Genomic DNA, 576,716 nt, shown 5'->3' on the forward strand with positions numbered 1-576,716 from the left:
TGCGGCGGAGAGCTGGACCGGGCGTGAACCACAACTAAAGTCGCTGGTAGCGGTGGGATCTTTCACCGGGAGGGTGGTGGGGATACCCAGCCTGTGAGGCCAGGGCTCACGATGGCTCCCATCCTCCAGCCGCCCACGCAGAGTGCTCCCCCGGCGAAGCCCCTGCTATGACCCGGCGGCAGCTCAGGCTCCGGAGTCAGTGCATTTGGCTGGCGGCGAGCGGATGTGGTGCCGCAACTCCAGTAAAGCAGCGGAAACAGCAGCTTGAAGGGTTTTCATTTCCCCTGCCTCCCTGTTCAGTCTCTGCTCTTCCCTCGAGCTCGGGAGTAGGATGAACGGGCGCCGAGAGACCCCCTGAGGCCACAGGTAAGGGTTTCCCCGGGAGCAGCAGGTGTCGACCCGCCGGCCGGTCGAGCAGCGTCTGTGGTGGGTGGACAGGTGTGGTCGACGTTTCCAGTCGAGATACCTATCAGGGTTGGGATGGGTCAGTAACACCACGCGATATCCAGAGTGGATTTGGTCAAGAGTCGGATTAGTGGACGGGTTGTGAGAGAGTTGGGGAATCTGATTTAGAAAAAGGTTAAAGAGAAGACTAGGAGGACAATCAAACTGAACATGTCTAACGGCAGTTGTAGAGGAGGAAGAGAATTGTCGACGTTGCGTCCTTCCCCTGGACCCTAGAGAGTTGAGTTTGTCTACCTGGTGTTCTTTAAAATCCTTTTGTAAACCAGGTTCCCCAAGTTTTCCGTTTCACTAAAATCTACACTAGGTGGTTGGTGATGTTACAGGTTCATGCTGACTCTGAACCTGAACTCTCAGCCATTCCCTCCACCCACCAGATGCTGCTCCAGGTTCCAGCATGTTCGGTCTTTCATGGTTTCTGTTTAAACTTCAGTCAGGAGAGGACCACCTCAGTGAATGGGACGGGGTTGTTGCCACACAATCAATTAGACTCCTGCTCCCCGGGGAGGGGGATCTTAATCCCTGTACCCTGGAGAACTGGACAGATGCAATTCCCTGGAGTGGGGACACGGGAGACTGCTGATGTTATATTAGAGAGCTTTAAGTGATCAGCTGGAGCAACTCAGGTGGGTGGAGGAGTGAGGGCAAAGGAATTGACAATTTAGGTTAAGACCTTACATCAGGACTGGAAGGGGATATTACTTTCACTGGATACTCAGTGTAGATATATTCAAGAGTTGGATTAATGGACAGGTTTCGAGAAAGTAGGGGATTCTCTCTTAGAAAAAAGGTTTTAAAAACACTAAGGAGACTAGCAAATTCAGTGGGTTGAGCAGTGTCTGTGGAGGTAGAGTGATGGTGGAGTTTCAGGGCAAGACCGTGCTTTGGATTGTGGTTGCTTCTGACTATGATGGAGCAGGTGTACTAGGGCTGATCGGGGACTGCAGTGCAGAGCTGGGGGAGGCTGAGGGTGAACCTCTTGCCCCGGCCCCTGCTCCACCAGGGAGGTAACTTGTCCTACTGGATCCCAGCAGCCCTTCACTCAGCAGAGCCTTTGATTGAAACAACAAAGCTTCAGCAGTTGAGGACACCAGTGCCATTTATTTCAATAATAGATTTTATTCACGTTTAAAAATATACAATGAAACAATGCTAAAAAAACCTTGCATTCATGGTCAGAATATAAGACAGTAGAGCACAGTCCAGGCCCTTCAGCCTGCAATGCAGAGCGGACTTTTAACCTACTCCAAGATCAAGCTAACATTTCCCTTCAACATAACTGTCCATTTTTTCTTTGATCCATGTCACTTAAATATCCCTGATGATTCTGTTTCTACCACCAATTCTGGCAGCTCATTCCACGCATTAACAACTGTGTAAAAAAAAAACTACCGCTAACGACCCCCTATACTTCCCTTCAGTCATCTTCAAATTATGCTTTCCTGTATTAGCCATTTCTGCCCTGGGAAAAAGGTGCTGGCTGTCCTCTCTATTTGTGCCTCTTATCACTTTATATTCCTCTATCAAGTCACCTTTCATCTTCCTTTGTTCCAAAGAGAAAAGTCCTAGATCACGCAACATTTCCTCATGAGACATGATTCTCTAATCCAGGCAGTGTCCTGGTAAATCGTCTCTGCACGGTCTCTGAAGTTTCCATATTCTTCCTAAAATGAAGCGACCAGAACTGATCACTTTATACTAAGTATGCAAGCTGTAAAGGGAAAAAATACAAATGTAGCATCTTTGCCCCTCAGATGGCCCCCTGGGCTTTCATTATTCGGAGGGCTTCCTCATTCAGCTCAGCCTCTCAAAGTGTTGTTGTGGAAGGAGACTAGACTGTGGTCCTTCCTCACAGAACCTTGATATTGGCTGCACCAAGCTTCAGTGTGTCCCTCCAGCAGTTTGGGCAGTACTCCCTTGAGGAGGCCAGTGAATCAGATGCAGGGTAGTGGTGGGGAACTCTCAGTGTCAAAACTTCTGTTCATGTCACCTCCTCTTTACAATCTCTGCTTGATTTAAAGAATTAGGCTTAAGAAGGAAATTAGGAGAGCCAGAAGGGGCCGTGAGAAGGCCTTGGCGAGCAGGATTCAGGAAAACCCCAAGGCATTCTACAAGTATGTGAAGAACAAGAGGATAAGACATGAAAGAATAGGACCAATCAAGTGTGACAGTGGGAAAGTGTGTATGGAACCAGAACAAACAGCGGAGGTACTTAATGAATACTTTAATTCAGTATTCACTACGGAAAAGGATCAGTGATTATAGGGATGACTTGCAGCGGACTGAAAAGCTTGAGCATGTAGATATTAAGAAAGAGGATGTGCTGGAGCTTTTGGAAAGCATCAAGTTGGATAAGTCGCAGGGACTGGATGAGATGTACCCCAGGCTACTGTGGGAGGTGAGGGAGGAGATTGCTGGGCCTCTGGCGATGATCTTTGCATCATCAATGAGGATGGGAGAGGTTCTGACGGACAGACAGACATACTTTATTGATCTCAAGGGAAATTGGGTTTCGTTACAGTCGCACCAACCAAGAATAGTGTAGAAATATAGCAATATAAAACCAGAAATAATTAAATAATAATAAGTAAATTATGCCAAGTGGAAATAAGTCCAGGACCAGCCTATTGGCACAGGGTGTCTGACACTCCGAGGGAGGAGTTGTGAAGTTTGATGGCCACAGGCAGGAATGACTTCCTGTGACGTTCAGTGTTACATCTCGGTGGAATGAGTTTCTGGCTGAATGTACTCCCGTGCCTAACCAGTACATTATGGAGTGGATGGGAGTCATTGTCCAAGATGGTAGCAACCTGGACAGCATCCTCTTTTCAGACACCACCGTAAGAGGGTTGGAGGGTTGCGAGTGTTGTTCCTTTATTCAAGAAAGGGAGTAGATATTGCCCAGGAAATTATAAACCAGTGAGTCTTACTTCAGTGGTTGGTAAGCTGATGGAGAAGATCCTGAGAGGCAGGATTTATGAACATTTGGAGAGGAATATTATGATTAGGAATAGTCAGCATGGCTTTGTCAACGGCAGGTCGTGTCTTATGAGATTGATTGAATTTTTTGAGGATGTGACTAAACACATTGATGAAGGAAGAGCAGTAGATGTAGTGTATATGGATTTCAGCAAGACATTTGATAAGGTACCCCATAGAAGGCTTATTGAGAAAGTAAGGAGGCATGAGATCCAAGGGGACATTGCTTTGTGGATCCAGACAGACTTGCCCACGGAAGGCAAAGAGTGCTTGTGGATGAGTCATATTCTGCATGAAGGTCAGGGACCAGTGGTGTGCCTCAGGGATCTGTTCTGGAACCACTACTCTTTGTGATTTTTCTAAATGAACTGGATGAGGAAGTGGAGGGATGGGTTAGTAAGTTTGCTGATGACACAAAGGTTGGGTGTGTTGTGGATAGTGTGGAGGGCTGTCAGAGGTTACAGCAGGACATTGATAGGATGCAAAACTAGGCTGAGAAGTGGCAGATGGAGTTCAACTCAGATAAGTGTGAAGTAGTTCATTTTGGTAGGTCAAATATGATGACAGAATATAGTATTAATGGTAAGAATCATGGCAGTGTGGAGGATCAGGGGGATCTTGGGGTCCGAGTTCATAGGACACTCAAAGCAGCTGCGCAGGTTGACTCTGTGGTTAAGAAGACATACGGTGCATTGCCCTTCATCAACTGTGGGATTTGAGTTTAAGAGCTGAGAGGTAATGTTGCAGCTATATAGGACCCTAGTCAGACCCCACTTGGAGTACTGTGCTCAGTTCTGGTCGCCTCACTACAGGAAGGATGTGGAAACCATAGAAAGGGTGCAGAGGAGATTTACAAGGATGTTGGCTGGATTGGGGAGCATGTCTTATGAGAACAGGTTGAGTGAACTTGGCCTTTTCTCCTTGGAGTGACGGAGGATGAGAGGTGACCTGATAGAGGTGTATAAGATGATGAGAGGCATTGATCGTGTGGATAGTCAGAGGCTTTTTCCCAGAGCTGAAACGGTTGCCACAAGAGAACACGGGTTTAAGGTGCTGGGAAGTAATTACAGAGGTGATGTCAGGGGTAAGTTTTTTTACTCGGAGAGTGGTGAATGCGTGGAATGGGCTGCCAGCAACAGTTGTGGAGGTGGATACGATAGGGTCTTTTAAGAGACTTTTGGATAAGTACATGGAGCTTAGTAAAATAGACAGCTATGGGTAAGCTTAGTAATTTCTAAGGTATGGAGATGTTCTGCACAGCTTTGTGGGCCGAAGGGCCTGTATTGTGTTGTAGGTTTTCTATGTTTCTAATTCTCTCTTTTCACTTTTATCCACCGTGTTATTGTAATGAGAGTTAAATTGTCTAATACTGGAGCATGTGTATTTCAGGTGAAAGGGGTAAAGTTCAAAGGAAACTTTTTTCTTGTTTATGAACTGTTTTTGTACCTGGAAGATAGACTAGAGGCATTAAAAAGTCCTTAGATGGGCCCACAAATATGCAGAGAGTGGTATTATGTAGGCAAAATCATTTTGGCGTCTTGAGCTTAAATAGTTTGTCACAACATGGTGGGTGAAGGATTGTTCCCATGCTGTACCGTTCGATGTTCTATTTCTAAACAATAAGACAGCGCAGCAGGAGATGGCCCTCGTGTCTGCTTCACCGCTTAGTGAGATCAGGTTTGATCTTTTATTTCAGCAGCACTATCTTGCTCTCATCCCATGATTCACTTGAGATTTGAAAAGTCATTAATCGTTTTTGCTGAGATAAACAGTAAGGTTTCAACATAGCAGCACGGTTTCTCGACAGGCCTGCTGGAACATTGGCAAGGTTCCATACCTTCTGAATGAAGAAATCTCATCTCATGCCTGTCATGAATGACTGACCTCTTCATTTGAAATGTTAATTCTCCATCCACCCTGTCGGGCCTTACAAGAATTTATAACATTGCATTCACTATAAACTGATGGCCCAGGCCCCAGTCACTTTAATTTCTCCATGTATGGTGCATCACTGAACCTATGAGTCATCGGGTGGACCTTCACCAGACTCACTTCGATGCAAGTATGTATATACTTGAGTCAGGAGAACAGACCAGTGCATGATATTCCAGGTGCAGACCCTTTGTAGTTGAGCGAGGCATCTGTACACAAACCCTGGATCGATTACCTTCTTGATTGTTTCCTTTAGCTGCATGTCTTCCACCAGAAATCTCAGGATACGCACAGTCTCTTACCATTTATAAAATGATATTTCTTGTTTATGAAGTTGATAGTATTTAAAACTGAAAATGTTAATGAAGTGACTGCTGCTAAGGTATTAAAATAGTAACACAGTTTTTTGTGTTTAACGGTTATCTGGCCAATGACTTCACTCCAGATGCTTCCCTTGTCTCTACATCTCCACTAATCAAAATCGAGCAACCCACACTGCCATTCACCAGACCATATGAGATCTATAAACTGATACTTTGTGGCACCACCGCCACCCCCTCACAAAATATTCTTTACAAACAACAAGTTAAAAGTGGAAATTTTGTACAAATTTTAAATCTTTTAACAAGTCCCTTAGAGCATTTTGAAGTTCTCTGTTTCTTTCTGCCATTTAATATTAATATCAAATACATAGAATGTTGTCCGTGTGTCAGGACACTCTGTCCCAAAATAATTCCCATGACTTAGCAACCCTCCATTCCATAACATTATCCATGTCTCAGAGACACTGTGTCCCAGAACATTGTCCATGTCCCAGAGGCAATCTGTCCCAGAACATTGTCCCTGTCTCAGAGACACTGTGTCCCAGAACATTGTCCCTGTCTCAGAGACACTCTGTCCCAGAACATTGTCCCTGTCTCAGAGACACTGTGTCCCAGAACATTGTCCATGTCCCAGAGGCAATCTGTCCCAGAACATTGTCCCTGTCTCAGAGACACTCTGTCCCAGAACATTGTCCATGACTTAGAGACACTGTGTCCCAGAACATTGTCCATATATCCGAGACACTCTGCCCCAGAACTTCGTTTATGTCCCAAAGACAATGTCTCCCAGAACATTGTCTATGTAACCGAGACAATCTGTCCCAGAACATTGTCCATGTATCAGAGACACTCTGTCCCAGAACATTGTCCATGTCTCAGAGACACTCTGTCCCAGAACATTGTCCATGTCTCAGAGACACTCAGTCCCAGAACATTGTCCATGTCTCAGAGACTCTCTGTTCCAGAACATTGTCCACATCTCAGGGACACTCTGTCAGAGAACATTGCACACGTCTCAGAGACACTCTGTCAACGAACATTGTCCATGTCTCAGAGACACTCTGTCAACGAACATTGTCCATGTCTCAGAGACACTGTGTCCCAGAACATTGTCCGTGTCTCAGAGACAATCTGTCCCAGAACATCGTCTGTGTCTCAGAGACACTCTGTTCCAGAACATCGTCCATGACTCAGAGACACTGTGTCCCAGAACAAGGTCCAGGTATCCGAGACACTCTGTCCCAGAACATTGTCCATGTATCAGAGACACTGTGTCCCAGAACATTGTACACATTTCAGAGACACTCTGTTCCAGAACATTGTCCACGTCTCAGAGACACTCTGTCCCAGAACATTGTCCATGTCTCAGAGACACTCTGTTCCAGAACATTGTCCACATCTCAGGGACACTCTGTCAGAGAACATTGTACATGTCTCAGAGACACTCTGTTCCAGAACATTGTCCACGTCTCAGAGACACTCTGTCACCGAACATTGTCCATGTCTCAGAGACACTGTGTCCCAGAACATTGTCCGTGTCTCAGAGACAATCTGTCCCAGAACATCGTCTGTGTCTCAGAGACACTCTGTTCCAGAACATCGTCCATGACTCAGAGACACTGTGTCCCAGAACAAGGTCCAGGTATCCGAGACACTCTGTCCCAGAACATTGTCCATGTATCAGAGACACTGTGTCCCAGAACATTGTACACATTTCAGAGACACTCTGTTCCAGAACATTGTCCACGTCTCAGAGACACTCTGTCCCAGAACATTGTCCATGTCTCAGAGACACTCTGTTCCAGAACATTGTCCGCATCTCAGGGACACTCTGTCAGAGAACATTGTACATGTCTCAGAGACACTCTGTTCCAGAACATTGTCCACGTCTCAGAGACACTCTGTCACCGAACATTGTCCATGTCTCAGAGACACTCTGTCCCAGAACATTGTCCATGTCTCAGAGACACTCAGTCCCAGAACATTGTCCATGTCTCAGAGACACTGTGTCCCAGAACATTGTCCATGTATCAGAGACACTGTGTCCCAGAACATTGTCCATGTCTCAGAGACACTGTGTCCCAGAACATTGTCCATGTCTCAGAGACACTGTGTCCCAGAACATTGTCCATGTATCAGAGACACTGTGTCCCAGAACATTGTCCATGTCTCAGAGACTCTGTGTCCCAGAACATTGTACACGTCTCAGAGACACTCTGTTCCAGAACATTGTCCACATCTCAGAGACACTCTGTCACCGAACATTGTCCATGTCTCAGAGACACTCTGTCCCAGACTTTGTCCATGTATCAGAGACACTGTGTCCCAGAGCATTGTCCATGTCTCAGAGACACTGTGTCCCAGAGCATTGTCCATGTCTCAGAGATACTCTGTCCAAGTACATTGTACACGTCTCAGAGACACTCTGTTCCAGAACATTGTCCACATCTCAGAGACACTCTGTCACCGAACATTGTCCATGTCTCAGAGACACTCTGTCCCAGACTTTGTCCATGTATCAGAGACACTGTGTCCCAGAGCATTGTCCATGTCTCAGAGACACTGTGTCCCAGAGCATTGTCCATGTCTCAGAGACTCTGTGTCCCAGAACATTGTACACGTCTCAGAGACACTCTGTTCCAGAACATTGTCCACATCTCAGAGACACTCTGTCACCGAACATTGTCCATGTATCAGAGACACTCTGTCCCAGACTTTGTCCATGTATCAGAGACACTGTGTCCCAGAGCATTGTCCATGTCTCAGAGACACTGTGTCCCAGAGCATTGTCCATGTCTCAGAGATACTCTGTCCAAGTACATTGTCCATGTCCCAGGGACACTCTATCCCAGAACATTGTCCATGTCCCAGGGACTCTCTGTCCCAGAACATTTTCCATCTATCAGAAACACTGTCCCAGAACATTGTCTATGACTCAGAGACACTCTGTTCCAGAAGATTGTCCATGTCCCAGAGATACTCTGTCCCAGAACATCGTCCATGTCCCAGAGACACTCTGTCCCAGGACATTTTCCATGACTCAGAGACACTCTGTTCCAGAACATTGTCCATGTATCAGAAACAATCTGCCCCAGAACATTGTCCATGTTTCAGAGATGATCCACCCCAGAACACTTTCCCTGTCCTAGGAACTCTTTGTCTCAGAAAATTGTCCATGACCCAGGGACACTCAGTTCCTGAATATTGTCTGTGTCTCAGAAACACACTGTCCCAGAACATTGTCTGGATCCCAGAAACACTTGTCTCTGAACATTGTCCTTGTTTTAGTGACAGTCCGTCTCCGAATGTTCCTCACGCCTCAGTGACATTCCGTCTCTGAACATTGTTGATATTTCAGAGATACTCTGTTCCAGAACATTGTGTCTCTGGGACATCGTGTTCAGGAATATTATCTGTGTCTTAGGACGTTCTGACCCAGAACATTCTCTTACTTTCCAGAGACTCTCTGACCTGGAATATTAAGCATATTTAATGATAATGGGAAATTTTTCCCTTCCGCCATTACTGCCTTACTTGGTCGCTACTTCCAGCATTTTTTTTGTCTTTTCACATTATTAGTGAATGTTGATACAGTTTTGATAGCAATGTCTCTGGTTTACATTTATCAAATTCAAAGTACATTTATTATCAAGATATGTATACTATATACAACCTTGAGATGCATCTCCTTACAGGCAGTCACTAAACAGCGAAACCGAATAGAACCCAATAATAAAAAGACCATCATCAGCCAACGTGCAAAGAGATAAAATCAAATCACACAAACAAAAAATGCAAGCAATTAGCATCTATATGCTAGTTTTCACTGAATTACTTTGAAATAGAGAAGAATTGTGCTGCCCAAGATGTAAAAATTCTCCATGCAATAGGTAGAGTGGAGTGTATTGTCCTGTGTAGTGTGGAAATATTAGATAACAAATTGAACTCGGATGTAGATCACACCAAGGGTGGCCAATAGAACAGATTTATTAGCCTTTTTTAACAGCCATTTTCTGGTATGGCGCAAGTTTATTGTGGAATTTCTGAAATTACGTCTACCACTGGATTTTTGAACTATAATTGCTTCAGAATTCCCAAAAGAAAGGGAATGCATTATATGCCATATAGTTTATTAGCTCAATTGCGGATATCAGCAGGAGTGGATAAACACCATTATAAAACCATAAGAAACATCTGTATGGTCGCTCCCCACAAGCCCCGGGGACTAGCAGAACAATTAATCACCCAGTATCTGCTGCTGCTAAACCCTTCCCATCCAGACACATGGAAGTTTCCACAGTGCAATCTGACATGACCTGGATTTATTCTTTTCTTCCATGTGAAGCAAATGAAACTTTTCATTTAGCAAGATGACACTTTTTGTTCCATCCCATTGTCGTAAGTGTGCATACTGGTAAATGCTTACACTGCGAACATAGACTGTGTTTGCCTAGACACTATGGCTGCAAGCTGTGGATTCTCAGAAGATGCTGGTGTTTCTGAGTCTCCCATCTTTAATGGTTGCTCCCTTAAAAGTCTGGGAGGAAGGTGCTGGAGACAGCTGGGAGCGGGGTGGTGGGGCAGAGGTTTGGGGAGAGGAAGTAATGGAGCCCAAAGTTATTTTGGTGCAAAGGGCTCTGAGATTTCTTATTCCTGTCCTGTCTTCCTCACTGCACATTTCTCCCAATTACTCGGACTCTTTCCCCTTCCAACTATGGTCTTGTTAACCTCCATTCCATCTCTACCTCCCCCTCCCAAAGGTATACTTTCCTTCCCTCTCACTCAATTTCCCTCTTCTCTGCAGTTTCTGTCCTTCTCTCCACTCCCTTCACAGTATTTCCCTCTCCTTCACCAACATCCTCCCTTCACTTGACCCCTTTGCCTCCCTCTGCTTGCCCCACTCCCTCTCCTCTTTGCTTTCCTAATGCCTCTTCCTCCTCAGCTACTGAAGTCCCTCACCATGAGGTTCAGGCACAGCTACTTCCCTTTAACTATTCGGTTCTTGAACCAACAGGCAAAATTCTAAATGTCTACAGTTTAGGAATATATTATGCCCGCTATGACTTCCGTCGCTTTTCATTAAAATAGACTTGTTCTAATTGTGTTCTTTCCTGTACAAACTGTGTTCAATTTATATCTAATGTATATTTTTCTTGTCAGCGCAGCTTATATGATACGATACTCAGTGGTCACTTTATTCGGTACAAGGTTGGAACCCAGGGTGATCTGCTGCTGCAGCCCATCCACTTCAAGGCTCAATGTCAGAGATGCTCTTCTGTGCACCACCATTGTAACTCGTGGTTATCTGACTTACTGTCAGCTTGAACCAGTCTGGCTGGTCTTCACTGACCTCTCCCATTAATGAGGCGTTTTCACCCACAGAGCTGCCACTCACTGGATGTTTTTTACCCCTCTTTTTCACACCATTCTCTGTAATTTCTGGAGAGAGCTGTGCGTGAAAATCCCAGGAGATCAGTAGTTTCTAAAAAATACTCAAACCATTCATTCCGTCTCACACCAACAGCCAAAGTCACTCAGATCACATTTCTTCTCCACTCTGATCTCTGGTTTGAAGAGCATGACCATGTCTGCATGCTTTTATGCATTGAGTTGCTGCCACATGATTGGCTGATTAGATATTCACATTAACGGGCAGGGGTACCTAACAAAGTGGCCACTGAATGGATGTGTCTGTGATGGTGATGCAAGTAAATTTTTCATTACAACTGTACACACACGTGCATATGTCCATAAACCTGACTTTGCCGTTATTAACCCCATCTCCCAAGCTAAAATGGTGCAAGTAAAAAGTTAAAGGTTTCAGGGTTACCCTCCTCTCTGTATTTTTACATGATTTACCGCACTGCTTTGCCATTGTTGTTCCCCCAGAGTAATTACCTCTCTGTTTCCACTGAGAGCAAGTGCAGAATGATAAAGCAGTTACAGCAAACATTGAGGCCATTATGCCTGTCGTCTTTACTGGCCTCGGCATATGAGCAGTCTCTCTAGTTCCACTCTCACGACCTCTCCCCATAGCCCTGCAAGTTCTTTCTTTTCAGATATTTATCCAGTTCTCTTCTGAATATTATTAGTCAACCTGTGGCAGTGGATTCCAGAGCAAAATAAAAGCTTGTCATGTCACTTTTCCCTATCATATTCATTCTATGTCTTCTAGCTCTCAAATCCTCCACAGTGAGAAATAGTTCCTTTTGGTCTACTCTGCCTGAACCGTTTAAGAATTTAGTCACCTTTTTTGGATGTTCTCTCAATCTATTTTGAGCCGGGGAGCAATTTCAGCTTCTCCAATCTCCCCACATAACTTGTACAAAGTTGCAGTATTTTGATATTAGTTGAGGTGGTTCAGGAAATGTATTTGTTTTATCATTATGTTAAGAGTGTACCAGGGAAGAATTTTCTGACTTCTTAGTGGATTTCACAAGGTTACCTTATTTCCTGTGGTAAGTTGCTGATAGATAACGATTGACTTTACTGTGCTGGGTTTGCTACTTCACTGTTGTAGGTTTGCAGAAATATTATTGGATTGACTGTGCTGGATTTATTGATATAGTCAGAGACTTAGAGAACAAATGGAGGCTCCTGAGTCTTGAGTCCTGACAAAGGGTCTCGACCCAAAACGTTGACTGCTTCTTTCAAAGCCTGACCTGTTGAGTTCATCCAGCTTTTTTGTGTGTCTTGATTTGACCACAGCATCTGCGGTGCACTTTGTGTTTAAATGGAGACACTTGTCATTTTCCCCAACTCAATGATAGAACAGTGAGGCTTGGATCCACATTATTGTTTTTCCTTATACTACCTCAAATAATGACCTAATTCTTTTATTTAAGACCTTCCAACATGTTTTCAGATTAGTTTCAGAATGTCAAAGCTCTCTTGAAAGGAGAGATTGTGAAAGCAGTCAGGGCTATCACTCCCAATCCAGTCGTTCTGTCTTCTCCCACTTCTCTTAGACAGAAGATAGAAAAGCTTACTGTTATGGATGGAACTGAATAATAAGAAAGGTATAACTATGTTAATGGGACTATATTACAGACCATGCAACAGTCTGAGGGATTGAGAGGAACAAATTTGTAGAGATCGCAGACTGTTGCAAGAAACATGAGGTTGTTATGGTAGGTGGTTTTAACTTTCCACATATTTACTGTAAAAGGACTAGATGGGACAGACTTTCTCAAAAGTTTTCATGGAAGTTTTCTTAATCAATAGATAGAAGTCCCAGTGAGAGACTGTGCACTGCTGTTAGGGAATGAGACAGGGCAGGCGACAGAAATTTGTGTAGATGAACATTTTGCATCTAGTGATCACAATGACATTAGTTTCAAAGGAAATTAGTTGCAATAAGATAGGTCTGGTCTGTGGGTTCAGATTCTAAATTGGATAAAGACCAATTTTGATGTTATCAGAAAGGATCTGCTAAGTGTGAATTGGGACAGGCTGTTTTCTGGCGAAAGTGGCCTTCAAAAGTGAAATTTTGAGAGCACAAAGCTTGTATGTGCCTGTCAGAATAAAAAGTAAAGGAGCCTTGGTTTTCAATTGATATTGAGTCCCTGGTTAAGAAAAAATGGAGCTGTATTGTATAGGCAGGTAGGAACAAATGAGGTGCTTATGGAGTATGAGGAATGCCGGAAAATACTTAAGAAAGAACTCAGAAGATTTAAAAGAAGGCATGAGGTTCCTCCAGAAGTCTAGGTGAAGGAGAGTCCTAAGGGATTCTACAGATATGTTAAGAGCAAAAAGATTACAAGGTTCAAAATTGGTCCTCTGAAATATCAACATGGTAATCCAAGCATGGAGCAAAAGGGATGGGGGATCTTAAAAGCCCTTTCTGCATTTATATTTACTCACGAGACAGACACAGACTCTGTAGAAGCAAGGCAAAATGGTATCAACTTTGTGGACGCTGTACAGATTACAGAAGAGCTGGTGTTTGCTGCTTTGATAAATCCCCAGGGCCTGACAGGGTGTTCCCTGGTACCCTGCACAATGTAAGTGCAGCAATTGCTGGGACCCTTGCAGGGAGGTATCAGAGGATTGGAGGGTAGCCAATGTTGTTCCGCTGTTTAAGAAAGGCTCTAATGCAGATGGAATTAAATGCAGACAAGTTTGAAGTTTTGCACTTTGGGAGGACCAACGATGATAGGTCTGGAACAAAGAGATCTAGGAAAATAGGTCCATAATTCATTGAAAGTAGTATCACAGGTAGACAGGGTTGTAAAAAAATTCACCTTTATTAATCAATGTGTTGAGATGTTATGTTGAAGTTGTATAAGATATTGGCGAGGCCTAATTTGAAGTATTGTCTGCAGTTTTGGTCACCTGCCTACAGGAAATCTGAAAATAAGGTTGAAAGAGTACAGAGAAAATTTACAAAGATGTTGCTGAGTCTAGAGGACCTAAGTTATAAGGAAAGATTGAACAGGTTTGGACTTTATTCCATGGAACATAGAAGATTAAGAGGAGATTTGGTGGAGGTAAGCAAAATTATGATGGGTATAGATAGGATGAATGCAAGCAGGCTTTTTCCACTGAGGTTGGTTGGGACTACCGTGAGAGGGTGAAAAGTGAAAAGTTTAAGGGAAGCATGTGGGGAACCTTCTTCACGCAGAGCATTGTGAAACTGTGGAACGAGCTGCCAGTGAAAGTGGTGCATGCAATTTCAATTTCAATTTTTAAGAGAAGTTTGGATCGGTACATGGATGGTAGGGGTATGGAGGGCTATGGTCCAGGTGCAGGAGTAGGCAGTTCAAATCGTTTGGCATGGATAAGATGGGCTGAAGGGCCTGCTTCTGTGCTGTACTTTTCTATGACTTGACAGTATGCACCACCAGGCTCTTTCAGACTACTTTAAGGCTCCCGAACGGATCTCTCGCATGCTAAATGATTAACTCTTGATCTGCCATTCTATCTCATCATGGCCCTTGCATTTTGTTGGCCTACCTGCCCTGCAGTTTCTCTATAACTCAGCGTTATATTCTGCTTTATGTTTTTGTTGTAATTATATGCAAACAAAAGCTTTTTATTGTATCTTGATGCATGTGACAATAATAAACCAATACCAATAAATTTCCTAACTGGAAGCTAGTTTTTCCACAACTATTTCAGCTGATTATTAATCCACTTGACAAAGTTTATAATTCACTCTTTCTGTCTTCTTCAAAATGTTTCATCTTCATCTTGAAAACATAAGGGGTATGGAGGAAAGGCAGATAAATGGAAATGAGGTAATAGATCACTAATCTTATTACCGGTGGGCAGAATGAGGTTTAGGTCACTAATCATTTTACCGAAGGGTAGAATGAGTTGAAGGTACTGAATGGTCACTGCTGTTTCTTTGCAAGGCTAAAAACTCACCAGAAACACAGAGTCTGTCGGGGTGTCGACTGAATGGAAAAGAAAGCAGCCAGGTAGAACATTTAAAGCTCATGCGATCATTCTATTTGGAATGGGTTTGCGTGGGGCAGAATGCGAGAAGTGAACCATAGAACATTACAACACAGAAACAGGCCTTTTGGCCCTTCTTGTCTGTGCTGAACCATTTCTCTGCCTAGTCCCACTGACCAGCACCTGGCCCATATCCCTCCATACACCTTTCATCCATGTACCTGTCCAAGTTTTTCTTAAATGTTAAAAGTGAGCCCACATTTACCACTTCATCTGGCAGCTCATTCCATGCTCCCACTACTCTCTGTGTGAAGAAGCCCCTACCCCCCCCCCCCAATTTTCCCTTTAAACTTTTCCCCCTTAACCCATGTCCTCGGGTTTTTTTTTCTCCCCCAGCCTCAGTGGAAAGAACCTGGTTGCATTCACTCTATCTATACCCATCATAATTTTATATACCTCTATCAAGTCTTCCCTCATGCTCCTATGCTCCAGGGAATAAAGTCCTAACCTATACAATCTTTCTCTGTAACTCAGTTTCTCAAGTCCCGGCAACATCCTTGTAACCTTCTCTGCACTCTTTCAACTTTGTTAATATCCTTCTTGTAATTTGGTGACCAAATTTGGTGAATATTCTTAAAAAACAGAACCAACGGTTTAAAAAAATGAACAAAAAGACTTTTGCATTTTTGGAGTTGGGCCAAATAGCAGGTGATCCTCTCCTCTCCCGGAACTGGAATGATTATTATGGAGCTCTACTATCTTAGGTTAAGCATAAAACTAGAGAAACTGAGAATGTTCTCCGTACTCTACGCTAGGTTAACTAACAATATAACAGAGGAGGACTAAGATTGAAGGATATTGATAGAACAGACAAAGAGAAACTGGGAACTTCAGTAACCAAAAGCCACAAAGATTGGAGATGAAGAGAATTAGTTTACTCAACAAATTGCTGTGATCTGGGTAGTACTGTTGGGAAGGGAATAGATGTAGTGAGAAAGTTCCAAAGAGCCTTGGGCAGCTGGTTGAAGTGTACACATTTGCAGGAACTAATCATCTTCAAATATGTATTGGACCACAAGGTGAGCTGTATAATTCTTCAATGCCTTTTGGTATTTATTGAATTTTCTTTGTCCTTAAGTGAGTGGGTTAGGGCAGACTGACCCACCATTTACAGTTTGTTGTTCACCGCTGTGCAAATGCATCATGACTTCACTTGTAAATGGTGGCGCTACTGTTTCATTCTGCCTGAACTCAGTGATCCTAAATGTTGTGGTTAGAGTCTGAGCAAAATTAGGATTGTGCAATCTGAAATATTATTTTTGAATTTACCATAAACCCCACTAAAGGATAAATTATTCTGGGACACTCTTGGAGTATATGACTCTGTCTTGACCTATAAATAATTTTGGTAATAATGCTGAGAATGAGCTCTTTCAGTTCTATAATTTGCATTCTACAATTAATGCAAACCCTAATGTTTAATGCACATAGCAATGCTCAGAATTATTATGCAGTGAAAACTTCCACTTGACTGAAATAGATAGCAAGTTATTGCAGCTCATCTGAAAAAGTAGTTTCTGAAACAAAACAGACAGTGCAGGAAGAGCACAGTTGGTTAAACTTGAATGCATTCTCTGTGTTTGCTACAGATTCTTGCATCTGCAGTTTTATTTGCTTTCAGTAATTGGTTCTGAAGTGTGTATTTAGTCCAGTTACTTATTGAAATCATTCCAAGTTTGTTACATTTCAACATACTGTATTTGTGGCTTCTAGTTCCTTTTTTGCTGAAAGGCAGGCAAAGCAAGCCAAGGAGCTACAGTAGTGGGTGAGTTACTGGGTGGGATTCTGAGGGGTAGGATAAACAAAGACTGATTAGGAATGGTTTTGCACAGTACATGGGAAATATTGTCTCAATTATCTTTGTTTTAAGTAGTATTGCAGAAGATTGATGGATATTGTGGATATTGTCTTTATGGACTTTTGCAAGTACTTCGATGAGGACCTGCATGGAAGACTAGTCTAGAGATCCAGGGAGAGCTAACTAATTGGATACAGAATTGTGTTGGTGGTAGGAAGCAGCGTGTGATGGTGGTGTTTTTCAGACCAGTAGTATGCCAGGCACTGGTGCAGGGCCCATTGTTATACATCAGGTTTTGGATGCTTTGGATGAGACGTACAAGGTATCTTTGCAGATGACACTCAAACATAGATAGTTACCAAAAATTACAGAGAGATCTTGATCAGCTAGGTAAGGCAGCCGAAGAGAGATAAATGGTGTCCAGCCCTGATAAATGTGAAGTGCTACATTTTGAGAATCAAACCAGAGTAGAACTTTCAAAGTGAACGCCAAGCCCTGGGGAGTGTTGTCACAGAGGGAGCGGGGGCTAGTACTACAAGTACTTAGTTTCTTCTGAAAATAACATTACTGGTAACAGAGGCAGTGACGAAGGCATTTGGCACACCGGCCTTCATCAGACAGGGCACTGAGTATAGGAGTGTGAACGTTATGTTGCGAAGTGCATATGGTGTGAGGTGGAGCCTGGAATATTGAGGACAGTTTTGGTCACCCTGTTACAGGAAAGACATTGTCAAGCTGGAAAGAACACAAAAAGGCTTAGGAGAATGTTGCCACAACTTGAGGGAGTATAAGGAGAGGTTGGGCAGGTTTAGGAATTTATTCCTTGGAACAGAGGGTTGACTTTCTACAGGTGTGTAAAACCATAAGGGGCATACACAGGGTAAACGCAACTAATCTGTTTCCTAGGGGAAGGGAATTAACAATTAGAGGGCATAGGTTTTGTGGTGAACTATGTGCCTGTCTGGACACGCCCCCTGCTGACTGCTCCTGTGGCTCCTCCCACAGGCCCCTGTATAAAGGCGATCTGAGGCCTGACGCTCGGCCTCAGTCTCCAGGACATAGTATGATGGACACTCACTCCTGGTTCCTTCTTCCAGTCAATAAAAGCCGATATCTCGCCTTACGTCTCAGTGTGAGTTATTGATGGTGCATCAGGTTTAAAGTCCTAGGGGAAAGATTTAAAATGGATCTGAGTGGCAACTTCTTCATGCAGAGAGCAATGAGTCTGTTGAACAAGCTTTCAGAGGAAGTGGTTGAGGCAGATGCAATAAAAAGACATTATTATTATTATTATTATTATTATGTATTTGTTATTGTTGGATAGGAAAGGTTTGGAGGGATATGGACCAAGTGGGACTAGTTTAGTTAGTTGCCATGGATCAGTTGGGCCGAAGGACCTGTTTTCTTGCTCTATGACTACGACTCAAAAGAAAGTCACGTTTGTTTTTGACTGAACTCTTCCACTGCTATGGATTCTTTAGCACAGGGCCTCAAAAATGTCTGTGAATTCCTTACTTTTGTGGAAAACAGGTTTTTCATGCAAGCCTTTCAGAAGGTGAGGCTTCCCTCTCAGATGTACTTTTCCTGTGACCTGAGTTTAATCTGACCACAGGTATTGTCTGTATGGGGTCTGCGCATTGTGTGATCACCCTGTGCTCTCGTTCCCTCCATGTCCCAAAAACATGGGTTAGAATTTCAAAGGCCACTGTACGTTACCCCTAGTGATTATGCGAGTGATAAAAAGAATCAAAGGTGGGAGGGTTGATAGGCATAGGTGAGAGAGAATGTCAAACAGGTGACAGGAGGACCTGGACTGATAATTTTTGACAGGTGAATGCATGGCTGAAGAATTGGGCAGGCGGCAGGGTTACAGACTTCTGGATCATTGGAATCTCTTCTGCAGCATTTATGACCTGTGGGGCTGAAGGTGATATATTTGAATACACGCAGCATAAGGAGTCAGGTGGATGATCTTGTAGCACAGTTAGAGATTGGTAAGTATGAAGTTTTGGGCTTTGCTAAGTCTTGGCTGAAAGAAGATCACAGTTGGGATCTTAACATCCAAGGAAACACATTGTATTGAAAGGAGAGGCAGGGAGGCAGAGGGGGTGGGATGGCTTTGTTGGTAAAAAAGAACTCAATTTCTTTGAAGGGGGTGACATAGAGGTAGAATCATTGTGGGTAGAGTTAAGAAATTGAAAGGGTATATAACTCCTCATGGGAATTATATACCCTTTCAGTTTCTTAACTCTACCCACAACTCTTCATGGGAGTTATATAGAGGGCTCTGAACAGCAGCTAGGATGAGGGCTACAAATTGCAATGGGAGGTAAAAGGGCAATGTTGCAATAGTCATGGGGAATTTCAATATACAGGTAGATTGGGAAAAGTCAGGTTGGTGTTGGATCCCAAGAGAGGGAATTTACAAATTTGTAAATTTGTAAAAACCAACAAAAGGCAACTTAAAAAGCCACAAAGAGAGAAAAGATGAAATATGAAGGTAAGCCAACCAAAAATATAAAAGAGGATACAAAATGTTTTCTCAGATATACTGCATAAAGAGTAAAAGGGAGATGAGAGTAGACATCAGACTGCTGAAAAGTGATGCTGGAGAGGTAGTAATTGGGACAAAGAAATGGCGACTGAACTTAATAAGTATTTTGCATCTGTCTTCACTGTGGAAGACACTAGAAGTATTCCAGGAATGCAAGAGTGTCAGGGGCAGAAGTGAATGCCATTGCTGTTATTAAGAAAGTACTTGGGAAGTTAATAAGTCTTAAGTCACTTGAAGCAGATCAACTGCACTCCTGAACAAGGTAGCTGAAGAGATTATGAAGCATTTGTAACGACCTTTCAAGAATCATTAGATTCTGGAATGGTTCCAGAGGACCGGAAAATTGTGAATGTCACTCCACTCCACTTTTTAAGAAGGGAGGGAAGCAGAAGAAACAAAATTATAGGCCAGTTAGCCTGACTTCAATGGTTGGGAAGATATTGGAATCTATTTGGTTTTGTGGTGTTTAGAGACAAAATAGACTAAAGTCAGGATGGTTTCCTTATGGGGAAAAACTTGTCTGACAAATCTGTTGAAATTCCTGGAGGAAATAACTATTTGGATTTTCAGACGGCTTTTGACAAGATGCTGCACATGAGATTGCTGAACAAGAGCCTGTGGTACTAGAGGAGAGATACAGCATGAATAGAATCAACATACACACAATGCTGAAGGAACTCAACAGGCCAGGCAGCGTCTATGGACAAGAGTACAGATGATGTTTCAGGCTGAGACCTTTCAGCAGGACTGGAGAAAAAAAAGTGAGGAGTAGATTTAAAAGTTGGGGACGAGGGGAGAGAGAAACACAAGGTGATAGGCGAAACCAGGAGGGGGAGGGATGAAGTAAGGAGCTGGGAAATTGATTGGTGAAAGAGGTACAGGGCTGGAGAAGGGAAAATCTAATAATCTAAAAAGAACAGAAGGCCATGGAAGAAAGAAAATGGGGGAGGAGCACTGGAGGGAGGTGATGGGCAGGCAAGGAGATGAGGTGAGAGAGGGAAAAGGGGATGGGGAATAGTGAAGGAGAGGGAGAGCATTCATTAGATTTCCAGCATCTGCAGATTTTCTTTTGTTTGAGCATGGATAGAAGATCGGCTGACTGACAGGATGCAAAGAGTGGAAATGAAGACGGTCTTCTGGCTGGCTATCTGTGATCAGTGGTGTTCCACAGGGATGTGGGACCATTTCTTTTGATGTTAATGTCAATGATTTTGATGAAGGGTTTAATGGCTTTGCAGCCAAGTTTATAGAGTTCAATGGAGGATCAGTTAGTGTTGTGGAGGCAGGAAATCTGCAAAAAGACTTAGACAGATTGAGAGAATGGCAAAGAAGTGGCAGATGGAATATAGTGTAAGAAAACGCATGGTCATACACTTTAGTAGAAGGAATAAAGGTGTGAACTATTTTCTAACTGGAGAGAAAATTCAAAAATAAGAGTTTCAAATGGGACACTGTGCAGGATTCCCTAAAGGTTAACTTGCAGCTTGAGTTGATGGAAAGGAAGGCAAATGTAACGTTAGCACTTATTTCGAGAGGGCTAGAATATAAAATCAAGGATGGAATGCTGAGGCTTGATACAGCATTGGCAAGACCATACTTGGAATATTGAGTGCAGTTTTGGGCCCCTTCTCTATGGAAAGCTGGGCTGGCATTGGAGAGGGTCCAGAGGAGGTTCACAAGAATGATTCCAGGAATGAAAGAGTTAACATCTGAAAAGCATTTGATGGCTAGAGATTACTCACTAGAGATTAGAAGAATGAGGGGGATTTCATTGAAATCTATCAACTATTGAAAGGGCTACATAGAGCTTATGTGGAGAGGATGTTTCCTATGGTGGGGAGGGGTCTAGGACCGGAGAGCACAGCCTCAGAATAGAGGGACGTCTATTTAGAACAGAGATGAAGAGGCATTTCTTTAGCCAGAGAGGAATGAATCTGTGGAATTCATTGTCACAGATGGCTGTGCAGGAGAAGTTATTGGGTATATTTAAGGTGGAGTTTGATAGGTTCTTGATTAATCTGGGCGTCAAAGGTTACAGGGAGAAGCAGGAAAATAGGGTTGAAAGGAATAATAAATTAGCCATGATGGAATGGAGCAAACTCAATGGGCTGAATGGCCTAATACTGCTGGATGTCTAATGATCTTATGATGGGTTTGCTGTCTTGGCAGCTAGCATGTTCCCAATAGCCCAGTGGCCTTCTCTGTGTTGGTTTAACACTGGATCTACCAAATATGGCTGATGTATGAGTAGATCTCAGAACCAAATTAACACATGGACCTCCATCATTGATCAACATGTGCCTTGCAGTTGGGGTCAACAAATCTGATAGATATGTTCCAGGAGGTTCCTGCCACCTCCAGGAACATATCTATCAGGAAAGCGTGACCTTCCACCTCCGACTGTCCCGCCCCAACTGATCTGCCGCTGGGTTACCTAGCACATTTATCCCCATGGTTACAGAAGGGAGGGCAGGAGAGAGGAGGAGAGGTGGGACATGATATGTGGTGCAGATGACTTCCCTTACTTTGTGTTTGTTTGCCCCTTGCTCTCTCATGCAAAGCACAATGTGAAGAGGATGTGAGCAGATTAACCTGATAATCAAATGGGTAATGAATTCATTCACTATCTCCCCTTCTCAAGAAATAATTTATAAATTCTGCAAACAGGGTGGGAGTCTGATACTTGGTTACTCACCTCTGACTACTTCAGGGTGGACTTTCTGCTGAAGGGTCTGGGTCTGAAATATTGAAATGTTGCCTGGCCTGCTGAGTTCCTCCAGCATTTTGTGTGTTTTTCTTTGATATCATCACTATTCATGTGAAATCAAACATGACTGATTAATGTGTTGCCTTGCTGGTGACTGTAGGGAGATGAGAGAAATTTCACCTCATGATGGACTAAAGGAATTCGAAGATCCCGCTAGCCATTAGTGAGTTTTGTTTTATAGATAGTGGTGGGAAGGTATGATTTGTAACTGACTAGGAAAAGAGTGGCCTATCAAATCTGTCTTCTACTCATACCATGAAAGAAGTATTTCTACGGGACAGATAATGTTGCTGTCATGGCCCAGTGGTCTCTTAGGAGAGATGAACAAAAACGGACTCTTGATCTTCCTCAATGTCTGGAGCAGATGCCATGGGACAAGACTCACATTCTGGAAGGGTACATGCCTCTCCAAAGATTCAAAGCTATTTTAGAATGTGTACACCAGCAGACTAAACTGGAAGTAATATTTTCCATAACATTATGAATATTTCTTGTGTAAAAGTGAAAATACAGTTTATTGACAAGTCAAGTTATTGTCATCTGCAGAAGTATCTGCAGGCACAGAGCATCAGATAAGCAACGTGCACAAGAAAGACATACATTTCTTGTGAGTTAAGTTCGACCAAAAGAACAGGTATTTGAATTGCAGTGCAAAGTAGTCATTGTGTTGCTGAATTGTCGTGATGAAGCTTGTGTGGTCGGGCTATGAACTGAGTGGTTGAAGGGAAGTTGCAGTTCTTGATCCTGGTGCTGTGGGACCTCAGGATTACTTTCCTCCTGCTTGAAGGTGCCTGTGAGAAGATCGGATGGTCCGGATGGTGGTGATCAATGTTGCCTTCTTGAGGCAGTGTCTCTTGCAGATACCACTGAGGGTGGGGAGGGATATGTCCATGATGTGTTGGGGTGAGTCCACTACTCTCTGCAGTCCCTGTGCATTCAGATTGCTGTACCAGATCATCATGCAACTAACCACAAAACCTGCAGATGCTGGAAATCCAAGCAACACACACAAAATGCAGGAGGGAGTCAGCAGGTCAGGCAGTATCAACGTTTTGGGCCGAGACAGCGACTGCACTCTTTTCCACAGATGCTGCCTGGCATGCAACTAATCAGGGTATTTTCAATAGTACAACTGCAGAGGTTTGTTACAGTGTTCAGTATCCAAACCTCCTTAAACTTCTAACATTGGATTCTGACATGAAAATAGCATAAAATATATTGCCAGTGCTTGGGTTGAGGAGAGAGACTATTGATTCATATTATAAGAGGAAGATGTTGTTCCTGAATCATTGACTGTGTGACTTCTGGCTTCTGTACCTCCTTCCCGATGAGTACAAGGCATGACTTGGGTGATGGGGGCCAGTAATGATGGATACTGCCTTTTTGAAGCATCACTCCATGAAGGTGTCCTGGATATTACGGAGGCTAGTGCCCCTGATGGAGCTGACTGGGTTTACAACTCTCTGCAGCTTATTTCAACCCTCACCCCCCAGCCCCCATGCCAGACGGTGATGCAGACAGTTGTGTGATACAGATGCACATGTTAATTTCCTTTGCAGATGCTGCCTGACCTGCTGAGTTGTTCCGGCAGTTCATTTTATGGTCCAGGTCCCAGTACCTACAACCTCTTGTGTCTCTACATTTCACAGAACATAGATTAGTGATTATATATCCTTAGTCCATGTACGTGTTTTTTCCAAGAGAACTCTAACTTAACATTTTCTTTTACTACTATTTTATCACTTATCATTCAATTGCCACCACATTTTGTCTACCACAGTTTATGGTGAGGCACCCTGTGGTGTGACATCTCTCCTGGTGAAAAGAAAGTTCTCCTGTTAACTCTGATCAGGGGGAAAAGCACCAGTTCCCATTGTGCCTCTCGTAATGAAAGCCTCTTCTTACTGCTGTCACCTCAGTGAATAACTTCTGCCCGAATGGTTTTTTAGTTGTAGTCTCACCTGTCCCCTCTAAGCATTAAGAGTAGTGGTTAACATAACACTTTACTGTGCAGGTAACCCAAGTTCAGTTGCTGCCGCTATATGCAAGGAGTTTGTACGTTCTCCCTGTGACCAAATGGGTTTTCTCCGGTGCTCTGGTTTCTTCCCACAGTCCAAAGAGGAACTGGTTGGTAGGTTAACTGGGAGCTGTAAATTGTCCCAATATTAGGCTAGAGTTAAGTCGGGGGGTAGTGGGCATGGCTCGAAGGGCCGGAGGGGCTGTATCTCAATAAATAAATAAGTGTAAGCTCATTTTTGCTGTAGTTTTGATGCTTTTATTAAAGTAATAATTTTACAGTTACCTGTGTACCATCTGTGCTCGATTTCTTTCCAGAGAATCAGTCCCTTCCTGTCCTTGATGACATGTTGGGTTAAAACCATATTTAGACTCAATTGGGCTCCATCAACTTGCTCTCTTGTAGTAACTTGTGCCTCTAACTACCTAAGTTTCTTTACCCCCTTTAAAGCTTTTCTTTGCAGGGAATATTTTTTATGCTTCTCTCTTCTTCCAAAGTGTTAATTTTCATTGCACGTTTATCTTTAAAACACATCGATTGACATTGGCAAGCAGATACATACATACTGTAACATCCTGTGTGTGAAAATTACTTTAAACTGTGGAAATTTTGTAATCTTGAAGTAAAATTAAACCTGAAATGCACACTTGGCAGTCTGTAGGAAGGGAGAAGTAGTTACAGACTCAGGTCGAAGACCACGCTTTCAATCTTTCCTCTGAGCCTCAGTGTTATAGCATTTCTGCGTCTACTTGAGAAGATGTTTAGTTCTTTTTTTTTCTGGTCAGAATATAACTATAACCAACAGAAGCATTCTAGAATATGGGTCTGCATTTTATTTAAAGAAGCAAGACCGTCAGCCCACAGTTCTCAGAATTTCTCACTGTATTTGCCTCTACTGTCTCTCAAAGGACAACTTCCCATCACTTAAGGCAACAGTAATGAGACCCAAAAGACTTTAAGTCATTTAGATTCAGGCAAGTTACTGGCCAATTATTTTAGGTTGAGGGTCATATGTTACAACCCACTGGGTCAGTATGATTAAGTTTTCCAGTTGCCAGTGCCCTTCCTCGCGTGCGTGAGAGTTTGTAGCAAGTTTTCCTTTTGAAAACTATCAGACCTGTCACCTGTTGAGTCACAGGTTTGGGGGTTTGAGACTTCGGCAGAAAAAATGTAGGTCAGCGCTGCAGAGCGTGCCGGGGGAATGGAAATTGATGTCAAATTGAGGTCAGACCTGTTTTCTTGGGTGGCCGTAATGGACCCCACGGCATAAGTTTGACAATCCCTGATCCTTAGCTGAGAATGATTTCTGATCACCACAGCAAACTTGTTCTTGTCACAATCATTCTAGGATCTTGCTGTGCACAGTCAGCTTACCGACAGCGACACAAAAAGATGTATTTCATTGGCCATGTATACCAACTGTACCCACTAATACTGCAACTCTTTTTAATATTAAGACAGAGCCTTTAATCCTATCTGTCATTAATGGGTTTTAGATTATTGAATCGAGTGATGGGGTAGGCCGCAGAGAACAATATGATGGAGTCCGTGCAGTTTCCATTTATGGCACATCTCTGGTTCCTGGAGGAAGAAGAGATGATCTTCCTGCTTGCAGTGCGGAAGCCCATGTGATGAGTAATCTCAATCCTATTGGATTAGAAGTTCGAAGATTCTGACTGGATAACCATGAAGGAATTGTGACAACACCAAATCAATATGGTGTGTTGCTAGGGGATTTCTGAAATGATGCCATTTCTGTGCAAGTTGTTGTTTTAGGCAGTCGATATTCTGTGTCTGAAAAGTTTTGTCAAAGGAGCCTTGATAAATTTCACTTCTTTCTCCAGAGCCTTTCGCTGTTCTGTTGTTGGGTCAATTGAAATTCTGGCCCAGGTAGACTGAAAAGACAGGGTGTTGACTGGGAGGAGAGCTGATTTCGTTTGTTCTCCGTGATGGTCATCTCCATGGTGCTGAGGCTATGAAGATTGCCCAGGCTGATGAGCTCTGTGCCCACTAATGTGATGAACTAATAATCAAGGATTTGGGCCTACTCCAGGCTGCTTTGGGGTTCAGAGTTGAGGACTCAATTTGATTTGAAATGTTGTTGTTTGCACGATTTGTATTTTTTGTCTCTTTCTTTTGCACATTGAGTGTTGATCTTTTATTTTTATTTTTATTCTTTAATTGGGTTCTTTCTGGCTTCTCGCTCTGTGGCTACCTGTGAACAAGCAAATCTCTAGGTTGCATAGTTTATACATTCTTTGATAATAAATATACTTGACGACTTTTCTCTCTGGGTCTACTTTGATCCCTTTGTTTTTCTTTCTAATGTTCCTTCTCTCTTTCACACCTTTCTCTTTCTCGTTCACACTCTCTCTCCATCACTTCCCTTCTTTTTCTTTTTCTAGTTTATGAGTCTTGATATTGAGAAGGTGAATTTAGTCCACTGGAATATTCACTTATTAATCTTTCTATTGCTCTTTTTATGATCTGATCTTCCCTTTTGGTTTCCTCACGCACAATATCATCTGACGAATCCTCTGATTTCATATTTCTATTGACTCCTTTCTTTTCGGCCTTCCATTCATCCAGCTGGGTTTTGGTCTTTGCATCTACTTTGCAAGCAGCTTTTTGTCTCCCACTTGAAGTTCACTCAATAACCTTAATGCACACAAAGTAAATTGTAGTTCTTTATTCTCACAAAAGCCAAATTAATTCCCTCCCCCTCCCCTTCCCCTGTCCCAGGTCCCTCTCTGCCTGTCTCCTTTCAACTTTCTGCTTCTTTATCTCTACAGTTCTTTCATGCTTATCCCCTCCCCCTCCCTCTTTATCTTTCTTCTGATTGGTTTTCCACCTGGTGCCTCTAGGCCCTACCCCCTCCCCTATCTCTATTACTGGGCTTCGGCCCTCTCTTCCCTCCCATTCCTGATGAAGGGTCTCTGCCTGAAACATTGGCTACTCTTTTCTCACGGATGCTGCCTGACCTGCTGAGTTCTTCCAGCGTTGTGTACGTATTCTTTGATCCACAGCATCTGCAGTTGTATTTTTGTGTATCTACTACATTTCTTCATTTACTTTCAACTGGCTTTGTTGCAGGGGATGTAGCATGAAAATGGCGGATGGATCTCCAATCAATTTGTAGTTATCTCAACAAATCACACGCCTACAATGCTGGCCCTTCTGTTTTTACCACAAACAAGCACAGTGTGGCTTGTTGGTTGTTGTATTTCACAGTTACAAATGTCATTCCCACCAAAGTTATCTTCCCTCCAGTATAAGTTCTTAGTTGAAAATCAGCAAGTGTCACTTTGCTGTCTTTGAAATGCCATTCAATCTCATTTTGTGGAATAACTGAGACAGCTGAACCAGTGTTGAATTCAATTTTAATTACTTTGCCACTCTCTTCTGGTGTAAGCCATACTGCTTGTCAATTTCTAATTTTCTCACTTCAAATTTCAAGGCCACACAGTTCTGTGTCACTCTCCTCATTATCAGAATTCTCATTGACAGCATGCAGATTAGTGCTCTTTTTGAAACTGCAACCTGACATTTCAGCTTTTTTCTCTTAAAATATACTCAATCATGTCTTCTCTTCGAAGAACGTGTGCTGTACTGCTTTTTTAAAAAACTCAACCCGTCTCTGCGTGTGCTGGGCTGCGTTTTTTAACCTGCTATGTTTTTTTTAGTTTGAACATCTCGCTGCATTTCAGCAGGTAGGAAGGCAGTTCAGGTTTGTATTTAAAATATCTCAGCACCAATGTTATATTTTGTACCTTCAAAACATTAAACTAGTTCAAAGGAAGTCATATCTAACTTCAGGTCTGCTTTAAGCGAGGTGTGCGTGTATCATGTGGTGGCATGATGATGTTATGCAATTCATGTACTTATACATATAACCCGTAATGAATAACTTAAACAGCAAATATATGACTCAAATATTATTGAAATATTAAATACACAACTGTACCTACATGGGTACATTAGTTGGGCTTCACAAAACCTCACCAGCTACATCACTTAGAACAGGCCTACAGTTTGTTGTTAAGTGGCAATGCTGGTGATGAGATTGGATGTCAATTCTCCATTGTGGACCTTGGGATGACAGATTTGGATGACCAAGGTGAAAGTTGAGAACAGGGCCTCGGAGACTGGTGGTGGGGTGGGGTGGGGTGGGGTTCGGACAGTGGGCATCATTGGGCTTAGGTGTAGAGTGCTGTGGAGGGGTGAGGGAGGGGGAGAAGACACTGCTTGGGAATGAGGATCAGAAAATGAAAGAAGATGGCTGTGTAACAGCTAATGTCATGAGAGTGGACAATGATACTTGCTGCTGACACACCTTAATCTGACTTTCCCTCCAAAAGCCCAATGCATTGTCACTAATGCTATAGAGGAAACATCATGAGATGAACCTCCAGAGGCATGAGAGGCTGAAGGTTCTGGAATCTGGAGAATCACAGCAGGTCAAGGAGCGTCTGTGGAAGGAAAAGGGAAGTTTTGGGTCAGGACTGCTCATCGAGCTGAAAGGTCTCAACCTGAAACATCACTTGTCTTTGCTCCACAGATGCTGCTTGGCCTGATGAGCTCCTCACTTTATTCTTTTGACTGAGTTTCTAGGCTGATATGGGTTGCAATTCTTCCCCAGATTACCGACTGTACTTTAAAAGACAATTATTTTTGGACTGAACTTTGGCCAAGTGACTTTTATCATATTGCAAAATACACTGCGTTTGATGTTTTTGTTTTCATAACAAATTATGTTTGATTCAAAAATTATGCCGATGTTGAATGTCATTACTGAAACAGTGTGAAAAGGCAGAGAGTCTAAATGCAATGATTAAAGTCAAAGGCAACAAGCCAGGGGTAAGGTGACTTGGGTTTAGTCACTATTGGACTTGCTTGTCTATAACTGTGATGTGGGCAAATCTGGCTTCTTAGCATTCTTTATGCTCTTACCGGGAGTCCGGTCAGGGTAGGTATAGACTGAATGACAATGAATCTTCACAGCCTGTTGTGCTCCATTAATGTGCCTCTGTCTTTTGAACTCCAGGTAGAGGGATGAACCAAGCAGAACTATGGTGGGCTGTTGTCTCTGTCCTCTTCATTTTTCCATCTGGGATCCTTGTCATGCTCTGTATGAGATGTAGAAAATCTAGGAGTCGCAGTAAGTTGAATTTTATCTTCATTTGAAGGTGTTTGATGCGTTTTGCTTTCATGAGGGATTTTCCATAGACCAGACGGAGTTTCATCTTTTGGAAGGTAGTTCTTCTCATAATCACTGAGACAGAGGAACAGTCCCTTCATCCAGCAAATCCTCACAGAACATCAACCATCCAATTATACAAATCCTCACAGAACATCAACCATCCAATTATACAAATCCTCACATTCCCATTAACTGCCCCTAGACTATCACCCACCCTAACATGAAGAGCAATTTACAGTGGCCAATTAAACTACCACCCTGAGAACGTAGACAATGCCCAAGGCCGGGATTGAACCCAAATCTCAGGCATTGTGGAGCAGTGGCTCTATCAGCTGAGCCACTGCGCTGCCCCCTATTTCTCTTTACTCCATTCAGTTGCGTTCTGCTAGCTGCCAGATACAATGCAACCAACAACATCCTGTTTTTATTTGCAGCAGGCATGCAGATGAGAGGCTAGGCCATCTGACGTGCCTGGCCAACCGGTATCCTGCCAATCTCACTCTGGCATTGCTTTCCCTCCATAGATATGTTTCTAGAATGTTACATGCATAAATAAAACAATGCAGCGTTTGGTTCAGCTTCATATGTTGTTGCATCAGAACACTTCCGGTCAGCTGCAACAGTCAAAATAGCAAACATCTTTGACAATTAAGGTACAAACTAGAATAGTCACCGGGGTTCATTTTTAATACAGGAAGCACAGTTCAATATGAGTTGTGTAACAACTAACTACTCATAGTTCTGAGTAGTTCCAGAATGTACCTTAAGAGTTTTGTCTGCAAGTATTTAGAGCTCTCATACGTTAAAAATGTGATTAATTTTAGTAGCGTATCTGGTGACTGAGATATATCTGCACTGAAATCCTGCCATGATTTTCAAATCTAACCTTTGTAGGTCAAGATTGTAAATGTCATCGAAATTGAGAGGCAGGAGGTCTAAAAATAATGCAAGATGCACAGTGAAATAAACTAGACAGACTATTTGTAGGAGTTTAATAGTTTCTGAAACCTCATGGTGTTCAGTTGATAAAATGCAAGCAGTATAACAAGTACTTTGAAAAAGATCAGCAAACTTGGCTTTATTCAAGAGTTGGGTATTGTTTGAAGTATTTCAGATGTTCCTGGATATTGCACACACCTCTGCAGTGTTAATGCTGGTGGGGAAGGCAGGGATGCTGGAAAACTGCAGTGCATTCCAAAATTTTGCAACAGATTGAGTGTCATTTTTTTCTCTTGAACTCATGCTGCAGGTGGAAGGACTGTATCTCCCTCATGTTCTGTCCAACATTACTCCATGTGCTAAACACCAGATGTAAACTTTTTGTACCAAACATCATACCTAGAAAAGTATTTTATACCCAAGGGAGACCTTAAGTGGTTTACTGCCACTGTGATGGCTTTCTTTTAAAGTATGGTTATTGTGGCTTTGCAGGAACTACAAGAAGTTCCTGCAGCATCTAACTCCTGTTAATCTTTTAATTGATTAATTGTCCCAGATGCTTTGCAGGTCAGGCAATGTGATTATAACACAGATAATAGATTAATACTGTACAAAAACAGGCTGATTCTATTCCAACCATTAAACATCCATTTACACAAAGCACAGACTAATTCCAGTTTATTTCAACAATAGCCTTGTCAGCAGATTCTACCACTCACCTATGTGCTAGGGGGCAATCTACAGTGACTAATTAACTGAGCAACCCACATGTCTTTGGGATGACAGAGGAGATTGAGACAACCAGAGGAAATCCAAGTGGTCACAGGGAGAATGTACAAACTCTACAGAGAGGGGTCAGATTTGAATTCCAATTTGCTGGAGCAGTGACGTAGATCTTCCAGCTGCACTCGATCTTCAATATAACGCTACTGGATTGTTGAAGAATTCTTGACAGGAAATTCTAACCCTGGCAGATGCTGCTTGAATTTCTGAGTGCTTTCAGAATTCTCTGTTTTATTTTAGAACTCCAGTGTCTGAGATTTTAACGTGATATTAAAGGTGGCACTTCCCACAGGAGCAGCTTGTCCCAGCACCAGTGGCCAACTGCTGCAAGGCTGCTCCTCTTTGCAGGAGTGTAGCAGGACCCAAGGGTCAGCCTCGAGCAGCCGTGGGTTGCTTCCTGGCTGTATCTTTGTGCCCTGAATGGTGGTGCTCTGCTGCAAAGGAACAAGAAAGGCACTGGCAAATTATTGGCAATAGAACTGTGAATAAAAATCGGGAGATACCCACAGACGCCCCTGATGACCCTCTGATGTCAGTCTCTGAGGCCGATTTGAGAGCATTGACGCAAGGAAAGCAACTGATCTGATAGGGTACTTGGCCGACTGGTCAACATGCCATTTCATTGGCTCTTCAGTCAATGCTGGAACATGCGGATGGTGAAGATGCAGACATCAGAATGCTGTTCATCTCTTTATTGACTACAGCACTGCATTCAACACTATCATCCCATCAAACCAATTAGCTCCAAGACCTAGGCCTCAATACCTCCTTGTGCAACTAGATCCATGACTTCCTACTTACAGACCACAGTCAATTTTACATCTCCTCCACAGTTGCCATCAGCACAGGGGCACCACAAGGCTGTGTGCTTAACTTCTGCTCTATTTAAGTTTGCTGATGACACTCTGTTGCTGGCTGACTCAAAGGAGGTGACAAATCAGCACGTAGGAGGGAGATTGAAAATCTGGCTGAATGGTGCCACAACAACCACCTCTCACTGAATGTCAACAAAATCAAAGAGCTGATTATTGCCTACAGGAGGATGAAACTGTGAGTCTCTGAGCCAGTCTGCATCGGGGGATCAGGGATGGAGAGGGTCAGCAGCATCAGAGCCTTTGGTGTTATCACTTCATCTCTTCTGGGCCCAGTATCTAAGTGACGTTACAAAGGAGGCTCTGCAGCAGCTCTACTTCCTTAGAATCTTGCAAAGTTTCGGATGTCATTTGAAGCTTTGACAATAGATGCACCGTGGCGAGTATGCTGGCTTGTTGCATCACAGCCTGGTACGGAAACATGAATGCCCTTGAATGGAAAATCCTACATAAAGTAGTGGATATGGTCCAGTCCATCAAGGGTAAAGCCCGCCCCACCATTGAGCACATCTACATGGAGCGCTGTCACAAGAAAGCAGCATCCGTCATCAAGAATCACCACTATCCAGGCCATGTTCTCTTCTTGCTGCTGCCATCAGGAAGTAGATACAGGAGCCCCAGGACTCACACCAGCAGGTTCAGGAACAGTTATTAACCATTAGCCATCAAGCTCTTGGACCAGAGGGGATAACTTCACTCACCCCAACACAGAATTGGATTCACTGTTAAGGACTCCACAACTCATGTTCCCAATATTTATTGCTTATTTATTTCTTCTTATTACTTTTTTTCCTTTTGTATGTGCAGTTTGTCACCTTTTGTAAATTGGTTGTTTGTCCATCTTTGTTGTGCAGAACTTTTCATTGATTCTATTGCATTTCTTTGCATTTACTGTGAATACCCAGAAGGAAAGGAATCTCAGGGTAGTATATAATGACATATACATACTTTGATCATAAATTTACTTTGTACTTTGAGCCTTCTACTGCACCAAGTCTGCTGACACCCACTGCATGACACATGCCCACTGCGAATGCAAAAGCATGTGAATATGCTGCTATTGATGGCATTGGAGATGTGTGTCATTGGTTATGACATTTGATTATCAATGGTTGCTGTCAGTAGCTGGAAAGGATTGTACGGTATGGATAAGTGCAGTGGGAATGTGAGGGTGGAGCTGAGTTTTGATGAAGCACAGTGGGGTGATGGTATTTGATGATGCACAGTGGGGTGATGGTATTTGATGAAGCACAGTGGGGTGATGGTATTTGATGATGCACAGTGGGGTGATGGTATTTGATGATGCACAGTAAGGCAGTTATTGGACTTGATGGATCAGAATCGGATTTAATAATCCTGACATAATAATCCTGAAATTAATTAACTTTATGGCAGCCTTACAATAAAATACGTGATAAATAAATATAAAGGAACAAAAATTGAGTTACACCAAGTCTTTTAAATAGTTAAGTTAATATAAGTAGTGAAAGATAACAGAAATAAAACGTAGTGTGGTGGTGTTCATGCATTCAGTGTCTATTTAGAGGGGAAGAAGCTATTCCTCAATCGCTGAATGCGTGCCTTCAGGCTTCTGTACCTCCTTCTTGACAGTAACAATGAGAAGAGACTGTGTCCTGGGTGGTGGGTATCCTTAGTGATGGACAACATCTTCCTTGAATAGACAACATCAATAGACAACATCACTCTTTGAAGATGTCTTGGCTACTACGGAGGTGGTACCCAAGGTAGGGCTGACTAGTTTTACACGTTTCTGCAACTTATTGCAGAACCTCACTGCGGCTCTCAGTGAGACGGTTGTTGGGTTGTGGTATTTGATGTGCTCAGTGAGGCAATAGTTAGGGTGACATTTGATGGTGCATTCAGTCAGACAGTTGCTGGCTTCGATATTGAGATGCAATTTTTGGGGGTAGGATCTGATGATGCATTTGGTTGGAGGTGACATTTGATGCATTCAGTGAGGCATTCGTTGAAGATGTTATTTGATGCACAGTTGGGGCGTGATATCTGATGGTGCACAGTGGTTGGGTTCGGATTGAGAATGCATTCCATGGCATAGTTTCTGGGGGAGGGAGTTAATCATGCTGTCAGTGGGACCCTTGTGTGTGATGTTTGATACTGCAGTCAGTGGGACATTAGTTTGCAGTGAGTTATACAAAAAGTCTGCATACTTTGGCAGGATTTGCAGACCATTACTTCCTACAAGGTGAAACCTAACATCAATGGCACTCCCAGATGAGCTCAATGCCTCTTCTGCACAATTTGAAAGGCAGAATGCAGCTACACCTGTGCAAATCCCTGAAGCCTCTGGTGATCCTATGATCTGTCTCGGAGGCCGACATCAGAACACCTTTCAAGACGGTGACCCTCGCAGGACATCTGGCCCTGTTGGTGTATCTAGTAGGGTTCTGAAAACCTGTGCCCATCAACAGGCGGGAGTGTTCAAGGACATTTCCAATCTCTCACCGCTGAAGTCACCTGCTTCAAAAGGGCGTCAATAACCTGGACAACAGCAATACCTATGTCAGCCTGCTGTTTATTAATTACAGCTCAGTGTTGAACACAATCATGCCCTCAATTGTATTCAGCAAGCTCCAAAACCTGGGCCTCTGTACCTCCCTCTGCAACTGGATCCTTAACTTTCTCATTGGGAGACCACAGTTAGTGTGGATCAGAAATAATCTCCCCCTCACTGACAATCAACAATGGCACTCTCAAGGATTTGTGCCTCGTCCACTTCTCCACTCTCTCTACATTCACAGTTGTGTGGTTAGGTACAGCTCAAACAGTATCTGTAAATTTGCTCACAACACAGTTATTGTTGGCAGAATTTCAGATGGTGACAAGGAGGCATACAGGAGGAAGAAAGGTCAACTGGTTGAGTGGTGTTGCAATTACAACCTTGCACTCACGTCATTAGGATCAAGGAATGCAGCCTGCAATCTGTCTAAATCCTGCAGGAGGACTTCGCCAGATGGGGAGAATGGGCAAACAAATGGCAAATGGAATATAGTGTAGGGAAATGTATGGCCATGCACTTTGGTAGAAGGAATAAAGGCATAGACAATTTTCTAAATGAGAAAATTCAAAATCAGAGGTGCAAAGTGACTTGGGAGCTCTTTCATTAAAGTTGATTTGCAGGTTGAATCGGTGGTAAGAACGGCATATACAGTGTTAGCAATCATTTCGAGAGGACTAGGATACAAAAGCAAGGATGTAATCCTGAGGCCTTACAAGGATTGGTCAGACCACACTTGGAGTATTGGGAGCAGTTTTGACTTCCTTATCTGAGAAAAAATGTGCTGGGATTGAAGAGAAAGTTCAGAAGAATAATGCCTGGAATGAAAGGATTAAGATATGAGGAACATTTAATGGCTCTGGGCCTGTACTCGCTGGAGTTTAGAAGAATGAGTGGGGATCTCATTGAAATCTATTGCATATTGAAAGGGCTAGAGAGAATGGATGTGGAGAGGATTTTTCCTGTAGAGGGGAGTCTAGGACCAGAGGGCTCAACCTCAGGATAGAGAGACATCCACTTAGAACCGAGATAAGGAAAATTTTCTGTGGTATTCATTGCTGTATATTGCTGTGGAGGCCAAGTCGTTGGGTATATTGAAGGTGGAGGTTGATAGGTTCTTGATTAATCAGGGCATCAAAGGCTATGGGGAGAAGGCATGTCAAGTGGGTTGAGAGGGGTAATAAATCAACCATGATGGAATGGCGGATCAGACTCAATGGGTCAAGTGGCCTAATTCTGCTCCTAGTGTCTTATGGTCCAAAAGAATTGATTGTGAACTTCGGGAAGAGGAAGCTAAGGGAACACACACCAGTAAGCAGCTTCAAATTCATGGGTGTCAACACCTCTGAAGATCTAGCCTGGACCCAACATAATGATGCAATTACAAAGAAGGCATGACAGTGGTCATATTTCATTAGGAGTTGGAGGAGACTTGACATGTCACCAAATATTCTGGCAAATTTCAACAGATGTAATGTTGAAATGTTAAATGTAATGTTCTATGTACTGTGGTGAGAGTTCTAACTGGTTGCATCACTATCTAGTCTCGAGGGGCTACTGCACAGAATCAGGGAAAACTTCAGAAAGTTGTAAACCCAGCTAGCTCCATCGTGTTAGCCTCCCAGCATTGGGGACTCCTTCAAAAGGCCATGCCTCAAAAAGATGGCATCCATTGTTAAGGTCCCCATCATCCAAGGCATGCCCCCTTCTCATTGCTACCATCAAGGAACAGGGACAAGAGTCTGAATGTACCTACTCAACGTTTCAGGGACAACTTCTTCCCCTCCGCTACATCTCCTCTCTATTGTTTTTCTTTTGCTCTCTTTTTGCATTGCTTATTTAATTTAATTTTATAGATACTTCTTATTGTAATTTATAGTTATTTTTATATATTGTGATGTATTGCAATGTACTGCTGCCATAAAACAACAAATTTCACAACATATGCCGGTGATATTAAACCTGATTCTTATTCTGGGTTTTGATGAAGCATTAGATTAATTGTGGTGGATGATAGTTGATAGACTCAGGGAGGCATTTGTTAGGAGTGTTATTTAATGTACTCTGGGAGGCAGTTGCTGGGGGAAGGATTTGATGATGCAGACAGCCAGTTGTTGAGGGGTGATATTTGATGATGCACTCAGTGAGGCAATTGTTGGGGGAGGTATTTGATGATGCAGTCAGTGAGGCAATTGTTGGGGGAGGTATTTGATGATGCAGTCAGTGAGGCAATTGTTGGGGGAGGTATTTGATGATGCAGTCAGTGAGGCAATTGTTGGGGGAGGTATTTGATGATGCACTCGGTGAGGCAATTGTTGGGGGAGGTTTTTGATGATGCACTCAGTGAGGCAATTGTTGGGGGAGGTATTTGATGATGCAGTCAGTGAGGCAATTGTTGGGGGAGGTATTTGATGCAGTCAGTGAGGCAATTGTTGGGGGAGGTATTTGATGCAGTCAGTGAGGCAATTGTTGGGGGAGGTATTTGATGATGCAGTCAGTGAGGCAATTGTTGGGGGAGGTATTTGATGATGCACTCAGTGAGACAATTGTTGGGGGAGGTTTTTGATGATGCACTCAGTGAGGCAATTGTTGGGGGAGGTATTTGATGATGCACTTGGTGAGGCAATTGTTGGGGGAGGTTTTTGATGATGCACTTGGTGAGGCAATTGTTGGGGGAGGTATTTGATGATGCACTCGGTGAGGCAATTGTTGGGGGAGGTTTTTGATGATGCACTTGGTGAGGCAATTGTTGGGGGAGGTATTTGATGATGCAGACAGGCAGTTGTTGAGAGGTGATATTTGATTATGCACTCGGTGAGGCCACTGACAGCAGTTTGCCAGTGTCCTCTGTCTTGTGTCAGCTTCTCCAGGGTTGCCCATTTCTGTGTCTTTCCTTCCTCTCTCAGGGACGAGCTTCTGTTGGCACTTCTGAATTTTTAATGGGATAGGGTTGCTAGCTCCATGCTCAAGCTTCCTCCCTATGCAGCTGGGCTTGGGACTGTTTATTGTGGAGTTGCTGAGGCACTGGTTAGGGTAACACTCGGTGCACTCAGGGGGCAGTCTGCTGACATGCTCAATGGGACTGTTGTTGGCAGTGAGAATTGATGATACGTGGCGTGGAACAAGTTTGGGGGGGGAGGGTGACATTTGATAATGCCCTCAGTGAGCTCTTTGTTGGGTGGTGGTGCTTGATGGACTGAGGCGGTTTGGGGAGGGGGGGTTGATATTTGATGATACATTCTGTGAGGCAGTTGTTTGGGGGTTAACATTTGAGGATGCATACAGAGAGGCTCTCGTACAACCATAAGAGAGAATTAGGCTATTCGGCCCATTCATTGGCCCCATTCTCCTGCCTTCGCCCCTATCGAAAACCTTTCAACCTCTGTTTAAAACATACCAATGACTTGGCCTCCATAACCATCTGTGGCAATGAATTCCACAGATTTTCCAACCTGTGGCTAAAGAAAGTCCTCCTCACCTCTGTTCTAAAGGGATATCTTTCTCTTCTAAGGCTGTGCCTTCTGGTCCTAGACTCCATCAACTTCAGCAAACTCATCTTCTTTCATGCCTCTGTAGTTCCCTTTACTCCACTGTAAAACAGACACATCTGACTTTATGTGGCAGCAAACAGGAGGAAATCTGCAGATGCTGGAAATTCAAACAACACACACAAAATGCTGGTGGAACACAGCAGGCCAGGCAGCATCTATAGGAAGAAGCGCTGTCGATGTCTTGGCCCGAAACATCGACAGTGCTTCTCCTTATAGATGCTGCCTGGCCTGCTGTGTTCCATCAGCATTTTGTGTGACTTTATGTGGGATTTGATGATGCACAGACTGGGGGCAGTGTTGTGATTGGGGTTTACTCATTTAAACAGTGAGGCAGTTGCTGTGGGGTGATATTTGATGATGAACTGAAAATGAAGCAGTTGTTGGGGGTGTATTATTACAAAGGAGGCACAGTGGCAGCTCTAATTTCTTGGAAGTTTTCAGAGATTCACCAAACTTAGGCAAACTTCTGTAGAAGCACAGTGGAGAGTATATTGACTGCATCATGGCCTGGTCTGGTAAAGTCAGTTCTCGTCTGTGAAAAAGCCAGCAAAAAGTAGTGGATACAGCCCAGTCCATCACAAGTAAAGGCCTCTCCACCATTGAGCACATCTGTAAGGAGTGCAGCGGCAGGAAATCAGTGTTCACCATTGAGAATCCACCATCCAAGACATGCCGTCCTTTTCACTGCTGCCATCAAGAAGGAGGTACAGGAATCTTTGGTTCCTGTGACACCTGCTCTGTTTAGAAAATAGTTTGCACATTTATTTTTACTACTGAAGTGCATGGCCTTGCATTTTGCAACATTGAATTTCATTTGCCACTCTCTTGCCCACTCTCCTAATCTGTCTCAATCCTTCTGCAGCCTGCCTGTTCCCTCGACACTATATGCACTTCCACCAATCTTCTGTAAACTGGGCACTAAAGCATCTGTGTCTAAGTTTTTGGTGACATATCGTATCTATGCAAACTTCTAAGGAAGTAGAGGCGCTGTCAACCGTTCTTCATTCTGGGATGTGTAGATGCCAGGGATTTTAAAGCTACCTGCCTTCTCCACTTCCATTTCCCTACTGAGGACTGCTCATGGACCATCAATTTCTTTCTCCTGTGATAGGTGATCCTCTCTTTGGCTTTGCTGATATTGTTGTCGTGACACCAGCCAACCAGATTTTCAATCTCCCTCATATATGCTGATTTGAACAACAGTGGTGTTGTCAGCAAACTTAAATATGGCACTGGCGCTGTGCTTAGCCTCACAATCGTAAGAATAAAGTGAATAGAGCAGGGGGCTGAGCACAAAGCCTTGTGTAAAGCTCTGCTGATGGTGAATGTGCAGGAGATGTTGTTTCCAATCCATGCTAATTGGGATCTGCAGTTAAGAAAATGGAGGAACTAGTTGCACAGGGAGGTACTGAGATCAAAGTCTTGGTGCTTAATGATGAGTTTTGAAGGGATGATAATGTTGAATGCTGAGCCGTAGTCAATGAAGAGCATCCTGTCATGTGCACCTTCATTGTCCTGGTGTTCAGCATAGATATATAGATAAATAGGTATTTGCATGGCATTCTGCATAGGTACGTTCCAATGAGACAGGGAAAGGATGGTAGGGTACAGGAACCACGGTGAACAAAAGCTGTTGAACACCTAGTCAAGAAGAAAAGAAAAGCTTACGAAAGGTTCAAAACAACTAGGTAATGATAGAGGTCTAGAAGATTATAAGACTAGCAGGAAGGAGCTTAAGAATGAAATTAGGAGAGCCGGAAGGGGCCATAAGAAGGCCTTGGCGGACAGGATTAAGGAAAACCTCAAGGCATTCTACAAGTATGTGAAGAGCAAGAGGATAAGATTTGAGAGAATAGGACCAATCAAGTGTGACAGTGGAAAAGTGTGTATGGAACTGGAGGAGATAGCTGAGGTACTTTGCTTCAGTATTCACTACAGAAAAAGATCTTTGCAATTGTAGGGATGACTTACAGTGGACTGAAAAGTTTGAGCACATAAACATTAAGAAAGAGGATGTGTTGGAGTTTTTGGAAAGCATCAAGTTGGATATGTCTCCGGGACCAGATGAGATGTACCCCAGGCTACTGTGGGAGGTGAGGGAGGAGATTGCTGAGCCTCTGGCGATGATCTTTGCATCACTGAGGACAGAAGAGGTTCCAGAGGATTGGAGGGTTGCGGATGTTGTTCCCTTATTCAAGAAAGGGAGTAGAGATAGCCCAAGAAATTATAGACCCGTGAGTCTTATGTTAGTCGTTGGTAAGTTGATGGAAAAGATTCTGAGAGGCTGGATTTATGAACATTTGGAGAGACATAATATGATTAGGAATAATCAGCATAGCTTTGTGAAAGGCAGGTCATGCCTTATGAGCCTGATTGAATTTTTTGTGGACGTGACTAAACACGTTAATGAAGGTAGAGCAGTAGATATAGTGTATATGGATTTCAGCAAGGCATTTGATACGGTACCCCATACAAGGCTTATTGAGAAAGTAGATCCATGAGAAAGGGATCCATGAGGACCTTGCTTTGTGGATCCAAAATTGGCTTGCCCACAGAAAGCAAAGAGTGGTTGTAGAAAGGTCATAGCCTGCATGGAGTTTGGTGATCAGTGGTGTGCCTCAGGAATCTGTCTGCGACCCCTACTCTTTGTGATTTTTATAAATGACCTGGATGAGGAAGTGGAGGGATGGGTTAGTAAGTTTGCTGCTGACACCAAGGTTGGAGGTGTTGTGGATAGTGTGGAGGGCTGTCAGAGGTTACAACGGGACATTGATCAGATGCAAAACTGGGCTGTGAGGTGGCAGATGGAGTTCAACCCAGATAACTGTGAGGCGGTTCATTTTGGTAGGTCAAATATGATGGCAGAATATACTATTAATGGTAAGACTCTTAAGGTGCTTTTGGAAGTAGGTACAGAGGAGATGGTGGGGGTAAGTTTTTTATGCAGAGAGTGGTGAGTATGTGGCTGACAACTGGTTGCTGGCATTGAATCTGTGTTTGTGTTAGTGAGTTGATCTTTCACGTGGACTGCCAGAACAAACTTGACATGGCTTAAGTTTGTAGTAAGTTCATAGATCTTGCACCAGTGTTTTTGTTCATGAGGAGTAAAATGCTCCCTGTAATGTTAGGCCATTGGTTCTTAGTAGGGTTTCCAGGAAGTTACATTTGGCACTTGAGAAACTTCAACATGAAGTTTCCTCATATCTTTTCTCATGGCCTGGTTTTCAATACAGCTGCTGTGATAACTTTGATTTCATATTTCACTCCTTTGGCTGGGAGGACATTGTATGTGAATGGCTTTCCATTGCTGATATTATTTACAACTTTAGGGATTCTTTGAACACAAGAACGTTGTCCTCAGCCACCCCTGGATAATGGCTAAATTACTGGACTAGCATTCAGAGAGACATTGAGTCTTGGTGAAATTACAGTACAGAAAGAAGACATTCTGGCCATCGTCTCTCTGCTGGCTCTCAGAATAAATGCAATCTTCCTTAAGTTGCTTCAGAGACAGACCTGAACCGAAGACGACGTAACTAAACTGTATACCTTTTAAAGATTGTGATCAACAGGGTGAATGCTTCAGGTGAAGTTGAGCACAAGCACACTGAAGTACAGGTACAATGAAAAATTTGCTGGCAGCAGTTTCACGGGCATATAGGTTCAGGCAACATATGGAACTTAAATTATACATAAAGAGAGGGGAGAAAAGGCTAAATCTCGGTGGTGTAAGCGGTGGTTCGCAGTGTTCCGTTGCTGAGGTAAGGATGGGGTTGTGCAGGTTCGTTCAAGAACCTGATTATTATAGGAAAGTAGCTGTTCCTGAGCCTAGTGGTGTGAGACTTAAGGCTTCCATACCTCCTGCCTGAAGGTAGCAATGACAAGAGGACATTATCCTGAATGTGGGATGCAGCCTTCCTGAGGCAACTTCTTAAGCCAAGAACCCTTTATCAGATTTTCATTTGAGTGATATATGGGAGAGGCTTTGATATGACAGAAATTGTGCCTGGTCTGCAGATTGTTCTCAGCACTTTCTGCTCTAATCTGATATTTAGTTGTAGGGTGTAGGTGTCACTTGCAATGCCCAGCGCCAATTGCCCTTTAATTTGTCTGTGTAGATTGTAGGGTGGTTATGAGATGACCACAGTCCTGGGGAGGGCCTGGTGACAAGTGTGGGCTTGAGTGGGGAAAGGACAGAGGTTTCCTTTCCTGAGGGAGTGAAGCACCTGCAACGTGAGACTAATGTGGTGAGGCTTGTTCATGATTCTGAGGTTGCACAGCCCAGCTAGGCTCTGTGGAGCCATTTCCATAGCTCAGCTTGGTGACCAACACCTGTCAGATGAGCAAAGCAGCTGTAAGACATGGTTTAAAATCGTGCAGATCAAAGACTGAGATGCCGCAAGATGTTGAACTGGAAGCAGGACTGTATAAAGTTAGAAGGCATTTCCAGGCAGGCTGCTGAATGAAGACACGCAGAGATTTTATCTCCAGGGGGAGATGAAATGAAGTGGTAGAGGACTCACCCGAGAGAGGGCCTGGAACTAGAGGAGAGATTGTAAGACAAGATAGCCTGTGCTTTCTTGTAACACTTTCAAATCCTTCAGCGTATCTGGGGATTCCTCATTTGAGCTGCTGTATTCAGATCACAAAGGTTAACAGTCAGATCTGACCACCAAAGAGCATTAACCACTGCAGCTGGAGCAAACCTATCTTCACATCCTGTGCAACTAAAAACTATTGCAGAGTTTCACCATCATTATTTTTTATACTTCTGCCTTTCCCCACACCCCTCACCGAAAGATGCAAGCAGATATATCTCTCAGTTTTGAACTGTCCCCCGTCATTTCTGCCGCTGCTCTTCCTGGGCAATCCCTTGGCATCAAGTTGTGTTGTGGTTTCTGAGGAGGCCTGTGTAGAAACACAGTCTCTTCCCCAACTGGAGCAAGGAGCCCCCTGATGGGCAGGTGAGTGGGTGGTTAGATGGCGAGGCAAACACCTCTTCTATTTACACTGGGGTACTTCTGTGATCCTGATGAATAGTGTTGAGGTTCCCAGTACTATCCTTCCCCACTTTGAGTAGTCGTGGGCCAGAGATTCCCAAGAGTAAATGGGGATGTTGCATTCTTTTACAGAAACTTTAAGCACACCCTTGAATTGGTTCCTCAATCGGAGCTTGGGATGGAATGTCTAACTAAGGCATGCTCATGATGTACCCAGACCAGCACTGAACAAGGGCATAATGCCCTGGGAGAGAATGCCGATGTTGTTTGGCTTAGCTGGCCAGTGAAGTTGCTGCTACGGATGTACTTGTGACTGTCCACGTTTTTAACTATTACAGTTCAATCACTTCCTTTAATTTCTCCCCACACTGCCTTCCCTCTTTATCGAATCCCCATTCTGGCTCCCATCTCTCCCCTTTCCTTCTGCTCACCAAACCATCATTTCCCTCTGGCGTCCCTCCTTCTCCCCTTTCTTCCATGGTCCACTGCTCTCTCCTGTCAGATTCTTTCTTCTTCAGCCTCTACCATCTACCAGCTCCCAGCTTCTTACTTCACACCCCTCCCTGCCCACCCCCAACTGGTTTCATCTACCACCCGCTAGCTGGTACTCTTCCTTCTCCCCCACCACCTGATTCTGGCTTCAGCCCCCTTCCTTTCCAGTCGTGATGCGGTGTCTCAGTCTGAATTGTTGACCGTTTATTCTCCTCCCTAGATGCTGCCTGATTTGCTGAGTTCCTCCCGCATTTTGTGTGTGTTGGTCCAGATTACAGACATGGACAATGCTGCTGAAAGTGGCTGTGCTCGACAGCTCTTGGAGAGAACTGGCCCACAGTGAGGCCTAGTAGTTCTGGAATAGGCTGAGTGACAGACTGCCATCCGTTTTTTGTGAGTGGAGTGTGCACTCTGGTGCCTTACAGTTTCAATTTGAGTCCATTGCTCATCAATGAGCTCTCTCAGACCCATCCCAATCGTACTGGGCCGTCGAGTGCCGGCCTTAAGAGGGGAGGTCCTGTTAGGCCTGCACAGGTAGGCACCTCCCCATCTCCTAGTTACTCCCAGCTTTCAGTTACCATGTTGCCTGTTCTTTCTCATTTTGTGGCCCCTCATGACTTGTTATTTTTGAAGTCATTAGTGAAGTCCTGATTACTTATTCCTGGCCAGAGCGTCAATATGCCTCATCATCCAGGGTTCCCTTTTCCTGGCAGCCTTGCCACTCACTCTACCAGGAATGTGCAGATCTGAACTCTTGTCTCATTTTTAAAAGTCTCCCACTTGCCAAACGTCTTTTTGCCCACGAACAACCAACTTAATCAACTTTTTCAAGTTCCTGTCTCATACTGTCAACATTTGAAGTATGTTTACTGAATTTTCTTTTGCTTTTACATTTCTCATTATTTATTAGTATTTGAGTGCATTTTAATATTTTTAAAGTTAAGTTTTTGAGGGATCGTTGAATTTCTAGGTGCCAGTGGATTACTTCTTGAAATACAGTTGTTGCTGTGTTGGCAAACATGGCAGAGCATATGTACACAGCAAGATACTGTGCTGGGAAATCATTTAATCAGCTTGTGTGCTGTTGTGGAGTGTGCATGTTGTTGGAGGGCTTCTCTGCCAGTGCTTCCACCTCAGCCTTATCATCTTACAATTCTGCTTTTTTTTTCATTTCTTTGGTCAATATCCTTTCCTCTCTGTGAAGATCTTGTCACCTTGGGCTGCAACTCCATGTCTCTGGTCTCATGTTCAAACCTTGTTTGTGACTGACTTGGGACAATAAAGTCTGTCACATCTGAGCCTCATCCTGCCTTCCACACGGGAGAAGTGATGGGACTGCCGGCCCCTTTTTAAACTGGTCATTCCACTCAGTTAGATTTTCACTGAGGAGATCACAAAGGCAAATCAAACAATTAAGATGGGCTATTCCTTTCTTCAGGATTAGAACACAGAAGTGAAAAACAAATGTGATCTGAACCTTGGCTGCTAACACATTTGTGGCACCGTATCTGCCCCCCAAGTTACAACCATGAACTAGGAACATCAGAGTTCAAAAAGGACTTGTAGTGCTAGCTCTGGAATGAAATAGGCTCTCGGAGCATTGAGCTCACACACAGAGGCCCTTTAAATAGGGGAAGACTTCGAAATGATGATAAAAGTTTTGTAAACTGTTTCTGTGGGATTGCCATAGAGAAGGTATTTCCACAGCTGGGGCTTAGAAATACAAAATAATAATTAATATACAATAAACAAGTTGGAGGCAACCCTGAAATCTCTAAAAATGCTGTATTTTTCCTGCATTATGACAGACACACACAGTATTTTCTAATGTACTTCACTGGCTAGAAGACATTTTGAAGCATCTCATTGAAGGTGCATTTTGATTCACCATAAGACATAGGAGCAAAATCAGGCCATTCAGCCCATCAAATCTGCTCCGCCATTCCATCATGGCTGATCCTGGATCCCACATCCCACTCAACCCCATTACACCTGCCTTCTCGCTACATTCTTTGATGCCCTGGCCGATCAGGAAATGATCAACTTCCACCTTAAATATACACAAGGACTTGGCCTTCACTGCAATCTGTGGCAGAGCATTCCACAGATTTACTACTCTCTGGCTAAAAAAAAAAATTGCTCCTTGCCTCAGTTCTAAAGGGTCACCCCTCAATTTTGATACTGTGCAGTCTAGTTCTGGATACCCCCCACCATAGAAAGCATCTAATCCTTTCAACAGTCGGTAAGTTTCAATAAAAACCACCCCCCCCCGCATTCTTCTAAATTCCAGTTAGTACAGGCCCAAAGTTGTCAAATGCTTCTCACGTGTTAACCCCTTCATTCCCAGAAGCAACTCATAAACCTCCTCTGGACTCTCTCCAATGACAACACATCTTTTCTGAGATACAAAACTGTTCACAATACTCCAAGTGCAGCCTGATTAGTGTCTTATAAAGACTCAGCATTATCTTCTTGCCTTTGTATTCTATTCTACGTCCCTCTACGCGCACACACGTTTTTCAACCAGAGCACAAAGGATATTAATATGCGCACAAAAGGTTCGTTACCTAAAATAATATAGTAATTAATAATTATACTAATTGAAAATAATCTTTCAGCAAAATGTTTCTGTTAACTAGTTAGTCGGTTTTTCAAATACCATAATGCACGTCACTAATTTACGCCACCGCACCTTTTCTGTTCCGGTTTGTACAGCTACATCACGGCTGCAGCCATCTTCGGCGGACAGTGTTCATATCAAAAAGTTTACGAAGCTCTGTTTCAAATCCTGTAGATAGCTTACTAAGTTTTTATTGAAAAAAATATTGATTCACTATGTTGAATTCGAAAGAAGCGAAGGCGTGAAGCGCAAAAGAGCTGCAAATTCAATTAAAGTTTTGCTACGCCAACCATGTGAAGAAAACATCACAGATACAAGTTCGCTGTTGACTTCAATAAATAGTTTTTGTGTTCATTTAGAAGAAAGGTTTCCTGAAGATGAGGTACAAGAATGGTCAGCTTTTGATTTCTCCGCAATTGCAGATTGTGACTTCACATTTGGCAATGATCAAGTTAATGCCTTATATCTAAAATATCATGATTTTCTAGCTGAAAATACCGTAATAGATAGGTAAATAATTTCAAATTTTCCGTGCAAGAAAAAAGTAAATCCAAACTGATTTCAAACTTTGCTCAAATGATGGCATTTGTACTTCAAAATAAACAGTTTTGCGACCTTGGACAGTTGATGGACATTGAGGGAACCTTTCTTGCATCTAGTGTGGACTGTGAGCGAGGTTTTAGCCTAATGAATCAACTCAAAAACAAGCTGAGAAACCGTTTAGGTGAATGTCATTTGGATATGTTAATGAGAATCAAAAGCTATCAATTGGATGGAAGTTCTGTTAGTCTAGATAGAGTTTACAAAGAATGGGTAAATGCCAAAGACAGGAGAGAGAAAAAATAACTGAGTGACTTAAATATGTATGTTATTTTGTATTTATTCTGTGCAGTTTTATGTCAAATATTTTGTAAACTTACATAAACCTACATGTGTGCATTCAGTGCGCACATACTTCTGTCACAGGAAAAAAATTTGCTTAACATAAGATTTTTGCACACACTGACTACTAAAAATTAGACGGAACATTGATTCTATTCCCCTCGAAATAAATGCCAACAGTATCTATTTGTGTTGCGCAGTATAATTGTTTTTAGCTAACATTTGGTGGGTCACTGTGGTGCATTTGATGTTTGCGCGTGCGCCTATGGGATGGTTACTATGGAGCTGGTGAGTGAGCACAGTGCTTGATCAGTTCACACTCTGCAGAGGCAGTCTTTACATCACGTACAGTAGATCAGTTCTGTTTTGTATGAAGTTAGCCAAGTTATATTGGGTAAGTTCAATTAGTCAATCCTTGTCTTCTTGTTTTCTGTAACATCTGTTTCTGAGATAAATCTATGCTGTATCACCATTCAGTGTTGCAGTGATAAGTGCTTGCTTCTCTAAATGAGGCCTCAATCTATATATCTACAAATACTTCCCCCTACCGGGCAGGTGATCTCAACATCTGAAAAACACCTCTTGCTGCTTTAGCTTATAGACATTGTGTAAATCTGAAACGGGCCTCCCTGCCTGAGTAAATCTTCTTAGACTGTGCCTTGCATTGGAGGCTGACTTGCTACCACTCCAGTTTGTGCGTCCTGAGACCACAGTGGATATCGCCAGGTGGCTCAGGGGGCATTTAACAAGGCAGGGTAGTGAGCGGCTAATTTTTGAGGTGGTGCGCTCCTGCCACAGCTTCCTCAGACTAACTCCAGAACTGGGAGCGAGAGGAGGCTGTCTGGACTGTTGACCCGGTTCTGCTGTTCCCCTATGCTGCTGGTACACGGCCACTGGGTTTCCAGTCCCACCTCGACTGCTGCTACTTCATGGTGAGCAGTCATGAGCTAGCTGGCACTCAGTGGGAACGCTGCCCTTTCTCAAGGAAGTTCTGAGTGTGGTCTTCAGTCTGCCCAGTAGTCTATTTCTGTGGTTGGGATAATGGAATAAGGCCACGTTAGACCGTGACTGAAGCCAATGTCTTTAATCATTTCATTCACTTATTCATTGGTGGTCACAATAACATCAGAACTGGGAGCAAGAGTAGGCTGTCTAGACTGTCAGTCCTGTTCTGCTATTCAATGGCTGATCTGAGCGTGGACTTGCCTCCAATTAGCTGCCTTTTCTCCTTCATCCTTAATTCCCTGACTAGGAAAAAAATCTATCAATCTTAAATATATTTAATGACTTAGCCTCTACTGCTTCCTTGGGCAGAGAATTCCATAAATTCACAACGCTGTAAGAAAATCAATTTCTCTTCACCTTTGTCTTGTCTATTCCCCAGAACCTTGAGGTTATGTCCACTAGTTCTAGTCTCACTTTCCAGAAGAAACAACTTTTCTGGATCTATCTTAGATAACCCCTTAATAATTTTATGCATTTCTATAAAACCCTCCTTTGTACTTGAAGCTGTTGTGTACCAGGACATATTTCACCTGTGAATCATCGGTAGGCTGAGGCCCAGACATGATCTGTACTCTCCGCTGTAACCTGCAGGCACTCTTTCAGCTGTGCCTGGCTTGCTGGTCAGCCTCACAATGAGTTATTTTAGCATTCGTGCTTTCTCTTATTGTGATATTATTTAGCCGTCCTGAGGTCCTCGCAAAAGCACTGTCCATCTCATGTGGTCCTGGGCAATAGTTCTCCAGGAGGCATTGTCAGTGTTGCATTTTCTTATGTGTACCTGGGGGATGTCTTTGAAATGTTTCTCTTCAGCTTCTTGGGTGTTGCCCATGTTGAAAGTTAATGAATCAGGAACTTGGCATCCATGTGACTTGGTTGGCCTAGAAAAGTTGAAGTCATATTGCTTCTATGCTTGTGGTATTTGCTTGGAAGAAAACACCAGTGTTAGATTGTCTTTTAATTGTTTCCGTAAGATTTTTCTTGTGTAGCTCCTGGCCCACAAGGTTGGCACTAACCATCAATCATCTTTTTACACTAATCCTACATGAAACCCATTTTATTTTTCCCACATTCCCATCAATTCCCCCATGGTTCTTCTGCTCACCTACACATTAGGGGTAATTTGAAATGGTTAATTAACCTACCAATCTGTGCATCTTTGGAATGAAGGAGGAAATCTGAGCACCCAGAAGAAGCCCATGCAGTCACAGGGAGAGCATGAAAACTCCACACAGACAGCATGAGAGGTCAGAATTGGATGTGGGTCACTGGAACTGGGAGGCAGCAGCTCTACCTGCTGTGCACTGATTTGTCCCAACTTCTCCAGAACCTGAGTTATCTCTTGTGCTTTGACTGCATTACACCTGGATAGAGGATCGTGTGTGCCCAATAAACACATGATTGATTCTGTATCTAATTTAACTCTTGTCATTGATAAAAGACTGAGCATCAAGAATAGCTGTTCCATCAAATATAGAGTTTAAATAAACTATTACAATTAATCATCTGGCTTGCCCACAGAAGGCAAAGAGTGGTTGTAGACGGGTCATATTCTGCATGGAGGTTGGTGACCAGTGGTGTGCCTCAGGGATCTGTTCTGGGACCCTTACTCTTCGTGATTTTTATAAATGACCTGGATGAGGAGTTGGAGGGATGGGTTAGTAAGTTTGCTGATGACACAAAGGTTGGAGGTGTTGTGAATAGTGTGGAGGGCTGTCAGAGGTTACAGCGGGACATTGATAAGATGCAAAACTAGGCTGAGAAGTGGCAGATGGAGTTCAACCCAGATCAGTGTGAGGTGATAAATAAAAACACAAAATGCTGGCAGAACTCAGCAGGCCAGACAGCATCTATGGGAGGAGGTAGTGACGACGATTCGGGCCGAAACCCTGAGGTGGTTCATTTTGGTAGGTCAAATATGATGGCAGAATATAGTATTAATGGTAAGACTCTTGGCAGTGTGGAGGATCAGAGGATCTTGGGGTCCGAGTCCATAGGATGTTCAAAGCAGCTGCGGAGGTTGACTCTGTGGTTAAGAAGGCATACGGTGAATTGGCCTTCATCAACTGTGCGATTGAGTTTAGGAGCCGAGAGGTAATGTTGCAGCTATATAGGACCCTGGTCAGACCCCACTTAGAGTACTGTGCTCAGTTCTGGTCGCCTCACTACAGGAAGGATGTGGAAACTATAGAAAGGGTGCAGAGGAGATTTATAAGGATGTTGCCTGGATTAGGGAGCATGCCTTATGAGAATAGGTTGAGTGAATTCGGCCTCTTTTCCTTGGAGCGACGGAGGATGAGAGGTGACCTGATAGAGGTATACAAGATGATGAGAGGCATTGATCATGTGGATAGTCAGAGGCTTTTTCCCAGGGCTGAAATGGCTATCACGTGAGGGCACAGTTTTAAGGTGCTTTTGGAAGTAGATACAGAGGAGATGTTGGGGGTAGGTTTATTATGCAGTGCTGGTCGCCTCACTACAGGAAGGATGTGGAAACCATAGAAAGAGTGCAGAGGAGATTTACAAGGATGTTGCCTGGATTGGGGAGCATGCCTTATGAAAATAGGTTGAGTGAACTCGACCTTTTCTCCTTGGAGCGACGGAGGATGAGAGGTGACCTGATAGAGCTGTATAAGATGATGAGAGGCACTGATCATGTGGATAGCCGGAGGCTTTTACCCGGTCTGAAATGGCTATCACAGCTAGGAGCTATCACAATCATAGCTTGTGAAATGGCTATCACGAGCGGGCACAGTTTTAAGGTGCTGGGGAGTAGATACATAGGAAATGTCAGGGGTAAGTTGTTTTACGCAGAGAGTGGTGAGTGCGTAGAATGGGCTGCTGGCGATGGTGGTGGAGGCGGAAATGATCTGCTCTTTTAAGAGACTCCTGGACAGGTACTAGAGGGCTATGGGTGACCCTCGGTAATTTCTAAGGTAAGGACATAAGCGGCACAGCTTTGTGGGCCAATGGACCTGTATTATGCTGTAGGTTTTCTACGTTTCTATCATCTGAGTAACAAATAAATCAATAGCCATAAATATTGTTGTGTTGAGTTATAGTAATATTTAATAGCCTGAGTGCTGCCAGGACTTCCGAGTGAGAATTACCTGCTTCCTTCTTTTAGGCTGGCATCCAGGGCAGCAATGACGGTCCACCCTTCATCGTGTCACTAGCTTCCGCTCAGTTTTCACTACTGTCAGTCATGCAGTTCCCAGGTGGAAACTCAGAAATACCATTAGACTCAGATGGAGAAGGATTCTTCATTGCTGTTTCCATAACAATTCTGTTTTACCAGTCAGGGTTACTGGTGGACCACTTTTAGTCTGGCCTCTACCCGTTGTACCAGTTTGGCATGGGTGACCCTAACAAGAGCCAAATCATAAAGCCCTGACTCCGGCCAACACAGCTCTCTGGGTCATTGAGGCACGCAAGCCTCCAAACCACGACAAGGTTGTGGTCCTCTTGGAGGAATTACCTATTTAAAATCCAGCTGTTCTGTAACCTCTGCCCACGTGAAATCAGGCTGGAGCGGAAACAAACATTGCTCGGCCAAAGCTTTCCACCAACGGTAGCAACCCTCCCCCTAGAGATAATTTCGCAGCCCCACCCCAGCTATCAAAAGCGCTTTGAGTCTTTAAATGTCTCTTGAACATTCAAGCATGAAACAGAATTAATTCATATAAAAATATTAAAGCTTAAAATGTTTCTAAAATATTCAAAAAGAATTGAGCTGAATATAATGTAATTAAGCTGAATATAATAAAATTAATATAAATATAATTAAGCTGAAACTTACCTTTTCCCTTACTTTGAAATAAATACTGAACCTCCACCATGTCTGACTTTGTGCAGCTCAGCCATTTTATATAATAGCTCGCAGAAAATAGCAAAAAGCCAGGGAGTTCAATGCTAGCATATATTGCGAATGATAGTAGAATAATGTCAAGAAGGGATTGGCAGGAATAGCAGAACAGTTAAATTACCAAGCAAGTAATCCAGAAACCCGGGATCAAATCTGATCAGCTAAATTCTGAACTTGGAAAGACCAATTTAGTTTGGTGAAGAAGAGTGCTAAAATTATGAAGTGTGATAAAAATCCGTCCTGTTCACTAATGTCCTTCATTGGGGGAAATCTCTCACCCTTACCTGGTCTAGTCTCTGTGTGACTCAAGACCCACCCCCTGTGAGTGACTCTTCACTGTTCTCTGCAATGGGCTGGTAAAACAACTGGCGATAAAAGCTGGTCTTTTTGCCAGCAGTAGTCACTTCCAAAAAATCAAGAAAACAATTCTTGAATTGTCAGTCTGGCATTTCCCAGATAATAGCTGCACATTTGCCAGCAATGAACTTCACAACTAACGTCAGGAGAAAAGCTTGTAAACATGTGCTGTGCAGATAATGCTGTGTTTTAACCACGGTGGAAAGTCTGGTATCATATTATGTTTTGTACAAAGTGCTTCAGCTTGTTTTAGTTTCCTTCTGTGCTCATAACATGCTGGTTTCTGTGTTCCGTTTTTTTCATTTCCAGCACGAGGTAGACTCACTTGACTAGGCACTGAGTTGAGTGGAAGACTGGACGTGTTAATCTTGTGGGCGTCTTCCCCACAAAACCACAAATGTCACATTCTGGACTCGAAAATGAGCTCAGAGATGTTGCTTGTTTCTTTGAATTATGTTCAGTGACTGTCGATGAATGGTCACTGAGCCTGCTTCAGCAACAAGCAGATCGTGTAAAAGGTGCAGGAGGTGCATATTGATGTCAGAGAGGGGGAAAGTTTTAAAGTTCAGGAAGCTACAGTTTGTCTGGGGAGGGGGTTAGCGAAGTGGCAAATGGAGTTAATCCGGAGAGGTATGACAAACCTAGGGAGGAGTAATAAGGTCAGGTAATCTCAAAAAGATGCGGTGATATTGAGTAAAATGGAGGAACAGATTAACCTTAATGTCCGCCGATCCGGAAGTGGAAAAGAACAGATTAATAAAATAAATTAAAAAGCTTGAGGGGTGCTTATTTGCTTCAAGGCGTAGATTACAAGAGCTGAATGCAGTGCAGGATCTCCATGCAAAGTTTGGCCACAGCTTCGTACTGCGTGCAGTTGTGGTCACTGCATTGCAGGAGGGATGACCTACGCATGGGGGGCGGTTTGCGGGGCTGATGGAAAGAGGTGCTTGCAGGAAAGGAAAGCTGTAGCTTTGAAGAAGGGTGGAATAGGGTGAAGTCTTTGGAACAGAGGAGGCTGATGAGACAACTGAAATGTAGAAAGCTGTGAGAAGCCAGTATGTTGTTTGTCCTTCAGAGTTGGAAACGACCACGAGTTCTGTCAGATGGAGGGTTTGTGACTGAGGGTCCGGAGGTAACTGGTGAGGCCAATCCGGGCCCTGAAAGCTCGTCCACATGTGGGACACATGAGGTTAGGTGCTGCAGTGGAAGTGGAGGAGCTGCTGAGAGACAACGGAAATGTAGAAAGCTGTGAAAAGCGAGAATAGAGAGAACTATTCATCTTAACAGAGGGATCACAAAACGGTTGGTAAAAGGCAGGATGAAAAATGAAAATAATTCCTATCTTCCAGGAAGTGATGGCCTGAAACTCACTGCCCAAAGACCCTCCTTATATTTAAACAGTATCTGCATATATCCTTGAAGAGCCACGACATGCAAGGTGACCGACCCAGATCGGGAAAGTGGGATTAGAGCCACGACTGGCAGGGTGACCGACCCAGATCGGGAATGTGGGAATAGAGCCACGACATGCAGGGCGACAGACCCAGTTCGGGAAGGTGGAATTAGAGCCACGACTGGCAGGGTGACCGACCCAGATCGGGAAAGTGGGATTAGAACCACGACTGGCAGGGTGCCCGACCCAGATCGGGAAGGTGGAATTAGAGCCACGACTGGCAGGGTGACAGACTCAGATCGGGAAAGTGGGATTAAAGCCACGACTGGCAGGGTGACAGACCCAGATCGGGATGGTGGGATTAGAGCCACGACATGCAGGGTGACAGACCCAGATCGGGAAGGTGGGATTAGAGCCACGACTGGCAGGGTGACAGACCCAGATCGGGAAATTGGAAATAGAGCCACGACTGGCAGGGTGACCGACCCAGATCGGGAATGTGGGAATAGAGCCACGTTAGGCAGGGTGACCGACCCAGATAGGGAAAGTGGAATCATAACCACGACTGGCAGGGTGACAGACCCAGATCGGGAAGGTGGGATTAGATCCACCACTGGCGGGTGACCAACCCAGATCGGGAAGGTGGGATTAGAGCCACGACTGGCAGGGTGACAGACCCAGATCGGGAAAGTGGGATTAGAACCACGACTGGCAGGGTGACAGACCCAGATCGGGAAAGTGGGATTAGAACCACGACATGCAGGGTGACGGACCCAGATCGGGAAAGTGGGATTAGAACCACGACTGGCAGGGTGACAGACCCAGATCAGGAAAGTGGGATTAGAGCCACGACTGGCAGGGTGACCGACCCAGATCGGGAAATTGGGATTAGCGCCACGACTGGCAGGGTGACAGACCCAGATCAGGAAAGTGGGATTAGAGCCACGACATGCAGGGTGACCGACCCAGATCGGGAAGGTGGGATTAGAGTCACCACTGGCAGGGTGACAGACCCAGATCGGGAAAGTGGGATGAGAGCCACGACATGCAGGGTGACAGACCCAGATCGGGAAAGTGGGATTAGAGCCAGGACTGGCAGAGTGACAGACCCAGATCGGGAAAGTGGGATTAGAGCCAGGACTGGCAGGGTGACAGTCCCAGATCGGGAAAGTGGGATTAGAGCCACGACTGGCAGGGTGACAGACCCAGATCGGGAAAGAGGGATTAGAGCCACGACTGGCAGGGTGACAGACCCAGATCGGGAAAGTGGGATTAGAGCCATGACTGGCAGGGTGACCGACCCAGATCAGGAAATTGGGATTAGAGCCACGACATGCAGGGTGACAGACCCAGATCGGGAAATTGGGATTAGAGCCACGATTAGCAGGGTGACAGACCCAGGTCGGGAAGGTGGGATTAGAGCCACGACTGGCAGGGTGACAGACCCAGATCGGGAAAGAGGGATTAGAGACACGACTGGCAGGGCGACAGACCCAGATCGGGAAAGTGGGATTAGAACCACAACTGGCAGGGTGACAGACCCAGATCGGGAAAGTGGGATCAGAACCTCGACTGGCAGGGTGACAGACCCAGATCGGGAAAGTGGGATTAGAGTCACGACATGCAGGGTGACAGACCCATATCCGGAAAGTGGGATTAGACCTACCACTGGCAGGGTGACCGACAGAGATCGGGAAAGTGGGATTAGAGCCACGATTGGCAGGGTGACAGACCCAGATCGGGAAAGTGGGATCAGAACCTCGACTGGCAGGGTGACAGACCCATATCCGGAAAGTGGGATTAGACCTACCACTGGCAGGGTGACCGACAGAGATCGGGAAAGTGGGATTAGAGCCACGACTGGCAGGGTGACAGACCCAGATCGGGAAAGTGGGATTAGAGTCACGACATGCAGGGTGACCGACCCGGATCGGGAAGATGGGATTAGAATCACCACTGGCAGGGTGACAGACCCAGATCAGGAAAGTGGGATTAGAGTCACGACATGCAGGGTGACAGACCCATATCCGGAAAGTGGGATTAGACCTACCACTGGCAGGGTGACCGACAGAGATCGGGAAAGTGGGATTAGAGCCACGACTGGCAGGGTGACAGACCCAGATCGGGAAATTGGGATTAGAACCACGACATGCAGGGCGACAGACCCAGATCGGGAAAGTGGGATTAGAGCCACGAGTGGCAGGGTGACAGACCCAGATCAGGAAAGTGGGATTAGAACCACAACCGGCAGGGCGAGAGACCCAGATCGGGAAAGTGGGATTAGAACCACAACTGGCAGGGTGACAGGCCCAGATCGGGAAAGTGGGATTAGAGCCACAACATGCAGGGTGACCGACCCAGATCGGGAAAGTGGGATTAGAGCCACAACATGCAGGGTGACCGACCCAGATCGGGAAGGTGGGATTAGAATCACCACTGGCAGGGTGACCGGCCCAGATCTGGAAAGTGGGATTAGAGCCACGATTGGCAGGGTGACAGACCCAGATCGGGAAGGTGGGATTAGACCTATCACTGGCAGGGTGACCGACACAGATTGGGAAAGTGGGATTAGAACCACGACATGCAGGGCGACAGACGCAGATCGGGAAAGTGGGATTAGAGCCACGACATGCAGGGTGACAGACGCAGATCAGGAAAGTGGGATTAGACCCACGAGTGGCAGGGTGACCGACCCAGATCGGGAAGGTGGGATTAGAATCACCACTGGCAGGGTGACCGGCCCAGATCTGGAAAGTGGGATTAGAGCCACGATTGGCAGGGTGACAGACCCAGATCGGGAAGGTGGGATTAGACCTATCACTGGCAGGGTGACCGACACAGATTGGGAAAGTGGGATCAGAACCTCGACTGGCAGGGTGACAGACCCAGATCGGGAAAGTGGGATTAGAGCCACGACTGGCAGGGTGACAGACCCAGATCTGGAAAGAGGGAATAGAGCCATGACTGGCAGGGTGACAGACCCAGACCGGGAAAATGGGATTAGAGCCACGACTGGCAGGGTGACCGACCCAGATCAGGAAATTGGGATTAGAGCCACGATTAGCAGGGTGACAGACCCAGGTCGGGAAGGTGGGATTAGAGCCACGACTGGCAGGGCGACAGACGCAGATCGGGAAAGAGGGATTAGAGCCACGACTGGCAGGGCGACAGACCCAGATCGGGAAAGAGGGATTAGAGCCACGACTGGCAGGGTGACAGACCCAGATCGGGAAAGTGGGATTAGAGCCATGACTGGCAGGGTGACCGACCCAGATCAGGAAATTGGGATTAGAGCCACGACATGCAGGGTGACAGACCCAGATCGAGAAATTGGGATTAGAGCCACGATTAGCAGGGTGACAGACCCAGGTCGGGAAGGTGGGATTAGAGCCACGACTGTCAGGGTGACAGACCCAGATCGGGAAACTGGGATTAGAGCCACGACTGGCAGGGTGACCGACAGAGATCGGGAAAGTGGGATCAGAACCTCGACTGGCAGGATGACAGACCCAGATCGGGAAAGAGGGATTAGAGCCACGACATGCAGGGTGACCGACCCAGATCGGGAAGGTGGGATTAGACCTTCCACTGGCAGGGTGACCGACAGAGATCGGGAAAGTGGGATCAGAACCTCGACTGGCAGGGTGACAGACCCATATCCGGAAAGTGGGATTAGACCTACCACTGGCAGGGTGACCGACAGAGATCGGGAAAGTGGGATTAGAGCCACGATTGGCAGGGTGACAGACCCAGATCGGGAAAGTGGGATCAGAACCTCGACTGGCAGGGTGACAGACCCAGATCGGGAAAGTGGGATTAGAGCCACAACTGGCAGGGTGACCGACCCGGATCGGGAAGATGGGATTAGAATCACCACTGGCAGGGTGACAGACCCAGATCAGGAAAGTGGGATTAGAGTCACGACATGCAGGGTGACCGACCCGGATCGGGAAAGTGGGATTAGAGTCACGACATGCAGGGTGACAGACCCAGATCGGGAAAGTGGGATTAGAGTCACGACATGCAGGGTGACAGACCCAGATCGGGAAAGTGGGATTAGAGTCACGACATGCAGGGTGACCGACCCGGATCGGGAAGATGGGATTAGAATCACCACTGGCAGGGTGACAGACCCAGATCGGAAAAGTGGGATTCGAGCCACGACATGCAGGGTGACCGAACCAGATTGGGAAAGTGGGATTAGAGCCACGACTGGCAGGGTGACAGACCCAGATAGGGAAGGTTGGATTAGATCCACCACTGGCAGGGTGACCGACCCAGATCGGGAAGGTGGGATTAGAGTCACGATTGGCAGGGTGACCGACACAGATTGGGAAAGTGGGATCAGAACGTCGACTGGCAGGGTGACAGACCCAGATTGGGAAAGTGGGATTAGAACCATGACATGCAGGGCGACAGACCCAGATCGGGAAAGTGGGATTAGAGCCACGACATGCAGGGTGACAGACCCAGATCGGGAAAGTGGGAATAGAGCCAGGACTGGCAGGGTGACAGACCCAGATCGGGAAAGTGGGATCAGAACCTCGACTGGCAGGGTGACAGACCCAGATCGGGAAAGTGGGATTAGAGCCACGAGTGGCAGGGTGACAGACCCAGATCGGGAAAGTGGGATTGGAACCACAACTGGCAGGGCGAGAGACCCAGATCGGGAAAGTGGGATTAGAACCACAACTGGCAGGGTGACCGACCCAGATCAGGAAATTGGGATTAGAGCCACGACATGCAGGGTGACAGACCCAGATCGGGAAATTGGGATTAGAGCCACGATTAGCAGGGTGACAGACCCAGGTCGGGAAGGTGGGATTAGAGCCACGACTGGCAGGGTGACAGACCCAGATCGGGAAAGAGGGATTAGAGACACGACTGGCAGGGCGACAGACCCAGATCGGGAAAGTGGGATTAGAACCACAACTGGCAGGGTGACAGACCCAGATCGGGAAAGTGGGATTAGATCTTCCACTGGCAGGGTGACCGACAGAGATCGGGAAAGTGGGATCAGAACCTCGACTGGCAGGGTGACAGACCCAGATCGGGAAAGTGGGATTAGACCTACCACTGGCAGGGTGACCGACAGAGATCGGGAAAGTGGGATTAGAGCCACGATTGGCAGGGTGACAGACCCAGATCGGGAAAGTGGGATCAGAACCTCGACTGGCAGGGTGACAGACCCATATCCGGAAAGTGGGATTAGACCTACCACTGGCAGGGTGACCGACAGAGATCGGGAAAGTGGGATTAGAGCCACGACTGGCAGGGTGACAGACCCAGATCGGGAAAGTGGGATTAGAGTCACGACATGCAGGGTGACCGACCCGGATCGGGAAAGTGGGATTAGAGTCACGACTTGCAGGGTGACAGACCCATATCCGGAAAGTGGGATTAGACCTACCACTGGCAGGGTGACCGACAGAGATCGGGAAAGTGGGATTAGAGCCACGACTGGCAGGGTGACAGACCCAGATCGGGAAAGTGGGATTAGAGTCACGACATGCAGGGTGACCGACCCGGATCGGGAAATTGGGATTAGAACCACGACATGCAGGGCGACAGACCCAGATCGGGAAAGTGGGATTAGAGCCACGAGTGGCAGGGTGACAGACCCAGATCAGGAAAGTGGGATTAGAACCACAACCGGCAGGGCGAGAGACCCAGATCGGGAAAGTGGGATTAGAACCACAACTGGCAGGGTGACAGGCCCAGATCGGGAAAGTGGGATTAGAGGCACGACATGCAGGGTGACCGACCCAGATCGGGAAGGTGGGATTAGAGCCACAACATGCAGGGTGACCGACCCAGATCGGGAAAGTGGGATTAGAGCCACAACATGCAGGGTGACCGACCCAGATCGGGAAGGTGGGATTAGAATCACCACTGGCAGGGTGACCGGCCCAGATCTGGAAAGTGGGATTAGAGCCACGATTGGCAGGGTGACAGACCCAGATCGGGAAGGTGGGATTAGACCTATCACTGGCAGGGTGACCGACACAGATTGGGAAAGTGGGATCAGAACCTCGACTGGCAGGGTGACAGACCCAGATCGGGAAAGTGGGATTAGAGCCACGACTGGCAGGGTGACAGACCCAGATCTGGAAAGAGGGAATAGAGCCATGACTGGCAGGGTGACAGACCCAGACCGGGAAAATGGGATTAGAGCCACGACTGGCAGGGTGACCGACCCAGATCAGGAAATTGGGATTAGAGCCACGATTAGCAGGGTGACAGACCCAGGTCGGGAAGGTGGGATTAGAGCCACGACTGGCAGGGCGACAGACGCAGATCGGGAAAGAGGGATTAGAGCCACGACTGGCAGGGCGACAGACCCAGATCGGGAAAGAGGGATTAGAGCCACGACTGGCAGGGTGACAGACCCAGATCGGGAAAGTGGGATTAGAGCCATGACTGGCAGGGTGACCGACCCAGATCAGGAAATTGGGATTAGAGCCACGACTGGCAGGGTGACAGACCCAGATCGAGAAATTGGGATTAGAGCCACGATTAGCAGGGTGACAGACCCAGATTGGGAAAGTGGGATTAGAACCATGACATGCAGGGCGACAGACCCAGATCGGGAAAGTGGGATTAGAGCCACGACATGCAGGGTGACAGACCCAGATCGGGAAAGTGGGAATAGAGCCAGGACTGGCAGGGTGACAGACCCAGATCGGGAAAGTGGGATCAGAACCTCGACTGGCAGGGTGACAGACCCAGATCGGGAAAGTGGGATTAGAGCCACGAGTGGCAGGGTGACAGACCCAGATTGGGAAAGTGGGATTAGAACCATGACATGCAGGGCGACAGACCCAGATCGGGAAAGTGGGATTAGAGCCACGACATGCAGGGTGACAGACCCAGATCGGGAAAGTGGGAATAGAGCCAGGACTGGCAGGGTGACAGACCCAGATCGGGAAAGTGGGATCAGAACCTCGACTGGCAGGGTGACAGACCCAGATCGGGAAAGTGGGATTAGAGCCACGAGTGGCAGGGTGACAGACCCAGATCGGGAAAGTGGGATTCGAGCCACGACATGCAGGGTGACCGAACCAGATTGGGAAAGTGGGATCAGAACCTCGACTGGCAGGGTGACAGACCCAGATCGGGAAGGTGGGATTAGAGCCACGACATGCAGGGTGACAGACCCAGATCGGGAAATTGGGATTAGAGCCACGATTAGCAGGGTGACAGACCCAGGTCGGGAAGGTGGGATTAGAGCCACGACTGGCAGGGTGACAGACCCAGATCGGGAAAGAGGGATTAGAGACACGACTGGCAGGGCGACAGACCCAGATCGGGAAAGTGGGATTAGAACCACAACTGGCAGGGTGACAGACCCAGATCGGGAAAGTGGGATTAGACCTTCCACTGGCAGGGTGACCGACAGAGATCGGGAAAGTGGGATCAGAACCTCGACTGGCAGGGTGACAGACCCTGATCGGGAAAGTGGGATTAGAGTCACGACATGCAGGGTGACAGACCCATATCCGGAAAGTGGGATTAGACCTACCACTGGCAGGGTGACAGACCCAGATCGGGAAAGTGGGATTAGAGCCACGATTGGCAGGGTGACAGACCCAGATCGGGAAAGTGGGATCAGAACCTCGACTGGCAGGGTGACAGACCCAGATCGGGAAAGTGGGATTAGAGTCACGACATGCAGGGTGACCGACCCGGATCGGGAAGATGGGATTAGAGTCACGACATGCAGGGTGACCGACCCGGATCGGGAAAGTGGGATTAGAGTCACGACATGCAGGGTGACCGACCCGGATCGGGAAGATGGGATTAGAATCACCACTGGCAGGGTGACAGACCCAGATCAGGAAAGTGGGATTAGAGTCACGACATGCAGGGTGACAGACCCATATCCGGAAAGTGGGATTAGACCTACCACTGGCAGGGTGACCGACAGAGATCGGGAAAGTGGGATTAGTGCCACGACTGGCAGGGTGACAGACCCAGATCGGGAAATTGGGATTAGAACCACGACATGCAGGGCGACAGACCCAGATCGGGAAAGTGGGATTAGAGCCACGAGTGGCAGGGTGACAGACCCAGATCAGGAAAGTGGGATTAGAACCACAACCGGCAGGGCGAGAGACCCAGATCGGGAAAGTGGGATTAGAACCACAACTGGCAGGGTGACAGGCCCAGATCGGGAAAGTGGGATTAGAGGCACGACATGCAGGGTGACCGACCCAGATCGGGAAGGTGGGATTAGAGCCACAACATGCAGGGTGACCGACCCAGATCGGGAAAGTGGGATTAGAGCCACAACATGCAGGGTGACCGACCCAGATCGGGAAGGTGGGATTAGAATCACCACTGGCAGGGTGACCGGCCCAGATCTGGAAAGTGGGATTAGAGCCACGATTGGCAGGGTGACAGACCCAGATCGGGAAGGTGGGATTAGACCTATCACTGGCAGGGTGACCGACACAGATTGGGAAAGTGGGATTAGAACCACGACATGCAGGGCGACAGACGCAGATCGGGAAAGTGGGATTAGAGCCACGACATGCAGGGTGACAGACGCAGATCGGGAAAGTGGGATTAGACCCACGAGTGGCAGGGTGACCGACCCAGATCGGGAAGGTGGGATTAGAATCACCACTGGCAGGGTGACCGGCCCAGATCTGGAAAGTGGGATTAGAGCCACGATTGGCAGGGTGACAGACCCAGATCGGGAAGGTGGGATTAGACCTATCACTGGCAGGGTGACCGACACAGATTGGGAAAGTGGGATCAGAACCTCGACTGGCAGGGTGACAGAGCTAGATCGGGAAGGTGGGATTAGAGCCACGACTGGCAGGGCGACAGACCCAGATCGGGAAAGTGGGATTAGAGCTACGACTGGCAGGGTGACAGACCCAGATCGGGAAAGTGGGATTAGAGCCACGACTGGCAGGGTGACAGACCCAGATCTGGAAAGAGGGAATAGAGCCATGACTGGCAGGGTGACAGACCCAGACCGGGAAAATGGGATTAGAGCCACGACTGGCAGGGTGACCGACCCAGATCAGGAAATTGGGATTAGAGCCACGATTAGCAGGGTGACAGACCCAGGTCGGGAAGGTGGGATTAGAGCCACGACTGGCAGGGCGACAGACGCAGATCGGGAAAGAGGGATTAGAGCCACGACTGGCAGGGCGACAGACCCAGATCGGGAAAGAGGGATTAGAGCCACGACTGGCAGGGTGACAGACCCAGATCGGGAAAGTGGGATTAGAGCCATGACTGGCAGGGTGACCGACCCAGATCAGGAAATTGGGATTAGAGCCACGACATGCAGGGTGACAGACCCAGATCGAGAAATTGGGATTAGAGCCACGATTAGCAGGGTGACAGACCCAGGTCGGGAAGGTGGGATTAGAGCCACGACTGTCAGGGTGACAGACCCAGATCGGGAAACTGGGATTAGAGCCACGACTGGCAGGGTGACCGACAGAGATCGGGAAAGTGGGATCAGAACCTCGACTGGCAGGATGACAGACCCAGATCGGGAAAGAGGGATTAGAGCCATGACATGCAGGGTGACCGACCCAGATCGGGAAGGTGGGATTAGACCTTCCACTGGCAGGGTGACCGACAGAGATCGGGAAAGTGGGATCAGAACCTCGACTGGCAGGGTGACAGACCCATATCCGGAAAGTGGGATTAGACCTACCACTGGCAGGGTGACCGACAGAGATCGGGAAAGTGGGATTAGAGCCACGATTGGCAGGGTGACAGACCCAGATCGGGAAAGTGGGATCAGAACCACGACTGGCAGGGTGACAGACCCAGATCGGGAAAGTGGGATTAGAGCCACAACTGGCAGGGTGACCGACCCGGATCGGGAAGATGGGATTAGAATCACCACTGGCAGGGTGACAGACCCAGATCAGGAAAGTGGGATTAGAGTCACGACATGCAGGGTGACCGACCCGGATCGGGAAAGTGGGATTAGAGTCACGACATGCAGGGTGACAGACCCAGATCGGGAAAGTGGGATTAGAGTCACGACATGCAGGGTGACCGACCCGGATCGGGAAGATGGGATTAGAATCACCACTGGCAGGGTGACAGACCCAGATCGGAAAAGTGGGATTCGAGCCACGACATGCAGGGTGACCGAACCAGATTGGGAAAGTGGGATTAGAGCCACGACTGGCAGGGTGACAGACCCAGATAGGGAAGGTTGGATTAGATCCACCACTGGCAGGGTGACCGACCCAGATCGGGAAGGTGGGATTAGAGTCACGATTGGCAGGGTGACCGACACAGATTGGGAAAGTGGGATCAGAACGTCGACTGGCAGGGTGACAGACCCAGATCGGGAAAGTGGGATTAGAACCATGACATGCAGGGCGACAGACCCAGATCGGGAAAGTGGGATTAGAGCCACGACATGCAGGGTGACAGACCCAGATCGGGAAAGTGGGAATAGAGCCAGGACTGGCAGGGTGACAGACCCAGATCGGGAAAGTGGGATCAGAACCTCGACTGGCAGGGTGACAGACCCAGATCGGGAAAGTGGGATTAGAGCCACGAGTGGCAGGGTGACAGACCCAGATCGGGAAAGTGGGATTGGAACCACAACTGGCAGGGCGAGAGACCCAGATCGGGAAAGTGGGATTAGAACCACAACTGGCAGGGTGACAGGCCCAGATCGGGAAAGTGGGATTAGAGGCACGACATGCAGGGTGACAGACCCAGATCAGGAAAGTGGGATTAGAGCCACAACATGCAGGGTGACCGACCCAGATCGGGAAGGTGGGATTAGAATCACCACTGGCAGGGTGACCGGAGCAGATCTGGAAAGTGAGATTAGAGCCACGATTGGCAGGGTGACAGACCCAGATCGGGAAGGTGGGATTAGACCTATCACTGGCAGGGTGACCGACACAGATTGGGAAAGTGGGATTAGAACCACGACATGCAGGGTGACAGACGCAGATCGGGAAAGTGGGATTAGAGCCACGAGTGGCAGGGTGACAGACGCAGATCGGGAAGGTGGGATTAGACCTATCACTGGCAGGGTGACCGACACAGATTGGGAAAGTGGGATCAGAACCTCGACTGGCAGGGTGACAGAGCCAGATCGGGAAAGTGGGATTAGAACCACAACATGCAGGGCGACAGACCCAGATCGGGAAAGTGGGATTAGAGCCACGACATGCAGGGTGACAGACGCAGATCGGGAAAGTGGGATTAGAGCCACGACTGGCAGGGTGACAGACCCAGATCGGGAAGGTGGGATTAGACCTATCACTGGCAGGGTGACCGACACAGACTGGGAAAGTGGGATCAGAACCTCGACTGGCAGGGTGACAGACCCAGATCGGGAAAGTGGGAATAGAGCCACGACTGGCAGGGTGACAGACCCAGATCGGGAATGTGGGATTAGAACCACGACATGCAGGGCGACAGACACAGATTGGGAAAGTGGGATTAGAGCCACGACTGGCAGGGTGACTGACCCAGGTCGGGAAAGTGGGATTAGAGCCACGACTGGCAGGGTGACTGACCCAGGTCGGGAAAGTGGGATTAGAGCCACGATTGGCAGTGTGACAGACGCAGATTGGGAAAGTGGGATTAGAGGCACGACATGCAGGGTGACCGACCCAGATCGGGAAATTGGGATTAGAGTCACCACTGGCAGGGTGACCGACCCAGATCAGGAAATTGGGATTAGAGCCACGATTAGCAGGGTGACAGACCCAGATCGGGAAAGTGGGATTAGTACCACGACATGCAGGGCGACAGACACAGATTGGGAAAGTGGGATTAGAGCCACGATTGGCAGTGTGACAGACGCAGATTGGGAAAGTGGGATTAGAGGCACGACATGCAGGGTGACCGACCCAGATCGGGAAATTGGGATTAGAGTCACCACTGGCAGGGTGACCGACCCAGATCAGGAAATTGGGATTAGAGCCACGATTAGCAGGGTGACAGACCCAGGTCGGGAAGGTGGGATTAGACCCACGACTGGCAGGGCGACAGACCCAGATCGGGAAGGTGGGATTAGAGCCACGACTGGCAGGGCGACAGACCCAGATCGGGAAAGTGGGATTAGAACCACAACTGGCAGGGTGACAGACCCAGATCAGGAAAGTGGGATCAGAACCTCGACTGGCAGGGCGACCGACCCAGATCAGGAAATTGGGATTAGAGCCACGATTAGCAGGGTGACAGACCCAGGTCGGGAAGGTGGGATTAGAGCCACGACTGGCAGGGCGACAGACCCAGATCGGGAAACTGGGATTAGAGCCACGACTGGCAGGGCGACAGTCCCAGATTGGGAAAGTGGGATTAGAGCCACGACTGGCAGGGTGACGGACCCAGGTCGGGAAGGTGGGATTAGAGCCACGACTGGCAGGGTGACCGACCCAGATCGGGAAAGAGGGATTAGAGCCACGACTGGCAGGGCGACAGACCCAGATCGGGAAACTGGGATTAGAACCACAACTGGCAGGGTGACAGACCCAGATCAGGAAAGTGGGATTAGAGCCACGACTGGCAGGGTGACCGACAGAGATCGGGAAAGTGGGATCAGAACCTCGACTGGCAGGGTGACAGACCCAGATCGGGAAAGAGGGATTAGAGCCACGACATGCAGGGTGACCGACCCAGATCGGGAAGGTGGGATTAGAGCCACGATTGGCAGGGTGACAGACCCAGATCGGGAAAGTGGGATTAGACCTACCACTGGCAGGGTGACCGACAGAGATCGGGAAAGTGGGATCAGAACCTCGACTGGCAGGGTGACAGACCCATATCCGGAAAGTGGGATTAGACCTACCACTGGCAGGGTGACCGACAGAGATCGGGAAAGTGGGATTAGAGCCACGATTGGCAGGGTGACAGACCCAGATTGGGAAAGTGGGATCAGAACCTCGACTGGCAGGGTGACAGACCCAGATCGGGAAAGTGGGATTAGAGCCACGACATGCAGGGAACTGTAACCCCCTGGGTCTCCTCAGGCTCGCTCAGCTCGTTCTCGTCTAGGGGGAGCAGCCTTCAGCCCCGCCAAACTGGGTAATCAGCTGGTGTGGATGCTGTGTGATGTCCCCGCCTCACCCAAAAACAGACAGTACACCATATGCGATTAAATGAGTACAATTTATAAAGTTTACTATAACTAAGTGATTAATAACGATACAGTATATATGAAGAGAAAATTAAAGAAAAGGCACCAAACTTATCAAAGTCCAAACCACTTCGTGCACAGCCGTTGGAGCTCAATTTCTGAAGTCTTCTGGCCACCATTCGATCCCCTCCGAACTCCTCGACTCGCAGCTCAGGACCCTCCGAACTCCTCGGACTCTCCAAACAGCTCAGGACCCTCCGAGTGGTCAACCAAGCACATCTAGCTTCATCCCCCCCCCCCCTCGGAGAATCTCCGGGCCTCGGACCCCCCTTTGGGGTCCGATCCTCGCCCAGCTTAGAGCATTGCGTCCTCTCCCTCGACCCCCTCGCGCCGATCTGCCCAAAAGCCCGTCAACAAAAGCTTACAGACTCAGAAGAAAGAACATTAATCCCCATTTGGTTTACAAAGGAATACCATTCTCGTTATCAGTAAATTAGCATTCCTGCTAGTTAACAAAAAAGAAGAAACCCTCTTTACATGGGATTAGAGCCACGACATGCAGGGGGACCGACCCAGATCGGGAAAGTGGGATTAGAGCCAGGACTGGCAGGGTGACTGACCCAGATCGGGAAGGTGGGATTAGAGCCACGACTGGCAGGGTGACAGACCCAGATCGAGAAAGTGGGATTAGAGCCACGACTGGCAGGGTGATCGACCCAGATCGGGAAGGTGGGATTAGAGCCACGACTGGCAGGGTGACTGACCCAGATCGGGAAAGTGGGATTAGAGCCACGACATGCAGGGTGACTGACCCAGATCGGGAAAGTGGGATTAGAACCACGACTGGCAGGGTGACTGACCCAGATCGGGAAGGTGGCATTAGAGCTCTGACTGGCAGGGTGACAGACCCAGATCGGGAAAGTGGGAATAGAGCCTGGACTGGCAGGGTGACAGACCCAGATCAGGAAAGTGGGATTAGAGCCACGACTGGCAGGGTGACATACCCAGTTTGGGAAAGTGGGATTAGAGCCATGACTGGCAGGGTGACTGAGTAGTTTATTTTCCCCGCCTGACTTTTTACCTCCTTCCGTTCCCACCTTCCACAGACACGCATTCCCTCCAAGCAAGGCGTCTGTTCACCTGTACTTACAACCTAGTATGCTGTATTTGGTTCTCAGACTGGAGAATGCGAATGCTGATTGAGAAAGACCCCTGCTCATTCTGCAAGGGTGATCTGGAATTTCCAATTGGCTATTGGTATGGTTTGTAGCTCCAAAAACTAAAAGAAAAGAAAATGACAGGGAGCCAGGGATATACGTGTCTACTTAGGTTTTTAACTTTAGTGAGATGTACACTAATGAGGTGATGGTGTAATGATGTAAGCCAGTAACATACTTCTACAATACCTGTAAGGAAATTATGTAAATAACAAAGCATGCTTAATCAGGCAATCTATTTACAATGTTCTTCAAATATTACTGAAACATTAAATATACAACACTCCTTCCTGCTTAGCTATCAACTCCAATTCAATAAACAATGTATCTCATCATATACATGCATGTACATACATATACATACATATATAGTTCTAAGCAAAAGTCTTGGGCATATGTAAGTAAGTTCTATAAAGTCCACCATGGATCCTGCCCTCACCTGCATCTCGTATCTCCTTTATTTCCCAGATATGATGCTCACCCCGTTTTCCCACCACTTTAACAGTGATAAAGCACCTCTTCTTACCCACAAACCCATGAGCCTCCGCAACCAACACATCTTCTTCTGCAATGTCCACCATCTCCAAAGGGATCCTACCAGCAAACACATCATTATCTCTCTCTCTTCCACCCCCCCCCCACCCGCTCTCCGCAGGGATCTTTCCTTCTGTTATTCCTTTCTCCATTCATCCCTCCCCACTAATCTCCCTTCTGGCACTTATCCCTGGAAGCATTCCATATACTACCCCTGCTCAGTCAACTCCTTCCATTCAGGGCCCCAAACAGTGCTTCCAGGTGAGGCAACACTTCACTTGTGAATCTGCTGGGGTCGTCTATTGGGTCCAGTGCTTCCAATGTGGCCTCTTCTACACTGGTGAGACCTGTTGTAAATTGGTGGAGTTCTTCGTTAATCACCTCTGCTCCAATCACAAAAGCGGCAAGAGGCAAAGTTGATGAAATTGAAGAGCCCAGCATGTGTGCAGGAAGCAGCACCAAAGCAGTTGGCAATCTAGCAGAGGAAGACCTGGAGGGGCGTCACTGGGCAGGCTTGGAATGTGGACTGTTCTACTTAGCCAATGAAGAGACAGGCGTATCTGGGACCCATATGCATGCCATTGGCTAATTCTTGAGTCTGGAGAAGTGGGAGGAGCTGAAGGAAAAATTATTGAGGGGTAGGACCAGTTCTGCCTGACAGAGGAGGGTGATGGTGGAGGAGGGGAACTGGTTGATTCTTTTATTGAGGAAAAAGCAGAGAGCTTTAAGACGTTCTTGATGGGTGATAGAAGTGTATTGGCATTGGGTATCCATGGTGAAATTGAGGTGCTCAGGGGCAGGGAATTGAAAATCACTGAGGAGATCAAGAGCATGAGAAGTGTAGATGGGAAGGGACTGAACCGGGGGGGGGGGGAGGGGGGGGGGTGAAGAGAATGGAGTTGAGGTGTGAGAAGATACAAAAGCCTGAAAGCATCTACCACCAGGTGCAAGGACAGCGTCTATCCTGCCATTACAAGACTATTAAATGATCCCTTAGAATGATATGTTGGGCTCTCGGCCTCACAATACATCTTGTTATAATCTTGCACCTTATTGTTTACCTGCACTTTCTCTGTAGCCTTTACACTATTATTGTTTTATCTTGTTCTACCTCAATGCACAGTGTAATGCTCTGTTTTCCTGGGAATTACCTGGCGTGAGCGGGTGCCTCATACTGAAATACTCATAAAGACCAACTGCAGAAGTATTGAGGCCATGATCACCCAGCATCAGCTGCAGTGGCTGGGGCAAGTGATAAGGATGCCCCCATGTCGGCCCCACAGAGTGTTATATGGCCAGCTACATCATGGTCGACGCTCAGCTGGAGAGCCGGAGAAGTGCTATAAGGATCAGATGAAGAATGCTTTAAGGAAGTGCAAGATCAGACCCGAGGACCTGGAGGATGTTGCTGCTGACCGTAACACTTGGCGACAGCTGTGTAGGGATGGGGTTCGTATTCTGGAGATGGATAGAACAACCAGAAGACAGCAGAAGAGAGCCAGGAGAAATGCAGTCATGGTTGCCATCGCTACCACCACCACTCCCACATATACATGTCTCACCTGCGATGGAGCTTGTGGGTCCAGGATAAGACTATATAGTCATCAAAGATCTCACCGTTAAAGGAGTGGACGTCGTCGTCAGATTTTGATGGACAGCCGAAGAAGAAGATGTGAGACAAGCTTTTCACTATGTCTCAGTACACGTGACATGTGACAATTCAATTCCAATTGAAATTGTTGGCAGCGGATATTATGGGATCCAACCCCATGAAGATTATCTAGAGTCTGCACTGACAGTGGATGTCCAACCCAGCACAGCACTCACCTGGATCTTCCCCATAACTGTTCCTGGTCATTGCGGACCACTGACTCTACCACTAGCAAGTTATAGAAAGAGCTTGAAGGGGCTCACCAGCCAAATAGAGTTGTCTTGATGCCTTTCAGAGAGAGAAAGGCAGGCAGCAGAAGGAAGAAAGGTCTCTCGGAATTTTATTATGGATCTGATCACCATACTGATGTGGCCCCCGGTAGGACACAATGGGATATCAGCTGAGTTAGTGGAGCATCTTGAAACACCACAGGTATTGCTGAGACTAGTCTTCACTCTGATGGTCCTGATCACCAGCTGAACTCACTCCAAGGTGAAATATCCATTGATGAGGTCCTGGGAGGCCCTGCAAACCTTGTTCCTGTTACTTGAGGAATAAGGGGAAAGAAATCCAGTGGAAAAAGAAGAAATAGCAGATAAAGGCGGTAAAGAGCAGCTGGCTGAAACTCAAAGGCAGACAGGGCAGCAAGTAAGACCTGACATGGATGAGGCTGCTCAGCCTGGACACACTTCTGTAAATCCTCACTGGCATGGACGTACACAATGTGGTCACATGCAGCTGAAATTGCTGACCATGAGTATTCAGGACCTAACCAACAATGAGAATCAGCATTTTCTGCAGGAGTCTGTGACTCATATGAAAAGCAGAACAAGTATTGCCCCTATCACTGCAGAGAAACCCTTTCCCTCTTGGCAACCATAACCCATAATATATCAACTGTAAAAACTAATAATCCTTCGAAACATCCTGGACATTCAAAGCCGATGATACTAAGGTAGGAGGTGTTGTGAATAATGAGGTGCGTTTTCAAAGCTTGCAGGGAGATTTATGCCGGTTAGAAAAACGGGCTGAACATTGGCAGATAGAGTTTAATGCTGAGAAGTGTGAGGTTCTACATTTTGGCAGGAATAATCCAAATAGAACATACAGGGTAAATGCTAGGGCATTGAGGAATGCAGAGGAACAAAGAGATCTAGGAATAGCAGTACCTGAAGGTGGAGTCTCATGTAGATAGGGTGGTGAAGAAGGCTTTTGGAACGCTGGCATTGAGTACAGAAGTTGGGATGTAATGTTAAAATTGTACAAGTCATTGGTAAGGCCAAATTTGGAATATTGTGTACAGTTCTGGTCACCGAATTATAGGAGAGATATCAATAAATTAGAGAGAGTGCAGAGACGATTTACTAGGATGTTGCCTGGGTTTCAGCACTTAAGTTACAGAGAAAGGTTGAACAAGTTAGGTCTCTATTCATTGGAGCGTAGAAGGTTGAGGGGGGATTTGATCGAGGTATTTAAAATTTTGAGAGGGATAGATAGAGTTGACGTGAATAGGCTGTTTCCATTGAGAGTAGGGGAGATTCAAACGAGAGGACATGATTTGAGAGTTAGGGGGCAGAGGTTTAAGGGAAACACAAGGGGGTATTTCTTTACTCAGAGAGTGATAGCTGTGTGGAATGAGCTTCCTGTAGAAGTAGTAGAGGCAAGTTCAGTTGTGTCATTTAAGGTAAAATTGGATAGGTATATGGACAGGAAAGGAGTGGAGGGTTATGGGCTGAGTGCGGGTAGGTGGGACTAGGTGAGATTAAGAGTTCGGCATGGATTAGGAGGGCTGAGATGGCCTGTTTCCGTGCTGTGATTGTTATATGGTTATTTAAAATGCACTAATGGTTTAGAAATAAAGCAAAAAAAAAATTAAAGTAATCAGTAGTCTCAGCAAACAGAAGTAATTAAACTGTAACCTGCCTCCATTGTCCTTTCCTCCAGATATCCCCATGTGGGTGAGCACAGGGGTACACTGGTCGACAGTAATGACTGGACTCGTAATGCAGAGGGTCGAGTTCAAATTGGACTGTGCATATTAACTTGACAGAACTGCTGACTAGTTGTGAGAGATGAAGGGGAAAGGAAGTCTGCTGTGCTTGCCTGTGCTGGTCTCCTTACCACTGCAAACCCTCCGCAAATGGACAATTAGGAAGAAGCAGTAAATGCTGACCTTGCAAACAGTGTGCAGGTCCTGAAACACAATGCATTTAAAGCAGGTGTTTACTGTGGAACTGCAGACACTTCCCAGTTGGATTCAGCCGCTGTTTCTCATCTCAGAGATGCTACAGTTGAGTCTCTTGTTCACTGCAGAAATATTGCAAATTCTGCCTTCTCTGTGACTAGTTCAACTTGCATCTAGCCTTTCACAAACCTGTCTTGGCCCAGCCATTGTTATCATGTAGGAGCCAAATTGCACACAACCATCTCTCTGTATTTAGTAATGTGATAATGATGTGATCTCTTTTAATGGTTAAAATCTCCAGTTCCTTATGTAGTCTCCAGCTAACTCCACCTTAAATGTAATCTAATAATTTGGCCTGTATCATGACCATAAGACCATAAAATATAGGAGCTGAATTAGGCCATTTGGCCCATTGAGTCTGCTCTGCTCTTTCATCATGGCTGATCCACTTTCCTCTCAGCCCCAGTCTCCTGCCTTCCCCCGTTAGCTTTCATACCCTGACTAGTCAAGAACCTGTCAACCTCTGTCTTAAATATACCCAGTGACTCGGCCTCCTCAGCCACCTGTGGCAACAAATTCCACAGATTCACCACTCTGAATAAAGAAATTCCTCCTCATCTCCATTCTAAATGGACATCCCTCTATCTGTGGCTGTGTCCTCTGGTCTTTGACTCTCCGACCAAAGGAAACATCCTCTCCACATTCACTCTATCAAGGCCTTTCAACTCCCAATGGGTTTATATAAGATCCACCCTCATTCTTCTTAATTCAAGTGAATACAGGCCCAGAGCCTGTATTCAAACACTTCTCAAACTTATCGTTTTAACCCCAGAATCATTTTCTTGAACCTCTTTTGGACCCTCTCCAACGTCAGCACATCCTTTCTTAGATAAGGGGCCCAAACTGTCCACAGTATTCGACGTGAGGCTTCACCAGTGCTTTATAAAGCCTCGACATTTCATCCTTGCTTTTATATTCCATTCCCCTCAAAGTGAATGCTGAGATTACATTTGCCTTCCTCACCAATTCAACCTGCAAGTTAACCTTTAGGGAATCCTGCAAGAGGACTCCCAAGTCCCTTGACGCCTCAGATTGTTGAATTTTCTCTCCATTTAGAAAACAGTCTACACTTTGATTTCTTCTACCAAAGTGCACGACCATACACTTCCCAACACTGTATTCCATCCACCACTTCTTCGCCCATTCTCCTAATCTTCTGTAGCCTCTCTGCTTCCTCAACATTACCTGCTCCTCCACTTATCTTCATATCATTCTGCAAACTTGGCCTCAAAGCCATTAATTCCGTCATCTAAATCATTGATATATAATGTGTGGGGGTAGAGATTTCCAGAAGCTCACTACTGTCTGAGAGAAAACATTCTATGTACCCCAGTTTTAAATGACAGCCTCCTTATTTTAGCAGTGCTCTGGTTATCTCGTAAGACACCTTTATTTGCAAATCTTCCAGATATTGCTTCGTTGTTTATACCCACATATATGGCAGTAAATCCAGTCCTTATCCATACACATACATGCTTCTTGAACTCCTTCGAATCCCCTGCTGACGATACCCTACAATTTCCTCACTATTCTTTCTTAAATGAAAAGAAATGCAAGTTTGTGCTTTTGATTATTTGGATTGTTTCTTTCACAGGATGTGAGTTCCTAGAACTTGCTTGTTTTGTGCTCAGGGTCAACACAGTTAGAAGTGTGTCAGGACAACTCTACTGTCTGTCACTGATACTGATCAGGTGTCAATCGCAATACAGTCGGCAGTTCCCAGCACTTCTCCAGTGATAGTGAATGAAGTACAACAGCAATAACAATAGCAATATGTGGAATAAGATTTATTTGAAAAGCAAAGTTAGAAAAGAAAGGAATAGGACAAAGTAGAACAAGGCATATGTCACTTCTGAAAGTGAACAAACACAGATAGTTGCCTGGCCTGACACCCACAGTCATACTGCAGATGCCAACAATCACTCGTCGACTTTGTCTCTGAATAAAGCACAGGTTTGTCAGGGCATTAAGGAGAACATTCCTGAAGGTAAATGTGCTGAGAGATGAAAACTTTTTGACTGTTTACATATTCCCAGTCTTTCCTGCGTCTATTGTAAGTTTGTATATGGAAAGACTAACTTTATCATGACTTCTTGTCCAATGTCATACCCACTGGTGTAACCTTTTCATGATTTTGAAGCTCACCAGTCTGCTTTTATGGACCCACTTGAATATGAGCCAAGTTGTGTACTACTGAGATATTCCCCAATAAGACGTGAACTGCTGTTCCATGAGTGGCTGCATCCTTTGCTGGCTGGGAGAGGTCACAACCTTGAAGAATCTCAAGGCCTATCGAGTTCTGATTAATACCAAACAAAGCCAAGGTGCCTGTAAATTTGGTATCGAGGTCATAATCAATAACATGTGGTAAACCTCCATGATCACAATTTAAGGTATCCAAAATTGGTGTTGAATCCTGTGTTAAGTCCTGTGAGAATGGCCTCAACCATTTAGTGAATACACAACAACTTATAACCATATAACAATTTCAGACAGACAGACCGACAGACATACTTTATTGATCCCGAGGGAAATTGGGTTTCGTTACTGCCGCACCAACCAAGAATAGTGTAGGAATATAGCAATACAAAACCATAAATAATTAAATAATACTAAGTTAATCATGCCAAGTGGAAATAAGTCCAGGACCAGCCTATTGGCTCAGGGTATCTGACACTCTGAGGGAGGAGTTGTAAAGTTTGATGGCCACAGGCAGGAATGACTTCCTATGACGCTCAGTGTTGCATCTCGGTGGAATGAGTCTCTGGCTGAATGTACTCCTGTGCCTAACCAGTACATTATGGAGTGGATGGGAGTCATTGTCCAAGATGGCATGCAACTTGGACAGCATCCTTTTTTCAGACACTGCCATCACAGAGTCCAGTTCCACCCTCACAACATCACTGGCCTTACGAATAAGTTTGTTGATTCTGTTGGTGTCTGCTACCTTCAGCCTGCTGCCCCAGCACACAACAGCAAACGTGATAGCACTGGCCACCACAGACTCGTAGAACATCCTCAGCATCGTCTGGCAGATGTTAAAGGACCTCAGTCTCCTCAGGAAATAGAGACAGAATTACAGCACGGAAACAGGCCATCTCGGCCCTTTCTTTTTGCACTATTGAGTTATTTTGTAATTTTCGGTAAGTCTATTTCTTTGTACTGTATCGCTGCTGCAAAGCAACAAATTTCACATCTTATAAATCAGTGAAAGTAAAGCTGTTACTCATTCCTTCTCTCTCTCCCTCCCTCTGTCTCTTCTTTCTCTCTCTTCCCCCTCCGTCCCTCCCTCTCCTAACAAGTTGGCATACTTCATGCATAAATATAAAATCACAGATCACTCACAAGAGTTCAAGAGATGACTTACTCTTCAGTTCACAAGGCATCTTAGAATAGTCGTGTAAAATTTACATAAATGCCTAATTTAATCCTTTAGACGAATGAACACAGAACCGTACAGCACAGGAACAGGCCATTCAGCCCACAGTGTTGTGCTGAACCAGCTAGAAAGCAAATCAAAAACTCAACACCCAAACACTAATCCCTCCTATATGCATCATGTCCATATTCCTCCATCTTCCTCACATCCACCTGCCTGTCCAAACTTCTGTAATGTATTTTCCTCTGTCACCGTACCAGGCAGCACATTCTGGGCAACCACCACTCTCTGGGTAAAAAACTTGCTACTCATATCCCCCTTGAACCTTCATTGCATGCTCCTTGATATTAGAGATTTCAACACTGAAACAGATACTCTGTCCACTCTATCTGTGCCTCTCATAATTTCATAAACCTCTATCAGATCTCCGCTCAGCTTCTGCCGCTCCAGAGAAAACAACCCAAGTTTATCCAGCCTCTTGTGAAAGCACCTGCTCTCTAAGCCAGGCAGCATCCTGGTAAACCTCTTCTGCACCCTCTCCAAAGCCCCAACACCCTTCCTATAGTGGGGTATCCAGTACTGTATGCAGATGTGGCCTAACCAGAGTTTTATAAAGTTGTAACACAACCTCCTGACTTTTGAACTCAATGCCTCGACTAGTAAAAGCAAGCATTCCATAAGCCTTCTTCGCCACGGGAAGCTTTTGATCATGCATAAATATACAGGGCTAGAGAAAGGGGAATCTGATAGGTGGGAACAGAAGGCCATGGAAGAAAGAAAAGAGGGAGGAGCACCAGAGGGAGGTGGTGGCCAGCCCTGTATCTCTTTCACCAATCAACCTCCCAGCTCTTTTCTTCACCTCTCCACCCACATTTCACCTATCACCTTGTGTTTCTTCCTCCCCTCCTCCCACCTTCTAACTCTGACCCCTCAGCTTTTTTTCTCCAGTCCTGCTGAAGGGTCTTGGCCGGAAACGTCGACTGTACTTTTTTCCATCGATGCTGCCTGGCCTGCTGAGTTCCTCAAGCATTTTGTGTGTGTTACTCGGATTTCCAGCATCTGCAGATATTCTCTTGTTTGTAATGTGAAAGCAACCAGTCTGCAAACGGAGACAAATGACAAATGGTGTAAATACAATCAATCAATCAATCAATAAATAAATGTCATTGAAAGTGAGTCTGTAGGTTGTTTTCAGAGGTCAGTTCAGTGTTGTGATAAGAGAGGTTGTCCAAGCTGGTTCAGGAGCCTGATGGTGGAAGGGTATTATTTGTTCCTGAACCTGGTGGTTTGGGACCTCCTTCCTGATGGTAGCTGTGAGAAGAGCAGAGAGCATGGCCTATCAGTGGGGGTAATTGATGTGCTTTCTTTTTGCATTGCTCTTGTGGTGGGGAGGGCTTTTTCTCTGATAAACTGGGCTATATCCACTTCTTTTTATAGGCTTTTCCATTCTTGGGTCCTTGCAGGTCGTGCTGCAACCAGTCAGGATACTCTCCACTGTGAATCTATAGAAGTTTGTCAGAGTTTTAGACCATATCCCAAATTGATGTAAACTTCTAAGAGAGAAGGTGTGCCATACCTCCTTTGAAATGGCCGGTCCGAGGACAAATCCTTTGATATGATAACGCCCAGGAATTTACTGACCCTCTTCGTCTCTGATCCCCTTATGAGCACTGGCTCGTTGTTCCCCGATTTCTTCCTTCTCTAGTCAATAATCAGGTATTCAATTTGGCCGACTTTAGGTGAGAAGTTGTTATTGTGGCACCACTCAACTAGATTTTTCAATCTCTCTCCTATATCCCGATTGCTCACCACTTTTGATTCAGCCAACAGTGGTGTCATCAGAAAACTTCAATATGGCATTGGAGCTGTACCTAACCTCTGAATGAAGTGAACAGAGCAGGGGCTGTATGCCATATATGAACCAAAAATTTCCTCAAATTGAAGCCACGAATGGTTTGCGAGTACTGTGGTGTGCTCCCCCTTTTGTACTTTTACTCCTATTTAACATTGTTACTGGCTTTTCACAAATATATCTCAGAGCTGTTAAGATTAAATTTTCATCTCATCCAAAGAGCCTGCCTTGTACTGGGGATGTGGTAAGGCAGAGACAAGCCATTATTAGTTTTAATCCTTGCACTTAACTTGTGCAGCACCTGTTATTTGTGGAGATATTAAATAATACTTGTAGATTCTGATGAAGCTTGAAGACTGAGTTTTCCTTGTTACCTCTACTAGTTGTATGACTGAAAATGGGGTCTCATAATGCATTGCACATTCTTGATTGTAGTGATACATCAGTACAGCAGTAAAGCAAGCCCCTTGGGCCAACTGTTCCATGCTGGCCAGGGTACTTGTCCAAGCTAGTCCCATTTGACTGCATTAAGCCTATATCCTTTTAAACCTTGTGGCTATCCATTTAGTAAGGTGCAGAATCAGAGTCAAGTTTATTATCACTGACATATGTCATTAAATTTGTTGTTTTACAACCACAGGGCAATGCAATACATATTAAATACTATAAATTACTACATATATTTTGTCATGCAGTGTGTGTGTGTGGAAATAGAAACAAAACTAGGCTCTTTCAACTAGGGTAAAATGGGTACAGTCTTACAATGTGAGAGTACAATTTAGTTTGTGGTAGTTAGTTGAGTAACGTTCCAGAGAGAGAGAGGTGAGAGGTGATGCCGTTGATCTTCCCGTTGTCTTCCGAAGTCCTGTTGTGGTCACCGACTATGACCATGATACGTATGTCCGTTCTTCAGTGGTGGAATTATCACCCAGGCGAGGGTGGACACACAAATAATTCCCCACCAGTCGCACCTTTTCACGCTGTGAGCCTCTGATCACCAAATCTTCCAAAACCCCCACCTTCCTGTGGGTGCAACAAGCTCGTTCAGTGTCTGAAATGTGTGTCTCGTGGTCAGTCTGTGTAACAGTGGACCAGGCTTTTGTCTCTCCATGTTGGACACCAGCTGTCCATCAACCTGCTCCGCCCTGCTCTCTCTGCAGGAACTTCAACAAGCAGGCAAGTGACCTCGGGGAAAGGTAAACACGCTGGTAGAGAAACCATAACATCAATCTTCTGATCAGTTTCTGTCTGTCTGTCTCTCTCTCTCTCTCTCTCTCTCTCTCTCTCGCTTAATAGCAGCACAGTCCATAGCATCTATTCTGGACCCTGTTTCAAACTAGGTTTTCCCCTGACAATATCTATTAACTAAGTAGTGCAAAAGTAGACAAAAGTTCATGGGTTCATTGTCTGTTAAGGAATCTGATGTCAGAGGGGAAGCAACTGTTCCTAAAATGTTGAGTGCATGTCTTTAAGCTCCTGTACCTCCTCTCTGATGGTAGTTAAAAGGGGAGAGCATATCCTGGAAGATATGGGTCCTTAATGATGATGCTGCCTTTTTGAGGCATTGCCCTTTTGAAGATCTCCCCGATATTGGGGTGGCTGGTGCCCATGATGGGGCTGGCTGAAACTGCAACCCTCTGTGCTTTTTTCCCATCCTGTGTAGTACCCTGTCCATGTGTGCACAGAGACGCAACCAGTCACAATGATCTCCGGGGAACGTATGTATTTGCTGGAGTCTTCGGCTTCTTCAAGTCCCCAAATGAAGCATAGCCGCTAGTGTGCCTTCCCCATAATTGCATTGATATGTTGGGTCAGTGAGGCTAACACCCAAAAACTTGAAATTGCTCACCATTTCCACTTCTGACCCCTCAGTGAGAACTGGTAACCTCGACTTCCCCTTCCTGATGCCCACAGTCCACTCCTTGGTCTTACTGACATTGAGTGCAATGTTATTGTTGTGACACCACTCCAACATCTGATCTACCTCACTCCTGGACATCTTCCCATCGCCATCTGGGAACCATGTGTCAATGGCAAATTTAAAGATGATGTTTGAGCTGTGTCTAGCCACGCTGTCGTGGGTGTGTTGAAAGTAGAGCAGCAGGCATTCACCAGGTGGGCCTGTGATGATTGTCAGTGAGGAGGAGATGTTATTTCTGATCTGCATCGATTGTGGTTTCCCAATGAGGAAGTCAGAGGAAAGTACAGAGGCCCAGGGTTTGGAGCTTATTGATTAGTACTGAGGGATGATGGCATTGATCGCTGAGCTGTAATCAATAAAGCACAGCCTGACTTAGGTACCGCTCGTCCAGATGGCCCACGGCCGAGTGAAGAGCCAGTAAGGTTGCATCTGCTGTAGTTCTATTGTGGCGGTAGGCAAAAATCAGCAGGTCCAGGTCCTGCTAGGCACACGTGACACCCCTCATTGTTAACTGTGAGTTCAGCATTTCAGTTTCCTCGTGGCACTGCGACCAGTAGGCCCCTTCTGTCTTTAGGCCTGATCATTCCCACAGAGGACTTGCACTACTTTTCACAAATCAATTCATTTTTTGTTATTCTCCACAATTCCCTTTGTTTTGATACTGACGACGGTTGGTTTTCTCGAAACACTCTCTCAGCTTGTGTCTGAAACTGACTCATGCAAAACATTCATCTCTCCTTAACTTTTCTTCTGTTCCCACCAAGACTTCTGACTTAAATTCTCATTCATACGTTCTTCCACTTATCATGCCAGTTCTCTGATCTTCCTTTGTAGAGTAAATGATTTACCTAATTCTTTGGCTCCGATCAGCTTGGAACTGCTCTTGCATCATAACCCCCAAGAAGGCTTCATAAATAGAGGTTTTTTACCTATATTTTAGTTGAGGTCTCAGAAGAGTGACTGTGGCCGTAACTTGATCAGCCAATTCAGTGCTTGTGGCCTAAACCACTGGGGTAGGTAGCTGTATATGATGAGTGGTTTAGCTTGGGTGATTTAGAATGACCTCTTATAGAGCACACCCAGGATGCCAAATGTGTCTTTGTCCCTCCCTCTACCTCTCTCTCTCTCCCTCCCTCTCTGCCTCTCTCCCTCCTTCCTCCTCCTGCTTCTCCCCTTCATACTCTCTCTCTCTCCCACTCTCTTTCTCTCTCTCTCTCCCCCTCCCTTTTTAGAGCCTGCTGGGATTACTGATTATTGTCCCTGTCTTATATAATGTGGAATGTGTTCTCTCGCTGCAGCGCTATAGTGCAGACATGAATTTACTATAAATATATAGAGCAAAAAAGAGGAATAATGAGGTAATATTCATGGTTTCATGGATCATTTAAAGCCTTAAGGCTCCTGAACCTCCTCCCCAATGATAGTAATGAGAACAGGGCATGTCCTAGATCGTGAAGGTCCCTAATGATGGATGATGTCTTCTTGAGACAGAGCCATTTAATGGTCCTTAGAGTTGGGGAGGGTTGTGCACACAATGGAGCTACAATCCTTCGCAGCCTCTTCGGATCTAGGAGGAGCCCATACCAGCCAGTGATGTAACCAATCAGAATGCTCTCCACTGAGTCTTTGGTGACTGACCAGATCTCCTCAAATTCCTAATGTAGAGCTGCTGCTGTCCTTCTGTGGTTGCATCGGTGTATTGGACTCAAGATGGATCCTCTGAGATGGGAACGCCCAGGAGCTTGAAGCTGTTCTCTCTTTCGATCACTGACCTGTCATTAAGGATTGGTGTGTGTTCTCCCAACTTCCCTTACCTGAAGTCCACAATAACTCTTTGGTCTTTTTTCATTGAGTGTCAGGTTGTTATTATGATGCCACTCAACCAGACAATCAATCTCACTCCTGTATGTCTCCTGGCCATGCTTGCTATCTTCAAATCCTATGGTATCCTCTCGAATTTAGCAAGTTCTGAAATATTACAGCCAATGTGTCCACTATCTCCTCTGCAGCCATTTCCTTTAGAACCTTAGGTGCAGGCCACCCAGTCCTGGTGATTTGTCAACCTTTAGCCCTATGAGTTTCACTGATACTTCATCCATTGTCATTGTGATTTTTACATTTCTCCATTACGAAATTTGCCCCGTGTTATCTTAGGGATATTTGCTGTGACGTCCATGGTGAAAACTGATTTAATGCTATCTGTCATTTCTTTGTTTCCTGTTACAATTTATCAGCCATGTTCTCTAGTTTCATTCCTACAGTACCTTAGCTGTCTTCTTCCAATTTATTCATCCATATAAACTTATTATTTGTTTTGATATTGCATGAAGATTTTCTCTCAAAACTAATTTTCTATCTTCTTATGAGCTGTTTAGAATTTTTTTTGCTGGATTTTAAAACCTTCCTAGTCCTCTGGCCTACCACCAGCACTGCCACTTTGTATGCCCTTGGTTAATATTATGAGTCCTGCTGAAGGGTCTTGGCCCAAAATGTTATAAGACATAACCAAGACATAAACCATACAATATATGTATGAACATGGTAAGTCTAAATATTTCATAATATATGATATAAAAAAAAACAGAAAAAAGAAAGAAAAAAAAATATAATGCAAAATTAGCTAATCTACTGATCTAATAACTAATAACTAATAAAGAAGAAAAAAGAAGCAAAAAAAAGAGAAAAAAAAGGGGGCTGTTTATAATATCTCACAAGAATAAATATTCATCAATGCCGTCACTTCCGGTCCTCTCAACATACATAAGCTAAAAGCTGGGAAATCAACTGAACTTGGAACAGGGTCATATTACATCATATGAAAATGTTGAATAAATGGTCTCCATAACTTTTCAAATTTAATAGAAGTCTCAAAAACACCACTTCTAATTTTTTCTAAATTTAAACATAACATAGTTTGAGAGAACCAATTAAATACAGTGGGAGGATTAATTTCCTTCCAATTCAACAACATAGATCTTCTAGCCATCAGAGTTAGAAATGCAATCATTCGACGGGCAGAAGAAGATAAATGCAGTGAGTCTGACATTGGTAAACCAAAAATTGTGGTAATAGGATGAGGTTGTAAATCAATATTCAAGACTGCAGAAATAATATCAAAAATATCTTTCCAATATTTTTCCAAAAATGAACAAGACCAAAACATATGAGTTAAAGACGCAATTTCAGATTGACATCTATCACAGATAGGATTAATATAAGAGTAAAAATGAGCTAATTTATCCTTGGACATATGGGCCCTATGTACAACCTTAAATTGTATTAATGAATGTTTGGCACATATCGATGATGTATTAACTAATTGAAGAATTCTATCCCAATTCTCACTAGAAATAATAAGGTTAAGCTCTCTTTCCCAATCCTTTTTGGTCTTATAAAGGGGCTCTGAATGTATCTTCATAATTATATTATAAAGTTTTGAAATAAGCCCTTTTTGAAAAGGGTCTAATTCAAATAAATTCTCCAAAATATCTGAAGGCACAAAATTTGGAAACGTAGGGAGTACAGAACTTAAAAAATGTCTAATCTGTAAATATCTAAAAAAATGAAATCTAGGCAAGTTCTATTTGTTGGATAATTACTCAAAAGACATAAAACAATTGTCCAAAAATAAATCAGAAAATCTTAGTAATCCCTTAGTTTTCCAAGCCGAATAAGCTTGATCTATAATGGAAGGGTGGAAAAAACAATTAGATACAATAGGACTATTTAAAACGAATTGAGTCAACCCAAAAAATCTCCGAAATTGAAACCATATACGTAAAGTATGTTTAACTATCGGGTTGTCAATTCGTTTCAGCAATTTAGAAAGAGCAAACGGGAGAGAAGTCCCTAAAATAGAACCTAGAGCATAAGCTGATACAGATTTAATTTCTAAACTCACCAAACGAGGGCCAAAAAATCCACCCCAATCTTTCAACCAGCATAACAAGTATCTAATATTAACTGCCCAATAATAAAATCTGAAATTAGGTAATGCTAACCCGCCTTCCTTCTTTGTCTTCTGTAAATATATTTTACCTAACCTGTGATTTTTATTCTGCCATATATATGAGGAAATTTTTGAATCAACATTAGTAAAAAAAGATTTTGGAATAAAAATTGGTATCGCTTGAAAAATATATAAAAATTTAGGTAAAATAACCATCTTAATAGCATTAATCCTACCTATTAGAGATAAAGATAATGGTGACCACTTAGTAAACAAACCTTTAATCTGATCAATTAAGGGTAAAAAATTAAATCTAAATAAATCTTTATGGTTTTTTGTGATTTTGATCCCTAAATAAACAAAAGAATCATTATTTCCTATTTTTAATTGGTAAATTAGCCTTGTTTAAGTTGAAGACAGTAGTTTCAGTTCTGTGGTGTTCATCCTCAAAATGCATCTGGAATCCAGGGGATCTTTATCAGCAAGCTCTCTTTTTAATGTTGCCTCATTACTCTTGATCAGTACCTGTTTCCCAACATGTTTTGTATTAAACTCCTCTGAGAAGCAATCCCTGATACATTTCACAAATTCCACATCTGCGATACCTTTGGCAGATAACATAAGGCAATGAAAAGCAAGCTGTTGCTGGGTTTACTTTAGCACTGTGATGCAGCTAGCAGAGCTGCTGCTTCATAGCATCGGAAACCCGGGCTCATCTCTGACCTCAGAAGCGCTCTTTGTGAAGTCTGCACGCTCTCCGCGATCATGTAGTTTTTCCCTATGTGCTGTGGTTTCTTCCCACATCTCAAAGTAATGTGCATTGCAAGGTTAATTACCCACTAAGTGCCTCTTGTGCAGGGCTGAGTGGTAGAACCTGGAAGGCAGGAGAGGGTTGATGGAAATGAGGGGTGAATAAAAGGGAACTACTAATGAGTGGTTGATGGTCAGCACAAACACAGTGGGCCGAAGGGCCTGATCCTTTCCTGTGTGATTCTATGACTAAAAAATCTCATGACAAGGAACTTACAAGGGTTACTTTAGGTTCCATTGTATATCCAATCAGCGCTGTCTCTGTAGTTAATAGACAGAGGACCAGTCAGGTGTCAGAGAAGCTGGTACAGATCTAAGCTCCAGCAACTGAATGGAGTGATCTAGAGAAGTGAGTGGAGAAAAGAAAATCGTATTAGTGTAAATGGATATTTGAAGGCCAGCATGGATTCAATGGGCTGAAGAGCCTGTTTCTGTGTATTTCTCCAGGACTCTGAGAAATTATTTGCCATTTCTTCAAACATTGATCACACCAACAGAGGCTGTCTGTTTCCTCATAAGTGCAAAGTTCTTGAGGAAATAATCTCTGTGATGCAAGTTTGAGAGGTGTGAGATATCAGTATGTAGTTTTATTACTCACCACCAACAGCCAGGTATTGACTTAACCGTTGTGAACCACAGAATCCAGCCTTCAGCAAGCTCCCTGATAAAGTGGACGCTGAGTGTATTTCTGTGCGTTCGTGGTCTCCTGCTGCTGTAGCCCATCCACTGCAAGATTCGACGTACAAGTTCAGAGATGCTCTCCTCTACACCACTGCTGTAACACGTAGTTATTTGAGTGTCTTCCTGTCAGCTTGAATTAGTTTGGCCATTCTCCTCTGACTGATTTCATTAACAAGGCATTTTTGTTCACAGATCTGCCACTCACTGGATGCTTTATATTGTGTTTTACATCATTCTCTGTAAACTCTAGAGACAGTTGTGTGTGACAATCCCAGGAGATCAGCAGTTTCTGAGATACTCAAACCACCCCATCTGGCACCAATGGTCAAAGTCACTTAGATCACATTTCTTCCCCATTCTGATGTTTGTTCTGAACAACAGCTGAACCTCGTGACTATTTATTTATTCATTTAGTAATTCATCACGGAGTCAGCCTTCCGGCCCTTTGAAACAGGCTGCCCAGCGACCCCCGGTAAACCCAATTAATCCTAACCTGACCACGGGATGACCAATTAACTTACCCAGTATGTCTTTGAAGCAGGGGAGGAAACTGGAAGACTCAGAGAAAACCCTGGCATTCCACAGGGAGGATGTACAGAACAGCGCTGGAATTGAACTTCCAAACTCCGGAATGTCCCGAGCTGTAATTGCGATGCACTAACCGCTATGCTGCCATGGCGCCCACTACGTCCACATGCATGGAGTTGTTGCCACAAGATTGGCTGATTAGAGATTGGCATTAACAAGCAGGGATACAAATGTACTTAATAAAGTGTCCATTGAGTGTAGATATCAATGATTATGTGCAGTAGTTAATCAGTCATGTAATCTTTGACTTTATAGCATTATTTAGTTCCTGGAATATCATTCTTCAGGATTTGCTTATTCTTTTAGCCCGCATCACACTGACTATTGGTCTAAGATTTTAGACTTGAATTTGCCTTGTGGGTCCATTTCAATTTGTATATGTCACTTTGGTAATTAGCAAGTATGCATTGTGTTCTGCTCCCACTACCTGGCTTCATTGAATTTCATCTGTTTTAATACCTTCTTGTAACTCTATCAAATTCTGTTACAAGTGGGATGATTCTTGGGTCTTCTCACTGTATTAAATACGAAATGAAAATACAGTATATTCTGGTTTATCGGTACCAGTAATTTTTGGCTCAATTAAGTGGCTGCCCCAATTAGCCAAGGTTTCGTGGAAATAGTTAAAAAGTATAAAAAAGACAAACTACCGTTTAACTGAGTAACAATTTATGCATTTAAATGAAATACAGAACACTACCAATACCTCTGCAGTACAATAAAGCTGTATATTAGTTCCTAATCATTATCAAAGGAGGAATTCATCTGCCATGTTCTTTTGATTGACTGTAAATGAACACAACCAGTACAGACAACCAATGCAGGTACTGGACTGCCTTCATACAATGCTTTTTGACCAGGGCTTCTCCTTGGAGTCCGTGGACCTCTTGTTTACTGGTCCATGGCATTAAAAAAAGTTGGGAATCATTGCTTTAGACAACTGCATCCTCCTGATCTTTATTTTCATTGTAACATCATCAATACCTTAAAATTCTTTGTAATTTCTGAGTTGTTGAAGTAGTGAAATCATTTAATTTTTACTCCCAGCCGTTTCTGGCATCTCCAAGCCTGAACTGCTGTGAGAAAAACCCTTTCAAGTTGTCTTGCTGCTTCTTTCTTGGCAACTATCAGTGACAAAAATCACCTCTTTTTGAATAGAAGCACACACAACTAATACCGTTTAAAAACTGATCACTGTACACAATGTGTAGTGTCTAACAGAAACAGTGTCCTACCCCAATTCAGTGACATGGTGTCTCAGATAGACAAAGGGGATCCTGCCTATTTTCTCATTTTAGATTTTGTTCTTTAAGAGCTGTCATAAATAAACAGCTGCCCCGATTAACTGAGGGCCCGTTTAACCAGAATCCACTGTATAAAGAGCTGTTGAAATTCCACATTGTGAACTATCCAAGCCATAGCCTCATCTAACACCTATTGTTTTTCGTCCACAGCTGTAATCAGAGAAGAGACTAGAAGAAAAACCCAAAGTGTTCAGCTGTAAGTCGGGGTTTTGGTGGCATTTAATACTTCAATGTGTCAGACATCAGTGAAAACCAAGGTTGTTATGGCCAACATGGACATACTGAGAGAAACTGCATCACAACTGATCACTGACTCTGGATCATTAAGTTACTGACATATGGCACTCCATTAAAATTCACTCGTTTGATCAGTGATGTGTTCCATCTAAACTGATAAGTTGACCATAGGTGATTGATAGGATACACTCAATTAATTACTCCATAAGACCATAAAACATAGGAACAGAGAAACAGTAGGCCATTTACCCCATCTAGTCTGCTCCGCCATTCAATCATGGTAGATACTTCTGTTCCCCTCCCCAGCCCCACTCCCTGGCCTTCTCCCCGTAACCTTTGATGCCGTGTCCAATGGGGAGCCTATCAAGCTCTGCCTTAAATACACCCAGTGACTCGCCCCCCACAGCTGCCTGTGGTAACAAATTCCACAAATTCACCACCCTTAGGCTAATGAAATTTCTCTGCATCTCTCTTTTAAATGGATGCTGCTTTATCCTGAGGCTGTCCGGAAGGGGCCTGGTCGAGGGAAGTGCCTGGTGTGAAAAGTGCCAGTCTTTGGCTCGAGAGTCTTCAGCGAGGAGGCTGAGGGAAGAGACTATGCCAGGCACAATTGGAGAGGGTGACCGCTAAGCTGATTCAGTGTGCTACGTGCATGATGTGGGAGGTCAGGGACACTGATGGTGCCCCCAGCTGCTACAGCTGTGGAAAGTGTGTCCAGATTCAGCTTCTGAAGGAGCACGTTGCAGCACTGAAGAAAGAACTGGATGACATCAGGTTTATCCGCAAAAACGAGAGTTTTCTGGACAGGACCTACAGTGAAGTCATTACACCGAGGATACCAGAAGAGAGAAAGGGGGCGATGATGAGGAAGGAAAGGATGCTTGAAGTACAGGAGACCCCAGGGGATGTACCTCTTGTAAACAGGTTCACCCTCTTGGAAGCTGTCAGGACAGAAGACACTGCCAGTCTGAGAGGTGGACAGGTCTGCGAGCCGAAAATTGGTGCAGAAGCAGAGCCGAGGAGTCAGACATCAGGAAGAGCTGTGGTAGTAGGGACTCCATAGTAAGAGGTACAGAAAGGGGTTTCTGCGGCAACAGGTGAGATTTAAGGATGGTGTGTTGCCTCCCTGGTGCTAGGATCCAGGACATCATGGACCGATTGCAGGGAATCCTCAAGGGTGAAGGTGAACAGCCGGAAGTGGTAGTGCATGTCGGCACAAATGACAAAGGGAATAAAGGGAACTATGGAGCTATGAGGGAGGAGCTGGCCAAAGTTCAATGGAATTAATACCCTAGCAGGGAAGACAGTGGAACAAAAATGGCAGGTATTTCTGGGAATAATGCAGAAGGTGCAGGATCGGTTCATTCCAAAGAGGAAGAAAGATCCTAAGGGGAGTAAGGGGCGGCTGTGGCTGACAAGGGCAGTATAAAAATAAAAAAGAAGTATAACATAGCAAAGATGAGTGGGAAACCGGAGGACTGAGAAGCTTTTAAAGAGCAACAGAAGATATCAAAAAAGGCAATACGCCAAGAAAAAATGAGGTACGAATGCAAACTAGCCAAGAATATAAAGGAGGATAGTAAAAGCTTCTTTAGGTATGTGAATAGCAAAAAAATAGTTAAGACCAAAATTGGGCCATTGAAGACAGAAACGGGTGAATTTATTATGGGGAACAAGGAAATGGCAGATAAGTTGAACAGGTACTTTGGATCTGTCTTCACTAGGGAAGACACAAACAATCTCCCAGATGTAATAGTGGCCAAAGGAACTAGGGTAATGGATGAACTGAAGGAAATTCATATTAGGCAAGAAACGGTGTTGGATGGACTGTTGAGTCTGAAGACTGATAAGTCCCTGGGACCTGATGGTCTGCATCCCAGGGTACTTAAAGAGGTGGCTCTAGAAATCGTGGGCACATTGGTAATCATTTTCCAATGTTCTATAGATTCAGGAACAGTTCCTGCTGATTGGAAGGTGGCTAATGTTGTCCCACTTTTCAAGAAAGGAGGGAGAGAGAAAACGGGGAATTATAGACCGGTTAGCCTGACGTCAGTGGTGGGAAAGATGCTGGAGTCAATTATAAAAGAGGAAATTACGACACATTTGAATAGCAGTAGAAGGATCAGTCCGAGTCAGCATGGATTTATGAAGGGAAAATCATGCTTGACTAATCTTCTGGAGTTTTTTGAGGATGTAACTATGAAAATGGACAAGGGAGAACCAGTGGATGTAGTGTACCTGGACTTCCAGAAAGCTTTTGATAACGTCCCACATAGGAGATTAGTGGGCAAAATTAGGGCACATGGTATTGGGTGCAGAGTACTGACATGGATTGAAAATTGGCTGGCTGACAGGAAACAAAGAGTAGTGATTAACGGGTCCCTTTCGGAATGGCAGGCTGTGACCAATGGGGTACCGCAAGGTTTGGTGCTGGGACCGCAGCTGTGTACAATATACATTAATGATTTAGATGAAGGGATTAAAAGTAACATTAGCAAATTTGCTGATGACACAAAGCTGGGTGGCAGTGTGAAGTGTCAGGAGGATGTTATGAGAATGCAGGGTGACTTGGACAGGTTGGGTGAGTGGGCAAATGTATGTCAGATGCAGTTTAATGTGGATAAATGTGAGGTTATCCACTTTGGTGGCAAGAACAGGAAGGCAGATTACTACCTAGATGGAGTCAAGTTAGGAAAAGGGGAAGTACAACGAGATCTAGGTGTTCTTGTACATCAGTCAATGAAAGCAAGCATGCAGGTACAGCAAGCAGTAAAGAAAGCTAATGGCATGCTGGCTTTTATAACAAGAGGAATTGAGTATAGGAGTAAAGAGGTCCTTCTGCAGCTGTACAGGGCCCTGGTGAGACCCCACCTGGAGTATTGTGTGCAGTTTTGGTCTCCAAATTTGAGGAAGAACGTTCTTGCTATTGAGGGAGTGCAGCGTAGGTTCACAAGGTTAATTCCCGGAATGGCGGGACTGTTGTATGTTGAAAGATTGGAGCGACTGGGCTTGTATACACTGGAATTTAGAAGGATGAGAAGTGATCTGATTGAAACATATAAGATTATTAAGGGATTGGACACACTGGAGGCAGGAAGCATGTTCCCGCTGATGGGTGAGTCCAGAACTAGAGGCCACAGTTTAAGAATAAGAGGTAGGCCATTTAGAACAGAGATGTGGAAAAACTTTTTCACCCAGAGAGTGGTGGATATGTGGAATGCTCTTCCCCAGAAGGCAGTGGAAGCCAAGTCTCTGGATGCATTCAAAAGAGTGTTAGATAGAGCTCTTATAGATAGTGGGGTCAAGGGATATGGGGAGAGGGCAGAAACGGGGTACTGATTGTGTATCATCAGCCATGATCACAGTGAATGGCGGTGCTGGCTAGAAGGGCCGAATGGCCTACTCCTGCACCTATTGTCTAATGTCTATTGGCTGTGGCCTCTTGTCCTAGACTCCCCCACCATGGCAAACATCCTTTCCATATCCAATCTGTCTAGGTCTTTCAACGTTAAAATGGTTTCAATGAAACCCCCCCCCCCAATCCTAAATTCCAGCGAGTACAGACCCAGAGCCATCAACGTTACTCATTTGATAACCCTTTCATTTCCAGAATCATCCTTGTGAACCTTTGATGAGCCATCTTTTCTTAGATGAAGAGCCCAAAACTGTTCACAGTGCTCAAGGTGAGGACTTGAGTGCCTTATAAAGTGCCTTATAAAGCCTCAGCCTCATATCCCTGCTCTGGTATTCAAGACTTCTTGAAATGAACAATCACATTGCATTTGTCTTCCTCACCACTGACTCTACCTGCAAGTTAACCTTAAGTATGTTCTGCAAAAGGACTCCCAAGTCCCTTTGCATCTCAGATTTTTAGATTCTCTGCCCTTTTAGAAAACAGTCCGCACATTTATTTCTATTAGTGCATGACCTTGTATTTTCCAACATTGTATTTCATTTGCCACTTTCTTGCCCATTCTCCTAATCTGTCCAGTCCTTCTGCAGCCTACCTGCTTCCTCAACACTACCTGCCCCTCCACCAATCTTCGTATTATCTGCAAACTTGGCAACAAAGCCATCCATTCTATCATCTAAATCAGTGATTTACAGCATAAAATGAAGTGGTTCCGACACCGAACTCTGCGGAACACCACTAGTCACTGGCAGCCAACCAGAAAAGGATCCTTTTATTCCCACTCACTGCCTCCTACCAATCAGCCAATGCTCTAACCATGTTAGCAACTTTCCTATAATACCATGGGCTCTTAACTTCGTAAGCAGCCTCGTGTGGCACCTTGTCAAAGGCCTTCTGAAAGTCCAAATATACAACATCTACTGCATCCCCTTTATCCCTCCTGCTTGTAATCCCTCAAAGAATTCCAACAGGTTCGCCAAGCAGGATTTTCCCTGAAGGAAACCATGCTGCCTTTGTCCTATCTTGTCCTGTGTCACAAAGTACTCCATAACCATGTGCTTAACAATTGACTCCGACATCTTCCCAGCCCCCGAGGTCAGGCTAACTGGTCTATAATTTCTTTACTGCTGCCTTCCTCCTTTCTTAAAGAGTGGAGTGACATTTGCAATTTTCCAATCATCTGGCACTAAGCAGAAGTACAATGGTTTTAGTAAGGTCCATGGTCTCTACCACTACCTCTTTCAGAAACCTAGGATGCAGTTCATCTGGTCCAGGTGACTTAAGTACCCTTAGCTCTTTCAGCTTTTTGAGCGCCTTCTCCCTTGTAATAGTAACTGCACTCATTTCTCTTCAATTATTTTAGTTGCTCTCTGTAGGTTTTTCAAAGCTTCGCAGTCCTATTACCTTCCCACTAATTTTTGCTTTGCTGTATGCTCTCACTTTTGCTTTTACATTAGCTTTGACTTCCCTTGTCAGCCATGGTTGTACTATTTTGCCATTTGATTATTTGTTTTTACAATACATCTATCCCCATTTTTCCCAGAAACTCACACCATTGCTGCTCTGCTGTTATCCCTGCCAGCATCTCCTTCCAATTTACTGTGGCCACTCCTCTCCCATATCACTATAATTTCCTTTACTCCACTGAAGTACTGCTACATCAGTCTTTACTTCCTCCCTATCAAATTTCACGCTCAACTCAATGTATTGTGATCACTGTCTCCTAAGCAATCTTTTGTCTTAAACTCCCTTTTTGCCTCCGGTTCATTACATAACACCCAATCCAGTGTAGCTGATCCCCAAGTAGGCTCAACAACAAACTGCTCCAAAAAACCATCTCTTGGACATTCAACAAATTCACGCTCTTGAGATCCATTACCAACCTGATATTCCCAATCAACCTGCATGTTGAAGTTTCCCATGACTATCATAACATTGCCCTTTCAACACACCTTTTCTATTTCCCATTGTAATCTGTGTTCCACATTCCAGTTGCTTTTGGGAGCTGGCATCATGCCATCATGGTCCTTTTACCCTTGCTGTTTCTTAACCTAACCCGCAAGGATTCAACATTTTCTGAACCTATGTCACATCTTTCTACTGATTCAATGCCATTCTTTACCAGCAGAGGCACACCACCCCCTCTGTCTACCTTCCTATCCGTCTGATACAAAGTGTAACCTTGGACATTCAGCTCCCAGCTACACCATCCTTCAGCCACAATTCAGTGATGGCCACAACATTATACCTGACCATCTGTAAAAGTGCAACAAGATCATCCACCTTATTTCTTATACTCTGTGCATTGAGATATAACACTTTGAGTACTGTATTTGCTACCCTTTTTGATTCTGTATCCCCAATGCACTGATACTCATCCTGCCGGCTACAATTATGTTCTATCATCTTCCTGCCCTTCCTGACAATCTGACTGCACACTATCTTTGTTTTTATGTCATCCATCTTATCCTGACTCCATTCACTCCACTTCCCACCCCGCCCCTGCCAAATTAGTTATTGACCCTCCCCCACAGCACTACCAAACCTGCCCGTGAGAATATTGGTTCCTCTCAGGTTCAGGTGCTATCTGCCCCTTTTGTACAGGTCACACCACCCCCAGAACGCATCCCAGTGATCCAAGAACTTGAAGCCCTGTCACCTGCACCAGCTTCTCAGTCATGCATTTATCTACCAAATCAACCTGTTTCTACAGGATGGGACAGGCAGCAATCCAGAAAATACTACCCTGGAGGCCCTGCGTCTCAGCTTTCTACCTAGCTCTCTAAATCCTCTCTTCATGACCTCATTGCTTTTCCCTCCTATGTCATTGGTACCAATATATACCAAGACATCTGGCTTCTCTCCCCCAACCCCTCCAAAATGCTGTGGACGCAATCTGAGATGCCCCTGACCCTGGCACCTGGGAGGCAATATACCATAGAATGTCCACAGAATCTCCTGTCTGTTCCCCTATCACTACCACTCCCTCTTCTCCCCCTTTCCCTTCTGCACCACAAGATCCATGCTCTGTACCAGTAACCTGGTCTCCATGGCATTCCTTTGGGAGGTCATCCCCCACAACAGCATCCAAAATGGTGTACTTATTATTGCGTGGAATGGCCACAGGGGTGCTCTGCGCTAAGTGCCTATCCACATTTCCATTTCTCCTGACAGTCACCCAGCTACTCGCCTCCTGCAACTTTAGGGTGACTACTTCCCTGTATTTCCGATCTATGATCTCCTCACTCTCCCGTACAAGCCAAAGGTCATCCAGCTGCTGCTCCACATCCCCAACACGGTCTCCAAGGAGCTGCAGCCGGATGCACTTCACGCAGATGTATTTCCCGGGAGACTCTGGGTCTCCCAGGACTGCAACATCCAGCATGAAGAACACACAACGGCCATTTGCTACACTAGATACAGTAAGAGGAGGGGAAAAAAAGGGGACCTTATCAGAAGCTTAGCCAGAGCCAATGCCTCTTCCAAGTGGAAGGCTCCTTTGAGCCAAAGCCTGACACTCCTACTTTCACCACAGGCCTACTCCCAACAATGGCCGCCCTGCTTGCCCCTTCTGTACTTTTATTTAATTTGCTGTGCTCTGCTCCTGCCGCTGATGGGGCTGCCGGAATGAGCTCAAGCACTTGTAAAGCTCTCCTTTTAACCAAGCATCGCTGACCTATGAGAAACCTCCTCGCTGTGTGTGCTCTGTTCCCATTGCTGATTGGGCTATCGGGATTAGTGATCAATTGGTATGGAAGACTTTGAAGTTGATCAGTAATTAAGTTGTACAATATGTTTTGTCTGAGATTGATACATTTCTGATTAAAAACAAAATGCAGGATGTTCTTAGCAAATCAGTCAGCAGCTGTGGAGAGGGAGCAGAGTCAATGTTGATCATCTCATCGGAACTGGGGAAGGCGAATGGTATGAAAGATTAACTCTGGTTTTCTCCGTCCAGTGGTTGCAGTGGATGCTTGAACTGATGGAAATGTGTTGCCAGAGTGGCCTGCAGACATCTAGGAGAGTGTCAAATGTCTTCTGATTATTGCTGGAGCTGCAAAATGCAAAATGCCTGCAATGTCACCTGGATTATGTGGCTGGTTTACCAACACCCAACAGATGTTGATGAGGAGGAATTGATGCCTCCGTGCCGTTTGAATTTTTGTTTCTATTAATCAGTGCAAACTCGGTCTTGTTGCAGGTACAAGCTTCCTCAGTTCTGACTGTGACATGACAATGTTTACTGTCTTCTCTAGTTCATCATAATGTCGTACAAAGTTTGGATTCATGGGTACCAAAAGTCAAGATTTGGCCCAAGACTGTTTTCAAACAATTAAATAAATGTCCACTTTCTTTCAGGAATGAAGACAAGAAAGTCTTTGAAGTAGTGAGATCATTTACAGGTAAATTACATATAGAGGCTAAAGCACAAAAAGATCATAAGATCATAATATTTGTCATTTAGAAAATAGTCAACCCTTTCATTTCTTCTACCAAAGTGCACGACCATACACTTCCCAACACTGTATTCCATCTGCCATTTATCTGTCTATTCACCTAATCAGTCTAAGTCCGTCTGTAGCCTCTCTACTTCCTCAAAACTACCTGGCCCTCCACCCATCTTTATATTGTCTGCAAACTTTGCAACAAAGCCATCAATTCCATCATCCAAATCACTGACATGTAAAACGTATCAGTTCCAACACAGACCCCTGTGGAATACCACTAGTCACTGGCAGCGAACCAGAAAAGGCTCCCTTCATTCCCACTCTTTACCTCCTGCCAATCAGCTACTACTTTATCCATACTAATATATTTCCTGTAATACCATGGGCTCATGGCTTGTTAAGCAGCCTCATGTGTGGCACCTTGTCAAAGGCCTTCTGAAAGTCCAAATATAGAACATCAACTAATTCTCTTTCATCTATCCTGCTTGTACTTCTTCAATTCTGGTTTATTGCACAATACCCAATCCAGAATAGCTGATCCCCTAGCTAGCTCAACCATGAGCTGATCTAAAAAGCCATCTCAAAGGCACTCTAGAAAATTCCCCTCCTGGAATCCAACACCAACCCAATTTTCCCAAGTTACCTGCATATTGAAATCCTCCATGACTATGTAGCCCATATTACCAGTACTAGCTTTTTCATGGAGCAACAGAATTGTATGACCCCTGCTCTTTTCCCAATATCTGCCTAATTTGCCTGATTAAATATGCATTTAACTTCATTCTGAGAATTAAATATTGAACCTGGTTACCCACACTCTTAGAGGTAGTGCAGCCCAGATCACGTGAGTTCTGGATTCCATGGGTTCCTATGTTCTTCTACTCATCAGACTAATCTTTCTGCTCATTACCTGCTCTACCACAGGAAATGCATCCTCTTTATTTGCCTTATTTAAAATATTCATGGTTCAAAATACATACATAGAATCTCCCCTTAGGTTTCTTCAGCCTAAGTAGATCAGACCTATCTTCACTAGTTTCTCCATGTAACCAAGGTCCCTCTACATGATCACCATTCCAATAAGTCATCTGAAGCCTCTCCAAGACTCTACAAACCTTTATACAGAGCAATGCCTAGAAATGAGTCATACTTTAGACAAGGCCCAACCAGTATTACAAAATACTTCAGCTTTATTTCCTGCTCTCTGAGCCTGTAATCCTGATGCTCTCTTTATCTTGTCATTAACAAACATTTTTACTTGTATCTCTACTGCCTATCCTTTACAATTCTATAATTTACTTCACATCTCCATCCTTCTTTAACTATGCATCACTCATCTCATTTTCCCATAAATTTCCATCTGCCACATATCAACCCATTTAACAGTGTTTTCATTGTTCATCTTGTTCCTTATGGACGGACCTATTGTAAATTGTGAGAGAGCAGAGCAGAACCTGACAGAGTGGAATAGGCCTGTAGGAGCCATGTATCTATTTTCTTTCTGTGTTGTATTTTGTAGTGCATTTATTATGGTGATCTGTCACATGGGTTGGGACATGGTAGAAGGAAATGAGTAGCTACGTATTCACGCTTTGTCTTAGTGTAGTTTAGTCTAGTGGAGAGGGGTGAGCCGCGGGGAATTATATTTTTTGTTGACCACTAATTGGAAGTAAAAATGAAGTAAATTTGTGTCTTTTTTTTCCAGTGTCACGAACACAACAAAAACCACCAAGTCTGGAACCAGAGACTGAGTAAGAAATGTGACATAATATTTGATCATGTAAAAAAAAACACACCCCAAGTATATCCACATCCCCCTCTCTGATCGATCCCATTGAACAGTAGCGAAATGTTAAATTTGTGTGGACTTATGATTAAGTGCAGAAAGAAAGTCTAGTAGTCCTAAATAAAATGTTTTCATCTTTTTCAGGAAAGTGCATGCCTCAAATGTTCGATCTGATTGTCAGGGTTTGTATTGAAACAGTTGCTGAACCTTTTTAACAAGCAATCTAATATGCTCAATTCTGTCTCACTGGCCCTGTTTGTCTTTTGGCACGGACCAACTCCAAATCCACTGGTCTCCTCTCTCAAGTTGTTTTTATTATATAACCTATCAGTGGTTTCCTTCAGCTCATTATTATATAACCATGTTTGTATATCTTCCTTGCTCCCAATTTCTTCTTGTAAATATATTCTTTGCCATGTTATCCTTTTGAAGATCAAGTAAGTCAAAAACTGTACTAGAGTGCATCAGGGTAGACTATTGCTCCTTTTAAACAAGTTCTTTCCAGTCTGATCCTACTTCTTTTGATTACAAAATTGCACATCCTTGTTCTATTAACAAAAGGTGAGAATTAATTCATTGACAAGTTGGCCTATTCCCTGTTGCCAAAACACACACTTAAATCTATAATTAAGGACAGAATTATGATTGGAGAGAGCTAGCATGGACTTGTAAAGATTATGTTGTATAATTAAATATATCTTTCTTTCTAAATCTTTTTATTAATATTAGTAATATGGACAGAATACAAATGATATATTGATAAAGAAATTACCAACATACAAATTCCATTACAGATGAATAAAAACATACATAATAGTTACAATATAAATGAGTTTACCAAGACATAAGCCATACAATATATGTATGAACATGGTAAGTCTAAATATTTCATAATATATGATATAAAGAAAACAGAAAAAAGAAAGAAAAAAATATATATATAATGCAAAACTAGCTAATCTAATCTAATAACTAATATAGAAGAAAAAAGAAGCAAAAAAAGAAAAAGAGAAAAAAAAGGGGGCTGTTTATAATATCTCACAAAAATAAACATTCATCAATGCCGTCACTTCCGGTCCTCTCAATATACATAAGCTAAAAGCTGGGAAATCAACTGAACTTGGCACAGGGTCATATTACATCATATGAAATTGTTGAATAAATGGTCTCCATAACTTTTCAAATTTAATAGAAGTCTCAAAAGTACCACTTCTAATTTTTTCTAAATTTAAACATAATATAGTTTGAGAGAACCAATTAAATACAGTGGGAGAATTAATTTCCTTCCAATTCAACAATATAGATCTTCTAGCCATCAGAGTTAGAAATGCAATCATTCGACGGGCGGAAGAAGATAAATGCAGCGAGTCTAACATTGGTAAACCAAAAATTGTGGTAATAGGATGAGGTTGTAAATCAATATTCAAAACTGCAGAAATAATATCAAAAATATCTTTCCAATATTTCTCCAAAAATGAACAAGACCAAAACAAAATATATCAGTAATATTGTAAAATATTGTTTGATTAAGCATTCTTTGTTGTTCAAATAATTCATTATTGTTATAGGTATGAAGTTTATGAATGGCATATGTCATCACACATGTGTCGGTCAGGCACGCATGTCTCGCTTAAAAAAAACAAGAGTACACATGTTATTACTGCTTCGTGTTTTCTTTAAATTAGTTTTGTGTTTTGGAGCACCAAGATGTAACAGTGTTAACAAGCAAGTTTTTTATGAACCCAAGATGACTACCTATCTTTTAAAGTGCAACGAAACGTTTGAGTTGAAAAAAGCTCAGCAAGATCTTCGAGTTAAAAATAAGTAGTGCAGTATGTGTCTCTTCAGAACAGGAGATAGAGACAATTGAGTTTAAAAAAGAGCAGGAAATGGACACAATTCATAGATTCATAAACAGTGTTTACTGGGTGATAATTATCATAAATAAAAAAAGTAGAAATGGCTGGCTACATTGGAAAGATTGTCAAATTTAATTGCACAAGAGATAACTGGATTATATATACTGAATGATATAAGCAGTATTTTGAAGCAAATGAAATAGCCAATGAGAAGCAAGTACCTGGTTTAGGTTTAAACGTACAGTTTGCTCAGAAGCTTAACTGCTCCAACCAAACCAGCTGAAACGAGCTTTGCTCATATTGTTGACCTTTCATATTGTGAAAGTAATGAAGGAAGATAGAAAATCAAAATGATTGTTGATAGCAGAACACGTTTCATCTGTGGAATCAGAGGAAGGGGAGTCGATTTCAGCGTATGTGGCTGGATGGAAGAGATTGAGCATTGTGAGTTCGGTAATGGTCAACATATCAATGCAGCTATAAAGAAGGCAAGACAACAGCTGTATTTTATTAGGAGTTTGAGGGGATTTTATTTGTCACCTAAAGCATTCAAAAACTTTTACAGCTGTACCATGGAGAGCATTCTAACTGGCAGCATCACTGTCAGGTATGGGGGAGGGGGGAGGTACTGCAGAGGACCGAAAGAAGCTAAGAAAGTTGTAAAATTAGTCATTTCCATCATGGGTACCAGCCTCTGGCGTATCCAAGACATCTTCAGGGAGCGGTGCCTCAGGAAAGCAGTGTCCATTTTTTAAGGATCCCATCACCCAATACCTGCTCACTTCTCATTGTTGCCATCAGCAAGGAGGTACAGAAGCCTGAAGGCACACACTCAGCGATTCAGGAGCAGCTTCTTCCCCTCTGCCATCCAATTCCTAAATAGACATTGAACCCACGAACACCACTTATTTATTATTTCTGTTTTTGCACTACTATTTTTAACTTGACTATTTAATATAGATATATGCTTACTGTAATGTTTTTCTGTACTTATCATGTATTGCATCATACTGCTGCTGCTAAGTGATCAGATTTGACAACATATGCCAGTGATATGCCTGATTCAAATTCTGACATTACCATATACAAGTCTGAGATTAATTTTCTAGCAGGCATACTCAATAAATTCATAATAGAGTAAGTGGGAGACCATAGCCACTTGGGTGTTTAATGTGTGCAAAAGACAACAAGATACAAACACAAAAAGAAATAAATAATAATAATAAATAAATAAGCATTAAACATCGAGAACATGAGATGAAGAGCCCTTGAAGATGCGACTATGGGTTGTGGAACATTTCAATGATGGGGCAAGTGAAGTTGAGTGACTTTATCCCCTTTGGTTCAAGAGCCTGATGGTTGAGGGGTAATAACTATTCCTGAACTGGTGGTGTTGGTCCTGAGGCTCCTATACCTTCTTCGTGGCAGCAGCAGCAAGAAGAGACCATGTCCTGGCTGGTGGCAGTCCCAATAGACAATAGGTGCAGGAGTAGGCCATTTGGCCCTTCGAGCCAGCACCGCCATTCAATGTGATCATGGCTGATCAACCACAATCAGTAACCCATTCCTGCCTTCTCCCCATATCCCTTGACTCTGCTATCTTTAAGAGCTCTATCTAACTCTTTCTTGAAAGCATCCAGAGAATTGGCTTCTACTGCATTCTGAGGCAGAGCATTCCATAGATCCACAACTCTCTGGGTGAAAAAGTTTATCCTGAACTCTGTACTAAATGGCCTACCCCTTATTCTTAAACTGTGGCCTCTGGTTCTGGACTTCCCCAACATCGAGAACATGTTTCCTGCCTCTAGCGTGTCCAATCCCTTAATAATCTTATATGTTTCAATCAGATCACCTCTCATCCTTCTAAATTCCAGTGTATACAAGCCCAATCGCTCCAATCTTTCAACATATGACAGCCCCGCCATCCCGGGAATCAACCTCATGAACCTAGGCTGCACTCCCTCAATAGCAAGAATGTCCTTCCTCGAATTTGGAGACCAAAACTGAACACAGTACTCCAAGTGTGGTCTCACCAGGGCCCTGTACAACTGCAGAAGGACCTCTTTGCTCCTATACTCAACTCCCCCGTTATGAAGGCCAACACGCCATTAGCTTTCTTCACTGCCTGCTGTACCTGCATACTTATTTTCAGTGACTGATGTACAAGGACACCTAAATCTCATTGTTCTTCCCCTTTTCCTAACTTGACACCATTCAGATAGTAATCTGCCTTCCTGTTCTTGCCACTGAAGTGGATAACCTCACATTTATCCACATTAAACTGCATCTGCCCACTCACCCAACCTGTCCAAGTCACCTTGCATTCTCCAATCATCCTCATATTTCACACTGCCATCCAGCTTTGTGTCATCTGCAAATTTGCTAATGTTACTTTTAATCCCTTCATCTAAATCATTAACGTATATTGTAAATAGCTGCGGTCCCAGCACCGAGCCTTGCGATACCCCACTAGTCACTGACTGCCATTCTGAAAAGGACCCATTAATCCCTACTCTTTGTTTCCTGTCTGCCAACCAATTTTCTATCGATGTTAGTACCCTACCCCAAATACCATGTGCTCTAATTTTGCCCACTACTCTCCTATGTAGGACCTTATCAAAGGCTTTCTGAAAGTCCAGGTACACTACATCCTCTGGCTCTCCCTTGTCCATTTTCATAGTTACATCCTCAAAAAATTCCAGAAGATTAGTCATGCATGATTTCCCCTTTGTAAATCCATGCTGACTTGGACCAATCCTGTTACTGCTATCCAAATGTGCCGTTATTTCATCTTTTATAATTGACTCCAGCATCTTCCCCACCACTGATGTCAGGCTAACTGGTCTATAATTCCCTGTTTTCTCTCTCCCTCCTTTCTTAAAAAGTGGGATAACATTAGCTATCCTCCAATCCTCAGGAACCTGAATCTATAGAACATTGGAAAATGATTACCAATGCATAATCATCATTCCCTGATGATGGTTGCTACTTTTCTGCGACAGCGTTTCATGTAGATGTGCTCAATGGTGGGGAGGGCTTAACCCTTGATGGACTGAGCCATATCCACTACTTTTTGTAGGATTTTACATCCAAGGGCATTGGTGTTGCTATCCAGGCTATGAATCAGTCAGTCAATCTAGTAATAGTGTTAAATGAAAATGCCACACCCAAGTTTTACAAAGTCCATCTGGTTCCTTCTACCATCTGTGATAAAACAGCCCTTAGGCTACTGTAGTTCATATGGAGGCAGAAGGTATTCTTTCCAAGGTAGAAGAGAGCCTATGGGCAACGCTAATCGTCCCAGTAGCCAAGAAGGATGTGTCTGTCAGGATCTGTTGTGATTTTAAGGTCACCATCAACCCAGACCTAGAGTAGACCAGTTCCTGCTGCCCAGGATAGAGGATATTTTTGCAAAGTTTTCTGGAGTAAAACACTTCATCAAAGTGGACTTAGCTGAGGCCCACCTACAGATGGAGACGAAAGAAGAGGCTAAAATGTTTCTCACCATTGTTGCACTATGATAGGCTTATTTTTGGAGTATCATCTCCACCTGGGCTCTGGCAGAAAGCTATGGACCAGGTGCTGCAAGGCTGCCCGGGCACTCAGTGTTACCCGGATGACATCATTGTTACCAGTGAGGATGACAAGGAACATCTCAAAAATCTCAATACAGTGTTAAAAGGATCATGTGGAAATGTTGAGGCCCTTGGACAAAAATCACTAAAATGTTACGTGCAGGCACACATAATGATCATTTTGAGGCAATTATAGACATTTAAACCTCGAGATCTGAAAAACAAGTGGATGGAATTCCAGAGCAGTTGTGCAAGGCTGTGGTTGGACCCTGTCTGTTTTCTGGACACCACACATTTTGAAGGATGTAGTAGGTCCAAAGATATGAAGAATTCATGAAAATGATATTTCACCTCCAAGGATGAAATTGTGGTGAAGGCTGAGATGAGCAAAGGCTGCATTTCCTAGTGGGTGAAGAGATGATTTGATAAAACTGAGAAAGTTAGTGCAGTGTTGTATGTCACAGAAACAGACCTTCGCACTACCAAGTCTGTGCCTACCTCATCCTACACTAACAAACTGATTCCACCTGGGGCAAATGCTCAGACCCCCAGTCGACGAATGGAGGGAAAATTTGTGAGGAGTTGCCACAGCTCAGCCCAAGGGAATGAGTCTAAGTGGAATTCTCCTGATCCTATAAATAATTTTATAAACAGTTATTTCTTTGAGATGCATTGAGAATTGTTGCTTTGTCTGGTTGTGACCTGCTGGAGATAGGACCTACACTTGGTATGGCTGTGATGCCTCACATGGCCAAATTGCCCACCATGTTGGCTCACCAAGTTCAGTAAGGAATTAGCAGTCGGAAAATAACTGTCAGTCACAGGACTATGTAGCAGCAAGGACGGCTCCCTCAGTGGGAATTAGCAATGCTGAGGAGGGAATATTGTATTATCACCTAAACTCTTCTCTTTTTACCAACAGATGATTCAGCAAACTATGAGAACTTAAAGATTGGTAAGTACAAAATAATCGGCAGTAAATGAAAAACAAGCTTTCCTGTGATTAAGAAAACATACGGTGCATCAATCGTGGGATTGAGTTCAGTAGCTGAGGGGTAATGTTGCAGCTCTATAGGACCCTGGTCAGACCCGACTTAGAGTACTGTGCTCAGTTCTGGTCACCTCACTACAGGAAGGATGTGGAAACCATAGAAAGGGTGCAGAGGAGATTTACAAGGATGTTGCCTGGATTAGAGAGCATGCCTTATGAGAATAGGTTGAGTGAATTCGGCCTCTTTTCCTTGGAGCGACGGAGGATGAGAGGTGACCTGATAGATGTGCATAAGATGATGAAAGGCATTGATCGTGTGGATAGCCAGAGGCTCTTTCCCAGAGCTGAACTGGCTAACATGAGAGGGCATAGTTTTAAGGCACTTGGAAATAGGCGCTGAGGGGATGTCAGGGGTAAGTTTTTCACACAGCGTGGAAAGAGCCTCCGGCTTTCCACATGATCAATGCCTCTCATCATCTTATACACCTCTATCAGGTCACCTCTCATCTACCGTCACTCCAAGGAGAAAAGGCCAAGTTCACTCAACCTGTTCTCATAAGGTACACCCTCCAATCCAGACAACATCCTTGTAAATCTCCTCTGCACTCTTTCAATAGTATTCACATCCTTCCTGTAATGAGGTGACCAGAACTGAACACAGTACTCCAAGTGGGGTCTGACCTAGATCTTACATAGCTGTAACATTACCTCAAGGCCCTTGAACTGAATCCCACGGTTGATGAAAGCCAACACACCATACGCTTTTTTAACAACACTGTCAACCTGCACAGCTGCTTTGATATCTGCAGTTTGGTTATAAGAGATTGCTGCATTTGTGGAAAGGCTGTGGGATTGTGGGGAAGTACATGTCACAACCATACAGGTTATTGAAAATTCACTCTTACAGAATTGATAAATCATTCCCCACAAAATTGAGATACAGGATCATCTTCACTATCACGGAATTTATGTGCAAATTAAGCGGCTCCATGTCTTCATGTTATATAAAATCAAGAAACAGCCTGTTTCTGGAAAAGCAACCCACAGTCTTTCTTACCGTGGGTTAGCCTCTATTTGAACTACCAGTAATTACACCATCCATGGCACTTCAGTCTGCGCTCAGACAGGTGATCAGCATGCTGGAGATGACGCTGTGATGACTGATTAGAGGCTGAATCTGTCAGGTTACAGCATTGCTCCAGTTCACAGGGAGCCTGGGGTCAGGACAAAGCACTGCTTGCTGTGTCAGCACTGGAATCTGGTGCTGAGTGCAGCTCGTGACAACATCATCCATGGGGAAAAGCAAACTATTCTTTGCAATTTATTTTACTTTAGCATAATGCTTTTATTTGGAAATGTTTCTGTTTTTAATTAATAATTCTAAGTATGCCTGTTATTTTAATTACTCATTTCATATACAGTAAGGTTTCAGAATATCAGATTCATTATTCCAATGACAAATCTTAGGCAAGACTGTGGCCAAAGCATATATTAGTTGTCACAGTGTTATGAAGGCTGCTCTCCAATATATTCCTCCACAACCCACATCCGGATTCTAAGTCCGAGAATTGCAGAGGAGAAGATGCTTACACAATAAAAGGAAGTGGGTCTGTGTCTCTCTTTGGTCAGACAACTGCTGTGTAACTCTGGGTTCATCTGTAGTGCTGGTCATAACATCTGCAGCACTGTGTGTAACTCTGGTCACGTTGAGGTGACCACTGCTGTGCTGCACTCTTCCACGTGACCTTTCCCTCTTGCTGTAATTAGGAGTGGTTGTCCACCTCATGCTAACTTGGCCTCTGTTGCCTGCTGATAGTGTGTAGTTCCACAGAAATTACTGAAAGAGTGTAACAAAGTTTGTCCTTTGCAGAAAACCACCATCAACTGGACCAGGACTACATGTAAGTCATTGGTGCTTTTTCTTCATTGACTGCAGTGAGAACTCTCTCAGCTGAATCAAAGGAGGCTGAAGACAGGGACAGAACCATGGGCGAATGTGGCATTTACCCCAGCACACTGGGCTCTTTGCTGCCAGACAAGGAGTTGCCAACCTGTTTATATTTTGTGGACCAATACCATTAAACAAGGGATTTGTGGACCCCAGATTGGGAACCCCTGTTCTAGACTGCTGGGTGTTTCCACTCTAGTAATGCTACAACTTTTAATGATTATTTTTTAGTTTTATATCATAATTTACCAGTGAACCCGTTGAGCTTAAAGGAAGCCAGGAAGAAGAGCCACACAGTCAGAAGGATGGGGTCAGAGCTAGTGAGCCAGATGCAGAGCCTTGGCGATTTCAAAACATCTGGACGGTGAATTATTGGTGCTTTTCTGTTTAGTGGAGGCAGAAACCCAGAGAAAGGTTTTAATGATGAGATACCTCCTTTTACAAATTTTATTTCAGGAATTCTACTGTCAGGGCTGGTCTTGTGCTGGAGCCAGGATGTCATATTTAGGATTGGAGATAACAAGAGGGTGATTCCTCCCAGTTCCCATTTCTGGTGTCCTAACTGGAGGACAGATCCTCAACAACTGAGTTGGGCCAGATCCAGAGCAAGGTCCTCCCTGCATCATCCTGCCAGTGACATCTTTAACTCTGGAGAATGCAGCCTCACTTGTTGCAGGTAGACGGGCAAAGCTGACGTCCCTGGACCAGTCTCATAAACCTTTGCAGAATTCTCCCTGCTGCACTGCATCCTTTCTGAAGTAAGGAGAGTGAAATTGTATCCAGTCCCTGAAGTGTGGCCTCAGCAAGCTGCCACACATTTGAAGTGAGTAACACATTCAAAATGTTGGAGGAACTCAGCAGGTCAGGGAGCATCTATGAGGTCAGAGGATCTCGGCCCGAGACATCAACTATTTAGTCCTTTCCATAGATGCTGCCTGACCCGCTGAGTTCCTCCAGCATTTTGTGTGTGTTACTCTGGATTTCCAGCATCTGCAGAATCTCTTGTGTTTGCACAGTTGAGGTTAGACCACCCAGCTCCTGTTTTCATGCGCTTCTGTAACAGACGCGAACCATTTGCCTTAATTGCCAAACTTGCCCTTGACGTCTGCACCATCTGTACATTTGGGCCTGCCTCACAGAGCAACAGATCATCTAAGTTAGCACAATCCTTGTCACCAAAGCCCTCGATAGCGGGCAGTGAGTGAGTGGGGAATCCACAGATTTTCACCAACACATCTATTGGGAGACAGAAGCTGGCCTTTGGCTAACACAGAGATCACAGTTATGGAGGTAGCATCTGCAAAGGGGCCTAAGTCAACACTGCCTTGGTAATTGCCATATGCATTTTTTAAAATAATTTGAATCATAAAGTCATACTAGGAACAATCTACCAAAACTAATTAACCCACAGACCCCCATACTTAACAGGATTTTGGGAGAAAACTGGGGACCCAAAGAAAACTCACACAGGGAGCACCAGAGGCTGGGATTGCTGGAGTTGGAAGCCAGCAGCAGCATCAGCTGTATCATTGTGCTGCCCTTCTACTGCCCAGTGACAAACTGATCTGGGACGGTTTATGTTTCATTTCCAACTTGCATTGTTTCTGACAGAAACCCTTTGGCTGAAGATCATTATTGCATTCCTCGGGAACATCCCACATCCACAGATGGTAAGTTGTCCAGTGGCACTGCCAGCTGCCATGCATTGTATTAACGAGGCTGTGAAGCTCTGAGGGACAAGTTCGAGGTTTGGTCTGACGCTTGGGAGTTGCATCTCTGTAAAACCCTGCAAACCTGTGAGAAGTTGAGTTACAGGGCATTCTCTGCCCTTGGGGTTTCTCAAGGTGTAGAGAAACGCAACTAGTTTGCATAATAAGATAGAAAAGATGAGTAATTTAGTCAACCTGAAAAACATGTCCTGGATCACGGTCTGTAACTTACTGCAGTCATTGGACTCACGTCAGTTAGACTCTAGTCCAGTGGTTTCGCAACTTTTTGGGTTACTACCCTCCTTAGTTCCCAGACAGTATCCCCAGCATCCCCTCTCCCTTTCCAGCCATTACATAAAACCTATAAAGAATTCTGATTTATGATGCACAGTAAAAGAAATTAGAAATTCCAAGTTCAAAGCAGTTACAAAGAATTACAAAAATTATTCAAATATATTTAAAGCTACAAATTATTTATTTAATTACAATTTTAGATCATTAATTAGAGTCCAACTATTCACTACTTCATGGCTTTTTCACCTTTCAGTGAGATGGACGGGCTTGGTGCAGCTTCTCAACATCAGGCCGAATGTCACTCAGGAGTCTCAGAACTCCAAATTCAGTCATTTGCAGTCAGTTTCATTGCTCTAAGTGAAGTTGGGCAACTGAACTGAAACCATGCTCCACTAAATAAAATGTTGGAAAGGCAATATAAACGTCTTGAGCTTTTACTGTCATGCAGGATAGTGTTCAGAGATTCTATTCTGCAACCAAAAGGTGATATGAGTTTTAGAACTTTGGCTTCAGTTCAAAGTCATTTTGTAGCAAGATCAATTATTCCTGTTAATTCGTCATTACAAGCATTCAGGAATGGATTTATTACCCAATTTGGAATATGGATTGAGAAAAGATCCTGAAATCTCTCTGACATGTCCTTATACAGCTCACCCCGCCGTGTGAAGACATCTGGTATTCTTTCTATCCCTTCCAACTCAGTGAGGCTCAGAAATTGGAAATGGATGTGACAATCAATGGGGTCAACCCGGGCAGAAACGTGGAGATGGCCGATTTGTCTTTGATAAAATTCATATCATTTCCTTGAAGATTAATTCCATTAAACTTTGCAAATAATTCTGACAAATAAGTAACGTCATATGTAATATTCTTGAGTTGATTACTGAATGAAGCATTTGAGTCTTTAAAGAATTTTATCACTGTTTCAAAAAGCACATACGTGTCTCAGGCAGTTTCCTATTGAGAGCCATCTGACTTCAATGTGCACCAGCAAGTATCACTGTTCTCAATACAAAGCTCTCAAAATAGTTGAGAATTGAGAGCACGGGGCTTGATTTTTTTTTTTTGAGGCTCTCCATTGGTCGGGATTGACCTTGGACATTGCATCCCTGCTGTGTACATAAAATGCAAACCAGGGCAGTACGATATGGAGAGCAAGCGGTTACCATGTAGCAGGTACCTTCCACACAGCTGATGAATCGAAAGGAACAGCAGAGACTCCAGCGGTGTTGCAGGAGTTGCCTGTCAGAATTGAACTCAACATAGGACTGCTTTAGGAACTCCAGCTCCAGATTTTTCCTCAGGTTTACTCCTGAAGCCTTCTCCATGAGTGGGTAGATGGATACTTTATTGATCCCAAAGGAAATTACAGTGTCAAAGTATGATTACAAGTTTCAAATATTAGAAGAGAAGTAAGAGAATAAAAAATAAGTTACCTCAAACAGTCTAACAGGAGGGGGTCATCACTTCCCTGGCTATAGGTTGACTGTGGTGAATCTGTGGAATTCTCTGCCACAGGAAACAGTTAAGGCCGGTTCATTGGCTATATTTAAGAGGGAGTTAGATATGGCCCTTGTGGCTAAAGGGATCAGGGGTATGGAGAGAAAGCAGGTACAGGGTTCTGAGTTGGATGATCAGTCATGATCATACTGAATGGCAGTGCAGGCTCGAAGGGCCGAATAGCCTAATCCTGCACCTATTTTCTATGTTTCCATGACTCATTATAGAGCCTAATGGCTGAGGGTAAGAATGACCTCATATAGTGCTCTTTGGAGCAGCGTAGTTGTCTTAGTCTGTTACTGAAAGTGCTCCTCTGTTCAGCCAAGGTGGCTTGCAGAGGGAGTGAAACATTGACCAGAATTGCCAGGATTTTTTGTAGGGTCCTTTGTTATACCACAGTCTCCAGTTTGACTCCAATTACAGAGCCAGCCTTTTTCAATCAGTTTATTGAGCCTGTTGGCATCACCTGTGTTGATGCCATTGCCCCAGCACACCACTGCATAGAAAACTGTACTGCAGACAACAAACTGGTAGAACATGTGAAGGAGAGGCCTGCATACTCTATAGGACCTCAGTCTCCTCAGGAAGTAGAGGTGGCTCTGGCCCTTCTTGTACACAGCCTCTGTGTGGGTGCTCCACTCAAGTCTGTCATCCAGGTGCACCCTCAGGAAATTGTTCTTACTGTCAATATAAAAGGGAGAAATTCAGGTTTCATCTTCCTAAAGTCAGTCACCTTCTCCTTTGCCGCAAGGTAGTGGAGGGTTGAGATTAGAGTGTTCCTTCTCCTTGAAGAGCTGCCAACTACAGCTGATGAGCCCCATCTGCCCAAAGCAACTGGTTTTTAAGGCCTCAGTAACCTGCCTTTTCCCCTTCTCCTGGCAGCCGAAACTATTCTGCCAGGCTTAGTAGCTAAGCTATGCCTGAAGGCCAGGAGCTGGACTCAAATAGTCAGAGGCTACTTGAGATGTATGCCATTGGGAGCATTTAATAAGCAGTGGGAGCTTATCCCAACTAACACCCCCAGGTATGACAACAATAAGGAGCCTGATGTTATTTACCACTGTGATAACAGTATTTAATGATTTATGCAGCCAATCGTTTAGCTTTTTTTGTGACAATATGTTTGTGAATTACATAGTAAATACTAAATATATTAGGTACACCTTCTCTGGCGAAAGTAATAACCCAACAGTGGCACCCTGCCATTGACGGTGCCCGTCAGTTGTACAAGCAAAAATGTTGGTGAGTGCAATGTCCTTCTCTTTGAAAAATTCACTCATCCAACTGCAGAGCAAATTGGCCTGAGTGTGCTACACAATGTGTCTTCTACATTCTCAGACATTTCATCCATTCATCTTTGAACGGCGTTGTCGCTCGGTGGAATCTCTTTACTTATTTGCTCTGGTGACTTGTGTGAAACCGTACTCATAACTATCCTTATTGCTGGCAGAATCAGTTCTTCTCCAATTCTTTGGGGCTTTCCGAATTTAGTGATGAGCAATGAAATGTTGTATGAAGCATGCAAGCCATCACTGTTCTGTTGTGAAGTGCTGGAAAACATGTTTTAAGTGTTTTACTGTACTTTGCCAAAAGTTTTCACAAAGTGTCTGAGAATAAGCTGAGTTCTTGTTTGATTTATCAGAGTGTATTCTCTTCAAATGTACAAGGAGCCCAGATGGTTTCATTGCCTCATTTGAAAAAACTTCTTCACACAACAGACATATTGGCTGCTGTTGGTTGCTTGGTATAAATCCATATTTCAGATACTCCACTTGTTTGGTCTCCTTCTGCCATTTTCATTATTGCCTAACCATTATGGTCAATCACCTACTGTTTAAGTACTGCAATTAAAAGGGGAAAATTACGACATCACCGTTGCTCAGGCAAAACCTGACTCCGTGCCTGAAGGTACATAAAGTGGGGCAGCGATACTTTGGTTGGGCCATGGGCTAGAGAAATGTGGCCAAGACCATTCGAAAGGACAGATTCTGAACTTTACCCCGTTGAACGAGATACCCTAATTCACAGGGATTGCGGCACTGCGTGATTAGACTATGGGAATCGTACTAACACTGTACCACTGTGGTGAACAGCAATAACGTGTGGGCTGGGCCCGACAGTAACATGTTTTTGTCAGTCCAGATTTCTCACAATATGCCGAATACAGAAGTGATACATTGCTTTTCAACAACTATAGTGAGTTTTGAGCAAAATCTAAGAGAACAGTGGGTTAGCAAGAGTTCAGGTAATTATGTGATTATTGTAATCAATTATAAGGTACTGAGAATAAAGTGCTTATGATAAGTAATTAATTTCTTAAATTAAGCCCATATTTCCTCAGCTGCCCCCCTTGGTACCAAGCACTGCCCTCCCCCGCCCCCTTAGAAGCTCCCACTGTTCCCAGGGAGGTAATATGTGGGAACCACTGCTCCCGCCAGTTTGACCAGTGCCACTACCTTTATTCTTAGTGCTTCATGTCGACATTGATCAAGTTTTATTTCAATTGGAAGTTGGATGTTTTGAAGTTGCATTGTAGGCTCAATTCTTCTTCTGAGTCTGGGGCTCTCCAAATGGTTGGGTAAAGGCAATGATCGATAGCTCCAAATCTGATTCCAGTTAGGTGCTGTTTTATAACCACAGCAACAGCTGAAGCTGCCTAAGTTGCCCTCAGTGCTTCTGGGCTACAGGTAATGACCAGAGGCCTGATCAGCCCTAATTGTTGTGAATAGCAGGGCAAATCTGAGGGGCTGAATGGCTCATTCACACATCTATCTCTTGTGACCAATCAGGTCCAGACTGATTATGAAGGCATCTCTATCATCTTCTTAGGCACATCCTCAAGGCAGAGTGAATAGCCTTCACTCTCGGCCTGAAACGTCGACAGTGCTTCTCCCTGTAGATGCTGTCTGGCCTGCTTTGTTCCAGCAGCATTTTGTGTGTGTTGTATGAATATCCTTCACTCTGGTTTTGGCAGTTCAGAGTTAGCCATTGGAGCCACATGCTGATGCAAATCCTCCCTCAGATGGGGCAGGTGGTGTTGGTCAAGCCCTTTAGCCCACGGTTAATGCTCGTGCTATCCTGCCCTGTGAAGTGGTGTGCTCTCCCTCTTTGAGCTCCCAATACATGGCTGTTAGCTTCTCAATATCATCGTGAGTCCTTGCTTTGAGCAGCCATGCGTTGAACGTTCCTGACTCACTGAGAATGTATGAAAAAGCAAATCTTTAGCCAGCAGTAGCTAGCAACATCTGTTGTCTCTTGTGTCTCCATAGGTAGAATTTCATCAAAGTTTGGGAGTGGCTGTTGCAATTTAAGCTGAGAAAGTAGTGTTATAAATTATTCTGTGGACACTTCTGGAAATTATCACTTTTCAGCATAGTCTTGATGTTTCCTAATTGAAAAGTAACACCAAAATGCCCCTTCAACCGATTGGTTTTCTGCTCGAAACAGGAATAGGCCATTCAGCCCCTCTGTATGCTGTACTGCTAAGGTCAATTTCTGAACTAATCCCTAAATTCCCTTAATATCAATAAGTTTATTGATCCTTTATTTTTTATTTACCACGCCCTGCCATTAGATGGCGAACTGATCTCACCGAGGCAGCTCATTAGCAACAGAGGCAGCCAGACTCTGCCAGCAGAGTCTCGAAAATCTGTACCACTTGTCAGTCCTTAATACAAGGGTCCTTGATTCCATTCTGCTGCTAGCACTCCACTGCAGTTCTCTGCACTTCTCCAGCCAGGCAAGGGAGGGAAGAGACAATTTAAGGTAAAAATGAAGACCTCTGGAGACAAAATCCTATTGAAGTAGTAAAATTAGGCAGAATATCTCTGATGTAAATCAGCGACTGTGTCTCTCTCATCTGGGAAGGGATGAGTATCAGAGAAGCTGTAATCCTGACACTTCTCAAGGGAGAAGTCGTCTGATTGTGTTATCTCCGTGTGCTCTGCCTCAGGGATCTTCCTCAAGCAATGGTTAATGAGCTACCCCCTCCCCAAGCTGCAGTGTAGACTCTGTGCACATACAGCCACAATGGACACCACCTCCATCACGTGACAAACCCAACAGGGATGTTGGAACAGCATCACCCACTGCACATGGCCTTGACTGATTCTTCAAATCGATTCTTATCAATTTGGCTGCTGTAGGAAAATTACTCCACTTCTGTGTCTGCTACATAGTGACATAGAAAGCTGTGGTCCTAACCCGAGGTCAACAGCAAACCCAATCCAATGGAAAATGGGGTCAAGCAGAGCTCTGTCATTTTTCTGACCCCCTTCTTCCTGGTTAAACCTTACCACCTCAATTTCCATCAGATTCTGCTTGACAGAGAGCAGTGTACCTTACCTTGTCAGTGTGGACTTTACAAGCTTGGTGCCGCTGCTCGAGGCAATAAATGCTCCAACCTTGGAGTTAGAAAACATCTACAGTCTATGGATAGATGAATCTAAGAACATAAGAAATATAAACAGGAATAGGCCATTCAGCCCCTCTGTTTGCCTTACTGTTAAGGTCAATTTCTGAACAAATCCCTAAATTCCCTTAATATCAATAAGTTTATTGATCCTTTTTTTTGAATATGGTTCTTGCTTAGAGATTTCTAAAGATTATCCCTCTGAGAGGAGAAATTTCTTCAGCCAACACTGAGATGTATCTCACATCAGCCATTAATCTGTCTGGTTTGGTGCAACATCCTCTCACGATATACGAAACTGCAGCAGAAAATGTCATTGGCTTTAGTCTACCATCACCATGGGACTTGGATGTGTCCAGGATAAAGTAGAAGGCAGGGAAAAAAATCAATGCAGATATTACCCACCCTGCAACTGCCTTTTCCGATAGCTTTATGGAAAACATTATAGGGCTATTAAAATGAAAACTGCACATCAGCTTAAAAGTTTTTTTCCCTGTAGGCGGTTAATCTGATCAACCATTCTAGTTAGTTCTCCTCCCCAGCCCACTATTACTTTAGTCACTGCACTGTAAACACTTTAAAACACTTTTTCTAAAGCTGTTTACATTGTAAATACATGCTGATATTTATGTATTTATACATATTTTATTACTTATCAATACTTGAACCTCTAACTTATAGTGGCATGCAAAAGTCTGGGCACCCCTGGTCAAAATTTCTGTTATTGTGAATAGCTAAGCAAGTAAAAGATGACTTGATTTCTAAAAGGCATAAAGTTAAAGATGATATATTTCTTTAATATTTTAAGCAAGACTACTTTTTAATTCCATCTTTTACAGTTTCAAAATAACTAAAAAGGAAAAGGGCCTGAAGCAAAAGTTTGGGCACCCTGCATGGTCAATACTTAGTAACACCCCCTTTGGCAAGTATCACAGCTTGTAAATTCTTTCTGTAGCCAGCTAAGAGTCTTTCAGTTCTTGTTTGGGGGATTTTCACCCATTCTTCCTTGCAAAAGGCTTCTAGTTCTGTAAGATTCTTGAGCCGTCTTACATGCACTGCTCTTTTGAAGTCTATCCACAGATTTTCGATGATGTTTAGGTTGGGGGACTGTGAGGGCCGTGGCAAAACCTTCAGCTTGCGCCTCGAGGTAGTCCATTGTGGATTTTGAGGTGTGTTTAGGATCATTATCCTGTTGTAGAAGCCATCCTCTTTTCATCTTCAGCTTTTTTATAGACGGTGTGATGTTTGCTTCCAGACTTTGCTGGTATTTAACTGAATTCATTCTTCCCTCTACCAGTGACATGTTCCCTATGCCACTGGCTACAACACAAGCCCAAAGCATGATCGATCCACCCCCATGCTTAACAGTTAGAGAGGAGTTCTTTTCATGAAATTCTGCACCCACTTTTCTCCAAATATACCTTTGCTCATTGTGGCCAAGAAGTTCTATTTTAACTTCATCAGTCCACATGACTTGTTTCCAAAATGCATCAGGCTTATTTAGATGTTCCTTTGCAAACTTCTGATGCTGAATTTTGTGGTGAGGACGCAGGAAAGATTTTCTTCTGATGACTTTTCCATGAAAGTCATATTTGTGCAGGTGTCGCTGCACAGTAGAACAGTGCACCATCACTCCAGAGTCTGCTAAATCTTCCTGAAGGTCTTTTGCAGTTACATGGGGGTTTTGATTTGCCTTTCTAGCAATCCTACAAGTAGTTCTCTTGGAAAGTTTTCTTGGTCTTCCAGACCTCAACTTGACCTCCACTTTTATGTTAACTGCCATTTCTTAATTATATTATGAAGTGAGAAAACAGCTACCTGAAAACGCTTTGCTATCTTCTTATAGCCTTCTCCTGCTTTGTGGGCATCATTTATTTTAATTTTCAGAGTGCTAGGAAGCTGCTTAGAGGAGCCCATGGCTGCTGATTGTTGGGACAATGTTTGAGGAGTCAGGGTATTTATAAAGCCTTGAAATTTGCATCGCCTGGCCTTTCCTAACGATGACAGTAAACAAGCCATAGCCCTAACAAGCTAATTAAGGTCTGAGACCTTGGTAAAAGTTATCTGAGAGCTCAAATCTCTTGGGGTGCCCAAACTTTTGCATGGTGCTCCTTTCCCTTTCCTCACTCTAAAATTGTACAAAACAAAAATAATACACTAATCTTGCTTAAAATGTTGAAAAGAATGATTCATCTTTAACTTTATGACTTTTGGAGATCAGTTCATCTTCTACTCACTTTAACTATTCACAGTAACAGAAATTTTGACCAGGGGTGCCCAAACTTTTGCATGCCACTGTATATATTCTTTAGAATTGTTGAATGGTATTGTTTTTGTTGCATGTTGTGCCTATACACACAGCAAATTCCTAATACATGTAAATGTACTGTATATGACAAATAAAGCTGCACCTTGATTTCTTTTTCCAAAGAGGATACTATCATGTTTTTTAACATTCATCTACCCCTTCACTTAGCCTGCCTCTATCCTCTCACAACCTAGTTTTGTATCATTAACAAGCTTGGATAGATTAGACTTGTTCCCTTCATGCAACTTGTGGATAGTTTGTTGGGGCTGGAGCAGGATGAAACAAAGTCAAGTTTATTGTCATATGCACAAGCGCAATGAAAGCTTACTTGCAGCCTTACCACAGCCACATCACAACAGATAAGCTGCATTCACAAGAAACACAGATTATACACAATTTTAATAAGAAATAATTCAAAGTGGTCACGGTATTGCTATGCTGAGGTGGTGATTTAGAGTAGTGCAGGTTAGTTCAAGAACCAAATGGTTGAAGAAGTAGCTGCTCTTGAATCTAGTGGTGTGGGACTTAAGGCTTCTGTACCTCCTGCCTAATGGTAGCTGCAAGGTGGCATGACCTAGAGTTCTGGGATCTTTAATGGATGTTGACTTTTTGAAGCATTGTGCTGTACATTGTTCAGGTAGAACAATGGTCTGCCCAGATTGTCCTGTTTTGGACCTTGTGCAAGAGGCAGTAAAGGCCGTGTGAGATAGCGACACTCATATTTTTGGAAACTGTGGAGGGACAATCTTTCCAGGAAATGAGCTTTGTGGCTGTGTAAGACACATAACCATGTAACAATTACAGCACGGAAACAGGCCATCTCGGCCCTTCTAGTCTGTGCCGAACGCTTATTCTCACATGGTCTTATGTTCATCAATGGGTTAAGAGAGAGGTGTGAGCGGCTGTCTGAGAGCTGATTCTCAGCCCCTACCACGTAGAGGCTGTTCATTAGACAACCTCAGCACCATCTTTGACTGCAGGTTTGAGTGGAACACTGCAAGTTCTGAAGGTGGCTAGGTTAGATCGAGTCAGAAGAGTTCAAGGTGGTCACTGTTGCACAATCAGGCAGGCCCAGAGAGTTTACAGTGAGTGAATACCTTAAGTACAGTTATACACATCTGCAGTTGGTCTACAATGTTCCCAATTAAACAAGACATATATTTTTAAAATGACCCAAGATTCTACCTCCAATATCCTAAGGTTTGAGTAAATTTCAGAAAGGGAAGTCAATAGCTGATTGCTGTGCTGGTTTGCAGGCAGGGCTGCACACTCTGCCACTCTTTCTCCATGTATGTACTGGCCTTGTGGGTCATTTTCCCCTTTCCTCATTCTGGAACCACCTGAGCCTGGCTCCTTTATGGAAATGACAAATGTAGAAGTAAAAATAAGATGATTATTTGATCTAATTTACTTGATTTAAATTTATTTAATGTTCCATGATGTTTAATCCTATAGTTCATTTACATCTCAACAAACATTGAATCTCTTGTCCAATTTCAATAATTGATAAGGAGGCACACAAGCCTGCAAAAGCTGGAAAGTGGAGAACCAATCTGCTGAAGGAACTCAGCACCTATTGGAGGGGAATGGAAGGCAGTTCAGGGTTCTACTGTGGTTCAAGTGCCCCAAACCCCTGATGCACCATCAATAACTCACACTGAGACGTAAGGCGAGATATCGGCTTTTATTGACTGGAAGAAGGAACCAGGAGTGAGTGTCCATCATACTATGTCCTGGAGACTGAGGCCGAGCGTCAGGCCTCAGATCTCCTTTATACAGGGGCCTGTGGGAGGAGCCACAGGAGCAGTCAGCAGGGGGCGTGTCCAGACAGGCACATAGTTCACCACAACCCCCTCCAGTAGTAGATTCAAAACAGTAGTTCAGGGCACAGCTACTGTGAGGCCTATGCCAATAACCCATATCTCACTGCAAAGTCGAGGAAGGTTGAGATTCAAGATTCTTATCAATCTGAAAAGGCATTTCACTCATTATTGCAAGCAACCTTGCACATGCCTAACATTGGCACTGATATGATTTTATTTCATTTATTTTTCTCCACAATCTGGGCATCATTGTCTAGATTTATTAGCTCTCCTCACTGACCTTGAACTCTTGCTTTGTCATGAAGAGCCAATTACATTATTAGGTTTTGACCCACCTTTAAGGAAAGAATTGCAGATTATTGAACCAAATCTCTTTATTTTACAACAGTCTGGTAGTTTTACTTCAAGTCATCACTACCAAGTGACACACTATAAAGTGAAAATAAATCTGGTTCCAAAAAGTCTATCTGAACCTTAAAAGTTAATTAAATTTAAATGCCACTGTTGTCATAGTTGGAATTGAATTTGAATTCCCTGCATTATTAGTCCAGATGCTAAGTTTGAAGGATTGTGGTGTGACCACTACACAATGCGTCTTTCAAAGATCAGTGTATTTTTTAGTATTACTGTGCATCTTTAATAGTGTACACTTTTCTTTGTTTGAAGATGATGATACAAATTCGTATGAAAATGTGCAGATAAATAACGGAGAGAGCCAGACTTCTGGTAGGTGTAACGTGTGGTTCCTGTGAACTTTCAGCATCTGAAATATTCAAGAAGTGTCTGCTTACAACTGTACTATTTGTAATTGCAGTTGACTCTACAGGGAGCTACGAGAACTGCGAATATGCGGTGAAGTGGAGGGCTCAGGAGGAAGCAAATGGTAAGTACTGTGGTCGTGGTGAAAAATCCAGAGTGGCGCAGCAGTTAACACCCTCATTACAGCGGGAGGCATCGGAGTTCAATCCTGCGTCCTCTGTAAGGAGTCTCTGTATATCCTCCCCTTGGAATGTGCCCTCCAATTTCCTCCCACAGTCCAAAGATGTACTGGGTAGGTTAATTTGTCATTGTAAATTTTTCAGTGACTACATCAGGGTTAAATTGGGGGTTGCTGGGACGTGCAGCTCAAAGGGTCTATTCTGCTGTTGTGAGACTGGGAGCAGGAGTTAGAGCCAGAGCATCATCTCATGGCAAGTTCATTGATAACATAGACTTTAAACAAAGTGACTCATTAACTGCAGACAGATCAGGAAATAATAGAAAGAAACATTGCTCAGTTAAGAAAAGGATCTCTGAGAGCTGCTCATTGGAAAGTTTCTAAAGGGAGGCAGATCATCTGCACTTCCTCTAACACCCTGAGAAAGGAGATTAACAGAGACCGAGCCCTGCAGAGAGCTCCACAAGCACACTGATGGGCATTAAGGCTCAGTTCAGAGAGATAAGAGTACTTTTGAAATTTGTCAAGTCACTTTACGGGTATCGCTGTCTTAAAGGATCTTGAGAAAAGATACAAGAGTACAACAAAACCATTAATTCCAAGACAGGATATTCCAGGATTTAACAGCAAAGTATTTGCTATGCAGGGGAATTTAGTGGATGGGGTTCCCTTATTTACACAATTTTTTTGCTGATTGATGTTACACATTTGGAAGATGGTGTTGGAATGTCCTGAGTGAGCAGGTACATCAAACGTACTGGTTGCTATAGAAATTTAGAGCCAAGTCCTCAAGTCTAAAGGTACAATTGACCTAATCCAGATGTTAAAAGTGTAGCGATTGCTAAGGATGGGCAACAGACCCAATAGGCCGAAGAACCTGTTTCTTCAAATAGCAAGGAAGCAGCTTCTTCGGCCTACTGAGTCGGTCGCTTGTCCTCAATGATCACTACACTTTTAACATCTGGATTAGATCAGTTGAACCTCTATTATCATCTTTTCACTAATAATCTGTGTCCATTTACCTTCTAATGATACAGTTTGACAGGGACTTCAATCTGCCCCCAATCCCTTCCCCACTTCTGTCATCATCTCATCTATTCCTTTATAAGAGAGTATACTCTTAAAATTAAAGCAAGGTAATTTGGTTTATTATCATCACCAATAGTGAAAATCTAGTCTTGCATACAATCATACAGATCAATTCATTACAACAATGCAGACCATCTCGAACAAACTGGCTGACATAGGAGTCCTACGTGCTATCGTAGGGACAGAAATGTGGGCAGAGGGGGTGGGGTGGCCCTGTTGGTGAGGAATGAGATTCAGTCCTTTGCAAGGGGGGACATAGGGTCAGGAGAAGTAGAGTCTGTGTGGATAGAACTGAGGAACAGTAGGGGCAAAAAGACCCTAATGGGTGTTGTCTACAGGCCACCAAACAGTAGCATGAATATTGGGTGCAAGTTGAATAGGGAGTTAACATTGGCATGTGGCAAAGGTAATGTCGCAGTAGTTATGGGGGATTTCAACATGCAGGTGAACTGGGAGAATCAGGTTGGTGCTGGACACCAGGATAGGGAGTTTGTAGAGTGCCTACGGGATGCATTCTTGGAACAGCTTGTACGAGAGCCAACCAGGGACAAGACTATTCTGAATTTATTGTTATGTAATGAACAGGATTTGATAAGCCATCTTGAAGTAAAGGAGCCATTAGGAGGTAGTGATCATAATATGATAAGTTTTTATCTGCAATTTGAGAAGGATAAGGGCAGCTCGGAGGTGTCAGTGTTGCAGTTGAACAGGGGAAACTATGGAGCCATGAGGGAGGAACTGGCCAAAGTTGACTGGACGGATATCCTAGCAGAAAAGACAGTGAAACAGCAATGGCAGGTATTCTTGGGAATAATGCACAAGGTGCAAAATCAGTTCATCCCCCAGAGAAGGAAGGATTCAAAGGGGGGAAAGGGGCCACAGTGGTTGACAAAGGAAGTCAGAGATTGCCTAGCATTAAAAAAAAGGAAGTATGACAGAGCTAAGGTGAGTGGGAGGACAGATGATTGGGAAGTTTTTAAGGAACAACAGAACTTAACTAAAAAGACAATATGGGGAGAAAAAATGAGGTATGAACACAAGCTAGCCAGGAATATAAAGAAAGATAGCAAAAGCTTTTTTAGGTATGTGAAGAGAAAGAAGATAGTTAAGAATAATGTTGGGCCCTTGAAGAATGAATTGGGTGAAATTGTTATGGGAAACAGAGAAATGGCAGAAGAATTTAATGAGTACTTTAGATCTGTTTTCACTAAGGAAGACACAAGCAATCTCCCAGATGTATGGATGGGCCAAGGACATAGGGTAACAGAGGAAATGAAACAGATTGACATTAGGAAGGATGAGAAGACTGATGGGACTGAAGGCTGACAAATCCCCAGGTCCAGATGGTCTGCATCCTAGGGTACTAAAGGAGTTGGCCCTGGAAATTGCGGATGCATTGGTAATCATTTTCCAATGTTCCTTATATTCAGGATCAGTTCCTGAGGATTGGAGAATGGCTAATGTTATCCCACTTTTTAAGAAAGGAGGGAGGGAGAAAACAGAGAACTATCGACCTGTCCACCTGACATTGGTGGTGGGGAAGATGCTAGAGTCCATTAGTAAGGTTGAAATAGTGGCATATGTAGATAGCAGTGATAGGATTGGGCCGAGCCAGCATGGATTTACCAAAGGTAAATCATGCTTGACTAATCTGTTGGAGTTTTTTGAGGATGTAACCAGGAAGTTAGATGGGGGAGATCCAGTGGATGTAGTGTACCTCGATTTTCAGAAGGCATTTGATAAGGTCCCACATAGGAGATTGGTGGGTAAAATCAAAGCTCAGGGCATCGGGGGGAAGACATTGACATGGATAGAAAACTGGTTGGCAGATAGAAAGCAAAGGGTAGCGGTGAATGGGGGTGTTTCTCGGAATGGCAGGTGGTGACTAGTGGGGTGCCACAGGGCTCAGTATTGGGACCACAGCCGTTTATGATTTATGTCAACGATTTAGATGAAGGCATTGAGAATAACATCAGCAAATTTGCTGATGATACTAAGCTGGGTGGCAGTGTGACGTGATGAGGATGTTAGGAGAATTCAGGGTGACTTGGATAGGCTGGGTGAGTGGGCAGATACTTGGCAGATGACATTTAATGTGAATAAGTGTGAGGTTATCCACTTTGGGACTAAGAACAGGAAGGCAGATTATTATCTGAATGGTGTAGAGTTAGGTAAGGGAGAAATACAAAGAGATCTAGGAGTCCTTGTTCATCAGTCACTGAAGGTGAATGAGCAAGTGCAGCAGGCAGTGAAGAAGGCTAATGGAATGTTGGCCTTTATTACAAAGGGAATTGAGTACAAAAGCAAGGAAATCCTCTTGCATTTGTACAGAGCCCTGGTGAGACCACACCTGGAGTACTGTGTACAGTTCTGGTCTCCAGGGTTAAGGAAGGACATCCTGACTGTAGAGGAAGTGCAGCGTAGATTCACGAGGTTAATTCCTGGGATGTCTGGACTGTCTTACGCAGAGTGGTTAGAGAGACTGGGCTTGTACATGCTGGAATTAAGGAGATTGAGAGGGGATCTGATTGAAACATATAAGATTATTAAGGGATTGGACAAGATAGAGGCAGAAAATATGTTCCAGATGCTGGGAGAGACCAGTACCAGAGGGCATGGTTTGAGAAAAAGGGGTAGGTAATTTAGGACAGAGTTAAGGAAAAACTTCTTCTCCTGGAGAGTTGTGGAGGTCTGGAATGCACTGCCTCGGAAGGTAGTGGAGGCCAATTCTCTGGATGCTTTCAAGAAGGAGCTAGATAGGTATCTTATGGATAGGGGAATCAAGGGATATGGGGACAAGGCAGGAACCGGGTATTGATAGCAGTTGATCAGCCATGATCTCAAAATGGTGGTGCAGGCTCGAAGGGCCGAATGGTCTACTTCTGCACCTATTGTCTATTGTCTATTGGCCCTTGCTCCTTGGATCCACTCGTCTGCACAAAGCACTTCTTACAACGGGGTCTCTCCTTCGATTGGCATTCCTCAGCATCTTCCCTTGTGCTCCGCTCCACAGTCCCCGCCAAAAAGACCCCAAACCAGACTACTGTCCTTCAGAAATCTCATCCCGCCCAGCCCTCTGGAATGTTCTATGCCATCCCACTGGGCAGAAAGTTACAACCCTGAGTGGCTGACACAACATTCCTAAATTGGACAACAAGGTTCCTTATCTTAAGCCAAAGCCAAACACTTACTAGCTGGACACACTGTTTTTTCAGAAAACCACTAACAGCATAGCAGTAGAAATGTCACCCAGGGCATTACATAGGAAACCACTTCATAGTCTCATAACAGTGAGATAGAAACTGCCCTTGAGCATGGTGGTTCATGGTGTCTCCACATTTGCATCGCTATTTGCATCTGTCACCTGGCAATATATGTATTTTTGGAAGGTATATTGAAGGAGTGTTGGCTCGTGGCCTAGTGGGCAAAACATCAGATTAGTAACCTGAAGGTCACTGGTTCAAGCCTCAGCTGAGGCAGTGTGTTTGTGTCCTTGAGCAAGGCACTTAACAACACTTTGCTCTGCGACGTCACCGGTGCCAAGCTGCATGGGTCCTAGTGCCCTTCCCTTGGACAACATCGGTGGTGTGGAGAGGGGAAGGCCTGCAGCTTGGGCAACTGCCTGTCTCCCATATAACCCTGCCCAGGCCTGCACCCTGGAAACTCCAGGCGCAGATCCATGGTCTCTCAAGACCGACGGATACCACCATATTGAAGGAAAGGGCATTGAGTCAGGTAAAATGGGATAGATTAACCATTCTAAAATGGGATAGATTAACCATTCTCCAATTGATAGTGAAACTGGTTCATGGGGGTGAATGGCCAGTATTATACCTACAATTGTTCCCTAACCCAGACAAGATCCAAGAGTTTATCATTTCAGGAACTATACTAAAATAAGGAATTGCACAAAGCATCAACAAGCCTCACTAACATATGATTTACTTCCAACTAAGGCAAGTTAGATGAAAATGATGATGATGACGATGATGATGAACCCGATTATGTCAACACTGTTCCCTGCCCTTCGCTGTAAAGGTAAGAAAGTTACTCAGAATTTGACTGATTGTAGTGAAACTCAAATCCCTACCCGAATGCAAATAGATAAGATTCAGCATCTGGCTAACCAATTTGCCACGCTCCCTATAAACTTACCGAATCACTGAAAAAAAAATTATAATACCATGTAATGCCTCCAAAAACCTGTAATGCTCAAAAAGCCTTTTTTAGAGATGCCTTAGGAAAGCAGCATCCATCATTAAAGACCCCCATCACCCAGGACATGTCCTCTTCTCATTGCTACAGTCAGGGAACAGGTACAGGAGCCTGAAGGCACACTCTCAAATAATTCAGGAACAGCTTCTTCCCCTCTGCCATCTGATTTCTGAATGGACAATGAACTCAGGAACACTACCTCACTACTTTATATTCCTCTTTTTGCTATTATATATAAGAAATGCACACATACAGATATACACACACATATACACACTTCTTACTGTAATTTACCATTTTTATTAAGTATTGCAATGTACAGCTGCTGCATTAACAACAAATTTCACAACATATGCCAGTGGTTTTAAACCTGATATGAACCTGTAAAAAATGAAATAAAAGTGGATTGTTATAAGAGAAATAACATTCAATATAGAGGAGAATGTATTAGTCTGGTACAACTGAGGTCCCGGGTATACCAGACTGTTAATGTACTATGTGCTGCTTCATTCTGTTCCAATTAACACAACAGTAAACCTAGATAGAGTGGGTAGGCCAAGACTGAGTGGACGTGTTAACTATTAGTGGGGGAGTCTAGGACCAGAGGGCACAGCCTCAGAATGGAGAAAGAATACTAAATTATACAAGTCCCACAGTTAGAGTGGACATGTCAAAGTCCTTGGTGAAGGAGACAATGCAGAGCCATTGGGTTATTGAGTCATGAGGACAGCCATAATTGTTAAGGGAAGTATTAAATCAAAAGCAGCAACGTAAAATGTTGCCAGGAGTAGCAAGCCTGAGTATTGAGACATTTATTTTTACTACACACACAAAATGCTGGAAAAACTCAACAGGTCAGGCAACATTTATGGAAAAGAATAAACGGTCAATATTTTGGGCCAAGACCCTTCTTCAGGACTGAGAGGAAGGGGGAAGATGCCAGAATACGAGGACTGGAAGGCAGATAGCTAGAAGGTGATAAGTGAAGCCAGGTGTGTTTGAAAGATGAAGGGCTGGAGAAGGAGGAATTCTTCAGGAGAGGAGAGTGGACCATGGGAGAAAGTGAAGGAGTGGGGAGGGACACAGGGGGAGGTGATAGGCCAGAGTGGAGAATGGAAGAGGGGAGGGATTTTTTTTTATATAAACAGAAGGGGAGATCAATATTCAAGCCATCAGGTTAGAGGCTACCCAGATGGAATACAAGGTATTGCTCCTCCACCAAGGGTGGCCTCATCTTGGTACAACATGTTAGTTTATTTTTGCTGTTCTTACAATTGGGAAAGTGGATTTAAATGCAAGCTAAACAGATAAGAGCTTCTAAAAATGAAAATCATGAAGGTAACCCAAAATTAAAACAGAAAAAGCTGGTCAGGCAGCATCTGCAGAAACAGAAACAGTGAATGTTTCAGGATGAAGACTCTTCATCAAAACTGATGAAATGAGAGAACGTGTTACTTTAAACTGTGGGTGAGGGGAATGCATAGGACAAAGGGATCTCTGCATTCAGGTGAGGCCAGGGTTGCACAGATAATCCCAGTACTCAGAGAAGTCTGATTACTAGGTTCATGAGTGAAGTTAGAGAGATAACATGAAGTGTATGTGTTAAAGTCCAGATCTGTCCATGGGGACAAAAAAGCCGAGTTAAGTTTATAGCTGGATAACAGAACTGGCTGGCCTGCTCTTGTCCAAATTTATTTCTGCATCCCTCCTTTCCCATTACATGCATGTAATCTCTGATGCCTTCTTCCTCTTTCACATTTTCCTGGTTCTAACAGCTTCACCTTCACCATGTTCGTGCAATCTCTCTGCGTTTCCATCTCACTCAGAGTGTCTGAAAGGTTTCTGCTTCTGGTTCCCTTCCACCAATAGACTCATTTGCCTGGATGAACTAATCTTACATAGAATAACTTCTACAATTTAACTCACTTCCTCTAGGTTAATATTCCAGTTATGGGCACTCAAGCCATATGTATACCTGGGAAATATAGACTAGCTAGATATAGATAAATAGATAAATATAGATAGTTTCAGTCTCAATCAGCTTTTATTTCCCCAGTACATTCACCTATCAGTGCTGCTTCCTACACTCATACTGAAATTGAAGGGTTCATAACTTCAGCTATCATTTCCACACTGCTCTCTTCCTTGTCTCTTCCATTCTTTTTTTTTAAGATTTGTCAGTCTCACTCTCTGGAGACACGCATGCTTACAGATTGGCACAGCTATCTTGACTACATAGACTCAGCTCTGCCTACTGCAAGGACTATTAGACTTCAGCACATTCATACTAAGGACAGGACTTTCTGCAAAACTGTCTCTCAGCTGCCTTCCTTTATTTTGAAATGTGGCTTCATCAACATCGACAAAGCATTCAACAACATCGCGTCTATATTCTGCACCTCTGCTTTCATCCCCTCTTCCAGCTTCTCCTGGCCCTCACTTTTCACCTGACCAGCCACCACTTTGTGCCAGTTTCCAGTACTTTGAGATAGTTTCCATGAATAGATACACCATCCATCTCCAATATGCAGCACTTTCCCATTATGTGGAAAGAGATGCAACACATTTTACCTGATTGTTTTACACCCTTCAGGGACCAAAAATGACCTCCCAAGTGAAGCAGTGATTCACTGGTACTTAGTCTATTGTGTCTGTTCTATACTGAAGAACTCACTTAGTGGTCTGCTCTACACTGGAGAAATCAAAGACAGACTAGGTGACTGATTTGATGCACACCTCCATTCATTTAACAAGGGCAACCCTGATTTCTCTTGCCTGGCACCTTAATTCTTACCTCAAGCAGTGGTAAATCAAGGCAACTGGACTTACTATGTTGTCTAGAAGACACTTCAACACTTATTCGAGAGGATTCTTCAGTTCTGATCCTTGATGGGTAGTTTTCCACCTTATAAACTCCAAGTGTTTTAAAGGTATAGCAATCACATGTGGGTCATTAAGAGTCATAGAGATAATGAGGGGGTCATTAATCTCATCTTTGCATGAATGGAGGTGTAAACTGTTGTGGAGATGTCGGGGTGGAGATGTTAGGACTGCATTGTAAGTGGCTGACAGGTGGTGTCATACCCCACCCCCTCTGTTCAGGGATGGGTTTTCCAGTTTGACAAAGATGGCTTCTTTAACCCCTCTTTCAAACACCTGTCCTCCCTGTTCAAAATATGCACATTGTTAACGTCAAAGGAGCATCCCTTGTCGTTTAGGTGTCGATATACAGCTGAGTCTTGACCTGAGGTGTTAGCCCTCCGTTTGTGAAGTGGTTTTGTCTTATTGATATACAGATCTGTGCAGTTCTCATTGCATTGGACAGCATATACGATATTGCTCTGTTTATGTCTGGGTGTAGGATCCTTTGGGGTGGACGAGCTTCTGTCTGAGTGTGTTTATAGGTTTGAAAAACTCAGGGGTTTGGTGTCTGTTGAAAATCCTTCTGGATTCCTTTGAAACTCCAGCTACATATAGAGGACAGCTGGCTTGAAAGAGTGCTTAAAGAAGCCACCTTTGCCAAACTGGAAAACTGATCCCTGAACAGATACGACAGTACCTATCAGCTACTTAAAATGCAGTCCTAACATCTCTACCCCAATGTCTCTGCAACAGTTCACACCTCCATTCATGAAAAGAGTAGACTACTGACCTTCTCAGTGCCTCTATGACTTGTAACAACCCTCATGTGATTGCTAGAACCATAAACAACTCAGAGTTTATAAGCCGGAAAACTACCCACCATGGATCAGAACAGAAGAAGCCTCTCAGATGAGTGGCAAAACATCTTCCAGACAACACAGCAAGTTCATTTGCCTTGATGCTTGATATACAATTACCTGGATGACTGAAAACCTTCATAGACTTAATCCTTTTTCCCACTTGGACCTGCCTGTGGTCTTCCACAGTGTTCCAGCAAGGACCAGCATTCAGCTTCCATCTAGGCGTGCTATAGACAATGGGACTTACTATTGAATTCAATAATTTCCTGTTGATATCATAACTGGCCAGTTCTGCTGCAACATTAATTCTATTTTCTCTCCAGAGTGGCAAATCTCCTAATGTCTCTTGTTCTCTCTAACTTTCCTCATTGACGTCTCTATAACCACCGGGATGTCCAGTAAGAATTGGACTAGGGATGAGTGTTACTGAGGTCAGGATGGTTTGGGATCATATCGAATAGGAGTGCACTGGAGAAGTCCAGTTAACTGTTTGTACAAATAGTTAATTTTATAATGGATGAAATGAAATTCTTGGTACTAATGCTTTACTAGGAAATTAAAGATGTTTTTGAATTAGTTTAAGAGGGATGGGATGAGCCTTATTGAATGGCATAGTAGCGCTGATTCCTAGCGCTATTTGTGTGGAGTTTGCATGTTCTCCCTGTGACCATGTGGATTTGCTCAAAATGCTCTGCTTTCCTCTCACAATCCAAAGACACGCTGGTTGGTAGATTAATTGACCACTGTATGTATGTAAGTGGTAGGAAACTGTGGTAGTTAACAGAGAAAGGGGAAGAAATCGTAGGAAAATAGGTGGGAGAAGAGGAGTGATGGGATTTCTCTGAGGGTAGACATAGACTTGACGGTCAAAGAGCTTCCTATGTCGTAAGGAAATACAAAGTATGGTAAAGTTCACTTGTGTGTTTAGTACAAAAGAGCTGCAGAATTTTGGAGCCTGCCTTTAAGAGATTGACTAGAATAATGTCATTGTGAGGAAATTAAAACAAAAGCTGAATGAATTGGAAATTAAAAACAATACAACACTAGAAAGGTTTACTCAATGTCAAGAGTCTGTAAGAACCAATAATCTGATATTTAATATAATCTGTAGTTGAACTTTTAAAACTGCTCAGATTTCAAAAATGACTTCTTGATTCAGTACAGTGAAAGGCTACCTAGATTGTTATTTACATAGCATTGTTTTCTAAGATAGTACTTATAAACAGAAATTCTGCAAGAACAAGGAAAAGAAACATCCAGCTATAGAAGGAGATTCTGGCTAACTCTGTAACTCTCTCTACAGATGCCACATAAATTGCTGTGTATTACCTGGCAATTTTTATATTTCTGAATTTTGGTATTTAAGGCTAGAGTCAGGATTAGGAATAATTGTGAATTTCAGCCCACTTTAACAAGTTGAAGTACACAAGCTGAAACTCACTGTTTCACATTCCCTTAAAGTTCACTGGGTTCACTGGAAAATTGATAGCAAAATTAAGTGCTTGCATATTAAGAGTCTGTCAGAAGTCCTGAAAATCTAGCACCACTGATGGTGGAAGATTATTTAAGTTTTATTTATATATTTAGTTTAACATAATTAACCATACTATTTTCTTTAGCAGACATAGAAAAACAGTATTCCAGACAACGCCAGCTATTGTCCTATGAATTCAGATGGACTATTTGAGGAGAGAATTATTCTGCAAACCTCTGGAGAATTCCTTACAGCTACTCAGTACACAAAGCTGGTTTGTGTGTTTCAGTTCTGCTAAGAACACTTTCAAGTCTCAAATGTCATGGACATTTAGCTACCAGGAATCCATTAATTTATTGCTGTAGGAGAATCCTATTCAGACGGTTCCCCAGACAAACCTGTTAATTCCACTCCATGTAAAATCGTTTCCTCTGAATTATAAGATCTCAATACTGATTCTTTGTACCTGCTCTGCTGTGTATCATTCAGTTGTCACCGGCAAACATTTAGGGCTGACTTCAGTTCCCATCGTGATTGCTGCAAAAGACTTACCATCATTTCTCTTCGTCAGTTAGCTATTATAGGATTTTAAATTATTGTATCTATTTTCAAATTTAACATTCATGTAAATTCTAAGCCAGTCTCAAACTTTCCTTAGACTTAAGTTTCTGAACTGTATCAAGACACTGCTGATGAAAATTATTTTGATGTTGCATTGTATTAAACTGTGCTTTGTAGTAGGTCTTTCTGTACACCAGCCAAATCTTGTGCACAGTTCCCTAGAATTCATGACATAATTCTAATATTTTAAGCTATTATGGATCATGTAGAAAATGTTATACTTCATCAAGTGATTGCCATGTTAACTTTTGTTTATACCTTCAAACTACATATTAAATAACTAAGAGCTTTTGATTGGATGACTTGGTGGTCTATTAGTGGGGTGATTTAAACTTAAGATGTTGCAGACACTCAGGCAATCAACTTTGGGTCATTTGTTCTTTCTAGCTGCATCAGAACTGGCCATTTGGATAAGTCAACTGTCGGTGATCTTGGCTTAGCTTTTCTCCCTTCATTGTTATCACCTGACCTGTTGGTCACATCCAACAGGCCCAATATTAGCAACAAATAAAAAATAAAGCAACATCATATACATTGATTGCCACATTAACTCATTTCTTTCCACCCTATAACCTTTGTTCTACCCTTCCCTTCTACTAGAAACTAACCTGCTTTCTCTCTTTCACAGGTCTCACTCCTGAAATCTTAATATTGTTCCTCTTTCCACAGATGCTATCTGTCCTGCTGAACATTTCCAGCATTTTCTGTCTTTATTTCCTATTTCCAGTAATGCCAGTTTTTTGCTTCATTTTTACTTAAGTAGCCAGCTTGGGTAAAGTGCTGTGACCTCAAAACAGATCTTTTATGTGTAATGTATGGCACACAAAAACAGGAGGTTGGATTCAACAAAATAAAGTAAACAGAGCTTTTACTTTGTGAAAGTTATTTTGATCAAACCGTTGTAGTAAATGTAGCATTCAAATAATGCACACATACCATCAGACACTGAAGAAAGATTATGTGAATTGGCAGCAGGAGTAGGTCACTTGCCCTTGACATTCTCCACTATTCCGTAAGATGAAGATCGTTCTGATTGGACCCTCAATCCCACATTCCTACCTATCCTTGGTAAACATCCACAGATTCAGCCCCAAAATTCTTGGTGTAGCTGCAAAAGATGCACCTGTGTGCTGTATCAGAGCGAAGCACGTTGCTGAGTCTTTACAAGTGTAGGGCTGGAGCAGGGGTCGGCAACCCGCGGCTCCAGAGCCGCATGCGACTCTTTCATCTCTGTGCTGCGGCTCCCTGTGGTTTGTTAGTTTTTGAAATGTAATTCGAAATTTGAAGATTATGGTGATCTTGTACAATCTAAATAAAACGTTGTGGAGACCCCATTTCCTGGCACATCTGAACCGGCTCACAATTAGCCACCGTTCCGGCTAAGGGAGACAGCCTACGGGGGTTTGTGAGTACGTGTCTTTTGGAGCATCCGCACCCACGGGAACGGGTTGAGGGAGGCTTTAAAGCAAGGCTGTTTAGTTCTAATAAAGTTACCTTTGACTGCAGTGTCTTTATTTTAGCGCTGCGTGTAGCACACCGCTACAACGTGTTTTTTTATCGCTATTAATATACATCACCACTGCCAATGCCTGACACCCGCCAGTGCGCGCTTTCTTTTAATTCTTCGATCCAAGGTAGGCTAACTATGGAGTAACCTTCAACCCAACGTCTTTTTTTCGGAGTTCAAAATGTTTTTGTTGCATGCAGAAATGTAATTTCGTTTTCTCTGCAGGAGTTCATCAATTTCATAAATGCAACACATTATAGTTTGTTTATACATAGCATAAAGGCAAAAAAGAAATGTTGTGCATTGTTATTTCATTTTAAATGTCAAACGGGTTTTGTGGCTCCCAGTGTTTTCTGTGGGAAATGGGTCCATATTGGCTCTTTCAGTGGTAAACGTTGCCGACCCCTGGGCTGGAGAATAGTAAAGGGGCACCAAATCCTCAACTCATAATGCACCAAAGTGACTGAATATGGAATCAATCTAACTTAGCCAAATCCAGTGACACTCCTAACACACACACAAAGAAATTACATCTACACCAGTTTATTTCTAGTAACTGATTAACAAAACTCACTTTTTTAAGCTTAAAAGGAAAGATTTCATACAAGAAACCAAGTTACTATCTTTTCTAAGCAGTAATGCTCTACAATAGAGCAAACTAGATCATCTTGAAATATATTGCAAAGAGGAAACAATATTATTTTAGAGATACATTACCTGGGTTATGTATTAAAAAAATTTATATTTTGTTGCTGTAGTCATTTTACATTTTGCTTAAACTAATACATTACTCAGCCAGACAAAATCCCTTCACACAATGGTTATACACTTCCACAATACAGAACCACCTAAGCAAAACATCAGATAAATGGCTCGGCTTTGTATATTGAATCTCAACTCTGTCAGATTCTCTTCTGACTGCTGATCCTGCTATTTGTTTTAATGAATAAAATAACTTTGGTGGGTACATACAAAACCATCTAGAACTAATTTTGAATGAGGTTAAATTGAAATTAAATAAAGATAAATAGAAAAAAAATACCTGGCTTGCATTCCGTCCAGTTTCCTAAAATGGAAGTACTTGACCATTGCTCTAGCTGTCATATTATGAATTCAGTTATGCTGACAGTTACTAAATATTTTAATTGCCTGAAGCTGAACCACGTCACTCCAAAAACATAGAAGTGGAATTGTTAAATATAAATCTATTCCCATAAAATTGCCAAATAACTAAAGTAATAAATTAAAATGTATCCTACTAACTTAGGCCTTATTCAAGCAAATTTTCATTACTTTGGTCCATTGCAGAATGCATTTTTCACACAAGTAATTCTAAGTACCAAGCCTTCACTATCATGCGATGATACAGGCTACAGTTGGGTTTAAGAGAGCAACCAAACAAAGATTTAAACGATGGGAAACATATTTCAGTGGCTGAAAAGTACAATGGCACGGTTGCAGTTAAATCCCCAAATGAGTCTTACAGGTTTTCCATGTAATCGGCAATCCAAAGAAAGAATATGCCATCTGCAAGAATCTGTATATCCAAAAACGTTCAGTTCTTATCCTGGAAAACAAATATGTTTATATTTCCAACATCAACTTTCTTCACAATTGTCATTGTGAGCATGTGTCTGTACTCAGTTATGACCAAGTTTTTCCACTATCATCCCAGATCATTTTTCTTCAGAATCGTGTAAATCCTCTGAGCATGTGAATTATTAATATTACGGCAGTAACAAAAAATGTCAACATCTTTAACATATTTACTGGTTAAAAAAATATCAGCACATTTGTTTCCACAGAGAACGGTCATGACTGTAATGAAATGCAGTCTAGCATGCATATTTGTCAAGAATCTCCTGGGGCATTGAATTACACACGGGCATTGAATTACACACGGGCATTTTACAAGCTGTGATTGAAATCAGGACTTTGGAAGAAAACAAAAGCATGTATGTGAGAATCTCCCAAGTGACTTATTTACTAGTTCATTGCCAATTCCCCTAAATTGGCATGAATTTATTTTGTGAATAGTTAGATGGGGAAAGAAATAATCACAGGCAAATTATCTGCAATGAATCTCATTAGCCAAGGAATCAGTATATTATGACTATGCTAAGAAGCAGATGTGAGCCAAGAGAAAGAATGAATTCTGCTCTAACAGATTAGAAACTCATTCATGAAGTAAGCCAGGATGCCCTACTAAAAGTAGCAGTACATAACCTGGAAAATTTAAGAACAATTCTACTCTTTCAAATCTACACATTGTGGTCTTCTCTATTTCATCAATGAGAAATAATTACATGCAAATTTAGAGCTCCTCCTTCTGGGCAGTCCTTCAAAATGTTTTTTAAAATTTGCTTCATTGAAACATACATTGAAATACATTTTTTGCATCACAATCAACACAGTCGGAATACGTGGTGGGTACAGCCCAAAAATACCGTCATGCTTCTAATGGCAACATAGCATGCCCACAACTTACTAACCCAACCCTAACCTGCATATCTTCGGAATGTGGGAGGGAACTGGAACATCCAGAAGAAAACACAGAGTCACAGGGAGAACATACAAACTCTTTGCAGACAATGGTCAGAATCCAATCCTGATTGGAGATCACAGGTGCTCTACGGTATTGTGCTAATGCTACTCCACCAAGTTGATGGAGGATGATTGGCTTTCATTCCATGTTCTAAGGATGCCATTTGAGAACTGCAGCTACTTTCACGGATGGTGCAAGAGGTGCCTGATGACGCAAGTGGGGTTTACATACACCTTCCACCATTTATAATGTATGGGCTCTTAATGAGCTCTACATCCTGAATGCTTCTTCATTTTGAGAAGTCATAGACCAAAAACTGCCAGCTGTCAGTAGAGATACTTAATTCACACTTTGAGCCTTGATTCTTTTTTTCTGACCAAATGATAACCCCTTCTCATGATGGAGTTCAGAGTAGAATGTCTATTAAGGAGTCTTGGGTTTGGCAGAAACCAACAGTGTTCATATGACATAGCCACCAAATATATGGAGATCCTCAATGCTAGGGATATTGGCCTGGGAAAACACACTCACATTAAGTTCACTTATTTTTAAAGTGAACTTGGTACACCCCTCCAGTGATGTGACTACTGTACATAATTGAAATGTCAGCTCCAATGCCATTATTCCTTTAGTACTATTAACTAAGTTTCACAACTTGGGCCTCTGATACTAACCACCCCACCCCCGGCAACCGGATCCTCAGTTTCTTCATTAGGAGACCACATTCAGGGCAGATTGGTTATATCATCTCCTCCTTATTGACAATCAACACAGGCACACCTCACTGCTCTATTTTCTCTACACTCATGACTATAGCTCAGCTAAAAAACATCATTTATAAATTTACTTATGACTCCACTATTACTGGTAGAATCTCAGATGAGGAGGCTAACGGGTGTGAGATAGATCAGCTGGTTGAGTGATATCGTAGCAACAACCTCTCACTCAACATCAGCAAGACTGAAGAACTGACTGTGGACTTCAGGAAGGGGGAGGTGGAAGAAGACACACCAGTCCTCAAAGGGGGATCAACAGTGGAAAGGTAGAGCAGCTTCAAGTTCCTGAGCATCAGTATCTCAGAGAATCTATTCCTGGACACAATGTATTCATACAATCATGACAAAGGTGTGCCAGTGCATTAGGAGTTTGAGGGTTGCAGTGTCCCAAAGACTAGTAAATTTCTATAAATGTATGGAGGAGGCTATTCTGACCAGATGCATCACTGCCTGATAGGGAGGTTCTAATGCATAGGATCACAAGAAGCTGCAGAGGATTATAGACTCAGCCAACCTGGAACTGTCCATGAACACTACATTATTATTCCTTTTTGCAATATTTTTTTTGTAAATTATGGATTTTTATGTCTCTGCTGTACTTCTGCGACAAACAACTTTCATGTACGGTTGCAAGAAAAAGTTTGTGAATCATTTGCAATTGCTTTGTTTTCTACATTACTCACTCATAATATGTGGTCTGATCTTTATCTAAATCACGATAACAGACAATCTAACATAATCTGCCTAAACTACGAACACACAAACAATTTTACTTCTCACAGTCAATACTGAGTATACCATTTAAAAAACTACAGCCTCGTTCAAAAAAGTATTTGAGCCTCCAGGATAATATCTTCTACAAAAGCTATTTGGAGTCATTTGTTCCAATCCATGAGATGAGTTTTGAGATCAGAGCCTGCTCTTCTCAAGAAACGCAAACACAAAGAAATCTGCAGATGCTGGAAATTCAAGCAACACACACAAAATGCTGGTGGAACACAGCAGGCCAGGCAGCAGCTATAGGCAGAAGTACAGTCGACGTTTCGGGCTGAGACCCTTCGTCAGGACTAACCGAAAAGGATAATAAAAGATTTGAAAGTGGGAGGGGGAGGGCATTTTGTGTGTTTTCTCAAAAGGGATCTGTTTAAGTGCACCATGCCTCAATTAAAACAACTTTCAGAGCACCTTAGGCTACATCCACACTACGCCAGATAAATCCATAACCAAAGCTTTTTCTCTTCATTTTTACCCTCTGTCCACACTAAAACGGCGTTTTTATCCCCCGAAACCGGAGCTTTTCAGAAACGTTGTCCAAGGTGTGTATTTTTGAAAATGCCGCTTGGGCAGATCAGTGTGGACGTGGTAACTGGAGAAATCTGAAAGCGCTGTCAGACAGCAGCGCGCTATTTCATTGTTTTCCTGAACGCAACCTAACAATTTCAAAACAGACAGCAACGAGACTGAAGCCAGAAGAGTTAGAAATGTACTCAACAAATACTTTGACCCATAACTTACAGAATAAATAAGTATAATCACTTGGCCCTGTTTTCCATCCTTGCTCGTATGAAGGTGGTTTACCTATTTATGCAAGTACTTCTCTGATAATAGATGTGTAACAGCCTAATGTAACATTGTATGGAAATACAAGATAACACTGATGCAGACATGTTTTACACATTTAACAAGGGGCTTTATTAATGCAACAGAGTTAGTCAGATTTTCAATGTTTGTCGTCAGCCAGTTTATACTGCCCGTGAACTCCCAGTCGGTTGCCTCCATACGCTCCAGTATTTGTTTTCTTTTTATTCCTAAGTCCTCCTGTGTGAGAGCCAACAGCTGTCCGTCGTTTTAAGTTTTTCTAGTCTGTAACTATACAAACGCGCACTTTCACAGCAAGATTCGACACCAAACATGTTGCTTGTTTTCAGTAGATGTGTTCTGCGCATGTGCAGTAGATTTGCTGAAATCTCCGTTTCAATGTGGACGGAGATATTTTTAAAAGCACATAGTGTGGACGCCTATCGTTTTTACGCGAAACCGCGTTTTCAAAGTTATCCAGTCTAGTGTGGATGTAGCCTTAAGATGCATAAAGCTGAAAGAGACTACAAAAACATTTCTACAAAAAAGACCCGAGTGATCATCAGTCCTCAGTAAGAGACATTGTTTACAAATGGAGGAAATTCAATGCTGTTGCTACTGTCCCTATTGTCCTGCAAAGACCACACCAAGAGCACAATGTGCAAAGTTGAAAGAGGTACAAAAGACCTTCAGAAATCTCTAGAACTTGCTAAAGTCTCTGTTCAAGAGTCCACTACATGAAAAACATTAAACAAGAATTCCAGAATGGTATTCATAGGGCACTACGAAGGAAACCACTGCTCTCTAAAACACATTGTTGTAAATCTCAAGTTTCCAAAAGACCACCTGGATGTTCCACAATGTTTCTGGGACAATGTTCTGTGGACAGATGAGACAAAAGTTGAACTTTCTAGCAGAAATGCACACTGCTATGTTTGGAGATAAAAGGGCATTGCACACCAGTACTAAAATGTCATCCCAACTGTGAGGAATGGTGGAATGAGCATCATGGTTTGAGGCTGCTTTGCTGCCTCAGGGCCTGGACAGCTTGCAACCATTGAGGGGGACACTGAATTCAAAATTGTATCAAGACATCTTACAGGAGAATGCCAGGGTAGTGGTCCATTACCTGAAGCTTAATAGAAGTTGGATGATGCAACAAGACAATGATATGAAACACAGGAGTAAATCTATATGGTTTAAAAAGATTAAACACGTGGAAATCTGCAGATGCTGGAGATTCAAACAATACACACAAAATGCTGGTGGAACACAGCCGGCCAGGCAGCATCTATAAGGAGAAACACTGTCAACGTTTCAGGCCGAGACCCTTCGTCAGGACCAACTGAAAGAAAAGATAGTAAGAGATTTGAAAGTAGTTGGGGGAGGGGGAAATGCAAAATGATAGAAGACCGGAGGGGATGGGAGCTAAGAGTTAAGAGCTGGAAATTGGCGAATGTGATACAGAGCTGGAGAAGGGAAGGGATCATGGGACGGGAGGCCTCGGAAGAAAGAAAGGGGAAGGGGGAAGCACCAGAGGAAGATGGAGAACAGGCAACAACTAAATATGTCAGGGATGGCATAAGAAGGGGAGGAGGAGCATGTTCATGCCATCAGGTTGGAGGCTACCCAGCCGGTATATAAGGTGTTGTTCCTCCAACCCGAGTTTGGATTCATTTTGACAGTAGAGGAGGCCATGGATAGACATATCAGAATGGGAATGGGACATGGAATTAAAATGTGTGGCCACTGGGAGATCCTGCTTTGTCTGGCAGACCGAGCGTAGGTGTTCAGCGAAATGGTCTCCCAGTCTGCATCGGGTCTCACCAATATATAAAAGGCCACACGGAGAGCACCGGACGCAGTATACCACACCAGCCGACTCACAGGTGAAGTGTCGCCTCACCTGGAAGGGCTGTCTGGGGCCCTGAATAGTGGTGAGGAAGGAAGTGTAAGGCCAGGTGTAGCACTTCTTCTGCTTACAAGGATAAGTGCCAGGAGGGAGATCAGTGGGAAGGGATGAGGGGGATGAGTGGACAAGGGAGCCGCGTAGGGAGCGATCCCTGTGGAAAGCAGAAAGTGGGGGGGAGGGAAAGATGTGCTTGGTAGTGGGATCTCGTTGGAGATGGCGAAAGTTACGGAGAATTATACTTTGGACCTGGAGGCTGGTGGGGTGGTAGGTGAGGACAAGGGGAACCCTATCCCGAGTTGGGTGGCGGGTGGATGGGGTGAGGACAGATGTGCGGGAAATGGGAGAGATGTGTTTGAGTGCAGAGTTGATGGTGGAAGAAGGGAAGCCCCTTTGTTTTAATTCCATGTCCCATTCCCATTCTGATATGTCTATGCATGGCCTCCTCTACTGTCAAGATGAAGCCACACTCAGGTTGGAGGAACAACACCTTATATACTGGCTGGGTAGCCTCCAACCTGATGGCATGAACACTGACTTCTCTAACTTCCGTTAATGCCCCTCCTCCCCTTCTTACCCCATCCCTGACATATTTAGTTGTTTTTCTCTCTCTCTCTGTCCATCACTCTGCCTGTTCTCCATCTCCCTCTGCTGCTCCCCCACTTCTTTCTCCAGAGGCCTCCCATCCCATGATCCTTTCCCTTCTCCAGCTCTGTATCACTTTCGCCATTCACCTTTCCAGCTCTTAGCTTCATCCCACCCCCTCCGGTCTTCTCCTATCATTTCACATTTCCTCCTCCCCCACTACTTTCAAATCTCTTACTATCTTTCCTTTCAGTTAGTCCTGACCAAGGGTCTCGGCCCGAAATGTCAACAGTGCTTCTCCTTGTAGATGCTGCCTGGCCTGCTGAGTTCCACCAGCATTTTGTGTGTGTTGTTTGGTTTAAAAAGATATCTGATTTGGAATGGCCTAGTCAGAGTCCAGACCTTAACCCAATTGAAATGCTGTGTCATGACCTGAACAGGGCTGTTCATGCAAGGTCTCCTAGAAATATTGATGAACTGGAACAGTTTTGGATAGAAGGTTAATCTAAAATTCCTCCTCGCCATTATGCAAGTATGATCAGTCACTGCAGGAAACGTTTGGTGGAGGTTATTGCCGCTAAAAAGGTTCCACTAGTTATTAAATACAAGGGTTCATATACTTTTTCCAGCCTGGATTGAAAATGATTAAACAATGTGTTCAATAAAGACATGAAAAGTACAATTGTTTGTATGTTATTAGTTTAGGCAGATTGCGTTTGTCTATTTGTGTGACTTAGACGAAGATCAGACTACATTTTATGAGTAATTAATGCAGAAAACCAGGTAAATACAAAGTGTCCACAAACTTTTTCTTGCAACTGTGTATGTCTCTGATTATAAACTTGATACTGATTCTGAAAAGCATTTAGAGGAGGGCAAGGATCATTGTTGTTTGGTCATCCTTGGGTTTCTTGCCAGCTTTGAGATTTGACTTTAAGATGTTCTTTCTCTCATTAATCCACTCCTGTGCAGGCACGTTGAAGGCAGTGGGGAATCTCATCATCAATAGCTGCTTTTACTGGGAAGTGTCCCTTGGGATATGGGGTGGTGATTGCTTTCTATGATCTTATCATGAACCTTTGGCATCAGAGGGCAGTTTGGCACAGCAGGGGCAGATTGATATTGCTCAATTGTCTTACAGATTGACCACCAAGCCCATCCTATTGTATGCTTTGGTGAACGAGCTGATGTTGACTTGGAAGTCGTGCTAACCTGAGCACATCTACAAACTGCAGCATGACTACTAAGGTTCACATGATCTTTAAAACTAACACACTGCCTTAACCCACAAATGTAGGTCCTATCAAATGCAAGACTGCAGTTAAAATGTTCTATATTGCAAACTACAGCTAAAGGAGAAGATCAAGGTGGCTAAAGAGGAATACAGGAGAGAACTGGGGAACAAGCTTGGGCAGAGTAGCACACAGGAGGTGTGGAGAGACATGAAGAGGATCACTGGCTTCAATCAGTCTATCTGTAGAGGCTTGGGATACAGCCGTGAATGGGCTGATGAGTTAAACCAATACTTCAGTAGGTTTGACAAATGCCCTCCTGTTCACATCCCCGACCCCCAGCACCAATGCTTCCCCTTCCACCAGTTCAACATGTAGATGAACAACATAGGCTACCACGGTCTACATCCCTTCCTTACCCTGCATCTATCATCTACACCTCCATATACCAACTAATGTCCTGATCTTCACCTCCCCAGGCCCCATTTTCAACCAAGTCATCATGGACTCACCTTCACCACTGAGCAGGTGGAAAGGGCTCTGAGGAAACTTAGATACAACAAAGCATTGGGACTGGATGGGGTGAACCCCAAGGTCCTGAAGGAGCGTGCTGAGCAGCTGTGTGAAGTTCTCCAGCCCATTTTCAATCTGAGTCTCACCCTGGAAAGGGTCTCGACTGTGTGGAAAACATCACATGTGGTCCCAGTACCCAAGATGGGCCAACCTAGAGAATTGAATGACTACCGTCCAGTGAGCCTGACCTCACACATCATGAAGACCTAGAGAGGCTGGTCCTGGTGCATCTGACTCCTGGCAGTTTGCTTAGCAGGAGCACATTGGAATCGATGATGCTGTCATCTACCTGCTGAACAAAGCTACTCCCATTTAGATAAGGAGGACAGCACTGTGAGGATCACGTTTATTGATTTCTCAAATGCCTTCAATACCATACAGCCCTCATTACTGGGGGAACATTCAATGCAGGTTGGCACTTCCATTGTATCCTGGATAACAGACTACCTGACTGGCAGACCACAGTTTGTTCGTGTGGCTTCACAGCTGTGTGTCAGACATGGGGCTGAGTGTATTGGCTTCCTTCTTATTTACCCTGTATCTCAGACTTGAGATATTACACTGAGTCATGCCATCTGCAGAAATTCTTTGATAACTCAGCAATAGTTATGTGTATAAAGGGAGGACGGGAGGAGGAAGACAAGGCCCTGGTGAAGGACTGTGTCAAATGCTGTAAGCTGAATCATTTGCAGTTCAACACCAGTAAGACAAGGAGATGGTGGACCTTAGGAAGATTAAGTCTGCACTACTCCCTGTTACTACTGATGGCCAGGTGGTGGATGCGGAGAGGACCTACAAGTACCTTGAGGTGCACCTGGATGACAGACTTAAGTGGAGCACCAACACAGAGGCTGCGTACAAGGAGGGCCCGAGTCGACTATACAGGCCTCACCTTCACCAGTACGTTGTTGCCAGTACAATCTTCTATGTGGTGGTGTGCTGGGGCAATGGATCAACACAGGTGATGCCAACAGGCTCAATAAACTGATTAGAAAGGCTGGCTCTGTTACAGGAGTCAAACTGGACACACCGGAGACCACTGCAGAACAAAGGACCCCAAGGAAAATCCTGGCAATTCTTGACAATGTTGCTCACCTCCTGCAAGCTGCCTTGGCTGAACAGAGCAGCACTTTTAGTAAATGGACAAAGACAACTGTGCTGCTCCAAAGAGCACTATGAGGTTATTCTTATCCTCAGTCATTATACTTTCTAATGAGTCAACCTATAGCCGGGGAAGTGATGACTCCCTGCTGTTAGACTATTTGAGGTAAATTATATTTTATTCTTTCTTACTTCTCTTCTAATATTTGTATGTCTGTGCACTTGTAATTCTACTGTAACACTGTAACTTCTTTTGGGATCAATAAAGTATCTATCTAGCAATGCCTCAAGTACAGATCTTCAAAAATGTTGCTAAAATGATCACTAGGCAATACTGTGGTATGAAATTGTAAAACAAAAATATTTGTCCATCATCAACTCAACTATACTGATTTGGTAAATATCAAGATTGTTACATTTATTACATGAATTTTTTTTAAAGTTCCAAATAAAGCTGCACACATAGAATCCAAGAATACAGGAAGAGTGCTCGTACGTATCTAATGCCACTCAATTAATTTACAAGCTTCTATAAACATCACAGCCTGAAGTTTATTACTCATGGATCAGCTTGCAGGTGGAGCTGCAGTCTTCTGACAAAGTCGAGCAAGTAATCCAGCCATTTGCAACAAGGAATTCACTCCTTCTGCAATCCTCATGTGGGTATACCCAATCTCCTGCAGGAAGAAGAAAATTAGTTTTTTTTTAAAATAAATGCTGGTTAGTTGAATTTTAGTCATAAAGGGCAACCTCTTGTCATTTTGATTCCAAATTTTTCCTTAATTAGGCTTTTATAGTTTATTGTAGCAAACCTCAACAGCATTTTTCTACTATGCACTATTATCTACTAAGGAAATGAAAGGGTTTGTCATTAAAAGATGAAAGATATGCCAAAGAATTCTTAGGTCAGTCATAATATGAGCTATAAAGAAAAGACAGTTCAACCCACGTGGAACTGGTCAACTATATCAAATTTGCTACCATCTTCCCACCTCCCACCATCCACACCCTCAAGTTCACTTAGTATTTCTGACACCTCCCTCCACTCTCTAGATTTTCTTGTCTCCATCTCAGGAGGTGGACTCTCCAAGGATATTTACTATAAATCCACTAACTCCCACTGCCACTTAGACCATGCTTTCTCCCACCCTATCTTGCGTAATGTCACCTTTGCCACATCTGCTCTCAAGTTCAGGCTCTCCATTCCAGAATATCTAAAATGCCTTCCTTTTATCTGCATTTGCTCCTATTCCAACTCTCCCAAACAGAACAGAGATAAAAATCCCTTGTTCCTCATCTTCCACCCCACCAGCTTCTGTATGTTACTCATTATTCTTTGCCATTTCTACCAGATGCAATATGACCCACTACTGCTTTTCATTCAAACCAAGCTGGTTCATTTGTCTCTCCCCACCATCCCTCTGTCCTCACGACTTTTCCTGCAATTGTAGGAGATGCAACACATGCCCCTACACCTCCTTCCTCACCACCATCCATACAGCCCTTCCAAGGTAGGCAGAGATTCACATTCATTTTCTCCAACCTCATCCACTGCATACGGTGCTCTTGAAGTGGCATCCGTTACATCAGTGAGACCAAGCTTTGCAAAATATCTACACTCTGTCCACAATGGACATCTGGAGCTCCAGGTTGCTAGCCATGTCAATTTGCCTCCTCATTAACATCATTGGTCTTCAGCCTCTTTCACTGCCCGGGTGAGGCCAAATGCAAATAAGGGGAACAGCATCTCACATTCCACTTGGGTGGGTGGTCTGCAAACTGACGGCGTGAACACAGAGAACATCAGTTTCAGGTAATTGCTCTCTCTCTGTCCCTATCTCTCTCTCACTGATCAACTCAGATCCTTGCACACCACCCACCTTCTCAAAACTACTCCCCCCACCCCAGTCCACTGTTACCCAGTTTCTTTCCCCTCTACTTGCCTATTATACTACATATTCTATTTGGTGTTTTAAATCCACCCCGCACTGTTCCCAGCTGCCCACCTTCCCTCCCTTATCTGGTCCCACTCTTCATCTTCCATCTGCAGCCCTTTGTTGCCTGCACCCATCAACTCTGTCACGATCTCCTCCCCTCCCTCCCCACTCAGCTCCATCTGCCCTTCCACCCCTGCCCACCTTCCTCTACCTATCATTTAACCAGGTCCAGCCTCACTTCTTTAAACTGGCTTCGACATTCTCAGAACTGATACAGGGTTGTGACTCAAAATGTCAACTGTCCATCTCCCACCACATCTGCTGCCTGACCTGCCAAACTCCCCAACAGTTAGTTTTAACTCCAAATCCCAGCAACTGCAGTCTCGAGTCTTCAAATTACACAATATTTTAAAATCTCAGACCATCTTAAAGCACTTGCAACACCTGAAAATACTACAAGTGCTTTTGAAGAAATGGCAAGATGCAAAAAATACAAATCTGACTACAAAATTAAGCCCAATAATAAAAGGACCACACTTCTCTTACATTTCCACTTGAGTTGCCTTTTCTGTAAATCTGTACTAAATACTGACTAGCTTATATTCGATTCAAACCAGATGTAGCCCTGAGCAATCGTGTCTCATCTCATTAGGGAGAAAACATTCAACTTGTTTTTCCAGAAGAGTCTAAACATAGGTCTCTTTGAGCAAAGATCATGTTATAATAGCATCATTGCTCAATCTTCTCCCCTGATTTCTACTTGCTTCTCACAGGACCAAACATGTGGTACAGCACTGAGTTTGAGGGTTTGCTTCATGATCTGCTCAATGTCACTTCCAAACAAGTAAACTCTAGCCTCAACTTGCCTTATTGTTCCTTATGGTTCTAATAAGATTGGCTCTCAGATGAAAGAACCATCTTCCTACAACTACAACAGCCTAAATTTCCAATGATTTAACCAGGAACTGTTGTCTTAGATCAGAAAGCATGCTAGAATTTCAATCTTATTATAATCACACACAACTAAGGAATCATAATGTGCTTTTTGTTTTGCTGGTGGGGGCTGCGGGGGGAGAGGGGGGATTGTTGCTCACCGCCGCTTATGTGCAGGGGGGGAGCTTTGGGGTTCTCATGTTTAGCTGTCGTTCATTCTTTGGGGCACCTCTGTTTTTGTGGATGTTTCGCGAAGAAAAAGCATTTCAGGATGTATATTGTATACATTTCTCCGACATTAAATTGAACCTTTGATAATCTATAAAACAATTACAAAAATGCTAAAAAAAAATCAGGCCTACCACAAAACTAGACCCATCTCACTCAGAAAGCTCGTTAAATTAGCGTAGTTTATTTCAGTATACAAATTTACTTCTTGATATTCAATTTATTAACAAGTTGACCTACATACAAACAAGCATCCCAAAAAGTTTAGATGAAAGCTGCTACACAGGTTGACTCTGTGGTTAGGAAGGCATACAGTGCATTGGCCTTCATCAATCGTGGGACTGAGTTTAAGAGCCAAGAGGTAATGTTGCAGCTATATAAGACCCTGGTCAGACCCCACTTGGAGTACTGTGCTCAGTTCTGGTTGCCTCACTATAGGAAGGTTGTGGAAACCATGAAAAGGGTGCAGAGGAGGTTTACAAGGATGTTGCCTGGATAGGGGAGCACACCTTATGAGAATAGTTTGAGTGAACTCAGCCTTTTCTCCTTGGAGCGATGGAGGATGAAAGGTGACCTGATAGAGATGTACAAGATAATGAGAGGCATTGATTATGTGGATAGTCAGAGGCTTTTACCAAAGGCTGAAATGCCGAGCACGAGATGCCTAACTTTAAGGTGCTTGGAAGTAGGTACAGAGGAGATGTCGGGTAAGTTATTTTCTCCCCCTCGCAGAGAGTGGTGAGTGCATGCAATAGGCTTTTGGCGGTGGAGGCGGAAACAATAGGGTCTTTTAAGAGACTCCTGGATAGGTGCATTGAACTTAGATAAACAGAGGGCTATGGGTAAAGCCTAGGTAGTTTTAAGGTAAGGACATGTTCGGGACAGCTTTGTGGGCTGAAGGGTCTGTATTGTACTGTAGTTTTACTATGTTTCTAAAAGTTTTTGATTCCACCAATTGAATGTGGATACACTAGCTGTTACATAAAATGGCTTTATTTAGCAAAAAAAACGATCACTTTTAATGATCTTAAAAGGTCAACACCATTCCTCAGCAAATTTTTTTTTAAATGGAAAACCCCGAAGTTTCATTGTGGTAATCAGTTGTGCTAGCACGTGGAAGGCTGTTGATCAAATCTCGAAAGAAAACTGACCATTACTTCATCAAGAGAACAACTCAGTTTAATGCAGCTGATGCTCAGACTACAAGCAGAAACATACTGTCAGCAGAAGGTTGCAGCACAGGTTACTGAACAAAAAAACTGGGAGTAATTCTGGGCACAAAGGCAAAATATGCAAGCAAGCAAAATTCACAGGGTAAAAGTGATTTTAATCAAACTAAGTGCATGCTAAAATCAGATTAATTTTATGGATATGAGAAGAATGATTGTTCAGGATATTGTGATAAAGATATTGGCAATTAATCAGAAAATGTTGAAGTCAGGAAAGATTCAATCATGGTTTAGATATATTATGCTAAATACTGAGAATTCATAGATAAAATTAAGTGGTTTAAAAATAAAATTTAAAGGAGAATCAATGCAAATTGGGCAGAAGGAAAAAAGAATACACGTTAGTAAAACAAATAGTATAAAAAAGTCAAGGCCAAGAACAAGTATACAGAATGACTGCGTCAATTAAAAGGGAACTAGCAAAGGTTTTTATGAATATTGCTGGGTGAAATAACTTCTAACATTTTTGCTGAACCTTGAGTTCACTCAGACATGTGAAGGATCACAGCTGATACAAATATCTAATATTAAAAGTGTGGCAAATCGGCACAGTTAGTACAGTGCCAGAGAACTGAGTTCAATCCGGACTAGGGATGGCGTCTGTGTGGAGATTTCTCGTTCTTCCTGAACCATTCCCAACCTTAAACTGAGCAGATTTCTGTCACAAACAAGAGAAAATTTGCAGATGCTGGAAATCCAAGCAAAACACACAAAATGCTGGAGGAACTTAGCAGGCCAGGCAGCATCTATGGAAAAGAGTACAGTTGATGTTTCGGGCCGAGACCCCTTGGCAGGTCTGGAGGGAGCAAACTGAGGAGTAGATTTAAAAGGTGGGAGGAGGGAAGAGAGAATCACAAGATGACAGGTGAAACCGGGAGGGGGAGGGATAAAGTAAAGAGCTGGGAAGTTGATTGGTGAAAGAGATACAGGGCTGGAGAATGGAAGAATCTGATAGAGCAGAACAAAAGGCCAAGGAAGAAGAGGGGAGGAGCTCCAGAGGAAGGCGATAGGCAGGCAAGGAGGTAAGCTGAGAGAGGGATGAGGACACTTAGGTTGGAAGAACACCACCTTATATTCCATCTGGGTAGCCTCCAACCTGACTGCTTCCAGTAATGCCAGCCCTATATCCCCCACCATTTCTCATCCCCTTTTCCCTTTCTCAGCTCATCTCTTTGCCTGTCCATCGCCTCCCTCTGGTGCTCCCTCCCCCTCTTTTTCTTCTTCCATAGCTTTCCGTCCACCTCCTTCTCCAGCCCCGTATCTCCTTCCAGCTCTATCAACTTCCCAGCTCTTTACTTCACCTCTCCCCCTTCAGTTTTCACCTATAACCTTGTGGTTCTCTCTCTTTCCCCTCCCTCCACCTTTTAAGTCTACTCCTCAGTTTGCCTTTCCTCCAGTCCTGCCAGAGTCTCAGCCCAAAACGTCAGCTGTACTCTTTTCCATAGATGCTGCCTGGCTCGCTGAGTTCCTCCAGCATTTTCTGTGTTGCTGAGCAGATTACTGGCCATTTTGGAGGGTACATGAAGAACAGACTGGGTAAAGGTGGTAAATCAACTTTCCTGAAGCAAACTGGTGAATTCAGGAGTTTGGCATATTAATTCCACAACTACCATGATGGGATTTGAACTGAGAACCTTGGATTCCTAATCTAGACCTCTGGATAAATAGTCTGGCAATATCACTGCCACTAATCCAACACAGTGCCCAACACATTCGACAACATACTGCTGTGTGTTCAAGTTTTGGTGTGCAGTCAAATCCCGAACCCAGGGGAAAACTACACTTGAGTAATTAAAGATCACCGTTAGAGAGATTTGCTCAAGTTTGTACTTAAAGAAACTTCAATTGCATATACTTCAACACTTCTTACCTTTATAAATTCCAGTTTCAGGTACTCCTGCATTTGGAAAGTCTTACAGACTCTGAAGATGTTACCAATGATGTCCTCAGGTGAATAACCCAATTTCCAGAGATGAGCCACAACCTATAATAAACAATGTAGAAAGGGATTATGAGGAAAGGCTGATGGCACACTCCATTGTTGTTTTATTATTGATATTTTTATTATTATTTATTCTTATTTTACAAAGCAGCACAGCATATCACAGAGCAGATACAGTATAGCATATGTACACAGCCATCCCACGACAGGAAAACAAATAAGACTTAGAAGCAGAAATAAGTTCTAATTTAAGTTTAAATTAACATACAACCAAAATTGATCCCACGCATCTTACACTCCATTGTTAAATGCCAAGAATCACAGGGGATAAAACTTCAATTTCATGGGCAGCTAACTAAGAAACAAAATAAAATGCTAGCTAGCTAATGTGCAAATGAGGGAATAATATAGAAGAGGTGAAGTGACAGTATTGTGGAAACTTTTAAACAAGTAACAGATTAGAGAGGGTAGTACACAGAAAACAGTGATTTGAAAAGGAAAGAAACGAGTCTCATATGGATTAAACAATGGCAGTAAATGGCAGAGAAATTGAGGGTGAGTTAATTATCACAATGCTTCAGAGGAAATTCTCTAAGGTCGCCATGATATTTTATGCATGTAAGGAAGGGCGTAAGAGATGGCTGTTCCTTGTGAAGATTTTTTTGTTCAGTCTATTAGAAATACATTAGATTCTAGTTAATTAGACCATTGGTTAATTGGGGCAGCCGCTTATTTGGGACAATTCTTAAATAACAAAAACTAATTGAGAAAATAGGCAGAATTCCTTTTGTTCATTTTAGACACTAACCCACTTAATTGGGACTGGAATAGTTTTTAACAAACGTCAGCCGCATGCACTTTCGTGGCCATTAAACACTACACCATACTTCAAGCGGACAGTTTTTAAATATCACCAGATGGATATATTTGTCTCCAAAAAGCAGTGATTTTTGTCAGATTGTCGGCGAGAATAAGCAGCAAAACAATTCAGAACTGTTTTGCTCTGTAGTTTCAGGCATTCAGGCTTGGAGATGCCAGAAATAGCCAGGAGTGAAAATGACACAATGAAATGAATGAAAATGTAAATGTAACAAAAGAGAGCAATGTCGATGAATTCCTCCATCAATAGTATCAAGAACTAGTATAGCTTTATAGTAGTATTGATTGTGTTCCACTTTGTTCTGTATTTAATCTAAATACACAATTTGTTATTCAGTTTGTCTTTTTTTTAAAATACGTTTTTAACTATTTCCATGAAACAGTGTAATTTGGACAGCCTCTTAATTGGACCAAAATATACAGGTCCTGATGTGTCCCAATTAACCAGAATCCACTGTAACTTGAATAAGCAGAATAACATGAGACTAGGAGGGAATTTGGCAATGATACAAATAAATGTAGAAATGAAACACTTACACATGACACATTAATTCCTTATATATCTTTACACTTCTTCATGATGTAGTGTCCTATAAATGCTTAGGGAAAACAGAAAAGCTTATATTGAGACAGACCGAAAGATGATTAAATTTGGCAAATGACCCTCTGAACAACCAACCTTGTATGCCTCATCAATATTTGCATTAACACAGTGCTGAATCATCTCTTTCACCAGGAGAGGATGAGGTTCATCACACACCTATTAAAAAAGCAGCGTAGTTGAAGAGAGAACAAAAAAAGTATAACATCTTGTTTTTGTAAAATAGCTATTAACTCTTCAACCTAGGGATTTACCAAGGTCATTGTTTGAATTTTACTTGATTTCAATAATAAGTAAAACCAAAAACTCAATCAATAGCTTTGCAAATCATGCAAGTCAATTGGTCTGCATATGGCTGACAATTGTGTGTAAACATTGTAGTGGTTTTCAACATTCCCTGATAGCACTAGATACAACATAATAAATCTATTTTTTTTTAAGTGTTACTTAAAATAAAGGTGAAAATATATTTATATTGCAACCTAGCTTTATGTCAAGTTATTAAACAGCCCTTGAGAGCCAATTATTTCTAGAAAGAGTATTACCTTGGCTCTACATTGTACAATACTAATGGATGAAAATCTAGCCCTTTTGGATTAATATAGAATAGTACAGCACAATATAGGCCCTTTGGCCCTAAATGTTGTGCCAACCTTTTAACCTACTCCAAGATCAATCTAACTCCATCAAGATAGCACTTTACTGGACCCCTGAAGGGTGGAGGAAATGCAGGAGACTAAGGTGGCCAAGGACCAACAGAGATGGAAGACTTTCATTGCTGCCCTAAACACCAGTGAGGTATTGAGAATGTAAAATCAACCTAAAGCTTCCCTCTCACATAGACCTCCATTTCTCTTTCACATTCATGTGCTTATTAAAGAGTCTCTTAATATCTCCCTAATGTATTTGCCTTTACCATCACCCCTGGCACTCACTACTGTGTGAACAATCCTACCTCTGACATCCCCAATACTTTCCTCCCATCACCTTAAAACTATGCTCTCTCATATTATATATTTCCACCCCAGGAAAAAAGGTGTTCGGTGTCTACTCTATGCCTCTTATCATCTATCAAGTCACATTTCTATCAAGGCACTTCAAATCCTCTTCATTCAAAATAGAAAATCCCCAGCTCGCTCAACCTCTCATATTACATGTTCCTTAATCCAGCAGTATCCTGGTAAATCTTCTTTGCACTCTCTAAAGCTTCCTCAACCTTCCGATCATGAAGTGACCAGAACTGAACACAGTACAGGTTTCCCCCACTATCCGAAGGTAGAGTGTTCCTATGAAACCGTTTGTAAACAGAAATGTCGTAAAGCGAGGAAGCAATTACCAGTAATTTATATGGGAAAAATTTTTGAGCGTTCTCAGACCCAAAAAAAACCTACCAACTCATACCAAATAACACATAAAACCTAAAATAACACTAACATATAGTAAAAGCAGGAATGATATAATAAGTATACACTCTATATAAAGTAGAAATATTGTATGTACGGTGTAGTTTTACTTATCAAAGTCGGGAAGACAGCAAGCCAAAATCGATTTGGAGAAAATAAAAAAATCGGCACGTACTTGCATGCACGAACAACTGCCCACACAAGGCTTCATGGTCATGGTAGTCTTTCTCGGAGTTAACACAGGTATAAAGCGGGTGCCTTTTTCTCGTAAAAGCGAAAATCCTCTTTGGTTAGCGAAAACAGGTACTAACGTAGGTCTTTTATAACAGCGAGCTGTCATAAAGCGAACGTTCAAAAAACGGGGAACACCTGTACCGCAAGTGTAGTCTAACCAGAGTTTTATAGACCTGCAAAGTTATCTTGTGGCTCTTGAACGCAATCCCCCCAACACACCATAATAAAAAGCAAGCTTTGTTGGGCTGAATGGCCTGTTCTTGTCAAAAACATTCTAATGTTCTAATATCTTATGTGGTAAGATTGGGCAGGCTAGGCTTGCATCCTGTTAATGTTTAGTATTCAGAGGTTAGCGAGAAAACAATCAAAATATGTAAGCTCCTTAAGAGTTTTAAATATTGAGTGTGGAAAAGATTTCATCTCTGGATGTGATATGTCTGATATTCAGGAGGTTTTTGATGAGGTCCCAGATTACAGGTTGGTAGGTATTATTAAAGCATGTAGAATTATGTGTAATACATTGGCATGGACTGAAAATTATTTGACAAATTAGAAATAATATGGTAATAATGGGTCACTGTGGGGAGAGACAAATATGCCACAATTTTATGAAATGGCAGAGGAGACACCTAATTTATTCATATGCATACATTCAAATGCAAGTTCAGAGAATGTGAAAAATGCTCCACAAATTCAATGTTTTCCTTCCACAACAATGCACTTACCTTGAAAACATTGTCACTGTTCACAAAATCAAATCCTGAATGTGTTGATTGCAAGTTGTTCAGAGCCTGGTAAGATTTGAAAATAAGTTAATCTACATGCCAAAAGTTGAAAAACAATAACTAAAATATGCATAATTCAGAATATATACATCAGAATTTGTGTTCAAAAAGAGCTTGGAAACATTCAAATCTTACTCTACTTTTAATGCGAAGGAAATCTAGACAGACAAAATTCTAGAATATTGGTTCAAATCCGTTTATTATTAACCATTTCAAGTTGCAAATATGAACATTACATGGTTAAACAGCAGCATCCCATCACAAAAGTTGAAAGCACAGAACTGCAATGCAATAAAAGGCTAATCACATTGCATCAGAATCTGAGAATGAATCTCTTCATTCCTTAATAAAACCAATAGAACATAGTGCCTGAAACTCCCAGTCTGATGAGGTGTCACCAGCTATAAGCAGAGACTAATTCTAAGCAGAGAGCTACAGAGTGCTTACACCATACTTGTCAAAAAGAACCTTCTTTGATGTACAGTTCCTATAAAAAGTACTCACCCCCTTTGGAAGCTTTCATGTTATATTGTAACACAGTGGATTAATTTGGGTTTTTTTGACAAGGATCAACAGAAAAAGATTTTCATGTCAAAGTGAAAACAGATGTCTACAAAGTGATTTAAATTAATTACAGATATAAAATAATTGTTTGCACAAGGATTCACCCCCTTTAATATAACACACCAAATTATCACTGGTGCAGCCAATGGTTTTATAAGTCACATAATTAGTTAAATAGAGATCACATATGCAGTCAAGATGTTTCAATTGGTTGTAGTAAAAAATGTAGTAAAAATAGTAAAAAAATAAAGTAAGTAAAAAATAAATAAAAATCACTTGGAGTACAGTTAAGTCAATCATTAAGAAATGGAAAGAATACAGCACAATGTAAATCTGCCTAAAGCAGGTTGTCCTCAAAAAACTGAGCGACCATACAAGAGGGGGAGTGAGAAGGTCACCAAGAGACCTATGACAACTTTGGCGGAGTTACAAGCTTCAGTGGCTGAGATGGGAGAGACTGCGCATACAACTGTTGCCCTGGTGCTACACCAGCTGCAGCTTCATGGGAGAGTGGCAAAGAGAACGCCACTGTTGAAAAAAACTCACATGAAATGTCTGCTTGAATTTGCCAGAAGATATGTGGGAGACTGAAGTCAGCCGGAAGAAGGTTCTATAGTCTGATGAAACCAAAATTAAGCTTTTTGGGCATCAGACTAAATGCTATGTAATCAAAAACACACCACCCCTACCGTGAAGCATGGTGTTGGCTGCATCGTGCTGTGGGGATGCTTCACTGCAGCAGGCTCTGGAAGGCTTGTGAAGGTAGAGGGTAAAACGAATGCAACAAAATACAGGGAGGAAAACCTGACGCAATCTGCAAGAGAACTGTGACTTGGGAGAAGATCTGTTTCCCAGCAAGACAGTGGCCTTAAGCATTAAGCCATTCTTTCGTAGCTTTGGCTTTAAAACAAAATTAATGTCCTGTAGTGGCCAAGTCAGAGTCCAGACCCCAATCCAATTGAGAATGTGAAGCTGGACTTGGAAAGGGCTGGTCACTCACAATCCCCACGCAATCTGACAGAGCTCGAGCAGTTTTGTAAAGAAGAATGGGGAAAAATTGCAGTGTTCAGATGTCCAAAGCTGGCAACCTATCCACATAGACTCAAGATTGTAATTACTGCCAAAGGTGCAACTACTAAATACTGACTTGAACGCGGTGAAAACTTATGCAATCAATGATTTTGTTTTTTATATTTGTAATTTAGATCACTTTGTAGAGATCTGATTTCAGTTTGACACAACAGAATCTTTTTCCACTAATCAGTATAAAAAAAGCCAAATTAAATCCACCATGATTCATTGTTGGAAACTTCTTGGGGGGGGGGGGGGGAGGTTAATGCATTTCATAGGTACTGTACAATTTGAATTAAATTCTGCCCCAACTTATGTCCTTGTCAAATACTTCAAAAATACACCGCCCAAATCAAAATTTGTCAACCATCCTAATCTCTTCAGTGGCTTCATATCAAATTCTGTTTGTTAATGCTCCTATGAAGCAAATTGGGGTATTTTACTACATTGAAAGGTACAGTTGCAAGAAAAAGTTTGTGAACCCTTTGCAATTATCTGCTTTTCTGCACTAACCACTCATAAAATGTGGTCCGATCTTCATCTAAATCAAATGTTCAAAGGTTCATTTATTATCAAAGCATGTATCCATTTACAACTCTGAAACTTGTCTTCTTCAGATAGCCATGAAACAAAGAAAGAGCATGAAAGGTCGTTCAGAGAGAAAAAACCCAGCCTTTCCGCACAAAAAAGTATGGCATCCTGATCATCAACCTAACCCAACACAAAATGGAACAGGAAAATCGACCCCCAAAAAAAACCCTCTCCCACACAAAAAACTAAGAACATCAACCTGCAAACACCCTCCCTTCACACAATAAAACGGAAAAGGAACAGGCGATAAAAAGAAAACATAATATAACACAGGAAGCAGAGCTTAGGAGGGTTAATGGCCCCTAACGGCTTGCATCTTCGGAAAGAGCTCTACTTCCATCTTTAATATCTTTATTTCTCTCTTCCAGGGTTCTTTTGAAGACCCTGACTTGGAGTTACACGCTGACTATAGATCTTTGCGGGAATGGGACCTGTTCTTGGGGTTTCATAGCTGGCTGTTGTTCAGCACACCAAGGGCTCGGCCTAAGAGTTCCGCCCGCCTTTGGAGGACCAAGTTTTCATGGCTCTGGAGACGAGGTGGGGGGGGGGGGGGGGGAAGAAATCGGAGGTCAGTGACCAAGCAGATCCGTGTGTGGTGGGAGATGGGAGATCTAAGACTACATACCCAGAGACCCGAGCTCTTTGGCCACAGAGCTCCGAAAAAGCAACAACACAGACTTTTAACATCGTAAACCAGCAAGTTGTTTGTTATGTCGCTCCTCTCGCTGTGAAATGAAGACACCTCTTTTTCCCTTCCTAGGGAGAGAGAGAGTCTGTGGTATGTTGAATGCTAGGTGAACAATGTAGTCTTTGGAGTATTGCCAGTTTGTCTTTGCTCACTTTGCTGTTGCCTTGCTCACACTTGAGTGCTCGGTGGTGGGTGCCAATGCTTTTTTTTGCCAGTGGGGGAGGGGGGGAGAGATTGTTGCTTGCTACCACTTACGCGCAGGAGGGAGGGGAGCTGGGGGGGCACTTTGGGGTTCTAACATTTAACTGTCGTTCATTCTTTGGGTGCACTCCTCTGTTTTCATGGATGATTGCAAAGGAAAAGCATTTCAGGATGTATATTATATACATTTCTCTGACATCAAATGTACCTTTGAAAAACCATGTCTGAAAGAGTCCACAGTACATCAACCAACAAGTGCAGAACCATGATACCATCCTAAGATATCACTAATGTTTATCAAAGAGAGGGACACCACACAAGGCAGAGAAGCCTATCCTCTTGCCACAGCAAGCTACACAGTGATAGACTGCTCACCCTGGCAATGATCAAAAAAGGCAGACAGTCGGTACTGAAATTTCTGCTTGCTTTCCGTATTTGCATTGATGTCTTAATCTTCTTCGATGCTTTAATCGGTAAAATGGAATCAAACATCACTTGTCCCGTCTCAAAGTTTCTTCACATCGAGGCAGTTCGAGTATGCGTATACTTCTTGGAGCCTTCTTGGACACAACAAAGCGCTGGATCACTCAAATGATCTTTAAACTGTAAATCGCAGGTTCTAACAGTCCCAGAATCAGGTTCAAGATGAAAAACAGACATAGAAGTAAAAGATATTTTTGTAAGCTATATGGAAGATGACGATCAAGGCAGTGTTGCACACTGGCACCATCTTAACCATGATAATAGTCACAGTAACAGATAAACACAATCTGCCTAAGCTAATAACTCACAAACTATTGTACTTCTCATGTCTTTTTTGAACATTATTTAATTATTCATGGTCCACGCTGGAAAAACATATGTGAACCCTTGAACTTAACTGGTAGAACCTCCTTTAGCAGCAATTACCTCCACCAAATGATTCCTGTAACTGGTTATCAGACTTGCACATCAGTGAGGAGGAATTTTAGATCATTCCTCCATATAAAACTGTTTCAGTTCATCAATATTTCTGGGATACCTTGCATCTTCAAGTTAGGCCACAGCATCTCAATTGGGTTAAAGTCTGGATTCTGACTTGGCCATTCCAAAACAGGAATTTTCTTTTTAAACCATTCTGTTGTTGTTTTACGCTTGTGTTTCAGATCATTGTCTTGAGAATCCAAGTCAAGAAATGATGAGGACTAAAAATAAGCCAAGCATAAATAAATTATACTATCAGTTCTAGAAGTGGTTACACTTGCATAATTTACCACCCTATCAACACCTGCTTATATCTAAAGCAATTACTTCAAGCAACGGAATACTACCCTGACATTCTCCTGTAAAATAGCTTGATTCAGTTTTGATTTATTGATCTCTCAACAATTGCAAGCTGTCCAACTGCTCCTTCCACCATGCTTCACCGTTGCGATGAGGTTTTGGCATTGATGTGCAGTGCCCTTTTTCCACCAAACATAATGGTGTGCATTTCTGCCAAAAGTTCAACTTTTGTCTCATCTGTCTACAGAACATTGTCCCAGAAGCATTGTGCAACATCCAGGTGGTCTTTTGGAAACTTGACACATGCAGCAACGTGTTTTTTTTTGGGGAGCAGTGGTTTCCACCATGGTGTCCTTCCACGAACACCATTCTTGTTCAGTGTTTTTCTTATACTGGACGCATAAGCAGAGATTTCAGCAAGTTCTACAGATTTCTGCAGATCTTTTGCTTTTACCCTTGGGTTCTTTTTCACCTCCTTCAGCATTGTAGAAGACGTTACCCCAGAACTTGACATACTTTTGAATCTAGGCTGGGATTGTTTTAATGCTGTACTCATTGTTGACAAGAAATACAATTTTTGTGTTGTTAGTTGAGGCAGATTGTGCTTGTCTATTATTGTGACTTAGATGAAGATCAGATCACATTTTATGAATATTTAATGCATAAAACTAGGTATTTGCAAAGGGTTCACCAATATTTTCTTGCAACTGTAAATGTACAATGACAGTTATTACTTTTTAACTTTAGTAAAGCACCACACCTACTATACTAGTTGATATCACTATACAACATTTAACAAACTACCCTCATTCTAGTGTCAGGCCCAACAACAATTTTACCTGTCTCATGTCTCCTTGTGCTGTGAAAATGATGGCTTCTAATCCATCGTCAGTATATTGGACATTCTCCTTCTCAACCACCTGCATCAGTCTTGCAAGGACCTGAGCATCAGTAAGCTTTGTATAACGTAGGACAGCACAACGAGACTGGATAGGCTCTGTTAAATACATCAAAAGAAAAAGATCAAGGGTGCACAATTCATCAATTACAACAGACAGAATTATAATCTGCTGCAGTAAACTCACTCCGAATAAGGGCATATCTTCCTAACATACTAGTCTTGAATTTATTCTAGTATTTGCTGCATTGGGCAGGGACATTATATAAATGGTTATAACTATGAATCTTTTGCACTGTAACAATGAACATACTGTATGGTGAGTAAACCTTTATGTGGCTCATCTCCTCAATCAGTACTGTTAGCAATGACACCGGTATTCTTAGTTTAATAATAGTATTTCACAAGTTGGCAATCACAATGAACCAGAATTCAGAGCAAGAAGCCTGTGGGTAAATGGCTAAGGATTTCTGGAGTGCAGTTTTACTACATGGGGTAAAAGAAGAGGCAAAACTGCGCAGGTGCATAACGTCAGCCAGTAGAGTGGGAAAAGTTTAAAAAGAAGACTGCCATATCCAGCGGGCCAGTGGAGTGTGAGGTAGCAGAATGATAAGGCGTTGGCTCAAGGGGCTTAGGCAGTAATGGGACAAGGCGAGGTGGGTTTAAATGTGTAAATTGCGGAAAGGAAGTACTATGCGTGTGAGACCAGTTTTCTGTGCTCGGTGTCAGATGTGGGAGGTCCTTAAGTCTCCCAGCCTCCCAGATGGCCATATCTGCACCCGTGCACCCGGTCTGTCGAGCTGCAACTCCTAAGGGACTGAGTTAAGGAACTGGAGATGTAGCTCGATGACCTTCACCTGGTCAGGGAGAGCGAGGAGGTGATAGAAAGGAGTTATAAGCAGGTGGTCACACTGGGGCCATGGAAGACAGACAAGTGGGTTACAGTCAAGGAGGGGGAAGGGGAAGAGTCAGGTACTAGAGAGTACTCCCGGGGCTGTACCCCTTGACAATAAGTACTCCTAGAGCCTACCTGGGAAAGTTACAATGGCCGTGCCTCTGAGGCTGAGAAGGGTAGGGAAAAGAAGAGGAAGGCGGTAGTGATTGGGGACTTTATAGTTAGGGGGTCAGACAGGCGATTCTGTGGATGCAGGAAATAAACTCGGATGGTAGTTTGTCTCCCAGGTGCTGGAGTCCAGGATGTTTCAGATCGCGTCCAAGATATCCTGCGGTGGGACGAAGAACAACCAGAGGTCATGGCACATATAGGTACCAATGACATAGGTAGGAAAAGGGAAAAGGTCCTGAAAAAAGACTTCGGGGAGTTAGGAAGGAAGTTGAGAAGCAGGACCACAAAGGTAGCAAAAGTGAGTACAGGAATAGAATGAGGTGAAGGTTAAATGTGTGGCTGAGGGATTAGAGCAGGGGGCAGGGGGTTCAGATTTCTGGATCATTGGAACCTTTTCTGGGGCAGGTGTGACCTGTACAAGAAGGATGGGTTGCACTTGAATCCCAGGGGGACCAATTTCCTGGTGGGGAGGTTTGCTAAGGCTAGTGGGGAGAGTTGAACAAGTATTGATGGGGTGTGGGAACCAAACTGAAGAGACTGGGGACGAGGAGGCTGGCTCACGAATAGAGAAGGCTTGCAGACAGTGCGAGAGGGAGGATAGGCAGGTGATAGAGAAGGGATGCACTCAGACCGAAGGCTTGAGCTGTGTCTATTTTAACTCAAGGATTATTGTGAACAAAGAAGATGAGCTTGGAGTGTGGATCAGTAGTTAGAGCATGGAGTTATGATGTGGTGGCCATTACTGAGACTTGGATGGCTTAGGGGTAGGAATGGTAATTTCAAGTGCCAGGTTCTAGATGTTTGAGAAAGGATAGGGAGGGAGGCAAAAGAGGTGGAGGCGTGGCATTGTTGATCAGAGATAGTGTCATGGCTGCAGAAAAGGTGGACGCCATGGAGAAATCGTCTATGGAGTCTCTATGGGTAGAGGTTAGAAATAGGAAGGGGTCAATAACTTTACTGGATGTTTTTTTTTATATAGGCCGCCCAATAGTAACAGGGATATTGAGGAGCAGATAGGGAAACAGAATCCTGGAAAGGTGTAATAATAACAGTTGCCGGGATGGGAGATTTTAATTTCCTAAATATTGATTGGCATCTCCCAAGAGCAATGGGTTTAGATGGGGTTTGTTCAGGAAGGTTTCTTGACACAAACATGTAGATAAGCCTACAAGAGGAGAGGCTCTACTTGATCTGGTATTGGGAAATGAACCTTTTCAGGTGTCAGATCTCTCAGTAGGAGAGGATTTTGGAGATAGCTATCATAATTCTATCTCCTTTACAATAGCATTGGAGAGAGATAGGAACAGACAAGTTAGAAAAGCGTTTAACTGGATTAAAGGGAATTAAGAGGCTATCAGGCAGGAGATTGAAAGCTTAAATTGGAAACAAATGTTCTTAGGGAAAAATACAGAAGAAATGTGGCAAATGTTCAGGGGATATTTGTGTGGAGTTCTGCACAGGTACATTTCAATGAGACAGGGAAGTTATGGTAGGGTACAGGAACTGTGGTGTACAAAGGCTGTAATAAATCTAGTCAAGAAAAGCTTACAAAAGGTTCAGAGAGCTAGATAATGTTAGAGATCTGAAAGATTATAAGGCTACTAGGAAGGAGCTTAAGCTTCTTAGGAAATTAGGAGAGCCAGAAGGGGTCATGAGAAGGCCTTGGCAGGCAGAATTAAGGAAAACCCCAAGGCATTCTACAAGTATGTGAAGAACAAGAGGATAGGATATGAAAGTATAGGACCTATCCAGTGCAACAGTGGGAAAGAGTGTATGGAACTGAAGGAAATAGCAGGGTACTTAATGAATATTTTACTTCAGTATTCACAATGGAAAAGGATCTTCGTGATTGTAGTGATGACTTGCAGCAGATTGAAAAGCTTGAGCATATAGATATTAAGAAAGAGGATGTGCTGGAGCTTTTGAAAAGCATTGAGTTGGATAAGTCACTGGGACTGGATGAGATGTACCCCAGGCTACTGTGGGAGGCAAGGGAGGAGATTGCTGAGCCTCTGGCAATGATCTTTGCATCTCCAATGGGGACGGGAGAGGTTCCAGAGGATTGGAGGGTTGCGGATGTTGTTCCTTTATTCAAGAAAGGGAATAGAGATAGCCCAGGAAACTACAGACCAATGAGTCTTACCTCGGTGATTGTTAAGTTGATGGAGAAGATCCTGAGAGGCAAGATTTATGAACATTTGGAGAGGCATAATATGATTAGGAATATTCAGCATGGCTTTGTCAAGGGCAGTTCCTGTCTTATGAGCCTGATTTGAGTTTTTTGAGGATGCAACTAAACACATTGATGAAGGAAAATAGTAGATGTAGTGTATATGGATTTCAGCAAGGCACTTGACAAGGTATCCCATTCAAGGCTTATTGAGAAGGTAAGGAGGCATGGGATCCAAGGGGACAATGCTTTGTGGATCCAGAACTGGCTTGTCCACAGAAGGCAAAGAGTGGTTGTAGACGGGTCATATTCTGCATGGAGATCAGTGACCAGTGGTGTGCCTCAGGGATCTGTTCTGGGACCCTAACTCTTCGTGATTTTTATAAATGACCTGGATGAGGAAGTGGAGGGATGGGTTAGTAAGTTTGCTGATGACACATAGGTTGGGGGTGTTGTGTATAGTGTGGAGGGCTGTCAGAGGTTACAGCGGGACAGTAATAGAATGCAAAACTGGACTGAGAAGTGACAGATGGAGTTCAACCCAGATAAGTGTGAACTGGTTCATTTTGGTAGGTCAAATATGATGGCAGAACCTAGTATTAATGGTAAGACTCTTGGCAGTGTGGAGGATCAGAGGGATCTTGGGGTCCGAGTCCACAGGACGCTCAAAGCTGCTGTGCAGATTGACGCTGTGGTTAAGGCGGCATATTGGCCTTCATCAATCATGGAATTGAAATTAGGAGCCAAGAGGTAACATTACAGCTATATAGGACCCTGGTCAAACCCCACTTGGGAGTACTGTGCTCAGTTCTGGTCACCTCACTACAGAAAGGATGTGGAAGCCATAGAAAGAGTGCAGAGGAGATTTACAAGGATGTTGTCTGGACTGGGGAGCAAGCCTTATGAGAATAGGTTGAGTGAACTCGGCCTTTTCTCTTTGGAGCGATGGAGGATGAGAGGTGACCTGACAGAGGTGTATAAGATGATGAGAGGCACTGATCGTGTAGATAGTCAGAGGCTTTTTCCCCAAGGTGAAATGGTTGTCACAAGAGGACACAGGTTTAAGGTGCTGGGGAGTAGGTACAGAGTAGTTGTCAGGGGTAAGTTTATCCACTCAGAGAGTGGTGAGTGCATGGAAAGGGCTGCTGGCAACGGTGGTGGAGGCGGATACGGTAGTGTCTTTTAGGAGTGTTTTGGATAGGTACATGGAGCTTAGAAAAATAGAGAGCTATGGGTAAGCCTAGTAATTTTTAAGGTAGGGACATGTTTTGCACAACTTTGTGGGCCGAAGGGCCTGTATTGTGCTGTAGGTTTTCTATGTTTCTAGAATACAATGCAAGCAATACAAGTGGAAATCTGAAGAAACCTAAAGCACATCTGTTATTGCATGTAGAGTCATAGAACAATACAGCATGGATAATGGTCTTCTGGCTCAACCAGTCCATGCTGACACTGACAACAACTAGTCACAGTTTCCTCTGTTCAGCCTGTATTCCTGTAAGCTCCACCCCTTCATCTACCTATCCAAGTGCTGCCTAAATGATACTATTGTACCTGCCTCACCTACTTCCTGTGGTAGCTCAATCCATATGCTCACCACCATGGAAAACATTACACCACAGCTTTCAGATTCTCTAGTCCTTGCAACATCCTTGTAATTTTTTCTGCACTCATCCCAGTTCAAGCAGGATGACCAAAAGTGTACACACCAACTCCAAGTGCAGCCCACTAACAATTTGTACAACTGCAACATACTGTCCCATCTCCTATACTCAATGCTTTGTCTGATGAAGGCCAGAGTGATAAACACCTTTTTTATTACCCTGTGATATCTGTGATATCTGCCTGTGATATCACTTTAATGAACCTACATACTTGTACTCCTAAGGCTCTCTGTTCTGTTACACTCCATAGTGACCTATCATTTATAGTATAACTCAAACATTGGTTTCACTTTCCAAAATGCATCACCTTATGTTTTATCTTTATTGAAATCCATTTTCCACTCCTTTCCTAACTGATCAAGATAGCAACAGGGAAGCAGTCACACTTAGGCTACAGGATGCAAATACTGGGTGGTTGTCAGGAGAGAGAAGTGGAATAAGCACACACAGTGCAGTGTACCCTTGTGACTGTTACCCTCATGAACAAGTATACTGCTTTGGACTCTGTTGATGGGGGACAACATACGGGGAAAGTCACAGCTGCCAGGTCTCCAGCACTGAGTTTGGCTCTCTGGCTCAGAAGGGAATGGATGGAGAAGACACGTGTGATAGTGATAGGGATTCGTGGATTAAGGGAATTGACATGAGTTTCAGTGGACAAGAACAAGACTTCCAGATATTATGTTGCCTCCCAAGTGTCAGGGTCAAGGGTGTCTTGGATAACATCCACAGCATTCTTCAGGTGGAGGGTAAGCAGCTAGTATTGTGGGACAAATTCCTACCAATGACATCTAGGAAAAGGAATGAGGTCCCAAAGAGTGAATACAGGGAGTTAAGAAAGAAGCTACAAACAGGACCTCAAGGGTAGTTATCTCTAGACGATGCCTGTGCCACACATCACTGAGGGTAAGAATAGGATGATACTGCAGACAAATTTATGGCTAAAGAGTTGGTGCAGGATTTCAGATTTGTGGATCTTTGGAATCTCTTCTGGAGAAAGTATGATCTGTAGAAAAAGGGACAGGTTACACCTGAACTCAAGAGGGACCAACGTCCTTTTAGACAGATTTGCTAGAGCTGTTGGGGTTGGTTTAAACTAGGTTGATACGAATGGGAGTGTTAGGTTAGATGATGGAGAAATTATTGTAAAGGTATAGATGCAATGTGCAGTAGACTGATGAAGGATAGGGAGTGAAAAGATCATAAATACTGTCACTTGGATGGGTTAAAATTGCAAAAAAGAGAACAAGGGTGATGAACTTAGAGCACAAATTATGATGTTGTAACCGTCACAGAGATTTGGCTGTCACGAGGGCAGGAATGGCTGCTGGATTTTCCAGGATTGAAATATTTCAGAAGTGATAAGGAGGGAGATTTTAAGAAAGGCACTGTTAATCAGAAAGGAAGGACATCATGGAGGGGTTGTCTATTGAGTCAGTGCAAGTGGAAGTCAAAACAGGAAGGGAGCAATCACTCTATTGGGAGTATTCACTGCAGGGACACTGAGGAGCAGACAAGTAAGCAGAGTTTGGAAACGTGCAAAAATAGTAGAGCTGTTGTCATGGGAGACTCCAAATACCCTAATATCATTTGTTGCCTTAGAGCATAATTCATTGGGTGTGTCTAGTAAGGACTCCTAACAAAATATGTGAACAGGCTAACTTAAGAGGCCATACTGAATGTGAGGTCAGCATAGAAATGCTATGCTCTGAAGCATGTTGAGATTAAGAAAGAGGTAGTTTTCAAGCTTTTGTAAAACATTAGTACGTCCCAAAGGCAGAGGAGATATACACTAGATTACTCTGGAAGGGAAGTAATTGCTGGGGTGCTGATGATGACCTTTGCATTTTCACTGGCCATAAGAATGGCACCAAGGATAGGAGGATGGCAAATGTTCCACTGATCAGGAAAGGCAAAATGAACAATACGGTTGGCCCTCCTTATCCGCGGGTTCTGCATGCACGGATTTAACCAACTGCGGACTGGGAAAACCCGGAAGTGCTCTTCCAGCACTTGTTGTTTAAGCATGTACAGACTATTTTTTCTTGTCATTATTCCCTAAACAATACAGTATAACAACTATTTACAAAGCATTTACATTAATTAGGTATTATAAGCAATCTAGAGATAACTTAAAAGTACAAACAGTCCCCGGGTTATGAACGAGTTCCATTCCTGAGTCCACCTTTAGGTCGGATTTGAAGTCGGAACAGGTACATCCGATACTATTTAGGATCAGTTAGTCAAACGTTTGTCTTATTATATAATATATATTATACCTTTCTATGCATATAATACACTTAAGAAACGTATGTACTTCAATAATTAAACCACTGCATTGCTTAGAAATAATTGTAGCATGCATCAGGGCAGGGCCTTTCACACGCTCTATTAAAATTGTTCCGATCATTGACCGACTGTAGCCGACTGCTTTTCCAATGGCCGATGGCATTTCACCTCTTTCTGATTGCTTTATTACTTCCACTTTATTTTCAATCGTGATTGTGATTATTTTCATGAACAGAAACACTGCGGATTCAGAGCTGCGCAGGGTCCACCGCACTGACACAGGTTAAATAAGGTCCGGGGTTCCACTGGGTCCTAAAGACCATCACACTGAGACAGGTTAAATAAGGGACTTGAGCATCCACGTTTTTTGGTATCCACGGGAGATCCCGGAACCAATCCCCCGCGGATAAGGAGGGCCGACTGTATTGATAATTAAAGACCAGCAAGTCTTACTTCAGTGGTAGGCAAACTATTGGAAAGGATTCTTAAGGACAGGATTTATGAGCATTTGGAGCACTATCATATTATGGATAGTCAACCTGGTTTTATGAGGGGCAGCTCATGCCTCATAAGCCCATACCTCGCAAAAACAAAGGAACTGGTTGTAGATTACAGGAGGAATGGAGACAGGCTTACCCCTATTGACATCAATGAATCTGGAGTTGAGAGGGTGAACAGCTTTAAGATCCTCAGCACACACTGAGGATCTCACGTGGTCTGTACATACCAGCTGTGCGTGAAAAAGGCACAACAGCCTTTCACCTCAGATGGTTGAGGAAGACTGGTATGGACCCCCAAATCCAAAGAACTTTCTACAGAGGCACAATTGAGAGCATCCAGACTGGCTGCATCACTGCCTAGTATGGGAACTGTACTTCCCTCAATCATAGGATTCTGCAGAGAGTGGTGCGGACAGCCCAGCACATCTGTAGATGTGAACTTCCCACTATACAGGATACTTACAAAGACAGGTGTGTAAAAAGGGCCCCAAAAGATCATTGGGGACCCGAGTTAGCCCAACCACAAACTGTTACAGCTGCTACCATTGTGGAAACAGTATAGCAGTATAAAGCCAACAGGCTTCAGGACAGTTTCTTCTACCAGGCTGATTAATTCATGCTGATACAATGTATTTCTATGTTATATTGACTGCTCTGTTGTACATATTATTTATTACAAGTTATTACAAATTGCACATTTAGAAGGAGACAGAATGTAGAGTTTTACTCCTTATATATACGAAGGATGCAAGTAATAAAGTCAACTCAATTCAAGCCTTACTGAAATTGATGACGTGTATATGGTGTATTGGGATTTTAGTAATGCATTTAACAAGGGTCCCATGGTAGGCTCATCCAGAGGCATGAGATCCATAGAAACCTGGCTGGGATGATTTTGAACTGGCTTCCCTACCTGGATTCTGCCTGGAGGTTTGCAGGGATCTGTTCTGGACTCATGCTCTTTGTGATTTTTATAAATAGCTTGGATGGGGTTAGTAAGTTTACTGATGACAAGTAGCTTCATGGTGTTGTGGATGGCTAGGAAGTTCTTGTACTGTAGGTTACAACGGGATAGAGAAAGGATGCAAAATTGGTGCAGCAGAAGCAGATGGAAGACCAGGAAAGTGGGGGGAGATCAAATTTGAAAGCTAAGTACAAGGTTAATAATAGGATTCTTAGAACAGGGATCATGGGGTCAAATCACAGATCCCTCAGTCACGGTACAAGTTGATAGGGTAGTTAAGAAAACATATGGTGTGCTGGTCTTTATTAATCAGGGGACCTAGTTCAAGAGCTACAAGGTGATATTGCACCTCTATAAAACTCTGGTTACACCAAACAAGAGTATTGCGAGCGGGCACAGCAAATCTGTGAAATTTATTTCCTCAGACAGCTGTAGAAGCTAAGCCATTGGGTGTAGTTAAAGTAGAGGTTCATTAGTAAGGGTGTCAAAAGTTATGAGAAGGCAACAGAATGGGGTTGGGAGGGAAAATAAATCAGCCGTAATTGAATGATGGAGCAGGCTCAATGGGCTGAATGCTCCAATTCTGTTCATATGTCTTATGATCTTTCCTCTTTTGAACATGGGGGATGAGAGGCAACCTGACAGATGTGTGTAAGATTATGAAAGGCATAAATAGAGTGGGCAATCAATACCTTTCTTCCCCCAGGGAAGCAATACCGGAGGAGATTGGTTTAGGTGAATGGAGGAAAGTTGGGGGGGGGGGGGGAAGAGAGGGGGTGTCAAAGGTAGTTTCCCATCTCCCATTTCCAATACAGAGAGTGATAGGTACCAGGAATGCGCTGCCAGGTTTGTTGGTACACTCTGATACAATAGGGATATTTAAAAGACTTGATAGTTAAATAATAAATTAAAAATGGAGATTTACGGGCTGTGTAGAAAGGAAGGATTAAATTGAACATGGAATAGGTTTATGTTGGTTAGCACAACATCATGGGCCGAAGGTCCATACAGTGCTGTACCTCTCAATGTTCCATGGTAAAGGCTCCATCTTTCAATTTTCACAATGATAAAAAATAATTCTTCAAGCTCTGGCCAGTCTGCCAAACCCACATGATCCAAAATAGGATCCAATTTAGGTGATGAACTGCAAAATTGATTCACCTTGTTGTGGTGAGTATTCAAGTCAAGAAATGGTGGATGACTAATAATAAGCCAAGCATAAGTATACGATCAGTTGTAGAAATGGTTACAGTTATATAATTTACCACCAACACCTGCTCGTATCTAAAGCAATTACTTAAAACTACCAACTCCTTGTTAAAATCACTCAGACCCCGCACGACACTACCCCACATAGCACTGATTCATTACAGAAGTTATTCAATTCTTGATTGAAATATAAAAACAAACAAAAATTTATTCTAAACAACACTTAAAACTTCTCAAAAGGGGCACCATTACAACCAGCCAATGAGCACTTTACATATGCTCTGAGCCATTCGTAGTCAATCACCTATTAGTTCACACCCTGCTCCTCCACATGTGAACATTCTTGCTCCCTCGTCAATTTATTCCATTTTTTCACCCATAAAGTCTGGAAAACGGCCTGCAACTTCCAGTGAGGGTGGTACATCTAAGATGTCTAGGAAAAGCATTAGCACAGATGTGAAATTGCATTCTCATGGTGAGAGCCTCAATAATGAAGACAATTTGATAATTGTTAGAGCAATGCATCCTGGGAGAATCTGAGGACATGGATAGAGATGAGGAAACACTAGCATGAAACCTCACCACACAATTCCTCAGCACTAGCATCACCACAATCTCACAAATCATGGACCAGTTCATCGATAATGACCCTGACCGGGAGCAAAGCAGTAAGGCAAAGAGAGGTGCTCTGGACATGATTTCCTGCTACTGAGAACTGCTTCATAAGAGGAAACTTGAGAAAAGGCAGTCAAATCTTGATGTTATTTGACAAAGTCAAAGTTAGAGGTCCCACAGCCTAGTCCCTCCTCCAAGATGTAACTAGTGCCCACTTCCCTCTGCTGCTGCTGCTCCACTGATGTACAGGTTAGGCCTATTTGCTTGTTTGTTACTCCACAAATTATTGTGTATACATAAAATAATATATCTCAGGTTTGATTTTCTTTTAAATCAAGCACACTTGCCCATTAACATTGCATTCCACCTCCAAGGAACACATCCTCAGCATCAAGCGGGATCTGAGTGTACAGAATAATTGAAAAGAACATTCATAGATGGGCAACTGATTCCAGAAGTTCCTCAATCTTCCAGAAGACATTCCAAAGGCAGGTGTGGGTGACATTTTTCTCTGTCCATCAGTGGATAGTTTTACTTAACCAAGTCTGATTTCTGTCCCACAGCCCAGAATAATACTTGCTCTTCATCCCCTACCTTCTAAACCACTTCACAGCACTGTTCTGCATAAACATCTTTTTGGACAGTTTTTAATATATAAATATTGGGTTCCAGTTAATTGGGATACATTGTGACCAGTGTATTTGGGTCCAATTAGTCGGTTTCATAAAAATAGTTAAAAGGGTAAAAAAAGACAAACTACCATTTAAATGAGTAACAAATGATGCATTTAAATGAAATAACAAATTAGAACATTACCAATACCACTACAGTACTATAAAACTGTGTATTAATTCCTCATAGTTATCAATGGAGGAATTCATCCAGTGTACACTGCCATGTTCTTGTGATTGACTGCAAATGAACATAATCAGCACAGACACCTAGCCTTTAAAAACTGTCCACTCTAAGCACAGTGTCTATCAGCCATACAAAGTGCATGTGACTGACACTAGTTAGAAACTGTTCAGCAACAACCTCCTGCTTCCAATTAAGCAGCAAAATGTCTCAAAAAATTGAAGGAAATCCCTGCTATTTTCTTGATTAGTTTTTGTTCTTTAAGAATTGTCTCAAATAAGTGGCTGCCCTGACTAACTGATTGCCCAATTAATATGAATCTACTGTATATAAACTGGGAAAGACATAACACTGCTTTTAAATCTGATTAAAACTACAAGACAAAATGAGCCATGTATCCAAAAATACAATGATAGTCAAAGCAATGCCTCCAGAAACGTATTTAGTAATAGATAATTAGATTACCATAAACCTACCTATGATTTTATCTGAAGCATTGCAAGCCAGTGCAAACCGTGTAGTTTTAGAATAAATCTCCATTGTCCTCCTTAGGGCTTGTTGGGCTCCATCTGTCATACTGCAAGTCAGACAGAAAACTAAACATAGCATGAATTTATTTTCTTCACCCTATATTCAGTCCTCCCTGTCTGCATGAACTAGGCAAGTACATCTAGAGAGATTCAGTGCTCAGTGACAGCACTGGCTAGTCATTTACACAAGCTGATGCCTGCTTCACTCAAAACATATTTACTTTACTGTCAACAATGGTTTTACTGCAGGCAATTACAAAGGTGGTATGCTCCTCCAAATGGAGGCTATGCTTTTGGCAAAATGTGGAAGTATATACCTCTACCCATAATAGAAACACAAGATTCTTTGCTCTTAGATTCTTATATTCATTTGGCACTCCTTTCAAACCTCCAAAAGCATTCCATAAACATTTTGTTGTAGCACATTTTAATATCTATAGTTTGGCCCTATGGGATAATCAGCTAATCTGCATTTTCTTTTAGTTTGAGAAATGAACTTTGGCTCGCATTTCAGGAAACCTATGCACCCTTTAACTCGTGCTATAGAATCTTACACATCCTCTAACTGGGCATATGAGACTTCAAGTTTAATGTTTCAGATGAAAGATATCCGTTACCAACAATTCAAAAGGGTGGCACAAGTCAGAACTAGAGGTTAAGTGCCACAGCAACAGGTAGTTTTTGCAGTCAGCAGCCCGTAAATGTCCTTAGCTACTGTGGAAATTATTGGCCTTTGACAGTAAATTTTAAAAATTATCAAGAAAGGCAGGTATAATATTGCTCAATTTACTTGATGTCTCTGATCCTGTCCTACATCTCATATCAGCCTCCAACATTGGAATAGGCTATTTAGCCTTTTGACACTACACTGGCTGTCAGGGTAGGCCTGTTCTCCTTTAATTATTCTCACAAGTTTATCAACTCCCCACTTGCGCTAAGAGCCAATTAACCCACCAATGTGCTCTTGGGATGTGAGAGGAAATCTGAGAACTTGGGAAACTCACAGCACCACAGGGAGAAAATGCAAATGCCACACAAACAACATTGAAGGTTAGGATCAAACCTGAATTAACTAATGCACCACTGTGATGCACAAACACCATCCCAATGATGTAAACATGGGCTTTCGAACTGTCAGGAACAACGAGAAGCACTGCAGTTACTTTGAGGCCAGAATTTTACAATACTTTCTGGTTAACTGTCAAAAATGCTTTTAACACTGTCAAAAATGCACAATTGGATGAGTGGCAGGGGAAGATCTCCAATTTCCATGTCAAGGTGCAGTTGGTGCCTGGCCCTTGGTTATGCTACAAATTAAATCATGGCATTTTACATTTAAATACCCAAATCCTCTCACCTGTCTGCTTCATCCAGGATGATGATTTTGTGACGACCTTTTGGTAGCGTAACCTTCTGCTGTGCAAACATTTTAATTTTGTTTCTCACCACATCGATACCTCTGCAAAAAAAAAGGCAAGTCATAATTACATCAAGTCTTTGTTAAAGCAAGCCTTATCAAGTATTTGAAAATGTGCAACAGTCCCCTGTGGTCATCTCCCTCCAAAGGTTACAGGGCAAAGGCAGGAGAATTGCGGTTGAGAAGGAAAATAAATCACCATGATCGAATGGAAGAGTACTCAACTGGCTGAATGGCTTAATTCTACTGTAATGACATAGTTTTGTTGTCTTAAAACAGCTAGACAGCTTTAGATGCTGTTTGGGGGGGTGGGGGGAATGGCTCACAGGGGAAGGCAGCAGTAGCAAGGATCATGGCACCATGAGTGGCTCTACCGCACAAGAGGGCAGGAGAAAGAGTAGAAGAGCTATAGCTGTGGGGAATTGCATGGTAGGGGGAATAGGCAGGAGTTTCTTTGGCTGTAGGTAAGGCTCCTTGTTGGTGTGCTACCTCCTGGGTGCAAGGGTCGGGGATGTTTTGGAGCACCCACAGGCAGGGCATTTTGGAAGAGGAAGGTGAATAGCCAGTTGTTGTAGTGGGATATGGGAAAATAGTGGGACATGGCACTCCAAGCTGAATTTAGGGAGCTAGGAGATAAATTAAAAATGCAGGAACTCCAAGGTAAGCTCCAGATTACTTCATGTGCCATGTGCTAGCCAGGGTAGGAACAGCAGAATAGTTAGGATGAATATGTGGCTTGAGCAATGGCGCAGGAGAGAGGGTTTCAGATACCCGAGGTATTGGAACTTATATTTTGAGACAGTATCAATAACTACTGGTGGGCTAACTGTGCACAAATTGCCCACTATCTCCTACATAACAAAATAATTACATATCACAGTATTTTGTTGGTTGTAAAACACTTCACTGTGCCTCGAGATGGATATGGATATACAAGGTTTCTTTCTACCCCTTTTTACTAAGAACACTTAAGCTGATTGATGACAGGTACCAGACTTGTTTTTAAAACGCTTCCTTTCCCCTCTTAAAACCTATTTCTTTACTTTGAAGTCACAACTAGAATAGGTAAAAGTATCTTTTTGATCTGCCTTGCTGTCACTGGCAGTTTAGGCCCGATGTTATATTCAGATAAATTTTTAAAATCTTACCGATCATTTGAAGCATTGAGCTCAAGCACAGCATCTTTTAGCGCAGGACCCAAAAGTGCCCGTGCCAAGCACAAGATGCTGGTTGTTTTTCCAGTGCCAGGTGGACCCTGGGTAAAGTTAGAAATAAATGACTAACAACTGAAAGTACGCAAAAGATTAAGCAATTCACTCAAAATAGAATCAGGACACAGAAGCTGAGGAAAAGCACTAAGAACTGGCATTCAGCAACAACAAATTCTCTTAATAAATACGAAAAGAAATTTGATTGTTACTTGGAAGATAAATATGATGATTGTTTAGATATAGTAGCATATGCTCCAGTTAGTTGTATGCAGTGACTGAGATTAATAATCCATTTAAGAGTTTCATTTCTTCTATAGCTGCTAGGAAAACTAATTGAATCTGAAATAAGTAAATGATATCAGTAATTGTATTAAAATTGATATAAAAATTCTAATTCATAATATCCTTTCAAGGAGGAAATAGTCTGGCTTAAAAGAGACTCCAGAGCCAAAAAAACATGATCAATTAATAACTGCCAGATCTGGCCTGGCTAGTCACTCAGTTTTGGGCAATTTAGCAAAAATGTTTAAATAGCCAACACCACCCACGCATCCTGAATAAATAAAACCCAAGTTGCGCATTTTAAAAGACAATAAAACTGTTACTAAATTAATTGAATTAGTAGCAACTGTATACATCTGTCCTTCTAATGCAACAACACTACTACTAACACTAAATGCCTCCTGCTGTATATTGAAAGTTGTGTCTTTCCCAATAAGTCAGCTTCAACATACATTTCCTAGACAAAGGGAAGCAATTCTCATTCCTAACAGTGGTATTTCAGTTATTTTTCCAAATGACTAAAGGAATTGTACATATACTAAAAATAGTGGCAGTTAAAGATCTTCACCCATTAGAGAAACAAAATATGAGAAAAGTCAACAATGGCTTTCCATCAATGTTAGTACTGGGATTTCGCAAGCATAGTGGCCTCAACATTATGAATTAATAGTACTATGTCAAACACTTTAGTTACATGCAAATAAATGCTTAGACTATCAGGAGAAATTTACATGCACAGGTGCAGAATGGGCAAAAGAAGGTTTTAACAAAGGCAACACAACCTGGGTCACTACCAACCCCCTCTTCAACTCAGGTAATTTGGCTACTGGAAAACTTGTGCCATGTTTAAAGAAAACGGGCATACTCTTAATCAAAAGGAATGAGATGAATGTAAAAATAGCAGCAATTCCTGTCAAATCAATGAGAACAAGCAAAACTGTTGTACGTGAAATGTACTAGAGCAAGAAACGATGGACAATCATCAGTGTAGAAAAATCAAATGAAATAGATACATAAATCCAGGGACAGAAAAGATGATGTAACGTACACAATGAATATAATGAATCTATCACAACTGATAAAGATAACCAAGTTCCTTTTCTTGAAGATTGGAACATAATTATTCTTCACATCTGTCACACCTTCACAGTGGTCACATTTGTCTTTCTCACAATTTAAGTTGTTTCAAAATTCAGCTCAATATGTTATTATACATTCATTTAAGAAAAAGAAAGATAATTCAAACTCACTGCAATAATGATGTTTGGTACATTTCCTTCTCTGGCAAAAACCTGTTGAAAGTGATGAAATGGAATTTCTCAATTAACTATTTATTTACAAGTTCTGAAATTCTGCATATTGCAGAGCTTTCAAATATATCATGATGAAATGTTAAATTAACACGCAATAATGAGCCATAAATTCAACACATTGCTCACTTGGCATTCATTGCAACAGAAATTATTGTGGCCTATTCCTCTGCATGCAATCATGGGACTTCTTGGTTCAACATCTTACTGAACTGACTATGGTTACTCCATGGAGCACAGCAGACTAAGTAAAAAAAAATAGGCAAACACTGAAGACCTGTTAGATTGTGTACAGAAGAGTACACTCACTTGTTACAGCCCACAAAACCATCCATATCACATTATCAGTAACACAAACCCTTGACAATCATTGATAAAATTTGTTGTTTCTTTCAGATTTTGAGATTATTTGGGTATCTTTACCTAAATAAATTGCTTAAGAGTTAATTTTTTATTCTGTATTTCAAACTGTTTTGGTAGTGATGTATTAATTCCATAAAGATAAATTCCTGTAACCTGAACCAATAACAAAGACAAATGAAAAACAATTATTAAACTAAAAAATCTACAAAGTTTTAAACATTTGGATGTATTTTAATGAATCTTTATATTAAAATACTATTTATAAAACAAATATTTGAAGGTCGGCAACCTCCTTTGAATTAATGAGGCCCCGCTAGATGTATCAGCTATTGGTAGCATAAAACTGAACAAAGTACACCTGATCCCTCAGGTCATGATATAATGGAAACTTCGCTCCATCCAATTGCAAAAGATGTCAGATGCACTGCCACCATTCTGCACTGTATTGTTCAGGTGCGAAAGCCAGCCAGTATTTCTCTACACTCAGTAGCTACCTGCTCATTATTGACGTGGCAGCAACTCAATGCATAAAAGCATGCAGACATAGTCAAGGGGTTCAGTTGTTGTTCAGATCAAATATCAGAATGGGGAAGAAATGGGATCCTAGTGAATTGTTGGTGCCAGACAGGCTGGTTTGTGTATCTCAGAAATTGCTGATTCCCTGGGACCTTCATGCATAGCTAGAGTTATAGAGAATGGTGCATAAAACCAAAAAAATCCAGTGAGCGGTAGTTCTGTGGATGAAAATGCCTTGTTAATGAGAGGTCAGAGGAGAATGGCCAGAGTTGTTCAAGCTGACAGGAAGGCGACTAACTCAAATAACCATGCTCTATAATAGCAGTGTGCAGAACAGCATTTCTGAATGCACATGTCAAAGCTTGAAGTGTATGGGTTACAACGCAGAAGACCACAAACATACCATCAGCAGACACTTTATTAGGTACACCTCTGCACAATCAACCTATGTAGAAAAGCAATACGCTAGCCTGACTTTGGGAATGCAAATATTGTTCCTAAACCGCCTTGCATCTTGAAACAATGGTTTCCTCCCAAATGGAACTACAGAACATAATTATAAGTAGAAGGCAGCCAAAAAAACTTTATATGTCTGTAAGAAGTATGTTACTAAGAGCCAAACAAATAACGCAACTCTACATACAACAGCTCCACATGGTAATTATAACAAACGCAAAGGAGGTAAAATGAATAGCTTGTTCATATTGATTTGAGTTAAGGGGCAAAAGTTTAAGAGTAACATGAGGGGGAACTTCTTTATTCAGAGAGTGGTAGCTGTGTGGAACGAGCTTCCAATAAAAGTAGTAGAGGCAGGTTCGATATTGTCATTTAAAGTAAAATTGGATAGGAATATGGACAGGAAAGGAATGGAGGGTTATGGCTGAGTGCAGATAAGTGGGACTAGGTGAGAGTAAGTGTTCGGCACAGACTAGAAGGGCCAAGATGGCCTATTTCTGTGCTGTAATTGTTATATGGTTATATCTTGCTTTCCACCAAAAAAAATCAAACTTTTTCCAACATTGTTTGAAAAACAACTATACATCAAGTGATCAAAGTAACCTTTCAAATGCTCAGATTTTCAGGAAGATATATTGCAATAAGGCCCAACGCTACAAAATTATCCAAATCTGGTGAAATAGACTAAATTGTTAAAAAAGTTAATCATCTAAAATTAAACAGGATGTATGTAACAAATAAGTGTTTGCTAATCCATGTTAAAAGCGGCAACTTGAACTGGTGGTTATTGCTAGAAATGCGATAATTGAACAATGGTTGTCTGCTCCTGTCACTAAGCATAATGTTAATGTTTGACATTTGCTAGAATTAAACCAATGATCAGCACAAAGTGAAGCTTCCGCTATGGCTGTCATCTCTGTCCTTCATTATCTTTGCTATTTTCTCCATCTGAAAATATCGTTTTTCCCTAACTTTTCTTCCTTGTTAACTCACTGGTGTCCAAACCAATCGTCAACTTTATGCAACATAGGTACAGGAAGTGATAGGTGAGACTAGGCGAGAAGGAAGGTGAGTGGATGAGAGGGGGTGAAGCAAGAAGCTGAGAGGGGATAGGTGGAACAGATAAAGGGCTGAAGGAGGAGGAATCTGATAGAAGAGGATAGTGGATCTTGGAAAAAAGGACAAGAAGAGAGGCACCAGAGGGAGAAGGGTAGGTGAGAAGAAAGGGTGAAAAGGTAACCAGAATGGGGAATAGAAGAGGTGGAGGAAAGAGGAGGGAGAGATTACTGGATGTTGGAGAAAGACACAATACGAGGTGCTGCTCCTCCAATCTGTTTGGCCTCATCATTTGACCTCTGATCTTTCAAAAATATATCTGCTTTGTCTTTAAATTTCCAAATTATATAACCAACCACTGGGCTAGAGAATTCCAAAGATTCACCAACCCCTGCAAGAAGCTGCCTCCCCACCTCCTTCCTGCAGCACCTCAATCTTAAATGACTGCCCCCTAAATCTTCGATCTCACTCACTCAGGAGTCTCCTTTTAACGACATCTACACTCTTTTTGTAGCCCCCCTCCTATGTTTCAATAAAATCATCCCTTATTCCCAAAATTCAAAAACTGCATAACTGAATTTTGTTTACCCATTTGTGACAAGCTAACCATTCCAGAATTACATTACTAAATCTGTGTTTGAGTACCTTCAATACTGGTATGACCTTCCATAAATAAGGGAAATAAACCTTCGGAATACTCCACATGTAGCCTTACTAGTACCTTGTACAACACCTCCTAGTTTCTAATGTCCAACCTTCCTGCAGTAAAGGCCAATATGTCATTTGCTGCTCTGGCCTAATTCTTTGCAACTTGTGCACAAGAACACTTGGATCTAAGTAACTCTGTTCATCTACATCTGCCTTTAGATTCCTCTAACTGAAGTGCATGACTGTACAGGATTGCTCAAACTCCACTTGCCAAGTTTCATTTGATCTCTCAACCCATCCCTATTCTGCTGCAGATTCTAAATATCACAGCTGATCCAGGCCATCAACACAAGTCATAATACAGGGCCACAAAGCGAAACTTGGAGTATCTACTGGTTACATCATTCCAGCATGAAAAAGACCCTTATATTTTCCTTCTTTACCTTCTATTTGATAACCAATCTGGAATTCACTCTAACACACTTCTAATGCCATGAGATCTTATACACTACATTTCACGTGACAGCTTGTCAACTGCCTTCCAAAGTTCCAAATTTACAACGTGTATAAGTTTCTGGCTGTCATCTCTGCTTTTGCAACCTTGCAGAACTCTGGCAAATTGTCAAGTATAATTTACAAAGCCATGTTGACTTGCTTTGATTACTTTAAGCTTCTCTAAATGATCCAGGCAGCTTACTAATACAATATTATGCTAACACACCTATAGTTAGCTGTTTTGCTTTGTCATCTTTTTTCCTTCTTAAACAATAGACTAACTTTTTACAGATTTCCAGTGATTTTTTTGAAAAACTTTAAATGAATATTATCTAGAACTTACTTGGTCAAATACCTTCAAGACGTCCACATATAAACTTCAATCATTTCTTCCCATTTGAGTTTTGATGAAGTGATAAGGAGAATTAAAGTCATTTGATCCAGAATACTATTTGCTTTTTCGAACTATTTCTCACCTTCTCAAATATCTTTACACTTGCTCATGTGACTAATTCTGTTTCTTTTGGTCTCTAATGCTAGTATATCTATTAAAATAAAAAGCCAAAACTGCTCACGGTACACCAGCTGTGTCCTTGCTAGCACTTAGTACTATTGATTTTCCTTTCACAAAACCACATTGACGTGGTTTGATTACATTAAGCTTTTCTAATGGCTATACCTTCCTTGATTATAAACTTCAGCACCTTCCCAACACAAGTTAAACTAAGTAGCCTATGGTTTGCACAATTCAAAACAAAGCACATTTGTAGTATTCTAATTGCTGATACATTCCCAGAATGCAAACTTCAACCAATAGTTCTATCTTTGTACCCATTTCCTTTAACGTCTTGGGAAGCCAGCCATAAAATTCCCGTAACTTGTCTGCTTTCAGTCCCATTTTTAAAATCATATTTTACTTAGAGATACAACACAGTAAAAGGCCCTTCAGCTCAATAACCCACTAAGGTTAATCTACACAGGAAGATGGTACAAACGTCTTGCAGACAGCAGAATTGAACAAAAGTCACTGGTGCTGTAATAGCGTTACACTAACCAGTACACTACCATATTGCCTTATTCATTTTTCCAAGATTTTGTCCTTATTAAGGATTGTTGTAAGCTCTTCTTTCCTATTTGAAGATAGCCTATTTCTTATCCTGGAGATGTTTGTAATGTCCTCCATTATGGAGACCCAGGCCCCATATCCAAGAAAGGATGCACTGGCATTGGAGAGAATCCAGAGGTATTAACGTTGAGTCTGAATAAAACTTGGGAGACCAGCTTCTTCTCATCACCACAGTTTATTGCGCAGTCTCCTGCAGGAGTTATAGACCCAGATGTTAAAGAGAAGGCATGTCACTCTGACGAGTGGCCTAATTCAGTCAGGTTACAGCTGTATATTTATAGATACTAAGTCTATACTAAGACCCATACATCACTGTTGCAAGATGTCATTTGAACTGGTACACCCACCAAGTCTGTTGGTGCAAACCTTAGTTACAGATAAGAGTGTCCACTAAATCAAGGTTTAATTACAAAGGGATGTGCTGTCCAGAACTTATCAGTTATTTCCTTTACAAGACCCTGACTTAATTACAGACAGATGTTCATTCCTGTCCTTATCGGTGAATCCTCCTCCCCTTTACTCAGACAAAGGAACAAAGTATTACTTATCAAATTCCTCATATCCCTCTGCGAATTAAAAGGGAGCCAGTATAAGCCGGTTTGTTTTCTAACTGCTGAAGACAGAGTTTACTTCAGTTCAAAAATTCCAGTTCAGTCCCAATTATTCTTTTAGCCAGAGGTTACATAGGTTCAAAATGATTTTTTTTTAATATATCCTCAATTCCTCAGAGCAGGATTACAAGAATGATCCCAGATATGAAAGGGTCAACTCATCAGGAATATTTGATGGCTCTGGTCATGTATTCGCGGGAGTTTAGAAGAATATGGGTTGATCTCATTGAAACCTACCAAATATTGAAAGGCCTCAATAAAGTGGACATGGAGTTTCAAATAATGCGAGAATCTAGGCCCAGACGGCTCAGCCTTAGAACAATGTCCATTTAGAACAAAGATGAGGAGGAATTCCTTTAGCCAGAGGATGGTGAATCTATAGAACTCATTGCCAGAGATTACTTGGTATTTCCTTAACTTATTTTAATATTAACTACAAACACTTTTTCCTCAATGAATCCCTCCTTTTGATTGATATAAATTTTTACCTAGAATAGTTTTTCAAGTAGCTGTGCACCACTTTTCTTCAGACTTCTTTGTCAGCTTATTGTCCCAGTTCATTTTAGCCAACAATTAATTTGAGGACATTCGTTTGAAACTGTTTTGTTCACTCTCAAAGTGTATGTTGACTTCAACCATATTATGATCATTTCTCTGTAGCTTCATTGCTAACAAGATCTCTTACTAATTCTACTTTATTTAGTATGACAAAATATAAAATAATCTGTTTCCAGGTGAGCTCTCCAACACATTGCTCCAAGAAACAGCTCCTAAATACTTCATAAATTCCTCTCACAGTGCCTTTGCTATGCTAGTTCAATCAGTGTACAGTTTAAAATCACTTACATTAATTGTATATCCTTCCTGTGCCTTCCATTTCCCACTTATGCTTCATCCTTTCACAAGTCAATATACTGCAAGTCTATGGCCAATCTCAACAGTGACAACTTTCCTCTGTTATTCCCTATTTCTATTCAAACCAATTCCACACTACAAAACAATGCATCTATACTCACTACTCACCAGCACGGTATCACTTTTCTTACTTGAAAACACCATCAACCACTTTTTGCCCATTTTTGGGATATCAAATAAACTGAAAGACCAAGTTCCTAGTATGGGTCACTTTGTAGTCACATCTCTTCAATAGTTATTAAATCAAATTCATTCATTTATATTTAGAACATAGAACACTACAGTTCAGTACAGGCCCTTCAGCCCACAATGCTATGCCAACCATTTAACCTACTCTAAGATCAATCTAACCCTTCCCTCCCACATAGCCCTCCATTTTTCATTCATCCACGTGCCTTCAACTTATCTACCTGCTTGCAAATGTTATGTACTTTCAGATTAAAGCTTACGCTGGTTCAAATTTCTACCCTCCGTCACACTTCGATATCCATTCACCCTTTACTACATTGTGCCACTACTCATTCACAGTTTCTTTGACTTATTAAGCATCCAGTTCACCCTCCCAATTAGTTGAAGGTCCTGTGAATAAACCTAGTAAAATAATTTGCCAGGAAAAGGGTACCAGCAGTCCAAAGAAACCCTGTCCCAACATAACAGCCCTCTTCCACAATAGCTGCTGCCAGTGCCACTTGAATCGGTCCCTATGTATTTCTTTCACATCTACCTTTGAACCAGACATATTTTTCTACAACACACACAAAATGCTGGTGGAACACAGCAGGGCAGGTAGCATCTGTAGGAAGAAGCACTGTCAACACTTCGGGCCGTTACCCTTTGTCAGGACTAACTGAAAGGAAAGATAGTAAGAGATTTGAAAGTAGTGGGAGGAGGGGGAAATGCGAAATGATAAGAGAAGACCGGAGGGGGTGGGATGAAGCTAAGAGCTGGAAAGGTGATTGGCAAAAGTGATACAGAGCTGGAGAAGGAAAAGGATCATGGGATGGGAGGTCTCGGGAGAAAGAAAGGGGGAGGGGGGAACACCAGAGGGAGATGTAGAACAGGCAGAGTGATGGGCACAGAGAGAGAAAAAAAACCAAACAACTAAATATGTCAGGGATGGGGGTAAGAAGGGGAGGAGGGGCATTAACGGAAGTTACAGAAGTCAATGTTCATGCCATCAGGTTGGAGGCTACCCAGCCAGTATATAAGGTGTTGTTCCTCCAACCTGAGTTTGGATTTCTTTTGACAGTAGAGGAGGCCATAGTCGGACATATCAGAATGGGAATGGGACATGGAAGTAAAATGTGTGGCCAATGGGAGATCCTGCTTTGTCTGGCGGACCGAGCATAGGTGTTCAGCGAAACTGTCTCCCAATCTGCGTTGGGTCTCACCAATATATAAAAGGCCACACCGGGAGCACTGGACGCAGTATACCACACTAGCCGACTCACAGGTGAAGTGTCGCCTCACCTGTAAAGACTGTCTGGGGCCCTGAATAGTGGTGAGGAAGGAAGTGTAAGGGCAGGTGTAGCACTTGTTCCACTTACAAGGATAAGTGCCAGGAGGGAGATCAGTGGGAAGGGATGGGGGGGACAAGTGGACAAGGGAATCGCGTAGGGAGCGATCCCTGCGGAAAGCAGAAAGGGGGGGGGAGGAAAAGATGTGCTTGGTAGTGGGATCCCTTTGGAGGTGGTGGAAGTTACGGAGAATTATACTTTGGACCTGGAGGCTGGTAGGGTGGTAGGTGAAGACAAGGGGAACCCTATCCCAAGTGGGGTGGCGGGCGGATGGGGTGAGGGGGTGAGAGCAGTTGTGCGGGAAATGGGAGAGATGCCATGTCTCTCATAGCTACCTGGACTATTCCTCTTCCCACCCTGTCTCTTGCAAAAATGCAATCCCCTTCTCACAACTCCTCCGTCTCCACCGCATCTGCTCTCAGGATGAGGCTTTTCATTCTAGGACGAAGGAGATGTAATCCTTTTTATCCTTTTTTAAACAAAGGGGCTTCCCTTCTTCCACCATCAACTCTGCTCTCAAACGCATCTCTCTCATTTCCCGCACCTTCTGAAACTTAAATTTTAGCCTGCACCTGTTCTTGCCATAGTCTATTGAACCAAAGCCTGACCACTCTAACACAATGGCTGCTCCAACAATGGCCACTCCACTCAAACCCTGCTTTAAAAAAAAATCAATGTTTGCTAATTAGCCCTACTTACTATTAACCCAAGTAATCTGCTCTGCAGACAAGTCCAGATAGGCTGTGCTCGCTTTTTTAAATTGGTGCATAAAGTCCACAAGGAACTGACTCCAACTCACCCTGCAACCTCCTGCTCCCCTGTAGTAACTGGGAGATTATTATGTTGTTGATTCTGCTTTTCAATTGTGTTGCAAACTACTCTAATTCTCAACATAGCTTCCACATCACAAAAACTAGCCTCCCACCCACGGACTCTGTATACACTTTTCGCTACCTTAGTAAAGTAGCCAGTACAACCAAAGACCCACCCAACCAGCCTGGACATTCTCTCTTCTCCCCATCATCTCACAGGAAATAAAAAAACCTGAATGCATGGTTGACTGAATAGTCCTCTTGTATGATAAGATGGACACTTGATCTCTTGATCTAACTGATCATGGCCTTGCACCTTATTGTATGCCTGCACTGTGACTGTAACACTTTATTCTGTATACTGTTACTGTTTTCCCCTGTACAAAGGTAGTACTGTTGTAATGAAATTAACTGTATGGGTAGAATGTAAAACTTTTTCACTGTATCTGAGTACATTTGACAATAATAAATCAATTTCCTTGTCCGACAAATGTAGCCTAGTTTCTTCCTTGCTCATCAAGTTCCCAACCAGTCAAGAGAAATTTGGCTTTAAACAGTGCAGAAAAATGCAAGAAAATTACCTCCAGCCGACTGACTGTTTCTTCATTTCCCACTACTTCACTCAGTTTCAAAGGTCTGTACTTCTCAACCCTGTTTAAACAAAGAAAAATCATAGTACCTTAAAACCCAAGTTTGACCGCTTGATATGATTGCCTTTTGACAATTTTTTGAAGTTGATGTTTAAAACAAACTTCACAAAGCAAATCACACTGATTTTTTTTTTTTAAAAGGGATTTGGGGATTTGAGAAATAATGAAAAGAGACTGAGGAAACTTATTGAAGATGTATCAAGTAAACGGATAAAGATTTTTATTATATCAAAAGAAACTAAGTTTATGCTGTAGCAATGTACTACATACAGAGCTAAAGACGACATGCAGTCGGTAAGTCATTTCAAGACTAGTTTATTCAAACTTCGTGGTGCTGGCATTTAATCCCTAGCACCTGCCCTCTCCGGGCGGAAATGACATCAAAGGTGCTTTACCAAAGTCTCCCCCTGTGCGCTGGCTATTTGTGAGCCGGTTCGCCTGCACAGAAAGTGGGTCGCCACAATGCATTATTTACAAAATAAACCATTCAGTGCCTTTTCATTCTTATGTCCATTGTCAATACTTCGCTACTAGTCTATTAAATTCCTTAAAACCAATAGGCCTGTTGCAACTCATGTAGCCCCGTGGTACACTACTACAATGAGGGGCTTCCACATCCAACCTGGCCTGTCCCTCTCCAACACCATGCTCCTTCCTCACCAAGCCCTTGAACTGGCCGCACCTAGCTTCAGTGAGTCCCTCAGCGCACACTCTGCAGTGTGGAATGTGTCAATCAGCAGCATTCCTCTACAGACATCTCAACGTGCTGGCAGATCGACAACTTTTGGGTGGATCAAGGGCATCTTTCACTGAGTAGATGAGCTGCCAACAACACTTGATGTCCATTCTCTGAGTGTATCCCTAGGAACAGCCGTAGATCAGAGTGCTCTGTCATGCAGCTGCTTGGGATAATTGTGACACAGGCCCTTTCATTTTCTGCACACCCTCTTCGCAGATCCAGTCCCCAAAGAAGTGAGCAACCAACTCGTCACCATTACAGTAATCTCACTGTGGGAGTGATGGACCAGGCAAGCAGAAGGATCTTACTTGAAGGGCCCTCTCATTGCCAGCAAGTGAAGGTCTTGGTGACTATTGGCAAGGTCTGGTGATGAGGTGCTCTGCCAGATGGTCAGGACAGTCTGATGAGCGAACAATCCACTGTGTCTATCAATTCCCGCTCTTGCTCTGTCCACAAGACATTCCATACCTGATGCACATGGTCAAAGGTGTTGGCCTGGAAGAACTTTTCCATGAAAAGTAAGTGCAGCAATGTCCAGCTGACTGGGCCATTGCATGGCAACAAGGCCAGACATATTCTTCACAAACCTGGGAACAGATAGGACCACAAAACATAATGGTAATTGGTGTCCATATTCTTAGGCTCTGCACACAGCTTAATGCAGCCACCCAGGATGGTGGTCATCAGAGTGACGGTGACATTCTATACTTATTTGCCCCCATTGTCTAGGGATGTGCATTGTGATGCATCTAACACGCTCCATCTTGGATCACTAGATGAAACTGAAGATGACTTGGTTGATTGCCAAGGTGGAGGAACAGGGGACAAGCCACATCTACACCAAGTAGAGCAGCCCTGAGAACAGCTCACACTTAAAGACCAAGTTGTTAGGGGATGTCCTCCCCACAGACCAATTTCTGTTTTACCTTCCCAATCCACAGGCCAATTGTTGCTGCAAGCTTCAGCCCCTCCAAACGAGATCCCCAGCACCTTCAGCTAGGATGCCATCGGTCTAACAGCGAAGGGGACACTGGACTAGTCAGGACAGTTGCTGAAAAGCATGGTCTTGCTCTTCATGCAGTTAACCCTGGCTCCTGATGCCAACTGAAACTAGTCAGCACTGATCAATCTGTGAACCAACCTCAGATCAGAGCACAAGATGATAATATTGTTCATGCAGAGGAGGGTTTCCACTTGAGTTCCTCTTCTGCCCCGCAACGTCACCCCTCTTATGTCCTTGTCTTTCCTGATGGCTATGGCAAAGGGGTTCTATACAGCAGAAAAACAAGACAGGGAGAGTGGACAACCTTGCTGGACTCTAAACTAAATGGAGAAGACACCTGTTTCTCACCCTTGATTTGGACTCCACTACCGATGTCTGTGCAGAGCAATTGGATATCATTCCTGATCCCCTCCACAAAGCCTAGTTTGGACAGTATGTTCATCACATAAGTGTATTTTTCCTCATTCAAGCTGACCAGGCAGACGCCCACCGTCCTGTTCTGTGCGTAAGCAATGGTGTCCCAGAGTAAGGGTGTCAAAGATCTTGCTGCCAGGTACAGCACAGATTTGGTCCAGGTGGATCATCTGTCCCAGGGAAGACTGACCCTGTTGGCAACAGTGTTGAACAAGATGTCGTAGGCTAAAATGTAGCGAAGAGTGAAATGGTTCCCCAATTCCTAATATCATCCCTCTCCCCCTTCTGCTTGTAGATGAGGATTATGAAGCCTTCCCTTATGGAATCTGACATGCTGCCAACTTAAAGCACAGTGCTGTTGACTTCCAGCAGCTCTGGGCCCATCCAGTTCCATAGAGCAAAGTATAACTCAGCCGGTCCTCAGTCACTCATGAGAGTTCCATTAAAAGCAATGAAACCAATGGAGCCAGTCAGCTCCTCCAGGGTCAGTGATTGTTCCAGATTCTCCTGCTTGCTGTTGTCTAATACTGCTATGGTAAGGGGACAGGATAGTTAGAGTATATGATGTTGAAAGCAATGATTGTTTCTTGGTGGTTGATAGAAGTATCAAAAGCAAGGTGTCAATGGATATCTTGAAAGCTTCCTCTTCTTCATTTGATGAAACACTTTACAACAAATTGTGGCTTTTTTTTCTACCACGTGGTCACACCATGCTGGTGGCTGTTTTCTCCACCTGTCACCTCTGTGTTAGAATCTGAGGAACAGTCTCATTTGCAATCTCAACCTGTGATTCAAGAACAACATTCCACCAAATCCATCCTTTTTTTGTTCATTTAAAAGCATCATTTTAGGCTTTTTCAGGTTTGTAAATCTACAAGAATCATACACATACACAGACCATAAGACATAGGAGCAGAATTAGTCCATTCAGCCTATTGAGTCTGCTCCACCATTCAATCATGGCTGATGTATTATCTCTCTCAATCCGATTCTCCTGCCTTCTTCCAGTAACACAGATGTCCCTATTAATCAGGAACCTAGCTACTTCCACTTTACTTCCACCAATGACTTGGACTGCACAACCATCTGTTGCAATGAATCCCACATTCGCCACCCTTTAGCTATATAAAAAAAAGTCCTCGTCTATGTTCTAAAAGGATATTCTTGTATTCTGAAGCTGTGTCGTCTGGCGCTAGATTCCCTCATTACTGGTAACATCCTCCCAAATCCACGATCTGGGACCTTCAATATTCAATAGCTTTCAATGAGATCCCTTCCCAGTTTCTTCTAAATTCCAGTGAGTACAGACCCAGAGCCATCCCAGGCTCCTCATTTCTTAATCCTATCATTCCCAAGAATGTTCTCACGAACCTCCTTGGGATCCTCTCCAATCCCAGCACCTCCTTTCTTCGATGAGGTGTCCAAAACTGCTCACAATACTGCTGGTGTAGTCTGGCCAGAATGTTAATGTAAAAACATAGAAAACCTACAGCACAATACAGGCCCTTCTGCACACAATGCTGTGCTGAACATGCACTTACTTCAGAAATTACCTAGGACCTCTATTTTTCTAAGCTCCATGTACCTGTCCAGGAGTCTCTTAAAAGACCCTATTGTACCCACCTCCACCAGCATCACCAGCAGCCCATTCAACGCACTCACCACCCTCTGCGTAAAAAACTGACCCGACATCTCCTCTGTACTTACTTCCAAGCACTTTAAAACTGTGCCCTCTTGTGTTAGCCATTTCAACCCTGGAAAAAAGCCTCTGACCATCCACACAATCAATGCCTCTCATCATCTTATAGACTTCTATTAGGTCACCTCTCATCCTCCGTCGCTTCAAGGAGAAAAGGCCGAGTTCATGCAACCTGTTCTCATAAGGCATGCTCCCCAACACAGGCAACATCCTTGTAAATCTCCTCCGCATCTTTTCTATAGTTTCCATATCCTTGTCTTAGTGAGGTGACCAGAATTAAGCACAGTACTCCAAGTAGGGTCTGACCAGAGTCCTATACAGCTTTAACATTACCTCCATCTTTTGAAGCTAGTCTCATGGTTGATGAAGTTCAATGCACCACATGCCTTCTTAACCAGTCAACCTGCGCAGCAGCTTTGAGTGTCCTAAGGACTCGACCCCAAGATCCCTCTGATCCTCCACACTGCCAAGAGTCTTACCATTAATACTATATTCTGCCATCATATTTGACCTCCTAAAATGAACAACCTCTCACTTAATCTGGGTTGAGCTCCATCTGCCACTTCTCAGTCCAGTTTTGCATCTTATCAACATCCCGCCGTAACCCCTGACAGCCTTCCACACTATCCACAACACCCCCAACCTTTGTATCATCAGCAAACTTACTAACCCATCCCTCCACTTCCTCATCCAGGTCATTTATAAAAATCACAAAGAGCAGGGGGTCCCAGAACAGATCCCCGAGGCACACCAATGGTCACCAACCTCCATGCAGAATATGACCTATCTATAACCACTCTTTGCCTTCCGTGGGCAAGCCAATTCTGGATCCACAAAGCAATGTCCCCTTGGATCTCATGCCTCCTTACTTTCTCAATAAACCTAGCATGGGGTACCTTATCAAATGCCTTGTTGAAATCTATATACCCTACGTCTACTGCTCTATCTTCAATGTGCTTAGTCACATTCTCAAAAAATTCGATCAGGCTCATAAGGCACAATCTGCCTTTAACAAAGCCTAAACATATTATGCCTCTCCAAATGTTCATAAATCCTGTCTCAGGATTCTACCAGCCACTGAAGTAAGACTCACTGGTCAACAATTTCCTGGGCTATCTCTACTCCCTTTCTTGAATAAGAGGACAACATCTGCAACCCTCCAATCCTCCAGAACCTCTTCTATCCCCACTGATGATGCAAAGACCATAGCTAGAGGCTCAGCAATCTCCTCCCTCACCTCCCACAGTAGCCTGGGGTACATCTCGTCCAGTCCTGGTGACTTAACCAACTTGTTGCTTTCTAAAAGCTCCAGCGCATCCCCTTTCTTAACATCTATATGCTCAAACTTTTCAGTCCACTGTAAGCCATCCCTACAATTGCCAAGGTCCATTTCCGTAGTGAACACTGAAGCAAAGAACTCATTAAGTACCTCTGCTATCCCCTCCAGTTCCATCCACACTTTTCCACTATCACACTTGATTGGTCCTATTCTCTCATGTCTTATCCTCTTGCTCTTCACATACTTGTAGAATGCCTTGGGTTTTTCCTTAATCCTGCTCACAAGGCCTTCTCATGTACCCTTGGGCTCTCCTAATTTCATTCTTAAACTCCTTCCTGCTAGCCTTATAATTTTCTAAATCTCTATCATTACCTAGGTTTTGATCCTTTCATAAGCTTTCTTCTTCTTGACTAGATTTTAACCAACCTTTGTACACCATGGTTCTTGTACCCTACCATCCTTCCCCATCTCAATGGAACATACCCATGCAGAACTCCATAAATATCCCCTGAACATTTGCCACATTTCTGCCATACATTTCCCTGAGAACATCTGTTCCCAATTTATGCTTCCAAGTTCTTGCCTGATAGCTTCTTTTTTCCCCTTAGTACAATTAAACACTTCCCTATCTTTTCTGTTCCTACCTCTCTACAATGCTGTGGTAAAGGAGATAGAATTATGATCACTATCTCCAAAATGCTCTCCCACTGAGAAACAGGTTCATTTCCCAATACCAGATCAAGTATGGCCTCTCCTCTTGTACGCTTATCTACATATTGTGTCAGGAAACCTTCCTGAACACACCTGACAAACTCCACCCCATCTAAACCCCTTGCTCTACGGAGATGCCTATCAATATTGGGGAAATTCAAATCATGACAACTCTGTTATTAGTGCACCATATATGTTCCCCATATACTTGTATAATTATTTGATCCCTAGAGGGATTAACGTAATCCATGGCACGGTTGATATTGCACTCATTTAAATCACTGAATAGTAGGCTCATTATTGTCATGTCTCCAAAATGACATGCTGCATCCTTCACTACAGCCTTGACCTGCTCATAGAATCTGGTCCATGATTTGCAACAAAATAGTGTTGGGAGGAAAAAGATGCTGTCAACCCTTGTTGTCAACCAGATTGTTAGGGCAATGTCAACCATGAACAAGGTTCCATTGTTAAGGTGCTCCTCGCACAATATTAATGAATGAATGAAAAACATGGTATCATCTTGGAAGTTTGGCATTATTCTCCAAACTGTTTTTGTTAGTGCACTGCACCATTGGAAGTCTGGTACTAGAACATCCTTCAGATCAATCATGTACCATATAACAATTACAGCATGGAAACAGGCCATCTCGGCCCTTCTAGTCCGTGCCAAGTGCTTACTCTCACCTAGTCCCACTGACCCGCACTCAGCCCATAACCCTCCATTCCTTTCCTGTCCATATACCTATCCAATTTTACTTTAAATGACAATACCGAACCTGCCTCTACCACTTCTACTGGAAGCTCATTCCACACAGCTACCACTCTCTAAATAAAGAAATTCCCCCTCAGGTTACCCCTAAACTTTTGTCCCCTAACTCTCAACTCATGTCCTCTTGTTTGAATCTCCCCTACTCTCAATGGAAAAAGCCTATCCACGTCAACTCTATCTATCCCCCTCATTATTTTAAATACCTCTATCAAGTCCCCCCTCAACCTTCTACACTCCAAAGAATAAAGACCTAACTTGTTCAATCTGTCCCTGTAACTTGGGTGCTGAAACACAGGTAACATTGTAGTAAATCTCCTCTGTACTCTCCCTATTTTGTTGACATCTTTCCTATAATTCAGTGACCAGAACTGTACATAATACTCCAAATTTGGCCTTACCAATGCCTTGCACAATTTTAACATTACATCCCAACTCCTATACTCAATGTTCTGATTTATAAAGGCCAGCATACCAAAAGCTTTCTTCACCACCCTATCCACATGAGATTCCACCTTCAGGGAACTATGCACCACTATTCCTAGATCACTCTGTTCTACTGCATTCTTCAATGCCCTACCATTTACCATGTATGTCCTATTTGGATTATTCCTACCAAAATGTAGCACCTCACACTTATCAGCATTAAACTCCATCTGCCATCTTTCAGCCCACTCTTCTAACTGGCCTAAATCTCTCTGCAAGCTTTGAAAACCTACTTCATTATCCACAATGCCACCTTTTTTAGTATCATCTGCATACTTACTAATCCAATTTACCATCCCATCATCCAGATCATTAATGGATATGACAAACAACATTGGACCTAGTACAGATCCCTGAGGCACACCACTAGTCACCGGCCTCCAACCTGACAAACAATTATCCACCGCTACTCTCCGGCATCTCCCATCCAGCCACTGTTGAATCCATTTTACTACTTCAATATTAATACCTAATGATTGAACCTTCCTAACTAACCTTCCAGAACAATCAGGTTAAGAGATATTTAACTTTAGGGTCACTCTCAACAAAATCTCCAAGGAAAAGGTCATGATGGACTTTGGATTCGTTGTAGCCTGGGTCATTTTTCTCATCTCCCGAGATGGATGCAGAGAGAACATTCACTTTCTAAAGAGCCCTATCTCTTCTATATTAAACTTGTTAGGAGTGAAGGCACTCTCCCCATGATCCATTTCAACACATTTCAAAAAATGTTCTGCCATCACAGTACCTACAATACAAACAAGTAATATGCACAATGCACATTTTTGGAAATGTTTATATCAGCCATGGCTGCCTTTGATCATATTGGCACTTTCACAACATCAATCTCCCAATCATATTCTTTAAAATCTTGCCATAAAATCTCATTTTTTCCTTCACTAAATGAAGGGGCCTATGTCTTTGATTATGATCTTCTGCCTAACCTTTTCCTTCCTCTTCATCTTCCTTTTACTACCACGTATTTCCAGAGGTACCATTTTACTAGCAGCAGCAGTAAAATGGCTAATCAGCTCTTAATCAAGATGGTCCAGCCTGTATTTAATGAAGATCAGTCCACTAAATAGCATGTAGCTTCAGCACAATTGCTATTGTTGCTTATTGCTAACGTTGATACAAGTCTTCCCTTTGCCGTTTAACACAAAGGATTTTTGTTACAGTGAAGAAAGCTTAGTGATGTAGGGACAAATATTCCTATAAATCAATTGTGCTATAGCAAAAAAAAATCAGAAATCAAAGGACACCCACATAATGGAAGGTGAGACAGACCCAAGTAGGCTTAGAATTTTAAATATATCTATCAAATCTAGGCAAATCTACAAGGTCAGACTGCTATATTTACTCCCAATTTCGAGCTGCTTCAAAAAGATTCTCTTAGACATTTTTTTGTTAGAAATATTGCAATCCCTGCATTGACTGATGGTGAATCCACAATGCTGTCAAGGAGGGAATTCTGACCCAACAATAAAGTAACAAGTATTCCAGCCAGGATAGTGCAACACTAGGGAGTTGAAAGACTTTACTGTAACTTAGATTTAGATCAAAACTAATTGTAACACTGCATCATTCTGCAATAAACTTGGACCCAAGAAAGTCACAATGGATTAGAGGTGACAGAAAACATGGAATGCTAAAGGAGCAAATACTTTTTAATGAGGGAATAGAGAGGGAGGAGAGAAGAAAAAGCTATTGACGAAGGAATATATTCATCAGAAAAAAAAACAAGCACATTATGTTTATACAGAGGTCCTACACAATGTTTGAAAAGACTTGTTTGGCAACTCGTCGTATTGAGCACTGGCAATTTATATTTAGCCTGGGATTTCCTGATGACGATCTACTCAAGGGAAAGAGAGGCACTGGATCCAGTGCAATATAAATTATCTCAAAGGTTGAATGTAAGCGACACCAATATTTACATACCTTTCAAATATTACATTTTGTTTTACTGGTAATTCACATGTGGACATATTTAATACCATTTTTGGACTGGGAATTAAGTGGTCAATCCGATCCAGAGTCAGTTTGTTACTCTCAACTGAGACACATCCAAGCAACACACGCAAAATGCTGGAGGAACTCAACAGGGCAGGCAGCATCTATGGAAAAGAGTCCATGTTTCAGGCACAGTCCCTTCAGCAGGATTATTTCAATCTATATTTATTCATTTCCCCTTGCAAGTTCAATATCATAACCTTTAACAAGGTGTACTAGATAGTAATTCAGTACATAATGCAGAATAACCTTGGATGCTCAAAAATAATCAGCATTATCCCAGTCTCTAAAACTCAACTTTTTAACTCCCCACTGAATTAAAGTATACATCTTCAAATAACATGGGGAAGGTTTCTGACTGGCAAACATTATTCCGTAGACTGCAAAAAATGAATGGAAGCCAACTTTCATTAGACAACAGGAATGCCTCCTATACTGTGTCAGGTGTAGCAGTGACTATACTGCTGGGAAAGAAGCCCAAATAACTTTTATAAATTAATACCTGAAGTTGTTAAACAGCACTATGCTCAAACAAAATCTTTTATTATCATAAACCTCTTCCAGTCCTGAAGTAAGATCTCAGCCCAAACATCAATGGTTAATTTCATTTAGATGCTATCTCACCTGCTGAGTTCCTGCAATATTTTGTGTGCTGATCATGTCTCCCAATGCCTCTTATGTTTTGCAATTTCTACCAGTGGAAGTTTCTCCATAAACAGTCCAGTTTCTTCTTAGTGAAAACCCACTGGTTTCCTTGGCTGCACAAGTCTAGGGAAGACACATTCCGGTCCTGCCAAACCCACGAGATTGAGACGGCTCTCCCACAACCAAACCTCGGTTTGTGTGGATGCTGTGTAATTTGCTACCCTGTTACAGCTCAGTGCCATGAAATACCAGACAGCACACTGCCTATAATTGAAGAAATTATATTTATGACTCTTAACTCAAGGGTTAGGAAAGAGAAAAAAATAAACAAAAAGGGCCCATTATAATTAAACAGTTAAATGTGCCCAAGTTGGAGCTCAACTCTTCCAAAAGTCACACATATTCACCGATCCCCAGTGAACCCCAACACCTTGCTGCATTGAATCATGGTCCCCCGCTGGGTCAAATCCTACGATCAGTTCTCTCCAGCATCTTCTCTCTTCACCTTCCGCTGAAGCAAAAAAAGACCTTAGTGTTCTTCACAAAATCTCCCAGTTCCACCATCTTCCTCAGAGGACACACATTCCTCAGCATCCTCATCTTCAACAATAACCCAACTATGTTGAAAGCAGAACAGGCTGCTCTTACAGAACTGCTGAAATGAAATACCTACAGTATGGCAGTAAAAATGTGAACCAGGGTATAACATTAGTGTAACTCTCACTTCGGCTAGTGACTTAATATAGGGGGTGATAACCACTGGCCTGGCCAAACTTAAGAAATCTCATTTGGGCGGATGCTGCACGGTGTCCCCTGTCCTGATTGGCTAACATGCATCCCACAGTCCTGTTATCTCCAGCCATAACCCAAACAGCGCTGCTACAGATAAACCGTTACCTCAGCAGTGAACATTACAGAGAAACCATTTCATTAGCCTTAGCAGTGAAACTTTAGAGAAGCCATTACAGCACATTACATTAATATCAAAACTAAGCCTTATACCTTCCTTATTGGAGAACAATCCTACCTTCTTTAATCCATACATGTAACAATAGAGGGAGGTGCAGGAACGTGTCTGACAGCACGCCCTTGCAAGATGATGCTTGAGCAAAACTACTTCTGTTTTGCACAGATAAAGCCTGATCAGCTGATATTTTTTCCCAGCACTTTCTATTATTCTGTGTTTTGATACCTTATTCCACGTAACTCTGACATACATCGCCTCTGAGGGAGATCACCTTAAAAATACTTAAACACAGATGCAGATCTTGGTATTTACAGTCATTTCGAAAGCCAAGTTACTTCAAAGTTCAAGGTAAATTTATTAATAAAGTATCTCATTTGTCACCACATATAACCCTGAGATTTGTTTTCTTGAAGGCATACTCAATAAATCCAATAGCCATAACAGAATCAATGAAAGACCGCACCAATAAGACAGACAACTAATGTGCAAAAGACAACAAACTGTGCAAATACAAAAAGAATAATAATTATAAATAAGCAATAAATAGAGAACATTAGGTGAAGAGTCCTTGGGAGTAAGCCGTAATGTGTGGGAACAGTTCAGTAAAGAGGCAAGTGAAGTTATCCCCTTTGTTTCAAGCCTGATTGTTGAGGGATAATAACCGTTCCTGAGCCTGGTGATGTGAGTCCTGAGGCTCCTGTAGCTTCTTTGTTATGGCAGCAGTGAGAAGAGAGCACTGACCTAGTTGATAGGAATCCTTGATGATGGATGCTGTTCTCCTGCGGCAGCCCTCCATGTAGATGTGCTCAACGGTAAGGAGGGCTTTGCCCATGATGAACTGGGTAGTATGAACAACTTTTTATACGACTTTCTGTTCAAGGGCATTGGTGATTCCATACTAGGCTGTGATGCAGCCAGTCAATATACTCTCCACCCCTCATCTATAGAAGTTCTTCAAATTTCAGATGTCATGCTAATCTCTGCAAATTTCTAAGGAAGTAGAGCCACTGCTATGCTTTATTCATAATTGCACTTATGGGTCCTCTGGAATGATAACACCAAGGAATTTAAAGTTGCTGACCCTCTTCACTTCTGATTCCCAGTTGAGGACTGGCTCATGGACATCTGGTTTCATGTGTCAATAATCAGTTCTTTGGTCTTGCTGACATTGAATAAGAGGTTGTTGTTCTGGCACCAGTCAAGATTTTCAATGACCCTTCTATCTGCTGATTTGGCCAACAACAGTGGAGTCATCAGCAAACTTAAATATGGTTTTGGAGCTGTGCTTAGTTACACAATCATAGGTGTAACGACAGCCTTGTGGTGCACCTGTGTTGATGGAGACTGGAGGAGCTGTTGCTGGCAATCCACACTGACTGGGTTTGCAAGTGAGGAAATCAAGGATCCAATTACTGAGCACTTTAAATCTAATCTGGTCATATATTATTAAAATTGTTTAGACACATGAACAAGCAGAGAATAGAGGAATACAGAGCACATGCAGACAGATGGGATTAGTCAGATTGGCATCATGGTCACTACAGACATAGTGAACTGAAGTGTTTGTCCCTGTGCTGTACCTTGTACTACCTCAACGCACTGTCATAATGAAATGACCTCCTGGGGACAGTGTGCAAGACAAGTTTTCCCTGTACCTCAGTATATATGACATTTACAGATTCACTGACCTGCGTAAATCTTTCCAGTTTGATGTCTGTCCTACAACAGTGCAGCTGAGCACAATACCTCAAGTGCAGTCTCACCAGCATCTTGTACAATAGTATAGTAAAGGAATAGGTCCTCTGGCCCACAATATTGCCCACTAATTAAATTAGTAATCAAATGCCCAAGTAATCCCTTCTGTCTATAGGGTGCCTACATCCTTCCATTTCTCACACATTCATATGCTCACCTTAGAGCCGCTTGAACAGCGGTTTGTCTCCACTTCCACCCAGGCATATTCCAGGCACCCACCATTCATGTTTCTCCTTTAAACTTAACTCTTCTGACTTTAAAGGCATACGTTCTTTATCAAACATTTTAACATTAGGAAAAAGATACTGGCAACATACTCTTTCTACGTCTCTCATACTCTTATAAACCTCTATCAGATCTCCCCTCAGCTTCCATCACTCCAGAGAAAACAAGTCAAGTCTGTTCAACCTCTCATTATAGCACATGCCCTCCAATCCAGAAAGCATCCTGGTAAACCTCTTTTGCACCGTCTATATGGCCTCAACAACCTTCCCAAAACGGGGCAACTAGAACTGAATGCAATACTCCAGATGCAGCTTAGCTAGAATTTTATAAAGCTTTAACTAACTTCCGGACTCTTGAACTCAATTCCTTGACTAGAAAAGGCAAGCGCGACACATGCCTGCTTTACCACTCTATTATAGGCGATTTCAGGCAGTTATGAATTTGGATGCCAAGATCCCTCTGCTTATCAACACTATTAAGAGTCTTGACATTAACAGCATATTGCTTTTACATTTGATCTCCCAAGGTGCAATATTTCACCATTGGTTGGGTTAAATTACATCACGCATTACTTCAACTGTTCTATATCCCACTGCATTCCTTCACTAGTCTTCTACACTAACCAAAACAACACTAATCTTTGTATTACCCGCAAACTTACTAACCCTCCCATCTATATTTTCATTCGGTCATTTATATCACAAGCAGAGGTCCCAGTACAGATACCTGTGGTACATTCTGGCTGACCTCCAGCCAGAATAAGCCCCATCTATCAATACCTATCTTCAATGCGCAAGCCAATTGTGAAACTAAACAGCCAATTCATTGTGGATCCCAGGCATCAAAACCTTCAGAATAAGCCTCCCATAAAGGACCTTGCCAAATGCCTTACTAAAATCCATATACAGACAGACATACTTTATTGATCCCGAGGGAAATTGGGTTTCGTTACAGCCACACCAAAAATAGTGAAGAAATATGGCAATATAAAACCATAAATAATTAAATAATAATAAGTAAATTATGCCAAGTGGAAATAAGTCCAGGACCAGCCTATTGGCTCAGGGTGTCTGACACTCCGAGGGAGGAGTTGTAAAGTTTGATGGCCACAGGTACGAATGACTTCCTATGACGCTCAGTGTTGCATCTCGGTGGAATGAGTCTCTGGCCGAATGTACTCCTGTGCCTAACCAGTACATTATGGAGTGGATGGGAGTCATTGTCCAAGATGGCATGCAAATTGGACAGCATCCTCTTTTCAGACACCACCATCCGAGAGTCCAGTTCCACCCCTACAACATCACTGGCCTTACGAATGAGCTTGTTGATTCTGTTGGTGTCTGCTACCCTCAGCCTGCTGCCCCAGCACACAACAGCAAACACAATAGCACTGGCCACCACAGCCTCGTAGAACATCCTCAGCAAGTTTCCCACTGTAGCCCTGTACTCAGCCTCATCTCCCTTGCTGATGCATCCAACTATGGCAGAGTCATCAGAAAACTTCTGAAGATGGCAAGACTCTGGACTATGTTGGAATAAGGTGTTCTGGGAACAGGCGGGAAAGTGGAGCTGAAGCAAAGTGAGATCCACCATCACCTAATTAAACATCTGCTGTGGATAAGCTTGAGTTGAAAGTCCACCCACACCATTTTTTTTAATATGAAAATTATGATGCATTTTCTCTTCTCATAATCAATCTAGTCCATATATGTTGCTCCAAAACAAATTTATGTTTCCTTGGGTAAAGAGACAAAAAATATTTATTCTCCCTCCCTGACTTTTTAATTCTGGCTTCCTTTCCAGTCCTGATAAAGGGCCTGGGTTTGAAATGTCTGTTTATTTCCCTCCATGGATGCTCCCTGAGTTGCTGAGTTCCTCCAGCATTTTTGTGTTGATCAAAAACACAATTTAATCCATTTTGCTCGGTGTAGTTTTGCCAAAACAATGTTGAATTGAAATAATGTATCCTTTTGGACTTTATTCTTCTTGCAATAAAGGCTCATGTACTATTAAAATTGGTGTGCTAGTCCTATTTACAAAAAGCAGTACTGGATGTTTTTGTAATAGATTTTATAAGTACAGGAGTAGGATTGAGGTTAGTAATCCCTTGTACCTTTTTGTGTAGTAAGCAGCTTCCCAAAGGTGATTCACAAGGACATTGTGAAATATTGACTTCGTATCACACAAGAATGGACTTTAATGAAGTCCTTTGACAGCAGGTAAATGCAAGAAATATTTTAAAGTTGTAAAGAAGGGTTCAAAAATTTTAAAAAATGATAAATATAGTCAAATTAAGAGTATTAGTTAAATAAACTTCCTGTGTGTCAGCCATTTTTGTGGTTTTGTATGGCAGGTGTTGTTCTCACATTTCTGGTTGTTTTTTGTCAAGCCACTCCTCCAGCTCATGGCTTCATCAATGGGCCGTGGCGACTGTCTCGGATCTTGCTGAAAGGGCACGTTTGGACCAGGTGGAGGATGCCCTGGGTTGGGACACCACAGAGACAAGCTGTGGTTTGTCGGGCACCCCATCGGTATAATATTTGCGCTCTTTTGGCCCGTCAACTTCAAGAGTCTATTTGCAGCTGTCCCGTTCTCTCTGGTAGCTGTAGTAAAGCCTGGGAGGAGTGAGGTGGGTTTGTCGATCAGATCTCTGGTTGGGGGAAGGTGCGGGATGGCATGTTGGTGTGCCAGTATTAGTGCCATTCTGTGTGTTGGTCATAGGAGTCGAGGTTTTTCAAGTTGTAGAAAGGTTTTCAGGATTTGAGTAGGGAAGTTGGAGGAGCATTTTCAATGAATTTATGAACTGGAATTTTGCAGGGCGTATTTTGGATATGCTTGTGGAATTTTGCTGAATCTGCTCTTCTACACTCCGGGGGTGCTGCTGCTCTCATTGTTGGGATCCTTTGGCCAGGTGTGGATTTTAGAGTTCCTGAGATTATTTTCATAGAAGTATCGATGATTTTTGTGTGAAAACTTCTCTCCCAGGTGGGTGCGCAATATTTGGTGACTGAGAAACATAGTGCACGGCTAGATGTTGATAGGTTAGTACCCCATTCGGTTCCTGCTGACTTCCTGATCATGACTGGTGATAAGTGTAGACTGGATATAGATGTTAAATTATTAATTGGCTAATAATATTTAATTATGATTTAATGTGTATTATGATTTTGTCTGCTTTTCCCCTTAACCCTTCATTCCCTTACTGGCCTTGAATACGTTCTATGACTCAGCCTCCACAGTTGTCTGGAATAAAGTTTACAATGATTTACAATAATCTGAATGAAGAAATTGCTCATATCCTTATGATTATTCAAAAACTAAAACTCCAGTCCTAGATTTTTTAAAATTTGGATTCAAGCAAGGCCTTTGACAGGGTCCCATATTGCAGGCTACTCTGGAAGATTAGATCAAATGGGATCTGGGGAGGAGAGAGGGAGAGGGAGAGGGAGAGGGAGAGGGAGGGGAGGGGAGGGGGGGGGGAGAGGGGAGAGGGGGAGAGGGGGAGAGGGGGAGAGGGGGAGAGGGGGAGAGGGGGAGAGGGGGAGAGGGGGAGAGGGGGAGAGAGGGAGGGAGAGAGGGAGAGAGGGAGAGAGGGAGAGAGGGAGAGAGGGAGAGAGGGAGAGAGGGAGAGAGGGAGAGAGGGAGAGAGGGAGAGAGGGAGAGAGGGAGAGAGGGAGAGAGGGAGAGAGGGAGAGAGGGAGAGAGGGAGAGAGGGAGAGAGGGAGAGAGGGAGAGAGGGAGAGAGGGAGAGAGGGAGAGAGGGAGAGAGGGAGAGAGGGAGAGAGGGAGAGAGGGAGAGAGGGAGAGAGGGAGAGAGGGAGAGAGGGAGAGAGGGAGAGAGGGAGAGAGGGAGAGAGGGAGAGAGGGAGAGAGGGAGAGAGGGAGAGAGGGAGAGAGGGAGAGAGGGAGAGAGGGAGAGAGGGAGAGAGGGAGAGAGGGAGAGAGGGAGAGAGGGAGAGAGGGAGAGAGGGAGAGAGGGAGAGAGGGAGAGAGGGAGAGAGGGAGAGAGGGAGAGAGGGAGAGAGGGAGAGAGGGAGAGAGGGAGAGAGGGAGAGAGGGAGAGAGGGAGAGAGGGAGAGAGGGAGAGAGGGAGAGAGAGAGAGAGAGAGGAGAGAGAGAGAGAGAGAGAGAGAGAGAGAGAGAGAGAGAGAATTGACTTGATGTAGAAAGTAGAGAGTGATCATTGGAAGTTCTTTCTTGGATTGGAGGCCTGTAACTGATGTGCCATGGGGTCAGCGCTGGAACCTTTGTCATACATTATTATGTAAAGGCTATTGATGTGAATTTGCAAAGCATAGTTAGTAAGTACACAGGTGATACTAAAATTGGTAGTGAAGATGATGATCAAAAATTACAGGGGCATCTTGATCAGCTAGATAAGTGGGCCAAAGATTGGCAAATGATATGTGTGAAGTGTGGCATTTTGGGAATTCAAACCAGACTAGGACTCGCTCATTGAATGGTCAAGCCCTAGGGAGTGTTGTAGACAGGGGATCTAGAAGTATAAGAATATTGTTTGCAGTAACTGACATCATGGCCAGACAAGTTGGCAAAGAAGACATTTAGCATGCTGGCCTTGTTTAGTCAGGGCACTGAGTATAGGGAACACGTGCTTGGAGGTGGAGGATATGGGTGAGGTCCCAAGTGAGCACATAGTATCAGTATTTATTGTGGAGGATAAGGGGATTACTGTGCATCATGCTAATATGCTTTGGCATTCAAGATAAAGGAAGTAGTATGTGGTCTCTTGGATATTATGATGGATGTCCCAGGACTTAATGGGGTGTACCCTAAGTTATTGAGAGAGCCAAGAAATGGAATTGCTGGTTCCTTGACTAGTATATACATGTTCTCTCTAGCTACAGGCAAGCAAAGCCCTGGAGGACTGGCAAGCAGATAGTGTTTTTATTTTATTCAAGAAGGGAAATAGAGATAATCCTGGAAACTATAGACAGTGAGTATCACATCAATGGTAGGGAAATTACTGAAGAGGATTTAGGGGAATAGGATTCATGAGCAATTGGAAAACTTGTCCTAATTAGGAACAGTTGGCATAGCTTTTTTCTGAAGAACAATTGTGTGTTACGAGCTTGATTTGAGTCTTTCAAGAAGGCAACGAAGATGTTTGATGAAGGTAGAGCTGTCCTGTCTCCCTTTCTCTTCACCACCTACACCTCGGACTTCAACTACTGCACAGAGTCTTGCCATCTTCAGAAGTTTTCTGATGACTCTGCCATAGTTGGATGCATCAGCAAGAGAGATGAGGCTAAGTACAGGGCTACAGTGGGAAACTTTATCACATGGTGTGAGCAGAATCATCTGCAGCTTAATGTGAAAAAGACCGAGGAACTGGTGGTGGACCTGAGGAGGGCTAAGGCAGCGGTGACCCCTGTTTCCATCCAAGAGGTCAGTGTGGACATGGTGGAGGATTACAAATACCTGGGGATACGAATTGACAATAAACTGGACTGGTCAAAGAACACTGAGGCTGTCTACAAGAAGGGTCAGAGCCGTCTCTATTTCCTGAGGAGGCTGAGGTCCTTTAACATCTGCTGGACGATGCTGAGGATGTTCTACGAGGCTGTGGTGGCCAGTGCTATCGTGTTTGCTGTTGTGTGCTGGGGCAGCAGGCTGAGGGTAGCAGACACCAATAGAATCAACAAACTCATTCGTAAGGCCAGTGATGTTGTGGGGGTGGAACTGGACTCTCTGACGGTGGTGTCTGAAAAGTGGATGCTGTCCAAGTTGCATGCCATCTTGGACAATGACTCCCATCCACTCCATAATGTACTGGTTAGGCACAGGAGTACATTCGGCCAGAGACTCATTCCACCGAGATGCAACGCAGCATTATAGGAAGTCATTCGTGCCTGCGGCCATCAAACTTTACAACTCCTCCCTCGGAGTGTCAGACACCCTGAGCCAATAGGCTGGTCCTGGACTTATTTCCACTTGGCATAATTTACTTATTATTATTTAATTATTTATGGTTTTATATTGCTATATTTCTACACTATACTTGGTTGGTGCGACCGTAACGAAACCCAATTTCCCTCGGGATCAATAAAGTATGTCCGTCTCAAATTCTCTACAGTAAAGAATTCCACCCTTGGAAATGAAATCTGCATTTCTGTCAATGCTTCTCTAAGTATGGGGAGAAATAACTCCTTGACATCAGTCAAATGAGACGGAGTAAAACAGGCTTTCAGCTAAGCGGTGAGAAATCCAAGATGGTTTGAGAGCTGCTGTTTCCTCTAGGAGAGCCTCAAATCAGGAAACAGGGTTTCAGGATAATAGTTCAATAACTGAACCAACTTGGAACTACTTTATTAAACTCTGGAGTTTATTCTTTATCCAGTTTTAGATTCTCAAATGTTTAAAATATTGCAGACTCAAGTCAATTTTGAGACTCTGTAGGGGTGGAAGGAAATCAGACAGGAATATGGTGTATTATCATAAGTGGCTGAAGAAGTTGGATCTATACTCCTTGAAGCTGAGAAGAATGAGGAGTGATCTTATTGAAATATACAAAATACAATGTCACTAATGGGAGAATTTCAAACCAGGAGGCATACATAGTTACAAGACAAGGCAGTCAGTTAAAACTGAGGTGTGTGGGGATTTCTTTTCACAGAGTAGTGAATCCCCAGAACTCCCAATGCCAAAGGGATGTGGAGGCTAGATTTTTAAAGAGATAGATAAACTTTGGCAAGATCAGGGCCTTGAGGGCAATAATGAACTGTCACAGAAAGGAGATGAAGCGTGGGAGATCTCAGCCATATTCATAATCAAATCTCAGCATCACACCAGGCTTGAGGAAGCCAGTAGCCTACTTCTGCAGAATCAGGTTTAATATCACCGGCATATGTCGTAGAATTTCTTAACTTTGGGGCAGCAGTACAAAATATGATAAATATAGAAAAACACAAGTATGTGTTTGTAATTAAATAAGTAGTGCAAAAACAAAAATAAAAAAGTGAGGTAGTGTCCATAGGTTCAGTGTCCTTTTAGAAATTGAATGGACGAGTGGAAAAAAAACTGTTCCTGAATCACTGTGAGTGCACGCTTTCAAGCTTTTGTACCTTCTTCCTGACAGTGACAATGAGAAGAGGATTCTTAATGATTGACACAGGCACTGCTCCTTTAAGATGTCTTGGATGACATACAGGCTGCTGTCCATGATGGAGCTAATTTTACAACTTTCCCAACTTACTTTGATCCTGTGCAGTAGCCACCCCCCACCCCCATATCTCTTACCAGCTGGAGATGCAGTCTGTCAGAATGCACCAAGTCAACGTATTGAATAGTAGAATAGTGTACAAAGACAGTTAGCCTTCTCCAGGTATTTCTGAAAAGGTGTATTAATAAATAGTACAATAAAAATGTCAGACCTGCACTGATGATTCATGGTGTCACAAATGCTTCTAAGATTTGGATTATTTACAGTAAACATTTCAACCAACAATGTCACCTCAAACCCATTCAAATTCATCGAAAAAAGTAAACCAACGTCAATACCCTCCCCCAGCTAACATTCCATAATTTAAGTTCCAGTTACTATCAAATTGGCAACAGAAGCTAACTCCAGAAACAGACATCTATATACCTAACTAGATAAAGCAGATGCTGGAAATCCAAAGCAACAGACACAAAATGCTGGAGTAACTCAGCAAGCCAGGCAGCATCTAAGGATATGAACAGATAGTCGACGTTTCGGGCCGAGACCCTTCTTCAGGACTGAGTCGGTATATACTGAACTACCAGGTGTTCAGATTCAAGTTTATTGGCCTAGTCATATATACTCAAGATATAAGTGACAAGACAACCAACACTTTGCAGCAACAACACAATCGTTTTCATAACATAAATTAACATAGGTGGACAGAGGAAACAATTCACTGATGCGCTCAGTCTCCCTGAAGTACCCACTGAGTCCTGGCTCAAGTTGGAGGAAGAGCATTCCAGACGGTACATAAAACTCTGGCTCAAAAGTGGCCTTTATCAATCACCCAGAAATGGAGTATTCGTCACCCGGGAAGGGCTGCCCGACCACCCGCCCCGTCAGGGCCGGCCGGGCCGCTGCCTGAACCCCATTACAACATGCCGCACGGATGATCGCTCACCAGGGAAGCTCGTACGCAGCAGCAGCAGCAGCACCGGTGGATGATGTTCGAGCCGCGGAGCTCCCGCTCGCCTCGGGCCCGTCCCCATCACCAACTCCCGGCTCCGCACCGTTTGCCGTCTCCATGTCGACAGTTCCCGCGCAACGTGCGTTACGTCACCACGGCACGGGAAATACGTAACAGAGCGCGTGATTAGTTTATTTAACTGAAACAGACTCTTTAGATATACATCAACAATGACTATATTTTATACATTGAGTTCTCATATTCTACGTTAATCCTGTTTCATCAAATTGCTCCTGCTTTAGGAGGCGCGGTTTACGCCAGTTTTTTTTTTAATCAACGATACCTCAGCGCAGCGTCAAGAGTATCCCCGCGTCTCTCTGTGCGGGCGAGACCTCCAGCGCCAGGGCGCCGGGCGCGCGCGCGCGTCCACGGCGGGGGGGGGCGAGCGCGGGCGCGGGCGCGAGCGGCGGCGGGGCGGTTGGAGTCCCAGGCGGAAGGTCTGAGGAGGCACTGGGTACGGGCTCGTCGCTCCTCTTCCGTCCTTTCGCTGGCTTTACTCTCCTCTCGACTCGGTCGGCTTCCACCCGTGTTAGTTCCCAGCATGTTTACCGTTGTAGTCTGGCGCTGCCGATGAAACGAAGTAAGGAAAAGTTTTGGGAGAGGAACGCAGGAAAGCTCTGTGGGTAAGGAAGTAGCTGACACTATGCTAGTACTGTATTAGTATTAATATGTGTGCTTTAATGGTGTACGTGCCACAGAGGGAGGCTAACCTGCACTGGAGTTTACCTAAAACATACCTCTCTCCTTTCCAAATACCAGCCATACTGTCAAAACACGCCTCAACTTAATTCCCTTAATGTCTTCTTGCTAAAACTTGAATTAGCGCTTAACCTACTGTACATTTTGTAAATATAACATTTGAGTTTGGTGTTGCTATAATTCAAAGTAAAGAATAATGCGGTCGATTATGTTTCCTCTTTGTATAGTGAATTGTTGGAACTCTGAAGATAGTTGCTGCCAGTTGAGTTAAAGATACATTTCCGGGTATTTCTTGACTATGAGTATTTAACATAAGAGTAAAAGTCTTCATATTTGGTTTGGAAGGTGTACTCTAAACCCTGACGGAAGTTAAATCTGGCAAGTTGTCGGCTTTTATTTGGTGCTAATCTTTTTAGCTGAATTGTCAGTAAGCCTTACCTTATTGAAGGCTTGTGTTTAAAATTAATGTATTTCGTAATAAAAAGTAAACTTAAGGGGGAAGTATTTTGTGGTGTATGATAAATGAGTTTTTCCTTGGTTAAATTAACCTGTTTTAGATGTTTAAATTTATTCCACCCAACAGTTGTTACAATAGGTGGTTTGTTTTTGCAATTCAATGTCTATAAATACAATTGCATTACCAAGGGAATCTGACAAGTGAGATGGCCTGCTACATAAACAACATAAACAGCATCTTGTATTTGCCTTTATGCTTCAGTAGTTAGGTTGATTTACTCCAGGAATCACATTATTTTGAAAATTTCCATGTTATGAATTTCACCCACCTTATTTTCAAAATGTATTGCATTGATCCTTTTAATAGATCAGTACGGTGCAATTTTAACTTAAGACTTATTTATTTCTCATTACGCTACTGACATTTAAGACAGTAATAAAGGTCTTCAATCTCTGGTGTTCATCATGCCTGTAGCTTACTCTCAGTTTTGACTACTGTCAGTGTAATGGACTGCTCTGTTGATCAGAGACAGTTTGAGTGTCCAGGAAATGAAGTGCTAAGCATATAAATACAACAAAATAACTTCAGCCTAAGTTATTAACAAAAAATAGAAAACACAAAATAATTCGTAGTAAGTTACAAAGATTTCGGGGATCATGGTTCGTAGTCTGCATTTGATTGTTGCTATTGTTGGGAGATTTGATTTGTTGCTGTTGTCAGGGAATTTGATTGTCGCTGTTGTCGGGAGAGCTCCGAATTTTGATTCGAAGATTCAATCCATTTTATTGTCAAAGTATATACAAAACAGCTCTGATATTTGTCTTCTCCAGATAGCAGTGAAATACAGAAAGACCATGGGAGCTGATGAAAGAAAATACATCAACTCCACTCCTCCCCCCCCCCCCCCAACCGGCATGAAAAAGAAAAGAAACAAAGTTCACAGACCCCAAAAATCCCCCATCCCCTTCCCATACAGAAAGAGAACAGCAACAATAACATCAAATACCCCACCCTCCCCTGCAGAAAAAACAGCAACAATAACAATCCCTGACACAGAAAAGAACAGCAACAGTAGCATCAAAACTCCCGCCTGCCAATCAGCCATGAGAAAGAAAACACCGAAAAGCTGAAGCAAACCAATATAAAGTACAGTCCAATGATCACATAAATCTCAGAATATCCAAAACAGCTTTTCGTCAGCATACAAGGACCATCGCTGACCCCCTCTGCATTCATCTCGGTCTTTCAGTCTTCCTTATTGCTTCAAGATGGACTTGTTCATAACCTTGTACCCTGTCTCTGGTTTTTTCCATGAGCCAGCTCGTATTCTTGGACCTTTTCGACAACCCCCACCGATCTCCACGAGATAGCTCTCCAGACACAAGAGTGCTGGATCATTCGATGGAGTTCCAATCTGTATGTCACCAGCTCCAACAGCTTCTGTAACACAAACAAGAAAAAAAGGACAAGCAGAAGGTGTAGAAAAAGTGACATAATTGGAGAGATTTGCTGTCTGGAGAGAGGTTGCCTGAGGAATCATAGTTCGCTGGCGCCATCTTGACCAGAAGTTTTGACTCATGAAATCAACTGGGTTCTAGGCAAGATGATCATGATTCTTCAGTCCAGGTGCAGTCCTAAGATCTGAGTGAAAGACCCCTCAAGCAGGGGTGCAATCCATAATCACTAAGAGACATGCAGAGACAGGATGAACACTTTTGTCTTTTGTTTTCATGCCACTGCTGCCTCGAGGCCAAGAGAGTGTACAGTATTAGCAAGTATTTTTTAACAAGCCTACAGTGTTTAACTTGTACAAACACCTTACATGCTGCGAGCAGAAAATTCATGGGCTCACTGAGCAAGTGGCAATTATGCTATTATGAGGGTGGGGGCGAGGCATCACCATGCTAGACATCACAAGCGAGTTTCTCTGCAATTTAGTTAAATTGTCACATTGTGAATCATCTTTCAATTGGGTGTCAACATGGTAAATTGTAATAGTAACGTGCACTGATTGGTTCCAAATGTCTTTCCATATCTCTGTTCCCCATAAAGAACATCCCATAATGGTATTGGGCTGCTAGTTCCATCAGGGCAACTGGACAGCAAGTCCGTTAGCAGCAGCCCAGGAATCGGTATAACTATGAGCTTCGGTTTGTGCATGATAGCAGTATGAACTGCTGAAGGCTCTGCATATTGACTCGGCCAATCAGAGCCTTCCTTCTTCAGCACTTGTTGGGTGAGAAGGTTAATGGTAGCAGCCTTTCAAACACGACGACCACTCGTCCATGTCCCAGAGCCATTGGTGAAGCAGGAGTGCTGTTGCTGAGCAGGAGACAAGATTAAAGTGAATTCCCCACACCACAGATGAGGCTTCGCCTGGAGTAACTTCAGGTGTGAGTGACATAGCCTGAGTCAAACCAGTTCGCATACTTTACAAATTCTGTCCAGTGCCTTTGCAGAATTATGCTACTTCCAGTTGACGACTGAACTCTGTTGTGCACGCCCTACCTTATAGGCAAGTGTGTCAAAGAATGCCAATCTCATAATAGGAAAGTCAAGTTGGAGAGGGATGAGATGATCCCCTGTGTGTGTTTTAGTCTCTGTTAGAGTTCAGTAACAGGCAAAAAGCTGTTTCTTTAATGCAGTGTATCTGGTGGCAGCTTCAGGAAACTTTCAGGACCAGAAACCCAGAGGCTCCATACTTCTACCACAGACTCCAGACTGTCACATTATCTTTAACAGAAACTTGTAGTTCAAAGAAGATGCCCTCTGCGCAACGAGATGTGTAATGCTGCGGTGATGGCCTACTTTGCAGCTTCAGTAGCTGATTGTTGCTTGGGGCCCCATATTAAAATAAATTTCTTTCTGGTCACAGCATACAGGGCTCAAAAAGGCATAGTCAAATGGGATATGTGGTGCCGCCTGTTTCCCAAGAGGCCAGCAAAGCATTGGGCTTCTTGTTTTGTCATAGAGGTGCTATGTCTGGATTTTATTTCTGACCTTATCCGGAATTATCCTTAGTCCATTGTATTCTCAGAAAATGAACAGCTGTAGCTGGACCCATACTTTATCGGGGTTAGTTTCCCATCCCCTCACATAGTATTAAGAGCTTCAGAAGCCACCTCTTCAGAGGATTTCCATAATAGCACATTTTTTATATATTTAGTGAGCTACTTTAATGCTTGGGGATAGGGCTCATTCACAAAAATCACATGCCACCACACATATCCCTGTGGAAACCATGTCAAGGTGTACTGAAGGCCCTTCCAGGTAAATGCAACTGATCTTAGGATGACTTAACAATTGGAATGGAGGAAGAGAGCATTAGCCTAATCAATAATAACATAATAAAGGTCAGTCCCACTAGAAAGATCCTCATTCAGGGTCACAATGTCTGGAACAGCTATGGCCAGCGAAGGGGCAAACTGATTTTGCTAGTGATAACCAATGGCCGTGTGGTTTCCAAACTGGCCAAACAGGGCTGTTGTCTTGGGATGAGGCAGGGCAAAGAACCCCCAGGTTTAAAAGGGACTCTATTATCTTATCGATTTAATTATGCCTCCCAAGATGAGATATTGCTTGGCAAACATAAAGACAGGTTCCCATTTTGCCTTTCCAACCAGAATAGATATCTTCCTAATACTAAAAACAAATTTGTCAAAGGAATGGCAAGGTAATTTCTGATTTACCCTGTGTATAAGGGATGGTATGTGGAGTTGCTGTTTAAAATCTGTTTTATTATCATTAATGGCAATAATTTGTACACTGTAATTTGACTGAATTTTTGTTTCCTTAATATCCTTGTTAATTTGTGATCTTTAATTGTGCATTTTGTGTGATGACAATCAACCTATTTTCTTTGTATCTGAAAGAATCTTGACTGGGTCCTTGTTATCCTTGCTTTACTCTTTGAAGTAATATGGTCTCAATTTGATTCCAGATCTGTTTATTTTTTTTCTTTTGTATGACTTACTATTTAAGCTGGAGACTAAACAATGTTTGCTTGATATTTTTGGGTGGCCCATGTCAGAATCAGGTTTATTATCTCCGACATGTGATGTGAAATTTGTTAACTTAGCAGCAGCAGTTGAATGCAATAAATAATCTAGCAGAGAAAAAAGTAGTAATAAATAAGTAAATCAATTACGGTATGCATATATTGAATAGATTTTTTTTAAATATGCAAAAACAGAAATACTGTATTTTTTTTTAAGTGAAGTAGTGTCCAAAGATTCAATGTCCATTTAGGAATCAGATGGTGGAGGGGAAGAAGCTGTTCCTGAATCATTGAGTGTGTGCCTTAACAGTGAGAAAAGGGCATACTTGGGTGCTGGAGGTCCTTAATATTGGACATTGCCTTTCTGAGACACTGCTCCTTAAAGATGTTCTGGGCAGTTTGTAGGCTAGTACCCAAGATGGAGCTGACTAGATTTACAACCTTCTGCAGCTTCTTTCAGTCCTGTGATGCAGCCTGTCAGAATGCTCCTCACGGTACAACTATAGAAATTTTTAAGTGTATTTGTTGACATGCCAAATCTCTTCAAGCTCCGAATATAGTCGCCGTCTTGTCTTCTTTATACCTACATCGGTACGTTGGAAACAGGTTAGATCCTCAGAGGTCTTAACACCCAGGAACTTGAAACTGCTCACCCTCTCCATTTGAGGATTGGTGTGTGTTCCATCATCTTACCCTTCCTGAAGTCCACAATCAGCTCTTTCATCTTACTGATGTTGAGTGCCAGGTTGTTGCTGCAGCATCACTCCACTAGTTGGCATATCTCACTCCTGTATGCCCTTTCATCACCACCTGAGATACAACCAATAATGGTTGTATTGTCAGGAAATTTATAGATGGTATTTGAGCTATGTCTAGCCACACAGTCATGTGTATGTACAGAGTAGTGTAGTGGGCTAAGCACATACCCCTGAGGTGCTCCAGTATTGATCATCAGGGAGGAGGATATGTTATCACCAATCCGCACAGATTGTGGTCTTCTGGTTAGGAAGTCGAGGATCCAATTGCAGAGGGAGGTACAGAGGCCCAGGTTCTGCAACTTCTCAATCAGGATTGTGGGAATGATGGTATTAAATGCTGAGCTATAATCAATGAACAGCATGCTGATGTAGGTGTTTGTGTTGCCCAGGTGGTCTAAAGCCGTGTGAAGAGCCACTGAGATTCAGTCTGCCATTGACCTATTGTGGCAATAGGCAAATTGCAATGGGTCCAAGTCCTTTCTCAGGCAGGAGTTCAATCTAATCATGACCAGCCTCTCAAAGCATTTCATCACTGTCGATGTAAGTGCTACTAGGTGATAGTCATTAAGGCAGCCCCCATATTATTCTTCTTAGGCACTGGTATATTTGTTGCCTTTTTGAAGCAAGTGGGAACTTCCACCTATAGCAGTGAGAGGTTGAAAATGTCCTTGAGTACTCCCGCTAGTTGGTTGGCATAGGTTTTCAGAGCCTTACCAGGTACTCCATCGGGACCTTCTGCCTTGCGAGCTTTCACTCTCTTTAAAGACAGCCTAACATCAGCCTCTGAGACTGAGATCACAGGGTCATGAAATGTAGCAGGGATCTTCACAGCTGTAGTTATGTTCTCCATCTCAAAGCGGGCATAGAAGGTGTTGAGTTCATCTGGTAGAGAAACATCGCTGCCATTCATGCTATTGGGTTTCACATTGCAGGAAGTAATGTCTTACAGAGCCTACCACAGTTGCCATGCATCCAATGTCACCTCCAACCTCGTTCCAAATTGTTTATTCACCCTTGAAATAGCCCTCCGCAAATCATACCTGGTTTTCTGGTATGCACCTGAGTCACCAGACTTGAATGCCAGAGATCTAGCCTTCAGCAGGTGACATACCTCCTGGTTCATCCACAGCTTTTGGTTTGGGAATGTACAGTAAGTCTTTGTGGGTGCACGCTCATCCACACAGGTTTTAAGGAAGTTGGTAACAAGTACAGAATACTCATCCAGATTTGAAGATGAATCCCTGATTACAGTCCAGCCCACTGATTCAGAGTAGTCCTGTAGGCACTCCTGTGCTTCCCTTTTACAAACCTTCTTGGTCCTCACTGCTGGTGTTGCACTCTTCAGTCTCTGCCTATACTCAGGGAGTAGAAGTACAGCCAGGTGATCAGACTTCCCAAAGTGAGGAGGTGGAATAACAAGGTAGGCATTCTTGATGGTGGTGTAGCAATGGTCCAGTGTGGTGTTTCCTCTGGTATTGCAAGTAATCTATTGATGGTAGTTGCTTAGTGATTTTTTTCAGACTGGCTTGGTTAAAATATCCCAAAATAATGGTGAAGGAATTAGAGTATGCTGATTCGTGCACGTTAATCCCATTGCTTAGATTATTTAAAGCCTGCTTGACATTGGCCTGAGGTGGAATGTAAACTGCTACCAAAATGACCCCAGAGGTAGGTCGTTAGATAATTACAGTGCTCAGTGATTTAATTCATGCTTAAAAGTTCAAAGTAAATTTATTATCGAAGTACCTACATGTCATATAACCATATAACAATCACAGCACGGAAACAGGCCATCTCGGCCCTCCTAGTCCGTGCCGAACTCTTATTCTCACCTAGTCCCACCTACTCGCACTCAGCCCATAACCCTCCACTCCTTTCCTGTCCATATACCTATCCAATTTTACCTTAAACGACACAACTGAACTGGCCTCTACTACTTCTACAGGAAGCTCATTCCACACAGCTATCACTCTCTGAGTAAAGAAATACCCCCTCGTGTTTCCCTTAAACTTCTGCCCCCTAACTCTCAAATCATGTGCTCTCATTTGAATCTCCCCTACTCTCAATGGAAACAGCCTATTCACGTCAACTCTATCTATCCCTCTCAAAATTTTAAATACCTCGATAAATCCCCCCTCAACCTTCTACGCTCCAATGAATAGAGACCTAACTTGTTCAACCTTTCTCTGTAACTTAAGTGCTGAAACCCAGGTAACATCCTAGTAAATCATCTCTGCACTTTCTCTAATTTATTGATATCTTTCCTATAATTCGGTGACCAGAACTGCACACAATATTCCAAATTTGGCCTTACCAATGCCTTGTACATTACATTACATTCCAACTTCTGTACTCAATACTTTGATTTATAAAGGCCAGCGTTCCAAAAGCCGCCTTCACCACCCTATCTACATGAGACTCAACCTTCAGGGAACTATGCACTGTTATTCCTAGATCTCTCTGTTCCTCTGCATTCCTCAATGCCCTACCATTTACCCTGTATGTTCTATTTGGATTATTCCTGCCAAAATGTAGAACCTCACACTTCTCAGCATTAAACTCCATCTGCCAACGTTCAGCCCATTCTTCTAACCGGCATAAATCTCCTTGCAAACTTTGAAAACCCACCTCATTATCCACAACACCTCCTACCTTAGTATCATTGGCATACTTACTAATCCAATTTACCACTCCATCATCCAGATCATTTATGTATATTACAAACAACATTGGGCCCAAAACAGATCCCTGAGGCACCCCGCTAGTCACCGGCCTCCATCCCGATAAACAATTATCCACCACTACTCTCTGGCATCTCCCATCTAGCCACTGTTGAATCCATTTTATTACTCCAGCATTAATACCTAACGACTGAACCTTCTTAACTAACCTTCCATGTGGAACTTTGTCAAAGGCTTTGCTGAAGTCCATATAGACTACATCCACTGCCTTACCCTCGTCAACATTCCTCGTAACTTCTTCAAAAAATTCAATAAGGTTTGTCAAACATGACCTTCCACGCACAAATCCATGCTGGCTACTCCTAATCAGATCCTGTCTATCCAGATAATTATTAATACTATCTCTAAGAATACTTTCTATTAATTTACCCACCACTGATGTCAAACTGACAGGTCTATAATTGCTAGGCTTACTTCTAGAACCCTTTTTAAACCTGAGATGTCACCTGAGATTAATTTTCTTGCAGGCATTCACAATAGAATAAAGATATGCAATATATTTAATGAAAAAATACCCACAAAGGCAAGCAGCCAAGGTGCAAAAGGAGATGAAATGTTCAAATATTAAATAATAGTGAGAACATGAGTTGTAGAGTCATTGAAATTGAGTCTATAGATTGCATTCAGTGTTCAGTTCAGTATTGTGGGGAGTGAAGTTATCTGTGGACTGATGGTTTGAGATTTGCGAGGAATTTTAGAGCGTGGATCAGTACTTGGAACTAGGATATTGTGACTTGGATGGCTCGGGCAGGAGTGGTTACTTCGAGTGCCCAGCCTTAGATGTTTCAGAAAGGACGGGTGGGGAGGCAAGAGGTGGGGGCATGGCACTGTTGATCAGAGATAGTGTCACGGCTGCAGAAAAGGAGGAATGCCCAGAAGAATTGTCTACAGAGGGTGGAAGTTAGGAACAGGAAGGGGTCAATAACCCTACTGGGTGCTTTTTATAGACCACCCAGTAGTGACAGGATATCAAGGAGCAGATAGGGAGGCAGATTCTGGAAAGGTGTAATACTAACAGGGTTATTATGGTGGGAGATTTTAATTTCCCAAATATCAATTGGTGTGTCCCTAGAGTGAGGGTTTAGATGGGGTGGAGTCTGATGTGTTCAAGAAGGTTTCTTGTCACAATATGTAGATAAGCCTAGAAGAGGAGATGCCTGTATTTGATCTGGTATTGGGAAATGAACTTGGTCAGGTATCAGATCTCTCAGTGGGAGAGCATTTTGGAGATAGTGATCACAATTCTATCTCCTTTACCATAGCAATGGAAAGGGATAGGAACAAACAAGTTAGGAAAGCGTTTAGTTGGAGTAAGAGGGAATATAAAGCAGGAACTTGGAAGCATAAATTGGGAACAGATGTTCTCAAGGAAATGTACGGAAGAGATGTGGCAAATGTTCAGGGGATATTTGTGCATAGGTATACAGTTTTATATATGTGTGTATATATATGTGTGTGTATATATATATAGTGATATAGTTCTGCATAGGTACGTTCTAATGAGACAGAAAGGATGGTAGGGTACAGGAACCGTGTACAAAGGCTATTGTACTTCTAATAAAGAAGACAAGAAGAGCTTACGAAAGGTTCAAGAAACTAGGTAATGATAGAGACCTAGAAGATTATAAGGCTAGCAGGATGGAGCTTAAGAAAGACATTAGGAGAGTCAGAAGGGGCCATGAGAAGGCCTTGGCAGACAGGATTAAGGAAAACCTCAAGGCATTCTACAAGTATGTAAAGAGCAAGAGGATAAGATGTGAGAGAATAGGACCAATTAAGTGTGACAGTGCAAAAGTATATATAGAACCGGAGGCTACAGCAGAGGTACTTAATGAGTACTTTGCTTCAATATTCACTACAGGAAAGGATCTTGGCAATTGCAGAGATGACTTACAGTGGGAGGCGAGGGAGGAGATTGCTGAGCCTCTGGCGATGATCTTTGCATCATCAATGGGTTGAAAGAAGTTCCAGAGGATTGGAGGGTTGCTGATATTGTTTCTTTAAGAAAGGGAGTAGAGATAACCCAGGAAATTATAGACTGGTCTTACTTCAATGATTGGTAAGTTGATGGAGAAGATTCTGAGAGGCAGGATTTATGAACATTTGGAGAGGCATAATATGATTAGGAATAGTCAGCATGGCTTGTGAAAGGCAGAGCATGCCTTATGAGCCTGATGGAATTTTTTGAGGATGTGACTAAACACATTGAAGGTAGAGCAGTAGATGTAGTGTATATGAATTTCTCCAAGGCATTTGACAAGGTACTCCATGCAAGGCTTATTGAGAAAGTAAGGGGCATGGGATCTAAGGGAATATTGCTTTGTGGATCCAGAACTGGCTTGCCCACAGAAGGCAAAGAGTGGTTGTAGATGGGTCATAATTTGCATTGAGGTTGGTCACTGGTAGTGTGCCTCAGGGATCTGTTCTGGGAATCCTGCTCTTTGTGATTTTTATAAATGAACTGGATGAAGAAGTGGAGGGATGGGTTAGTAAATTTGTTGATGACACAAAGGTTGGTTGTGTTGTGGATAATGTGGAGGGCTGTCAGGTTACAGAGGGATATTGATAGGATGCAAAACTGGGCTGAGAAGTGGCAAATGGAGTTCAACTCAGATAAGTGTGAGGTTGTTCATTTTGGTAGGTCATATGATGGCAGAATATAGTATTAATGGTAAGACTCTAGGCAGTGTGGAGGATCAGAGGATCTTGGGGTCCAAGTCCATAGGACACTCTAAGCTGCAGTGCATATTGACTCTGTGGTTAAGAAAGCATTCGGTGCATTGGCAATCAATCGTGGGATTGAGTTTAGGAGACGAGAAGTAATGTTGCAACTATATCAGACCCTCGTCAGACCCCACTGACCCCATTGTACTGTGCTCAGTTTTGGTCGCCTCACTATAGGAAGGATGTGGAAGCCATAGAAAGGGTGCAGAGGACATTTACCAGGGTGTTGCCTGAATTGGGGAGCATGCGTTAGAGAATAGATTAAGTGAACTTGGCCTTTTTTCCTAGCAGCGACAGAGGATGAGAGGTGATCTGATAGAGGTGTATAAGATGATGAGAGGCATTGATCATGTGGATAGTCAGAGGCTTTCTCCCAGGGCTTAAACGGCTAGCACCAGAGGGCAGAGTTTTGAGGTGCTTAGAAGTAGGTACAGAGCAGATGTTGGGTAAGTTTTTTCTGCAGAGAGTGGTGAGTGCGTGGAATGGACTGCTGGTAACAGTGGTGGAGGCGGATACAATAGGGTCTTTTAAGAGACTCCTGGACAGGTACGTGGAGCTTAGAAAAATAGAGGGCTATGGGTGACCCTCGGTAATTTCTAAGGTAAGGACATGTTCGGCACAGCTTTGTGGGCCGAAGGGCCTGTATTGTGTTGTAGGTTTTCTATGTGTGTTTCGATGTTCAGCAGCCTGATGATTGAAGAGTAATAGTTGTCCCTAAAGCTGGTGGTATGGGACATGAGGCTTCTATACTTCCTGATGGCAGCAGTTGAAATGAGAGCATGGTGTGGATAGTGGGGGTCCTTGATGATGGATCCTGCTTTCTTGTGGCGTTGCTTCCTGTCAATGTGCTCACTGATGGGGAGGGTGATTCCTGTGATGGGCTGGGCTGTATCCACCACTTTTTGTTGGCTTTTCCATTTTTGGACATTGGTGTTTCCATAAAAGGCTATAATATATGAATCAGGATACCCTTCACTGTGCATCCATAGAGGGGTTTGTCAAAGTTTTAAATGACATGTCATCTCCAAAAGGTTACATGTAAAGTAATAAGTACAATAGCAAAAATACTATTGAAACCAGAGGATAGAATATTGGTGGAAGGAGTCTTGTGGGCAAAATAGGATGGGTAGAAGTTCCCCTGAGAGACAATGCATGCTCCGATTTGTTTCCCCATCTTTGAAATAAGCTCACTTTTAACCAACAAGATGCTATTGCAGCCCATGGAAATTTAAAAACAATTTGTTGAATGACTTTATAATGGTGTATTTTCGTAGTAAATGCATGTATGATATGGGACGACTAATTCCGTTACAATAAATATGATGATTCTATGTCAATTCTTGCTATTTGTTGAAAATTTCTATTACATGTGAAAGTCTCTGACCTCTAGCTGAAACTACACCTCAAATCTCCTGCTCCTCCAACTGTTAATGCACTTCCACCTCTTGTTCTTAGTAGCTGTGTCTTTGCCCACAGATGTCCCATACTAAGTCCATGTTGTACGGTTCCCTGTGTTGGCCCTTTGTTTTTTCAATTACTAATACAAAGCCAGTTTAGTGAAGACCTTGGTTATGTTTGTTTAATATTAAACTCCTTTCTCCTTGCACCCTGTGGTCTTCATTTTTAGCCAGTACCTTTTCAATAACATATAAATTCAGTGTTATCATTTTTTTCAAGAACTTCCTTAACATTGAAACTGTCAATATTATCAGTCTTGAGCAACATTCCTATTGCAGTTTGTCCAAATGTTTAAATGCCCATATATGCTTTCTGGTGATTATATTAAAGAAAAATAACTATGAATTTTATTTTGAGTTTTATTGTTCAATATGTTAATTTTTGAGCAGTATTTTACATATTTAAATATTTTGTTATTTGAATATTAACTTGTGTGGATCAGTTAATTCATTAATTTTGCACCAGATGAGCCAGTTTTGAAAATTACTTGACCTACTGTTGGTAGTTTGTCCATTTTAAGACTAAGTAGAAAATGAGTCTTTAGACTTTACACTATAAACAAAAGGCTGCAGTCTGATTGGAACAGAGGATGGAAATGTTAAATGTAGTCAGAAGATGATAGCTTGGAAAGGAACAATGACTATTTGAAAGATTTCTTTTATTACCCCCTATTCTCAATCAACTGTTACGCATGTTCCTAGATTTCAGCAACCCCTAACACTATTAAACATTTTCCTTTCTAATGCATTGAAACTACCTCTTTAATCCCACTGGCCATGCAAACTCCTGTCCTGAATCCTTTTTCAGAGCATAAATACATAATCTGTTTTCCCTGTGCTCTGAGACTTCGCCAATCCTTGGATTCTTCATTTAGAAATTCCACAGACCTCCAAGAGCTTTGTTATTTATTGCAGTTCAAATTCATTTTATAGGCATCTTAGTAAAGAGTTGACTCAGTGCTAACTGACAAGTATCCTTGGTCTAAACATTTTTTCAGGTGGTGGTGCTTGTGTAGATTTAAAAACAAAACTTTATTGATTCATTTGAAAATACACCTCCATTAATTTTAGATAGTTTCCACCTGTGTTCATTGGAAAAGGCTGAGTTGTAAGAATGCCAATATCTAGATAAGTTGAAATGGGTGGTAATACTATTTTTCCATTAAGTAGTATTGTGGTGTATAATTACAGATCACTATTCCAAAGGTCAGGTGAAGACTGCTGCCAATTCAGGTGAGTACATGCTGTTCACTCTGAGCCTCACAAAAATAGATGTAATTGTTGAATCAGGTAAAAGTGACAACTGTGACCTTCATTCAGTGTCATTAAGCAGATAATTCTGTGTACTTCTTGAGTGTTCTGTTGACCAAGCTGTCAGACTAATATCTCTTGAATTCCAGAGAACTTGAGTCTTATGAAGGCAGCTAATATATAGCTAAGTAACTGAGGGCATTCATATAAGTTTAGAGTTTCTTTTTATGGTGGTTAAATGAATACACAAGATCCTGCAGATGCTGGAAGTCGAAAAGCAGCACACATAAAATGTTGGAGGAACTCAGGTCAGGCATCATCTTAGAAAATGAATAAATAATTGACCTTTTAGGCCAAGACCATTTATCAAGACTTAAAAAGAAGGGAGCAGATGCCAGAATAAGAAGGTGGGAGGAGGCTAAGGAGAACAAGCTAAATGCAAGGTGGCACTGGCACACTATGACAGTGTTCTGCAGGCTATGTACAAAACTTCAAAACATATTTTTGAATTATTCTGACTTCTATCTGCAGCATGTAATTTCCCTTTAAACAGCAAACAATGAACTGCAAATTTCACAATCTTCTGAAGGTCAGCAGAAACTTTTAATCGGACGAAGATTCATCACCATGGCCGGAAGCAAGGCCAGGTGGTGGAGGGGGCACCAAGACAGACTGAAATGCGCAGGCATAGGCCCCCTCTACCCATCAACTTAACAAATTTACAGTTGCTGGAGAAGGCAAGGGTGCTGTATCACAAAGAATAAGGAATTGTTGTGTTCTGCGTTTCACCAAGACATGGCTTATGAGAGTACACTAGATTCGGCAATCAGACCCGAAGGTTTCTTGATACGTAGAATGTATCAAATTACTGATTCAGAAAAGGCAGAAAGTGGAGTTGTGTGTTTCATGGTAAACTCTCTGTGGTGCTCCAATATGGCAGCTTTGTCATACTCATGTTACCCCGATGTTGAGCACCTTATGATTAAATGCTGACTGTTCTGTTTACCAAGAGGGTTCTCCTCCATGAACCTGACTGCAGTTTACATACCACCAATAGCCAACATTAATCAAGCACTTGAGATACTGAATGATGCCATCAGCAAACAAGAAATAGTCCACCTCAATACATTTTATCTCATAGTTGGAGATTTTGGTCAAGCTTGTTTTGAGAAATCCCTGTCCAATTACTATGAACACTATAGAAACACTAACACACTAGACAACTATAGTAAGAAGGAATGCCTACTGTTCCATGCCCAGAGCAAATTTCGGGAAATCTGATCACTTGGCTGTCCTACCTGCATACAGCAATAGGCTAAGGAGCAGGAGGCAGAGGAGCAGCTCTGGGATTGCTTCAGGTTGGGCCATGTTCCAGGACTCATTTGTAGATCTGAATGAATTCACCAAAGTGTCAAAGACTTGATTTAAAAACCGTGGAAGATGAGTGTGTCTACATAAATCATTCAGTCTTCACTCCGATTTCACTCATTCTCTGTGATGCTCACTCCTCCCTCTATGGCGCTGATGCTATGAAGACTGCCCCAGCTACTATGCTTCGTGCCTGTTATGATGAACTGATAAGCGAGGCTTTGTTCCCACTCTGAGCTGCTCCAAGGTTTGGATCTGAGCACTCAATTTTGGATCGATATGCTGTTGTTACTTCAATTGTTTGCATGATTTATATTCATTTTTTCTTTCTGTCATACATCGTGTGATTTTTAAATTTTTTTTTCATTTAATTTGGGTTTTTTTGGGTTTCTTGCTTTGGCTACCTGTGAGCAAGCAAATATTAAGGTTGCAGAATTTATATATTCTTTGATAATAAATGAACTTTGAATCTTGAACCAGGAGCTCTGGGTGAACCATCAGTCTCAAGACTCACACCACCAGGTTCAGGAACAGTTATTACCTCTCAACCATTAGGCTCATGAACCAAAGGGAATAACTTTACTCGACTTCACTTGCCTGATCACTGTATTGTTCCCACAATCTGTGGACTCACTTTCAAGTACTCTTCATCTCATGTTCTTGATATTTATTCCTCATTTATTTCTTCTTATTATAAAAGACATTTTGCTGTCTTTTGCACTCTGGATGTCTGCCCTGTTGGTGCAGTCTTTCATTGATTCTATTCTGGTTATTAGATTTATTGAGTTTGCGTGCAAGAAAACGAATCTCAGAGTTGTATATGGTGACCAAGTTCAAAGTAAATTTCATTATCAAAGTACAGATATGTCACCACATGCAACACTGGGATTTATTTTCTTGTGGCATACTCAGCAATCTTCAGAATAGTACCTAAACAGGATCACTGAAAGATCAACCAGAGTGCAGAAGACAGCAAACTGTGCCAATCCAGTACATAACAAGAATATGAAATAATGAGATGGAGTCCTTAAAGTGAGATTATTGGTTGTAGGAACATTTCAATGATGGGGCAAGTGAGTGTATTTATCCCTTTTTATTCAAGAGCCTGATGGCTGAGGGATAGAAACTGTTCTTGAATCTTGTGGTGCAAGTCCTGGAGCTCTTGACCTACCTAATGGCAACAGTGAAGAGAGCATGACCTGGATGGTGGGGATCTCTGATGATTGATACTGCTTTCCTATGATAGCGATTCCTGTTGATGTGCTCAATGTTTGGGAGGGCCTTATCCTTTCAAAGCGTTGGTGTTTCCATACCAGACCATGATGCAGCCAGTGAAAATGCTCTCCACTGCACTATAAATTTAACTTGAATTTTGAACTAAGTGATAAGCGAAGTGGGTGGATAGGGGAGGAAATTTAAAGTGAGGAGCTGGGAGGTGAAAAATGACTAAGTGGAAAAGGTGAAAGGCTAGAGGAGGAGGAATCTGATAGCAGACAAGAGTGGATCATGGGAGAAAGGGAAGGGGGAGGAGGTAGGAAGGTGAGGAGAAGAGGTAAGAGGCCAGAGTGAGGAATTAAAGAGGGAAGGGGGTGGGGGAAATTACCTGCACTACTTAATAATGGATGTTTTGTATAAAGCATTCAACACCTGTGCCCATATTTGTATTTCTATAACAGTGAGAATATTTCTGAATATTTAAAGTATTGCTCATTAGAAGCTTGTAGGTTCAAGAGATAAAATTTGTTCACAATTTATGTTGACACTTCATTGCAACAGTAAACTGGTAATGCACTGTTAGGATCTGTCTTTTAGATAAGAGGGTATGTCCCTTTCTATGGAAGTGAAGACTTCTTTGGCACTATTTTAAAAGCAGCTGACAATTTCTTCTGGTGTCCATTTCTCAAATTAATTCAATAGGAGAGATTTGGTTATTTATCTTAAGTCATTGTGGGATTTGATTTTGTACGTGTCGACAGTTTGCCTTTATTGCACATTTATAGTGTTCTGTGTACTCATGAAAGATTTTGAAATGCCCTGATTTGGGAATTGCTATGTAAATTTAAGTTCTTTCCCTTTATGCACTAGACTTGGTAATTTGTCTTCAGTCTATAAATCAAGAAGAAGCCATGTGTCATTTTAATCTTCTGTTGTTTAGAATATTAATGAGTGATCTTTTATCTCACCAACTCCTGAACTTTTATTTTCTAATCTAAATATATTTAATGTTAAATTTATTCCAGTTGATCTTAATCTCTTGAGTAAGAAATCAAAAGATTACTAACACTGACTTTTTAAAGAAAAGCCACTGAGAATGGCAAGGTTAAATGCTATTCATGGGTCCACACTTGTTGATTGGGGAAATGGTCTTGGCACTACACTAGTCCCCTGAAGAATATCTTTCCTTCAGATTCTAGAGAATGGAAGTTGATAATTCTCTCTTATAATTTTATTTTTATTTGGATAAGGTATTCACAAATATTACACAAACATTTTTACATATAAAACCTTTTCCATTTTTATATATGTATAAATCTATATATATTTATACATTCACAAGTACACACAGATGATATTAAAAGAAAAATAATTAGGCACTTAAATAGATATTTATGTGCAATTGTAATTCCACACTATTAAACTAAATAATAATAATAGTTTTTTTAAAGTATTAAAATTAAAAAATAATTTCCATGTATCTCATCTCGTCCATTTCTTTCTTGTCCAAAATAATGTGTGTAATCCTATGTAACTTCCATCGTAGGTGTTTGTATCTTAACATGTTCATGTTTGCTCCCACCTATAAACATACTTATCCAATTCCTGTGTACTTATTTACTTCATTTTATCTTTTTTCCCCCAAATCTTTTTCTTTACTTGTGTTGATTACACATTTTCCAGAAATAAAACAGTGAACATTCAAACCAAGGGAGCTTACGTTAACACTATTACTATTTTGATGAGGAAAGCAGTATGAACCATTTGGAGAGTCATCTAAAGTCTGCTCGCATTGGGGTTATAAATTCAATTCAGTTATTCCAAATTTGATAAAACTGTTCTTTTTGAATTCTCAGTCATCTTTTCTTTTTAAATATTTCCAAAATAATTTTATGCCAATCTTCTAAAGTAGGTGATACTGGATTTAGCTAGTTTCTGGTGATTGTTTTCTTACTTGCTGCTAAAAGAGCCTGCAGCAACTTTATATCTTCTGTTCCGAAAACAATACATGCCCCAAATAGAAAGTCACAAAGTCCAGAGGTATCTATCTTAAATACCTTAACTAATGTTCTCTGAATATCTTTCCAATATAAACTTAATTTAGGCCAATCCCAAAAAATATAGAAATGATTTGCCCCCTTGGAGTTACACCTGCTACAACACGCCATGTTTGTGTCTTTATATTTTTCTTGGTATGGGGTCTTGAAGTATCTTATAATATTTTTCCAGCGATGTTCTCTCCAAACCAAAGAGTTTGAAAGCTGCATATTTTCCCCCAAACCTCCTTTGAAAGTACCAACCCCACTTCTTTCTCCCACTTCTCAATATACAATATGTTTTCATTTTTGGCATATGAGAGGGCATTAAATAATTGAGAAATTGATTTACTTAGTATTGAGCTGTAAGCTGAATTCAAAATCTTGAAAAATTCTAATTCTGTTGTTGATAAATCTGTACATCCAAAATCCTGTTTAAAGTACTGTCATATTTGAAAGTACCTAAAATAAATTTAAAATTTTTTTTAAAAAAGTCATTGTGTTCTAGGCCTTATTTGTCCTGCAGGGATTGAAAAATCTGTAATACACTTTTATGTGTGAATGCGAGGTAGGTTGTAAGACCCTTCTTTATCCATAGTTCAAGTTTTTTATCTCCTCTGCTGGGAAAGAATTCGGTATCATAAGAACACCATCTAAGAAGTTTTAACAAGTTGTAAATTCCACTTAAATTAGCCACCTTCTGCCATACTTTTAATGTGAGATTTATCCAGCTGTTTTTAATCTTTTCCAATTGGGCCATCAATCCTATGTCCACAATTGAGGCCTGTAGAGGAAAACTGTCAATCAATCCAAATTCTATTTGCTTCCATCTAGCTTTGTATTCCCCATTGCACTAATATAACAGAGGAGATATCTGTGAAGCATAAAAATAACTTCTCAAGCAAGGAAGTGCCATACCTCCTCCTTCCTTTCCTAACTGTAAGGTGTTAAATCGGATTCTAGGTTTCTTTCCTTGCCAGATAAAGTGGGGAAATCTATTTGTCCCATTCTCTAAATTGATTTTCGTTTACCTCCACAGGTAAAGTGCAGAAAAAGTAAAATAACCGAGGGAGAATATTCATTTTTATGGTATTTGCCCTTGAATTTAAACTTAAAAAGGGAATAAGGTTCCATCTATGTATGTCTGCTTTTATCTCTGAAGCTAATGGCCCATAATTTACCTGTGACAATGTTGAAAGATCTTTTGGCAGGGTTATTCCTAAATATTTTAATGATTTAACTTCCAACTTAAGATAATAAGTATTTTGCAGTTTTTTGAATGCTGTATAATTTAGGGACATAACCTGCGCTTTCTTTACATTAATTTAATAACCTGATATTTTCCCGAACTCATCCAACAGTGTAAACAATACTATGAATGATTTTTCTGGTTCACTCAAATAAACTAAGATATCATCTGCGAATAGCGCTACCTTCTGTTCAATCTCTGCCACCTTAATACCTTTTACAATTTTGCTCTGTCTTATTAATTGGGCAAGAGGTTCAATGTATAGCGCAAAGAGGAGAGGGGAGATTGGGCATCCCTGTCTAGTTCCTCTCCCTACAATATTAGTCAGAGAGGTCCCCATTTATCTTAATTCAAGCTGTAGGACTGTCATATAAAGTCTGGATTACTTCAATAAACTTTTCTTGAAAGCCAAATCTTCCTAACACTTTTTATAGGAATACCCATCTAACTGAATCAAAAGCTTTCTCGGTGTCTAATCCCACTACCATTGTCTCTGTCCCGTTTTTAGTAACCTGTTCTAGTATGTGTAAAGTTCTTATGTTGCTCTGAGTTTGTCTTTGCTGGATGAATCCATTCTGGTCTAAGTGGATGAGGCCAGATAGAAGCTTTTCCAGTCTACGATCTAACATAGATGTAAATAATTTGTAGTCCAAATTAAGGACACTGACTGGCCGATAATTACCGCATTCTAGTTTATCTTTACCCTCTTTAGGAATAACTGAGATAATCACCTCTCTCCAGGAAGGTGGAATTTCTCCTCTGTAAGATTTAATTAAAGGTGTTAAGTAATAATGGAGCTAACTGTGACTCCAGCAATTTGTACTACTCTGCGGTAAACCCATCAGAGCCTGGTGACTTTCCCGCCTTTAATCGAGAGATGGCCACGTTCAGGTCTTTGGCAATTACCGGTTCTAATAGGCATTCATTTTGTAAATCTGTGAGTTTGGGTAATTCCAAAGAATTCAGTAAAGTGTCTGTATGGGACTCATTGGAGGCCCAGGGTTGAGAGTACAGCTCTCGATAATATGTTTCAAAACACTGTTGAATTTTCCCTATTGAAGTCTCAACAAGCTTTGTTTTTGGATTCTTTATTTTATTAATTGTATTGTCTGCTTGATGTTTACGTAATTTATATGCTAATAATCTAGCTGATTTACCTCCTACTTCATAATTCTTTTGTCTCAGGTAAAGAAAATTTCTTTGAGTTTCCAATGTATAAATTTCATCAATATCACTTTGCTATTTCTTAATTTCCTGCGTTAAATTAGAATTTATTTTGTTGCTATCTACAACTGGAAGTTGATTTAATTTTCCTTGCAGGTCTGCTAATATTTGTGCTTTGAATTTTTTCATGTGAGTAGTAATGGAAATAATTTTTCCTCTCAGTGCAGCTTTCAATGTATCCCATGAGATCACTGGTGATGTTTCTCCCATGTCATTAAGGTCTAGCTATTCTTTAATTTCTCCTCTTAATCTCTCCATTACTTTTGGGTTACTAAATATATGTGAAATTAACCTCCATGGTGTTTTCCTCATTTTCCATTCCAGAATTAGAGACATAGAGACTGGGCTATGGTCTGACTGAACAATTGTTGCAATGTTACACTCTTTTATCCTGAATCTATCTATATTAAATATAAAAAAATAGTCTATCCTTGAATAAGCTGAATGTGGGAAAGAGTAATGTGTTTAGACTTTACTAGTGGGATGTAATTCCCTCCACACATCTGTTATTCCCAACTCCTCCATCAATAATTTCACTTTCCTAGTCAGAGGTTTATTCTGAATAACTGTTCCTGAAGAATCTAGTACAGGGTTTAACCTAATATTAAAATCTCCTCCGCAAATTACTACCCCTTGAGTGCTGGCCATTAGGTCAAAAATGTGTCTGTGGAATGACCATTCACTACCTGGTGGAGCATAAACATTCAGCAATGTTATTTCAGTACCATCTATTTTTCCTGTAATCTTTATAAATCATCCATCCTTGTCTTTTGTCTCTGAAATATGTTCATAGTTAAGAGCACTTGATATTAAAGTAGCTGCTACTCTTTTGTGGCTCAATTTATATGATGAATAAAATACATGCTTAAAGCCCATTCTTTTTAATTTTGCATGTTCGGATTGGCTCATGTGCGTTTCCTGAAGGAAAGTTATTTGTGCTCTCTCTTTTCAATTTAGAAATAATCTTACTTCTCTTAATTGGATTCAAAGCCCCATTAACATTATAGGAAATTATTTTTACCGGTTCAATTTGCATTTTTCTCTCGTAGAAAACACTCTTTTTCTAAGCAAACAGTAAGCAATCCCTTCCCAACAGTATACCAAAACACAAAACCAAACCCTAGGCATTTTTGAACGTAGAACATTCGAAAATTTTCCCCAACTTCCAACAGTGAGACTGAGCACCGACCTGCCTCAGTTCAGAGGGATAACCTCTATCTCCAGCCTGTGTTAGAGAGCCTCCGCAGTGTGAACAGTCAGAGAATTATCTCGTTTTATGTCTCGACCATATTGCTATCATTCAAGTCATTCCATCTAGTTTATTTTCAGTTACCAGCTTTAATTTTACCTTTAAGTCCAATTTACTCTTTTCAGTCATTTCTCTTAATTAATCTATACTCTCTGTACATTTGCTGCAAATATTCCGACGCTTTTCCTTGTAGCTTGACACTCTGGTTTGAGTGGAGTGTCCTTGTCATACTGGCTGCCATTACTCCCGCCGAATCCTCTCTGGTAGCGATTCCGGTCGGTTGATAACTTTTATGGGTAGTCCCTGGTCCGACAGGTCCAACGTTGCCTCCTCCACTGTAGTGTAGATTTTTGTCCCTTTGTCGTAAAAGACTCTTAGCCGAGCTGGATACAGGGTCTGGAATCTGATGTTGTTTTCCTTCAGGACCCTCCGTGCTTCCACATATTCCTTCCGTATGGCAAGGATCTCCGTTTCGTAATTGTGGTCAAAATTGCTCCACATAAGGCCTTCCTTTTGCCATGCCAGTTTAAGCTCTTCATCCTTTGTTCTGTAACTGAGAAATCTGACTAGAATAGATCTAGGCTGGGCGTCTGCTGGAGGCTGTGGTGATAATACGCGGTGGGCCCTTTGTATCTGTAGTTCTTTTGCTTCTGGTATATCAAGGTTCTCTCTAAGCAGCTTCTCCACGAAGGGAATCACCAATCCGGGTTTACCTTCAGCTCCTTCGGGAACTCCATAGATCCTCACTTTTTCCCTTCTTGGTCCGTTAGCTTCCACTGGAGCTGCTCTTGTAACTTTAACATTTCTGCAATCACTTCCTCTGTGTTTTGCAGCCTCTCAGTCCCTACAATCCTCGCTTTGGCTCCATCTAACCTCAAATTAGTTTTTGCTATTTCTCCTTTAATATCCTCCAGCTGTTTGATGTTATCTTGTCGGAAATCACGAATCTCTCTGAGAATCAAAGTCAGGTTCACCGATTCTTCCTCGTGATCTCTGTCCTGGCTAGCTGTGGAGAAGCTCAGCCCCTCATCTTGCTGCGTCTTGTTTTATTTCTCAGCCTTCTGAGCGGACCTTTTATTCTTGTACTTGGACATTATTCTTGCCCCTTTTATTGATACAATACTAAATATTTGTCTAATTTCAACTTTGGGGCAGTTTATATTCTTTTTTGTTGAGAAACTGTTTCCTATGCTGCCATTCCCTTGGTGACCCAGAAGTCGACCCCAGAAGCTAATCATTCTCAATCTTCCCCTCATAGGACAGTCCCTCCAACTCCAAATTCTACTTAATCTGCATTGCACTTCTTCTGGGTTGGGTCATGGGTCTTGAACAAAGCTTTCTATGGTGCATCGATTGAACAGCACCATCCAGGGCAAAGTAGGTGGCTAAATTGTTACCTCACCACTTCTTCAATCAATGTTACTTCACCTCTATAAAGTATTCCATAGTAAAATTACACTTTGGAAACTTGACGGGAGCTTCTAGGAAAAACACCACTCTCCTAAGTTCTGCAGGTTAGAAGAATAGGAACATGGGACCACCACCAGTTGCAACTTGCTGTCTCGGTTTCATGCCACGCTGACTTGGCAATGCAGTCAGTGGCCTCTTTATTAAATATAGCTACTCATTAAGGCAAATATCTATTCTGCTAGCCACAGTAGCGTAGCAGCTAGCACAACACCATTACAGCTCGGTATCAGGACTTCAATTCTGGTGTCATCTCACCTCACTTCTGGGTAGTGAAAGATAGAAGAGGTAAAAGGCTGCAGAAGATGGAATCTGAAAGGACAGGATAATGAACCATAGAAGAAGGAAAGGAGAAGGGACACCAGAGGAATGTGGTAGCAAGTGAGGAAAAAAGAAGGGGGAAAAAGAGGAGCCAGAATGGAAAAAGAGTGAAGGGTAAATTACTGGATATTAGTGAAATTGATGTTCATTCCATCAGGTTGGAGGCCACCCAGATGGAATATGATGTGGTCCTCTAATGTGAATGTGGCCTCATTGTGACAGTTGAACCATGGACCTTAAGTTAATGGACGTGAGGAAAAAACTTAGATCTTTGGGGGGGGGGGGAGAAGCAATTGAATCTAATTATGAGAGTATCATCAGTCCCTTCTGTAAGGTGATCCTTAATTTCAGTCTTTCATTTGAATTGCACCAAGTTCTCCTATTGTTGTGTTTATAGTATTCCTTTGATTTTAAAAAAAATCCTATTACGTTGCTGCTTTTAATCAGAACATTATCAGTGGAGAATTTGTTTCATGGCTTGCATCCACTGCCTCAAAAAGTATTTCTATTCCTTATGTTGCATTTTGTGATAGGAGGCAAATTGGAGCAGAGATCTAATTCCCTGTACAGGCAGGAGTTGGTATTTTTCATCACCAGCCGTCATTGTAGGGCCTTCATCGCAGTGGATGTAAGTACTACTGGACAATGATGTTGATGCAGGTTACCACATTCTTGGGCACCTGTATAATTGAAGTCTGCTTGAAGCAGTTGGGTACCTCACTGCCGAAATGAGAGGTGAAGGATCGCAGTGAACGCTCCAACCAGTTATCGGCACAGATCTTTAGTACTTGACCAGGTTCCCCATCTGGGCCAGGTAGTCCAGACCAATCCTGAAGGCTGCTCTCGAGTCAGCTTCAGAGACTGAAATCCCATGTTTAAAATTATTTCATATTTCTGACATTAGCTGTTTTCTAAATGGCTTGGAAGGCATGAGGTTAATTGCTATGTATCTACCTTTGAATGCTGAGACTGAGCTGTTCTTTTTGTGTTTATGGTTATGGAGTTTGCTGAAAAGGGATTTAGTTTTTGTATGCAAAATGGTTCCAACTTTAGTATTTAATATCTTCTCAGTCTTTTGTTATTCTAAGATCTGGTGAGCACCTTGATTGATTTTTTGATTGAATATTCATAGGTTTACATGTTTTGTTTGATCTAAGTGACTTTCTTGCATACAAACAACTATCATGGGTGAGGCAGAAACAGCAAGACTAATGTGAATTAAGCAAAGAAGATGTTTACAGAGGAAATGTATTGAGACATTTGACTTCAAATCACATTTTACTGTCTCTCTTTAAAGAGACCAGCAGTAAATTTGACTTTGGCTTTGGTTTCTGGAGCCATAGCATTAAGAGGGTCCTGTTTAACCAATGATTTTGCAAGCATTGCTAGTGAAGGCAGAACCATGGAATACCTTTTCAATCAGAAATGCCAAATGTTTGATCTGCATGGATTTTAACTGCCAAAAAATGACTGGGTGTAGTGGCTAGAACAAATGTTAAGGAGCCAGACAACATCTTCAACATAGGACTAAAGACTAATACTCCAGAATGTGTAATGCTGCTTGCTTAGCTGTTCCTTTATAGCAACACTTTCACAATTCAACAAAATAAGAAATTATTCAGGTTTGCCTTTCCAGATCAATACTTCAATTTAGTGAATTGCCAACCCATCATGAGAACTGTCGTTAACAGTGTGGTCAAACAGCACTTGATGACCAATGCACCAACGTTCTATTGTGGTTTGAAGAGCACAGATCATATTCAGGCTTGATTCTAGTTTTCATCAAACACAGACGTCTTTTTTAATATAATCCTCTTCACATTTTCAAGGCATCCAAAAGCACTTTATAACAAGATCACTCAACAACATAACAGTCAGATAACAGTCAGAATGCAGGGTGACTTGGACAGGTTGGGTGAGTGGGCAAATGTATGGCAGATGCAGTTTAATGTGGATAAATGTGAGGTTATCCACTTTGGTGGGAAGAACAGGAAGGCAGATTACTATCTAAATGGAGTCAAGTTAGGAAAAGGGGAAGTACAACAAGATCGAGGTGTTGTACATCAGTCAATGAAAGCAAGCATGCAGGTACAGCAGGCAGTGAAGAAAGCTAATGGCATGCTGGCTTTTATAACAAGAGGAATTGAGTATAGGAGTAAAGTGGTCCTTCTGCAGCTGTGCAGGGCCCTGGTGAGACCCCACCTAGGGTATTGTGTGCAGTTTTGGTCTCCAAATTTGAGGAAGGACATTCTTGCTATTGAGGGAGTGCAGCGTAGGTTCACAAGGTTAATTCCTGGAATGGTGGGACTGTCATATGTTGAAAGCTTGGAGCGACTAGGCTTGTATACACTGGAATTTAGAAGGATGAGAGGGGATCTGATTGAAACATATAAGATTATTAAGGGATTGGACACACTGGAGGCAGGAAGCATGTTCCCGCTGATGGGTGTTCAGAACTAGAGGCCACAGTTTAAGAATAAGGGGTAGGCCATTTAGAACAGAGATGCGGAAAAACTTTTTCACCCAGAGAGTGGTGGATATGTGGAATGCTCTGCCCCAGAAGGCAGTGGAGGCCAAGTCTCTGGATGCATTCAAGAGAGAGTTAGAAGAGCTCTTATAGATAGTGGGGTCAAGGGATATGGGGAGAGGGCGGGAATGGCGTACTGATTGTGTATGATCAGCCATGATCACAGTGAATGGTGGTGCTGGCTAGAAGGGCCGAATGGCCTACTCCTGCTCCTACTGTCTATTGTCTAATCTGCCCACCTACAGTCACTGGGCATCCGTCCTCCTCTGAATTTGTGCATGGGATATTGAACATCCACCATAGAAAAGTCTTTAATTTAACTTTCACCTGAACAGTCTATCATAAGCCAAATACTGGAATTTCAAGTATCTACGGTGTTGTTTAAAGGGTGCTTTGATGTCAAGAAGCCCAAGTCAAAGGAAATTGTCTACGTACTGCCCAGCACACAATGTGGTTGCTGGAGGTCAGTCATCCCAGCCCTAGCGTAATGCTGCAGGAATTCACTAGGGACCCTCTATATTAAGCATCTGCAAATAACGTTTTTCCCTCTCTCATAAGATCAGAGTGGGAATGTTGTCATTGCAGTATTGAAGTAGATCCAGAACTCCTTGTTTAATAAAGGAGTCTGTGGCCAGCTGCAAGGTCAGATTGGCCTAGAAAATTAAAAGTAGCATTCATGCTGTATTGTAACAAGAACCCTTTCCAAGAAGAGAGAATCAAATAACCTTCCCTTGATAATAGCCTAATCCTTTACAGTTAGACCCCAAAATAGTCTTGGGAAGCTAGGTTATACAATTAACTTTGTAGCAAGTTGCTAACCTCCTGACTAGTATTTTCCAACTTATAAGAAAAAGCCCTTCATTTTGAGCACAGCTCCAACAAGACTTGGATTGTTACCATTGAGAACAAGACTGCCTGCATGATAGACATTCTTTATATCCCTCTAAAAATACACTTTTTGCTCTACAGGTGGAATGTCAAATATACAATAAGATGTCCTTTACCTCAATACCATGGTTTCTTTAGCAGCACACTAAATCCTACACCTTCATAATCTAGAAGTACAAGGTGGCAGGTGCATGAAATACCTGCATCAAATTGTACCAACTAAATCAAAATATTGGAACTCCTCCCTATATAACAGCACCAAGTAGCGTATCTTCACCATAGGGATTGAAGTGATTTAAAAGGCAGCTTAGCTCCATCTTGAGGTCACCTTTGGGTGGACAATAAATCCTCACCTTAACAAAGACACTCATTTTAACATGAATATTTTCAGTATCAGGATCGGCTTTATTTTCACTGACGTATTTTTGACATTTGTTTGTGGCACAATGCAGTGCAATATATAAAAACACTATAAATTACAGTAAGAAATGTATAAAAAATTTTAATTCAATATGTAGTGCAAAAAAGGGGAAAATAGTGTTCATAGGTTCATTGTACATTCAGAAATCTGGCGAAGGAGAAGATGTTTCTAAAATGTTGTATGTGTGTCTTCAGGCTCCTGTACCACCACCTTGATGGTAGCAATGAGAAAAGGGCATGTCCTTTGTGGTGGGAATCCTTACGATAAATGCTGCCTTTTTGAGGCATCACCTTTTGAAGGTGTCCTCGGTGCTGAGGAGGTTTGTGCCCGTGATGGAGCTGGCCAGGTTTACAACCCTCTGCAGCTTTTTCCGATCCTGTGCAATGGTCACCCCATAACAGACAGTGATGCAATCAGTTAGAAAGTTCACACGGTATATTTAGAAATTTTGCTAGAGCCTTTGGTGACGTACCAAGTCTCCATTAGGAGTTTGATTTTTTTTAATGTTTGGTTGAATATGCTGGGTAAATAAATAATCACTCTTCTGTCATTAATACAGACGGCATTGCAATGTGGGCTTCCTGCTGCAACTGGTTTTGTTTGGATAATCAAACAATGGATGAACCAGAGTACAATTCTAGAAGGCAGGCATACACTAATGCAGGCTATAACTCTCAGTCGTCTTCACCTGGATTGGAAAACACATGTCGAGCTTGTGGTTCACAATTTGAAAATGCCTCACGGAAGGTATGTACACATTGTAAGATAGAAATTACAATTGAACTAAAGCAGAAGTTGCTGGTTAGAAATAATTTTATTTTTTGTGCTTTTTATTCTTTGCATTTATTTTTTGAGAATGGAAGCAAGTTGGAATGTAAAAAAGACAAAGGCAAAAGGCAGGTATATATGCCAATTAGCATCATGTCTAGTTGCAAAAATATTTGAAGCTATCATTGAAGAAGAAATAACAAGACACATGGATAAAATTGGTTCCATTGGACAGATACAGTACGTAATCATGAAGTGCAGGTCCAGCTGGACAAACGTACTGAAGTTCTTTGAGAATGTAATGAGCATAGTGGATAGAGGGAACAAGTGGATGTTGTACATTTGGATTTGCAAAAGTAATCAGTAAGGTGCTACTTAAATAAATTATGGTGTTGGGAATAATGTATTAGCATGGAAAGAGGAGGTTAACTAATAGAAGAAAAGGATGCAGTAGAGGCTATCTCCATTAAATATATTTAACGTACAGTTTGTTTTTTTACATAGCAACTGAATTAAGGGTTATGGGGGGGGAAAGCAGGTAGATAGAATGGAGTTAATGATTTGATCAGCCATGATCCTGAATGGTGGAGCAGGCTCAGTTGGCTAGATGGTCTACTCCTTACTCTATTTCTTATGTTCTTATATAAGGTATATATAACCAAATTCTCTAAAAACTATACTGTTATTCATTTGCTGAAATTTTGAATTGATGCCATTTAGAACAGAACAGCTTGCATGATATCCTGCTTGTTCAAACCAAAACAAGAAATGTTATGCAATGAAGAGACAAGTTAAGAAATATCTTAATTTTATTTCATTGTTTCATATAATGGTGCACAGGTGTGTCAATAAGCACCATCTGTTCATGGTGGCTATTTTAATATTCTGTTTTGTCTTTCTCCAGTTTTTCCCTCTCTGCTAACATAGTTTTCTCTAAGCATGCTCAGTTTGAACCAGATATATAGTTATTAAATAATTTATCAATGTGTCTTAATTAAAACTAAATGCAGATATCCAGTGATGGGCACACATTTTTTAGTTTTGAATATGTATTGATGGTTGTTGAAGCAACCTTTAATTCTTAAGGACAACAGGTTGTTTCTTTTCAATCAACTCCATGTTAAGCATTGCCTAGTCTCGCTCAGAGGTACTATCTGACATGGCACTCTCTGCCATCTTTTCTAGTTTCTATTTTCTGAGCCCTCCTCTCAATAATATAAACATTCCCTTTTACTTCGTCTCTCTTATGAAATAAACAATTTCTACCCCACAATCCCATTCTCTGTGCTGATGCATCCAGTCTTAAAATCTTGCAAAGAGCTATCAAAGGGATGGACAGCCAAGAAGTCATGTCCTAGTGGCAGGTTCACTATGCAGTATAAGCTTAGGAATAAAGCTGTTGTCCAGTGCAAATGTTCTTGGTTCAGTAATGTCTGCCAATTGATGGACTTCTGTACTTCTGAGTGGGTGATCTTGTAAAGCCAGAAAATATCTAGGATGTAGTGAGGCAGTGACATATGTAAAACTGTATTTACTTTTGTCTAAGTCTTGCAGGCTTGGTAGACTAGCACAAAATGGTGAAGGAAATCTGTAGATCAGGCAGCATCCATAGATATTATTCCCCTGGAGTGAAAAGGATGAGTGGTAACCTGATAGAAGTGAATAAAACTGTAAATGGTATAAAAAGGATAGGTAGTTAGAATCTCTTTCCCATAGAAGGGGTATCAAAAACAAGAGGGCAGAGATTTAATGTGAGTAGTGGGAGATTTTACCTGGGATCTTAAGGGACAGTTTTTGTACAGTGATATCTGGGAAGCATTGCCAAAGGAGGTGGCAGAATAGGATATGAATACTCTGTTTAAGAGGTATTTAAAACATTGGAGCAGAATTAGGTCATTCAGCCCATCAAGAATGCTGCTCTGAACTTATTAACATCCACTTTAAATATACCCAGTTACTTGGCATCCATAGCCGTCTGTAGCAATGGATTTCACAGAATCACCACCCTCTAGCAGAAGAAATTCTTTCTCATCTCTTTTCTAAAGGGATATTTTTCTAATCTGAAGCTGTGCCCTTTGGTCCTGGATTCAAATCCACTTTGTCTGGCCTTTCAATATTCAGTACGTTTAAAAGATCTCCCTCATTCACCTAAGTTCCAGCGAATACAGGCTCAGAGCCATCAAGCTCTTATTTGTTAACCCATTCATTCCTGAGATCATTTTCATAAACCTCTTCTGGACACTCTCCAACTCCAGCACATCTTTTCCTAGATATGGGGCCCAAAACTGGTCAGTCTTCCAAATGTGGTCCAACCAATGCCTTAGAGCCTCAGCATTATATCCTTGCTTTTATATTCTCATCCTCTAAAAGGAGAGCTAAAATTGCATCTGGCTTCCTTACCAACTTGAGCTGCAAGTTAACTTTTAGGGAATCCTGCACAAGGACTCCCAAATCCCTTTGCACCTCCAATTTCTTAATTTTCTCATTTTGAAATAAATCTGTGCTTTCATTCCTTCTACCAAAGTCCATACAGCTGCCACTTCTTTGCCCATACTCCTAATGTCCAAGTGGTTCTGCACATTCCCTGTTTGCTCAAACCAACCTGCCCTTCTACCTAACTTTGTATTGTACGCAAACCTAGCCACAATTCTGTCATTCGGATTATTAACATATAATGTGAAAAGTAGCAGACCCAACACCAGTTCCTGTAGAACACCATTAATCTCTGATAGCCATCCAGAGGAGGTAACCTTTATTACCACTATTGCCTTCTACCAATCTTTTGCCCATCTTAATATTTTTCCTGTTTATACCATGGGCCCTTATCTTGTTTCACAGCCTCACATGTGGTACTTTGTCAAATGCCTTCTGAAAATCTAAGTCAACAACCTTCGCTAACTCTTTGTTGTCTATTCTATCTGTTATTTCCTCAAAGAATTTCAGCAGATTTGTGAAGCACTATTTCTCCTTAAGGAAACCATGCTGACTTTGGTCTATTTTAGTCTGTGCCTATATGTACCCCCAAACCTTATCCTAATAGACTCTAACATCTTCCCAACCACTGGCCTGAATTCCCTTTCTTTTTTCTCCCTCCTTTCTAAGAGTGGAGTAACACTTGCAATTTTCCAATCCTCTGGAGTCATTCCGGAATCTAGTGTTTTTGAAAGGTTACTACTGGTGTTTCCACAATCTCTTCAGCTACCTCTTTCAGATCCCTGGGATGTAGTCCATCTAGTCTAGGTAACCTACCTACCTTCAGTCATTTCAGCTTCTTAAGCACCTTCTCCTTATTGACTATAGAAGCAACTATACTCACATTTCCGCTCTGACACACTCGAATTTCTGGCACACTGCCTTCTGCAGTGAAGACTGATGCAGAATACTTATTGTTAGTGCAACATTTATTTGTTCCATATTACCTGTCCAGTGTCATTTTCAAACCTATTCTTGCCTCTTTTTCACTCTAGATATCTGGGGGAAAAAAACTTTGGCATTCTCTTTTATATTATTGGCTAGTTTAATTTTCTTATCTTTTCTCTCCTTATTGCTTTTTAGTTACCTTGTTTTGGTTTTTATAACTTGCCCAGTCCTCTACCTTCCCACTAATTTTTGTACGTATCTTTTGCTTTTATGCTATCTTTGATTTCCCTTGTCAGCCATATGTGTCTTAAGAATACTACCCTCTCCCTTTAGAATACTACTACTACTTCAAGATGAAATGACCCTGCACCTTCCAAATTTATTGTGTTTGCTCGCTGATGAGACTCTGAGCCAGGAGCTAGAACAAAGCTGGAACACGGAATAACCATTACTCAGCAAACCACACCACCAAAAGTCAACATTGCAACAGATCATGACTATTTGAAGGTCACAAAGAATATTCGAGAAGTTGTCAGGAGCAACAATCAATCAGAGAATGTCAGCCTGGGATTAGTTGACAGCCAACCAATAGACATTGGTTGCCTTCTGTTTGCCATAGCAGAATTATTCCCAGAAACTCCAACCATTGCTGTTCTGCCATCATCCCTGCTAGTGTCCACTTTCAATCAACTTTGGCAACTCCTCTCTCATGCCTCCGTAGTTCACTTTATTCAACTGTAATACTAATACGTATGATTTTAGTTTCTCCCTCTCAAACTACAGGGTGAATTCTATCATGTTATGATCACTGCCTCCAAAAGGTTACTTTACCTGAAGCTCCCTAGTCAAATCTGGTTCATTTAACAACATCCAATTCAGTATTGCCTTTTCTCTAGTTGGCTCAACCACAGGATGCTCTAAGAGCCATCGACAGGCACTTAAATAGGCAAGATGTAGATGGATATGATTCTGAGATCTTCACCTCCCCAGCCCTGATCTTCCACCAACTCACTTCACGACTGAGCAGATGAGAAGAGTAAACTCCGACATGGCAAAGCATTGGGACCAGATGGTATGAACCACAAGATCCTGAAGGAGTGTGCTGAGCAGCTGTGTGGAATTGTCTAGCACATCTTCAATCTGAGTCTCACCCTGGAAAGGATCCTGACTCTGTATAAAACAACATGTGTGGTCCCAGTAATGAAGAAGGGCCAACCAGAAGTCTTGAATGACTACCATCCTATGACCCTGACCTCACACGTTATGAAGACCCTAGGTTGTCCTCTGTTCACATCTGACTCCTGGTCAGATCAGCCATTGATCCCCTGCAATTTGCCTACCAGGAGGACGTTGAGGTTGACAATGCCTGCTCCCATTTGGATAAGCAGGGCTGCACTGTGAGGATCATGTGTTTTTTGATTTCTCAAGTGCCTTCAATACCATACAGCCCTAATTGCTGGGGGGAAAGCGGCATTCAATGCAGGTCGGCACTTCCATTGTATCCTGGATAATGGACTACCTACTGGCAGACCACAGTTTGTGCGTCTTCAGAACTGTATCAGACATGGCTATAAGCAGCTCTGGGGCCCCACAGGGGACTGACTGTATTGGCTCCCTTCCTCTTTACCCTGTATAATTCATCTGCAGAAATTCTCAGATGACTCAGCAATAGTTGGGTTTATAAAGGAAGGACGGGAGGATGAATATGGGGCCCTGGTGGAGGACTATGTCAAATGGTACAAGCTGAATCATCTGCAACTCAACATCAGCAAGATAAAGGAGATGGTGATGGACTTTAGGAAGACTAAGCCTGCAATGCTCCTTGTTACTATTGATGGTGTGGATGTGGTGATGACCTACAACTACCTGGGGGTGCACTTGGATGACAGACTTGAGTGGAGCACCAATGCAGAGGCTGTGTTCAAGAAGGGTCAGAGTTGCCTCTACTTACTGAGGAGACTGAAGTCATTTAGAGTATGTGGGCCTTTCCTTTGCAAGTTCTACCAGTCTCTTGTTGCCAGTACGATCTTCTATGTGGTGGTGTACTGGAGCAATGGTATCAATATGGGTGATGCCATCAGGCTCAGTAAGCTGATTAAAAAGACTGGCTCTGTTACTGTATAGGAGTCAAACTGGACACATTGGAGGCTGTGGTAGAACAAAGGACCCTACAGAAAATCCTGGCAATTCTGGGCAATGTTTTTTACCCCGTGCATGCCACCTTGGCTGAACAGAGGAGCATTTTTAGTAATAGACTCAGAAAATTGCGATGTTCCAAAGGGCGCTATATGAGGTTATTCTTATCCTAGGCCATTAGGCACTATACTGAGTCAACCTATGGTGCCCTCTTGTTAGACTTGAGGTAACTTAATTCTTTATTCTTGCGTCTCTTCTAATTGTATATCTTTGCTCTTGTAATGCTACTGTGGTGCTGTAACTTCCTTTGGGATTAATGAAGTATCTAACTATATCTAGATGGAAATAGTGTTGATGGGCAGAAAGATTGGCATGCACTGAAGGGCCTGTTTTATATGTCTAACTATTGGTTGAAACTCTTGCTGAAGTATGTTGCAAAAGTTGTACTTACTGTGCAGATTTCAGCATCAATAGTTGACTGCTGGGGATTAAAAGTAAGTGTGCTTGGTAAGAAATTGTTAACTATTTAAGTTTCCTCACTGCATCAGGATCTTAAGACATCTTTATGTCTCCACTGTTGCTTTAACTTAATTCCCGAGACTGTGTGTAGAACCATGATACTTTTGAATCTGTTGTATATTACTTTTACTTAGCTCATGAGAATGAACCTAGCTTTTATATTACTTTGGAAAGCTTACTGAAGTATCATTAACTATTTTAATAATTTACACTGGAGCTTGAATCTTTTGAGGGAAATACTGACTGCTGTTTCTTTAATAAAAAAATTCAAGGTGTCAATCTTTTCCAGCAAAAATAGTTTATTCATCTGCTTATTTATAATTTTACTCCTGAAATGTTTAAACTACTTGTCAAAAACTTGTCAAGGTTACAGTAAAGCAACTTGTCAAAAAACTTGAGATATTTTGCTTTTCTAATCTTGAGTGAAAACTAGTTAGTGTTCTCTCACTTATGTGCTGATTGAAGCCTCAATAATATTTGATTAAAGATGACGTTGACCTTCAAGAAGATGTTTATTAGTAGTGAAATATTGTAAGACACACCTATGAATCTTATTTTGTTTCAGATGAATATGTGTACGTTATCATAATCAAACCTGTTATTCCAGTCTGAAGTTTAGTTTTAAAAAATTCTTTTAAATCAGTTGAGTCATTCTGTTTGAAAGTTTTATTTATAAAAAGGTATCAGTTTTCTTTCATTTCCTATGTACTATATGCAGTGTTTAACAATGTGAGAATATGACATTACCAAAGAACAAAAGATATTCACCTCAAAAGAATGAGGGTGAGAAAAGGATTCCTGCACCTGCACATGCCCACCAATATCTTGTGATTCAAATCCAAGCTTACTAGTGTGTTACCAGAACACTTGCGTCTTTGAAGGTGCCGCGTTTCATATACAACATTAAATTATGGACCCCTGTGCTCTGAGATTGTTGTAAAAGTCCCCTTATGCTATTCAAAGTAGAGCCTATATTAATTTCTCAATCAACATCTCTAAATATATTGTCACTTGACTGCTATGGGAATGTTTGGATTCAAAGGGGGGAAAGGGGCCACAGTGGTTGACAAAGGAAGTCAGAGATTGCATAGCATTTTCAAAAAAAAAAGGAAGTATGACAGAGTTAAGGTGAGTGGGAGGACAGATGATAGGGAAATTTTTAAGGAACAACAGAATTTAACTAAAAAGGCAATACGGGGAGAAAAAATGAGGTACGAACGCAAGCTAGCCAGGAATATAAAGGAGGATAGCAAAAGCTTTTTTAGGTATGTGAAGAGAAGAAAGATAGTTAAGAACAATGTTGGGCCCTTGAAGAATGAATTGGGTGAAATTGTTATGGGAAACAGAGAAATGGCAGAAGAATTTAATGAGTACTTTAGATCTGTTTTCACTAAGGAAGACACAAGCAATCTCCCAGATGTATGCATGGGCCAAGGACGTAGGGTAACAGAGGAAATGAAACAGATTGACATTAGGAAGGAAACTGTGATGAGAAGACTGATGGGACTGAAGGCTGACAAATCCCCAGGTCCAGATGGTCTGCATCCTAGGGTACTAAAGGAGTTGGCCCTGGAAATTGCGGATGCATTGGTAATCATTTTCCAATGTTCCGTAGATTCAGGATCAGTTCCTGAGGATTGGAGATTGGCTAATATTATTCCACTTTTTAAGAAAGGAGGGAGGGAGAAAACAGAGAACTATCGACCTGTCCGCCTGACATCGGTGGTGGGGAAGATGCTAGAGTCCATTATTAAGGATGAAATAGTGGCATATGTAGGTAGCAGTGATAGGATTGGGTCGAGCCAGCATGGATTTACCAAGGGTAAATCATGCTTGACAAATCTGTTGGAGTTTTTCGAGGATGTAACCAGGAAGTTAGACGGGGGAGATCCAGTGGATGTAGTGTACCTCAATTTTCAGAAGGCATTTGATAAGGTCCCACATAGGAGATTGGTGGGTAAAATCAAAGCTCAGGGCATCGGGGGGAAGACATTGACATGGATAGAAAACTGGTTGGCAGATAGAAAGCAAAGGGTAGCGGTGAATGGGGGTGTTTCTCAGAATGGCAGGTGGTGACTAGTGGGGTGCCACAGGGCTCGGTATTGGGACCACAGCCGTTTATGATTTAGATGAAGGCATTGAGAATAACATCAGCAAATTTGCTGATGATACTAAGCTGGGTGGCAGTGTGATACGTGATGAGGATGTTAGGAGAATTCAGGGTGACTTGGATAGGCTGGGTGAGTGGGCAGATACTTGGCAGATGACATTTAATGTGAATAAGTGTGAGGTTATCCACTTTGGGAGTAAGAACAGGAAGGCAGATTATTATCTGAATGGTGTAGAGTTAGGTAAGGGAGAAATACAAAGAGATCTCGGAGTCCTTGTTCATCAGTCACTGAAGGTGAATGAGCAAGTGCAGCAGGCAGTGAAGAACGCTAATGAAATGTGAGCCTTTATTACAAAGGGAATTGAGTACAAGAGCAAGGAAATCCTCTTGCATTTGTACAGAGCCCTGGTGAGACCACACCTGGAGTATTGTGTACAGTTCTGGTCTCCAGGGTTAAGGAAGGACCTCCTGGCTATAGAGGAAGTGCAGCATAGATTCACGAGGTTAATTCCTGGGATGTCTGGACTGTCTTACACAGAGAGGTTAGAGAGACTGGGCTTGTACACACTGGAATTAAAGAGATTGAGAGGGGATCTGATTGAAACATAGAAAATTATTAAGGGATTGGACAAGTTAGAGGCAGAAAATACGTTCCAGATGCTGGGAGAGTCCAGTACCAGAGGGCATGGTTTGAGAATAAGGGGTAGGTCATTTAGGACAGAGTTAAGGAAAAACTTCTTCTCCCAGAGTTGTGGGGGTCTGGAATGCACTGCCTCGGAAGGCAGTGGAAGCCAATTCTTTGGATGCTTTCAAGAAGGAGCTAGATAGGTATCTTATGGATATGGGAATCAAGGGATATGGGGACAAGGCAGGAACCGGGTACTGATAGTAGATGATCAGCCATGATCTCAAAATGGCGGTGCAGGCTCAAAGGGCCGAATGGTCTACTTCTGCACCTATTGTCTATTGTTTGTGTAAGTTACTGCCACATTTGCTTCATTATTACAGTGACCATGCTTCAAGATTCTTTATTTGCTTTCAAGTGCATTGAAATCTTGTGAAAGCAGGACTTAACTCTGCCATTTTCATTTTCCCTCTGCCATTGTTGCTTTTTCATTCTTCTCTCATACTCTTTTCACTTCTCATCTTTACTTTATCAATAGCACTTCTTAAATAATGTTGGATTTCTGTCCAAATAGGAACTAGATATCCTTAGTACCTGGACAAGGAAAGAGAAACCAAAGCTGTAAATTGTTTGTTGTTGCTACTCACTCAGGAAAGCTTTTCTGTGTGCTAATTAAATAGGTTTCTACCTGATTCAGTGTTGTAATATTAAAGGCAGCAGAATACTTGTTGGGTCATGTGTTTAAAATTACACATACAGTCTTTTATTTTAAAATTTCCCTCATTGGTATCTTGTAAATGTAGGGACCATAATCACCCATATCATGTATGATCTTCAGGGCCATTATTTTCAGCATCATTAGAAAAAAAATTAAAAAGCCAGTATCCTGTAAGATCCCACGTCTTTCTGTAAGTGGAACCCCTTTTGGTCCAAAAAGATGATCTGTGTGGAGTCAGGGAATCTGGGTGAGGTCCTAAATAATATTTCTCATCCAAGGAGGAAGACATGGAGGATAATAAGATCTGGGAGGGATTTGTTGATAGCATGAAAATAAGGCATTAAGAAGGAGGAAGTGTTATGTCTTGTTTGGCATAAAGTTTGACAGATCCCTAAGTATGGATGATATCTACTTAATGATATTGGAAGCATGGGAAGACATCGTTGGGGCCCTGACAGAGATTTAAATATCTTCATTGGCCTCAGAAGACTGGAGGATAGCTAATCTTTTTTTTATTAAGGATGGCAGCAGGAATAAGCTAGACAATTACACGCTGGTGAGTCTTGTGTCAGTGGTAAGGAAATTACTGTAGAAAAGTTGAAAGGAGAATATTGTGTATATTTGGAAAAATGGGAGCTGATTAATATCAGTCTGCATGGCTTTGTGCAGGGGAAATCCTGTCAAACTGATTAACTGAGTTGTTTGAGGTGGTGATAATGAAAATGGATAAAGGCAAGACAGTAGACTTTAATGCATTTGACAATGTCCTGATCAAACTGGTAGGCTGATCTAGAAGGTTAAGGCACATAGGATTCAAAGTGAGCTGGCTAAATTGCCTCACAACCTCAAAAAAAAACAAAATTTGTAAGATGTGCCTTCCCCTATTCACACCCATGCTGACTAGCCCTAATAGATCCATGCTTTTCCAGATGAGGGTTGATTCCATCCCTAAGAATATTGTCCAATAGTTTCTGTACCGTGGATGTGAGGCTCACCAGCCTGTAAAAAGGAACAACCTTGGCTATTCTTCAGTCCTTTGGGACCTCACCTAAATCAGCAAAACACAAGGGTCCTAATGCAAGCAAATGTGATTAGTGTAGATGTTCAAAAATATCGTCATGGATGTGGTGGCCATTGGGCCCTTTTCTGTGCTTCACAGCTCTGTAAACTATGAATATCACAGTTCTCAATAATGTATTTAAATAGCAACTAAGAGTGGCCGTTAAATCTTGGCCTTTGGTAGCTGCACCCTCTTTTAAGTAAATGAGAAAGAGTTTGAGGACAATAAAATTGTACATGCAGGTGTTTTGTATAATGTGAAAAGGATGGTGAATGTTAATATTCTAGAAAAATGTTATTGGAAAGTTATAGATTTGTTAGTGAGGTTTGGGGCACCGTTCCCCAAATGTGAAGTCTATAATAAATAGTTATCGATATCTGGTGGTCAACCATGCCTCAGATCTCTTGGAATGCCTCCTGTTGATAGCTGTTTGAAGCCAAGTGTGGGAATTTTTTTAACAAAAGGTTAATATTCCCAGAGTTGACAGCAGTTTAGAAAACTGGATAGTTATTTAATAACTTAAATCACAATTTATTGAATTCAAATGTATTTATCTCGGGGAAGTCATAATAGTTGAATTTAGAACTTTTTTTTGTCTCTGAACCTGCCATTTACATTGGTAAGTGATAGATGATGATTCTTCTATAAACGTGGGAGTCTTTCCCCCACAGGCTAAAGTACAAAAGCAGGGATGTAATGCTGAGGTTTTTTAAAGCACTGGTTAGGCCGCACTTGGAGTATTGTCAGCAGTTTTGGGCTACTTAAAGAAGGATGTGCTGGCATTGGAGAGAGTACAGAGGAGGCTCACAAGAATGATCCCGAGAATGAAAGAGTTAACATATGAAGAACATTTGATGGCTCTGGTCCTGTACTCACTGGAGTTTAGAAAAATGAGGGGGAGGAGATCTTATTCTTTTCTTATGGAATATTGAAAGATCTGGATGGCGTCAACGTGGAGAGGATGCTTCCTATAGTGGGGAAGTTCAAGACCAAAGGGCATAGCCTCAGAATTGAGACACATTCATTTAGAACAGAGGTGAGGAAAAATTTCTTTAGCCAGAGGGTGGTGAATCTGTGGAATTCATTGCCACAGATGGCTATGGAGGCCAAGTCATTGGGTATATTTAAGGTGGAGGTTGATAGGTTCTTGATTTATCAGGGCATCAAATGTTACAAAGAAAAGGCTGAGAATGGGGTTGAAAAGGATAATAAATCAGCCATGATGGAATGATACAGCAGACTCAATGGGTTAAATTGCCGATTTCTGCTCCTAAGTCTGATCTAAAACAAGGTTTCATCTATTTTATTATGAGCAGTCATGTAGGAGGTCAGGCTATGTAGTATGTAATTATGGGAAAATTTGAGGCAACATTGATCTGATGCATTTTAAAACTTTTTATCTCAGAAGAAACTGCAATAATCTCGAATCTGCTCGTTAATTAAGTTACTGTGTTAAATGTTGCACGCTGCCAATAATACTGTACTTCCTGTTTTCCAGCATGTATGTGTGGATTGTAAGAAGAATTTTTGTACGTCCTGTTCAATCCACTCTGAAAATAGCCCAAAAATATGCCATATTTGTCAGCGATTTCGTACTACCGACTTCCACCGGGGAGAACTGATGAAATTGAAAGTAAAAGAATTACGTGACTACTTACAGCTACATGAAATTTCAATGGAGATGTGCCGAGAAAAATCAGATCTTGTAGACTTGGTCATGGGACAGAATCCTCAGTCTGTACCAACTGGTCAGATACATATTCCTCTTTATAGAATGGATATGCCTGAACAGCAGACCTTCATTTCAAATACGCACTCAGCAACAGTGGCTTCTACCTCACATGATGCTCCCCCACCATATGGAGCAGCCAACCCAAATAACCCAAGACATTCTCAGGAAGCAAACCTGGTACGTTTTCTTTTGATAACATCTTATGAGTCAATTGACAGAAGCAGAACAAGGATAACAATTTTTGTACTAGTTGCAGAAGAATTGAAAAAGTGAAATCTTGTGATCTGGTATTTCCATCTTGAGCTTTAATGCTTGTTTTGCTGAGGTATGAATAATGTATATGAAGTATTAATTTCGTTTGTGCATATATAGGCGAATGCAGAAGTGACTGCAGACAATCAGAATGAGACTTTGGCACAAGCTGAAGAGAATGAGGTAAGTTAAATATTTACTGCAAGTTCTACCAGCACTGATAAAATGGATTAGCAGTCACATTAGTTATTTTGTAAGGGGATCAGTGATATATTAAATGTACATTGACCATATTTTCGCAGAGAATTAGTCTGTTTTTATTGTGGTCTAATTAATTTTGCTCAAGCTAATATTAAATAATTTCATCCCTTCAACAGTAACCATTCTCTTGAGCTAAATATTTAAAAAGATTTTGGCTTCCATGTTAAATGCTTTTATAATTACACTAGACAAATAAAATGTATAAATAAAAGCTCTGTAGCTTGTTCCTTAAGTTCCCTTTTACCTTTTATGTAATGTTTTCTTTCCTAACAAACCAGTCATTTTATTTTAATTTTTGTGTCAGACTCTTATCACTGAGATATAAATCTGTTTTTTTTTTAATCATAAAAGCAAATTTCCAATTGCCATTTTGGCACTCTGAAGTTTAACAAATTAGTTGGACTGATTTTTTAAATGTTATTTTTGAGTATTAAAGAATATAGCTGTGCCATGAGTGAAATTATCTGTGAAAAAGATATAACCATGGCATTCTGGGGCAGTGCCACTTACAGTAGACATGACTAAGTATGGAGGAGTTAAAAGATCTTGGAGGTTTTTCTGAAACTGCTTGTTAGTGACCATAAGTTTAAGATTAATGTTAATGATTCAATCAGTATTGTCACATATCAGAATATTTAAATTCAGTTAATCCTTTTCCGTAGTTGTGATAGGAGAGGAAAAGCAGCCCTTGCTAAAGTTTCAAAACTTGATGGTAGGGAACTTCAATTAGCAATCTATAACCTCTGCCACATCTGGAAAGGATATGGCAAAGAAATCTGAGATGCTCTAGTGGTGACAATTTTCAAGAACAGGAAAAATCAGCCTGTAGTAACAATAGAAGATTTCCCTGCTTGGAAGGATGTTGTCTGAGTTGACCTCAATTACTTTCAGCCTGTGACCAAAGGACTGCCATCCTAAATCACTGTTGATTCTGCTCACCTAAAGGCCCAGTAGATTAGTTATTTACAAACTTCTGTACCAAATTGTAAAAAGTATATTATGGATAAACAAGTGTTGCTCTTCCTGAGTACTTTGTTGTATAAATGAATGTATCAGACTGAAGTGGAGAGTTTAACACTCATATGGTTGCAATATCTACATTCCCCTCATTGATGAAGGAAAGGCTTAAGCAGCTTGGACAAAAGTTCATTTTTTTGCTAATTTCATTACCCCATATCTGTTTAGTTGAGTTTGGAGAATTTGCTGTAAAATTGTACTGAATCATTGTGTAGATGAGGTACTATTATTGCAGGTCTGTCTATCTTTAATTGCTCAGTTTTTGTTTGGCTTTATTCTAGTCCGATTCAGAGGAAGTAATTGTACCAGGCCGACACAGAGCCTCTTTATCAGACTTGACTTGTGCCGAAGATGTTGAAGCTCTCTCAGTGCGCCAGTTAAAAGAAATACTGGCACGAAACTTTGTAAATTATAAAGGATGTTGTGAAAAATGGGAGTTAATGGAGAGAGTAACAAGATTATTCAATGACCAAAAAGACCTTCAGAATCAGGGTAGGAGAAATTAATTTAGAGAATTATATAATTCATCTTGGTACTTAATGTCATTGTTTGCTGAATACTTTTTAAATTTCTTTTTGTAGCTTTGGAATTCAAATCTCAAGATGGTAAGATTCTTCATATTTTTACTTTAAGAAATAGAAACATTTTTATTATGTTCCATGTTGCATGGTATTGTTTCATATTTAGAACACAGAAAAATATAATTTAAATCAACCAGTTCATTGATTATAAATTAACTTTTACCACATGGCCCTTCATCCTCTTTAATTTTGCTGAAGTACTTAAATAGTAAATCTATCAGAATTACGGAAGATGTGAAGCAGAACTTAAACTACAACAGATTCTGAAGCGTTATTTTATGTTGAAATTTTACTTGGAGCACAATATTTAGCCAGTAAGAGATAGTAGTGCTGAAGAGTTGATTATTTCCCACATTTTTATTCAATATTTGTTGAAAAACATTTCTGGATTTGATACAAGTCAACAGGTCGCCTGACTTGTTTAATGTATGCCCTTGGCCAACTTTGGAGAAAAAAACTCCCAATATAAATTCTCCATTTCTGTTTGTTTTTGGCATTTGAGTAAAGGTACATATGTAGTGCCAGGAGGTGCTGAGTTACCGAACTTCTATGCCTCAGATAACAGCTCTGAAGCAAAGTTCAGTTTGCAAATACTTGTAGATTTAGCTGGCCGTGATCAGGACACAAATTGTAGCAGATGTAGCACCTCTCCTATCCCACCATCTTGTATTACCTTTTGTGTAAGTAAACATAGCTTGACTTGCCCTTCTTCCCTCTGTTTTCACACTTGGGATTCAAACTAATTTCACCTGGGGATTGGTGCATAATATTAAGGAATTAAATTCTTATCTCATTAGTTTAGCCAATTTAAAACTCAAAATGGAAATTTCTTTACATGCAAGATCCAAATTTGACAATACCTTTGACTTGAGTTACATCTGTGGGGTATGATTATTTACACTTGCTCTGTGTTAATATTGAAGGAATGGGAATTGCATACTAAAATAACAGTTTCATTCTGAATTAAGCCACTATAATTGGAAGTTCTATTCTGGACCTTAACTGCTTGCTTTTGAGCACAGGAGCACAAGAACAATTGGCGCAGTAGTAGGCCATTTGGCTCTCAAGCCTGTCCTGCCATTCAATGTAGTTGTGGCTAATCTTTCTTGAGCTTCAATTCATTGTCTATGCCAGTTCCACATTGCCCTCAGTTTTCTGACCTTTCAAAAACTGATCTATCTCTTCCTTAAATACTTCTGTTAATCCAGGCTCCATAACTCACTTAGATAGAACATTCCAGTTCTGCCAGGAGATATTCTTAGCAATTCATTGTCTCAGTTTTAAACAAGTGCTCCTGTAACTATGCTCCCTCCCACTTCCACCATTCCAGATTCTTCCACTAATGGAAACACCTCAATGTATATTCACAAACAAGAGAAAATCTGTAGATGCTGGAAACCCAAGCAACACGCATACAAAATGCTGGAGGCGCTATATTCTTTTCCATAGATGCACCCTGGCCGGTTGAGTTCCTCCAGCATTTTGTGTGTGTTCCCTTTGTGACCCCTTAGGATTAGATATAGTTCAATAACTCTTTCTTCTAAACTCCAATGAATGAAAGCCATTTTTGTTAACATCCATAGAAGCTTGTGCTGTTTAGATATTGACTGCCGGTTTTTTCTCTGATACATGATTATACAATGATGCACAGTTAAGGTAGTTTTCATTGATTGCTGTTTTCTCTAGGTGGCACAGGGACATCAGCTCTTGAAGAAAACCTCTGTAAAATATGCATGGACTCTCCAATTGACTGTGTGCTGCTTGAGTGTGGCCATATGGTGACGTGTACTAAGTGTGGAAAGCGCATGAATGAATGCCCAATTTGTCGACAGTTTGTCATACGGGCTGTGCATGTCTTCAGATCTTGAGTAACCACAGCTACTATTAAACCATATCAAATTGATTGGAGAAGTGCATTTTCACAACCCAGATCCCATCCTGCTGACTTAAACCTATCAGTCTACCTCTCCTATAGTAAGACTGTTAATACTTTGCTACTGTGGAATTAATTGCCAGAGGAAGCTGTGGCGGCCAAGTCTTTATGTATATTTAAGGCAGAGGTTGATAGATTTTTGATTGTTCAGAGCATGGAGGAACACAGGAGCGAGGCAGGAGATTGGGGCTGAGAGGAAAAATGGATCAGCCATGATGAAATGGCGGAGCAGACTCGATGGGCCAAATAGCCTAATTCTGCTCCTATATCTTATGATCGTACATAGAAATGCCTTTATACCTTGGCTTTGTTTAACAACACCCTACTAAGTTGCTACAACTCACATTATTAAAAATAGGGTATAAATTAAGGAAATGTACTTAAAAAGAAAAGCTTAAAATCCCAAGTAATCACATTAAGTCTTGTGCCACTCAATGAAATTATGTATCTGAGCTCTCTTCAGATATCATGAATCCCTAAAACTAGAGGGACAGTTATTGTGGTCATTCATTGTTTTGCATCCCATTTGATTCTGACAGAACATGAGTGCATGCCGCTGGAGGCAGGGTAAGAAGAAGCGATTATTAAATGTGGGAAGGTCCTTTCTGAGGAAATTGGTACTTTGAACCTGTGGATTGAGCATTCAATGTCTAACATAACAACTGAAGACAATTTAGAAATAGTGGATTTGATTTCACTAGCGGTTAGTGTGAGGAGGCAGGGTGGCTCCATGTAATGGAAACCGATGATTGAGAAAATTACAAAGCAAAGATGTAAATGCATTTAAAATGAACAAGAAAGATCATTAATACTTCACATTATCATGTTTATTTTTATAATGCAAATAGATGGTTAGATTTGTTCTAACTGAAACTAAGCTCTATAATGCTACCGATCTTAAAGAGTAAACCTAAGGCCACTTGTGTAACAAGATAACATACTTGTCTGTGTTACAATTTGCACAAAACTATACGCATGGCAAAACCCATACTCAGCAATTACACACACTTGTATGTTATTAATGGATTGATAAGATGCACCATCTTTTTTATTATACCTCAAACCTTAAAGTTAAACTTCGTGTACAGTTGCAGTTACATATCATTTTATACAGTCCTGTGCAATCAGAATCTTCCAATTTTTATGCACAAAGTAGACCAAGTATGTTTAAAGATCAGTAGAAACACACAATTTTAAAAATTAACAAAATTTGTCCTTTAAATTTAGTTTGATCTTTAAATTTGCACTTATCTCCAGTGCAATATTGCAGCTAGAAGTTTACAAGTGTATCAATAAGGCTGAAGTTCAAATACTGGAAATAGTAAAATCAGTAAAGATTAACTAGAAAGAGCAATGGTATCTCAAATGCATGCCAGCTTGGTTCAGATGCTGGTTTCCTTCAGTTTGCAATCATACCCTATCAACTTCTGAATTTAAAGTAAGCCAATATCTTTTCCCTTGTTTTAATCTTTAAATTTCAATTCCTTTTTGCCTACACCCCAAAAAAAATTTGCATCACCAGATAAAACGTTTGTGTTTATTTTTTCCAAAAATTTTGGCAACGGTAGTGCCTTGAAGTAGTTTTATCTGGGTTTTTTTGCTGGTTAGGTTTGCAACATGTAAATATTATAGATAAATAATGTAATCAATCCTTAAACCTCTTCAACTGTTATTTGTACTGTACATGGGGGTGTTCTGATGTGTTGTAGTTTCTGTCCATCTGCATGGATATGTTTACTGTTTCCGCCTTTCTCAGGACAAAATTTTCTTTGTTTATTTCCTTCAAATTCATCCCATTGATTTAAATCTGTTCAGTAATTTAGCCTTTGTTTTAATCATAGATGCCTGGCTATCCATTTATTTGAGATTGTGCTGCTTGTATCTTGAAAACAATAAGTGAGGAGGCATGATAGTTATTAGGGTTTACATTGATCAAAATCTTTGGAGGATCATATCATGCCTAGGCCGCTTCTGAATGTTTCAAAATTTGACACTCTATACCAGCCATTTTTTATGAAGATAAATGTATACTGTATTAGTCTCCAGTAAGTACTCTACTAACTAGAGGCTTTCCACTTGGGTAATGAAATGTCTCCGTTACTCTAAAATGGAGGGAATTAATTTTGTGCCACAAGGCCTGATTTTATTACATTTGGGTTAAATGGTTTAATTTCATGGGAAGAAGTGCAACATGTAATCATCTTTTCCATAAATGCTTTTTGAACTTCTCTGTAGTCCTGCAAGGCATTTTTTTATCTTAAAGTTTCCTACTTTACATTTTCCTTTCATCCCTAACTCCTCACTATATCAACCCCTCACTTTCTCTTCCTGCCTTAACTATTAAGTGAATTGGATTTGATTGCATGAATTTTTGGTAGACCCAGTATCTTGCCACTGTGAAGATGGTTCTCCAGATATTTTAAGCACAAAGAAACCAGCCCACTCTTATGGTGTTGAAATTGACTTGATGCTGCTGAGAGATGTACTGAGGTTCTGATGGGTGCTGTATAATATTTGAAGTGACTATTCATAAGGGCTTCATAATAGGAATGGAGCTGGAATTTTCCTCAAGGCTTCTCCTCTTATGCAACTGTATCTAGATAATTTGGTATGTTAACAGGATATTCATTAACCTTTGAATGAGATTGGTCCCAGATTATTTAAATATCTAGTTTATTTGTGCAGAAGTAATTTATGTGAAAACTATTTTGATAGAATTAAGTCTTAATTCTTGGTGGTAATTGACTTTTGTCAATCGCTGTACCTTTTACAACTAGGGTAAATCACTGTAATTGCAGATTTACATAATTTTATACTTGATGTCAAATTATATTTTTTACATTTGGATTATCTCTGCTTCTTTTAGCTTTACAAAAACAAGATTGCAAAGTATTATTGTTAAACAGTGCTGTCAAAATAATCACCTATTATTGACAAACTACTGATGGTTATCTTCAGTTTTGGCTTCTCCACAAATAGGAATTTTTAAATTATAACGGAAAGGCAACAGAATATTTTAGGAGGTAACTCGATCCGTTTGCAGATGCATGGGTTTTCAGAACATTTTTATCCTCACTCTTCTAAGAAGTACAAGGTCTTTTAGATGTGCTTTTCCTCTTCATTTTTGCAAATTGGCACATCTGGAAAAATTATTATGGTTCTGTCAAGCATGTACTCTTCCAGCTCCAGCTTGTGTGGCAATTTTTGTCTCTGAAATGACAAAAGATTCTGATAGTTCTTTACTTTTAAAAGCATATCTTTGTGGGTGAAGTAGATGGAATGTTTTGGGGTGGTAGGGATGTTGATTTTAATTTCTCCCAAAATCCACTGAATTTTTAATATTACCTGAAGTGCCTTGGACATTGATTTCATTTGCACACTAAGGAATGGAAGCTGAAGAATTGTGCTATTTTTATATGGAATGGAAAATAGCACCTTGATTCTGTAGGTCCGAATATATCCCTTTAAAAGGGAAAGAATATTGCAATGAATAATTCTGCAGTCCCTATCCATTTTATAGAAGAACATAATATGAGCTAATTTCTTTTTTTGATCTGATCACGTCAGTGATTTCACCAATTTGATGGCTTTCGCCAAAACATGGACTTCATGTCATGCTAAGTGTCACTCTACAACACTGTGGAGCAGGCTTCGCAGTCCACAAAGCTGTGCTGTTTCCTGAAGTCACAACATTCAATACAAAGATGTTGCCATTCTGACTTGGCAGTCTATGGAAATATTTGCTTTTTGCTGACACAAAAATTGACATTACCTGCAATGGTTTTGTTTTGTGTGGCATTATTTATTGCATTGCTGCTTGCATTTTTACTCGTGTAAAATCAGACAGAACAGAAATTGAAAGAATACTGTCCATATCCTTTCCTGTTTGTATTTCATGCTGGTATTTTCTTTCAATTCAGTTTCTTCCAGAATTAATAGATTGGATTGTAACTGCTCTTAATTAAACCCATCATGGAAACTTCATAGACTTGTTACATTGATCACTTTCTTTTAAAAAAATTTCAGGATCTGTTGTAATTTGTCTTTCAAAGGATAACATTGTGTTTTTAAAAATAACCATGTAACAGCATAAAACTTAAGTCATTAAATAGAAGGTGAGAAAAAAACTCAACATTATTCTCGCTATATTAAAATGCAATATTTTAACTGGGCTTTTGTTAATTTTCCCCTACTTCATTTGTAATAACTCAGTTGTTTTATTGCAAAAGCTTAATTGGTGATGTGATTTTTAAAAAAAATCGGTTAGAAAATGTAGCTTTATTTAATAACCCAGTGATCAAGGTAATATTTACAGGGGAAATCCATATCTCAGTGAATGTATAACTTAAATGTTTAAAGCAAATATTTTTGTTTTTATGAACATAATTTTTAAACAAGTGTGAATGTAATGGCATTGGATACATTGTTTATTTCATTAAATTGAGTCAGAAGTAGAATTAAAATAATCTCTATCCTTAAGATAAATCTTCATCAAACTGTTCATTATTCTGAAAGAAAAACATTTGTTTCACTGATTCGGGAGAGAAATGAAAGCAAGTTCTGCTGATTAAATTCTTATGATTGAATGGGTTTTTGTTATCCACCACTTTATCTGCACCAGAAAATATTGTCATTTTGATTGTTGAAATTCCTTAATTTTAAAGCCTGTTAAAAGTTGTATGAGATTCAACATTTTTGAACAATAAAGAGATATAAATTTGGAATTTTGATGTAATGAGTTTTCTGTAAGTAATACTCGTACCATGTAATAAATGTGAGAGTCTATGTTTTATCTCTAGTTTTGCATTGTAATAGGAATGTTATTACCCAGAAGAGATTTCCCAAATGAGTATGATGAGAGTTTAAAAATGAACTTTTCACATGGGTTGAATACTTGCAAGTTGGTATAGGCATTTCTTTTAAATCAATTACATTTGTGATGGTTAGCAAAAGAACTTAAATGTAGCCCTTGTTCTTCCAAGCAGTGTTGCATTTTTATACCTGCACCTCCCAAAACTACTTTTGTGTTTTGGAGAGTACTTTGAGTCAGAAAGATGAAGATAATTCCATTGTGCCAAGTGTTATGTTTTGTAACACCAGCAAAAAATCAAAAGAAAAATAGCAGAACCAAGAAATGCATGTCTACTTCGCTTTTACTTTAGGGAGGGGCACGCTTATGATGTGGTGTAATGACATATGCTGTTCACCAACTTCTTGCATATAATCTGTATTGAACTATGTAAACAAAGAATGTGTAAACAATATAAATGTCTGTTTTTCCACTCATTGATTCCTTGCTCGTTTACATTCACACAGGCACTGACTCAAATTCCTTATCTGCCCAGTACCATACCCCTGTCTTTGTAAACCTAACACACCGTGGGAGTACTCTCACCACCTGGAATGCAACACTTCAGGGAGGTAACTCACCACCTATTCAGCATACGGGGATGGGCAGCATATACAGGACTTGCTGCTTCATCCATATGCCATGAATGAGGTGGTCAGCCAAAGAAGGAATCACTCCTTATATTTAATACCACTGGGGCAGAGAATTTGAGAGGATATTTAAAGAATTATAGAAAGTTACTGCACAGAAAGCCCATTGTGCTCCTCACATACCTGAGAAGAATTCCTGCAGTCCAGAATGATAAGACACAAGTATCTCTGCTGTCACATCAAGTAGGTTTCAACACTAAATCCAGTGCTAAATACAATCATGCCACAAACCCATATCTTCCCCAAACTGACCAGAATGGTCAGTCACGAGAAATACTCATCTACAACAACTAGAAGTTCTTGGGAAAGGACTCTAATCTGAAGCATTAACTGTTTCTCTCTCCACTAATGCTGAGTGGTACCAGCATTTTCTGTTTTTATTTCCAGCATCAGTTTTTTTAAATAATAATTTATTAAAATTCTCAGCACTATCCAGGTGAAATGTAATTATCTTTGGCCATGCTATAACTATGTAGGTAAGATGACTAGATTTAGGTTAACTGGATTACTTTATTAAAAGCTTCTTTTTAAAGAAATTGCTTCAAATATGCACACATCACAAAACATCAATGAATGGATTGCAACATGTTATTTAATCTCAGAGAGACCCATTTTGAAGATACCACATTTACACTTTACTCTCGCAGATAGTAATGCAGTCACCTTCCCTGAAAGTACACAAGTTCCAGATCCTCCATCATATTAGCCTAAGCGAGTTAACTCTACGTTACCTTGTACTATGTTTGTAGTGTTCTCGCTCAGGTGTAAGAGAACTCTGAACTAAACACCGAGGTAAACCATAGTCAAGAAAAACAGGATCGCAGTAAGATTAACCATTCCACATTAACGTATGGTGAAAAGGCGTTGCTTCACTGATGTTTCTAGTGCGTAGAAAGAAAACTTTTTTTGCGCTGATCCTGCACATGTGAGCCCCCTCCTTCCCGTTTCTCCAAACCGGTATTTTCCCACAAGACGCGGCGAAACCAGGTGTGATGTCATTGCATGCCGCGATATATCACAGACAACGAATTTACTTTAAACAATCTTAACTTTAACTAGAAAATGCTAACAAACGAATTACTGAAGCGAAAATATTATAAACTAAACAAATGCCATAAAGGCAACACACTCCCTGCCTGACCTTCGTAGGGTCACAACATAATACAAACTTTAGTCTCTAAATCAGTCCTTAAGTAGAAGTAGAATGACTTCTGTAACTGGCCTTTGGTAAATTTTCACATCACCTTGGTCGGTAGTTTTCAACTCAACCTTCCTGACGTGTCCATCCCTACTAGGGAATGTGGCAGTGATTCTGTCCATTGGCTAGCTGATGCGGGTGATTTGCTTGTCCCTGAGCAGGACTAAATCTCCAACTTGAAGATTCCTGCAGGGTTCTGTCCACTTTTGTCTGTGTTGCAACAAAGGTAGATATTCCTGTCTCCAACAAGACCAGAACTGATTTGCCAGAGCCAGGACCTGTCTCCATTGCTTTGTGTACAAATCCTTATCAGAGAAATCCCCTGGTGGAGGGCGGGCTCCTTCCATCTGTGTAAGGAGCATTGATGGCGAGAGTATGAAGGGGTTTTCTGGATCAGAAGACACGGGTAGGAGTGGTCGTGCATTTATAATGGCTGTGTCCTCTGCCATTAGTGTGCACAGTACCTCGTGGGTCAATTGGGTGCGTTGCTGCATCTCAGGTTTCCTTTTCAGGGTTTTTGTTCCTCTTCCACAGTCTGGTAGACAGGGCGTTGGAATTTGTGAAGACTGTGAAAAATGATTTTCTGACAGAATTTGTGTTACCCATACTGGCTGTTGACCACCTTTCTCTAATGAGTTGCAACTCTCTTTGGTTTTCTCATGATGGAACTTATTATGAAGAGCATTACCCAAGTTCTCTTGTGTGCTTAAATCTATGGTACACTCACCAGAAATTTCACTATCACATTTTGCACTTTTGTCCTTCTTCTTTTTCTTGTTTTTGCCTTCTGTGTTCTCCTTGATACACATGAAACTTGTGCGGGGTTGAAAAATTGAATGGCGGCCACTCTCTAGCACATTGGTCTTGAGTATGCTAACCGTCAGTTTGTGTACATTGCCAAGACACACCTCTCCTATCACCACCCAGCCCAGATCCAGGCGTTGCACAAAGGGGGCATCGTGTGGTCCATTGACCTGCTGCCTAACCTTGTGCACCCGGAGAACATCTCTTCCTAATAGTATTTCTGCTTTTGGATCCAGTTCTGGGATGTGTTTGGCGATGTGGTGGAGATGTGGCTGGTGTAGCACCGCACTTGGCGTCGGGATCTCAGAGCGGTTCTTCAAAATTTCATTGCACTCTAAAAGTGGAGGGAGACAGATGACAACTTTACCATCCAGGGACTCGAGCTGGAAGCCTTCTGCCTTCCTTCCGTAAGTTTCCACGCTGCCTGAGCAAGTTCTAAGGTAGTATGGGAACTAATTACTCTCAATGTTGAACAAGTCAAAGAACTCTAGACTGACTAGTGAGCGATTGCTCTGATTGTCCAGAATTACATAGGCTTTGATGGCCTTGTCTTTGGCTCCCTTAGGGTACACCTTAGTGAGGCAGATCTTTGAACAAGAACGGCTTGACTGAGCTTGACCACAAACTTCTTTGCAGCTCGAGCTGACAACAGTTGTCCTGGAGTGAGCCTCTCCCTCCCCGCCGTCCTGTTGTGGGGGGGAAGGAGCTTTGTCGGTTTGCGGTAACAGGCCGGGATGCATGGCCCCATCGTGATTAGTGCTATTACATTCCGGGCACTTCACGGCAGTCGTACACTCTCTAGCAAGGTGAGAGGTAGAGGAACAGCATTTAAAACATATTTTTTTCTCCTTGAGAAGGGCCATCCTCTCTTCCAAGGGATTTTTCTATAAACGTTCTGCATTTTTGAGGGGGTGGGGTTTGTTATGCAATGGACAATTCTTGCTAGGGTCATTGTTAGTTGTAAAGGCTTCGGTTTTACACACTGAGACAGGTTTATTAATGTTGAAATTATTCGAAGTGGATTTATCTGGCTTGGTGTAAATTGTACTGCTTCCTGGACCCATGAGGCTAAGGTCGTTTCGCTTCTTCGCCTCCTTGCACACAAACCTAGTTAAATACTCAAAGGGAGGAAATCAACGATTGTTCTCTTCCTTGTACTCTGTGCCAACGGACACCCACCTTTCCTGCAGCCCAAATGGAAGTTTGTCCACGATTTGTCTAATCCCGTATGGAGTATCTAGGTATAATAGACCAGTTGAGTAGCCATCTTCTTTGGCGCCTTGAATCTCCATGAGTAAATCCCCGAGCTCTCTTAACTTAGTGTGGTCCTTGGCTGACACCTTAGGAAAATTTTCCAGATGTCAGTATAGTACCGCTTCAATAATTTCGGGGGCCGCATAGCCCTCCCGAAGTCTCTCCCATGCTTTGCGTAAGGCTAGCTTGGGGTTGTTGATGTACACTGAACGTATGCGTCTCACTTGTTCGCATGATTCTTTTCCCAGCCATTTCGCCATAAGATCCAACTCTTGGGTTGCTCCAAGCTGGACTCCGTGGATAGCATTGGTGAATGTGGAGTACCATGCACGGTAATTTTCAGGTTTATCGTCAAACTGGTATAGTCCTGAAGTGACGAGATCTCGTCGTGCTAAATACTGTGCCATGGGTTCAACTGCAAGTGGCATGCAGACTGGGGGAATATGTCGGCGGGTATATGACTGAGGGCGTACCTCTGTTATGGAATTTGCTGTTCTGAATTCAGCCTTTGCCTCTCTTCTCGCCAAATCTGCTAAGTTTGGTGTCGAAAAGTATTTGTCATCAGCCCTTTCATTCTTGAATTCATCGTGGAGTTGCAAGGGTAAATTGTCTTCCTCGGATGGATGTGATGCAATTGGGCCTCTCTGAGGCTCCTCATGAAATGGGGCGTTAGCGTATAAGTATGGAGAGGAAGAACGAATCTTCATGTCCATTTGAGATCGGACATAGTCGCTTGTGCGTTCCAATCTGATCTTTTCTGAAGTAGATTTTACGTCAACCAGAACATGCATTTCTTCAGCATCTTCTATGAACTCTGCTTCCACCCTGGCAGCTTCTGCTTCTCGGTGTAGCGTCAGCACTTCTAACTCTGACGCTATACTTACCCTTTCCAACTGGTTTTCGGCTTCTCTGGCAGCCGCTTCCTTCCTGTTTTCGGCTTCTCTGGCAGCTTTTTCCATTTGGTTTTTGACTTCTCTGGCTGCCGCTTCCATTTTCAATTTTGCTTCTTGTTCGGCATAGAACGCTCGCACCTTGGCAGCTTCTGCCTTAGTTCTTGCATGGGCAGCCTTACTTGATGATGCCCTACTTCCCCTGTCGCTGGATGGCAACGACTTGATGCTGGATTGAGTTGTTATTGTAGCACTTGAAACACCTGATAATGCCGACTTTTCACTGTAATGTTCTCGCTCAGGTGTAAGAGAACTCTGAACTAAACACCGAGGTAAACCGTAGTCAATGAAAACAGGATCGCAGTAAGATTAACCGTTTACTGTTCACTCTTCCACATTAACGTATGGTGAAAAGGCGTTGCTTCACTGATGTTTCTGGTGTGTAGAAAGAAAACTTTCTTGCGCTGATCCTGCACATGTGAGCTCCCTCCTTCCCATTTCTCCAAACCGGTATTTTCCCACAAGATGCGGCGAAACCGGGTGTGAAGTCATCGCATGCCGCGATATATCACAGACAACGAATTTACTTTAAACAATCTTAACTTTAACTAGAAAATGCTAACAAACGAATTACTGAAGCGAAAATATTATAAACTAAACAAATGCCATAGAGGCAACACAATGTTACTGGTCAACCTCCCACCTCGAAATACTGACCAAGTTTGAAATACAATGTTGCTGTTTGCAACAATTTTAACATATTATGAAGGTTGCCTGGTATGGAAACACCAATAGCCAAGAATGGAAAAGGCTACAGAAAGTGGTGGATACAGCCCAGTCCATCACAGGCTAAGCCCTTCCGAACACTGAATATATTTATATGGAGCACTGCATAAGAAAACAGCATTTATCATCAAAGATACACACTATCCAGGCCACACTCTCGTCTTGTTAGAACCATCGGGAGTAAATAGCGCCTTACAGCTGGTAAAGGGAAGCAAATGATTAACTTGCTTTTAACTTAGGAAAAATAGGCTGTCAAGGTATCACCAGAAACAGTTCCAGTGCAGGTTCTGAAACATATAGTTCTGTTGTTGTGTATTTCTAGAGCAGGTACTGAAAAGTGTGGTTTATTGTGTAATTCTAGAACAGGTGTTGAAACATGTGGTTCTGTTGTGTAGTTCTAGAGCGGGTGTTGAAATGTGTGGTTCTGTTGTGCAGTCTGTTGATCTTTGGAAGGCACACAACTATTTTTAACTGCCACAAGGAAAATGTCACTTAACAAAGTGAATGAGACAGGAAAATGCAGAGGAGTGCGAACGCCAGCAGATTAAAAAAAGAGATGTGTGACAGGAGACAATAAATTACTGAAGGAAAGTAAAGAAAAACAAATGAGGAGTTAACTTACTCCACCATTTCCACCCACCTCCCATCCATCCCACCTTTGTGACTCACCAGTCAGGAACCGCCCACGGTGGCCTCCTGTCACTGTGAATTTATAACCCCAGTCATTGGTGTCTAGGTCAGATGTAAACCTGTAATACAGTGTATCACCTAGAAGGAATATGGATAGGAAAAGGATTACAAAATATTAACTATTGTTGCAGAAAGGAAAAACGTGTTAATAAATAGTTCCAGGCCATCAGCCTATCGAATCTGTGCTGACTCAGAACATCCCCATAATGTCACACCCAACAACACACTTCTCTCTCATATGCTCCTCAACTCCCCCCCCCCCCCACCCCAATCTAGGGTCAATTGGTCATAGCTAAATAGTCAACCAATCTGTACACCATCGGAGCATGAGAGCACCTGGTCACAGGAAGAAATACCAAGTGTCTGTTGGAACTGTGAGGTACCTGCTGTCCTCGGCATCTTTCTTGCAGATACAATTTAGCTCGGAGCTAAATTAAGATGCATTTTTAGCAAAAGGGGCTAGTTTCAAAAGGCAGCTTTTTTTTTTACTTGTAGAAAATATAACTACAATTTAATTATATTACTGAATGTGTAATCCAAAGATCTAGGATAATAATTCCCAGTTTAACAATTCCCACTAAGGTAGTCATGATCTAGCCTGAATCCACAACAACCTGATTGACAGCTTTTGCATTCAGAAATACTCTAGAGGATATTGTGGAATTTTTCTATAAAACAGCCCTAATATTGAAAATGTGCTTTAAAAATAGCTTTGTCAAAGTCAAGTCAACTTTTATTGTAATTTCGACCATAACTGCTGGTACAGTGCACAGTAAAAATGAGACAACATTTTTCAGGACCATGGTTTACATGACACAGTACAAAAAACTAGATTGAACTACATAATAAAAAAAACACAGAGAAAGCTGTACTAGACTACAGACCTACACTGGACTGCATAAAGTGCACAAAAACAGCGCAAGCATTACAATAAATAATAAACAGGACAGTAGGGCAAGGTGTCAGTCCAGGCTTCAGGTATTGAGGAGTCTGATAGCTTGGGGGAAGAAACTGTTACATAGTCTGGTCGTGAGAGCCTGAATGCTTCGGAGCCTTTTCCCAGATGGCAGGAGGGAGAAGAGATTGTATGAGGGGTGCATGGGATCCTTCAAAATGCTGTTTCCTTTGCAGATGCAGCGTGTAGTGTAAACGTCCGTGATGGTGGGAAGAGAGACTCCGATGATCTCAGCTGACCTCACTATCCGCTGCAGGGTCTTGCGATCCGAGATGGTGCAATTTCCGAACCAGGCAGTGATGAAGCTGCTCAGGATGCTCTCAATACAATCCCTGTAGAACGTGATGAGGATGGGGGGTGGGAAATGGATGTTCCTCAGCCTTCACAAAAAGTAGAGACGCTGCTGGGCTTTCTTTGCTATGGAGCTGGTGTTGAGGGACCAGGGGAGATTCTCCGTCAGGTGAACACCAAGAAATTTGGGGCTCTTAACGATCTCTACTGAGGAGCCGTTGATGTTCAGTGGGGAGTGGTCGCTCCGTGCCCTCCTGAAGTCAACAACCATCTCTTTTGTTCACATTAAGAGACAGGTTGTTGGCTCTGCACCAGTCCGTTAGCTGCTGCACCTCCTCTCTGTAAGCTGACTCGTTGTTCTTGCTGATGAGACCCACCACGGTCGTGTCATCGGTGAACTTGATGATGTGGTTCGAGCTGTGTGTTGCAGCACAGTCGTGGGTCAGCAGAGTGAACAGCAGTAGACTGAGCACGCAGTCCTGGGGAGCCCCCGTGCTCAGTGTGATGGTGTTGGAGATGCTGCTCCCAATCCGGACTGACTGAGATCTCCCAGTCAGGAAGTCTAGGATCCATTTGCAGAGGGAGGTGTTCAGGCCCAATAGGCTCAGCTTTCCAATCAGTTTCTGAGGAATGATTGTGTTGAATGCTGAACTAAAGTCTATGAACAGCATCCGAACGTATGTGTCTTTTTTGTCCAGGTGGGTTAGGGCCAGGTGGAGGGTGGTGGCAATTGCATTGTCTGTTGAGCAGTTGGGACGGTACACAAACTGCAGGGGGTCCAGTGAGGGGGGCAGCAGGGTCTAGATATGCCTCATGACAAGCCTCTTGAAACACTTCATGATGATGGATGTAAGTGCAACGGGATGGTAGTCATTTAGGCAGGACACTGAAGACTTCTTCGGCATGGGGACGATGGTGGCGGCCTTGAAGCACGTTGGAATGGTGGCGCTGCTCGGGGAGATGTTGAAGATGTCAGTGAGAACATCTGCTAGCTGGTCTGCACATCCTTCGAGCACTCTACCAGGAATGTTGTCTGGTCCAGCAGCCTTCCGTGGGTTGACCCTGCACAGGGTTCTTCTCACGTTCAAAGATGTCACTATGAACACCCTCATCCTTAATACAGACATAGCTGACTACACGTGACTAGTTCACCCATTGCATTTAGTTCAATGATTTAACTCAACAAAGTACATATCTGCCAGGGAACACACTGGTAAAACAGCTCAGAATTTAAGTTCTAATCTTCCAATTGGAATTCCAACTCTGTTCTCACCCCCTCTCCTGGACATAACAGGAACAGAGTTTCCTCGGTCTTCAGTTCTCACTCACCCCAGCATCTGCCACATTTAACAGATTATCCTTCATCCTACCATGCCACAGTTTGCATGGGAGGCCCTGAGCTTCCACTGCCTTCCACTTGAAGTCACCATCCCACTCCCACATGACCTTTCTGACTACAGCCTCCCGAACCATTACACTGGTACAACACCTCATCTTTGCACACATTGTGGCCTTGAAGACTTGATATCTGATGCACCATCAATAACTCTCTCTGAGACGTAAAGGCGAGACATCGGCTTTTATTGACTGGAAGAAGGAACAAGCAGTGGTTGACCACCATACTACTGATGCACCATCAATAACTCACTCTGAGACGTAAAGGCGAGATATTGGCTTTTATTGACTGGAAGAAGGAACCAGCAGTGAGTGACCACCATACTACATCCTGGAGACTGAGGCTGAGCATCAGGCCTCGATCGCCTTTATACAGGGGCCCGTGAGAGGAGCCACAGGAGCAGTCAGCAGGGGGCGTGTCCAGACAGGCACGTAGTTCACCACATTCACCCCCCCCCCCCTTTGTTTAAAAGAGTCCCCATGTGACGAAGTTTCTTACAAGTCAAGTCTATCAGGTGGTCGAATCTGTCGCTGCGATCTACGTAGCACCGGCTGTGATTGCACAGATGCCAGCGACATTGGTGATTGCACAGGAGACGGAGGTTGTGCTGGTTCCAGCCCACTAGGCTCCAGTGATCCCTCATGCATGTGTGAGGCGCCTGGTATATATGCGTACGAAACGCCTGGTATATAAGTGTCGTGAGGAGTCTGTGTAGGGCCTGGTGAGCACGGTGTCACCTCAGGTACAGGGTTCATAGTTGCCGGAGAGTGTACAGGGTAGTGGTCTGCTGCACCTGCGGGCGCCAGGTCACGGACGGAGACCGTGTCCTCCCACCCGTCAGATAAGACCATGTAGGCATACTGGGGGTTCGCATGTAGAAGGTGAACCCTCTCCACCAGCGGGGAGTATTTATTACTCCTCACATGTTTCCGGAGCAGCACTGGCCCTGGGGACGTCAGCCAAACTGGTAGGGTGGTCCCAGTGACAGACTTCCTGGGAAAAGAGAATAGGCGTTCGTGAGGGGTGGCATTGGTGGACGTACATAACAGAGAGCGGATAGAGTGCAGTGCCTCAGGGAGGACCTCCTGCCATCGAGAGACCGGCAACCCTTTTGACTTAAGGGCTAAAAGTGTGGCCTTCCACACTGTGGCATTCTCCCGCTCCACCTGTCCATTTCCCCAGGGATTATAACTCGTGGTCAGACTAGTAGCAATGCCCCTAGCTAGCAGTTACCGGCGCAGCTCGTTGCTCATAAAGGAGGACCCTCTATTACTGTGGATATAGCAGGGATACCCGAACAGAGTGAAGAGCTGGAGCAGGGCTTTTATGACGGACGTGGCAGTGGTGTCGGGGCAGGGAATGGCAAAGGGGAACTGCGAGTACTCGTCGATAACATTGAGAAAATAGACATTGCGGTCGGTGGAGGGAAAGGGGCCCTTAAAGTCAACACTCAGTCGCTCAAAAGGGCGGGTGGCCTTGACAAATTGCGCCGTGTCAGGACGGTAGAAGTGCGGTTTGCACTCAGCGCAGATTTGGCAGTCCCTGGTCATCATCCTGATGTCCTCCAGGGAGTACGGCAGGTTCCAGGCTTTCACGAAATGGTAAAATCGGGTGACCCCCGGATGGCAAAGTTGTGCATGAAGGGTGTACAGCTGGTCGAGCTGTGTGCTAGCACACATTCCCCGGGATAGGGCATCAGGGGGCTCATTGAGTCTGCAAGGCTGGTACAGGATATCATAGTTGTAGGTGGAGAGTTCTATTCTCCACCGCAAAATTTTATCATTTTTGATTTTGCCCCACTGTTGGTTGCTGAACATGAACGCAACCGAGCGCTGGTCGGTCAGCAAGGTGAACCTTTTGCCAGCGAGATAGTGCCTCCAGTGCCTAACAGCCTCCACTATGGCCTGGGCTTCTTTCTTCACCGCGGAGTGCCGAATTTCAGAGCCTTGGAGGGTGCGAGAAAAGAATGCTACTGGCCTGCCTTCCTGATTGAGGGTAGCAGCAAACGCGAAATCGGAGGCGTCACACTCCACTTGGAAGGGAATGGTCTCGTCCACCGCATGCATCGTTGCTTTGGCAATGTCCTCTTTAATGCAGCTGAAGGCCACGCAGGCCTCAGCAGAGAGGGGAAAAGTAGTAGACTTGACCAGGGGGCGGGCCTTGTCTGCGTAATGGGAGACCCATTGGGCATAATAGGAAAAAAAACCCAGGCACCGTCTGAGGGCCTTGAGAGTGGTGGGAAGAGGGAGTTCTAACAGGGGGTGCATACAGTCGGGATCAGGGCCAATGACCCCGTTTTCCACGACATACCCAAGGATAGTGAGTCGGATGGTTCCGAACACACACTTGTCCCTGTTATAAGTAAGGTTCAGAGCTGCGGCCACTTGGAGAAATCGTTGGAGGTTGGCGTCGTGATCTGGCCTGTCGTGACCACAGATGGTGATGTTATCCAGATAGGGAAATGTGGCCTGCAGTTGGTACTGGTCCACCATCTGGTCCACTTCCCTCTGGAAGACAGAGACACCATTCTTAACACCGAAAGGGACGCGCAGGAAGTGATAGAGCCTGCCGCCCGCCTCGAAGGTGGTGTAGGGGCGGTCCTCTGGGCGGATGGGGAGCTGGTGATAAGCGGATTTCAGATCTATTGTCGAGTACACCTTGTACTGAGCTATCTGGTTGACCATATCTGTGATGCGGGGTAGGGGGTACGCGTCAAGCTGCGTGAACCTATTGATGGTTTGACTATAGTCCACCACCATCCTATTTTTCTGCCCAGTCCCAACGACAACCACCTGGGCCCTCCAAGGGCTTGAGCTTGGCTCAATGATCCCCTCCCTGAGCAGCCGCTGCACCCCTGACTGAATGAAGGCCCTGTCCCCCGAGCTGTACCTCCTGCTTTTAGTTGCCACAGGCTTACAGTCAGGGGTCAGGTTGGCGAACAGCGGTGGGGGAGGGACCTTGAGGGTGGAGAGACTGCAAGTGGTGTCAGTAGCGCGGCTGTCGGCATGGTGCTGGATGGGACGTGTGGGCCCGTGTGTGTGTGTGTGGTCAGTAGCGATGAAGTCCCACAGAACTGAGGATTCCGGACAGTGAGTGGTGGGAGGGGCCCGTCGTATACCATAGTCACACTTTCCAGATGGCTCTGGAAGTCCAGCCCCAATAGCACAGGTGCGCACAGTTTAGGCATGACCAGTAGCGCAAAGTTCAGATATTCTGTGCCTTGCACCACCAATGTCGCTACACAACCCGCCCGGATGTCTGTGGACTGTGACCCAGAAACCAAATTGACTCTCCGACTTACCGGCCACGTTGCGAGTCCACAGCGTTGCACTGTGTCCGGGTGAATAAAACTCTCAGTGCTGCCCATCTCAAACAGGCATCTAGTCCTGTGCCCCTCCACCAGGATGTCCATCATTGACCTTGCGAGCTGGTGTGGGGCACTTTGGTCGAGGGTTACAGTGGCCAGAGTTGAGCCGTCAGGGTACCCGGTAAGCATCGGAGGGTCGGGGGCGGGGCATGCTGACGCAGTCAAAGATGGCCGCCCACATCCGGGGTACCCGGTAAGCATCGGAGGGTCGGGGGCGGGGCATGCTGACGTCGACAAAGATGGCCACCCACATCCGGGGTACCCGGTAAGCATCGGTGGGTCGGGGCGGGGCATGCTGACGCAGTCAAAGATGGCCGCCCACATCCGGGCATGCAAGATGGCGGCCCCCACGTCTCACCCGTAGCGCTGCACTCCGCTCGTAGTTTAGACATACAGACCTTGGCGAAATGGCTCCGCTTTCCGCAGCTGGAGCAGGTCGCTTCTTGCGCTGGGCAGCGTTTTCGGGGGTACTTTTTGAGTCCGCAGAAATAACAAAGCACGGGCTTCTGACGGGCCGCAGCCATGGTCGGGTTCGGGGAGCTCGTGGAATCGCGACTGGCAGCGGCGTTGGTGAATTCGCTCCCGGGAGCCGGCAGTGGCGGGGTCTGAGGTGTCCACGGAACCGGCGGGGAATCGCGCGACTGGACAGCATCAGAATTGTGCAGAGCAGCTTCCAGAGTGTCGAACGTCTCGATCGCCGAGCGTAAGGTAAGATCAGCATTTTCCAGTAGCTGCTGGCGCATGTACACTGACCTCAGTCCCGTCACAAAGGCGTCTGGCACCAGCAGCTCTGCATGCTGTTCTGCCGTGAGCGTCTTGCAGTCACAAGTTCAGACGAGTGTCTGTAGTGCACGGAGAAACTCAGCGCACGATTTGCCAGGCCGCTGTCGCTGGGTAGCTAAACGATGTCTTGCGTAGACGGTGTTCACCGGCCGCAGGTACTGTCTTTTGAGGGCGTCCAGTGCCCCATCATAGGTCGGCAGGTCCCGGATAATGGAATAAACTTTTGGGGTGACCCTCGAGAATTCTGTGCATAACGGCAGGGTCAGTCGCACGAACCTCCTCCAAGTATGATTGAAAGCATGCAAGCCAGAGTTCAAAATCAAGAGCTGCTTCAGGGTCCAAATCCAACCTTTCCGGACGTAAAACAGTTTCCATGTTTTAAAACTTCCAGTCAATAAAATTGATGCACCATCAATAACTCACTCTGAGACGTAAAGGCGAGATATTGGCTTTTATTGACTGGAAGAAGGAACAAGCAGTGGTTGACCACCATACTACATCCTGGAGACTGAGAGGCCAGGCTCAGGCCTCGATCGCCTTTATACCGGGGTCTGTGGGAGGAGCCACAGGAGCAGTCAGCGGGGGGGGGGGGGGGGGGGGCGTGTCCAGACGGGTATATGTAGTTCACCACAATATCAAATTCCCCAACTTCAGGTAACTCACTCTTTTGTCTGATTCCACTTCTACCAGATATCATATTTGCTCTTTTTTTCTCTCTGGCCTGCCCAGCATACACATTACACTTAATCTCATGTTAAATGCCGTTCAATTGTCATCCAGTCTCAACCTTTGTTCTAGTTATCACATCCATCATTATCTTTGCCTCCTCAAACTAATTTTCCTCTCCTTTTGAATTCTGATAAGGGTCCTAGACCAGGAACAATGACAATTTCTCTTTCTAGCCTGGCCAGCTGAGTGTTTTGGGGATTTTGTTTTTATCTCGTATTTCCAGTATCTGCAGATCCTTTCATCTCCATTTACTGACCAACCTTAAGCTGACCTTTCAACAGGCAACTTAACTCATTCTATACCTCAACCATTTGGGTCTGGAGCTGTTAAGAGATTTAGCATATGTAAATTCAGGTTGTTCTTCCAGCCTTTCAAAACTCCAAATACTGTTAACTATTTTGAAGGAGTACTACACGTGCAAATAATTCCAATTGCTGGTTAATTCACAAAAATATATTATTTACTGAGACACTGCATGGAGTAGGCCCTCCCGGCCCTTTGCGCCGTGTTGCCCTGATTTAACCCCAGCTTAATCACGGGACAATTTACAGTGACCAATTAACCTACTAACCGGCATCTCTTTGCAGTAACTGCTACCTTCATGGGAAGGACGCATGGACTCCTTACAGGTGATGCTTGGATTTAACTCCAAACTCTGACCCCTTCAGCTGTAAAAGTGTCGTGCTAACCATTCCGCTACAGTGGCACCCGGTTCTCTCTGCCGAAATTTTCCCTGCCTGCTCTGATACCCGAGACACAGCTCTATAAATGGCAAGTGTCAATTTTACACCTCCACCAGGATTAATACATGTAAGCTGCAAGTCAAAGATGACAGAGCTTTCTCAATTTGTGCGAAGATTAAAAGAAATGGTAAGCTGTAAAACAATCTTACAGAGCAAACACGAGGAAATCTGCAGATGCTGGAAATTCAAACAACACACACAAAATGCTGGTGGAACGCAGCAGGCCAGGCAGCATCTATAAGGAGAAGCACTGTCGACGTTTCGGCCCGAAACATCTACAGTGCTTCTCCTTATAGACGCCGCCTGGCCTGTTGCGTTCCACCAGCATTTTGTGTGTGTTGTTTAAACAATCTTACAGAATAATTATATAAAAATTAATCACTGCCTGTAAAATTATTTTGTCCAAAGTTGTTGATTGCAAACGAAATATTACTTTCGGATCAGGATGCTATCATGGAGAAGGTACATAAGCCTGAAGGCACACACTCAGCAATTCATGAACAGCTTCTTCCCCTCTGCCATCCAATTCCTAAATAGACATTGAACCCACGGACACTACCTTACTTTTTAAATATATTATTTCTGTTTTTTGCATGACTTTTAATTTATTCAATATATGTATACTGTAATTGATTTACTTATTATTATTTTTCTTTTATATCAGGAATGGCATTGAGCTGCTGCTGCTAAGTTAACAAATTTCACGACACGTGCTGGCGATAATAAACCTGACTCTGATTTTGATCATAATGACCAAAAGCACTGGCCTGGCCGTCAGAAATATCCAGCTGGCATATTCAATTACAAAACAGCACTACATTCTGCACTTGACGAGGGCACACGGACTTCAAAAAGTGAACAACAGACAGAATGAAATTTCTACCTGGAATGTCAAAGTCAATCCACTTATGTGATGACCCACTGAACACATGTCGATCTTGTTTGTAGTCACTACTGCTGGACATCAGCAACTCATCACATCCATCTTCAGACACACAATGAGAATCAAATTTCACCGACAGGTAAATTGCACCAGGAATGTGAACTTTGTCCTGGAGTTTAAAAAATATCTATTACTGGGGCTTTGTTATAATTACCACAGTACTTCAGAAATATGAAAAAAACATTTTGCAATGGTTTACACATCATTTTCAATTTATATCGAAGCAAAGTGTAAATGAAAGTTTGGACTGAGTGTTTTATGAATACTGCTTGAACGTCTACTGACTGGTTGGGTGCACATTGTTTTATTCCTCGTGAATAGGTTCACATGTCTCTTTACGTTCTGATAAGATCCTTGCCATTTCTAAACCTGTCCTTAATGTGAAACAGTCTGAGTATAGTGTTTTGCTCCCTATTCAACAACCTGCCACAATGGCTAATATATACAATCAGCTTCTGAATGAATGGTCCAGCTGCACAGTAAAGTTGAGATTTAAGTACTGAACCACATAAAACCCTCTGACAACTGGTTCCTCACCAGAAAAATATTCCACTTTTTCATTTGTCCCAAGAATTTACTAAAGTGTAGCCTCAAATTAAATCAACAAATCCCTTTGCATTTTCCTCACAGCTGAATATTTTTAACGACATTTTTAACCCGCGAAGGAACACAGCAGCATTGGAGACAGCCCAAAAGGGATTTTGTAAGGTAACATAACTGGGAGAAATGAAAATAGTTCACACCCACCAACATTGAGTTGGTGTTTCACTTTAAGAGGTTGATCTGATGGCATTATTATGTAAAGATTTTTACTGCGCTTTTGTGTTTAGGTTTTGGAGTTTAATAAAATGCATTATGGGTTTCATTAAATATAAAATGATCATGCCATTTTATTTGCTAAAATCTACATTGGTGACCCTTTTGGTCCAGGATGATTCCAGAGTTATTGAACATGTCGGCCAACGCAGTTGCTTTGAAACCGACAGGGTTTTGGGAGCAAAATATTGCTCTCCTTACCTGGACTTGACAATCATAAGCTGTTGGAGTTAATGGACCACGTGCTGTCTCTCCTGGAAATCATCATCCTTGTTTTATTTTTAATGAACTCTTAATGCAGCAAGTGCCTGGTCAAGTTTGCAGAGCCCTTGCTAATGCACCCAGGAGGAACTGTGGGGAGCTTGCTAATGCACCTACGGGGAACCGTAGGGAGCTCGCTAATGCACCCACGAGGAACTGTAGGGAGCTTGCTAATGCACCCACGAGGAAACGTAGGGAGCTCGCTAATGCACCCACGAGGAACCGTAGGGAGCTCGCTAATGCACCCACGAGGAACTGTAGGGAGCTTGCTAATGCACCCACAAGGAAACGTAGGGAGCTCGCTAATGCACCCACGAGGAACCGTAGGGAGCTTGCTAATGCACCCACGGGGAACCGTAGGGAGCTCGCTAATGCACCCACGAGGAACTGTAGGGAGCTTGCTAATGCACCCACGAGGAAACGTAGGGAGCTTGCTAATGCACCCACGAGGAACTGTGGGGAGCTTGCTAATGCACCCACGAGGAACCGTAGGGAGCTTGCTAATGCACCCAGGAGGAACTGTGGGGAGCTTGCTAATGCACCCACGGGAAACCGTAGGGAGCTCGCTAATGCACCCACGAGGAACTGTAGGGAGCTTGCTAATGCACCCACGAGGAACTGTAGGGAGCTTGCTAATGCACCCACGAGGAACTACAGGGAGCTTGCTAATGCACCCACGAGGAACCGTAGGGAGCTTGCTAATGCACCCACGGGGAACTGTAGGGAGCTTGCTATTGCACCCACGAGGAACCGAAGGGAGCTTGCTAATGCACCCACGAGGAACTACAGGGAGCTTGCTAATGCACCCACGAGGAACTACAGGGAGCTTGCTAATGCACCCACGAGGAACCGTAGGGAGCTTGCTAATGCACCCAGGAGGAACCGTAGGGAGCTTGCTAGTGCACCCAGGAGGAACCGTAGGGAGCTTGCTAATGCACCCACGAGGAACCGTAGGGAGCTTGCTAATGCACCCACGAGGAACCGTAGGGAGCTTGCTAATGCACCCACGAGGAACCGTAGGGAGCTTGCTAGTGCACCCAGGAGGAACCGTAGGGAGCTTGCTAATGCACCCACAAGGAATGGTGGGGAGCTTGCTAATGCACCCACGAGGAACCGTAGGGAGCTTGCTAGTGCACCCAGGAGGAACCGTAGGGAGCTTGCTAATGCACCCACGAGGAATGGTGGGGAGCTTGCTAATGCACCCACGAGGAACCGTAGGGAGCTTGCTAGTGCACCCAGGAGGAACCGTAGGGAGCTTGCTAATGCACCCACGAGGAACTGTGGGGAGCTTGCTAATGCACCCACGAGGAACCGTAGGGAGCTTGCTAATGCACCCAGGAGGAACTGTGGGGAGCTTGCTAATGCACCCACGGGAAACCGTAGGGAGCTCGCTAATGCACCCACGAGGAACTGTAGGGAGCTTGCTAATGCACCCACGAGGAACTGTAGGGAGCTTGCTAATGCACCCACGAGGAACTACAGGGAGCTTGCTAATGCACCCACGAGGAACCGTAGGGAGCTTGCTAATGCACCCACGGGGAACTGTAGGGAGCTTGCTATTGCACCCACGAGGAACCGAAGGGAGCTTGCTAATGCACCCACGAGGAACTACAGGGAGCTTGCTAATGCACCCACGAGGAACTACAGGGAGCTTGCTAATGCACCCACGAGGAACCGTAGGGAGCTTGCTAATGCACCCAGGAGGAACCGTAGGGAGCTTGCTAGTGCACCCAGGAGGAACCGTAGGGAGCTTGCTAATGCACCCACGAGGAACCGTAGGGAGCTTGCTAATGCACCCACGAGGAACCGTAGGGAGCTTGCTAATGCACCCACGAGGAATGGTGGGGAGCTTGCTAATGCACCCACGAGGAACCGTAGGGAGCTTGCTAGTGCACCCAGGAGGAACCGTAGGGAGCTTGCTAATGCACCCACAAGGAATGGTGGGGAGCTTGCTAATGCACCCACGAGGAACCGTAGGGAGCTTGCTAGTGCACCCAGGAGGAACCGTAGGGAGCTTGCTAATGCACCCACGAGGAATGGTGGGGAGCTTGCTAATGCACCCACGAGGAACCGTAGGGAGCTTGCTAGTGCACCCAGGAGGAACCGTAGGGAGCTTGCTAATGCACCCACGAGGAACTACAGGGAGCTCGCTAATGCACCGACGGGGAACCGTAGGGAGCTTGCTAATACACCCACGAGGAACCGTAGGGAGCTTGCTAATGCACCCAGGAGGAACCGTAGGGAGCTTGCTAATGCACCCACGAGGAACTACAGGGAGCTTGCTAGTGCACCCACGAGGAACTGTAGGGAGCTTGCTAATGCACCCACGAGGAACCGTAGGGAGCTTGCTAATGCACCCAGGAGGAACCGTAGGGAGCTTGCTAATGCACCCACGAGGAACCGTAGGGAGCTTGCTAATGCATCCACGAGGAACTGTAGGGAGCTTGCTAATGCACCCACGAGGAACTACAGGGAGCTTGCTAATGCACCCACGAGGAACTATAGGGAGCTTGCTAATGCACCCACGAGGAACCGTAGGGAGCTTGCTAATGCACCCACAAGGAACCGTAGGGAGCTTGCTAATGCACCCAAGAGGAACCGTAGGGAGCTTTGCTAAAATCATAGTCTACACTCAGCCAGGCAGCTCCATCATTCCTCCTCCTCAATAAGTCTGGTCAGCAAGTCCTCTGACATAAGGATGCAGAACAGTTGATGCTGGGTCTGTTTTTACTGACCTCGCTTTGGTACAAACGCTATGAACTGCCAACTGCCCTGCAGCTTCGACAGTGCCAGCACACCAGGACATCAGAGGTCTGTGAACACAGCAGGTTCCAGCTGCTAGGGTTGCCTACTGTTCATTACGGACACCCTTCCAGGGTGACACTTCCTGTGTGACGTGGATGCTCAAGTGAGTGTGCTGCCAGCATTACCTATTGATGAGAAGGCAAAGAGTGATGAAACCTCGCTGGAGGCCACTGGATCCAGACTTACAGGACACAATGGATGACGCTCTGCTTCTGTGAGCGACGTTGCACATGGGACTTTGTCCTGGCTAGACCTCTGCTCCGTGCAGATTTCCCGTGTGTCCAAGGACGGTTAGTCGATCTTAAGAACTGAAGGCTGTTAAGATGTTGAGCACTTTGGTTCGTCACCCTGCTCTCTCGGTAAGTTCCCCACAACAACTGTCAAGTGCCTGCACCACTGCATGTTAGATCACTCAGCTGCTGGGTGAATTCTCAGATCTCACCAAGCCCACATTCTCCACTTCAGTCACCACACGGGGTCGTGCCCTACATTCCCACAACTGACCCGCCAGTTCATGCTCATGTGTAGACTGGACCCAGAAAAGCTGGCAGCTATGAAGGCTGAGTTTGCCAACATGGAACGACTCGGCATTGTATGCCCGGCGAATAGTTCCCGGACTTCACCCCTCCATATGGTCCATAGGACCGATGATGGTTGTTGACTATGTGGTAATTACCAATGCCTTAACGAGGCCACGTTTCCAATCGTTCCCACACAACCAAGACTTTTTGGCAAGTTTATCCAGAAGGTTATACTTTTCCAAAGTTGATCTAGTTAGGGGCTACCATGAGGTGCCTATGTGCTCGGAGGACATTCCCAAAACCGCTGTAATAACCCTGTGTGGCCTTTCTGGGTTTCTGGGCTTGTCATTTGGACTGAAAAATGCAGCACAGACTTTCTAACAGCTGATCGACTCCAAATTAAAAGACTTAGATTTTCTTTTTGTTTACCTGGATGACATACTTATCTCCAGTTCATCCAAATCCGATCATGTATCTCATCTCCACACACTCTTTGAGCACTTGGGTCAACGTGGGTTGATTATTAACCCAGCTAAATCCCAGTTTGGGTTGTCGACCACTGACTTTCCCAGCCATCACATCTCCACAGAAGCTGCAAAACCCCTCCCATCAAACACAGTCGTTATTATGGATTTCCCACCGCCCTGCTCTACGAGAAAACTACAGGAGTTTTTAGGTACAGTGAACTTCTATCACCGCTTCATTCCATGAGCTGCTGGACCTCTGCATAGTGTGCTTAAAAACAATAGCCCGAATCAAGTTTTTGACTGGTCAATGGACATGATCAGGGCACTTGATGATACCAAACGAGCTCCTTCTAACACAACCCTACTGGCCCACCCACTCCATAACCATGACTACTGACGCTTCAAGCAACGCTGTGGGTGCACGAACAGTTGGTCAGAGGTGTATGACAGCTGCTCACCTTCTCCAGCCAGCAGTTCTGTCTCGCCAAAAGGAAGTGCAGCACGTTTAACCATGAGTGTCCATCTTGCTGGCTGCCATTTTTGTTTTCTCCTAGAAGGTTGCCATTTCATTGACCACAAACCCCTCACGCCTGAAAATGACACCAGGACTGTCCTGCTAACTGGCTGCTTTGTTTTGGCACCAGGATTTCAGAGTTTAAGGAGCATCTGATCGGAAGTTCAGTGCTCAATCATAAGCTCATCTAGAGGTATCATCCAATGTCTTGTTTGGTGCTCAGTTCTTGTTCCAGATTTGTACCATGTCTCGATTGTTTTGTTGGAATCTCCAGCACTTTGGTCCTAATCACCCTCGTCAAGGTCGCTCGTCACAGATTTCTCAACACACCAACAGTGTGTGAGGCTGTAGTGGGGGGTATTGGGAATATTTCTGGACATTTGGTAGCTGCATCCACTACTATCAAGATACTCGTACCCATGAATGGTCCAGCAAAATCTACATGAATCCTCTACCAGAGCAATGCAGTCCATTCCCGGGGACGGAGAAACAGTACCCTTGCCATCTTCTGTACGTGCTGGCATCCGGAAATGTGTATGGCAAACTGCTGATCTATCCCAGGCCACCAGACAAAGCTTTGAGCCAAACCTTTCATGTTGACCACACCTATATGACCAGTATGTAGCTCCTCCGACACATGGTCAACTCTCAGTCCCCAAATAAGGCAACCCCCCCATCAAGGACAAGTTAATCCTGGTGCTGATTAAAATGGGGGAGCTGGGATTTCTACTGTACATTCCACCCATGTAGACCTGAGACAGTGTGGGGTCTTTTATAGACAATAGACAATAGGTGCAGAAGTAGACCATTCGGCCCCTCAAGTTTGCACCGCCATTCTGAGATCATGGCTGATCATTCACTATCAATACCCAGTCCCTGCCTTGTCCCCATATCCCTTGATTCCCCTATCCATCAGATATCTATCCAGCTCCTTCTTGAAAGCATCCAGAGAATTGGCCTCCACCGTCTTCCGAGGCAGTGCATTCCACACCTCCACAACTCTCTGGGAGAAGAAGCTCTTCCTCAACTCTGTTTTAAATAACTGACCTCTTATTCTCAATCCATGCCCTCTGGTACTGGACTCTCCCAACATCTGGAACATATTTTCTGCCTCAATCCTATCAAATCCTTTAATTATCTTAAACGTTTCAATCAGATCCCCTCTCAATCTCCTCAATTCCAGTGTGTACAAGCCCAATCTCTCCAATCTCTCTGCGTAAGACAGCCCTGCCATCCCAGGAATCAACCTAGTGAATCTACGCTGCACTTCCTCAATTGCCAGAATGTCCTTCCTTAAACCTGGAGACCAAAACTATACACAATATTCCAGGTGTGGTCTCACCAGGGCCCTGTACAAATGCAAAAGGACATCCTTGCTCTTGTACTCAATTCCCCTTGTAACAAAGGCCAACATTCCATTTGCCCTCTTCACTGCCTGTTGCACTTGCTCATTCACCTTCATTGACTGGTGAACTAGGACTCCTAGGTCTCTTTGCATTTCTCCCTTACCTAACTCTACACCGTTCAGACAATACTCTGCCCTCTTGTTCCAGCTTCCAAAGTGGATAACTTCACATCTATTCACATTGAATGACATCTGCCAAGTATCTGCCCACTCACCCAGCCTATCCAAGTCTCCCTGTATTCTCCTAACGTCCTCTTCGCATGTCACACTGCCACCCAGTTTAGTATCGTCAGCAAACTTGCTGATATAGTTTTCAATGCCCTCATCTAAATCGTTGACATAAATCGTAAAGAGCTGTGGTCCCTGTGGTACCCCACTAGTCACCTCCAGCCAGTCCGAGAAACACCCATTCACAGCTACCCTTTGCTTTCTATCTGCCAACCAGTTTTCTATCCATGTTGAAACCCTGCCCCCAATGCCATGAGCTCTGATTTTACTCACCAATCTCCTATGTGGCACCTTATCGAATGCCTTCTGAAAATCTAGGTACACAACATCCACTGGCTTACCCTCGTCTAACATCCTTGTTACACCCTCAAAAAACTCCAACAGATTAGTCAAGCATGATTTGCCCTTGGTAAATCCATGCTGGCTCGGCCTAATCCTATTACTGCCATCAAGATGTGCCACTATTTCGTCCTTAATAATGGACTCAAGCATCTTCCCCACGACTGACGTTAGGCTAACAGGGCGATAGTTCTCCGTTTTCTCCTTCCCTCCCTTCTTGAAAAGTGGGATAACATTAGCCACTCTCCAATCTTCAGGAACTGATCCTGAATCTAAGGAACATTGGAAAATGATTACCAATGCATCCGCAATTTCCTGAGCCACCTCTTTTAGAACCCTCGGATGCAGACCATCTGGACCCGGGGATTTATTAGCCTTCAGACCTACCAGTCTACTCATCACAGTTTCTTTCCTAATGTCAATCTGTCTCAATTCCTCTGATATCTTATGACCCTGGCCCATCCATACATCTGGGAGATTGCTTGTGTCCTCCCTGGTAAAGACAGATCTAAAGTATGCATTAAATTCTGTTGCCATTTCCCTGTTTCCCATAACAATTTCTCCCAATTCATTCTTCAAGGGCCTGTGGCCACCCATTTCCTGGCACATCCGAACCGACTCACAATTAGATAGCCTACGGGGGTTTGCGAGCACAGAGCTTTGGAGCCTCTGCGCCATGGGGGGCAGGTTGAGGGAGGCTTAAAAGTGAGGCTGAAGATTTCGAATGAAGTTTTTTCCTTCGACTGCAGTTACCGACTCCGTGTCGTAATTTTAGCGCTGTGTGTAGCACACCGCTACAATTGGTGACCCCGACAGTCCAAACCAGAAACCAGAAATGACCGACGCCGCCTCTGTTCATGCGGTTTCGTTGAAACTGCCGGGTTTCTGGACACAGCGCCCGGACCTATGGTTCCAGCAAGCCGAAGCCCAATTCCACGTTCGCCAGATCACCTCAGAAGACACCCGCTACTACTACGTGGTGAGCTCCCTCGACCAGGACACAGCGGCCCAGGTCGCGGAGTTCATACAGTCGCCCCCGGCAGACGGCAAGTACACGGAATTCAAAGCCCTGCTCCTCAGGACTTTCGGACTCTCACGGCGCGAGCGGGCTGCCCGTTTACTGCACCTGGATGGCTTGGGCGACAGACCTCCATCGGCTTTAATGAATGCGATGTTGGCTCTCGCCGACGAACACACACCCTGTCTCATGTTTGAGCAGGCATTCCTGGAGCAGCTGCCCGAGGACATACGCCTGCTGCTGTCCGACGCGGATTTCAGTGACCCCCGGAAGGTGGCAGCCCGGGCGGACTTGCTGTGGAACGCCAAAAAGGTGAGCGGGGCGTCCATCGCACAGATCTCCCAGCCACGCTCCCGGCAGCAAACCAGTCCAGGCCCGGCCGCAGAGCCCGCCAACCCCCAGCCCAATGAACACTGGTGCTTCTACCACCAGCGGTGGGGCGCAGAAGCCCGCCGTTGTCGCCCGCCCTGCAAGTTCCCGGGAAGCGCCAGGGCCAGCCGCCGCTGATGGCTACGGCGGCTGGCCATCGGGATAGCCTCCTGTATGTGTGGGATAGAAGGTCGGGACGCCGGTTTTTGGTCGATACTGGGGCTGAGATCAGCGTTTTACCCCCGACGAGTTACGACACCCGCAGCAGGGCACCGGATCCCCCCCTGAGGGCCGTGAATGGCAGCACAGTAAGGACCTATGGCACCCGTCAGGTGCAGCTACAGTTCGGCTCCAGCCAGTTCACGTGGGACTTCACACTGGCCGCCGTAGCCCAACTGCTTCTGGGTGCGGATTTTTTGCGGGCTCACAGCCTGCTGGTCGACCTGCCCAGGAAGAGACTGGTACACGCCGAGACCTTTCAGACGTTCTCCCTGGGTGCAGCCCAGTTGCCAGCCCCTCACCTCGGCTCCATCACGCTGTCTGACAACGACTTCACCAGGGTCCTGGCAGAGTTCCCATCGGTTGTGGCACCGCAGTTCACAGCAGCCATGCCCAGGCATGGCGTACAGCACCACATCCCGACCCAGGGACCACCCCTCCACGCCCGCGCTCGGCGGCTTCCCCCGGACAAGCTCCGACTGGCGAAGGAGGAGTTCAAGAGGATGGAGGAATTGGGGATCATCCGGCGGTCCGACAGCCCATGGGCCTCCCCCCTGCACATGGTGCTCAAAGCGACAGGGGGCTGGAGACCGTGCGGCGACTACTGCAGGCTGAACGAGGCTACCACACCGGACCGCTACCCTGTGCCGCACATTCAGGACTTTGCAGCAAACCTGCACGGCGCACGGATCTTCTCCAAGGTAGACCTCGTCCGAGGGTACCATCAAATCCCGATGCATCCTGACGACGTCCCCAAAACGGCTCTCATCACCCCGTTTGGCCTTTTCGAGTTCCTCCGCATGCCGTTCGGCCTGAAGAATGCCGCACAGACGTTCCAGCGGTTAATGGACGCGGTGGGACGGGACCTGGACTTCGCGTTCATCTATTTGGATGACATCCTCATAGCCAGCAGCAGTCATCAGGAGCATCTGTCCCACCTCCGTCAACTCTGCGCCCGACTGAGTGAGTACGGTCTTACAATCAACCCCGCCAAATGCCAGTTCGGGCTCGATACCATTGACTTCCTGGGCCACAGGGTTACTAAAGACGGGGCAACCCCTCTGCCCGCTAAGGTAGAGGCGGTCCGCCTCTTTCCCCGACCCACCACGATCAAAGGCCTTCAGGAATTCGTAGGTATGGTCAATTTCTACCGCCGCTTCCTCCCTTCAGCTGCCCGGATCATGCGCCCCCTGTTCGCCCTGATGTCGGGTCCGAGCAAGGACATTACCTGGGACGAGGAGTCCGCCGCCGCTTTCCATTTCCTGGTGCATCCGAACCGACTCACAATTAGATAGCCTACGGGGGTTTGCGAGCACAGAGCTTTGGAGCCTCTGCGCCATGGGGGGGCAGGTTGAGGGAGGCTTAAAAGTGAGGCTGAAGATTTCGAATAAAGTTTTTTCCTTCGACTGCAGTTACTGACTCCATGTCGTAATTTTAGCGCTGCGTGTAGCACACCGCTACAGGCCCAACATTGTTCTTAACTATCTTCTTTCTCTTCACATAGCTAAAAAAGCTTTTGCTATCCCCTTTTATATTCCTGGCTAGACTAAGCTCATACCTGATTTTTTCTCTCCGTATTGCTTTTTTAGTTAAGATCTGCTGTTCCTTAAAACTTTCCCAATCATCTGTATTCCCACTCATTTTAGCCCTGTCATACTTCTTTTTCTTTAATGCTATGCAATCTCTGACTTCCTTTGTCAACCACTGTGGCCCCTTCCCCCTCTTTGAATTCTTCCTTCTCATTGGAATGAACTGCTTTTGCATCTTTCGTATTATCCCCAAGAATATCTGCCACTGCTGATCCACTGTCTTTCCTGCCAGGGCATCCGCCCATTTAACTTTGGCCAGCTCTTCCCTCATGGCTCCGTAGTCTCCTTTATTTAATTGCAACACTGACACCTCTGATCTGCCCCTATCCCTCTCAAATTGTAGATAAAAACTTATCATGTTATGATCACTACTTCCTAATGGCTCCTTTACTTCAAGATCACTTATCAATTCCTGTTCATTACACATCACCAAGTCCAAAATAGCCTCGTTCCTGTTTGGCTCAAGCACAAGCTGTTCCAAAAATACATCCCTTAGACACTCCACAAACTCCCTATCCTGGGCTCCAGCACCTACCTGATTCTCCCAGTTCACCTGCATGTTGAAATCTCCCATTACGACTGCATTACCTTTAGCACATGCCAATGTTAACTCCCTAATCAACTTGTACCCAATATCCACGCTACTGTTTGGGGGCCTGTACACAACACCCATTAGGGTCTTTTTACCCTTACTGTTCCTCAGCTCAATCCACACAGACTCTACTTCCCCTGTTCCCAAGTCACCTCTTGCTAAGGACTGAATCTCATTCCTCACCAACAGGGCCACCCCACCCCCTCTTCCCATATTTCTGTCTCTACGCTAGCACGTATACCCTGGTACACTCAATTCCCAGGCCTGATCCCCTTGCAGCCATGTCTCCATTATCCCAACAATATCGTAGTTCCCCATTTTCATCTGAGCTTCAAGCTCATCTGTCTTATTTCTGACACTACGCGCATTCAAGTATAGAATTCTTAGCCCATTCCTCCTCTCTTTGCTTAAAACACTGTCTATTGTACCTAACCCAGCTCCTTGAACTTCCATCGGTCTAATTGCACCTTGAATTTTGATGACCTTCTCAAGATCACCCAAACCTTCTACACATTTAACCCCATGCTCCTTCTGACCAACCCTCTGTACATGTAACTTTTCCAACACATGTTCTGTCTCACCTTTCTCCTTTACACAATTAATATTTGGGAAACGTGTATTCCCCACCTGTCCCTTATCCTTCATCATATCATCTTCTCTCGTAATCTGGATCCCTGCCCCCTGCACATCTAGTTTAAACCCCCCCCGAGCAGCACTGGCAAACATTCCTGCAAGAATGTTCTACCCCTCCAGTTCAGATGTAGACCGTCCCTTCGAAACAGATCCCAATGTCCCTGGAACAAAGACCAATTATCCAAAAACCTGAACCCTTCTTTCCTGCACCATGCTCTCAGCCTCGTATTAATGTGCATAATCATTCTATTCTTCACCTCACTCGCATGTGGCACAGGTAGCAATCCCGAGATTGTCACCCTGGAGGTCCTGCCTTTCAGCTTCCCTCCTAACTCCCTGAACTCTCTAAGCAGGACCCCCTCACTCACCTTACCTACATCGTTGGTCCCTACATGGACCACTACATCTACTACCACTACAAGCCCTCGTTCTCAAGAATAGCCTGCACCAGATCTGAGATGTCCCGGACCCTGGCACCAGGGAGGCAACATACCATCCGAGACTCCCGATCTGCCCCACAAAATCTCCTATCTGCCCCCCTGACTATAGAATCCCCTAAAACTATCGCTCTCTTCTCTTCCCTCCTCCCCTTTCTAGTTGAAGGTTCAACCTCTGTGCCAGAGGCAGGACCACTACAACTCATTCCTGGTAGGTCATCCCCATCAACAGTATCCAGTATGGTATACTTATTGTTAATGGGAATGGCCGCAGGGGTGCTCTGCTCTCTCTGCCTGCTCCCCCTGCCTCTCTGGACCGTCACCCATCTGCCTAAATCTTGGTTCTTTGGTGTGACTACCTCCTGATAACTCGTATCTATCTCTGCCTCTGCCTCCCGAATGATTCGTAGTTCATCCAGCTCCTGCTCCAACTCCCTAACTCGGGCTGATAGGAGCTGCAGCTGGACGCACCTTTTGCAGGTGTGGTCATCAGGGAAAACTGTGTTGACCCTGACCCCCCACATACTGCATACGGAGCACACCACTGCTCTGACTGTCTCCCCCATACCTGAACTGGATTAATAGAATAAGTCTAAAAAGCACCTAGCGACCTTACCTTCTTCCCCTCAGTGAGCAATCACACAGGCTTACCGAAGTCCCCTTATGCCGAAGCCCACTTAGCCAAAGCCCAGGACTCTGCTTCCATGGACTCCGCTGCCCACATAAAAGAAGTCCTGCCTTTTAAAGTGCGCGCTCGACGCTGACGTCACTCGCGCCTGCGCAGTTCCCCCTCCTCCACAGGTATTGACCAGGTAGGCTTAAATCCTACCTACAACGGTCGAATTCTCTGAGCTCCCAGCTGAATCACAAGCTGTAACTTCCTCCCGTTACTCTTTGAATCTCCTGCCAAAAGAAGGGAATTTTCAATTTGCCTTAAAGGGAATATGTCAAGAGGAGTGTCCTCTTTTGTAAATTTTTGTTATTTCCTATTCAAGGGAAAATGATACAATCCATCAACATTTCCATGTTTAGTTATCCTGTTGAATTCATCAAGAGAGCCCATCTCTGCAATCGTGCTGCTGCTGTTTGTGAAACACCTTCTGTGGAGTGAAAATAGACACTGGAAGTTGATCATTAGTGATGGGAGTAAACTCTCCTCCCTCGAAGTACTGACTGAAATATTTTACACCCAAAACCAGTCTCAGGGCCTCTTTTACAATCAGCGCATATTTTTTCCCCTGTAACGGTAAGGGAAAGTGATGCAAAGGTGATAGATAGATAGATAGATAGATAGATAGATAGATAGATACTAAATTTATTCCAAAGGAAATCACATTGTTACAGTAGCGTTACAAGTGCACAGGTATACAAATATTGAGAAGTAAGAAAGAAGGAATAAAAAAAGTTACCTCAAACAGTCTAACAGGAGGGGGTCATCAATTCCCAAGCTCTAGGTTGACTCATTATAGAGACTAATGGCTGAGGGTAAGAATAACCTCATATAGCACTCTTTGGAGCAGTGCAGTTGTCTTAGTCTAGTACTGAAAATGCTGCTTTGCTCAGCCAAGGTGGAATGCAGAGGGAAAGAAACATTGTCCAAAAATTGCCAGGATTTTCCATAGGTCCTGTGTTCTGCCACAGCCTCCAGTGTTGTGTAGTTTGACTCCAAAAACAGAGCCACCCTTTGTAATCAGTTTATTGAGCGTGTTGGCATCACCTGTGTTGATCCATTGCCCCAGCACATAGAAGCTTGTACTGGCAACAACAGAGTATTAGAACGTGAAGGAGAGGCCTGCATACTCTATAGGACCTCAGTCTCCTCAGGAAGTAGAGGTGACTCTGGCCCTTCTCATACACAGCCTCTGCACTGGTGCTCCACTCAAGTCTGTCATCCAGGTGCACCCTCATGTACTTGTAGGTCCTCACCACCAATAGCAACAGGAAGCAGTGCAGGCTTAGTCTTCCTAAAGTCCATTACCATCTCCTTTGTCTTACTGATGTTGAGCTGCAGATGATATGAGTTCAAGGGATGGAACACAGTAGCCAGGTGTGGCAGGAAATTGCAACTGGGATTAACAAATCCTAAAAAGGACCACAACTGCGACACAGCCTTTGGCCTTGTAAAATCCAGCACTGCTTGAATTTTCTCAGCACACTTGTATAATACTTGTGCGTCAATGGTATGACCACAGTAAGTAGAACCTAGAACGGTACAGCACAGGAACAGGCCATTCGGCCCACAATGTTGTGCTGAACCAGCTAAAGAGATGCTTGGTTTAAAGAATTCACACTAGTTGCATTTTGCTTTGAGTCCATAATTTACTAATCTTTTAAACACTGTCTTGAGATTTTGGAGATACTCCTTGTCATCCTCACCGGTAACAAACTGTATGCCTTTCCACCAAATGCACTCTGCTAAACCAGCATTGGCTATTCCATTTGCTTTAAATTACTGCTCAATTCGTTCGGTATACATCACCCATTTGGTTACCTGCTGTGCAATCTTTCCAATGTAGCCAGCCATTTCTGCATTTTTAAAATTTATGATTTCTATCACCCAGTATCGCTGTTTACGAACCTGTGAATTTCATCCGTTTTCTGCCCTTTTTTAATTTGACCATCTTCTCCCCTACCAAAGAAAAATACGTGCTGGATTTTATTTTTAACATGACCATCTTCTCCCCTTCTGAAGGGAAAAATCAAGCTGTGTTTTTTTAACTTGAGCACCTCGCTGTGCATCAACGGGTAGGTTTTCATCTCAGGTTCATTTTAAATCTTATTCATCACCACTGTTGTTTTGTATTCAGAAAATAATCAAAAGAGAAGTGGAGGAACCAGGATATATGTGTCCACTTGGTTTTTACTTTAGAGAGGCACACACTTCTGATGTGGAGGCGTAATGATGTACAGTGGGCCGTTTGCAAACTCATTACAGATAACCAGTAATGAATTATGTAAACAAACAAAGAATTCTTAAGCAACAGATATGCAATATTATCCAAATATTGCTGATAAATTAAAAACACAACACAAAGCACAAGACTAATTCATTGAGCAGTTGGTGTATTAAGTTGTACTCAAAGCTCCTGGAATGGGCCTACACGCCCCTTCTGGCATTTCAAACCTTCAATAACTACCCTTTGCAACTGTTGGCTCTGTCTCACCAAATTAACACATAAAGGTCCGCCTCTTACATAAACACACATGCACGCACGCACACTACTTCTATATCTACCAGTTCAGCTCTCTGTGTTTGTGATACCTCGTGTTTCCGTGTACCACCAACATGAAAAGATCCAAGTGTGCTAATTTTAAAAATACACATCTACCTAGACTGCTCAGATCACTGGCCACACTATGAGTCACAAAGGTATCCCACTCCTGACACCAAATGTTGTGCGAATTAAGTCACCAGAGAAAGGGACTGGTAGTTCTGAAGCAGCCTCTTTATTCAACAAAGCAAGATACAGCAGGCATCATAATGAGACACTTAAGGTGGAAAGGTCTGGCTGGCCCAATGCTACCTGATATCTTATGTGCGAAACATCAAAGGACAATTCCATATTTACAACACATCCACAATGCTTTCTTTGAATCTGCACTCAAACTTCACACCTTCCAATTCGCACCCACACCACAGACATCTAAATGGATTATAAACAACATTGTCTGGTCTGTGATTGAAGGTTTTTAGAAATCTATTGTTTAGAGCTGCATTTTAAATTAAATCTACAATCTACATTCAGATTTGAAGATTGGTGGCTGAAGTTATTTGCTAGATGTGCTAAACCCAAAAATTGCCCTAACACTTACCACCCCATCTCCCCGCCCATTGGGAGGAAGATGGAAAAAAAGAGTGAAAGCTGCCAGACTCAAAGGGCAGCACCTCATATTCCTGCCGAAAGGTTTCAGCCCAAAATTTAACTGTACTTTTTTCCATCAATGCTCCCTGGCCTGCTCAGTTCCTCCAGCACTTTGTGTGTGTACTTTATATCCAATCTGGGTAGCCCCATCGTGATGGTATGACATTGATTTTTCTCCCTCCCTCTCCACTCTTGAATTCCCCACTCTGGCTCCCCTCTAACCTCTTCACCTCACCTGCCTATCACCTCACCCTGGTGCCCCTCCTCTTTCCCTTTTTCCTATAGTCCACTCTCCTCTCCTATCAGATACCTTCTTCTCCAGCCATTTACCTTATCCACCTATCCCCTCTGAGCTTCTTACTTCATCACCCCTGCCACATCCACCTGGCTTCACCTATCACCTTCTAGCTTGTCCTCCTTCCCCTCACCCACCACCTTCTTCTGGCTTCTTCCCCCTCCCTTTCCAGTCCTGATGAAGTGTCTCAGCCCAAAACGTCTGCAGATCTCTTCTCTTTATTAGAAATTACTTCTTGGTTGGGAAGTCCAGGAATTAGCGAATAATCTTAAAAATTGGAGGTACATAGTATATTAAGGGAATTTTAGGAACCCACTTCTGCTGTGCGTGCATTAATTCTTATCATTTGAATCTGCAATGACTTCTGTTAGCCAAAGCTACTGAAGATATGGAAAAAATAGTATTGAGTCATATTGTGTGTGATCAGATTAGGTGAAGATAAATTGACCTGCTTATACAAAGGAAGGATATAAGCATCAAAATTCATGCCTTCTAAATGCTTAATTTTCTTTATCTTGGTGTGGGATATCTCAAACCTTTCACTTCTCAGGGCAAGAGAGATTTGTCAATGATTATTATTTTGTACTTATAAAAAAATAACCTTTGGAATGTACCAGGCCTAAATTTTTTCTGCCTGTTTGGAAAGGAATTATTGAGACTGTAGTACAAGCTCAAATTGGTGTTGGCAGCAACCTATGGCAAATGGACTTTGGAGCAGGTGAGTGTGAATTAACAATTCTTAAAACCAGCAAACGGTAGGCCCAAGTATGTTTTCCAAAATGGTGAGAAGCTACGATCTGTGGAGATTACCTGACATTTGGAGTCCATGTAAAAGGGTCTCTAAGGTGCAAAGGGTGGGTACAGAAAACCAAAGGTGAGGAGAACAGACGGAACTGGAATATAGAGTATTGGGGTTTGATTGGGGGCGGGGGGGGAGTTGAGCCAGGCAGCCATACCCCTGGTTTTGATTTCTTTTGTTGAAATAAAAGCACTAAAACACGCACAGTAAAAGCGGCGTGAGTGAGGAAAGTAGCAGTACTGATCGAGGAGGAGAAAAATGTCAATCTCTCTCTCTCTCTCTCCCTCCCCCTCTCCCTATCCCTCTCCCTCTCCCTCTCCCTCTCCCTCCATATGGACACACGTCTTGCAAATAAATCTGCATATCATCCTCTCAGTGTTCTGTAACAGTTCACTAGCCAGCAAGATCCGATGCATCTCTCCAGCCCAGTTTAACTTTATCACCATTTATGCTGCTAAATGAGAGTGGTCATGGAACCATTTCCTTAAACAAAATTAGTTCCGTTAGAAAGTAAAAACGATTTTTGTGAATTGGAATAGGCCACACATACAGAACTAGTAGGCTATTAAGTGTCATAGAGCAATACAGCATGGGTAGAGGCCCTTCGGCCCAACAAGTCCATGCTATTGTCCTTCTAACTAGTCCCAATTTCCTGTGTTAGGCCCATTTCCTTTCAAGCCCCTCCTCTCCATGTACCTATCCAAGTGCTTCTTAAATGACACTACTCCACTTGCCTCAGCCACCTCCTCCGGCATTCCATATAATGACCACCCTCTGCGTGAAAAAGTTGTCCCTTAGATCCGTTTTTAAATCTTTGCCCTTTCACCCTAAGTCTATGCTCCTAGTTTTGGACCCCTCCTGCCCTGGACTGTTGTTGTCCGCCATATCGATGCTGCTCATAATTTTAAACATTTCTCTAAGGTCGCCCCTCATTCTCCAAAGAATAACAACCTAGCTTGGCCAAGCTCGCCCAACAACTCAGGCCCTCTATTCCTGGTACCATCTTCAACTCTTTTCTGCACACTCTCCAGTTTAACCAAGTCCTTCCTTTAATAGAGTAGCCAAAACTGTACCTAGTACAGTGCTCCAAATGCGGACTACTGCAATATCACGTCCCCAGCTCCTGAGCTCAATGACCTGACTGGGGAAGGACAGCGTGTTATCATTGTCAGGGTCATTTGTGAACCCAGATCCATGAATCACACAGACTTCAGCAAGTCAAGCAAAACACAAGGATTATTACAGAAATTACCCAACAAAACTGACAAGAACTCGGGCAAACTATACAGAATGCTGAAGCACTGAAATTACTTGCTATACACAGAGTTTCATCAGACAAGGATGCACAACGACTGGGCAAAGAGGGGTTGGAATGCCCCCCTGAAATACACCCCGGAATTCAGGACCAATCAGACAGCCCCAGTTTCCAGACAAAGCAATAACCCCCCCCCCCCAACACCCACCCCGGAAACAACAACTACAATGCAAGACATTGAACACACCATGTTAATTCAATTACTCCAAACTGAATAAAAGTGATAAATACTAAGAGAGCTTAACAATTCCCATGATCCCAGAGGTCTATAGGCAGTGATATCATAACACAAAAGAAAACATTTGACTAGACTTTTGCATAAAGTAGTTATTCCAAGTCATGAATGCTTAACGTGTCAATTACGTGTCAATTCTCTTGGATTATACACGAGCAGAAGAATTAGCAAAAGTGCACAAGTGCAAGGTAAGCACTGGAAGGAAAGAGTAAGCAGCGAAGATACTCACTGGGAGAGCTCGCTTGCCTAAGACTGGAGTGTTCCACCCTCCCTAATCTCACCCAAGAGCAGGAATGAAATGCCTGCTGTTCTGTAAGAATACCTTTACTGAAATCTTGCACCCTGCTTCAGTCATATCATCCGTGGGGCAAAGAAGTCATTGCAAAGGTGGCCACGAGGTGAACTCAGAGAGTTGAATTCCTTCTGTGACATCTCAGTCAAGATTGCCAGGTGTACAATACGGAATTCACTCTAGTGAAGGAAGGGCCAGCAGGTGGAGACAGCAGCCAGGTTCCCTATATTGCATTGATTACACACCAGTATGGAGGCCCTGCATATCCATTGTCCTATAGCTGTGACAAAAGAGATTCTGTACCCTCAACATCGTCCAAGTCATGGGTTCTGGCGATAGTCTTGCTGCCTTAACTCCAGCTGAGTACTGTAGTGAATAGCTGCATTTGACCAGAGCAACAAACCAAAAGGTCACAATTAAACAGCAACAGCAGTAACAGCTGACTTTGTGGCTCTGGCACAGAACCTACTCTCATTAGCAGAATACGCACAATGGAAGCCTTCACCCTGCCTTGTTCAGCTGGATCCTGGACTTCCTTTGAGATGCCGGCAGGTGGTAAGAGTGGGCTCCCTCACCTCTACCCCTCTGAACCTCAACACAGGTGCTCCTCAGGGCTGTGTACTAAACCCCCTCCCTGTTGCCACCCATAGCTCCAATCTGCTAATTAAATTTGTTGACGACACTACACTGATTGGCCCAATCTCAAATAATAGTGAGGCAGCCTACAGAGAAGAAATCATCACCCTGACACAGGCTAACCCCTATCGACATCAATGGATCTGGGGTTGAGAGGGTGAACAGCTTTAAGTTCCTCAGCATCCACATCACCGAGGATCTCACGTGGTCTGTACACACCAACTGTGTGGTGAAACAGGCACAACAGCGCCTCTTTCACCTCAGACAGTTGAAGAAGTTTGGTATGGGCCCCCAAACCCTAAGAACTTTCTACAGGGGCACAATTGAGAACATCCTGACTGGCTGCATCACTGCCTGGTATGGGAACTGTACTTCCCTCAATCGCAGGGCTCTGCAGAGAGTGGTGCGGACAGCCCAGTACATCTGTAGATGTGAACTTTCCACTATTCAGGACATTTACAGAGACAGGTGTGTAAAAAGGGCCCAAAGGATCACTGGGGACCTGACTCACCCCAACCACAAACTGTTCCAGCTGCTACCATCTGGGAAATGTACCGCAGCATAAAAGCCAGGACCAACAGGCTCCAGGACAGCTTCTTCCATCAGGCTATCAGACTGATTAACTCATGCTGACACAACTGTTATATTGACTATCATGTTGTATGTACTATTTATTATAAATAAAATGCACATTGTGCATTTAGAGGGAAAAGTAACGTAAAAATTTTTCTCCTCATGTATATGAAGGATGTAAGTAATAAAGTCAAATCAATTCAATTCCATTTGAAAGCTGTATCTCCATTTGAACTTCATGATACCAGGCCATTGATAATACTGAAATCCAGCTTTACACCTGAGCCAATGGACGAATTCTACTCTGCTTAACTCTGCTGTATGATAAACAATATGGCCATCGTGAAACTGCACTCACGTTCAGTAAACAGGCAGAGGCGAGTTGGACAAGTCGTTACTGCCTGTCCTCAAAGATTTCATCTGAGTGCAGTTCCAGTAACTGCAATCCCAGATCCCATTAACCAACAATCCTAAACCATTGCAATTGGTCTCAATAAAAAACTTAAGTCACCACAAAATAAACATTCCAAGCCAAATTATATGAAAAGAGATTTACACAGAAAAATCAATGTGCATTCCTTGAGTATGATCTTCAATGTATCTTTCTCTGACGTTCTCTCTCAGGAATTATTGACTGCTGGTAGAAGGTTTCTCATGTTTAAAGGAGAAGAACAAAGGTGGGGTAGATGACTTGTCTTTGGAGCAGACCATTGCAGACTGAATGCACAGAGGGAGGGTGGTATTGTGAATGTTGTGTTCCTGAAAGAGAATGACAGCTCTGTGCTCTAAGGAACCACAGCAGCTCACCTGTAACGGTGTCTCACTGCCGTACATCAGAGAAAAAAATTGTTCAGCTCCTGTGAGAACCTTTGCACACTGTCATCATAATGCTGAAGGCAGTTGTCTGAACTTACATTTTAGCCGTCTGAGTTTCCACTTGACACTTCAAGTGGACATTGCTTGCACTGCAAAAGAAACTCGGTCATTAGCTGCTGGGGCCCCTGTCCTGCTTCGATTTCTTTCCTATCCATGTACCTATCCAAATGTCTTTTGAGATATGAAATATCTCCTTCCACCATCTCCATTTTGTTCCAAATATTCACTACTATCTGTAGGAAAAACATATCACTCAGATCTCTTTTGTCCTCGAGGTTTAGACATCTCTGCCTCGGTGGGAACATTCTATCTTTCCTAAGCTCTTTATAATTATGTAAACTTCTGCTTCCTGTGATCTAGTGAGAATTAACCCAGCCTCACCAACGTTTTCTTAAAGCTACAACCCTCCATTCCAGGCAATATCCTGGTAAATCTCTTCGCTTTCTATTGCTAGTACTTAGTACTTAGCACGGTGCTCAATACTCCAGTCACTGTTTTGTTCCATTCTGACATGATGTCCAACTCTTGTAACACAATGATTCAGCCTGTAAGGGCAAACGTGCCAGATCCCCTTTTCACTAACCTGTTCACATGTGTTGTCACTTTCAGAGACCTGTAGACTTTTACCCCAAGGTGTTTCTCCATCAGTGCTCCTAAACAGTGGAATTCAGTACCTAAAAATGTGAGTAATGTAGACTCAGATGGCACTTTTAAAATCCTGCTCAAAACCTACTTATTTAACCTTGCTTTTAACTAGCTTCTTTTTGCCTTTTATTTTCATGTTTAGTTTTTTTTCAGAATCAGAATCAGGTTTAATTTCACTGGCATATGTCACGAAGTTTGTTAACTTTATGGTAGCAGTACACTGCAAGACATAATAATAAACCCCTGTGAGTTACAGTCAATATATATATATATATAGGGATTGTCTTTGCTCTGCTTATATGCTGCCTTCTGCTGTTTATGAATGAACATTGGGTAAGATGCCGTAGAGCTACAGTCTCCGTTGTGGTTTGTGCTTCAGTTTAAATGGATGGTTTTCTCGGACAGTGTGGGGAGTTAGGGACTACGTTATGGTTAGGAACAGGGATGTGGGGAGTTAGAGACTACGTTATGGTTAGGAACAGGGATGTGGGGAGTTAGGGACTACGTTATGGTTAGGAACAGGGATGTGGGGAGTTAGGGACTACGTTATGGTTAGGAACAGGGATGTGGGGAGTTAGGGACTACGTTATGGTTAGGAACAGGGATGTGGGGAGTTAGGGACTACGTTATGGTTAGGAACAGGGATGTGGGGAGTTAGGGACTACTTTATGGTTAGGAACAGGGATGTGGGGAGTTAGGGACTACGTTATGGTTAGGAACAGGGATGTGGGGAGTTAGGGACTACATTATGGTTAGGAACAGGGATGTGGGGAGTTAGGGACTACGTTATGGTTAGGAACAGGGATGTGGGGAGTTAGGGACTACGTTATGGTTAGGAACAGGGATGTGGGGAGTTAGGGACTACGTCATGGTTAGGAACAGGGATGTGGGGAGTTAGGGACTACGTTATGGTTAGGAACAAGGATGTGGGGGAGTTAGAGGTCAGCTGGAGTCTAGACCTCCACTTCGTGCTTGAAGGACAGTGACTGGACAGGTCACAAAGGACATTTGGAGTCTAGACCTCCACTCCGTGCTTGAAGGCCAGCAGCGTGGACATGTAATGAAAGACATCCATGGATGTCAGGCTGGCAAGCACTGTGGACAAGCACCCGTGAGGACGAGGTTGGTGGCCCACTGGGTCAGCAAGTCCCCCCAGGACTGGAAGTCCATGCGAGCAGGAGACATAAAGGTCCGTGCCCTCAGGTGAGCGAGTCGGCAAGTCTGGAGTTTGTATTCTGTTATCAGATAGTCCTGGCATCAATACCGAAGATTGAGACCCGAAGGTTGGTTAGAAGGCCAGAAGTCAAGGCACAATGGCCAAAGCCCTGAGTCCATCGGGAAGTGGGAGGCCTGCCGCTCACAAGTCTGTGGGTCCACTGGAGACTGAGAAGCCCATCCTGAGGTTGCAGGTAATAATGGTATAGGGTTTGCTGACCATAAACTCAAGTGAAGATCATAAGCCCTATCAATAGCCATAAGTACTCTCACTAAAGGGAGGTTATATTGTAAATATCTGATTTTCAAAGACTAATTCTCTTCCCTGTTTATTCTCCATGTTGCGTTTAGCTGCCAATACCCACTATTTGAGCCACTCCCTACCAAAAAGAAAACTCTTCCTGATAACAAAGTAGTTTTAAACACAGTTCTTTTACTTTCAGTGACCAGCATCCTACTTTCTACAAACAATGCATCTGCTATATACAGAACTTGTTTACAAATATGTGTTTTCAAACTTCAAACTGATTACTGCTTATTATCTTACATTTTAAGAATTGAAGTTTGGCTCCCATTTATGACCCAATGCAGAACAAAGGGTATGGTTGGAAGTTTAACTTACACTGTTTGATCTTGACAAATGAAATATGAACTTGGCAAAAACATAAGGAAGTGAGTATCCATCACAGAGTTCTGTCTGCTTATGTGAATAGGTGTGTGGGTGGGAGGGAGGAAAGAGACTTGTCTGGCTGTTGTTGTTTTGTTGCTTGTTGTGTTCTGTGTTGTTCTGCCAAGTATTGTGGGCATGCTATTTTGTCCATAGCATATCCTTAAGGTAGTATTGGTTGTGAATGCAAACAATGCATTTTGCTGTTTGTTTTCATATACATGTGATTATAAATGAACTTGAATCATATATTCAGTGTTCACAACACTATATACTATATGTAGTTTAATGTCACCATTCATTTTTTTGCAATAAACATATTTTTATTGATTTTTTATGCATTTCTACAACACTACAACAAAAAACCCCGACCAAAATAAGAGATTAATACAGTGCAAGATAAACATACAATAATAATATGATTCAAAATAATGATAAAAAAGCACCCAAACTAAAGTCCTGTAAAGTTAGTACCCACCTCCCCCCCACAAAGAAAAAAAAACTCCAGACCAACCACAGCAAAATGTAGGAAATATAAGTCAGAACATTCAAACCCCCAAAACTGTACATGAAAATAAGAACAAAAGATAATAATGCCTACTACCAAGAAAAAAAAGCTGAAAGTAAGGGACTGAAAAAAACATAATCTAAGGAAAAGTTATGAAAATATTCAAGAAAAGGTCTCCACACCTTATGAAACTTTATGTCCGAATTGAGAAGTGAGTAGAGAATTTTTTCAAGGTCTAAACAGGACATAATATCATTAAGCCATTGAGCATGCGTGGGTGGGGCAACATCTCTCCAACTAAGAAGAATTAAACTTCTAGCCAGAAAAGAGAAGCAAAAGATAATGTTTGACGTTTAGTCGGATGTTTAGTTTTAGTCTGAGCCAAGGAACCAAAAAGAGCAATCAGAGGGTTAGGTTCTAGGAGGCAATTCAGAATATGGGATAAGGTTAGGAAAACATCTCTCCAGAATTTCTCTAGACTAGGACAGACCCAGTACATATGAATAAGAGAAGCCTGCCACTTTTGCACTTGTCACAAACAGGACTAATGTTAGGGTAAAATCAGGACAATTTAGATTTGGACATGTGAGCCCTATGTACAATCTTAAACTGTAAAAGACAGTGGCGAGCAGAAAGAGAAATTGAGTTAACTGACTTGAGAATTGAGTCCCAGACCACATCAGATAAGGAAATATTTAAGTCATGCTCCTAAGCCGTTCTAATTTTATCAAAGGGGGCACACCATAAAAGCACTAATTTATCACGAATAAAAGATATTAAGCCCTTACCCAGTGGATTAATAGAAAGAAACAAGTCCACAGCATTTTTCTCAGGCATCTCAGGAAAGTTGGATAATAAAGGATTAATGAAGTGTCTGATTTGGAGATACCTAAAGAAATGGGCATTAGGTAGATTAAACTTAGCAGAGAGTTGTTGAAAAGATGCGAAACGACTTCATTGAAAGATCAATGAAAAGATCTTCAAAATAACTAATGCCCTTTCTATACCAATCATAAAATGTTGAATCGTGCATAGAAGGTAAAAAAAAAAGATGATTATGTAAAATAGGACTAGAAAGGGAAAAACCATCAAATTTTCCAAACTGGACCCATGTTCGCAGAGTATGTCTAACAAGAGGGTAAACAATTAGCCTAGGCAAACTACTAGGGAGTGCAGATCCAAGAAGTGCAGAAATAGAGAGATCCCTAGTAGAGTTCAGCTCCATTGCCACCCACTTAGGGCAGTCAGACTGGCTATGAAAAAAGGACCAGAAGGTAAGACAGCGAATATTAGCTGCCCAATAGTATAGATGAAAATTAGGTAAAGCCATGCCACCTTCTTTTTTAGATTTTTGAAGATAAGCTTTATTAAGTCTGGAACGCTTACCCTTCCATAGATAGGATAAAATATTAGAGTCTAAGGAATCAAAGAAGGTTTTAGAAATAAAAATTAGAATAGATTGAAATAAATATAAAAATTTAGGGAGGATATACATTTTAATAACATTAACACTACCTACAAAAGACATAGATAAAGGTGACCATTGTGACAAACTCTGTTTTGTAGATTTCAAAAGATAGGCAAAATTTTCACGAAGATCCTTAAAATTTCTTGTAACTGTAATACCAAGATAAGTAAATTGCTTATCGACTACTTTAAAGGGGAGGTTGTGAAATGCTAATGCTTGTGCGTCTTTATTAATTGGAAAAAGTTCACTCTTATGTAGGTTAAGTTTATAGCCAGAAAACTGGCTAAATTGATCAAGAAGTGAAAACATTGGGGGTAGGGATGTGGACGGATTTGAAAGAAAAAGTAATAAATCGTCAGCATAAAGAGAAACTTTATGCTCAACACCCCCCGCCCCCCACCCCCGGATCCCCATCAGTTCAGGACAGCTTCGAAATATAATCGCCAGAGGCTCTACAGCCAAATCAAAAAGGAAGGGACTTAAGAGGCATCTTTGACGGGTGCCACATTTAAGGCTAAACGACTGGGATTGCTGAGAGTTAGTCAGAACAGAGGCGGTAGAACAAAACGTATTTTATTTATATTAGTAAAACTGTTGTTTAAGTTCATGAATGAGATATTTTTTAAATTGCATTTACCCTTTACACCTTATTCGAAATGTCAGATACACTAGCAAAGAAACAAAAGCGTTCAAATAATGGGAGAAGCAGCAGAAATTTTCAAGAGCGGTGGAGAGAAAGATTTAGCATGATTAAAAATAGTGATAAAGCATCATGCATCCATGTTCTGAAACAGTGGAGAGCAGGACTTACTCTGCAAAGCCACATTATGAAATTGTTCATAAACTGCTTTTTGATAAAAATGAGCAAGACCAAAATAAAACTCTTATTATTAGTAAAACAATGAATACATGTAAATAAGCAACAGGACTCACCCTTTTCCCATAAAAAGGCTCATAATTATTATTATTAATTAATTAATGATAACTTCTGCTGAAAGTTACCATGACTTGTGAGAATTTTTTAGATTATCACCAATTTGGATGTATGTTCTTAAAAAGGTTTGCAACTCCTGGAGAACATTGCATGAGAAGTTGAGTCATTTTGTTGCATTCAAACTTCTGTCTGATTTAAAGGACTGATAGTGTAGGATTACCAAAAGGTAACTTGCAGATTGAGTCTGTGGTGAGGAAGGCAAATGCAATGTTAGCATCCATTTCGTGAAGACTCGAATATAAAAGCAAGGGATGTAAAACTGAAGCTGTATAAGGCAGCTATACTTGGAGTATTGTGAACAGTTTTGGGCCCCTTATCTAAGATAGGATATGCTGGCATTGGAGAGGGTCCAGAGGAGGTTCATGAGAATGATCCTGGGAATGAGAGAGTTAATGTACTAGGAGCATTTGATGGCTCTGGGCCTGTACTCACTAGTGTTTAGAAGAATGAGGGCAGAACTCATTGAAACCTATTGAATATTGAAAGGCCTGGAGAGAGTGAATGTGGAGAGGATGTTTCCTATAGTGGGGGAGTCTAATTCCAGAGGACACAGACTCAAAATAGAAGGATATCCCTTTAGAACAGATATGAGAAGGAATTTCTTTAGCCAGAGGGTGGTGAATTTGTGGAATTCTTTGTGACAGATGGCTGTTGAGGCCAAGTCACTGGGTATATTTAAAGCAGAGAGTGATAGTTGATATTAAGTGTGTCAAAGGCTACAGGGAAAAGGCTGAAGAATAGTGCTGAGAGGGATAATAAATTAGCCATGATTGAACTGTGGAGCAGACTCGATGGGCTGAATGGCCTAACTCTGCTCCTAAGTCTTATGGCCTTATGCTGGAAATCTAAAATAAAAGCAGAGTCAGAATCCAAATCACTGGCATATATTGTGGGATTTGTTGTTTTGAGGCAGCACTGCTGTGCAGTATGCAAAACAAGTCACAGCAAAGGAATAAACAAACTCTGCAGAAGAGGAATTGATCAGTAGTTTTCATGAAACATTCAGAAATCCGATGCCAGGAGAGACAAAGCTGATCATAGAACATTGAGTGTGGGTCTCAAGGCTCCTGCACCCTTGTAGGGGGCACGTCCTGGACGGTGGGGGTCGTTAAAGAGGGACGCCACCTTCTTGAAGGTGTCCTCAATGGTGGGGAGGCTGGCTGAGTAAACGAACTCCTGCAGCCTCTTTTGATCCTGTAATGAGAGTTTTCACACCCGGCAGTGATGCAACCGGGCGGAATTAAATAGTTACATTAAATAAGCAGTGAAAAAGACAAAGGAAGTAGTGAGTGAGGTGGTGTTCATGGGTTCAATGTCCGTTCAGAAACTGGATGTCAGAAGGGAGGAAGCTGTTGCTGAATCTGAATGTGTGTCTTCAGGCTCCTGTACCTCCTTTGTGATGGTAGCAATGAGAAGAGGGCACGGCCTGGGTGATGGGGTCCTTAATGATGGATGCTGTCAGTTGATGCAGAGACTAGTGCTCACAATGGAGCTGAGTAAGTTTACAACTTCCTGAAGTTTATTTTTAACCTGTGCAGTAGCACCAACACTTCCTCCCCACCCCCACCATACCAGCCAGTGATGCAGCCAGTTAGAATGCTCTCCACAGTACATCAGAAATTTGCGAGTGTCTTTGGTGACAGACCGAACCTCCTCAAACTCCTGATGAACGATAGCTGCTGTGTGCTTTCTTTGTAACTGCATCGATACGTTGGGCCCAGGACAGATCCTCAGATATATTGAGGCTCAGCAATTTGAAATTGCTCACTCTTTCCACTTCTGATCCCTATATGAGGATTCAAAGATTCAAAGTACATTTCTTATCAAAGAATGTACAAATTATAGAACCTTGAGATTTGTTTGCTTACAGGCAGCCACAGAACAAGAAACCCAAAAGAACCCAATTAAAAAAAAGACCAGCACCCAATGCACAGAGAAAAACAATCACAAATCCTGCAAACAACAGAGGCCAGCACAGCACTCCCAATCAAATTGAGTCATTAGATCCAAATCTCCAGGAGTAGGCCCAAACCTCAGTATTCAGTTAAGAACATAGAATAGTACAGCTCATTACAGGCCCTTCGGCCGACAATGTTGTGCCGACCCTCAAACCCTGCCTCCCATATAACCCCCCACCTTAAATTCCTCCATATACCTGTCTGGTAGTCTCTTAAACTTCACTAGTGTATCTGCCTCCACCACTGACTCAGGCAGTGCATTCCACGCACCAACCACTCTGAGCGAAAAACCTTCCTCTAATACCCTCCTTGAACTTCCCTCCCCTTACCTTAAAGCCATGTCCTCTTGTACTGAGCAGTGGTGCCCTGGGGAAGAGGCGCTGGCTGTCCACTCTGTCTATTCCTCTTAATATCTTGTACACGTCTATCATGTCTCCTCTCATCCTCCTTCTCTCCAAAGAGTAAAGCCCTAGCTCCCTTAATCTCTGATCATAATCCATACTCTCTAAACCAGGCAGCATCCTGGTAAATCTCCTCTGTACCCTTTCCAATGCTTCCACATCCTTCCTATACTGAGGCGACCAGAACTGGACACAATACTCCAAGCGTGGCCTAACTAGAGTTTTATAGAGCTGCATCATTTCATCGCGTCTCTTAAACTCTATCCCTCGACTTATGAAAGCTAACACCCCATAAGCTTTCTTAACTACCCTATCTACCTGTGAGGCAACTTTCAGGGATCCATGGACATGTACCCCCAGATCCCTCTGCTCCTCCACACTACCAAGTATCCTGCAATTTACTTTATACTCTGCCTTGGAGTTTGTCCTTCCAAAGTGTACCACCCCACACTTCTCCGGGTTGAACTCCATCTTCCACTGCTCAGCCCACTTCTGAATCCTATCAATGTCTCTCTGCAATCTTTGACAATCCTCTACACTATCTAAAACACCACCAATCTTTGTGTTGTCTGCAAACTTGCCAACCCACTCTTCTACCCCAAATCCAGGTCATTAATAAAAATCACAAAAAGTAGAGGTCCCAGAACAGATCCTAGTGGGACACCACTAGTCACAACCCTCCAATCTGAATGTACTCCCTCCACCACAATCCTCTGCCTTCTGCAGGCAAGCCAATTCTGAATCCATCTGCCCATACTTCCCTGGATCCCATGCCTTCTGACTTTCTGAATAAGCCTACCGTGTGGAACCTTGTCAAATGCCTTACTAAAATCCATGTAGATCACATCCACTGCACTACCCTCATCTATATGCCTGGTCACCTCCTCAAAGAACTCTATCAGGCTTGTTAGGCACGATCTGCCCTTCACAAATCCATGCTTACTGTCCCTGATCAGACCATGATTCTCTAAATGCCCATAGATCCTATCTCTAAGAATCTTTTCCAACAGCTTTCCCACCACAGACGTAAGGCTCACTGGTCTATAATTACCCGGACTATCACTACTACCTTTTTTGAACAAAGGGACAACATTCACCTCCCTCCAATCCTCTGGTACCATTCCTGTGGACAACGAGGACATAAAGATCCTAGCCAGAGGCTCAGCAATCTCTTCCCTCACCTCGTGGAGCAGCCTGGGGGATATTCCATCAGGCCCCAGGGACTTATCCGTCCTAATGTATTTTAACAACTCCAACACCTCCTCTCCCTTAATATTAACATGCTCAAGAACATCAACCTCACTCATATTATCCTCACCATCATCAAGTTCCTTCTCATTGGTGAATACTGAAGAGAAGTATTCATTGAGGACCTCGCTCACTTCCACAGCCTCCAGGCACATCTTCCCACTTTTATCTCTAATCAGTCCTATCTTCACTCCTGTCATCCTTTTGTTCCTCACATAATTCAAGAATGCCTTGGGGTCTTCCTTTACCCTACTTGCCAAGGCCTTCTCATGCCCCCTTCTTGCTCATCTCAGCCCTTTCTTAAGCTCCTTTCTTGCTACCCTATGTTCCTCAATAGACCCATCTGATCCTTGCTTCCTAAACCTCATGTATGCCGCCTTCTTCCACCTGCCTAGATTCTCCACCTCACTTGTCAGCCATGGTTCCTTCACCCTACCATTCTTTATCTTCCTCACTGGGACAAATTTATCCCTAACATCCTGCAAGAGATCCCTAAACAACAACCACATGTCCATAGTACATTTCCCTGCAAAAACATCATCCCAATTCACACCCACAAGTTCTAGCCTTATAGCCTCATAATTTGCCCTTCTCCAATTAAAAATTTTCCTGTCCTCTCTGATTCTATCCTTTTCCAGGATAATGCTAAAGGCCAGGGAGCGGTGATCACTATCCCCCAGATGCTCGCCCACTGACAGATCTGTGGCCTGAGCCGGTTCATTACCTAATACTAAATCCAGTATGGCATTCCCCCTAGTCAACCTGTCAACATACTGTGACAGGAATCCATCCTGGACACACAACAAACTCTGCCCCATCTAAACCCTTGGAACTAATCAAGTGCCAATCAATATTAGGGAAGTTAAAGTCACCCATGATAGCAACCCTGTTATTTTCGCACCTTTCCAAAATCTGCCTCCCAATCTGCTCCTCGGCATCTCTGCTGCTACCAGGGGGCCTATAGAATACCCCCAGTAGAGTAACTGCACCCTTCCTGTTCCTGACTTTCACCCATACTGACTCAAAAGATGATCCTGTTACATTACCCAGTCTTTCTGCAGCTGTAATAGTATCCCTGACAGGCAATGCCACCCCTCCTCCCCTTTAATCGTGGGCATGTCACCACGAAGCACAGCAACTGGGGAAGTTTCACAGCCTCAGCCTCGTGGAGAGAGGAGTGAATATTACAGGAGTGTGAGCAAAATCGTCCCGACTCTCGCCTCTGCTTCCAATGCCCCGCCTTTCCAGTCTATCCGGGCCAGCATTTAAATTGTCCAAAAAGTGGATTGTGCCTCTCATTAGGACCTGGGCTCTGCTGTGGCAAAGCACTCCCAGCCTAGACGATGCTGTCCAGCCCATAGCCGGTCTCAACCTCTCCAAATCAGCTCAGCGCTTAAAGCGATCCAACCCCGCAACCTGGATGGGCATCAAAACTCCCTTACCTCCACTCCTCCACTCCTCCACTTATCCCAACTCCACTAGCGTCAATTTTGCAACACATCGGCATAGCTCAATCCTTGAATTTGTTTCACCTTCATTTGCCTCTTCATTGTTTTTGCTGTGGTAGTTTACCACATTTACCGATCCGTGTCTGGCAGTGTGATGTAGATAAAAAGCGAAGTCTCACAGAGTCACAGAGCACCATAGCACAGAAAGACCCTTCAGTCCATCTAATCCATGCCAGCCTGATTTTCAGCTTAGTCCCATCGACCTGCAGCTCTCTCATCCAGGTACCTTGAAAGTTACAATTGATCGTGCCTTACCACTTCCACTGGCAGCTCGTTCCACACTGGCACCACACTCTGAGGGAAGTAGTTCCTCTCCAGCTTCCTCAAACATTTCATCTTTCATCATAAATCCACAACCTCCAGTTGTAGTCCCACCCAACTGACGGGGAAAAGCCTGCACACATTTGCCCTACCCCTCATAATTTTGTTAAAATCTTTAAGATCTCCCCTCCTTCTCCTGCCCCAAGGAATAAAATCTTATTTAAAGCATCTGTAGCCTCCGGCCAGTGAGTCACTATCCAGACTGTAAGGACTCAGAGGCACTGAGACAGCGGAGCTTCAATGTCGTTTGTTAGCTGGCTTTGACTGCAGCCCTCTTACCACTTTCACTTTGCATGCTGCCGATGATTGTTGGTGAATGGGGAGCCAGACGTGACAGACATTTCTGTCTACTCTCCCTGCTCTTTCCCCTCATCCTTCAGGCTGCTTGCTGTTTCAACTGGTGAGCAGGGCGGGCCTTTGTCACGGTAAGAACTCGCAGAATGCAGCAGCCAACATAAATAGAAACGCAAACACGAGGAAATCTGCAGATGCTGGAAATTCAAGCAACACACACAAAATGCTGGAGGAACTCAGCAGGCCAGGCAGCGTCTATAGAAAGAAGCACAGTTGACGTTTCGGGCCGAGACCCTTCGTCTGGACGTCGATAGCGCTTCTCCCTATAGATGCTGCCTTGCCTGCTGCGTTCCGCCAACATTTTGTGTAACATAAATAGAAATCTTCTTTTGCAGAGAATTACACATTCGTTCAACAACTGAAATATAATTGTAGCGTCAGTGCTGAGGAGGATAAACTTTATCACCCATTGTCTCCCCTCTGATTTATTAACTATAGAAAGCAGTTGCACTAGTCAGAGCTGATGTTAACACTGCGAAGGATATTGTGCCAGTGGTGTGCTAGCCCATGACAAATCCACAGGACCTGCAGCCGTTTTCTGGCACAGCTTTTTCAATCTTTGGAGTTCCTCCCGCTTTCTGTTCTATTCCTTCTCCCTCTTCAAAGGCTCAGGTTTGAAGCAGGGTTCCCTTGATGAAGGTCACTGGGATTAATTAGCTGCTGTCTACTTTTTCATTTGTGATGTCTTGTCTTTGTCCTTGAAATACTTGATGTATCCTTTCCCATTTACTCTGACCTACACTGAATCACAGGTTGTGACGCAGCTTGTGAGTGGGGAGTTGTACACACTGTGATCAAGGGTCACAAGACAGCAGCTGTGACTGTAACTTGTTATTTATAAAGTAGCAGAGGGCAACCCTCAGTGAAAAATCAAGATAGATTTCAGCAACATGATCCTTCAAAGAATCATCACTTCTTAGTCTTGTTTCACGAAGAAAGTAGACTTGAGTCACAACAAGTAACCAAAGATCCTGTTTCTGAACCTAGCAGCAAAAAATATCTTTGTCAAGTATCTTTTGTAAATACTTATTGGATGAAAGTTATAGAAATCTGTGCCTTCAGAGGTCAGTGTTAAAGTGCTGGTGTTCTTGGTTGCAAATCAGAAGGCCATGGATTCAAGCCAACTCCAGGGGTCTGGTCACAAATTCCAACGCGGTATTGAGTGAGTGTTGCTATTATCACTGACATCATTCAGATGTTAAACCTGAGGTTCTCTCGTCAGGCAGGAAAAGATGCAATTCATTGTCCAATAGAAGAGAAACACACAGTCATAAAACCATGGCAAACATTTATCAATCAAATGATGTCATTAAAACTGATTTGCTTACAGGAGTATCGACTTCAAAAGTTCACAGCTGATGATGTTTGAGGTTATGAAAGGCTATTAACGAAAGCTCTTCACTTCAAATCACTTGGTTAAATTTGCAGCTACAAAGATCAGAATGGATAACAAAGCAACACACAGAATGCTGGAGGAACTCAGCAGACGAGGCAGCATCTGTGCAAAAGAGTAAACAGTTGACGTTTTGGGCCAAGGCCCTTCATCGGAACTGGAAAGGAAGGATGAAGAGGTCAGAGTAAGAAGTGGGAGGAGGGAAGGAAATAGTACAAGTTGGCAGGTGATAGGTGAAACAGGGAAGGGGGTGAGATAAAGAGCTGGGAAGTTGATTGGTTTAAGAGATGAGCACCAGAGAGAGGTGATGGGCAGGTAAGAAGAGAAGGTGTGAAAGGGAAACAGGAATGGGGAATGATGAAGGAGAGAAGGGGGGATATTAACAGAAGCTTGAGAAATCGATGTTAATGCCATCAGGTTGGAGGCTACCCAGAGGGAATAGAAGGTGTTGCTCCTCTAACTTGAGAGTGGCCTCATTGCAGTAGAGAAGGCCATAGACTGACATGTTGGAATGGAAACGGAAATTAGAACTGAAATGGTTGGTCATTGGGAAATCCTGCTTTCTGACATGGAAGGAGTGAAGGTGCTCCATGAAGTGGTCTCCCAATCTACGTCAGGTCTCACTGATATACAGGAGGCCACACCGGGAGCACCATATATCCCACAGGTGAAGTGTCACCCCACCTGGAAGGACAGTTTGGGGCCCTGAATGGTAGTGAGGGAGAAGGTGTAGGGGCAGGTGTGGCAGTTGTTCTGCTTGCAAGGATAAGCTCCAGGAGGGAGATCAGTGGAGAGAAATGAGTGGACAAGGGAGTGGCGTAGGGAGCGATCCCTGTGGAAAGTGCCATGTGGGGGGGGGGGGGAGGGAAAGATGTGCTTGGAGGTGGGATCCTGCTGGAGGTGGCAGAAGTGGTAAAGTTGAGTGGTAAGGGTACTTTATTTGAATGCCTGTGGTGTTCAAAACAAGGTCAGTGAACTTGTGGCACAAAACGGCACAAAGGGGTATGATTTACAGAGACATGGTTGCAGGGTGGAGAGGATTGGGAATTAAATATCCAAGGTTGTCAGGTAATATGGAGGGATAGGTAGGAAGGTAAGGGAGGTGGGTAGCTCTTAATTAAAGATAAGATCAGGGCAATAGTGAGAGATGATAGAAGATCTAAGGAGCAGATCGTTGAATCCATCTGGGCGGAGGTTAGGAATAGTAAAGGGAAAAAAAATCACTGGGTGCGAGTTGTCCATCGGCCACCAAATAATAACATTACAGTAGCACAAGCAATAAACAGAGAAATATCTGAGGCATGTTGTGGTGAACTACGTATACCTGTCTGGACACGCCCCCCCGCCCCCGCTGACTGCTCCTGTGGCTCCTCCCACAGACTCCGGTATAAAGGCGATTGGGGACACCGCCCCGGCCTCAGTCTCCAGGATGTTGTGTGGTGGTCAATTGCTGCTTGTTCTTTCTTCCAGCCAATAAAAGCCTATATCTTGCCTCACGTCTCCGAGAGTTATTGATGGTGCATCACATGTAAGAATAGAAAGGCATTTATCATGGGGGACTTTAACTTGCACATAGATTGGGTGAATCAAGTTAGTTGAGGTAGTCTTGAGGAGGACTTCATAGAATGCATCCGTGATGACTTCCTTGAACAGCATGTTACTGAACCTACAAGGGAATGTGTTATCTTAGATCTGGTCTTGTGCAGTGAGACAGGTAAAATTTGTGATCTCGTAGTTGAGGACCTCTTGGAAAGAGTGATCACAGCATGATTGAGTTTCTCATACAAATGGAGGCTGCAGTAGTTCAACCTAAAACAAGTGTATTATGCCTGAACAATGGAGTCTACAATGAGTTGAGGGAGGATTTGGCTAGTGTAGACTGTGAACACAGGCTATATGGTGAGACGGTTGAGGAACAGTGGAAGACTTTTAAAGAGATTTTTCACGGTGCTCAACAGAAGTATATTCCAGTTAAAAGCAAGGACAGTCAGGGTGGGCAGAGCCAGCCATGAATAACTAAGGAAATAAAAGAAGGGATCAAACTAAAAGCTTGTGCATACGAAATCGCCAAGAGTAGTGGGAAACTGGAAGACTGGGAAAACTTTAAAAAGCAACAAGGAACCACTAAGTGAGCAATAAGGAAAGGGAAGATAGATTATGAAAATAAACTAGCACAAAATATAAAAATGGATGGAAAAGTTTTTATAATTATATAAAGTGGAAAGGGTGGCTAAAGTGAATGTAGGTCCCTTGGAGGAGGAGAAGGGACAATTGATATTGGGTAATGAGGAAATGACAGAGGCTTTGAATGACTATTTGTGTTGGTCTTCACGGTGGAGGACACATCTAACATGCCAAAGGGAGAGGTTATAGATGCATTGGGAAGTGAGGACCTCAATACAATGGCTATCACTAAAGAGGTAGTATTAAGCAAACTTGTGGGCCTGAAGATAATTAAGTCCCCTGGTCCTGATGGAATGCATCCCAGGGTACTGAAAGAAATGGCAGAAGTTATAGTAGAGGCTTTGGTGATAATCTATTAAAATTCTCTGTACTCTGGCCAGTTTGTTTAATATCTGTAGTTGGGAAGATGCTTGAAGCTATCATTAAAGGAGAAATAATGAGGCATCTGGAAGGAAATGGATCCATTAGGCAGACACAGCATGGATTCAGCAAAGGCAGGTCCTGTTTGACAAACTTACTGGAGTTCTTTGAGGGTATAATGAGCACAGTGGATAGAGGGGAACAGGTGGATGTTATTTACTTGGATTTCCAGAAGGTGTTCGACAAAGTGCTGCATAAAAGACTTATCCATAAGATAAGGATGTATAGAGTTGGGGGTGATGTATCAGCATGGATAGAGGATTGGTTAACTAATAGAAAGCAGAGAGTTGGGATCCATGGGTGATACACTGGTTGGCAATCAGTGGTGAGTGGTGTGCAATAGGAGTCAGTGCTGGGCCTGCAAATGTTCACGATATACTGTACATTAACGATCTGGAAGAGGGGACCAAATGTAATGTACCTAAGTTTGCTGATGATACTAAATTGAGTGGAAAAGCAAATTGTACAGAGGAGGTGGAGAGTCTTCAGAGGGATATAGATAGGTTAAGTGAGTGGGCCAAGGTCTGGCAGTGGAGTACAATGTTGGTTAATGTGAGGTCACCAACTTTAGAAGGGAAATTGGAAGATCAGATTATTATTTAAATGGTGAAAGATTGCAGCATGCTGCTGTGGAGAGGACTTGGGAGCGCTTGTGCATGAATCACAAAAGGTCGGTTTGCAGGTGCAGCAGGCTGTCAAAGAAGGCAAATGGAATGTTGGCCTTCATTGCTAGAGGGATTGAATTTAGGAGCAGGGTAACTACACAGGGTACAGCTGAGGCCGCACCTGGAGTACTGTGTGCAGTTCTGGTCTCCTTACTTGAGGAAGGATATACTGGCTTTGGAGGCAGTGCAGAGGAGGTTCACCGGGTTAATTCCAGGGATGAGGTGGTTAAACTATGAGGAGAGGTTAAGTCACCTGGGACTATACTTGCTGGAATTCAGAAGAATGAGAGGAGATCTACAGAAACATATACTATTATGAAAGGGATAGATAAGATCGAGGCAGGAAAGTTGTTTCCACTGGTAGGTGAGACTAGAACTAGGGGACATAGCCTCAAGATATGGGGGAGTAGAATTAGGACGGAGATGAGGAGGAACTGCATTTCCCAGAGGGTGGTGAATCTGTGGAATTCTCTGCCCAATGAAGCACTGGAGGTGACCTCAGTAATTATACTTAAGACAAGGATTTTTGCATAGTAGGAGAATTAAGAGCTATAGGGAAAGGCAAGTAGCTGGAGATAAGTCCATGGCCAGATCAGCCATGATCTTATTGAATAGTAGGGCAGGCTCGACAGGCCAGATGGCCTATTCCTGTTCCTTCTTTTTTACTCCTGTTCCTTCTTACGTTCTTATGGTTGATGTCTCGTTGGCAGTTAAAAATAAAATTATCCAGAGCAGGCAGAAGACCAGAGCGGGGTGTGCAGAAAGAGGAGGAGGAGAATTGAAAATGGGAGAAGGGATCAGTGTGGAGTGGAGAGTCTTGGACAAATTAGGCACAGAGACAGAGGTGACAGAAGAGCTCAGCATGATGGCGGGCATGGAACTCACTGAGGTTCAGGCGCCAGGGGACAAAGAGGACAGAAGGTTCTGCCTCAGAGGAAAAGGTCAGAGGGAATTATGAGGAGATAGCTTGGATAAAAGCTGGGATCTGAGGGGGGGAGAAGGTTCATAGTGTCTGAGGAGGGTTGCAGTTTTCAGTGAAGGTGGGGGGGGGGGAGGAAGGTGGTATCTCCAGAGCCTGAGAGACATGGGATTGCAGTGAGCTGTTGGGGGAAGAGGAGACTGGGAACCCAGCAGCAGCATTTAAAGTTTTGGCCTGGAGGTGTGGGCAATCAAGTTGCAGGCTGGAGCCAGAGCTAGGAGTTGAGCAATTAGCAGTCTGAAGGGGTCCAGGGTCATAGAAACCAGCACTGACAGTGGTGGAACCCAGGTTCTGAATTTGCTGGGGATCGTTGGAACCCGTGTTGCCGACGGTAGTCTCTCTGGTACGGAGGTGTCCAGACTTGTCAGGGCCCAGAATGAATTCAGAGAGATTTTTAATCAGAGGGCGTCAGATGGAATCGGGGTCCAAGTGGGAGGTAGCAGTTCTCACAGTCCGAGGCTTCCAGGACAACCAGATTTGGAGACAGCATGACCTGCAGGCTGGAGACAGGCGATCTTCGGATCCTTGCTGGATGCAAGGAAGGTGAAGAACCAGTAGCTGAAAGAGTGGATCTTGTGGAGGATGAAGTATCAGGGAGGTCCATCGCAGATGGAGGAGAGGGAGACCCGGAGCTGTGGCAGCACCTGGGGCAGAGCCACCAGGTATTGTTTTCGGCAAATCTTTCTACAGAACTGGTTCCATTGCTTCCTTCTGGGCAGTGTCTTTACAAGAAAAGTGACCCCAACCTTTATCAAGACTCATCACAGCTTATTTGCCTGTCATCAGTGGTCGCATACCAGGACTTACAATGTGCACCGGCTGCTCTTACAACCATCCATCACCTGCTCCCATGGCTTCACGTGACCCTGATCGGGGGTCTAAGCTGGTGCCACACCTTCCCCAAGGGTGACCTGCAGGCTAGCGGAGGGAAGGAGTGCCTTGCACCTCCTTTGGTAGAGAGGCATCTCCAACTGCCACCAGTCAATAGACTGAGTTTGGTGCTGCTGTGTTTGAGGTGATCACAGAACTGGGTGTAGGGTCTATGGTCATTGAGAAGACATGCTTGGTCTTGAAAGAATCTACTCACTTCTGCTCACAGCAAGCAGTGTTTTGGCATTGATGCATGTGGTGAATCACCCCGCAGAGGAGCATCCCCCATGTACCATCTACTTGCCTTTCATTTATTCACTTACAGGATGTGAGCATCGCCTGCTAAGCCAGCATTTATTGCCCATCCCTGGCTGCTCCTTGGGAAGGTGGTGTTGAGCTGCAGCCCCTGAGGTGTAGGTACACCCACAGTGCTGTGAGGGAGGGAATTCCTAACCCAGCGACAATGAAGGAACAGCGATCTGTTTCCAAGTCAGAATGTGAGACTTGGAGGGGGATTTCCAAGTGGTGGCGTTCCCAGCTATCTGCTGTTCTCGTCCTTCGAGATGGTAGCGGTCGTGGGTCTGGAAGGTGCTGCCTTAGGAACTTTGGTGTGTGTAGCAGAGCATCTTGTAGAAAGTACACACTGCAGCAACTGTTGCTCGATGGTGGAGGGACTGGATGTTTGTGGAAAGGGCTGCCTTGTACTGGATGATGTCAAACTTCTTGAGTGTTGATGGAGCTGCACTCATCCAGCCGAGTGGCGAGTATTCCATTGCACGCCTTGTAGATGGGGAGTCAGGAGGTGAGTTACACGCCGCAGGATTCCTAGCCTTTCACCTGCTCTGGCAGCCACAGTGTTTATATGGCTTCCTGTCAGTGGTAACCCCCCAGGATGTTGATAGTAGTTGCTCAGTCTAGCTAACTGCCAGGTTACCCAGGAGCTTTAAATGAGTAGAAGAGTGACTGTAGTCACATCAGAGGAGGAAGCTCAGAGCAGTTGGTATATAACAGAGGAATAACAGAGGAGGCCTCTGAGGGTGGTATGTTGGAATCCTTTGAGCTCTGTGGTAGTGGACATTTAGAAAGGGTTCAGATTCTGAAGGTGGGTTCTAAAATGACGTCCCTGAGTGAGATTATCTAGAACATACAGATACAATGTGGAATCACCTTTTTAAGATGGAGGTGAAGAGGAATTTCTTCTGTGAGGATGTTGAGTCTTCAGAATTCACTTTTCTGGAGAGCTGTGGGGGAGGTCATTGAATATGCACAAGGCAGGTATTGACTGACCGTTGAACTACTGGAGACTGCGGATGCTAGAATCTGGACCAAGAAAGCTGCTGAAGGGGTTCAGTGGGTCATCCACAGAGCGAGATGGACAGTCGACCTTTCAGGCAGCGACTCTATATGTGGACTGGAAGATCTCCAAGGCAGAAGGGAGGCAGCCAGTGCGAAGAGTGAGGGAAAGGGGTGGAACAGTAGCTGGAAGGTGAGGAGGGGTGATAGGCAGGTGGAGGAGGGAAGAGTGAAAGGTGATAGAGGCTGGGAGGTGATAGATTGAGGCTGCAGAGAAATCTGATAGGAGAGTAAGTGAAGCATGAAACCTTCCTGTCCTACAGTAAGGGAGGTGGGGTGACAGGCAGGAACAGTGGAGGAAGGGGACTCAGTGGAGGGAGTGTGTGGGTAATAGGCAGATGGAGTAGATGGAGAAGAAGCAAGGTAATGCTGGCTGGTGAGGGAGGAACCATCTAGACCGAGAGGAGAGAGAGGGAGTAAGTTAGCTGAAATTAGAGAAATCAACACTCGTTGTAGACTACCCAGGTGGAATATAAGGTGCTGCCCCTTTGATTTGCATGCAACTCACCCTGGTAGTGGAGAAGTCTGAGGAAAGACAGGTCGGTGTGGGAATGGGAATGGGAATCAGGATGGTAATGGAGGCAGCAAAGTCGCTTCCTAGCGTGCATTTGGTCTCAGCATTGTTGAGAAGGCCACGCTGTGGACACCAAATTCAGATAACAAGGTTAGAAGAGGTACACATGAATGTCCGTCTGAACTACCAGGGAGCCAAGTGTTGTGGGGAGAGAGTGAGACCCAGGGAATAAAAAGGTGAAGCAATGTTTCTCTGATCTTTGAGGGAAACCTAGAGCTGGTGCAGCCATTTCTGGGGCACGTTGGTACTCCAGGACACTGGTTGTGTCCTGGGGAACTTTGATCTTGAGGTCACCATGACAGACCAGAGTCTGAATACAGGGGAAATACAATAGTGACAAGCGGATTATGGGCGTATTGGAGTGATGGTGGAAGTGAAAAGGTCATCTGAACATCTGAGCACAACATTTTTGGGCAAGAAAGGGTACGGGGTACACAGCATGTTGTCTGTCACAATGCATAAAGCACTCTGATGCCTTTGCAGCTGCTCATTAAGGGTGGATAAAGGAAGGGAGTGTTAATGGGTGAGCTCACAGCAGAATGGACCTTGTACCAGATACAAGGTGCTAAAACTAGATCAGAGGCTGCTCCCAACTTGCCCATGAGAGCCTCATGAATGTTCAATGAGAGGGATTTGGGATTTTGGGCAATAATTGCAGCTGGTGACTGGCCAGCTGCTTCTGTTTCTTGTGGTAGGAAAAGGATGCCGGGTGTTGGTAATGGAGATGTCCAGGGTTAGATGGAGATGCAGTTAAAATATGTGAATGTTATTGCAATCAAAGCAGCTGAACTGGAGCAACGCACACAAAATGCCGGTGGAACGCAGCAGGCCAGGCAGCCACTAGAAGAAGTACAGTCGATGTTTCAGGCCGAGACCCTTCGTCAGGACCAGCATTGTGTGTGTTGCTTGAAATTCCAGCATCTGCAGATTTCAAACTGAACTGGACCCTGAACTGAGTGAAAAGGTACTTAAGGCTGAAAATGTGAAAATAAGAGAATGAATGCTAGGTAAAGGAGGAAAATGGATTGTATCAGGAGGATGTGGGGAAGAAGTTAATAGTGATATAAAATATTTTTAAGGGAGAAAATTTTTATCAGTACAACACTGTGAATTGAATCCAGTCCAATGCTGTACTGCTCTTCGTCTTAAGTTAAACTTCTCAGCTCACTATCTGATCTATTGTTGGAGTTTGATCTTGCATTCAAAATGTCCATTTTGAGTTTATTTACCATCTCAAATATCAAATAAAGAACATGACAGAGAAAGGTTGCTTAATGCATGGTGATGGTTACATTGCCTGCTTTTGGGCTGGAGACAGCAAAGTTGACTCCATTTTCCTGTCCTTCTATAATATAATGCATTGTTCAACATACGGATGTAATTAACAAGTTCTGGTTAAAGATAATGTGCATAAGTAAGGCCAAAACTCAAAAGTTCTTTGACATAATTTTGAATGAAGTAACTAGGGTGAAATAGCTTAGGGAACTCCTGCCTGTTCAGTGGGTGACAGGGGACTGTCAATGTTCCCCATGAAATATCAAACAGAACTTCTGTCAATCCAAGGACGAGGAAATTTGCAGATGCTGGAAATTCAAGCAGCACACACAAAATGCTGGTGGAACACAGCAGGCCAGGCAGCATCTATAGAAAGAAGCACTGCCGACGTTTCAGGCTGAGACCCTTCGTCAGGACTAACTGATAGGAAAGATAGTAAGTTTCCTTTCAGTTAGGCCTGACGAAAGGTCTCGGCCTGAAACGTCGACAGTGCTTCTCCCTATAGATGCTGACTGGCCTGATGTGTTCCACCAGCATTTAGCGTCTGTTGCCCCAATCCAAGGACGGCACCTTGAACAACGTGGCACAGTGTACCTTGAACAGAGTGCAGCTAACTTGGTACAGTATGGAAGGGGTGTTGCCTTACATTAGTAGTAACTATTATCTCATCACCACCTTAATTTTTTGACTTAACTTATCTTGGTAAATTTACAAAGGTTAGGAGTGATTAGTCACAGCTATAAATTAATATTAAGTATAAGGAGAAGGGGAATAAAGAAGAAGGCGTCTCCTTAAATGATGAATAGCACCTGAGATCTCTTGTTCCTATTCCTGTGCCATACCAGACATTTTGCATGCCCTGGGGACTTGGCCCTCCACAGACCAAAAGTCTGAACACAGTGGACAGGACAAGAGACTGGTAGAGTGCACATCATTGGTGTTCATGGACGTGGAGGTGGGCTTTGCAATGTACCTGAGACCAGTCTGAGTGCCTACATACATCGTCACGTTCACTAGCTCCATACCATTCACTTTGCAATCGGCACACGACCTTGTAACTTTGTTAATCACACACATTTGAAATCATTAATAGATGGGTGTGTGCTGATGATCTCACAGTCAGATGGACCTTGTAACCTGGGTGCAATAATGCTGCCAAAACTAGGCTGAAGTTGATTGCTAACCTTCCCTATCCCAGGTAGCCTGGTCACTCAGAGGAAGGGGTATGTGACATCATGGAAGAAACCCATCCAGAGAATATTCAACTGTGTGTTTGATCCTCGGGTGGGTCAGTGCAAGTGAAGATATGGATGGCGGTTGGCCATGAAACCACCCACCCATGACAATGCACAATGAGCAGACCACGCATATTACTTACACACATCCCCCAGACACCATGTGCTTGGACCCTTCACTCACTTCTGAATACAGTAGTTGCTCATTTGTAATTCATGGGGCATCAAAAATCATAGCTAAGACCCCCCTCAGTGACTTCTCCACAGTTGGAGATGATGGTAGCAATCACAAGAAGGTCCAAGGCAGTTAGTTTATTGCAATAGTGAGGGAAGATTTGATGCTGGAGCCCAAAGGAAGAAAATAAGATGATCGATAATCTAACAATAAATTGGTGGAGAAAGCAGTATTTTATAAGCATTAGAAGATTGGAATGGAAGCTTTTAATACCCTGAGGAGAATTAACAGAATAGGTGCTGTGAGTGGTGTTTTCTAGATCCAGGATGCAAAGTTTCACAATTATTGATCCTCCATTAGGATAGAGATGAAGAGGAATTTTTTACTCTCAGGGAGCTGTGAATCTTCTGAATTCTCTACCCTGGCTGGCTGCGGAGGCAGTGGCTGAGGGTAAAGAAATCCTAAAATCTGTCTAGAATAATTTTCGAGAGCAGAGTCTAAGGAAGAATGGAGGAGAGAACCTTTAGGAAATAGTGATCAATTAATTAGATCTAGTTTAACTGTAGAAAAGCATAAAAAGCAATCCAAAGCAAAAACAATTAATTGGAAGAAGATTTATTTCAAAGATATAGCCGGTCCTGCAAAACTGGAGCCAAACATTAACAGGCAACACTGTCACAGAAAAACATACTGCCTTTAAGGAAGAAGCAGCTTGGATAGAGGAGACTCAGACAGGGAGTGAAGATTAAGATAACAGTGGCAAAGTGTACTGGAAAAACTGAGCTGCAGCATAAATGGGAATCCAGAGATGTTATATAAACATCTAAATGTAAAATCGGTATTTCATGGAAAGGCGGGGTAAAACAGGAACTTGCACATATGAGAGGAAAGTTGAGGTACTAGCTGAGTCCTCTGCATCTGTGCAACACCCACAGAATGCTGCAGGTCAGGCAACATCTATGGAAAAGAGTATTGTGAACGTTTTGGGCTGAAACCTTTCAGCAGGACTGGAGAAAAAATGCTGAGGAGTACTTTTAAAAGGTAGGGGAAGGGGAGAGAGAAACACAAGGTGGTAGGTGAAACCTGAAGGGATTTAGGGATAGTGGGGTGAGAGGAAGATGGAGTCTCCAAGGACCCAAGAGGTGGGACATGGAAGAGATGGGATTCCATCTTCCTCTCACCCCACCAGCTCCAAACACCCCCAAACACCCCAAACCTCCATTCTCCTCAGACACAATCAACCCCTTTCCCCTCTCTGATCCCAGCCCTCATCTATGCCGTGTCTTCACCATCCCCTCCAACCATCCCCTCTCTGAGGCAGAACTTCCTGTCATCAGTAAGGACCCCAACTTCGTAGGGTACACCTGCCCTAAATCTCCTACCCCACTACTATTCAGGGCCCTAAGCAGTCCTTCCAGGAGAGGTGCACTTCACCTGTGAGTCTGTTGGAGTCATAAACAGTACTGTGTCTGGTGCTCCTGGTGTGGCCTCCTGTATATTGGTGAGACTCGATGTAGAATGGGAGACTGCTTCACTGAGCACCTATGCTCTGTCTACAGGAAAAAGTGGGATCTCCCAGTACCCACCCATTTTAATTCCGCTTCCCATTCCCATTCTGATATGTCTATCCACTGTCGTGATGAAGTCACACTTAGGTTGGAGGAACAATACTGTTTGGGTAGCCTCCAACCTGATGGCATGAACATCAATTTCTCTAACTTCCGGTAATGTCCCCTCTCCTTCACCACTCCCCATCCCCTTTTTCCTCTCTCAGCTTACCTTCTTGCCCACCCATCACCTCCCTCTGGTGCCCCTCACTTATTTTCTTTCTTCCATGGCCTTCTGTCACTTTCACCTACCAGCTTCATCCCTCTCCCTTCAGGTTTCACCTTTCATCTTGTGTTTCTCTCCCCGCCTCCCCCCCCCTTTTAAATCTACTCCTCGGCTTTTTTTTTTCTCCAGTCCTGCCAAAGGGTTTTGGCCCAAAGTGCTGGGATTTCCAGCATCTGCAGATTTTCTCTTGTTTGTACTCTGTATCGGTCTTCAATCCAGTCTAATATTGAAAGAGGAGATAATTAAGATATTGGATGCATTAAGAATTGATAAGATAGAGGTGTGTGACAAGTTGGTTGAAAAAGTAGGAAAGTCATTTGGACTGGATAGGATGCATCTTAGATTCTGATGGAAGTATGAGAGGCATTGATCATAATGTCTCTTTTCTCTTTGGAATGAGAGTCATAACAGAGGAGTGGAGAGTGGTGAGTGTTATTCCCTCATTCAAAACAGAACATAAGGATAAGCCCTGCAAGTACAGCCTAAGATTTTAATGACAGTGATAGGAAACATCTTAGAAATTTTGATCTGGGATATGATTAAGAATCACCTGAAGGAGAATGGATTAAACGAAGCAAGTCAGAATAAATTTGTTTATGGGAAATTGCTAGAATTGTGTTGATGATGTGATGAATCAGAATCAGGTTTATTATCACTGGCATGTGTTGTGAAATTTGTTAACTTAGCAGCAGCAGTTCAATGCAATACATGATCTAGCAGAGAGAGAGAGAGAGAGAGAGAGAGAGAGAGAGAGAGAGAAAATAATATATAAAATAAAACATAATAATAAATAAACAAGTAAATCAATTACTTATATTGAATAGATTATTTTAAAATGTGCAAAAACAGAAATATTGTATATTAAAAAAGTGAGGTGGTGTCCAAAGCTTCAACGTCCATTCAGGAATCGGATGGCAGACGGGAAGAAGCTGTTCCTGAATCACTGAGTGTGTGTCTTCAGGTTTCAGTACCTCCTACCTGATGGTAACAGTGAGAAAAGGGCATGCCCTGGGTGCTGGAGGTCTTTAATAATGGACGCTGCCTTTCTGAGACACCACTCACTGAAGATTTCCTGGGTACTTTATAGGCCAGTGCCAAGATGGAGCTGACTAGATTTACAATCTTCTGCAGCTTCTTTCGGTCCTGTGCAGTAGCCCCTCCGTACCAGACAGTGATGCAGCCTGTCAGAATGCTCTCCACGGTATAACTATAGAAGTTTTTGAGTGTATTTGTTGACATGCCAAATCGCTTCAAACTCCTAATAAAGTATAGCCGCTGTCTTGCCTTCTTTATAACTACATCAATATGTTGGGACCAGGTTAGATCCTCGGAGATCTTGACACCTAGGAACATGAAGCTGCTCACTTTCTCCACGCCTGATCCCTCTGTGAGGATTGGTATGTGTTCCTTCATCTTACCCTTCCTGAAGTCCACAATCAGCTCTTTCGTCTTGCTGACATTGAGTGCCAGGTTGTTGCTGTAGCACCATTCCACTAGTTGGCATATCTCACTCCTGTACGCCCTCTCGTCACCACCTGAGATTCTACCAACAATGGTTGTATTGTCAGCAAATTTGTAGATGGTATTTGAGCTATGCCTAGCCACACAGTCATGTGTACATAGAGAGTAGAGCAGTGGGCTAAGCACATACCCCTGAGGTGCGCCAGTATTGATCGTCAGCAAAGAGGATATGTTATCACCAATCTGCAAAGACTGTGGTTTTCTGGTTAGGAAGTCGAGGATCCAATTACAGAGCGAGGTACAGAGGCCCAGATTCTGCAACTTCTCAATCAGGATTGTGGGAATAATGGTTTTAAATGCTGAGCTATAGTCAATAAACAGCATCCTAATGTAGGTGTTTGTGCTGCCTTAATGGAGATGATGGAGCATTACAGTTGATGAGATGTATATGGAGTTCCAGATAGCTTTCAATAAGGTGCTACATAACAGCCTTATTGTAGTGTCCAGGAGTTACATACACAGAAACATGTCCAGACATTTTTGCCTGTCTACAGTTATCCCACACACTAAATCCATATCCTTCTATGCCTTCACTATTTAACTTACTGTCTGTTATGACACTGGCATTTAGAACAGCTAAGAAGGTTCTCCATTGCTGGTGGTGTTCAGGGCTTCCTTCATCAAGCTAGTAGTTTCCTCTCACTTTTCACTACTTGTTTTGTGCAATTTTTTGCCCAGTGACAGCAGCATGTGTGCACAGAATTTTTAAGTGGAAATAAACCTGAAGCTATCCCAAGGATAATAAAACACCGAGTCCACTTTGTTGATCATTATTTAAAAGAAATAAAATAATACACGTCAAAGGGTATTTTTCTCCTGTACAATACATCAGCATGTAATAATGTCAATCTTTTCGTAAGTTATTAAAGTTGATTGAAATGGTCAAACAAAACATATAAAATTACAAAGTTAGTTGACAAAATATCTAGATCATTGCATATGGCACAGATTTTGTAGCTTAATTACATAAGAGATATAATGTATGTGACTTGCTTGCTAAATGATGCTTTCATAAGTCAAGTTTCCAAATATCACTCCACTTCTTCCCACTTACAAATTCTCCAGTGACTTTTGCATCGCGACAATACACGCAGGTTTCTGAATTGTACTTAAATATCTCTTGTAGCTGCACCTTCCTGAGCTCATGAGCTTTTGGTGTAGCAGTTTCTACTGTTTCATTAAGCCTTTCTGCTTCAAATGAATTAGCAGCTCTTTTGCTCTTCACCTCTTTACTTCTTTAAGATTCGACATAGCGGATCAATAATTTCTTCAATAGTATAAAGAAGCCAGTTCTAAAATCTGCAAACAAATTATTGCAAACTCCTTGTTGTCAACACTGTCTGCACCAGAAACCAGAAAAGGAAATGTGATTGTGTACAATTCTGAAATATACTTAACATGCCAATGAGGTGAAGGGTCACAACCTTTAGTGCGCAGTTTAAATTCCTTTGTGCACTAGTAGCACATGATATGTACGCATACACACCTTAGAGGAATCATTGCTCTCCTCTTCCTTCTACCATCATACAAGTGTTGCACAGATGTGTTAGTTCTGTCTCAGTCCTGCTCACCCGACCTGGAACATCTAGTGGTCAAGTGTCGTCCAGTTTATCTCTTGCGGGAGCTTGCCACCTTCATCCTGGTACCAGTGTACATTCCAACCCTAGCCAACATCAGGCAGGTACTGGAGGAACTGAACCCTGTGATTAGCAGTCATGACACACTGCACCCTAATGCTTTCCCAATCATTGTGGGAGATTTCAACCAGGCCAGCTTGAGGAAATCTCTAACCAACTACCACCAACATACCACCTGTAGAACCATTAGAGTGACCACTGTTACACCACCACCAAGAATGCTTACCGTGCCATCTCATGCCTGCACTTTGGCAAGTTGGGTCACCTGGCTGTACTTCTACTCCTAGCGCACAGGTAGATGCTGAGAACCACAGCACTAGCAATGAGGACCATGAAGACCAGGGGAGTTGGAGAAGCTCTACAGGACTGCTTTGAATCAGTGGACTGCACAATATTCGGGGATTCATCTTCCAATCTGCATGAATATGCCACAGTTGTCACTGACTTCATCAAGACTTGTGTGGACGAGGGTGAGCCTTCAGGAACATACAGGGCATACCCAAACCAAAAGCCGTGGATGAACCATAAGATTTGCAGTCTGCTGAGCGCTGGATCTGTGAAGCTCAAGACCTGCAATCCAGAACTATACAAGATGTCTAGGTATGAACTAAGAAAGGCCACTTTAAGAGCAAATCAACAATTCTGATTTAAGTTAGAGGCAGAAATGGATGTAGGCCAGCTTTGGCAGGAACTGCTGGTCATTACTTCCTACAAGGCAAAACCCAGAATTATGAATGGCTGTGATGCTTCCCTCCCAAATAAGCTCAACACCTTTTATGCACACTTTAAAAGGAGAGTGAACCCTTCTTAAGGTGTCAGCCCCTGATGTCTGGAAAACCTGTGCTATCCAATAGGCATTAGTGTTTAAGGATATCATCAATCTCTCACTGCTGCAGTCACAAGTTCCCACCTGCTTTGAAAGACCATTAATCATACCAGTACCCAAGAAGAGCAGTGGGTGCTGCCTCAATAACTATTGCCCAGTGGCACTCACATCTACATGACTAAGTGAGGTTGGTCATAGCCAGAACCAACTCCTGCCTAAGTAAGAACCTTGACCCACTGCAATTTGCCTATTGCCACAAGAGGTCTGCAGCAGATGCAATCTCACTGGCTCTCCACTCAGTCTTGGGTCACCTTGACAACAGTTATAACTACGTCATACAGCTGTTTATTGATTACAACTCAGCGTTCATATCCTCAATTCACAATCATATCCTCAGTTCTATTCAACAAGCTCAAAAACCCTGGGCATCCGTACCTCCCTCAGCCACTGGATCCTTGACGTCCTCACCATGTGACCACAGTTGGTGCGGTTCAGAAATAATGTCTTCCTCATTGACAATAAACACCTGCGCACATCAAGGATGCATGCTTATCCCACCGCTTTACTCTTTCTAGGCACATCGTCTATGAACTGCTGTTGGCAGAATCTCAGATGGTGACTAAGTGTACAAGAGTGAGATGGGTCAGCTGATTGAGAGGTGTCACAACAACGTGCACTCAACATCAGTAAGACCAAGGAATTTATTGTGGACTTCAGGAAGGAGAAGTTGAAGGACATACACCAGTCCTCATTGAGGGATCAGCAGAGGAAAGGGACAGCAGTTTCAAGCTCCTGATTTTCAATGTCTCTGAAGGTCTAGTCTCTGATTACAAAGAAGGCACAATAGTGGCTATACTTCATTAGGAGTATCAGGAGATTTGGTATGTCACTAGAGGCTACAGATGTACCATAGAGAGCATTCTAACTGGCATCACCATCTGGAATGGAGGAGTTACAGAAGGTTGCAAACTCAGCCAGCTCCACAATTGGTACTAGCCTGCCCAGCATTGAGGACATCAAAATGCGATACCTCGAAAAGGCAGCAGCTATCATTAGGGACCCCCACCATCCAGGACAAGCCCACTTCTCATTGCTTCCATCAGGGAGGAGGTACAGGAGCCTGAAGACCCACACTCACTGTTTTAGGAGCAGCTCCTTTTGCTCTGCCATCAGATTTCAGAATGGACAATGAACCAGTCCATGAACACTAACTAACTCATTATTTCTTTTGCTGTCTTTTAGCACTAATTACTTAGTTTAATAGTATATATATATATATTGTAATTTAGTTTTTTATGTATTGCACTGTACTGCTGCCGTAGAACAACAAATTTCACTATTTCACAACATATGCCAGTGATAGTAAACCTGATTCTGAAATTCCAGGATAATTGTTTTATATTCGTAATGGGGTTGAACAGGCTGAAGGATTTCCTGTTCCATACATGACATGGGATTGTTAATACTCACCCTGAAACACCTGACAGAATCCAGGTTCCTTGTCTGACCCAAAGATAGAAACTTGAATGAAGTAACTTGTTCTTAGAACAGAATGCATGCAGCTTTCCACTGGGAACGTATAGAACAGGAATTTGAAGAGAATGGAAATTGTGAAAGGGTAATTTTATTAGAAAATTAACTTTTCCTGTTAGAACTTCCTAATTTTAACCAGTCATTACATTTGGAGCATTAGGCAGCTTATCTCAGATCTAATTAGGTGGTCATATGAAACTGATTACACAGATTACTGTCAGCTGATGCAGAGTTTATGATCCTGGTATAAATCCACATGGGTTCTGTCAACACAGGGATTTTCCATGGAGTGCCAAAGTCTCAGTTACAAGAGATTTATGCAGAGGAAGAGGAGATACTTGTATTTAAAAATCATGCTCAAATTAATACTAATAAAATAATGATATAATTCCTACCTATGCTTCACAGTTGAAGTTACAAAGATTTGAATAATTCATTTCAAAGGACTAAATTAATACAAAGCACAAATAAAAAGGCCAGAAGTAGGAGGTTCCTTGGACCACTGGTACGCCATTCCTATGCTGTGCGAATGCTAAAGGAGACTTCATATAGAGTCAAGGAATCATAAAGTAATAGCACACTGATCTAGGCCCTTCAGCCCAACAAGTCCATGCTGACCACCCATTTAGTCCCAATTTCCTGCATAGAAATATATAAAACCTACAGCACAATCTAGGCCCTTTGGCCCACAATGCTGTGCTGAACACATCCTTACTTTAGAAATTACCTAGGGTTACCCATAGCCCTCAATTTTTCTGAGCTCCATGTACTTATCCAGGAGTCTCTTAAAAAAACCCTATCATATCCGCCTCCATCACTGTCATAGGCACCCCATTCCAAGCACTCACCACTCTCTGCGTAAAAATTTGAACCCTGACATCTCCTCTGTACCAATTTCCAAGCACCTTAAAACTGTACCCTCTTCTGCTAGCCATTCTAGGAAAAAGCCTCTGACTATCCACACAATCAATGCCTCTCATCATCTTATACACCTCTATCAGGTCACCTCTCATCCACCGTCGCTCCAAGGCGAAAGGGCCATGTTCACTCAACCTATTTTCATAAGGCATGCTCCCCAACCCAGGCAACATCCCTGTAAATCTCCTCTACACCATTTCTATGGTTTCTACATCTTTCCTATGGTGAGGCGACCAGAACTGAGCACAGTATTCCAACTGGGGTCTGACCTGGGTCCTATAGAGCTGCAACATTACCTCTCGGCTCCTAAACTCAATCCCACAATTGATGGCCAATGCACCATATGCTTTCTTAACCACAGAGTCAATCTGTGCAGAAGCATTGAGTGTCCTATGGACTCAGACCCAAAGATCCCTCTGACCCTCCACATTGCCTGAGTCTTACCATTAATACTATATTGTGCCATCATATTTGACCTACAAAAATAAACCACTTCACACTTATCTGGGTTGAACTCCATCTGCCACTTGTCAGCCCAGTTTTGCATCCTGTCAAGGTCCTGCTGTAACCTCTGACAGCCCTCCACACTATTCACAACACCCCCAACTTTAGTGTCATCAGCAAATTTATTAAACCATCCCTCCACTTCATCATCCATGTCATTTATAAAAATCACAAAGAGAAGGGGACCCCGAACAGATTCCTGAGTCGCACCACTGGTCACTGACATCCATGACAAATATGACCTATCTGCAACCACTCCTTGCTTTCTGGATTCACAAAGCAATGTTCCCTTGGATCCCATGCCTCCTTATTTTCTCAATTAAGCCTTGCATGGGGTACCTTGTCAAATGCCTTGCTAAAATCCATATACACTACATCTACCGCTCTACCTTCATCAATGTGTTTAGTCACATCCTCAAAAATTTCAGTCAGGCTCGTAAGGCACTACCAGCCTTTGACAAAGTCTGCTGACTATTCCTAATCATATTATGCCTCTCCAAATGTTCATAAATCCTGTCTCAGGATCTTCTCCATCAACATACCAACCACTGAAGTAAGACTCACTTGTCTACAATTTCCTGAGCTATCTCGACTCCCTTTCTTTTATAATGGAACAAAATCTGCAACCCTCCAGTCCTCTGGAAACTTTCCCGTCCCCTTTGATGATGCAAAGATCATCGCCAGAGGCTCAGCAATCTCCTCCCTCGCCTCCCACAGTAGCCTGGGCTATATCTTCTCCAGTCCCGGTGACTTATCCAACTTGATGCTTTCCAAAAGCTCCAGCACATCCTCTTCCTTAATATCTACATGCTCAAGTTTTTCAGTCCACTGCAAGTCATCCCTGCAATCGCCAAGATCCTTTTCCATAGTGAACACTCAAGCAAAGTATTTCCTCCAGTTCCATAAACACATTTCCACTGTCACACCTGATTGGTCCTATTCTCTCACATCTTATCCTCTTGCTCTTCACATACTTGTAGATTGCCTTAGGGTTTTACTTAATCCTGTCTGCCAAGGCTTTCTCATGGCTCCTTCTGGCTCTCCTAATTTCTTTCTTAAGCTCCTTCCTGCTAGCCTTATAACCTTCTAGATCTCTATCATTACCTAGTTTTTTGAACCTTTTGTAAGCTCCTCTTTGCTTCTTGACTAGATTTACAACAACCTTTGTACACCATAGTTCCAGTACCCTACCATCCTTTCCCTGTCTCATTGAAATGTACCTATGCAGAACTCCACGCAAATATCCCCTGAACATTTGCCACATTTCTTCCGTACATTTCCATGAGAACATCTGTTCCGAATTTATGCTTCCAAGTTCCTGCCTGATAGCCTCATATTTCCCTGTACTCCAATTAAACGCTTTCCTAACTTGTCTGTTCCTATCCATCTCCAATACTATGGTAAAGGAGATGGAATTGTGATCACTAAAGGAGATAGAATCGTGATCCCTTGGCCATTCATTTGGCCAAATCCCTCGATTTCCACCCCTCTATGTATCTATTGAAGTGCTTCTTAATGATACTATTATATCTGCCTCAACAACTTCTACTGGCAGCTGGTTCTATATACTCACCACCCTCTGTGTGAAAGCATTGCCCCTTTTAAATCTTTCCTTTTGCCCTAAACCTATGCCCAGGGAAATGACTAATGGAATTCTGCCTCTCATAATAATAAACACTTTCATAAGATTTCTCCTCATTCTCCCATGTTCCATGGAATTAGGGGATCCATTTGATAGTAAAGCAGGTTACAGTGAATTGCAAAGTGAGCTTGATCAGTTAGGGAGATGAGCAGAGGAATGGCAGACAGATTTCATTTAGGTAAGTGTGAGGTAATGCATTTTCAACATTCAAAGCAGGGTAGGACCTATACAATGAGTGGCATGACACTGATAGGTCTTGTTGAAGAGAGGGGCCTGGGAATACAACTGAACAGTTCAGATGTAGATAGGGTGGTGAAGAAGGCACTTCACACCCTGGCCTTCAGTCTGGGCATTGAACTTAGGGGCTGGGACATTATTTTGCAGTTATACAAGTTGCTGGTGAGACCACACTTGGAGCAGTGTGCACAGTTTTGGTCACTCGGTTGTATATAGGGAGAGATTGGCCATGAATCTTAATTCCTTGGAGTACAGGAGAATGAGAGATGACCTTACGGGATTTATAAAATCATAAGAGGTATGAAAAAGGTGGCTCCTTTCTCTAGTGTTGAGAATCCAAAACTAGAGAACCCAGATACAAGATAAGAACGCAGAGATTTAAAAGGGACCTGAGACCCCTTATCTACACAGAGGGCAGTGAGTACTTGGAATGACCTGCTCGAGGAAATGGAGGGTATAATTGCAACATTTAAGAAGCTTGGCTTGTACATTGAAGGTAAGGGCACGGAGGTTTATGGGGCAAACATGGGCAACTGAAACTAATATGGAGATGCTGTGTTTGCGTAGAACAGTTCATCTGAAGAGCCTGTTTCCGTGCTTTATTACTCTACAAATCTAATAAAACCTATCCTGGCCAACCTCTCCTATAACTCTTGGCCACATCCCCATAAATCTTCTCTGTACTCTTTCCAGTTTAATTATATCTTCCCTTTAACAAGGTGACCAAAACTATACACGAGTGGCCTCACTAGTCTTGTACAACTGAAACATAATGTCTTTTCTTCTAAACTTAAGTGTCCTGTCTGATGAAAACCAGCATGCTAACTGTCTTTTTCATCACTTTGTCTACCTGTGACACTGTTTTCAATGGATTGTTCACTTGTACTTCCATGTTCAGGGGACTTTTATCTTCAGGTCGCTATGTCAGACTAAAGTCTGAATGCAGTATATTACAAGACAGGACAAAGTGAGAACAGGCGTGTGTGCATTCTGGGTGCTAGCAGATATAGCAAGTGATATATGATGCACAAAAGGCATTTATTGGCAGTGTTTTATGTTCACTGGCAAGAATCCAATGCCAGTGTAGATAGCAAATTAATCACACATCCTTTCTGCTACTAATAAATAGGCAACCTCTTCCCTCTGGGAGAAGGTTCAGGAGCTTGAAGATTCGTACGGCCAGATTTGGGAACAGCTTCCTTCCAACTGTGATAAGACTGCTGAACAGATCCTGACCCGGACCTAGGCCGTACCTTTCAAATATCCGGACCTAACTTGCACTATCTTACTTTCCCTTTTCTATTCTCTAATTATGATCTGTAATTTAAAATTTTTATTATATTTACTTGGATTTGTACTTCAGGGAGCACGAAGCGCAGAATCAAATATTGCTGTGATGATTGTACGCTCTAGTATCAATTGTTTGGTGACAAAGTAAAGAACATACCCCAAATAGACATTGTACCTAGTGCAATAAAATGTGTGAATGCAAAAAAAAAATAAACAAATTAATTAAAGCTGTCTCCTAACAGCCTCAAGAATATCCAGTGGAAGCAGTATGGGAATAAGGGGATGGAATCCATACAAATTGGACAGCAACCAGGAAAGATATTTGCATTGATGGGTTGTAGTCAGAGGGGCAGAAGAAGGAAGTGAATGTGGAAATGGGTACAGAATTGATCATTGAGAAGCAATCGTTTATCTTGATGTTGCTAACACACCTTAGTCGGCAACATATATGTGCATTCAGGGTAAAACGTCCTACAGAAATCTATTTCTTGCAACTTATTTGAAATGCTGGTTGAGCAAAACCTTTGTCAACATAAAGTAAATATTAAGGTGAAGGAATATAAAGTATTGAGGAATATCAATCAATAAATACTCTATATCATCATATCCATGGGTGGTCATGAGATTTTTAGAAGGTATCATTGTGCTTCTTCTAAAAATACTATATTAGTGAGTTGCACCATTGGCTCCATACAATGCATTTAAGGACATAAGCAAGAAAAGACCAAGGATATCACACTGAGCTGAACACAATGGTATGAGCTTTCAACCAAGACAGGGAACTGCTGAAGATACATCCCGCAGAGCACCATCAATAAGCCTTTGTTAACTAATGTACATAAAAGCATTCAATCAATATCTGGTATGGTCCATCCGATGCCTGAAGAGGACTTGATGCATTGCAGATATGACCTTACTGTGATTCTGAGTACATAATTCATGCACACATTTTAGGATATGAATCAAATTTGTAACAGTGAAGGCAAACATGCTCAATGAATCATACTGACAAAATATACAGAGGGATCAAGAGGGTGAGTAGGCGATGGAGAGTACCTGTACTTCCTGGACTGAGGCATACTTCATAATAAGAAGTGTAAATAAATCAACCTTGTGTAAAAATCCATTGGAGTAAAGCTGGTAAAGGCACCAGAAAAAAGTAGACAAACCTTGTATTTTTGATAACTTATTCATTCTAACAGCTTAGACTATTTTTGATGAAAGGACATTGATCTAGCGGAGGTCAAATTAAATCTTGCATATTGATTAACTCTGTACAGATCCACCAGCCCCATTGCAGTATAACATGTTCTGCTGACATTGAATATATAACATATAACATTTGAAATATAATATAGTTAAGCTATAACTATTTAAACTATAACATTAAATATGTAAATTATAATTCAAGATGCATTGATTTATTTATATAAATATCATTATAATTAGAAATAATTTAGATCATTTATAGTTTTATTATAAATAGGTATCTTTCCAGCTATCAAATCATTTAATCTCTTAAAAAACAGAAACATTTCCAAATCTTGTTTTGACGGTGGAGAATGTTTGCGTTGACAGTTATTACATAGCAGTTCAGTAATAAGGGTCAGAGACATCTGTGATCTTTTGCTTTAGGACAAGTTCCTCCCACTTAGAAAGCTGATGTACAAAATCACGACGTGGGCGAATGGTTCCTTTGCATTTATGTACATGCGCCCAGACGACCTGAGGGGGATGAACATTGAGGTACACGTAAATCATCTCCAAATGCTGCTTTCAAAAAGATACAAATAAAATACTATCTATTTTTCATAAAATAATTAAGGAAGCTGTGATTGGTGCAATATTCCTCTTTGCGAACATGGTAAGGTTTAGTTGAGATTTCAGGGGTGGGCAAGAGTGGAGAATGCAGCAATGTATGCAACTGCCTCCTTTCCAGACCTTTTGCTGATTATTATTTAGAAATATTTATTTGAATTCTAATCTTACTTTAGTTACCAATTAAAATAACCAATTCTTCAGGCTGGATCAGTTCTGCTTGATTCCAGACTTCTGCAAAGAGCTCTGATGCCAATGTTAACTTAGACCTGTGGGAACTCAACTAGAAGTGAGGTGGACACAATTGCAAGTAATCACTGTGAACTAGTTGTTGTCAAGCTAAACAAAATAGGTTATCAAGGTTCATTGGTCTCATTAAGTACCTTAGTCATTTAAAGATTTGGGGATTATAAATGTAAAGAAGAAAGAAAATAGAAATCCACTCTCAACCTACAGAAAGAAGAAGAAATTTCTACTCCCTGCATTGGGATAGTGGAAAAGAAAAACAAGATTCCATTTAAAGAGCACTCAGAGCATTGTCACAGAGTAAATATTTCTCATGAATGTTTCCAAAATAAAAAGCAGAATTCCACTTAAGCATAGAAATATGATGTTTCTGGTTTCCTATTCTATTACTAATTCAGTCCATTTCACTGCTGGCCAGAAATGTTGGGTTCAATAATGATCTTATATTCACATTGACCAATATCAGTGAAAGGAAAATATTTCCAATGATGCAGTCCATCAGAGTAGCATCAATAGTGATGGAAAATTAACGAACTGCAGATGCCAGAAATCTGAAATAACACCATAACTACTGGAAGATCAATATTCCTTCATCAAAATTGAATGGAAACACATGATTAGTCTTATTTCTATTTTTATCTTTTTTAGATAATCAGCAAATGTTTATTTTTCTGCTCTCATCAGATGACAGCAATAAAAATGTTAATTCAGATAACCAAACAGTTGTTCTGTGATTCTGCAGTATTGAGCACAGGTTCTAACACAACAATATTTTTTCACATAATTGTCTCATTTACCTTTAGTGGAAGTTTCTGAGAATGAATGAGGTAGGCCATCACTGTAATACAACATCGGCTTATACCCAGAGTGGAGACGATGCAAACAGCACCTTTATCCAAGTGTTCATCTGTGTGCAAGAAAGTAATGGAGCGTGATTCCGGAACCCCTCAAAGTCAGGTGTTAAATAACAGCATAGATTTCTTAACTATAAATGATCAAAACAATTGCTGTAAAGTTTAAAAAATATTAACACACATTATCAATTAGGAGTGTACCTGGACTGTAGATCCTGAAATCACTTATTGACATTGCAGAACATCTAGAAACCCAATGGGATCTAGAGATGAAATGTGAAATGCAATGCTGTACTTTGTGGTATCAGCTGAGATGGAGCAAGTGATGCATTGGATGCTTCTGCTTCCTTTAGCTTAATGGGATGCACAAGATTTGTACAGGCCAGTATGGAAAGGAAGATGTTTAACGTTGGTATAGTTCCCAAGAGCTGTGTTTTAATTACAAAGCAGCCATTGTAGGCAGTGACCGGTATTAGGCATATTACATCAATGCTTTTGATGACATTAATAGGAGCGTCCACATCACCAAAAGCATGCCTCTACAGGAGCCTCTGTTGAACTTTAACGAAGTCTGTGATTGAGCTCTGCCTGTAAAGGTTGGGTTTAGTAGCATTGGAGAAAGAGTGATGTCACATTTGTGAATATGTTTAAACATACTGAAATTGGTATGTCATTCAGATTAATGATTATTAATAGGCAGGCGGGTCTAAATCGAGTACACTCTTTCTTTGGAGTAATACTTAATTAAATTAGTACCTCACTAATTATTAAGTGTGAATAGCTGCCACACTTTAATCAATGTTTGAATTTTCTACACCCAAGCCATGATTGCTTTACCTACTTTTTGATTTAGGAAATGGGTAACATTTTATACCCTAGCCCCAATCACTCTCACTCTGCAGAGCACAACATTGGCACAAAAAGCCATAAACTGATAAATTGCCTCAGTGGAACTTATTGGCCTAAAAACAAATTGATTGTCCATAATGCAAAGCAAATGGTGCAAATCTAAAATGGAAACAGGAACTTCAGTACATACTTGGTGGGTTAGGCAGCTCTACAAAGAAAGAGCAAAATACAGGTCATGATAAAAGTCACAGATTGAAACACTAACTTGAGATGCTGCAGGACCTAATGAGTAATTTTTCAGCATTTTTTTTTATTGCATCTTCCCGAATGTTACTTATTATTTTTCATGATACACAGAGTGCAGAGCTCACCGTTGATCAAAAGAATAAACGTGGATTTAAGTTAAAGGGTACAAACTATTTTTTGCATTACACACAGCCTTAGCAAGCAGCAAAAGAAATTCACCATTAACAGGGCTACTAATTAAACTTACCAAGAAAGTTACAAATCAATGGAAAGTGGATGAAGAAATCAGTTGTATCGGAAGAAGAAATGTGTAAAACTGTAATATTTTGATCTTCTGCAAAGCTAAAGAAAGATAAAGAAAGTGAAACAGCCGTTTTTTGTTGTGAATTGTGAAACACACACAAACACACACACAGAATTATCTATATACATGCACAGGAAGTAGTATATTCTGTTCCAAAAACAATTCTAATTAATTGGATCATGGCTGTAATTAATTACATCATTGGATGCACGGATAAAGCAACATATGTTTATACTTATGAAGGCTACACAAAATACTTAGCTCAAAATACTTTTAATTTAAAAAATCTATAGATATATCATTAGAAGTGCATTGTTAGTTCTGTGGAATCAAATCTATTCTTGTCCTGGGAGTAAATATCAATATCATGGCTAAGAAAGGGTGTACTCTTGGTGTTCATCTGTTCCTTGATATTCTCATTCAGACTTCTGTTAGTCATATTGACAAACTTATTACAATGCTAAAGGCCATTTAACCCATTGAGCCCATACTAGCTCCCTGTAAGGCAGACTAATCAGTCCAATTTTTATCTTCTTCCCCTGTGGCTGTTCAAGTTCCTGTTTTGATTCTTTCAACATTTAATTACTTGAGGTGTGGGAAAAAACCAAAGCACCTGAGAAACCCACTTAGTCACAGGAAGAACCGTCATACTCCGTGCAAACAGCACCTGGTGCCAGTATTAATCTTGGGGCCATGGATCTATGAGGCAACAGCAGCAACATGCAACCTTTAACACTGAAGACTATTCAGCCCATCAGGTCCTTGCCAGTCTTCAGCAGTTGAATGGTATCATTCTATTATCTCACTCCTTACTTCCTGGTAGCCCTCTAACACATTCCCATCAATTCTCTTTTGATTTTATTTTGCCCCTAATCATTCTGCAGTAATTTAAAGTCAACAAATAAGTTACCAGCTCAGCTCAAAGATGTGGAATAAATCAAAGTAACCAGCAGATACCCATGTAATGATGGTACAGTAACATCCTGAGCTATGACGTTTGTCTTTGTGATGGTCAAATTAAACTCCATTAGATAGCACATTGTCTGCTGGAGGAGTTCAATGTTATGTCGCATACAGGGTAATTCTCTGATGAGGATCTGGCACACTAGTACCTTCAATCTCCGGTATACAAGGATGAAGTGATTTCTGTAGACTGTCATGTGTAAGTAGTGGATGAGCTGAAGGTTCATGAGTTCAAAACTACTGCAAGGTTGCTACATTTCAATCCGCATCATTGCATCTTTGTCTCAGTTTCTTTTCACAGTGGCAATTTATCCACAGTAAATTTATCCTCATTCATTTCATATCGTTATCATAGACTTCCCATATGTCAGCCTCAGAGTGTGAACATCTTCAAAAAAAAAATAAAGAATACCTTTCAATTACTCACAATATCTCTTTATCATGACAGAGGTTGACATATGCCTTGATCTTCAAATCTTTCCGAATTTGTGCGTTACAGGATTGTTTGTAGTCACTCATGTAAAGTTTGGCTGGCAAAATTTCAACTGGATATGGTTCAAAGGCATCCAGCTCCTGTGGGCAAGAGAACTGTCATGTGCTAATAAATTGATCTTGCAAGGAAATAGCAGAACTGTTGGCTTTTCTTAGCACTTGCTAGGATTAGGGATTTCCCGCATGAGAGTGACATCTCCCATGGGTCTGTGAACATAAAGTCATAAATTTACTGACCACTTCTTTATGAAGCATGATTGTTACTTGCTGGCCACAAATCCAAGTCAGCACATGACAAACTAGTTAGACCTGGTGGAATCAGTTGAATGTGTAGGTTGGTGTGGTGGAATCTACAATAGCAGACAGAGCTCTTGACCACATCACATCTATCTCCCACACCTCAGTTCACACCCATCTCCTCCTGGACAAAGCAGGACAGAGATCCCCTTAACCTTCTGCCCCACTACTTCCCACATTTAACAGATTGTCCTTTGCAATTTCTGCCTGTTCCAAAAAGATTCCGTCACCATTCTCCCCACCCTTCCCCTCCACTTTCAGCATTTCAAAGGAATTGCTCCCTTTTCTACTGTCTGTTCCACTTTTTCGTCACCATATTACTGCACCTACCCATGCAACTGCAAAAGATACGGATCTGACCCTCCCACCATCCAGGTGGGACAACACTAGTGGAAGCATTGACTTACGTGCACTTTCTCCAACCCAGTGAACTACATTGTGTCCATAACGTGGTCTCTTCTAAACTGGAGAAACTAAGTTTAGATTGGGTGATTATGGACCACATACATTCTGTCCTTGATGCAATTCTGGGCTATTTGCCATCTTAATGATTTTTCCCACACCCATTCTAGCTGATCTGTCTACAGCTTCCTGTATGGTAATAAAAAGGCCCAATGTAAGCATAAGCAACATCTCATCCCACAGAGGGGCATGTTGTAGCTTTCCAGATATAAATCCTCCAACTTAAGATATCTCACTTTCTCTATCTGTATCCAGGATTGTCAGTTCTGTGATGCTGACTCTTGGTTGTATCTCTTTATTAGCATAGCCAGGCCAACTGGACATATTCTTCAGCTCTGCATTTCACTATCTTTCCTTGTTTGTATTCTGAGTCTCTTACCACTCCCATTAATTCACCAAACAGAATGATGACTACAAACTATCTCCCAATTTGGAGTCACCCCATAAGAGATATTCCCCTCCCTACCTTCTCTGTAACTTAAAATTAACTTGTTTTCTCTTTTACTAGGTTCTTTGTTTCTCTTTCTAGGGCTGAGCATTTCCAGCATTTTTTTTTGTTTTGGTTTGAAATTTTAATACATAGACACTTTCTGCAGGTATACCGGCTAATGACCCCAAAGTCTTTACTAGCTCCCACATGTTATAACACATTACATATCTTGCCATTTCTAACAAATCTTGCTTTATGTATTCAATTAGCTCAAGTTTCTATGTATCTAATAATTAATTTTTAAACCAGCTTATCTACCAAAGGTTAATTTATCTATCTTTATAATTCTTTCCATAATTTGTAAACTTAGTCCATAAAACATTAATTTTTATGATGCATTAGATAGAATTTTAAATATTTACAACCTTCAATGTATGTACATGCATATTGAAGGCACACAACACCTTCTACCCCTCTATTATATCTAGGCTGATTAATTTCTCAGCAAAAACAGTGGTTATGATGACTTCCATGTAGATTTACTCTCACAGAGTTACACAGCACAGAAACAAGCCCTTCAGCCCAACTCCTCCATGCCAATCAAGGAGACTTCCTGACCTGGTCCAATATGCCTGCATGTGACCCATATCCCTCTAAACCTCTTCTATGTACTTGACTAAATAGCTTCTAAATGTTGTAATTGTATCCACCTCTACCACTTTCCCTGGCACTCACTCCATTCAGGTATACTCACCACCCTCTGCGTGCAAAACTTGCCCCTCAGGTTCCCTCTGAATCTTTCCCTTCTCACATTAAACCCATGTCCTCTAGTTTTAGACTCCCCTACATGGGAAAAATAGACTATCACATTCTACTTTATCCATTTTCCTCATGATTTTTAAAAATCTCTATAAAGTCTGCCTTAGCCTTCTTTGCTCCAGGAAAAACTGCCCCAGCCTATCCAGTCTCTCCTTATAACTTAAGCCCTCCCATCAAAACTACAACCATACAAATTTTTCCTGCATCCTCTCCAACTTAATCACATCTTTGCTTTAGAATAAAGATCAAACTGCACAAAATATTCCAAGTGTGATCTCACCAACAACTTCCACAGTTGCAACAGTCTTGTCCCAGCTGTTGTATTCAATGCCCTGTCCAGTAAGGGTAAACCCAAACCCTTTCCTTATCACCTTGTCTACCTCAATTGCCACTTTCAGGGAACTATGAACTTGTACCCCTAGGTCTCTGTTCTACGATACTCACCAGTACTCCATCATTTGCTGATTAATCCTGTCCTACTTTAACTTCCCAAAGTGCATCACTTCACACTTCCCTGAGATAAATTCCATCTTCCATTCCTTAGTCCACTTTTGTAGTTATTCTTGATCCGTTGCAATCTCAGACAACCTTTTTCACTGTCCACCACACCAATTTTAATGTCATTGTAATCTTACTAATCATGCCATCCACATTCTCATCTAAATTGTTCATATATCTAACAAACAATAAATACCCTTTACCAATCCCTGTGGCACACCACTAGTCAGTCCTCTAATCTGAAGAACAATCCTTCACTACCACCTCCGACTCATTCCAGCAAGCCAATTTTGTGTCTAGTTGGCGAGTTCAACCTGGATTCCATGTGATGTCATTCTCCCAATCAGTCTACAGTCTGGGACCTTGTCAGAAAAACATGCTAAGGCCCCTGTAAGCAACATCTACTGCTCTGCCATCATCGGTTCCTTGGTTTCCTTTTCAACGAACTCAGTCAAATTCATGACACATGAATTCCCATGCACAAAACCATGTAGACGATTCCTAATCAGCCCTTGCCCTTCCAAATGCAGATGGATCATGTCTCTCTAAATCCTCTCCAAGAGCTTTACCACTTCTGATATAAAGTTCATTAGCCTGTAGTTCCTGGCTTGCCCTTATACCTTTTCTTAAATAAAGTTAATATCCATTAGTGGGTATGGAAGGGCACTGTGATCATTAGCCATTGCTCCTCTTAAAAAATGATATATTTATACAAAAATTACAAAGCATAGATGTGATCTGTACTTTTGAAAACTGGATTTACCATTTTCGGGAAGGCCAAATGGCTCAAAATCATCTAGTTGTTCAACATTCCAACTCCAAACAACCTACTGAGCTTACCTGTGGCATGTAAAATATTTTCTGTGTCCTAAAGAACGGATAACAAGCAGAAAAATACTCATATCCACCATTCAGGATTCTGATTGGCTGTTGGCTAACAACTTCTACTAGCTTTGCATATTGGATTGCAGGACCTAGAAATGACAAACATAAAGATAGTGACATAAACATTTAAACAAAGAGTATGGGTTATCATAAAACTTTAATATAAAATAATTATTATAATCCTAAGCAAGGGATGGAATGACAGGTTGGAAATTCAAAGATAAGGACTCTATAACATGGGAGGTAATCTTTAAAGAAAAGCATCAGGATCTCTCTTAGAGATCAGTCTGAAGGCCAGGATCAGTGGAAGGAAGTTATGTTCCACAAATAGAGCTGGATCAGTTTCAAGATGTCGGTTATTTATATGAAGAATGTATGGGGAATCCAATCTAAGAACAGAAAATAAACTAGTAGTCTGAAATTCAGATGTCAGCTTTTGTCAGCTCTAACAAGTGTTATAAAGTCATATATGTTTCCCTGAATCTATTCTCATCTCCCTTGATTTATAGCATCTTAGGTGAAGAGAATAAATGCAAGATTCATAGACCATAAGATATAGGAGCAGAAATAGCCATTTGGCCCACTGAGTCTGCTCTATGGCTGATCCATTTCCCTTCCAGCCCCAATATCCTGCCTTCTCCCCATTTCCCTTTCACCCCCAATATCCTGCCTTCTTCCCATAATACTTGCAGCTATGATGTTGTGGCCATTACAGAGACTTGGATGGTGCAGGGGCAGGAATGGCTACTTCAAGTGTCAGGCTTTAGCTGTTTCACAAAGGATAGGGAGGGAGGCAAAAGAGGTGGGGGCATGGCACTGTTGATCAGAGATAGTGTCACGGCTGCAGAAAAGGAGGAAGTCATGGAGGGATTGTCTATGGAGTCTCTGTGGGTGGAAGTTAGGAATATGAAGGGGTCAATAACTCTACTAGGTGTTTTTTATAGACCACCCAATAGTAACAGAGACACCAAGAAGCAGATAGGGAGACAGATTCTGGAAAGAAGTAATAATAACGGGGTTATTGTGGTGGGAGATTTATATTTCCCAAATATTGATTGGCATCTCCCTAGAGTGAGGGGTTTAGATAGGGTAGAGTTTGTTAGGTGTGTTCAGCAATGTTTCTTGAATCAATATGTAGATAAACCTACAAGAGAAGAGACTGTACTTGATCTGGTATTGGGAAATGAACTTGGTCAGGTGTCAGGTCTCTCAGTGGGAGAGCATTTTGGAGATAGTGATCACAATTCTATCTCCTTTACTATAGCATTCCATAGCATAGGGATAGGAACAGACAAGTTAGGGAAATGTTTAATTGGAATAAGGAGAAATATGAGGCTATCAGGCAGGAACTTGGAAGCATAAATTGGAAACAGATGTTCTCAGGGAAACGTACTGAAGAAATGTGGCAAATGTTCAGGGGATATTTGTGTGGGGTTCTGAGTAGGTAAGTTCCAATGAGACATGGAAAGGACGGTAGGGTACAAGATCCGTGGTGTACAAAGGCTACTGTAAATCTAGTCAAGAAGAAGAGCTCATGAAAGGTTCAAAAAACTAGGTAATGATAGGAATCTAGAAGGTTATAAGGCTATCAGGAAGAAGCTTAAGAAATAAATTAGGAGAGCCAGAAGGGGCCATGAGAAGGCATTGGCCGACAGGATTAAGGAAAACCCCAAGGCATTCTACAAGTATGTGAACAGCAAGAGGATAAAATGTGAGAGAATAGGACCAATCAGGTGTGACAGTGGAAATGTGTGTATGGAACTGGAGGAAATAGCAGAGGTACTTAATGAATACTTTGCTTGAGTATTCACTATGGAAAAGGATCTTGGCGATTGTAGGGATGACTTGCAGTGGACTGAAAAGCTTGAGTATGTAGATATTAAGAAGAGGATGTGCTGGAGCTTTTGGAAAGCATCAAGTTGGATAAGTCACTGGAACCAAATGGGATGTACCCCAGGCTACTCTGGGAAGCAAGGGAGGAGATTGCTGAGCCCCTGGCAGTGATCTTTGCATCATCAATGAGGACAGGAGAGGTTCTAGAGGACTGGAGGGTTGCAGATGTTGTTCCCTTATTCAAGAAAGGAAATAGAGATTGCTCAGGAAATTATAGGCCAGTGAGTCTTACTTCAGTGGTTGGTAAGTTGATGGAGAAGATCCTGAGAGGCAAGATTTATGAACATTTGGAGAGGCATAATAGCCAGGAATAGCCAGCATGGCTTTGTCAAAGGCAGGTCGTGCCTTATGAGCCTGATTGAATTTTGGGGATGTGACTAAACACATTGATGAAGGAAGAACAGTAGATGTAGTGTACATGGACTTTAGCAAGGCATTTGATAAGGTACCCCATGCAAGGCCTATTGAGAAAGTAAGGGGGCATGGGATCCAAGGGGACATTGCTTTGTGGATCCAGAACTGGCTTGCCCACAAACAGCAAAGTGTGGTTGTAGATGGGTCATATTCTGCATGGAGGTCAGTAACCAGTGGTGTGCCTCAGGGATCTGTTCTGGGACCGCTACTCTTCGTGATTTTTATAAATGACATGGATGAGAAAGTGCAGGGATGGGTTAGTAAATTTGCCAGTGACACAAAGGTTGGGTGTGTTGTGGATAGTGTGGAGGGCTGTCAGAGGTTACAATGGGACATTGATAGGATGCAAAACTGGGCTGAGAAGTGGAAGATGGAGTTCAACCCAGATAAGTGTAAAGTGGTTCATTTTGGTAGGTCAAATATGATGGCAGAATATACAGTCGGCCCTCCTTATCCACTGGGGATTGGTTCCGGGAGCCCCCCCCCCCCCCCCCACGGATACCAAAATTCATGGATGCTCAAGTCCCTTATTCAACCTGTCTCAATACGGTGGATCTTAGGACCCAGTGGAACTCCAGACCTTATTTAACGTGTCTCAGTGCAGTGGACATTAGGACCCAGAATCCGTAGTGTTTCTGTTCATGAAAATAATCACGATCGCGATTGAAAATAAAGTGGAAATAATAAAGTGATCAGAAAGAGGTGAAACGCCATCGGTCATTGGAAAAGCATTAGGCTACGTCGGTCAATGAACAGAGCAATTTTAACGTTAAAGTGAGAAAGGCTCTGCCCCGATGAAAGCTACATTACTAAGGAATGCAGTGGTTTAATTATTGAGTTTTGGGGTTTTGGATTTTTGATCCTCACATCAACCCGGCACGGTGGAGAGTGCACTCGATAGCGGTCTGTCACTGGATCGAATTCGGGAAGAAGTTCCTAAGCCCAGCGCTGAAACATACGTTCTTAAGTGTTTTATATGCATAGAAAGGTAAAATATATACTATATACTAAGACAAACATTTGACTAACTGACGCTAAATAATACCGGATGTACCTGTTCCGACTTACTGAGTAAGAGAACTTATGATTTTTTTCGATCCCGATCCACGATAACCCACGCACATCCCCCCATATACTTTAAATCATTTCTAGATTACTTATAATACCTAATACAATGTAAATGCATTGTAAAATAGCTGTTATACTGCATTGCTTAGGGAATAATGACAAGGAAAAAAAAGTCTGTACATGCTCGAACAACAAGTGCTGGAAGAGCACTTCCAGGTTTTCGCGATTCGCGGTTGGTTGAACTCGCGCATGCAGAATTCGCGGATAAGGAGGGCCGACTATAGTATTAATGGCAGTGTGGAGGATCAGAGGGATCCTGGGGTCCAAGTCCATAGGACACTCAAAGCTACTGTGCAGGTTGACTCTGTGGTTAAGAAAGCATATGGTGCATTGGCCTTCATCAATCGTGGGATTGAGTTTAAGAGCCGAGAGGTAATGTTGCCAAAGAAAGGACGTGGAAACCATAGAAAGGGTGCAGATGAGATTTACAAGGATGTTGCCTGGATTGGGGATCATGCCTTATGAGAATAGGTTGAGTGAACTCAGCCTTTTCTCTTTGCAGCGACAGAGGATGAGAGGTGACCTGATTGAGGTGTACAATGAGAGGCATTTGTTGTGTGGATAGTCAGAGGCTTTTCCCCAGGGCTGAAATGGCTAGCATAAGCAGACACAGGTTTAAGGTGCTTGGAATTAGGTACAGAGGAGATATCAGCGGTAAGTTTTTTTATGCAGAGAGTGGTGAGTGCGTGGAATGGGCTGCCGGCAGCAGTGGTAGAGATGGAAACAATAGGGTCTTTTAAGAGACTTCTGGATAGCTACATGGAGCTTAGTAAAATAGAGGGCTATGGTTAACCCTAGGCAGTTCTAAGGTAGGGACATGTTCAGCAGCTTTGTGGGCTGAAGGGACTGTATTGTGCTGTAGGTTTTCTATGTTTCTATGGCTATTCATTACGGTTGTCGGGAAACATTTAAGGTACGTTGGCATGGGGTTAAGCATCAGTTAACAGGAAATAAGATGCATCTGAGGTGAGGTTTGTAAGACAGAACTTCAGAAGATATTACAGCGGGGAGGAAGCATGCTAAGATTTACTATAAGTAAACTGAAAAGTTAAATGTATTTGTGAAATTACACAAAACATAATAAAAGCAAATATTGGTGAGTTGCAGCACAAATGGCCTTGTGGGATAATGAAGTGGAGGTGATAAATGAAACATTTCTCACCAAAACAAAAAATCAGGATTGGGCACAGTATTCTAGGATAAGGAAAGCAATGTAAGGTATGACAGTGTTGGCCAGAGAGAATGCACTTAAAAGATCAAATACAGAATTCATTTGGTTAGGGTTAAGAAACAAGGATACCAACATACTATTGGGAATATTATATGAGTGACCAAACAGTAGGAAAAATATTGAAGAAATTCTGCAGGGTAATTTCAGAAATGTACAAGAACATTAGCTTGCTGACATTGGGGGAACAGAATGACCCCAATTTAATTGAGAGAACATTAGCAAAAAAACACAAAGAAAGAGAGGAATTTCTGAAACCTGATGGATATGTTTATGGCCCAACGAGGAAGCATACAATGCCAGAAATGGTTTTGAGAAATAATGAGGCCACGTACTTGGAAAATCAAGGTTTAGATAGGTTATGGAGAAGTGAAGGCAATAATCTAAACAAGAACATTTAAAGACTTATTTCAGTAGAACAAATTGTACAAGATATTAGTGAGGCCTGATTTGCAGTACTGAATGCAGTTGTCATCACCTACCTACAGGAAAGATGAAAATAAGGTTGAAAGTACACAGAGAAAATTTACAAGGATGTTGTCAGGTCTGGAAAGATTGAATAGGTTAGGACTTTATTCCTTGCAATATAGGAGATTGAGAAGAGTATCATGGGAGGTGTAGATAGGGAAAATGCAAGCAGGCTTTTTCCACTGAGGTTGGGTGGGTCTACAACTACAGATCATGGGTTAAGGGTGAGAAGTGAAAAGTTTATGGGGAATATGAGGGGAAATGTCTTCACTCAGAGAATTGTGAAATTGTGGAATGAGCTGCCAGTGCAAGTGGTGTATGCAAGCTTAATTGAATTGAATTGCATCCTTCACATTTGTGAGGAGTAAAATCTTTACGTTACATCTCTGTCTGAACGTGCAAAGTGTAAATTAAAGCAATTTGTAATAAATAGCATGTACAGTAAGATATACAACTGATCAGTCAATGTAGCTTAGAAATACAATTGTGTCAGTGTGAATTAATCAGTCTGATGGCCTGGTGGAAGTAACTGTCCCAGAGCCTGTTGGTCCTGGTTTTAATGTTGCAGTACCATTTCCCATATGGTAGTGGCCGGGACAGATTGTGGTTGGAGTGACTTGGGTCCCCTATGATCCTTCAGGCCCTTTTTACGCACCTGTTGCTATAAATGTCTTGAACAGTTGGAAGTTCACATCCACAGGTGCGCTGGGCTGTCCGCACCACTCTCTGCAGAGCCCTGAAATTGAGGAAAGTACAGTTCCCATACCAGGCAGTGATGCAGCTGGTCAGGATACTCTCAATTGTGCCCCTATAGAAAGTTCTTAGGCTTTGGGGGCCCAGTTACTAGAAGTTGGAGAAATCGATGAACATGCCACCAGGTTGAAGGCTACCTCGACGGAATATGAGATGATGCTCCTCCAACCTGAGAGCAGTGTCACCAGGGCAGAAGAGGAGGCCATGGACCGACATGTGGGAATGGAGAATGGAATTAAAATGATTGGTTACCAAGAAATCCTTCTTCTTGAGGATGGAATGAAGGTGCTCAACAACTGGTTTCCCAATTTATGTCGGGTCTCACCAATGTAGAAGAGGCCACATTGGGAGCACCAGATACAGTAGACAACCCCAACAGATTCACAGGTGAAATGTTGCCTCACCTGGACAGAATGTTTTGAGCCCTGAATAGAGGTGAGGGAAGGGGTGAACGTGGAGGTACAGCATTCCTTCTGATTGGAGGGATTTGTTCCAGGAGGGGAATTAGTGGGGAGGAACAAATGGACAATGAAATCATGGAGAGAATGATCCCTGTGGAAAGCAGACAGTGGGAGGGAGTCAATGAAGATGACAGAGGTTGTGGAGAATGATGTGTTGGATGTGGAGGCTCATGGGGTGGTAGGTGAGGACAAGAGGAACTCTATCCCTGTTAAGGTGGCAGGAAGATGGGGTGATTGTGAATTTCAAGGAAATGGTGGAGATGCGGGTGAAGGCAGCATCGGTGGTGGAGGAAGAGAAATCCCCTTCTTTGAAGAAGGAGGACATCTCTGATGTCTCGGAAAGGGATGCTTCATCCTGGGAACAGATGCAGTGGAGATGGAGGAATTGAGAAAATGAAATGGCATTTTTACAGGAGCCAGGGAAGGAAAAGGTATAGTCAAGATAACCATCAGAATCAGGTTTATAAACGATATTGGTAGACAGCACGACTCCAGAGATGGAGACAAAGAGATCAAGAAAGGGGACAGAGTTGTCAGAAATGGATCAAGTGAATTAAAAGGTAGCATGGAAGTTGAAGCAAAATTGATGAAACTGATAAGCTCGGCGTAGGTGCAAGAAGTGCATCAATGTAGTCATCAAAGCAGTGCAGAAAGAGTTGGGAAGCATCACTAGGGCAGGCTTGTAACATAGACCGTTCCACCTAGCCAATGAAAAGGAGGCACAACTGGGACACGTGCATGTGCCCATGGCTAAACATTGAGTTTGGAGAAAGTGGGGGGTTCATAAAACTGAAGATATTGGCAACATTAAAGGAAATGGCCAAAAGGAAGCAAGCAGAGAATTACTGTAAATAGTTGTACGTTAAGACTGTAGAATGAGAGACAGTTATAGCCTCAAGGCTAGCAATTAAACTATTGCCTTTTGTATACATTTTAATGATTTAGATAAGGGAATAATGGACAAGATGTAAAAATGCACAATGTCAGTGTGGTATACACAGAGGAGGGTTGTTAAAGTATGTGCGGAGACCTTGAAAGAGTGCAAATTGAATTTACTACATTTAAGTGTGAAATGATACATCTTGACAGAAGGTTTTAGGGATTGAGGATCTCTTTGGTATTTAGAAGAATGAGGGGTGATTTTATTGAAAATGGTAAGCTACTGAAGAAGCATTTCATGGTAGATATGAGATATTTCCACCAGTTGGAGAGTCTTAAACAAGAGGATAGAGTTATAAGATTAGAGATCAGCCATTTAAAACTGACATGCACAGGATTTTTTCCCCACAGGGTGTGGTGGATCTCTGGTATTATCTACCTTGGAAGATTGTGGAGGTTAGATCATTCTTTATTTTTGAAGAAAAGGTTGATACATTTTTGAAAGATTGGAGGATTAAGGTCTGGAGCAGATCAGCTATGATTATATTGAATGACAGGACTGATGGGCTGATTGATGCGGTCACTTTTCTTTTCCTGTGAAGCAAGCCAAGTGGAAGAAGTATCAGAGAAAGTGCATTTTTGTGATAGTGATCATACTTTAGGGAGATTATGGAAAAAGGAATAAAGATAAAAGAGTAATAAAGTTCTAAATTAAGGCAAGGAAACTTTACTGGATTGAGTGATTTTTGAAAATAAACTGGTAACAGCTGCTTGTAGATAAACCAGTCTCTGACAATAGAAGGCTCTTAAGAAGGATTTTCAAGGGGTTCATGTTAAACACATTCCCAGTAAAAATAAAGAATAGGATTACCAAACCTAGTGTTCCTTGAATGAAAAGGTTCACAGACAAAAGGATCAGACAAAACAGGGGAGTTTATATCAGAAACTAAGTTTGATTGACCAGAAGGGTATCAAATGCGTGGGAGTGAAATTGCAAGAAAAGTTAGTAGATTCAGAAAATAGCTGGCAAATAAAGTAAATACAATCTAGTTATGTTTTATAAGCTCATAAACAGCACTATGTTTAAGACTAACTATGGATAAAGCACTTATCATTAGGAACCAAAAAGATGCAGAAATGTGTGAGGTTCTTGATGAATATTTTATAACTTTCTTCAAAAGAGAGGGATTTTGACGATACTGCACAAATCATCAAATTATTGATGGTCATTGCAACTCCAGCCAAAGTATCAACTGGTTATCCCTCTTCTTTGTTTTCTGCCTTTTAACTACCCTCAATCTAACTTGAGGTTGAGGCAATAGTTCCTCCTTCCACTTACCTACTAAGCATTTGCACCTTTTGCATTTATCATCATCAGTCAACATCAGTACATTGGCCTACTACTGTGTGCTTTAATTTTGTGAGGTATCTTATTGAAGAACTTCTGAAAGTTAAAGTTGGTTATCCTTATAAATTTTAACCTCAGAATATCTGACAGATGATTTCTGTTTCACAAACCCATGAAAGAGATGAAATAGCATCCCTCAAAGTGTGTTCAGAAACAGTCGCATGGATGTATACATGCATAAAAGGGGCAGGAGTTGTTGAAAGAACAGTCAGTATCGTATGCAGCATCCATGGCTTCATAGGTGTAGTATATAAACATAGAATACAAAAGAAGAGATTTTAGGTTGAATGAAACACTTTAGGGCACTGCTAGAATATACATCTGTGCTTGCCACACTATTGGAAGGTTATGGACATCCTAAAGTAATACCAGTGATGAAGAATTTTAGCTTCAAAAATAGAGTGGAGAAGCTAAGATTGCTTTCCTTGAAGTAGGTTGAAAGGAGACTTAACAGATGTATAGAAGATCATAAGGGATAAATAGAGGGTAAATATGGAGAAACTGCTCTCATTAGTGGAAGTATGCATGTCACTTACATGCATATCACTTTATGGACATATAATCAATCTATCTATATAAGCTGACTTATGTTTTTACATTTATTGTATTTATTATTATTATTATCATTGTGTTCTTTATCTTTTGTGTTTTTGTGCTGCATTGAATCTGGCGTAACAATTATTTTGTTCTCCTTTATTTTAAAGTTCAAGTTCAAAGTACATTATAAAAGTATGCATACCATATACAACATTGAGTTTCATCTTCTTACAGAAACCTCAAAACAAAGAAACACAATAGAACCCACTAAAAAAGCCCCACACAACAAAGATCATCATACACCCTAAATGTGAAAAAAGAATTGCATAAACAATAACAAAAGGTAAACAAATAATACAAAACATGAACTGCAGAGTTACAAAAATGAGTCCACAATCATGGAGCCAGTTCAGTGCTACAGCCTCACCAGGAGCCCGATGCATGCAGGCCACAGTCACAGAGCCAGTTCAGTGCTACAGCCTCACCAGGAGCCCGATGCATGCAGGCCACAGTCACGGAGCCAGTTCAGTGCTACAGCCTCACCAGGAGCCCGATGCATGCAGGCCACAGTCACGGAGCCAGTTCAGTGCTACAGCCTCACCAGGAGCCCGATGCATGCAGGCCACAGTCACGGAGCCAGTTCAGTGCTACAGCCTCACCAGGAGCCCGATGCATGCAGGCCACAGTCACGGAGCCAGTTCAGTGCTACAGCCTCACCAGGAGCCCGATGCATGCAGGCCACAGTCACGGAGCCAGTTCAGTGCTACAGCCTCACCAGGAGCCCGATGCATGCAGGCCACAGTCATGGAGCCAGTTCAGTGCTACAGCCTCACCAGGAGCCCGATGCATGCAGGCCACAGTCACGGAGCCAGTTCAGTGCTACAGCCTCACCAGGAGCCCGATGCATGCAGGCCACAGTCACGGAGCCAGTTCAGTGCTACAGCCTCACCAGGAGCCCGATGCATGCAGGCCACAGTCACGGAGCCAGTTCAGTGCTACAGCCTCACCAAGAGCCCGATGCATGTAGGCCACAGTCACGGAGCCAGTTCAGTGCTACAGCCTCACCAGGAGCCCGATGCATGCAGGCCACAGTCATGGAGCCAGTTCAGTGCTACAGCCTCACCAGGAGCCCGATGCATGCAGGCCACAGTCACACGGCCAGTTCAGTGCTACAGCCTCACCAGGAGCCCGATGCATGCAGGCCACAGTCACGGAGCCAGTTCAGTGCTACAGCCTCACCAGGATCCCGATGCATGCAGGCCACAGTCACGGAGCCAGTTCAGTGCTACAGCCTCACCAGGAGCCCGATGCATGCAGGCCACAGTCACGGAGCCAGTTCAGTGCTACAGCCTCACCAGGAGCCCGATGCATGCAGGCCACAGTCACGGAGCCAGTTCAGTGCTACAGCCTCACCAGGAGCCCGATGCATGCAGGCCACAGTCACGGAGCCAGTTCAGTGCTACAGCCTCACCAGGAGCCCGATGCATGCAGGCCACAGTCACGGAGCCAGTTCAGTGCTACAGCCTCACCAGGAGCCCGATGCATGCAGGCCACAGTCACGGAGCCAGTTCAGTGCTGAGATGAGTAAAAATTCTTGGAGTAGCAAGCTGAAACATGATTTATCCTTCACCCTCGGCCTCAATGACTTGACCTATTTAATCTGGCTCAGTACTTAAAGTAGCTAAACATCAGCTTGTTTTCATAGTGGGTTTCAATCTGGCCACAAGTCCACTCCAGCAAGGACTGTCATGGTTATGCCTGCATTCTCAAGCATCCAGGTCACTGAATCCTACAGGATTCTGCAAAACTGCCAGGTCGTATAGACAGTTCAAAATCACACCGCCCAAAGAGAAATTACAGGCTGTGGATTGCAGTGATCATTGTCCAGTAAAGGTGTAATTAATAGAATAGTTGGTAGTTTTGTTTGCTTCCCGCAAAATATCTCCGTGTCTTGCCAGTGCTATCTTGCCATCTATACATTTGTGGTCAGGAAATGACATTAAACAACCTTGAATACACGAGCACACATACACTTGTATTCACAGACTATGAGCATTCGGTGGAGGAGTGGAACTGAATTTGGACTCAATGTGACAAACAGCCATCATGTTAATTACACTGAAGCTATTTCATCTGTAGAGGAGAGGCTACAGTTATTCAGATTATAACTCTATTTTTCACCAATGTTCACAATGAATATTTATCTCACTTCTATTAGTGCATCTCCATTTTATTTCTATAGTTAGAATTTCTGATTACATATTTACCTTCTGTATTCGATGAGTTTGTGTGCCCATCATAAACAACACAATACCTTACACACTCAAGTTCCACATCCTCTGGCATCAAATAATTTCCTTCCATGTCCTGCAAAATAACAAATAAAGAACAAGATTGGAAAAGTAAAGAATTTAATCAACATTCTTTATCAATTCTGTAGACTGAATGTGTTGGTACTGGCCAATTTTGCATTCTAACAGGCATACTGCAAGGTATAAACAGCAGGCTACTTCAGACCAGAGGACAGGAATTATATAGGATACAATTTTGTCATATCATCTCTTTTTGTTTCTTAGTGCTGATGGGTAATGTTTAATATATTTCATTTTGTACTAATATGCAAGGAGGATTTAGTGCCTTGCTAGCAAGATCATGTTTTTTTACAAAAAAATACTCAGCTATTTTTGTTGCAATGAGATGATAGGATTTTCAAACATTGGACTTCCTAAATGAGAATGCAAACTTCAGAGGTGGACTTGTTCAAAAATTCTGAGCTTAGCTCTATTTTTTATTGAGAATTATATTGTTTTTTTAATTCACTGACCAGAATGATTTCAGTTAATCTATTTATAGCACTTTTATTGGAACACTTGGCTAAAAGAAACAGGATCAAGAGGAGGCAATATGTGCCCCTGAGCTCTACAATTCAGTAAGTTCTCTGAGAACTAAATGGAAAACCTCTTTTCCTCAGACCAAGAGACTTAATTCTTTGAAGGAATAAGCCACAGGACATCTGTGCATTGATAGAATATTGTCATTCTTCTATTGTTATGATTTTGCTGAATGTGTGGAGCTTTAACCTACTACATGATACAAGATTTACAAGAATGTTGCATAAATTCTAGGGCATACCTTATGAGAATAGGTTGAGTGAACTCGGCCTTTTCTCTTTGGAGGAATGGAGGATGAAGTGACCTGATCAAGGTGTATAAGATGATGAGGGGCATTGATCGTGTGGATAGCCAGAGGCTCTTTCTGAAGGCTGAAATTGCTACATGAGGGGGAATAGTTTTAAGGTGCTTGGAAATAGGTACCGAGGGGATGTTAGGGGTAAGTTTTTCCGCACAGAGAGTGGTGGGTGTGTGGAATGCACTGCCAGTGATGGTGGTGGAAGCGGATATAATAGGGTCTTTTAAGAGACTCTTAGGTAGGTACATGGAGCTTAGAAAAATAGAGGGCTATGCGTGAGGGAAATTCTAGGCAGTCTAGACAGAGAGAGGTCTCTGTACCTCCTTTTGCAACTGGACTTCTTAACCAGAAGACCACAGTCTGTGTGGATAGGTAATAACTATCCTCCTCACTGATGATCAACAATGGTGCACCTCGGGTGTGTGTGCATAGCCCACTGCTCTAATCTCTATATCCACATGACTGTGTGGCTAGGCACAGCTCAAATACCATCTGTAAATTTGCTGACAATACAACCATTGTTGGTAGAATCTCAGGTGGTGATGAGAGGGTGTACAGGAGCGAGCTATGCCAACTAGTGGAATGGTGCCACAGCAACAACTTGGCACTCAACATCAGTAAGAGTGGATTGTGGACTTCAGAAAGGGTAAGATGAAGGAACACATACCAATCCTCATAGAGGGATCAGAAGTGGAGAGAGTGAGCAGCTTCAAGTTCCTGGGTGTCAAGATCTCTGAGGATCTAACCTGGTCCCAATATATCGATGCAGTTATAAAGAAGGCAAAACAGTGGTTATACTTTATTAGGAGTTTGAAGAGGTTTGACATGTTGACAAATACACTCAAAAACTTCTATAGTTGTACCATGGAGAGCATTCTGACAGGCTGCATCACTGTCTGGTATGGAGGGGCTACTGCACAGGACCGAAAGAAGCTGCAGAAGGTTGCAAATCTAGTCAGTTCCATCTTGGGCACTAGCCTACACAATATCCAGGACATCTTTAGGAAGTGGTGTCTCAGAAAGGCAGCGTCCATTATTAAGGACCTCCAGCACCCAGGGCATGCCCCTTTCTCACTGTTACCATCAGGTAGGAGGTACAGGAGCCTGAAGACACACACTCAATGATTCAGGAACTGTTTCTTCTCCTCTGCTATCTGATTCCTAAATGGACATTGAATCTTTGGACACTACCTCACTTTTTTTCTAATATACAGTATTTCTGTTTTTGCACATTTTTTATCTATTCAATATACAAACGTATGTAATTGATTTACTTGTTTATTTATTATGTTTTATTTTATTTATTATTATTATTTTTCTCTCTGCTAGATTATGTAATGTATTGAACTGCTGCTGCTAGGTTAACAAATTTCATACCACATGCCGGTGATAATAAACCGGATTCTGATTCTGAGTCTCTAGAGTAGGTTACATGGTCGGCACAATACTGTGGGCCGAAAGGCGTGTAATGTGCTGTAAATTTCTATGTCCTATGATACATTATGAATCTTGATGACAATATGTCAAATTTTGTTAAATTGAGCAAGTTTCAACTGGGGTCAAGAAAATCAAAACTTAACTGCTAAAGACCCACTACAGGCATTAAAAACATTATCATGATTACCACTTCAAAAATGACTGAGAATTTGCTGTATGAGATGTTAAACTAGGTGTTCCTCTGCCTACTCAAATGGATAAAGGAGTCCTCTCTGCACCAGTTTAAGTACAGAGAGTTCTGGCACAGAAAAGACCATAATTTCAGTCTCTGTTTATATCATCAATGCAATCAACTATTTAAATAGGTGGGATCTTGCATTGGGTCAAATGGCTGTTAACATAACATTTATTACACTCTATCTATTGGTTTTAAAACATTAAGAATTCTTGAGGATAGGCTTTACATAAATTTATTTCCTCTTTTATCAAATAGAAATACAAAACATTACCCTTTTTGCTCTCTTGGCTGTTATCACATGACTTTCATCATATTGATATTTGGTCCGTACATCTGTAATAATAGATTTTAAAAATCTGTATTGAAAATGAATTTGCAATGCAATGAGGAAAGAATGATAACTTTCTGTTGCATCAGACAATTAAACAAAAGGTGAGATTCTTATTTGCTTCTTAAGATGTCAATAGTGCGAGAGAGTCTAGGGCCACAAGACACAAATTTAGAATAGAAGTGTTAACCTGCTCAGTGGAGGAAAAAATACCAGAGACATGAAATTACCTCTGAAACGGATTTTATTCAGAGGAGAGTTCGCAGCCACACGCACTTCGGGCGTAAGGTAGCCAACTATTAATTTATCATTTATAGTATAAGAGGTCATACTTATACCAAAAAGTGGGGCACTACATTCGCAAATATGGTTACTGATTCAAATTCATCGATTGCTTGGCTATTGCATAGCTAAGCACGCAAAATACTCGGAACAAGTATAGACACAAGCGAAATACTTGGAATAGGTACAGACGCAAGCAAAACACTCGAAATAGGTATATAGCTCAGCTACTTCGCCAGACACATTGTCTTGCGGTGGCAAGGTTTCTCTTTCCTTGTGGTTGCCATATCCGTCTGGCACTCTATTTTAGTTACTCGTTCCCTGTCCTCCTACGCTTCCCCAATTACATACTCTGCTTCCAGTCCTGTAAGCATACTTTGCTGCACTTACCCCTTGTCCCCCCTTCTACACGTACCCCTTATCCTCTCCACATTCTTAGAAGGATGTTCCTTTAGAACAGAGATGCTGGAATTTCTTCAGTCAGAGAATGGTGAATTTGCGGAATTCATTGCCACAGAAGGCTGTGGAGGCCAAGTCAGTGAGTATATTTAAAGTGGAAGTTGATAGTTGAAGGGGCATAGACTTAGGATGAGAGGGGGAAAATTTAAAAGGTACCTGAGAGACAACTTTTTCCATGGTGATGATCCACCGCAGGAAATAGTCAAGGCAGGTACAACAGTACCATTAAGCAGCACTTGGATAGGTAGATGAAGGGGCAGAACTTAGAGGAACATGGACTGAATGTAGGAAATTGTGATTATCTGTGTGAGCACTGTTATCAGCGTCAGCATGGGCTGGCTGGGCCCAATAGGCCATTATCCATGCTGTATTGCTCTATGACTCTAAATGCAATGACAAATATGCTCTAGTTTTCTTAAAGATTAGAGCCTGTTTTATTTGCATTGTATTCTGTTTTACTGAGGACACCTTCAAAAGGTGATGACTCAAAAAGGCAGCATCCATCTTTAAGGACCCTTACATGCAGGAAGTGCCCTCTTCTCATTGCTATGGTCAAGATGGTGGTACAGGAGTTTGAAGACATACACTCAACATTTTAGAAACAGCTTCTTTCCCTCCGCCATCAGATTTCTAAATGGAAAATGAACTTGTAAACTACCTCACTGTATTTTGCTCTCTTTTTGCACTACCTATTTAATTTTACATACATACATTCTTATTGTAATTTACAGTTTATTTTTATTATGTATTGCACTGTGCTACTGCCACAAAACAACATATTTTGCAACATGCCAGTGATACCAAACCTGATTCTAATTCTGGTCTTATATCTAATATTTAATATTTAGAAATGCACTATCAAATTTCATATGATGTTAATCAATTTGAAGTAGCACCTTAATATAAGTTACTATTTTTGTTCCTGGTTGTTCATGTTTTGAAAAAGTACAAAAGCAGAAAATTATATATCAGTTGTTTTAAAATGGAGAGTGTGTGCAATACATTTGACCTTATACATTATCAGTAAACTTCCTTGAAGATTAATTATTCTGAGCTGAATAATGCACTGCCTTAAAGTATGTCTCTACAATGCCAGAAAAGAGTGTTCTCCAGATTAAAAAATCATTTTGCATAAATTTGTGGAATTAATGCTAGTTATAAATAGGAAATCAACATCATAGGGTAAGATTTTTATGTACTCTAGAGCTACTTTTCTGGCATTTACTTACCCTTGTTCCTTGTTCATTCATCTCTCCCAGCACTTATCCCCGTAAGGGGCCTAAGTGCTACACCTCCCCATTCACTTTCTCTCTCACCTCCAATCAGGGCCCCAAACAGTCTTTCCAGGTAAGGTAAAACTTCACCTGCAAGTCTGTTGGGGTCATATATTGTGTCCAGTGCTCCCAATGAAGTTTCCTCTATGTTGGTGAGACCTGTTATAAATTGGGGAACTGCTTCATCGAGCATCTCCACTCCATCCACCTAAAGTGGCACTTCTCGGTGGCCAAAATTTTAATTCCTATTCTGACATGTCGGTCCATGTCCATGTCCATATCCTCTTGTGTCAAATGAGGTCACCCTCAGGGTGGAGGAGGAACACAAATTCAATCTAGGTACCCTCAAACCTGTTGGCAAGAATATCAATTTCATTTTCTGGTTAAAAAAAATCTCCCCCCTTCTTCTATTCCCCACTCTGACCTCTTACCTCATCTGCCTATCACTTCCCTCAGGTCTCCTCCTCTTTCCCTTTCTCCTATGGTCCACTCTACTCTCCTATCAGATTCCCTCTTCTCCAGCCCTTGACCTTTCCCACCACCTGGCTTCACCTTTCACCTTCTAACTATCCTCTTTTTCCATACCCCAACTTATTTATTTTGGCATCTTCCCCCTTTTTTTCCAGTCCTGAGGAAGGGGCCCAGCATGAAACATTGACTGTTTATTCATTTCCATATCTGCTGCCTGACCTGCTGAGTTCAATAGTAGTATTACATCAATAGCAGTATTTTAGCCAAATTGATTTCTGACAACATATTGTATCACCTTGTTTTTAATAGTTCCTTCCATTCACAGAAGAACCTCTTCAATAATACATTCAAGACGATCAATATTTACTGAGTCATTTGTCCTGCAGTCACTGCAGTGGTACACAACTCTATACAAAACCTATTTCAAATCCTATCAGTACACAGCAAGTTTCCAACAAAATGGACACAAATACCACAAGACGTTCAGCTAAATAGAAAGTGACTCTCTGATATGACTAAGGTAAAAAGACATCAGACAAACAAGGAGGCGCCATAACCCTTCTCCACCAGTCTTCACACAGACACACCGTCCAATCAACACATGCTGTAGGAAAAATGTTTTTTCAGTTCTCCCTACCATTTATAACTATAGGCTTTGAAAATGATAAGCACAGGTACACAGAAGTATAGTACTCACACAAAGTCCAAATCAGATTCAGAACCACCCTCACTCATAGAAACCTTGCTGTGGGATGCACCACATATTCAGTTCAAAGTAAATTTATTATCAAAGTACATATATGTCACTATATACAAACCCAAGATTCATGTTCTTGCGGGCATACTCAATAAATTCATAATAGGATAATAACAATAATAGAATCAATGAAAGACTGCACTGTGTATTCAACCAGTGTGCAAAAGCCAACAACTATGCAAACACAAAAAGAAAGAAATAATAATAAATAAATAAGCAATAAATGCTGAGAACATGAAATGAAGAGTCCTTGAAAGTGAGACTATAAGTTGTGGGAACATTTCAGTAATGGGGCAAGTGATGCAGAATGAAGTTATCCCCTTTGGTTCAAGAGCCTGACGGTTGAGGGTACTAACTGTTCCTGAACCTGGCGGTGTGGGTCCTGAGTCTCCTGTACCTTCTTCCTGATGACAGTGGTGAGAAGAAAGCATGACCTGGGTAGTGGTGGTCCTTGCTGATAGACAACGCTCTCTGTGTAGATGTGTTCAGTGGTGGGGAAGGCTTTACCTGTGATGGACTGAGCCTTTTTGTAGGATTCTTTGTTCAAGGGCAATGGTATTTCCATACTAGGCTGTGATGCAACCAGTTAATATACTCTCCACCACGCATCTATGCTGAATCTTCACAAACTCCCAAGGAAGTAGAGGCACCACCGTACTTCCTTTGTAATTGTACTTACATGCTAGACCCAGGACAGCTTCTCTGAAATGATAACACTGAGGAATTTAATGCTGCTGACCCTCTCCACCTCTGATCTGCAGAGAACTGGCTCATGGGCCTCTGGTTTCCTCCTCCTGAAGCTAATAATCAGCTCCTTGGTCTTGCTGACATTGGGCAAGGAGTTGTTGTTGTGGCACCACTTAGCCAGATTTTCAATCTTGCTCCTATATGCTGATTTGTCAGCACCTCTAATTCAGTCAAAAACTGTGCTGTTGTTAGCTAACACAGTAAATATGGCATTGGAGCTGTGCTTAGCCACAGTCTTAAGTGAAAAGCGAGTAGAGCAGAGGCTATACACTTCATCAACTGTGCTGATGGAGATTGTGGAGGAGATGTTGTTGCCAATCTGAACTGACTAGGGTCTGCGAGTGAGGAATCAAGTATTCAATTGCACAAGGGGGTTTTGAGGCCAAGCTCTTGAAACTTATTGATTAGCTTTGAGAGAACAATAGTATTGAATGCTGAGCTGTAGTCAATAAACAGCATCCTGATGTATGCATCTTTGCTGTCCAGATGTTCCAGGGTCGAGTGAAAAGCTGATGAGATGGGATCTGTTGTGGACCTGTTGTGCTATTAGGTAAATTAGCGCAGATCCAAGTTGCTTCTCGGGCAGGAGTTGATACATTTCATCACCAACCTCTACAAACACTTCATTCACAGTGGATGTAAGTAGACGATAGTCATCGAGGTAAGTTATTATCATTCTTCCTGGGTACCTCAGACTGCTGAAGCGAGAGGTTAAAAATCTCAATAAGCAGTCCAGTCAGTTGATCAGCACAGGTTTTTAGTACTTGGCCAGGTACTCTGTCTGGGCCAGATGCTTTTCATGAGTTCACTCTTCTGAAGGACGCTCGCACATTGGCCTCAGAAATTGAAATAACAGCATCTTCAAGGACTGTGGAAGTTCATGATGGTTCTTCCATGTTTTTATGGTCAAAACAAGCATAAAAGGCATTGAGCTCATCTGGAAGCGAAGCCCTGTTGTCACTTATGTTGTTTGATGTTACATTTAAGCCCTGCCACAGCCATTGAGCACTTTCATTGATTCAAGTTTAGTCCGGAACTGCCACTTTGCTCCCTGAGATCGCTTTCCAGATATCATACATGGACCTCTTGTAACTTTCTTGGTCACCAGACTTGAAAGCCTCTGTTCTCGCCTTCAGCAGATTGCAGATTCTACAGTTTATCCAGAGCTTCTGGTTGGAGGAGATTCTGAATGCTTGTGTGGGGCACACTCATCTATGACTGTTTTTATAAAGTCTGTGACAAACATAATGTATTCATTCCAATCCAAAGACGAGTCCTTGAACACTGCCCAGTCCGCCAAACTGAAACTTTTCCATAGCCATTCCTCGGCCTCCCATAACCACCTCTTTATTGTCCTAATCTCTGGAGCCTCGTTCTTCAGCCTTTGCATACAGGTAGGAGAAGGACAGCCTAATAAAAAGCATGGAAAGGTAGGCATTCCTTATCTTAGTATAACAGTGGTTTTGTGTATTAGGTGCTACAGGTTACATGCTAATAGTAACTGGGCATCAATTTCTACAAACAAGCTTGGTTGAAGTCCTGAATGTGATCTGAAATGTGGATGGATTATTTCTTGTTTGGTGACAGTATTATGCAGTATCTCAAATGCTTGATTATAGTCAGCTGATGGTGGTATGTAACCTCTGATGAGGATCATGGATGAGAATTCCCTAGGTAAATAGAATCGATGGCATTTGATTGTTAGGAATTCAAAGTCAGGAGAATACAAATTTGTCTAAACCACCACTGAGAGTTTATTATGAAACACATACTACCACCTTTAGTCTTTTTGGAATCAGTTGATTGGTGCATTCTGTGAATCAAGAAGCCTTTAGTTCTGATCACTGTATCTGGCATGCTGGGAGTAAGCCACGTCTCAGTTAAACACAGGACCCAACAATCTCTCATTTCCCTTTGATACAGCAATCTTGCCCTTAGGTCCTCAATTTTGTTCTCCAGTGACTGAACATTTGCTAAGTCTCATTCTTCTGTGTTTCATCTAGGCTTGGAGTACCACCTTTTCCATCTTGCTTCCAGCCATGGTGATTGTCTGCTTAAAGATGCTGTACCTACTTGCTTGAGGGTTAGGTCTGCCAACTCCTTCAGAAGATCATGAAATCTGTAATTCATTAAGTCGATTTAAAAGTACATTTCTTAAAGGGAAGTTACAAAATGCAGATTGCAGTGAGAGTAATTCACTGGTTCACTGGTGCCATCTTAGACAGCTCTTTTGACTAAAGTGAAGCAAATTATATCTTCATTTCACAAACAAGTGAAAATCTGCAGATGCTGGAAATCCAAGCAATACACACAAAATGCTGGAGGAACTCAGCAGGCCAGGTAGCATCTTTTTTCCATAGTTGCTGCCTAGCCTGCTGAGTTCCTCCAGCATTTTGTGTGGGTTGCTATATCTTCTTGGGCAGCCCTTCAATATTCAGAAAGATTTGCCTCTATTCCGCTTTTGTGGGTTTTGATCTGGGTGTCGAGAATCCACAGGCTCTGCTTGAGTAGGGGCGGATAGTCCTTAGTAGTAGTATTTTGTCATACACTCTCACTGTTATTTGTGCATGGCCTTTGCATGCTCTCGTTGGATGTTCCTCCTTGGTTTTGAGAGATCACTAGCCAGAGATTCTCTTAGCTCAGTCAAAATGCTGCATTTTTGCAAGAAGGCTTCAGCATTCTTGAAGCATTTGCCTGAAAAGACTACTACTGCTCCTGTTATTAAACATGCAGATAATGAGGACTGCTCATTGACAGTTGAGTATTGTCAGAGCAGTGATGTCAAGCATATCAGCCTGGAGTAGATGCCTGACAATGGGCTTGCATGTTTTTGCAGAATTAACTTTGGTGGCACCAACAGCACTTCTGTACATTTTCCATGTCTTTGATGTACAGAGAAGGGTACCAATTACTGTTGCACTCTAGTCATGAGTGATGCAAGATCTTGGCATGTAAAGGGGAGCTTGTACTTGTACTTCTCAAACCAGAATCAAAATCACTACCATGTGTCTAGAAATTTGTTGTTTTAGGGCAGCAGTACAGTGTAAGACATAAAAATGACTATAAGTTACAAATAAATAAACAAACAGTGTAAAAGAGGAATAGGAAGGCAGCATTCATGTGTTAATGGATCATTCAGAAATCAAGCGACAGGGGAAAAAGTTGTTCCTAAAACATTGACTGTGGATCTTTGGGTTCTTGTACCCTCTACTTGATGGTAATAAAGAAAAGAGGGCATATCCCAAGTGCTGAGGGTCCCTATTGATGGATGCCTTTCTTTCTTTCTTTCTTTCTTTCTTTCAAACCTTTCCTTGCGTTATTTCTGGATCTTAAATAGACACTGATTGTTGTAGTCATCAATCATATTTGGCTCTTCTTCTATTACAGAGTACAGTATTTTATAATTCAGTCAGATTACAAGTATAGGGAAGAAATATCTGTTTATTTCAGTAGATTCTAAACTACCAGATGCATGTTATATGTAATGTCACAAGGTCATCATTGAAGTGTGGTGCCTTAATGTAATTGTGACACCAAGGAATTTCCAGCAAGACTTACACTTCCCACATATTTATAATGAACAATTCAATAATCATTGGATCGTTTGCTTCCACTAGAATTCTGAGGAGTTGAAGATCCCTGTGCATGAATTCTTTAATACGAGGTGGCTGGCTATTATACTCAAAGTTGCCTCATGGTTTTGATGGAGGACAGATAGATACTTAGATACAGACAGACAGACATACTTTATTGATCCCGAGGGAAATTGGGTTTCGTTACAGGAAATTACAGTAGCATTGCAAGTGTACAGATATGCAAATACACAAATATTAGAAAAGAAAGAAGGAATAAAAAAAAAGTTACCTCAAACAGTCTAACAGGAGGGGGTCATCAATTCCCAAGCTCTAGGTTGACTCATTATAGAGACTAATGGCCGAGGGTAAGAATAACCTCATATAGCACTCTTTGGAGCAGTGCAGTTGTCTTAGTCTAGTACTGAAAATGCTGCTTTGCTCAGCCAAGGTGGAATGCAGAGGGAAAGAAACATTGTCCAAAATTGCCAGGATTTTCCATAGGTCCTGTGTTCTGCCACAGCCTCCAGTGTTGTGTAGTTTGACTCCAAAAACAGAGCCACCCTTTGTAATCATTTTATTGAGAGTGTTGGCATCACCCGTGTTGTTGCCATTGCCCCAGCACACCACCACATAGAAGCTTGTACTGGTGACAACATACTGGTAGAACATGTGAAGAAGTTGTTTGCATGGGGTTCTGAGTAGGTACGTTCCAATGAGAGATGGAAAGGATGGTAGGGTACAAGATACGTGGTGCACAAAAGCTGTTGTAAATCTAGTCAAGAAGAAAAGAAGAGCCTACGAAAGGTTCAAAAATCTAGGTAATGATATGAATCTAGAAGATTATAAAGCTAGCAGGAAGGACCTTAATAACGAAATTAGGAGAGCCAGAAGGGGCCATAAGAAGGGCAGACAGGATTAAGAAAAATCCCAATGTATTCTGCAAGTATGTGAAGAGCAAGAGGATAAGACATGAGAGAATAGGACCAATCAAGTGTGACTATGGAAAAGTGTGTATGGAACTGGAGGAGATAGCAGAAGTTCTTAATGAGTTCTTTGCTTCAGTATTCACTACAGAAAAGGATCTTAGCAATTGTAGGAATGACGTACAGTGGATTGAAAAGCTTGAGCCTGTAGATATTAAGAAAGACGATGTGCTGGAGCTTTTGGAAAGCATCAAGTTGGATAAGTCACCAGGACTGGATGAGATGTACCCCAGGCTACTGTGGGAAGTGAGGGGAGAGTTTGCTGAGCCTCTGGTGATGATCTTTGCTTCATCAATGAGGATGAGAGAGGTTCCAGAGGATTGGAGTGTTGTGGATTTGTTCCCAAGATGTAGTGTATATGGATTTTAGCCATTTGAAAAAGTACCCCATGCAAAGATTATTGAGAAGGTAAGGAGGCATGGGATCCAAGGGGACATTGCTTTGTGGATCCAGAACTGGCTTACCCACAGAAGGCAAAGAGTGGTTATATTCTGCATGGAGGCTGGTGACCAGTGGTGTGCCTCAGGAATCTGTTCTGGGACCCCCTACTCTTTGTGATTTTTATAAATGACCTGGATAAGGAAGTGGAAGGATGATGACACAAAGGTTGGGGGTTTTGTGGATAGTGTGGAGGACATTAAGCCTTTACCCAATGGATTAATACAAAGAAACAGGTCCACGTTTTTCTCAGGCATCTCAGGAAAATTAGATATTAAAGGGTTAATGAAATGTCTAATTTGAAGTTATCTAAAGAAATGGTTATTAGGTAGATTAAACTTTGCAGAAATGAGTATTGCCCTACCCACCCATGCTCAATGGCTTAATGATATTATGTCCTGTTTAGACCTTGATAAAATTCATTACTCACTTCTCAATTTGGACATAAAATTTTAAAAGGTGTGGGGACCTTTTCTTGAATATTTTCATAACTCCTCTTTAGATTAAGTTTTATGGTTTCTTTTTGATTACATTACATTACAGTTTTGGTAGTAGGCATTTTTTATTCATGTTTACAGTTTTGTGGGGTCGGATGATCCGATTAGTTATTTTTTACATATTGTAATGGTTGGCCTGGAGTTTCATAGTGGGAGGGAGGGGAGGATACTAACTTCATATGATTTTACTCTGGGTGCTTTTTCCTTATTGTTATGAATGATATAATTGATATGTTTATTTTTCACTGTATTAATCTTCACTGTTGCTGGTTTTTTTGTTTGTAGAAATACATTAAAAAATTAATAAAAAAAGAAACTGAGACAATGGATTAAGGTCATTATCGGGAGGATGTTGCGTCTTCTCTCATTATTGTTTTTTCGTTATCCCCTTATTTAAACTTTGGTTATTATACTTACCGGCTAAATAGAGATAAATCGGATCTGTCAGCCTGGAGAACTTCGTGCTTTGATTCAGTATGTTGTAGAGCTCTGTTGCATCACAAAATAAAATTCCTGCCATTACGGGAATCAACAAGTTGATAAGCGCTCCTCGGGTCCTTGGTTTCAACTCTTGTTGAACGGTATCCATGAAGTGACGTCAATGGGCTGAGAACCGGGGGAGGGTGGGTAACTGAGTCCTAGGCGCATGCGCATTACCCCTGCCTGATGGTCGAGGTTGACAGCCAATTGAGGGCAAAGCGCGTGTGCGCATGCGCTTCTCTTCAACCAAACGATAGATAAATTGGACAGCATGGCGCGCGATGCTAACCAATCAGCGAGAGGGGAAGTGGGAGATGAGGAAGCGGATTGGTCAATTGGCGCCGAGGGAGCACGTTAGGATGCGTCGGTGCCCTCACTTAGTCCTTTAGCTGCTGGAGGTCGTTTGAGTCGCATTATCGTGGAGATCGGCTGAGATGTTGTCCCGTGTCGCCAGGCCTGTTGCTACTGCCGCTGGACTCAGCAGGAGTTTCTCCGGCTCCTCTCAGGTACGGGCAAATCGGCGTGCCGTGTGGCAAAGACTGCGGCGGAGTTATCCCTCTGCATGGAGCTCAAGGCCTGGTCAGTTGTCTTTCCAGGCCTGGGGTCACTGGTCGGGGGCTGAGCAACCGGGACTTCGCGTGAAGAGTCTTTGCTAGTGGTGTCGCTTCTGGGGGCCAGCAGGCTACTGGGTCTCCGGCCACGTCTTTTCCATCCCTGTGCTTTGCTCGGCAGTGCTGAGGTGTTGGCGGTTCCTGTTTAAGAGACTATGTACTGCCTGATTGAGTGTGCCTTGTTCCTACATCTGGGGTTCCTCAACTAAATGTTTCACTATCGTACGATGTACAAATAATTACTTTATTTCATGCCGTTCACTTATTGCCGCCACCGCCTTCTGATAAAACATGATTCGCTTTTTTGCATGTTTCACCTAAAAGATGATAATCAGCATGTACTCTAGTAATTTGAAAATGGATCAGCAGGCAACCAGGGGAGATGGCAGCATTCACTGCAGTGTGAGTAGGCAGTGAGTAACACCATTGCTGATAGAAGGAAGGGCAAATATTTGATGTGGATAACAAATTGCATTGGGCTATTTGTGATCTCAAGTTTAGGGTCTGATGTGAGTTTGTGAACAAAAAAATAGAAATTTAGGTTTTGACTTTATGGGGCCAGGTTTATTGGAACCATAAGGGGAAAATTGGATTGTATTGCAAAATATTTATCAAGATCTGTTGCGTTGGAGTAATGATTTTTATGTTGCTTTTTGCCTGCAGTCTGTGTGGTCTCTGTAAAGATGTAATGAAAGCTTGAATATTTGCTTGTTTAATGAAAATAATATGCAAATAGTTGTTTATTTTGGGATCAAACATGAGGAAATCTACAGATGTTGGAAATTCAAACAATTTTGGGATATTTGATTGCTTGGTGGTATTGTGATATGAGCACTTGTCATTATTGATGTCTTCAGTAGTGGGAGTGATGCTGAATTGCTTTTTTAAAAAAATGCTGCATGGACTAACATAAACTCCAGACATGGCTGAAGATTCATTGATGCAGTGATATCGGCAGACTAATGCATAGCTTCATGTGTGATAGTCTGAAATCAATTACCTGTTTATTAAGTGAAGTACCATTACTTTGTCATTTTGTTTTAAAAATCCCCCAATAACTAACTTTCCTATTTTTGTTCACGATGCTGCTCCTTGTCAAGCATTAGTGAATAGAAAATCATTTCTGAATCTTGCTTCTCTAATATGATTTGTAAGCTCTTAACCAAAATGTATCTTGGCATGTGACATCAAAAATTCAAGATGCTTGGAATCTGAGATCCTAAAACCAGAAAATCTGGGGATACTCAGCTGCTCAGGCAGCATCCACTTGGACAAAAGCAATAATATTTTGGGCTATTGATTTTTTTTTATTGGTAATGGATTAGGATATAACCTCTGCTTGGTCCTCTAGGAAGTTGCTAAGCCTCTGGCAATGAACCTCATCAATGAGGACAGGAGAGGTTCTGGAGGATTTGACAGTTGCCTTGCTCAAGAATGGGAGTAGAGATAGCCTAGGAAATTACAGACCAGTGAGTCTTACTTCAATGGTTGGTAAGTTGATGGAAAAGATCCTGAGAGGCAGGATTTTATGAACATTTGGAGAGGCATAATATGATTCGGAATAGTCAGTATGGCTTTGTCAAAATCAGGTCATGTCTTGCAAGCCTGATTGAATTTTTTTGAGGATGTTACTAAACACATTGACAAAGATAGAACAGGTAGACAGGTCATATTCAGCATGGAGGCTGGTGCCCCCAGGGATCTGATCTGGGAACCCTTCTCTTCGTGATTTTTATCAATGACCTAGATGAGGAAGTGGAGGGATGGGTTAGTAAATTTGCTGATGACACAAGGGTTGGAAGTGTTGTGGATCGTGTGGAGGGCTGTCAGAGGTTACAGCAGGACATTGACAGGATGCAAAACTGGGCTGGGAAGTGGCAGATGGAGTTCAACCCAGATAAATGTGAGGTGGTTTATTTTGGTAGGTCAAATATGATGGCAGAATATAGTATTAATGGTAAGAGTCCAGGCAGTGTGGAGGATCAGAGGGATCTTGGGGTCTGAGTCCGTAGGACACTCAAATCTGCTGTGCTAGTTGACCATGTGGTTAACAAGGCATATGGTACAGTGGCTTTCATCAATTGTGGAATTGAATTTAGGATCTGAGAGGTAATGTTACAACTATATAGGACCCTGGTCAGACCCCATTTGGAGTACTGTACTCAGTTCTGGTGACTTCACTGCAGGAAGGAAGTGGAAACCATAGAAAGGGTGCAGGAGAGTTTTACAAGAATGTTGCCTGGATTGGGGAGCATGCCTTATGAGAATAGGTTGAGTGAACTTGGTCTTTTCTCCTTGGAGTAACGGTAGATGAGAGGTGACCTGATAGAGATGTATAAGATGATGAGAGGCATTGATTGTGTGGATAGTCAGAGGCTTTTTCCCAGAACCTGAAATGGCTAACACAAGAGGGCACAGTTTTAAGGTGCTTGGAAGTAGGTACATAGGAGATGGCAGGGGTAGGTTTTTTTTTAATGCAGAGTAGTGAGTGCATGGAATGGGCTGCCGGTGACAGTGGTGGAGGCAGATACGATAGGGTCTTTTAAGAGACTCCTGGATAGGTATATGGAGCTTAGAAAAATTGAGGGTTATGGGTAATCTTAGGTAATTTTTAAAGTACATGTTTGGCACAGCATTGTGGACTGAAGGGCCTGTATTGTGCTATAGGTTTTCTATGCTTCTGTTTCTAATGGCATTAAATTAATGCCTGTTGATTCAAGATCATTTAATGTAATTTTCTGCTCACAATATAAAGGGAAAATGAAGTAATTGTTGCATCATATCCAGTGCAGCACACAAAGATGTAAGTACATAAGATAGCTTGTAAACATAGATTGTATATCCATAAAATGATACTGGCTGTACATAAGGTGACTGACAGGAAATAATAAGTAATGGATGGTGGTGTTAATAAGCTTACTGCTTGGGGAAAGTAACTTACTGAGTCTGGTGGTCCTGGATGCTACATAGCCTTGCTGATGAGAGTGAGACAAACAATCCATGAGCAAGGTGGGTGAGATCCTTCATAACGTTACTGGCCCTTTCTGACTTGTTACTGCCATTTGGATGAAAGGTCATTTACCTAATATGTTATATTTTCCAACTTGACACTTGTATTAGAGCAGATGTGGTTTTACATAATTCTCCTTGGGCCTCCACACTCTTGGTTGTCTTGTGCATAACACTCTTTGCCTTTTCATGGTTTTGCTTTTGGTTGCTTGTGCTTTCCTCCCTTAAGTTTTATCATTTGTGCCAGTAAGCTGTTTTGTTTCTTTATTAGTTGTTAGTAATTAGTAGTTAAGTCATTAATGGGATCTTTGAAATGTCTTTTTTTCCCCTCTGTCCAGTTCTGCTCACTTTGCTATTGTGCTAATTATTCAACTGATACTCAGACCTTTGCTGCAAAATATACTGAGCATCCACCAACAAAGGGGGGTGCAAGTCAAGTTGCTGAATGTTCCCTCGAAAGGGGAAATAAATTTCTGGAAATGCTCAGCGAGTCACTATGGGAAGATATTTAACATATTTGGCCAAAGGCACTTGGTCAGGATTGGGAATTAGACAGAAACTCCCAAGCTACAGAGAGGATACAGAGAGGTGGCAATTCCTTGGAGAATAAACTATAAATGGGCAAATAGGAGTCTGAGAGTGAGAAATCCTGGGCTCAACTGCCATAAGATATTAGTCTCTGGCATGTCAATATGTCAATATCTAGATTAGTTCTTCCAAAACTGTTCTCTGGGCATATAAGGAGTGGATGCAACAGGTGCAGTGCTAAGTTTGCTTGCAGCAGAGTTGTAGCCTAAATATTTAACAAAGAGTAAATATTAAGCTGTACTGGAATTGCTGATGTAATTAATCTGAAACTTGTTTCAACACTTTTTACTTATAACAAGCTAGTCATACAGACACATCCAGGAACACAATGAAATACTATAGCACTTGAAAACCTAGTATTTAACCAATAGACTGTTAATGAGGATGCCAAGTTGCAATACGTAGAACCGCTAGTGTTGCAATTTTTGCTGATGTCTGTACTTGTGTTTGAGTACATGTTTCAAAATATCTAAATATTGAATGCTAGGATTACATTCCAATCTGGAATGTCGCTAAATGAAGATTATTTACCTTGCCGAGAACTCAATTGAAACAGTACAGAATCAGCTTTTTCTATTGCTGTAATTGGCGTACATAATTCTGTTTTGTATATACAGTGGTGCTAGAAAGTTTGAACAATTTATAATTTTCTCTATTTCTGCATAAATATGACCTAAAATGTGATCAGATCTTCAAGTCCTAAAACTAGATCAAGAGAACCCAATTAAATGAAGAATACAAAATTATATTTTAGTTTAGAAAAATTATCTAATATTACATGTATTTGTTGGAAAAAGTAAGTGAACTTTTGCTTTCAATAACTGTACAGCAATAACTTTCACCAAACATTTCCAGTAACAGTTGATCGGTCCTGCACATCGACTTCGAGGAAGTTTAGGTCATTCTGACTTATAAAACTGCTTCAACTCTGGGATGTTGGTGGGCTTCCTTGCAAGAACTGTTTGCTTCAGGTCGTTCCACAACATTTCTATAGGATTAAGGTCAGGACTTTGACTTGGCCGTTCCAAAGCATGAAATTGCTTCTGTTTTAACCATTCTTTTGTAGATTGACTTGTGTGTTTAGGGTTGTTGCCACATGACCCACTTTCTCGAACTCCAGTTCACAGACGGATGCCCTGATATTTTCCTGTAGAATTTGGTGGTACAATTTAGAATTCATTGTTCCATCAATGATGGCAAGCCGTCCTGGTCCCAAGGCAGCAAAGCAGGCCCGGACCATGACACTGCCAGCGCTATGTTTCGGTTGGGATGAGGTAGAGTAGAGCTAGATTTTCTCAATCTAGTGAAACATCAGTAGCTTTCTAAATATTATTCAAGTATTGAGCAAAACCACCTAGACAAAACGAACACCTATGTCAGGATGCTGTTCATCAACTATAGCTCAGCATTTAATACCATCATTCCCACAATTCTGATTGAGAGGTTGCGGAACCTGGGCCTCTGTACCTCCCTCTGCAATTGGATCCTTGACTTCCTAACTAAGACCACAGTCTGTGAATTGGCAGTAACATATCCTCTTCACTGACTGGTGCACCTCAGAGGTGTGTGCATAGCCCACTGCTCTACTCTCTGTGTACACATGACTGTGTGGCTAGACACAGCTCAAGTACCATCTACAAATTTGCTGATGATACAACCATTGTTGGTAGAATCTCAGGTGGTGACGAGCAGGTGTACAGGAGTGAGATATGCCAACTAGTGGAATGGTGCTGCAGCAATAACCTGGCAATCAGTGTCAATAAGACAAAAGAGCTGATTGTGGACTTCAGAAGGGTAAGACGAAGGAACACATACCAATCCTCATAGGGATCAGAAGTGGAGAGAGTGACCAACTTCAAGTTCCTGGGTGTCAAGATCTGAGGATCTAACCTGGTCCCAACATTGATGTAGTTATAAAGAAGGCAAGACAGTGGCTATACTTTATTAAGAGTTTGAAGAGATTTGGCATGTCAACAAATACACTCAGGAACTTCTATGGTTGTACCATGGAGAGCATTCTGACAGGCTGCATCACTGTCTGGTATGGAGGGGCTACTGCACAGGACCAAAAGAAACTGCAGAAGGTTGTAAATCTAGTCAGTTCTGTCTTGGACACTAGCCTACAAAGTACCCAGGGCATCTTCAGGGAGCGGTGTATGAGAAAGGCAGCATCTGTTATTAAGGATCGCCAGTGCCCAGGGCATGCCCTTTTCTTACTGTTACCATCAGGTAGGAGGTACAGAAGCCTGAAGGCACACACTCAGTGATTCAGGAACAGCTTCTTCCCCTCTGCCATCCGATTCCTAAATGAACTTTGAAGCTTTGGACACTACCTCACTTTTTTTAATATACAGTATTTTTAATCTAGTCAATATATGGAATTGATTTACTTGTTTATTCATGTTTTATTTTATAAATTATTTTTTCTCTCTGCTAGATTATGTATTGCATTGAACTGCTGCTAAGTTAACAAATTTCATGCCACATGCCGGTGAAAATAAATCTGATTCTGACATTTTGAGTAGCTGTTATTCCTTTTTACATTGAGGCATCAATAATGTGTTAATTAATTTTATAAAGTTTGATTTTTTTGTTTTACATTCTATATTCATTCTGCCTTCTGTTTACAATGCTTATCTGATGTCTAATTCCATATGCAGCATACTTGAAATTATAAGATGCTAATGATTGAAGGTGTTTGCCTTGGAAATGGCTTGGTGCAAGCATGACTGGTAGAGAGTCTGAGCAACATTCTCACTTTAAGGACAGTGTATGTACTGAATCTAATGCCTTGTGATATTCTTGGAATAACATTTTGGCATAGTTTTATGAACTAATGAAAGTTGAGTAAGTGAAAGAAATGGAATCTTGCTGTTCTAGTAATTGACAGGAAGGGCAATAAGTCATAACTCTTGAAAACTAATTTACAAAGTAAGATGCAGTTGTGACTTTGATAAAGTCAGGAATTCTATGCTAACATTAGGTTAATTTATTAGATGAAGGATTGCAGGAAGTGATATTAAATGTGGTATTAGAAAATGGTTACTGTTCATCATTCACTCTTTTAATGACATTGGCTAATAAGTTTACTTCTAACTTTGTAATCTACACTTTGCAATGTCACTTTTTCCTTTGCACAGAGCAATGCCAAGGTAGCAGTGTTGGGTGCATCGGGTGGCATTGGGCAGCCCCTCTCTCTGCTACTGAAGAACAGTCCACTTGTAGGTGAACTCTCACTGTATGATATTGCACACACACCTGGTGTTGCAGCAGATCTCGGCCACATTGAAACCAGGGCAAAAGTAACTGGTGAGTACAACTTTTTTTTAATGTATAGATTTGTATTTGTGTATGTAAAAACTTGCCAAACTAAAATGGTCTAAGATGGCACTCTATATACCTGGTCTGTAGCCGATTGCCTTAAAATGAACCCCATTGTTCCAGTCTGATGTAAGAACAGATGGACAGAAAATATGGATCACTTAGCCTGGTGTTATAGCAGGAGATCATTTCCTTAGTGGATTAAGGAAATAGTGTTGGGCAGACTCCGGGTTTGTCACATGGTGATTGAATCTGTTGGACTTGAGGTTGTAACTAATCACATCAGTGGGAGAATCCTGTTGCCATGTTGGAATTTCAGTAACATTTGATGTGCCATGCAGGGCGAACAAACAAAATACCCGTGTGTGAATCTGGGGATATGTACCAGCATGTATTGGGACTTGGTTAAAATACAGAAAATCTGGAAATAAAGGTGTCATTTTCAAGACTGGAGGCTTTCATTTAGGGTCCTGCGAAGTTTAGTGCTGGAGTGCCCGTTCGTAATCTTTGATTTGGCCAAGGGAATTGTGTAGTACATCGTAAAGCTGGGGGACAGTGGAGATTGAGGATGAAGAGAGGCTTCAGGTTAGATGGAAAGGCTGAGTGAATAGGTGAGAACATAGCAGATGGAAACTTAATGTAGATATTCACTTTGCTGGGAAAGACAAAAAGAGGAATGTTTTTTAAATGGTGTCAAATCAAAAGATAATCTTCAGAGGGACCTAGGTAACCTTGTACGTAAAGTTATTTTGTACTATATGTCAGAAAGCTATTAGGAAGATAAGTGGTCTCTTAAATTTTATTGTATTCACATTTTTTGAAAAACATAATTTATATAGGGTCCAGGTAAGGATGCACTTTGAATCTGCATACAGACTAGTCTCTGTACCTGGGATAAGAATGCAGTGGAAATTTATCAGATTGACAGATGGTCTTGAAGAGAAGTCAAGATGCTTGAGCCCAATCTCTAAGAATAAAAGCTGAATTTGTGTAAATTTTAAAAACTTGATTGTGTGCAGGGCTGATATTTATTGCCCGGACCATGTCTTAAAACCAATTTTTGACAGTCTGGACAGAACAGATTTCTGAAAAAACATCATGCTCTGCACAATGAAATTATCAACTAAGAGGGCTTTGGAAGCTTGTCACGGCACTGGGTATATATTCATGAATAAAAGTAGGCTTTTGGATATTAAGGGAATCGGAGCAGGGAGGTGACATCAGCACAAGAAATAGGCATGATCTTGTTGAATGGCAGAGCAGATATGAGAATATATTGAATAGTTAATATATTTGACTATTTGGTCAAATAGTCCAATCCAGCTTCAATTTATTCCTGTGTAAGCTCTGAAGAGGAAACCTGCTAATGTATGTTTTTTTTTGTCTATGGCTTTAACTGCATCTCAGTACTAGAAAACTGTCTGTTAGTGTTATCATAATCTACAAACACACTTTTGTCTTCCTTGTTGGATGCAGTCTATCACCTATTGTATTATGGTTCTTGGATTTGCTGAGCAAGCCCGCAAAAAAGAATGAGTTGCATATAGTGAGATATATGTGCTTTGTTAATAAATTTGTTTTGAACTTTGGAGGAGACATTGTTCCAAGTCAGTGTGGAACATGCAGCTAGTGGTGTTCCCTGTGTTCCCTGTGTACCGTGATCAAAATGGCTTGGCATGTCCATTTTGTAAATGCTATACTTTACTAATGTGGGTACCAGTGATAGATGTAATGTTTATTTAGTGTGGTAGGTGGGTACTGGTCAGTTGGGCTGTTTTATCCTGATGTTGGATCTGCACTCATTCAGGCAATTACATAAGATACAGTACTGTATCTGGTAGATGATGGAAAGGCTTGGTGAAATTGTCTATTCATGCTTGCTCTTTTTCTTGCTGTTAGTGGAAAGACTTTGTAGAGTTAGAAGATGAGTAACAATGAGAAATGTACTCGTTGATCAACTCTTGCGGTCAGTGCTTACAGTGCAATACTTCTGGTTATTGGTATATGGTAGTGATAGTGGTGGCATTGGTGATAATGTGTAAGGATATGTGATCAGACTTCCTTTGGTTAATATGCCAGCTAGTGCCAGGTAGTGTGTTATTAGCTATTAATGCTTATTATGCTAGCTACATACGTAACTGTTTATGTCATTGTGTGCAGGTATATGGTAATACAATTTCACATTGGAAGAAAAAATTGAAATAGTTAAAAAGGTGCTTGCCTTGAAGAACTCCTGGGATGGAGTTAATTAACCTCTGCCTGCAGCCAAGATTTGATTCCAAACAGTTTAAAATTTTCTCATAGACTTCCAGTTTAGCAGGGAATCTTGGTGCAGCTTTATTTCAGATGAAGTACTAAATTAAAAGCCTGTCTGCCCTCTATTAGCTATGAAATTTCCTATACACTAATTTACAAGAGCTGATTCTCTTTTGAGACATGGCCAGTTCCGAAACTACCATTTTAATACGTGAAACCTTGTCTGTTGCAAATTGCTTGGCATGTTTGCTACACTGTAATATTGGTTATATTTGTGAGACAACTGGAGATTCTCAGAATGCTTTATGGTCATTAAACATTACATGTAATTAGTCTTTATCAATTTGTTTCTAAATAATACAGTACTGACCAAAATTGTTTTCACCCAGGTTATTTGGGTGCCGAACAGTTGCCCGCTGCCTTAAAAGGATGCGAAATGGTGGTTATTCCTGCCGGAGTGCCGAGGAAACCTGGTACGTACTTCAATCCTGTTTAGTAAACTTCAGCACTGTCTGGGCAGAAATTTCAAGCCTAAACACGGATTCTTACTTCAAAATGATGTATAAAAAGTAAGGGTGTAATGAAATGGGTCATATATAGCATACTGCTATGACAGACTGGTTTGGCTTTAATATATCCTTTAACGCATCTTTGATTTCTCCAGTGCAACACTTTCAACTGAACTAATTTGAAGCAAATAGGTTAATTACCAGTACTGATTAGCTTTAAATCAGGGGTTCCAGCGTAGGGTCTTTGGACCTCTTAATGGTATTGGTTATCAAGTCAAACTAGAGTTTCTAGAAAGTATTGGGACCTAGAGGCAAAAGAAAAGAAAATTTAAAGGTAATAGCAAGAATCAACTGATAGACCAAATGGAACCCACTGCCTGAGTGCTGCTTCTGCCGGGAACATTGGGGGGACCCCGCAGCATCACAGCGGCAGCCCAGGAGCAGTGTTGGAATCTGCAGTGTTATGAATGTACCACAGCTCTGAGGGGCCGAAGGGTGCGGGGTAGCCCCCTCCTTTGTGGGAATCGCAAGATCACTATTGAGTCCGTTCAGGAGACCCAGGAAATGGGAGAGAGAGACGTGCCAAATACCTCGTTCCACCACGATGCAAAATAATGCGACATTGACCATTGTCTCCTGGAGACCACGTTTGTGGATTGGGGACTATGCTATGTGCAAGCCCTCGGGCAAAGTGGGCTGGTTGAGAGAGAGATTGCATCATCCCAACCTGATTGCCATCTGAGACCCTGTGAGGAAGTATAAAGGAGGGTCTGGGGGAACACTCCCTTCAGATGCACTAGTAGCGGAAAGCCATTTGAAGGCAGTCACGTGCGTTCGATTCCGTTGCTGGAATTGGTGACTGGAACCACGGAAACCAGCTTTTAGCTAACAACGGGGAAGCCCGCTTCCCTGATTCAACGGATTTGCTTCATAAAAGACCCAGGCAAGTTTCTTTTCTCACCAATCTCTCTCTCTCTCTCCAACAAGTGAAAGCCCAGCGGTCCCCCAAAAGGCTGAAGCCTGCCGGAACTGAGTGACTTTTATATTTCCGTCGGACAATATATTATCCCCTAGACAAATGATCTAGCTGTTTCTTATTGATGGTTATTATTAGATCCGAGCTTTTAGATTGAGTAGTGACGACGTATATTATCTTATATTAATCTTATTTTTGTGCCCCTTCATAAATAAAGATTTTTTAAAAATAGTACCATCAGACTTCAACGGACCTCTCTATCTTTGCTGGTAAGTGATCCAGTTACAGGATTTTGTAACAGCAGTGAGATGCTGAACTTTAAATAACTTGAGAGACTGTTTCATGGAAAAGAGCACTGCTGTCGCTGCATTTGGGTTAGCGCTTACTTTGTCACTGGGATCATCGCACATAGGCGCTTCTGGGAAATGGCGCGAGGTTTAAGAAGAGCTCGGGAATCTTCAGGAGGGGCCGCCCGGTTTGAAAACATGATGGTCTATTGGAGAAGTGGAGACCCTGCAGGTCGGAATCCGTCTACGAAGTCCATTAAATTGCACACTATCATTAAAAATGTGAAATCAAATGCTTTGAGAAATACTTGGCAATATTTAATCAGTTCATACTGATGTAGTGTAAACATTGAAATTGCTTTTGCAGGTATGACACGAGATGATCTCTTCACCACAAATGCTTCAATAGTTGCAGATCTAACTGAGGCCTGTGCCCGACATTGTCCAGAGGCAATGATCTGTGTCATCTCCAACCCTGTGAGTGTGTTCTTTCAGCTGATAATGTCTTCAAAAGTAGCAAATTCAGTATTAAAGTTCTCTTCATCTATGTGGAGGTAGAAGACAGAATTATCCACTCTAAAAGGCAGTAATGTTTGCAATTAAACAAAATTTGATTTCTAGATGTTGACAGGGTCTTGGACATGAGGTGGGAAAATGGTGTTTGAGGTAGAAGATAAACCAGTTGAATAATGGAGCAGGCATGGGGCTATTTGTCTTGGAAAATTGTATGATAGCTTCTCAATGAGGAATATTCTAAAATGCTGCTGAAAGGACGTTCTGCTTTTATCTTGTGCTGAAAACAATATTGCTAATTTGGGAATAGTATTTTAATGACATATTCACAGAACTATCCTACAGTTTATTGGAAAGATGCACATTCAGATCACAATGCAACCAATTAAGTAACATTCCATTATCCTGGTCAGTTTTTGCAATATTAAGTTTCCATAAACCGATTATAATTTAAACATTGAACTCATTCTGGTGTCAATTCTTGTCTGATCCTTGAACAGATACTTGGTAAATAGCTTAAATTTATGTGGAAGTGATGGTATTAGATGCTGTAATTTAACTTATTGAGACAATGTGGTTACAAGATTTTTCTGTCCCGAGGTTAGGAAATCCTCTTTGATGTTGTAGCCCTCACAATCCACCACAGGCAAATGGCTCTGAGATTCATTACCTCTGCAAGTAAAAGTACTAAATGCCATCCCCTGGATAGAGACTCTGTCTCATGGAAATATCTCAACATCTACCTTGTTGTGCTCCCTCTGGATCTTGTAAATTTAAATAAGATCCCCTTTAGTTTGAATTATAAAGAATACGCTTGGTTTTATTTAGCCATTTGATGAGAAATCGTCAAATTACAAAGGAATTAACTTGGTATTTATCGTACTCTTATTGGACAAGCCCTTGAGTATCCTTTAAACTGTTTGCATGACTGGACGTAGGCAAGTAAATGATTTGACCAACTGCAGTTTTTATTCTAACTGAATTATAGTTCAATTTTTTATCTATAATGCCAGTCTAGAAAGTGTGTAGATCATTAAAATGAGGGCAACATTGTAAATTTTTAAAGAATATTTTGTGCTTTGCTATTCTCTCTCCTTCCTATATTAAGCAGCCTATTATTTTTCTAGGTAAACTCCACAATACCAATCGCAACAGAAATTTTCAAGAAACTTGGAGTATACAACCCTAACAAAATCTTTGGTGTGTCCACTTTGGATGTGGTCAGAGCCAACACTTTTGTTGCTGAGCTTAAGGTAAACAACAAAAATTTGATCTTTACTTTGGGCTAGATGGATGTAAATTTAATGTTTAAACCTAAGATTTTATTGTTCCGCACATCTGATGATTACCAGATAATGTGGCTGTTTTTGGCTATTTAAATTGTTATTTGATGTGAATGGGTGCTACATGACTCACTGGGTGTTGAACAATGTTTTGGATGTATGCGTTAATGGGGATGAACTGATACCAACCATGTGTCAATGTTACTGCTCTAGTCTTGGGGGAGCACTGAAAACATCAACTGTTGTTTTTCCTTGTCCAAAATGAGGAACCTTGGCTGCTTGTTTAATCTTCAATTTGTAATATACTGTTCCATTTGTTAGATGGGCCAGAGGACCTGTTTCTGTGCAGTAGCACTGTCAATTATTTTAATTTGGTTTGGGAATAGTTTCAGGTGGAAAGCTAATTTCAATGCATTGTTTTTTTTTATATTTTTTATTCAATTTTTTAGATAATTACATAGAGTAGAATAATAGAGTATAATATCAGCCCTCTTTTTCTCCCCCCCCCCCCCCCCCCCAACATCCCTATCTGAAAAAAAGAAAGAAAGATTGCCTGGATATCGGAAGATCCCCATATGCTCCATGGAATTCAAAATAGCTTTAATATATGTATTTCTTTCCCCAAATGGCTAATAACTTTATCTTCAAAGGGCCTATACATAATGCAAGTTGTTAATGTAATATTTAAAGAACTTGTATTCTAAATGATGAAGTTCCCTCTAAATTAGATCTGTAAGTGTTATTTATCCACGATAAAAATATTTACTGAACCACTTCTGTTAGGAAGTGCGCACCAAGTTCGAAGCAATTTCAAGATCAAGAATCAAGTTTATTTATCACATGTACATCAAAGTCCACAGTGAAATGTGTTTGTGTTAACAACCAGTACGCTCATGGATGTGCTGGGGGCAGTCTACAAGTGTCACCAATATAACATTGCTCAGTGAACAACAAGGAATAAAACAATAGCAAAACAAGCCCTTCTCTTCCCCTACACAGACAGACAGACACCCCCCACCCCCCCAGCTTTTCTCAGACCCAGACTTGCAGACATTGGGCCTTGACTTCCCCAATGGACTCTCAGAGATTCGCATACTCAGCTCCAGTCAACGTGTCTTGACTTGCAGACTTCCGGTTCAATCCTCTGCATAGATCACAGGACATGCCGATGCCTCGAACTGACAGGACCTCGAACTCCAGTCTTGCTGATTTGCAAACACGATGGGTCATCAGAACTCTTACCTCATGCCTGCACAGAATGCCGACTCCAGAACCAACTGACAACTTGTTGACCAGGCAGATCCCTGGTACACTTTTCTGCCAGCCTGACATTTAACTGGATGTCCCACATACATGTCATTGGCCTTCGAATGCAGAGCGAAAACTTAGATTCTGGCTTGGCCTCTAATTCCCTCACATCCCTGACCTGAACATCAACAGCCAAATTTTATTGTTATATTCCTTGTACCATAAACATAAAGTTAACCTTGGCTGAAAGGAGTGCTTGTTATGTACCAAGGTAGAGTGAAAAATTTGTTTCGCATGTTGTCCATACAAACGGTTGTATTACAGCTGTGCATTGAGGTAATACAAGGGAAAATAATAATGCAGAAAGGTTGTGAAATCTGTGCAGGCTGACAGTATGATGCAAAGGCATAATGAGGTATATTGAAGTCAAAAATCTAGCTAAATATTTTCAGGCTAATTAAACTTAAAATGCTGTTGAGATTTGTCTCTCTTGTCCAGTCTTTGAAATAATGTTTCATAAATCAAGAATTTCAAATTATTCTGTGTTTAATTATTTTTTAAATGACTAATTTATGGCAGCAGCTTTCTCACAACTGCTTGTTTTCCCTCTTTCCTCCAAATAAAATATTTAGTATGTACCCCAGTCTGCATTTTGGCTTTTCACATGTTTTAATGTTCAGAAGTCAAGCAAGTCCTTGCATTTCTTTATTCTTTGCTATATTGTAATATGTCTAATAATTAACTTCAAATTGCAATATACAATATCATCCCTAGTAAAATGTTGATAAGCTCTCACTTGCAGGCTAAACAAATCCATTGAATATATAATATTGAAGATGCCAAAATTTAAGTATAATAAATAGTATTGGGATCTGATTTGCAAAACTTGCTGAATATGTGATGCAAAATGTTTTTTTATTACCTGTTACCTTTTTTTTTAAAAAAAATTAGATAACAAAATACCAAGATTTTGTGATCCCATGATTACAAAAATGCTTTCTTGGTTGAAGGTTTCATAATTGGGTGAAATTGGTCCTATCTGCATATTATACAGCTCAATCCAGCCAATGTACTTCTGAAGGAAGTCTTGGCAATTACTGGACAATTGTTTCCAAACTTTTTAAGAGTTTTGTTAAATAATTGATTTATTGCAGTAACATTTTCACTAAGGATAAAATACAAATGCTTCTATTTATTTTGCAGGGCCTTGACCCTGCACGAGTATCTGTTCCAGTGATTGGTGGCCATGCTGGAAAGACTATCATCCCTTTGATCTCTCAAGTAAGTAGGTGTGAGATGACAAAAAAGTGAATGGCTCAGCTATTTTGTACTTAATTTAAGGAATGTTAAATCTTCATTTTATTACTATTTGGAAGCCATGAATCACCAGTGAAATTAATTCTGAAAGCCAATTTCCCATGTTGACTTTGCCAAACTATTGTGGATCAAAATACTTTTATGTATGTCAAAACTGAATCTTGACATAAGAATGGAGGTACTTGATTAATATCTTCTTAATGGGGCCTTCTTCCCCTATTTGCTTGTAAGATGTGACCATGGCTGGCTAACAAAATGCCCATCTCTGATTGTCCTTGAGAATGAAGTGACGTGTTGCTGCCTTGAACTGCTGCAGACTTTGTCGTCAAGGTGCTTTCACTGGGCAGATGTTTAGAGTTCAGTATTCTGATCCAATGATGAAATTGGGGTATTGTGAAATCTGGTTTAGAACTAGAATGTCTGTATGTACTTGCTATTTATGAACTCTTGTCAAATGGCTGCAGGGCATTTTGTAGATGTACACTATGCAATCATGCTGTGCTGATGGAAGTAGTAAATGTTCAAAGTGGATGGATTGTTAGTCAAATGAGCATCTTTGTACTGCATGATGTTGTCCTTTCTAAGTATTATAGGAATTGCAGTTCTGTAGTGTAGAACAGTGGTCCCCAACCACTGGGCTGTGGACTGGCCAGTCATTCTCCTGGCTTTGTGTAGCTGCTGGAAAGCATTGAGGAGTTTGAGTTTCTTGCAGTAGTTTATTTAATCTAGTTTATTATTGAAAGCACACTATTAAGTGCCTGTCATTAAGTTTCTTGTTATTGATTTACTATGTTGATGGTGGGAATTCAATGCTGATAATACATTTGAATATCTGAACAGATGTTTAAATGCACTCATTGGAGTTGGCTATTGTCTAATAATTCTGTGATCTGAAAACTACTTTGGAACTTGCCACATGCCTCAATGTTATCCGAAGAATTTCAGATTAATGGAATACTTGCACAGTTATTAGCTAGTTGGCACTTAAAATGATGAAATCTTTCCTAATGGGTGGAATTATTTCATTCTGTTTGACAATCAAATGTAGAACTCTTACTTCCCAACACTTGGCATTGACTTCCAATTTACAGTATAGTGTCTTGTTGCAGTATCTTCTAAATAGATGAGGTTTCCAATGAAAATGGATCCGTCCTGTCCAGGCCATACATAATTTTGAACAACTGCTTGGTCTCCCCAGTCTAATTGTTCACGCTTCATGATCTTCCCATGATACAAGTTTATTATTGATAAAGCAGCTAAAGATTTTTAGGATTTCGACATTTCCCTGAAGAACGCCAGTTCAACTCATTTACTGTATTAAGTTCTTTTCCTATCTGTAGCATTCCTTAGTCACTTGTAGTTCCAGCATTGTGCATGTCTGCTTTAGAATCTTCCTTTTGAGAAACTGTTCTACATAAACCTTATCAATTACATTTATTTTTAAGAAATCAGGCAAACATTTAATGTTGCTATCAAATCCATTGTATTAAAAATTGATGTAACTATGAAAATATTCTTAATTAATAGAAACCATACTTTCGTGACAAAACCCTTGAAAGCATTAATGCCCAGAAAACTTGTTTGCTGATTCCATTTAATTTAGTGCTGTTCCACATACTAATCACTAACTGGTCAGTAATCGCTAGATGGATAAAACCTGAGGTTAATGTTGACTGTACTTGTTTCATTGCTGCTGTTTCTTCCAAGCCAGTTTCTCAGTATGCTCCTCCCTAGGCAAGCAGCAGGCATTGTTCTGCTGACACCTCATCCGGCTCAATCCTTGAACATCCGTTGACAAATTTATGTTGGTTAGCCTTGTTTCAATAACTGAGTTGCTTATTTTGTGCCTGTGCTTTCTGCTTGACATAAATTCCAAGGAGTCTGTTTTTGAATCTACTATACCTCCAATATTATTTTGAAGTGGAAGCTAGAAGATCTTCTACTTGCATTTGTAATGTGAGTACACCTAGAACAGCTTTGCTGTGAAGATGGAGGTGTTGCAGCAGTTGCATGCTGCTCAATGTTGAGAACATTTCATACCACTCCAGTTACATAGTGTCTTTCCCATATTCATTTTCCCTTTGCTGATATAAAGATATGGGAGATGCCATCCTCCCAATATTGTGTCAGCCACTTCTATCAGTAATTCTACTATACCCTGAAGGGAGTGTTTTCTCTTTAAATTGTGGAACTAGAAAATTTATTTCTGGCCATCTGAAGACAATGGTTCTGTTTTTTTTAAAAAAACAGCTAAATGTATATTTAACAGGTTATTCACGGTTGGTTCCATTTGCTAACTTACATTTTTATTTTGGTTTTAGTGCAATCCTAAAGTGGAAATCCCTCAGGATAAATTGCAAGCCTTGACAGAAAGAATCCAAGAGGCTGGTACAGAGGTGGTCAAAGCCAAGGCTGGAGCAGGTTTGTTGTTGCATTTGTACAAAAAAAACCCTGTCCTATTATCCACAGTGGAATTTGTGCAGTGTTTTCTGTTCCAAACTTTGATACCAGTTTATTATTGTCACATGTACCAAGATACAGTGAAAGGCTTGTCTTGCATACTTTTTATACAAATCAAATCTTTCCACGGTGCATTGACCTAGAACATGAACAAAGACGATGCAGAATAAAGTGTAAAAGCTACCAAACAAGTGCACGGCAGGTTGATGATAAAATGCAAGATCATAATGAGCTAGACTGAAGCCAAGAGTCTTTCTTTTTGTACTTGTCTGATCAGGCTGCTTTTGCTGTTGGATACAAGTGCATACGTGTAGATTTGTAGCCATTCAGTCATGTAATGAGCAATGAAGATAAAGCCTAAATTGTATTTGGGGCTGTTTGCAACAGTGATTAATTTTTCAGTATTATTGATGGCAATTTTAAACACAATGAATTATTAAGATAATCTTGGAGATCTAAAGTAATATTTGGCATTGTGTTCACCCCTCGGAGACCAGAGACTTGTCAATAAGTTTAAGCTTGTCTATTGAACTGTCTCTGCTGCTTTTATCCTCTACTTCCCCATAATAGTTGGAACAGAGTTTCTAGTTTTTCCATCTATCCTTGTTATGCTGACCCACCCATCCTCCCCTCAACCCTATTCCAACTAAGTTACTGAGCAGCCTGTAATGCTCCTTCACCTGTATTGTAAATAACTTCCTTTTATACAGTTCATTTCACCTTCATTCAAAACATGGCCACATCTGTAATACACCTTTTGCTTTTGAGGACTTAAATACCTTGCCCCCATAATTTGCTCTCTTAAATCCTTCTCTTTTTGGTCAGACCTTTAGTTGCTCCTTTTGGAAGCATTTTTCTGTGAGGTTGAGGTCTCTAGAGATGCCTTTCTGTTCTCAAGTGAGCATATGTTACTGGAATTGTTGCCTGAAGGGGTGAGGCTTGAGAATGTTATATCTGTCAGCATTAAGAGTGCTTCAGTTCATCAAGACTTGAAATTTTAGTAGCTGGGAATGAGAAGTGCACACCAAATGGCAGCATTAACTAAAACTCAGGTAATTGGACACTTAGCATCAACCATGTTTCCTTTAAGTCACTACCTGTAATGTTAATGACAGAAGCACCCTCTCAATGGAGGTTACTAAGTTTGTGAAATTTGATTTACAATTGCCATTGTTTGTGTGCCTTTTTTTCATCTTGCTCCTTACTTAACTGGGAAACAGATTTGTTTTGTGTTAACTAACTGCATTGTGGATGTTCAATGTGTATTTTTTTCTGTCTGATGTTAGGTTCTGCCACTCTGTCTATGGCTTATGCTGGTGCCAGATTTGCCTTCTCACTCATGGATGCTATGAATGGTAAAGAAGGTGTAGTGGAATGTGCATTTGTCCGCTCTGAAGAAACTGAATCTCCATACTTCTCTACACCTTTACTACTTGGGGTGAGTTTGAATACTTTCAATCTGGGTGGGTTGTTCAGCTTTTCCTCCCAGTTATAAGTTGTAAATGGCCAAAATATTAAAAACTTGGGTGTTTTAACAACTCTAAAAATTAGATTTTATGTTTGAAATTCCATCTCTGTATGTTAATCTGCAATAGTGGAGCAAGCCAGACAATTCTACTTGGTCATGTATGGAGCTCTATTCCATATAAGCATTCCTGGCAAAGCTGAGTTCATTATGGTACTGTAGTCTGAACACTGATGCACAACCCTTCCTTTCCTTTTTTGTTTAAAGTGAATTAGTTTTTTTAAGGGATCTGCTCGGGTTGAGAATCTGGGTTGAACTGCTTCCACTGGTGATGGTGTGGAGAAGGTTGCTTAGTGGGGGTTGGTGTTAAATAGCTCCTCAGCAGTGAGATGTGGCCTCAGAACGGTAATCTGAACAGCACAGTGAGTGAAGGTAATTGTTGGGTACTAATACCACCAGTTTGTGTTAACAGACAACCAGATCCTTTGTTCTCTTATCACTTTCAGTTGGGTGTGAACCTGCTGTTTTCTCCCTCAATTGCCCTTGTTAGCACAGCAGCTCACTTCAATGTAGTGGTTAGGATGAGCACCAGGTTGCTGGCTTAATGGTTTGGTCAGTAACTCTCAAAAAAACTTGCTCTAACTACTTCTCGATACAGATTCAGTTAGTACTCTTGCTCCTAGAGATGCATCCTGAACACTAAGCAAAGTAACAATTGTATGAAGAAGTTTGCTTTTTGATTAACTTTAAGCCTGCAAATATCTTGCACTCTGCGAAGCTGAAGCTGGTGATTCTCAAATGTATAGTTCTGCTGTCACTGATCTATACCTGAAAGACCCTATACCAGACCAATCTTGTTGAAATTAGGTGATCAGTGATTCCTCGGGAAGGAATCAGTAGTATTTAAATCTTTCCTCACACCTTTGTGGGTACACAGGTGTTCCAGTAGACTTCCAACTAGTGAGTGGACTTTGAAGCTTGCTTGCCTTTTTCCATTTTCATAATTCCACCTTTGTTTTCATGAAGATAACGTGACTAACCTGTTGTAGCTGAGATCAGTTACCACAAAATAGACTTTGACCTCTCTATGGGCTCTCATTTATATATTTTAGTGTAGAGTAATTGTTTCTAAATTATATGTAAGAAAATGTTTTAAGTTGGTATGTTTCACTTTTTCTCCCATTAGAAAAATGGCATAGAGAAGAATCTTGGGCTAGGTAAACTATCTGCTTTTGAAGAAAAGCTTGTCGCAGAAGCTATGAGTGAACTGAAGGCTTCCATAAAGAAAGGAGAGGACTTTGTGAAGAACAGGAAGTAGATAATTGTATTGATATGTACAGAATGGAAATGCTCCAGTGTGTTGCAAACCACCCAACACTAGTGGCTGTATAGTGTTGGCTGCTGCTATGTCTGTGTTTGCTATCAATTTTTAAACTTCTATTTTGTCACAGCTGGTCTAAGATGGTTAAAATACAAATACCACTTCTCAAACATTGTGGTTTTTTAAACTTCTAAAGATTAACCTAATGCCATGTATTTCATTTTAAGTAAAAGCAAATAAAGTACACCTGCAGAGAACTTCTGAAGTTGGAATACAATACTTGCATTCTGATGTTTTCTCTATTAAATGATTTGTTAGATTAAATTGCTGTTGATGCAAAGTGGCCCAGTATTTGGATCCACGTTTAAAAAAAAAATCCTTTGTCTCCTCGGTTCTCTGTCCAATTCCTGCTGCAAGGCTTGTTTAAGAGGAAGTTGATATACAAGAAAAAAGTTAAATCCATGGTGTAGTTTGAAACAGTCGTGCTGTTTTGTGATATCTTGGCTGATCTGGCCTCTGACCTTTCATTCATTTTCCCTATCTGATCTGTGATCAATTTCCCTTGTGGTCCAAGAGAATACAAGGCCTTGAATATACTTGAGTTAGCATTCGGCCTTGTGGGGCATAATTACAAAAATTCACATCCTGGGATGAAATTTCTTCTAAATCTTAAACAGGCAGTCTATTTTTCCTACAGTCATGTCCCTTCATTGTAGTCGGCTCACAAATTGAGCACTCTTGTAGCAGTTCTTGTTTGAAAGTCTGACTACAGGGACCAGTGCTGGGACTCGTGTTTATGATATATGTATATGTGATCATTAAGTTTGAAGATGACAGAGCTTTTATTTAGAGATGCTGTGTGGAATAGGTTCTTCTGGCCTTTTGAGCTACACTGCCCAGCAACCCCTAATTTTAAACCTAGCCTAATCTTGGGACAATTTACAGTGACCAATTCCTAATAACTGGTCTGTTTGTTTGGACTGTGGGAGGAAACTGGGGCACCCAGAGAAAACCCACACATTCCACAGGGAGGACATACAAACTCCTTACTGAAGACACCAGGATTGAACTCCAAACTCCAACGCCCCATGCTGTAAAGCATTGAGCTATCTACTACGCTACCGTGGTACTCAGTAAGAAAATTGTCAAAAGCTACAGCATGATATAGATCAGTTGAAAAGTAAGGCAGAATGTGGACAAATGGATCTAAATCCGACCACTGAGGTGGTGCATTTTGGTAAACTTTAGGGGTAGGAATATACAGTAAAACATGTGCGAAGGAATGTTGATTAACGAGGTGACCATAAGCATACTGAAAGTGGCAACATAGACTGGGTGGTGGACAAACCCTAAGCCATGTTTGCCTTAGTGGGTTGGCACATGCTTTATAAATGTGGGGCTGCCTTGTTGCAACTTTATAATAGTGGCTAGGCCATGCCTGATGTATTGTGTGCCATTAGGAAGCATGATTGCACTGGTCAGTGTGCAGAGAAGATTGAGCAGAAATTTGCCCGGCTGAGCAGTTTGGGTATGGGGAGAGATTTGATGTTTACCCTGAAGCAAAGGAGGCAGAGGGGTGTATAAAAATGAGGTAGAGTAGGTGGTCAGAATATTTTTCTCATTTTATGGTGTACACACAGTATCGGTTTAAGGTGAGGAAAATATTTTAAAGAGAATTTCTGTTTATTATGGTTGATGTCTGGAATTTGCTGCTGGATGAGATGATGGAATCCAATAAAATAACATTTAAGTAAGCATAGGCATGGAGTGATACAGATCCAATGTGGGCAATTGGGATTAGTGGGGATGGTCAAAGTATTGCATGGATGTGGTTGGCCATAGGATTTATTTCTGTGCAGTGTTACTGATGCCAATTAAGTATTTTAAATGGATGGATAACACTCATTTCTTCACACATATTCCTGGTGTATTCTTGCACTCTTAAGCTAATTAACATTGTGCAGATATTGCCCACCTTACAATTTACTTCTTCCAAATGTCATCTTGCCAACAAAAATGTGCAATGCAATCCTTTCATGGAAGATGTTAGCACAGACTGTAACTAGTTGGGAGCCCCTGCTCTGGTGAGGTACTCTGAGCTGCATGCTGTGAAGGTAACCCATTTTATATTTTGATTGGTTGATAAAATACCTATAATAATAGATCCATAGGGTTCTTGTGCTGTAATCTTTTATGTAACTATTTATCAAATTTGCCTTCACTGTCCAGGGCAGATATCCTTCGATAATTTGAAATCTTTGATCCTGATTGTTTGTAGTACAATCAAGATCCTCCTCCTGAGGGCGAGTAATTTAATAATATACCGAACTGAAGTTGAAAATAGTTATTCAGATTTTCTACAGTGGGAATTGGTAATTGGAATCAGAACCACAGTTTGCAAGTGCCATTAACATTTGCCTGATGGGAATTTCAAAATTTGAAAGCTAGATTGGTGACAATAGCTAACAGTTCTGAAGAATTGGACAAAATATAAGGCCAGAAAAAATAAACAAACACAAGTGGAATGTCGAAGCGTAACTGATGCAGGCTAACAAAGCCCAAGATGAGAGCTAGCTTTCTTGCTACCGTTGACAAGTCCGAGTTATATTAGAAGGGATTTGAGCAAATGGGGGAAAATGCCTCTTAAATGTTAAATCTGTTTTAACAATCTGCTAGGATCCCTGGTACCTAGTATTCTGTATGGGTGGTGGAAAATGTTGCTGCCTTTAGACTTTCTCCCTGTCACCTTGAACATTGCACAGCATGGTAGCATGTATGGTGGCCAGCAATTCTGCTACTGTCTGTCAGGAGTGTCTCTAAATATAATAGTGGATTCTGGTTAATTGGACCATCAGTTAATCAGGACAGCTGCTTATTTGAGACAAGTCTTAAAGAACAAAAACCAATCAAGAAAATAGCTGGGATTCTATGTTTTTATTTGGGGGCACTATGCCACTTAATTGGGACAGCAGGCAGTTTCTAACTAGTGTCAGTTGTGCACTTGTGTGGCCATTCAACACTATACCACATTTACAGCAAATGGTTTTTAAATAACATCACTTGCATACACTGGTGTTCAAAAAGTAGTGAATTTTTGTTTTGTAACTGATCATTGTTTAGAAATGAGCAGTAAGACAATTTGGAACTGATTTGTTCACTAAGTTCAAGCATTCAGGCTTTGTGATGCCAGAAATGGCTGGGAGTGAAAATGAAACTAGTTCTGAATCAGGTTTATTATCACCAGCATGTGACGTGAAATTTGTTAACTTTGCAGCAGCAGTTCAATGCAATACATAATCTAGCAGAGAATAATAATGCTGAATAAAATAAAACATAAACAAATCAATTAGGTATATTGAATAGATCATTAAAAATGCAAAAACAGATGCTGTATATTTTAAAAAAAGAAGAGTGTGGTGGTGTCCAAAGCTTCAAAGTCCATTTAGGAATTGGATGGCAGAGGGGAAGAAGCTGTTCCTGAATTGCCGAGTGTGTGCCTTCAGGCTTCTGTATCTCCTACCTGATGGTAACAGTGAGAAAAGTGAGACCTCCTGGGTGCTGAAGGTCTTTAATAATGGATGCTGCCTTTCTGAGACACCACTTTCTAAAGATGTCCTGGGTATTGTGTAGGCTAGTGCCCAAGATAGAGCAGACTAGATTTACAACCTTCTGCAGCTTCTTTCGGTCCTGTGCAGTAGCCCCTCCATACCAGACAGTGATGCAGCCTGTCAGAATGCTCTCCATGGTATGACTATAGAAGTTTTTGAGTGTATTTGTTGACATGCCAAATCACTTCAAACTCCTAATAAATTATAGCCGCTGTCTTCCCTTCTTTATGATTACATCAATATGTTGGAACCAGGTTAGATCCCCAGAGGTCTTGACACCCAGGAACTTGAAGCTGCTCACTCTCTCCACTTCTGATCCCTATTGAGGATTGGTAAGTGTTCCTTCGTCTTACCCTTTCTGAAGTCCACAATCAGCTCTTTCATCTTCATTACTCTAAGTTAGGAACTACAAGGAATTTGAGGGTATTGACAATCATCTTGAATGTTACAACAGTGGATGCAGTTATCAAAAGCATTCTATGAAGGCAGTCCATTACCTGCACTGATTGTTTTTTTTTTCAGTATAAAAGGTAGTGAATGTTAGACTGATTATTGGAACTAGTACAGTTTTATAGTACTGTAATATTATTAGTAGTCTAACTTGTTCTTGTTTCATTTAAATGCCTAACTTGTTATTCAGTTAAACATAGTTTCTTTTTTTATACCTTTAACTATTTCTAGGAAACTTAAGCTAATTGGGACAACTGCTTAATTGGGGTAAATTGTACTGACCCTGATGTGTCCCAATTAACTGGAATCCACTATTGGCCTATCACCTTGGGGGAAATGACTAAGTTCATAAGAAATATTTCTGTTGAGTAATGGCAAAGCATGGAGTCATAAGTAAGATGGTCACCAATGCACAAAGAATTCAGGAAAACTGTTTATCTAAGAGGTCCAAATTCTTATAGTGTGGAGTTAATGCACATGTCATAGACGTTTTTTTAATAGAGCTTCCTGAAACCCAAGTGAAAGGAAAAGATAAGTCTTGCAAAAATGAACTGAACTAATTGGCATGTTTTTGTTCTGTCAGCAGATGTTTGTAAACCCATTGCAACTAAATTCAAACCTGGATTGCCAGCCATATACTTGTTTTGCTTGTCTTAACCCTGTTGTTACTAGAATAGTTGTCCAGTTGTGTGAATAAATCTTAAAAATTAAAATTTAAAATAAAAAAATTAGAATTAAAATGCTCAAGTCTAGCAGTATAAAGTATCCCATTTGATCTACACCTCCACAAAACTTCATCTTCAAGCAAGAGATTAGCAGGAAAGAATTCAAGAGGGGCTAAAAGGGCCATGAAATGACCTTGGCAGGTAGGATTAAATAAAATCCCAAAGCATTTGTTGTTGAATGAAAAATAAGGAGATAACTAGGGGAGGGTAGGACCGGTCAGGAATAAGGAAATTTATGCTTGGAGTCAAAAGATGCAGGTGAGGTATTCACCAAGGAGTAGGACAGGGAGTTTAGTAGGGCAGGCTAGTGTGCTGGGATAATTTAAACAATGATGTAGTACTGAGTCTCTTGAGTCTGTTAGAATATGTCTAAGTTATTGAATGAGGCAAAAGATTACTGGCACTTTGAAGATCTTTGTTCCCTCATTAGTGACAAACAAGGTCCTGAAGGACTGGGGCAAGTTTTTTTTTGAATTGATGATTATTGAGGATAGTATTGCGAATGTTGGGAAGTGCCATATGGGCAAGTTCTCTCATGGTATACTGATTCAGATTAAGATGCACAGGATTTACAATAACTTAGTATTGTAAATTCAGAATTGACTACATAGAAGATTGAAGGTAGTGCTAGAAAGGTGTTATTCTGCCTGCAAGCTTTGACCAGTGATGTTCTTTTCTGAAAGGATCTGTGTTGGGACCTCTGATGTACACAGCAATTGTCAAAAAGATGCAATGCAATACAGCGTAGGACAAATGGGGTTTAATAAGGCAAGGTGGCAATATTTATGGACTGCCCCCAGCACATCGTTATGTATGTTGGTTGTTAATGCAAACAACACATTTCACTTGGATATACATGTGATTATTAAATCAGAATCTGAAGTATGAGGTAATGTACTTTGAGAGATTAAATATAAAAGGAAAGTGTACCATAAAATAAGAATAGAATTGAGTCATTTGGCACATTGAGTCTGTTCCATTATATTCCTCTTGGCTCCATTGTCCTGTCTTCTCCCCATAAACTGCTGCCTTTTCTTACAGAGGATCTATTGACCTCTTTAAATATACCCAATGATATGGCCTCCACAACTGTCTATAGCAAAGAATTTCAGATTAACCACTCTGGCTAGAAATCCCTCCTTAACTGTTTTAAAGAGATGTCCTCCTTTTCTGAGGCTGTGTCATTTGGTCCTAGACACCGTCATTATAGGAACCCATCCTCTCCACACTATCTAGACAATCCAATATTTGGTAGGTTTCAGTGATATTCTAACCTACCACCAAGTGAGTACAGCCCAGAGCCATCAAATGCTTCCATACGTGAACCCTTTCAATCCCAGGATCATTCTCGTGAACCTCTGAACCCTCAGCAATTCCTTCTCAGATAAAGGGTCCAAAACTGCTCACAATATTCCAAGTGCATTCAGACCAATGCCTTATAAAGCCTCGGCATTACATCTCCTTGCTTTTATACTGTAGTCCTCTCAAAATGAATGCTAACATCGCATTTGTCTTTTTACCACAGACTTGACCTGCAAGTTTAGTCCTTCTGCAGACTCTGTTTCCTCAACAATACCTGCCCCTCCATTTATCTTTGTATCATCTTAGAATTCCTTTGTCTATCCTGCTTGTTATTTTCTCAAAGAATTCCTCAGGCAAGACTTCTCCCTTAAGCCATGACTTTCACCTATATACCCTGAAACTTCTTCAATAATTGACTCCAGCATCTTATCAACCATTGAAGTCAGGCTAACTAGCTTCCATTCTTTTACCTCCCTCTCTTCTAAAGAGTGAGTGAAATTTGCAATTTCCCAGTCCTCTGGAACCTTTTCAGAACCCTGGTGAATAATAAGTCTAGGTGACTTGTCTATCTTCAAAACTCAGCTTCCCAAGCACCTTCTCCTTAGTAATAGGAACTGTACTCACTTCTGCCCCCTTCAATTTTCTGGCATACTGTTGGTGTCTTGCTTAGTGAATATTGACTCAATACTTAAATTTGTCTGTCATTTCTTTGACCCCATTGGTCTGATATCTGCTCTTCCCTCTGTTTTACTCTTTACATGGTAGATTTCAAAGAACATTTGGTATCCTCTTTTATATTATTGGCTAGCTTACCTTTGTCTTTTCTCCCCTTGTGGCTCTTAGTTTTCTTGTGTTTTTAAGTTTCCCAGTCCTCTATCTTCCCACTGATTTTTGCTATATTGTATGCCCGCTCAGTTGCTTTTATGTTGCTTTGACTTTCCTCATCAGTTACAGTTGCCTCATCCTTCCTTTAGAAAACTACTTCTGTAGGATGTATCTATCCCGCATCTTCAAAATTGCTCCCAGAAACTCCAGCCATGAAATACAGAAAGAACATGGCAGTTGTTGAAAGAGAGGACATCAACTCTTTCCCAACCTTTGGCATGAAAAAGAGAAAAAAACAAAACTCACAAACTCCAAAATCCCCCCCCCCTCCACAGAAGAAAACAGCTACAATAGCACCAAATGCCCCCCATTCCCGCAGGGAAAAACAGTTACAATAGCATGAAATCCCGCCCTCTCCCCCACAGGAAAGAAGTGACAATAATAATCTGTGACCCCCTCACTTGCAGGAAAGAACAGCGCTGATAGCATCAAAGCCCACAACACATTCACACACAAAAAATTAACATCACCCACCTGCCAATTGGCCACAAGAAAGAAAACACCAAAACAACTGAAGGAGAATAACATAAAGCACAGTCCAATAATCACACAAATATCAGAGACATCTTTCTGTCAGCACGTGAGCACAAACTCAGACACAATAGTGGAGTGGCATTTTGAAGGCTTGTAGAAGGACATGCGAATGTATACACAGGCAGTAGGTAGATTCAATTGGGTTTGCTAACCTAATACAGATCTGATAAGTTAATGTGTCAATGTCCTTGCTATCTGTTGATCTTATATTAAACAGAGGGAGGAATCTTTGTTTCAACTGGTTGAGTTTGTTAACTGGATGCTTTCAAGCAAATTAATCAGTTCTTCTTTACTAGTTTGGCTATGCTTGTGCACAGTTCATGTACACAAGAAAGGTTGGAATATTGCTAGAAAGCCTGCAGAAGAGATTTACTAGGATGTGGCCTGGAATGGACAGCCATATTTACAAAGAGAGATCAGACGGGCTGAGGGGGTAAACTTGTAGAAGTTTATAAAGTTATGAAGGGCATAGATAGGAAAGATAGTCACAGCCCTTTCACAAGGACAGGGGTATGTAAAGCTAGGGATCATGGGTTAAAAGTGAAAGAAAACTTAAATGTGATTTGAAGAGAATTTGTCATGCAGAGGGTGAGAGATACATGAAATGAATTTTCAAAGGACATGATAGAGACAGGTCCAATTGCAGAGTTTAAAAAAGCATTTGGATGGGTCATGGATAGGAAAGGAATAAAGGGACCTGGGTCAAATGCCGGAAAATGGGATTTCTGTAGATAGACATCATAGTTGGCATGGATGATTTGGGTCAACATGTGTTTACATACTATGCAACTTTATGATTCTATGTGGAGGCAAAATACACTTAGCATTGTGTTCAGCATAGACATGTGTTGAAGGTCTGTGCTGTAATGTTCTATGTACTATGATAGACTGGAACAACTTCCTCAGGAATTCTTCAACTGTTGGTCCCAAGCATCTAAACTCCAGCACCTTGACAAAGACATGGCCAGCTGGATCTTGAGTCTACTATCACTTGCATGTTCTACTCCAAGAAACACACCAAGCTATCTTATAAATATGGTGCTGTTCTTTCATTGTTGGTTTATACTTTTGGAACTTCTGACTGACAGCAAACCGTGAATCCCTACAACACAAAGGTGGCAATGAAGATTTAAGACAAGAGAGACTGCAGATGCTGGATTCTGGAACAAATATCAGAACAGTGGAAGAACTCAGTAGGTCAGCCAGCATCTGTGGTGGCAATATGTGTAGGTCAACACTTTGGGTTGAGACCCTGCATCAGGGCTGAGGGAGAAGAAGAAAGATGGGCAGTGCAAGGGAGAGGATAGGGAAAGTGAACAAAAGAAGAAAGCTAGACAGACAGGTGAGTATGTGGGAGGAGAGGTTGGCTGAGCCTGAAGTTGGAAAGTTCAGTCTTTATACCACTGTGTTGTAAGTTATCCAAGCAGAATGAGATATTGTTCTTCCAGTTTACATTTGGCTTCTTCATTGCAATGGAGAAGGTTGAGGGCAAACAGGTCTGTATGTGAATGGGAAAGAAAGTTAATTTGAAGCTTAAGATGCTTGTGGGGGACAAAGTGCCACTGCTGTGCAAAAGGATCACCCAGACTGTGCTCGGTTTCTCAAATGTAGAGAAAGCCACATTGTGAGCACCAAATGCAGCTACCAAGTTGGAAGAGGTGCAGGTAAACCTCTGCCTCACCTGGAAGGCTGTTTAGGTGTTGGGTTGGTGGTGAGGAACGAGGTTCCAGGACAGGCGTTATATCTCTTATGACGGCAAGGGAAAGGCAGGTAGGAATGAAACCACAAACAGTGATCACTGTAGAAAGCAGGAAGTGTGGGAGAGGGGGAAGTATGTCCTGTGGTGGAATTGCAGCGGACCTGGCAGTAATTGCAAGGGATGATTTGATGGACACAGTCTGGTGAGGTGAAAGGTAAACACCAAGAAAACTCTATCACTGAACTCCACCTCTCCATGGTGAACGCAGTGTTATCTGCCAATCAGTGGTGTCCTTCTCCCACACACACACTTACTCATCCACCTGTTCTCTCATTTTCCATCCCTCTCCTCCCCTCACACTTCCCCATCTGGTTCCATCAACTGCCCATACCCCTCCCTTGAATTACTATGACCTTGCAATTTTTCCTCTTCCCTCTCAAACTCGATACAGGGTCTCAACTTGAAACATTGATCTACATTATTTTGCCTACAAGGTGCTGCTTGACATGGCGAGTTCTCCCAGTAGTCCTGTTTTTCATTCTGGATGGTTCACCACAACCTATTAATGGGCTACGAAGACACTGGTCTTAAACCCCAACTTTTCCAACAAAATCCACATCTGCACAGTGAACTAAGCGATAAAGTTCCTGTGACATACTTTTGTAACATTCACCTGTTCATTTATGAAGATGGACCTTTGTATCAATAAACTGTGTAGTTTGGCTAAAGAGTTTTCACATCAAAAATATTTAGTTTGCTTCTGAGCAAGGCTGCAAAATGATTTCTCTAGACTTGGTTCACTGATCCAGTGATTGGAGTTCAAATGCCAACAAGATGGCTAAGTAAATTCAAGTAAGTAAATGAATTACATGAATAAAAAGCTATTATCAGAAAGGGGAATAGTGAAACTACCAGACTATCATTTTAAAATACAATGGGTCCATTGAAGACTTCCAGAGAAAATAAACATGTTTATTTCAATTGGGTTTTTAAATGATAACAGACTCAACAATGTGATTCTTAATTGCAGAATAAGTTCAGGAACAATTTGTGATGAAAGTAAAGCCTGGCCTAGGCAATGATTTTCACACCCTATGAATAATGAGGAATTTAAAGAACACAGTAGTTTGAGATATATAACATGAGTAAAAGAATATAATGTCCTGTGAAATGTAAGTGTAGACTTTTCTGTTCAGATTTCTTTTTGAAAAAGTGAGCCAAGATTCAAATAAATGCAAGTAACACTACCATTAAATGACTACTAACTGGTTGGAATTGTTCTTGTACAAGGAGTTGCCAGTGAAGGTCATCACTTCTGTTTCTCCACAATTGTGGTGTTTGGTAAATTAGTTTACCACTGTTATTTTCTATTTAGAGATGCAGCAAGGTAACCAACTGTTCTGGCCCAATGAGCCTGTGCCTCTCAATTGCACCCATGTAACCAATTAATTTTTGAGCACCCTAACATTCCTGTAGCATTTTAAGGTAAGATAATAAAATTAAACTTAATCTTATGGTTCTCACCACAGTAGCAAGAGGAACTGAATGCATCTTCCTCAAATTATATACAGCTTCCTTATCTTGTTCAACTTGTGAAGCTAATAGTACATCACCACTAAAATGAACACCTGCAGTGAATTATGGAAATTGAAAACTGAACTACAACAAATGGAGCAAATCAGAATTGTCTGCTTTTTGCTTGGGACTCAGGTGCATTTACTTCTGCATCCTCATTGACAAGTGTCCTTCTTCGTCCTTTTTTTTTGGAAAGCAAAGTGGTTGCTTCCCATTAATATTTAAATTTCAACAATTTTAATATACTGGTAACTACCCCCCATTATGCCTTTTCAACTAGGCTAATCACAGTCATGCTTTTTGAAACATTGATCTTAGGAAAGTGGAGGGGTTGATGATCTTGAGGTGCAAAAGCATCAATTCCTAAGGCATGACTAAGTGTATCCTAGGATGACGTGGGAACAAAGGAAGAAATTGCTGGGCCTTGGAAGAGATTTTTGTATCTTCTTTAGCTGGAAGGTTGCTAATGTTGTGCTTTTTGTTGAAGAGGTGACTAAGAGAATTGACGAGGTCAAGGCAGAAGGTTTTGTCCATGTGACCATTAGCCAAGTTTTTGACAACCTACATGATAGCTGAGAAGCTGAGATCACAAGGCAAATAAGGTGAGCTAGCCATCTAGATACAAAATTGGTTTGGTTGAAGGAGTCAGAGTGAGGTTGTGGAGATTTGTTTAACAGATCCCCTCTACCACCACCCCTGGCAGCATGTTCCAAAAACCCACCACTCTTTGTGGGGAGAAAAACCTAGCTCTGACATCCTCCCTGTACATTCTTCCAATCCCCCTAAAATTACACCCTCTTGTACTAACCACTTCCATCCTGGGAAGATGGCGATGGCTGTCCATTCTATTAATGCCTCTTCGTATACACCTCTATGAAGTCAGCTCTCCAAAGAGAAAATTCCTAACTCACTCAACCTTTCTTCATAAGATGTGCTATCTAATTCAGGCAGCATCCTTGTAAATCTCCTTTGCACCCTCTCTGACACTTCTACATTCTTCCTATAACGAGGTGACCAGAACTGAACGCAATACTACAAATGTGGTCTGACCTGAGTTTTATAAAGCTGTAACATTACCTCTTGAACGCAATCTCCCAATTAATGAAGGCCAGCACACCTTCTTAACCACCATGAGGGATCTATGGATGTGGTACTTAGATCCCTCTGTTCCCCCACATTGCTAAGAATCCTGCCATTAACCCTATACCCTGCTAGTTTGACTTTTCAAAGTGGATTACTTAACACTTTTCTGGATTGAGGTCCACTTGCCATTTCTCAGCCTGGCTCTGCATTCTATCAAAGTCCCATTGTCACCTATTCACACCTTCAACTCTATCCACACCATCACCAACCTTCATGTCATCTGCAAACTTACTAATCCTTCCACTTCCTCATACAAGTCATTGATAAAAATCACAAAGAGCAGTTCCCAAAACAGAACCTTGTGAAACACCACTGGTCACCAACCTCCAGGGAGAGTATGCTCCATCTACTACCACCCTCTGCTTTCTGAAGGCAAGCCAATTCTGAATCCATGCAGCCGTGCCTCGTGATTTTCTGAATGACCCTTCCATGGGGAACCTTATCAAAAGCCTTATTAAAATCCACATATGCATCATTCACTGCTCTACCTTCATCAATTTCCTTTGTTAATTTCTTGAAGAATTCAATTAGGCCTATGAGGCACAACCAGCCCCTCACAAAGCCACTCTAACTATCCCTAATCAGACTATGCTTCTCCATATGCTTGTAAATCCTGTCTCTAAGAATCCTCTCCAATAATTTGCTGACCACTGATGAAAAAAGACTCACTGGTCTATAAATCCTAGGATTATCTTTTTCCTTTCTTGAACAAAGGAATACATTTGCCACCTTCCAATCTTCTGGTATTACTCCTGTGGCCAGTGAGGATACAGCAATCATTGTTGTTCAAGCGACTCAGCAATCTCTTCCCTTGCTTTCCATAGTAACCTGGGACACATCCTATCTGGGCCTGGGATCTTATCTATCCTAATGTTTTTCAAACATTACAGCTTATCATCTTAAAGTCAACATGTTCCAACATGTTATCCTGTTCTACACTGACCTGCTATTGGGTCAAAGTTTTTGCACTATGGAGATGCCAATCAATTGATGTTGAAGTCCCCACAACAACAACCACGTTATTTTCAAATAATGCCTCTCAATGGTGAATACTGAAACAAATTATTCATTAAGGATCTCCCCTCCTCCTCCTCCAACTCCAGGGCCATGTTTCCTCTTTTATCTCTGTTTAGTCCTACCCTTGATCTAGTCTTCCTCCTGATCTTCACATACTTGAAGAATGCCTTGGAGTTTTCCTTAATGCTACTTGCCAAGGCCTTCTCATGTCCCCTTCTAGCTCTCCTGTCCCTTCCTAAGCTACTTTCTGGATACCTTGTAACACTCAAAAGTCCTGTTTGGTTCTTGCTTCTTAAACCTAAAGAAAGTTTCTTTCTTCCTCTTGACTAGATGTTGTACATCTCTTGTCCACTATGGTCCCTTCACTCTACATCATTTCCCTTCCTCAGTGAGAAACCTATTTGGAATCACATGCAATTCTTCCCTAAACAGCCTCTATATTTTCTGTTGTGCATTTCCCTGACTACATCTGTTCCCAACTTATGCTCCCAAGTTCCTGTCTAATAGCTCCCGTCCCCCAGTTAAGCACCATACCACCTGCTCCTATTGCTATCCAAAGCTACGCTAAAGGTCAGGGAGTTATAACCACTGTTTCCAAAATGCTCAGCCACTGAGAGATCAGTCAGCTGACCAACTTCATTGCTTTGTACCAGATCTAGTATGGCTTCTTAGCTAGTTGGCCAGTCCACATAGTGTTGGGAACCCTTCCTGGACATACCTAACAAATTCTGCCCCATCTAAACCTCAATTGTTAGTGAAGTTGAAGTCCCCCACAACAACAATTGCGTTATTTTCAAATAATGCCTCTCGATCTGCTCCTTGGTATGTCTGCTGCTATAGGGCATCTATAGAATTCTCCCAATGGAGTGGTTGTCCCTTCCTGTTTGACTTCCACCCACACTGAGATGACAATCCCTCCGTGCAGTCCTCCCTTTCTGCAGCTGTAATACTATCCCTGATTAGCAATTCTGCTCCCCACCTCTCTTACCGTCCTTCTTGTCCCTTTTGAAACAGCTAAACCCCAAAACATCCAGTAGCCATTCTGGCCCTTGTGACAGCCAAGTCTCTCTAATGGACACAATATTGTAGTTCCATGTACTAACCCATGCTCTAAGTACATCACCCTTCTACCTATCACATTTTGCATTGATGTTAACCATCCAAATGACTACATTTATGCCCTATACCTTGCCTATCCTTTAGTTTCTTTACACGTTGCTTCTCCCTTTACACCAACTACTCAGTCATCTGACCTACCACTCTGGTTTCAATCCCCATGCCAAACTAGTTTAAACCCTTCCCAAACAGGTCTAGCAAACCTGCTTACAAGGATATTGGTTCCCCTTCATGTTCAAGTGTAACCATCTCTTTATGTGTAGAAGTCATACCTTTCCCAGAAGAGATCCTAATGATCCACAAATCTGAAACCCTGCCCCTTGCACCAATTCTTCAGCGACACATTCATCTGCCAAATCATCATGTTCTTCCCCTCACTGGCAGTAATCCAAGGATTACAACCCTTGAAACACTGCTTTTTAAAATCTTTCAAAATGGATAAAAACAGAGAATCACAACACTCTGACCACAATATTTCAATCTTCTCTGGCTACAGCTTGTATCAGAGCTTGGTGAACAGCTCAAAACAGAAGAGAAAAATTCAACAGAGACTCAAACATAAGGTTAAGAATTTTAAGTTAGAAGTAATAGTTAAATAGGAATGAATGCAAGCCTGCAAGGATCTTGAATGGAATTGTATGATTCTACCATTTGCAGACTGAAATATGGTAGGATGTCAAGGAAACAGAGGACTAGTTGTGGTGCAGTCTTTGCTGGAACAATCAATTAGAAATCACTTATTTGAGGAGAAAGTCAAAGTGCACTCTAACAGTTTTAAGAAGTTATTTTAAGATCTGTGTTGCATCATGACTAATTGCCTTAGAGAAGCTGGTGGTGAACTGTGTCATTTGAGCTACTGCTGTCTTTCTGGTGAAGATGCTTCCCCAATCCTGCAGATTAATTCAAGGATATATCCCCAATGAAGGGAGGGTGATTTATTTCCAAGTAGAGGAGTGTGTAATTTGGAGAGGAACTTGTTTGGCAGACGCTTGTGTTTCTTGATGGTAAAGATCACAGTCTGGGAAGTGTTGTCAGAGGAGCCCGTACAAGAAGCTGCAGAGGTTCTTATGGAAGATGCAGACCGCCATCATGGCATGTCAGAAATGGAGGAAATAGGTCGATGCTTGTGGAGGCTGATGAGCTTCTAGAGCAGGAGTTCCCAACCTGGGGTCCACGGACCCCTTGGTTAATGGTAGGGGTCCATGGCATAAAGCAGGTTGGGCATCCCTGTTCTCGAGTGTTGTTGGAGTTGCACCCATTCAGCAGAGAGTGTTCTGTACCCTCCTGTCATGCATCTTGCAGACAAGAAAGCAGCTGTGGGGTGTCAGGAGGTGTCTCAGCTGCTGAAGCATACAACCTTTGACCAGCTCTTATAGCCACAGCCTTAATCTGGGACATCCATTTGGATTTCTCTTTAACGTTTGTAGTCTCCGCTTGTTCTGTTGTGTTGTGTTGCTGTTCCACTAAGGAAAGCAAGAAGAATATAGCTGCCAAACAAATGCTTTTATTGTAGGTAATTAAAATTGAACTAAGAGCAGAGACTAGTACAACAGTATGGCAAAAGTTAAACTACTCGGTACCCACAATTCTTAAAGGCACATCCAGTCTTTCAGTGAAATAACAAACACATGTAGATCATCAATTAACTACATATATTACATTAGATCAACAATTAACTACAGTATTTCCATACTGAAGTTGTTCTAGTACCTACTTAAAGACATTTATAAATATATAGTAGAGAAATTTAAGCATTCACTTTACTTATTTCTTTATGGACTTTCTCACAGACTGACCACAGCAAGTCAGAGTTGGTAATCACACCTCCACCACCCTCATCTTAAAAACAGGCACCCTGCAGGGCTGTGTGCTGAGCCCTATGCTCTACACACTCTTCACACATGACTGCACCCCCATCTACACCTCCAACTCCATAATTAAATTTGTGGACGATACCACAGCAGTCGGCCTGATCTCGCACGAGAATGAAACAGCCTACAGGCTCGAGGTGAATCATCTGACGAAGTGGCGTAAGGACAACAACCTGGTCCTTAACACTTCTAAAACAAAAGAGATGATCATTGACTTCAGGAGATCAAAGGACAGAGTGCACACCCCCCCTCTGTATACATGGAGAGGTAGTGGAAAGTGTGGAAAAGCTAAAGTTCCTTGGAGTTATGTTGTCAAAACAGCTGACATGGACCACCAACACCTCGCTGCTTGTAAAAAGGCACAACAAAGACTCTTCTTCCTCAGAAAGCTGAAATAGGCCAAACTCCCACAAAAGCTAACACGAGGAAATCTGTAGATGCTGGAAATTTAAACATCTATAGGAGAAGCACTGTCGACATTTCAGACTGAGACCCTTCGTCAGGATATAAGGACAGCTTCTTATAGATGCTGTCTGGCCTGCTGTGTTCCACCAGCATTTTGTGTGTGTTGTTCCCACAAAAGCTGTTGCTTAACTTCTACAGAAGCACAATTGAAACCATCCTGACCAACAGCGCCACAGTGTGGTATGCCAGCTGCACAGCTGCTGAGCGACAAGACCTGCATTGTGTGGTGAAGGCGGCCCAGCGAATTGTCAGGATGGAGCTCCCAGGACTGGACACCATCTATTCCAGCAGACTCAGGAGGAAAGCAATCAGCATAACCAGAGACACCACACACCCCGGCCACTCCCTGTTTGACCCGCTGCCATCCAGCAAAAGGTTCAGGACACTAAAAGCCAGAACAAATAGACTGAGGAACAGCTTCTACCCCAGAGCTGTGGCCTCCATCACACCACTCCCACAGAACAATGACTGAAACTGTGAGCACACACAAGGATTCAAATACTTGCACTAATGGCACTTTGTGCATTACTGTGATATTCTGGTGCTGCTGCAACTTATTTTCTGCTACTTATCTACTTAATACTGTTTTTCTATTACTGTCTTGTTTTTATCTACCACTGTTTGATTGCCTGAGAGGAAGCCAAACAGAGTTTCATTGTACCTATGTATAATGACAATAAAGATCATTCAATTCAATTAAATTAATTATTTTAATTATAAATTCTGTCCAATAACTTAAACTCAATATCCCTGCAGTATAAAGATACTTCTTCAAATAAGTTTTAAACAAGCAGACTCACAGCCTGAAGGACAGTTGTAAGTTTTCACGAATAAAACGCTGGGGGTATTTTGTTTTAAAAAAACAGTAGCAACTCATTTACTGAACACAGTACGGTAAAACGTCCTTTATGTAATTGTATCATCACGTCAGACTGGCCTTTTAGAGTAAACCCCAACCCAATGTTAGTGGTTGTGAATTCTGTATGTTTCCAGCAGTTACACTATACCACACTGTAACAGCTATTTTGCATTACATTGGATAAAGCATTTTTGGTGAATTTAATGTTAACTACCTTCAAAAGAACACTGGGGCAGGAAACCTGTATGGGAGAGTTTTTAAAGTGGAAAGCTGTTGCTCTGCAATCGTTCCTCTCTCTTGACCTCGGAAACCTGGGTCCAGTGGTGTGACCATGTGGCAAGACCTGGGGTCTTCCTTGGTTGTGGTGGATGACCACGATGCCATCTGTGTCTCGCCATGCGCTCTGCTCTTCACGGAGAGTTGCAGTACCACCTTCCCGGCTGTTGGATCTCATCCACCCAGTCTGCTGGAGCTGATCTTGCACGCTGGGACAGGCATGTCCCTACCTCACCGGGATATGAGGCCGGCAGCCAAGGTGGTGTACCGGAGAATGATTGCAAACAGTTACTTGGAGCCACAGGTGAGAGCTGAGTGTTCAGTGGGAACCAAAGGTGAGTGCACTGCCCCGGAACAGACATGACAAGCTCCTCCATCAGCGGTGGACACCCCATACAGGTAGTACTATCCTTGATACTTGCCTTGATGGACAGCAACACAGGAGCATATGAACACTAAGCATAGACTAATACTGTTTGTTAACTATTTTAGGAGTTACGCTGATTTCAATGTATTGCTATATCACTTACTATTCTGCTTCCTTCTCACTTGTCCTTCATCTTATCTTCCTGTAGATACCGAACGTATTATTCTTCCCATTGTCAGTTGCAAATTTATTAATTCTGGATTCCTTCACATGCTCTCACTTGCTATCCACACTGAGTTATAAGTCCAGGAGATCCTTGAATCACTTCGACAAGGAGGTACATCCTCCCTCAGGGGATCCAGCTAACTGTGCAGTTGGTTCACTTTAATTCCACGTCCCATTCCCATTCCGATATGTCTATCCATGGCCTCCTTTACTGTCAAGATGAAGCCACACTCAGGTAAATACCGGCTGGGTAGCCTCCAACCTGATGGCATGAACATTGACTTCTCTAACTTCTGTTAATGCCCCTCCTCCCCTTCTTACCCCATCCCTGACATATTTAGTTGTTTGTTTTTTTCTTTCTCTCTGCCCATCACTCTGCCTGTTCTCCATCTCCCTCTGGTGCTCCCCCCCCCCTTTCTTTCGCCAGAGGCCTCCCGTCCCATGGTCCTTTCCCTTCTCCAGCTCTGTATCACTTTCACCTTTCCAGCTCTTAGCTTCATCCCACCCCCTCCGGTCTTCTTCTATCATTTCGCATTTCCCCTTCCCCCCACTACTTTCAAATTTCTTAGTATCTCTCCTTTCAGTTAGTCCTGACGAAGGGTCTCAGCCCGAAACTGTCGACAGTGCTTCTCCTTATAGATGTTGCCTGGCCTGCTGTGTTCCACCAGCATTTTGTGTGTGTTGTTTGAATTTCCAGCGTCTGCAGATTTCCTCGAGTTGGTTCACTTGTTAACTCCATGGACAACAGAAGCCTCTTCCCCTGGAACATCTGACATGGTTAAAACGATTTCTCCACCAACAACACACGCAGCTTTTGGCAAAGTGTGCACGCCATCGCAGACTTCGAAGCTACACGCGGTGGTGCTGCCTACATCGCTGCCTCTCTCCCAGATGGGCTAAATCTTTTTTACACTCTTTCTTTTTCAATCTTTTTATTGAATTTCATATATATATATATAAAGAGAAACATAACATAATATAAATAGATTATAAATGCATTAAATTTAAAGTTAAATTTATAATAGGATAACAATATCTTATTAAATATCAACCAAAGAAAAAACCTATAATAAACAATCAAACCTATTTTGATTGAACATGAAAAAGGATAAAAATAGTCATCAAAAGAAAAAAAAGTAAAAATGCACAAAGAAATGTATATTAAAAAAAACTAAACCTAGACTAACATGGGCAATAATACCAGTTTATATGAGTATGATAGTGTCAAAAACTCCGGAACTCCATACCAGAACAAGAATAAAAAGAGAAAAGGTCTGGAAGAGGCCAAATTAATTCATATGAAAATGTCGAATGAACGGTCCCCAAGTTTCTTCAAATTTAACTGATGAATCGAAAATAGTACTTCTAATTTTTTCTAAACTCAGACAAGAGATAGTTTGAGAGAACCACTGGAACGTGGTAGGAGGATTTACTTCTTTCCATTTTTGTAATATAGACCTTCTGGCCATTAATGTTACAAAGGCGATCATTTGTCTGATTGAAGGGGAAAGTCGACTACCATCCTCATTTGATATACCAAAAATTGCAGTAATAAAATGAGGTTGTAAATCAATATTCCAAATTGAGGAAATGGTAGCAAATATGTCCTCCCAATAGTTATGTAAAGCGGGACATGACTAAAACATGTGGGTCAATGAGGCCACATCTGAATGACATCTGTCACATTGAGGGTTAATATGAGAATAGAATCGAGCAAGTTTATCTTTAGACATGTGGGCTCTATGTACGACCTTAAATTGTATTAGGGCATGTTTAGCACAAATAGAAGAAGAATTAACCATTTGTAAATTTTTTTCCCATTTTTCTGTTGATATATTATATTGAAGTTCTTTTTCCCACTCTTGTTTAATTCTACCTGAAATCTTTTTTACACTGGATTCGATGTTGCCAACACTGAGCTGCCGATGCGACCTGCACCTTAGTGATCTCGGAGGCTGAAATATGCAGGCGTTTCCACCCAGTGGACCGGGCGGCATCCACAGGCATGTACTCAGAAAATGTGTGGCACAACTGGCTGGAGTGTTTGCAGACATTTTTAATCTCTCCCTCTCCCAGTGTAGAGTGCTCTCTTGCCTCAAAACATCCACCATTGTTCTGGTACCTAAAAAGACCAAAGTAACATGTCTGAACGACTGGCGTCCTGTCACACTCACCTCAATAATAAGCAAATGCTCTGAGGCACTGTTCAAGGACTATATCTGCAGCTTGCTCCCACCCACACTGGACCCCCTACAATTCGCTTACTGACACAACCAGCTGACAGAAGACGCAATAGCCACTGCTCTACACACCTGGAGAAGAGGGATGTTCATGTGAGAATGCTGTTCTTGGACTACAGTTCAGCATTCAACACCGTAATTCCCTCCAGGCTCGACAGGAAGCTCAGAGATCTCGGCCTTCACCTTGCCTTGTGTAGCTGTGTCCTGGACTTCCCGTCAGGTTGCCGGCGGGTGGTAAGAGTGGGCTCCCTCACCTCTGACACTCTGACCCTCAACACGGGTGCCCCTCAGGGCTGTGTACTAAACCCCCTCCTTTACTCTCTGTATACCCATGACCGTGTCTCCACCCACAGCTCCAATCTGCTAATTTAATTTGCTGATAACACTCCATTGATTGGCCTTATCTCAAACAATAATGAGGTGGCCTACAGAGAAGTCATCTCTCTGACACACTGGTGTCAAGAAAACAATCTCTCCCTCAATTTCACAAAAACAAAGGAGCTGGTTGTGGATTACAGGAGGAATGGAGACAGGCTAATCCCTATTGACATCAATGGATCTTGGGTTGAGAGGGTGAACAGCTTTAAGTTCCTCAGCATAAACATCACCGAGGATCTGACGTGGTCTGTACATACCAGATGTGTGGTGGAAAAGGCACAACAGCACCACTTTCACCTCAGAGTGTTGAGGAAGTTTGGTATGGGCCCCTAAATTCTATAGGGGGACAGTTGAGAGCATCCTGACTGGCTGCATCACTGCCTGGTATGGGAACTGTACTTCCCTCAATCGCAGGACTCTGCAGAGAGTGGTGCGGACAGTCCAGTACATTTGTAAATGTGAACTTGTATTAAGTGTGACATTTATAGAAACAGGGGTATAAAAAGGGCCCGAAGGATCACTGGGGACCCGAGTCACCTCAACCACGAACTTTTCCAGCTGCTACCATCTGGGAAATGGTACCACAGCATAAAAGCCAGGACCGACAGGCTCTGGGACAGCTTCTTCCACCAGGCCATCAGACTGATTAATTCACACTGATGCAATTGTACTTCTATGCTATATTGATTGTTCTGTTGTACATACAATTTATTACAGATTACTATAATTTGCCATTGCACATTCAGACAGAGGCATAATGTAAAGATTTTTACCCCTCATGTATGTGAAGGATGTAAGAAATAACGTCAATTTAATTCACTCAGTATCGAGCTTATCTCCTTACACTGTATCTGGGAATCCCTGCAATGGTGCAGACAGTGTTTACACTCCAGTCAACCAGCTGCCTCACCCCAGCCCTACCTCCCTGAACTACTTGCTTTAGAGCGGGGGCTCCCAACCTGGGGTCCTCTCACCCATCGGTTAATGGTAGGGTCCACGGCATAGAAATGGGAACCCCTGTTTTAGAGGGTTGCCACACTCCGAATATGGTAACTCACCCTCAATGCTTCAGTCTGGATGCAAACCGCCTCACGGCTCCAAGGTTCGATCCTGACTTCCGGTACTCTGTGTGGAGTTTGCACGTTCTCCCTGTGATCGTGTGACTTTCCCCGTCTCCCTCCCACTTGCGTGTTGTTTGGCAAGTTACTTGGCCACTCTCAATTACCCCGAGTGTGTAGGTGAGTGGCAGAATCTGGAGTGGGGAGGGTTGGGATTAGTGTGTAGGAAAGGTGAGGACTCCTTGGGCTCATGTGCTCTACTGACGATGACTGAAATGGACTACCGCTCACTTCATGACATCACCATTTCATTGTGGGCTGGCCTGGTGTTTTGCCCTCAGCTTTGTAGTTGTGCCACATGATGGCTCCCACAGTGACTTCACTAATGGATAGTTCCTCTCTCAGTATTGTGCTACCTTGGTATTGCAGAATCAAACTGAAATAGTGACGGCAAGGCAGCAAAACCAAAGAGCAAAGATGAGGCTAGTGAGAAAGGTATTAACGTGGGAAATGGTAATGAAGAGAAATCAAGCAATAAAAATTAAGAGTTAAGACTGGATCCCTTAATAATAATAATAATAATAATAGATAATCCGGGGTCTATATCAGAACACACATGCCTTTGGAAATAAAGCTAAGAGTGCAAGTAGAAATCAGTAGCTCTGATCTAGTAGCAATTACAGAGACATATATTCAGACCTGATCACTTGTGGGTCCAAGAATGGGAAGCTGGGGAAAGGGCAAGGAGTGACTCTGTTTTATTAATGATGGCCATAACCAGAGACGAGTAGGCCAGAATTGACACAGAAAAGAACATGGCAGGCAGGGATGATGGCAGAGCAGCAATGGCTAGAATTTCTGGAAGCAATTCAGAAAGCACAGGATGTATACATCTCAAAGGCAAGATAACACAACTGTGGCTGACAAAGAGAAGTCAATGCCAGCATGAAAGCCACTGAGAGGGCATATAGTAGAGCAAAAACTAATGTGAAACAAAAATTAATAGAGGATTGGAAGCTTTCAGTATCAACAGAAGGCAACTAAAAAAGTCATTACGGTAAAGATGGAATATGAAAGGAAGCTAGCCAATTATATTAAAGAGCAGTGGTCCCCAACCGCAAGCAAAGCATGAGCTACCAGGCTGCAAGGAAACAATATGATTTGTTGACATGAAACGGTATGGGTCAGCTGCACCTTTCCTCACTCCCTGTCACGCCGACTGTTGAATGCACGCAAGGTCATCAGTCGCCTAAATGCTGTGTTACCCTCATGCCAGGGATCACAGGTTTGCTTTGCGTGGCCAGCAGGAAGTGCTGTTGGTACTGGCATTGAGCGCAGACAGATGGGCGTCACCTCTAAACCCGTTTACCACACCAAATGTTCATGGAGAACCCAGTGCTAAAAATATTCGCAGACGACCTAATTTGGGCTCAGGGTTTCGTAAGTAGCAGAGCGGCTACCTCGCTGCGATCTACTGAAAGTCATCCCTCCAGCCAAACTTTTGTTGGCCGATAGATCCTACGGGGTGGGGGGGGGGTCCCTGTTGCACTCCTCGCTTGGTCAGTCAGTTGCTCTCTCCGGACTGCGACCGCCGTGGCCTCGGTACAGGGACCTCCGGCCCTGACCTAGTCTTCTCACCCCACCCACGACCAGCCGCACCTGGCCAAGGTGTCTGGCGGCAGGTGGGTGGGAGGCTGGAGTTGGGCCCGGAGGCTGTCTAATGAGGCAATGAAGCCCTCAAAACTGCTTCGGCACCTTGAGTCCTAGCATCCTGCACTTAAAGACAAACCCGTTGAGTTTTTTCAGCCGGAAAAAAACATGAGCAAGCGGGACAGAAGCAAGTGATGGTAGCCATGAAAACTAAATTGTGGAATAGACTGGACATAAGGAAGCCCCTTCGATTATCGCTGTATTTCAGTCGTGATTACCACACCACCCCACCGCCCCCCCCAGGTTGGCCGGTCCTCAAGAATATTATCAATATTAAACTGGTCCGCGGTGTAAAAAAGGTTGGTGACCTCTGTTAAAGAGGATAGCTGGAGAAACCAAAAGTTTCTTCAGATGCATAACGTATAAAGGAGAGACAAAAGTGGATATCCGACCGCTGGAAAACAATGCTGAAGAGGTAGTAATGGGGACAAGGAAATGGCAAATGAACTGAACATGTATTTTGCATTAGTCTTCACTGTGGAAGACATTAGTAGTATCGTGAAAGGTCCAGGTGTCAGGGTCATTAAGTGTGTGTGAAGTTCTCCCATTACTAGGGAGAAAGTTATTGGGAAATTGAAAGGTCTGAAAGTAGACCTGGACCAGATGGTGTGTGCACCAGGGTTCTGAAAGAGGTGGCAGAAGAGACTGTGGAGGTATTAGTAATAACCTTTCAAAAATCACTAGATTCTGGAATGGTTCTAGAGAACAGAAAATTCCAAATGTCACTCCACATTTCAAGAAGAGAGAGAGGCTGAAGAAAGGGAACTATAGGCCAGTTAGTCCGACCTCAGTGGTTGGGCAGATGTTGGAGTCGATTATCACAGATGAGGTCTCAGTGCACATGATAAAATAGGCCATAGTCAGCATAGCTTTCTCAAGGGAAATTCTTGCCTGAGAAATCTGTTGGAATTCTTTGAAGAAATGACAAACAGGATAGACAGAGGAGAATTGGTTGATGTTGTGTACTTGGATTTTCAGAAGGCTTTTGACAAGATGGCACACATGAGACTGCTCAACAAGCTATGAGCCCGTGGTATTACGGGAAAGATTCTAGCACGGTTAAAGCAGTGGCTGATTGGCAGGAGGCAGAGAATAAAAGGAGCCTTTTCTGGTTGGCTGCCGGTAACCAGTCGTGTTCCACAGGGACCGATTCTTTTTACATTACATGTTAATGACTTAGATGATGGAATTGATGGCTTTGTTGCAAAGTTTGCAGACAATACAAAGATAGGTGGAGGAGCAGGTAGTGTTGAGGAAGCAGAGAGGCTACAGAAGGACTTAGATAGATTAGGAGAATGAACAAAGAAATGGAATATGTATAGTGTTGGGAAGCGTATAGTCATGCACTTTGGTAGAAAAAATGACAGTTGCCTACTTTCTAAATGGAGAGAAAATACAAAAAAACTGAGTTGCACAGGATCTTGGGAGTACTTGTGCAGGATCTCCTAAAAAGTTAATTTGCAGGTTGAGTCTGTGGTGAGGAAGGCAAATTTGATGTAAACATTCATTTCAAAAGGACTAGAATATAAAAGCAAGTAAGTAATATTGAGACTTTCAAAAGCAGTGAGGCCTCACTTGGAGTATTGTGAGCAGTTTCCTTAACTTAGAAAGGATGCACTGAAACTGGAGAGGGTTCAAAGGAGGTTCACGAAAATGATTCCAGGATTGAATGGCTTGTTATATGAATAGCGATTGATGACTCTAGGCCTGTGTTCACTGGAATTCAGAAGAATGAGGGGTGACCTAATTGAAACCTATCGAATTGTGAAAGGCTTTGATAGAGTGGGTGTGGAGAGGATGTCTCCTATGATAGGAGAGTCTAAGACCAGAGGACAAAACCTCAGAATAGCGGGGTGTCTTTTTAGAACAGACATGAGGGATTTCTTTAGTCAGAGTGGTGAATCTCTGGAATTTGTTGCCACAGGCAGCTCTGGAGGCCAGGTCTGTATCGATGTTTAAGGCAGAGGTTGATAGATTGTTGGTCGCTCAGGGCATGAAGGGATATGTGGAGAAGGCAGGAGACTGGGACTGAGAGGAAATATAGATCAGCCATGATGAAATGGTGGAACAGACTTGATGGGCCAAATAGCCTAATTCAGTTCCTATGTTTTATGGTCTTATAACACAATAGGGAAGGACGTACTAAGTTCGGGAAACCAGGACGTGGAAATGGTTTGAGTGAAGACAAGGAATAACAAAGACAAAAAGTCATTAATAGATGTGGTAGATAAGACATTAACCAGTAAAGATGGAAGAAAAAGTGGATGGAAGACATGGCAATAATCATCAGGGATTTTAAAATTACATGTAGATTGGAAAAACCAAATGGACAAAGGGAATCTCGATGAGGAGCTCACAGATTTTTCAGGAGAGGTTCTGATAAAAACACTACCCAGAGTCAATCAGAATGCAAACAGACTAGACCTGATATTATGCTAAGAGATAGGATTAAATAATGATCTCACAGCAAAAATCATAATTAAGTTTTATGGTCAGTTTCAAGGAGAGAATTGCTTGTCTAAGACTAGCAAACTTAAGTTAAGGTCAATTCAAAGTTCAAATTAAATTTATTATCAAAGTACATATACAGCACCATATCCTAGCTTGTTTGCAGGCATTCTCAGTAAGTATAAAGAAACACGATAGAATCCAAAAATAAATGCATACAACAAAGGCGGACAAACAAGTAATGCACTATATATCAACACACACAAAATGCTGGTAGAATACAGCAGGCCAGGCAGCATTGATAGGGAGAAGCGCTGTCGACGTTTCGGGCCGAGACGTCGACAGCGCTTCTCTCTATCAATGCTGCTTGGCCTGCTGTGTTCCACCAGCATTTTGTGTGTATTGTTTGAATTTCCAGCATCTGCAGATTTCCTCGTGTAGGCACTATATATTTTTTTTACTTTTTGTTGTCTTTTGTACATTATATATAAGATAGATATTGAGAACACGAGTTGCAGAGTCCTTGAAAGCAAGTTCACGATTGTGGAATCAGTTCAGTGTTGTGGCGAGTGAAATTACCCATTGTGATTCAAGAGCCTGACTGTTGATGGGTAATAACTGCTCCTGAACTTGATGGTGTGGGGCCTGAGGCTCCTGACCTCCTTCCAGCGCAGCGAGAAGAGAGCATGACCTGGATGGTGGCGGTCCTTGGTGATGGACGCTGGTTTCCTACAACAGTGCTCCGTGTAGATGTGCACAATGGTAGAGAGGGCTTTACCTGTGATGAATTGTCCACTACTATCCACTACTTTTTGTAGGCTTTTCCTTTCAAGGACATTGGTGTTTCTGTGCCACACCATAATGCAAGCAGTCAGTACACTCTCCACCATGCATTTATATGTTTGTCAAAGTTTTAGATGACATTTCGAATCTTCACAAACTTATAAGTAAAGGAATTGCTGTGCCTTCTTTGTAATGGCAATTATGTGCTGGATCCAGGACAAATCCTCTGAAATGATAATGGGAACAAACAAATGATGGATGAACTTTTTGCTTCTGGAAGACATTAGCAGTCTGCCAGAAATTCAAGACTGTCAGGGGGCAGAAGTGAGTGCAGTTACTATTACTAAGGAGAAGATGCTTGGGAAGTGCAAAAGTATGAAGGTAAATAAGTCACCTGCCCTGATGGACTACACCCCTAAGTTCTGGAAGAAGTGGCTGAAGAGATTGTGGAGGCATTAGTAATGCTCTTGAAAGAATCACTAGCTTCTGGAATGGTTCCTGAGGACTGGAAATTTGCAAATGAAACTCCATTCAAGAAAGGAGAGAGCCAGAAGAAAGGGAATTATAGGTCAGTTAACCTGACTTCAGTGGTTGGAAAGATGTTGGAGGTCTAGATGAGGTTTCAGGGTACTTGGAGGCACATGATAGAATAGGCCAAAGTCAGCATGGTTTTCTAAAGGGGAAATCTTACCTGACAAATCTGTTGAAATTCTTTGAGGAACTAACAGGGAAGATAGACAAAGGAGAATGAGCGGATGTTGTTTATCTGGATTTTCAGAAGGTCACATGAGGCTGCGTAAAAAGATAGGAAAGGTACTGGCTGGATAGATTTGTTGACTGGCTGAAGGCAAAGAATAGGAGTAAAGGGGCCCTTTTGTGGTTGGCTCCAGGTGACTAGAGTTGTACGCAGGAGTTGGTGATGGAACCGCATCTTTTCATGTTATATATCAATGAAAGAATTGATGGCTGTGGCCAAGTTTGCAGATGATATGAAGATAGGTGGAGGGGCAGTGTTGAGGAAGCAGGGAGTCTGCAGAAGGACTTGGACCATTTTGGGGGAATGGGCAAAGAAGCAGCAGATGGAATATAGTGAACAGAGGTGCCTGGTAGTCCATGGAAAAGGTGTGGACTATTTTCTAAATGGGGAGAAAATTCAAAGAAATCAGAGGTGCAAGAGGACTTGGGAGTCCTTGTGCAGGTTTCCCTAAAGGTTAAGTTGCAGGTTGAGTTGGTGGTGAGGAAGGCCAATGCAATGTTAGCATTCATTTCAAGGGCACTTGAATCCAAGAGCAGGGATGTAACTGAGGCTTTATAAGGCATTGGTCACAGCACACTTGGAGTATTGTGAGGGGCATCCACTTAAAACAGAGATGAGGAGAAATTCCTTTAGCCAGAGAGTGATCTACAGGTGACTGTGCAGACCAAATCATTGTGTATGTTTAAGGTGGAGGGTGATAGGTTCTTGATTAAGCAGGGTGTCAGAGGTTATGGGGTGAAGGTAGGAGAGTGGGGCAGGTGTGATCGGCTGAATCACCAAATCTGTTTATTTATTTACCAATACAGCTTGGAGTACGCCTTTCTGGCCCTTTGAGCACAACACCCTAGCAACCCCTGACAAACCCAATTAACCCTAACCTAATCACAGGACAATTTACAATGACCAATTAACCTATCTGGTACATCTTTGGACTGTGGGAGGGAACCAGAGCACCTGGGGGGAACCCACATATTCCACGGGGAGGAGGTACAGAGGCTCCTTACTGAGCAGCACCAGAATTGAACTCTAAACTTCGGAATGCCTCGAGCTGTAATAGGTGCTATGCTAGTGTGATGCCTAATCTGCTCCCGTAGAATTTAAGGTTGCTAACCTTCTCCAGCTCTGATCCCCTGATAAGGACTGGCTCGTGGACCGCTGGGTTCCTCCTCCCATGGTTTTGCTGAAGTTCAGTGTAAGGTTGTTGTTGCTGTAACATTCATCTAGATGTTTAAGCTCCCTCCTATATGCTGATTCATCACCAACTTTGATTTGGCCTATGACAACAGTGTTGTCAGCAAACTTAAATATGGCATTGGAACTGTACTTAGCCTCTCAGACATAAGTGTGAAGCGAGTAGAGCAAGGGGCTAAGCCCACAGCCCTGTGGTGCAACTGCGCTGATGGAGATTGTGCCAATGTTGTTGCCAACCTGAAATGGCTGGGTCTGCAATTGAGGATCCAGTTGCACAAGGAGGTATTGAGGCCAAGGTCTTGGAGATTATTGATTAATTTTGATGGTATGATAGTGTTGAATGCAGAGCTGTAGTCAATGAAGAGCATCCTGATGTATGTCTTCACAGTCCAAATGATCTGGGATTGAGTGAAGAGCCTAAGAAATGCTGTTGACCTGTTGTGATGGTATGCAAATTGGAATGGATCTTAGTTGCTCCTTAGGCAGAGGCTGATCACCAACCTCTCGAAACACTTCATCACAGTGGATCTAAGTGCTGTTGGATGATAGTCATTGAGACTGGTTACTACGTTCTTCTTGGGTTTGATTGAAGCCAACTTGAAACAGCTGGGTACCTCAGTGGTTAGTGAACACTCGAGCCTGTCTTCAGTACTTGACCAGGTACACTGTCTGGACCAGGTGCTTTCCGTGGGCTCACCCTCCCGAAGGATGCTCTCACATCAGCCTCATAGGGGTTTGGGGTTTGTGGAAGTTCATAAAGGCGCCTTCATGTTTTGTCGGTCAAAGTGAGATACGAGGTATGAGATTTTAAGGTATGAAAGAGAGTGAGTTCAGATGAACTTGCAAATTGAGGGGTGAGTTAGCTGAAAAGCAGCGGCAGACAATGAGTGATTCCTTCGCAATACACAAATAAATGTGTTTTAACATGAAAATATCCAAGGACAGTACCCAATAACCATGGCAGCAGCCACTGCCTGTCAGGAGTTGTTATGTTCTCCCTGATGCAGGTTTCCTCCCACAGTCCAAAGACATACCAGTTTGTAGGTGAATTGGTCATTGTAAATCGTCCTGTGATTAGACTGGAATTAAATCAGGACATCGCTGGGCTCAAAATCAGGAATTAAATCAGGACATCTTCTGGCTCAAAAACCAGAAGGACCTATTCCATGCTGTATCCGGATGAACAACAATTTTTTAAAAAAAGTTCAAATAGTCCTGGATCTATGATGTTAACTATTTCTATTTTCACACAGATACTGCTTGACCTGCTGAGTTTTTCCTCCATTTTCTGTTTTCATTTCATATTTGCAGCATTCAGTTTTCTTTTGATTTTCAGATAAAGGGTGGTTGACTAAATCTCAAGTCCTCTAAATATTAAGGAGCATGCAGGATAACTATGACACACAGGAGCTTTAATAGAGGTCAATACTGTAGAAAGTCCAGAAAGATGTTCAGGAAAGCGAAAGCACAGCATTACCCAAGACGAGGAGGCATGGAGCAGGAAATTACAGGTCATTAGTCTAACATCTTTAACCTATTCTAATGCTATTGTGGTCAGGCACTTCAAAATATTAATGATAATTGGAAAAGTCAACATGCTTTTGTGATAGAGAAGTCTGCTTCTCAGAGAAGTCTGGATTCTTTAAATAAGTTACACAAGCTAAAGAGAAGATTTATCAATACAGCAGCAGATGTAGGATACCGAGATTTCCAGAAGACACTTGATAAATACATTAGTTGTTATGGCATTTACTCTGCACGATGCCTGGACAAAACAAATACCTTTGTCAGGATGCTGTTTATTGACTACAGTTCAGTGTTCAATGCCATCATTCCTGCAGTCTTGATTGAAAAGCTACAGACCCTGGGCCTTCCTACCTCCCTCTGGATCCAACTGGATCCTTGTCTTACTACCCAGACCGCAGTGGAAATAACATCTCCACCTCGCTGACAATCAACACTGGCGCACCTCAGGGATGTGTGCTTAGCCCACTGCTCTACCCTCTCTACACCCATGACTGTGTGGCTAGGCATAGCTCAAATGCCATCTGTAAGTCTGGTGATGATACAACCATTGTTGGCAGAATCTCAAAGGGTGACAAGAGGGCATACAGGAGCAAGATTAACCAGCTAGTTGAGTGGTGTTGCAGCAACAACCTTGCACTTGATTGTGGACTTAGAAAGGGTAAGATGCAGGAACATACACTAGTCCTTGTAGAGGGATCAAAAGTAGAGAGAGTGAGCAATCACAATTTCGTGGGTGTTAATATCTCTGAGGAGTTGAACTTCAAACTCTGGAATGCCCCGAGCTGTAATAGTGTAGTGCTAACCGCTACCTAACAGTGGCACACACACTTGTGCACATGACAATACGCTTGCCTTGACTTGACCAAGAATAATTTAAAGAAGCAAATTATCTCAGTGATGAGACTTTGCAGAATTGTGAGATGTGGAGAAGTGGGGGTAACTTGATGTGTGATTCACAAAAGGCTTTGATGCAAGCATAGCAGATAAGCTAACAGAAAGTTATCATTTACTATATGGAGAAATAAATAAAAAAGTTGTTAAGTTATGCTTGAGTTATATAGGGTGTAGGAATGAGAGGGGATCTTATAGAAACATAATATTATGAAAGGGATAGATAAACTGGAGGTAGTAAAGTTGTTTCTACTGGTTGGTGAGACTAGAACTAGGGGAGACGGTCTCAAGATTATGGAGATGAAAGTTAGGACATGGATGAGGAAGAAATGCTTTTAAAACAAAAGACCATAAGACATAGGAGCAGAATTAGACAGTTCCACTTAACCATCAAGTCTGCTCTACCATCTCACCTTGGCTGATCCATTTTCCTGCCTTCTTCCCATAATCTTTCACATCCTAATCAAGAACGTATCAATCTCTACCTTAAATGCATCCATTGATTTGGCTTCCACAGGTACCTGTGGCAATGAATTCCAAATATTCATTGCCCTATGGGTAAAAAAATTCTTCCTCATCTCTGCTCTAAATGGACATCCCATTATTTTGAGGCTGCGCCCTCTGGTCCCACACTTCCCCCACCTAAGAAAAGATTCTCTTCACATCCACTGTCTAGGCCTTTCAACATTCGATACTTTGAATGAAGCCCCCCCCCCCCCCCCCATCTCATTCTTCTAAATTACAGTGAGTACAGGCCCAGAGCCTTCCATTGCTGCTCATATGATAACCCTTTCATTCCTGGATTCATTTTCGTGAACCTCCTCTGCATCCTCTCCAACGTCAGCACACCCTTTCTTAAATAAGGGGTCCAAAACTACTCTCAGTATTTCAACTAGGGCCTTACCACTGTCTTATACAGCCTCAGCATTAATTCCTTCCTTTTACATTCTAGTCCTTTTGGACTGAGTGCTAGAGATATAACCCCACCATAGATATAACCTGAAAATTAATCTTTAGGGAATATTGCATGACGACTCCCACATCCCTTTGCACCTCAGATTCTTGAATTTTCTCCACATTTAGAAAACAGTCTATGTTTTTATCCCTTCTACCAAAGTGCATGACTTCCTGACAGTATTCCACCTGCCACCACGTTGTCCATTCTCCTAATCTAAGTCTTCCTGTAGCCTCTGTGCTTCCTCCACACTACCGGCCCCTCCACCTGTCTTCATATTGTCTGCAAACTTGGCCACAAAGCCATCAATTTCATCACCTGAATCACTGACACATAACGTAAAAAGAAGTGGCCCCAATAGACATCTGTGGAACACCACTAGTCACCGGCAGCCAATTCGGAAATGCTCCCTTTATTCCCACTCTTTGCTCCTGCCAATCAGTCAATTCTATACCCGGGCTCGTATCTTTCCTGTAATACCCTAGGCTCTTATCTTGTTTAGCAGCCTCTTGTCAAAGGCCTTCTGAAAATCCAAGTACCAAACATCCACTGATTCTCCTTTGCCTATCCTGCTTGTCATTTCTTCAAAGAATTCTAACAGATTTGTCAAGCAGGATTTTCCCTTAAGGAAACCATTCTATGGCCTATTTTGTCATCTGCCTGCCAGTACCCCGAAACCAAATCCGTAACAAACGACACCAACATCTTGAAGAGCGGAGTGGTATTTGCAATTTTCCAGTCTCTATAAACCATGCCTGACCCTACTGATTCTTGAAAGATCATTACTAATGCATCCACGATCTCCAGGTAACTTATCTACCTTCAGACCTTTCAGTTTCCCAAGCACCTTCTCCCCAGTAATAGCAACTGCATTCACTTCTGCCCCTTGACACTCTCAAACTTCTGGTATACTGCTAGTGTCTTCCACAGTGAAGAGTGATGCAAAATACTTATTCAGTTCGTCCACTATTACTATCTCTCCAGCGTCATTTTCCAGTGGTCTAATGTCCACTCTCACCTCTCTTTTACATATCTAAGGAATCTTTTGGTATCTTTTTTGATATAGTTAGCTAGAGAGTAGTGAATCTGTGGAGTTCTCTGTCCAGGAAAGCAGTAGAGGTTATCTCATTGAATATATTTAAGACACAGTTAGGTAGTAGGGAAATTAAGTAGGGAGAATGAAGGTAGGTGGAGCTGGGTGCATGGTCATATCTTATTGCATGGCAGAGCAGTCTGGACAGGCCAGCTGATCTACTCCTGCTCCTATTCTGATGTTCTAACATCTGGAGTACTTAATTCAGTGCAGGTCTTTGTAATTAGGAGAGGATATAGATGTCCTGGAAGTAGTTCATAGAAAGTCCACCAGTCCCTGATACCTGGAAATAGGTAGATTAACTTTAGAGGAAGAGTTAGACAAGCTGGAGGCTTGGATCTACTGGAGATGAGAAGAGTGAGAGGGTACCTGATCAAAACATACCCGACCTTGAGAAATTTTGATGAGTGGATGGTGGGTGGAAAAGGATGTTTTCTTGTGTGAGGATCCATTAGTAGTCATCAGCTTAAGACAGATTTTTCACTCTCAGAGAACACTGTGTTTGGATGCTGTTCCTCACAGTGCACCTGAAGCAAAATTGCTCAATATTTTTAAGGCCAAAGTAGATATGTGATAAGTAAGTTACCACAGAAAAGAAAGCTCAGATTACCATCAGGCCAGACACTGAGTGGTACAGCAGGCTTGAGGGGCCGAATAGCCTACCAGGCCCCTAAATTGTACAAGTGCAAAGTGAACAGGTGCAGTTCTTGCTTGGAGACACCCAGGCAGGCAACTGTGCATGACTTTCAAAATATGGTCCTAGTACATCATAGACCAGTTTACCTTCAGCCCAAAAATTGTGTCAAACTAATTGAACTCCTAAATAGCTCCCTCTACCCACACAATATCCATTTATTCTTCATTCTCTATATATTCACGTGCCTATTTAAGAGTCTCAAGCACCTCCACTGTATTAGCCTCCTCCACCATCCCCAGCACTCCCCAGGCATCCACCACTGTGTGTGTGTAAAAAAAACACCTGCACCGTACATTCCCTTTGACTTTACCCCTACCCACCCCACCTTAAACGCACATCCTCTGGTATTTGATATTTCTGGCTGTGCACTCTATCCGTGCCTCACACAATCTTATAAACCTCTGTCTTTATGTCCCAGAAGGCGTATCCTTTGCTGCTGACTGTGATGTGCATTACAATCCCACTCCTCTTCTAATTATCTTCATTGTACCATAGCTTCCTTCTGACACCTTTTCCCCATGCTCTCCGGGAATCAATCATTGCCCACACTGCCCTGACTTCTGACATCTCTTCCCAAGAAGGTGCTCTTCATCTGACCAGACCATCTCTCTACGCCCTGGCTTCACATTCCTTTTACATGGAGATCTTCAGTGAAGTGCTGGTGCATTACTATCAGTACCGAGGTGACAAGATCAGGCCTTATGGCGACATGCTTGTAGTTGTAATCATATATGGGCCATTCTGCCCACCTCATCTGTACCAACCCCTTACATTAATCCCATTGTATTATCCCTCTATTCCCATCAGCGTCCTTCAGTTCTATTACTCATTTACATACTGGGAACGATTCACTGTGGTCCATTAACCTTCCAACCCCACATCTTTGCAATGTGGGAGGAGACGGGAGGAGACGGGAGCATTCAGGTGAGCCCACATGGTCACATGCAAACACCACACACACACCTGAGGTCACGATTGAGCCCAAGTATCAGGCACTGTGAAGCAGCCACTCTACTAACTCCGCCAGTATCTGAAAATCAAAAGACCACAGATGCTGAAAACCGGAAATGAAAGCAGAAATTGCTGGAACCACACAGCGTATCGGACAGCATCTGTGGAGAGAGAAATACAGATTTAAACCTTTCTACTCCACTTGTCAGAATTGGGAAACTGAGAAAACATGGTAGTAGCCACTGGGCTCCACACTTTGCCAGAGCTGGTGTGTCTAACAACTCTGCACCGTCCCAGTCCAGTGCCCATTGGTCCTTAAACACGGAGGGTTGGTTCCAGGATCTCCACACTCCCTGAGCCTGCAACTCCCTCAATGCCATAACCTCTTAGCCTCCGTTCCCCCCCCCCCCCCTCATCTGTCGAGGTTTTCATTTAGGAAGTCTGCTGTTGCAAAAAATAGCAAGATACACAAAATGCTGGTGGACCGCAGCAGGCCAGGCAGCACCTACCTGCCTGGCTGCAACCCACCAGCATTTTGTGTGTGTTGCTTGAATTTACTGGTGTTGCAAAAAAAGTACACTAATTTGCAAAACTTAACGGCCGCAATTGGCTAAGGTGCGTTAAGGATCAGGCCCTGCAAAGTCTTGTTTGCTCTGTCGTTACTTGGCCCTTGCAAACGGTATTTACAACCGTGGCTGCCTCTTCCAGAACTCCAAGCAACGAATCCCGTGTCGGAATCAATGGAAACATTACAAACATTGAATTAAGCCATGATCCTGCCCATCTGCTCGGAATGGTCAAGCGGCTGAGTTTCGGGGAGACGGTTGGGACTGCGACTCTGACTCTGGGCAGAGCAGTAATGTCGGTGCCCAGTCTGCTCGGAATGGTCAAACGGCTGAGTTTCGGGGAGACGGTTGGGACTGCGACTCTGAGTCTGGGCAGAGCAGTAATGTCGGTGCCCAGTCTGCTCGGAATGGTCAAGCGGCTGAGTTTCGGGGAGACGGTTGGGGTTGGGACTCTGTCTGGGCAGAGCAGTAATGTCGGTGCCCAGTCTGCTCGGAATGGTCAAGCGGCTGAGTTTCGGGGAGACGGTTGGGGTTGGGACTCTGACTCTGGGCAGAGCTGTAATGTCGGTGCCCAGTCTGCTCGGAATGGTCAAGCGGCTGAGTTTCGGGGAGACGGTTGGGGTTGGGACTCTGACTCTGGGCAGAGCAGTAATGTCGGTGCCCAGTCTGCTCGGAATGGTCAAGCGGCTGAGTTTCGGGGAGACGGTTGGGACTGCGACTCTGACTCTGGGCAGAGCAGTAATGTCGGTGCCCAGTCTGCTCGGAATGGTCAAGCGGCTGAGTTTCGGGGAGACGGTTGGGACTGCGACTCTGACTCTGGGCAGAGCAGTAATGTCGGTGCCCAGTCTGCTCGGAATGGTCAAGCGGCTGAGTTTCGGGGAGACGGTTGGGACTGCGACTCTGTCTGGGCAGAGCAGTAATGTCGGTGCCCAATCTGCTCGGAATGGTCAAGCGGCTGAGTTTCGGGGAGACGGTTGGGGTTGGGACTCTGAGTCTGGGCAGAGCAGTAATGTCGGTGCCCAGTCTGCTCGGAATGGTCAAGCGGCTGAGTTTCGGGGAGACGGTTGGGGTTGGGACTCTGACTCTGGGCAGAGCAGTAATGTCGGTGCCCAGTCTGCTCGGAATGGTCAAGCGGCTGAGTTTCGGGGAGACGGTTGGGGTTGGGACTCTGACTCTGGGCAGAGCAGTAATGTCGGTGCCCAGTCTGCTCGGAATGGTCAAGCGGCTGAGTTTCGGGGAGACGGTTGGGGTTGGGACTCTGACTCTGGGCAGAGCAGTAATGTCGGTGCCCAGTCTGCTCGGAATGGTCAAGCGGCTGAGTTTCGGGGAGACGGTTGGGGTTGGGACTCTGACTCTGGGCAGAGCAGTAATGTCGGTGCCCAGTCTGCTCGGAATGGTCAAGCGGCTGAGTTTCGGGGAGACGGTTGGGGTTGGGACTCTGACTCTGGGCAGAGCAGTAATGTCGGTGCCCAGTCTGCTCGGAATGGTCAAGCGGCTGAGTTTCGGGGAGACGGTTGGGGTTGGGACTCTGACTCTGGGCAGAGCAGTAATGTCGGTGCCCAGTCTGCTCGGAATGGTGAAGCGGCTGAGTTTCGGGGAGACGGTTGGGGTTGGGACTCTGTCTGGGCAGAGCAGTAATGTCGGTGCCCAGTCTGCTCGGAATGGTCAAGCGGCTGAGTTTCGGGGAGACGGTTGGGGTTGGGACTCTGTCTGGGCAGAGCAGTAATGTCGGTGCCCAGTCTGCTCGGAATGGTCAAGCGGCTGAGTTTCGGGGAGACGGTTGGGGTTGGGACTCTGTCTGGGCAGAGCAGTAATGTCAGTGCCCAGTCTGCTCGGAATGGTCAAGCCGCTGAGTTTCGGGGAGACGGTTGGGGTTGGGACTCTGACTCTGGGCAGAGCAGTAATGTCGGTGCCCAGTCTGCTCGGAATGGTCAAGCAGCTGAGTTTCGGGGAGACGGTTGGGGTTGGGACTCCGACTCTGGGCAGAGCAGTAATGTCGGTGCCCAGTCTGCTCGGAATGGTCAAGCGGCTGAGTTTCGGGGAGACGGTTGGGGTTGGGACTCTGTCTGGGCAGAGCAGTAATGTCGGTGCCCAGTCTGCTCGGAATGGTCAAGCGGCTGAGTTTCGGGGAGACGGTTGGGGTTGGGACTCCGACTCTGGGCAGAGCAGTAATGTCGGTGCCCAGTCTGCTCGGAATGGTGAAGCGGCTGAGTTTCGGGGAGACGGTTGGGGTTGGGACTCTGTCTGGGCAGAGCAGTAATGTCGGTGCCCAGTCTGCTCGGAATGGTGAAGCGGCTGAGTTTCGGGGAGACGGTTGGGGTTGGGACTCTGTCTGGGCAGAGCAGTAATGTCGGTGCCCAGTCTGCTCGGAATGGTGAAGCGGCTGAGTTTCGGGGAGACGGTTGGGGTTGGGACTCTGTCTGGGCAGAGCAGTAATGTCGGTGCCCAGTCTGCTCGGAATGGTGAAGCGGCTGAGTTTCGGGGAGACGGTTGGGGTTGGGACTCTGACTCTGGGCAGAGCAGTAATGTCGGTGCCCAGTCTGCTCGGAATGGTCAAGCGGCTGAGTTTCGGGGAGACGGTTGGGGTTGGGACTCTGTCTGGGCAGAGCAGTAATGTCGGTGCCCAGTCTGCTCGGAATGGTGAAGCGGCTGAGTTTCGGGGAGACGGTTGGGGTTGGGACTCTGTCTGGGCAGAGCAGTAATGTCGGTGCCCAGTCTGCTCGGAATGGTCAAGCGGCTGAGTTTCGGGGAGACGGTTGGGGTTGGGACTCTGACTCTGGGCAGAGCAGTAATGTCGGTGCCCAGTCTGCTCGGAATGGTCAAGCGGCTGAGTTTCGGGGAGACGGTTGGGACTGCGACTCTGACTCTGGGCAGAGCAGTAATGTCGGTGCCCAGTCTGCTCGGAATGGTCAAGCGGCTGAGTTTCGGGGAGACGGTTGGGGTTGGGACTCTGACTCTGGGCAGAGCAGTAATGTCGGTGCCCAGTCTGCTCGGAATGGTCAAGCGGCTGAGTTTCGGGGAGACGGTTAGGGTTGGGACTCTGTCTGGGCAGAGCAGTAATGTCGGTGCCCAGTCTGCTCGGAATGGTCAAGCCGCTGAGTTTCGGGGAGACGGTTGGGGTTGGGACTCTGTCTGGGCAGAGCAGTAATGTCGGTGCCCAGTCTGCTCGGAATGGTCAAGCGGCTGAGTTTCGGGGAGACGGTTGGGGTTGGGACTCTGTCTGGGCAGAGCAGTAATGTCGGTGCCCATCGCGCCGGCGCCGCGCCGACGTGCACCAGAAGTGACGAGAGACGGCGGGTGGGCGGCTGACATTGCTGAGCCTGCGAGCTGGGAAATGTCGGCAGTGCTGCTGTTGCATCACCTGAGGAAGAAGCGGTGGCAGGAGGAGGCAGAGGGGGAGGAGAAGGAGCCGCCCCACAGGTAGCGCCCCGCACCCTGCGGGCCTTTGATCTACTGATTAGCCCCCGCACGCGCCCGCATTGGGATTCCACCCCCCACCTACCCCCCACCCCCCACCCCGCCTGCGCTTATCTCCTCGGCAGGGACGACCCTTGCTCCGGCTCGGGATCTCCCATGAGGGCAGCCTGCCGTGCACCCGGAGGAGCAGCGCTGGGCTGCTCGGAATTGCCCCCGGGAACCGAGCGCAGAGACTAGGTGCCCCACTGACGCGGTGCCGCGCTGCCGCTGGATCAGCCGATACAGCCCCCCCACCCACCCTCTCTACCACCAGCACCACCACCAAAGCTGCTTGTAAAACTTCTCAACTGAGGCAGAGCGGGAAGTCTGCGACAACACTTAACCCCTTGACTTCCAGCATGTCGAAAAGGTCATCTATACTTGGACCCCTTTCCCTGCACATTGTGCCGCCAACCGCCTTTGCAATGCAAGGTTGTGAATACCCAGTTTTACAAGATATTTTCCCTGGGACGCAACTCATCCATTTGGTATACATGTATATTGATTTTGGCTGTTAATTCATCTGTTTACCCTCACCTCAATTTGACAATTTGACCCCATGTTTATAGGAAGTGGGATGGACGCCGCACATCTTGGCTGTGCAGAAACTTTGCTGCTTAATGACATTCACAAAATGCTGGAGAAACTCAGCAGGCCAGGCAGAATCTTTGGAAAAAAGTACAGTCAACGTTTTGGGCCGAAACCCTTCGGCAAGGCATAAAGGGTTCTGCACTGAAACATCAACTGTACTTTTTTCCACAGATGCTCACTGGCCTGCTGAGATCTCCCAGTAATTTTGTGTGTGTTGCTTGGATTTCGAGCATCTTGTTTGTGCTTAGTGACACTACCATGTACTTTGAATTGTGAGATTTCTAATTAATTCTGGCCTTGTGATTCTTTTGACAAAGTGGATAATTGTAATATTTTTCTAGAAGTTTTTTTGTGATCTCCTAAAAGTTCCGCCGTTAGATAATAAATATAGAAATGGGACAATAGGTAACAGAATTTTCATTTCCTTCCCCTTTTAAAACCTGTACTGTAGTTCTCCTGGCATTAAGAAGGGCAAGTCCCAGTCTGTGGTTCCCCACTAGTATTTACACAGTAATTTACACCAGTATTCACTGTATTTAAGATGTTTCCTTATTGCTGTGTGTGGGAGCTTGCTGGATACAGAGTATATTTCTGTTCTCTGGCTGTATGTTGTGTTGAGACTTGCTGGAATGAGATGGTGGTTGCAACCCAAGGAGAATTTTTCTGTACCTCCCCATGTTTTGTGATCTGAGCAAAGCTGGTATTTATTGCCCATGTCTTAACTGCTTTTGTGAAGGTGACGGTGAGCTGTCCTGATGAAGGTGCTTCCATAGTTCCTGGCTTCAGATCCAAAGACGATACACACTCAGTAACCGCTTCATTAGGTACAGGAGTGGTACCCAGTGTGTTCTTCTACCCAGTCACTCCAGGGTTCGACCTTGAGTAGGTGCCTTTCTGCACACCACTGTTGTAATGTGTGGTTATTAAGTTACTGCTGCTTTCCAGTCAGCCTGAACCAGTCTGGCCATTCTCCTCTGGTCCCATCATTAACGAGATGTTTCCGCCCACAGATCTGTCACCCACTGGCTGTTTTTGTTTCTCGCCCCATTCTCTGTAAACTTCAGAGACTGTTAACGTGTGAAGATCCCCGCAGTTGCTGCGATACTCAACCACTCCATCTGGCACCTCGGCCAAAGTCAGTCAGATCCTATTCCTTCCCCGGTCTGAAGGAAAACTTTTATCTCTTGACCATGTGTGATGCATTGAGTTGGTGCCACATGATTGATTGATTTGATATTTGCATTAATAAGCTGATGTACAGGTGTACCTGACAAAGTGGCCATGAGTGTATTTCCAAGCCAGAGAGTGGTAATAGCTAGCTGCCTCTCTGGATGCTGGCGTGTACCTGGTGCAGTGTCGCAGGAATCGTGCTGGGTCTGTTGTTGTTTGTCATCTATATCAATGATCTGGATGATAATGTGGTAAACTGGATCAGCAAATTTGCAGATGACACCAAGATTGGGGGTGTAGTGGACACTGAGGAAGGCTACCCAAGCTTGCAGAGGGACTTGGACCAGCTGAAAAAATGGGCTGAAAAATAGCAGCTGGAAGTTAATGCAGACAAGGTGTTGTGTTTTAGGAAGACAAACCAGAGTAGGACTTGCACAGTGAACGATAGGGCACTGAAGACTGTGAAGGACAAAGGGATCTGGGAATACAGATCAATAATTCCTTGAAAGTGGCTTCACAGATAGATAGGGTCATAAAGAGCACTTCTGGCCTTCATAAGTCAATGTACTGAGTACAGGAGTTGAGGTGTTATATTGTAGTTGTATGCGATGTTGGTGTGGCCTAATTTGGAGTATTGTGTGCAGTTCTAATCACCTGCCTACAGGGAAGATATCAGTAAGATTGAAAGAGTACAGAGAAACCTTACACGGATGTTGCCAGGACTCGAGGACCTAAATTATAGAGAAACGTTGAAAAGGTTAAGACTTTATTCCCTAATGTGTAGGAGAATGAGGGGAGATTTGATAGAGGTATACAAAATTCTGAAGGGTATAGATAAGCAGGCTTTTTTCACTAAGGCTGGGGGAGTCTAGAACTGGAGGCTGTGGGTTAAGGGTGAAAGGTGAAATGTTAAAGGGGAACATGAGGGGGAACTTATTCACTCATGAAGGCTCTACACATCCTGAGCTTGCGACTCTCTCAATGTCGTGGTCTCTCATTCTCTGTGACTCAGTCCTTTGTCATTTGTTAAGCTTTCCGCTGGGGAAATCTGATGTTGCAAAAGTGCACTCATTTGCAAAACTTAATCCTTTGTTACCTCCATCCTGTGTCAATATAGGTTGAAACCTCATTCTTTTACAGGACAGAGTCCACCTGAGACTCTCCTCCATGCCATCCCCTTTTACCCAATTGAACACCTTGTATTGGAGTCAGAAACAGAAATTGTTCAGCCACAACTTCTTTATGGGGAGGTGTGGAATGCTCTTTCTTGAGTCTCTTTCCTCTTCTGCCTCATTATGTTAGGCTGCTTTCCACTGTTGTCCTAAACCTGTAGTTCCACCCTCTCCTTCCTCTGGTCTACCTAGATGTTTCCTTCCTACTTACCACTGTTATTTCAGGGCATAGGCTAGTAACAGATGAAACCCACTGGTTTCTTTGGCTGCACAAGTCTAGGGAAGACACACTCCGGTCCTGCCAAACCCACGAGATGGAGATGGCTCTCCCACCCCAAACCTCGGTTTGTGTGGATGCTGTGTAATTTGCTGCCCTGTTACAGCTCAGTGCCAAGAGATAACAGACAGCACACCGCGTATGATTAAAGGAATTAGATTTATGAATCTTAAGATACCTAAAGGGTTAGTAAAGAAAAGAAAAAAAGCAAAAGGGGCCCATTATAATTAAATAGTCAAATGTGCACAAGTTGGAGCTCAACTCTTCCAAAAGTCATATTCACTACCTCTTGGTCGACTGCTGCACCTTGCCCCATCGAGTTAGGTCCCCCACTGGGTCGAATGCTACGATCGGTTCTCTCCAGTGTCTTTCCTCTTCATCCTCTGACGTACAAAGGACCCAGCTCACATTCCAAAGCACCCATTATCTCTTAACCATCACACCCAAACACTGCTTCTACAGAAAGACCATTACGTTAGCAGGGAAACCTTTCCCATGGTGTTGCACAGAGAAATAAGCACACAGCAACTCTATTACAATCTCCCATAATGTGCATTGAACACCATTTATTTACCTTTTTTGAGATACATCTTCCTTTTTCTTCAACCAAAGCATCCCAAGCTGTACTCTGCAGGTGCCAGTTCCAGTTCCTCCACTTCTGCTCTCACTTCCACGGAAGAGTTCCTCTTATCCTTGCTTTGGCAGTCTCCAAAGTCAAAGTTGAGTTTATTACTACCCACACAAGAACACGCGTACCTGGGTGCAGTGAAAAACCTCACTTGTACAACATCACTTGTACATAGCATCATATGAGCTGCATTCACGAAAAAAACTTAAACAGGATTTTTACAATCAGAGCAAAACAAAAACAAGGTGCATTTCAGTGCAAGGTGGTCCTAGTGTTCACGTTGGTGTTGAGTGCCATCAACTCATGGCGACCCACTGGATAGTCTAGTTGTCTGTGGGTTTTTCATGGCAAGGTACAGAAGTAGATTGCCTAGCCTTTCTTCCGGTCAGATACTGCTGCTGCCTAGGTTGGGACCCAGCCGGATTCGAACTCAGGACCCTCCTCGAAGCCCAGTGCTGATGCTACTACACCACCGTCCGGCCTAAGGTGTTCATTAGCTCTTGTAATTAGAGTTGTGCTGGCTTATTCAAGAACTAAATGGTTAAAGGAAAGTATGCGGTACTGTCCATCATGTCCGACAATGACAGGAAACCTGTGCGGGAGAGTTTTTAAAGTTGAAAGCTGTTTCACTGGGGCAGTTCCACCAGAAGTCCAGGTCCAGTGGAAGGAGTAGTTACAAACTGAGATATTCCTTGGTTACAGTGGGTGACCATGACTTCCTCTGCCTTGTCGTGCCCTTGGCTCTCCATAAAGCGTTGCAGAGCTGCCTTCCTAGCCATTGGATCTGAGATTTACTGTTGAAGGGAGGTAATTCCATGATAAATAACTGGTCCTGCTGCATTTCCAAGTCTCCAGTGTGACACCATTACTGACGTGATCTTCAAAGAGACTGTTGGAAGCTTCAGTGCAGACTCTTTCAAAACACTACCACCTCTTCCAATCAGGCACATTAGTCTTTGTAACTTGGTAGTTTCAGCCACAATGATATTCCAAATATTTTCTCATTTTCTTTCAGATTTCCCATGTACACAGTATTTCGCTTAATAACTTCAAAGAATTCTGCTCTTCCTGTAACCGATTCTGCCCTTTTTTATTCCTTTTACGAGATATAGTTTTTTCAGTGTCATATCCTCATTGGTTAACCTCTCCAGTTTCTCACCCAATCTCCCCCTCCCCCCTCTGTCTCTTTCTCTCTCTCTCTCTCTCTCTCTCTCTCTCTCTCTCTCTCACACACTCTCACGCTCACTCTCTCACTCTTTCACTCTTTCACTCACTCTCACTCACACACACCTTCTTTCTCCCCTCGGTCTGCATCTCAAAACCCACTCACCTCTGACCAGTGCTGGTTTGGGTGGGAATTCACTGACCTGTAACATTAACTCCTTCTCTTCATAGCTGCTGTGTGTCTTGTGCTTTTTTTTTCATTATTTCCTTTATTTTCAATGGATTTACCATTTGCTTGGGGAAAATTTCCTTTCTGACTGGTCATAGTTCCTTACCGTGACTTCATGTTTTTCTCCCAAAAGTTTCCTAATAGGTTTGAACTCAATATGTGCAAATAAGGTGCTACGTTTCCTCTATTACCACAGATGCTACTATTCAGAAGCTCAGTGTCTGTAAAGGCTGCAATTGCTTCTCGTTTTGTTAATTGGCATATAGTTATTTGAAAAGCAGTTGTGATTGTGATGCTCTTTGGAATTGATGTGGCTATCTATACATGTGTAATTATAGAATAATATACGTGATAGTTGTAATTGGATATTCTTGGTTCAATTTGTTAACTTATAGAAGGCAAATGCCTAGACAATTTAAGAATGATAACTTGCAGAAAGTTTGATCTGGGTAGTTGTTTAGTGAGAAGTTTTGAAAATCAAAAGCAGATGCTGGAAATCTAAAGCAAAAACAGAAAATGGTGGAAATAGTCAGCAGGCCAGGCAGCATCTGTGGGATGAGGAACAGAATTAACATTTCAGGTCAGCGATCCTTCATCAGAACTGCAAAGGAGACAAAAGGAGCTTGATAAGTTGCAGAGAAAGTTGGGAGGGAGGTTGTCGCTGATAGGGAAAAACCTGGGTGACTCTGGTTATTAACTGTAAACTAGATTATTTACTTAGTAAGTGAATGGAACACTTGGAGAGTGAGGGTACAGAGAAAAAAGACTGCAGGAGCTGCGAGGTGGTATGTGGAAAAGGCAAAGGGCTTTGTACTTTGTTTCTTTGTACTTACTGTGAATGCCTGCAAGAAAATTAATCTCAGGGTTGTATATGGTGGTGTAGATAATAAGTTGACTTTGAACTTAGTTTGGGGCCCTGAATGGAGGTGAATAAGCAGGAGTAGCACTTCTGCTTTCGGGGATAAGTGCCAGGAAAATAGATTAGTGGAGAGAGCTGAATGGACAAGGGAATCATGGAGAGAGTGATTCTTGTGGAAAGTATGGGGGGGGGGGGGAAGTAAAGATATGTTTGATGGAAGGATCCCATTGAAGATGGAGGAAATTGCAGAAAATGATGTGCTGTTTGAGGTGGTAGGTAAGGGCAAGAGGAACTCTATCCCTGTTAAGGCGACGGGAAGATGGGTGAGGGTGGATGCCTGGGAAATGGAAGAGATGTGGGTGAGAGCCACATCAGTGGTGGAGGAAGGGAAATGCATTCTGTGAAGAAGGAGGACATCTCTCATGTTCTTGGAAGGAAAGCTTCATCCTGGGAACAGATGCGGTGGGAATGAGGGAACGGTGGGAAGGGTTTTTACAGGTGACAGGGTGGGAAGAAGTATCATCAAAATAGCTGTGAGAGTTGTTAGCTTTATAAAAGATATCGGTGGACAGTTTATCTCCAGAGATGAAGATGCTGGAGATATGGAATTATTTAACAAAAAGTCATCTCTTGCGCCTGCAAAGTCCACTTTGAAGGACAAATAAATTTGTGTATTTGTTATCCATCTGTCATGTAAATCAGGTTTTCAAAGGTACCCTCATCTGAGAAATAGAAAGAGCGAATATACAAGGCATAAGTCACAGGGTGACAGCAGAGATCCTGGTCCCTGTTGCTTACTATGAGAGTAGATCAGTGGCTTGTGCACAGGTTGAATCTACCAGTTATAGGAGATGATTGAAGTCTGTGCTCTGCAGTGATTGTTGCATCCACTGGCTGGTCAGAATGTCCATTCTGGCCCATGCAAATATTCCAGGAGTATATGACAGTGAAGTGGAATGGAACTTGCCTTCATCTTCCGACAAGTTCCCAAAAGTTCGTGAACCCCAAAATGACCCCCACTGGCTTCAATCCACCGGGCAAGCAGTGCATCTTGCTGAACAGGGTTCTACAGTCTTCAGTGCCAAACACTGTTTCTGTAGTCTCTGCCATAACCCAGAGCACAAAATGGCCAAACTGTAACCTGTTGAATTGCCTTGTTAATTGTTCATCTTCTCTCTATCTCTCCTTGTTCTTATTTCTTTTCTCTGACTTTTCTGTATTCACCCTGACTTGCCCCACCCTGTTGTACTTGCAGACCTCACCCATGAGGTATTCTTTCTATTTATCTCACTGGTGACGCTCTGCCTTCCCCCTTGTCCCACCCACCGTGATTGCAGTTTGATCTGGGCAGAAACATTTTCAACCCTCAACAGTAAAGTACATTTTGTCAGAGCTGTTGACGGTGAGCCCAAGCCCTTTAATATACTAATCACTTCCCTAAAAGTTCCCTCACCTACACTTGCTCCATTTACATCTCAATTCCCAGGATCGGATCTAACAATGTTTGCTTCAGTGTTGGCTTGGGGATTGACAGATTGACCATCTCAATCGAAGGGACGGTTGGGTCTGTTCACACTCCCTTCATTATTCTGTCTTCTGCACCCTTCCCATCAACTGGTGACTAGCAAGAAGACATGGGAAGTATTATATTCTTTAACGCTAATTCTCAGTATGATCTTTGAAGGGCCCACTGTTCCTCCAGCAATGAAATGTTTCCCCAACTCAACATGCCACACCCATTCCCCACCTTCCCCCTACATTTTCTGATATCTTGTGTCCATGAATATTTAGTTTCCAAACATGACTTTGTTATTGAGCAGCGTCCCGATTCCAGGTAATGGTTTACCATCGCAGCTCTCTAACTTTACTTACCACACTCTCTCGATTTGTATTATCATGATTATCATGTATTATCTCCAGGCTAAGACTAATAGGCACTGGAGAAGTTTTTTCCCTACTGCGGTCACTTTGCTGAACAGTTAACTGCCGGTTAACTGTCGGCTAACTATTACTTGGATTGCACTACTTGTATGTATAATCTATATTTTCATTTATATTTATCATTATTATTGTTATGAGCAGAGACACAACATCTGCCGGAAGTAAATTCCTTGTATGTGTACAGGTACTTGGCGATTAAAGTCTGATTCTGATTCTGATCATAGACATCCTCTTTCCCTCGGCCTGTCTAGAATTGACTATTATTTACATCCTTCATGTACCTGAGGCGTAAAAATCTTTATGTTACGTCTAAATGTGCAATGTGCAATTATAGTAATTTGTAATAAATATTATGTGTAACAGGATAGCCAATATAACATAAAATACAGTTGCACCAGCATAAATTAATCAGTCTGATGGCCTGGTGGAAGAAGCTGTCCCGGAGCCTGGTGGTCCTGGCTTTTATGCTGCGGTACCATTTCCCAGATGGTAGCAGCTGGAACAGTTTGTGGTTGGGGTGACTCAGGTCCCCAGTGATCCTTCAGGACTTTTTTACACACCTGTCTTTGTAAATGTCCTGTATAGTGGGAAGTTCACATCTACAGATGTGCTGGCCTGACTGCATCGCTCTCTGCAGAGTCCTGCGATTGAGGGAAGTACAGTTCCCACACCAGACAGTGATGCAGCCAGTCAGGATGCTCTCAATTGTGCCCCTGTAGGAAGTTCTTAGGATTTGGGGACCCATACCAAACTTCTTCAACCATCTGAAGTGAAAGTGGCGCTGTTGTGCCTTTTCCACCACACCGCTGGTGTGTACAGACCACGTAAGATCCTCAGCAATATTTATGCTGAGGAACTTAAAGCTGTTCACCCTCTCATCCCCTATTCCATTGATGTCAATAGGGGGTTAGTTTGTCGCCATTCCTCATATAGGCCACAACCAGCTCCTTTGTTTTTGAGACGTTGAGGGGGAGGTTGTTTTCTTGACACCACTGTGGCAGGGTGATAGCTTCTCTGTAGGCCACCTCATTATTGTTTGAGATGAGGCCAAAAAATGTAGTATTGTCAGCAAATTTAATTAGCAGATTGGTGCTGTAGGTGGCGACGCACTCATGGGTATACAGAGAGTAAAGGAGGGGGCTTAGTACACAGCCCTGAGGGATACCTGTGTTGAGGGGCAGAGGTGAGGGAGCCCACTCTTACCAGCTGCCAACAATCTGACAGGAAGACCGGGATCCAGCTACACAAGGCAGGCTGAAGCTATTCCTTGTGCTGGTGGTGTTTGTCTCAGCCAATCCTTTGTGTAGAATCTTTTCTTCTTTTGAAAATGACACCCTGACTTCCAAATTCCTGCTCAGAATGATCTCAAACTCTGTTTCACACACTCACAGGGACATACACATCCTCACTCACACACACAAACTGATGCATACACACACACACAAACACACTCACACTCACATTCACACGGACATACACATTCTCACTCACACACACAAACTGATGCATACACACACACACAAACACACTCACACTCACATTCACACGGACATACACATTCTCACTCACACACACAAACTGATGCATACACACACACAAACACTCACATTCACACGGACATACACATTCTCACTCACACACACAAACTGATGCATACACTCATACAGACATACACACTCACACATACAAACTGATGCATACACATACAGACATACACACTCACACACATTCTCACTCACACACACAAACTGATGCATACACTCATACAGACATACACACTCACACATACAAACTGATGCATACACATACAGACATACACACTCACACTCACACATTCTCACTCACACACACAAACTGATGCATACACTCATACAGACATACACACTCACACATACAAACTGATGCATACACATACAGACATACACACTCACACTCACACATTCTCACTCACACACACAAACTGATGCATACACTCATACAGACATACACACTCACACATACAAACTGATGCATACACTCATACAGACATACACACTCACACTTACAAACTGATGCATACACTCATACAGACATACACACTCACACTCACACATACAAACTGATGCATACACTCATACAGACATACACACTCACACTCACACATACAAACTGATGCATACACTCATACAGACATACACACTCACACTCACACATACAAACTGATGCATACACTCATACAGACATACACACTCACACTCACACATACAAACTGATGCATACACTCATACAGACATACACACTCACACTCACACACACAAACTGATGCATACACTCATACAGACATACACACTCACACATACAAACTGATGCATACACTCATACAGACATACACACTCACACTCACACATACAAACTGATGCATACACTCATACAGACATACACACTCACACTCACACACACAAACTGATGCATACACTCATACAGACATACACACTCACACTCACACACACAAACTGATGCATACACTCATACAGACGCAGACAACTCACAGTCACGTTCACACTCTCACACAAATAGAATCACACACGCAGACAGACTCACACAACATTTATAGATTTACGTTTGTAAACATGCACCCCCCCCCCACCCCCGGATCGAAAGCCTATGTCATTTTCATCCCCACTCAAACCCTCCTGCTGCAGTTGGTGTTCTGTCCCAGGTTGAGTTGGTTTACTGTAAATATTATGGGTTACTGTTTTGCTTTGAAAGGAGATCCTCAGTAACTCACTGCAGTTTCAGGGACAGGAACGACTCTTGACTCCGTTGGCCAGTGATCTGAAAAGCCACTCATGCTGGAAATTGAATTAAAGTGTGAAAATGCTGTTAATATGCAGCATCCTTGGAGAGAGCAACAGATGATGATTCAGGTCGAACTTTAATTAAAGTTATCTCCAGTGGTTCCAATGTTTGATTGACCTGAATCATTTACTCCTTTGTCTCTCCACAAACGCTGCCTGACCCGCTGTAGCTTTCCTTGTTAGTGACCACCATGATGTCTTCTTTGGTTGTTATCTCCTGCACCAAGTGTGGCAGGCATGCGGGCAACTGTGGCCGTGACTTGGGTCAGGAAAAGAAATGGTGATCAGGGTGGAGAGCAGGGGTTGAGAACGTGAAATGATGGGTGAAGGAGGAGAAGAGTGGTCCAGGAGTAGGAATGGGCAGGACTGGGATTGAGGGAAATTGGTCACAGGCAGGCTGTAGCTCTCTGGGCTGAGTAACTGACCCAGCCATACACCCACAGCTCTCCATTGAGGCTTGCATCCTGCTAGGTGCTTTGATGCTAAGAAACACCAGTAACTTGGTCATCAGGCAGGGCCCAAGGATCAGAGTCTGCTGGGGATAAACCAGCTCTGTCCCTCTGGGATCCAACACTTCCCCATTGAATGAATCCCCAAAGACCTTCCCCCAGGTCATGTGTGGGAGCAGTGATTATTATGGACTGTCCAGATCATTGCTTCTCAGGCCCTACTGTAGCACATGAATGTTTTGTATAGATAATTAATACAGCTTAAATCATTCATTTTAAGCAGTTGTTCATATCTAATACTGTATGCAGAATCAAGTTTATTATCACTGACATAACTTTTGAAATTGGTTGTTTTCTGGTAGCAGTACAGTACAATGCATAAAAATACTATAAATAACAATGAAAGTTCGAAGTACATTTAATATGGAAGTGGTGGTGGCATCCGTCGGTCTCGAGAGACCATGGAGTTTACAGGGCACAGGCCTGGGCAGGGTTGTATGGGAGACCGGCAGCTGCCCAAGCTGAAGGCCTTCCCCTCTCCACGCCACCGATGTTGTCCAAGGGAAGGGCACTAGGACCCAAGCAGCTTGGCACCGGTGAAGTCGCAGAGCAATGTGTTGTTAAGTGCCTTGCTCAAGGATACAAACACACTGCCTCAGCTGAGGCTCGAACCAGTGACCTTCAGGTTACTAATCTGATGCCTTGCCCACTAGGTCACGCGCCAACACGGAGGTATGTAGAGATTATACCACCTTGAGATTAGTCTCCTTACAGGCAGCCACAAAACAAAGAAACCCAAAAGAACCCATAAAAAAAGACCATCAAACACCCAGTGTGCAGAGATAGAAAAAAACAGCTGTACAAACAATAAAAGTAAGCAAATAGCATTCTGAATGAAAGTGAGTCCATAGACACGAAGCCTGGAACAGCTGGAGCAGGCCTCAGCCTCAACCACAGTTCATGCAGGGCTGAATAAATGTCATGGAGCCCGGAGCAGGCTGCAGCCTCAACCTCAGTTGATGCTGGCTGAGTAAACATCATGGAGCCCTCAGACACAATTCATGCAGAGTTGAGTAAACGTCATGGAGCCCTCAGACACAGTTCATGCAGAGTTGAGTAAACGTCATGGAGCAGCAAGCAGAACGGGCTCAAACCTTCAATCTTGCGCTGATAGCCTGCCTTTTCAATCCAAGTGGCCCAGTGTTTAAATCATCCAAACATTGGGTCGTCTTCGCACGAAGACCTGGGCCCTGTTGCTTCGATGCACTCTGGGCTTGGACCCCACTGGCATGTTTCGGCCTGTACCTGACCTTTCCAAATCAGCCTGGCACTTAGATTGATCAAGGTCGTTCTCGGTTTAGGTGGACAGGCCTTGAATCTGCCTCAATCTTTGCTGACCTTGCCTCGACTCAGCCTTACCTTTGCTTGCCTCTCCATTGTTTGTGATGATCATTTACGATAAATTTTACAAGAAAAAGTGTTATTAATAAGTGGTATCATGGAGGGATTGTCTATGGAGTCTCTGTAGGTGGAGGTTAGGAACAGGAAGGAGTCAATAACTTTACTGGATGTTTTTTATAGGCCGCCCAATAGTAACAGGGATATTGAGGAACAGATAGGGAAACAGATCCTGGAAAGGTATAATAATAATAAGAGTTGTCGTGCTGGGAGATTTTAATTTCCCAAGTATTGATTGGCATCTCCAAGGGGTTTAGGTGGGGTGGAGTTTATTAGGTGTGTTCAGGAAGATTTCTCGACACAGTATGTAGATAAGCCTACAAGAGGAGAGGCTGTACTTGATTTGGTATTGGGAAATGAACCTGGTCAAGTGTCAGATCTCTCAGTGAGAGAGCATTTTGGAGATAGTGATCACAATTCTATCTCCTTTATGATAGCATTGGAGTGAGATAGGAACAGACAAGTTAGAAAAGTGTTTAATTGGATTAAGAGGAATTATGAGGCTATCAGGCAGGAAATTGGAAGCTTAACATGGGAACAGATGTTCTCAGGGAAAAGTACGGAAGAAATGTGGCAAATGTTCAGGGGATCTTTGAGTGGAGTTCGGCATAGGTATGTTCCAATGAGACAGGGAAATTATGGTAGGGTACAGGAACCATGGTGTACAAAGGCTGTAATAAATCTAGTCACGAAGAAAAAAGCTTACTACAAAAGCTAGGTAATGTTAGAGATCTAGAAGATTATAAGGCTACTAGGAAGGAGCGTAAGAAGGAAATTAGGAGAGCCAGAAGGGGCCATGAGAAGACCTTGGCAGGCAGGATTAAGGAAACCCCAAGGCATTCTACAGTATGTGAAGAGCAAGAAGATGAGACGTGAAAGAATAGGACCCATCAAGTGTGACAGTGGGAAAGTGTGTATGGAACCGGAGGAAATAGCGGAGGTACTTAATGAATACTTTACTTCAGTATTCACTATGGAAAAGGATCTTGGTGATTGTAGTGATGACTTGCAGCAGACTGAAAAGCTGGAGCATGTAGATATTAAGAAAGAGTAAGTAAGAAATATTTAAAGAAATCAAAAAAGGAGGGTGGTTTGGTAATGCCAAATTTTAGATTATTATTGGGCAATTAATATTCGATATTTAACGCTCTGGACACAAGATCTGGATGAAATTCAATGTCCACAATGGGTGAACCTCGAGCGTGAGTCTATACAGGGGTTCTCATTGGCTTCTATCTTAGGAGCCTCGCTTCCCTTTGCACATACTGAATGAACAAATGACTAATCCAGTAACTAAACATACAATACGAATGTGGTTTCAATTTTGTAAATTTTTTGGATTGGATAAATGTATCCTATCAAGTCCTATTATCAGATTCAGATTATATCTAATTACAGTATTGATCAAGCTTTTCTTTTATGGGGAACGAAGGGAATAGCATGTTTTCGTGATTTACTCATGGTTAACTGTCTCATGTCTTTTGAACAGTTGTCTAAAATATATAGTTTGCCTAGATCACAGTTTTTTATATATTTACAAATTAGAAACTTTTTAAATATTATGTTACCTACTTTTCTGGTATCACATCAAACTGATATTACAAAAAAAATTTAGGTTTCAACCCCTATCAGAAGAGTTTAATAGCAATTATTTATGATCTGATTACGAAAATATGTCTAGGTTTATTTGATAAAATTAAGAACGAATGGGAAAGAGAACTTTAGGTATCTTTACCTATAGAGAAATGGGAGAAAATTCTCCAACTAGTTAATACTTCTTTAATGTGTGCTAGACAGGCCTTGATACATTTTAAGGTGGTTCATAGGGCCCATATGTCCAAGGATAAGTTAGCTCATTTTTATTGTCATATAAATCCTGTCTGTGACAGATGTAAGTCTGAGGTAGCTTCGTTGACACATATGTTCTGGTCTTGTCCTCTTTTGGAAAAATATCAGAAAGATATTTTTGATATTAACTCGGCAGTTTTGTGTATTGATTTACAACCTCATACTATTACTGAAATTTTTGGATTACCAGTGATGGACTCTAGTTAATTATCCCCTTCAGCTTGCTGTTTGATTGCATTTGTTACATTGATGGCCAGAAGATCCATTTTATTTAAATGGAAAGATTCTAATCCCCCTACTACATTTCAGTGGTTTTCCCAAACTATAACATGCTTAAACTTGGAAAAAATTAGGAGTGGCACCACCGACCCTCGGTTAAGTTTGAAGAAACTCGGAGGCCGTTTATCCAACATTTTCATAGGACGTAAGCTGACCTTTTCCGAATCCTTCTCAATAACTTTTTGTGTATAGAGGAGTGGAGTTAATGACACATAATGTTTTTACCCACTGTAATAAGGCAGCCCAGCTTTTGTTTTGTTTTGTTTTTATTTTGTCTTTGTTTTGTTAGTTTAGGGGGATTTTTTTTCTTGTAAAAATCTTTTTTCTTTGAATCTTTCTCATGTTTAGTTTCTAAGAGATTGGGAGGCTTAGATTACGCATGTCACTCAGAGTCTGTTTCTGTATACGTTAACCGTTATTAATGTAGTCCCAATCTCTTGGTATCACTATCATTGTTATGTTTATCTATTTGAAACTTAATAAAAAGATTGTTAAAAAAGAAAGAAAGGAAAAAGATTTTGGTGATTGTGTGCTGACTTGCAGCGGACTGAAAAGCTTGAGCATGTAGATGTTAAGAAAGAGGATGTGCTGGAGCTTTTGGAAAGCATCAAGTTGGATAAGTCGCCGGGACTGGATGAGATGTACCCCAGGCTACTGTGGGAGGTGAGGGAGGAGATCGGTGATGATCTTTGATAATCAATGGGGATGGGAGAGGTTCCAGAGGATTGGAGGGTTGCGGATGTTGTTTCTTTATTCAAGAAAGGGAGTAGAGATAGCCCAGGAAACTACACACCAGTGAGTCTTACTTCAGTGGTTGGTAGCTTGATGGAGAAGATCCTGAGAGGCAGGATTTATAAACATTTGGAGAGGTATAATATGATTAGAAATAGTCAGCATGGCTCTGTCAAGGGCAGGTCATGCCTTACGAGCCTGATTGAATTTTTTTGAGGATGTGACTAAGCACATTGATGAAGGTAGAGTAGTAGATGTAGTATATATGGATTTCAGCAAGGCATTTGATAAGGTATCCCATGCAAGACTTATTGAGAAAATAAGGAGGCATGGGAGCCAAGGGTCATTGCTTTGTGGATCTAGAACTGGCTTGCCCACAGAAGGAAAAGTGTGGTTGTAAACAGATCATATTCTGCATGGAGGTTGATGACCAATGGTGTGTTTCAGGGATCTGTTCTGGGACCTTAGTCTTCATGATTTTTATAAATGACCTGGAAGAAGAAGTGGAGGGATAGTTTAGTAAGTTTGCTGATGACACAAGGTTGGAGGTGTTGTAGATAGTGTGGAGGGCTGTCAGAGGTTATAGTGGGACATTGATAAGATGCAAAACTGGGCTGAGAAGTGGCAGATGGAGTTCAACCCAGATAAGTATGAAGTGGTTCATTTTGGTAGGTCAAATATGATGGCAGAATATAGTATTAATGGTAAGACTCTAGGCAGTGTGGAGGATCAGAGGGACCTTGGGGTTCGAGTCCATAGGATGCTCAAAGCAGCTACACAGGTTGACTCTGTGGTTAAGAAGGCATACAGTGTATTGGCCTTCATTAATCATAGAATTGAATTTAGGAGCCGAGAGGTAATGTTGTAGTCAGACCCCACTGGGAGTACTGTGCTCAGTTTTGGTCGCCTCACTAGAGGAAGGATGTAGAAGCCATAGAAAGGATTCAGAGGAGACTTACAAGGATGTTGCCTGGATTGGGGAGCATGCCTTATGAAAACAGGTTGAATGAGCTCAGCCTTTTCTCCTTGGAGCGACGGAGGATGAGAAGTAACTTGATAGAGGTATATAAGATGATGAGAGGCATTGATCATGTGGATAGTCAGAGGGTTTTTCCCAGGACTGAAATGGTTGCCACAAGAGGACACAGGTTTAAGGTGCTGGGGAGTAGGTACAGAGGAGATGTCAGGGGTAAGTTTTTTACATAGAGAGTGGTGAGTGCGTGGAATGGGCTGCCGGCAACGGTGGTGGAGGCGGATACGATAGTGTCTTTTAAGAGACTTTTAGATAGGTACATGGAGCTTCGTAAAATAGAGAGCTATAGGTAAGTCTAGTAATTTCTAAGGTAGGGACATGTTCGGCACAACTTTGTGGGCCAAAGGGCCTTTATTGTGCTGTAGGTTTTCTATGTTGCTATAAATTATTTAGTTATATTCTTTGTTTTGTTCTCTGCCAGCAAGTAGTGGCTGGGCTTCACCAGAAGAATAACGGGGTAATGCTTATGGGTGGTGAAAGTCCTTAACAATGAATGCCATCTTCTTGAGACATCACCTTTTGAAAATGTCCTCGGTGGTGGGGAAGTTGTTGAGTCAATCTATTTGACTTGTTTTTTTTTAAAGGATATTCTAATTATCTTTCCTCCAGGCAGAAGATGAAAATAGACACAGCACCTCCCGTGCCCGGCGACTGTGCGGGTCCAGCAAGCAAGCGGAGTAGAGCACGGGATACTTCCACTGAAGCTGCGAGAAGAACAGTACTGCCGTTTTATACAAGTTCTCTCACAGTCCACTTTCCTTCCGCCTGACTCTGCAAAATTTGTTAACTTCTTTTTTCCCCGACGTTGCAGGTCGTGCACCAACTGTTTGACGCCAGCACCTCGGTTATGTACACCGTCCACGAGACTGCTGATGAAGAGAGCGGGAAGAGCACCAATGGGACATCCAGTTTGAGCAGCAGGAGCGAGAGCTGCACCCTGACGACCAATGCCCCCTCCATGAATAACTGCCCTCCGTGTTCGAGAAGCAGGCAGCCAGCGAGTGTGGCCAGTGTGATGGACCGTGCCCCAGCCAGACTGAGCCATCCGCTGTGTGGGGGCAATAGAATCTGTGGAGTGAACCAGTTGCATAACAAGAAAATTCAAACCACAATCAAACCCAAAGTTAGAACAGTTGGTAAGTTATGTCTGCCCAAGAAAGGGGTACCTCCAGCCATTGCTGTTGTAAGAAGACTTTTGACATTTTGGGTACATGAAATTTGGTGCTAATTTTCTTTTAATTCTCATTTGTGATCTTGTCATGGTGAGAATAGAGTTAGAGCATCTTTTTCCTATTTCCAGTACAGTTAGGGGAATGAACAAGGCTGTATCTTAGATCCAGTTGATGGATTCATGGTTGGGAATTTAGACTTAGACCATAGACCACAAGATATAGTGCAGAATTAGACTATTCAGCCCATTGAATAGCTCTCTATTCAATCATGGCTTTTTTTTTGTACTCAACCCCATTCCCCTGCCTTCTCCCTGCAATTCTTGACCCCATCCCACCAGTCAAGATCCTACCAATCTCTGCCTTAACTACTCCCAGTGACTTGGTTTCCTCAGTCTTTTGTGGTGATTCACCACCTTCTAGCTGCAGAAATTCCTGCTGAACTCGGTTCTAAAGGGGCATCCCTTTATTCTGAGTGGCTGCGACCTCGGATCCTAGACCCTCCTGGGAAACATTCTCTCCATGTCCACTTTGTCCAGACCTTTCAGTATTCCAGGGGTTTCAGTGAGATTCCCCTCTCATATATCTGTGCACCTCTTAATTGCCAGGCTTTGTGTCTGACCCCTTCTGGCTCCACCTGGTACAGCAGCTAAAGGTTTACCAGAAAATTACCCTGTTTCACGAAGGGCTTTTCATTCTGGAATGTTATCTCAGTGTTACTCTTATCAAATTTAGTGTTAACAACCCAGCAAGTTACGTTAAAGAAGAACATCAAATGACAAGTTATTTTTACACAAAGAAATGCTGGATGGTTTTAACAGTACAGAACAAAGTCGTTCTTGATATTCTCGCAAGTTTAATCTCAGAATCAGAATCAGGTTTATTATCACCGGCATGTGTTGTGAAATTTGTTAACTTAGCAGCAGCAGTTCAGTGCAATACATAATATAGAAGAAGAAGAAGAAGAAGAAGAAGAAGAAATAATAAATAAATAAGTAAATTAATTACAGTATTTGAATATTGAATAGATTAAAAATTGTGCAAAAAACAGAAATAATATATATTTAAAAAGTTGAGGTAGTGTTCACAGGTTCAATGTCCATTTAGGAATCAGATGGCAGAGGGGAAGAAGTTGTTCCTGAATCACTGAGTGTGTGTCTTCAGGCTTCTGTACCTCCTACCTGATGGTAACAGTGAGAAAAGGGCATACCCTGGGTACTGGAAGTCCTTAATAATGGACGCTGCCTTTCTGAGATACTGCTCCTTGAAGATGTCCTGGGTACTTTGTAGGTTAGTACCCAAGATGGAGCTGACTAATTTTACAGCCATTCTTTCATTCTTTCGGTCCTGTGCAGTTGCCCCCCCCCCCCATACCAGACGGTGATGCAGCCTGTCAGAATGCTCTCCACGGTACATCCAGAGAAGCTTTTGAGTGTATTTGTTGACATAACAAATCTCTTCAAATTCCTAATGAAGTATAGTCGTTGTCTTGCCTTGCTCACAGATTTTGACACCCAGGAACTTGAACCTGCTCACTCTCTCTACTTCTGATCCCTCTATGAGTACTGGTTTGTGTTCCTTCGTCTTACCGTTCCTGAAGTCCACAGTCAGCTCTTTCATCTTACTGACGTTGAGTGCAGGGTTGTTGCTGTGACACTACTCCACTGGTTGGCATATCTCACTCCTGTGCGCCCTCTTGTCTCCATGTGAGGTTCTACCAACAATGCTTGTATCATCAACAAATTTATAGATGGTATTTGAGTTATTGCTAGCCACACGGTCATGGGTATAGACAGAGTAGAGGAGTGGGCTAAGCACACACTCCTGAGGTGCACCAGTGTTGATCGTCAGTGAGGAGGAGATGTTATCACCAATCTCCACAGATTGTGGTCTTCCGGTTAGGAAGTCGAGGATCCAATTGCAGAGGGAGGTACAGAGGCCCAAGTTCTGCAACTTCTCGATCAGGATTGTGGGAATAATGGTATTAAATGCTGAGCTATAGTCGATGAACAGCATCCTGACATAGGTGTTTATGTTGTCCAGGTGGTCTAAAGCCATGTGAAGAGCCATTGAGATTCTATCTGCCGTTGATCTATTGTGGCGATAGGCAAATTGCAATGGGTCCAGGTCCTTGTTAAGGCAGGAGTTCAGTCTAGTCATTCTTCAGGCATTCTGTTAGTTTGATGGGGAAAATCCAAATTCACCTAGTGAAGGAGCTTGCTAATTATGTGGCTACACAAGAGATGCAAGGAATCTTGAGCACCACACATAGAATACTGGAAGAACTCAGTAGGTCAGGCAGCATCTATGGAGGGAAATGAACAGTGGACATTTTGGGCCAAGACCATTCATCAGGACTGGAAAGAAAGGAGTCAGATTAAGAAAGTGGGGGAGTGAGAGCAGTACAAGCTGACAGATGGTAAGTGAGACTAGGTGAGGGTGGCTGGTAGAGGGGGATGATGTATTAAGCTAGGAGGTGATAGATGGAGGAGGTACAGGTAGTCCCCGAGTTACGAACGTCCGACTTACGGACAACTCGTACTTACGAGCCGAGGAAGGAGAACGCCGTCTGCCATTTTAAGTCAGATCCTGACACCGTCTGCCATTTTAAGTCGGATTGTGACACCGTCTGCTATTTTAAGTCATCGCCGTTGACACTGTGTTGAGAGTTTAACTTTGTATTTGGCTTAAATTTTTCTTAGTAAGATTCACCCTGACCCCACCTGCCCTTGTTCCAGTCGGCTGGTGGCGCAGTGAGATCAGGGCCGGGCTCGAGAATGGAGGTTTCCAAGTTCGATCCAGTGACAGACCGCTCTCGTGCAGGGTTGATGTTGATCCAGTGACTCCCGTACCCTCCGTGCCGGGTTGATGTCACTTGCAATTCGACCTCGTAAAAAAAACACTGCCACCTCCAGTTTAAATTCCCACGTGGAATATTGTGGAGGATCAAAAAGCCAAACCCAGCACAACCCCCACTTGTCCCATTTAGCCTGCCTCAGTGCGGTGGTCCTTAGGACCCAGCGGACTTCGGGAGCCGGTGGAGCTCGGGACCCGCCGCCCGCAGTGTTTCTGTTCCATTGACGGGAAACGATTGCGATTGAAAATAAAGTGGAAATAATAAAGCGTTTGGAAAGAGGTGAAATGCCATTGGTCATTGGAAAGGCATTAGGCTGCAGTCGGTCAACGATTGGAACAATTTTAAAGGATAAAGTGAGAATAATGGAGCATGTGAAAGGCCCTGCCCCGATGAAAGCTACAATTATTACGAAGCAACACAGTGGTTTAATTATTCAAATACATACGTTTCTTAAATGTTTTATATGCATAGAAAGGTAAAATATATACTATATACTAAGACAAACGTTTGACTAACTGAAGCTAAATAATACCGGATGTACTTGTTCCGACTTATGTACAAATCTGACTCAAAGACAGACTCAGGAATGGAACTCGTACGTAACCCGGGGATAGGGCTGAAGAAAGAACTTGATGGGACAGGTGGGGAACCAAAGGCAGGTGATGGGTAGGTCATGAGGCCTGGGGAGGAGAAGAGAGATGTGAGATCTCATTGAAACCTATTGAATATTGAAAAACCAAGATAGTGGATATGGAGAGGATGTTTCCTATAGGAGTCTAGGGCTAGAGGACTCAGCTCAGAATAGAAGGATGTCATTGAGAACAGAGATGAGGAGGAATTTTTTAGTCAGACGGTGGTGAATCTGGAACTTATTGCCACAGATGGCTGTGGAGGCCAAGTCAATGCACATACCAGCCTTCTCGTCCAGCACATAATTCTCCGAAACTTCTGCCATCTCCAACGGGATCCCACCACCAAACACATCTTTCCGTCTCCCCCACTTTCTGCTTTCTGCATGGATTGCTCCCTACACTACTTCTTTGTCCATTCATCCCTCCCTACTGATCTCCCTCCTGGCACTTATCCTTGCAAGCGGAGCAAGTGCTACACCTGCCCCAACACCTCCTCCCTCACTTCCATTAAGGTCTCCAAACAGTACTTCCAGGTGAGGCAACACATCACCTGTGAGTCTGTTAGGGTCACATACTATGTTCGGTGCTCCCGGTGTGGCCTTCTGTATATCGGTGAGATCTGACATAAATTTCAAGAACGCTTCACTGAACACCTACTTTCCGTCCGCCTGAAAAAATAGGATCTCCCAGTGGCCACACATTTTCATTCCACTTCCCTCGCCTGCTGAGTTCCTTCAACATTTTGTGTTTGTTGCTGGCAGTTGAAATGCTATTTTTGCAATATGCATACTATGAATATTTAGAATGAATACTGAAAATCACATACTTTTTATTACGTACCAAAAAAAAAGTCAGAAGATAGAGTCTTTCACATCAAGCAAACACAAACCACAATTCACAACAACTGGCAAAAGTAAGATGTTTTGACTAGGAGGCATCGACGTTCACAGACCGGTGATTTGGTCGGAAGCTTCGGACTTCCATTCTGTGTTCATTGTTACAATTTCTAACAGTGTTGTAACTAAACAATGTAAATGCGCTGAAGCTCTAAAACGTTTGAAATTAAAGGTTGAGGTCAATTATAATTCAGAAAAATTGATGGATTATATTAATTCATATAATTAATTATAGGGGATTTCACAATTATAGCATCATAGATTTCAAAATTATATTAACATATATAAAAAATTGTGGCTGCGCGGCAACGAAGGGAGCATTTCAGTCATTGCACAGCTGTGCGCTCGTGCAGTTTACAAGGAACACTGCTCACCATGGTTTTGCCTTGATCAGTCGGCATCTGCAGTAAGGGGAGGTTGTAGCGGTGTGCTACACGCAGCGCTGCAATAACGACACGGAGTCGGTGAGCTGCAGTTACAAAAGAGATTTATTCAAACTTCGCGGCCTCGCTTTATTCTCAGTCCCGTCCTGCGCGCGGGCTTTTCCCCTTGCTGGTGAAGCAGACTTGGTGCCCTCTTTGGGACTGGCCTCAATGCCGGCGCGGGTCGCTTTGTGAGCCTGTTCGAGTGCGCTGGGAAGTGGGTCGTCACATAACACCCCCCCCCCAGAACTGGCGATACACCCCCAAATGTCCACAGTCTGGGTCGGACTCTGTTTGGGAGGTCTGCCTCTGCGCTGTGATGCCGGAATCTCGACCGCTTGCACCAAGTCCACATGGGCCGGTTTGAGTCGGTCCACTGTGAAAACCTCCTCTTTCCCCCCAATGTCCAGCACGAATGAGGACCCGTTGTTTCTGATCACCGTAAACGGCCCCTCGTAAGGGCGCTGTAGCGGCGCCCGATGTCCGCCCCACCGTACAAAAACGAACTTACAGTTTTGCAGGTCTTTGGGTACGCAGGTCGGGTTCTGCCCAGGCTGTGAAGTGGGTATGGGGGCCAGGTTACTGAGCCTCTTACATAGTCTGCCCAGGACTGTTGTGTGGTTCTTCCTTTTGCCCCCTTGGGGCTGGTATGAACTCTCCTGGGATGACCAGGGGTGCGCCGTATACCAACTCGGCCGACGAGGTGTGCAGATCCTCTTTGGGTGCCGTGCGGATTCCGGGCAGGACCCAGGGAAGCTTGACCACCCAGTTAGGCCCTTTGAGGCGGGCCATGAGAGCCGACTTCAGGTGACAGTGGAAACGCTCCATCAGTCCGTTCGACTGTGGGTGGTAGGCAGTTATCTGGTGCAGCTGTGTCCCCAAAAGGCTGGCCATAGCTGACCACAGGCTGGAGGTGAACTTGGCGCCTCTGTCGGAGGTAATGTGGGCTGGTACACCAAACTGAGATACCCAGGTGGCAATCAGAGCCCGGGCGCAAGATTCGGAGGTGGTGTCGGTGAGCGGGACCGCCCCTGGCCATCTTGCGAACTGGTCCACGATAGTCAGGAGGTGCCGCGCTCCTCACGACACTGGCAGGGGGCCCACGATATCCACATGAATGTGGTCGAAACGCCAGTTGGTGGGGTCGAACTGCTGCGGCAGAGCTTTGGTGTGCCGCTGCACCTTGGCCGTCTGGCAGTGCATGCACATTCTGGCCCATTCACTGACCTGCTTGCAGAGTCCGTGCCAAACGAACCTGTTGGCTACCATCCGGACGGTTGTCCTGATGGATGGAGGGGTGCGCTAAGATGTGAATGGAGTTGAAAACGTGCCGCCGCCAAGCTGCCGGCACGATGGGGCGGGGTTGGCTGGTGGTGATGTCACAGAGTAGGGTCCTCTCACCTGGGCCTACGGGGAGGTCCTGGAGCTGCAAACCGGAGACTGCAGTCCTGATTCGGGCAGCTGAAGGGAGGAAGCGGTAGTAGAAATTCACCATACCCACGAATTCCTGAAGGCCTTTGATTGTGTTAGGTTGGGGGAAATGGTGGACCGCATCTACCTTGGCGGGCAGAGGGGTTGCCCCGTCTTTAGTAATCCTGTGGCCCAGGAGTCGATGGTGTCGAGCCCGAACTGGCATTTGGCCGGGTTGATTGTCAGGCCGTATTCACTCAGTTGGGCGCAGAGTTGACGGAGGTGGGACAGATGCTCCTGATGACTGCTGCTGGCTATGAGGATGTCGTCCAAATAGATGAAAGCGAAGTCCAGGTCACATATCACTGCGTGCATTAACCGCTGAAACGTCTGTGCGGCATTCTTCAGGCCGAACGGCATGGGGAGGAAATCGAAAAGGCCGAACGGGGTGAAGAGCGCCATTTTGGGGACGTTGTCCGGATGTATCGGGATTTGATGGTATCCCTGGACGAGGTTTACCTTGGAGAAGATCCGTGCACCGTGCAGGTTTGCTGCAAAGTCCTGAATGTACGGCACAGGGTAGCGGTCCGGTGCTGTAGCCTCGTTCAGCCCGCGATAGTCGCCACATGGTCTCCAGCCCCCTGTTGCTTTGGGCACCATGTGCGGGGGGAGGCCCATGGGCTGTCGGACCTCCATACGATCCCCAATTCCTCCATCCTCTTGATCTCCTCCTTCACCAGCCAGAGCTTGTCTGGGGGAAGCCTTCAAGCACGGGCGTGGAGGGGTGGGCCCTGGGTCGGGATGTGGTGCTGTACGCCGTGTCGGGGCATGGCTGCCATGAACTACGGTGTCAGAACCGATGGGAAATCCGCCAGGACTCTGGTGAAGTCATTGTCGGACAGCGTGTTGGAGTCTAGGTGTGGGGCTGGCAACTGGGCTTCACCCAGGGAGAACGTCTGAAAGGTCTCGGTGTGGACCAGTCTCTTCCTGGGCAGGTTGACCAGTAGGCTGTGAGCTCGCAAAAAATCCACTCCCAGGAGCAGTTTGGCTACGGCGGCCAGTGTGAAGTCCCACGTGAACTGGCTGGAGCCGAACTGTAGCCGCACCTGACGGGTGCTGTAGGTCCTTACTGTGCTGCCGCCCGTGGCCCTCAGGGTGGGACCTGGTGCTCTGTTGAGGGTGTCATAACAAGTTGGAGGTAAGACGCTGATCTCAGCTCCAGTGTCGACCAAAAAGCGGTGTCCTGACTGCTTGTCCCACACATACAGGAGGCTATCCCGATGGCCAGCTGCTGTAGCCATCAGCGGCGGCTGGCCCTGGCGTCTCCCAGGAACTTGCAGGGCAGGCTACAGCGGCGGGCTTCTGCGCCCCACCGCTGGTGGTAGAAACACCATTGTTCGTTGGTCTCCTCACTCCTGCCTCTGGGGTTAGTGGACTCTGCAACCGGGCCTGGTCTGGTTTGCTGCTGGGAGCATGGCCTGGTGATCTGTGCGACGGACGCCCCACTCTCTTTCTTGACTTTCCACAGCACGTCTGCCCGGGCTGCCTCCTTCCGGGGGTCGCTGAAATCCACGTCGGACAGCAGCAGGCGTATGCCCTTGGGCAGCTGCTCCAGGAATGTCTGCTCAAACATGAGGCAGGACTTGTGACCTCCAGCCAGGGACAGCATCTCGTTCATCAAAGCCGATGGTGGCCTGTCCCCAAACCATCTAGGTGCAGTAAGTGGGCAGCTCGCTCATGCCGTGAGAGTCTGAAAATCCTTATGAGCAGGGCTTTGAATTCCGTGTATTTGCTGTCCGCTGGGGACGATTGTATGAACTCAACTTGGGCGGCTGTCTCCTGGTTGAGGGAGCTCACCACGTAGTAGTAACGTGTGGAATCCGAGGTTATCTGCCGAATGTGGAATTGGGCTTATGCTTGCTGGAATCATAGGTGAGGTCATAGCGTCCAGAAGCTTGGCAGTTTTAACGAAACTGCATGAACAGATGCGGCGTCGTTCATCTCCGGTCCAAATATCGTTTGAGCCGTCGGGGTCACAAATTGTAGCGGTGTGCTACACGCAGTGCTGCAGTAACGACATGCAGTCGGTGAGCTGCAGTTACAAAAGAGGTTTATTCAAACTTTGCGGCCTCGCTTTAAAGCCTTCCTGATCCTGCCCTCCCCGGGCGGGAATGCTGTAGGGGGCGCGTATTCACAGTCCCATCCTGCGCACGGGCTTTTCCCCTTGCTGGTGAAGCAGGCTTGGTGCCCTCTTTAGGACCGGCCTCAATGCTGGCGCGTGCTGCTTTGTGAGTTGGTTCGAGAGCGCTGGGAAGTGGGTTGCCACAAGGTTATAAAAACCTGGGTTGTTTTCTCTGGAGTCGCAGAGGCAGAGGGCAATCTGATAGTGATCTATAAGTTGACAAGGCAAAGATAAACAGCAAGTATCTTTTCCCAGGGCTGAAATATCTAATACCAGAGGGCATGCATTTAAGGTGAGCTCAAAGGAGCTGCGAAGGGCAAGTTTTTACACTGATTGTGGCTGCTAGGGATGGTAGTGAAGGCAGATATATTAGAGGCTCTTGGATCGGCGCATGAATGCCAGAACATGGATGTTGTAGGCTGAAGGGATTAAGTATTTAATTACAAGTTTAATTAGTTTGGCACAACATTGTGGGCTGAAGAGCCTATTCCTGTGCTCTCCTGATCTATGTTCTTCAAAGAAGTTTCTCCTTATCTCAGTTCCAAATGGCTGAGTCTGTAGGAAAGCTTCTCCCTAACTCCAGCCTGTTCAGCTGTTTAAACATTCTTAGGTTTTTATAAACATAAAAAGACACACCGACTGGAGCACGGATTGGAGAGGATTAGAGTCTTGTGGGCCAAATGCATTCTCATAGGACTTAGCTGATTTGATCAGTATGGACAGGTTGGGACAAAGCTGTGTGACTCTGAGATCTTTTGTCATTCTTGCAAAAACTAAAATATATAATCACAAAGTACTCAATGCCTTTTCACTCTGAGGAAACCCACTGAATCGGAACCAGTCTCATACATCTTTGCTGAAAGTGGATCCTGTCTCAGGCAAGGAAACCAGAACCATAGACTATATTCAGTAGAGCCCTATGTCGTGAGGTTGAAGTACTAGTTAGGCAAAACTTCATAAAACTTAGAACATTAATGCACAGTGCAGGCTCTTTGGCCTACGATGTTCTGACCATTCACCTACTCTAAGATCAATCTAATCCCTCTCTCCCACGTAGTCCTCCAATTTTCTATCATCTATGTGCCCATCTAAGACTCTTACCACCATTCATGGCCCCAAACAGTCCTTCCAGGTGAGGCAACACTTCACTTGTGAGTCTGTTGGGGTCATCTATTGCTCCCAGCATCATCTGGTGCTCCCAGTGCGGCCTCCTCTACATTGGCAAGATCCAACACAGATTGAGGAACCGCTTCATCAAGCACCTACAACACAACAGACAGGATCTCCCGGTTGACACCCACTTCAACTCTCCTTCACATTCCCATTCGGATATGTCCATACATGGCCTCCTCTACTGCCATGATGAGGCCAAACTCAGGTTGGAGGAGCAACACCTTATATACCATCTGGGTAGTCTCCAGCCCCTTGGTATGAACATCGAATTCTCCAAGTCCCGGTAATTCCCTTCCCCCATCCCATCTTCACTCTGTCTCCTCTTCTAGCTGCCAATGACCTCTCTCATGATTCTGCCTTCTTCTACTACCCATAGTGCTTTCCCTTCATCTCTCCGGCCTATCCCCTCCTTGCTTCCCCTCCCCCACCCCTTGATCTTTCCTCTGATTGGTTTTTCACCTGGCACCTTCCACCCTGCCCCCTCCTCCTTCAGTCCAGACAAAGGGTCTTGGCCCAAAACGTTGACTGCTCATTTCACCGGATGCTGCCCGATCTGCTGAGTTCCTCCAGCTTGTTTGTAGGTCTTGATTTGACCACAGCAGTATACTTTGTGTTTAAGATTTGTTTATATGCCCCTGATGTATTTGCCCCCTACCATCCTGGCAGGGAGTTCTATGCACCCACCACTCACTGTGTTTAAAAAAAAAACTTACTTCTGAACTTACCTCTGAACTTCATATTTATATAGTTGCATTCTGTCACCATGCTTCAAGTTGCATTGATATCCTTTTTGTTGTTTCCAGGTATTCAGGTGGCGTTTGGAGAAAAAAAACTGCTTGCTTCTCAGGAGACTCAAACTGATTGGACGTTCCAACCGTCATTCCCAGTGCAGGATTACTCATGTTCTCTGCAAACTTAAATCATTGATGCAGTTTAAGCTTTGTAAATGTCTCAGATTTGTTAATGAACAGATACTTTTCCCAGAGTTCCCAGTTGTTTGTACATTTTACTCTTTTGTCAGTTGCACAAAAGAACCCGACAGGTGTGTGGCCTTCTGGTTCACCCCTACCTGGATGAAGATGCAGCTCGTGCACCCCAGACATTGGTTGACATCATTGTAATAGTAATTGTCTAGGTTAGTTGCAGGTGTGAATTGTGTGAAGAAGTTGGACAGGTCCGAACATTTTCAGTTATACTTTAAAAAAAAATGCGAGTTTTCCTCTGGGAAATGTTTTTGTTAGCTTTAGGGGAACAAGAGGAATTTGCACAGTACTATGTACTGCCAAAGGACTCATTTACAATAAAGAGCCGAACACTCTGAACAGGTGGGATAGCATTTCTGGAACAAGAAAGGGTTAACATTTCACGGTCCTAGACTTTATATATCAAAACTGACTGACAAAGCTCCCAAAGTTACCGAAAACAGTTAACACCTGTTTACACCCGAACCATGCACAGTTTGGGGTGGGCGTGTCCTTTTGATGTGATTGCGGAATATTTGTAAACGGGAGTACTCAGCAGAAATGGGGAAAACACCCCAGTGACCAAGTGTTGCTGTTCTCCAGGAGGGCACCCTCTTGATGTCCATGTGCTGCTTGTTATGGGTGGTGTTTTCTGCTGCTGTTGAAGAGAATGCAAAGAAACATTTTTCAGACTTTATTCTAACGTAAGCAGGTTCCAGCTAAATTTGATCAATGTTTTGGATGAACACCATGACTAAGCCCTTACTGTCTTCCAGGATAAAGTATTCAGAAGATTCTCCCCCTCTAAAAAACCTATACTTTTAGAGATCCAGCACATAACAGGTCATTATGGCCCAATAAGCCTGTACTGCCCAATTACACCTAAATTTCTCCTTGGTTCAGACCCAAATGGCCTATCCCTTGTTCTAAGATCGATTTATGGACCTAAACTTCTCAGCCAGAGAAACATCATCCCTTCATCTAGCCTGTCAACCCCTTTAAGCTTTTAATGTTTCAATTCTTCCAAGTTCTAAAGAATTTAGTCTTGGATTACTCGATCACTCTTCAACACAGCAAGCTAGCCACTCCTGGAACCAATCCAGTGAAACTTCGGTACACTTGCTCTTTGGTAAGTCGATCTCTCTCAGGCAATGAGATCAAATCTGTATACAATCTGTCAGATACAGTCTCAACAGGGAGTTCACTCTCTCTGAATGGTATTGTGAAGTCCCCAGCGTGCAGTCAAGGGGTAGCGGGAGCCTTGGTTTAACATCTTGCTCAAATGACTGCACCTTCCTGAACAATGATGAGACAAAAACTGTCTCAAAGGCAAAGCTGACATCTTATTTACAGGCTGTCTAGTGATTATATTACTGCCAGGTATGGCTGTTATTACTTATCTACTTTTTTTCCTATTGGATTTGGTTACTTTTATCTCTAGATGCAGAAGAGACGAGAGAACTATTCTCTACTAAACTTTTCTGTGAAAATCAATGTGTGATATACGTATAGCTGACTATATGTAAGAGTTTGGTTTTGCATGATTTTTGATTAAATATTTTTAATTTGTTTGATCAATATAAATGTTGTTTTGTATTTAATTCTTAACTAGAAGTAGCATTTTCAACCAAATAACCATGGTATTATCTGCTGCTGTTTTATGACTGAAGTGATGTATCTAATTTTAATAAAGAAACTTGGATGTATTCGGACTTAAGACATAGAAAAAGGCCATTTGACCCACTGAGTCTATGTTCAACACCTTTCTTTCCATTAATTTCCTTTTGGACTGATTTCCCTACATTTAATCTAATATACCTACTGAAACGTTAAGGACAACTTGTACAGTAAGACACAAAATGCAGGCCAGACATTATCTAAGGAGAAGAATAAAGGAGACGGGTTTCAGGCTTAGAACCCTCATTAGGTTTGGAAGGAAAGGGAGAAGCCAAATTAAGAAGGTGGGAGAGGGGAATGAGAAGGAGTACAAACTGGCTGGTGGTGAGTAGGAATGAAGTGATAAGGTGGGAAGTGATAGGTGGAAGAGGTAAACAGCTAAAGAAGATGGAATCTGTTAGGAGAGGAGAGGGGTATGAAGAGGGGCACCAGGGGGAGGTGAGGTGAAGAGAAGGGGTAAGAGGGAGGCCAGAATGGGGAATGGAAAAAGGAAGTGGGGGGGGGAGAGAAATGACTGGAAGTTGGACAAACTGATATTTGTACTGTCGAGTTGGAATATGAGCTGTTCCGAATTCTGACTAATTTCTCCCCGTACGACAGTCTGCAAGTCGTAAATATGACAATGAGCTAAAATACTTCTAGCTGGTCTCCCAGATGCTGATTCATGTGTATGGGCTGTAGGTAAGTTTGGTGTTTATAAGCTGGGGAGAACCCATATCATTGTTTTGCCATTGGGGTTTGAAGTGTGTTCCGACAGGGGCTACAGACTTTTACATGGGTGTGTGTGAGGGTGTCTGTTCCTTTGCCTTTGGGAGCACTTTACTGATTGTCAGATAGCTGTGTTCTTTCATGGATCAAAGTTTCCCTCTGGTCATGAGAAGGCTCAAGTGGACCTGGTCAGGACGCCACTCGATGTGTGGCTTCTCCAGAGGTGGGTATTTGCCATGTGTCACAGCAGGTAGAGTCATTGTCTCACAGTTCCAGAGACCTGGGTCCCCTCCTAACCTCCAGTGCTGGTCTGTGTGGAGTTTGCATGTTGCCCTGTTTGCGTGCCCTCTGGTTTCCTTACACATCATAAACACATGCAGGTGAGTAGGTTTCCTGTCTGCCATAAATCACCTGGTAGATCGTCTGTAGTGTGTAGATGAGTGGTATAATCTGGGTGGGAATATGGGGAGAATAAAGACGTGATTCACAGAGGGTCAGAGTAAACAGGACTGTGGGCTGTACAGCTCGATGCTGATGAGGTGGGTAAAGCAAGTTGGGTAGCTTGTCATGTGGTGCTCGTCAGTTCCCAGGAAGATACAAGCTCACACGCAATGTTCTGGAGGTGATAACAGTGGGCTGGTGTATGAATGAGTGGTGCCGAGGCCAAGGCTGAATGATCTGCTGTGGAACTTGACTCTTGTTCTTCCCAGTTTTTCTCCTCCCCAGTAGTCCCTTGGGGTCGATCCGTGGAGGGGAAGCAGAAGGTTGCTGATGTGGCAGAGAGGCAAGTGAGGTCCCTCCGCCTGTTTCATTAGGCTTCGGTATGGTCCCAGCAAAGCTTGGCCAGCATGCTGTCCTGTTTTGAGTGTTAATGGGCCGGAGATCCCCAGGTGTTGATGAGCATGTGACCCTCGAGAACTTCCCTCAGTTGTTTTCCTCTGTCCTCCCACCACTCTCTTCCTGTGGCAGAGCCCAGAGACGGTGAGAGATTCAGGATATCCCAACAACCCTCAGCATACGATGGGGCTGAGTGTAACTGCGGTCTGATTGTTGGAGATGTTGCCTTGAGGAAAGGCAGTGATACTCACATGAAGCATTTTGCAGGGGCAGAGTTGGTGGTGTCTCCCCAGTGTCTAGAGATTTGTGTTGTAGGTAGTCAGGAGAGTAGGAATTCCTGCTGCCCAGCAGATCAGCAGCTTGGTGTCCGATTTGAGCTCTGTATCTTTAGAATCCCCCCTTGTCCCTCATCTTCACTGGCACAAGAAGATAATGGCAGATTTTCTCAACAAAGTTTGTCTTCGCTATGGGAGGTAGGATAAGGGAAGTAGTACATTTTTCAGGATCTTCTTGCAGTCATTTACAATTAAGGGCAATGTATGGCAGGTCAGTGTAATATTAAATCCCTGTGTTGTGAATGTGGAGTGTAAGGCCCATTCTTTTGCATGGTCAGCTGAACCACCTCTGAAGGTGCTTGCCCACTGCAGCTCAATTGATTGAGGTTGGAGTAACCTTGGTTCTGGAGTGAAGGAAGGGTGTGTTTTTCTGTCAACTCCATCCTGCAGGAAGCGATGAGCACTGGAATGGGGAATGTGGATGGGCGATGAAGTAGCTGTTCTTGATAGCAGTCTGCACCACAATGCACTCTTCTGTATATCTGTTCACTAAGGTCATCACTCATTCCAAAGGGGAGGTCGGGGCAGAGAGTGCAAGTATCTGGATGGAGCAACAAACAATTTGCTGGAAGAACTCAGCAGATCGAGCAGCATCTGTGGGGAGGAGAGGAATTATTGATGTTTAGGTCTGAAACTTTGCTTCAGTCCTGATGCCCATGGATGCTGTTCAACCTGCTGAGTTCTTCCAGCAGATTGTTTGGTGCTCCAAATTCCAGCATCTGCATTCTCTCATGTCTCTGGTATCTGAAAGAACACCTGAATCTCCAGAGTAGTAGGCTATGGACCAAATGTTTTGAAGTAGTTTTGATGCGTAGAAATGCACAGGAGGAGCTTACTTGATCTAGTGTTTCCACGACAACTGAAGTGTCATTGTCATTTCCCTGCTCCAAGTCGATAGACTTGGAGATTACAGCAACTTGCTTCCATCTTGCATTATTTTTCATGACTTTTGCCCCAAGCCAGTCAAATACTTCTGTTGCGTGCTGGCCAAATTGAAAACTCAAGTTCCTGTAATTATTTATCGAATGAGTCAATTCTTAATGTGTTCATAGGTGTTAGGTAAAGCACAAATGTGGTTCAGGATGCAGGGAAGAATACCTTTGATCTCTTTTGAGAGTTGCTGTGGTGTTAGTGATCTGCCTTGACCCCTTCTGTTCGTTCAGTATCCAAGTGCAATGTGGATTCTCTGTTCTGTGGGGAAATATAATGGAGCAATATGAATTCTTTTTCAAATGTATAAATCTGCAGCAAGGAATGAATAAGTGAAGTGGGTAATAGACAATTATAGACACACAGTTCAGTACAATTGCAAATATAAGAAACTAGTTGACAAATCGCTCAGTCTCTTTAGAACATGTTGTCCTAATTATAGTGTGTCTCTGAAGTGGTGCAAGGATTATTGACTATTACAGTCGTGGTTCAATAGTAGTCTTCTCACTTCTGTTGTCAGTTTGTGGGTTCAAAGCCTATCGCTAGCAACAGTGCTATAGTGAGGAGATAATGTCTAGCTATTGGAAGAGATGTTGGCCACAGGCCATTTGGGTGGGTGTAAAAGACAATTTGACAATCAGAGACCTCCCACAATCTGATGGATATTTATCCTTGAACTAAGCCACAATTACTTTGTCACTTAGCTCCCTGCTGTTTACGGGATCTTCTTGGATTCAATGGGTGATGATGTTTATCACACTTCCTAGAGCATAATTTGGTGTAAAATATTTTGTGATGTGCTGAGATTGTAAAAGGAGATTTTACGATACAGTTCTCCTTCCTCCGAGGAATCTTATTTCCTGTGAATCAGAAAGACCGCTGCCTCAGAGGACAGGTTAATAGGCGAAAGTCTATCAATGAATACAATTGCAATAGGTGGCTTGCTGGTATTTTGATCATCATGTCATTTCTGATCTATTTAGAAAGGATAAAGTGCAAAATGCCAAACCAAAATGATCTTGGCTTAAATTGTACCAGTATCTGTAAATGAAATTGCAAAGAAAGCATGAAATAGCTATTAACTACCAACCATATGCAAAGAGGATTCCCAAGAATGGGTAACCTTAAAGGGAGATCTTAGCAGAAACAGTGTCTGCCTCTAATTCTCTGAAGTAGTTGAGAAAATAAAACCGATCCTTTTGAGCTCAAAGGGTGATCAGAAAACCTCCTCTAATCTTTCCTGTAGTATTCTTGATCCTTGAATTACACGCTGCTCTCTGACTTTCAGTAATCAGATTGCTTCCAAAATGCACTTACCTGCGCAGAAGGAACATAATTAAATGATGGTAATTTCTTGTGTGCTCTGTTGATGCAATGACTAACTATTTCAGACTTTACAATTGGTGGAATAGGTTCTGGTGCAAGTTCCAGCACCTCAACACGAAGATGTGTAAGGCCATTATATACATTATTAAAACAATGAATTTTGCTCTCTGAAGTCTCTTTTCCCCACTTATATTAAACTTGAGCTGCAGGGGGATGGGAATCAGAGCACCAGAACAGAGAGTAGAGCGGTAGTGATGAAAGATGTTCTTAAAGCTGCATACAAGATCAGGAATCAAAAGGTTGAGCTTGGTGAGATTAATGTTCTGAGCTGTGTGAATTTCAATGCAAGGAGTATTGTAGGAAAGCTGGATAAGCACAGGGCATGGATCAGCAGGTGAAATTATGACATTGTAGACATTAGTGAGACTTGGTTGCAGGAGAGTCAGGACTGGCAGCGTAATGTTCTGGGTTTCCATTGTTTTATATGTGATAGGGTGGGAGGGTAGGGTGGCATTACCAGTAAGGGAAAATGAGATGGCAGTGCTCAATCATGACAGACTGGAGAGCTCGTTTAGTGAGGCTTTATGCTTCGAACTGAGGAATAAGAAACATAGAAAATAGGTGCAAGAGTAGGCAATTCGGCCCTTCGAGCCTGCACCGCCATTCAGTATGATCATGGCTGATCATCCAACTCAGAACTCTGTACCTGCTTTCTCTCCATACCCCCGATCCCTTTAGCCATAAGGGTCATATCTAACTTCCTGTTAAATATAGCCAATGAACCGGCCTCAACTGTTTCCTGTGGCAGAGAATTCACCACTCTCTGTGTGAAGAAGTTTTTCCTCATCTCGGTCCTAAAAGGCTTCCCTTTTATCCTTAAACTGTGACCCCTCGTTCTGGACTTCTCCAACATCGGAAACAATCTTCCTGCATCTAGCCTGTCCAATCCCTTTACAATTTTATACGTTTCATTAAGATCACCCCTCAATCTTCTAAATTCCAGTGACTATAAGCCTAGTCGATCCAGTCTTTCTTCATGTGAAAGTCCTGCCATCCCAGGAATCAATCTGGTGAACCTCCTTTGTACTCCCTCTATGGCAAGAATGTCTTCTCAGATTAGGGGACCAAAACTGCACACAATATTCTAGGTGCGGTCTCACCAAGGCCTTGTACAACTGCAGTAGAACCTCCCTGCTCCTGTGCTCAAATCCTTTTGCTATGAATGCCAACATACCATTTGCCTTTTTCACCGCCTGCTGTACCTGCATGCCCACCTTCAATGACTGGTGTACAATGACACCCAGGTCTCGTTGCATCTTACCTCTTCTGAATCGGCCACCGTTCAGATAATAATCTGTTTTCCTGTTCTTGCAACCGAAGTGGATAACCTCACATTTACCCACATATAACCAATGGAAAGGTATAGCCACATATTGACTGGGACACCCAAACTGTAAAGAGACTGAATAGAAAAGAGTTTGTCAAATGTGTTCAGGAAAGTTTCCTTAATCTGTACATAGAAGTCCCAATTAGAGAGAGAGTATGATATTAGATCTCCTATTAGGCAATGAGGCAGGGCAGATGACAGAAGTTTGTGTAGGGAAACACTTTGCATCCAGAGATCATAAAACCATTGGTTTCAAGGCAATTATGGAAATGTATTTATTTATTGAGATACAGCATGGAATAGGATTTCCCATCTCTTTGAGCTGTGCTGCCTAGCAATCAGTCAATTTAATCCTAGCCTAAGCATGGGACAATTTACAATGATTAATTAACCTACCAATTGAAACATCTTTGGACTGTGAGAGGAAACCAGAGCACCTGGAGGAAACCCACACGATCATGGGGAGAACGTACAAACTCCTTTCAGTCAGCGATGGGAATTGAATCCACGTTGCCTGTATTGTAAAGTGCTGCTACTGTGCTATCAAAAGGAGACATCTGGTCCTTGGACTAGGGTTTGGAATTGGAGAAAGTCTAATTCTGATGGTATCAGAAAGGATCTGGCATGTGTGGAATGGGATACGTTGTTTTCTGGCAAAGGTATATTTGGTAAGTGGGAAGCCTTCAAAAGTAAAATGTTGAGAGTACAGAGTTTGCATGTTTCTGTCAGAATAAAAGGCAGCGATAACAGGTAGAACGAATGAGGTACTTAAGGAGTTTAAGAAATACATGAGAACACTTAGGAAGGAAATCAGGAGGGCTAGACGAAACTACGAGGTTGCTTCAGTGGACAAGGTGAGGGAGAATCCCTAAGGGACTGCTGGGGTGGGGGGGGGGGGGAGAAAGACCTGGAAGAATTCCAAGGGATTGGAGAATAGTTGTTCTGTTGTTTAAGAAAGGCTCTAAGGATAACCCAGGAAATATTGGACTGATGTAGCTGACATCAGTAGTGGGGAAAGTTATTAGAATGTACTCTAAGTTTTTGGAAAGCAGGGACTGATTAGGATAGTCAACATGACTTTGTGAATGGTAGATCATGCCTAATCAGTCTTACAGAGTCTTTTGTGGAAGTTACCAGAAAAGTTGAAGGCAAGGCAGTGGATACTGTCTACATGGACTTTAGCAAGGTTCTGGACAAAGTCGTACATGGGAGGTTGGACAAGAAAGTTCAGTCACTTGCATTCAAGATGAGGTAGTAAATTGACCTAGACAATGGTTTTGTGGGAGAAGCCAGGGAATGGTAGTGGATGGTTGCCCCTCTGTCTGGAGGCCTGTGACTAGTGGTGTGCCATAGGGTTCAGTGCTGAACCCAGTGTTAATTGGTCATCTGTATCAATGACATGGATGATAATGTCATTAAATGAATCAGCAAATTTGTGGATATTACCAAGATTAAGGATGTAGTGGACAATAATGAAGACTAAGCTTGCAGCCAGATCTGGACCAACTGGTGAAATGGACTGATAAATGGTAGTTGGAATTTATTGCATGCAAGTGTGAGGTGTTACACTTCGGGAAGACCAATCAGGGTAGGTCTTACGCTGTGAGAGGAAGCACTCTGAGGAGTGTGGTAGAACAAAGAGATCTGGGAACACAGGTACATAAATTATTGTAAGTGGCATCACAGGTAGATAGGGTTGTAAAGAAAGCTTTCGTCACATTGGCCTCATAAATCAATGTATTGAGGATAGAACTTGGGATGTGATGTTGAAATTGAATGAGGCATTGGTGAGGCCTAACTTTGTGTGTAGTTTTGGTCACCTACCTATAAGAAAGTTGTAAATAAGATTGGAAGAGTGTAGAGAAAATTTTCAAGAATGTTACTGGAATTTGTGGACCAGAGTTATATAGAAAGGTTGTGTAGGTGTAGAAGATTGAGAGGAGATTTGATAGAGGAATACAAAATGATGAGGTGTATAGTTAGGGTAAATGCAAGCAGGCTTTTTCCACTGAGGTTGGGTGAGACTAGAACTAGAGGTCATGGGTTAAGTGTGAAAAGGCAACATGAGGGGAAACTACCTCACTCAGAGGGTGGTGAGAGTGTGGAATGAGTTGCAAGCAGAAGTGGTAGACGCAGGGTTGATTTCAACATTCCACATTTACATGGATGGGAGGGGTATGGAGGTCTGGGTGTAGGTTGATAGGAAAAGGTAGACTGATGGTTTAGCATGGACTAAGTGGGCTGAAGGTTTTGTGTCTGTGCTATGGTGTTCTGTGATTCTATGTTAACAGTTTACATGCAGTGGTGTTCCTAATCTTTATGAAGGTAAAATAGTAAACTCTTCCATTTGGTCATGGTTCTCTGCTTTGAAAGTTCGATCGTCTATATGACTAATCCTGCACTTAATATGAGGGGTGATTGATAAGTTTGTGGCCTAAAGTAGAAGGAGTCAATTTTAGAAAGCCTAGCACATTTATTTTTCAACCTAGTCCCCTCTTACACATACACACTTAGTCCAGTGATCGTGGAACATACGGATCCCTTCTTTGCAGAAGTCGTCCACAGCAGGGGTGATTGATAAGTTCGTGGCCGAAGGTAGAAGATGAGTTATTAACTTTAAACTTCCCGCATTATCACTCAAAGAGTTGAACTGAACGTGCGTGTAACAAGAGCGTCTTGGATCTCCAGGTGGCCACAGCAGGGGTGATTGATAAATTTGTGGCCGAAGGTAGAAGGAGATGAGCTGCTCACGATACTCCGTGAGGCCTCACTAGAGCCTTATAAAGCCTCAACACTACATCTTTGCTTTTATATTCTAGTCCACTTGAAATGAATGCTAACATTGCATTTGCCTTCCTCATCACCTCTCAATCTGCAAATTAACCCTTAGGGCATCCTGCTGGACGACTCCCAAATCCCTTTCGCCTTGGATTTTTGAATTTTCTGCCTGTTCAGAAAATAGTTCATGCTTTTATTCCTTCTATCAAAGTGCATGACCATACACAAACTCCTGACACTGTGTTCCATCTCCACTTATTTGCTTATTCTCCTAATCTGTCTAAGTCCTTCGGCAGCTTCCCAGCTGCCTTAACACTACCCGTCTCTCCACGTATGTTCATATTGTCCACGAACTTGCCCAGATAGCCATCAATTCCATATCCAAATCATTAACATATAAAATTTAAAAAAAAATCCCAACACAGACTTCTGCTGAACACCACTAGTCACTGGCAGTCAATCAGAAAAGACTCCCTTTATTCCCACTCTTTGCCTCCTGCCAATCAGCCAATGCTCTATTCAAGCTAGTATCTTTTCTGGAAAACCATAGGCTGTTAATTTGCTAAGCAGCGTCATGTGTGGCACCTTGTCAAAGGCCTTCTGAAAGTTCAAGTACACAATATCCATTGCATCTCCTTCATCTGTCCTGCTTGTTATTTCTTCAAAGGCATTCCAAAAGGTTTGTGAGGCAAGATTTTCCCTTAAGGAAACCAAGCTGACTATGGCCTATTTTATCATGCGCCTCCAAGTACTCCAAAACCACATTCTTAGTAATGAACTCCAACACCTTTGCAACCACTGAGGTCAGGCTGACTTATAAATTTCCTTTCTTCTCCCTCCCTCCCTTCGTGAAGAGTGCAGTGATATTTGGAATTTTCCAGTCCTCCAAAAATATGCCAAAATCTATTGATTCTTGAAAGATCATTACAAATGGCTCTACAACCTCTTCAGCGACCTCTTTCAGAACCCTGGGTGTAGTCCATTTGGTCTAGGTGACTTATCTACCTTCAGACCTTTCAGATTCCCAAGCACCTTCTCTCAGGTAATAGCAACTACACTCACTTCCACCAGCTGACACTCTCAAACCTCTGGCATACTTCTGGTGTCTTGCACAGTGAAGATTGATGCAAAATATTTATTCAGTTCATTCACCATTTCTTTGTCCCCCATTACTAACTCTCTAGTGTCATTTTCTAGCTGTCCAATGTCTACTCTCTCCTCTCTTACTCTTCATAAAACTGAAAAAAACCTTTTGGTATTCTCTCTGATATTATTGGCCTGCTTAACTTGGTATTTCATTTTTCACCCTTTATGGTTTTTTGGTTGCCTTCTAGTTGGTTTCTAAAAGTTTCCCAATCCTCTAACTTCCCATTAATCTTGTTCTATTTTTCGCCCTCTCTTTTGCTTTTACGTTGGCTTTGAATCCCTTTGTCAGCCACAGTTGCATTATCCTGCCTTTAGAATATTTATTGTGTTGGCGCATGGCCTAGTGGGCAAGGCATCAGACTAGTAACCTGAAGGTCACTGGTTCGAGCCTCAGCTGTCCTTGAGCAAGGCACAACACTTTGCTCTGCGACATCACTGGTGCCAAGCTGCATGGGTTCTAGTGCCCTTCCCTTGGACAACATCGGTGGTGTGGAGAGGGGAAGGCCTTCAGCTTGGGCAGCTGCCGGTCTCCCATACAACCCTGCCCAGGCCTGCGCCCTGGAAACTCCAGGCGCAGATCCATGGTCTCTCGAGACCGACGGATGCCACCAGAATATTTATTCTTTAGGATATATCTATCCCATGTCTTTTGAATTGCTCCCAAAAATGGCAGCTTTTGCTGCTCTGCCATCATCCCTTCTAGTATTCCTTTCCCATCAACTTCGGCCAGCTCCTTCCCCATGCCTCTGTAATTCCCTATACTCCATGGTAATATATGACTTTAGCTTCTCCCTCTCAAATTGCGTGGTGAATTCCATCATCTAAGGGTTCCTTTACTTTATTTATTATACAACACCTAATTAAGAATAGTTGATCTCCTTGTGCGCTCAATCATAGCCTGATCTAAAATGCCATTTTATAGGCATTCTACAAATTCTCTCTCGAGATCCAGCATCAACGTTATTTTCCTAACCTAGCTGCATATTAAAATCACTCATGAGTATCTCGCTGGGCAGTAAATTTCTGGGCATATATTTAATGCCCAATATTTGTCTCTGATTGTAAAAGCAGTGTATCAAGCCAACAATGATTCACTGATGATATGTCAGGCCTGATATGAAATTTAAAATAAATCACAGCCAGCAGCTGAAAACAGCTAATAATATAGCTGGTGAGGCAGTGAGAAAACTTGTTGCAATTTAAACACACCAGATGTGTGTCAGGACTGACTGTCTGATGTTATATTTTCAAACCGGTACACTACTAAACTGATGTATCATTCTCACGTGTATTGAGATACAGTGAAAAGTCCATTTCTCATGCCATCCAGACAGATCTTTTTTATCACATCAGTGCATTGAGGAAAGCAATAACAGGATGCACACGAAAGAGTTAGTTACAGAGAAAGTGCAGTATAGGCAAACTTTGAGGTGCAAGGCCATGGCAAGTTAGATTGTGAGGTCAGGGATCCATCTTATCGTACAAGGGCACTCTTCAAACGAGCTGTCCTCACCGTGAGGTTGGAAATTATGTTGGCAGATGTGAGTTTATTTTACGATGTTGGAAGAAGTGGAAAAGCATAGCCATACAACAGGTAGTGCCACTGTCATATAGCTCCAGTAACCTGTGCCCAGTCCTGACCTGTGTTGCTGTCTGCTTGGAGTTTACACCTTCACCCTGTCACAGCAATATCCAAAAGTTGAGCATGTTGTTAGGCTAAGTAGTTGTAAATTATCTGCTGATGGAAGTGAACCAGGACTGAGTCAACGGGAATGTGACAGAGAAAGATTAGAAAACACTTTCACTTATGTTCTTCTTCTCTGTCCACTCCCCTTGACCTCTATCATGCTAAACACTAAATATCCCAAACTGAATTATGCTGTATCACTTGGATTTATGGCAGATTTTCAGTTTAAGACAAACATTTATTTAAAAAAAAGTCCTCACAAAAATGCTTCTGGCCTACAAAACTTGGCAGTGAAGAGAAACAGGCCCCTTGTCTGAGGTCTCTGTACACAACGGAATGTGTTGCAACGCTATGTTGTTTGGATTCACAAGCTTTATTTACTAGCATAGCTGGATATTTAAGGTTTTCAAGAGATGGAAATTGTTTTCAAACTTTTATGTGCTATAGAAATGTGGGTTTCCCTTGCAGGGCAGCTGTGTTTCTAGAAGACTTGAATTTTTCAGTGGATACAGAAAATTGTCATCAGATGGCCTAGCAATTTGAGGAATGGGAACAGTAAAACTGCAACAATCCAATATTCCAGTGGTTTAGCATTTGGGTCTCCACGTGGCATGAACTGTGTTCACCTCCTCTCACCAGGCATCAGTTCCCACCTTCCCACTTGCCCCAGTCAAGGTGCCTTGGTTCCTGTTCTTATCTTCAACTCATGGAGGCTCCAGACCTGACGTTCTCTTTAAACTCTACCGATTCAAGATTTCTTGTTCTCCCCTTAAAATTACTGGATTTACCAGAAAAATTATTTTTCTATTTAGTAACATCTGAAAAAAATTCTAAGTATATTTGAATATCGAAGTACATATATGTCACCATTTACAACCCTGAGATTCTTTCCTGTGTGCATGCTCAGCAAATCCATAGAACAGTAACTATAAGAGGATCAATGAAAGGCTAGCCAGAAGGAAAACAAACTTGCTTTGGAGTACTTATAGAATAATATCCAATAGCTGAGAATATTTGCTAATCTGGTCGCACCAAGGTTCTGAGTGTGCTGGATTCATGGAGTGTTAGTAGAAGGAATTTAACTTGGAAGTAATATAATTTGGGAGACGCAGCACAACAAGGGAATAAATTTGTTTATTAGAACATGGAAAAAGAATGTAGAAATCTACAGCACATCACAGACCCTTCGGTCCACAATGCTGAGCCAACTATGTAACCTACTGTAGAAACTGCCTATAATTTCCCTACCGAATAGCCCTCTATTTTTCTTAGCTCCATGTACCTGTCTAAGAGTCTCTTAAAAGAGCCTATTTTATCTGGCTCCACCACAGCCACTGGCAGTGCATTCCACACACCCACCACTCTTTGTGTGAAAAACCTACCCTTGCCATCCCTTCTGTACTTACTTTCAAACACCTTAAAACTGTGCCCCCTCGGGTTAGCCATTTCAGCCCTGAGAAAAAGCTTTTGATCAATGCCTCTCATCATCTTATACACCTCTATCAGGTCACCGCTCATCCTCCGTCGCTCCAAGGAGAAAGGCCAAGTTCACGCAACCTATTCTCATAAGGCATGCACCACCAATCCATGCAACATCCTTGTAAATCTCCTCTGCACCCTTTCTATGGTTTCCACATCCTTCCTGTACTGAGGCGACCAGAACTGAGCATAGTACTCCAAGTGGGGTCTGACCAGGGTCCTAGATAGCTGTAATATTACTTCACAGCTAATTCTAAAGCAATACATACAAAATGCTAGAGGAACAGAACAGTCAGGCAACATGGGGGGAGGGGGGAATGAACAGGAAATATTTGTAGGGTTGAGACTCTTCATCGATTTCCAGCATCTACAGAATCTCTTGTGCTTTGGATTCTGTCCAATGGTGTGGATCTTGTAGTGTAAGCCCACAGCTTCTTTCAGCCAGCTGGACAAGTCAGAAAGTAGTTAAAAAGAGCAACTGGGACTCTTTCTCTTATTAGCTGCAGTGATGCCAATAAGTACTGGAAGATGATGTTAGAAGTGTATCGACCTCAGCTCGAGTACTGTGTACAGTTCTGGTCACCACATTACAGCAAAGGCGTGTTTGCAGTGGAGAACATTGCCAAGATTGGAAAATCCAGCTGTGAGAAGGATTGGAGAGGCTGGGGTTGTTTTCATTGGAACAGCCAAGGCTGAGGGAGACCTAATAAGGTGTGTAAAGAGGGTGGGTACTTGAAGAATTGCAACCAGCAGAGCCACAAGCACAGTGCTGGGAGCTCCTTCTTGAACAGCACAGAGGCAAGGGGCTGAACAGTTTCTTTCTGTATTGTGTATTCTATGAGTCCTAAACTTGGCGCTCGAGTGTTGTGTTAATAAGCAGCTTGGGAGGTTATTCTGACTTTGTTTAACGAGATGGTGGTTTAGCTCTACCTAACTTTAGATTTTACTATTTGGCGAATAATATTTGTAACTTAATTTATTGGAAATCAGATTTGGATTCACCATTGTGCCCACAGTGGGTAAATTTAGAATGCAATGAGGCACAGGGATATTCTCTATTCTCCGTTCTGGGTTCTTCTCTTTCTGCCGATTTAGTTAAATTCAATAAACAGATATCCAACCCTGTTGTCAAACATACATTACGAATTTGGTTTCAATTTCGTAAATTTTTTACTCTGAAAAACTTTGTTCTTGATAGCCCTATTTTACTTATTTTTTTTTAAACCTTCTTTGACAGAGCAAGCCTTTAGCATATGGAAAAGGAAAGGTATAAAATGTTTTTGTGATCTCTTCTTTGAAGGTAGTTTGATGTCTTTTGACCAACTTTCCAACAAATTTGAGTTACCTAAATCTAACTTTTTTAGATATTTACAAATTAGAAATTTTTTACATAAAGTTCTACCATCCTTCCCCAATTCAACTTCAATGGACTTTTTAGGTATGATTTTTACCTTAAATCCCTATCAGAAGGGATTAGTGGCTTTTATTTATAATATGATTATGAAGATACAACCAGAAATATCAGGTAGAATTAAACAAGAATGGGAAAAAGAACTTCAATATAATATATCAATAGAAAAATGGGAAAAAATTTTACAAATGGTTAATTCTTCTTCTATATGTGCTAAACATGCTTTAATACAATTTAAAATTGTACATAGAGCTCATATGTCTAAAGATAAGCTTGCTCGATTCTATTCTCATATTAACCCTCAATGTGACAGATGTCATTCAGATGTGGCTTCATTGACCCACATGTTTTGGTCATGTCCCGCTTTACATAACTATTGGAAGGACATATTTGCTACCATTTCCTCAATTTGGAATATCGATTTACAACCTCATTTTATTACTGAAATTTTTGGTATACCAAATGAGGATGATAATCAGTTTTCCCCTTCAATTAGACGAATGATTGCTTTTGTAACATTAATGGCCAGAAGGTCTATATTACAAAATTGGAAAGAAGTAAATCCTCCTACCACGTTCCAGTGGTTCTCTCAAACTATTTCTTTTCTGAGCTTGGAAAAAATTAGAAGCACTATTTTTGACTCATCAATTAAATTTGAGGAAACTTGGGGACCGTTCATTCGACATTTTCATATGAATTAATTTGGCCTCTTCCAGACCTTCTCTTTACTTATTCTTGTTCAGGTATGGAGTTCCGGAGTTTTTGGCACTATCATATACAAATAAACTATTAGTATTGCCCATGTTAGTTTAGTTTAGTATTTTTTAAATATTTTTTGCCTGTATTTTTATAATTTTTTTCTTTTTCTTTTGATGATTATTTTTTTCATATAATTATTATAGACTTGATTGATAATGTACTATGTTTTTCTGTTGATATTTTAATAGGATATTGTTATCCTACTATTAATTCAATTTCAAGTCTTATGCATTTATAACCTATTTATTATTATATTATGTTTTTTTTATATATGAAATTCAATAAAAAGATTGAAAAAAAAGAAAGAAAAGAAAGAGAACTTGTTAAGTTATCAGTGATCGTCTGTCAGACGTGGATTCAATGGGCTGAACAGTCCTTTCTGTGCCAGTATGAACACTTCCTCACCATGTAAACCAATCTCATCAATCCCCACACATTAACGGCCTTGTACTGTTGGTGAGTTATGCAGTGCACCAACTACAGCTGTCACTTCATCAACGAAGTACATTGGGTTTGTTCTGACGAGTGTGGCCAATGCTCTACAATCTTCTCTCCTTCAGACTAGCAATATTTATTCATTTATAAAACCAATTATATCTTCACTGGTGATATATTTTATGTCTGGTCATTAATTGGGCAAAGGAGTGCTGTTTAGTTGCTCTGATCCAGCACTAAGCTTCCCCGTTTGATGAGAGGGGTACTGTCTCCTGATTTAATGATTGGTGCAAAATGGCTGCCTGCAACAATTGGCTGACAGTGTAACATCCTATTTGGCAAACTCTATTTGGCTTTAATCAGAGACAAGCCTGGCTTACACAGACCCTGTTGTGTATTCAGTTATCAGCAGAGCTCTCCAAATACGCTCATTAAGGCAAAGTACAATGTTCCACTGTTTTAATTCACTGATTATTGTTCTGGGACCTGCTGCATTTGGAAGTATCTAAACGTCATAGTGATAGTGCTTCTTCCATCCAACCTTCCTTTCCCCACTCCCTCTCTTCTTTCCCTCCTTTCTCACTTCCTCCTCTCCCCAGCATCCTGCTTCTCCTTTCCCTCTTTCAATCCCCATCCTTCCCTCCTTGCCTTTCCCTTCTTTCACTTATCCCCTTTGCTCTTCTCCCTCTCTCCCTCTTCCTCATTTTCCCCCTGTTCCCTTGTTCCTCCTTTCCACACCCTCTTTCCTTCCTTCCCCTCCTCAATCCTCTTCCCAGCCTTCCCTTTTCCTTCTATCTCCTTCCTTTTCCCCATCCATTCCATCTCAAGCCTACTCCAGCCTCCCAGCCCTCCTGCCCTCCCTTCCCTTCCTCCTCCCTCCTCCAAACTCCATTGGGACAGGGCTCTGTTATTCTGTAAGTTAAGTCCTAGACTCTGTCAGAGCCTGTGGTTGATGGTCCTTGACTCAGGAGATGTTGCCTGACCTGCTGAGTTCCTCTAATATCTGGCTCGTGAGTTTAAAAGAAGTGTAGACTGTGGGGACCAGAATGCTAGTGAGTTTAAATTAAGGAAGGATTCAGGGCCCTGTTGAGTTTATGTGACACTGAAAAGAGGGTTCCAGTGAGTTTAGAAGGAACAAGACCCTGGTGAGATTAAAGAGCATAACAGCCGTGGAGTGGTTTGGATTGCATTGCTTCCTACAAGGCAAAGACTAACAGTTTAAATGGCAGTGATGCTCCATTTCCTGACGTGCTCAATGCCTTTCACTCATGCTTAGCAAAGGAGAACGACATGACACCTATGCAAATCCCCACGGTATCCGGTGACCCTGTGAGAACATACATCCAGAGGGTGAACCCGTGCCGTTGCCCAGTACTGAAAACCTGTGCTGACCAACTGCTGGAGTGCTCAAGGACATCTTCAATCTCTCATTGCTACAGTCTGATGGCTACACCTGCTTCAAAAGGGTAGTAATCATACCGGCGCCCAAGAAGAGCAGGGTAGGCATCCTCAATGACTGTCATTCAGCCATCCTCCAATATACTGTAATGAAGTACTTTGAAAGGTTGGTCATGGCCAGAATTAGCTCTTGTCTGAGCAAGGATCTGGACCCTCTGCATTTCGCATCCCTCTGCAACAGGTCTACAGTGGACACCATCTCACTGGATCCCCATTCTGCTTTGGAGCACCTAGACAACAGCAAAACCTACATTAGGCTGCTATTTACTGATTCCAGCTTGGTGCTCAGTACTGTCATCCCCTCAGTATTAAGCTAAACTCAGGCCTCTGTACCTCCCTCTGCAACAGGGTTCTCGACTTCCACATCGAGACTATAGTCAGTGCAGATGAGTGATAACATCTCCTCCTTTGACAACACAAAAGCAAGCTAGATTGGCTGGTTAAGTGTTGTCACAATAACAACCTCTCCAGTCCAAGGGATTGATTGTGGACTTTGGGAAAACGCCAGTTAGGAAGACATGCATCAGTCCTTATTGAGTAGTAGAAAGGGTGAGCAGGTTCAAGTTTCTTGGTGTCTACACATATGTGGGTTCAACATAGAGCAGAGAACATAAAGTACGTAGACACCTGCAGCACATTACAGGCCCTTCAGTCCACAATGTTGTGCTGACCATGTAACCTACTCTATAAACTGCCCACAATTTCCCTACTGCATAGCCCTCTATTTTCCTAAGAGTCTCTTAAAAGACCCTATTGTATCTACCTCTACTACTGTCACTGGCTGTGTATTCCACATGCCCACAACTCTGCGTGAAAAACTTATCCCTGACATCCCCTTGGTACCTATTTCCAAACAGCTTAAAACTGTGCCATTTCAGCCCTGGGAAAAAGCCTCTGGCTATCTACATGATCAATGCCTCTCATCATCTTGTACACTCTATCAGGTCACCTCCCGTTCTCCATTACTCCATTAGGAGAAAAGGCCAAGGCCATATTAATGCAATAACGAAAAAACACAATGCCGTGGCTCTACTTTATTAGATATTTGAGGAGACTTGGTATGACACCAAACTCTCCTGCAAATTTCTACAGGTGTTCATGGAGGGCATTCTGACTGGCATCCCCTCCTGTGCACAGGATCACGAAAGGCTGCAGAGGTTTATAAACCCTGGCATAACCCATTGAGCACCTCTTGAAAAGGTGGTGCCTCGAGGAAGTGGCATCATTGAGGACCTCACCAAATGGGACATGTGCTCTTCTCATTTCTCACATCAGGGAGGAGGAACAGAACCCTGATGACCTACAGTTAATGATTCAGGTCAGTTTTCAGAAGGTCCATGAACACTATCTCATTATTCCTTGTTTTTGTTCTATTAGTTTTGTAATTTATAATGATGTTATATCTTTGTACTGAGTATTATTGCTGTAAAATAATACATTTTGTGCCATATTAGACCATAAGACCGTAAGATTTAGAAGCAGAAGTAGGCCATTCTGCTCCACCATTCAATCATGGGATGATCCACTTCATCCAGTCATCCCCACTCCCCTGCTTTCACCCCATACCCTTTAATGTCCTGGCTAAACATCTATCTCTGTCTTAAATACCCCCATTGACTTTTATATTTAATGATAATAAAGCTGATTCTGATTCTGAGAGCATAGGAACAGGGTCCCAGTGAGTTTAAAGGGAAGGCGAGTGGGACACATCACCCATTGAGCTAGATACAGAACTATTGCCATTCCTGAATAATTGAAAAGTGGATTATTGGAGTTTTCCTTACCCTCATCAATTCCCACACCATGAATATCCTGACGGTTACTTCATTAATCAGGAACTCAGCTAGAACAGACACTTGAATACTCCGGCTACAAACACAGGTCAAGAGCTGTGTGTCCTGAGGCAAGTGACTCACCTCCTGTCACTTCAAAGCCTTTCCACCATCTGTTAAGGCACAAGCCAGGTGTGTGATGGAACACCCTTCACCTGCTGGGAGAAGTGTAATCGCAGCAACTATGAAGAAGCTCATCCTCACTCAGGATAAAGCACCCCACTTGACAGGGAACCCACTCATTCTGATGCACATTGACTGCAGTTGCTCACTTAAGGTACTCTAACATCACTTCCCAATCACACCACTGTCTGTAAGGAGTTTTTACACTCCCCCCATGAGCGCATGGGTTTCTTCCGGGTGCTCCAGTTTCCTCCCACAGTCCACAATTGCACGGGTTAGGAGGTTAATTTGTCACGCGGGCGTGGACTCATTGGGCCGGAAGGACCTGTATCTCTAAATTTTAAAAATTAAATTAAACCTGTGACCTCTATCACTGAGAAGGGCAAAGATAGCAGGGACATGGGACCATCTGCTAGTTCTCCTCCAAGTGCGCAACGTGTGGATAGTCAGAGGCTTTTTCTCAAGGCTGAAGTGGTGAACACGAGGGGGAAGAGTTTTAAGGTGCATAGAAGTAGATACAGAGGAGATGTCAGGGGTAAGTTTTTCACACAAAGTGTGTGGAATGCACTGCCAGTGATGGTGGTGGAGGTGGATACAATAGGGTCTTTTAAGAGACTCTTAGATAGGTACATGGAGCTTAGAAAAATAGAGGGCTATGTGATAGGGTAATTCTAGGCAATTTCTAGAGTAGGTTACATGGTCAGCACAACATTGTGGGCCGAAGGGCCTGTAATGTGCTGTAGGTTTCTATGTTTCTATGATTAAGTCACACCACATTCTTAACAAGAAATGTATCACTATTCTTCTCCCCTTGCTCTTAAACCCTGGAGCTTCTTCCCCAACAGCACTGTGGGAGTGCCTTCACCAGAAAGACTGCCACCTTCTCAAGGGCAATTGGAAATGAGCAATAGATACTGCCCTTGCTGAAGTACCCAAACTCCAAGAAGGAAAATAAAGCAAGTTCATTGAATGTGACAGGAAAGGTTGAGAAAGGGGTTGTAGAAGCTTCCTACCTCCTATGTGGTTTAGGTGCAGAAGATGAGATTACCAGAGCAAGGATGCCATGCTGAACCTTTGTAAAAAAAATACAGCTGTGACCACAAGTGAAGTAAGATCTCCAGTTAGCCAGCTAGCTCAGAACTTTGCTGACACTGGTCTAGCAGATTTTCCAGACTATTGAATGCTAATATGCCAATACACTTTTATTTCACTTTTTTATATTTTATGATGTACAGTAGTATCATAATTTTTTCCAGTGAATCCAGTCAGTTTAAAGGGAATGTGGGAATTGGGTATCCTGGGTGTGGGAACCAGGACCCAGGGTGTTTAGGAGATTGTGGGAATTATTGTCACGCTTGGAAGACCATGATTACTTTCTATTCCAAGTGAGCTGAATGTGTATCATTCCCATTTAGCAGAGAACAGCGCTTGGCTCTCCTGGACTTCAGAGCTGCTGGGGTGCTGGGTGAAGATATTATGTGTTGACCTGCAACTGGAAGGACCAAAGATTTTGTTAACTGGCTATGTGTAATAAAATAAACCTGGTTTCCTGTAAATGTTCACCCTTCACCCTTCACCATTCACCCTGTCCATTCTTCCCAGAATTCAGTTCCTATCACACTGATGATGGAAATATCAGTCTGAAGAGGCTGAAATGCAAGTTAAATAGGGAGGTCTGGGTGAAACACAGGTGTCAGGTCTCTCAGTGGGTGAGCATTTTGGAGATCGTGATCACAGTTCTATCTCCTTTACCATAGCATTGGAGAGGGATAGGAACAGACAAGTTAGGAAAGCATTTAATTGGAATAAGGGGAAATATGAAGCTATCAGGCAGGAACTTGGAAGCATAAATTGGAAACAGATGTTCTCAGGGAAATGTACGGCAGAAATGTGGCAAATGTTCAGGGGGTATTTCTGTGGAGTTCTGCATTGGTACATTCCAATGAGACAGGGAAAGGATGGTAGGGTACAGGAACCGTGGTGTACAAAGGCTGTTGTAAATCTAGTCAAGAAGAAAAGAAGAGCTTACAAAAGATTCAAAAAACAGGTAATGATAGAGATCTAGAAGATTATAAGTCTTGTAGGAAGGAGCTTAAGAATGAAATTAGGAGAGCCAGAAGGGGCCATGACAGGATTAAAGAAAACCCCAAGGCACTTTGCAAGTATGTGAAGAGCAAGAGGATAAGATGTAAGAGAATAGGACCAATCAAGTGTGACAGTGGAAAAGTGTGTATGGAGCTGGAGGTAATGGCAGAGGTACTTATTGAATACTTTGCTTGAGTATTCGCTACAGAAAAGTATCTTGGCGTTTTCAGGGATGACTTGCAGTGGGCTGAAAAGCTTGAGCATGCAAATATTAAGGAAGATGATGTGCTGGAGCTTTTGGAAAGCATCAAGTTGGTAGGTCTCTGGGACTGGATGGGTTGTACCCCAGGCTACTGTGGGAGGTGAGGGAGGAGATTGTTGAGCGTCTGGTGATGACCCTTGCATTATCAATGGGGACGGGAGAGGTTCCAGAGTATTGGAGGGTTGTGGATGTTGTTCCCTTATTCAAGAAAGGGAGTAGGGATATCCCAGGAAATTATAGACCAGTTAGTCTTATTTCAGTGGTTGGTAAGTTGATGGAGAAAATCCTGAGAGGCAGGATTTATGAACATTTGGAGAGGCATACTATGATTAGGAAAAGTCAGCATGGCTTTGTCAAAGGCAGGTCATGCCTTACGAGCCTGATTGAATTTTTTGAGAATGTGACCAAACACATTGATGAAGGAAGAGTAGTAGATGTAGTGTATATGGATTTCAGCAAGGCATCTGATAAGGTACCCCATGCAAGGATGCATGGGACCCAAGGGGACATAACATTGTAGATCTAGAACTGGCTTACCCACAGAGGGCAAAGAGTGGTTGTAGATAGGTCATATTCTGCATGGAGGCTGGTGACCAGTTGTGTGCCTCAGGAATCTGTTCTGGGACCCCTACTCTTTGAGATTTTTACAAATGACCTGGATGAGGAAGTGCAGGGATGGGTTAGTAAATTTGTTGATGACACAAAGTTTAGGGGTGTTGTGGAGAGTGTGGAGGGCTGTCAGAGGTTACGGCGGGACATTGATAGGATGCAAAACTGGGCTGAGAAGTGGCAGATGGAGTTCAAACCAGGTAAGTGTGAGGTGGTTCATTTTGGTAGGTCAAATGTGATGGCAGAATGTAGTATTAATTGCAAGACTTGGCAGTGTGGAGGATCAGAGGGATCTTGGGGTCTGAGTCCATAGGACACTCAAAGCTGCTATGCAGGTTGATTCTGTGGTTAAGAAAGCATTCGGTGCATTGGCCTTCATCAATCGTGGGATTGAGTTTAGGAGCTGAGAGGTAATGTTGCAGCTACGTAGGACCCTGGTTAGAGTACTGTGCTCAGTTCTGGTTGCCTCACTACAAGAAGGACGTAGAAACCATAGAAAGGGTGCAGAGGAGATTTACAAGGATGTTGCCTGTACTGGGGAGCATGCCTTATGAGAATAGGTTGAGTGAACTAGGCCTTTTCTGTTTGGAGCGAAGGAGGATGAGAAGTAACCTGATAGAGGTGTACAAGGTAATGAGAAGCATTAATCATGTGGATAGTCAGAGGCTTTTTCCCAGGGCTAAAGAGGCTAGCATGAGAGGGCATAGTTTTAAGGTTCTTGGAAGTAGGTACAGAGGAGATGTCAGGGGTAAGTTTTTTACTCAGTGAGTGGTGAGTGCGTGGAATGGGCTGCTGGCAGCTGTGATGGAGGTGGAAATGATAGGGTCTTTTAAGAGACTCCTGGATAGGAACATGGAGCTTAGAAAAATAGAGGGCTATGGGTAAAGCCTAAGTAGTTCTAAGGTAGGGACATGTTCGACACAGCTTTGTGGGCTGAAGGGCCTGTATTGTGCTGTAGGTTTTCCATGTTTCTATATTGTTCAAATGCAAAAAGCACTGTCATAGCCAAAAGAGCTACCAGTAGAGGTCTTCACTTGACCAATAAATTTTCTTGTACAGTTTATTACTTTACTGGACCAATTCCTGAATATTAGAATGTCAACATTTAATTCAGTTTCTTCCATATTAGTATCTTTTATCGCAGTGGTAAGGAGCTCTGGACTATTTGTGACTATCAGTCATAATTAATTGCATTGAAATTCCATTTAACCAGCACACTCAATGAGGATGTTGAATATCATTCCAATTAGTACCCTAGCACTTTTAATTGACTTTCTCCTAGAATAAAACACTGTAGTGTAAAAAAAATTTCTAGCAAACATTGTACATTTAAAAGGAGCATGAGAAATCGAGCCCTGGTGGGTTTCAAGGATGTGTGGAAACTGGGACCCCGGTGAATATAAAGGATGCACAGTGATGCGGGGTACTGGTGAGTTTAAAGACGACAATCAAATAAAGACCTTGCTAAGTTAAAAACAAGCACAGGAATGAAGGGTCTGGTGAATTTGAGGTGAGTGTCGGAAGGGAGGTCCTGGCAGGAACTGAGGTGCTGGTGAGTGAGTGGGAGCACAGGAAATGGGGCTTGGTGTGTTGAAGTGGATGTGATTATTAGCAGCCAGTGAGCCCCGATACCAAATAATCAGGATCTCCAAACAATTGGACACAAGGTACTGGAGTTTTACTGCAGGGCATGGGGAGAGCTTTGGGAACAAGACTTGCACAATCTGGCTCCACAGCACCCGCAGTTTGGGTTTTAAATTAATCCAATTAAATTGGAAGAACACCGAACAGTGAGAATTGTTTTTCTCTACAATTAACATGCTCCCAACCTTAAACAGAAGAATACTGGTTCAGCAGCAGAAATTAGATCCCAATCACCTCATCCATGATATTAAAGGGACCTTGAACCATTAGCAGGTGCTTACTTCCACTGGTAGGCACAACTACTGCACTAGGGTTCTCGTGCTTTATGGAAGGATTTCAGTTTAGTAAACTCTACAAGGAGTTGGTGTTAGGAAATGTTACGTATCCCGTAACTGGATAACTCACCAGCAAAGATAGAGAGGTCCGTTGGAGTCTGATGGCACTATTTTCGAACGGTTTTATTCATAAAGGGGGGCACAAAATTAAGGTTAATACAAACATTCAGAACATATACATCGGCCAAACTCATCTAAAGCGCAGGTATAGCAATAATCATCATTAAGAAATAATCTCGACTGTTGTCTGGGGGATAATATATTGTCCGTTGGAAATATAAAAGTCTCTCAGAAGTCTGCAGGCTTCAGTCTTTTTGGGGAATCGCTGGGTTTCACGTGTTTCAGAGAGAGTGAGGAGAAACGACAAAACTTGCCCGAGTCTTTGACGAAGCAACTCCGTTGAATCAGGGGAGCGTTGTTTCCCTGTTATTAGTTCGAAGTCCTTCTCGGTATTATCAGCCACCCGCTCCCCAGGCAGAGAAGTTACGGAGCGCACATGGCTTTTGACTGGCTTCCAGCTATCATGGGAGCGTTGAGCGATCGAGTCCTTCTGGTGCGTCTCTCTCTGGGGTACCGCCTTCTGCAGTCCCCTTTTATCTCGACTTGCAGAGTTGTAGCTGTCCATCAAAGTAGGGTGATGCAATCCCCACCCCCACATTGCCCGAGGGTGTCCATATCCGTGGCAGCTGTCACGTAGCAGAGTCATGCCCTTAGCACAGGTGTCTCTAAGAGCCCTGGCCAAAACCATTACATTGTCTCTCATTTTCCCGGGTCCGAGACCCGAATTAATAGCGATCTTGTGATTCTCCGGAAGGAGGGGCTGCTCCCGCCCCTTCGGCCCCTCAGAGCTGTGGTACATTCATAACAGGAACCAAGTGACTTTGTACTAACTTGATGCTAATACAAAGGAATGCCAAACCCTGGTGAGTGGTTCCCTGAGCAGGTTGTCCGAGTCATCTGGCAGGATATCTCATTGCCAGAACATACCAACAAGTGGCTAGACCTCACGTAGCTGGTGGTAAGAGGGACCTTCTCTGGCAGTTGCTTGTTGTACTGCTGAAGTCCTACTCTTAATGCATGCTGCCCGTGGGATGGCTGCGATGAGGATGAGCACCTCTCAGCGAAGTATGCATTTGCAAAGAAGGCCTGGAGAAGGATGCAAGGTGCTCTGTCTCAGTTCATGTGCTCCTGCGTACCAGAGCTCTCTCTGATCTGTAGGCTGCATGATGAGATGGGCTTCGAGTGCTGCTGGAAAATAACCAACACCGCGAGAGATGCCCTTTCATCGGTCTGAAGCTTGTCAGTTTTCCAGTGCAATGAGAAGAGGTGAGGGAAAGCTGCTGACTGGCATATTCCAGGCTGCAGGGGTTCATGCTGATGGATGTGAGGAAGCCTGGTGCAGCCAACACAAAGACTGCTGGCTAGGGTCTTTCTGCCACTGAATGTCTGATTCTGATGTAGAAGCCTCTCAGGCACCTGAAGTTGCTTTTCCTGATCACAGACCACCAAGAGTTCCCTCGGCAAAGCACAGAGAGGTTTGCTGAGAAAGAAAAGGCTTTTCGCTGAAGTCATGTTTCTTGCTTCACATGCATGTGTAGATGACAATCAAACAACTGATAACACTTGTATTACGATTGATCTAGGTGCTGGCAAACTGAAAGATTGAATTGATTAGAGTAGCCACCATCCTTCCTCAGTCTTCCCATTCTCCTTCCTCTCTTCCTTCTGCTTATTGGCTGTGTGCCATGAAGCCAGAACCAATCACAGAGCTCACATTTTCGAGTGTCCTGCAAAGCCTTAAATCGTTACACCCACTCTGTCTAGTACTGCACATCTTTTCCAGGGTGGAACTGGCAGAATGGGGTAAAGGTTCACCCACTCATGGCTTTACAGGACACTCTCCTACGTGGGCTCTGTGATCGGCTCTGGCTCTACATCAAACAGCCAATGAGCAGAAGAGAGGCAAGAGAATGGGAAGACAGAGAAAAGAGATCGTTGATCCTAATTAACATATCCATGACTAATTCGGAACATTTTCCTGTAATTGCACAATATACCCCTGACGTGTTATCAGGTGAAAGAATTCTAGCTAACTTTTATTTGAGTGAATATGCCACTGACTAAATAAAATATGAATTCTGCAGATTAGATTTTATCACCTAAATATGGGGTATGTCCTGAGAGGGTAAAACTGCTTTTCAGGTTTTGTGTTATCTTGGAACTATAATAACTGAGAGCTCTAACTGCTCCACAGGGAACTTCGCCACTGTACATGGGCTGCAGGACTAGGGGTGTAAACCAAACACCCTTGGAAAAATAAAAATGAGCAAACACGAGGAAATCTGCAGATGATGGAAATTCAAACAACACACACAAAATGCTGGTGGAACACAGCAGGCCAGGCAGCATCTATAGGGAGAAGCGCTGTCGACGTTTCGGGCCGAGACCCTTCGTCAGGACTAACCGAAAGGAAAGATAGTAAGAGATTTGAAAGTAGTGGGGGGAGGGGGAAATGCAAAATGATAAGAGAAGACCAGACCAGTTTTGTTTTCATAGCAATTTAGCAATTTGTCATACTAATTTTTCTTCTTGAAGCCAGATTAATAGAATTATTGAACCTGACAGAATTTTATCCCCCAAACCCTGGGCTGCACAGACAAAAATTTAACTGCAGTTCAGTATATCACCTCTAGATGAAGCCTTTGGACTTTCTTTGTGGTTTCATCAGCAACATGTTTCTTCATCATTGGTTGAATGATAAATATTCACCCTGTCGCCAGGGAAAATGTCCTGCTCTTTGACATTGTGTTGTGAGACTGCTAACATTCACAGGAAAAGAAGGCAGCTCCTCAGAGTTACACCTTGTCTGGAAGACATCGCCTCTGACTGACTGAGACTCACTCACACCCCGGTTAAATTACATATTCCTGTTTCCTGACTGTGATTTAAACCAGCAGTCTTCTGCCACTAAGCCAGCAGTTTGGTCAGTGGTTACTGATGCCAGGAAAATCATGTTCAGATATTTTATGACACCTTACAAGGGGACAATAGATTTTGAATTTATGACAAAATGACTTGGCTGATTGCTACTAACTTAGTACCAGTACAGCCCTTTATTTCAATATATCCAAGTTTAAATAAAAATAAATACAATCCGCTTATTGGGGTGGAGATTAAATTCAGCAGAACTGACAATACTGCTTTGCCTTCACTAATTCCTTTCCAGTGTTGGAGAATTTGTTGTTAAGCACAGACAGCTGATAATGCCTCTGGTGCCATTTGTCTGGTGGAACAAGCTGGAACAGGGGCAGGGTGAGAAAGATTCATTTTCCAAGTTTGACCCAATGTCAAAAACATAACAGCAGCTGCCTCTGCCTGGGCTGGCTCAGATGAATATGACTGCACAACTCAAGTGGAACAATGATGCATGCTGCTGCTTGCTTCAGAAAGTGCATTGAATCTAAGGAGGGTTTGGGCTAATCCCATTTGCAATTTCCATTCAGAATTTCCTTTTGTAAATGTGGATTTACAAAATATTACGAGTGAAAGATAACAGAGAGAGAGAGAGAGAGAGAGAGGTTTGTTTGACTTAAATTAGACTAAGATCATAAGATATAAAGCAGAATTAAGCCATTGATTCTGCTCCACTATTCAATCATGGCTGCTTTATTTTCTCCCTCGACCCTATTCTCCTTCCTTCTCCCCATAATCCTTGACATGCTTACTAATGAAGAACCTATTAACTTCCACTTTAAATATACCCAAAGGCCTGGCCAGGAATATCGGTCAGGAGAGAATACTCTGTGGGTGGTTAACCTCCAACAGTAAAGCAACAGTTCAGAATTTCCTTTCTTGCAGGGTTTGAAATTGAGAAGTAAGCTGACAGTAATGACAGTGTGTGCATTAAACCAAGTTGTTCCCGTCTCAGCTGAGGAAGTATAACTTGGAAGAAGGGTTGCATTCAGTGAACACAATTTATGAATGGGGCTCATCGTAACCATATACGGGAGTCTGAAACTGACGGAAATGAGCTCATCTCTGATCTGCATGGATAGCAGTGGAAATTAAAAGCATTAGCAGAATAACCATCACCACACGTCAAAATCCACTCCAGATCTTTTAACAAGATTAAATGCCTTTTATTTCTTGCCCCCACTCTGCTGTTCACAGTAAAATGTTTGGCCTGGACCACTGAGGGAACTACCCTGTTAGTCTCAATGCCCCATGCATTTCCTGTCTAATTTTCTCTTCCAAATTTTGTCCATTCCCTCTTGAGTTGTACAATTGTAACTGCTTCCTACATCTTCTTAGAAGATGATTTCCAGACCTTTTTCTCAATCCTTGCTAATTCCCCTCTGTGGTCTAAATGAACAATTTCTCTTCCCTCTGACACTAATGCTGCCAATGCCTGTGACGTGAAGGCAGGATCAGGTCATCCCTTTCGACCAATGCACCAGGAGGAATTCTTCAGACAACTCTATTATACGGGATAATTTGTCAGACTGCACCAGGTCGGTGCCAGGACGATACACCGGAGGATTGCCTCAAATCCCCAATGTAACTTTTTAGGCCAAGTGATAAGACTGAAAATTGATGACAGAAGTAACCTATTGTGGATATGTTGTTCCAAAGCCAGAGATGGCTGGTTACTGGGATTATCAGCGCCTGATGTATGTGAGCAGGCAGACAGGCTGGTGTTGGGGGAATGGATAAAGTCACTTTCAAACACTGCAGAGAGCAGAGAAAACAGAAAGTTGACCAGGAATCCTCAATGAACCATACATAACAACCCTGCTTACAAAGAAACAGTTTTTACGGTTTCATTAAATGCGGCCAATAATGAGAATATTCTCCAGGGCCAGAAGAAAATAGCACTGAGTAAGAGTTTAATCTGTGATCTCGGGCCTCACTGCATTCCCACCTTTGAACAGTGAACAGCTCTTTGTTATTTATTCATCAATATAGATCAGATTAATGGATAATTCAAGAGGTACAAGAGTCCTGAAGGTTTGAACAATGGATACCGTGGGTCGACGGTGCCGTTAGCCGCAACCACTGCTTGTAGAAAAGAGCACTTACGTCACAAAGCACTCAGATGCAGATACATTTTTTAAAAAATCAGCAGCATCTCATTTCCTTACAAACACGAGAGAGTCTGCAGATTCTGGAAATCCAGAGCAACACACACACACAAAATGCTGGAGGAACTCAGCAGGTCAGGCAGCATCTATGCAAAAGAGTAAAGAGTCGACATTTCAGGTCAAGACCCTTCTTCTTGATAGCCAGAGTTTTCATATTTCTATCTGACACAGACAGAGGCCAATTTGACTTATGAAGTCTATGTCATTTATACAAATCAGATTGAGACCATTTTCCATGTTATTGATTCTCCCCACGCTCCCTCTGGATTCTGCACACATCTGCACACTAGGGGCATTTTGCAGTGGCTAATTGACATGTTAACAGACACATCTTTGGGATGTGGGAGGAAAACCTAGAGAACATGCTGTTATGAATGTACCAAAGCTCTGAGGGGCCGAAGGGGCGGGAGCAGCCCCTCCTTCCGGAGAATCGCAAGAGCACTATTAATTCGGGTCTCGGACCCGGGAAAATGAGAGACAATGTAACGGTTTTGGCCATGGCTCTTAGAGACACCTGTGCTAAGGGACACTCTGCTACGTGACAGCTACCACGGATATGGACACCCTCGGGCAATGTGGGGGTGGGGATTGCATCACCCTACTTTGATGGACATCTACAACTCTGCAAGTCGAGATAAAAGGGGACTGCAGAAGGCGGTACCCCGGAGAGAGACGCACCAGAAGGACTCGATCGCTCAACGCTCCCGTGATAGCTGGAAGCCAGTCAAAAGCCACGTGCGCTCCGTAACTTCTCTGCCTGGGGAGCGGGTGGCTGATAATACCGAGAAGGACTTCGAACTTATAAAGGAAAACAATGCTCCCCTGATTCAACGGAGTTGCTTTGTCAAAGACCCGGGCAAGTTTTGTCGTTTCTCCTCACTCTCTCTGAAACACGTGAAACCCAGCGATTCCCCAAAAAGACTGAAGGCTGCAGACTTCTGAGTGACTTTTATATTTCCAACGGACAATATATTATCCCCTCGACAACAGTCGAGATTATTTCTTAATGATGATTATTGCTATACCCGTGCTTTAGATCGAGTTTTGCCGATGTATATGTTCTGAATGTTTGTATTAACCTTACTTTTGTGCCCCCCTTTATGAATAAAACCGTTCGAAAATAGTGCCATCAGACTCCAACGGACCTCTCTATCTTTGCTGGTGAGTTATCCAGTTACGGGATACGTAACAATGCAAACTCCACACGGACAGTACTGGAGGTGAGGACTGAGCCAGGTCACTGGAGTTGTGACTCAGCAGCTCTACTGACACTGCCACTGTTTTGCCCTAAGCTTCTTTGTTCAGATTCTCCTTCCTATAAACAAATTCCACTGCCCCATCTATTCCCCTCTCTAACTTTCACCTCCTCTCAACTGCCTATTACTTCCCCTTGGGTCCTCTCCTCCTTCCCTTTCTTCTATGGTCCACTCTCCTCTATTATCAAGTTCCTTCTTCCCCAGCCCTTGACCTTTCCCACCCACCTGGCTTCACCTGTTACCTTCCAGCTATCCTCCTTCCACTCCTGCACATTTTTACTTGGACATCAGTCCTGAAGAAGGGTGACGGCCCAAAATGTCGCCTCTCTGTTCATTTCCATAGATGCTAAATTCCTCCAGTATTTTGTGTCTGTTGCTTTGTCTGGATTATTTCAACATTAAGAGTAGTGCCTCTCTTCTGCTACTGACTGGTATAAAGGGGTTGCTACATTAGTGAAGGATATCGAGAGACCCAAAATCCTTGTCTACCAGGGAAGCTCATCACCCAAGATTAATTCTGCCATATTTTATACAAAGTTGCAATTTTCTAGTGCAGATGAAACATTGGAGTCACTCTTCAGAATGTGCTATGATGATTGTCATCCACATACTGAAGCCCCATAATGGTGGTGGTGCTGATCTTGTTCTTGGCCTTGAGCTGGTTGAGTTTGAAAAGCCTGTTGTCCATTCTATACAAGATTAGGATTCCCCGCGGCAAGCCTTTACCGAAGAGGTAAAGGATGACAGCATTAAAGGTGGCAGTGATACGGTAAAGGCAGTGATACAGACCTGTCTGACTCCCAGAGGGTTCTGATTCAGTGCCACCATTGCTGTGTACCATGGCTGACATGCTACCATGCTGTAGCTTCGGTATCCATAAGCACTTGTCAGGACAGCTAAATCATGATAGTATTCACTGCAGAGCTTGCTAGTCTACTGTATCAAATGCTTTTGTCAGATCTATGAAAGCCAAGTACAAGGGTTGCCTTTGTTCACAGCATTTTTCCTGTTATCAGTGGGCTGTGTCCGAGGTACTTCTAGATGAGCAGAAGTCACGCTACGATTCAGCAAGTACTTCTTCAGATAGTGGAAGGGGTCGGTTGACAAGGATACGTGCAAGTACTTCGTTGTTGCCAAGGCACAGAGGGCCCTGTGTCTTGTTTGCAATATAAAAAGACACAAGTCACCACCCAACCAGCCATTTATCCAACTCTCCATAAAAAATGACAATGTCATCTTTGAAAATGTAGACCATTTTCCTCACCTCGGCAGCATTCTCTCCTCAAAAGCAGACATTGACTCAGAGATCAACCAGCAGTGCTAGAGGAGCCTATGCAAGATGAAGGAGAAGAGACCCTGAGGACCACGACCGACATTTGGTCTACAGAGCAGTCGTTCTCCCTACACTACTGTATGGAGCTAGGTCATGGACCACTTACAGCAGGCACCTGAAAGCCCTGGGCTGAGGTCATGGACCACTTACAGCAGGCACCTGAAAGCCCTGGGCTGAGGTCATGGACCACTTACAGCAGGCACCTGAAAGCCCTGGGCTGAGGTCATGGACCACTTACAGCAGGCACCTGAAAGTCCTGGGCTGATACCAACACACAGATTCACAAAACATTCTGAGGACCAGCTGGAAGGACAGATGCACTAACACCAGCAAACTGGTGGAGACCAACGTGAACAGCATCTCCTCCACGATAAATCAGCATCAACTCCAATGGATGTCATGTCATTTGGATGCCTAACTCACATCTCCCAAGCAGATCCTTTATTTCCAGTTCAAGAAAGGTCTGTGAGTCCCTGGCAGGCAAAGATAACAGCAAAATCAGCCCAAAGAAATTCAACATTACACCTAAAAACTAGGAAGACATCACTCTCAATAGCTACACCCGGAGGACATGTGTTCAAGAGGGAGCTGCGCAACATGAGAGCGATCTCTGCTGTGTCACAGAGAACAAGTGACAGCTGTGAAAGGAGAGATGAACAACCAAACAACCAAACTACTACCCACAGCCATCACTTGCTCTTGCCCAGAGTATGTGGATCCCAGATTGGAATCTACAGCCAGTTGAGGACCCACCAATAGACAACTCCTTAGGTGAACATCACACTTGACTTGAGAGATCACACAACTACCACTACTAGTGCAGAGGGTAAGAGTCACAAAGTATATCCCAAGGCGAAGAACAGGAGATTCCCAACACTCATAAAATGACTCAACATATTGAGGGCAGCATGACTATATCTGATGGATATTTAAAGGCCCCATACTTTTATGGCAGAAGATTATTGGACCTGAAAGATAAAAGCATCTTTTTGGAAGCCAAGGTTGTTTCCAAAGTTTGTAGTCAGCTCAATGAAGCAGCAGCTGTACATTCAAAGGCAAATCAGGGAAAACTTTGCCTACCAAAGCTGTAACCTTTGGTAGTTTGGTCCAATCAGGAATCTGAACTACTTCCTCAGTCTGGCTTACATTGTCTCCATGCTCATTTCTTCGGAGATTCAAAGGTCTTGCTGTAATGCATTTACTTCTTGGACTTCATCTATAAGATACGGCAAAGTCAAGTCAAGTTTTATTGTTATTTAACTATATATGTGTATACTGCCAAACAAAACAACATTTCTCTGAATAAGGGAATATTCTCTGAATATACATAGCACACAAAACATATAATAATGTATGGAAATAACGATGAACTCTATGGATGGATTACACAAAAATAAAGTGCATACATTAAATATTGTAAGATATGGAACAGGTTAATCAGTGACACTTTGAATACGATGTGGCCGGGAGTTCAGAAGCCTAATTGCCTGAGGGAAGAAACTGTTTCTCATCCTGATAGTTCTTGTTTTTATCGATTGGCGTCTCCTGCTAATGGTGGAAAGTGAAAGAGGAAGATGGATGGATGAGTGGGATTGTTGATAATACTAAGGGCCCTGCATATGCAGCGCTCTTGATAAATGTCCCTGATGGATGGTAGGGAGACCCTTATGATTCCAGTCCTTGGTAGGGACTTTCCGTACAATGCTCGGCTGCTGTCACACCAGATGGAGATGCAGCTTGTCAGGACGCTCTCAGTGGTGCTCCTATAAAATGCAGTTAAGATGTTGGGGTGGGGGAGCCTCGCTTTCCTTAATCTCCTTAGGAAGTGGAGGCGCTGCTGGACCTTCTTGTTCAGGGAGGGACCAGGTAATATTAAGGGACCAGGTGAGGTCATCTGTGATGTGAACTCCCAGGAACTTGGTGCACTTCACTCTCTCTATGGAAGAGCCATGTATTTGTAGAGGGGAATGGTTCATCTGCACCTTCGTGAAGTCCACAATGATTCCCTTGGTCTTCTGCACATTAAGGCTTAGACTGTTCTTCTCACCCCAATCCACTTCCTCTCTGTACTTCGACTCATCCTTGGTGTTGATGAGGCCAATCACTGACTGTCATGTCATCTACAGACTTGATGACAGTTCCAGTGTTTGAATGGTGATGGGTGTGGATGAAAAAGATATTATCCTGAATCAGTGCCAATGAAATGACAGCAGCTTGCATTTTAGCAGCAGCTTTAATGAAGTAGAAGGCCCCAGGATATTGCATAGGAGATTTATCAAACAACATCTGACACCAGGCCAAAGTAAGTTTTGTAGTGCAGAGCGACCACTGAGGTGAAAACCATGAAAATATCCTTCATAAATTTAGCAGTAAGGCCTTAACTACATATAAATCTTAAGATATCAGGGCAGTGTCAGGTCAGAGGTAGCCACAGTATTTATGAAGAGAAGAGAAGCTAGAAATTGACTGGATATTTTTGAATCTAAAGGAGTGTCTTGTGTTGTTCATGCGGCCCTGTCATATGTAGTTAGTTCCTCATTGGAGAAATGGCTTTTCATTTTTATTACAGTAATCGTGTGAATAGTTTTAATTTACTGGAAGATAACACTATAAACCAGAGTAACAAATTTGGAGGTTAAATTACAGCCCTGGAGACATGTATTATTTTGTTTCTTATCATCATTCCAATTCTAATCTCAATAGAGTAGGAATAATGACAGCTGAACTGGCACTGAAATAACATCGATTGGAGTTAACAATGTTGTTACCACAGAATAACAATGATATGCGATTTGCAGACATGTAGAATCAGAACTGATTGTGGCTTAGATTATAGGTTCAGAAACCCAAATGAGTCACACTAGACAAACTAGAGAAGGCTGTGTTCAATTAAGATTAGCGTGTTCTCACTGTCAGAATCACTAGAATCACAGCCAGCTTCATTCCTTCAGGTTTTCACCCTCCCGTTTTCTCCGCCATCTTTTTCAAGTGGTTAATCATTGTTGTTGAGCTTGGATGTTTACCAGCCTGGTAAAGGAGGTGAGGAAGGTCTGTGAAGATTGAGGGTGTGTGAGGAAGGCTGGGCTGGTGGTTCAGGGAAGCTGCTTTCTGGTCACGGCTGACAACAGCAGACACCAAAGATATCCAGAAGAATGCTGCTCCACCTCCTGTCCTTATGAAATAAAGTTGTTTGTTTACCCTTCGGACCTCTACTGGAGGGTCAGCAATGACCTTCGCACCATTCGCCACAAGTGGTACTTCCAAGTGGCTAAACATCTTAATTTCAATTCCCATTCCCTTTTCAACGTGTTGGTCCATGCCCTCCTCTCGCAGCAAGATGAAGCCAACCTCAGGTGGAGGAGCACCATCTTATATTCTGTCTGGATACCCTTCAATCTGATGGCATGAATATCAATTCCTCCTTTTGGTAAAAAAGTTCCCCTCCCCCTCACAACTTCCTCTATTCCTCACTGCATTTTACCTCTTCTCACCTACCTATCACTTGCCCCTGGGACCCCTCCTCCTTCCCCTTCTCCTATGGCTCACTCTTTTCTCCTATCCGATTCCTTCTTCTCCAGCCCTTTACCTTTCCCAGCTACCTGGCTTCACCTATCACCTTCCATCTAGCCTCCTTCCCCTCCCCCCACCTTTTTATTCTGGCATCTTACTCCCTTCCTTTTCCATTTTGAAGAATGGTCTCAGTCCAACACGTCGACAGTCTATTCATTTCTGTAGGTGCTGCCAGACCAGCTGAGTTCCTCTAGCATTTTATTTGTGTTGCTCTGGATTTCCAGCATCTGCAGACTTTCTCATGTTTATAATTTACAAGTATAGTGGTGGTTCCAGAATGTAACTCATTAACTAATTTAAGAGCAGCAGAGTGAGGTGCAGTTAGTAGAGCCACTGCCCCACAGCCCCAGGTGCCTGAGTTCAATCCTGACCTCCTGAGCTGTCTGTGTGGAGTTTGCATGTTCCCCCTGTGATCGCTTGGATTTGCTCCCAGTCTGCTGGTTTCCCCCCACATCCCAAAAATGAGTAAACTGGCAGATTAAATGGCCCTGTAAATCACGCCTAGAGTGAGGGTGAATCAAAGAGGAAGTCGATGTGAACATGGGGAGAATAAATCAGGATTAGTGTAAATTCTCAGCCGAGACTTGGTGTCCCAAGTACTTTATTTTGATATTGTATCACACTCTGCCAGAGTTCTCTCCTAATGACAACACTCCAACACCCATCTCGTGAGCACAGGTGGCTTTCCAAGAAAGTATTGCTTGATTTTAACAACTATAAAGTGTTGGCGGGTTTTTAATAATAAACTTAGCTACCATGTGCAGCAATCTAGGACATCTACCCCAAAACAGGGCATGGCTCCACTGAGCCTTAGGTGAATCCATTTTAGGCTCCCATGCTAAGGGAGGTGAAAGGAGATAATGTAATTGTCTCTTTCCTGAGAACTTCTTTCCCCAAGAAACAGAGTTGTATTCACAAAGTGCACTGCAGATGCTGTGGTTAAATCAAGATGTACAAAAAAGCTGGGTGAACTCAGCAGGTCGGGCAGCATCCATTGAAAGAAGCAGTCAATGTTTCGGGTCAAAACCCTTCATCAGGTCTCGACCCGAAATGTTGACTGCTTCTTTCAACGGATGCTGCCTGACCTGCTGAGTTCATCCAACTTTTTTGTACAGTAGTATTCATATCCTCAGTCTCATGGAATATTTACTGGTGACAAAAATTGATTGCTGCTATTGTAAATACTAGTCTTTCTATCATGTGAATTTTGTAATCCGTCAGATGTTGGCACTTTTTAAAATCCTGCATCACAGAAAAGAGGCTGAACAACTGGTTGTACCTGTGCCAACTCTGAAAACAAAACATGCAAGCTGATCTGCCACATTACAGCTCAGCATTTAACACCATTGTCCCTTCAAAACTAATCAGTAAACTCCTGGGCCTCAATAGCCCTTGTGCAATTGGAGCCTGGATTTCCTCACTTGTAGACCCCAGTCGGTTCAGGCAGGCAAAAACTTCTCCTCCACAGTCTCCATCAGCACAGGAGCACAGCAGGGATGTGTACTTAGCCCCCTGCTCTACTCGCTTTACACCTATGACTGTGGGGCTAAGGATAGCTCCAACACCATATACAGGGTTCCTGATGACACCACTGTTGTGGGCTGTGTCAAAGGGGCTGATGAACAAGCACAGAGGAGAGAGATTGAAAACTTGGCTGAGTGGTGTAATAACAACAACCTCTCACTCAATGTCAATAAGACCAAAGAACTGATTGGAGACCAGGAGAGGGAAACTCGAGGTCCATGAGCCAGTCCTCGTCGGAGGATCAGAGGTGGAGAGGGTCAGTAGCTCTAAATTCCTGGGTGTCACTATCTCAGAGGACCTGACTTGATTCATCATGTAAACATTATTGTGAAAAAAGCACGCAGCTCTTCTACTTCCTCAGGAGTCTGCGGAGATTCGGCACGTCATCGAAAACCTTGGCAGACTTCTATAGCTGTGTGGTGGAAAGTGTGCTGACTGACTGCATTACCATCTGGTATGGGATCACCAATGCCTTTGAGTGAAAATCCTACAAAAGGTAGTGGTTTCAGCCCAGTACATCACGGGTAAAACTCTCCCAATCAGGTACAGCAACACTGCGCTGTGTGTTCGTTATGCTTACTACGGTGTCTAGTCACATGGGTGGGGTCATGGTAAAAGCAAAGTGAATAAGTCACGACTTTATGCTTTGTTCTTTGCTATTTGCAGTAGCTGGGGACCAGTGGTTTTTACTGACTATTCAGTATCGCTCAATAACACTTAATTAGGCTCAGCTTACACTTGGGTACAATAAGGTTTCACTGCTTCAAGGTTATATGTTTCTTAATTGCTAATAAAGGATCAAAATACATATCCTCGACCTTCGGAGCAATAATTATTGGAGTGCGGTTGCATCATGCAAATATAACAAATCCAGAGGGTCCCCCAGCAGTGACAATTGTTTTGGACTTGGCTTGGCCGCTACAATCTGTTTCTACTGCCTTCTCAGGTATGGGTTAAATCCTCCCCATTTCCCACCAGTCTTTTGACAATAATTTAACTGTGCTCTAGGGCTGACAGTTCATCACTAGCCTAACCTTACACCCTGCTTTGAGATGGTCCTGAGTGCATACCTCACTGATATAGGAACCAATGACTGTTACTCTGAGGTGCTCACCCTTTTAAGGACCGTGTTATTTGTGCAACTGCAAAAATGTTTTTGTGAAATGTTCCACAGATAGTTTGGAGAGAGTCTGAAAAAACACACATATTTTGGTGGGTAAACTGTCCTCATCGGGTCTCAACACCTCTCTCTGTAACCGGATCTTTTGACTTCTTGACAGAAAGACCACAGTCCGCTCACGTTGGCAGCATCGTCTCAAGCTCCATCAGACTGAGCTGTGGTTCTCCCCGCCCCTGGGCTGTGAGCTCGGCCCGCTGCTGATTCAGGACTGCATTGCCAGATCCACCTCAAACGGAGCAATCAAGTTTGCTGATGACACAACAGCGGCTGGCCTCATCAGCAATGTCAGTGAGATGCAGTTCAGAGAGGAGGTAGAGCGGCTGGTCGAATGGTGTGGCACAACAATTTGGGTTGTCGTGACCAAAGAAAGTATTGTGAACGTTAGGAAGGTGCAGTCTAACCACACCTCACTAGGCATAAATGGCTCCTCCTTGGAGAGAGTTAGGAGCACCAAGATTCTGAAAGTGAACATAACAGATGATCTCACCTGGTCCCTCAACACCATCTGCTTTCCAAGGAGATTGAGCTGAGTGAGGCTCCCCGCCCCCTGATTCTAGCCGGTTTTTTACAGGAGCACCACTGAGAGTGTCCTGACTAGATGCATCACTGTGTGGTACATGAATTACAAGGCATCTGACTGCAAGACCCTACAATAGATTGCGAGGATGACCAAGAGGATCATCAGGGTCTGTCTTCTACCGATTTGAGATATTTATCAGGAGCGCTGCACGTGCAGGCCTCTCAGCATTGCCAATAATCCCTCCCATCCATCCACCAATCTCTATGACCCCCACCCATCAGGAGGAGGTACCGTGGCATTAGGACAAGGACTATTAGACAAGAAACAGCGACGTCCCCCAGGAAGGGCTATGCTGTTTACCTTTTAACTTGTGTGGTAAATGCGCTCATCTTATTAGTTTGTGTTGTGTGTGAGATATATGTATTGTGTTGTGTACCTTGGTCCAGAGGAACGTCATTTTGTTTGGTGGTACACGTATGTACAGTTGAATAACAATAAACTGGAACTTGTATACGCTCTGCATGCCCTGTAGGTAGGTCTGAGCTTTCTGTCCATTCACCGTAACTTCTCTTCCAGGAATTCCAGCCTCTCCTCTGCTCTCTGGTGGGATTTTTGCTGTTCCTTTTCCTTGCTCACTACCAGTGCTTTCTTTTATCAATAAGGTGTCGACAAATTGTCCACAGCCACACTCTTTCCCTAGAAAATACTTCCGACTCTAACTCATCCCACATGGAGTTTTCAACATTATCAATGCAAAGCACACAATGGACTGACATTATTTCACCCTGTCACAGACAGCCTCCTTGTTCCACCCCTCCCCTCCCCATCTTCCCTACAACATGGACTAATTTGTTTTCTCTCCTTCTCAGTTCTGATGAAGGGCCTTCAACCTCAGTATTAACCTGTGTCTCCCTCCACCGATTCTGGCTGGTCAAAATGGTGCCAAGCTGTGACGTCAGTCAAGTTCAAGGTTCAGACTTAGTTTGTAGGGATGGGTTTTGGGGCAGTTAGGGATGCAGAGTGCTGATAGGGAACAAGTTAGGGTGTAGGAACAGGGATGAGTAGAATTAGATGTCGGAGGCCAGGTTGGAGTGGTCCGCGGTAGAAGCCCAGGGATCCCCGTGGATGAATGTCAGGTCAGTGAGCCCCTTTGACAAGGTCTGTTGACTTCCAAGGTTGGCGAGTCCCCCGGGTCCTGGGATCCGATGTCCACATGTGGGCAGGATGAATGAGGGCTGGTGAAGCTTCAGGTTGGGTTGGAGGTCCCTGCAAATCTAGAGCCTGAGGCCTAGAGTTCAAGGTGGCAAGTCCTGGGATTGATACTGAAGGTCAAAGGCTGATGTCCGGAAGCCGAAGCCCCTGAGTTAGTTTGTCTGGAGGTTTGGAGGCCCAAAGTCTGTGATTCTGTGAATCTGAGCCAGGGGCTATACTTTAGCAGCCTGTCCTGGAGTTGGAGGCCTGCCTGCATGTGTGAGCGGGTTTGTTGGTTTTTAGGGAGAAAATTTTGATTTATTGCTGCTTGTGTTGAGCTGCTGAATATCGTGGGCTTGTTATGTTGGCACTGGAATGTGTGGCAACTCTTGCAGGCTGCCCAAGGACGTGCTGTTGTTAACAATGCATTTCACTGTTTGGTTCAATGTACACGTGACAAATACGTACAAGAATCTGAATCCTGACTTTTTCCAGCATTTCCAGTTGTTATTACACATTCCATACTGGATTCAAGGTTAAGAACTCACATTCACTTTTTACAAGACCAAACGTTGATTTTTATTTTAGTCTGGTTCATTTTATTTTCTCACAACAGGAACAGAAGATGCTGAAAAAGCTCAGTAGGGCAGGGCATCAACTGTGGGAACTGACAGAGAGCTAAAGTCTTGTGTTGAAAGACTGTCATCAGAATTGAAGGTAATGCTTAATATTTTCAATATTTTATGGTTTTGATTTAGATTTCGAGCGCCTATTTTTATTATTGCTTCAATCTGACCTTTTTTTCTCCCTGTTCCCGATTTGATTTACAACTCATTTGTTCCCTGAACAAGCTCATCAATTCAGTCAAAACAGAAGCAAGGCAGGACAGTTCATTTAATCATCCTGTTGTTGCGATGTCCATTGCCTGATGGTGCTAGCATTAATTAGTATTGACACAGAGCTTTTCCAAATGAGGCTTGCTGTGTAAAGGAGGGAGCAAAGTCACTGTGAATTGTGAAACCTGGCAGGTCGATGGTTGATTTATGACACTATAAAGATGCTTAACCCTCTTCAGCATTAATTGTGTTTGGTGCACTTGAGTCCAGCTGTGGTACTTTGTACTCCAGAGATCATGAAGCAATGCTACTTTCACCAGTAAACTCTTACAGACATCTCTATTGTCAGCTTGATGCTTCTAGTCAAAAGCTCAATGAAACAGTCTTTAGTGCCCCTTTTGAGACTCTAAAGCAAATAAGGTTCAGTCTGGTTAATGGGAACAATTGAACAATATCACTTGGGTCCAACGCTTATAGAGATTTATTTATCACATGTACGTCAAAGCAACAAAACTTACAGTAAAGGCTGAGATCTGATGGAGGTTTACAGGATTATGAGAGGAATAGATAGAATAGACAGGGTTTCCCAGGGTTGAAATGTCTAATACCAGAGGGCATGCATTGAAGGTGAGAAGGGGATGTGACGGGCAAGTTCTATACTCTGAAAGTGGTGGATACCTGGTATGGAGACAGAGCATATACATTCGGGGCTTTTAAGGGACATTTAGACAGGCATGTGGATATGAGGAAGATGGAGGGATATGGACATTTTGTAGGTAGGAGGGGTTAGTGTTTGGGTGTTTTTGATTCACTTTTTAGTTGCTTCGGCACAATATTGAGGGCAGAATGGCCTGTTCCTGTGCTGTACTGTGCTATGTTCTATGTAAAAGGCATCAGTAGCACAAGATTCAATATATTCTGGAAATCCAGAGTCCTGATGAAGGTTCTCAGCAGAGTTCCCCTCCACTGTGGCGTTCCTCCAGCCTTGCGTGTGTTGCAGTGAAGTGTGCTGTCTGTGCCAATGACCATCACAGCACATTGATGTGCTGTGGGCAGCCCACAAGTGTCACCACACTTCTGGCACTAACATAGCAACCCGCGTGTCGCTTGGAAAGGGGGAGGAAACCCGTGAGATGGCGGGGAGAACACAGAAACTCCTCTCAGACAGCGGAGGGAAGTGAAGCTCAGTATCCCAGACACTGGTGCTACTGTATAACGCTAATGCCACACTACCATGCATTGAGGAAGAGCTTGTCAGTACAGTTGAGTGAAGGAGCAAAGTGCATGGGAAAGGAAAACACCTGGGTTTGACATTGAATTGATTTAATGGTTTCTTTTTATTTTAAAACGTTGTACCACACCACCATACATCTTGAAGGGCGGCACCTAATCTGGAGGGGAATCCTGGCAAGGGGGTCTACTACTGCTCCTCAGGAGAGCTTCAGTTAGTTTGGCAGGAGCATGGGAACTAGAGCATCAGGTCAGAGTGTGGAGGGATGCAGATATCAAGGCCCATAAAAACAGGCAGGAGCAAAGTAATAGATGCAATGGGACACATGGCTTGTGTGTTTTCAGGGAGGAAATTTTGATTTTGATTTTAGTAAGGTGTTTGACAAGGTTCCTCATGGAGGTTCATCCAGAAGATTAAGCTGCATGGATCCATGGTGAACTGGCCACTTGGATTCAGAACTGGTTTGCCCATAGAGGACAGAGGGTGGTATTTGAAAGGACTTATTCCAGATGGAGTTCCATGATCAGCAGTCATCTATGCTGGGATCTCTGCAGTTTAAGACGTCCATACATGACCTGGATGAAAATGGAGATGTGATGGTTAGTGATTTTGCAGATGAAACAAAGACTTGTGGTGTTGTGGATCGCGTACATGGTTTACTAAGAATGCAATGTGATACAGATTAATTGCAGATATGGGCAGAGAAATGACAGATGGAGTTTAACCTGGCCAAATATGTAGGTGAAATGTAAAGAGAATATATTTTTAAGAACAAGACCATTAAAAGGGATTAGTCTGGACGGCCACTTGATTAATAATTTACTTGGTTCTTGTGTTGTACTGTTCTGTGTTCATCACGCCCCTCCTATCCTTGTGACCATCTCCATTTGGACCATTGCCCTTTGATTGTATTCACGCCCCTCCTATCCTTGTGACCATCTCCATTTGGACCATTGCCCTTTGATTGTATTCATGCCCCTCCTATCCTTGTGACCATCTCCATTTGGACCATTGCCCTTTCATTGTATTCACGCCCCTCCTATCCTTGTGACCATCTCCATTTGGACCATTGCCCTTTGATTGTATTCATGCCCCTCCTATCCTTGTGACCATCTCCATTTGGACCATTGCCCTTTCATTGTATTCACGCCCCTCCTATCCTTGTGACCATCTCCATTTGGACCATTGCCCTTTCATTGTATTCACGCCCCTCCTATCCTTGTGACCATCTCCATTTGGACCATTGCCCTTTGATTGTATTCATGCCCCTCCTATCCTTGTGACCATCTCCATTTGGACCATTGCCCTTTCATTGTATTCACGCCCCTCCTATCCTTGTGACCATCTCCATTTGGACCATTGCCCTTTGATTGTATTCATGCCCCTCCTATCCTTGTGACCATCTCCATTTGGACCATTGCCCTTTGATTGTATTCATGCCCCTCCTATCCTTGTGACCATCTCCATTTGGACCATTGCCCTTTGATTGTATTCATGCCCCTCCTATCCTTGTGACCATCTCCATTTGGACCATTGCCCTTTGATTGTATTCACGCCCCTCCTATCCTTGTGACCATCTCCATTTGGACCATTGCCCTTTGATTGTATTCATGCCCCTCCTATCCTTGTGACCATCTCCATTTGGACCATTGCCCTTTGATTGTATTCACGCCCCTCCTATCCTTGTGACCATCTCCATTTGGACCATTGCCCTTTGATTGTATTCATGCCCCTCCTATCCTTGTGACCATCTCCATTTGGACCATTGCCCTTTCATTGTATTCACGCCCCTCCTATCCTTGTGACCATCTCCATTTGGACCATTGCCCTTTGATTGTATTCATGCCCCTCCTATCCTTGTGACCATCTCCATTTGGACCATTGCCCTTTGATTGTATTCACGCCCCTCCTATCCTTGTGACCATCTCCATTTGGACCATTGCCCTTTGATTGTATTCACGCCCCTCCTATCCTTGTGACCATCTCCATTTGGACCATTGCCCTTTGATTGTATTCACGCCCCTCCTATCCTTGTGACCATCTCCATTTGGACCATTGCCCTTTGATTGTATTCACGCCCCTCCTATCCTTGTGACCATCTCCATTTGGACCATTGCCCTTTGATTGTATTCACGCCCCTCCTATCCTTGTGACCATCTCCATTTGGACCATTGCCCTTTGATTGTATTCACGCCCCTCCTATCCTTGTGACCATCTCCATTTGGACCATTGCCCTTTGATTGTATTCACGCCCCTCCTATCCTTGTGACCATCTCCATTTGGACCATTGCCCTTTGATTGTATTCACGCCCCTCCTATCCTTGTGACCATCTCCATTTGGACCATTGCCCTTTGATTGTATTCACGCCCCTCCTATCCTTGTGACCATCTCCATTTGGACCATTGCCCTTTGATTGTATTCACGCCCCTCCTATCCTTGTGACCATCTCCATTTGGACCATTGCCCTTTGATTGTATTCATGCCCCTCCTATCATTGTGACCATCTCCATTTGGACCATTGCCCTTTGATTGTATTCACGCCCCTCCTATCCTTGTGACCATCTCCATTTGGACCATTGCCCTTTGATTGTATTCACGCCCCTCCTATCCTTGTGACCATCTCCATTTGGACCATTATACTTTGATTGTATTCACGCCCCTCCTATCCTTGTGACCATCTCCATTTGGACCATTGCCCTTTGATTGTATTCATGCCCCTCCTATCCTTGTGACCATCTCCATTTGGACCATTGCCCTTTGATTGTATTCATGCCCCTCCTATCCTTGTGACCATCTCCATTTGGACCATTGCCCTTTGATTGTATTCACGCCCCTCCTATCCTTGTGACCATCTCCATTTGGACCATTATACTTTGATTGTATTCACGCCCCTCCTATCCTTGTGACCATCTCCATTTGGACCATTGCCCTTTGATTGTATTCACGCCCCTCCTATCCTTGTGACCATCTCCATTTGGACCATTGCCCTTTGATTGTATTCATGCCCCTCCTATCCTTGTGACCATCTCCATTTGGACCATTGTCCTTTGATTGTATTCCTCTAATGTGAATCTCTGGCTTCCCTGTCTTACAACCGATGCTGATACCCAAGGTTGTCTAAGCAACAAACTGTAAAGTTTGCTCCATAACCTCTCATTCATATCTTTCTCTTAAAAGTTCTGCTATGTCAAATGTCAGGGTGGTCTGCTCACCTGACCTGGTCCCTTTATTTGACTTCAGTCACTCTATAGTTGATGATTTTCCTCTTGGAGATGATACATCAAAACATTCCACATATAATCGGCTTTCATATCTCCTTTAATGCTTTGATAAAATCTGCTAGAGTACTACAATACAAGCCTTTAGTTTGAAGATGAATGTGTAAGATCCATAAGAAACAGAAAGTGTCAGAAATTGACAAGAGATTTTCTCTCACCTTTGACATGATTATGGTTATTTTACTTCTGATTCTAATCTGGATGGTGTTACAGCTCTTTAATCCTCTCCAAAAGATAAGACATAAATGTAATTTCGAAACCCCTTCCCCCTCAGGATGCTGCTCATACACGAAGTGTACTATGGAGGAAAGTCAAAGCCAAAAGTCGAAGTAAATTTATTATCAATGTATATGTTACCATATATTACATTGAGATGCATTTTCCTGCAGACGTAAATAGGAAGAAATAAATACAATAGAATTTATGAAAAAAAATCCTTAAGCAAAGACTGGCATACAAAGGGAATGAAACAGATGTGTTTCATGTTTGTAGGTTTAAATGTCACCAAGAATTTGCCCTGCTCCAGCCATGTAGATGTTAGGTAGAAAAAGGGAGGAGGTCCTGAAGAGAGATTTCTGGGAGTTGTGTAGGAAGCTGAAAAGCAGGACCTCCAGGGTAGTAATCTCAGGATTGCTGCCTGTGCCATGTGCTAGCGAGTACAAGAATAGCATGATCAGGCATACTAATGCATGGCTGAGAGACTGGTGTAGGGGGAAGGGCTTCCGGTTCCTGGATTATTGGGGCCTCTTCTGTGGGAGGTACAACCTGTACAAAAAGGACAGGTTACACCTGAACCCGAAGGGGTCCAATATCCTAGCAGGCAGGTTTAATAGAGCTGTTAGGGAGGGTTTAGACTTATTTGGCAGGGGGATGGGAACTGGATTGATAGGGCTGAGGAAGGGGAAAACAGAAATAAATCAAAGACAGCATGCAGCAGAGAAAATAGAAAGGACAGGCAGGAGGTGAGGCTTAATCACAACCAGTGGGATGAGTTACAGGGCAATAGAGGTGTGGTGCAGTAAAACAGAAAGCAACAAATACTGGACTGGAAATGTTATATTTGAATGCACACAGCATAAGAAATGAAATGGACGATCTTGTAATTCAGCTACAGATTGGCAAGTATGATGTTGTGGCCATCTCCGAAACTTGACTAAAGGATGGCTGCCATTGGGAGTTGAACATCTAAGGATATACAGGGTAATGGAAAGATAGGTTAGCAGGCAGAGGGGGTGGTGTGGCTCTGTGTAGAAGAAATAATATTAAATCATAGAAATGGATGACATAGGATCAGAAGGTGTAGAGTTATGAAATGGAAAAGGTAAAAGGACCCTAATGGCAGTTGTATACAGGCCTCCAAACAGCAGCTGGGATGTGGATTACAAATTTCAGCAGGAGGTAGAAAAGGCGTGTCAGAAAGGGAATGCCATGATAATTGTTGGGGATTTTAACATGAAAGTGGATTGGGAAAACCAGGCCAGTACTGGACCTCAAGAGAGAGAATTTGTAGAATATCTAAGGGATGGTTTTTTAAAAGTTTGTTATTGAGCCCACTAGGGGATCGGCTGTGCTGGATTTGGTGTTGTGCAATTATTCGGAACTGAAGATAAGCTTAAGGTTAAGAAACTCTTAGGGAACAGTGATAACAATGTGATCAAATTCACTTTGAAATTTGAGAAGGAGAAACTAAATTCCAATGTAATTTCAGTGGAATAAATGAAATTACAATGGCAAGAGAGGGGAACTGGCTGAGGTTGAATGGAAATGGACACTAGCAGGAAGGACAGCAGAGCAGCAATGGCTGGAGTTTCTGCAGAAAATGAGGGAAGTGCAAGACAGATATTCCAAATAAGAAGAAATTCTCAAATGGAATAAGGACACTACTGTGGCTGACAAGTGAAGTCAGAGCCAACGTAAAAGCAAAAGAGAGGGCATTCAAGGAATCCAAAGCTAGTGGCAAGATAGAGGATTGGGAAGCTTTTAAAAACTTGCAGAAGGAAACTAAGAAGGTCATTAGGAAGGAAAGGATGAATTATGAAATGAAGCTAGCAACTAATATCAAAGAAGAAGCTTTTTTAAGTATATAAAGGGTAAAAGAGTTGAGGGTAGATATAGGACCGATAGAAAATGACACTAAAGATATTGTAATGAGAGACACAGAGATGGCAGAGGAACTGAATGCATATTTTGCATCAGTCTTCACAGTGGAAGACATCTGCAGTATACCGGACATTCAAGAGTGTCAGGGAAGTGAAGTCTGTGCAGTGAAAATTACAACCGAGAAGGTGCTCAGGAAGCTCAATGGTCTGAGGGTGGATAAATCTCCTGGACCTGATGGAATGCACCCTCTGGTTCTGAAGGAAGTAGCTGGAGAGATTGCAGAGGCATTAACAATGATCTTTCAAGAATCGATAGATTCTGGCATTGTACCGGATGACTGGGAATTTGCAAATGTTAATCTGCTATTTAAGAAGGGTGTGAGGCAGCAGAAAGGAAACTGTAGACCTGTTAGCCTGACATCAGTGGTTGGGAAGTTGTTGGAATCGATTGCTAAGGATAAGATTATGGAATACCTGGAGGCACATGAGAAGATAGGCGAAAGCCAGCGTGGTTTCCTGAAAGGAAAATCCTGCCTGACTAACCCACTGCAAACCTTTGAGAAAATTACAAGTAGGATAGACAAAGGAGATGTAGTAGATGTGGTGTACTTCGATTTTCAGAAAGCCTTTGACAAGGTGCCACACATAGGGCTGCTTAGCAAGGTAAGAGCCCATGGAATTACAGGGAAGTCACTAGCATGGGTGGAGCATTGGCTGATCAGCAGAAAACAGAGTGGGAATAAAGGGATCCTACTCTGGCTGGCTGCTGGTTACCAGAGAAGTTCCATAGGGATGGATGTTGGGACCGCTGCTTTTTACAATGTATATCAATGATTTGGACTATGGGATTAATGGATTTGTGGCTAAATTTGCTGATGATACAAACGTAAGTGGAGGAGTGGGTAGTGTTGAGGAAACAGAGAGACTTAGATAGTTTAGGGGAATAGGCAAAGAAGTCATAAATGAAATACAATGTTGGAAAGTGTACGGTCATGCACTTTGGGTGGAATAAATAAACGGGCAGACTATTATTTGGGATTATTTGGGAGTCCTTGTGCAAGATACCCTAAAGGTTAACCTCTAGGTTGAGTCGGTGGTGAAGAAGGCGAATGCGATGTTGGCATTCATTTCTAGAGCTATAGAATATATGAGCAGGGATGTGATGTTGAGGCTCTGTAAGACACTCATGAGACCACACTTGAAATATTCTGTGCAGTTTTGGGCTCCTTATTTTAGAAAGGATACACTGATATTGGAGAGGGTTCAGAGTAGATTCATGAGAATGATTTCAGGAATGAAAAGGTGTGAGGTATGAGGAACGTCTGGCAGCTCTTGGGCTGTATTCCCTGGAGTTCAGGAGAATGAGGGGAGATCTCAGAAACATTCCAAATGTTAAAAGGCCTGAATAGATTAGATATGGCAAAGTTATTTCCCATGGTAGGGATTCTAGGGCAAGAGGGCATGACTTCAGGATTGAAGGATGTCCACTTAGAACAGAGATGTGGAGAAATTACTTCAGTAATTGGGTGGTAAATCTATAGAATTTGTTGCCACGAGCAGCTGTGGAGGCCAAGTTATAGGGTGCATTTAAGGCAGTGATAGATAGGTTATTGATTAGCCAGGGAATCAAAGGGTATGGGGAGAAGGCAGGGGGGTGGGGATGACTGGAAAAATTGGATCAGCTCATGATTGAATGGCAGACTCGATGGGCCAAATGGCCTACTTCTACTCCTATATCTTCTGGCATAAAAACACACACCTCAGAAGGCCAAGGAAAGTTGGCACATCCCTGATGGCTATTACCAATTTTTATTGATGCAATACTTGCATATCAGAATCAGGATTTTTATTACTGATGTTTTGTGAAATTTGTAGTTTTGCACCACAATACAGATGGAGATTCACACTGGAGAGATAAAATCAATGGGCCATTATTCAAATGGAGATGGTCACAAAAGAAGGGGGAGGTGACAGATGGAACAATCACTGCATTTTAAACAAACCGTAAAAAACATCCAAACCATGAAGCAATTCAGTGTCAGACTGGGAACATTTCTCTCTTCCATTCACTTTGTTCCTTTACTGAACGGTAATGGTGAGTCTTCCTGGACCCAAGTAATATTGCGCCAAGTAGTACCGTGTGGGACCAGTGGAAAGCACCCTGTCCAGGTGCTTCGTAGTTTGATATAGCAGCTGTTCTTCCCAACACTGTAAGAAACTACAAAGTATTATGGACACCATCCTCCCCTTTGCTGGCTCTGTCTATACCTCAAGAAAGCAGGCAACAGCATCGGAGGCCCCTCCTGCTCTGATCATTCTTTCTTCCCCTCATTCCCATCAGGCAGAAAATACAAAAAGCTGAGAGCACGAACGTCAAAGGCAGCTTGTACTCTGCTGTATTAAACTCTTAAGGATACCTCTTGTACACTCCAAGATGAACTCCTGATCTCCAAATCCACCTGGTTTTGACCCCTCCACTCTATTTTTCTACCTGTAAGGCATTCTCCCTGCAAATCAACACCATACTTGGCACTCCCTTTGCTTTTTACTGCCTTGGTATACTTGCATATGGCATGATCTGTCTGGATGCCACGATAAACAATATATCTCAGTAAAATGTGGCAATAATAAACCAATACTAATCTACAGCTGTTGTCTGTCATCAGGGAAATTTAGTTTGGTGGTCTATCTCCAGAAGTAATGATGCCAGGAAACCTCTTAAGAGTGGCTTGTAATGCATTAACTGGATGGAGTGTACTTTTTACCACCCTGCCTGCCCTCTGTAGAAGGAGACTGCTCTGAAGCCCAAGAGAAATAGCAGAAGAAATTGTCTGTTTTTGCTGCTATGCTTCTATCAACCTTTTGCCAGAAGTATGATAGGAGATTAAGAGGATTCTCCCTCTGTGGAAATGTTATCACTGAAACTTTTCAATTCTCTTTGAGCACAAGATGTGACTCTGATTTAAGACGTTTTGATGTTGCTTTGCTTGCATTCTGGTTTGGCCTTGTAACGGTGACCCTTTTTTGTATCCGGTTTGAATCATCTGCTGTTTCCCTCTCATGATCTTGGATATTATTCAATTGAACCTCTGCCAACAAACCCTGCAGAGCATCTTTTAAGGACACCACATGAATCGGCTCATTGAGCTTACTGTTTGCTGGCTGTTGAATGAAAGTGCAACCAAATTTATGCTAATTGAGTTTGGAGTATTTAAAAGAGAATGGAGAGCAGCAATAGAATTACTGGAGCAGGTACTGTCCCGTTCACTGGTGGATGAGTTGAGCCAATTAGATATGGTTACATAGTACAGTAGTTCCCTCTGCGTTTGTTCTTCTACCCCTCTTCCACTTTGCCTCACTCTTTCTGCTCATGGGAGCCTGCAGTACTTCCACTCCCAGCTAACAATCAGCACCGTCACTCTCTCCCGATGTCACCCTTCCCCGTTCACCTTATCTTCTCTGTTTCCCCCTGCACAATATCTTGTTCTAAATCCCAGACGGCAAACCAGGACACCAGTCCACACCTGCTTATTAATCAGCTTTTGAAATTTGCACTCTGAGTTTTGACAATTTGTTGTATTCTTTTATAGATCTGTTGGCTAGTTAATTACGCATAATGTGCTGGAGGAACTCAGTAGGTCAGGCAGCATCCATGGATAGAAATAAACAGTTGACGTTTCATGCTGCAACCCTTCATCAGGATTGGCTTGTTGGCTGGTTAATCTACAGGTCAAACCACCTATTAGGTTAATCACAAATGACTTGCACTTACACCTCCTGTACCTAATAAAGCGACCACTAAGTTTATGTTCATGGTCTTCTGTTGCTGTAGCCCATAGACTTCAAGATTTGACATATTGTGCATTCAGTGATGCTCTTCTGCACACACTGTCGTAATGCATAGTTATTTGAATTACTGTTACACAGTGGTGAGCACACTATACAGTACAGGTGACCCAGCTTCATTTCTCACTACTGCTTGCAAGGAGTTTGTACATTCTCCCTGTGACTGTGTGGGTTTCCTCCCACAGCCCAAAGACATACTGGGTTGGCAGGTTAATTGGTCATTGTAAATTGTCCCAAGATTAGGCTAGGATTAAGTCAGGGGATTGCTGGGTGACACGGTTCGAAGGACTGGAGGGTCCGATTCCACGCTATATCCCAATAAATAAATTCAAGTCTGCTTGAACCAGGCTGGGCATTCTCCTCTGACCTGTGTCATTAGCAAGGCATTTTGCCAGCTGAACTGCTACTCAATGGATTTTTTACACCATTCTCTGTAAACTCAATAGACTGTTGTGCATGAAAGTCCCAGGAGATCAACAGTCAATGAGATACTCAAACCACCCTGTCTGGCACCAACAATTATTCCACAGTCGAAGTCACTTAGATCACGTATTTTCCCCATTCTGATATTTGGTTCGAACAGCAACTGAACCTTTTGACCATGTCTGCATGCTTATATGTACTGAGTTGCTGCAAGGTGATTGGCTGATTAGATATTTGCACTAACAAGCAGCTGTACCTAATAAAGTGGCCACTGAGTGTATGTGTCAGCTTTAGAAAAGTCTGAGGCCATTGAGCTGCAGCAACATTCAATGAATAGTAGATAATTTACAACACAGGATGATTTCCAGCCCATCATTCTCATGGTTGAAGGATGGGCGCCCAGTCTAATCCCACCTTCCAGCACGATTGTGCAGACTTGCAGGCCACGAGTCCGGGTGTGGTTTAAATATGAGGAGGGTTTCTGTCTATCCCACTCCCACAGGCAGTGAGTTCTGGACCATATCCTCTGGAAGGGAAGAAAATCTTCACCTTCCTCCTAATCCTAATGGCCATCACTTTAAATCTCCCTGATTTCAACTCCTTTGCCAAGGGGAACAGGTTTTTCTTGTTGATCTATGCCCTCACAATTTTATACACATCGTTAGGTCTCCTCTCAATCACTTCTGCTCTGAAGAAAACAACCTCAGCTTATGCAATCTTTCCTTACCAGTCGAGACAACATTCTCATGAATCTCCCTGTTGCATTTCCTCTACAATCACATCTTTCATGCAGTGTGGACACCCCAGAACAGTACATAGTACACCGACTGTGGTATTACCAGTGTGTGTACTGTTCTAGCAAACTTCCCTGCTCCTGCATTCTATGCCTTGACTCATGAAGGAAAACATTGAGTGCCCCTTTTCGACTACATTGATCTAATCTGCTGCCCTTACGGCTCTGTGGGAGTCCACTCTGTTCCTCCACATCACACCATACTAAATCCCATTATTTCTTTGCTGCATGTCCACTCATTCACTGCATCACATTGCCTACATTGACTTGTATTTGCCATTTTTCAACTGACAGACCATATTGCCTCCACCTTTGTGCAGACCTAAGCTGTGCTCCTCCTGGTCAACCACACAGCCAGCATTTGCTAACTGCAACTTCATCATTCCTGCAATATTCAGATCTGATATCCTCAACAAATTCATGTTGGATGTCTCCCTGATGAGTATCTGTCTTTCTAAACTGTGTTGGGTATTTATTGGAATCATTCTAAGAGACAACATAAGGTGGTTTGCACTTACTTGATTTAGCTCTTCCTCTTTCATTTTACAATGGTCCAGTGATAGACCTCCCTCACCCCCAGTCCCTACAGACAGGGATGTATGAGCTCTTAAGAAAAAATCCACTGCAATTGCCTACCTTGCTTCTCTTAATAACCTGGATGTACTTCATCAGGAATATCTCTTATATTTTCAGACATCCTAAGCTTCTTAATACTTCTCCTATAGTGAAGTTTATCCTCTCCGATATTTCATACACCTCTTATTTAACTACAGCACTTGAAATTTCTGCTCATGTAGGACTGAATGGTGAACAAATACTCTGTCTAATCAATGCCTGCAGTCCTGATGCAGGGTTTAACCTGAAATGTCAATGATTTCTTTCCTCCCACAGATACTGCTTGACCCTCTGTGTTCCTCCTGCAGACTGTTGTAGAAGAAGTCTCTTCCTTTTAATCATGGATAAAGGCACACAGCATGGAATTTCTGTCTTTGTGTCTGTGGAGCTACACCTTCAGCTGCTTCATCAATGGCTTCGCTTTGATCATGTCAGAACCGAGGACATTCACTGATAATTGCACAAAGTCAAACATTATTTGCAACTTCTTAGCAAATGAAACAGTCCATACATGCAGACAGAAAGACCTAAGCAACGTTTGGGCATGGGTTATAGAGTGGGCAATGTCAAGTCAAGTTTATTGTCAGTTAACAATATGCATAAATGCTGTCAAACAGGATAACGTTTCTCTGAACCAGGGTGCAATGTTTGCATTGTACCAGAGCAGCTGACCATATTCAATGACATTACCATTACCAAAGGTTCCCATCATATAGGAACATAGAAACATAGAAAACCTATAGCACAATACAGGCCCTTTGACCACAAGGTTGTGCCAAACATGTCCCTACCCTAGAAATTACTATGCTTACCTCTATTACTAGCCCTTTATTTTTCTAAGCTCCATGTACCTATCCAAAAGTCTCTTAAAAGACCCTACCGTATCCACCTCCACCTCCTTTGCTGGCAGCCCATTCCATGCACTCACCACTCGGAGTAAAAAACTTACCCCTGACATCTCCTCTGTACCTACTCCCCAGCAGCTTAAACCTGTGTCCTCTTGTGGCAACCATTTCAGCCCTGGGAAAAAGCCTCTGACTATTCACACAATCAACACCTCTCAACATCTTATACACCTCTATCAGGTCACCTCTCATCCTCCGTCGCTCCAAGGAGAAAAGGCCGAGTTCACTCAACCTATCCTCATCAGACATTCTCCCAATACAGGCAACATCCTTTTAAATCGCCTCTGCACCCTTTCCACATCCTTCCTGTAGTTCGGCGACCAGAACTGAGCACAGTACTCTGAGTGGGGTCTGACCAGGGTCCTATATAGCTGCAACATTACCCCTTGGCTCCTAAATTCAATTCCACGATTGATGAAGGCCAATACACCGTATGTCTTCTTAACCACAGAGTCAACCTACGCAGTTGCTTTGAGCATCCTATGGACTCGGACCCCAAGATCCCTCGGATCCTCCATGCTGCCAAGAGTCTTACCATTAATATTATATTCTGCCATCATATTTGACCTACCAAAGTGAACCACTTCACACTTACCTGGGTTGAACTCCATCTGCCACTTCTCAGCCCAGTTTTGCATCCTATCAATGTCCCACTGTAACCTGACAGCCCTCCACACTATCCACAACACCTCCAAACTTAGTGACATCAGCAAATCCTCACCTATGGCTCACCTTTGTCCAGAAACCTAACAGGATGGTAACTTGGTCATTGTTGCATGTACTGAAGAACAGTGGAAGACTGCTTTGAATCTCATCCATTCAGATAATTTCATCGTATCAGTACATTTTGCTGGCAAAGGGAAAAGTAGTAACAGAATGCAGAATGCAGCTACAAAGAAAATACAATGCGGGCAACAGTGAGGTGAAAGGTCAGAATGAGTTAGATCGCGAGGTCAAGTGTCTATCTGATTGTACTATGGCACTGTTCAATAACCTTATGAGAGTGAGATAAAAGCTCTCCTTGAGCCTGGTGTTACCTGCACTCAGCTTTTTGGATCTTTTGTCCAATAGGAGAGGAGAAAAGAGAAGTGTACAGGTTGGGGAGTGGGGGAGGATGTTGTCTTGGATAACATTAGCTGCTTTTTCATGGCAGTGAGAAGTGTAGGCAGAGTCCATGGAGGGGAGGCTGGTTTCTGCGATGTGCCACATCAAAACCATTCTTATCCTGTAGCAAGTAGTGCACTACTTCACACCTGAAAATAAAACTTTCAACTGTCTACAAAGCACTATTCATGGAATGCCAACCTCTTTCCTGGGTGTGTGCAGATTGAAGAGCATTATTAAGTGTAGGGCTCTCAAAGTGGTGTTAACTGTTCAGGCTAACAAAATGGCTTCTCTGTAATGTTACTTAATGCTGTAATGGGTTTCTGTATCTGGAATGTTTGGGTTATAACTGTCGATAGGGGGGATCTAACCAATGGAGAATTGTTATGTTATCTTGTATCTGTGAGCTGAGTGGGAGTTCACAGTATTTTTCGGGAGGTGAGTGAGGAGGGCGGACGTGTGAGGAGTGGACAGCGGTTCCAGGGCGGCGAATGCTGGATGTCGGCGGTTCGGACGGAGGCCGAAGGTTCGGAAGGTCGTTGTGGATGGAACCGGAGGCATGAGCTCCAGTGTATTAAAATATTAAGTGCACAAACTGATAAATTTACTGATTTGGCACTTTTAAGTTACCTGTTTCTACGAACCCATCACTAAGAAATAACTATTAAGTTGCAATTATTTTCTCGTCTTTGGTGTATTGTCTGATATTTGTGTGCGAGCGTGTACTGGGGGGGCATTACACCGTATTTACACTGAAGTTGTGGGGTGACTGTGGTTCACCCTAGGTGAATGGGGATAAATTGGGGGCACAGATGCTACATAAGTATTACTCATCCCAGGACAAAAAAACAGCCCATGGGACTGGCTCCCCATCCACCACCCTAAACATCCCTAGCCCTCCATCAATAGAGCACAATGGCAGCAGAACTTCCTGCTCTATTCACCGAGACTTGTCCAGCAGCACCTGTCCACTCTTTGGCTTGAAACATCAAGTGGTCCCACTACCTGGAGGGCTCTCTTTGGCCCGCACATTCCCGTGATTTGGACATAAACGTCCAGTCCTTCATTGTTACTGTGTCAAGATTAAACCAATAGGGGCATTTATTTTGACATTTTGTCATCTTGATTCCCCTGTGCTCAGTTTACTGATGGTGTCCACATTCCTCTGCAGTAGAATTCCAAGGATTTATAATTCCTCTTCAACTTGCTGATGCCTCTGAAGAGCGGTCTATTGATTCCTAGTTCTTGTATCAGAGAAACATTCACTCCACACCCACCCTGTGAAGCCACCTCAGAACCTTCTCTGCCTCAATATTTCAGTCCTGTCAGTTTCCTGAATCTTGTCCCACGGTCAATTCAGATAACCCCAGGGATTATCTGTAGCTCCCAAAAGGCATACATGTCCTTCCCCAAGTACAGTGCCTGTTGCAAGGACATGGCAGTGGAACCCAGACCTTGGACTTGGACACTGGGAACGCCACAGCCAGGACTTGGACACTGGGAATGCCACAGCCAGGACTTGGACACTGGGAATGCCACACCCAGGACTTGGACACTGGGAACGCCACACCCAGGACTTGGACACTGGGAATGCCACAGTCAGGACTTGGACACTGGGAATGCCACAGCCAGGACTTGGACACTGGGAACGCCACAGCCAGGACTTGGACACTGAGAACACCACAGCCAGGACTTGGACACTGGGAACGCCACAGCCAGGACTTGGACACTGGGAATGCCACACCCAGGACTTGGACACTGGGAACGCCACACCCAGGACTTGGACACTGGGAATGCCACACCCAGGACTTGGACACTGGGAACGCCACAGCCAGGACTTGGACACTGGGAACGCCACAGCCAGGACTTGGACACTGGGAACGCCACACCCAGGACTTGGACACTGGGAACGCCACACCCAGGACTTGGACACTGGGAACGCCACACCCAGGACTTGGACACTGGGAACGCCACAGTCAGGACTTGGACACTGGGAACGCCACAGCCAGGACTTGGACACTGGGAACGCCACAGCCAGGACTTGGACACTGGGAACGCCACAGTCAGGACTTGGACACTGGGAACGCCACAGCCAGGACTTGGACACTGGGAACGCCACAGTCAGGACTTGGACACTGGGAACGCCACACCCAGGACTTGGACACTGGGAACGCCACACCCAGGACTTGGACACTGGGAATGCCACAGCCAGGACTTGGACACTGGGAACGCCACAGCCAGGACTTGGACACTGGGAACGCCACACCCAGGACTTGGACACTGGGAACGCCACAGCCAGGACTTGGACACTGGAAACGCCACAGCCAGGACTTGGACACTGGGAACGCCACAGTCAGGACTTGGACACTGGGAACGCCACAGCCAGGACTTGGACACTGGGAACGCCACAGCCAGGACTTGGACACTGGGAACGCCACAGTCAGGACTTGGACACTGGGAACGCCACAGCCAGGACTTGGACACTGGGAACGCTACACCCAGGACTTGGACACTGGGAACGCCACAGCCAGGACTTGGACACTTGGGACTTGGAACACCAGGGCCAGGACTGGATACTCAGACACAGGACATGAAACACTGAGCCGGGACTCCACCTTCAGACACCAGGCATGGAGCCAGGACTCTTTAACACCGGGGTGGGGACCCTTCCAGGGTACAGGGCCGGGACCCCTCTTTAGACAGGACATGGATACAGAGACCACATAACGACAGTCCATGCGAGTAGCGGCAAACGGCCTGCCTACTGAACTGGATACACGACAACAAAACAATGGACGGTTCTATCACTGGACCCAAGTTTGTTCCAAGCTGTGGGAGCTCTTAACTCACCCTGGCGGGTTAACCTTGCCCGGACTCACTCTATCAAGGGAAGGCAAATTGCTGGCACTTGCTGCGGGAGGAGTCTTGGCTTGCTCCGGCTAGATGACTTTGGCTCGCGCTGACTCCACTAATGCTCCATAATGCTCTCGCTGAACGGCAGAAACTGGGGGCTTATAAACTGCCGGTTCGGTCGAGAGTAGGTTGCCTTAATCACCAAGCTCGAGGGCCACGGGACACAGGGAATTAAAGGGGAACAAGGAGTCAACGGTCCGGATCATAACAGAACCTAGATAAATTTAAAGGGAACCTGATCCGGACCATGACAATGCCAAAGACTGTAACTATGGGTCCTAGTGAGGCTTTATGTGAAACCATCACTAATGTAATAGGACTTGCTAGTTCTCTGTAGCTCTTTACGATGGTGACCAATTCTCCCCCTCTAGTCTTTAAAAAAGTTTGTTCTGATCAAAACTTGAGTGTAATTCCTCCTCTCCCAAAATTCTGTAGAGGGTTCAGTATCAGGACAGAAAACCCTTAAACACCAAACTATTAATAGGAGTTTGACTGCTGATGAACTCGAACTTCTCCCTGTCAAGACATCGTTACCGTGCCAATGAAACCTTATGCAGGACCCAGGTCTCTGGAACCATCCGGAGGGGGAGAGGGAGAGGGGGAGAGAGGGAGAATTCGAATGCAGGGACTTTCCTTCAGGAGCAGCAAACCAGAGGAGGAGAGAGTCCGTCACATGCAGCCATCTTCCTCAGGTATTAGTGAGCGAGAGACTGGTAAATGGTGCTGAACGTTCGCTTGTCCCCTGCACTCGCCTTGATGATTCCAATCTTCCTTGGCACTTTGGTCGGCAAGATCGGCTCCGTATGTCATAGTGGTTACAGTGTTTGCAATGGTATTTACTTTGTTAATGAATTTGAAAGATTGATGGGTTGTGCTGCTCTGTGAGCCTTAAGTGCTTTTCCCAGCCAAGGTGGGTTCAACCAAACTCAGAAATAGCTGCAGCAGAAACTATCTTCACCCCGTTAGTTACTTCAGAGAATTATAAAACAATTTAGCATATAAAACAAACCCTTTGGCTTGCCGAGACTGAACCAATCCTACACTGATCCCACTTAGTCTCTCCAACATTCCATCATTCCCCCCCTCCGCCGAGTTCTTGATTCAGCTATACACCCGGGGCAACTTGCAGCAACAAATGAATCTACTGACCCACGTGTCTTTGGGATATGGGAGGAAACTCAAACATCCAGGAGCAACCACAGTAGACACAGAAAGAATGTACAGACTCGATGGAGGTGGATTTGAGGCCGGGTCCCTGGAGCTGTGATCCAGTTGTACCACTGCACTGTTACTTGGTACACCCGTGTCATCATCTTCTGTATTACACCCAGGATGGTTCCTACATTTTTCTGAACACCAATATCTACCACTTTCACATATACTTAAATAATATTCTGGCTTTCCACTCTTCCTTTGAAATTGAATCGCATCACATTGCCCTTAATATATGGCCATGTCTATCCAATTGCATAATAGAAGTTAGCTGAGGTGGCGGAAGGTAGATGAAGGTGATGTAGTTGAGCTAATTTTAATGGACTTCCAAAAGACATTTGATGAAGGGTCATATGATCGCCTCATCAGCAAGCCTGAATTCTATGGAATAAAACAAACCTGGAATGGTACTGTACCAGTTAGTGATCACTTTACAGCACTGATCTGTGCTCAATTCACACCTTTAAGGAGTCTGTACATTCCATCAGCACGTGGGTTTCCTCCAGGAGCTCCAGTTTCCAAAGATGTACAATTGGAGTTAATAAGTTATGGGTATGCTATGATGGTGCTGGAAGTGTGGTGACACTTTCAGGCTGCTTAGCACAGTCCTTGCTAATTTGATTTGATGCAAATGACGCATTTCACTGTACGTTTCAAAGTTCTGATGTACGTCTGAATTAAAGACAATATTTATCTTTAACTTTAGAACAGCATGGATTTGTAATGGAAAACAGGGCTTTATATCGAATAGTTTTAATCTGGAGTATGATAACATGTGGTGTTCCCTCGTGAGTGGTGTTGAATCAGTGCTGTCTGTGAAATGAATTTTAATGAACAAAGGACAGCTATGAAATGTATAGAACTTCAAAGAGTTGTGAAAGTGGGAATACTGATGGAGCAGGAGCATGCGGCAGATGAAATTTTAATGCAGAAGCATACACAGTGATACGTTATGGTGAGCAGAACAAGGAGAGGCAGTGTAATATGAATGGCAGAAGTCTGAAGAGGATTGCAGAAACACTGAGATGTTTATGTACATGAAGGTTCCAGGGATATGGGAGAACAGATTCTAGGATTTTTATGTGATCGAGTTGAATGGACAACTGAGAAATATTTGCTGAATCTTCATGTAGGACTTTAGGGAAGGTGTCTTGGAGTGGGAGGTACTTGGGATGGTGGGGAAGCTGTAACACCACAGTTGCTGGCCAAATCAAAGGTGGTGACAAATCAGCATATAGGAGGAATATTAAAATCTAGTGTGACTGGTGCCACAACAGTATTGGTGCGTGGCCTAGTGGATAAGGCATTGGTCTAGTGATCTGAAGGTCACTGGTTCAAGCCTCAGCTGAGGCAACGTGTTTGTGTCCTTAACAACACATTGCTCTGCGACAACACTGGTGCCAAGCTACTTGGGTCCTAGTGCCCTTCCCTTGGACAACATCAGTGGCATGGAGACGGGAAGGCTTGCAGTATGGGCAACTGCTGTTCTCCCATACAACCCTGCCCAGCGGCGCAAATCCATGGTCTCATGAGACTAGCGGATGCCTATAAGGTGCCACAACAACAACCTCAGCAAAACCAAAGAGCCGGTTACTGACGACAGCAGGAAGAAACCAGGGGTCCTTGAACCGCTGCTCATTAGGGGAATGGAGGTGGAGAGGGTCAGTGACTTGAAATTCCTTAGCGTTATCGTATCAAAGGATCTGTCCTCGGGCCAGTGCATAAGTTTCATTTCAAAGAAGGCATGGCACTGCCTCTACTTTCTTTGAGTTGTACGCAGATTCAACATGCTGTCTAACACTGACAAACTTCTATAGATGCACAGTGGAGAGTATCCTAACTGGCTGCATCTCAGCCTGGAATGGAAACACCGAACTCCAAGAATGGAAAAGGATACAAAAAAGTGATGGATACTGCCCAGTCCGTCACAGGAAAAGCCCTTCCCACCACTGAGCACATCCACAAGGAGAGCTGTCGCAGGAAAGCAGCGTCTGTAACCATGGCCCCCACCATCCAGGCCATGCTCTCTTCAGGAAGGAAGTACGATAGCATTTCATTCCATACTAACAGGTTCAGGAATAGTTATTATCTTTCAACCTTCAGGTTCCGGAACCAGTGTGGATAACGTTACTCACCACAACACTGAATTGATCACTGAAGACAACCTAAGGACTCACATTCAGGGACTCTACAACTCACGTTCTCAGTCTGTAGGTAGGTATTTATTTATTGTGATTATTTATACTTGCACAGATTCTCTTCTTTTGCACATTGGTTGCTAGTTAGTCGTTGTGTGTAGGTTTCTTTGATTCTATCATGTTCCTTTGTTACAGAGTCATACAGCACCATAGCACAGAAACAGGCCATTCAGCCCATCTAGTTCATGCCAAACAATTATTCTGCCTAGTCCCATCCAATAGTGCCTGGACCAGTGCCCTCTATACCCCTCTCATTCATCTACTTATCAAAACTTTTTTAAATGGTGTGATTGAATTCATATCCACCACTTCTGCTGGTAGCTCATTCCACATTCCCAACACCTTCTGAATGAAGAAATTCCCACTCATGTTCCCCTTAAAGATGTCAATGTTTACCCTTAACCCATGACTTCTAGTTGTAGTCTGGCCCAGCCTCAGTGGAAAGAGCCTGTTTATACCTTTCATAGTTTTGTATACCTCCATCAAATCTCTCCTCATTCTTCTACGTTCCAGGGAATAAAGTCTTAACCCATTCAATCATTCCCAATAATTCACATGCTCAAGTCCTGGCAATCCTTGTACCCTTCAATCTTACTGATATTTTTCCTGTGTGTAGGTGACCAGACTGCACACAATACTCTAAATTAGGCCTCACCAATGTCTTACTCAAATTCAACATAATATCTCAACTCCTGTACCCAATACTTTGATTTATGAAAGCCAATGTACCAAGAGCTTTCTCTACAAACCTATCCATCTGTGATGCCACTTTCAAGGAATGATGGGCCAATGTTGTCGGATCCCTCTGTTGTACCACATTCACTGTGTAAGTCCCACCCTGGTGTTCACTCCCAAAGTCTAATATCTCACACTTTTTTTCATTGTTCCTTGCAGTCCTCTACAGCCCCAAACTTGATGTGATCCACTAATCTGCTGATCCAGACCATCACATTATGTACTGAGAACATCCTGTCTCATAGGGTGGCACTTCAGCGTAGTGGTTAGTTTAATGCTTTGCAGAGTCAGTGATGTGGGTTCAATTCCAGGCTGCCTGTAAGGAGTTTGCCTGTTCTCCCCATGACTGCTTGGGTTTCCTCCACTTGCTCTGGTTTCCTCCTTCATAATTCAGATAATTCAGATTGGCATCAACAGCCAACACAATCCAAGGATGTTCTGGGGCCACCACACATTACAGTGCCATTCGTTCTACTGTGAATGCTTGCAAGAAAATGAATCTCAGGATAGTATATGGTGATATACAGTATACGTACTTTGATAATACATTTACTTTGAACTTCCTTTTTGTTTCATTATAGACACTTATACCTGAAGGAGATGTGGAGTCCAGTTGGGGTGAAACTGAAATCAGACAATGTTTATTTAACATAAGAATATAAGAAATAGGAGCACGAGTAGGCTATCCAGCCCATCGAGCCTGCCCCACCATTCAATAAGATCATATCTGATCTATCTGTAAATTCAGCCTTTTTCCCATAACCCCTAATTCCCTTACTATGTCAAAAACTGTCTAACTGTTTCTTAAATATATTTAGTGAAGAAGCCTCAACTGCTTCCCTGGGCAGAGAATTCCACAGATTCACCACTCTCTGGGAAAAAGTTTCTCCTCGTTTCCATCCTAAATCTTCTCTCCTGAATCTTGAGGCAATGTCCCCTAGTTCTAGTCTCATCTACCAATGGAAACAACTTTTCTACTTCCACCTTATCTATCCCTTTCAAAATTTTGTATGTTTCTATAAGATCCCCTCTCATTCTTCTGAACTCCTGAGAGTATAGTCCCAGGTGACTCAATCTCTCCTCACAGGTTAACCCCTTCATCTCTGGAATCAACCTGGTGAACCTCCTTTGCACTGCCTCCAAAGCCAGGATATCCTTCCTCAAGTATGGAGACCAGAACTGCACACAGTACTCCAGGTGTGGCCTCACCAGTACCCTGTATAGTTGCAATATGACCTTCCTGCTCTTGAATTCAATCCCTCTAGCAATGAAAGCAAACATTCTGTTTGCCTTCTTAATAACCTGTTGTACCTGCAAGCCAATTTTTTGCGATTCATGCACAAGCACTCTCAAGTCCCTCTGCACAACAGCATGCAGCAATCTTTCACCATTTAAATAATAATCTGCTCTTCTATTATTCCTTCCAAAGTGAATGATCTTGCATTTACCAGCGTTGTATTCCATCTGCCAGATTTTGGCCCACTCACTTAACCTATCTGTATCTCTCTGCAGACTCTCCACATCCTCTGTACAATTTGCCTTTCCACTCAGTTTAGTGTCATCAGCAAATTTTGCTATGCTACAGTCAGTCCCCTCTTCCAAATCATCAATGTAAATGGTAAACAGCTGCAGGCCCACCACCGACACCTGCGGCAGCCCACTCACCACAGACTGCCAACCGGAGAAACACCCATTTATACCAACTCTCTGCCTTCTATTGGTTAACCAATCCACCATCCATGCCAATACACTTCCTCTGACTCCATGCATCTGTATCTTATTTATAAGTCTCTTGTGCAGCACCTTATCAAACGCCTTCTGGAAATCCAGGTATACGATATCCACCTGTTCCCCTTCTTAACAGAAGGATCAGTCCGATTTAGCATGGATTTATGAAGGGAAAATCATGCTTGACTAATCTTCTGGAATTTTTTGAGGATGTAACTATGAAAATGGACAAGGGAGAGCCAGTGGATGTAATGTACCTGGACTTTCAGAAAGCCTTTGATAAAGTCCCACATAAGAGATTAGTGGGCAAAATTAGGGCACATGGTATTGGGGGCAGAGTACTGACATGGATTGAAAATTGGCTGGCTGACAGGAGACAAAGAGTAGGGATTAATGCGTCCCTTTCGGAATGGCAGGTTTACAATATACGTTAATGATTTAGATGAAGGGATTAAAAGTAACATTAGCAAATTTGCCGATGACACAAAGCTGGGTGGCAGTGTGAAATGTCAGGAGGATGTTATGAGAATGCAGGGTGACTTGGACAGGTTGGGTGAGTGGGCAAATGTATGGCAGATGCAGTTTAATATGGATAAATGTGAGGTTATCCACCGTTGGCAGGAACAGGAAGGCAGATTACTATCTAAATGGAGTCAAGTTAGGAAAAGGGGAAATACAACGAGATCTAGGTGTTCTTGTACATCAGTCAATGAAAGCAAGCATGCAGGTACAGTAGGCAGTGAAGAAAGCTAATGGCATTCTGGCCTTTATAACAAGAGGAATTGAGTATAGGAGTAAAGAGGTCATTTTACAGCTGTACAGGGCCCTGGTGAGACCCCACCTGGAGTATTGTGTGCAGTTTTGGTCTCCAAATTTGAGGAAGGCCATTCTTGCTATTGAGGGAGTGCAGTGTAGGTTTACAAGGTTAATTCCTGGAATGACAGGACTGTCATATGTTGAAAGATTGGAGCGACTGGGCTTGTATACACTGGAATTTAGAAGAAAGAGAGGGGATCTGATTGTAACACATAAGATTATTAAGGGATTGAACACGCTGGAGGCAGGAAGCAAGTTCCCGCTGATGGGTGAGTCCAGAACTAGAGGCCACAGTTTAAGAATAAGGGGTAGGCCATTTAGAACAGAGATGCGGAAAAACTTTTTTTACCCAGAGAGTGGTGTAGATGTGGAATGCTCTGCCCCAGAAGGCAGTGGAGGCCAAGTCTCTGGATGCTTTCAAGAGAGAGTTAGATAGAGCTCTTATAGATAGCGGGTCAAGGGATATGGGGAGAGGGCAGGAATGGCGTACTGATTGTGTATGATCAGCCGTGATCACAGTGAATGGCGGTGCTGGCTAGACAGGCCAAATGGCCTACTCCTGCACCTACTGTCTATTGTCTATTCACTGCACTCATTATGTTCTCAAAGAACTCCAGTAAGTTTGTCAAACAGGACCTGCCCTTTCTGAATCCATGCTGTGTCTGTCTAATGGAACCACTCCTTTCTAAACGTTTCGCTATTTCTTCCTTAATGACAGCCTCAAGCATTTTCCCGACTACAGATGTTAAGCTAATTGGCCTATAGTTGCCTGTCTTTTGCCTACATCCTTTTTAAGAAAGTGGTGTGACATTTGCTGTCTTCCAATCCCACAGGACCTGCCCAATGTCTAAAGAATTCTGTTAAATGATTACCAACGTGTCTACTATAACCTCCACCAATCCCTTCAGCACCCTGGGATGCATCTCATCAGGACCAGGGGACTTATTTACCTTCAGGCCCACTAGTTTGCTCATCACTATCTGTTTAGTGACAGTGATTTTATTGAGGTCCTCACCTCCCATTTTGTCGATAACATCCTTCTTTGGCATATTAGATGCGTCCTCCACCCTGAAGACCAACACAAGATAGTTGTTTAATGTCTCAACCAGTTCCTTATCACCCAATATCGATTTCCCCTTATCATCTTCCAAGGGACCTACGTTGACTTTAGCTCTTCTGCTTTACATATTTATAAAAACTCTTTCTATCTGTTTTTATATTTTGTGCTAATTTTGTTTCATACCCTATCCTCACTTTCCTTATTTCTTGTTTAGTTGTTCTCTGTTGTTTTTTAAAGTTTTCCCAATCCTCCAGTCTCCCACTACTCTTTGCAACTTCATACACGAGCTTTTAATTTGATATTATCTTTTATTTCCTTAGTTATCCAATGCTGGCTCTCCCACACTTACTGTCCTTACTTTTGACTAGAATATATTTTTGTTAAGCACTGTGAAAAATCTCTTTGAAAGTATTCCATTGTTCCTCAACTGTCCTACCAAATAGCCTGTGCTCCCAATCCACGTTAGCCAACTCCCATTGTAGTCTCCATTGTTCAAGCATAATACACTAGTTTTAGATCTAACTATTTCATCATCCATCTTTAACGTAAGAGAATCAAAGGAAACATGAAGATAAGTGTATTTGTCTTCAGGAGAAGAGCACCCAGAGTACCGTGCCCGAGGTGGTGCTGGAAGATGCACGTGTGACTCCCTGAAAGAAATTCAAAGATTCGAAGTACATTTATTATTGAAGTACATATGTAGTACACAGCCCTGAGATTTATCTTCCCCACAGACAGTCACAAAACGAAGAAGAACCATGGAACCAACCTGTTCCAAGGAAAACAACAAATTCCTCCCCCTCCATACGCAGACAACAATAACAACAAGAAGAGCAAAATCACAGAAAATAAAACACAAAGTCAAAAGGCATATTTCCATATAGTTCAGCTCACTCACCGTTCATTATCTGATTCAAAAATCGCCCACAAGTAGCAACAAAACAGAGCAACCAGAACCCAAACTAGAAATATAACAGATCATAAACCTGAATTAGAATCCAAATCCACAGCTGGATTGGGACGTGAAGTCAAAGTGTTGCAGGACTATGGAGAAACAATAGGGGGCGTAGGACAGACAACCTGTACTGGCAGAGAAATGCGCTGGACTAATAGCCTTTTGTACCGAGACAATTTCCACAATTTAAAGTTCCATAATATCAATAGTTAACATGATTTAAAATACAGAGGAAAAGAAAATGGAGAATGGTGAATGGGGAGCAATGAACATTCTATATTTGAATTGCTTTCATAAATGCTGTTGCGATTTTGGATTACAGCTACAGCTTTACATCACGCTGAACCATGCAGCATTGCTGCAGAAGGTAATTACATGACAGCATAGTTTCAGTGATACATTTTTATGATCTTTTTATGCTTTACTGACATGAAGGAAGACTTAAAGTGGTTTGAATGCAGATATTATTTTTATTAGCTGAATACTCAATTACATACTTCCTGTATAAACTCATCTATACACAAAGCTTGCATAATTTTCAGAAAAAGTTGGTCATTATTGACACATCCCAAACTAACATAAGCATTTGAAACCATTGTATGACTAAATAATGACAGAATCATATATATGGTAAATGCAAAATTTTAACATTCTAGCTGGTCCACTTAGGAGGATGTTCAGGAAGTAATTGTTTTTGCACAAAGGGTCACTGGAACCTGAATCTCCCTGGACAAGAAATGTCTTCTGAGAATTCCACCAGAAATTGTGCTGTATATTTCTAAATCCAGAGCGATGATTATGCACAAATCAGAGTGGTTTTGCACCTGGTGGAAAACTCAGACTCTGCTTTTTTTAAAGTGGGACTTTTGTAACCACCAGCAGTTATTTTTCAGTATAAAACTTCCCAATTAACATTATCAATGTGCAATGCACAAAATTTAACCAAATATTATTTGCTGATCAGAAAAATGGATGCCCTTGTTTACCTGCAGAACGACTTGCTCTGACTCACCCATTTTCTCTGAAGCGGTGCTACTTAAAGGTGCAGCAGTTGGGTAGGCAGCTGGTATCTTTCCCTCGGGTTAAACTGTTCCACAGAGGGCATGGATTTAAAGAGCAAACACGAGGAAATCTGCAGATGCTGGAAATTCAAACAACACACACAAAATGCTGGTGGAGAACAGCAGGCCAGGCAGCAGCTATAGGCAGAAGCACTGTCGACGTTTCGGGCCGAGACCCTTTGTCGGATCTCGGCCCGAAACGTCGACAGTGCTTCTCCTTATAGATGCTGCCTGGCCTGCTGTTCTCCACCAGCATTTTGTGTGTGTGGATTTAAGGTGAGATGGGGAGAGTTCAAGGGAGATGTGGGGCAAATTTTTTTGCAGAAAGTGGTAGGTGCCTGGAACTTGCTGCCGGGGTGAATGTGGAGGCAAATATAACAGAGGTGTTTGAGGCACAGGTATATGCAAAGACAGAAGAATATAGAGCATGTGCTGGCAGAAAGGGTTCATTTAATAAGGCATCATGAGCGATTATTTCAGCACAACAACATGAGCTGAAGGGCTAGTTTCTGTGCTGAATGTCTGACATTCTATGTTATCTCCACAACCACCCTATCTAGTAGGTTTCAATGAGATCCCCACACATTCTTCTAAATTCCAGTGAGTACAGGCCCAAAGCTGCCAAATGCTTCTCATATGTTAACGCCTTCATTCCCAGAATCATCCTCATGAATCTCTGGACTCTCTCCAATGATGACTGAGTTTTGGGAACCCACAGAAAGGTGGGGGCTTCGGAGACCGAACCAGGAGATCGGTTAGTAAAGCTCACAGTGTTACAGCAGGGCTGGTGGGGACTTGTGTGTGTGTCCACTCATGCCAGAGTGACGAGTCCACCACAGAAGAATGGTCTAGCTGAAGACCAGAGGGGTCATAACTGAATGTCCACAACAGTACGACGGATTAAAAAAGCTACAAAAAGGTTTGCCTGCCGCAACTGTTGCTGTTACATCTCACTCACTCTCTCTCCAACGATTTCAATACAACAACCATAACCACCTCAGCATTTATGAACTGAATATACTTTCCTATGACAATTCATTTACCCCTAGACATGGATAGCGCTTGTTTAGTATTGATTGTTATTATTCCTACACTTTTAGGTTTATTACTGCTAACTTGTTTTATTTGTATATTTGCATTTTTGATATTGTATTGTGTAGTTTACTAATAAACACCTTTAGTTTGGTACCACCAGACTCCAACGGATTCTTCTTTCTCTGCTGGTCAGACACCCAGTTACGTAACACATCATTGGCAAACTTTGCCACAAAACCATTAATTCTATTGTCCAAATCATTGACAAACATTGTGAAAAGTAGTGGTCTGAATACTGACTCCTGAGGAATAGCACCAGTCACTGGCAGCCAACCAGAAAGGCCCCTTTTATTCCCACTTGCTGGCTTCTGCCTCTCCTCATTATTTCTTCAAAGAACTCTAACAGATATGTCAGGCAAGATTTCCCTTAATAGATACCATGCTGACTTTGACTCAGTTTGTCATTAGCCTTCATGTACCCTGAAATCTCATCCTTAATAGTAGTCCAACACTTCCTCAGCCACTGAGGTTAGGCTAACTGGCCTATAATTTCCTTTTTTTTGCCTTCCTCCCTTCCTAAAGAGTAGGGTGACTTCTGCAATCTTCCAGTCCCCTGCGACTATGCCAGAATCAAGTGATTCTTGAAAGATCATGATCAATGCATTCATTATCTCTTCAGCAACCTCTCTCAGGACTCTGGGATGTAGTTCATCTGGCCCAGGTGAATTATCAGTTTACCAGGTAGTTTATCTTTTGTAATAGCAATGGCACTCACTCCTGTTCCCTGACACTTGTGGACCTCTGGCACACTGCTCGTGTCTTCCACAGTGAAGACTGATGCTAAGTACCCATTAAGTTCATCTGCTATTTCTTTGTCCACCATTGCTACCTCACCAGCATCATTTTTCGGTGGTCAAATATCAACTCTCACCTCCCTTTTACTTCCCAGTCATCCAATTTCCCACTTACTTTTGCTACCTTAAATGTCCTTTCCTTGGCTTTTATGCACTCCTTAACTTCCCTTGTCAGCCACAGTTGCCTACCCCTGCCATTTGAGAACTTCTTCCTCTGTGGGACATACCTATCCTGTGCCTTGTGAACTATTCCCAGAAACTTCAGCCATCTCTGCTCTGCAGTCATCCCCTCCAGTATCCTCCTCCAATCCACCTGGGCAAGCTCCTCTCTCATGCCTCTGTAATTCCCTTTATTCCATTGCGATACTGATACATATGACATGCTTCTCCCTCTCAAATTGCAGTATGGATTCAATTATATTATGATCATTGCTTCCTAAGGGTTCCTTTACCTTAAGCTTCCTAATAAAATCTGGGTTATTACACAGTACCCAATCTAAGATACTCTTTCCCTGAGTAGGCTCAAGCACAAGCTGCTTTAAAAAGCCATTTCATAGGCATTCAACAAGTTCCTTCTCTTGCGATCTGACACCAACCTGATTTCCCCAGTCCCCTTACATATTGAAGTCTCACATTACAATTGTGTCATTACCCTCATTACAAGTCTTTTCCAGAACTCTTTGCAATCTCAACACCACATTTTGGCTACTACTTGGAAAGCCTAAATATGATTCCCATATGTTTTTTCACCCTTGTAGTTTCTTAATTCCACCCACAAAGATTCAATATTCTCTGAGCCTGCTCTTTCTAAAAATGGAATTTCATCTCTTACCAATAGAGCCACACCACCACCTATGCCTTCTTGCCTGTCTTTTCAAAGATGTAGAAGGATTCTTCATTGTTGTTTCTGTAACAGTTCTGTTTGACCAGTCAGGGTTGTTAACCCTGAACTGAACCCCGGGACCTGGAGCAGCTGGCCTCTACCCTTTGACCTGTTTGGCATGGGTGACCCTACTAAGAGCCAAGGCAAAAAGCCCTGACTCCAGCCAACATAGCTCTCCGGGTCATTGAGGCTCGCAAGCCTCCAAACCACGACAAGGTTATAGTCCTCTTGGAGGAAGGGGCCAACACTGAAGTATCATTTTTGCTTCACTGAGATCTGTCAGACAGAGCTCCACACTTACCTGGACTGGTCTATCTGGAGAATATGGTCACAGTCACTTGCAGTTGCTAGTTTCAAGATGGTTCCTTCTACTCCTGCTCTTTGCCACATCTTACCGTTTTGTAGTAGTGAACCGGCTGTTCACTACTGCAGTAGGAAGGAGTTGCTTGAGGAAAGAAATGTTCATCAAATTTCAGTGCAGGTGTACAAGAACAGGCGGTTGCCTGCCTTGCATGTTTCACCGCAGTGTAGGTATTCAGACACTGCATCCTTGATCTGTTACTCCTCACAACGAGCTCCCTGGCAGCTCCTGTGTTTTTGAAGGTTGGGAGTCTGTAGAAGGTCCAGGGACCTCCTACAAATGTTTTCTTCAGCAGTCTCTGATCTCTTCCTCACTCCTCCCTGCATTTCTGCATTCATTCTTTAAGTAACAGTGTTCCTAAGAGCGTGGTATGTCCTGAAGCTTGTCCCTTTAAGGGCTAGCTGCCAAGGTTGCAGCTGTCTTTCGAAGTGCTGGCAGCTGCAAGATCTTGCTGCAGCTCATACTGAAAATGACGCACAGTTGTATCACACATAGGAACCTGACAATGTTTTTCAGGGAAACTTGCAAATGAAGATCATCATGTTTATGGGACTTTCTAGTTTTTATTTTAACCCAAAACAGATACTGGAGAATGACTACTAACTTGACAACTAGTCTTTAGTATTTCTATGCTTGTTAGCAAGTGGAATGGACCGACAGCAGCAGACCAGGAGCGGAGACATCAGCGATAATCTAAATATACATGAAGCAAGCTTGAGGGGCTGAATGGCCTCCCCTCCTATGTCACAGCTGAGACACCCAAAGTGACTTGCATTCTAATTGTGTTTTTCAGAAGTCCCTCATGGAGACGAGTAAGATGATGAACACAGCAGGGTGCTAAAAACAAACACTGTTCCGATTATAATCTCTAGAATGTTGAAAGGATAACTTACTTCTGGCTCAAAGCCAAAAAACCCCCAGAAATCCACCTCCTAAAGCCCAGTTATAGCCTGGAATAATGTATTAAATCTTACGGTATGCCTAATCCTATCCAAAATTGCATCCATCACTAAGGTCCCTAACCATATCGTCTTCTCATTACGACCACTGAGGAGGAGCTGGAGACCCACACTCAATGATTCAGCAACAGGTTCTTCCCCTCCACTATCACCAAGAACCCCTGAGCACTAGCTCATTATTACTTCTTTTGCACTAGTTATTTTTTCTTGTAATCTATAGCAATGTATATCTTTGTGCTGTTCTCCTATCACTGAGCACCAGATATCATGTCATATAAGTTAGGGATAATGAATCTCATCCTGATTCACTGTAGTATGGAGCTGGCACTTATTGGCAGCAAACAAAACAAAAAACACAACTAAACACCTTGTTGATAATACTTTTCCTGGTAAGCAATCTCTGTAAACAATGGAGAGGTGAGCAGAGATGAGGCCGACTCGAGGGTCGAGGTGAGTGGAGGAGAGCCAGAGTCGAGGGTCAAGATGAGTAGGTGCAAGGTAGAGTTAGGTTGTGGCCAAGAGCAAAGATTTGATTGATCTAAGTGCCAGGCCGATTTGGAAAGGTCACGTACAGGCTGAAGTATGCCTGCAGGGTCCACGCCAGAGACTAATGAAGAGACAGGCTGTATCCAGAGATACCAGCCACGTGACAGATGCACTGCCACCTGGCTGGTCCCAGGACACACCACATGCCAATCAACATTTGGTCCCTCCCAACTAATCAATGCACACCTAAATTATTGGTCACCTTAATTGGATTATCTTACCCAGCCCCATGCTATAAAAGGTGAGACTTGTCCCTGGCTTGGTCTCTCTTACAGACCACCTCATTGAAGGTAAGTGCATTGATTTATGTTTGGGAAGGTCTATTGTTTGTCCTGGTAAGGGAGCTGCAGCTATCCAAGGTCAAGGGTAGTGCTTTTCCCTTGTTCTTTGTATATGTAACTGTACCCTGTCCCCACACAGCTCCCTGTGTATTGTAGTTGCTTGTGTTGACCCGACTTCCCCTTTAATAATAAATTCCTTATTATTAAAACTGTGTGTGTCCAGGCCTCCACTGTTGAGACTCAAAGAACCAGTTATTTCCATCACAACACAGGCCCAGGTCCCAGAGTGAGGATGACCCAATGTTTGGTTGATTTTAACACCGGGCCAGATTGAAAATGCAGGGTGTTGGAACCAGAGGCGAGGGTCAGGCCAGTTCTGCTATGTCTGTTATAAACCCACTGACTCTCAGAGCAACATGGACAATATCTCTTCCCACCCTTGTACTAGTAAAAATTCCATCCCCCTTCTCTCAATTTCTCTGTCTCTGCCACATCTGCTCTCAAGATGAAACTTTTCATTCCAGATGAAGGAGATTCCTCCTTCAGTGAAAGGGACTTCCCTTTATTCACCATCAATGCTTCCCTCAACTGCTTCTCTTCCATTTCATGCACAACAGGATTCTACCACCAAGCACACCTTTCTCTCTGCCCCACTTTCTGCAGGAATCACTCCCTATGCAACTCTCTTGTCCATTCATCCCTCCCCACTTATCCTTGCAAGCAGAACAAGTGCTACACCTGTCCCAGCACCTCTCCCTCACCACCATTCAGGGCCCCAAACAATCCTTCCAGGTGAGGTGACACTTCACCTGTGAGTCTGTTGGGATCATATACTGTGTTTGGTGCTCCCGGTGTGGCCCCCTGTATATCAGTGAGACCCAATGTAGATTAGGAGATGGCTTCACCGAATACCTACCATAAAAATGGGGAATTTGCTGGGAGAGGACGGAAGGCCATGAAAGAAAGAAAAAAAGGGGAGGAGCACTTTGTGGCTAGTGAAACCTATCATGGATGTGGTACATAGGGGAAGACAGTAGATAAATGTTCTGCTATTATCACATTGTATCCCTGGACAGTTCAGGATGGGTCTGTTTTGTCACTCATCCTTCTGGTTAGTTGTATATCCATGGAGCTATACTTCAACATAATAAAAGGGTTATGTTTTGGGTGTCTGCAGTTTGTACTCAGAGGGCTTTGGAACAGATGCCAGTTTTAAATATTCAGAGGGGTTCTGCTGTTTCAGACATGCTATCATTGTAAATGTGTATTTTGCACATTTTTCTAAGTATATTCAAAATGTTAAATTAGTACAGTATGTGATTACAGCATTTCAAATTGTAGTTAATTGTTTATTCACAGACAAGAGAAAATCTGCAGATGCTGGAAATCCAAAGCAACACACACAAAATGCTGGTGGGACTCAGCAGGTCAGGCAGTATCTATGGAAAAGGGTAAATGGTTGATATTCCAGGCTGAGACCTAAATAATCAACTGTTTACTCTTTTCCAGAGATGCTGCCTGGCTGGCTGATTTCCTCCAGCATTTTGTGTGCGTTGTTTAATTGCTTATTGTCATCTTTGTGATAAAATATTGTCAGGAGGATGAGTCTATTGGATCTCCTGGACTCTCTCCTGAGGTTCACGGTGCAAATAGGGACTTACATTTCCAAGCTACAGCTTCCAAGTCACACACATTACTTTTAGTCACGACTTGCATTGGTCAAGAAATGTCTTGATATTTTTAGTTCATAGCTTTTGTCTTGGAGTTGTCATCCCTCTTGTCTCACTAGATACAGTGGCTGCATTTCTTTGGGAGTTTGAAAGGGGTTTGGTATGACTCTTGTAAATTTCTGTTTAGGTATTGAAGAGAGTATTCTGACCAGCTGCATGGAGACTCAGATGTACAGGATTGCAAGAGGGCTGTAGGCCAGCTCCGCCATGGGCAGAGGCCACCCAGTCAAGATCATCTTCAAATGGAATGACGAGTCATGCCCTCTGCATTACTACCATCAGGGTGAAGGTACAGGACTGAAGACCCTCACTCAAGGATTTACAAACAGCTTCTTTCCCCCATTATCAAAACTTTGAATGGTCCGCAAAAGCATAACAAATTCCGTTTCCTCAAACTCCCCTTATTTGCGCTTCATTCAGTTTGTAATTAACATTAATTTTTTGTCTCTGCACTGTACTGCTGCCTCAATACGACAAATGTCAGAATGTGATAAGACAGTGATAACCAACTTGATTCTATCTGACTCTAACCATGACCGGTGCAGTTAGTGTGAAGGGCAACTGCATGTGAGAAAGGGGCACATGGATAACTTCTGCCTAATGTGAAGCAGAGGCAACCAATCAGCGTGAATGGACATGGATTCTTCTATTTCTATACTCAGAACAATACTGGAGACCGTTAGCTCTTCAGGTCCATTGTAGCAATCCATCATTCCCATGACCTCTCTCCTTATTTCCCTGCATCTGGAAACTTGTTCTCCCTGAGGCATGCCCACTAACCCCCTTTCAAACAGTTTGCCATTATATCCCCTAAGGGGTGATTTACAATGACCAGTTGGAAATCAAGGTATCTGGAGGAATAGAGAGGTATCAGACTCAGAGAGAATTGAGAATGCCTAGGGACATTATTGCCTTCAGAGAGGAGACACAGCAGCCTGAAGACCCACACTCAATGTTTCAGGAACTGCTTCTTCCCCTCTGCCATCAGATTTCTGAGTACTCCATGAACCATGAACACTACCCTGTTATTTCTCTTTTGCATAATTTATTTATTGATTGATTAATGTAACTTATAGTATTTTTTAAGCCTCTCACTGTATGGCTGCTACAAAGCAACAAATTTCACAATACTGTGTCAGTGATAATAAAACCTGTGTCTGACTCAGGGTGAGAATCAAACCTGGGGTTTGTTAGGCTGGGCTACTAATGGGTGAGTCTCTTGAGCAAGAAGTACAGGTGATGCCCACGTTATGATGATTTGGGTAACGTAAATTCAACCTTACGGAATTCATAAGTCCTTTCTCATTACAGAATGAGATTTGCCTTGTCAGAATTTGAGTCAATTTCCATTTTTCTTTCAGCTTGTAATTCTTGATGCATGCACAGATGAGAATTAATGCACAGATGTCACTTACCAATAGTTTCTGTGCCTGCTTGTTACAGTAACTGCGATACCGACAGTTTTCTGGGGACATAACATGGTTGTCACCTGTATAAGACTCTCACCCCAGAAGCACAAATACAATTCAGCATTCACCATGAGTACTGGCTGAGAGTTGAAATAAACCAAGAGAATTGGTGGCATTTATCTCCCCGGCAATCTAACATGACATCTGAGCAGGCACAGAAACTATTGGTAAGTGACATCTGTGCATTAGTTCTCTGCCAAACGTTGTTGGCATGAAATATTTTTACAAGCACAAATTATGAAAATAAATATACTTTAAAACCTGATTCTGATTTCAGTCAGTGAGCAGGGCAATATTAGCGAGCAGTGTGAAGAACATCAGGGAACCACCATGAGTGATTACTTCTGTGAGCTTCTTCCTTCAGCAGCTGAATTTCAATCAGTTAGCTGTGCCACATGAGCAGCAGATCAAATCTTTTCTCAGATAATTCTAGTTAAAAATTTATTTTTATTATCATATTGTTTACCTCCAATTTATTGGCCAAGGTGACTAATTTAACTTCCCTAAGTCTGCGCAAACTTTGGCACCAACAATTTAATTCTGGTTCAGAAGCCAGGTCAATCCCAGAAAAAGTTGAAGAGAGAAATTATATTGTATTTTCATGCATGGTAACTGCTCTTTCCCTCACTGTTATTGCATATTTCCTTACGAGATAAAAAAGGGGCCAATTGGCCCATCAAGTTCATGCCAGCTCGTAAGGCAATCATCTTCCCCACTGATTTCCCCTGTAACCTAGTCTCTTTACCAGTCTACCCCTCGAGGAGTCTACTACTCACCAATGTACTAGGGACAATTTGCATTGGTCAATTCCCCTACCAGCCTGTAAGCCATTGACATCAGGAAGGACAATGGTACACATGCTCTTGTCTCCATCAAAGGTGCTGAGATTGAGAGGTCAGAGAGCTTCATGTTCCATGAGTGAGCATCACCAATAGTCTGTCCTGGTATGAACACGTTGACTGAGAAACTGCCACCAGTGCCTGGTATGGCTAAAGAAATTCGCATGCTTGACCGACACTTATTTTTATCAAGTCATCATAGAAAGCATCCTATCCAGATGAATTATGGTTTGGAATGGCAACTGATCTGCCTAGGATCACAAAAAACTGCAGAGAATTGTGGACACAGCTCAGCAATTCATGGGAAACCAGCCTCCCCTCCATGGACTCTGTCTACACTTCTCCCTTAGTAAAGCAGCCAGCATAATCAAAAATCCCCATATCCACTCAGGACAATCTCTCCTAAACACCCCCACACCACTTGGCAGAAGATACAAAAGCCAAAAGGCATGTACCACCATGCTCATGGACAGCCTCTACCCCGTTGTAATAGATTATCATCCTCAAGTACAATAAGTTGGGTTTGTGACCTCACAATCTGCCAACTGTGCACTTTATCTACAAATGTAACACTACACTCACTGGCCACTTAATTGGTACTGTACTCCTGTACACCTGCTCTTTAATGCAACTAACAATCGGCCAATCATGTGGCAGCAACTCAATGCATAAAAGCATGCAGACATGGTCAAGAGGTTCATTTGCTGTTCAGACTAAATGTCAGAATGGAGAAGAAATGTGATCTAAGTGACTTTGACTGTGGAGTGATTGTTGGTGCCGAACGGGGTGGTTTGAGCATCTCAGAAACTGTTGATCTCCTGTGATTTTCATGTACACCAGTGTCCAGGGTTTATAGCGAATGGTGTGAAAAACAAAAAGAAGATCCAGTGAGAGACAGTTCTGTGAGCCAAAGCATCTTGTTAATGAGAGAGGTCAGGGAGGAATGGCCAGACTAGTTCAAGCTGACAGGAAGACGACAGTAGCTCAAATAGCCAAGAGTTACAACAGTGGTGTGCAGAAGAGTATCTCTGAATGCACAATACATGTCAAACTTTGAAGTGGATGGGTTACAGCAACAGAAGACCACAAATATCTCTATGTTGTGGTCTTCTTCTGCTGTAGCTGAGGGAGGAGGATGTATGCTCTGCATTTGGTTATTGTTTCCCAGTGCTCAATGCACTGATATGATAAAATGATCTACAAGTGTTTTCCATTGTACTTTAGTACATATAAAAATAACAAAACCAATTTACCAGTTAGCCTCTGGGAGGAAACTGGAGAGACCACATGATTATAGGGAGGGCGTGTAAAAGCTGCATAGAGGAAACCGGTTGTCAAGACTGAACCTGCGAAGAAGCAGTTTTACTAGCTGTGGCACTGTGATACCGTAAGACATAGGAGCATAATGAGGCCATTTGGCCCATCGAGTCTGCTCCAGCATTTCATCATGACTGATCCATTTCCCTCTCAGCCCCAATCTCCTGCCTTCTCCCCATATCGCTTCATGCCCTGACCAATCAGGAATCTTTCAAACTCTGTCATCAATATTTCTAATGACTTGGCCTCTTCAGCCATCTGTGGTAACAAATTCCACAGATTCACCCCCCTCTGGCTAAAGCAATTCTTCCTCGTCTCCATTATAAATGGACATCCCTCTATTCTGAGGCTGTGTCCTCTGGTTCTAGACCCCCCCCCCCCCACCACAGGAAACATCCTCTCCGCATCCATTATATCAACGTTTGACAGGTTCCAGTGAATCCCCCATCATTCTCCTGAACTCCAGTGAATACAGGCCCAAACTTTCCTCATATAGTAAGCCTTTCAATCCAGGAATCATTTTCATGAACCTCCTTTGAACCCTCTCCAATGTCAATACATCCTTCCTTAGATAAGGGGCCCAAGACTGCTCACAATACTCCAAATAAGGCCTCACTGGTGCCTTATAAAGCCCCAACATTACATCCTTGTTTTTATATTCTAGTCCTCTCAGAATGAATGCTAACATTGCATTTCGTTCACCACTGATTCAATTCATGGGAATTAACCATTAAGGAATCTTATATGAAGACTGCCAAGTCCCTTTGCACTTCCAATTTCTGAATTTTTTCTCCATTTAGAAAATAGTCTATGCATCTATTTCTTCTACCGAAGTGCATGACTTCCTGAGGCTATATTCGAACAATCACTTCATTGCCCATTCTCCTAATCTGTCTAAGCCCTTCTGTAGCCTCTCTGCTTCCTCAACACTGCCTGTCTTTCCACCTATCTTCATATCATCAGCAAACTTGGCCACAAAGCCATCAATTCTGTCATCCAAATCATTAACACAAAAAGAATTGATCCCAACACAGACCCCTGTGGAACACCATCAATTGCTGGCAGCCAATCAAAAAAGGCTCCCCTTTATTCCCACTCTTTGCCTCCTGCCATTCAGCCAGTGCTCTATCCATGTGAGCATCTTTTCTGCAAAACCATGAGCTCTTAATCTGTTAAGCAACTTCATGCGTGGCACCATCTCAATGGCCTTCTGTAAATCCAGGTACACAACATCCACCAATTCTCCTTTGTCCATCCTGCTTGTTATTTCTTCAAATACTTCAAACAGATTCATCAGGCAAGATTTTCCCTTGAAGAAGCCATGTTGACTTTAGCCGGTTTTATCATGTACCTCCAAGTACCCTGAAACCACACCCTTAACAATTGACTCCAACATCTTCCCAACCACTGGGATCAGACTATAATTTCCTATCTTCTGTCTTTCTTCCTTTGTCATTTTCCATTCCTGTAGAACTTTGCCATAATCCAGTGATTCTTGAAAGATCTATCTTAATCCCACTGCAATCTCTTCAGAACCCTGTGATGTAGACCATCTGATCCATGTGACTTATCTCCTTTCAGACCTCTCAGTTTCCTTAGCACCTTCCCTCTACTAATAGCAACTTCACTCACTTCCGCCCCCTGACATTCTTGAGCTTTCAACATCCTGCTGCTGTTTTCCCCGTGTAGATTGATGAAAAGCACTTATTCACTCCGTCCGCCAGTTCCTTGTCCCCCATTACTGTCTCTCCAGTGTTATTTTCTAATGGTCTGATATCTCTGAGGTCCTAACATGGTTACAACATATTGATGCAGCTACAAAGAAGGGAAGACAGCAGCTATATTTCATTAGGAATTTGAGGAGATTTGGTTTGTCACCTAAGTCACTTGAACACTTCTACAGATGTTCCATGGAGAGCATTCTGACAGGCTGCATCAGTGTCTGGTGCGGTGGGGGTGGGGTGCTACTGCACAGAATCGAAGTAACTACAGAAAGTTGTAAAATTAGTCAGCTCTATTATGGGTACAAGCCTTCAGATTATCCAAGATAGCTTCATGGAGTGGTGCCTCAGGAAGGCTTTGTCTATCATTAAGGACCCCCACCACCCTCTTCTCATTTTTACCATCAGCAAGGAGGTACAGAAGCCTGAGGGCACACACTCAATGATTCAGGAAGAACTTCTTCCCCTCTGACATCTGATTTCTAAATGGGCTTATAACCCATGAACACTACTTTGCTACTTTTTTATTTATTTCTCTTTTTGCACTACTTATTAAAGTTGACTATTTAATATACATATATATACTTACTATCATTCAGTTTTTTCTATATTTATCATACATTGCATTGTACTGTTGTTGCAAAGTTAACAAATTTCAGAACATATGCCAGTGATATTAAACCTGATTCTGATACCTATTCTCTTTTATACTTTATATATCAGAAGAAACTTTTCATATCCTCTTTAATATTACTGGCTAGCCTACCCTCATATTCCATCCTTTTTTTCTTTATGATTTTTTTTAGTAGCCTTCTGTTGGTTTTTAAAAGCTTCCCAATCCTCTAACTTCCCACTAATTATTTTCTCAATTATATGCCCTCTCTTCTGCTTTATGTTGTATTTGACTTCTCCTGTCGGCCATGATTATGTCATCCTGCCTTTAGAATACTTCTTTGGGATATTCATGGGCACAGATTTGACAGGATCTTGCTTGCTTTGTGCTAGGACTTAATGTCTCAATCTCTACCTTGAATACATTCAGTGTTTGAGGCACACAGCCCTGCTGGATAGGGAATTCAAATGCCCATTGCCCTCTGATTAATGAAATTCCCATCTTGGTGCAGAGTAGCCAAGCCCTTATATTGACAGCGTGACCTTCTGATTCTTAACACACTAACTAGGGCTACAATCACATTTGCTTCTCCCCTGAAAATCCTAATAATCATTTTGTAAGCTTAAATGAGCTCACTTCTCATTCTTCTGAACTCAGTGAGCGAACTGCCTCAGTCAGATTAACCTCTCCTTAAGAGACAAACCTGGTGAGTCTTGGTTGCACCTTTCCATCCATCTTTCGGTCCGGAGACTCAACCAGTAAGCAATACCTCAGTCATGTTGTGGGATCTTTCTATGCACATATTAACTGCTACATTTTCCTAGTGAATAGATCTCAAAAGTACTTAATGAAATGTATAGTGCTTTGGGACATCCCAGATTCACGCAGCATTCAACGAAATATGAATCAATCTTCTTTTGTTAAAAATCTCTCATCCCTTTTTGATGTAACTCAAGAAGTCTATCCACGTGGAGGCAATCCAGTCTCTTTGTTCCCTTTCACACAATCCTTCCTTTTATTTCTTTAACAGCCTCTCGCACCTTCATTCTTGTCAGATGAATAATCCTTTAGAAACCATCTATATATCTCAATTCAAAAGCTATTCCTTCATATGAAATAATTACTGAAGCAAGTGTGAAGCAAAATATCTACAGGAGGATAAATTGTTGTATGTTGTTGAAACTCTTTTCTGTTTTAACTCTACTCTGTCTAAACAAGGGACATAACAAGGGACGAAGGCCAAATATTTTGCTTACCCAGGGGAAATTAAAGAGATGACTCCACTCAGAGAAATGCTAATTTGCACTGCTGGAAGTGAGCTGAGTCGATATATTCAGACAAAATTGTTTTACTGGCGCTATGACTTTACTGAGATTCTAGTTCTGCAACACTTGATTTCAAAGGAATGAGTTAAATCAAAGATTGCGTTATGGGTAATGAAGAGAAGAGGCACAAGAGACTACAGATGCTGGTTGCTGGAGCAAGGTGAAAGGCGCTGGAAGAACTCAGTAGGTCAGTCAGCATCTGTGGAAGGAAGTGAACAGTCGATGTTTTAATTTGAGATCCTTCATCTGGACTGGAAGAAAGAGGGAGACAGTCAGTATAAAAGGGTGGAATTGGATCTAATGGGTGATAGGTGGATTGAAGTGTGAGGGAGGTGAGGGTGGGGATGATGTCAGAAGAAGATGACTGCACTTCTACCCTCACTTCATCGCCACTGCACCCTATCCCTCCCAGGCACAATAGGGTCAGAGTTCCACTAGTCCTCAGCTACTCATCCAAAATATCATTCTTCACAAGATTTGTCATCTCCGATGGGATCCCACCACCAGGCACATCTTGCTCTCCCCTCCTTCGCCTGCTTTCTATAGGGATCACTCCTTCCCACCGATCATCCTCCTTCACCTCTGCAATCACACAGTGTTACACCTGTCCCTCTCTCACCACCATTCAAGGTCTGATCCAGTCCTTCCAGGTGAGGCAGCGCTTCACACTCAAATCCATCAGTAGCATTTATCCACTGTGGCCTCTGTACGTCAGTGAGACCAGACTTAAATTAGGTGACTGCCTTTGCTCTGTCCACTGTGAAAGCCAGGATCTCCCAGTGCCATCCATTTAAATTGTACTTTCCAATCCCATGCTCATATGTCTGTCCATTGCCGGGTCATTTTCAAATGAAAGTTAGAGGAACCCTGTCCTATAATCTGCCTGGGTAGTCTCCCACCTGGCACCATGGACATCGGATCCTTGAAACTCTCATAACCGCTCTCCTCCCGCCCCTTTTCATTTTTCTTTTCTCTCTTTCCATTGATTTAATTGACTCCCATCTCTATCCCCTCTTCCATCCTCTCCCTCTGCCCAAGACCCACAAACTGCTCCCTCCAGTACCACCTCCTACCTCCCTCCCTTTACTCCATGCTCACCTTCCCTCTCCTCTTACTTTCCAGTATATAGTACATACAATTGCGACAGCAGTAACATACGGTCACACAAAAATAATAATGCTGCCAAAATCCCTGAGTGTCATGGCCTGTAGATTGATGGTGCATGGGATGTTGTCCTGGAGCCATGTTTCTGCAAGAACGAGCCTGCAGCAGAACAACCTTTCCCTCAAAGTCCATAAAGCAAAAGAGCTGGTCATTGACTTCAGGAGCTAAGATGGTGCTGGACAGAGACTTATTAAAGATCTTTTGTGGAAACAGCTTATTTCTACCTTTAATGTCTCTTTTTCCTTTTCAAGGCGGATGGGGTTCTGTCGAAGACCCTGATATAGAGCTGCACTCAAACTTGCATTTTTTATGGAGATGGTTCCTGCTCCTGGGGGTGCGGCTCAATGACTGGCTGTTTTTCCATATCCTAAGGGCATGGCCTGGAAGATTTTGGGGTTCCGAGGTCTTGCAGCCCTGGGGATGAGCCAGTGCCCCCGAGTAAAGTATCGCGGGAGAAAACAGAACTTCAGGAACAGCGGATCAGGGGCTTTCTGGGTCTCCATATTCAGATCACTTCTTCCCCCCCCCCTCACTCTTCTGTATATGGGGAGGGTTTGTTGCTGATTCTTGAGTTGGAGACTTGGAAAAGGCGATGCAGCAGACTTTCACACTGTAAATCAGCGAGTTGTTTTGTCTGTGTCTCCCCTCTCGCTAAGTAACACCTCTCTGCCCCCATATTAGAGGGGGGAGAGCCAGAGCCTGTGGTATGTGAACAATTCGTTTTTGTTGTGCTGCAGATCACGGTCTTTCTTGGTGGCTTTGCCTTTGCTGGCTTGGAGGGTGGAGGGTGCTGTTGCTTTTTGCTGAAGTAGGTGGGGGGGGGGAGGGTCGACGCTTTGCTGCTCCTTGTGCGTGGGAGGGGGCTTTGGGGTTCTAATGTTTTTACTGTGGGACTCTTTTCTGTTTTGGTGGATGTCTAAGAAGAACAAGAATTTCAGACCGTATGTTGTGTACATTATCTGATATGTGTTATTATCTGATATTAAATGGAACTATCTGATATTCAAAGAACTATTGAAAAGGGGGCAGTGCACATGCTCCTGTCCACACCAATGGTGTTGAGATTGAGAGGGATGAGAGCTTCAAGTCCCTAACAGCCTGTCCTGGCCCAACCACATCAACATCACAGCTGAGAAAGCTCATCGATGTCTCTACTTCCTCAGAAGGTTTAAGAAAGTGGGCTTGCCCTGTTTACCCCTATGAATTTTTATTCATACATTGTTTGGATGTGTATCGGCTTGGTATGGACTCTGCTCTGCACATCACTGCAAGAAACTGCAGAGAGTTGAGGACATGTGTCAGCACATCACAGAAACCAGCCTTCACTGGATAGACTCTGCCTATATTTCCTTCAGACTCAGTAAAACAACCTTCATAATCAAAGACCCATCCATCCCACACATTCTCTCTTCTTCCCTCTCCTATCTGGCAGAAGATACAAAAGCCTGGAAAGTATTGCTACCAGCCTCAAGGACAGCTTCTACCCAGCTGTTATAAAGTGATAAGTAGATCTTCAGTACAATGAGATGGACTCTTGACATCACAATCTACCTCGTTATGATCTTGCACTTGATGGCTTACCTGCACTGTCCTTTCTGTAGCTGTCGTACTTCATTCTGCGTTGTTACTGTTTTACCCTGTGCTACTTCAATGCATTGTGTAATGACCTAATCTGTATAAACAATATGCAAGAAAAGCTTTTCACTGTGTCTTGGTACAGGTGACAATAATGAACCAATTCCAGTTTCAGTCTGTCCTTTCCATTTATCACTTCCCATTCTTGGCTTCATATGCCTATCTCTCCCCCCACCCCGTTCCTACTCTAGTTCTTTGCTTACTAGTCCACCCTCCTCTCCTCATTATGAGTCACTCCAGCTTCCGGGAATTAGTATAGACAGCTGGCGCAGCCCTTTTAAGAGTTCAGGATAATCCCAGTAACTGATAATCATGTTTTGGGTGCCAAGAATTGAGTATCTGAGGAACACCTGAACTGCTGTTTGGTTCTCAATTGTAAGCTTACTAGTGATATTGTCTAACGTTTGTTTTGTGTTCAGATCCAGTTTGATATCGTGTCTGAAACCTTGCTTCGGATACCCCAGTATTGGGGTTCAAACCATCCTCATCACATTCCACCTCTTTTTACAGGTTATCACCCCCTTTCTTCTCGTCCAGATGAAGGGTCCCAACCTGAAATGTTGACCGTCCATTCCCATCCATAGATGCTGCCTGACACGTTGAATTCCTCCAGTACCTTTTGGCTTGCTGACGGAAATTCAATTTCCTGCATAAATAATGCCTGCTGAGTTCTTGAGTTTGAACTCAAAAGGTCAGTATGGTGCAGTGATGCATCAAATAGAGTTCTTGCCTCTCAACACCAGTGACCCCGGTTCAGTTCTGACCTTCAGGGCTGCTTTTGCTGAGTTTGCATCTTCTCCCCGTGACCTCATGGGTTTCTCCCACAGATCTGGAAGATGCACTGGTGGAGAGGTTAATTAGTAACTGCAAGTTACTCCAGAGTTGGTGGGTGGTTGAGAATCAAAGATGAGTTGAAGGGAATATCAGGGAGAATTGGTTACTGGGAAGTAAGTGGTGGAATGGGATTGATAGGATTGTTATGAGAGTCAGCAGAGTTTGATGGGCTGAAAGGCCTTTCTCTGCATCATAATGATATATGAGAAATGGAAATTAAGATCAAGATAATAAATGTAAATTATTTAAGGTAGACCTGGGCTATTTAGGAGCTAAACTTGGCAGCAGTTTTTTTTCACACATCAGGTATTAGAAAGATGAACGTCTCTTCCTAAGGGTTGTGTCAATTGAAAGATCATCAAATGCTATGCATTGAAAATGGGCTGGTGATGTGAAGGTTCAGATCAGCAATGTTCTGACTGAATGTAAGGCAGGTTTTGAGAGGCCACAGAATCTCTTTCCCTTGCCAGTTTACTGACGTTATAGTGGCTGAAGGTCATGTTTGGATAATGACAGAACAGTGAGTCCCTTGATACCCATTTCCAGTGAAGCCAAAGACACAAGTATTCCCGGACAGTCAACATCTTCAGCAAAGGTGGAATCAGAGGACCTGCCTAAGGACAAACAAGAAGTAGGATGTGTCACAGTAGCAGCACTGGAAAGAAGGCACAATTAGAGAATAATGTATAAGTACACAAGGAATTAGAGAAGAAAAACTTGTCAAGACGTAAGATTTTCAATTTAGTAACAGATGCTAGATAGTCCCTGCATACTAAACAGTATCCAGCATGCTGACATGACCATTTTCCAACCCAGTATGTGGGAATATTTTTCACTAGAAAACTACTGCTCACTGCAAAAGAGTAGCGCTGCAGATGCTATAAATCTCAAATAAAGTCATAAAATGTGGAAAGACAGGTGCTGCGGAATAGTGCAATAGGGACGGTGCAGAGGCACACAGCGGCTAATGTGACTGCCACCCGGGAAACGGGGACTGTGGGAGCTGATGACAGTGTAAGAGCGAAAACAAGATTAGCATAGTTAGGTGGATGTTCTGCTTTAATGCAGTTGAATAAAAGGCCTGTTTCAGGGATGTATAACCATGAGTCAGCAGATCAGAATAGCTTCATAGAGAGGTCCAGTGTAGTCGGTCAACTCCCCACCAACCTTTCACTCAATTCCTGCATGAATCCCATTGTGTTCTCCCCACATTCTCACCCGCCTCCCCACACAGGAGGGACAAAATACTGTAACTTAGTTTTGAAGTTGAGAGGAACCCTGAACACCTGGGGGAAGCCACAGATCAGGGGGTGAATACTAGAGCCCTGTATTGAACCCAGGCCACTTTGCCCTGAGTTAACTGCACCACTTTATCTTGAATGACAGAGTTAACTTTTATTTTTATAAATGTTACATATCACAGCAATACAGCGTTATACCCTGCTTTCCCTGGCTGTGTAAGTCTAGGGAAGACAACCTCCAGCCCTGCCAAACTTGTGAGATGGAGGCGGCTCTCCCACCCCAAACCCATTTGTGAGGATGCTGTGTAATTCGCTATGCTGTTACAAATAACTGCACACGATTAAAAGATTATATTTATGTATCTTAATTTGACTAAATGGTTAGTAAAGAAAAGAACAATCTAATGTGCACAAGCTGGAGCTCACGGTTTCTCCACAGTCTCCGATCCTCAATCGATCTCACCCCCGGCTTCGTTGAATCACAGTCCCGCTCTGGGTCGAATCCTACGACCTCTCCTCTCCTGCATCTTGCCTCTTCGTCTCCTCTTCGTCTGCAAGCCCAACCTTAGTGTTCCTCACCAGAGAAAACTCCCCTTGATCTGACCATCCTAACTGCTCACCTCTCATCTTCAACAAGCTGCTCTCACATAACTGCCAAAGTGAAATACATACAGCATAACAGTAAAAACATGAACCAGGGCGTTACATACGGTATAATATTACAGATCTTCATAATACACACCGTTTACATCACCAGCCTCTGAGGTACCCACCGGTCCTCCATTGTAACCTTGGATGCCATATGCCTCTTCTCTAGGGGCACACTGACATGGGCATAACCTTGGAAGAGGGACAGACAATCCTTTGACTGCCCGTCACCTGGACTTGTGAGTAGCCTCTTTAGCTAGGCACAGGAGGAAACCTGCCCTGAGTGATGCCCCCTCCACCCCACCCCACTGCCTCCTCACAGAGTTAACATTTAAAATGTTTAAAATCCAACTATTTGCTTTTTATCTATAATTTCTGCCCTTTGTGGCCCCTTGTGAAAAGTATCCCTAAATCCTTTTAGGAATTCTGAAGGCTGTGGCTTTGTGTTTAAGATTATAGCTCCTCATTCTAGATTCAACAGCTGGAAGAACCTCTTTGCCTCTCTCCCTGTAGAGGTAATGCATCTGAAAAGTAACTCCCTGGCTGTAAGTCTGTAATGGAACAACTACCATGGACTGTCCAGGGTGTTGTGTTCCTCATCTGCTTCTGTATAGACAGAGATCCCATCTTAGTAACTGACTGTGACAGCCCCACTAACGGAGGTCACAATTTTTCTGCCACCTACCGCAAGGCACAGGTCAAATGTTGGTTTAGAGCATTGTTCTATATTCATTCTCTCGGTGAGGATTAGTTAGCAGGGCTCTTACTTAGTGTCCATCTCCAGTTGCTTTTGAAGCATTTGTATTAAAGTCACAGCACAGAACCCCTCCTTTCACCCACAGAGTTCATGCTGAACATCAACCACCCACGTATTCTAGTCCTACACCAACTCCCAGATTTATTCCCCCCACACTCCCATCCCTACCCCTCCTGATTCATTCACTCTTGTAGTGTGAGCAACGAGAGAGACTGAAACTAGTGGATACAGAGGTGGTTTACTCAACAAATTGAGACACTCTCTGGAGGAAGAGGCCTCCTCAACCCAATATTACATGATATTTTATATGCTAAAGATCAAAGGACAATTCTACATCTACAATGTATCCACTGTGCATCCTTTGAGTTATATATAACTCACATTCTTTGTACCCACACTCCAGACACCCAAAATGAATATTAATCATCATTGTCCAGTTTTTCAGTTAACTGCTGTCCACAGCTCCAGGAAACAGAGCTGCATTTTACATTTAATCTGCAATTCACATTCAGGTCTAAAGACTGGTTGTTGGAGTTAGTTGCTGAAGTTAATGCTTGCTGTATACCTTAATTCCAGAAAATGCCCTAACAGACACCAGTGTCATTTTACCCAGTCAATGAACCCACCAAGCCACACATCCCTAGGGATGTGGAAGGAAATGAAAGGACTCAGGGTCACAGAGAAGAAGTACAAACCACACAAGCAGCACCAGAGATCAGAGTTGAATCAGGGTTGCGGGAGTTGTGAGGCCTCCTGAACCAGTACAGTCCACATGAGGTCCGCGCAGGATAAGTAAGAAGAGGTCCAGGACAACGACAAAGGATTGCCAGTAGGATGTGTGTGTCAGGGTCACCAGTGAACTCAAGTGCAGGAATCATAGGGACTTCAACAACTCAAATAAAATACAAGAACCAGCAAAACTAACCAAAACTCAGGCAAACTATATAGAATCTTGAAGACCTGAAATCACTCACGATACACTGTCAGAGTTTCACCATACAAGGATCTACAACAACTGAATAAGCCCACCTGAAATACACCCCGGAGGATGTAGAATTCAGGACCAATCAGACAGCCCCGGTGTCCAGACGAAACAATAACCTCCAAAGACAGAAACTACAAGGCCAGGCATTGAAAATCCTGTGCTAATTTCATTACCTCAAATTGAATAAAAGTAATAAATACAAGGATAGCTTAAAACTGCCCGTGATCTCAAATGAGACACCAACAACACAAAGAGAAAACCCAGAGCGAGTCCAAAGACAAACAATTAGACATAAAAGGTAAACAGTCCAAGGCCAACACGAGGTGACACCGAGAAAATACAATTCACATACTACTGAAAAAATTATTTTTCTTTTAAGGATGACCCCTGGTTGTGACAGTGTGACCCAAGGGTGATATTGATCCAAAGCACTCCAGTCAAGATGGCGTCAGGCTGTGGTGTCCCTCGAGGCTGTAGTTGTGTTTTAGGTTTGTAGGGATGGTTTTGAGGACAGAGAAGGGAGCTAGGTAGTCAGTTTAGGATTTAGGGACATGGATGTGGGGGAGTTAGAGGTCAGACCGGAGCCTAGGCCTCCGCTCTGTGCTCAAAGGCCAGTAACGTGGACATGTGATGAAGGAAATCTGTGGCTGGTTGTTGGGATAACAGACCAGCGAGGACAAGGTCAGTGAGACATAGATGATTTCTGGGATTGGAGTTCTGTGCGGGCAGGAGGCACGAGGGCCACTGACCCCTAGGTATACAAGTTAGCGCGACAGAGGTATGGGAAGCCAGTCTTCATAAATTGTTGCGTTCAAGGCCTGGAGTTTGGGGTCTTCTTTCATTGCCATTGTCGAGTCCTGAGGTTGATACCAAAGATTGAAGCCCAAGAGTCGATCAGAAGTCAAGCTGGAATCCTGAGTCTGTGAGTCCACATTAAGAAGTCATATGCCAATGTCTGCATATCCACTGGAGGCTGGAGTCTGCCTGTCTTGGGGATGGAGGACAGCATTGGGTGCTGAGTGGGAGGGGGGAAAGGGGATTGTTTTGCTGGTGTTTTGTTATTTGTTGTTCTGCTGAACATTACGGACACGCAATGTTGGCATTGGAAAGTGTGATGACACTTGTGGGCTGCCCCCAGCATAGTCTTAGGTTGTGTTGTTTGCCAAGGCAAATGACACAGCTAACTCTACAGTATGTTTTGATGTACATGTGATAAATAAATAAATGAGACTGAATGCATCATCCTCTGAAAAGGTGTTGTGCGGTGGGGTGCGGGGGGGGGGGGCTTTATAATGTTCTCCTTGACTAACTCACTTTGACCTTCTGGTATATCCCACTTCCATAGTCAGCAGTATACATCCGAGACCATGACAAGGAGATCTGGTTCAAGACCCAAATATGGCAGGCAGTAAGATGACATGACATATATATATATATCATCATCATCATCGTCTTCGTCGTCCTCCTCCTCCCCCCTCCCCTCCCCCCTTAAAAGAAACTACCAGAGGCTATTACTACTTACAAGATCACATATTAAGACACAACAAAGTAGGGTTTAAATACACAGATGTTAATTGGGAACATGTGCAGTCAATGATCAATAACAAGAGAGTCCGATCAGTTCTGAAATAACCCCTGAAGGAACTACTTCTGCCCCTGCTGGACAATCCTGGAATAGACCGGCATCCTAACAGATCATCTTTAACTTTGTTCTCTCACCTTAAATGTCTGCCGTCTGGGTTTAAACACTCCTATGATGGGCCACACACTCTGGCTATCTACCACATCTATTCCTTTATAATTTCAGATCCCTCTGTCACGTCACCACTCAGCCTTCTTTGCTGCAGGGAAAACACTTCTGGCCTATTTAACCTCTTCTTAAATCTCAAACCCTCCAACCTACTCAACATACTTGTGAATATTTTCTTCAGCATTTCTAGCTTAAACACATCGTTTCTCTAGAGTGGTGATGAAATTGTAACTTTACACAAAGCTCCAAGCCTAGACTAACCACTATTTTGCGCAATTGTGACATGACATCCCACCACTTACACGCAGACCCTGCATCAATGACTGTAAGAAGGCCATTGATGCACCATCAATAACTCACACTGAGACGTAAGGCGAGATATCGGCTTTTATTGACTGGAAGAAGGAACCAGGAGTGAGTGTCTATCATACAATGTCTTGGAGACTGAGGCCGAGCGTCAGGCCTCAGATCGCCTTTATACAAGGGCCTGTGGGAGGAGCCACAGGAGCAGTCAGCAGGGGCGTGTCCCGACAGGCACATAGTTCACCACAGCCATTTGCCTTCCTTACCATCTTGATGTTCTGTGTTGCCACTTTCAGGGGGCTATGTACTTGCACCCCTAGGACTCTCTGTTCTGAAACACTCTCCAGGGCCCCTACATTCATGTGTTCAACTTTTTAAAATGCAACACTTCACTGTTATCTAACTTGAATTCCATTGATTATTCCCTTGCCCATTTTCCCAGATGATCTAGATCCTGTTGTAAATTTAGACAACCTTCTTCACTGACTACCACACCACCAATTCTGGTGTCACCTACAGAATTACGACCCATTCCTATCCAAGTTACAGGCGGCTACAGTGAAATGCATCATTTTGTGTCAATGACCAACACCGTCCGAGGTCTATGTTGGATGATGCTCCCACACCAGCCTTGGTGGTGTGTTCCAGGTTCCTACCTCTTTCAAAAACTTGCTCTGCAAAATCTTCCTTAAACTTTACCCCTTTCACTTTGTACTCTAGGAAAGAGATCTTGTCACCCTAACTATGCCTTTTATAGTTCTATAAACGCCTATCACTTCTCCTATCAGTCTCCAACACAATCCAAATCTGTCCAACCTCTCTTCAAAGGTTTCACAGATACATCTAATGGCAGAGAAATGTATACACTACACATCCTGAAATAGTTTTTCTTCACAACCATCCACGAAAACAGAGGAGTGCTCCCAAAGAATGAACGACAGTTAAATGTCAGAACCCCAAAGTGCCCCTCCCAGCTCCCCTCCCTCCCGTGCGTAAGTGGCAGCAAGCAATGATTCCCCCTCCCCCCACTGGCAAAAAAAAACATCGGCACCCACCACCGTGAGCAAGGCAACAGCAAAGACACAGACTTGCAGCACCCCAAGGACTACTCGTTCACCCGGCATTCCACATTCCACAGACTCTCTCTCTCCCTAATAAGAGAAAAAGAGTTGTCTTTGTTTCCCAGCGAGCGGGGAGACATAACAAACAACTCGCTGGTTTACGATGTTAAAAGTCCATTGCATTGCTTTTTCTGAGCTCTGTGCCCCAAAATCTCGGGTCTCTGGGCGCACAGCCTTAGATCTTCCACCTCCCATGACACACTGGTCTTCGGTTCAGACACCAACCCCGCCCCCATCTGCAGAACCACAAACTTGGTCCTCTAAAGGCGAGTGGCTGATCCCTTGGCATGTCGAACAACAGATGTGAAACCCCAAGAGCGGGTCCCAATCCTGCAAAGAACCGAAGTCAGCGTGTAACTCCAGGTCAGGGTCTTCAAAAGAACCCTGAAAGGGGAAAATAAAGGTATTAAAGATGGAAATAGAGCTGTTTCCGAAGATGCGAGCAAAGGAGTCACTGCTGGGTGCCACCTTCAGTCATTATAGATACTCTCTAATCCAGGCAGTGTTCTGGTAAATCCCTCCCGGGCCCTCTCTAACCCTGCAAATGCTTCTTGTAACACAATGATCAGAACTGTACACAATACTCTAAATGTGACCTAACCAATGCTTTACACAGCTATACCGTGACCTGCCAACTTTTATATTCTGTGCACTGACTGATTAAGGCAAACATGCCATTTGCCTTCTCTACTGACGTATTTACTTATTTTTCCACTTTCAGAGAGCTATAGACTTTAATTGCCCCAAACTGTGAAAGAAAAAACTAAAATGAATCCTGATCCACGTGGTTCCCACCTCCCTATTAAGCACGACTTACCTAACATAATGCTCAGCTCCTTAAAATACAACACCCTTTAACCTGCCTTAGGTGATCACAAGTGGGTCATAAACACAAGAGTTTCTGCAGATACTGGACCTCTTGAGCAACACACACTGGAGGAACTTAACAAGCAGGCAACATCTGTTGAGGGGAATAAACAGTCGACGTTTTGAACAGAAGTCCAGATGAAGGGTGTCCAGCAGTTTACCAGAATCAGGTTTAATATCAGTGGCATATGTTGTGAAATTTGTTGTCTTTGTGGCAGCAGTACAATGCAATACATAATAATAAAAAATTGTGAACTACAGTATACATACACACACATAAATATATAAATTAAATTAAATACGTAGTGCGAGAAAGTAGTGGGGTAGTGTTCATGGGTTCAATGTCCATTCAGAAATCAGATAGTAGAGGGCAAGAAGCTGTTCCTAAATCACTGAGTGTATGCCTTCAAGCTCCTGCACCTCCTTCCTGATGGTAGCAATGAGAAGATGGGGTCTTTAATGATGGATGGCGTCTTTTTGAGGCATTGCAAAGGAGGATTTCCAGGCGATTCTCCTTGTGATTATAATGAGGATGGCCTGGAAATATATACAAATTCCCTGTATTTCCTCCTCTTTCTTTTTATCTCTTCCTTAGCCTGAAAGTGTTTGCTCCAGTGTTTTACTGGGGGAAAGACACTTCCAGTTTGGATAAAAGCAGAGACACGAGGCTGGTGGGACTGGAGCCTGACAAAGCATACTGATATCTTGTTAAACCAAATGTATTATTGTCTAACAAGGAGTTGCTCACATGTGTGCAGCAAAGTTTAATAAAGTGATTTGTCTGCTCGAGCATGTGCTCAAAGTAATAAATTACTTTGGATTTTACAGCTGTGTTCTTCATCCTTTCAAATCAGAGGGGAGTCTCGATGAAAAATATGGAAATTATGTTAGTGATCCAAATGCATGAAGTCTCATTAAAGGCCTTGATTTTACTCCCAGTTATCTACTGGTATGAATGAGTTGAGGTTTAAAGTTAAACTCTATGCTCTCAATATTAAAGTAAGATTGTCTGTTTTCTTGCCAAATATTATCCCTCAGTCAACATTGCTAAAACAGATTTATTTCATGACTGTGAGAGTTTGCTCTACCCAAAATGGCTGCCACAGTCCCTTACAGTAATATCGCGACTAATTCAGTTTTGAAGCTCGTTTTATATTCAGCTGTAAAAGGTGAACTGTAAATCTAAGCCTTTTTATTGTTTCTTAGCAAGTGATAAACTAAATGTCAAGCATTAGGACCCATTGCAGACTTCCTTCTCTTGCGATTCTGCCAGGAGTTCAGGTTGTGACATGATAGTTTAGTATTCAGCTTCTTAAGGTGGTGCCTAGTGCTCAGAATTAATATACAAATGAATTGCTGCAGTAACTTTGCACGAGACGGGCATTTGCTGAGTCCCCCAAGAGTGGAAAGCGAGCAGCTATTCGGCCTTAATCTTCATGTTTTAAATGAGGCTTGATGATGGTTCAGGAGGTCATCCTCTTGTATTTCATCTCCATTATGTAAAACTCATTGTCTGAGCTTGGCCGAGCCCGGGGGACAGCCATCTTCTGGCAGTGGTGGGGCTGCAGGGCACCAATCAATGCAAACAGCTCAAAGGCAGGAGATGCTGATTTATACTGGCAGCGTCTGAGATTGGAAAAGTGCAAATGGGGAATTGGATAGGGGAGTTTCAGTCTTCTGTCTAACACAGTTATTAGCATCGCGAAAGTGTGAAGCAATCTGAATGTATTCCAATCACCTCCAGCAGAATATCAAACCCCGAACAAAATGAAGTGTTTAACTCTTTACAGGAGACTGCAATGAGAATATGAGGAAGAAAGGCATTTAAAACACCTCATATATTGTCTTTGTAGTCCCCAATCTGATGGCATTAACATCAATTTCTCTAACTTCTGGAAATCACCTCCCTCTGTTTTCCCTATAACATAATCCACCCAACACACACACACAGACACACACTGTTTTCCCACATTTTGATGGCCTTCTCATCCATTTTTATTATCAAAGTGTTATGTAGCATACAACGCTGAGATCCATCTCCCCAACACACAGCCACGAAACAAAGAAAAACCATGGAACCCACTCACAGAAAAACCGCAATCTCCCCATGCAAAAATATCATGCAAGTGGCAAGATAAAAAGCAAGCATGAAACACATAATTGAAAGAGTCCAGGCATATTCAGTTAACCTCAGACATGGGTATCTGCAGACCACCCCAATTCAAAATCGCCCAAAATAGCAACAAAAAAGGATGACTAAACAAGAAAAACATCGTAACATTAACTACACAAACACGAGGAAATCTGCAGATGCTGGAAATTCAAGCAACACACACAAAATGCTGGCGGAACGCAGCAGGCCAGGCAGCATCTATAGGAAGAAGTACAGTCGACGTTTCAGGTCAAAACCTTTTGTCAGGACTAACTGAAAGAAAAAATAGTAAGAGATTTGAAAGTGGGAGATCTGGAATAATAGAAGACAGGAGAGAGAGGAATGAAGCTAAGAGCTGGAAAGGTGATTGGCAAAAGGGATGCAGAGCTGGAGAAGGGAGAGGATCATGGGATGGGAGGCCTAGGTAGTAAGAATGGGGGAGGGGAGCACCAGAGGGAGATGGAGAACAGGCAAAGAGTGATTATGAGAGGGACAGAGAGAGAAAAAAGAGAGAAAAACCAATAAATAAATATATAAACAAACAAGTAAGTAAGCAAATAAATAAATAAATAAATAAATAAATAAGGGATGGGGTAAGAAAGTGAGGAGGGGCATTAACAGAAGTTAGAGAAATCAATGTTCATGCCAACAGGTTGGAGGCTGCCCAGATGGAATATACGGTGTTGTTTCTCCAACCTGAGTGTGGCTTCATCTTGACAGTAGAGGAGGCCATGGACAGACATATCAGAATGGGAATGGGATGTAAAGGAAGCCATCTCCTTCGTTCTGGATGATTAAGAATAAGAATGATTAATTTAACAATATACATACATTACTCAAATATTATTGAAATATTAAATACAAAACAGAGACCATCAATCTATGCTTATTGTGCTGATGGTTCTCCTGCAGACGTTGATAACTGTCTCGGTGCATGCTTGTGGTAATAGTCTGTACATTCTGAGGTTCTGCTGTGCTTTGTCGGTAGAGGTTCAGCAGAGTACCTGTTCAATTCAAGGGTAACTGAATGTACAGTATAGTGGTTTTGGGTAGTTCAGATGAATACTTGTTTAGCTAGATACCCGATTTAGTGTTTCACTGTTTGTTTGTTACATCCATTTTAAAATCAGTGACTCCTGTTTCATTCATTGGATCCTTGAACCTGCTCTCCCACATCACAGCCAGGGATAAACATGTATTCACCCAGCAGAGGCCTGTATCCAGAGTGAGCAGAGAAATAACCTGCTAGAAATTGCTTCTCTCATGCAGAAGCAGAGATGTGGAGATCCCAAAACCTTGCTAGCACCCCTCTTCAGTATGAGTATACTTCACCCGAGGGAGCTCAGAGAGCCGACAGCAATAGCCACCTGTGATTCCACTCTGTCACGACACAACCCTGGGCCCAGAGGTTTAGACGGTAACCCCAGTTTGTTGATCCATTGTCTGTACCCTGATCCTGTGATGTCACCTGGTGTAGCACAGGCTCAGGGGGTTAAAGCTGCTCCTCCCACCACAGGCACACATGTAGCACTTGCTGCTGCTGGTTCATCAGCACTGGCCTCTCTTCTGGCTCTGAGCAACCAGCTCCTCCAGGGTCTGTGTGGACTCACAGCAGTAGTTAGGGTTCGGTACAGCTGGATGCAGCAACAGAACCCCATCCCCAGAGCTGAGAAATAGGAAAGGCATGATTACACAGTGAAACATCAAAACATTTCATTATATTTTAATATAATATTTTCATTTCATAATATAATATTTTCATTTGATGCAGTTTGTTGAAAAATATTCTTACGCTTCCATCGCTATTTAAATGCATTCTCATTTAGGTCAAAATATAGATTTAGTTGCAGAAGGGTAAGTCACACTGGTGAAGCAGCTACTGTCACTGCTGCCATGCATCACCCAGAAAAGTTGCTAATGTCAGGCACCTCATGTGAATATTCTCGAATTAAACCTTGACTCTTAAAAATTACAGCATAGCAGACCAGCTGACTGTGAAATAATTAGACTCACGTCATAGCTGCCCTGTGAGGCTGTCAAAGAAATTTTCCCACAGTGTGGCACTGATTTCTATTACTGATTCTTGCCCTCTGTTTGCTCTGTTTTTGTCATACTTTACAAGGTCATCAATGAATAAGGTGTCTCTCATCAGGAAATACATGAACTATATACAAGCCATCTGGATTAAGGGATCAAAGAATCAATCAGTGACGAGTTGCATTCGATGGTCTTGTACAGCACATGGTAATGTTGAGAGGGTCACTTTTATTTGTTCTGGGTCTGTGAATTTACAGATCTACTGTAATCAGAATTGCCTCCGTCTTCGTGAACCCACGCAACCTGTGTTAATAACGTCTTCCTCCTCCACTCAGCTGGGAGATGAAGTGATGGTGTGGAGGCAAGGAAATCTCCAAGGTAAACCTCCTTCCTCTCTTTCCGCTGGTCATTCGGGCTCTGGGTACCCCTGTCCTGGAAGAACAGGTGCTGATGAAGCCTATTCAAGGTGCCCTGGGCTGATGCCAGCTACAGAAACAGGGCAGGAGCCTGCATTGGCATTTGTGCCTGCACCCAGCGGCTGCAGTGGTGAGCTCACTGATGCGAATGGGCACGGAATGACAGAAGAGTCTGTGTGTCCCATCATCGACCCCCTGCACATGATGCATCCTGACAGTCCCTCAGGGTAGGTCATGTATGCTTCATGTAGTTGTGATGTTTCTACTGTCCGGCTTCTCGGCGTTTGGCATTCTGTTTTGGGGAAACCCGGGAGAGAGTAGGCTATTGCAGCCAACCTCACCCAATTGCATGGCTGCGGTTTTAAAGAATTTGACCCTTAATAGCCCCTGGCGGAGTAAGAGTTTTAGTGGCTGGTACTTCCTTCCCTACTTAGTTTAATTCCAAGGTTCTGACTCTGAGGGTGATTCCCCACCCGACAGGGCAGGGAAAGGAATGTTGGTGCAGACGGTGAGATACAGGGAGTGCGAGCGGGGAAGGGACCCTGGAATGGTAAAGGTGGGTGCTTACTGGAGATGCGGCTCTCGGATCGACCGGCGGTGTGCATGCTGCGACCCGAGATCTGCCATGCGGTTCGCACACCTCTAGATGCTGATTGGTTCGTTTAAAGTTTGCGGTGCTCTTTTCCCATTGGCTGGCTTTTGCGCGCAATGGTATCCATCTCTGCTTCCGGGCACCGGGGGGTATAAAAGATCGCAACATGCCCGCTTCCTTTCCCGCCGCCCAGAGGACCTGACTGCGGGTGAAATTCGCAACCAGTCCAGAAGGACTCTGAGAACAAGCATTGCACACAGAGACCCACCCCCCGTTTGTTCAGTTAACTATCCGTTCTTAGCATGCCTGCTTCTTCAGTTTTATAAATCGGAGTATCCGTTCAATTAAAGGATAACCGAATGGTTTTGGGTAGTTTAGGTGAATACTTGTTTAGCTAGATACCTGATTTAGTGTTTCACTGTTTGCTAAATAAATACCTCACACACCCATCTTTAAATCAGTGACTCCTGTTTCATTCACTGGATCCTTGAGCCTGCTTTCCCACATTACAGCCAGGAAGAAACGTATATATGGAAGGCACGCTCTTGTGACCTGGTGGTGTAATGATATATGCCATTCACATACTTTTATATATAACCCATAATCAATTATGTAAACAGCAAAGAATGTTTAATCAATCAATATATTTTCAGTCAAGCAAACACGAGGAAATCTGCAGATGCTGGAAATTCAAGCAACACACACAAGATGCTGGTGGAACGCAGCAGGCCAGGCAGCATCGATAGGGAGAAGCACTGTCGATGTTTCGGGCCGAGACCCTTTATCAGAACCGTCCTGACGAAGGGTCTTGGCCCGAAACGTCGACAGTGCTTCTTCCAATAGGTGCTGCCTGGCCTGCTGCGTTCCACCAGCATCTTGTGTGAATATGTTGTCAGTATTGCTAACAAATTACTGATACATGAAATACACAACACATCTACCTGCTTAGCTGTAAGCTCCAACTCCATATAGAATGCATCTCAAATTGTATACGAGCAACACCCGCAAAATGCTGGTGGAACTAAGGCCAGGCAGCATCTAGGAAAAGAGTACAGTCAACAGTTTGGGCCGAAACCCTCGACTTGTATGTATCCACACACACAGTATATGATACAACTACAGCACAGTAAATTTTAAATGGTTCCATTCAGGCCTAGAGGTTTAATTGCTGTGGAGGATTTGTGGGATATTGTCTTTCCTGACTGGGGCTTGGCAGGTAAGATTTGTGGCTGTGAAACAATCTCGGGTTCAACGGCCTCCTCTGTGGTGTTGTAGGAGCTGACTCTGAGACTGATTGAAGTGGTTCTGACAGCTCTGGATACTTTTCTTGTGGGCATGTTGGCATCTGAAACAGGGCATGGCAAGCTGCTTGTTCTGCTGATCTGTCCCAGGCCACCAGACAAAGCTTTGAGCCAGTGTTTTCATTGTAACCACACCTAAATCACTGGCGTGTAGACCCTCCAATACTTTAGCTCTCAGCTTGGATGGTACAGCAACACTCAATTCTCACACAAGGCAACCTCCAAGAAGGGCAAGATCATCCTAGCACAAATAAAAATGCAGGAACTGGAATTTCTGCTATACATTCCGGCCATTTTGGGTTGCCATGTAGACCAGAGACAGTGTGGGGTCTTTTTCGGTCTTCCTTTGGATCATCTCTGTCATAATAGGCAAACTTTTAATTTGCATTAGAGAGAACCTGTCAAGAGGAGTGTCCCGTTTTGTAAATTTTTCAGGTGTTTCCTTTTCCAAGGGTAAACGGGACAATCCATTGGCATTGCCATAATTAGTGGTCCTCTGGAATTCGATCTTATACTTGTGTCCTCCAATAAACCCTCCATTCATACCTTTGCTGTTAGTGGAATACCCTTCTGTGGATTGAAAATGGACACTAGTGGTTGATGATCAATAATGAGGGTAAACTCTCTCTCATACAAGTACTGGTTATAACCTGACACCAGACTCAAGGACTCTCTCTCAATCTCTGCATAATTTTTCTCTGCAGTAGTAAGGGAATACAATGCTATGGGCCATTCACTTCCATCACTCATAACATGTAGCATGATTGCTACATATACAGTAAGGCATCACAGACAAGCTTCACTGAATGATGGAGATCATAATGCATACGGACAGTGTCTGATGTTACCATTCCCTTTTGGAAAGCAACCTCACATTACTTTGTTCATTGCCATTTCTTCCCAATCTGTAGCATGAGTTTGAAGGGTGGAACACAGCAGCTGGATTTGGCAGGAATCTGTTAGAGTAATTGACAAATCCTAAAAAGGACCACAACTGTGACACATCCACCATAGCTTGAAATTTTTTAGCGCAATTGTGTAATCATTGTACATCAATGGAGTGACCACATTAAGTGATGCCAGGTTTAAAGAATTCACCCTTGTTGCATTGTGCTCTGAGCCCATAATCTTCTAGTCTCTTTAACACTATCCTGAGATGTTCAAAGTAAATTCCTTGTCATCATCATCATCATCAGTAACGATGATGTCTTCCAGGTAACACTGAGTGCCTGGGCCTTACAGTACCTGGTCCATAGCTTTCTGCCAGAGTGCAGGTGTGATGCTACTCCAAAAATAAGCCTATTATAGTGATAAAGCTCATTGTGAGTGTATATATAGTGAGAAACACTTTGGACTCTCCATCTGAAAGTAGGCCTCAGCTAAGACCACTTTGTTGAAGCCTTTCCTTCCAGAAAGGTTTGCAAATATATTCTCTATCTTGGGCAGAGGGTATTGATCTACTTTCAGTTGATGGTGACCTTAGAATCACCACAGACCCTGACAGACCCATAATCCGTGGCTACTAGGTCCACTGGTGTTGTACATGGGTTCCACACCTTGGGAAGAATTCCTTCAGACTCTCCTGATCTACAGTAGCTTACTGGCTACTTTATTATGGACAATATAAGGAACTGGATGGGCTTTTAAAACTTGGATGTGGCATTTTTATTTAACACTATTTTACCCTTGATATGTTTGAGTTTAACAATGCCTTCTTTGAACAGTGTGGTGGCATCATCCAGTTTGTTCATGTTATGCCATGTCGTAAGATCATGGCCTTTCCATGACCACACTTGTTCTTGGCAAATTTTTCTACAGAAGTGGTTTGCCAGTGCCTTCTGGCAGCATCTTTACAAGATGGGTGACCCCCAGCCATGATCAATACTCTGCAGAGATTTTCTGCCTGGCATTAGTGGTCACTTAACCAGGACTTGTGATATGCACCGGCTACTCATACGACTATCCACCATCTGCTCCCATGGCTTCGCATGACCCTGATAGGGACTGCTAAGCAGGTGCTACACCTTGCCCAAGGGTGACCTGCAGGCTAGCAGAGGGAAGGGGTGCCTTACACCTCCTGTGAAAGAGATGTATCTCCAACCTGCTACCCAATATCTTTTTTGATTTGCTTTCAGTTGCCATGCAGGGGATATTGCATGCAAATGGTGGATGGATCTCCAATCAACTTGTAGTTGTCTCAGCCAATGATGGTCCCACAATGCTAGCAATCCTGTGTTTACTGTACACATGCCCAATGTGGCTTGTTGGTTGTTGTATCTTACTCATGAATGTCACTCCTACTGGAGTTGTCTTTTCTCTAGTGTAAGTTCTTCGTTGGATATCTGCAAACTTCAGTTCAGTATCTTTGAAATGTTGCTCAAACTCATTTTGTGGAATGACTGAAACAGCCAAGTCAGTATCCAATTCCATCTTGATTAATTTGTCATTCACTTCTGGTGTAAGCCATATTGCTTGTCTATTGTTATAGTATTGTACATTTCAAGGCTATGCAGCCCTGTGTCATTCTCATCATCAGATTTTTCATCACCAGCATGCAGATTAGTGCTTTTTTTGGAACCGCAACTTGACTTTTTCTCTTCCCTTTATTTTTAGCTGCCTGGCATGATCTTCATGCGTGTCCTACTTAGTTGCATTTTCTACAAGTTTCACTTTTAAACCTACATTGGTGTGATGTATGCAAGCCCCTGCCAATTTGTTCAGCCAGGTTTCTGTTTGGGAATTGAAATTTTTGTTCACGCTCACTTTCATTCCTTACTGCAACTCAACTGCATCTCTGATCATTGCTTCTATCGATACAGCAATTTCAGCTGCTCTTTTAAATGTGAGTTGTGCTTCAGAAAGTTTACAAAGCTTTCTTGTAAGATTCTACAAAATAAGCAATGTCTCAGTGCATTATTAAGCTCATTACTGAACTGGCAATGCTTGGGCAACTTCTTCAATTCAGCCAGATACGCTGAAATGGATTCCCCTTCATTTTGCTCATGAAACCTAAGATGTTTTGCAATCAACAATGGTTTTGGTTCAAAATGTTCCTGCATTACTTTCAGAAAAGCACATTTCAGTTGCTTTGGTTGCAGCAGTTAAACTTCCAGGCAAACTGTATCCTTTTCCACCTATTGCACTCAATAAAACTGACACACGTTTCTCATTTGCTTCAAGATACCGCTCAATTCACTCAATATACATCAGCCAGTTATCTATTGTGTGATCAAACATGTCTACCTTTCTAATGTAGTCAGTCATTTCTGTTCTTTTTTTTAAAATTTGTGATTACTATCACCCGGTACACACTGTTTATGAACCTATGAATTATGTCAATTTTCTGCCTTTTTAAATTGACTGTCTCTGTCCCTTCTCAAATAAACATGTGCTGCACTTTTTTTTAAAAAAACTTGAATGCCTTGTTGCACTTTTTAAAAGCTCAAATGTCTCACTGTTTTTTTTCATCTTGAATGTTTTGGTGAGCATCAACAGGTAGCTGTATTGGATTCATTTTAAAACTTGCTCATCACCACTGTTATAATTTTGTAACTCTAATTGAAAGAAAAACATGGAAATCCAGGGATAGATGTGTGTACGCACCATTTTTACTTTACTGTGGCATGGTCTTATGATATGGTGTATCGACGTATGCCATTCACATACTTTCACATATAACTCATAGTAAATTATGTAAGCAATGAAGAATGCTTAATTACAGTATTAATAAAATGTTAAAGAAATATGAAATTCACAACAAGTTCTACATAGACTTGGCAGAGTGAGGACTTACTCCAGGTCAAAGGAAGATAGAAGATGTGGCCTTGCTGTTTCAGGAACACACTGTATCAGTCATTTACCAAGAAAGAGGGTCTCACCTAATTTCACAGGATGGAGGGGGGATAATAGAGGTAATACATGAAAAATTGTTAAAAACAAGGCTGGCATTGCTAAAAGTAAATGTCACCCGAGTGACTGGTGGATGAGCCAGGTTGAGTGACGGGTTCTGCCACCTCACAGCTTGAGGGATTCAGCCGAGGTTCAATCAGGAGTCCTGCTGCTGTTTGAAACGGAATCAGGTTTATTATCGCAGACATATGTCACTAAATGTGTTGTTCTGTGGCAGCAGTACAGCGGAAGACATAAAAAATTACCATATGTTGCAATTTAAAAAAATAAATGCAGAGGGGAAGATGATGTCTGTGTGGGGTTCCTCCAGTTTCTCCCCACATCTCAAAGGTGTGCAGGATTGGCAACTGTAAATTATCATCAGTGTGAGGTTGAGGGGCAGGAGAATGGGACATGAATGACAGATGAGAGATATTAGGTGGTGGGACTGGAATTTAGAGATTTTTCCAAGAGCTGGCGTAGATCTGATGGGCCAGTCATTTCTTTTAGGTGATAAGAAAATGAGAATTGCTGATGGGAAGTGCAGAGTTTGTGGGAGTTGGTATCTTTTCTTTAAAAATCCCATTCTCATGATACAAATATCCGAACAGGAGCAAAAATGACCCTTTCGTTGTTCAACGAGGACAAGAGTTTCTGTGCCTTTCACTGGGGACCCCCACTCTCTGAGGGAGTGTCTCCCAGATGCAGACATTATGGATGCTCTGTAGTCAGAACCACTGTGAAACAAGGGCCTGACCTTGGTGGTAACCTCACTGACAAACTCTGCAACAGCTGTGGGCAAACACGCGTGAGATAAATGTCGAAGACCTTTCCTGTGCATCTAAAAATAAAATGCTTTTTAATGTATCTCATTGGAGGCACAGTTTGGTCTGACTTGTTTCAAAATTACCATCTCAGTTAAAATAATGCTATTAGTCACATTTGGTTGAAGATAATGTTTCCCATCAATTTGCCATTCTGACCATGGAGTGGTCTCCAACACTGAAAGTTATTGCGATGAATACAATTGCCCATTCAGGTTTCATAGCTGTGAAATAATTACAACAATAACAATTATTAAAGGGTTTCCAAGACTTTGTTCCAGCTAGATTCCCAGCCTGCCACTTATTCTTTTCTTCATGGGCAACTTTCTCCCGAAAAGGTGTACACAATGCCATAAATAGTACATTTTCTGCTTATCATTTCACTCCAAGGCTGGAAAGTTGACATTATCCAACTTCTCTGAGCAGTCTCTCCTAACATCAGGATGACTCTAAACACTACGGTTCAGCTTTTTAAACTCACCTCTAGTCTACAACCCAATGGCATGAAGATTGAATTTTCTAGCTTATAAACTGCTCACCCTCTGTCCCTTTTCCCCCTACTCCTTGTGTACCCGTTTTTTCCCAATACTCACCCCAACCCACAGCATCATATCTTTCTCCTTCCCCACCCTCTCCATGTGCCAATCACTCTCACATTTTCCTAATGGCTGCCCTGCCCAAATACTACCACTTGCCCACCCCTCTTCCTTTCCTTTATTCCATGTTGTCCCTTCCTCTCCCATCAGATTGCAACATCTCTAACCATTTTGAGCTCTCAACTATAATATATATATAAAAAATTTAATGACATGATTCTGAATAGTCACAGAAAAGCTGGGAGATAATAGTATGTATGTGTTTATGTGTAATAAGGTAGTGTTTATGGGCTCATGATCATTTAGGAATCAGATGGTGGAGGGAAAGAAGCTGTTCCTGAATTGCTGAGTGTGTGCCTTCAGGCTCCTGAACCACCATTCTGAAAGTAGCAATGAGAAGAGGGCATGTCCTGGACAATGGGGGTCCAGAATTTGTGTGTTGCTCCAGATTCCAGCATCTGCAGTCTGTGTCCCTACTTCAGTAACAGAATAGTGTCTAAGGCCTTCACAGGAGCTCAGAGGCTGTATCAAGTCCTGTGGAAAGCAATCAGAATCTAAATAATCTACAGTACGGTCACTACCATCAAGACAATTTCAACTGAAAGTAACTGAAAGATTTTCACTTAGCTCATGATTTAAGTTCAGAGGAAGATTTTAAGAAGGGATAAAATATTGATGACATCTGATCAACAGTTCTGTTTTACAAAATTAGATACTTCAGAGAAAATAATTCTGTGAAAGAATGGTGGACAGTTGATGCTATATTACATTCAACCATTACAGTCATTAAGGTTGTTGATAATTTTGATTAGTAAGGATGAGGAGAAGGCAAAAGGATGGGATTAAAAGAAAATAATCTCACATGATTGAATCTCCCATTTTCTGGTTTGGGTGCCTATAGCGCGGCTTCAGCCTTCTCTTGTGCCTTCTGTGACCCATGCTTGTCAATGACATGTCCACATTATAAGATTTCATTCTTGAAAAACTCACATTTCTCTCTCTGTGCACAGAGCATACCCACTCAGCCTGGTAAGACCTTTGCCAAGGTTCCGGATCATTCTTGCCGGTCACGATGATGTCATCAAGGTAACATTGTGTTCCTGGCATATCTTGGACCACTTGGTCCACTGCTCTCTGCCAAATTGCTTGGGCTGATGTGACGCCAAATATTAGCCGATATACTAGAACAGATTGTGAGGTACTTGCTGCTTGACTCCTTGATCTGTATTTGCAGATAAGATCAACCTTTGAAAATCCCTCCCTGCCTGCTAAAGATGCAAAAATGCCTTCTATTCATGGCAGTGGATACTGCACAGTATGCAGCACATGGTTTTTTTTGTAATTAATTTTTTATTGAAGTTCATCATCAAACGAACATTTCCATAAGATGTATTTCAGATATTGTACATATATATCATGTAGTCATATATGCTACAAATCTCCACAAAATATTTATCTCAGGTATACATTAAGGAAAAGAGAGGAAAGAAATAACAAGCGAAGGGAGAAAACTATGTACAAGTAGGGAGTGATTTTTTTTTAAAACATATTCATTGATTTGTGAGGATAAGATCAGGCCTATGAGGTGGTATGTAGTTAAACCATTTTCCCCAGTATGAATCAGATTGTTCCAACTTATGCTTAATAGATGCTGTTATCTTCTCCATTTTGTAAATATCCATTGTAATTTCCATCCATGTATTTAAAGTTGGGCTCTCCTGTGATAACCATTTCCTAGTAACAGTCCTTTTACCTGCCACCAGCAGTATATTCATTAAATATTTATTTTTTCAACCATTCTTGAGGTATATACCCAAAATATATGGTCTTACTCTCTAAGGGTATTTCACATTTAAAGATGTCTTGTAGGGTATTGTGTATCCCACTCCAATAGTCTTTGATACCGGGGCATTCCCAGAACATATGATAAAGGTTTGCATTTTGACTTCCACAATTTCTCCAGCAAACAGGGAGGTTACTACCATAATGGGATTTCTGAGAGGGTGTAATAAAATATCAAGTTTTTCCATCCAAACTCCCTCAATTTTTGTGAACTGGTACACTTCCATTGATACTTCCATATTATTGTCCATTCTTCCTCAGATATAATTATCCCTCCTTCCTTCTCCCATTTTGTTTTAATGTATGAAGTGGAATGTGTTTTAAGATTTAACAAACACTTATACATGGTTCAAATGATTATACTACTGTTAACTGAATTATATGCTTTTCTAAGTAGCTCTATCAAACATGTTCTTGACTTGGTTATATTTTTAACCGTCCTATTAACATATTGTCGCATCTTTAAATACCGATAAAAGTCTTGTTTTTCTAATAAGTGTTTCTCTTTAAGCATTTCAAAACTGACTAGTGTTCCTTCTTTCATTATATTGCAAAGAACTGTTATTCCTTTAGCTGTCCAGTCCTTAAATCTAGCATCTAGCTTATTCGGCGTAAAATCCAAGTCATATGCGCACCATTTAAGAACTGCAATATCTCCCTCTAGTTTATATTCTTTTATAATTGTTTTCCATATTTTAAGAGTCCATTTCACTCATGGGTTATCAATAGTATTTATGTACCTTTGTAGGTTGTTATCAGCCAAAATTGCCTGTATGGGGATGGGAAGTATCCCCTCCTCAATGTTTTTCCATTGAGCATCATAAGATGGGTTGCACCAACATATCACAGCTCTCAACTGTGCTGCAGAATAATAATCTCTACGAGAAGGTAGACCCCATCCCCCCTTTTCCTTGGCTAATTGCAAAGTTTTGAGATGAACTCTAGTCCTTTTACCCTGTCAAATATACCTTGATAACATCTTGTTCCATTCATTGAATTGATTTTGATTAATCTCTATTGGTAGAGTCTGAAAGAGGTATAACAGTCTGGGCAGTATATTCATTTTAATAGATTCAATCCTTGAACTGAGACTAAAAAAGGAATTAGGTTCCATCTTTTTATATCTTGCTTAATTTTTTATATATAGGTTGATAATTGCATTCTGATAATTTTGCCAAATCTTGTGGCATAATGATGCCTAAGTATTTGAAAGACTGTTTGCCATGCCCAGGGATATCTACTTTCAACTTCTCTTGGTGGCCTTTTGTTATATATAAGTACTTGAGTTTTATCTATGTTGATCTTGTATCCTGATAATCGACCATATTGTTCAAAGGATTGCATCAGTTTAGGTAAAGAGTATGTTGGTTGCCCTAGATAAATCAAAATGTCATCTGCATAACAGATTTATGCTCTGTCCCTTTAATAGTAATTCCCCTGATATCTTCATTTTGTCTGATGTATTGAGCTAATTGTTCTAGATATAATGCAAAGAGTAGCGCTGACCATGCACAACCCTGTCTCGTGCCCCTTTCTAGAGTAAGACTGTTTGATAAATATCCATTGATTTTAATCCTAGCAGTAAGGTTGTCATATAGTGCCTGTATAGTTTTAATAATTGTGTCATGGAAACCAAATCTATGTAAAACTCTGTAAAGAAAATTCCAATTAACCGAATCAAATGCCTTTTCAGCGTCCATGCATATCACTATTGCTTCGATTTTATTTTTTTGTATATGATCCATAATGTGGCATCCTTCGTATATTGTTTTGTGTTTGACGTTGTTGTATAAACCTGTCTGATTGTTATGTATCAGTATGGGTAGAAACTCTTCTAATCGTTTGGCCATGATGGAGGTAAATAATCTGTAATCTGCATTAAGAACGGATATTGGTCTAAATGACCCACATTCCATTTTATCCTTGCCTTCTTTCACAACACGGGGTTAATGCTCACTTTGAACTCCCTACATATGTGAATGGCTTGAGCCTTGCCTTTCTTGATTACCAGGACAATGGGCATGGCCCAATCGCTCCACTCAACCTTGGAGAGAGTGCCAGATGCCTCCAAGTTCTGAAATTCAGCATCCACTTTAGGCACTGGCTGTGCTTTATGGACTCTTGGCATTGCCGCTTCATCCAATTCATTTCTGGCCTTCATACCTTTGAGTTTACCAATGCCCTTCTCAAACACCTTCTCATTAGCATTAAGTAGCTGTGGCATTCTTCAGTTAGTGCTACCACTTGGGCTGCAGTTGCCTGTTGATAACACATTGAGAGCTTTGATTGTATGCCAGTCCAGTTTGATTTTTCTCCATTCATCTCTGAAAAGTGCAGGTCTTCCACTTTTCAACACAAAGCTCTAGTTACTGTGTTTGGCTTCTGTGCATCACATTTACCCATACTTGTAGTTTGCCTTTTGGAGTCACGTTTTTGGCTATGTAGGACTTTAGCATCACTGAGGTCTTTATTAATGTTAGTTTAGAAAACGGTCTGTTGTACTCAGCCTCAGAAATTACTGACAAAGCTAACAACGCATCGAGCTCCATTTTTAGTTTTACACCAGACACAACTTTTGTAGAAACATAGAAAAACTACAGCCCAATACAGGTCCTTCGGCTCACAAAGCTGTGCCGAACATGTCCGTACCTTAGAACTACCTAGGCTTTACCCATAGCCCTCTATTTTTTCTGAAGCCTCATGTGCCTATCCAGAAGTCTCTTAAAAGACCCTATCATCCTATTTTTTCTGCCTCCACGACTGCTTCCGGCAGCCCATTCTACATACTCACCACTCTCTGCGTAGTCTTTGTACCTACTTCAAAGCCCCTTGAAACTATGCCCTCTCATGCTAGCCATTTCTGCCCTGGAAAAAAGCCTCTGACCATCCACATGATCAATGCCTCTCATCATCTTATATACCTCTATCAGATCATCTCTCATCCTCCGTCGCTCCAAGGAGAAAAGGCCAAATTCACTCAACCTATTCTCGAAGGCTTGCTCCCCAGTCCAGCCAACATCCTTGTAAATCTCCTTTGCAACCCTTTCTATGGTTTCCACATCCTTCCTGTAGTGAGGTGACCAGAACTGAGCACAATACTCCAAGTGGGGTCTGACCAGGGTCCTATAGCTGCAACATTACCTCTTTGCTCTTAAACTCAATCCCACAGTTGATGAAGGCCAATGCACCGTATGCCTTCTTAACCACAGAGTCAACCTGTGTAGCAGCTTTTTGTGTCCTTTTGACTGGGACCCCAAGATCCCTCTAATCCTCCACACTGCCGTGAGTCTTTCCATTAATGCTATATTCTGCCATCATATTTGACCTACCAAAATGAACTTAACTGGGTTGAAATCCATCTGCCACTTCTTTTTTTGCATCCTATCAATGTCCCTTTGACAGCCCTCCATACTATTCACAATACCCCCAACCTTTGTGTCATCAGCAAACTTACTAACCCACCCCTCCACTTCCTCATCCAGGTCATTTATAAAACTCATGAAGAGTAAGGGTCCCAGAACAGATCCCTGAGGCACCCCACTGGTGACCGACCTGCGTGTAGAATATGACCCGTCTATAACCACTCTTTGCCTTCTGTGGGCAAGCCAGTTCTGGATCCACAAAGCAATGTACCCTTGGATCCCATGCCTCCTTACTTTCTCAATAAGCCTTGAATGGGGTACCTTATCAAATGCCTTGCTGAAATCCATATACACTACATCTACTGCACTACCTTCATCAATGTGTTCAGTCACACCCTCAAAAAAATTTAATATGTTATGATCCATATGTTTTCGCGATCTGCTTCAGTAATGCCTACCAGTTCTAGACATGACAGCTTACCTTTGTCCAACTCGATGTTGTCTGACTCAATGTCATATTCTGTCACTTTGTGCATTTGTTTAGTTCTGTGTTTGAAACTTCTCACTTTTTTTTCACTTTGGTTTTGTTGTTTTTCTGGCTTGCACTCTCTCAATGTGCCCTTGTCTGTGACACTTGCTGCCAACCTTTTCTTTGAACCAATAGTCACTTGCATCATGGGAGGAATTGCCAAATCGATAACATTTTTAGCATTTTACACCATTCAGGGATATTTTGTGTGTTTCACATTTTAAACTCTTTCTCTGTAGTTCTGATGCATCCTTTTATGCTGCATCCAATGATATTGCAATGGTCCATGCCCATTCTAAGGTTAGTCTCTTTCTAACAGTAGCTCCCTTTGAGTGCTTTGACTATGCATGCCACATACAAGCCTGTCCGTTAATGCATCAGAAAATCAATCTCCGAAGTCACAGTATTGGGACAATTTGCGTAGTTCTGCAGCGTATTCAGAAATGCTTTCGTCCTTTGGTTCCTTTTGTGAAATCTAAATCTCTCAGCCATAATTAGCAGTTTAGGGCTCAAGTAATTTTGTAAACCTACAGTAATTTCATTGAACATCTTGCTGGCTTTTCAGGAGTTACTAAGTGGTGTAAGGGCCTGTACATTTTGGCATCCATTAGGCTAAGAAGTGTGAAGACCTTCTTTCTCCCCATCAATGTCATTTGCATTAGAGTACAGCTCAACTGTCTGACTGTGTGTGCTGTGCATTGTTACTCACGCATCCCTTTGTTAGTGTTTGTGATGGCTTTCTCCATACTGATTCACTCTTTCCGCTGTCTCCCTTCCTCTGAATTCTGTTATCTCGTAATGGCCAGTGCAATGGGTGATATTCACTGCCCTTCGGGTTTGTACTCTTCACCAATATGTTGTGTCTGTACAACTACATATCAATTAAATAAAACCATGCAAGAGGGGGTGAGGTTAGCTGGAAGATTCACTTTGCAGAGAGAGAAAACAGATCAATGTGCATGGGTAAATTATCAGTCAATAGATAGTGCTTCAGAGGAGTCATTGCACTAGAAGAAATAGATCCATACATTACACTATCATCAGCAGATTTGGGACGATGACATTTTCTCTCTCATATACATATATATTGAAAAAACATTGGGACTATTTGAAGAACAAGCACTTGTCCCTGAGTCAGAGTGTGCAGACCTTTCTTTTCTGTCTGTTTGCCAATTGGCCAGGATCAAGCAGAAGGTGAATAAGTCCTGGATCAAGAGCAGTTACATATTTCTCTATTGTTGAAGAAACAAGAAATCTTTATAAACACAGTGTGTTGTTGTAATTTGGACCTCATTGCCTATGGTGAACAGAATGCTCAGCAGTATCTTGCAAAAGGCATTAAATAAATATTTGAACAGGAAGAATTTAAGGTAAAGTGGGGAAAGAGAGACAGAATGGAACTAATTGGATAGTCCTTTGGAAGATTCAGAACAAGTACAACTGGTCTTCTACTGCACTTTTAAATTTTATGAAGTTTAGATTTATCCAACAAACATTTTAAAGTGAAATTGGATTTTGACAATGAAGATTTACATCAGAGACATGAATTCATTTCAGACCACTGGAAGAAGTAAGAATGAGAATCAGATGAGTAATATTTATTTACATTCAATTAACTTTTTAAAATGGAGATTCTTAATTCCTACCTCAATTATATCTACGCATGAAAAAAATCTGCACATTTAAAATGTTGCATTATAATTTGAGTACAAGTTCCCCAAGAAATATAAAGATTAAATTTGGAAATTTGATGTTAGAGGCTTGGGTAACTGGGACGGTCATGACTAATTTTTGTTAGGTTAAACATATTTGTCTACCAGCATTGTAATCACAATATTATATTCTGCTTTCTTTTATTTTACTATCTAGATGTAATTATGTATGGAATGATCTGTCAGGAATGCATGCAAAACACATTTCATTGTACATGTGACAATAATATACCAATATCAGTACAGAGCAAATACAATGGAAACACAGACTATGTAGCATCTGAGTGAATCTAACCTTACAAGATCTACAGCTGATGCAACGCTCATATGAAATGGATCGAATTAGACATAGGGGACTAAGACAAATGTAACGTCAGCAAATCTGCTTCAGTGCTAAACTCTAAGAACATGCAGGCATGGGAAGGGAGTGGAAGCCAAATTGCCATTATTACTTAAGTTTGAAGTGAGGGGCTGTATTCTGCGTGGATATCTGCACTGCTGCATCACAGACATCTAACCAACAAACGCCATCCTTTGAGGCTGAGCCAGCTGGCCTTCCTCACCAGTAATTAGATTACAATTTTGTGCTGAACTCAATTATCGTGATGCAGACTGTGGAGCAGTCTGCGTAGGATAATGTTGCCTTTGGTTCGTTATGTGTGTTCTCGCTGGGTATTCACTTGAATCCAAATAATTAGATTTCAAAGGGATTTTTGAAGGATAAAGAATGCTTACAGTTTCACATTGCAATAACTTACCTGCAACAAAAATGGCAGGAAACAGACTTTGGCACTGGTGTCGGGGGTCCCATATAAGAATGCGGACCTCCTTGGTGTAAATTACGTAATGGGGTGGTGGTGGATAGATTGCTCACAGCAACAGAGTAAATTAGCTGTCCACTCCAATTGTTTCCCATTTGATTGCTTTGTGTGTGACCAGTAAACATTGAAAAAGTTGAACAAAATCTTACATGTGCTGTTGGCTGGGTTGCCACACACAGATTAAAATGGAACTAGTCCATAATACTGAAGTAGTTGGAAAGTGACCCACTGTAATTGTAACTATGCTCTGTATTCTATTTTAAAACATAGGACATAGAAATCTGTAGCACATTACAGGCCCTTTGGCCCACGAAGTTGTGCTGACCAAGTAATCTATTCTTGAAATTGTCTAGAATTTCCCTACTGCATAGCCCTGTATTTTCCTAAGCTCCATGTACCTATCTAAGAGTCTCTTAAAAGACCTTATTGTATCCGCCTTCACCATTGTCACTGGCAGTCCATTCCACACACCCACCACTGTCTGTATGGAAAAACTTAACCCCTCTGTACCTACTTCCAAGCTCTTTAAAACTATGCCCCTCATGTTAGCCATTTCAGCCCTGGGAAAAAGCTTTTGGCTATCCACACAATCAATGCATCTCATCATCTTATACACCTCTATCAGGTCATCTCTCATCCTCTGTCGCTCCAAGGAGAAAAGGCTGAGTTCACTCAACCTATTCTTGTAGGGCATGCTCCCTAATCCAGGCAACATCCTTGTAAATCTCCTCTGCACCCTTTCTACGGTTTCCACATCCTTCCTGTACTGAGGTGACTGGAACTGAAAACAGTACTCCAAGTGGGGTCTGACTATGGTTTTGTATAGCTGTAACATCACCTCACAGCTCTTGAACTCAGTCCTATGGTTGATGAATACCGACGCACCATACGCCTTCTTAACAACACTGTCAACCTGTGCAGCTGCTTTGAGTCCCATGGACATTGACCCCCAGATCTCTCTGATCCTCCACACTGCCAAAAGTCTTACCATTAACACTATATTCTGTCTTCAAATTTGACCTACCAAAATGTACCACTTCAGACTTATCTGGGTTGAACTCCATCTGCCATTTTTTTCTGTTTTTCATTCTCTCTCTATGTGTGGAGTGATTTGTATGGATGGCATGCAGATAAAAGTTTTTCCACTGTATCTCGATACACGTAACATCAATAAACCAATTATAAAATGCAATTCTGTTGGTTGACATTAATTCTCATTCCTACCAGAAGCTTATACACAAGTTGCTGATTAATTTTTGATACCGAGTACTCGATCATATCCAAAATGGCGTGCTCAGTGATAACCAGCTTGGTTATGTATCTATACGAAAGAAAGGAAGAAAGAAGTATTTTTTATTGATTTAACTTTTTCAGGATCTAGGCTTTGCAGGTGTGGTCAGCATTTATCGCCCCTGAGAAGATGTTTGTGAGCTACTACAGTCTGCCTGGTGAAGGTGTTTGCAATGCTATTGGCTCAGCTTGGACCCAGTGAAATCCAAAGGTTGGCAATGTGATAAACTTCTGATCCGCGGTCCGATCATGTGGGAATGTTTTCTCTTTAATGCTAATTGACTTCAACTTCAATGAGTATCTTGAATGCTGCCTTGAGATCAGTCAATCACTCCCACCTCACCTCTGGAAGTCAGCTCTTTGATTCATGTTGGGGCCAGCACTGTGAGACTGGAGCTGACCAATTCTGGATAAAGACAAATGGGACTTTGAAGATTAAGTCACACTTGATAGCTCTGTTGATGCACCTCCCATCACCCTGGTTAAGAGTAGGCAGACTGGATGATAATTAGCCCATTGTGGGCAAGAGAAACCTAGGCATTTTTCTAGTAGATACCAGGGCTGCATGGGAACAGCTTGCTAGAAGTGTGGCTTGTTCAGGAATGTATGTTTCCAGTATCACAGTTGGAATATTATCTGGCTCTATAGCTTCAGCCATTTCTCAACTACACATGGAGTGATTTGAATCAGCTGCAGAGTGAGTCACACTTGGTCAACTTGGGGATGGACATCGAGGTCCTTGCCCAGATTTCACGCTGGGTGTTTTCTACTTTCAATAATATTTCCAAATATTGTTCAACATGGAGGAGCACTAGTTCATCAACTGAGGGAGGATGGGGGTTTTCTTATCAGGAGGAGATTTCCTTATCCAAATATGGTCAGATGTCATGAGACTTCAGGGTTCCTGGAATCAATGCTGCAGCTTCACAAGGCTGCTTCTCTCTTGTATACCTCTCGCTCTAACTGAGAAGCTGATGGATATCTTCAACATCTCTCTGGAACAGTCCATTGTCCCTTGGTTTTCAAGGCAGCTGGCATCATTCCATGGCCAAAGATGGTGACAATAACCTGTCTAAATGACTATTGCCTGGTGGCATTAACATCAACCATTGTGAAATACTTTGGTCATGCAGCCTTTCTCCTGACTACACTGGATCCTTTCCAGTTCGCTTCTCGCTCAAATTGATCCACTGATGATGCAATAGCTTCTCCCCTCCACTCTGTCCTGTTCTACCCTGAAAATGGGGTTACACATGCCAGACTACAGTTTAGCGTTTAACACCATCATACCCCAGAAACTGCTTGGGTAACTGTCCTCTCTGGGCTCAACACCTCCGTCTGCAACTGGAGGCTGGACCTCTTAACAGTGAGGGCTCGGTCAGTCTGTGTGGGCAGCAATGTTTCTAGTCCCATTACACTGAGCACTGGCACTCCCCGAGGCTGTGTTCAGCCCATTGCTGTTCACACTGGTGACTCAAGACTGTGTTGCAGGATCCAACTCAAACCATCTCATCAAGCTTGCGGATGACACAACAGTGGCTGGCCTCATCAACAATGATGAAGAGTCGGAGTACAGACCTCTCTGTACAGTGGAGCGGCTGGTCGTTTGGTGTAAGGAGCAACCCAAGTCCGAATGTGAAGAAGACAAAGGACTTCATTGTGGACTTCAGGAAGGTGCGGCTCTTCCATAGAGATTGTTAAGTGCACCAAGTTCCTGGGAGTTCACATCATGGATAACCTACCCTGGACTCTTAATATCACCTCCTTGGATAAGAAGGCAGCAGCGTCTCCACTTCCTAAGGAGATTGAGGCAAGAGAGGCTCCCCCGTACTATCAATAGGAGCACCATTGGAAGCATCCTGACAAGTTGCATCTTCATCTGGTGTGGGAGCAGCCGAACGTGAGAGGATCACAGGGGTCTCCCTACCATCCATCAGAGATACTTCATGCACAATGTTATCCAGGATTGCACCTATCCCCTTTGACTTTCTACCATCAAGAATGGTTTTCTTCCCACAAGCCATTTGACTTCTGACCTCTCTGCACTTGAAGTGTCACTGATTAGCCTGTTTGATACCTTATTATATTTAACTTGTGCACTTTGTTTATTTGGAAGTAATTCAACTGTAGAATCTATCCTTGCTTTCTTAAATTATTGCTTGTTATGTGCAGTATGCTTTACACCCTGGTTTGGAGAAACGTTGTTTACTGTTTACATGTATATAGTGAAATGGCAACAAACTGGACTTGACTTGATAGTGTCTGGGGACTGTGATGAAGATGTCTGGTATTTGGTAAAGTATGACTTTAGGAGTGTGACCATGCCAGGATGTTGATTAACCCGCTCTCGCAATGTAGACACTGGTTCCCATTTGTTTGTGAATAGGATTATACAAGGTCGACGTCTAGGAACAATTTTTCATGTCCAGGTTCAGTGCCTAGGTCAACGCTGGATAGTCCACATAGTTTCTCTGTTGTTTGTTACCCTGTAACTGCCTTACAAATCAATGGATTGCTGAGCCGCTTCAGAAGTGGAAATCACATAAATTTCAGGCTGGGGAAGATCAATACAGTTCACCCACGATCCAAATGGGGTTTTAGAAACATAGAAAACCTACACAAAAGACAGGCCCTTCGGCCCATACTGCTGTGCCGAACATGTACTTACTTTAGAAAATACCTTCACTTTTCTAAGCTCCATGTACCTATCCAGGAGCCTCTTAAAAGACCCTATTGTATTTGCCTCCACCCCAGTCACCAGCAGCCCATTCCAAGCATTCACCACTCAGTGCTTATTTAAAAAAAACTTCTTTCTTCTATCATCTCCTCTGTATCCTCTTCCAAGCACCTTAGAACTGTGCCCTCTCATTTTAGCCATTTCATCCCTGGCTGTAGGTTAATTGTCGCATGAGTAGGATTAAATGGGGAATTTCTGGGTGGTATGGCTCAAGGGCCTATTCCATTCAACATCTCAATCAATCAATATTCTTTACAGGAATGTAAAACAAAATATAACATAGGAATAGACCTCTCAGCTTGCAATATCTGTGCTGACCGTGACACTAATTTACACTGCACATGGTCTGTATCCTCCATTCCCTGCCTGCTCCATGCCTTCATCCCTCAGTACTAAAAAGCAAGCTTCCAAATGTGCTCTGCTGTGCCTCCCTCTGCAACTGACTTCCCAATCGGGCGATGACAGTCCATGCAGGTCAGTAATACCATTGTCCTTCCTGACTTCCCAATCGGGCGATGACAGTCCATGCAGGTCAGTAATACCATTGTCCTTCCTGACTTCCCAATCGGGCGATGACAGTCCATGCAGGTCAGTAATACCATTGTCCTTCCTGACAATCTTTGTCACAATTCCTGGACACTGTCAGTCCTGATGTAGAGCTATGGGTGATTTACAGGAGAGAAGTCACCTTGTCAAACCAATGCATTGATTCCGGGAACTCTGAAGTCTCATCTGACCAAATACGGATACACATCTATAGAAATTTGTCAAACCTCCACTTAGTTCAGCCTCCACTTTAAGCATGTCCAATGAATTGGTGGAGAGAGAAATGAAGATGAAGAAGATAGTTCAAGGTGTATCAAAACTCAAGAGAAAACTGCTGCGGTTTTGCAGCAGAGAAAGCAACTTGGGGGGAGGGACCAGAACGTTGTTTATTAAGTATTTCTGACATAAAATGCTGCTGGCCGGCCAAAAATAAATCTTTAAGGACATTATAGACATCAGCATTCTGTCTTTCCTGGTGTCCCAGGACCTTGAGGTGCTGCACTTATTAAATTTGAGAGTGAAGTTGCTGCAGAATCAGCAGTGGAACAGTGCCAGAGTATTGAAGTGTAGAGCTTTGCCATAGTAATCTGTGCTGTGCATTGCATATTCAAAGTGAAGGACACAAAAGCCTTTCGATATCCACAGATACCTTTCATGTACAAAGGTGACACATTCCATCACAGTGGTGACGGAATGTGTAAGCTGGTCAAGAAAAGAATCATAGAAAACCTACAGCACGATTCAAGCCCTTCAGCCCAGAAAGCTGTGCCGAACATGTCCTTACCTTAGAAGTTGCCTAGGGTTACCAATAGTCCTCTATTTTTCTAAGCTCCATGCACCTATCCAAGAGTCTCTTAAAAGACCCTATTGTATCTGCTTGCACCACCATCGCTGGCAGCCCATTCCACGCACTCACCACTCTCTGCATTTGTTTACTAAAAACTTACCCTGACATTTCCTCTGTACCTACTTCCAAGCATCTTAAAACTGTGCTCGCCTGTACCAGCCATTTCCGCCCTGGGAAAAAGCCTCTGACTATCCACATGATCAATGCCTCTCATCATCTTATACACCTCTATCAGGTCGCCTCTCATCCTCCGTTGCTCCAGGGAGAAAAGGCCGAGTTCACTCAACCTATTTTCATAAGGCATGCTCCCCAATCCAGGCAACATCCTTGTAGATCTCTTCTGCAGCTTTTCCATGGCTTCCACATCCTTCCTGTAGTGAGGTGACTAGAACTGAGCACAGTACTCCAAGTGGGGTCTGACCAGGGTCCTATATAGCTGCAACATTACCTCTCGTCTCCTAAACCCAATGCCACAATTGATGAAGGCCAAAGCATCATATGCCTTCTTAACCACAAAGTCAACCTGCACAGCAGCTTTGAGTGTCCTATGGACTTGGACCCCAAGATCCCCCTGATCCTCCACACTGCCAGGAGTCTTACCATTAATACTATATTCTGCCATCATATTTGACCTACCAAGATGAAACACCTCACACTTATTGGGGTTGAACACCATCTGCCACTTCTCAGCCCAGTTTGGCATCCTATCAATATCCCACTGTAACTGCTGACAGCCCTCCACACTATCCACAACACCTCCAACCTTTGTGTCATCAGAAAATTTACTGAAAATCATGAAGAGTAGGGGTGCCAAAACAGATCCTAGAGGCATGCTACAGGTCACCGGCCTCCATGCAGAATATGATCCATCTACAACCACTCTTTGCCTTCTGTGGGCAAGCCAGTTCTGTATCCAGAAAGCAATGTCCCCTTGGATCCCATGCCTCCTTACTTTCTCAATAAGTCTTGCAAGGGGTACCTTATCAAATGCCTTGCTGAAATCCATATACACTACATCTACTGCTCTTCCTTCATCAATGTATTTAGTCACATCCTCAAAAAATTCAGTTCAACCTGCCCTTGACAAAGCCATGCTGGCTATCCCTAATCTTATAATGCTTCTGCAAATGATCATAAATCCTGCCTCTCAGGATCTTCTCCATCAACTTACCAACCACTGAAATAAAACTCACTGGTCTATAATTTCCTGGGCTATCGCTACTCCCTCTCTTGAATAAGGGAACAACATCCTCAACCCTCCAATCCTCCGGAACCTCTCCCGTCCCCATTGATGATGCAAAGATCATCGCCAGAGGCTCAGCAATTCCCTCCCTCACCTCCCACAGTAGCCTGAGGAACATTTCATCCGGTCCCAGCGACTTATCCAACTTGATGCTTTCCAAAAACTCCAGCACATAACTCTTAATATCTACGTGCTCAAGCTTTTCAGTCCATTGTAAGTCATCCGTACAATTGCCAAGAAGCAGCAGGATGTGGGTAAAAGTGGTCTCCAACAGAAGAGAACGCAAGGAATTTCTTAGACTGAGGCTGGTAAAGAAACTGTGGGAGTGCAAAGGATATTGTTGGTGGAGACTGGTGTACAAAGTTAGCACAGAGCCCATGGCCTCAATTCTCAGATTAAAGCATCAGACGTCTCTGATTGCCGTTGTTCAGGGAACTACTGAATGAGGAAGTTGATCCACAAGTGAAGTGATGAGCAGAACTGAAGGGTGGCTTCATTCATCATCTGGGTGTTGTAGGTTGTGTGTGGCAGCTTCAGGGGCTGGAGACAGAGACCTAGAGCAGGTCTCCGTGAGTCCACAGCAATGATTCAAATGGACGAGGAGAGTGGAAGAGGAAGAAAGTCATGGTGAAAGAGCAAGAAGAGGAGAATGTGTCAGATGCGAGGTGAGGTGGAAGCCATGATACAGTGGGCAGTGCTGTCTGTGCAGGGTTGGCACCCAGTTCCCTGTGACTGCCAGGGATTCCTCTGGATGCTCCGGTTTCCTCCCACGTCCCAAGGACTTATGGGCTGGTAGGTTAATTGGTAGGCATGCAGGTGATTTGATGAGACAGTGAGATTAATGTAAGTTGATGCTTGATGGCCAACATGGGCTCAACAGGCAGAAGAGCCTCCTAGCATGCTTTACAATTGCATGACTTGGTAGCGGAGAGTCTGTGTGTGGTTTACAGTGGTGTACTGAAATATCAAAACCTGCTCTACGTCCTAGAGGTTGTGTTAACATCCATATTAATGACATACATACAGGGACAAAGTCATTGTAGCCAAATTTGCTGACAGTCTAGACATAAATGGGAATTAAATTGTAAGGAGGAGACAAGGAGTCTACAAAGAGATGCAGGTATCAGTGAGAATCTGAAATATAACAGATGGAGATGCAGTAATGGAGACAAAACGTGGTTCAAGCTCCGCTACTAAGTACAGATGTTTGCACGTAAGAGTTTTTTTTTAGGAGTTTTAATTGAAATGATTAAGACTCTGAGGGGAATTGCTACAGTGCATGGTGTGAGGTGATCCCCATAGTGGGGGTATCTGATGCAGACAGAATGGTTTCTGAATAAGATTCAAAAATTGTTGTTCCTTTTGGCACCATATGGCACATTAGGAGTCATTTTTGTTGTTTCTGTAGCATTTAACTGCTCTTCAATGAGGTTGAGTTACAAGCTCAACGCTCCACCCAACACGGATATAAAGCGTGCAAGGATCCGGCCGGATTGAATTTGGGATCATTCACCTTGAAGTGCGGTGCTGATGTCATCACTACACCACCGGCCAGCATTCAAAGTACATTCATTATCAAAGTGTGTATGCAGTTTACAACTGTCTTCCTGCAGACAGCCACAACACCAAGAAAACCATTGAACCCATTCAAAGAAAAACATCAACACCACCATCAGCCCTGCAAGCAAAAACAAATTGCGAATGGCAGGGAAAAAAATTGGAAAATGCAGAATATAAAACACAAAATCAAAAGAGTCCGGGCGTATTAAATTTTGCTCAGTGTTTGTCATTTGCAGATTCAAAGTTGCCCAAAATAGCAACAACAAAAAAAGCGGTGACCCAGCAACCTTGCATTGAAAGATGAGCTGAAGTGCCTCAGGGCTCCAGGTCCCAGGCACTGTGGCCTAGGCCTCAGGTCCCAGTCACTGTGGCCTAGGCCTCAGGTCCCAGTCACTGTGGCCTAGGCCTCAGGCTCCAGGCACTATCCAATCTTCAGACCCATTTTCCAGTTCCAGTACCAAGCCCAAGCTGCAGGGCGCCAAACATTAGCCCTGAGTCCCAATTGCCAAATCCAGACCCATTGCCCAGTGTCTTTTTGGCCTTCAATTCAAACTTCTCACTTTTGTGCCCAATTGCACAAGTTATTTTTACTATCACACTTATGAACTTGTTATAAACTTGCCTACAATCACTACTTCATGAGAGAGAACTGCAGAATTGTGTTGTTTCTATTTCAAATCATACTTCAGCTGTAACATTTTCAAACGTAAGACGATAAGATATAGGAACAGTATTAGGCCATTTGGCCCATTGAGTTTGTTCCACCATTCCATCATGGCTGATTTATTATCCCTCTTAACTCTGTTCTCCTGCCTTCTTCCTGTAACATTTGACGCCCTTACAAATCAAGACCCTATAAACTTTCACTTTAAAAATATATCATAAAACCATAAGACCGTAAGATATAGGAGTAGAGTTTGGCCTACTCTGCCTGCTCTGCCATTTCATCATGGCTGATTCATTCTTCTTCCCAACCCCAATCTCCTGTCTTCTCCCTGGATCCTTTCATGCCCTGACTAATCAAGAACCCATCAATCTCGGCGTTAAATATATCCAAAGACTTGGCCTCCGCAGCCGCCTGTGGCAAAGAATTCCACAGATTCACCACTCTCTGGCTAAAGAAATACCTCTTCATCTCCTTTCCAACTGGATGTCCCTCTATTCTGAGGCTCTGCATTGTGTCCATTTGCCTAAGTCATAGCATCGTTCATTTGTACGTCACCAGGTGTAGCAGGATCATTCCATTTGTTACACCGTTTACATTTTATCAACACTGCAACAGAATTCTATATGTTCTATAAGCTAAGACTCTAGGGATTTTACACAGACCTGAAATGGATTTCTCCTGATTCATAAGGGTGTCAAAGGTAATAGGGAGAAGACAGGGGATAGTAGATTTGAGAATAAATCAGTCATGATGGAATGCTGGAACAGACTTGATGGGGTGAGTGGACTAATGACATAATTCACATGTCTTATGATTTCCCCCCCACAGACATTGGGTGGATTTAGTATTTGTTTTAATTGTGCTCTTTCTTGTAAAACTGGTGTTTTATGTTTTTCTTGTGAATCTGCTTATCTGTGCCAGTGATGCAGCTGCTAGAAAGGTTTTCGGCGCACCTGTGTACCCATGGACTTGTGCTTTCAACAAGAAATCCGACTTTGCCTTTCACAGAGTCTTGCTGCCATTTCACCTCCGAGTTCCGACCAGATATTAATTGGGTTATTTGATTTTTGTATTGTTCTATTACAAGAGTTTATCACAAAATCCTTTAATATCGAAGAACCTATTTAGGTTGTGTTCCTATATACTGCACTTTTAAGCAGCTGTTAGGAGAAGAATTTAATCCGCCAAGATCACTTTGTATTTTTCCCATTTCTTATTGTGTCTGGAGGCAATGTTGGGGCAGCTCCCAGTCTCTGCAGTTTCCAAGGAGATCTCACTCTCAGAGAACACAATCCACGCTGAACTTCAGCTTTTAATTGGTGGACTCTTTTCATAGAAAATTATTTGCAGTTGCAGTTGAGTTTTACTGCTCAGAAAGTATATTGGCTTTGGATGGGGATCAGCACCAATTCAGCTGATACTGGGGCTTAAGTGGCAAAAATGACTGGAAATGCCTTGAGTGTAGGAAGGCTGGCAGATCAGGTAACTGAGATGTTTTAATTAATAAAGGGATTGGATAAAATAGGATTAAGGGACTAATTCCTCAATGGATTATACAGTGCAGAACAGTGGTTGTGTAATTGATGAATGAATGGACAATTAATAAAATTAATATATTAATACAATAATATAATACAAAATGTAAAAACCAATAAACAAAAACTAGAAACAATTGAAGTATTCAGGACAGACTAATGAGTGTTAGTGCACAAGGGTATAACAGAATATAGAGTAATTGTCAGGAAAATGGAGTTCTGATACAATCAATCACAGTTGAACAGAACAAAAGGAGACATTTCAGAGGCTGAGTAATTTACAATGTTCTGGGAATAAGGTTTGTCTGAAGCTATTCAATTTAAATGTAGATACACTGGTTGGATTTTGATTATCTCAAACGAGGCAGAGTTTGCAAACCTGGCAGTATAGGTGCTGCGAATTGCCTTCAGTAAAAGAGAAAGTTTTTTGGAGAGAGAATCAGTTCCCTGTGTAATGTCTCAGTTGCAATGGCGAACAGAAGCATCTCCAATGCCCGGATCTACATTTACCTTTCCCCCTCTTCCTCCTTTCTCTCTGCCAGAGTAACAGAATAGTCAACTTCACTGCCCTCTGCCTCAGCTCCTTCATTCAAGCACAGCCCTTCTGTGCCCTCAGAGCTTTTGCTCTGCGCCTCAACAATCAGACTTCATCTGAGGCTGCCGATTTTCTGAATTAGGACTCGTACAGTAAGTTTCAAGCTCGTTACCTTGCTTCGGACTCCTCTACATTGTAAATTGAGGGCGAGGACTTCCACACCATCTGCCTCAAGCGAGACCTCCTGGTGGCCAAACATTTTAATTCCCATTCCCGATCCGACATGTCAGTCCATGGCCTGCTCTTGTGCTAAGATGAAGCCACCCTCAGGGTGGAGGAACAACGTCTTGTATTCCATCTGGGTGCTCTCCAGACTGATGGTAAGAATATCGATTTCTTCCAGGGAACAAAATTTCACTCTCCCACTTCCTCTATTCTCCACTCTGAACGTTTTACCTCTTCTCACCTGCCTATTGCTTTCTCCGGGTTCCCTCCTCCTCCCCTCTCTCCTCTCCACTCATATTCCTTCTTCCCCAGTCCTTGACCTTTCCCATTCACCTGGCTTCACCTATCACCTTCCAGCTATCCTCTTTCCTCTCTCCCCACCATTCTCCCCATCATGAGCAGATGCTGGTGACCTTTTACCGCTGTACCATAGAGAGCATCTTAACGTACTGCATCTCTGTGTGGTATCTCAGTTGTACAGCAGCTGATAGGAAAGCACTTCAGTGGGTCGTCCCTAGTTCACAGAAGATCATCGGGACACAACTCTCAGCCCTAGAGGACTCCTACAGCTCACTCTGCCTAAGGAAAGCTACAAGCATCTGTAAGGACAATACACACCCATGCAATCATCTGTTTGAACTTCTTCCATCTGGTAGATGTTATAAGATTTTCTATGCCCACACTTTTAGGCTGAAAAATAGCTTTTTTCCCAGAGCTATAATTGCTCTGAACCAATCGATCAAGCATCATTCATAAATTTGTTATATTGCTACTTTTAATACTGGTTTTATGGTTGCCATGCATCTGAGTTGCACTTTTGTACTGCTGGGCATTGCTTGTACGGGATGGTTACTTGATTTTATTTATTGTTTATTTTATTTGTTGTTTTATAGCATTGAGTACGAGAGTTGCAAACTCATTTGCGCTGTATTGGTGCATGACAAATTGTACTATGCAATGACAATAAAGATATTTCATTTCGTTTCATTCAGGCATCTCCCTCATTCCCTGTCAGGAGAAGGGTCTGGGCTGTATACTCTTTTCCACAGATGCTGCCTGGCTTGCTGAGTTCCTCCAGCATTTTCGGCGTGTTGTTTGGATTTCCAGCATTTGCAGATTTTCTTGTGTGTGTGATATCTCTCCATCCTCTTTGTTTTTCCATTGACTTGCTCATGTTTCTGCTTGCCTACCCTGCAAACAAACCGCTCATAGCATCTAAACTCCGACTTTAAACCTTTGCATTGGGAATTCTTGGCACAACACCAGCTTGTTAAATCATGATGTTCCACTCTGCCTCAACGTAATGCACTTAGTTCACGACGTTCAACCCTGACAATGCCAGTAAACTTGCTGAGTTGGAAGATGCAGTCACAAGAGACAGCGTGTGCTGGAGTCTGGTGCAGCACATGAGGTGCTGGAAGAACATTGCAGATCAGGCAATATGTAGGGAGGGAAATGGACCGCCAATGTTTTGGAGCAAGACAGAGTGAAGATGGCCGTATAAAAGGGCAGAGGTAGAGATCCTCCTCCCCCTCTCTTCCTCCCTGCCCCCTCCATCTCCCTCCCTTTATTCCACATTCCTCTCCTCTCAGATTCCATCATCTTCATCTTCCACTCTCATTCTCCTCTCCCTCATCTGTCTGTCATCACCTACTCCCTTCACCTGAACTACCAATCACCTGCTGGCTCCTTCCTTACATCTCTTTTTCTGGCCACCTTCCCCCCCCCGTGAGAGGCCAAGGTCCCAATGAGCAGCACCTTGAATGCTTCATATTTGCCTTCTTCCGGTGGCGACCGTATGAAATCCGCAACCTGGGCGGCCGTCTCCTGGTCAAGGGCGCTCACCACGTGATAGTAACGCGTGGAATCAGAGGATATCTGCCAAATCTGGAACTGGGCTTCTGCTTGGCTAAACCACAGGTGTGGTCGCAGCGTCCAGCAAGTCGGCAGTTTTAGCAAAACTGGGTGAACAGATGGAGAGTCGGTCATCTTTGGTCCAAATCCCGTTTGGACCGTCGGGGTCACCAATGTAGCGATGTGCTACACACAGCACTGAAATAACGACACGCAGTCGGTAAGTCATCTCGAGACTAGTTTATTTAAACTTCGCGGCGCTGGCATTTAAATCCCTAGCGCCCGCCCTCTCTCGGCGGAAATGATGTCAGAGGTGCATTACCAAAGTCTCCCCTCCGCGCGCTGGCTAGTGGTGAGCCGGTTCGCCTGCGCAGAAAGTGGGTCGACACAGTATCAAGTATTTGAAGGCCAATGCCTACTGAATCACCTCAGAACCTGAGTGAGAGATTCAGAGCCAGATCAGCTTGTTGTCCTACTCTCGATGCAGTGACACAACTCGCCTGGGTGAAGTTCAAAGTAAACAGAATAAATTGTGATGATCAATTTAACAATAAATGCAAGGATGGGAACAAGATACCAGAATGGTTCAATGATAGTGGTAAGTCTGAGGCAGTACGGAAAGAAATGTTAAAGTAGCAGGAATGGAACATCTGAGTGAGGAATTGGCAGCTCCGCTGGGAAAGAGGTGATTGGTTCGGAAGTCTGATTGCGGTAGGAGTAGAGCTGAGGGGAATGGTAATGTTAAGCATTGATTTGCATCCTGATCTTCGTTGCAGCATGCAGATCTCCAATACAAACTACAAGGCAGGTCTTTGAGTTAATCCCCTTTCCCTCCATAATGAATATACTATTTCATTGTTTCTGGCCTTCTTATGCTAAGCTCAAGTTTCAGTAACTCCATATCGGACATTGTTATATCAAGAGTGTAGAAGGAGAATGCTGTCATTCACACTGTTTGGATCAGTGGTATTGGGGTCTGTAGTATTGTTGTTTGAACTGTTTGGGTCTGTGATACTGGGGTCTGTAGTATTGTTGTTTGAACTGTTTGGGTCTGTGGTACTGGGGTCTGTAGTATTGTTGTTTGAACTGTTTGGGTCTGTGATACTGGGGTCTGTAGTATTGTTGTTGAACTGTTTGGGTCTATGATACTGGGATCTGTAGTACTGTTGTTCTGACCATTTGGAACTGTGGTACTTGGGTCTGTAGTTGCTGTTCTTACTGTTTGGATCTCTGGTACTGGGGTCTGTAGTACTGTTGTTCGGACTGTTTGGTTCTGTGGTATTGGATCTGTAGTATTGCTGTTTGAACTGTTTGGATCTCTGGTACTGGGGTCTGTAGTACTGTTGTTCTGACTGTTTGGATCTCTGGTACTGGGGTCTGTAGTACTGTTGTTCTGACTGTTTGGAACTGTGGTACTGGGGTCTGTAGTACTGTTGTTCTGACTGTTTGGAACTGTGGTACTGGGGTCTGTAGTACTGTTGTTCTGACTGTTTGGAACTGTGGTACTGGGGTCTGTAGTACTGTTCGAACTGTTTGGATCTCTGGTACTGGGGTCTGTAGTACTGTTGTTCTGACTGTTTGGATCTCTGGTACTGGGGTCTGTAGTACTGTTGTTCTATCTGTTTGGGTCTGTGGTACTGGGGTCTGTAGTACTGTTGTTCTATCTGTTTGGGTCTGTGGTACTGGGGTCTGTAGTACTGTTGTTCTGACTGTTTGGAACTGTGGTACTGGGGTCTGTAGTACTGTTGTTCTATCTGTTTGGGTCTGTGGTACTGGGGTCTGTAGTACTGTTGTTCTGACTGTTTGGGTCTGTGGTACTGGGGTCTGTAGTACTGTTGTTCTGACTGTTTGGGTCTGTGGTACTGGGGTCTGTAGTACTGTTGTTCTGACTGTTTGGGACTGTGGTACTGGGGTCTGTAGTACTGTTGTTCTATCTGTTTGGGTCTGTGGTACTGGGGTCTGTAGTACTGTTGTTCTATCTGTTTGGGTCTGTGGTACTGGGGTCTGTAGTACTGTTGTTCTGACTGTTTGGGTCTGTGGTACTGGGGTCTGTAGTACTGTTGTTCTATCTGTTTGGGTCTGTGGTACTGGGGTCTGTAGTACTGTTGTTCTGACTGTTTGGAACTGTGGTACTGGGGTCTGTAGTACTGTTGTTCTATCTGTTTGGGTCTGTGGTACTGGGGTCTGTAGTACTGTTGTTCTATCTGTTTGGGTCTGTGGTACTGGGGTCTGTAGTACTGTTGTTCTGACTGTTTGGGTCTGTGGTACTGGGGTCTGTAGTACTGTTGTTCTGACTGTTTGGGTCTGTGGTACTGAGGTCTGTAGTACTGTTGTTCTGACTGTTTGGGTCTGTGGTACTGAGGTAATCTCTTGATGCCCTGGGTTTACAAAACCCATGCAGCTGGATTACCACCGTTGGAAAACACATCCAAGGAATTTTAGTTATTTACAAAACAAAACAGATTCCTTATTCTGTAGTAAAATACCTAGAGCTGAACTTGAGTAATTGAACTAACTCCAATGTAACAATGAGGGAAGCACCATTTGCTGTGCCTCTTGCAGAGTCTGACCCTGTGACTCAGAAGGGTAGGGAAAGGAAGAGGAAGGCAGCAGTGATAGGGGACTCTATAGTTAGGGGGTCAGACAGGTGATTCTGTGGACACAGGAAAGAAACTTAGATGGTAGTTTGTCTCCCAGGTGCCAGGGTCCGGGATGTTTCTGATCACGTCGAAGATACCCTGCGGTGGGAGGGAGAATAGCTACATATCATGGTATGTATTGGTACCAATGACGTAGGCAGGAAAAGGGAAGAGGTCCTGAAAACAGACTACAGAGAGTTAGAAAGGAAGTTGAGAAGCAGGACTGCAAAGGTAGTAATCTTGGGATTTCCGCCTGTGACAGTGAGTATAGGAATAGAATGAGGTGGAGGATAAATGTGTGATTGAGGGAATGGAGCAGGGGGAAGGGATTCAGGTTTCTGGATCATTGGGACCTCTTCTGGGAGCAGGTGTGACTTATACAAAAAGGACAGGTTGCACTTGAATCCCAGTGGGACCAATTTCCTTGCAGGGAGGTTTGTTAAGGCTACTGGGGAGAGTTTAAACTAGAATTGTTGGGGGGTGGGAACTGAACTGAAGAGACTGGGGAAGGGGCGGTTGGCTCACAAACAGAGAAAGCTTGGATACAGTGTATGAGGGAGGATGGGCAGGTGATACAGAAGGGACGCACTCAGACCAAAGGTTTGAGATGTGTCTATTTTAATGCAAGTATTGTGAACAAAGCGGATGAGCTTAGAGTGTGGATCAGTTCTTGGAGATATGATGTGGTGGCCATTACAGAGACTTGGATGGCTCAAGGGCAGGAATGGTTACTTCAAGTGCCAGGTTTTAGATGTTTCAGAATGGGACGTGGAAGAGGTGGGGGCGCGGCACTGTTGATCAGAGATAGTGTCAAAGCTGCTGAAAAGCAGGAAGTCATGGAGGGATTGTCTACGGAGTCTCTGTGGGCGGAGGTTAGGAACAAGAAGGGGTCAATAACTCTACTGGGTGTTTTTTATAGGCTGCCCAATAGTAACAGGGATATCGAGGAGCAGATAGGGAAACAGATCCTGGAAAGGTGTAATAATAGTAGTTTCATGGTGGGAGATTTTAATTTCCCAAATATCAATTGGCATCTCCCTAGAGCGAGGGGTTTAGATGGGGTAGAGTTTGTTAGGTGTGTTCAGGAAGGTTTCTTGACACAATATGTAGATAAGCCTACAAGATGAGAGGCTGTACTTGATCTGGTATTGGGAAATGAACCTGGTCAGGTGTCAGGTCTCTCAGTGGGAGAGCATTTTGGAGACAGTGATCACAATTCTATCTCCTTTACAATGGCATTGGAGAGAGATAGGAACAGACAAGTTAGAAAATGTTTAATTGGAGTAAGGGGAATTATGAGGCTATCAGGCAGGAACTTGGAAGCTTAAACTGGGAACAGATGTTCTCAGGGAACGGTATGGAAGAAATGTATTAAATGTTCAGCGGATATTTGTGTGGAGTTCTGCATATGTACGTTCCAATGAGACAGAAGGTAAGGTACAGGAACCGTGGTGTACAAAGGCTGTAA

At 43.0% G+C, this 576,716-nt stretch overlaps 6 protein-coding genes across 10 annotated transcripts; 4 read left to right on the forward strand and 2 right to left on the reverse strand.

The window, feature by feature from the left end:
- Positions 1 to 225: 225 nt before the first annotated feature.
- On the forward strand, positions 226 to 130,234 carry LOC132395848 (linker for activation of T-cells family member 2-like). 2 transcript variants are annotated; one of them, XM_059972965.1, is made up of 13 exons: positions 226 to 366; positions 29,336 to 29,449; positions 87,155 to 87,200; positions 95,013 to 95,056; positions 96,807 to 96,852; positions 97,032 to 97,069; positions 103,244 to 103,276; positions 105,183 to 105,213; positions 106,872 to 106,930; positions 117,972 to 118,031; positions 118,120 to 118,188; positions 123,288 to 123,369; positions 128,888 to 130,234. In XM_059972965.1, exons 2-12 carry the CDS (start codon positions 29,344 to 29,346, stop codon positions 123,365 to 123,367), a joined length of 612 nt encoding a protein of 203 aa, XP_059828948.1. In that variant the 5' UTR covers positions 226 to 366; positions 29,336 to 29,343; the 3' UTR covers positions 123,368 to 123,369; positions 128,888 to 130,234. The 2 variants fall into 2 exon arrangements, with proteins under 2 accessions (XP_059828948.1, XP_059828949.1); XM_059972966.1 differs by having other exon boundaries at positions 128,891 to 130,234.
- Positions 130,235 to 140,275: 10,041 nt separating this feature from the next.
- rfc2 (replication factor C (activator 1) 2) lies at positions 140,276 to 202,910 on the reverse strand. The gene is made up of 11 exons (XM_059972967.1): positions 202,692 to 202,910; positions 181,795 to 181,864; positions 172,639 to 172,680; positions 171,044 to 171,150; positions 169,836 to 169,937; positions 168,425 to 168,525; positions 156,558 to 156,715; positions 151,281 to 151,346; positions 148,997 to 149,077; positions 147,367 to 147,480; positions 140,276 to 141,846 (listed from the first exon to the last, which is right to left on the reverse strand). Exons 1-11 carry the CDS (start codon positions 202,814 to 202,816, stop codon positions 141,736 to 141,738), a joined length of 1,077 nt encoding a protein of 358 aa, XP_059828950.1. The 5' UTR covers positions 202,817 to 202,910; the 3' UTR covers positions 140,276 to 141,735.
- Positions 202,911 to 203,138: 228 nt separating this feature from the next.
- Positions 203,139 to 253,118, forward strand: LOC132395850 (E3 ubiquitin-protein ligase rififylin-like). 2 transcript variants are annotated; one of them, XM_059972968.1, is made up of 8 exons: positions 203,139 to 203,380; positions 216,782 to 216,823; positions 231,366 to 231,553; positions 243,601 to 244,011; positions 244,207 to 244,269; positions 245,646 to 245,856; positions 245,946 to 245,969; positions 247,632 to 253,118. In XM_059972968.1, exons 3-8 carry the CDS (start codon positions 231,377 to 231,379, stop codon positions 247,811 to 247,813), a joined length of 1,068 nt encoding a protein of 355 aa, XP_059828951.1. In that variant the 5' UTR covers positions 203,139 to 203,380; positions 216,782 to 216,823; positions 231,366 to 231,376; the 3' UTR covers positions 247,814 to 253,118. The 2 variants fall into 2 exon arrangements, with proteins under 2 accessions (XP_059828951.1, XP_059828952.1); XM_059972969.1 differs by lacking the exon at positions 216,782 to 216,823.
- A 65,825-nt stretch (positions 253,119 to 318,943) lies between these two features.
- Positions 318,944 to 357,235, reverse strand: styxl1 (serine/threonine/tyrosine interacting-like 1). Of its 3 annotated transcripts, none has more exons than XM_059972971.1 (8): positions 357,079 to 357,235; positions 347,122 to 347,183; positions 344,254 to 344,353; positions 332,773 to 332,906; positions 329,362 to 329,507; positions 327,915 to 328,009; positions 326,516 to 326,625; positions 318,944 to 325,379 (listed from the first exon to the last, which is right to left on the reverse strand). In XM_059972971.1, exons 1-8 carry the CDS (start codon positions 357,179 to 357,181, stop codon positions 325,248 to 325,250), a joined length of 882 nt encoding a protein of 293 aa, XP_059828954.1. In that variant the 5' UTR covers positions 357,182 to 357,235; the 3' UTR covers positions 318,944 to 325,247. The 3 variants fall into 3 exon arrangements, with proteins under 3 accessions (XP_059828954.1, XP_059828953.1, XP_059828955.1); XM_059972970.1 differs by having other exon boundaries at positions 329,362 to 329,522; XM_059972972.1 differs by lacking the exon at positions 347,122 to 347,183 and having other exon boundaries at positions 329,362 to 329,522; positions 357,079 to 357,215.
- Positions 357,236 to 357,489: 254 nt separating this feature from the next.
- mdh2 (malate dehydrogenase 2, NAD (mitochondrial)) lies at positions 357,490 to 378,582 on the forward strand. Its single transcript, XM_059972973.1, has 9 exons — positions 357,490 to 357,647; positions 364,490 to 364,658; positions 367,316 to 367,399; positions 369,066 to 369,175; positions 370,339 to 370,464; positions 372,946 to 373,023; positions 375,381 to 375,480; positions 376,806 to 376,957; positions 378,171 to 378,582. The coding sequence occupies exons 1-9, from the start codon at positions 357,576 to 357,578 to the stop codon at positions 378,300 to 378,302; spliced, it is 1,023 nt and encodes a 340-aa protein (XP_059828956.1). The 5' UTR covers positions 357,490 to 357,575; the 3' UTR covers positions 378,303 to 378,582.
- A 38,365-nt stretch (positions 378,583 to 416,947) lies between these two features.
- LOC132395854 (uncharacterized) lies at positions 416,948 to 447,077 on the forward strand. The gene is made up of 4 exons (XM_059972975.1): positions 416,948 to 417,087; positions 434,400 to 434,508; positions 434,602 to 434,926; positions 445,335 to 447,077. Exons 1-4 carry the CDS (start codon positions 417,002 to 417,004, stop codon positions 445,448 to 445,450), a joined length of 636 nt encoding a protein of 211 aa, XP_059828958.1. The 5' UTR covers positions 416,948 to 417,001; the 3' UTR covers positions 445,451 to 447,077.
- The last annotated feature ends 129,639 nt before the right edge of the window (positions 447,078 to 576,716 follow it).

Source organism: Hypanus sabinus, chromosome 6, assembly GCF_030144855.1.
Source record: "Hypanus sabinus isolate sHypSab1 chromosome 6, sHypSab1.hap1, whole genome shotgun sequence".
Classification (NCBI taxonomy): domain Eukaryota; kingdom Metazoa; phylum Chordata; class Chondrichthyes; order Myliobatiformes; family Dasyatidae; genus Hypanus; species Hypanus sabinus.

Coding starts and splice junctions, on each gene's coding strand:
- mdh2 (XM_059972973.1), top strand. CDS start 357,576: ATGTTGTCCCGTGTCGCCAGGCCTGTTGCTACTGCCGCTGGACTCAGC. Junction 367,400..369,065: donor CGGAGTGCCGAGGAAACCTG/GTACGTACTTCA, acceptor TTGCTTTTGCAG/GTATGACACGAGATGATCTC. Junction 373,024..375,380: donor TCATCCCTTTGATCTCTCAA/GTAAGTAGGTGT, acceptor TTTTGGTTTTAG/TGCAATCCTAAAGTGGAAAT.
- LOC132395854 (XM_059972975.1), top strand. CDS start 417,002: ATGTCGGCAGTGCTGCTGTTGCATCACCTGAGGAAGAAGCGGTGGCAG. Junction 417,088..434,399: donor GAGAAGGAGCCGCCCCACAG/GTAGCGCCCCGC, acceptor TCTTTCCTCCAG/GCAGAAGATGAAAATAGACA. Junction 434,509..434,601: donor CTGAAGCTGCGAGAAGAACA/GTACTGCCGTTT, acceptor CCGACGTTGCAG/GTCGTGCACCAACTGTTTGA.
- rfc2 (XM_059972967.1), bottom strand. CDS start 202,816: ATGGAGACGGCAAACGGTGCGGAGCCGGGAGTTGGTGATGGGGACGGG. Junction 147,481..148,996: donor ATATTGATGAGGCATACAAG/GTTGGTTGTTCA, acceptor TGTTTATTATAG/GTTGTGGCTCATCTCTGGAA. Junction 141,847..147,366: donor TGAAACTGGAATTTATAAAG/GTAAGAAGTGTT, acceptor TTCTTCCTGCAG/GAGATTGGGTATACCCACAT.
- LOC132395848 (XM_059972965.1), top strand. CDS start 29,344: ATGAACCAAGCAGAACTATGGTGGGCTGTTGTCTCTGTCCTCTTCATT. Junction 118,032..118,119: donor CGGAGAGAGCCAGACTTCTG/GTAGGTGTAACG, acceptor TTGTAATTGCAG/TTGACTCTACAGGGAGCTAC. Junction 118,189..123,287: donor GGCTCAGGAGGAAGCAAATG/GTAAGTACTGTG, acceptor CTTCCAACTAAG/GCAAGTTAGATGAAAATGAT.
- styxl1 (XM_059972970.1), bottom strand. CDS start 357,181: ATGGCAGGAATTTTATTTTGTGATGCAACAGAGCTCTACAACATACTG. Junction 347,184..357,078: donor GATTTATCTCTATTTAGCCG/GTAAGTATAATA, acceptor CTATTATTACAG/ATGTACGGACCAAATATCAA. Junction 325,380..326,515: donor CTCAGAAACTTCCACTAAAG/GTAAATGAGACA, acceptor CATCCCCCTCAG/GTCGTCTGGGCGCATGTACA.
- LOC132395850 (XM_059972968.1), top strand. CDS start 231,377: ATGTGGGCTTCCTGCTGCAACTGGTTTTGTTTGGATAATCAAACAATG. Junction 244,270..245,645: donor CACAAGCTGAAGAGAATGAG/GTAAGTTAAATA, acceptor GCTTTATTCTAG/TCCGATTCAGAGGAAGTAAT. Junction 245,857..245,945: donor AAAAGACCTTCAGAATCAGG/GTAGGAGAAATT, acceptor TTCTTTTTGTAG/CTTTGGAATTCAAATCTCAA.